General features: G+C 41.8%; 6 protein-coding genes and 2 pseudogenes across 45 annotated transcripts; 4 read left to right on the plus strand and 4 right to left on the minus strand.

Annotated features, from left to right (window-relative positions):
• Positions 1-14,977: 14,977 nt before the first annotated feature.
• On the minus strand, positions 14,978-61,460 carry Secisbp2l (SECIS binding protein 2-like). Of its 2 annotated transcripts, none has more exons than XM_087650934.1 (18): positions 61,186-61,344; positions 52,862-53,040; positions 47,737-48,061; positions 45,779-45,914; positions 43,325-43,551; positions 43,029-43,053; positions 42,581-42,696; positions 36,970-37,116; positions 35,725-35,805; positions 34,958-35,125; positions 34,687-34,828; positions 31,081-31,247; positions 30,001-30,133; positions 28,577-28,739; positions 25,549-25,769; positions 24,203-24,357; positions 22,292-22,511; positions 14,978-18,929 (listed from the first exon to the last, which is right to left on the minus strand). In XM_087650934.1, exons 1-18 carry the CDS (start codon positions 61,207-61,209, stop codon positions 18,277-18,279), a joined length of 3,282 nt encoding a protein of 1,093 aa, XP_087507060.1. In that variant the 5' UTR covers positions 61,210-61,344; the 3' UTR covers positions 14,978-18,276.
• Tmf1-ps1 (TATA element modulatory factor 1, pseudogene 1) lies at positions 49,671-51,891 on the minus strand (annotated as a pseudogene).
• A 49,664-nt stretch (positions 61,461-111,124) lies between the features above and the next one.
• Cops2 (COP9 signalosome subunit 2) lies at positions 111,125-136,066 on the minus strand. 2 transcript variants are annotated; one of them, NM_153297.2, is made up of 13 exons: positions 135,863-136,066; positions 128,515-128,628; positions 127,181-127,258; positions 123,937-124,062; positions 121,770-121,859; positions 121,582-121,659; positions 119,683-119,857; positions 119,055-119,233; positions 118,896-118,948; positions 115,709-115,806; positions 114,423-114,505; positions 113,388-113,446; positions 111,125-111,854 (listed from the first exon to the last, which is right to left on the minus strand). In NM_153297.2, exons 1-13 carry the CDS (start codon positions 135,914-135,916, stop codon positions 111,710-111,712), a joined length of 1,332 nt encoding a protein of 443 aa, NP_695209.1. In that variant the 5' UTR covers positions 135,917-136,066; the 3' UTR covers positions 111,125-111,709. The 2 variants fall into 2 exon arrangements, with proteins under 2 accessions (NP_695209.1, NP_001416684.1); NM_001429755.1 differs by having other exon boundaries at positions 121,770-121,880.
• Positions 136,067-136,103: 37 nt separating this feature from the next.
• Positions 136,104-278,269, plus strand: Galk2 (galactokinase 2). Of its 29 annotated transcripts, NR_190852.1 has the most exons (11): positions 143,305-143,421; positions 150,973-151,061; positions 167,503-167,626; positions 176,790-176,880; positions 180,644-180,790; positions 213,780-213,878; positions 215,241-215,393; positions 238,217-238,427; positions 260,775-260,976; positions 265,426-265,582; positions 267,970-268,498. NR_190852.1 is itself a non-coding variant. In XM_087650936.1 (10 exons), the coding sequence occupies exons 2-10, from the start codon at positions 150,992-150,994 to the stop codon at positions 277,944-277,946; spliced, it is 1,284 nt and encodes a 427-aa protein (XP_087507062.1). In that variant the 5' UTR covers positions 136,104-136,229; positions 150,973-150,991; the 3' UTR covers positions 277,947-278,269.
• Positions 268,396-434,801, minus strand: Fam227b (family with sequence similarity 227, member B). 3 transcript variants are annotated; one of them, XM_087650950.1, is made up of 17 exons: positions 434,725-434,801; positions 430,375-430,415; positions 428,460-428,513; positions 415,821-415,930; positions 414,158-414,225; positions 413,736-413,771; positions 413,158-413,259; positions 409,676-409,774; positions 406,511-406,612; positions 399,781-399,907; positions 390,042-390,176; positions 286,219-286,310; positions 283,084-283,241; positions 274,049-274,129; positions 273,014-273,088; positions 271,586-271,655; positions 268,396-268,684 (listed from the first exon to the last, which is right to left on the minus strand). In XM_087650950.1, the coding sequence occupies exons 4-17, from the start codon at positions 415,906-415,908 to the stop codon at positions 268,415-268,417; spliced, it is 1,503 nt and encodes a 500-aa protein (XP_087507076.1). In that variant the 5' UTR covers positions 415,909-415,930; positions 428,460-428,513; positions 430,375-430,415; positions 434,725-434,801; the 3' UTR covers positions 268,396-268,414. The 3 variants fall into 3 exon arrangements, with proteins under 3 accessions (XP_087507076.1, XP_087507075.1, NP_001013942.2); XM_087650949.1 differs by having other exon boundaries at positions 415,821-416,052; NM_001013920.2 differs by having other exon boundaries at positions 274,049-274,126; positions 283,081-283,241; positions 415,821-416,052; positions 434,725-434,786.
• Positions 316,727-368,459, plus strand: Fgf7 (fibroblast growth factor 7). 2 transcript variants are annotated; one of them, XM_087650302.1, is made up of 4 exons: positions 316,727-316,919; positions 317,505-318,060; positions 365,566-365,669; positions 366,659-368,459. In XM_087650302.1, exons 2-4 carry the CDS (start codon positions 317,775-317,777, stop codon positions 366,851-366,853), a joined length of 585 nt encoding a protein of 194 aa, XP_087506428.1. In that variant the 5' UTR covers positions 316,727-316,919; positions 317,505-317,774; the 3' UTR covers positions 366,854-368,459.
• A 129-nt stretch (positions 434,802-434,930) lies between the features above and the next one.
• Dtwd1 (DTW motif tRNA-uridine aminocarboxypropyltransferase 1) lies at positions 434,931-449,029 on the plus strand. 6 transcript variants are annotated; one of them, XM_087650952.1, is made up of 5 exons: positions 434,931-435,281; positions 437,720-438,035; positions 441,726-441,869; positions 443,220-443,478; positions 448,467-449,029. In XM_087650952.1, the coding sequence occupies exons 1-5, from the start codon at positions 435,184-435,186 to the stop codon at positions 448,712-448,714; spliced, it is 1,065 nt and encodes a 354-aa protein (XP_087507078.1). In that variant the 5' UTR covers positions 434,931-435,183; the 3' UTR covers positions 448,715-449,029.
• Positions 449,030-509,071: 60,042 nt separating this feature from the next.
• Positions 509,072-512,340, plus strand: LOC148006538 (la-related protein 1B pseudogene; annotated as a pseudogene). Its single transcript, XR_015683771.1, has one exon. The product of XR_015683771.1 is annotated as a la-related protein 1B pseudogene (transcript).
• Positions 512,341-542,751: the final 30,411 nt, after the last annotated feature.

Consider the following 542,751-nt stretch of genomic DNA (forward strand, 5'->3'; position numbering starts at 1 on the left):
GCGACGGGCGCTGGTTCTCATTGTTCCTCCAGCTTGAGGTCCGGGCATCCTCGGTGCAGCTCGGGTCCGATCCCGGCCGGCCCACCCCTACTCAGGGCGCCCTTCCCTCCCGGACCCTCCTGCAGTCTTTTTCAGGAGGAGCCTGTGCGCGGCAGAAGGCTGAGTTGAGCGGATGATACCCAGGCTGTTGAAATTTTTATGAATGAACTTTGCCGAATGAATTTCCCTCGTTGTGTAAGAGCTAATAAATCTGTGAATGGAGCCGAGAATAGCTGTAATTGACTGACCCGTTTGGGGCGGTGCGGGGAGGGGGGGGGTTCTTGGTTTTCATCCAATCAGGCTGCAGCTTCATGAGTCATGCACCGTGAATATACTAACTAGTAGCCGGGAGAAAAGAAGCCGGGCAGAGAAGAGGGGGGGTAATATCTGATGAATGGGTTAAAAGTAAAGGCAATCTTTGCTCCTGGATCGTCTGTATGCTGGGAATCAGAAGGTTAAAAATCGATTTCCTTTGTTAAGATGGGGAGGGGCGAGAAAGGAGCTGGAAATTAGATATATTGTTCCATGGACATTAGGGCATATGTTACAAAAACAACTCGTGTGCTAAACCTAGAGTCATTTTTCTTAGGAACGTTATTTTTTTTTTAATTGATTGCCTCCCCATCTTCCGTCTGGTGCAATTTCCTGAGCCCATCAAATGCCCGGGGAAGACGACGGTAAAGGCAGAACACACAGGAAGCCAGAGCCCCAGCTGGGCAGAGGAAATGCAGGTTCTTTCGGGAGCTGAGAAGAGGGAACTGCTGAGACCTCGGGTGGGGGCGGGGTGAGATCTCCGGGAGGAAGCCGCTGAGGTTGCATTTCTCTGTGAGCCTTGGCTCTAGTACCTGAGACTATTCATGATTTCCAATGCTAAGGCAGCAGCCAAGAGAATCTGGGAAGAAGGCCACCTCACCTTCTCACTGACCATGGCTGTCTTAGCTCTCGAGTGCTCAGGACTCTGAACTCTGGGGCCGTCCACACACAGGTTTGAATGAAACCAGTGCAAGTGACCAGGAGACAAAGCCGCTTCACCTCGGAGCTTCCTTTGTGCTTAGGCTTAGAATGGCTTTTCAGTATCGGCTAACTTTGTGAGCATTTGTGGCTTCCTATGCCTTCCTTTCTGACTTTCTGTTTGCACCTCAACATTTGGTAAATATGAAGGGAATTACTAACTCAGAACTCAAATGACCGGGACCTAGGGAGACAGAATTCAGGTAGGACTGAAAGAATCCACTGGGTACCTCTGGCTGCTGTCCATGCCTCTCTTTCATCTCCCCTGCCTTCTCCTCTGGGTCCCTCCCTTCCACATGCCATGCCACAGTAACATCCTACTGCCTGGAGAGCAGTCCCTTCCTGTCTGTGAATGGTAATGACCTTGTCTATGAGAAGCAGCTAAAGAATGGCGTGAGGAGGCTTATAAAATGGCTACAGTCCCTTTAAAGCCTTCTCATATGCTCCAGAGAGCACCTGCCTCCCGAAGCATACTGGACAGCCTTTTTTAAAAGGCTGCTGGAGAGATGGCTCGGCGGTTAAAAGCACTGCTCTTACAGAGGACCTGAGAGGGTTTGTGTCAGGCCGTGCACAGTACCTCTAGCCCAGAGGATCTGACATCCTCTTCTGGACTCCATGGCCATACACACACACACACACACACGCACGCACACACACACACACACATTTAAAAATGGCACACTCATATACTTTAAAAACAATAAGATGAATCTTAAAATAAACAACCAAATAAAAGGCCATTGGAACCAGGGTATCTCCACTGAAGTAGTGTTCCCAACTGATAGAGTACACGATGCCATCTTAGGCAACCAATAAGAAAAGGTACCACAAAGCAAGGGATGCCAAGGAAAGAACACAGTCTCAAGAAACTATTCCCGAAACCCATCTATGCCTGGGAAAAGCTAATGATGTCGAAGACTCTGACAAGGCCTCAGGAGGCTGTCCTACCTATAGGCCTGTGTGACCTAGAAGGCCCTCTTACCCAGCTCTGCATTGTGCTGACCAGACCAGCACAATGGAGCATTCCGAAGCTGCAGGCAGAGCTAGGTGAACCAGATAGACGGGAAAGCAAGTATGACATGCCAACCGCTTCTCAGTCCTGGGAGCCCGGAAGACATTCACCTGCACCCACTGAAAAGCTATTCATCTGTCCAGCAGCTCTAGAGAAGGCTGACTAAGCAGGTAAACAGGGGGACAAAAGGACCAATCTATTCTCCCACTAGAAACAGAAACAGATACAACACTAAATAAGGTTCACTGGAGCTAGCCCACTGGCTAGGACCTGTGTGCCCAGTACTACTAACCACTCTCTGCACCACGGCTGTCTTACTCCTGTACAGACATAAAGTGTTACGGTTGGGTCCGTTGCTATATATGGTAATGCTAAAATCTGTACCTGAAGGTCTAGGCCTGCAAGGTAATTCTCACATTTACAAGCTTTTGTTGTGCAAACCTTGTTCCTTGATTTAAAACTGTGGGTTAAATTAAATTGGCTACAACCAACTCCTGGAGGGGTTAGAGGTAGGTAGGCTTTGAGTTACCTAGTTGGGGATGCAGAAGAGAGACCAGGAGGAGAAGGAAAAGGAACAAGAGGAGAGAGGAGGACACGCCCAAAAGGTACGATGGACCATGAGTGCATGACCAGGAGAAAACAGCAAGTATCTGGGGTACACCACTGGGAAGGTAGATTAGGGGTTACCCCCAGTAACTGTCAAAGCCAAATAAAATAACCATAGTCCAAGTCTCACTCATCCGTAAACTAGCCGAGGATAAGTCTAAGTTGGTAACGGAAGCACGTTTCGCAGCATAACCCCAGCTGGTGAGCAATGATGCCACCCAACAGCTGCAGGACCCACTGCCTCCTGATGACCAGAAAACCCACATCTAGATTCTAGGCCATGGGTTCATGGCTCCCCAGTGCTGTAGCCAACAGATGGGTGGGAAGGAGAGGTGAAGATGTCTGCTTCCAGGTTCCGGCCTTGTGGAGATGCCTGAGTCTGCCATCCCAGAGCAGCCATGAAGTAACTGCTCTGCCACCTTTCCTACCTCTGCTCTGCAAAGCTGTGGGAAGTAAGGAAGTGCATGCAGCCAACCAAAGGCCTCTTAGAAGTAGAGATGATGCCAGCCTGGAGGTGATAAGAAGCTTTGAGGGCCTGACCCACATGCACTATGTGTTTGGCCCCTAAGCTGGGCTGGCTTGGTGGAACTGGCCTGCGACCCCCAGACACTCAGGAGACTGGGGTAGGAGGATAGAAGCTCAAGCACAGCCCGGACTAGAGAGAGTTCAAAGCTAATACTCAGTAACTTAAGAGAAGGAGATACAACATGATGTTTGCCTAACAGGCATGAGGCCATGGGTTCCGTCCCTACTACCATTAAGGGGGAGGCATTAGTGGGGGAGTTAGGGAGCCAGAGGGTAGGCTGCTCAGTAAGCTGTCCCATTTTCTTATCTATAAGATGGGCACCATAGGGCTGTGGGCGTAGGTACAGCAATAGTATGTGGTGGCCTTGTACTCCAGGCCAGCTTCTAAGGTGAGCGCTTCGCAAATGCACCTGGGAGCAATTCGAGAGTGCCTTGTCTAAGCCACTATATCCATGAGGGGCCGGGCTGGTGCAATGGGACAGACCTTTGACCACCACGACGTAATCCAGGAGACACAGAAACCTAACTCCATGTTCCCTAAGTGCACGCTCATTCCTCCCCTTCTCTCTTCCTTGGAGATAAAATGTAGGAACCAACCCCTGTCCTCAGAAGGAAGGACATGACTACTAGATAACCAGATGTCGTCAAGAAACTGTTCAACCCATCGATGCCACCTGAAAGAGAGTCATGCTTTGACCCTTACAGGCCACCCTCTTTGCTTTGCAGCACCCCTCCCTGACTACCTTCTGTGGGCACAGCCTGCGTAAGCAAGAAACAGCGAGGCCAGGTCGGACCTCTGTAGAATGAGCTATGGGAGAATGGGAGAAGATTCCACTTTAAGAGCTGCTGGGACGCCTGGCAGCTCTTTTTTAAAAAAGCAGAATCTAGAAAATGAATGAGGGAGACCAAACAGAGAGAGTAGAAGCAGCTAGGGGGTGCGGGCACGAGTTTCCTGAAGCCCACCATCACAGCATGTCTCACAAGCTGACCTAAAGACATGGGTAAGCAGTCCTTCAGGTGAGGGATGGGAATGCAGGGTCCCCTGGGTGTCATGGCAGGTAGGAAAATGATCCAAGAAGGGGTAAGGACGAAAACTGGGCTCAGCTTGACTTAGACTGGACCAAACTGTTAAGCGTAACCAGAAAAAAACAAAATACCCCCATCCTAAGAAAGACTCCCAGGCTGTCTTCATGCTTCTCAAGAATTCTGCTAGAAATCACATCTGGACCTAGTTCCAGGTGTTACAATGAGCACTCTTGAAGGCTACTTCTAAAAGCAAAGCCTTACATCCACATTTATGATGGCAAGGATCTTCCTTTTATAACTTGATTATACCGGTGAATAAGACTGGTTTCATTGAAGTTTGTGTCTCCCTTCTTTATACTGCGAATCAAGACATTTAAAGATGATTCACTTTTATTATCTTTTTTTGATTAAAAAATTCAAATTGCGAGTGTCTGTGTATAGAATTGTGCTCATCTGAGTGCAGGAGCCTTTGAGGCTAGAGGATGATGGGTGCCCTGGAGTTAGAGTTATAGAAGATTGCATATGTGGGGGCTGGGAGCAACACTCAGATCTTCCAGAAGAGCAGTATGGGCTCTTCTGCGGTGAACCATCGCTCCGGCCTTTATCTTTGTGTTTGTGAGTGTATGTATGTCTGTGTGAGTGAATGTCAAAAGCGTGCAAGTGCCCACAGGGTCCAGAAAAAGGCATCAGGTACAAGGAATTACACTTGTAAGCCACCCAGTGTAGATGCTGGACACTGAACCCTGGTCCTCTGGAAGACCAGCAAGTGCTCTTAACCACGGAGCCATCTCTCCAGCCTCTGAATCAAGACTTTTTTTTTGAAAAAGACATTTTAAAAGGCTAAGTGGTGAAAGGTTATGATACGGAGGTGGCCAAGAGTTGCCTGGCCAGAGGGTTTGGATTCGAAAGACTCTAGGTCAGCTGTGGCCCTTCCTGTCACGACCTAAAGGACATCACATTACACATTTCCAGATAGCGCATCCAGTGTGGTTGCCAGCAGAAGGAGGGTCTGTGGCCCAAGAGCGGCTAGAGATGCTTTTCAGAGTCGAGTTGAACCCCAGCTCAGGGAGTGCTGAGGGTGGCTAGGGACTTCCTCCTCTACATTAATCTTGTGACATCCCCCTAACTTCTCAAAATTCACAGGAGTGCGGTTCTGGGAACGAATACTAACCAAATTCCGCAGAGGTCTGGGACAGCTGCTGATGGTGATGGCTCCTCAATGACACTGGAGCCCAAAGTCACTTTGCCCCCTCCCCCGCCCTTTGCTCCACTGTGGCCGATGGGGCTCAGCGGGTATGAGCCCCCTGCTAGGTCTCGACTCCAAGAGAAAGCAGGTAAAGGAGGAGCTGGAACCTTCTGCAATGTTGCAGTCTTTATACCGTACTGAAAAAAGTTTGCAGGTTCCTTTAACTAAAACAAGCTAAACCAGGAAGCTGGGGGTAAAACAGAACTTAGGGGAAAGGTGGCTCTCTGATCCTCTTCACACCTGGTCACAAGGCAAACATCTCTTCCTGAGAATCACTTTAAAGCACTGAGAATGAGCGGCTAGCTTTAGCATGATGGGGGAAACATGGCTGTCTCTTCCTTTCTTTTTCCTCAAAGAGACACCACAGTCAGACGGGATGGGATCTGGACTGTAGAAATGCCAGACCCAGGACCACAGTAATGGGACCTGCCCAGATATAGCTCCTCTCATCATTTCCAGTCAAAGATATTCCCACGGGGACTTTGCAAAAATAACCATCAAGGCTGGTGAGGTGGAAGGTAGCATTGAAAATGTAGCTCTGTTTCATTTCGGTTCTTTTCTAATGTAATTCTGGATTTCCCACAGTGTGCGAGGCATGGTGGAGGAGAGCCAAATAACCCGTGGTTCCTCACATGTGCACACGGATGCAGAAAAAGCCAGCAGGCTTTGACACAATACACAGTCAATGGCTGTTTCTGGCCACATCTGAATTTTGAGCTAGTTGGAGGGCTAGTCCAGGCCATCCCCACTGGTGACACAGGTGGCTCAAGTGTGCCACCTTCTGTGGTGAAGGGAGTGTCAGCCAAATGTATTTGCTGTGTCCATAGCCGTTGGAAAATTCTGCTTCTTCACATACACCCAGAAAACCACCTTTGTGAGTGCATCTGCTAACACTCTGGTTAGTATCGAATCTGCCCTCTATCATCATTCCTGCCATTGCTCTGAAAATGATGTCCTCATAAAGGTCTAATTTTGTCCCAGTCACCAGCATTCCAGGGTGTGAAGCTGCAATTTCACGACCCCTTTGTCTCCACAACCAACCTGTCACAGTATGGTCGCTAAAAATCTTTCCAACGTCAATTTGTCCAAGATGGCGGTTTGAGGATACATCTAGACCTACCATGAGGATCTGCACCTCCTTTTTCCCAAAGAGATTTTTAAGTGGCTTTTCAAAACTGTTCCCCACCACAGCTGTTTTCTGAAACCTGTCATTGCTGTGACAGGCTCCACAAAGATGGTTATCAATGCCACCTCAAAGCTACCATCTTCTTTCTATCTTAAGACAGACAGACTCGGGACAGATGCAGGGCCCTCCAGTGGCTGTTCCCAGACTTTTGAATCTGAGTTTGCCTGGACATATTTGTAAACGGCTTGAAACACAATGGTGCTTTTTGCTTTTGACTTTCTTCCGTTTTCAAAGCTGGACTTCTGCTAGTTGCTCTCGCATGCCTACTCCACCGTTAGATTTTAAGAGCAGACAATTTGTTTCTTCGCTTTCTCAGGTCCACAAATAGAGATTACCTTGTCCCAGGGCAGTTCCTTCTCCGCCATTCCTAATTTAGATGACTTAATGAGGCTTGGGACAACTGAGCAAATGAATTAGATGAGATTCTAGACTTTGATTCGGCAGGATAATAAGCAGGGAGTTTTGAGGAACCTGGGATGGGGTGAATAGATGCTGCACGTAAAATATGAGATCTACAGTGGACAGAGAATGGACTAATTAATGTAGGAAAAATTGATAAATCGTGTTAGCTAAGCTCTTAAATTTGGGACAGGTTTTTTGTTTTGATTTTTAATGCCAACATGACGAATTTTTATGTTGTATCAGAAAGAAAGGAACATGTTACACCTGTTATTGAAGAAGGAGAAAAAAGGGAGAAGAAGGAGGAGGAAGAGGAGGAGGAGGAAGAGGAGGAGGAAGAGGAGGGGAGGAAAAGGAGGAAGAGGAGGGGGAAGGAGGAAGAAGAGAAGGAGGAGGAGGAAGAGGAAGAGGAGGAAGAGGAGGGGGAAGGAGGAAGAAGAAGAGAAGGAGGAGGAAGAGGAGGGGGAGGGGGAGGAAAAGAAGGAGGAGGAAGAGGAGGGGGAGGGGGAGGGAAAGGAGGAAGAGGAGGAGGAGGAAGAGGAAGAGGAGGGAGAGGAGGGAGAAGAGAAGGAGGAAGAGGAGGGGAGGAAAAGGAGGAAGAGGAGGAGGAGAAAGAGGAAGAGGAGGAAGAGGAGGGGGAAGGAGGAAGAGGAAGAGAAGGAGGAGGAAGAGGAGGGGGAGGGGGAGGGAAAGGAGGAGGAAGAAGAGGAGGATGAAGAAGAAGAGGAGGAAGAGGAGGGGGAAGGAGGAAGAGAAAGAGAAGGAGGAGGAAGAGGAGGGGGAGGGGGAGGAAAAGAAGGAGGAAGAAGAGGAGGATGAAGAAGAAGAGGAGGAAGAGGAGGGGGAAGAGAAGAAGGAGGAAGAGGAGGAGGAGGAGGGCTGGAAATTTGGTTCTCTTCTTATTCTCCAACAAATCAAATCAAGGTGAAGAGAAGAACCCCACATGGGAACTTCCCTCTACCCGCCTCTGCCTTGAGTTCTCATGGGAGCTTGAAGTCAGATTACCCCGAAGCCCAGGTGTTGGAACAGCTCACAGGCCAGACCCTGTGTTCTCCAAAGCCACCTACATCCTCAGGTCCTTCAGCATCGGAGAAGATGAGAAGATCCTGGACCAGGTCTGAAGGCACACGGCTACGATTTACGAGAACATAAATTTCAGACTATCCAGGGATCTGGGTATCAAACATGACCTGAGTTGCAGTCAACGGCCAGGACTAGTCTATGCTGTGCAGGCAGTTTACAGCATTATCTACAGAAAGCTCATGCTAGGTGGTCCTGACTGAGGTTAGACATAAAATCAGCAGTGGAGTAGCCATGGCTCATTCAGCAGAAGTCTTATGGCCTCACCCTGGCAAATATTCTAGTCAAAGGCCAATCAAATGTTTTGAGTGAAATGTTGGAAGATGTGGATGGCAATGGTAGCCACGGTCACAGCATCTGGCATAGATGTGCACATCTATAACTCCAGCTAAGTGGAGAGGCTGGAGCAGGAATATCAGGAGTTCAAGTCCTGCCTGGCCTACGGACAGAATTCAATCCAACCTTCACAACTTTGCAAGAGCCTGTTGCTAAATAAAAAATAAGAAAGGGGCTGTGTTGTAGAACTGTTTAATCCCAACCAGAGGTTTCTACCCCGCCTTTGGCCCTTTAGTTCCCGGATGAAAGACTCACACAGCCTTTGTGTTTACAATAAGCCTTAAACAGTACACGAGCTGGACCGATGCTACCCTCTATGCTGTTAGAATCTACTCTCCTATCCTATCGATAACCCTGAGTTATTACTTACGGTGTTTCATCTGGGCTGCTCTTAACTCTAGTTGACCAGCTGTCAGGGCCACGTTCTCTTGATTCCTAACCCATGGTGGCATCTTCTTCCTCCTGTCCCACATCTTCTTCTCCCTCATGGTCCCTCTCTGACCCCCAAGCCTGGGAAACCTAAACCCCACCTGTGTCTCTTCTGTTCAGCTATTGGCTGTTGGCATCTATATTGACCAGTCAGAAAAAACTTGGGCCAAGGTGAGGCGGACTCTCTGGCTCTGGGACAACCAGGTCTTAGAGGCCAGCGCTTAGCATTACAATAGACAGCAACAGACCAAACCTCAACAGGGCCAGCAAGAGGACTTAGCCAGTGAAACTACTCACTGCCCAGCATGAGGACATGGGTTCAAACTCTGGATCTCACACGGGAAAGAACAAAGAGACCCCCCTGCAAGTTTTCCTCTGACCTACACACACACACACACACACACACACACCCCAGTAAGTAAATGGGGCTGGAGCACTGGACCTGGACTCCCAGCATCACACAGTGGGCCTACATCTACAACTCCAATTCTAGGGAGTTTGGTTTGGTGTTTCACCACAAAGAAGGGCTCAGACTTTGCAGTCACAGGGTAACTTGAAGACTTTGTCTGGAATAGAGACAAATCATCCCCCAAATGTTGTCACTCTATCGCCCTGTTACCCAGTTTGGTCTTTAACTTGGCAGGCTCCCTTCACAATGGCTCTCCTGATAGACAATATGAACTTTGTGTTTCTTTAATTTCGGTTTGAAACCTACCATATGGGTAGTTTGTTGACTCTTTTAGGATTTGTGTGTATGGGTGTGGGGATTGTTGTTCTTTGAGGCAGGGGTCTTGCTGCATAGCTCCAGCTAGCTACAGGAGACAAAGCTGGTGTGTGGGCATATAGACCTGTAATCTCATCACTCAAGAGGCTGAGGCAGGAGAATTGTGAGTTCTTCCAGCTAATGCTGAGTGCTGCCAAAAGTGAGGGTTCCCTAAAGTGAGGGTTCTGGGGGAGAGAGAGTCTAAAAGGCCCCTTAGTGCTGCCTCTGGGCTAGGCCAGAGAACTCTAAGGGGAGGCGTGGACTCCACAAGGCCTTCTTTTTGTTTGCCACTCCCTCCACTCGCAGAGGCTGAAGATGAGATGGGGCTGAAGGAGCCTCAGAATAGGTGACTGGCAGGGCCTGCAGCTTGTGGAGCTAGTGCAGGGCCCAGATGAGCAGGTGTGGTGACTCTGTGTGTGTAAGCACTATAGAAGAGGCTGGCCTCCACTGACCTCTATAGAGCCACTGTTATAATCCCATGAGCCCTTTGGGCCTCTTTGACTTCCGGTTATAAGCCCCCTTCTCATTTGCAGACAAGTACCTTATCGATGGGGATGAGAACAAAACATGGACATTTAATGCATCCACATGCCAATTTAGACACAGTCCTTGACGACATTTTAGTCTCACGGAAAGCATATTTACATATTCTCCCTCATACATGACCATAGTTTTTTTTTTCTTTCCCTAATAACAACAAAAAACAATAAACCATAATAGTAATAATATCCCATGCAATTTTCTTCCCATCTATTTGGCGAAATCCCTATATCTCTTATGCACTTGCAGGTGGGTTATTTTAATGACTGTCTACCGCTATTGTGCAAATGCACCATAATCTACCATAGAGGTTCACAGGGAAGTTGGTCGTGGTATTCAAAACTCTAGTCAAGGACTCTAGATAACCCTTTATGAGTGTCTCCCTGGATTCCGTCCTTTCTGCCATGTCTGGATGTTTTTACAATAAGATTTGGATGATATCTATCTCCCTTAATATTCTCGCGTGAATCCCTGTTTCTGGGATAACTTCCTAGAAGCCAGTTGCTTGGTTGCTTGCTTAGGTGCCAGAGCCTCCTCCTGGAGCACCGCCGCGACCCCTGGGGACGGCAGCGGGAACTGCGGTTCTGGGCTGCCATTGGCCTTGGCTCGGGCAGAAGTTGGGGCTGGCAAGAGAGGAGCGGTCCTGCACTTTTGCACGGATTGAGCAGGCGGGCCAGGCGACCCGGCGCGCTGCACCGAAGCTGCAGGAGCCCGAGAAGAAAGAGCCAGTGTGCGCCGGGCAAGTCCAAAGGCTTCTCCAGGAACAGCGACAGGAGGGGAGGGGATCGGAGAGGGAGGCCACAGTCCCCCACCAGGACAAAGGGGCCTCAGTACTGGTGAGCAGGCGGCTCCCGGGGCCTGGTGGTAGCATAAAGGGAAGCTGTGTCTCCGCAGCACTCAAGATCACCTTTGTCTTCTGAGTCCAAGTCAAAGAAAGGTTACAGAAGGAGCCTGCAGGCTCTCCTCCCTCCGCAGGGGTCTGGTCCAGAGAAATAGCCAAGTTCTTTCCCAAGATGCTGGGAACTGAGATGAAAATAGAAATGTGCTTGCTTGGTTGCTGCGACAGTGGTCAGTTGTGTAGAAGGCACGTCCTTTGGCCAGGGCTCCCTATGAGGGGAAAGCCAGATCAAAGGATGGGAACCCGTGGTCCGGAAGGGGCCCAAGCGCACGAGATACACACGCAGCAGTAAGAATTCACTCTCGTTGGGAAGTGGCGGAGATCCGGAGATGGGCCCGTTTATTCCCAGCAGAACTAGCCAGCCATTCACTTGTATCTACTGTCTCTTCCTACCAAAGCGGCAACTCTCTGTTGACCTAATGGCTGCACCCCTTGGGCCAGTAGGGAGAGGCCAATGGGACAAAAGTATAGGCCACCATCCTTACATTTGGTTTTTGCTTGGTCTCCTGGAGCTGGCTAGACCTCTGTTGACACTTAAGGCCAACGAAGCACTCCTGGCTGATAGCACTAAGTCACCTGGTAGCAGAATGAGAAACTGGGATGAGCAATATGGTCGCCCCCGCCCGACACACCCACACACCTGAATGTGCGTCCATTTTCTAACGCTACAACAGGCCATCTCTCCACACTCACTAACTCATTCCCTCAACAGCCAACAATGACTGCCCGACTTGAGAACTAACCCCTGACACTATTAATGACACTCTGCTATGCTTGCAGACAGGAGCCTAGCATAGCTGTCTCCTGAGAGGATTCATCAAGCAGCAGATGGAGGCAGAGACCCACAGCCAAACATCTTGGGGAGCCTGTGGAAGAGTAGGGGAAGGACCTACAGAGTCAACCAAACAGGGACCATGAAGGCTCACAGAGAGTGGATCAGGGAGCATGCAGGAGCTGGACCTAGACCCCTACACATTTGTAGCAAACGTGCAGCTTGGTCTTCGTGTGAGAAGTAGAGCAAGGGCTGTCTCCATCTCTGTTGCCTGCCATTGGCTCCCCGTTTTCCTACCCAGACTGCCTGTTTGGGCCTCAGTGGAGAGGATGTGCCTAGTCCTGCTGGGACTAGATACCCCAGAGTGGGATAGTACCCAAGGGGTCTCCCCATTCTCTGAGGAGAAGGGGATGAAGCAATGGGGGAAGGGATTTGCAATGGTGGGACTGGGGGGGGGGTCTGTGATCGGGATGTAAAGTGAATAAAAAAATCAATGGAGAAAAATAAACAGTCCTGTTATTTGATCAAGTCCCACTGTTTAAAAATGGCAGAGCCAAGACTCCAGATGTTTCTACACCTGGACACTGGCTTCCCTGACACTGAGTAACATGGGCGATTATGGAGAGACACAGTAGGTGAGCTGCTGCCTTACAACGATAATATATAGTAGTCACTAAAGGCTGTTAAGAAATTAAATTAACAGAGGGCATCTAAATCAGTCATGGGCAGAAGATCTGATCTGAGAGGAGAGAGACAGCTTAAACCACTGAACCCACTGCTCATTTTATGGCCCTTCATGAACATAGTGCTTTACATAATGTGAAGGCTCGCACTGATGCTCTGCTGAGCAAGTCCGTTGGTAATTAGCCCTCACTCCCAGCATCCTTAGTTCAGTAATCCTACCAATGTTTCAAATGTGTCCATTATGTTACATTTGTACTGGTGATCTGGGTTCAGTGACACTTGATGATGCTGGGGTATGTAATTGTTTTGAGGTACCCGTGACCCATACCTGTCTAAGTCAGAGAGCTGCACACCAGTAAATACTGTAGGTGTTCTGGCTGCTTTCTTTCTCCATCTCCTAGGGCTTCCCTATCTCTAAGTTAGAACAATATTGAAATTAATAGTCATACTATGGTTTTCAAGTGTTGAACCAAAAGGAAAAGTACACATCTCTTACTTTCAATCAAAAGGTAAAAATGAATGGTGAAGGTTAGAGAGGGTTAGAGACTGAGACAGGCTGGACACTGGGAGAGACTTAGGGAAGTGTGCAGATAGATGTTGGCTCACTGGGACTGGGGAAAGCTGCTGCCCTTGTGACATGCAAGGGCAAGGTGAAATGGCACTTGGGGTAGAAGCTGTGTCAAACTGGATGGGTATGGCAGCCCAGGTCTGGGAAGCCAGTGTGTAGGAAGTGGAGGCAGCTTAGTGAGGTGTCTCAGAACAGAACCAGGGTGACAAGAACCAAAGCCACTTCTTTATACACAGCCAATATTAAATATTTTATTATAGTAACATAAAGCTGACTAATACATCTTCAGAAAGGCTTTAGATGCCATAGATTCCTCTGATGGATACTGGTGAAGAAAAAATTAAAAACCTTCTGGAAATGACCACTCCAGATGTCACCAGGAAGTCATGGTCTGGGGATGTGCCTCAGAGACAGAGTACTCGCCTAGTGTGTGCTGGGTTCACTTCCCAGCACCACATTTAAAAAACGTGACTCTTGGGAGAAGTGTGAGCATCAGTTCCAGCTCTCGTGGATGATGGTGAAGGGCTCCAGATTTTAACAGAGAATTAACTATGGATGTGGCAAAAATAGCAAAAGCACCAGAAAGAGAAACAGATTTTCGGTGTGATGGGGGAACCATCTCTCACATACAAGTCACACATGAGCAAAAGCAGGGGTTTCATGAGGTGGCGTCTATGCCTGGCAGGGAAGCTGTAAGCTCTGTTGTCATAGGAACAAAGTGGAATAGTCAGAATCAGCTGAAAAAGCAGCCACAGACCTGTCATGTCTTACACTCAAATGCCACTGAACCATGCTGTGGCTTGGTGCTGGGCTTGCCTAGCACTCATGAGAGTATTGGCTTAATCCCAGATGCCACAGAAGCAGCAGACACACTAGAGAAAGCTTTTGTGGAAGGAAGAGCCAAAGGATGCAGTGGCTCCACTGTCCTGTGCAAGCCACTGGGGTAGGTACAACATCAGGACCAACACTGCCATAGATGTCCCAACACCCTGGTGTGACCAGCCATCAACATCGAGGTTTCATTTTTCAGTTACAACTCACTGGAGGTATTTTTTGAATACTAAAATATTCTGAGATGACATCACATGCATTGTTCAGACACAATTCTACCACATACCCATTAAACGTACTTCCAAATGCACAGAAAAACCAAATTTGGCACATGGCGCCAGACCTGTAGTTGAATATACTTCTTTTCCTGTTTCATCAGAGAAGTACTTCATGACAGCTTCCAGCTGTCTTCAATGAACTGTGCACACCTTCTTCTGGTCAATGTGATCAAAGACTGAGTGACAAGTTTCTAGTTTCTCAGCATTTTCGTGGTAAAGTAACCAGCAGAGGAGACAGCACTCACAGCTCACTGCCCACAATGTCCTGGAAACTGTGCGCCTGGGCACTCTGTCCTAAGACACAGTAAAGCCATGGCTGGGGTCTGAATTTCAGATCTGCCACTTACTGGCTGTGGGATCTGGGATAGCTTCCTAGTTTCTCTCTCTACCACTGCATCATCTGGAAAGGACAGAAGTCCCAGACATGACAGGGCTTCTGTGAGCCCTGAGGGTCAACCATAGGGAAAGGAGGGATCTGCAGGAGCCTACAGGAGTCTACACCACAACTGTCTGCACAGAAGACATGCCATTGGCCACTCCAGGACTGCTATTAGCTCCTGTATGAGGATCTTGGCAAAGCTGGGTGAGTGCAAGGAACACAGCAGGTCAGGTGACATCAGGATGCATTTCAAAAATCACTTAATTAGCACCGATGACCCCACCAGTACTTACATAGTACAAAAAGGCTGTTAGAACCTCTGAATATGAGGTAACTTATCCTTCTCACAGAAAAACAACACAGAAACTCTTTCTTGGTATAATCCATTAATTTTGCTAGTTTTTATTAGAGCATTACAATTAAGACATTAAATTATAAATTCAGGTGGTATATTTAGAAATTAAATTACAAAACAATACAAATACTTTTAAGGTGTGTTGTGCCAACAAAGTTTAAATGCTATCATTAACCAGGGGTCAGCTTTAGATTCAACCGAATCTATGATGTGTACAAAGGTTGAAAGGAACAAGGGAGATGGAAAGATGCTTGCAAATAAAATATTCCACAAAAAATTTAAATAAAAAGATAAGCTTTCAGCGAATTAAATTAATGTTCTAATCTGTTGGCACAATGTACAGAAAATACTTACATGATAATTTCTTAAGCAAACAGCAGCTTTACAAACGGTAATACTTTATACATACATTAAAGTAACAATGTGTTACGTACGATTTAGCATTTCTGTATTAAGAGTCAAAAATGAATGCAAAGACCGCTCTTTATTTGCACATTGTAATTCCCACCCCACCCCCACTTCCCCAGGTTATTAAAAAAATCACACAAGTATGTTACTTGGATATTAATTTGTCAATATTTAAATTATTTGAATTCCTTTTGACTAATTCTTTTCCAAATACTGGAAGCATATAAAATACCGTCTCTTCAAAAATGATTCCAGTCAAAGCCTGTAAAAACTTTTCAATGTATAACACACGTTATTTTCCATGTTTAGTCAAAAGAAATTATATTACATCATTTACAAAGATTAAAACCAAAAACTTAAGCTATTATGAATATCTGTCTTTAAGGAGTAAGAGTTACAACAAACAGGCCTACCATAGAGAGGTCTAAGCAGGGGAGTGATTTATACTGTAATTCATGGACTGATAGAAACCTAACACTAATTATTGCCAGTAAAACTACATCTACACACTAAAAAAGAAATTCAGTTTCTACTTCTTGTGCCAATGAACTCTTATTCTTACCATTAGATTTATTTCTACGACTCCAATGAGAGTCATACCTACTTCCAAAAATAAAACTTTCCTATTTCTCGTACCTCCTCTAAAGCCTGGAACTCAATACACAAATACCCCCCCCCCCAATTTATCCAAAGGAAACAAATTATAGACATTACTGATGCGTATTTAAGGATACTCTCAGCGTGGTAGCACTCCCTTTGATAAATTTTGGGATGTCCTCTAGAAGTGACCAGTTCCCCATATGAAGTCTGTGGTCCCTTGGATTTGTGGCAGGAAAGCCACTGCCTGTAAGCAGGCACCCAGTGAATTTCTAAAACTATGGCAAAAATAAATTACTGGTGTTCTGAAGATTTTCTCAGCTTCTCTTTTGGTACATTCAAAAATCTAAAATGATGATTTGCACCCAGAAGAGAATAAAATACAAGAAACTTTGAAAAGCCAATAACTCAAGATCAAGAGCTATCTGAACCACTGACATCAAGCAGAAATAAGACCACGAAAAGTAGGAAGTTTGCAAGTCTGCTTTCAACACTGTCAGTCATTCAAACCTCTATCATCTCTTTAAACAAGTTAAGGCTTCCAAATATGCAGACAGTAAGAATCAGCCTGTCAATCCACTCACGTTGGCTTCATTCCTTACGTCTAACTGAACTATCAGATACTTAGTGCCTAAAGTCTATACTAGACAGCAGTCTAGACTGGACGGTGCACTACTGTCCTCTTTAGCACACTAATTAGGTTGACAGACTGACATTTTTTATAGAGCAGTGCTCCTAAACTTTCACAATTAACAAAAACTATAACATAAGCCAAGAATCTCATCTCTCTAGCATTAAATGCCAGCATTATAAAACTTGGAACGACCACAGTAGGTCCCAATCATTTCAGTAAAGACTTCCTCTAACTTTTCTCTTCTACCTCTGGGAGGCAGAGTCCTGCCCCACAGAAGCATGGGAGGAGAGCACCCCTTGCTGCTGCCTGCTCCTGGGAGCCTGTAGGCAGGACGCTCATGTGTCCATCTGTGTGCTGGGAGCTGGGGAGTGAGGGAGGAGGCGATGGAAGACAAGGAGTGGGTGAAGCAGGATTCTCCCACCTCACACACACGTGTGAGGACAACAGAACCCAGGTGGTGGCTGGACAGCAAACAAAACAGCTCACTCAGTTAAGATTCTCCCAAGCAAACACACACAAGCCTAGAGAAGGACAGAGATAAATACTTATGAATACAATTAACTTCTGCACATATCTGTATATGATAAATCATCTGGAGGATCAGCACAATTAGAATAACCTTCCCTCTTCTTCTACAGCTTCTTTCAAGCCTTCCCTGAACATGTCACAGACTGTGCAAAATTCTTTCCCTGACTTCCTGTAACTGTGGTTCTTGCTCTGAGGAAGGTGTAGAAATGTATGTTTAAAAAACAGATGAAATGATTTCCAATGTGGATGCATTTGAATATGCAAACAGATCCACACCTCAAACCAAGAGGGTCCTACAGCAAATGCTAGCATCAGAGCACAGCAGGACAGCCTTGCTTCTGGTGTCTGCAGGGAAGTGCTGCCCTGGTATAAACCTGCGCTCTGCTCGCCTGTCAGAGCTTGCCTAGCTTTACATACTATGTACAAGAGCATTCCTGAGGTAAAAGGCAAGTGTTAGACTGAACCTGGCAAGTCCCACCATGGTGACTGTTTGCTCTTCCAGACATCTACCCCTTCCCACAAACGAGAGCAGCATGGTAACACGCCAGTGCTCACCTAACTCCTGCAAGCCGCTTTAGCCCATCCCAACTTTCACGGGTTACAATGATCAGTGGACAAAATAAAATCTGCATCCATTTTTAGCGCACAGCAGCACTGTACAGCCTTGCTGCCTCAGCCCTTAGTCCTGATGCTACTTCCAGCTCTCTTCACAAGCAGCTTCCATAACCTGGACAGACAGATTACCCTGAAGGAGATGGGTATGCGAGCAAACACTGGTCCTTAGAACCCCCATCTTTAATTTGTAAAATGACCTTAAGTAGCCACTAGGTTTTTGTTTATTTGGGTTTCTTGTTTTGTTTTTGTTTTTTTGTTTTTTTTTTTTTTAGTTTTGCTTTTGTTTTTCTTTAGAATTTGGTCTTCTTTCTTTAGTCATTATTTTTCATTACAAAGTAAGTTGAAACAAGTCTGAGTTTTCTAAACAATTCTTAGAAATTGACTTGGACACTGTTAAAAGCGAAGCCAGAGATCATAACAAAATAAGAGCTATAAAAAGTCTGTTGGGAATTATAAACACAGTGAGGGACTGGACAGTGGAAGATGCGGAGATGGAGGTCAGGGACATGGCCGCAGCCAGCACTTCCTGAGTTAGGTACTTGGGGGAGGGGAACTGAAATCAGGGTGCTCTTTGCTCACGTTCCTGCTGGGCTTCGGCTGCTGGTCAGGAGTCCAGGTCTCACTGTCGACCACCGACTCCAGCCCCTCGGCCATTTCCACTGCTTCCTCTCCACTTTGCTCTGCACTGTCTTCCTCGGAGCCAGGAAGGGCTTTGCCAAGCTGCAGCGTCTCCATAGTCCTCTGGGTCTCGGAGACCCAGGACTCAATCCTACTATTGAGCTGTACTTCTTCTGACGTGGGTTCATGAATATAATCTTCCTCCTCCTCCTCCTCATCATCCTCTTCTTCAAGCATGCCAGGAACAAGAGTGCTGGTGGTGCTGGTGATGGAGGAATTCAAAAGATCCCGGCAGCTGCCATCCAAGGAGCCCGTCTCTGTGCTCTGCTGCGAGGCCCACTCCAGGTCGTCTGGCTTCAGCTCATCCTTGTCAACCGTGGGTTTCCCCTGGCTTGGCGCTGAGGTGATGCTGCCTGTGGGCGGCAGTGGCTGCTTACCCACCTGGGTGGTGTCAGGGGTGAGTTTGCTGGGCTTCTCAGCAGGGTCGTGCTTACAGGGAACCGCCTTCTCGCTTTCTGATGTTTCCAAGCCGTCTGAAGTCTCCACCATGCTTCTCCAATTAGTTTCTACAAATAGGAAGCACATCTTTTGAGTACCAGAGACACTGTTTCAGCGTCATGGAACTTATTTAAAAACACTAAATTAAGGGGCAAGGACAGAATATAGAAATTTGTTGGTTCATAAACTAAGTGAGGAAATTAAACATTTAATTGTTCTAAAATGAGTTTAAAATGTAATAAAGGAAGAATAATGTTCAAAACAATGTGTACTTGGGCTGGAGAGATGGCTCAGTGGTTAGGAGCACTGACTGCTCTTCCAGAGGTCCTGAGTTCAATTCCCAGCAACCACATGGTGGCTCACAACCGTTGTAGAGGATGTGATACCTTCTTCTGGTGTGCATGAGATAGAACACTATATATATAATGAATATTTAAAAAACAAATGTGTATTCAAATGAACAACAAAAAGATAAGATGTACCACTGGGTCAGAAAGTAGAGAAACTACTGATGCACATATGAAAGTCAATGCACTGCCTCTTGGTATTGCGTCCCTAATTCAGACAGGAAGCCAAGATGTCCAGCACAAAGAGTTCTAACGTCAAGGGTCTGGAGGAGCACATCACTTAGGCTTTGTGTCACATGTCACTCCCACACACCCAATGGTGTTTGGGAAAGTCTGATTTACACCACAGGTTATTTGGTTTACATGGTATGGGTTACATAACAAGTGTTGACGGAAACCATCTTTAAGGACTGGGACTCCAGGATGATTGTGGCTCTCCCACTGCCCTGGGTTTATTATTAAAATAAAAAGATCCAATTATCTTACAGTCATTTACATAGTATAGGAGCAATATTATTATCGTGTAGTGGGCTACATAATTCTATTTAACTTGCAGATGGTATTAGGGCACTTTAGTCGGGACACAGTTTATAGAAAGGGGAAACTAACAAGAAGCCTTTTCTTCCCTCGGCATGGGACAGGAGCTCCCATTCTCACTGCTGCCTCACGGATGTACCCTGCGCCTCTTATGCTCAGTCTCATGAGTAAAACAGTCGTTCACAGTGTCAAAGCACGAGACAGCAGTTGGTGACCCTTGTCCTATCTCTTCTATGCCTCTAGCCCATGAAACCTGTTATCATCCTATATCACGTCTAGCTCAAAAACCACAACTGCTCACTGCTGTCTTAACTAGGGCCTTATTTTTTCTGTCTTTTATGTCCTGCTGACTATTCCTAGTTTATTTTGTAAACTGGTATTAAATCTGTCTAACTGGCTATTGGTAACCTTAAGACAAGATTTAAACTCCTCTAAACCCATCATGACATGATTCTTACTTATCTGTCTTTCTGGTCCCACTGTACCCTGCCCGTGCAGTCACAGTACAGGCGAGGCCTGGCGTATGCTGCTCTGTGCAGTCTGTAGATAGACTCCTACTGTCCTGATGACCTCCCCTAGGGACTCCTTCCTCATCTTCCTAGAAGTGTCCACTGACCTGAGCCCACAGCACCTTTGCAGACGTGTTCAAAACCACTTACTCTGTTTGCTAGTCCACCCTCAGACCCTCACTCCCATCATATCTGTGTTCTTGTAGTTGCCACACAGTAAACAACATTTTTAAAACATATTAAAGGCTGGCAAAATGACTTGGCAGGTAGGCCTTTTCAACACAAGTCTGGAAACTGAGTTCAATCCTTGGAAACCATGGAGAAGTGACACCACAAGGCTGTCCTCTGACCACCACAGAACATGCTATGACACAGGTGTGCCACATCCTATCAAGAGCATGCAGATGTGACAAATACAATTTTAAAGCAAGTTATTATTACACATACTTAATTATGAAAAATAAAGCATTAAATTTCATTTATATCTCTTCCTATCAGCTTTTCTTTCTCCTAAGACAGGTTCAGCCGTTAAGTGCTTCTTAGGTAGTGTTAAAAATGAAGGCTTCCTTCCATCTTTGAAGCCTTAAATGTGGTGCTCTGAGAAGCCTCTGGGCTATTTCCCTGCTGTGTGTCCTCATAGAGAGCACGTATCACGACCACTTAGCCAAGCCTCATGGACTTTTCCTGTAGTGTGCTTTTCAAACTGGCGCTTCATCTGTTGCCGACTCAGCCTTTTGTCTTCAGCGTGAACTAGTTCTCCAGCACAAGCATGTCCACCTCTATCCAGGCAGTAACACCACACACTACAGTGTCTTAAAAGCAGACAATTCAGCTCTACCAAGAGCAACCCTAGCACTTAGTTACAGCAGAGACAAGGAGACAAGAAAGAATTTCTAACAGTTTAAATTCAGGAGGCAACAACATACCTGGTAAGTTCACAGGTAAGATTTAAATGAGGCAAAATGAAAAAGGAACCAAAATAGCAGATAAGTAATGGGAAATACTAATTCTCAACCTGACACAGGAATCCTTGGGTCGTCCATTAGGGTAACTGAAGTGGAGAGACGCAACCTAATTAGGGGTGGTACTATACCTAGGCTGGGGTACACCATGACCAGCCGCACAGTGCTCCTGCTGTCTTGCCCACCATGGCTAGACCTATTGGTTGTGTGAATACGAATGCCCCGTAGGTCACAGATGTGAATGCTTACTCACCAGGGAGTGGCACCACCTGGAAAGGATTAGGTGTGGCCTTGCTGAAGGCAGTGCCCACTGGGGGTGGGTTTTGGAGTTTTAAAAGCCCTCATCAGGCCAGCTGTCCTCTGTCTCTGTGTCTCTCTCTCTGCCTATGGATCAGGATATAGCTCTCAGCTACTGCTCCAGAACCTGCTCCCCACAATGATGGTAATAAGACTAAACCTCCAAAATGGTAAAGTCTCTTGTAAGAGTTGCCTTGGTCATGGTTTTGCTTCACAGTGAGGAACAAGTGACTAAAGCAAACATGATTACATTCAGGGGCTGAAAGGATGGTCTCGGTTCCAAATATGGCTGTTGTTGATGATGATGTTGCTCTTTTGTTCTTGAGACAGGCTCTATGTAGCCCTAGCTGTCCTGGAACTCTCTATGTAGACCAGGCTGGTGTTGGAATTCACAGAGATCCATTGGTCTCTGTCTCCAAAGTGCTGGGATCAAAGGTGTGCACTACCACTGCCAGCTGAAATAGTCTCTTTTTAATAATAATGTCTAAACTAATTTTTAAGGCAAAAGAAGTTGTGGGCTTGGTTGGTTCCTGGTGTCATTTAAACTGTGTGTGGTAGCACACAGCAGTCATCTGAGCACTTAGGGTAAAGACAGGGATATCTAAAACTCAAGGTCTTCCTTACCCAGTTCCTATCACAGTAGTCAACAGTCAGTTGAAGGCCAAACTCTCAAAGAAAAAATAAAGTATATAAAATAATCAAGTAGATTAGAAGATTATTTACAGAATGGTTTTAATCACTTGAATTATTTCATTTAAATTGGTATGAGACAACTTACCATATTCCTTTTCATTTACTTCAGAAATGGGTTCAGAAATAACACTGCAGAAAGAAATGGCGCTTGCTGCCGAGGGGTTGCGCGAGTGGCCCATGTGGTGAGGCACGGCCTTCACACTCCTCAATGCCTCCTCTGCTTGCTCCTGCTCTGTTGCGGCAACCATGTCCTTATATGCCTTCCTGGCTTCCTCCGTGAGCTCCACTAATCTATTAAACAGGCTCTAAAAAGACAGAGATTCTTCTGTGACTAGTCAATGTTTTTGAATTATTAAGCTTCTTACATTTTTAGTCCAGATATAATTTGGGCAGTACATAAACCACAGAACCTTACAAAATGTACTCAACACAAATGTGGGTCATAACTTCACAGGGTTGAGGCAACTGAGTCTAACACTACTTGTGATCTATTTGAAAGGTTCAACAATGTACTCCCCTTTAGTCTGGCACTACAGAAAGAAAAGGAACATTAACTCTTCTGCAAAATCTTGTGCATAACATAGCTTAAAAGCTGCAGAGGGTTTTGACCTTTTGTTTGTTTATTGTTTTAAAAACAGACAGATTAACATTAGCTTTTAAAGGAGACATCAAATCTGATGGTGGACAGAACAGGAATTCAAGAAGCTAACATTTGGTAAAGAACTTGAAAGACAGGCACAGAAAGGATTAGGAAGGAGAGGGCGTCCTTGACTGGGTAGCCATGTGAGACCGTAAATTACAGGAATCAAGAGAACATAAAGCCAGTCTGGGGCAGTAACACTCTGGCTTGGGCTGGGAAACGGGGGAATGAGCATGTGTGAGGAGTGGACAGCGGTATAGAAGATGGGAGTTTCCAAAGGAATTAAGTCCTCCAGCCAAATGTAGGCCATTCTCATGTTTAATAAAAATGCCAGTATTTACACAGTACTAAAGCTACATTTCAATAGCTGTATGTCATGACTTCCTCGGGCACCAAAAAGACAACCCATATGACAAAGCCTGGTGGTTCCCAGATCATCACTCAAAAGACTTTACTCCTGGTAAATGTTTTTGTTATTGGTTTCTTTCAAGACAGGGTTTCACTGTGTAGCTTGGGCTGTCCTGGAACTCACCATGTAGGCCTGGCTGGAACTCACAGAGAGAGATCTGCTGACTTCTACCTCACCTGCACTGGATTAAAAGTGTGCACTGATATGCCCAGCACTCCTGGTAAATCTTCTAATGTCTTGGTGCCACACTGCTGCTTAGAGGGTAGGGGACAGTAACAGATGCTGCTCACTGTGCTGTAACTAGTTATCAAACACACTCACGATTTGTTTGTACAGAGGAAGAGGACTGGTGAAAAGCAGCATGAACCATTAATAATACAAATTTTATTTGTAAAAAGTATTTGTGTTTTATTGTAGTGTATAACAAATCAAGCATTTAAATAAAACCAGTAAAAAGAAAGCAAATGTGTAGATTTGTGATTCTGAGATTAACATAGGTATAGATAAAACAGAAGGAAACAGAAACTAAAGAACATGAATGAGGGAAGAGGAGAAAGTATTCAAGACATAAGTCCCAGCCACTCCTTTGAGTCACTAAATCATTCCTGGCATGTGTTAACAGGAAGGAGCAAGACAGTATACTCCCTAAGTTATTCTCTCTCTCTCTCTGTGTGTGTGTGTGTGTGTGTGTTTGTGTGTGTGTGTGTGTGTGTGTGTGTGTGTGTGTGTACACAGGCAGGTGCACCATAGGTCAATGGGAGGAGCTGTTTCTCAGGGGCCAGTTAGTGTCTTTATTAGACAGGATCTCTCCCTGGTCTACAGACACCCACTTGTCTCTGCCTCCCCAGTGCTGTGAGTACAGCTGGACAGCGCCTTGCCTGGCTTAAGGTGAGTCAGGTTGTTTACTGACTGGGCCACATCCCCAGCCCTGTCTCCTAAGTTCTTACCTCAGCACCAAAATAATTGAAGATTCCTACAACACTAACAGGAACCAGCTTGTTCACGCAGCGTCCCAGAGCTTTCCTTCCAAGGGCAAACACAAAAGGAATCTCTTGCTCCCGGGCCATGGCTATGACATTGTAGAGGGCCTCATCAAGGCCACCTAAGGTAAGGACAGGCCACCAGTCAGTACCTACATGTTGGAGCTAACCTGGCTAAAAGACAAAATACTGCAAAAAAGAATATCTTACTTGATCTGTAAAACACACACACACACACACACACACACACACACACACATACACACACACACACACACACACACACACACATGTACGTCTCTCTCCACAATTAAATCCCAAATTCGGTCAAACCCAGTGCTTTAGTTTCTCTGTAGGGATTAGCATAGCAGAAATGAAGTTTCAATGTAACAAACATTTATTATGAAGAAGTTAAGGTGAAATTGTTAAAAGTAGCTAATTCTTTTTTTTTCACAGCCTCTAGAAGACAGATAACACAGTGCCTACAGGTGTTTTCTCTGTGCAAGTGCCTACCAGGCTACCTGACACCCAGATTTGTCTGCTCTACCAACAAGGTCAAACAAGGCTACACAGCATAGAATAGACTCATGTGCTAGCTTACCCAGGAGCCTCTCTCTGTGTGCTGGCTAGGTTTATGTCAACTTGACACAGCTAGAGTCATTTAGCAAGAAGGAACCTCAATGAAGAAAATGCCTCCACCACACACTGGTTTATGAGTAAGTCTATGGCATACTTTCTTAATTAGAGATTGATGTGGGAGAGCTCAGCCCATTGTGCTTGAGGACACCATTGGGCTGGTGGTCATGCAGAGCAAGGCATGGGAGCAAGCCAGTAAGCTGCACCCTCTATGGCCTCTGTAACCCTCCTGCCCCCAGCTTGCCATCTTGAGTTCCTGTCCTGACTTTCCTGGATGATGAACTGTACGATGTAAGGTGAGATGAATCCTTTCCTCCCCAAGTTGTTTTGATCACAGTATTTTATCACAGTGATAAAGACCCTAAGATACTATGTAACCGCTGGTTTCTGGAAGACAGATCTCTACCCTAAGCTGGGCTGAGGTCTTTACCTTTGTTTTAATTGTTCTTAAAGTGGGAAAAGTCATGAAAGGAAGAAGTTTTTAGAGCAGACTATAGAGAGGCAAAGTAATGCAAACCCTGACCGGTTCTAGTCTGATCGCACTTGGCGAGCCATAAGTATTTCATTTTCTCATATTCAATATGTTTCATAACTACACTGCAGATAAAGATACAGCCTCCACTGCAGCTGGTTTATGTTCCCTACATGGTATACCTTTCTGAAGCAAGCATACACACCCTTTGACTGGATCTTCTCACAGTTTGGGGAGATGATGACGCACTTGATCTTGTTCAGCTTCATGTGCTTGGTGACTTCCCGCAGCCCCATGACCAGCCGCCGTCTGGCTTTGGCTCTCACAGGGTCCTTTTGGTAGATGCGTTCCTGGAAACTGACAAGTTCTTGCAGAAGGAGGGTCACACATTCATCAATTTCTTTAGAAAGAACCTGGTTACAATATCTGTAAAAGAAGCAAAGAAGTAGGTAATTCCATCCTAATTTATTATCCTATAATTATAGGCTTACATTAGGAAAATATCTTTGAGGGTGAATACATCCAACAAGGCATCTTTATAACAAGTCACCAGTCTCTACAATTTCTAAACATGCTAATCAGAAAAACAGTCATACTGATTCTCTTTGCTTGTGAATCTCAGTGAAGTAGCTTTTAGTCCAGGACAAGCTGCCTTGGGACGTAGTACTGAACTCCTAATCATTAGTTTTAAAGATATAACTGAATGCTGGCTTGTTAAGACATTACAGTTTTATATGTCATTGTGATACATATTACTAAGGTACTTCGAACTCCTAATCATTAGTTCTAAAGATATAACTGAATGCTGGCTTGTTAAGACATTACAGTTTTATATGTCATTGTGATACATATTACTAAGGTACTTCGAACTCCTAATCATTAGTTCTAAAGATATAACTGAATGCTGGCTTGTTAAGACATTACAGTTTTATATGTCATTGTGATACATATTACTAAGGTACTTCTAGTAAGAGAGAAATGCAAGTTTTCTGAATTTCTTAGTAACAGTTCATTCTCTGACTGAGGAGAGAGGTGCCTGACCCTGCTGATGATGTAAACTAACAGAGCCACCAAGGAAATCACAAGTCCACCGGGCTCAGCACATAACTCCTGGGCTTAAACCTGCAGAACTCTAATAGACCAAAGAGATCAATGTGTACCGGTGTTTACTGCTCTACTACCCACAATAGCTAAAAATGGAGCCAGCCGAGATGGCCTCCAACATGCATGGCTAAATGAAATGGTTGAAAATGTATTAATATATACTGGAGTTTTATTCAGCTGCCAAGAAAAATAAACTAAAGACATTTGCAAGAAAACAGATCTAGTGACCATTATGTTAGGTGAAGTAACACAGACTCAGACAAATACTGCATGCTTTCTCTCATGAAGAACTTAGATTTACGTGTGTGTGTGCGTGCGTGCGTGCGTGTGCGTGCGTGCATGTGCGTGTGTGTGTACATCATAAAAGTAGAAAGGATCATCAAAGAGCAGAAGAGATCTTAGGAGAGGAAGAAGAAAATAGAAGGTAAGGAAATGTTTGTTTTTATTTTTGAAGACAGAGTCTCACTGTGGAGCCCTAACTGTCCTGACACTCAATCTGTAGACCAGGCTAGCCTCAAACTCTCAGAGCTCTGCATGCTTCTGTCTCCTGAGTGCTTGGGTCAAAGGTGTGAGATTCTGATCTCACCACACCCAGTGAGAGTAACAGAAGGAAGTGAGATGAGAGGAGGACTATTTGGGACAGGAAGTGAAGCAGCAGAAGGTGGGCAGGGGTGGGAGTGGGGGTGGGGGCAGCTGGAGAAGGGCATGAATGAGCACCAAGCAGAATCGTACATATGTATAAAATGCCATAATGAAACCCACTCCTCTATGTGCTAAATTGAAGAAAAAAATCTAGGTGGTGGACAGTATTTCTTACTGCACAGCCCACTGATACAATAAATCTGTTTTATTCTGCTGAAAAAACAAAAAGGTTAAAAATATGCCAAGAAAACTAAAATCACTTAATCCTTTGAGCCTGGATAAGTCTCAGCCATTAAAGCATTTCCATCCACAAAAATAAGTTTGGTTAAAGGCTCTGAAAATCTAGAAGATGAACTCAATAGGTAAACTGAAGACTCAAGGTAGAAGGCTTTTACACCAAACAAAGCAACTGACTGAGGCCTTCTGAAGATGTCAGCCTGAAAACAAAGGAAGTTTGCACTTAACTCCAGGGCAAGGCAGTCCTCAAGTTTACTTGTGGACCATCCATTGTCCTAACTCTTACCTCACTGCACCAGAGGCAGGCAGTCTACCTCATACAATGGAAGACATGGGCCCAAACACATGTCCAGGAAATCTCATGTTTTACGTGCAAACATTTAAGCAAGTATGACATAATTTCAGAAGATAGAAATGGGCAGATTGAGGAAAGCTTAATGTCACAAACACTCAAAATTAAAGAATCCAAACTACATTTTTCTTCTTTCCTGTCTCAAGCTGTTCGCTTCATACATATGCAATTTATTTTCACTGTGTTTCATCTGCTCCACATCTGCTGTCTGACATATAATGAGCTGCTCCTCAGGGCCTGGAGAGGTCCCTGCTGGAGCAGGACAGAGCAGTGGCGGCCGGACCACACTGGCTCTCACTCTAGAGTTCCCTCATAAGTCATTTTCAAAGTAACGTTTCTTTGTCTACACAAATATTAAAATATGTCATAGCTGCTTTGTGACTCCTTAATTATCTGATTTTAAACCAAACATACTTGCTTAAAGCGAGCACATGGGTTAACTGTGTAGCTCAGTGGTCAAAAATTTGACCAGAAGCTGGAAGCCATGAAGTCAATCTCTACCACAACAAAAATGGACAACAAACAAGAACAAAATGGCTTTATGGGATGGATCCAGGTCTAAGCTGAAGAAGTCTATTACATGTTATTAACTGATTAGTAAGCTTTAAAAAAATAGCTATATTATATGCAAAAACATAAGTATTTGGAGAGTAAAACCCATAGAACATTACATTCTATATGCACATATATATGAAATACATATATTCTTGATATACAATATACATACAATATAAAAGACTAGAGTGCTGAGAAAGAAGCACCACAAGTGAAGCAAGAGGAGGAGGTGCAGCAGAACTCCCATGATCCCTTGTTGGGTTTACTATGGTAACAACAGTATGAATTCAAAACAACCAAGATCCTTCAACTGTTCGACCTCAATATTGAGAAAAAAACTTACTCTCGAAATCTTTTGCTGTGGATTTTGGTTATCGTTGACGATGCCATTGGACTACCTATGCCAGAACTAGCAGGTGAGCCTTGCGACACAGGTGTCATACAGTATGGAGAGTTCTGACTTGCTGGAGAAAGAGAAGCATCACTGGGCATGCTCAGTCCAGTATCTGTGGAGATGCAAGGTGAAAGGGAAGAACCTGGAAACTTCAAATGCTAAGAAGCTCCAGATGTATGCACACAGTTTAGATGACAGAATTTTTCAAGCTGTCCCCTAATTCTCTGAAGTTAGTAAGTTAGGCATGTTTCCATCATAAAGTATTATTTCTTATAAACAAAATAAACTACTACTATTACACCATGCCCAAGAAAAATCTAAGCACAGCTTAGAAGTTTCCACAGAGGAGATGCGGAAGCAAAATTTTCTACAACACGTATGCCCAGGGATCTGTACCTTTCTGTATAGTATTATTACATATCTCTACTTAGCTATCTGTTTCTTAAATCTTTCTTTCTAATTCCATCTGGTATTGTCAATGACCATCTATGTCATCCATTCTCTCCTGACTCTCCCTGACCCCACCTACTTCTCTGGCCTTTCGTCTTTGCTCAGGCAGCCATACGTCTAGATACAAACTCTCAAGTCTACTGCTTCTTCCTCAGTTACAGCTTGTCAATGGGAAAATGCAGTAAGTCTATATATCCCGTCCAATAGTTAGACAGTTACACAGTCATGCTGTGTACCCACCTTATCAGCCTGGGATCATTGGTTTTCCAATCTTACTTCTATCACTTACTGAATAAACTATTAAATCAACATCAGAGGGATGAATGGATGAATGGACATACATTAATCTAAGGAGAATCATAATGAGAATAAAGGGGAACTGCAGGAAAGTATATCCTAGATAAACAATACTTGGGAATAACTCAACTTTCCTAAAGCATGGAAAGATTCCTGGTTGAGATCTGAGCAAATCAGATTTACCCTGCTACAAAACGCCGTGTGGCTACCTGTTGTACCAGACAGAACCTATCTGCTGGAATCACATGTGCTGGATATGAATAAAATCTTTGCTCTGTTTTGCAGTTCTCTATTCCTTGTGCCTTAAATATTAGTCCCACCCCCAAATAAGAAATCAATAAACGTGCTTTTAAAATAGTCCTGTGAAAAAATGAACAATATATAGTGTTCTCTATGTAAAAGATGATAAGGAAGAACTCTTATTGCATCCCAGGAGTCCCAGGCACGGGAAGATCCTAATGTCTGAGACATTCAAGTTGATGGATCTAAACCTTCGAATTGCCAGAGGCCTGCTATGGAACACTGCCCATCCTTCCAGCCACCTGCCTTCAAAAGAAACCACACAAATCAACATGCATGAAATGCAGTGTGCAACTTCTACTCAAGGCACAGCCAGGCATCCTCACCTTCCTGGGAGATAGTCTCCTGAGGTAAGTCATTGGCTAGGTCCAAATTCGTCTCCGTCAGTTCTTCGGCTCCCAAAACACTATGTTCCACCGTCAGACGTCCTTTCTTCTCCTCTCTTTCTTTCAAAATAACCTGAAAGCCATCACACCATCCTTTAATTACCAATCACTCCAAATAGGTTCAATAAACTCTTTCTGTTACACTAAAACACAGGCACAGCTGTGAGGATCTCAGTTCGCTGTGTTACCTGGCTACACAGCAGGTGACCTGTAAAAAGGTGACCTATTTTAAAAACTAAGTTGAATAGAATGCTGTACAGAGAATATAGGGAGAGTGCTAATAGTCACAATCAAACTCACGTCATCTATCTCCATCTTCAAATCAAGAGAAGCAGGATGCTGATGCAAACAAGAAAATAAGGCACGACCTTAAATCCCAGGTGACCAAGTAGGATTTCCAAATCTGGCTCATGCAGTTTGTGTGACTCACACTCTACAGTATTCAATTATTCAGACATGGATTAATTCATTCTGACCCTCTAATAATAAGCCAAAGCTGATACCATTATCAATTTATAGGCAAGGAAGATGAAGGCGAAAAGGTGGGCCTCGAGGTGCTCTCGTCCACCCTGCAGTTACTCAGGTCCAGGGCTAGCTGGCCAGGAGGCAGAGATGCATGAGGCTGTGAGAGAATAGAGTCAAGCGCAACTGAGAAAACTCTGGATAGAATTAGACTTCTACACGCAGGCCCCCATACAAGCATGCCCACACAAGCTTGCACACACAAATACACAGAAGAGAAAAAATGCAAAGGAAAGAAAGATCTGAACTTATTCCTAAGGAGGGTCTAATGCTTTGCACTATTTATTTTTGAAACATTATAGAAAACTTCACTTTGCAGGACCTTCTTACATACAAGACTGACATACAATATTGGTTTTGAATTAACCAGTCACATATAGCCATGTGTATAAATATATTATGATTTCTACTTCCTAAAACGCAACTAATTTTGCAAAGAAATAAAAAAGTAAACCTTTAATTACCCTATAAAAGAAACATCTCCAGACTCTGGGTTACCTTTTTCAGCGCTGTGGGTCGTTTCAGCTTTGCAATTTCCTTCTCTTTTCCCTTTTTTGCTTTAGAGGAAGTAATGTCCAGAGAATTAAAGGATGTCAAGCACGGCTGACTTCTGGTCAGGGTTTTTCTGTTAGAGTCTTTAGTGTGAAAAGTGCCTGTGGTGACAACTGAAAACAGACTCAAGCGTTAGAGTCACTATGGCAGTCAAATGCCCACGTGCTGACAATCTCCTCAATAAATCCTCAAAAACACAGGAATTCTCTTCCCATGCAATAGACAGAAAAGACGGCATGATGATGGCTGGCAGCACTGCTCAGACAGCTTCCTGCCGGAGCTTTCACCTCCCGAGGAGGAGGAAGGTAAGTCAATGCAGTCAGTCAACCTAGAGTTCTCCAGTCAGCTGGACACTGGGCAGCTTCTAGACAGCCTGGTCCACCTGAGTTCTCCTCACCCTCACTCAGACCTGTGCAGCCTCTGGCTCCTCTCCTCAGCCCAGTGTCAGAAGGAACTCGGACTGCCCTGCTACCCAGCACCTGCTACCTACACACCATTCAGACCTCACTCTTCAGCCCTGATCCTTTAGCGTTTCTAACCCTCCGAATCTCACCCCTCCACTCTGGCAGCTTGTTTGTCATTTCCTTGAGAAGACACTGCCCAAATTACAAAAGAAAAAAAGTCAAAAAGGAAGGGACAGACATCCTTCCTCCTGTCCAAGGCCTACTAACCACCTCAGTTCCTAATGCCACTTTAATTCCTCTGGGACTTGTTCTGTCCCTTTTCTCAAGCATTCTCTCCCCCCCACACACACACCCCTGTCTAAAAGAAAAGCTGGCTTGGGAGGCAAACCCAAAGCCTAGTCCTGTAACTGGCCTGCTTCAGCCTACAGTGCTCTTACTGCTCCCTTTTCCCAGTCAAACTTCTCAGTACCATTCTGACCCCTTTGTTTTCCAAACCACTACCATCTGGCCTTGGCCTTATCCACTCTCTTGTAAGTATACTGAAAAGACCCAACAGAACTTTGCAGTTGCCAAATACAATTTCCCAACCTTCAAAACTTCTCCCCAGGCCTCTTCTAACATCATTCATTCATATTTATTCGTCTGGCTCCTCTTCCCTTTATTACGGAAACCTGGTCACTACAAGGGCTTCTCCCTCATTCTAAATGACTTCTAACCTGAACTACACATGTATAAGCACATGACAAATGGGACCACCAGGGCCTCCGCTGCTAGCATTTCATGTCCAAGGCCACTGTCAACTCTCCTTAGGTCACTGTGGTATCCTCATAGCACTCTTCACTAGCCAGAGAGTGCAGGTACAGTATGTGTGTGGGGGTGTGCCTGCACATGTGTCCATACCCATGTGAAGCCAGATGTTGGTGCTGTGTGTCTTCCCAATCACTGTCAATCCTAGTTTTAAGACATGTTCTCTCACCAATTCAGCTGCACTAGCTGGATAATATGCTGAAGGATCTGCTGGTCTCTGTGTTTCTCACACTGGGATTACAGTGTGCACTGCCTGGCTTTTACACAGTACTAGAGATCCACACTCAGGTCCTCAAGCTCACGTGGAAATCACTTCACTGATGGAGCCATCTCTCCAACACCCTGCACTTGTCTTTGACCTATTTCTACAGTCTACTACTCCACGCTCCGTCAAGTCCTTGCAAATGTTCACTCCCATTCTTTTCTTATGTTTCCTAATACCTTCTTTCTATTCAATACTTTCAAATAAAGACTGGGAACAGAAGGGAGTCTCATTTCTATATGCCAAGAACCCAACTCATTCTTCAAGGTCCAGTCAAACACTGCCTCCCATGACTTGTGACCTTTATTTCTCTTCATCGACTGCCATAAACCACTGTCTTCTACAGGCTCACAGAACTTGATGTATGTCTTCTAAGACACCACTGTTGATCATGTATTTATGTGTGTCTATTCTCCTACAAGACAACCAATGACTGGACCAACTTGAGACCCATCTATCTAAGAGCTAAGCCCTGATGCTATTAATGACTCTGCTATGCTTGCAGACAGGAGCCTAGCATAGCTGTCTCCTGAGAGCCAGTTCATTCAGCAGTGGATAACATTTCACCCAGACGCATGGATAAACGTGCACCATGTGGATGCCTGCTGGAGGGCATCAGATGCCCTGGAACAGAAGTTGTGAATGGCTGTGAGCTGCCACTTGAGTGCTAGAAACTAAAGCCAGGTCTTCTGCAAGAGTAAGCTCTTACTTGTGGGTCAGCTCGAAGCTGAGCCAGGTATGTGTTTTCTGAGTAGGTCTGTCTTCATCTTCCCCATAATCCCAATGCTCCGACTGCACATTTTATACACTGATACTCAGATTTATTTAACATTACTTTTATTGATTCAATCACAGCTGTAAAACTGAGATGTAGTTCAGTGGCAGAAGTTTATCTCCTATTCAAACACCTCAGGTTCAAGCATTAGAAAAAGGTTGGAGATTTAGTTCAATGGTAAAGTGTTTGCCTAGCCAAGCACAAGGCCCTGGGTTTAGTTCCCAGCAACTAAAGAAAAATAAACTTTTAAAATGACAGATATCTGGGCATGGTGGCTCACCAGTAGTTTCTGCATTTGGGAAACCAAGGCAGTGGGATTACTTCAGCCTTGTCTCACAAAAGAAAGATAGCAATTAACAATAACAAAAATCCTAACCAAGTCTCAGCGGTCACAGGTAAACAACCTCCTCTTTGTAACAATACGCACTAGTTTGACCCAGTTTCTGAACACTTTGCATCTATCATCTCATCCCCGCAGCAACCATGATTATGCACTATCACTACTCCAATTTAACACAAAGAACTAAAGGACGGGAAGATAAGTATCTTCCTAAAGAAACACTTCAAAGAGCGGCTTCCAACCCCGTCAGCCTGACTGCAGCCTCAGCTCTGAGCTGCAGGACGGCTTCCATCCATCGCAGGAGCTTGCTACTGCACTCACTGTCACCTCTACCAAGTTCCTCACAGCAGGGGTTTCCACCACAGGTTTCGGCATCCTGCACAGATGTTGCCACCCATTCCTATCTTTGACCTACTCAACAGTCCTGGGCTGGGACCATCTGGGAACAGAACAGGAGACAATTCTGCTTCTCAGCATTAGTGCTTTCAAATGGTGCCCTTCCCTCCTTTGTGCTATACCTAGTCCTCTAGAAGAAAAGGTGGGGGATCGAACACTGAACCTTAAATCTGGTTAGACTGCGGGAAGTCAGATCAGTGTCTCATTCACACATATAAAGCTATCAACACTTGTCATTCTTATCCTCTGATTTTTTTACTTTAACCCTTGAAGAAGAAAAACAAACAAAATAAAACAAACAAATAAGCCTAATAAGAACGGGGCCAGGGAAAGAGGGCTCAGCAGCTAAGTGTCTGTACCACAAGTGTGACAACCTGAGTTCAGCTGACCCTCAGTACTGGTGCAGGACTGATGGAGACAGAGTCCTGGAATCTGTTTTCTGACATCGACTTGCTCGACACGACATGGCACCACAGTGTCTCTTTGGGGGTAGGGGCCACGTAAAGAGTAGGGAAAAGTGTAGCTAGACCCAGAGGCTGCAGTGAACTGCTCAGAACTAAGGCATCACCTGGATGTGCCAGCGGTCTGGTGTTGGTGATCTGACGGGCTTTCATTGCCTGCTGTTGCTTCTCCAGAGCAGCCAGCATATCCCCTAAATCCAGCTGCACTGGGGTTTTATTCTTTTTTCCAGCTGCTTTTGATAGAGCTTCCTAAGAGATGGATAAGAAAGGATTCATTTTTTGTGACTGGGAAAATCTGACGAATTGTAATTACACTGGTACTCCCATCCATCCCAACACAATCACAGACAAGCACAACTGTGCAGAAATTACTTATACCTGCAACTTTTTTTGCTCCATACTTATTTCTGAGTATTCCTGTGCTGTGGCAAGGGCTGCAGCTAAGGCCTTTTTCTTCTGACTCTTAGCTCGTTTAGGAACTGAGGTGGTAATGGGGATCGGAGTCTGAACTATATTGATGGGTGAGTTCTCAGGTAGGTCATCCAACTATGGAACAGGAGAAACACATCTGTTAGTCATTTCACAGAAGCCAACAGTGAGGAAAGACAATGCAGACTGGGGCAGACTGCAGGACGAAAGGAGACTCAAGAGGACTCGGGATCATAAAGAACAGGGTAAGCAGGAGGCCCATTTTAGAATAGGAGACAAAGGGACAAACTGAATATAACAGGCGATGCTCGTCTAGGGAAGTTTGCATACAGAATGTATGTGGTATAAGAGCATTTAAGGTTTCCTCATCTAATAAGAGAACTGCCGACGTCCCCAAAACTACTTTGTTTAGGAAAAGAAACATTAAGGCTCAAAAAGTACAAGAGTTTGCTGCCAAGATGGAAACCTGAGAGAAACAGCTCGTGCAAGTCCGTCCTCCCCAAGCACTCTGTGCGCGCGCGCGCGCACACACACACACACACACACACACACACACACACACACACACGCACACAGTGGATCTAAGCACGCAGTGAGCATACTGCCCAACACACCACGCCGCCCTACACCCTTTATACCACCCCAGACTCCTTGCCGTATAGCCCAAGTTGAAAAGGTGTTCTGTTTTTCTTATAATTTTGAAAGGGGTTACTCACTACTTTTGAAGAAAGTTTCTGTTGAATAGTCTCATCTTTAGAATTTCCGCTCTCACTTAGTTCTTGAAACCCATCTTCATCCTGAAATAGTTTCACTTTGTCAGTGAAAATGTTCAGTGCTAACCCTACAAAGGGGTGTGTGAGGGTGTGTACATGCCTTCATGTCTGTGTGGGTGTGTGGTGTGTGTGCTCATACACATGCACACATATGTGTTTGCTGGGGATCAAACCCAGGGCCTTACTTATGCAAGTAGTAAAGACAAAGACGCCCAATCCAAGACCACAGACTCTGCCCAAAGCCCCGTATCTGAGAACAGAGAGAAGACTATGCTTAAACGTCCTGAGAGCTGGGAAAGTGCTAACTTTGGAAGCATGAGGAGCTGTTCAATTCCCAGACCCTAAGTAACAGCAGCTGCGCAGGGCAGGCATGGAGATAGATCCCAGTGCTGCGAAGTGAAGACAGGCAGATCCATGAGGCTCACCAGTCAGCCTGCCTCACTTTATCACCGACCTCCAGGCTAATGAGGAACCGTTTGTCAAAAAAACCAAAGTGGATGATGTCTGAGGGGCAAGACCCGAGGTTGTCCTCTGGCTTCCACATGCAAACAAACAGAACCCACAGTAAACAAAGAAACATGGTCGAGAGTTGGCAGGCTACCAGCTCAGTTACGTCCCAGGCCCAGATCTAGGGCTCCGAGTGACTACCTACGATCTGCCGGAGCTCATGAAAGGGTTGGTCCGACAGATCCAAAGCTGCATGACCTCCATGGTACAGGGCAACAACGGGATATGTGAGGGGCGTCTGGGTGGTAATGCAGCAGAAGCCGGAGGCCTCTAACTGGAAAAATGGCTCACTGCAATGAACATGTACAAGCAAAGGAGTATAGACAAAAGGTACACTGCATGACACGGTGACACACTGTGACGCACTGTGACGCACCGTGACACACTACTGCTTCCATGACAAGACGGGACGTTTCCTATCTTATTTTATTTTGGGGGGAGGTTGCAAAGGCAGAGGATAGATATGAAGGGATGGGGAGATGAGTGGGATTAGGGGACATGATGTGAAATTCACAAAGAATCAGTAAAACGTTAAACGATGAGTCAGTGTATCATGTTACTTATAATCTAACAGGGTAACCTGTTGACACATGAAAATACAGCATTTATAACACAATCACCAAATTCATTTTTAATGAAGATTTTTTTAGAATAGTTTATAAGTAAAAATTTGAAAATTACCTCAAAATATAAAGACTCAGAATTTGGGTCACTTCTGTGAGACTGAGTAGAGTTTAAGTGCTTATTGTCTTGTCTTTTTTGCAAATTCTGTCTTCTTTCTGAGGAAGTACTGTGTCCTCGGCATCTGAATCCAACCTGAGAAAGAAACTACTATTCCCATTAACTGTCTCAAGAAATACAGCACTTTACAAAGTGAGTAACTTACCTTCAATAGTTAAAGCGTCTGATGAGACATGACACTGTATGGCTTTTCTCTGCCCAGAAGCTGAACACTTTTACCAGCTTTACTCCCAGGAGCCAAAGCCTGACATGCCTAAGGTCCTCCAGGTGGTGAACAGTCCTTCCTGCTAACGGGTTACATCCGCCACACAGCGGAGTACTCATTAGCTGGCCATGAGGTACTTGTGGCTAGTAAACTAATCACCTGAAAACATTTCTAGAGAACCAGCTGACTGGGAAGAGCCAACAGTGAAAAGATTACACAAACAAGTAGACATAGGAAGACCAAAAACTCAAGGTTATCCTTGGCCAGTCTGGGCTAAAAAGCATCCCTAGAGAAAACTCTTCAGTAAGAACTCTGCTTTCAAGGCAAAGTTGAAAGGCTGAAGAAGAAAGGTGGCAGAGTCTATATAACCCCAACACTACAGCAGAAGAGGCAGGACTGTGCAGTCGGGGCCAACCAGGGTTACAATATGAAGAATGGTGGTAATAGCTGAAGTACAAGGCAAGATCCTCAGTCAGAAATGAAACAAACGGGTTGGGTAAATTTAGCTCAGATGTAGAGCGCTTGCCTAGCAAGCGCAAGGCCCTGGGTTCGGTCCCCAGCTCCGAAAAAAAAGAAAAGAAAAAAAAAAGAAATGAAACAAACATACCCCCACTCAACATGCGCACGTGAACAAAAAAAAAAAGGGAGGGGGGAGGAGGAGGAGGGGGAAGAAGAAGGGTTAAAGAGACAGAACGTTATCTAGTCACATGAAGTCCTATTATCCTGTTACAGGAGCTGTTTGTATCTCCCCCACATCCTTGTGTTGAGATCCTAAGTCCTGGGAGACAGGCTCTGGGAAGTGATCAGGTCAGAGAGCAGAACATCATGGATGAGATTTATGAAGCTATAAAAGGATCCAAAGAACTCTCAGCTGCTCTTCTACTTAAGGGCAACATTGGAAGTAAGAACCAAGAAGCAGGCCTTCGGCAGACACTTCTTCACCAGCCAGCTGCCCTTCCTGTACCCGACCCTGGAACACTAAAGTCTTCTGCTCACAAGCACCAAGTCCATGGCACTTTCTATGGTAATCAGACTGAGACATCTTACTAATAAGCCAGCAAAATACTTCACTGTCAGAGGGTAAAGAAAAAGCATGTGTTCAAATTCTCTCTTAAGAAGAGATGTTAGCTCACACCAAACACCCCTCAGAAGGAATAAAGAGATTTAAGAAGCCCCTCTCTATTGACACCTACCTCATAATCCTAACACCAAACGATGTGAGGCAGGCATGAAGGCAAATCAAGGACATCACAAGCAGAGCCCTGCACCTGGCCCATTTTCATGCCTGCCACTGTGAACCAGTTAGTGTATATGTATTGCTGGATCAAAACTACTCAACAGTGGGGGCTGGGGATTTAGCTCAGTGGTAGAGCGCTTACCTAGGAAGCGCAAGGCCCTAGGTTCGGTCCCCAGCTCCGAAAAAAAGAACCAAAAAAAAAAAAAAAAAAAACAAAAAAAAAAAAAACTACTCAACAGTGTTTCTGTAAAAGCAAATGCAACTTGATTGTTTTATGTGGAGCTAAGAAGTATTAGGTCTGTCAGACATGGAACTCATACATGAGGCAGAAACAGACTGATCTCATGAGTTTGAGGCCAGTCTGGTCTACAGAGTGAGTTCATGCCAGTCAAGGCTACACAGAAAGACCCAATCACCAAAAAAGAGAGGGAGCGGGGAAGGGAAGAGAGAGAGAAAAGGAAAAATGCCAGTAACTTAAAACTTCCAAACTAACAGTTTCCTGAGAACCAGATTTTCCAATAGCCTCTGAGTAAACCAATAATCTCATAACTGAGTGCTTCCGTCAGTTCTTCTAAGTTTGCTGCTGAGACACAGTAGTCTTGAAATTCAAGAAGCAGCGGCAGGATCACCAAGTTCAAAGATAGCCTGGTCTACATAGGAAGTTTCAAGCTAGACACAGCTACAGGGCGGGACTCTGCTTCAAAATAAAGAAACAGGTATATGGAATAAAACAGAGGGATAAAGAGAGACAGGGGGGTGGGGGGGATGAAATCAAGATTCAATGATGGCATACTTGTAACCCCAGTTCTGGGAGGCTGAGGAAGGAGACTAAAGGTCAAGGCCTGCCTAGACAATGCACTGAGACTTGACCTCAAAATAAATCAAGGTAAAAAGAAACAGACAAGCATCAGAGTAAGCAAAGACATGCTGAGACAAGTTTATAGGAAAAGAAACACAAGTAACTCAAAAACACCAAGATGCACAACTACATCAAAACCTTTTGAAAATCTAACTATCATGTTAATCTGAATACTGTCTCCCTCAAGTGATCCTGTTTAGACCTTGATTCCTGGAAGATTTGGCACCACTAAGAGGTGTGGAACTTCCAAGAGGTGGGGCCTGGAGCTGTGGGAAGGGCTCAGGCAGTAAAGTACTTGCCTGTCTCACATGAGGACCTGGGTTTGATTATCAGAATCCACTTTTAAAGGCACCAGATGTGGTGGCACGTACTTCTAATTCCAATGCAGGAAGGCAGAGCCAGTGGGATGACTGGGGCGTGCTGGCCAGTCAGTCTGCACTGGTAAGAGCCAAGCTGAATGTGATCCGTACGTCGCTGGCTTTCCCTTCACTGTCTGTATCTTCAATGGTTAATCTGTGTGTAGCACAGGCGCACACTTGTTTGCACAGATGCATGTGCCTCTGTGTGCAGACAGAGGTCAGAGAGAGGCATGGGGTGTCCTGCTCTGTCAGGCTCAGCTTCATTCCCTGGATTTAAGGTCTCTCAGTGAACCAGGAGCTAGGATGGTGGCCAGGAAGCTGTAGCAATCCTCTTGTCTTTGCCCCCACAGTGTCAGGGTTTCTGACATACACATCCATGACTAACATTTTACATAGGTGCTGAGGACTTCCAGGTCCTCATGCTGGCACAGCAAGCATTATTACCCACTCAGCCAGCTCTCTAGTCCCATAGTCAGTGAGTAAAAGTACTCGCTGCTTTGATAATATGGACAACCATGTGCTACCATTCATCATTAAGTCTCTGATAAAAATATCTGGAAACACTGTAGTATAAAAGTAGCACAAGGACAGGTGAGAACACCTAGGGAGTGAAGGTGCTTGTTTCCTGGGAAGCCTGGCTGACCTGTGCTTGACCCCTGGGATGCACATGAGGTGGAAGGAGAGCTTCTGCAGTTACTTGCTGGACTATACACATTCACACGTACAGACACTCACACACAAAGACACACAAAAAAAGAACTGGTATAAATAAATAGAGGCCACTATTTGCTGTAGGATTCACCTCTAAAAGCCTTTAAAGTCTAGAAAACAATCAGAAATTGCAAAGGAGCAGCATTATGTTTTGACTTAAAAAGGAGTTGGTATTTGGGGGAAAAACAAATATATACTTAAGAAAAATCTTAGCACAAGGGAACATCGGTGGTAGAGGGAAGATACACTCTCAAACTCCGCCTCTAATGCTTTAGGAATGAAGGAGGAAGCACACAATAAACAGATCTGCAAGGTAGAGCAGCACATGGCAGCAGCACTTTGGAGACTAAGGCAGGAAGGTCGCAAGTTCAGAGTAACTTGGGCTGCTGAGTAAGTTCCAGACTTGCCTCAGCTCTAGGGCAAGACCCCCCTCAAAAAAAAAGAACAAGATACACTCACTTGGTTTCTTTTTTCTCACCAATTATCAGGCAGAGATAAAGGACTTAAAATGTTTTTCCCCTCCCCTCAGGGTTATTTCCTTTAATGGACACAGATACAAAATGAGCAAACAACAAAACCAGGGCCAGGACCCAGCCCAGACTCTTAGCAAGGCAGGCAGTTCCAACTCCAGCAAAGTCAGTAAACACTTCACATGTTTTGTTTAGTCTTTATCATCAAATAAAGCTAAAGCTGGATTGCCTCGTGAGCCTGAAACAAGATGGCCTGACTGCCAGAACCAGGAAGGGGCATCACTTCTCCTTCCTGGCAGCACGAGGGACTGTCTGGTTAGTGAAGGGCAGCAGCAGGCAGACAGACCCATCGCTCTGCTCTGACTTCGGGTCCATTTGTATTTGTATGACAGCTCTAATTCCTTAACTAGATATATAAGGAACCCAGGAAGTCTATTGAAAATGAAAAGGAGAAATAATGACCAATAACAACTCCCTGATTTGACAGCCAAACAACACGTGAAGACAGTCACTGTAGACAGATGCATAGCTGTGCACAGCCCACTCGGCATGACTGACCAGCACCTGCCTAGTCTGGCCACACTGTGGCACCAGGTAACCATCAATGTGACAATGGCACTAGTATACAAGAGTGTTAATAAGCCACATCAAAATATCCAAGCTGAAGAGATGGTTCAGCAGGCCTGGTGCCCAGAGACTGACCCTTATCCTACAAGCTGTCCTAATCCTACAGCCACTGCGTGGTTAGAAAGCCTAAAGACCAGACTGCAGTCCTTAAGCTCAGCCACTCATCCTTTTTTGTTTTGTTTTTGAGACAGGGTTTCTCTGTGTAGCCCTGGATGTCCTGGGCCTTGCTTTGAAAACCAGGATAGCCTTCAAGTGACTGGGATCTGCTGCTTCAGCCTCCTAAGTGCTGGAATTAAAGGCACACCTGGCTAGCTCAATAGCCATTCCTAAGAATGAGAAGAGGATCTAGGTTTTGATATGGAAGGAAAACAGGCACAAGGGCAAGGTAGATGGGGGCTTTCTTTTCCAAACTTTGTAACACACTTACTCAGACACAGAGTAGAAACATGGTACCACTTACATGCATGTTCTCACCACCTTCACTCAACACATTACCTACCAGGTCATTACTTATGCCTTACTAGCAAAGGCATTTGACAAGTTATAGCTATGGGAGCTTCCTGTGCATGTGTGTGATATGCATGCATGTGTTCATGTATGCACATGTGCACGTGTGCAAGCCTTCGTGTTCTCAGACAAAAACCTGAGGTGTCCTTCCTCAGAAAACAACCACATTTGTTTCTGTGAGGCAGGTTCTCATGGCCTGGGGCATGGCAACTCTGCACTCACACAATCACTGTGTGTGCCCTTCCTCTGCATCTCTCTCTACCCTATTCTTTTGAGACACAACCTCTCTCACTGAACCTGAAGATCACAGTTAGCTAAGGTGGCTGCCTCCCCAGCTCTGCGACTGTTGATGTACTCTTACGAGAGTACTTAAGTAGGTGCTGGGGATTCAAACTCAGATCCTCAAGCTTACCACAGCACACAGGAGTTCACATTTCGATAACTTTTGCATCTTTAAAACTTAAGGATACTGTGATTCCTAATTGCTATACTCTGATTCCTGAATGCTACACCATTATTATAAATTTAATTTATCCATCTCACACCTAATCAAATTTCCAAAATCATTCAAAGTACCTGTGAATTATTTCTTTGTTCAGTTTGCCTTCCACCTCTAGAAAATGCCTGGTTTTTTTCCATCCAAGGTCTTTTCTGAGTTGCCTGGCAAGTTACTTTGGGCCAGTTTACACCACCTGTATCAAATATGTAAAGATATTAAAGATAAGATTTGTTGATAAAGAAGGCCAAAATCTAAACAGTGAGTCACTACAGACACGGAATTTTTCTGTAAGTTTAAAACCGCATGTGCACTCTTAGTGACACAAATGCCATCCTGCATAACAGTCTACACCACATTTTCTCAACATGTTCAGGACACTACATATACTTCTCAATTAACTCGAAGCACTGGAGACTTCCAGGCTTTGTTCTAACACTGGTTAGCTCCACACTTAAAGGAAAACTTGAATGGACAAAGAATAAAGTACACACGAAAAGAAAAAGAAACACTGCAGAAAATAATTACCTGTGCAGCCCGAGGACTCCGAATGCTAAAAAACACAAAACAGAGAGGACGATTACTTCCTAATTCAGAGGCAATATGCCACACCTTGCAAATGTTTCATAATTTAACCTAGTGTTAAGTATATTGTTACTGAGAATGAGTGATTTCTATTTTCAAGAAAAGTAAAGTACTATGGTTACTAAGAATTGCTCAAAAGAAAAAGAAAAAGAAAAAAGAGTGCTTCAGCTTCAACAAAGTACTAAGAGCAGGAATAAAAACTGCAAACAAACACAAAATAGAAACAGAGCATTACGCACACTTATGGTCCCAGAGGCAGGGTCACGCAGAGTCCCTGGTGCAGGCTGGTTGTTGTGCTTGGGGCTGCAGTAACCGCTGTCGCTGTCAATGTCAGCTTCACTGGCCCCCTGCTCACTGGAGGACTCTGCAGCAGGGTGGGACGCTCTTCTCCTCCTGCCTTTGCCTTTCCAGAGCATTGTGGCTGTGCTCTCCGAGAGAGACTTATTAGCAATGTCTGATGGGAAATCTACAGGGCAAGGCAAGGCAAGTGGACAATTATGATGACCAAGTTTATACATTCTTGTTAAATTATTAATTAAAATGGCAGTTTGTAAATGGAAAAATGTGACTCTGAAAAAATCATTTAAAATGCTCCTAACAACTTGTAGCACAGTGTCATTATAAAAATAAAATACTTGTATCATAATTCTAAACATGACCAGCCCTTTAAGAGAGGACACAGCTAACCTTGTGAGGCCACCACACGTGCCTCAGCAGTCTACCACTTACCCCTCACCACTACCCTGCGTTTAGTTTTCACTCACTTTCCCTTATGGATTTTCCATTGATTTTCGTAATTCTAAAACAGAAAGCATGCACTTTTATAGCTTTATATTGTATTACCAAAATATCAGCTGCATCTTCTTATCCCAGCTCCCTCCACATTAGTTTTAACCTTCAGCTGTATAGAGCTAATAACTGATGCCACTGTAATACAGACTGCATTTACATGGGTAAACTAATGCATTTAAACTTTCTATCACTCACGGTATGCTTCGGTTGCTTTGCTATTAAAAACAAATAGCTGGGCATGGTGGCATATAACTTTAATCCCAGTATTCAGGAGGAAAAGGCAGGAGGATCTCTATGAGTTCAAGGCCAGCCTAGTCTACAGAGCTGAGTACAGGTCAGTTAGAGCTACCCTGAGTTCCTATCTCAAAGCAAACAACCAACCCACTGTTGATTGGAGGGAACGAGGGGCACGATAATCAAAATGTGTGCATGAAACTGTCAAAGAAGGGATTCAATGAAAGGTGACTGGCTTTAGTAAAAATCTGATGACCAGTTAGTTGGGCAGGAAATGGAAGGCAGAACACAAAGGAACTCTGGGAAGAAAGAAGTACTTTTGCCAGGATTCACGAGAGGAGATGGACGTGACTATGGGTCTAGAAGGTAAAGCTAACCGTGTGGCAGATGGGGCTAGGTGGTCAGGTTAATTTAGATGAGAGTCTACCCAGCTAAGGCCTAAGCTCTGAAATAGTAAAAGGTCTCTGTATGGTTGTTTAGGGCACTAGCTGGTTAAGACCTTCTGCCATATTAATTTCCAGCATTAACTAATATATACAGAATATTAATCATCATTTTACACTTGTATCCTAAAACTGCCTTTGTAGACCAGGCTAGGCTCAACCTCAAGATCCACATGCCTCTGTCTCCCTAATGCTGGGATTAAAAACATGTGTTTCCCTCTCCCTTCCCCTCTCAAAAAACCCAAAGCCAGGCATGATGGCCCTTGCCTTTAACAGCAGCTCTTGGAGGCAGAGGCAGGCAGATCTCTGCGTTCAAGGCTAGCCTGGTCTACAGTGATTCCCATGACAACCAGGACTACACAGAAAAATCACGTCTCAACAAACAAAAAAAGCATGTACCCAGCTCAGACAGTACTGTTAAGAACCTTGCCAGGGTTTACAAAGGGATGCAGAAATGGATCACTATGAAGAAGGACAGCTCTGGAACACATGACTTTCCCCATAACTACTGCAGGCATTGCAGCCCATTAAGCACATTGCTTTTAGGCCCTACACAGCAAGATGGCGTTTAACTAATTCCAAGATACTCTTTCTGCTCATATATAAGGTAATATGACTAAATATCCAACAGAAAGGACTGCATAATGAAGAGCAAAAACTACTTCATTCATGTCAATCTACACCAGTTTAGGGAATCCTCTTATATGTGATGGTATTTTTAAGAGTTTTTGTGGACATATATCACTTATATGAAATGAGTTTCATTATGTTTACAGTTTGTTTTTTTTTACTTTATTTTGAATGGGGGAGGGTAGAGTACAGATGGTCACAAGACCAGAGGTGTCAGACTCCATGGAGTTGTAGTTACAGGCCACTGTGAGGCACATGACACGGCTGTTGAGAGCCAATCACCTGACCCCTGGAAGAACAGTAAGAGTTTTAAGCACTGAGCCGTCTCTACAGTCCTTACAATATTCTTTTGAGACGGGGTTTCAGAATGTAGCTGAGAGGGCCTTGAGCTCAGAAGGCAGAGACAGAATCCGAAACACAAGCTAGCTAGACACACTAGCCAAGGCATCGAAGGAGGTCCAGGCTCAGTGAGAGCCCCTGCCTCAATATGAAGGAAGGAAAGCAACAGAGGACATTCGGTATCAATGTTGACTACACACACCTACCCACACATGTGAGAGCGACAAGTAAATAGCAGACAGAGCACTGCCTTACCAGTTTGCTGTGAGGCATCAACCAGAAGCACAATCTTTGATCGGCTATCAGGACCTGCTGCACTTGTTTCTTTCTGAGTAGCCACGTTCTTCACCTGTGGTCTTTTGTTTTTTATATGTTGTTGTAAAAGCTGTGGCTGAGTTAAGTTTAAAAGACGAAGGAAAAAAAAGAAGCAGCAGTCAGTGAATGAGGGAATGTACTAAACATAAACTACACAGTCATTACAGAAAGACCTAAATGTTTCCCACAAAACATTATCCACTAAGGAGCATCAGAGGCTAAACAATGCACCATAAGCACACTCAACACATTTTTAGATAAGCACGAACACGCCAATTAGTTTGGGACTCTGACTCTGCCTTGTGAGCTCAAGGCCAGCTCGGCTACATACTGAGACCCTGTTTCAAAAGAATATTGTAAGGACTGCTTGAAACTGCTTTCTGCTCTTGCAGAAGACAGGTGATTGGCTCCCAGCAACTATCCCGAGTGCCTCACTAAATTAACCTGACTTGGTTTTAGTTTTTACCTGCATTTTTATTTTTTAAATCAATTATTAACAATTAATGAGGGTTTTTTGTTTGTTTGTTTATTTTGGGTTTTTTTGGGGGGGTTTTTTTTCTTTTCTTTTTTTTTTTTCGGAGCTGGGGACCAAACCCAGGGCCTTGTGCTTGCTAGGCAAGCGCTCTACCACTGAGCTAAATCCCCAACCCCAATTAACGAGGTTTTAATAGTGTCATATGAAGGGTTATATATGTTTTATTTTAAAAGGTAATAAAAGTATGAAAAGTTACCCTGTGACTAAATTCATAACAAAGATGAGCAAAATATCTCTGCCTTGGAGTCCTGACAGGAAACACTACAGAGCTCATTTCTTTCCTCATATTTTTAACCAGGAGTAACTGTTGCTCAACAGCGATTTACACACCAGACTCTGACTGAACTCAGGTCTCTGCACTGGAACTCTGAGGAGCCATTCTGAGCCATCCCACTCTTCCAACGCCTGGAAATATACACCACTCTCCTGCTTTTCAACCTGTCCCTTTCATGCTTGGTGGTCCAAAAAGTTCCCTTGACCCACAATGTTTCCATGAACCAAGGCAAAATACTTTCAAGATAATCTCTGCTGCTTGTTTTTCATTTTTAAAAATTATGCTAAAAAGCAGCAAAAACTTTTTACTGAGGAAACTAACTAATGGAGTCTGGAAAGAGCAACAGCTCTGGTATTGACAGAAATGTATTCTTGTGAGCAGTGTTGATTACTAACGGGCTTTCCTTAAGCTTTGACATTAAGCCCTTTACGGAATTAACAGAAAAAGAAGCACTGCATTGCATCTTTAATGTGTGTGTGTGTATATGTGTGTGTGTGCAGATAGATAGATAGATAGATAGATAGATAGATAGATAGATAGATAGATTGATTGACATCAAAATCTAATCCTGGCCTTGAATGGAAGTGGCTTCATCCCTTACTTGTTTTTTACTCTCCTAAACAACAAAGTGCTACTCCCACTAATAACTCAAAATATAGACGCTGTGGTCAAAGGACTCTGAGAATCCACTAACATTTTTTTCATTCTTCTGCTGATTTCAGAAGACTGAGAGAGCTTGAGGTACAGTAAGATTCAACCATGTGATCCACTGAATGTTGGCATTGTCACTATGCAATTTTAGCACTAAATTGAGATAATTTAGAAATAATTGTGAATTATGTTTATGTAAAACTCTCTGAATGATCATGAAGATGACTTGAAATTAAATTATCAATCAAGGAGGGCAATAAATGTCACAAGAAAAATTATTTTTTAAAATAATATGCCTATTACACTTTCTATTAGTGATGAATACTTCATAGCAAATTAAGCATTAAAGGCCAATGGTACAAGTAGTAAATTACCTATACTAGTATTAACAACAGAAATATTACATTTAAAAACTATACACAGAGTGTGGCCACTCACTTTTGGCACAACTGGCCCTCTATTACCATTCCTGCTCCGATGACTGGACAACGGGAAAGGCTGCCCCAGCTGATTTGGACGCTCGGTGCATTCTGTGGTTATGGCATTGACAGTGTTTGCAGCCTGGAAGGTGCTGGAGTAAGGTGTAGGGAAAGGATGATAGAAGCCCATAACTTGGGCACAGGGTGCTGGCATCAGCTGGTAATAGGTGTACTCTGTGGAAACAGGTGGCTGAGCAGATAGAATGGGGTAGGCCAGGTAGGGTCCAGTAGGGCTTGGGCTGGGCTGCTGCCATCGTATATCATTATTATATAAAGGAAATTGTCTGCAAAACCAAACAAGAGAGAAAACAATCTATTGACATCCAAGAGTGATGTTAAAGCAGAACAAACAATAAGACATACAGAGCAGTGCCCTCCCAATACTTGTAGGGGGAGAGGACAACTGACACCATCAGGTTTCTTTGCTTTTGGGAGATAACCTGTACTTGTAATAACCAAAAGCATGGCAGCATAAGGGAATCCAGCCTCAGAGCTTGCCACACTCCACATCCATTAACTGTTTCCCAACCTCCCCTCAAGATCTGTTTGACTAAAAGTGAAACACTTAGCTTGGGTCCACATGACAGCAGCTCACAGTCCATGCACCATGCTCTAACAGCTGACCCTTACATAGAGGCCCCCGATACCTGCTCTTTCCCTAGTCATTTAGCCAATTCAGGTCTTGCCCTGGCTTCTCTCCTTGGCAGCCTAAGACCCATGCCAAGGAAGTCAGGAGACTTCGCTGACACTTTATCCTGCATTCAGTTCCTACCCAGCAGTGGCGATGCTGTCCTGGACGACAGTTGCTGTGGAAAAGTGAGGGGTCATTTTCCTCACTTTTGCCATGACAAAGCAAAATGAAAGGAAAAGCTTACTACCAAAATCCTAACAATTCTTAGATACTCAGAAGGATGGCTTGCTCATGAATTCCAAGCAACTACCGCACAGTAAGACAAGAAAACACATTAAATTTCTCAAACTGAGCATGGCTATTTTGCTACAGAGAAAACTAGTATTATTAAGTTTAGCTTATAAACTTAATTCTCTACATTATTTGATAATGCAATGTTTAAAACAAACAAAACCAAACAGAATCTCACAAAGCAAAGGCACCTTGAGTTCACGATCCTCCTGCCTCTACCTCTCCAGTGCTGACAACACATTCGAAGATTCTTTTTTTTTTTTGTTAATGATTTTATTATGTTACATTCATTTAACAGTGTAGTAAAATATTTCAAAGTTATCCGCTACTGATGCTATCTATCAAAATTTATTATAAGCAACATTTCCTACTACCCAATTAAGCCTAATCAATGTTTATAGCTTTCTTTGGATAAGTAACAAAATGCATTCACATTTGTTCATACTTCATTGTGGAAGATACATGGAATAAATTTTCAAAACAGAGATATTTTTTAAGTTTAAATTACTCTTTAAATTTTAGACATGTCAGTGTGACTTCTGCTTTTAAAGGAAAACAGTTTATAATTTAGTAGTCATAGGCTTAATAACCTTTTTACTCAAATGTTTAAAACATTTTTAAGAAATATGTTGAAGATTTCAATGTGAAAGATTTCAAAATTTCCATGTTAACATTACTCTGTAAATCTCTCAATATGTACAAACACATACAAATTAGATACAATACAATTAATTATGTATCCACAATAATACGAAACACCAATCTCCTTTCCTAGCTGTACTGATAAGTGGATAAAGTAATAAATCTCTGTGCTGTTCAAGGCACCAAAAAGAAAAAAAAAGCTTTAAAAAATAAAATTTTAAAGAACAATTTCAAAAATAAAATTCAAATATTACATAAAATAATTTAACTGCAAATATCACTATGTACTATAAAAGAATTTTTAAAAAGTTTTTTTTACAATCTACAGCAAATCCAAGTTTCTAATTCTGTAGAAGAATTTATTGTACGTCTGCATTTATATATAAGTGTTTACATTAGTTTGATGGAACACAAACTTCACAAGTTAGCTGAGTCTTTGTCTTAGAAGTTCATCTATTTGAGTTTTATACATATTTTTTACATCAAGATCCAGGCGAAGTTCCTCTGCTTCTTCTGCTTTTTCTCCATACATCTGCAGAATAGTGTTGTATCTTTGATCCAAATCTCGCAGCTGAACTCGAAGCTTGGGTATCTCTTTCACTTTCTCCTCAAGTTCATCATTCTGATTTGTCAATTTAACTAGCTCTTCAGACATTATGGATCGAGTTTTTTCTAGGTTACTAATTTCTAGCTGTAAATGACTAATTTCTCCTTCCCTCAGCTTTAGCTGAGACTGAAGATTTTCGATAATGCTTGATCCGGCTCCCATCCTTACAGCTTCATAAAGATTGCTTCCACTGGCTGACGTAGACACTGGCCCAAATGAATGGTCGTGAGACTCATCCTGAGATAGGAAGGATGTCTGCAGCCCTGCCATATCTACTCCACTTAGAGAACTGGATCGTGACATGGTGGGAGTACTAGAAACGGAAAACGGCTTGTGGTCCTTTTCTTTTAGTGTTTCTTGAGTGAAAATGGTTTTCTTCCTTTCTTGTTCAACTTTCATTCTTTCCATTTCTAACTGACTGCTCAAAAGTGTCTTTTCTTTCCTTGCCTCTTCAAGTGTTCTTACATATTCATCTTTTAGATTTTCTAATTCAACCTGGTACCGGCTATTTTCATCCTCTAGTTTTCTTAATTTATTTTTCTCTGACTCTAGCTGGGCCTGCAGTCTACTGTTTTCCTGTCGTAGTAATGCATTCTGCGACTCCACTGAAGACATCTGGATTTTGTTGGCTAGGAGTTCTTCCATAGCTGCACGTTCTCTTTCAACTGCTGCAGCCAACAAGGTCTGTGATTCACCGAGCCGATCAGAAAGATTCTTCTCTAGCATCTCCCATGACGATGTCTGGGATCCTAGAGTTGCTTGTAAATTTTCTATCTGTCGAAGCAAAGGTCTTGTTGTTGATGAAACACTTTGACTCAGCTCCTGGTTTCGATTCTCTGCTTCTTGGAGTCTCTGCTGAAGTTCACTGATCTCATGGCGTAAGTAATCCTCTTTCCTGGCAGCTGCTTGCTCTGCCCGTTGCAGCGCTAGCCTAAGGTCCCCCACCTGAAGTGCTAAAGTCTCTTGCTGCTGACGGGCTTCTTCCTGGGCCTTCTCCAGTGCCCCAGAAAGTTCTTCTTTACTTTCATCTCACGCCTCAGAGCAGCCTGTACCTCAGTGTCCTTAGCAGCATTGGCTTTGTGAAGATCAGTAAGTTCTCTGTAGGCACTGTCTAGGGCAGCCTGAGGACTTCGGCTCTTTTCTTCAAGTTCATTCATGTCTACCTGAAGTCGGCCAAGATCTTTTTCCTGGCGTTCTACTACAGAATTTAGTTTTTTAATGTTTTCTCTATGTTGTTTTTCAACCTCTTCTTTGCCATCAAGGACCTGTCTTAAATGCTGTAGCTCCTCTTCCAGCTCCTTAGCTTTTTTCTTCAGCTTTGCAATAACACTTTCATTGTCTTTATCCTTAGCTCTTAATTTCTTAATCATGTTGGAATTATGCAGCTGCTGCTTCGAAAGTTTTTCTCCTTCTTCCATTAAGCCTTGAATCTGTTCATCCTTTTCCTTCAGAAGGTCTGCAGTCTGACTACTATTTAATCTAGAGGCAAGTTCTTCCTTCATGGTTTTCATTTCCTTCTTCGCAGTGTCTCTCTCTTTTCAGGCGAGTTGAGCTTTCCTTTCTGCTTCTGCGATCCTCTGGGTAAACTCATCTTTCAGGGAAGAAATGCTACTACTTTCTTCTTTTACTCTGAACATTTCATCCTTCAGGTTATCATAAGCTAGAAGTGCCTTTTCCTTACTAAGTGACAATAATTGAGTCTCCCTCTTTTCTAGCTTCTCATTCAGAAATTCAACTGTCTGGCTCACCGTACGGGATGGCCTCGGCCCAGGCGCTCGGCTCTTCCTCCTGGATGTCCAGGACCCTGTCGATGGACTTCTGGGCCTGGGACAGGGCCTGCTTGGCGAAGCTGGACAACTGCGAGGCATTGAACCAGCTCATGGCCCCTCCTCAGCGCCGGGTCCGGCCGGCACCGGCGGCCTCAGCGGTGGCCCCGGCCCACCACCTCCCGCGGCCGCACAGCTGAGCCGGGCTCCGCCGCGCATGCGCCACATTCGAAGATTCTTAATGAGGTCCAAGCCCAGCTGAGGAATCTGTATTTGCTACTGCTTGTACCTTGACAAGTCTGCTGTAAGAAACTCAGAAGATTCCCTGGGGCATTTCTACTGCACAAGGTACATCACACACCTAGAATTATGAGTGAGCTACAATGGGCTGTGGACACGTAGAAGTGCACCGCAGACAGTGTGCAGAGCCACTAAGGCCATAGAGCCTCCCCCACTTATCCCACAGCGCTGAGAAATACCATTTCCTGCTTGTGGCATAACTTGAAAGAGGCTGAAAGTGCGTCTCTATGTCAATACAGTGAACCGCAGCAGTGGGTTTTCATCAGTCTGCAGGAGTCAGCAAGCTGATCACAGCTCCCACAAGCCCTACCCTCAGTGCTACCAGGCTCGTGCTATCGGAGCTGCAGGAAGTTTGCTAGATTACAGAAGCCACCAGATGAGCACTCAGCAACCATAGCACCTCAACGCCTGTCCCTCGTGTTTCCTTCTTGTGCCAGACCTTGTCCTGGCCATTATGAGAGTAAGCACCTAACCTCAAAGAAAGGTTTCTTGTATTACACATATCCCCTGGGTTACTATACTGCAATTTATTTCAATGACATGTTCGGAAAAATGCACTTCCTCTTAGAAAGAACAAGAAAATAATATATTTGGACAGCTTTCAAATTTCTGCATATTCAAATTACTTCCTCTTAAAAAAAATACAAATAAATGATTAAAGTTTGAAAGTTATGGGGGTTGGGGATTTAGCTCAGTGGTAGAGCACTTGCCTAGGAAGCGCAAGGCCCTGGGTTCGATCCCCAGCTCCAAAAAAAAAGAACAAAAAAAAAAAAAAAGAAAGTTATGAAAAAGACTAATGTACTTTGCCAAGTTCTATCTCCCCATCAATAAAGAATAACAAAATTACCTATTGGACTGGTTTTCCTGAACAAATGGGTAACAAGTAATCAGATAACTGGGGATTGGAGTTGGTTCGACCCCAGAAACACTTCCATTGTCAGTTGGGAGAGCCATGGGGAGCACAAACGCATCCAGATTCTTCTTCTGGGGAATAAAGGGCTCTACTTCAGCAGAAAGCTTCACATTCTTCAAAGAGAAAAACAGAAATCATGGGTTACAAAGGAACAACCAATACAAACTTGTCACTTATAAAGAGTCTCTACAAACAATATCCACAGAACATGAGGAGTGACAAAGTCAATGTAAAGTAAGTAAGACCTATCCCAAGTCACAGAGCTTCAGTAAAACCAGTTCTTATGCAATAGAGCTATTTAATAGAGTAGACGGAAGTCAAGCCTCAGGCCTAAAAATAAAGGCATAATAAGAAATCTAGCTCGGTGGACAAAGCTGTATTTCTTGTTAATTCTGAAAGGGAGAAAAGTCATTCAGCTCAAGTTTTGAGGAATAATTTCATTTCTTTGAATAGTTGAAAAAGTAGTCCATTGCAGGAAATTAAGTTTTGTATCATTAAATTAAAATGAAGGGCAGATTCATGAAGATGAATCTAAAACATAAAGGAAAAAAATTATGTTTCACAGTTAAACTTGGAGGGAAAATGGTGAGGGTAACCTTGCCTGGTGGGTTACAGCACTGCCTCCTAAGGACTTCCCCATCAGTTCCTTGGCTCCCGGGCATCTTTCCTCTATACAGCTCCAGACAGTTAAAAGCCACAGAAAACTCTTACTCAGGGACAATACATACACGGAAAAGTATTAAGAAAATGAGCTCTCTAACAATTTGGACAGGAACACACTTTTAGGAAAAGGGAAATAGCAGCTAAGTAGAGTTTGGGGGTCCCTGCAAAGTTCTGTAGTTTAATTAGGGAGGTTTACGCCATTGAACTTGTTATCAAGTTGTATGTTGATTTCAGTAATTTTCTGCAAGTTATATTTAACAAATTTAAGTTTTTGAAGTGTAAAAATATCTATAGGGTGTGGAGAGGGTAGCTCATTAGCCCTTACAAGGCTGAATCAGGAAGTCTGCCATGAGCCTGAGACCAGCCTGGCTATTAGTGAATTCAAGTCAGATCTGGATAGGTCAAGACTGTCTCTCGAGAAGGAGCTTGGGGGAGACTGGAGGTCTAATTCAGTTGGTAGAGTACTGTCTAGTGTGCGTGCATAAAGCCCTGGTCAGCTCCTAGCACCACATGAATCCGGCATAGTGGTACGTGTTTGGAATCCCAGCACTTGAGTGGTAGAAAATCAGGAGGTGCTCAAGTTCAAAACTCATCTGTCCTCTAGTACACAGAATTAAAGGCCAACCTGGGTTAGAGACCTTGCCTCAAGAGCAAAAATAAAATTTAAAAATAAATCTGCAGTATATTCTTTAAAAACAGAATGTTAACTATGTAAATTTATAATCTAAAAAATACCACTTTCTTTTAATAAAACAAAGTTGGTAAAATTTGGTCAATATTTCAGCCAATCAAAACAATTACCTTAAAAAACAATAGTCCTAACCAGGACATTTTTCTACTAAATTCATTAGGATGACATTTAATAAACGCTCTCACAAAAACACGGGTTTGTCTCATAAAAGTAATTAACAAATGCATGAAAACTTAAATATAAGGATTTCCTCTGAAAAGATGAATGGTCCACACAGTCCGGGATTCATATGAGAAATGCTTGTCAAAGTGGGGGAGACAGAGCTGCCGTCCACCCTGCAGTGTGCCGTCGTCATTCACACCACTAACAAACAAGGGAGCAGACACCTGTGAGCTATGTTCACTGTGTGATCCATGGTGTCCTCAAGTACAACTCACGAAAAACACTTCGGAGTGCCAGGGAGATGGCAGGTCTCACTCGGCCACCCAAAACTAAAACACAGCATCCCAATAAAGGGATTTCCTACTTGGGAAAAAGCTGACTTCCAAAAACAATGCAGATGATGAGAACCTCTTTATACAGTTTATACAGGTGCGGGGGGTTCTATTTTAATTACACTAAAATGTAATTTTTAAGGATTTCTTTTAAAAAATCAGAGTCCTGAACATAGAAGAACTCTAAAGAGTTGTAAGAATCTAGATTAATACTTATTAGTATTTTATAAAGCAAAGAATATGAATACATCAAATGTCTATAGTGAAAAAAGGAGTCAGAATAACTAACTATAAACAGTTTTAAAATATCACTTTTCTTGACTTCTTTCCTGTGCCCACCCACCTCTCTTACCCCCCCCCCAAAAACGACAAAGTCATCAAAAGCAAACAACCTAATCAATTACTTTGGTAACAAATTCAAATTCTTGCTCATAGTAAAAGTTGCAACAAGCTTCTTCATACGGCTTCTCTTGTACTTTATATAAACATGTGACAGCTCCAAGTGACTTGCTCAGAATGTATGGCTACGTAAGCCATTGTGTGCGCACAGGCACAGATACACAGGCACACTGCACACAGGTGCACACACGCACAGGCACACACATGAATGCATTTTTGAAGACCAATGCTCCTGTACTGATTTCTACTCTAAGTGCAATTCCAGATCCCAGAGTTCAACAATAAAATTTGCAAATATTGAAATGATCCTTTGTTTTTAGCAAAGAAAAAGAGGAGAAGCCACCACAGTCAACAGCTGCATAAGCAGAAGACATCATCAGAAAGAACAGACTGACAAGCTTTCTCCCACAGTTCCACCTTTACATGGTTTCCAAAGTTGTTCTCTGTGACTTTGAGGCCTTCGATTATCTACCACACATCTAACAGCCTACAAAGCAATGCTGAGGGCAAACTAATCCTTTAAAGTCCAAATGTCAAAATGTAAAATTTGGCAACTTTTAATATTAGTACAGAAAGCAAAGAAAAATGTCTGAAAATACTGAAAAGTTAGACTACTACTACTTTATAATAGTATTCCTCAGTTTGAATTTCCATGTTTTAGTTACTAGTTTTTATTGCCATTTTTTTAAGTGTCTCATTATTCCCAGGCTAGCCTTGAACTCATGATACCCTGTCTCACTCTCTCATAGGTGTGCACCAGCATGTATAGCTCATGGTCTACATATTTATATATACACGTTTAAAGGTTTCTTTCATCTTTTACGTGTGTGTATGTGTGTATGACTGTCTGTGATTGTGTGCACGGAAGGGAAGTGAGTGGGCATATGCAGCTAGAGGGTAGAGTGCTGTAGAACCAGAGTCACAGGTAACTGTGTGCCACCCTATGTGGGTACTGGGAAGTAAACTTGGGTCCATTGGTGAGTCCTATGCTCTCTTAACCACTGAGCCATCTGAGAATTACACTTTAAAGAAGTAAACTGTTACCTTACTGTTAAGCAAATGTAAATATAGGCTAGAGAGAGGTCAGCAGTTAAGAGCATTGACTGCTCTTCCAGAGGGCCCAGGTTCTATTCCCAGCACCCACTTGGCAGCTCACAACTGTCTGTAACTCCAGTTTAGAGGATCTGTTGCCCTCTTCTGATTCCCACAGACACCAGCCACACACCTGTGCACAAACATGCCACCAAACACTCATAGACACAAAGTAAACGAATAAAAAATATAAAGTAAGTGGAACTCCAATGACAGTATAATCATTTTTATATTTACTGTCTGCTTCAAAAACCCCACTCAGAGGAAAGCAGTAGCTTTCACAAGTTATTTCAGAACTTCCTAAACTAATGAAAAATATGAATAATTCTGTGAAAATATTCATGCATTTCACTTACTAATGTCAATAATAAAATGCAGTTTATGTATAACCTAGAAAACCAAAGATGTTATTCGAACATAAAAGTATAAAATGCCTCCGTAAGAGAGTCCATTTCCCATACCCTGGGATCACAGAGAGCCTCAATGACAGTCACCCTGGCTCATGCTCAGAAAGGCACTGTACCAAGGTGAGCACAGGCCCAGAGAGCAGTCAAAAGCACAGTGCAGCAGAGAACCCACACTGCTTCCTCAGAGAAGCCTCTAGGAGAATGCAAATAATCTTCCAGATTAGGCGACAGAAAAGTGACACCCACCTAAAGTCAGAACTAAAGTAGAACATGATGAGACACTCTCCCACAGTGAAACTCAAGAGTATGTCCCACACACCCACAGGAGGAGACCATGAGACCTCCACATCCTATGTTAAGGTGAAAATGCATCAAACTCTAAGATGCTTTCTGCACCCAGTGGTACAGATAAAATAAGGGCCTCCTGGGGGATGAAGGAAGCGTGAGATCCACACCTGCTCTCGAGGCTTCGAGACCAGTGAGGAAATCGTCAGGGGAGGTAGAGTGACCATTCACCTCCCACTCACACGCTTCCCACAGGACTATTAGAGCCTGTTAAGACTTGATGGTGTTTTAGAAAATAAAGCCACCCCTTCACATGTATAACTTTCATAGTATTTAATTTGTTAATCCTGCTTTTACACTTATTTTCTTGCTTGCTTTATATGAAGTTTCTCCCCTGACCTCTTGCCTTGATGGACAATTTTATTTTCCTCTTAAACTATGTAACACAGAGAGTGTTTATGATCACACGTCTGTGTTAGAACACAACTTCAGTCATATTCCGTGGTTTACAGTAACACAGCGTGCTCATGACTACATCTGTGTCAGAGAATGTCAGTCATACTCTATGGTTTACATATGATACATAGTTATACTTTTCGAATAACCTACCATTCTATTTTTTGTCTTTGACCTTTGATATTTAGTTAATATTTTTCTAATATCATTGTTTTTTATTTTGTTTTATAAAGGTTTAAAAATATCTTCTCTAAATGAATGCACTCTGATTCAGAGTATTATTTTAAAAATATAGTACGTTTGGTAACTTCCCATAAAAATGTCAATAGTGACCGGATAATAAACGTTTTATAGTAATACAATGCAGTTGTCTAATTGTGCAAGACAGGTACTGGACCTTCACTACAGTCTTAATGGTCCACAGATGCTCAGATCTTGGAGTGAGTGTGAACTACACAGGCCATGCACGCCCTTCACTGTTCTGTTTACCTAACTCTCCACTAATTACAACAGCTAACAAATTCAAGAGCTATGTAAGTATCTCTTATACTGTGTGTTGTTTGGGGCACAACAAAGACATAAGCCGGGCTGGAGAGATGGCTCAGCGGTTAAGAGCACCCGATTACTCTTCCAGAGGTCCTGAGTTCAATTCCCAGCAACCACATGGTGGCTTACAACCATCTGTAAAGAGATCCGATGCCCTCTTCTGGTGTATCTGAAGGCAGCTACAGTGTACTTATATATAATAAATAAATAAATCTTTAAAAAAAAAAAAAACAAAAAAAAACAAAGACATAAGCCTGCACATGTTTAGTACAGACTCAACTTTTTCCCTCAATGTATTTGTGATCCAGCTGGTTGTTTCAGGGATGTGGGACCTACTGACTATGCCTTTACTTTGGAGTGCTGCTACAGAGTTCAAACCATTTCCTATTTTTATCATGTTATTTCATGTCCATGCATGTATGTGATACGTATATGGACTGTTCTTTTTCCATGGGTTCCGGGTCAGACTTGATAGCAAGAACTTTTACCAAACGAACCACTTCACCAGCCCAATCTTATATTCTTATTTGTGACAAAACTACACAAAGCCCCAGGCATTCACTGCATTTGTTTTTCTAGGAATGAAAAAGAATAATCAGTGATTCTGTAGGTCCTTCTAGAAGTCTGACCTGAATGTACTAAAGTTAAGGTGACTTTAGAGTTCTGAGACAATATACAACAGCCTGTGAACCTCAGTGTCCTGTCACTTCTACGCTCATTATTTATTTAAAAACTCCAAAACACGCCTGGTTTCCTAAACAGAGACACGGAATCAATGTAAACAAATGAATCCATAATTCATACTTCCCACCCCTTTACATAAGCTCTATTATCATCATCATTATTACTGAGAAAAAGGAGGTCCTGGAGAAGGCTTCATCAGTAAAGCACCTGTTGTGTGAAAATGAAGACTGGATTGAATTCAGCTCCCTAGCACCCAGGCAAAAAGCTAGTTCACAGGTAGGAGCCTGTAACCCCAGCTCTGTGAGGCACAGAGAGGAAGATCCCTGAGATTTGCTAGTCACCCAGTCTAGCGGCGTCAGTGAGTCCCAGGTTCAGTGAGACAAAAAAAGTAAGGCAAAGAGAAGCGGAGGATGATATCCGCCCAACCTTGACCTCTGACCTCTATATTCACATTATGCACATTTACCTCCCACTCGTAACACACACACACACACACACACACACACACACACAAATATCATACCAAATAATGTCTTTACAACAGCTAACTCTGACAGTTAAAAGTTGTTTTGACTTAATAGTCTTGGTAAAAGAGAATACTGGAAAGGCTTCCAGTTGGAAGATGACTCTGGTCATTACTAGAATTAGGATTATTCATCTAGCACTCTATCACCAATGAATTGCTCCTTATGGACATATATTAGGCTTATCTTCTTATAAAAAGAGCTTATGTAAGCAGTGGGTTACAAAGCCTATGGCTCGGATGCTGTCAGACACAAATGCTTGGATTTAAGTCACTCCTGTGCAGTCCACCAAGGATTTATTACTTAGGTTAACTTGGGATGCAACAAGTCTGAGTGGAGTACAATTATCACAAACTAACTTATGCAAACTGCTAGCCTGACAACAGTTAATGCTGTAGGCATTTCCAGAAATTCTGAATATAAGCCAACAACAGCTTAAAAGGAAAAACCAAAACACTTGCCATGGGGGATGGGAACTTGGCACATATCACCAACACTTCTTGAAGGCCTTTACCTAACTAAGGCTGTCTTGTACTTCCCCCACTGCAGGCCAAGCTGAGACAAGAGGTACCGAAGGTTAAAAACAAAAACAAAAAACAAACAAACAAAAGCCTTCAACATAAAATACTTTCGCATGGCTTTTTTTTCTAGCTCTTAGAGTTCCAAGGGTTTAAGTACATGGTGGAGTTTGTGGGATGACAGGGGAGGATGCTATCTAAATAGTCTGCTACACTTGCTCTTAGGATAATCACACGCGAAGAGCTATGCTAGATGCTACCATCTAACTAGGTAATTACATTTCCTCTGAGATGAAAGGAGCCATATATAGTGTACATATAATACATATGCATTAGTGCTTCCTGAGTGCCCACGAAGGACAAAAGTGTCCCACCCTTTCATTAGGGACACACGTGCAAGGAAATTTCCTTCTTCCTTTGTCAGGGCTTGAACTCTCGGATCCTTTTTTCAAAATTACTCTCAAAAACAATGTTTTAATTAAATTTACTACAACCCATAACATAATACTCTGGGCCACAGTCAAGTGTGTATTTACCCAGTGGTCCCACATCAATTTTCTCTTGGTCGTTTGTGCTCTTCAATAAAAACAAACTTCTCACAAAGCTTGCTTTCCTTTTTTTTTTTTAAAGTCTGTGTGGAAAGGCCCTGTGGAAAGTGCTGAGGTAGGGAAGATCCTCCATAAGAGATCTAGGATAAAATAGACAGTATGACAAGAATCAACAACGTAAATGACTAAGGGTTCAAAATTAGAAAGCTGTGTTTTGGCTTGAAAAGTCTGCAATTCAAAATCAAAACCGTCGATAACTAGAAATAAACAATTAAGAAACTTGGGAGATGGGGCTGGGGATTTAGCTCAGTGGTAGAGCGCTTACCTAGGAAGCGCAAGGCCCTGGGTTCGGTCCCCAGCTCCGAAAAAAAGAAACAAAAAAAAAAAAAAAGAAACTTGGGAGATGGCATCTCCTTTACTCCAGTTAATTAACTATTTGCAAAACTAACAGGCAAGTCATCAGTGTTCTCTGTTTTCAACTATGTGACTAACTGACCAAGGCCCTGGAATAGGGAAACTGACAGCGAACAAAAATCACAATCAAATTAAGTCATTTCCAGGGAAGCTGTAAAATACTGGGGGGAGGAGGAAGCATGACACTATTCTTTTAAGTTGTTTTTCACCCTGCCATTAGCCATTCCTCCCAACACTTCCAGCAAGAATTTGATGCAATCAAAACACTAAACAGACCACTAATGGAACTACTGTGCGAATACGAATATGAGCTCAACTCTTGTTCCATTTTAAAAGGAATTATTAGCAAAGTAACTAGATAGGAAAACAGGGGGAAGCCACGGTACTCTCTTCATAAAAGGAATTCACTTCAGACTGCTGTAAGGGCAACGCTTTTCGCCGCTGAGCTCAGACGGCCCCGGTCCACCACCCCCGGCCTTTCAGCCCAGGCGGCCTGCCGGCCCCGGAGGCCCGAGAGCAGCCCGGGCGCTCGCGTACCTGCTCGGCCGGCGCTCGGTCCATGGCGCCGGCGGCGGGCGCCGGCTCTAGTCGGTGTGCGCAGAGCCGTGGGCCGCTTTCTCCATGGCCCCCCGCTCGGTCCCGCCGGGCTCCGTCCGCTTCACACCGCCGGCTAGACGCCGACTCGGCTACGCCACTGGCTGGGGAGGCGGCTCTAGCTCAAGGCGGTGGAGGCGGCGGCGGCCGCCCCGGGGAGGGATCATCTGGGACGGAAGCCGAGCGGGGCCAAAAGGGCGGAGGCGCAGTAGGAAATGGAGACGTTCAGGGGCGGGGATGGCCAAGGATCGACCGGAGCGGGGATGGCCGGGGGTGGCTGGCGGACAGCCAAGGCCAAGGGTACTGCCTGGTTAGGTGCCTCGAGCCACACTCCTCCCAAGACCCCTCCCAGGAGGGTTGGACTCCCTCGAACGTGAGACGCCTATGTTCACGTTGCCCGCACCTCAGAGACTTTTCAGGAGCCAAAACCTACTAGGGATATTGTAAGAGCTTGTGGCTAGCTGCTCACTAGTCCTGTGATCCTGTCCGGACTCTAAAAATAAAAACAACGAACAAGCTTGCCTTCAGAAAAGTGCACAAATAAATTGCACACACAGAAAATCCATGAGAAAGAAGCCCTGTTAAAAAGCTCCACAAATAATGATTAATTAATGTTATTGTCCAGGTTCCAGACTCATATCTAGCCTCAATTCCAGGTTGATTTTGTCCATTTGGAACCCTATTTGTACCCAGAATCTGTATAACTACCCAAAAAACGATTATCTTCTCCTCTGCTTTCCCCTTATGGTTAAGAGTTGCTCCTTTAAATCTTCAGACCATCAGCTCCTTAAAGCCTAGAGTCAGCCTTGAAACTAGACCCCTACTAGAAGATTCCCTCTGGGGAGTTAGCCAGTCTCCAACACACACAAGCTTTTCACAAGAGTTCTGGCTTGATAACGTCAGTCAGTTGAATTATACATACTTCAGTGAAGAAAGAAAGAGTTGACTGCTGTTTGGGTCACTGGTCAGGGGATCTATGTCTGGAAAAGGGAAAGAGACATCTAAGAAATTCGCTTTGTCATCATGCTTCAGGAGATGTTAGCGAAGCCTTCTTGGTTAGTCCAGGTGTGCAAGGAGTGGGTGGTCTGTGAAGGTCCTGACTATGCTGGGTGGAAGCTGTATTCTGCCAGCTTCAAAGAATGTATTATGTCGACAGAACATAGGAAGGCTGGTCTGCAAACAACGTGATAGAAAGACATTTATGCTTGTGCATGGAGAGTTTCGTGTATCTGGTTTTGCTCTACTATATGCACACTTTTATTTCAATTGCCCATGCATTTGTGTTGAAAATGTGCAAGATGTGTAACGTTAAATTCTTCAGAGTCTATTACACACCTTTGCTCAGGATTCAATGACTGCAGAAGGAATTTAAGGTTGTTCCACAAAACGAGGCTATTTATACAGGGTGGTTACATAAGCTGGCAGATGGTCATCCTCCTTTCTGACAGAAAGATGAAAGGAACGTGTCCCTTCTGGTGGTCTTTAGCTGCAAGACACCCGACCTGAGTGAAAAGTCATAAATGGAGTACGGTATTTGAGGTTTTTCCTGTAAGAGAAAATTTAAATACAGAATCCCTAAATATTCCCTATTGTTTGATTTTTTGTGACTGAGCTTGTTCTAGCTGAGACTATTCTAGGTCCAATATTTAGGTAAAGTATAAGAATTATAGAAACAAGAAGTATCACAGTGCCATATTAACTTAATGTAATCCTTAAAAGGGTGCCTTTGGCTATTAGAAGAAAATAATAAATCTATGGCTAAAATAAAGAAATTCGAAGAACTGTTTTACATGTGGTACAAATGACATGCTTATTTCACTTAGTAACAAATGTTAATATATTCAAAGTGCCAAGTACACGGCTAATCACTGGAAGTTCAGCAGTTAATGACACATGGTAAGGGCAAAGACCGCATCTGTCCCCTGGGCAAAACACACACAGCAAGTAACTCCAAAGGAGATGCATCGTAGGTTCAGTAGGAACGGGGATTGAAACCAGAGAAGGCAGATCTGAAAGAACAAATTCTAAACAGATCAAGCAAACACTGTAATAGACGAGGTCCCTGCCCCAGCTGCTTGGCAGGAAGAACGCAAGAGCTGCCTGGGTTAGAAGTAAAGGCTGACCTGAAACTTACCTTCTAGCTCAAAATCAAGAATAAACAGGGGACAGGTTGCTAGAAATATAGTTCAGCAGTGGACTGCACACCTGGCATGCATGAGGATCTAGGTTCAACCCTTAGCAGGGCGCCAAAACATCATACACACTACACACAAACACACAGAGAAACAGAGTCACACATACACACACACACACACACACACACACACACACACACACGCTCTCTGAGGAATTTGGAGGTACAGGATAAAAAAAAAAAAAACAGTGAAAGAAATTGACTTCCTAGAGATAGTCCACGTAACAGAAGGAAAGATGCAGTATGGCCTAGAGTCATATTTAAGTTTGGTCTTCAGTGCCGAAGGGATATGGTTCAATGGCTTTTGTTTTCCCCTTGAAATAAGATGCGAGGTGACCTGCTGAGGATGAAGGTGAGAGAGTGGATGGAAGGCAGAGTGATGGTGATCCTGTACTCTTTAAAACTAAGAAAACAGACCAGGCAGTGGTGACACATGCCTTTAATTCTAGCACTAGGGAGGCAGGGGCAGGCCTAGGCAGATCTCTGAGTTCAAGGCCAACCTGGCCTACAGAGAGAGAGTCCCAGGATAGTTAGAGCTACAAAGAGAAACCTTGTCTCTAAAAAACTGTTTTTGGGGTTGGGGATTTAGCTCAGTGGTAGAGCACTTGCCTAGCAAGCGCAAGGCCCTGGGTTTGGTCCCCAGCTCCGGAAAAAAAAAAAACTTATAAAAAACTGCTTTTTTATACCCACAAAGCTTCTCCTGGGAACTTGGATGTCTCAGTAAAGTTTCTGTATTTTCTCAGACTCTGGGAGATGCGTCAAAGTCCCCAAGTGTTTCCCTCACAGCTCCTCTCCCGTGGCTTGAGGTTAGGAGAAACATCTCTTCTGTCCTGGGGTGAAGGTAAAAGCTAGCTAAGTAACAGATCTCTCCAAAGCAGTACCTACAAGAGCTGTCATGTCCACCACACCTCCACCACTGTCACCATGGCCTACAGCGAGTGGTGGGATAACGGAGTCACAGCTCCAGGGATGTCTGAGCTGCGCTTACATGCAGACAAGAACTTGCGTTAAAGTAGAAACCCCCGGAACCCAAGGCGTTGTCTGCCAAGGACTGTTCTTCCATATAAAAGTAGATGGTGGGGCTGGGGATTTAGCTCAGTGGTAGAGCGCTTACCTAGGAAGCGCAAGGCCCTGGGTTCGGTCCCCAGCTCCAAAAAAAAAAAAAAAAAAAAAAAAAAAAGTAGATGGTGACTTAGTTAACTAACTCTGCACACAGTTAATGAGGGAGGCAATGGACCAGGTATGAGAATGCCAGAGTGAATGAAATACTGTTGTTGCTGCTCTGGCGCAATTTACCAGCTCATCTGGAAGACAAACAATGAGCATGTCTTTAAAGAGTTACACTGATGAAGAGGATTCTGTGAAGGAAATAAAGCCTTATTTATGGCAACTGCAGCTGGAGAGGGAGATGGAACCTTCTAGATCGGTTGACCTCTGTGGAGATGAAATCTGACCTGACACAAAAAAGAGAGGAAGATGAGGGAACCAAAAAGAAGAAAAATGCTGGAGGAATTCTGAAAGGAAGCAGACGCAAAGAATGAAGGAGGAGAAGGGAGGAATGTTGAAGGGACCAGAGGCCAGACCGAGCCAGATCCATGTGGTCTATGGGAAAGTATCTGACCTTAAAGTCAAAGGTCATTTGGAGTTGGAACAAAGTTCAGTGGCCAGAGAGCTTGCCTAGCAGGCACAAAGCTCTGGGTTCCATCTCTAATGTTCGTGAGCAAGCACGAACACACACACACACACACACACACACACACACACACACACACACACACAACACATGTGGAGGATTTTGAAAAGGTTTGCTAAACTTACATTTGCCATAAAGTCGAAGAGCTAAATGTCAGAACACTTCGGTCCTAAAATCAAATCTAATGTTTGTTCCAGAGCTCGCTTACATCCCACCACAGTTTCCTTGTTAAACTATTTAAGTCTCATGAGATGGCTCAGAAGCTCAAAGTATTCCCCACACTCCAGCCCCACAACCCACAGTAGGAGACCTAACTCTGGAAGTGGTTCACACACTCGTAAGCACAGTAATGACGAATTAGAAGAGTAAAAAGCTCTGTGAACTGAACCAAGGCCCTGGGCATGTGGGTCAAGCACACTGGCACCGATCTACACTCCCAGTCTTAAGGAGGCCTTTTTACAACTAGGAGACAACCTTTGGGGCAAACGATCTGGCAATCAGACAGAATAAGCTGTAACATCTCAAATCGGGCCTGACCCAACCCTCCTCTCCCCTCCCCCCTCCTTTGGCTCAGCATGCTGGCCTCCAGTCTGGTTCCCAGACATTCCGGGCACACGGGCACACTCGACTTCTTAGTCTCTGCTCCGGCCTTGCTGCTGCTTTTGCCTGGAGCACTCTTGCTGCACTTACTGCACAGCCTCTGCTTGAGGCTCCTGCGGAAAGAGGACTTTTGAAAGAGGCTCTCTCACTGATGGTCTTTAATCCAGGCCAGTAATCCCAGCTACTTGGGCAACAGAAACAAACAAACAAAACAAACAAAAAAAAAAACGATTGCTGGGTGTTTGGGTTCTGTCCACTGTTGGGGATTTCCTGTGTTTAAGTCACCACCAAGCACACAGTAGGTCTTCAGCATATACTCACGGTGTCTATTGTAAATAGAAGCTCTGGGCATGGGTCTTAGTCAGTTTAAAAACCTCGGTGGTGGCCTTCGTTAAACACTTATTCTTCTTCACTTTATACTCTGCTTCCTACTGAGCTGGCCCCTCCCAGACTGAAAATTATCCCATCCACTTCCTGGATGCAGCCTCAGATTTCCCCCAGCTTGTGCCAACTCTGCAAGAGTCTGCTTTAAAATTCCCCTCGCTTGTGCCACTTCCTGCCTCAAATTGTTCGTGTACTGTGTACAATTATCTACGCGGTGTTTTTTTTCCCTGTGGGTGTACACTCCTTGATAACAGTGTTAGGTAATAATGTTTGTTGAAGGAATGCATGAGCTTGCATTGATAGCTGACTCAGAGTCAACCCGAAGTAAAGAAGTCGTAGGTTTTCATGGACTCTCTTAAATCCTTTGAGCTGTAAGTTGCATGTGAATAAAAGAAAAGCAGAAGATAATAAAAACCCCCAAATGATTTGTGGATGGTGAGGTCAACTTCACACAAAGACCAACCAGCCACAACAATATCCAAACTGTGTAACATAAGTACAATATGAAAGCAGTACGTATAGCAATCTGAAAGGGAAATCATTGGCCACGTAAGTGGACTCTAGGATCAGATTTTTTAAAAATTAGTCATAGCTTTCATTTTATGGCAGTGAGTACTTCGGGTCAGGCTGACTAAAAGCAGGAAGCAGCTTCCAAGATGTATGATGGATGGTATGAATAAGAATGTTTCCCACCGGCTCCTGTGTTTGAACCCCCAGTTGGAGGAACTGTTTGGATGCTACTGCTGAGATGAAACGACATGACCGAAAGCAAGTTGAGGAGGAAAGGAGCAAGTTGGCTTATGATTTCAGTCATTAAAGGAAGCCAGGATAGGAACTCACATGGGGTAAGAAGCTGCAGGCAGGAGCGGATGCAAAGGCCCCGGAGAGGTGCTGCTTACTGACTTGCTCCCCCTGGCTTTCTCAGCCTGCTTCCTTATTGAACCAGGACCACCAGGCCCTGAGATGGCACCAACCACTGTAGGCTGAGCCCGCCCCCCATCAATTGCTAATTAAGAAAATGCCCTACAGGCTTGCCTACTTACAGCCCAATCTTCTGAAAGCAATTTCTCAATTAAGGTTTCCTCCTCAGATGACGAGAGCTTATGTCAAGCTGACATAAAAGTAGCCAGCTCGGAAGACTTAGGGGTGTGGCCTTGTTTGAGGAGGTGTGTCAGTGGGGGGTTGGGCTTCGATGCTTCAAAAGACAATTCTAGCTCTCTCCCTCTCTGTCCCTTCCCTCCCTCTGCCTTGTGGTTGAATCTCGAGATGTGAGCCCTCAACCACTGTTCCGGCACTAGGCCTGCCTGCTGCCCTGTTCTCTACCATGACCATGACTCCAACCCTCTGAAACCATGTTCCCCAAATTTAAATGCTTTCTTTGATAGGTTGTCTTGGACCTCGTGTCTTGCTTCAGATTATTTTCAAGAACTGTTGCAAGACTCAGTGCTTCTTCAGAAGACATCCCTGTGACAGTGAGGACAGCCAATCTCTGATGGTTTCTCTTCCTTTGGAAGTGCTTTGTGACCTGACTGGGAAAATCTCTCTCGACTCAGTGATACTTTACCTTTATAAATGAGTAAGTGACCTAGAATTTTCGAGTCAGTGACTCATGACAGCAGCTCCTCAGACCTATATTCTTTCTGGAACGTCTTTTCTAAACCAGCAGGAACGTGAACTCTATGCTGGTCCATTTTTGAGCGCTCCCTCTGGTCAGCTTTGGTATCTCATTAGGTTTCCCTGAAGGTGTCACTGAACAAGCGGGGACCACCAGACACAGAGGAAACATAAGAAATGTCAGTCACTTAAATAGCCAAAAGTGCTGGAGATAACACTCCTAGGAAAAAAAGTTCTTGCTCCAAATGACAGAATTCGGGGTTTCCTTTTCTTCAGTTTCAAGTGTTTTTGCTTAAATTGGCCAGAGCAATAAAAACAGAATAAAAAGAAAAATACTAATCTTATCTTGTCTTTCTAACACATAGAGGAATTTTTATAGTTTCTGTTTTTCTGAATACATAGACAGCAGCGTGACCAGTTTTAACCAATTAATTTGCAGGCACTTAGACCTGCCACATAATACTACTGTCTGGAAATAGAGTAGAAAGAAACCATTACTCTTGGTGCTAGAATTGATGGAATATCTGGGCACTCGGGAAGAGCCTGGGTCAGACTGAGGAATCCCAACTCATGACTGATTCCAAAGCCTTGCACTTAGCTCCTCGGGTCCAGCATCCCAGCACTGACCCCAAACAGAACAGGGTTTCCGTCTAACTCAAGAGCAGGTGGAGTCTTCATGGGAACAGTTGCGTCTAGCCCCTCCCCCTCGTTTGCCAAACTCCTGAAGTCCTGCCATACTATCTGGATCTGGGAGTACGAAGTATCATCACAGAAAAATGGGGATCACACAGAAGTCCAAAACTGTTTTGGAAACACACAGATCACGTCAGAACTCTCCACTGTGGCTTCATCCAAGACCCCTCTGCAACAGAAGTCAACAAGAAACGCCAGCTACTTCTGAACCCTCAGGTTCTTTCTCCTGGTCCTCCCACCATCAGCAGGCAGACGCTTAGGGAAGACTTCTCCTATGGCAATCCTCACTTGTTGTTTCTGGCTGCCCTTCTTGGTTCACGTTCACTGGTGACAGAGGAGTTGTTCATTTATCCACATTAACTGGTGACACAGGAGTTGCTCATTTATCCAGCTGTCCCACGGTTCTCCAGCTTTGTAGATGGGCCAAGCTCTAGCACATCATACATCATGGGCTCTGAACTGGTCAAGATTTCTAGAGAAGCGATAGGAGCTGCAGTCCCCGGTGGTCAACAATAATCACACCTTACCAGTATTGTTCAGGGCTGAGGCCTTTGTAGAAAGTGGCTCATTTAGCCTTTACAACACATCCTGGGGTGGGAACCAAGGACTAGTTTTCTCTGCTTGCTTATTTGTGTTTGTTTTTCCCTCAGAAGGAGGCAGCTGTGTATCTTAGTTGGCTTGCACAAACTCCTTGAGTAGTTGATAGACTGAACTGGAAAACACACCAAAGAGTTTATATACTAATAAAGAGACCTCTCATTCCTAAAGGTGAGATTACCACGGCTGGCATGTGTTTCCCTCAGACTCAGGAAATGGACAAGCCTCCCAAATGGCATGTCTCTCACTTCCTCTACTTGGAACTGTGTAACTCACACCCAACACTCACCGTCTGAGGCAAGCTATTTGCTTCCCCGTGCTAGAACTGCCCTGGGAAGAAAAATAACATCAAATCAATGTCATGTCCAAACTTAGACAAAAAGAGGAAACAAGGCTCCAGGGGAAAGGTCATTCTAGAGCTCATCAAGCCCCTCTGTGGCATGAGGAAATGGTTTTGGATGGCCTGTTCACTGGAGACAGAGAGGAACGAACACGGCAGTGCCAGCTAAGCTGCTTGAGAGGTGAAAAACCAGAGATCTGGGCATGAGATTATCTGTGTCCTGGTTGGACAAGGTAGACTCAGCCATGTAGTCCTGAGAACTCAGGAGGCTAAGGCAAGAGGATCACAGTGAGTACAGCCTCAAGCTACTCTATCAAGACAAAAAAAAAAAAAAAGAAAAAGAAAAAGAAAAGACTATGTGGTCCCCTTTGTGGACAATAACTCAGGAACTGTGTCTGTTCGAAATGATGGGGGAAGGAGAGGCAGGAGGAGGAAAGAAAAAGGTAAGGGGTGGACAGAAAGGAAAACAAACGAAAAGGAGAAATGAGTGTCCAGTGAAACAAGAAAAAAAAAAAAAGAATAGGCAAAAAAAAAAAGAAAAGGAAAAGGAAAAGAGAAGAGAGGAGAGGAGAGGAGAGGAGAGGAGAGGAGAAGAGAAGAGAAGAGAAGAGAAGAGAAGAGAAGAGAAGAGAAGAGAAGAGAAGAGAAGAGAAGAGAAGAGAAAGGCTGTAGGCACCCTGGGCTGGGTGTGAGGCTGTTGTAGCTGTAGCAGTATGCTTGTTCCTGGCCTGCAGCACCCAGGGCACCTGAGCCATCAACTGGAGTGAAGTGGGTGGGGGAAGGGCTTCCTGGCAGAACCTCCCATGCACACAGGACTTCTGTGGATTCAGTATCCTGGTCTCTCTGTCTGTCCCTCTGTTTCTCTCTCTCTCTCTCTCTCTCTCTCTCTCTCTCTCTCTCTCTCTCTCTCTCTCTCTCATCCTCTTCCATTCAGCCACTCTTCAAACCATGGCACCTTTACTCTCTCCTACTCAATTCTCCCACTCATAGGAGGCAGCCTGGCCCTACAGCCTGAGTGTTTGCTTTACTTTGTGCTAGGAATGAGACAAAATGGCCACAGCGTGCTCACTGAGGTCAGAGCTTAGAGGCCGAAACCTGATGGTATTGCAGTAAGCACTCCTATGGTGCAACTGCCCCAAGCCCTCGTCCCTTTCCCCAAGACCCTGTGGCAACCTTCCACTTGTAAGAGGAAAGGTGCAGGGATGGAACAGAACGGGATGGGATCCAGGCTACCACTCTTTCCTCTTAGGTCCAAATCGGTTGTTTGTTTTAACTTTTGTGTTCCTGGCACAGTATGTTGGTGTGATTTGTGGGGATTTGGTTTCAGAAATAGGAAAGCCGGGAGTGGGGATATATCCAAAGGGGAAGTCCAGATGAGAAAGATACAGTGCGGTCCACAGTGTGACTTCTGGATGAGGAAAGGCCACTCCGAGAGAGCATGTTGTTGAAATGCTGTTGGACGGGCGCCCAGAGCTCATGCGGTCAGGTCACACCACCTGACACGAGATGATGTAGATGACTCACAGCTCACCGGGATCCAAACGTTGCATCACACTCAGGAGCTGAAGGTGTGTCTTAGGATAGTTAAGAGATTAACATAAGTAGGCGAACTCGGGAATGCCGCGGCACAGAAGGACATTTCCACAACCAAGAAGCCCAGTCTCCTTAACATAGTATCTACGTGGCTGACGTTGCTAAAAACATCTTCTCATAAAGCCTTCTGGGAAGGAGGTATAGGGTCTAGATACAGAGTGACTGTCCCAGCTAACTGCAGAAGGTGCCAGCAGATTTTCAAAGTAATTTCTATAATACTAGGCACGTGTGGTTTACTTTGCTTGGCTCTGGCCTCTCCAACTGGGGTCTCATCTGCTTGGCCCCCTTACCACAAGTTTGTTGCTCACCACCTGGACCTCCCGTCTTCACCCTCATTCACGTAACAAACACACAAGTATTTTTTTCCTTTTTTGCAACTTGAAGCACATAGAGAGTTTGGTGATTTTTATCAAAGTGTTCTTATACCTGTTGTACACTACCACGAACTGTATCTGCCGGCCATTGACAACAGGCTTAGGTTTAGAATGAACAAGATTGGAGACTTGAGTCCTGCCACACCCTGACCTGCTCCGATGGGGAAACTTGGCCCTGTGTAAAATGGAAATAATAACTAACTGTTCTGGCTTCTCTGGGTAACTGTGAGAACTGGGCGAGTCAATTCCCTCAGAGAGGTGAGGGGGAAATACGTGAAGCAGAGCGAGCCCCAGGCAGAAGGGAGCAGTGGTGATGGCCAACAGCATCATTTGTTGGTAAAGAGGGTGGAATGACAGACTTGATACAGGTAGAACACATGAACTAAGACCCTTGAAGACTCTACCATTCATCAAACTCACTTCGGTGTAGATCTCCATGGAGTCCAAGGGTGCCGGCGGCTTTTCTAAGGTGATGCTTGGTTGATGTAAAATAAAGTGACTTTAGGACATTCACAGTGTCACCCAACAATTGCCTCTTCGTACTTCTAGAATGTTCTTCCTTCATCCAAAGCAAAGCCATGCACTCAGCTTTGCTCTCTGCCCCTGCCCCACCATAGCCCCTGGGACCCCCTTGGCTGCTTCTCCCTGGGGATATTTCATGCAGGTGGGATCGAGTGATACCTGACCTTTTAAGCTCTGTTTTCTCTCATGCAGAGCCATCTGTTATTGAAGGCGACATGACAGTGTCCCCCCCCCCCAAAGAGCCCCATGCCATTATCCCCACATTTCTGTCAGCCTTGGAATTTTCCAGTGCTTGCTGGGCGGACTTGGTCTCCGAGATGTCACATTCTGCACTATGTTAATGGTTTGCTTAGGTCATCAGAGGGTGAATTTTTGGGAAAACTGAAGGAAGTCCTAACATCTCAACGGCATCAGAGGCCTAAGACACAGGCTCTGGCTCAGCAACCTTGCGGTTGAGCTCCATCATTTCTCAGAGAGAGAGACTCTGACATCCAGTACTGAGTGCTTTCTTTGGCTAATAAAACACACACAAGCTTTGACACATTTATTTTTAGTAATTCTTCTTATGAAGATATATAATATTCTACTACCCAATGAGAGACGCAGACCTCACTTCAAGGTAAAGAGACAAATGGTCAGATATTAAAGCAACAAGGAACGTGCCGGGCTGTAATGACGGCGGCAGCACATGCCTCTAATCCCAGCACTTGGGAGGTAGAGGCACGAGGATCTCTCTGAGTTCAAGGCCAGCCTAGTCTACAGAGTCCTCTGAAGCACACTTGAGTCTACCCTATCCCTTGGCAAACTGAGGAGGGGACAACTGAAATTCATTTTCCACAAATGGTGAAGAGCCTCACAAGGCTATGTCTTTCAGACAGTTGAACATTTGTTATCTTAGCCAAGTTTTTATCATAAAAACAAGATCACTGAGGCCAGTACTGAGACTGAGGGCTTCTTCGTACACCAGGTGTTTTGTTTTGCCACTGATTGCCACTTGGCACCAAGGTCCAGATTATACCTAGGGATAACTCTTCCCCTCTCTCTCTTCCTTCCTCCCTTGTTCCCTCCTTTCTCCCACTAAAATTTCTTTTTAATTTATTTTATTATTGTGTGTGTGAGAGTGTGTGTGTGTGTGTGTGTGTGTGTGTGTGTGTGTGTGTGTTCCACATATATGGTACCCATTAAGGCCATTGGACCCCTTAGAACTAGTGTCACAGACAGTTGGGAGATCCCATGTAGGTATCAGGAATCAAATCCGCTGAAAGAGCAGCCAGTGATCTTAACCATTGGGCCACCCCTCCAGTCACCCTCTTTCTCTTTAAGACAAAATCTCGGGTTGGGGATTTAGCTCAGTGGTAGAGCGCTTGCCTAGGAAGCGCAAGGCCCTGGGTTCGGTCCCCAGCTCCGGGCAAAAAAAAAAAAGACAAAATCTCCTCACTGACTGGGCAGTCCTGAATGACAATTTGTATATACACCAGATTGGTCTCAAGCTTGTGGTAGTTCTCCTGCCTTTGCCCCTTTGACTCCCGAATACTGGGGTTTCATATACCACCATACCCAGGCTAGAATAACATTTTCTTTTTTTTCCTCTTTTTTTTCCTATCTATCTGTCTGTCTATCTATCTATCTATCTATCTATCTATCTATCTATCTAACATCTCATTGGTTTCTGGTGATCTGAATTCTAGTCTTCATGCTTTTGTGACAAGCACTTTATCCACTGAGCCATCTCTCCAGCCCTCCACCTTATTAATTTTTTTATTACTTGTATACTTTTATTTTTTATTTTATGTGTGTGGATATTTTGCTTGAATGCATGTGTGTGTGTGTACCATGCATGTATCTGGTGCCCTCAGAGGCAAAAAAAAGCAGGTGCTGGATTCCTGGAACCAGAGCTTCAGAAAGCTGTGAACAATTATGTGGGAGCTAGAGCTCTTAACTGCTAAGCCGTCTTTCTAGTGCCACTGGATAATGATTCTTATCATGGGGAACCATACATTTGTTAACCAGAATATCCTTGCTGGTAGCGTTTTCCACTTGCTTCCCTTGACCAAGTGTTAGCAATTTAAACTTATCAGAGTGGGTACAGTGGCAGAGGCCTGTAGTCTCATCATTTGGAAAGCAGAGACAGGAGGATCAAGAGTTCAAGGCTAGCTTGAGCTACATAGAATACCAGCAATTAAAACTGGGGAAACACCCTCACCACAGGTGCTTAGGGAATCCTATTCTTACTGTAAGTGCATCCTATTAACTCCTTTCTGTCTCCGCCTCTGCCCCAGTCAGTACTCTGCCTCCAATACCTGCAACTCACAAGTGTGGTGACCAGTTAGAACTAGTCCTGGCTGAGGATTCCCTGACAACTAATGGTGGCACCAAGTTCTCCAGCATATGAGGCCATCATCCATCCTCACAGTCATATGAAAACAAGGCTGTGAGGCCTCTCTTTAACCCTCCCTCCTCAGGGATGCTTAGCTGGGGGCTGTCCTTTACCTTGGTCACTCGTGATCCTGGCATTGGCTCCTGCCTAATTGTTCATCCCACTTGCCCTGAGTCTCACTTTCCACAGTTTCTTTACTCTGCCACATCACCTCAGATAGACACACACAAAGCAATAATCAACTTTTTGGACACAGCAGCAAGGATTCTGTTGTGACACAGTAAAGCAAATAGCACAAATCAGTTTGTTCCAAAGTTCCCTTGACCATGTTTCTTCTCTCATTTTGGCTCCAGCCTCTTCTTTCTCTTCCCTATCTTCCTCAGAAAGCAAACCTTCTCCCTTTTTGTTACTAGGCAGAGCCTCCAAAACAGTGTACGTTTGCTTCAGACGCACCTCACATTGCAGAGACATTAAAACTGGCTTTTGCAGGCTAGAGGAGGCACGCGACTCCATAACAAACTTCTTGCTTATCATGTGCCTATTCCTGGGTCCTAAAAAAAAAGCCAACCGACTGCCAACAAACAACTAACCAACCGACCAATCAACCAGAAAAAAATACATGTTAAAAGGATCAAATGACCAAGCAGCCAGAGTTCAACCCCCCATCCAGTAGCATTAGCATCACCTGGAACTCAGTGGCCGTGGATCCCAGATCTCACCACAGACTTCTTGTTTATGAAGCCATGTGGTAATCACTCTAGATGTTTAGTGTATAATTAGTGGGTGAATAGGTCAGTGGAGTGCCTCTGAGGCTACAGCTGTGTCTGGATTTGTCACAGGCCAGGTTCCAGAATTCAGGCTTTTGACCACACCTCCTCCCCTGGCTGTGGCTGTGGCTGTGGCCCTACTCTATTCCCAAGGCTCATCTCTTTGGAGGATGCTTGGGCAGCACTTTGTGGGCCTTTCAGCATAAACCTTTGCTTGATCCTTTTTTTTCTAGAAGATTCTCACTGGTTAGACAGTGTTGACTGAGCTGAGCACTGGAAGACATCTGTGCCGCTCTCCAGGTCCTCTCCCCTCTCTCTGTCCTGGCTCCCCCGTTGTTGCCCTTCCCCCCATTCTGTTTGCATCTTACATGCACTTCCCCCCTTGCAGTCACCTTCTTAGTGTTTTGCCCGTGTGACTGTACACGCATAAAAGGTGGAAGGTAAGATCTACGTGTATCAAGTAGAGGCAGTGCTGGCTTTGCTGAGCCTGCGGCACCCTGTTATTTAACATAATATCTTTTCCATCTGTTCTCTTGAAAATTTCATTTTTCTTTACAAATGAATAAAATTCCATTGTGCATATGTTATCTACCTTTTGATTGAATCTAGGTTGCCTTCAGTTCCGAGCTATTGTGAATCCAGCAGCAATAAACATGGATGTTGAGTATTTCTATGGTAGGCTATAGAGTCCTTTGGATACAGGGTGTGATGGCTGGGTATTATGGTCCTTCTATTTCTCTTAGTTACTGTTCCATTGCTGTGAAGAGACACCATGACCCTTATAAAACAAAGCATTTAGTTGGGGGATTGTTTACAGTTTTGGAGAGGTAGTCCATGGTCCTCACGGCAGGAAGCAGACAGGTGTAAGGCTGGAGCAGTAGCTGAGAGCTTTGCATCCTGATCCACAGGCAACAGGGAGAGAGAGATCGAGACTGGGCCCAGTATGGCCTTTTGAAACTTCAAAACCTACACCAGTGACACTTCCTCTGACAAGATCATGTCTCTTAACTCTTCCCAAACAGTTCCACTGAGACCAAGCATTCAAACATATGCGCTCTTGAGAGCCATTCTCATTCTAACCGTCACAGTATTTTTAGGTGTTTGAGAGATCCGCACATTGGTTTCTGTATCGGCAGAAGCAATTTAACACACTAACAGCCTATAAAGTCCTTTCCCCCACATTCTTGCTAGCATTTACTGTGGTTTACATATTGTTTCTTGAAAATAGTCATTCTGAATACTGTGAGATGGAATCTGTGAAGGGTGTTGAACATGTGTTATCCGTTTCTGCTTCTTTTTCTGAGAAATGTTTGTCCTGCTTATTGGCCTGCTCATTGACTATGTGTAAAACAAAGTAGGCTCTGCTTTGACTTCACGTAGATGGGTGCTGTAGCCATTAAGAGCTGACCGTGACTGCTGTTAGACATAGACACCCGGAAGTCAGTGTTAGCATACTGAACATGTATACATGTAAAGACCAGAATAAGAAAGGAAGAAAAAAGAAAGGAAGGAAGGAAAGAAGGAAGGAAGAAAAAAAGAAAGGAGAAAAGAAAGAAAGGAAGAAGAAAAATGCAGAGTGGTGGTGGCACACACCTTTAATCCCAGCACTTGGAAGGCAGAGGCCAGTGCATTTCAGAGTTCGAAGCCAGCCTGTCTACTGAGTGAGTTCCAGGTCAGCCAGGGCTGCACAGAAAAACCCTGTCTCCAAAATCCAAACCAAATCAACAAACCGACAACCACAGACCAGAATAATTCTATACTTCCCCCCTTTAAAGAATCTTCCTCAGGTCAGCGTAAGTTCTCCTCCCAGTGAGCATTCACTGTCTCACCTGCCCCTGACTAACTCGTGGGCAAGTGTGTCCAGGAGCTACAGTGGTGGGTAGCAGCAAAGAGGCATGCTGGACCCAGTCCTTCTGTCTCAAACCACTTAGTGTCCTACAACATCTTTCTGCTCTCCAGGATCTTCATCCTCCACTTCTGTGGGACTTCTCTCCATGTTCCAACACCACCAGTTCTCTCCTACACTAAGCCAAAAGCTACCTGAAGCTTACTCTCCTCTGTAGAATAGCCGAACTCACACCAAACGCTACCCGTTTTTCTTGCTACTTTTGTTTCTCCCTTGGTCTTCCCAGTTTGGCTTCTGTCCTCACCATTCAGTCACCAACCAAAGAAAGAACAGCAGCAGCAGCAGCAGCAGCAGCAGCAGCAGCAGCAGCAGCAGCAGCAGCAACAACAACAACAACAACAACAACAAGAACTGGCACTATCCTCAGAGAGACTCTGTGCTGGCTAGTCTTCTGTCAGCTTGACACACAAACTTGAGTTGTCTGAAAGGAGGGAGCCATAACTGAGAAAATGACTCTATAAAATCTGGCTGCAAGGCATTTTCTTAATTAGTTATTCATGAGGGAGGGCCCAGGGCATTACGGGTAGTTCAATTCCTGAGCTGGTGATACAAGGCTCTATAAGAAAGCAGGCTGATCAAACCATGAGCAGTAACCCAGTCAGCAGCACCCTTCCATGGCCTCTACATCAGCTCCTGCCTCCAGGATCTTTTCCCGTTTGAGTTCCTATCCTGACTTTCTTTGGTGATGAACAGCAATATGGAAGCGTAAGCCAAATAAACCTGTTCCTCCCCAACTTGCACCTTTTGGTCATGGTGTTTCATTGCACCAAGAGAAACCCTAACTAAGACAAACTCTTATATCCAAATAGCATTGACATCTGTATTTGGGGCTTCTGGCACTGTCCTTAGCTCAGTATATCTCAAACACAACTTGAGATCTTCCTCCAAATCTGTGGTGCTCCGTTCCCATGAATCACCGACTGCCTGTATAAGATTTGCCTGGGCCATAGCTTTATTTTGGTATTGTCTTTTACTTTTTTGTCTGCTTGGCTATGTTTGTTTTTGAGGTAGGGTTCCATGGGGACCAGGCTCAACTCAGTTTGTAACTGAGGATGTCCTTGAACTTTTGTCCCTCTTGCTTCCACCCCCTGAGTGCTGGGAGACCGCCACCAGGCCCCTACTTATTTAGGTATAATTAACAAACCCCAATTAATTGACCATATTTATCACTCTGCTTTTCTTCTTATGTAGATTGGTTAATTCTCAGTTGTAGAATTATTTGTAATTTAATTGGACATAATAACTGCATATTAACGAGATGTACTGCAACAGTTCAGTTCATGTGTACAACATGTATCATTTCTTTATGTCAAGAAACTTCAACACACCCCACCCCATGTAATAAATTGTTGTGAACTACAGACACTCTAGCTTATTTGTCCTATTTAGTATACTTTGGTATTCATGATAAAGGGGCAAAAGGCTCATGAGCATATTGATAAATGTATTTTATTTACACAGCATATATTTCTTAGATGACCCCAACTCATCATAGCCTCAAATAACCACCATTGGTTTTGGTTTGGTTTGGTTTTTCCAGACAGGGTTTCTCTGTAGCCCTGGCTGTCCTGGAACTCACTCTGTAGATCAAGCTAGGCTCAAACTCAGAGATCCACCTGCCTCTGTCTCCTGAGTGCACCGACTAAAGACTAGCACCGCCACTGCCCGGCTCCCGCCACTGCCGGGCTCCCGCCATTCTTCTTATAAAAGAGAACGTGTGATACATGTCCATTGCGCCTGGCTTATTCTACTTGAACTATGTCCTCCGTTTTTGTTGAGTGTAGACACGGGTTTTATTCTTTGTATGGCTGAATAATGATCCACTGTATAAATACACCACATTTCCTTCCCCCATTTAGTCATGGCTGGGTGCCTCAGTCGGGTCCACACTTTGGCTTCTGTGAATAGTGTTCAGTGAATGTGGGAGTACAGGTTTGTTTTTTCCCCAGCTTTTAGAACTTCGCACAAACTGAACCATACGGTACACGCTCGTTTGTAGGTCTGGCTGCTTCCATATACTCGTTGATGTGTATACTATGATTTCATCTTTTCACCACAGAACAGCATCATGTTGAATGGCCTCAAGGTAATTTGCTTCTTCACTCGCCTTTGTTAGGTCATTCAGAGCTATCATGGTAGGATTACCCTTTCATATAAGCCTTCGTATGGACGGCTGCTTTTGTTCCTTAGTTAAAATATTGTTTTTGATAGAAAAATGTCTAAGTACTTTGGTTGGTATGTTTGTATGTGTTCATTCAGAAAGAAACTTCTAGACTCGCCTCTTGGTTTTCTGTAGAAATTTCAGTTGGTGGCTGTTCCCACAGACCTGGGATTGTCTACCCCCTCTTCCTTATTCCCATTTTTGCTGCTCAGTTGGAACGGAGACATTACTTTTCCAATACCCTTTGCATCTGGGGCTAGTACATGTGACTCCAACTGGCTTGAGGCACTTGGAAAGAATTCATTTGGGAATGAGAAGTTAACGTGGGGATTATTAACATGGGGATTCTGAAGATGTAAAAAAAAAAAAGAGATTCGTTCGTTTCCCCTGATGATGCCTCTTTCTGTTGATGATGGCCAGGAATGCTAGGAGTATCCCTACCTTCATCCTGTCTGTTCCTTCTACACTACAGTAGGGGTATCAGCACACTAAAGTTCCCAACTGTTCTTTGCCCAGAATATCGAGAGCCTGTCACGTCCTCTTTCCTGAAGCCCATGGATGGCTGGGTGCAGGGGAAGAGGCTGTGAGGCTTGCGTTCCCACATTTGGGGCAATGCAGTGGCAGAGCCAGGCTGTGAACACTTGGAGGGCTTTTCTTTAGTCTTACCTAGAGAAGGCTAAAGGCAGAAAGGTAGATCTTCTGTGACACTAGAGAGTGCTGCAGACATTTTGAGAGCAGGAGCCAGCAAAGCAGAGTGCTGAAAATGTAGGGGGCAGGGTTCTAAGGGATCCCTCTGTACTAGCCGTTCAGTTTGCCTGTGGACATGAACAATACAAGCCACTATCAAGATACTGAACACACCCTACACAGTGAACCGGTTCCTCACTCGTTTGCCTCCCATGCGTTAGGTTCGTGGCTGTGAAGAAACCATTCTTGTCCTTGTAGGAGCAGCCATTAAAACAGGTACTATATAATTGTAGAAATAAGTACTATCATAAAATGGGTTACTGGACCCCAAAAAGACCCTTAAGACACTCGAAAGATCAAAGAGAACAGTGTGCTCCAGAATCCTGAGGCAGAGTGAGTGCAGGCTGGCCAGCTTGTTGCAGGGCAAGGAGCTGAGATAAGCCTGGGGTGGTAAGCTGAGGGCAGATTGCACAGGACTGGAAGCCAAGGTCAGAGCTGGAGGCTGTATCCTAACAGTGGGAGCCACTGAAGGCTTTAAGTAGGACATATTTGAATTAGGAAAAAAAAAAACAAAAAAACCTCTCTCTGGTTGCTCTGTGAGGGAATGGATCTGAAGGGTAGATCTGAAGGGACTGTCTGAAACTGCCTTGAAGGCAGAGGAAAGCAGTGAAATAGGTCAGGCAAAGTGAACGGCGAACGTGTAGCACTTAGCTACTTCGACAACCTCGGGCCCTGTAGCCAGGAGGTGAAGAAAGAGGGGACTCGGGACAGAGTGGGAGCAGACAACCAAGACAGATTAGTGTTACGTAACGCCTCTTCAGTCATACACTTTTCACAAAGACGAGACGATAGCTGTTAGCCAAACAACCCCAATAGTAAACACTCAGGCGCACTCGGCGCCGTGAGGCAACCGTTATCTGCTCTTTCTGAGGACGATTTCATGTCTTTTTATTTTTTTCTTTCGGCTGCTCCACTGTTTCATAATAAACTGCCCTAGAATATAGTGCTTAAAACAATGAGAGCACTCGTCCTGCTCCAGAAGCTGCTGCTTAATCGGGACCGGGAGCAGCAAGGACTATGTCGATGTTCTGTCTGGTGTCAGCTACGGCAGGTCTGAGCGCTCCGGCACAGCCGTCAGCGGCGCCCGCTCTTCTGTCATGATACCACGCATATTCCATCGCAGTTTATTCGCTCAGTGCCTAGCTCTCGGCTGAGTTTGTCATTGCGTCAGCACTACTTAGAACAACAATCTACACAGTAGGTTCTCCATAAATGTTCACGGAATAATGAACAGAGACATGGATTTGGAGGAATGAGTCCATGGTAGTCTTTAATCCCAGCACTGGGAGACAGAGGCAGGAGGATTGCTGGGGTTATAAATTCAAATTGAGCTTGGAGGTTCCTACATAGGGCGCTCCAGGATAGCCAGGGCTATATAACAAGATCCTACAAAATGAAACAAACAGAAATGAATTCTGATCCTCACAAGTAGAATATTTTCTTCCATCAAACAATAAAGTCCTTCTGTTTCAATACTCTTAATGACTGGAATTTTTGTGATTTTACAAGGTTATTATTTTATTAGGAACTTTTTGGATCTTTAGTACAAATCTCTGCGTGCATGTATCTATCTGTGTGTGTGGTGTATATGTGAGAGAGACAAAGAGAGAGATAGAGAGAGACAGAGAGACAGAGACAGTGAGACAGAGACAGAGAGAGACAGAGAGACAGAGACAGAGAGAGAAAGAGACTTTTGCTCAGTTTTCCTACTCAGGACTCAGAGAACTACACAGAATGAGTCTAAGCTAATATCCATAGAAGTGCTCCCCCATGATAATTATCATAACACATTAAATCTTGAGGTAAACACTCAGTTCCTATTATTGTCACATGTGATGGAGTTTCCATGGTTACTGGATTCTGGGTGCATTCTTAGACTGCTATTGTGGTTCACAGAGGTTCAGAACAAAATAGTGGGTGGGAAAATATCAGTGATGAGCCTGTAGACAAAGGAATGACATGGTCTCCGAATGGTTCTGAGGCCAGCCTTAACAGGTATGCCTGACATGGAGTACAAGGTGCTGGAGTGTGAGGCTACCCCCTACCACAGATCCCCTCATTTACGTAAGCCTGTCTTCATAAAAAGAGGCGGAGAATGGGAAAGCAAACTGAGTCACTGGCTAAATAAAAACAGAAGGAAAACAGGGAAAGTGAAGAAGAAAGACAGTTAAAACCCTCTGGGCCAGGCATACAGGCACATACCTTTACTCCCAACACTTGGATGCAGAGGTAGGCAGATCTCTGTGAGTTCAAGGCTAGCCTGATCCCACAGGAGGAGGTTCTAGGAGAGCCAGGATTGCAGAGAGAGAGACGCTGTCTCAAAAACAAACAAACAAACAAACAAACAACAATAAAACAAAGCCCAGTTGCCCTTTCTATTTTAAAATAGCATTTCTGTACATGTAATTTCCTGATTAGCTTCAGGACACTGTTAGTCTACTGGCCAATGTGCAAGGCCTGAACTCAGTCGCATACCCATTAAATGCCCATCAAGCTAAGAGGTAATTCCTGAGCACACAGCCTTGCTCTAAGGCCAGGCAAGGGAGAGGCACCACTCATGTTCAGAGTCAGAGGTGTTTGTCAAACTGAGTTTTGGCAGAATCTCACGCGTATGTTTCAGCCCACTTGGTCTCTACTCTAGTCCATGAGGGCTGGGAAAACAAAAGAGCCGCCTTTGTCAAAAGATGCCATCGAAGGCTGGAGGGAGGGTTCCTCAGGTAAGGACACGGCCCAGAAAGCCCGATGACCCAAGTGCAGTCTGTGGGTACAATCCCAGAACCCATGGAGGAAGGAGAGAAGCAGCTCCCAGAATGCAATGTGTGCACACGCACAATTAACAGCTTGGTAAGACTTAGTATAGTTTGTATACGTGTGCTTTGCTTGGGTGTAGTGTGTGTACCCTGTGCATGTTTGATCCCTGTGGACGTCATAGGGGGAACAGATTCCCTGGAACTGGAGTCACATGTAATTTTGGGCTAACATGTAGGTGCTGGGAATTCAATTCTGCTCCCCTTCAGGAGCAACACGTGCTCTTAACCACTCAGCCATTTCTTTAGCCCTATACTGATGTTCTGTCTTTGAGACAGAATCTCACTGTGTGGACTTGGCTGGCCTTAGCTCACAGCCGCTGTGGTTGTCTATACGAGGTCAAACCAGTTACCATTCCAGCATGGAGTAGACAGGGGTTCATTCTCCTCCACTCACTAAGGGAGGAATTCCTGACAGTTGGTGTCTTCTGAAGAAGGGAGGGAGGGAGGGAGGGAGGGCTTGGTTTCTTTCTCTTTTATTTAATATTGGAATACTATTTATTTGTGTGTATAAGGGGGAATGTGCATAAAAGTGAGGGTGCCCACAGAGACCAAAGGAGCAAGTCAGGTCATCTGAACCTAGAGTTACAGGGCATTGGGTGTTAGGGATTGAACCAGGGTCTTCCGAAAGAGCAGCCAATGTTTTTGACCGCTGAGCTATTTCTCCAGCCCCTGAAGGTTCGTTTTACTTAAGGGTATGGCCCCTGGTAGGTTCCAGTGGATGGCCCCTACCACACCCATGACTATATGGGCAAAAATTGGAATCTCTGGGCTTTTTGTAAAGAAGACAGGAAGCTGAGAGGGAGTGAATCTGGGAAGAGTTAGGGGGAGGAGTAGGGATGAACATAATCAAGACATCATATATACGTACACATATATATGTGAATATATAATGCATATACATAATTCTCAAAAAGGTAATAAAAATACTACATTTAAAAAGCAGAGGGACTGATGAGATGGTTCAGTGGTCAGTGCACTGACCGCTCCTCTCTAGGATTGATCCCCAGAGCCCACATGTTGGCCCCCAACTGGCTATAACTCTAGTTCCAGAGGATCTGATGCTCTCTGTGGCCTCTGTGGCACGAGGCAGGTGTGTGCTGCACAGACCTACAGGCAGGCCAAACACCCATACATGCCTGAAGAGGGCATCAGATCTCCCTAGAGATGGTTGTGAGCCACCATGTGGTTGTTGGGATTTGAACTCAGGACCTCTGGAAGAGCAGTCGGTGCTCTTAACCCCTGAGCCATCTCACTATCCCCCATTATTACTTTTTAAATATTACATTTCCTGTCTTTCCTACTGATTTTTAAATATAATTTCCATTTATTATTATATATTAACATTTAATTTTTAATGTAATTTCCAGTGAAGTTTTAGTTAAATAACAAACGAAAATTTAGTTGTAGTGAGTAGAGTTTTCATTTAGAAAAGCGTTTTAAGAATACTTACTGGGGGTTGGGGATTTAGCTCAGTGGTACAGCGCTTGCCTAGGAAGCGCAAGGCCCTGGGTTCGGTCCCCAGCTCCGGAAAAAAAAAAGAAAAAAAAAAGAAAAAAAAAAAGAAAAAAAAAAGAAAAAAAAAAAAAAGAAAAAAGAAAAAAAAAAAAAAAAAAAAAAAAAAAAAGAATACTTACTGAAGCCGGGCCTTTAATCCCAGCACTTGGGAGGCAGAGGTGGGTGGATTTCTGAGTTTGAGGCCAGCCTGGTCTACAGAGTTAGTTTCAGGATAGCCAGGGATGCACAGAGAAACCCTGTCTGGCAGGGATGGGGTGTGGGGTGGGGTGGAGTTGGGCGAGGAGGGGAAAATAAAAAAAGAGAAGAAAGAAATGTCTGAAAAATGCTTGAGAAAGTAGTGCTTAGCAGGAACCGGAGCCACAGGCAGTTGTGAGCTGCCCCTGGCAGAGGATGGGTCTAGAGCTCTGCCCTCTGCAAGAGCAAGCAGCACTTAGTCACTGAGAGGCTGAGCTCCCCTCCGCTCGGTGGGAATGTTTGTGAGGAAGCCTCAGCAGGTGCAGCAGTTAACACCACTACACATACAACAAATTTACTTCAACAAAATGAGCTTGTGTCAGCGCCTCTTCAAACAGAAGCCTCTCTCTCTCTCCACTATTTGCAGAGTGAAAGCAAGCTTGGTGAGCAGCCGATTCTGTTAATCAGGTAGGGTCAGCGGGAAGCAATCCGCAACTGGAAGAAAACATCACCCACAGATTCCCCGTAAGTTACATGAATTCACTTGTGTTCGTGTTTGGATTTGCAGTACTGAGGACTGAACTCACTCATACTGAGTGCTGTGCCAGCACTCAATACCCTTTAGAACCACCAGTTTGCTGTTATTGTTGTTGCTTTGTTTGTCTTTTGTTTTTTGAGATAGGGTCTCTTGTAACCCAAACCTACCTCAAACTTGCAAAGGAGTTTGAAGTTAGCTTTGAACTCCATATCTTCCCACTGAATGCTGGAATTATGGGTGCGTGCCACCACACACTCAGCTAGAGTCATTGCAGTAAAAAGAAAGATTGTTGTGCTGAGCAGGGCTTTCTCGGTCACTTTTCAGAAGTAACCAAGGCAGACAGGTTCTTCCCTTCACACGAAGCTCAAGCCAGAGGCAGTGGTCCACATTTGTAATCCCAACACTCAGAAGGTTGAGGCAGGAGAATGATGGTCCAGGCCAGGCCAGCCAGGGCTACAGTGTGAAGTGGGGAAGGGAGGGTGGAGATTGGAAGAAAGAAAAAGAGAAAGTGATGAAACTTTACCAGTGCTGTAGGCTTTTAATTAAGATCGGGATCAACACTACACAGAAACACACAAACTGCTCGGCGGCGTTCCCTGCCACTGGGTGTCTCCTTAGATATTAATCTAAAATGGCGGGACACCCTCCTTAGATATTAATCTAAAACGGTGGGACACCCTCCTTAGATATTAATCTAAAACGGTGGGACACTTTGCAAAGCTTTATTTAGCTCACCTTCAGCTTGGATTTCATCTTTGCTTTATTTATATTTTGAAAAGTGTTTGGGAGAGGAATTTGTAAGCATATATTATGCCCCACAGCCTGGATTAAAGCAGAGACTAAGAAGTGACCTCTTGCCTTAAGATGCTTAGATTTGCTGGTGTCATTTCTAAAGGAAGTCCACACTTAGAACTATTTTGGAGAAACTGACCCCCCCCTTTTTTTAGCCTTACCACCCTGAGACCCTCCTAACCCCCTAACTCCTAACCCAGATTGTTTTTCAAAGGAGAGAACAAATGAAATCGTCCCAAGGAGGTGGCTCTTGCCACAGAACTGTGGAAAATCAAAGCGGAGACAGAGTGGCAGCTCAAAGGCTAATTTCACTGACAATTGGACTATTGTTCACAGAGAGAATGGGTTGAGTCAAACTAACAAAGCCAACAAAATGCTGTCATATTTTTTTTAAATCAAATGTAAATGCAAGGTGTGTGGATGAAAGACCCTCGAGAGAGAAGTGACCCACGAGACTGTAAAGGAGACTGTAAAGCATGATTTTCCTAAGAGGGTACCAACCTATCAGGAGACAGCAGCCATTCCTCCAGCACTTTCTTAAGGTGTTTACTTTACCTTTAGTGGAGTTTGCAACAGATGCCTAGTTGAGATATACAGAGAAGATTGTGTGAAACAGAAAAAAAAATTGCACAACGTCAATTTGCACAAGTGATAAACATTCTCAGGTTGTTGTTAGTTTTGTTTTTTTTTTGATGTTTTGTTTTGTTTTTTGTTTGGTTTTGATTTTTTTAGACAAGGTCTCACATTGAGCCCTGGCTGTCCTGGAACTGTAGACCAGGCTGGCCTCAAATTCCCAGAGGTCCTGATGCCTCAACTTCTGTCTCCAGAGTGCTGGGATTAAAGCTATGCACCATCACATCCAGCCTGATAGAATGTTTAATTCCAGGCAGGGAGTCAGAGAAAAATCTTAAGTAGTTGAAATCATTCTTCGTTAGCAAACAATAACGCAGAACGCAGAGCTACGCTTCCTGGAGAAGGACCCCTAGCAGAACACTGAGCTATGCTTCCTGGAGACCCCTAGTTAAAAAGGGAGAGCAGCATTCAAGCTGGTTTACTCGACTTCCAGACAGATGGCAGCTACTCAAAGGGGCCTGAAGACTTAATGTCGAAAACAAGAGTTGCCAAACACAGTTCGTCAAACAGAACTTTACAAGGCCTTGGCATTCAAAGTAGCATACCAGGTGGTCAGGTAGGAGGAGGGAGACTGAGATGAGCTTTCAGTTTTTGTTCTCCACTGAACCATCACCTTGCCTAATTTGATATGGTTTATCAAGAAGGCATGAAGCCAGGGGGTGGTGGTGAATGTCTTTAATCCAGCACTCAGGAGGCAGAGGCAGGCAGATCTCAGATGAGTCAGGAAATCAGGTGAGTTTGAGGCCAGCCTGGTCTACAGAGAGTTCCAGGACAGCCAGGGATGTGCAAAGAAACCCTATTTCAAACGAAACAAAACAAAAATTACAAACAACAATAATAAAAGAAGGCATGAGAAGTGTGTCTTTCTGTACATAGAGAGATATTTTATAAACTGTGGGTGGTGGCACATACCTATCACTCCAGCACTTGAGGGGCAGAAACAGGGAGATTCCTAGTGTAAGGCCAGACTGTGCTACATAGTGAGAAGTATATGATATACATTGAAGCTATACTGTAAAGGAAAACACAAGCATAGTGTTGTAAGAATGGTCGGCATCTCTACAGGAGGGAGATTTGTTTTAGGGTCTTTAGGAATCCTATCCTGTTGTGCTTCAAGGTTAGGAAGGTCTCAAAGACAAGTGAGCAGATCAATACTGTCTACCCAGGGCTTCTCTGTTCTAGTCACCATTGAATAAAGAATTAAGAGAGGAGACAAAGGGAGGGATCGGAGGGAGTTTATTACAGGGCACGAGTGTGCACAAGGGGTTTCTTAAGAGACTGCATCTGGGTTTGAATAACTCATCTCATGGGAAAATTTACTAGAGCAGAAGGTAACTTATGAGCTAAGGTGGAAAATTCCAGGATTGGGTCAGGGTACTGAGATAGATAGGGTTTGCTGCCCTTTTCTGTCCTCACACAGAATTTTCCAGTTGTGATATGACATCAGATGCATGGCAGGAGCATGGCAGGAGCAGATGACTCCACGAGGCCAATGTTGTGGAAGTGACACTATCCTGAAGCAAAGGAGAGTTCATCATCGTCTCCTTGGCCATGTAGGTTTTGTTCAGTCTCAGTCGTACAAAGCTCTAGGATGGCCTTAGTCTCAGTGGCTGTGCACTTCGCCTCTGTTTACCCCAATGTTAATCTATCTATCTTAACTGATAATTAGAAACAAATTACTGAGCGACCACAAGGTAGTTTCTTTTGCATACTGCACATCCTTGGTTGGGACCAGCCTTTCCTTCCTCTCTCACTGCCCACCCTCAGACAGAGACCTCTTCTTCCCATTTTTCATACTGAGCTCTCCTCACCAAGGCAGGACTTGTCAGCATCCACCAAACAAAACAGTATTCTAAAATCTCTACAGAGTCTCTCTGCACATGAGACGGAAGCTGCTTCCCTCTGTGTTTTATCTTATTCTAGTGTCTTTAATGTCCGTTTAGTCTGTAGTTCTTGGTGTAAAACTTGTACCAATTTGGCAAGAATAATAGTTTCCATTCAATAAAAGCAATGTATTCTCTTAAATGTATATGACTATATCCTCTGTGTGTGTGATGCATGCCTGTGTACCTATTTGTGTGTTTGTATGTGTATGCATATGTGTATGTAAAAGCCAGAGATCAAAGTCCTGTGTTTTCTCAGCCACTCTTTATTTTAGTTTTTGAGATAGGGTCCCGTGATGAACTCAGAGCTTATGATCTATTAGACTGCTTGGCCAATGAGCTCCAAGGGTCTACCTTTCTAACTTGCACTGCCACATGCAAGTTACCAGTGAATGCCAAGCTTTTCTTCTTTTTTTCTTTTAATTTTATTTTTCTTGGGTAGTTTATGTATTTACATTTCAAATGTTATCTCCCTTGCCCCCTCTCCCATACCTCCCTCCTCCTGCTTCTATGAGGATGCTCCCACTCCCACCCACCCACTCCCACCTCAACATCCTACCATTACCCTACATTGGGGAATCGAGCCTTCACAGGACCAAGGGCTTCCCTTCCTATTGATGCCAGATAAAGCCATCCTCTGCTACATATGTGGCTGGAGTCATGGGTTCCTCCATGTATACTCATTGGTTGGTGGTTTAGTACCTGGGAGCTCTGGGTGGGTGGGTGGAGGTCTGGTTGGTCGGTATTGTTGTTCTTCTTATGGGGTTGAAAAACCCCTTCAGCTCCTTCAGTCTTTTCTCTAACTCCTCCATTGGGCTCTCCTTGTTCAGTCTAATGGTTAGCTGCAACCATCCTCATCTGTATCAGTAGGGCTCTGGCAGAGCCTCTCAGGGATCACCCATATCTGGCTCCTGTCAGCAAGCACTTTTTGAGGGCCAAGCTTTTTATGTTGTACTAATAATCCAAACCTGGGTGTTCATTCTTGTGCATCAAGTATTCTTCCAACTGAGCCATCGCCCCAGCTCCAATTATGACATATTTATATTTACAAGTAAACTTAAATGAATGTGAGTTCGTGGGTCTAATATTGTCTTTGACTTCTATTTTATTTAACCAGCTTGTCTTGGTTTTGGTTGTTTTCTGAGACAAGTTCTTACTATACAGCCAAGATTGGCCTGAAGGGGGCTGAGAAGTCCAGACTATCCTTGAATTCCCGATCTTCCTACCTTGGGTCTGGGATTGCAGACATGTTCAATGGAACCTGGTTCCGATTATCTTTTTGGTTATGGGGGTGAGGGATGGGGAGCGCAGGAAAACTGTTGCAAGGAGATAACTGATGGACAACATTAAAAATGTCAGCAGCCAGCGAGCAGCAGTCAGTGTAGCTTTAAAATAAATGCTTCTCTACAAGAACCCTTCCTTGGGATAAGAGTCAGCAGTCACAACTGTTTTTCTACCCAGGATGATATGAGAGGCTGATTTAAAACTGTTTATCGAGCTGAAGAGATTAGCAGTTAAAAGTACTTGTTGTTCTTGTAGAGGTGGGGTTCCCAGCACTCACTTGGCGACTTAGCAACCTTCTGATGCCCTCGAACTCCAAGGATGTCAGGCATGCACATGACACATACGTGTATGCAGGCAACATACTCATACACATAAAATAAAATAAGTCTATATGTGTGTGTGTGTGTGTGTGTGTGTGTGTGTGTGTGTGTGTGTGTGTGTGTGTTGATTTACAACTCTTCAGAGAATTTTGGTCAGCTTAACAAAATATATGGAATACCCATGGCAGAGACACAGTGTAAGTGTGTGGAAATCCTGCGTACTTGGTAGAGGTTGGCCACAGGCAGGTTTGTCGGTAATAAGATACAGAGGATTAGTGAGAGAAACTGAGGAAGCTGCCCCCTGCTGAAGACACAGGTGGCTCAGTGGGTGGACCAGTGACCCCAGGCCTGGCTTTCCAGCTCTCCAAACATGGCTGGAGCAACACCGAGTGGAATGTTCTCAAAGCGAGCTCCCACACACCAGCCGTTGGAAGTCTGAGAGCAGCAGATTTTCTGGTGAAGCATCTGGATTAAATTGTTTGACAAAGGTCTGCCAGATGGGCATCTGAATAAGATCACTGACTGAATATAGTCTCAAATTTAAGCCAGTTTTCTTTTGAGGAGAGTTTCTGGCAGCCATTCGCAGGCAAGGGCCCTCCTCTCGCCACACAACACAATTAGCTTGCGTGTTATTGAAGACAGGGGAATCTACTGTCTTCGGTGGTGGGGTCCTCTGCTGAAGGAACAAACCCCCAGCCCCCATTGCTTCAGGGCAGATACAGGAAGGCGTGTGTGGCTCTTGGGTCGGTCAGTGCTAAACCTGCATTCAGCGTGGAGATTGCAGGCCTGGGAGCAGAGAAGCCAAGCTGGGCGGAACGCTACAATCGCAAGCATTGTGCTAGGCTCAGTGCTCTGTGTGACTGCTTGTGGTGCTTGGCATAGCAGATTTTGTGGGGGTGCTATGAAAAAGCTTTTTATCCTCAAAATAATTAAATGAAAAGGAGGATGTTCTGGAGCGTGGCCTAACTCCGGGGAATTTGTCTGCTCTGGAGAAAAGTGGGACACTGAATAGGATCTGATTTGTGGAACGCTGAAGATTTTCTCGAATTCCACTTTAAGAAATTTTCAAGTTCATCCCTCTACAATTGTAAACGACTTTCCGTAGGACAGACAAATTACTTCAGACTCTGCATTTCATGGGTGATGCATGGGGACAAGCACGCCTTGAGGCAGTGGGGCAAACCGCTGAAGGCTGAGCAGAACCCGACAGGTAGTTAAAAAAGAAAAACAGAGGGGAAAGTGACTATCAGAGGCTTCGTTTGTCTGTTTTGAATATGCAAATATACGCTGATGACAATCTTCCAGAACCCTTGTTATTTCACTTATTTTCTGTTTCCTTAAGCATACACGAGTCCTCGTATGGATATATGTTTTAATGAGCTTGCATCACTTTCACATCTTTGTGGGTGAAACAGAAACATTATTTTTAAGCTGTTCCAAAAAGGCAGATTTTCCCCAGTGGTAAAAATATTGTTGCTGCCTCTAAAGTATCTGGCGCCATGTGACAGTTTGAGTTGACTGGTGTCCTTAGAAGGGCCAAACCTCACCGAGCCTTGCTGTAATTCAAATGGATGGTTTTGTAGCTCTGTAGACATTTCAGCCAATAGCCCGCACACAAGCTTAAATTAAAAAAAAGAAAAAAACCCCAAAGAGCCAACGTTGAGTTTGGTCTCCAGCACTACACATTTTCAAATATCAACAAAATATTTAAAAAAATTAAAATGACCATAAATATTTTGCCGACGTTGGTTAACATGTCTTTTTGTCATATTAACTATATGCTTATTTTAATTTGTTACACCTCTATAAGTTCACACTACATCACAGTAAACATTGTGCCACAGTTGGGAGCAGACCTTCTCTAAAAAGCTTAAGTGGCAGGAGCCATGGTGGGTGATTGGGGAGATTTTAATGACTAGCTACTCTCCTCAAACCACAGAGATTATACAACCACTGCTCCTGTCCTCTCCAAGGGGAACTCTGGCTTTGCAGGACGGTGCAGGCCTCTGCTCTTACCAGCAGTTGAAAAGTATTTCAGGAGAGCCATCGCTTCCTGCTACTGGTCTCCTAGTTTCAAAGTCCGGAACATCAAACGGCAGTTTCTCTTTGCATGTGGCTTAAATATTTGCAAAAATAGCTGTTTCCTTCACCGTGTTCTCTCTTGTCTGAGGTAAAATTCAAGGATTGAAAGTTTCTGTTTTGGATCACCACTACATTTCACTTTTTTGTCAATTATTATGATCAATTATTATCAATTTTATTATAGTACCCCAAGATTCATTCTCAGGCCCAGCATGTTAGATTCCTCTCTAAGTTGCTTTCTTGCTTTTGAAATGTACTGGGAAGGCATTTAACATTAGGAAAAGAGAAGTTGTGTTTATTTTCTAGTTTATGAGAGTAAAATGGTTGATCCCAAGCAGCTGTGTCAATCCTGGGCATATACCAGAGGACTCCACGTCCGGCCGCAAAGGATGCCACGTGTTTTTGCTGAATGCTTGCCTATTTATATAGTTAGAATATGGAACCGGCTTCAAGGCAGGCCGAGGTGTCCATGAACAGATGACTGGGTTATAAAAATGTGGTGCATATAAACAGTTGGGTTCTTACAGCTGCCAAGAAAAATGCATTCATGACATTTGCAGGAAAATGGATGCAAATGGAAAATATAATATTGAGTTGAAGCAACCCGGGCCCAGAAAGACAAATACCTCATCTTTTCTCTCACATGTGGATCTTGGCTCCAAACATTTAGATTTAACCCGTAGAGTTGAACCAGTTAGTGTTTAACCAGTAGAGGCCAGGACACTAGAGGTGGGCCAGTAGAGCAGAGAGGAGGGAGGAATTCCGGTTGCAGAGAGGTTTAAGCGGGGTTGGAGATCCGGGATGGGAGGGAGAAGAAGGAAGGGTTAAGGATAAAGCCAAGGACACATGCACAAGCCATATGGAAATCTGCTTTGTAAACTGCATGATGCTCACAATGATAAATAAATAATGCAATACACAGAAAGAGTGAGTGGAGGTTCTCCAAGCAGATGGATATTGTTGCTACCAGGCACTGTAATTATTAAGTGCAAATGCCAATGTCAGGAGTGGACCACCTCCCCAGCAGGCCTCCCAAATCACCCAGTTCATTGCCATTGTTCTTCACCAAGCACCAGAGCTGAAACAGAAGATCCTGTTGCCTAAGACACCACAGACTTTGGTTGGAAGGCATCTAGAGCTGGAACTGAGCTAGGAGCCTCTGCCCTCTGGCTAGCTAACCCAGTGCCAGAAGGTGATATGCAAACGTCTTGGGGAGAAAAGCCACCGATGGTTTTACCCAGGCGGGAACCCTGAGGGCTACAGGACCAACCTACAAGGCAGGTCATGCCCACTGGTGCAATGGGAACGTGAATGCTATGGAGGTAACTCACAGCTTTCTGTGAGGATCACACCACAGGAGCGAAGTCATGCCTGCTACTGCAACTTTGGTCAAAAGCCATGGCTGGGTATAGCATAGGCTCTAGAGCGGAACCTTGCACTGCCATTGAACTAAATCAACATGGTACCAAGCTACCTTCTAAATGTGTATGCTTATATCTGTAGCTGACTTCTGCTTTCCGCCTTGGTCAGAGAAGCTTCTCTTTGCAGTAGATGACAGTTAATGCCGAAAGTCATGGCTGCTCAAAGTATTTAAAACAAGTAACCATTGTGGGTTCTACCTTAAATGGGCCATCTATACCACTTGTTCCAGGGCTCAGGGAATATTGCACGAGGAGGAGGCAGGAAGAATGTAAGGGTCAGAGGTTGGAGAAGAGTGCTGTGAGATGCTGACATGTGCTTCCACAGCAGCTTTGGCTGCCTGAACAAGATGGGGCTTGCCAACATTGCATCACAGCTGAGGAAGGGACTTACGAAGCCCACCCCCTTCCTCAGTAACTACTGATAACCGATGGTGGCTGGAGGGCAGAGTCATTTTCTTCAGTAGTGTAGCTACTGGGATGTTGTCCAAGCTCCCATCCATGTGCATGTAAATAACCATAATTAAGCTCACTGATGACCTACCTGAGTTCCGTCACCACAGTACACATGGAGCTGTTTTGGTAATAAAAAAAATAGGTGTGACCGGTTCCTGCGTGTCACGGCTCCATGCTGGGCCTCTGGTGCTCTCAGACCCAGGCGGTCGCTCCCTGGTGTTAGTTCTGGCACTGTAGGGCCATATAGAAGTAACCTTAATTTATCTCAGTGACAGCTGAGTTCAGTGTGACACCTAGCTATCTTCTAGCCCCAAAGGTCTCTCTGCCCCCATTGCTGGTCACCCTGGCCATCCCTGGCCAGCCAGGAACTCTCTGGTTCCAGTCACCCGGTAAAATCAAGACTCAACAAACTGTAACCCAACAATCAGGCTTAAAAATTCTCAATCCACAATACATCCACAGAATAAATTCACTGCCAATTAATAAAGAAAGCATCCACCCACCTAGACAAGATAAAAATTGACCTAGACCTCCTGGATCGGAATCATCTTCCTCCACTGTCTCCATCTTGAATCCTCTCCTTCCTAGACTTTTCCCCACCTACCCTTCCTTCTCATCCAATGATAGGCTGGACCTGCCTTGCTGCTTAATGACATCATCCTACATGGAGCAATGAGAGAACTGACTTCCATAACTGTCCTCAGACGTCCACATGTATGCCGTGGTAGGCAGGCACGTGCACACGTGCTCAAACACCCATACCCACACTATAACAACAGTATCTTTAAAAAAAGAAGGAAAAGGAAATAGTGGATCAAAATTGTTTGTAAGAAACTGGATAATATGAACCTCAGCAGATGTACCACAGTGAAAACTGTATCAGGAGTAACCAGGTTGAGCTCATGCATTGCGAGTGACTCCTGGTGACTTTATAAACATTAGGTTGGTTAGAAGAATTCAAGCTAACCGCTCCCAAGTGATATACCACAGTATTGGAAGTAGGCTATCTTTTGACTTTCAAATAAAGCCTGTGCCTGTGTTAAGACTGTGCAGGATGCACTTTTCCAAACCATAATAGCATTTTTTGCAGAAAGAGTCCAGCCCAGTGGTCCTCAGCCCTCCTAATACTGCGACCCTTTAATACAGTTCCTCATGTTGTGGTGACCCCAACCATAAAGTTATTTTGTTGCTACTTTGTAAGTATAACTTTGCTAGTTATGTAAATATCTGGCATGCAGGATATCTGATATGTGACCCCCCCCCCCCCCAGCAAAGGGGTCGTGGCCCACAGGTTAAGAATCACTGGTCTAGATGCCGAATTGTCCTTTCTATTAAAAAAAAAAAAGACAAAAAACAAACAAACAAACAAAACCCTTTCTTTCTCTTTTCTTTTGTTGTTGTTTGTTTTTTTATGAGAGAGTTTTCCACCTTCTAATCCAGGCTGATCTGGAACTTAAAGCAATCCTCCCACCTCAGATTCCCAAGTACTGAGATTCTAGGCAAGAACTATGTCTGGCAAGCAGATGTTTTCCCCCCGGAAGGTGTCATGAGTAAAGCAGAGGACAGGGCACTTTTGGTCCTGTCGGGAGGCAGGTTTGTGTTTATGTTAGAAAAGCTTTTCATGAGGCAGACAGCGGGGATGCAGTGACAATAAATCACCCCTACTCTTGGCTTTGGTTTTCTACTTGCAAAACAATAGCTATAGAATGGCTGAAATCTTTCTCTTGGACTACCTGCTCATCTTAAGCAGATCTGAACCCACCTGCCAGGCCAGAGTAGAAAAAAATCAGTGTCTCCTGCCAAACCATCCTCTTGGGTGGGGATTAAACCTCAGAGCACTGGAGCACAGGTGACATTGACGATGTTAAGCTTCTTACAGCGTCTAGAGCAGTGGTTGGTTCTCAACCTTCCTAATGCTGTGACCCTTTAATAATACAGTTTCTCATGTTGTGGTGACCCCAAGCCATAAAATGATTTTTGTTGCTACTTAATAACTGTAATTTTGCTGCTGTCGTGAATTGAAATGCAAATACCCGTGTTTTCCAGTGGTGTTAGTCGACCCCTGTGAAAGGGTCATTTGATCCTCAGAGAGGCAGCACTGCTGGTCTAGATAAAGACTGTTTTTTTAAACTAGTACAATTCTGTGATAACCTCCCTAAAATGAGAGAGATTTGGAGCTGGCGTTTAATATCCTCACAAAGAAAGTATTTTGGAATTGAAAAGTCTAAGAAAAGAAATACAGGAGTATCCTCCACAGTTAGAGCTGTCAAACAGACTTTTGGGCATACTATTGAAAATAAAGAAGCAAATACTCGGGACAAGAGCACAAAGGCAACTTTGTTTTTTTTCCCTGTCCAACCCCTTCCTTTCTCCTTGTCTTCTCTCCTCTCTAGCCTTCACAGAACTCTGACTTTCATAATTTCACACACTCCATTTGTCACTAACTAACTAACTAACTAACTAACTAACTAACTAACTAACTAACTAAATCTGTTCAAGGCTCTCAGAACATGATCTCAACACAGAACTGAGTGCACACCCTGGCTGGAATCCTTCACCATCAAAAACTGCAGAGTGGTGCCTGCTGCCTGTCAACAACAGCAAACAAACAAACAAACCGTGAGGTAGAGGCTCCAGCTGCCAGGGATTGTCTTCCCTACCTTTGATGTACTGTCTTCTAACACCTTCTCTGTGAGGAGGTTTCACCTGAGGTTTACGGAGTGCAGTATATAAAGGGTCTCAGCCGATTCCCTGGCCTCAGTCACCACAGTTTTCTTGATCATCGTTGCTGTAAGCTGAGCCTCCCAGGATGCTTTGTGTACTGAATGTGGAGATGGAATGGACCTAGGAACCGGTCCTGCTGTGGCACAGAGGAGGGTGGAGCAGAGATTTTATACATAGGGGCACTTTTCTTTCTCTTTCTTTAAATGTGTGTATTTACTTACTTGGTTTTTGTTGTTTTGTTTTTGAGACAGGCTCTCTCTACATAGTCCTGGCAGTTCTGGAACTCATTATGTAGACCAGGCTGGTCTTGACCTCTGGGAGATCCACTGCCTCTGACCCCTGAGTGCTGGAATTAAAGGCTCGCGCCTCCATACCTGGCCCACTCACGTGGGTTTTTGAGACTGAATTTTCTTCATACAGCCTAGGCTGGTGGTGCTGAATTCACTCTGAAACCCAAACTGGCCTTGAATTCCTGACCCTCCTGCCTCCGTCTCTGCCACAACCAACACTTTCTTTAAATTTCATTCAGCTTTAATGAGATTTAACTAATATATCTCAGTTCGCCCTTATAAAGTACATAATTTTATGATAGTTAGAGAACTCGCTGAATTCTCTCGCCATCGCCACATCCAGTTTTATGACATTCACAATCAGTTTCTCTGATCACTTAAAACCAGCTTCTGCCTCGTGGTTTTCTCAAATTTTACCTTTGACGTGGTCATGTGTGTGTGTGTGTGTGTGTGTGTGTGTGTAGACCAGAAGACAACCTTGTGTGTCTGTCCTCAGCAGCTCACCACCCACCATGTGTCAGGCAGAGTCCCTTGCTACATACTCCAGGCTAGGGGGCTGGCAAGCTTCTGGGGAGGGGGGTGACTCCTGTCTCTACCGCTCATCTCTGCAGAGGAGTTTTGGGCTTACAGATCTATGTGCTAAGCAGTTTTATGTGGGTCCTGGAATTCAAACTTAGCTCGATCCTCACACTTGTACAGCAAGGGCTTTGACCTACTAAGAAGTCATCCCTCACACACACACTTACTAATTTTTATGGTTATATATTTTAAATGCCGTCACTCTCATCTAGACTAGTGGGCCATCAACACCGTATAGTTCTTGTTCTTCTGTCTCTGGTGCACAGGAGGGCTAACAGGCCCCAGGCCCCACATTGGGAAAGTCAATGGCAATAGTTCTCACCCCAAGGCCAGGTTCACTCTAGGTCCTTTGTTGCCACTGTGTTTGGGTCCGCCTCGGTTCTGTCAGCAGTCCAGAGAGCTGATGATATCTCTCTGCTTTGGGCTTCCAGACATCACATCCACCTCCAGAAGTGGATATGGAATGGAGTGGGGGGGTCTGCTTGAGAGCCTTGGTACCCTTTTCTTTTCTCGGATTTGCTTTTGACCCAATGCTGCACTCATGGTGATCTGCCCTTGGACTGTGCTGGACCCTTTCCCTAGGGAAAGCAGGCCTGGCCAAGTTACCATCTCTGTTGTCATCCAGGGGCTCTGTTTTGAAATCCTGAGTGATTCTCTGTGCAGGACTCACTGCCCCGACTAGAGATAAAGAAGCCTGTGTTTAAAAGGTCAAGTTTCTAAATTCAAGAATTGTAAAGCAATACTAACTGGAGAGAAACTAAATTTAAAGGTAAGCCCTAGTTGGCTGAGCGTGGTGGTGCAGGCCTTTGATCCCGGCACTCAGGAGGTGGAACAGGCAGATCTCTGAGTCGGGGGCCAGCATGATGCACACAGTGTGCTCTAGGCCAGCCAGGGCTACATAGAGAGAGCCTCTCTGGAAAACAACCACAAAAAGCCCTAGCAACTATTTTATACAAAGATATTCAGCATAAGTCATTTATAAAATCATAACATTCATTCAGAGTATACAGTTGGACCCAGCATAGCCAGATTCTGGGATGAAATATTATTTAGCCATTCATATGTAGTTCAACGATTATCATTTGGTCAGAAAATGGAGGCATCAAATTGCACATCAAGACTGATCCCGACTGTACAAAACAGGTGTTAAAAAAAAGACCAGAAGTAAGGTGACTGTTGGTCTCAGTAGGTACCAATTTCTTCTCTGTGCTCTCCCGCACTTTAAAAAGTGAGCCCAGGGGTTGGGGATTTAGCTCAGTGGTAGAGCGCTTGCCTAGGAAGCGCAAGGCCCTGGGTTCGGTCCCCAGCTCCGAAAAAAAAAAAAAAAAGTGAGCCCTTGAACCAGGTAGGGGAGTGCTTGCCCACGATCCCAGCATTTGAGGGACTGAGGCAGGAGGATGGCAAGTTTGAGGCCAGACTGTACTCAATGGTGAGTTTATGTATTATAAAATTCACTCCTCATATATGTGCATTTCAATGAGCTTCATGACCTTGCCAAGTATTCCAGACATTATTAGATGTCGGTTTTCTTTCTTTCTTCTTTTTTTAACCCAACAAAATTCCTCACCTTTTCTGACTGCTGAGTTGGTGCCCACCTCCAGGATGCAGAACACTAACTCATGTCCCCCATGACAAGTGAACCTCTTCTGGACATTTTGTGTAGCCGTGCAGCAGCACGAGGCTATTTTGTTCAGTCGCTTTCGATTAAGGTAACTTGAAAAAGACTTATCCGCGTGACTGCTGTGGGTGTATTGCTTTCCTGTTGAGTTTTCTATCTCTCAAAGGAACCACATTTCCACTCTTCCGTTGTCCTGGATGGGCACTGAGAGGGTGGAGCCATCTTGCCTAGTGTTGCGATGAACAGCGCATGCCAGTCTTCACCCTGAGCTACAGCTCATTTCTCTTGGGATGAAGCATTGTAGAATCTCGTGTTCAGCTGTTAGAGAAGTGGCTGTACCGTCTTCCAGCCACTTCTATGCTTTTATGAACAGCTTCCTGCTAGTTTGCAGTCTACCTTTCAGGCAGGTCTAGTAGTACACACCCATAGTCACCTCTACTCGAATGAAAATGAAATACATTAATAATAAATATGTTTTAACGTATGAATACCTTGTAGAATATTTAAATCATGTTAATTAATGTGTGTATCTCTTCTTTGTAGTCAGAATACTTAAAATCGATTTTCTTGGTAATTTTGAAGAAAATGGAAGTCTTTCTCAATTGAGGTCACATGACATCAAGTAGCCACTTTGGAGTATATGATTCAGTTCAATTTCAGAATTATACAGCATTGTTGTCAACCACATCCTCTGGCAGACCTTCCCAACCACCCTCTTTCCCTAACTTTTTTTTTTTTTTTTGGTTCTTTTTTTCGGAGCTGGGGACCGAACCCAGGGCCTTGCGCTTCCTAGGTAAGCGCTCTACCACTGAGCTAAATCCCCAGCCCCTTCCCTAACTTTTGGGGACCACTCATGTATTTTCTGTCTCTACACACTTGCTTACTTTACAACAGAATCATACAGCACGAGGCCTTGTGTGTCTTAACTTCTTTGGAATTCACTTGTACTATAACATATATCACTTTAAAAAAAAAAACAAAAAACTTCAGCTAGCTGTGATGGTTCACACGTATAAATCCCTCTTAGGAGACAGAGGCAGGAGCATTATGAGTTCAAGACCAGTTGGGCTAAACGATAGGGTCCTCTGTTACAGAGCTTTGAGTTAACCAGAAATGTGTCATGCTCCTCAATGTAATCACAATTTGCTGGCAGTCCTTATCTCTTAGCAATGGCCTCATCAGTTCTTTGCCTGACTCTGTCCTGTCTCCATTAACAGAGCTCCCACGTTTCCCAAATGGAAACTTATTGAGACTCTCTTTCAGGCTTTTCTTAGTTGTAGGAATTCCTGTCACCAAGAGCTTCAGCACTGAGGAAAGATGTGTACCTCTTGCCTGGTAACCTGGCCCTTTTGGAGAGGTTCCATAGTTATCCGGTTGAAAGACACTGGTTCCTTACAGATAGGATCTAATCATCAAACATCTAATGAAGTTGACTACCTGCCCAGAACCCTGGGAGGAGTACTTCACAGATAATAGAACTCTTGTGTTGTCTTTGCCCTCATGAAAATGATCACTTGGCTAGGAGGAGAAAATCAAACATGTATTAAGCAGAACAGCAGAGGTCTTGGCAGACGATGGTTTGGGATGATGAAGACAGAGGCCTTGGGACCTGTTTGCTTTTATTGAGCACTTACTGTGGTAAGAGGCATTGTTCTAAGTCACTCGAGATATGGAAATGAAGAAGACAGACGAACCCTCTACAGAGAGCTTATACCCCAGAATGACAAGGCTTGAACGTGGCGGCAGAAGAAAATTAAAGAAAGAGAGAGATAAGCAGTGTAGATGTGTGCAAATCACAGAACCATGGCTGCCAATTGTGTCTCTTAAAAGGTGACCTGGATACAGTCCAGGTCCACAGTAAAAATTGCGTTTGTGGCCCAAGCATGAGTCTTCCAAATGGATAGGGCACCTTCATCCTGGCTTCAGAACGAGGCCATTTGGCTAATGCGGGTGCCCCACTTTCCCCTTTGATGAGCAGTGATAGCCGACTCTTCTGGAAGGCTGGTCTGACCTGCATGGCCATAGCATTTTCTAGAAGGCAGATGAGGTGGAAAAGGCAAGACGCTATCTAAGCGAATGCAGAAGATATGCTGATTAGGGTGTCCCAACAGAATGAAGCCATTAGGTGGGAAGAGAAGGGACAAGGTCCACCAGAGACAGCACAGAGCTTAGCAGCCTTTGGGATTACAGTGGCCTAGATTGAAAGTGCAGCTTGTTCTCTTAGGGGACGTAGCTTAAGGTGTGGGGATGTTTGTGCCTCCTTTTCATTACCTGAGAGGAAACAGAAAAGAGCAGTGTTTGCCTCAGTGGTGACTGTGGACTAAATGAGAATAAATGCAACATATTCTTAGGCGATTGCATACAGTGGCTGTGTGTCCACAGGCAATTGCACACAGTAGGCATGAAAACATTAGACTGTTAGAGGTAATTTCTGGACCACAAAGCAGTAAAAGTAACAAGCATAGATTCTGCCATGCAGCCCTTTCTCTGAAAATCTAGCTAGTTTAGAGATCTTAAAAATAGTGGGAGTATCTTGCTTAAGACATGACTTTCCTCACAATCTAGTTCTTTGTGAGCCCAGCTGTGGAATGCAGAAGTAGATGGAAACCCCACTCTGAGTTTGCTGACCACCAGATGCATGGTGACATTTCCCCAAGACATTTGCTGGATTTTTTCCCAAAGAATGAGCCATTATTGTGAGATATTGTTTATTGTAAACTGCTTCTGCTCCTGCCACACATACTGAAACAAAGGTCACTTTCAAGAGGCTTTTTTGTTGCAGCAGGGACAGAGCACTCGGGTGCTGAGATGTCTCGCTGCACCTCAGCTTGGAGTCCTGTTTGTATCAGCTTAAAACATACACATGTGTCACAAAGCAGACCGCAGAACATTTACTCAGATGCTAGATATGGGACAATTATGTGCCTTATGTGCATAGGTTGTCTGTTGACAAGAACTTTGAACAACTAAGATTTTTGCTATATATCCCAAGGAACCTCCAAGTTCAATGTTTAAATAATTATCATGTTATTTGCAGAATAATTTTCTGGCCCTAATGCATCCAGAAAAAAATTTTTTTATACCCAAACTGGATTTGGTGGCATGTTTCTATTACTCCAGTATTTAGGACCCAGAGGCAGGGGATTGTGAATTAGGGGCCAGCCTGGGCTATTGATGAATGACTGAACATTCTAGGAGTAATAATTTAGGGAGGAGACTTCAAGACTCGTGTGACAAAGCAATGTGCACATATAAGAGTACAATGCTGTGTCAGCTCTCCTTGCTAAGAGAAAGAGTTCCCATTAGAATTACCTGCCCAGGCCAAGGAGATGGCTCTGCAAGGAAAGGTGCTGGTTGTACAAGACTGATCACCTGAATTTGATTCCTGGATCCCACAGGAAAAGCTGGATGCTGCTTTTGGCTTCCTGGGTGCTCTGTTGCAACGTTCCTCGGTTGTCACAAATCTGGGCCATCTGTTATCTCTATTAGTTTATCATTGTTATCTCCATTATTTTGCTCAATTTCACCCCCAATGACATCAAAGTCATGTACTTAAGATGCATCACCAAAATAACCAGTGACTAGAAATTCAGTCTGAGGATTATAGAGAACTGGTCATTCAGAAAAAAAACAGGCCCAGACTGAGGTGGTCTCCTCTGCCTCTACCCTGATCATGGAAGCCATTGAAGAGTCATGGAAGCAAAAAGAACCAGGAAAACATTAAACTTTTGATAAGATTGCTAACACCATTCTGCAAGTGTGGCAACTGACTTTACTCAGAGAACTTTCTAGAACTACCAAGGAGATACTGGGTATTACATAGTCTGAGGGCTGCAATGTGGAAGGCTGTCACCCTTACGACATCATAGATACATCAGCAGTGATCTAGTAGAACACCCAGCATACAAAGAACAAAGGAAAATATAGCAATAAAAGATCATCTGACAAATTAATTAACTTAAAAAAAGGCTGGATGCAGTGGGTGTCAGGAATCTGTAATCCCAGCACCTTGATGGCAGAATGGAGGCAGAGAGGAGGATCCAGGAGTTCAAGGGTCAGCTAGCTGGCCTGGAGTACTTGAGTAGAATTTTCCAGGAGGCTGTTGGGGGTGGGGTGGGGTGGGATGGTGTGTTGCTAGGCTCCACCTTTTGCCCTTTTGCTCCAGGGCATCTCTGCACCCTCTCTAGCCTGTTCTAATTCCCACACAATAAACAGACACAGAGGACTGGTATTTTTATTAACAAGTTGTGAGCCCTGAACTGATTTTGCCCTGGCTCACTGAAGGAAGACCTCTGCAGTGAAAATTTACAACACTCAAGAAATGAGTTTAGGGGGTTGGAGAGATGGCTCAGTGGTTAAGAGCACTGACTGCTCTTCCAGAGGTCCTGAGTTCAAATCCCAGCAACCACATGGTGGCTCACAACCATCTGTAATGAGATTTGATGCCCTCTTCTGATGTGTCTGAAGACAGTGACGGTGTACTTATATATAATAAATAAATAAATCTTAAAAAAAACAAAACAAACAAACAAAAAGAAATGAGTTTAGGAAGACACTAGGAGGAAACTGAAAAGCATTGATAGGATTAATATTGTGAAAATGGCCTTCCTACCAAAATCGATTTACAGCTGCAATGCAGTCCCCATCCACGCTGCAGCACTGTTCGTGACTATGCAAGGCAGGGCCTCCAGAGGCACATTGTTCCTTCAAGATATGCTTTGCTTTTAGGTTAAATTATGGCTGGGCAGTGGTGGCCTACCCGGTGGAAGAGGCAACCAGGGTTACACAGAGTCAGTCTCTCTCTCTCTCTCTCTCTGTCTCTCCATATATACAGATATATTGATAGATAGATAGATAGATAGATAGATAGATAGATAGATAGATAGATAGATAGATAGATAGATCTCAAACTGGGCACGTGCTGGAATGTCCCCGCCCTGAAGTACCTCCCCATATCCCCATGTGAATATGTATGAGTCTCTGATAGCCTCCTAGTCCTCTCCTTGTTTGGGGAAGAGCATGCTTTCATCTCCTGCTTCAGGAGAGCAATCCTCCTCCATTCTTTCTTGACTCAGCTGCATTTATTTGTATTCAACAGGAAGTGAGACCATTGTGTTCATTCCAACACCATTTGTCAAAGAAATAGGGGGAAAAAAAGCTTAAGATTTATAAGATTCCAGACAGTTAAAGCGATCCTGTATAAAAAGAACAATCCCAGGGAAAACCAGGAACGGCTTAACATCTAAATGAAAGTTTTCATTTAATGTTGGGTGTGAATGATAATGCTTCAGGGAACCTTTGCAAGTTGAAGAGGAGTTAATGTCTAGAATATAAAAGGACTTCCTTCAAATCAGGAAAGAAGAAACCAGGATTGGGACGAACACTGCGTGCACCTGTGAGTGAGGAATGCCCCAGCCTAAGTGCCTTCCCATAAGCACACATGTAGGCAGCTCCTCACCTTCCTTGGTTGGGGAGAGCATTGCTTTGCAACTAGCATGCGAGTAGGCACGTAATGATAGAAAAGCAGTAATCTCTGGACAATTGATATTGCTCCATTGTCAATTTGAGTTTATTAAAAATAACCTTGAGGGGCTGGGGATTTAGCTCAGTGGTAGAGCGCTTGCCTAGCAAGCGCAAGGCCCTGGGTTTGGTCCCCAGCTCCAAAAAAAAGAAAAGAAAAAAAAAAAAACAACCTTGAATGTTATGGTGTTTACATTTGAACTGCAGGATTCATGATTTGGTCATAATAACCTATGTATGTATGTATGCATGTGTATGTACACACATAACTATATCTATCTATCTATCTATCTATCTATATCTATCTATCTATCTATCTATCTATCTATCTATCTATCTATCTATCTACCTATCTATATGTCTATCTTCCATCTCTTGTGCTAGTGGGGCAATTAGCACTCACTATAAACGCTATTATTTTGCTTGTTTTTAGAGGTGGTCTCTCTCACTAGCCCAAGGCGATCTTGAACTTGCTGTATCATAGACTGGCCTGAATGACCCTCGTGCCTCAGCTTCATGAATGTTGTTTGTAGTCACAAGTAACCATGCCTGATGTAAACTGGTATTCATGAAAGTCACATACTTATATGATAATGAGAGTAAAAGCAAAAGCAAACCACTGGCTTGGAAATATTTTATTGATGCTGAAGCTGGTGCACACTCATAATCCCAGCACTCTGGAGGCCGAGACAGGAGTTTTACAAGTTTGAGGCTTCATAAAGAGAGCTTGTTTTAAAGCAAAGTTTCTAAGAGGTATTGAGCAGAGGCTGTCATTTATCTGAATAACACTGGCCTGTTGTTAACAGTACCCACACCCTTAAAACCCCATTAAGGTTGATTTTGAATGCTCTTAATTATACATACACTACAGCCAAAATGGGCTTTTCTCTCTCAATTTTTAATGGGGAACTATGGATAGTCTACTACTAGTGAGAAACCTGATATCCTGCTTCTAATAACCCAGGATGTCAATTCAGTATATCTTGCTGACCCCATCTCAATTCTATGCAATTCAAACTTTAGCTTCTGCAATGTGTCTCTTGTCTAATGGAGCTGTTGGTCTTTATGTCTTGCTCCACGTATATTTCCCATAGCGACTAGAATGCTTTTAAGTTTCTAAATGCTTCCTATTACATTTGGGGAAAAGCCCTGAAAACATAACTTCACTAAGTGACTAAACACATAATTTGGCCTGTTCCGCTCACCTTAGATGCATTAACCTTCTGCCTGAGCCAATATCACCAATACCTGCATAGCCAGTCTCTTCTTGGTCACATGTGAAATTAACTTTCACTTGTTTGGTAATTCCTTTACCTGGAATTAGCGAATTAGCCTTTCTCCATAGAACTGTGCTCTCTGGGCAAAAGGATAATTTGTTCCATTGGCATTCTTCAGCCGTAGGGCAGTCCCTGGCACGCGGTAGCACTCAGCGAGTGCCTGTAAGAACAATGTGGGGCGGAGAGAAAGCATGTTCCCTTCTCCATTGCAGAACACCAGGCTTCCTTTTGTAACTTTGGGGATGAAGGCTTTGTAGTGAGAAAGGGAATGGCAACACCTTGAGGGTCAGCCCTCCGGTAGCTAACAAAGCAGAGGAGCCGGTCTGCACCTGCCCACAAAATAATTCTCTTCAGAACCTCAGTTGCAACCCAACTCTCCAAACAGAAAAAAAAAATATCAACTTCCATTTATTATTCTAAAAAGTAAAGAGTTGGAAGCCCCACACTATTATACAACAAAAACAGCTGAAAACAAACAAAACCCCCAAACACAGGTGCACTTATTACATAGCCTTAGGGTTTCTTCTGCTGTGATATACACCATGACTCAAAGCGATTTCAGGTGCAAAGGGTTTATGTTAGACTTCCTGCTAACAGTTTAATGCAGAGGGTAGTCAGGATAGGAACTCAAACCAGCCAGGAACCTGGAGGCAGGAGCTGATGTCGAGGCCATGGGAAGGTGCTTACTGGTTTGTTCCTCATGGTTTACTGAGCCTGCTTTTAAATAGCACCCAGGACCACCGAGCTTGGGATGGCACTGCCAATCAAGACAATATTCCTCAAGACAATATTGCCTACAAGCCAGACTTATGGAGGCATTTTCTCAACTGAGAGTCCCTCTGAGCAAATGAGTCTAGTTAGTGTGAAGTTGACAAGGGTAGGCAGCACACACATAGTACACACTCTTGCTAGACTGACGGACCACCGCCTATCACAGTCTGAACAGAACTCGGTAACCTGCAGGTTCCACATCTTGGTAGACTTACAAAGTGATGCGGACTTTGATATTCACTATGGAACTTTGATCACATAACTATTAGTCTAAAACTTCCGACTTTCAGAAGCTGACTACATTACTATTGTACTTTTGACATTTAGAGCTGTATGTAAAGTTACACCCAAGGAGTTACTTTGGGAATCTAACAAATCCCTAAGTGGTTTCTTGCTATCACAGCTCCTACGATGACCAATTCAGGCAGCCACACCAGGGCGTGGGAGAATATACTGCTCTCCCACCACTTTCCTTGTACTGACTCTCTGCATGAGGATCCTTAGCAGCACATGGAAGGAGTAGGTCCTAAGAGAGTTAGAACACAAGCACAGCCAGGATGGATTATCTGACAAGCTTCCATGGAGGTCAACATGTCCAATAATGCATCAGAGCTGGAAGCAATCCGTAAAATAATAAGAAACATTTCATCTTCAAACCAAAGGACTAAACCTCTGAGCCCTATTATTTTGAAAAACATTCTCAAAACCTCTCATATAGCTTCTGACTAAAAGCACAACAGAGATTGTGGGAAGTGGATTATATCATTTTATGGCCAATAAAGTATGTATGTTTCCAGATGAGTTTAAAACCTTGGGCACCTAAGTCTGCCACACACCTTGAGTGTCTTGCACACAGGCTGACTCTCAGGTGCTGGCTTGTGGATCTTCTAATTCCATCCTCTGTTGGGTTCCCAGTCACCCACTTCCTCCCACCTAGTGAGATCTGACACCACAAACTGCAAGACAAGAAAGTCAGCTGCTTTTCCATCCATCCGTTGCTCTGAAGAGGTTCGAGAAATAAACATGCTAGCATTTTTGATGTTTCCCTGAGTTGACTGAAATGAATAGCTCTGAAAAAAATCTAAGTCTTATGTTCAAGCCAGGCAGGGTTACAAGGCCAAACCAAACCTCACCTCTAAGCTGGGCATGGTAGTTCTCCAGGCTAGACCTGTCCTCATTTCTTGTCTTGTACGGTTTAGGGTTTCCTCACCGCACCCACCTGTGCTGGTCTGAGCGGGAGGAAATGTTTATGAGCAGGCACATGAGTGTTCTCAGGTCAGCATCACCATGCAGTCTAGGGCGCATGTCCCTTAGTGACCTGCATTGGCAACTGGCTGGAAGACTGGCTGTTTTGGAATTGTGGAGAAGGTACTTCAATTTTTTAATGTCATTTGAATATATGTTGTATATTAAGCCCTACAGGTTAAAGCTGGACTAATTTATCTATTGTTGCTACATATTTCTCAAAAAGTTAAAATATGACTTGCTTCCAAGTCTTAAAATCTGTTTTTTGGTAATGCCTTAGAAGAAATTAACATGGTTTTCTATAAATTGCTTTACAAATGTTGTCTGAAATTATAGAATAACTGAAAATCTTGAAGATAGTTGACAACTCTGGGCTCTCTGTAACAGGCAAGGAACTGTGTGTGTGTGTGTGTGCAGACTTGTGGACATATGAATTACTTCCAAGGCCACATTTTGTTTGGCATTCACTGCTTAACCCCCGGGTTACTGGGGTGTGTGACCGAGGCCACTACAATAACTGCTGCTGCCACAGGAAGGGGCTTTCTGGTTCTTTCATGAAGACTTTCCATTCAGTGGTCTAGACGATCCCCTTGATTCTAAAACAAAGGCATCTGGGAACCAATTCTTAAAGTCTGTTTTACTGGATATTCTCCTTAGCATTTAGACTTTGTAGATTTGCTTTACTTTTATCTATTGGTTTGAGGTATCTCCTTTGTAGCCCAGCGTGGCCTTCAGTGCCTGGTACCTTAAGGCTGAGGCCTGACACCTGACAGTTAATGTTTTATTTTTCATTCTGTATCTCTGCTCAAACGGTGTTTCTTTCTTTCAAAACACAGTGGTGCTGCAGGCTTTAATCCCAGCACTGCAGGAGAGCGGAGGAGGAGGAGTTTCAGGCCAGCTTGAGATCTTAGTTGGGGGAGGGGAGGGAAGGACGAGAGCGTTAAGACATTTTACAGCCCAAAATCCCATGGAAAGAACAAAAGTCAAACTCTGCTTGTTTTACAGTCAGCTCTCATTTAAAGATGTACAGGTTTAATTTTAAAAAAGAAAAAAAAATTTAAATGTTTTATCTATTTCATGTGCGTACACTGTCTCTCTCTTCACACACACCCCAGAAGAGGGCATCTGATCCCATTACAGATGGTTGTGAGCCACCATGTGGTTGATGGGAATTGAACTCAGGACCTCTGGAAGAACAGTCAGTGGTTTTAAACTGCCGAGGTATCTCTTCAGTCCCCAAAAGAATTATTTTTTAAAAAAGCTTTAGTTCCTTCTATGTATCAGAAGCATCTACTAAGCAGTGTCCACATACCGTGTACTTGCCAGTGTTTATTGATTAAATGAGAAAATTCCTACCACTTTGGCCCTTTAAATACTAAGAACAGGTGTTTACCCAGGGACTAACACATCCTAGATAAGGTAACCGACAGCATACGATACCACTGCAGCCCATGAAAGGGGCTTCACATCAACCACCCCATCGCGAGATCAGGCTCTTAGCTCCACCAGAAGGGTCTCAAGTGTGCTTAGAACAGTATGCCCTTATCATGAAGACGTTATGTTAGATTAAGATGTGAGAAAAAAATAAACAATCTTAAATGCTAATTTAAGAGCAAGACAAAAACCAGAAATGAGCTCTTGCATACTTGATAGTGCAGCCACCTCAACTGCTGCAGATAGCTCAGGGTAGACACCAGATCGCCATGGATACCCGAGACTGTGCAGATACCTTAATGTAGATACCTCAGACTGGTGTAGAGTAGTTCGACCACGTTTAGGAATGAAACAGAAATGAGATCAACGCAACTGAGATTTCAACTCTGAAATCTTCTCTGTGGAAATGTCCTTATGAAGAAAAGCAAACCTTGACTTGAGTTAGACTGTTAGCCATAATGTAAGACTAAACAGGAAGTAGGGCCTGCCACACAGTTTTATTACACAGTTGGCCTAGCTTCCCACACGGAAGCACGCACACAGCCTTCTACAAGCTTAACACGGTGCTGTGAGAAGCAAACACAGCACAGAGCCAGCCTCGGGAGCTGGACAGGACACACTGCTGTGAGACCCTCTGATTCTGATTGTCACATGCACACACCTGATACAGGCACAGAAACTTGTCATTTTTATTTGGGTAACAAAGGGTCTCCAAATTGTATTGGAAAAATAAATCCTAATTAATATCACTCCTGTAAAAAACGTGAACACACTTTTCACAAATGATTTATGTAGAAGAAAATACACATACTTTCATAATATCTTAAACGTTTTATTCCCTACCATTGACATTTCGTCTTTCGTCTTCTTTCAGTTTTCTACAGTTTCCAACGTATATCTGTATTTAATACTGCTTTATTCTGCTAGACATTAACTGACTGCTTTCCTAAATCTAAGGATTATATAGTTTTAGTATAAATATATATCACATATTTTCGTAAAATTTTGACAAAACCAAATAAGCATGCCTTGTTTTAAGTCCATGCTCTTTCTACTGTTTATAAAATCTGATTTAATGATCAAAATTCTTGGTTGCCACTCTTCAGTCACACAGTCCTCCTTCTGCACTGCCACTCAACTCTTTACATAATAATGAGCAACAGAAAACCAAGGACATTATGGTAATCTTAGTTCTTTCTTTTGACACTATACGATGTGAACTTAAAAAAACCAAATACATCCAAAACTCAATACATTCAAATGAGCTGAGTTCTGCCACTATCAAAGGCCATAGAGTTCATTCTTAACTATGCTGCCACTGCACAAAATACTTGAAAATTATTCTGGGATTGTTTTCAAAGCCAGATACATACTTTCTACATTATCTAAATTTAGCTTTTTTTTTTCCCCTGGGGCCAAATTAGGGCAAAGACGGACAAGTCTGTTAATACTCTTTTCAAACAAGGTATAAACATAAAGTTAGTAGCACGTCACCTAAATTAACTTTGACTGTAATTCTCAAAGAGCAAACCCAAGAGGCTTTGGGCAATGGTTCGTTGCTGGCGTTAGAAAATAACCTTTCAGCATGGTCACTATGCAGGTAACATTCACTTCGCTGTCTATGTTCTGGCATATTTGTTTAAAGTGACATTCTGAGAGTTAATACATACTCTTTTAAAAAGAAAATTATCATTCTTTTTTTAAAAAAAGAATCGTAATCCTTTAAACTATCACTGTCAAAACAAGTGCTATGTAAGGGCTCTGCCTGAAAGTAGTCCTTACTTTATCAATAAACAGTAGTTTTAAAAACCTGAAAGCAAAGAACTAGCTTTTCTTATTTGCTCTCAGGCTTTTAAATCTTAACTGAAGACAAAATAACCTGAAAATTGTAAGATACTAAAAACAAAAGATTAACCCCGAATGTAATAAAAACACATCAAGAACCAAGCTACAATTTCTGAGCTGCACTGTTTATTTTGCTGCTTGAGCCCTAGGTGACAGTGTACCACAGAGGGCACGGGTCATCTAACCTTCACTAGCTGCAAGTACAGAAGTAGACGGACACAGTTTTGGAGAATTGACATTTTGCAAAATGCAGCAAACATTTTCATTTATACATGAGAAAAGGAAGTGTTCAAAAGGGTATGAATTTCAAGTTATTGCAGGTTATTTGTGAGAGAATTTCTGCAGGTACAACATGTTTAAATTTAACCAACAGTAGCGTGTCAGTGTATTTAAAATCATGACAAAAATCTCTCTGGTCATGTTGCCCATGACAAATTACTATGGTGTTGTATGTTTAGGGCAAGGTGTCAACACAGCATAAATCCCATGGTGTTTTGGTTTTCTTCTGGAGATTAAAGCTGTTTTTCTTGGGATAAATGCAGCAGCAATACACAAACCAGTTGATCAAAAAAGCCCTTCTGCCATAACTCCAGTCACTTTCAGGATACACCAACCCACAGGAGTTCTGCCTTTCCAGTCCGCAAGGATTGCATCTCTGCACTGTTGCCATAAGCACGTCTGCAAAGCTTGCTCTCCGTTAAGCCAGTTTACTGACCACAGCCTGGTTCAGAGAGTTTAGTTGGTTGGTCCATTTATCTAGTGCAGTATATCGGGCACCGCCCCTCTTCTGATGATCCAGTTCAAGGAGCTGGTTGACTTGATCAATTCGGCCATGAATAGTGCTGGAACCAAATAAGAAAGCAATGTCTCCAGTAATCTCTGCTAAGCACATTCACAGAACAGACCCCACCCCCACCCCCACCCCCACCAAACACCAACATAAAACCCAAACCCAAACCCGCCCTGCCTACTGGTACCAAGTGACTTTAGTGTCAGCTGGAACATTTATTACTCTATTTTTAAGGCACCAGATCTCAGCTCAGATGCCATTTTCCACCAGACACCTATGTCATGAAAGTTAATGCTACCTGCCATGCTTTCAAAGCAAACTTCGATTAATAACATCAAGACTGCCTTGTGACAGATGGCTTTCACCTTATAGGCTGGACATGCAGGTACTTATCTTTAATCCTAGCACTTAAGAGACAGAGGTGAACAGCCTGGTCTCCACAGTAACCCCAGTCTAGTCAGAGACCATATCTGAGAGCGAGAGCGAGAGCGAGAGCGAGAGCAAGAGACAGTGAGCAAGTGAGAGCGAGCCAGTCAGTCAAACCAGAAGATTATCACTGTGTATGTACAAACAGAGTACAACTCTTGGGAGCTCGCTCTCTTTTCAGGTTGTCAGGCTTACGCAGAGTGCTTTAACTTGCTAAGTATGTCACAGGCCCAACAAGTTCTTAGTGGTAAGTCATACAAAGAATGAGAAACCTGTCTGAAAACTGACTTAGAACCTCTCCAGAGATCATGTGTTCAGTGTGTTCACTCATTACAAAAGGATCACTGTTATGTCTTCTATTAGAAAAATCATAGCCAGGCTGGAGAGAGAGCAGCAGTTCAGACCACTGACTGTTCTCCCAGAGGTCCTGCGTTCAAATCCCAGTAACCATGTGGTGGCTCACAACCATCTGTAATGAGATCTGCTGCCCTCTTCTGGTGTGTCTGAAGACAGGGACAGTGTACCTAACTATAATGAATCAATCTTTAATGAAGAGAAAAAGAAAAACCCTAGCCACAAGTGGTGCTTATGGTAAATCACAACTGAGTTGCTATGCCCTCCTTGCCATCACTGTCTGACATGATTACTGTGGTGTCTGAAAGAGTGCTCTCCACAGGCTCAGACACTGAATCCTTAGTCCCCAGTTGGAGGAACTGTTTGAGAAGGATTAGGAAGTATGTCACAGAGGTGGGCTTTAGGTTTCAAAAGACTAGAACCATTCCCAATGTCTCTTCCTACGCCTACTCGCCAATCAAGATGTGAGCTGTCAGCTACGTCTTTTCTCCACCATCATGGACTCTCTACTCTCTGAAACCGTAGTCTAATTAAATGCTTTGTTGTCTAAGTCGCCTTAGTCTTGGCAATTTATCACACCAATAGGGAATTGCCAAGGGAATTGGAAAGAGGGGCCAGTGTACAGGAGCCTTATTGCTCTCCCAGAGGACCTGCGTTTAGTACCAGTATGATGATTAGTGGCTCTGACCCACAGGTAACCCCAGCTCTAGGGCCTCTGACCCCTTCTTCCAGTCTCCACAGGAATCTGCACTTATATTCACACACAAGACATACTGTAAATTTAAAAAAGCTGCGAAGTACTTACTTATCCAGTATGCACTGCACCAGCAAGCTTTCCACATCAGCTACGTCTATGTTTAGCTCCTACGACAAAGTATTTCGTTATATAATTCTACTAATTAACATTTTAAAATAATTCATGATTTTATGCCACCGAATGGAAACATATACTAGTTATACTGCACTAGATAATTTTTTTCCTTTTATTATAATGGCAATTTAACCCAGGGCCCCATACACTTGGCAAGTGCCCTCTTACTGAGCTACAACCCCATCTGGGAAGAGAATTTTCTTCTGATGATCCTGGGCACTGAACCTAGGATCCTGTGCATATACTCTATCACTGATATATACTATATCCCAACACTCTTCTCATGTTTAAGATAGGTTTCAATAAGTTGGTCAGGTTGGCTTAAATTTACTCTGTAGCCAAGATGGGCCTTGAGATTCCAATCATCCCACCTTAGCCTCCTGAACAGCTGAGATTAAACCTATGTGGCCAGGCTTGGCTTAAGATTTTAAACATATTACCACACGAAAATATCTTGTAGGCAAGTACTCCATACCAAATGGTGCCTTCAGCTCTCTTCTAACCCTGGGTATAACTCCTACTTTATTTGTTCGGAACTGGACTTTTATTAATGCTTCACTGTCTTCTGTCTAAGAAAAAGGAATCTTAGAAACAGAGTGACTTGTAATTTCTCTCTCATACGTTAAAGCTCTTTTCTGTTAAAGCAATCTATATTAAATAACAATGAAAATTTCTTATTAAATTTAAAGCCTTGGCTAGGCACAGTGACTCAACCTGTAACTTTGCCCTTGGGAGACAGAGGGGGAAGAAAATCAGTAGTTCAGGATCATCCTCAGTCACACAGTTACATGAGTACACACGTATGTGTACTCACACACACTCTATAACTATATCAAGTTAACCTGGGCTACTCGAAACCTATGTCTCAAAAATCCACTGTGAAGTGCAAAAGTTATATTCTATTTAAAATAAAGATCGCTACACTGCAATTGTAGGCGCTTAATCATAGACACTAAAATCCACAAATACCTTAGAAATAAAAGGAATATGTATTCTTGTGTAAGGCTTAATTAACTTTATGAGGACTTGTGTTCTGATGTTTCGTAAAAGCTCTGAAAGACAAAAAGAAAAAAAAAACATTGTAACTGTGAAGGTCTTTATGAATCATGTAAGCACAAGCCATGTAATTAACGCTACGATTTACCTTTGAACCATTTTGCTTTGTAAAGACACGGGTGCTTAGATTTTTAAAAATCTGGGTGTGACAAGGCTGCAGGTTCTCCTTCCCTGATTATGTTGCAAATCTCCTAAGACACTTTTCTGTCTCCCTGGCAGTCCCCTGTGCATCACTTCCTAACCTTGGACACATCTGAGACGTTCTCATTCACAGCAGCGGAGTTACCTTCCTAGGCCCCACAGCACTCCATTGCACACTTTCATTAACTCTCGTGTCATCTTTCCTATGTGCAGCCCCAGTGGTCCTGGGCCTCTGCCTAGGTTCCTAACCCTTATGCCTGGCCCATATACAATTCCTCACACCCAACTGTCCTTAAAAAAAAAAAAAGACTGGACTAGGGTTCACGGATAACGCTTTTATATTTTTCTGCTTTTACAAAGTATAGTACCCTTTCAGGCCCATAAAAAATATTAAAAAAAAACAAAAAACAAAAAAAACCCTATTGAATGAAATAAAAAGAAGCAAATAGGGAACAAGAGAGCATTACTTCTGACATATTCTTCTAATTTTTCTGCTGCATTTAACATTTAAATATTTAGTGGATTGCTCCCAATAGTCATTTAAGTGCCCTCAATAATTCCCCCACCCTTCTTCCCCTCTAAACCAAAGTTTTTCTGTGTAGCCCCGACTATTCTGGAACTCCTGCGTCTGTCTCCTGAGTGCTGGGATTAAAGGCATGAACCACCACTGACCAGCTCTCAATAGTTCTTAATAGATGGAACACTGGAGCTATCAGAGCAATTCAGCAGAACTTAGGCCTTACTTACTCCGAGAGAACTTCCCAATGTTTTCTTACATTTTGGGGGAAATTATCATCTATGGGAGCTTTCTGACGAACCTTAACAGTCAGGTTTGAATCTAAGCATCAACAACCAAATAACGGCAATATTTACACTAAAAGGCAAAGGAAAGCAAATGCCATGTACAGACCTCATGTTAAGAGGCTTCCTATTCCATGGTAGCACTCAGAACTCTCTCTGTCCTCTGCTATGCCAATGCATTCCACTCCTCCCCATTCCGAGCATGTACTTAACACATCAGAAAAGGAACAGCGGACCTCAGTCAGCCAGCAGCATACCTTCAATGTGTTCTCTTATGAAAGGATCATCCATGATGTTGCTGTGATTTGTTTTCAGAATCTTTTCAAACTCGGTGATGTCATTGTTCTGATAGGCACTAACATGGGAAAAAAAGATCAACGTTGTCCCATGTGAAGTAATATATCAGACATAATCCAGAGTCTGCTTCTCAATCTTTTATATGCAACAACCACAACTCTATTATTGCTTCTATTAAGGAAGTCAAAATTAAGTAAGCATACACAACACACACATAACCTTCCCCCAAAATTCATTTCTAGCACCAAATAAATAACCCCCAAAACTACTGCTTTTTTGTTTTCTAAAGGAAACAGTAAATGGATCTTTCTGTTTGGGCGAGGGGAAGTTATACAAATATATTAGTAATTTAACAACCTAAAATCTTAGTCTTGTTCAAAGTTGACAGTAAAAATGTTTATTATATCAGTTGATGTTTTCAAATGAAATTGTGCGTTTCTGATTGCTAATTGCTCTTAAAGAAAGAAACCAGGTTTCATGCACATTATGCAACAAAAGAGCTTGGTCTTAGCTTTTAAATAAGAAAGCACATCCTTTTTGAAGAACCAGAAAATACGGCTTCCTAATTTTTATCTTCTAGAAAGCTACCAGCAACTGCAAAAAGTTTTCAAAAGGATTGATTCTCAAATCTAAATCCCATCAACCTATATAGCAGAAACACGAGTGACAGAAATGCCAAGTGGTCACATACAGAGGACACAGTGATGGAACCCATGTTGCAGAAGGCCAAAGGCTGATCATGTCTATAATTCTCCTTAGGGATCTGGCACCTACTTTGGGAACAACTATGGGAGGGACTGCTGAAGGTGCTGAGAAGGAAGAAGCGAAGCTTCTGGATATGGCACCACTGTGTGCTTTATATGTAAGGCATGTATATCATCCACCACTCTGCCCGCCCTCTGCTCTGTGTGCTTTATATGTAAGGCATATATATCATCAACTGCCCTGCACGCCCTCTGCTCTGTGTGCTTTATATGTAAGGCATATATATCATCAACTGCCCTGCACGCCCTCTGCTCTGTGTGCTTTATATGTAAGGCATATATATCATCAACCGCCCTGCACGCCCTCTGCTCTGTGTGCTTTATATGTAAGGCATATATATCATCAACCGCCCTGCACGCCCTCTGCTCTGTGTGCTTTATATGTAAGGCATATATATCATCAACCGCCCTGCACGCCCTCTGCTCTGTGTGCTTTATATGTAAGGCATATATATCATCAACCGCCCTGCACGCCCTCTGCTCTGTGTGCTTTATATGTAAGGCATATATATCATCAACCGCCCTGCACGCCCTCTGCTCTGTGTGCTTTATATGTAAGGCATATATATCATCACCGCCCTGCACGCCCTCTGCTCTGTGTGCTTTATATGTAAGGCATATATATCATCAACTGCCCTGCACGCCCTCTGCTCTGTGTGCTTTATATGTAAGGCATATATATCATCAACTGCCCTGCACGCCCTCTGCTCTGTGTGCTTTATATGTAAGGCATATATATCATCAACCGCTCTGCACGCCCTCTGCTCTGTGTGCTTTATATGTAAGGCATATACACCATCAACTGCTCTGCACGCCCTCTGCTCTGTGTGCTTTATATGTAAGGCATATATATCATCAACCGCTCTGCACGCCCTTGCTCTGCTTCCACCTGTTAGGTGGCAATGTAACTTCATGTTAGGGGCAGGTGATTCAAGTGCTTCAACAGCAAATATGTTCCTCTAGTCTGCTGGCAACTGACTAGGAAGATGAAATTAGGAAATATTACTTTCTTACCTACCCCAATACACTGTAATGCACAACAGGAGGCTATCTTCAAGTAGTGAAAACATTGCATGCATATTTTATCTTACACTTGCATACACCTATATTTTAACTATAAGAAAATTTTCCATTAAGTAGACTTTATTTTTATTCCTTGCTTGGTAAAATGTGTATCATTATAATAAGATTTTGAGTTCCACTATAAATGCTTTACCTGGGTAACAAGATGTAGTAAATATAGAATAATTATTACCTTATAAAGGTGTGATAAAGCAGTTCTTTAATGTGTTTTATCATACTTAACAATTTATATAGCATTAACTTCTAATCAAAATTTTCATCATTTCCTTAAATTGCTGTTTAGCAAACCAATGCTATAAATAAAATATTTTAAATGTTAATTTATAGTCAAATCAACTCAAGATAATATAACAAATGTAGACAAATTAAACCTCTTGAAAAAAGACTGGAGAAATGCCATTTTACAATTAAAATCAACCCGATTCAACAAACAGTAAAACAATTTAAGATAGCAATGGGAGAATACTGATTAATGTAGCAGTGCAAATTATTTGTAACAAAACTCCCATAGACTTGATTTTTTTATTTAGGGCTAAAATTGAGGTTTCGTTTTCTTTTTTGAGGCCAGGTCTCACTATGTAGCCTCAGCTGGTCTCCAACTCACCGTGCAGACCGGACTAGCCTTGAACTCAGAGACCCTCCACTCCTGCCTCCTGAGTACCGGGATTAAAGGTGTGCAGCACGAGGCCTCGCCCTATGGCTTTTGTTTTAAAGTCATTTTTTATCTTGTCATTGAGAAAGTATGCTTTTTATGCCTCTCATTACTGAAAACTCTTGATTTATCTTGGGCCAATTCATAATTTTAGACTTGAAGTAGGCAGAGGTATTAATATTGTGAATCAAAGTTCTGAGACAAAGACAGCTAAAACTGATATATATGTCACACATAGACACACATTAATAAAACAAATAAAAGATGAGTAAATAAAAAAATAAATAATAAAGAAAACCAAAAACCTTATGGTAAAGGCTTGAAAGAGACCAAGGCAGTAGAATTACAAGTTCAAGGCCAACCTCGGCAAGTGATTCACTCTCCTACACTGGAAAGAAGGAAAACAAAACAAACAAACAAAAAACCAGCATAAAATAAAACAACAGAGCAGATGAGATTTTACACAGAGCCTGTGACTCACAGAAACAGCATAATGGCTTCAAAGGACTAAACGAACATGAACTTCTGTGCCTCAGACGAACACACACAACAACAGATGCTGACTGTCAACTAGTCTCTGATGCTGTCTGTCCCTCCCCTCTGTGAGCTGCTTTAAAAGGGGCTGCTTTAGGGGAACATAAATCTTACCTTACTAAATTTGTCATTGCTAGAATTTCTGGATCATTTTTATACGGCTTGGCCTAACAAAAAAACAAAAGGAACACAAATTACACGTGCATACTAAAAGAGTACCTCTTTTCCAGAAAGGCAATCGGATACTAAGAGGAGTGAGGAAATTAGACAGACCTCTTGCGAGTCAAATGGATTTATTCCTGATTTCATTAGCATATTTGCTAAGACCAAATATTTTAAACAAGTGGTTCGTCTTGGGCTTCCTGATTCATCATAATTCTTGAAAGCTTCAAAAAAATCAGTGTGTGCCTTTTCAAATTCACCTTCTCTCAAGTGCATCTTACCACCACATTCTGTAATAACAACACAGAAGATTAATTTATGAAGACCAAATAGAGCCTACTGCACTGGATTTAACTGTATGTCCGGCATGGCCCCAAGGTGTGACTATATCTTCCACATGGCAACTCCAGGGTCTCCTAGGGTCTGTATCCTCATCCTATAGGGCAAGCTCACTGGATACCAGCTGTCACTGCAATTTTTTTGCAGCTTCTACTGAGTAAGAAGTAATCCTTTATGTAATTACAACTCAGGAGAGATACACTGACAATATGACTTTAGATAACAGTATATTTATTATTGCGACCTTCTTAATACAAAAACACACGCTAATTTCTAATAGTCCCCTTATGACTGTCACACTTTACCATTTACTGTCAGTAAAACAGGAACAACTTTAGAGCCAGTCTCATATAATGAATGACTCCTGTTTTCCCTTCCTACTCGTTCCATCCAAACTTGCCTCTGATGACACCCATGATCAGTGGGTGAGGGATGGCAGACTTGATATGAAGTGATTGCTCATAGAGCGCTTTAAGCTTTTTGTTGTTCTTCTGTGCCGTGTACATTTGAATTTCCAAAGCATAGATTTCTAATAACTGGGTACCTTTTTTCAGGTCATCTTCTCCATCATCAGTCTAGGGAGAGAAATATTTTAGTCAAGACAAAATGCAGGAACCACAGAGGGATTTTTTTTTATTAGCGTTACCTTGGGAACCTTGTATCTCTGTGGAAACATACTAGATTTTACTGCATCCTGACTAATTCTAGAGTGACCAAAGGAACCGGGATAGTGAAAAGGAGGCCAGAAGGTTTTGTGTGTATAAAATATTCTTTTAAAGAAAATGACATTCATTAAGAAAGCTTTGGTGTGTGTTGCATATGTGTGTGCTTGCACACTCATGTGTGTGGGTCAGGGAACACTGGGTGCCTTATCTCTTACAGCAGGGTCTCTCAGGGAACCTGAAGCTCACCGAGTAGTCAGTTAGGCTGCTGGCTACCAAGCATCCTTTGTGGCAATGCTGACAGTTATCAGTGGGTGATATTCCCACTTAACAGAAGTGTTCTTATCCACCGAACCATTTCCCCAGACCCATGAATTAAAAATTTGATGTTGGAAGACCTTTGCTGTCAAGCCATTCATCTTCCACTTGTTAAGGAGAGAAGCTATTCCCACAAGTTGTCCTCTGATCTCAACATGCATGTACATGCGTGTATACTGATCTCACTTAAATGTAACTTAAAAATCAATGCAGTTTTATATTTTCAGCTAGGAAGTACACTAATGGTCTTCCTTTGCAACTGCTTTAGATCCATCTATTCAATGGAAACCCACTTCCTGAACGCACATAGGGAGATAAAATATGCTATGCTTTCTCGGCTCAGCCTTCCTTATTTATGCATGTCAGGAAAATTAAATGGCAACCCACAAGATGCTTTCCAAATGTAGTGTACGGCCTATAGCCACATAGCTATAGATACTGTTAAACAAAATACACACACACACACACTAAATCAAATTCATTGTTCATAAAGTCTTTGACCTTAAAGTGTAGTTTAGTTATTCACTAATAAATCATAACCAGCTTACCATGCATCTGTCTACATGTCTTTCATATTAGAATATGTAACACCTAACATAGCTATACTGGATTGCGGACAAACACACTACTCCAAATTTTATCTGAGAATAATGCTTCAAACAATATACAAAAAAAGTCATATATTAGAATACAAAATATCTTTGTTATTTATATTTATAAAACTATTCCCCATATTCTCAAAGCAAATAAGTAGATTCCAAGGCTTACTCTACATTGCATATTACTAGATAGTACAAATTTACTACATATTATAAGGGGCTTATCTGCTCACTGACAAACTATACCTCATCCCATAAAGAGTAAAAACTGAAATCAGCATTTAGACCAGTAATTCTCAATGTGTAGGTTACAAACCCCTAAGGAGGTCACACAACCTTTTCACAGGGGTTGCTATCAGATATTCTGCACATCAGATAATTACATTATGATGCATAACAGTAGCAAAACTACAGTTATGAAGTAGCAATAAAAATAATTATATGGTTGGGTCACCACAACATGAGGAACTGTATTAAAGAGTCATAGCATGAGGAAGGTTGAGAGCCATTGATCTAAGAAATGACTCAGAGAGTCAACCTCATTTCTAAGCAAAGCCTCATTATACAGAAAAGGTGGGATTTGAACTCATGATCAGGATCCTTTAAAAACTTTTTTCTTCAAATTTTATTTTTGGGATAGATGCTTCCACACAAACACTCCTAAATAAGCTGATACTATTATTTAATGCTTCTATTAAGGAAAAGGTAAGGGAATGTTACCTGACAAGACTGATGTAACTGGCGTAAAATTTTTTGAAGCTTTCCATATTCTTCTCGTTCTAAATATAATTTTCCAAGCTGTATAAAAATTAAGATGACAAGCCTTTAGGAGGAAGTACATATACTTGGGACACATCACTCTAGGCACCCACCCACTCTTCAAAAGGAGGAGCAAATGCAATTGTTACCTTTGTGTTTGTCTTAAACCACAGTCTATCATTCTTAGCATCTTTCAAAGCTTCCAGTGTTGTTTCATAAAATTCCTGCAGTAAATCCATCTGACATAAAAAATCAGAATTCTATAATTGTAAACAGCAAATTTGTACCTGTTAATAAAGTTAATTTGAACAAACTAAAAGTGCATCTTTGAACTTTAATACATGTAAGATACACTATTTGTTTCTTACCAAATGTCTTCTATAATCCAAAACATTAAGAGATCACATTTATTTTTTTATTTTTATTTTTTTTTCGGAGCTGGGGACCGAACCCAGGGCCTTGCGCTTCCTAGGTAAGCGCTCTACCACTGAGCTAAATCCCCAGCCCCAAGAGATCACATTTATAAGTGCTAAGATGTTTTTGCCAGTTTTGTAAAACCAAAACATTATCTTCCCATGTAAACTACATGGTCATAAATTCTAATGCCATAACAGTGAGCTCTGTCGTTCCCAAACTAACCTCACTTTATACCAACAGAATGATATGCTGGGCCTTTAATAAATATATCCATATATTTTATTTCCTTAGCCCTTACAATGTTCTAGAGTGGAAACACTAGGGGGGGAGGGCGAGGAAGGATGCACAACAGCGCCCCTGCCAGCAAAATGGTTGTCTTTTGTTTTGAGACAAGGTCTTACTCTGTAGACCAGGCTGGCCTGGAACTCTTTGTGGTAGTCTGTCTTATCCTCTCAGTGCTGGGAATACCACCACATCTATTTTCTCTAGTGTAATTTTAGCTGTTGCTTTAATCACTAATTAGTGACATTTTCCCCATATAACCTCTGTTTTACACCATCTTAAGTTTCCCTGTTCATTCTCCTCTGTTTGTAGCTTTTTTTCTGGTACCTGGATCCCGAAATCTCTATATACTGGAAGGGAAAGAGGACCAGGAGTGTCTGACACTCTAGGGGAAGGCTGCCTATTTACTCAGGGTTCTGATGGTACAGAGATAGAGCGCTACCCACACAAAGAGGTTTTTAAGATACTTGTTTGCAAGCAACAAAAAATATTTTCCCACTTAATTTAGTGTCATTTAATTAGATAAAGTGCCTCATGTATTCCAGACTAGCCTCAAAAATCACCTTGTTCCCAAGGATGGCATATGCCACCAGCCAGGCTGGTTTCAAATTCATTACACAGCAGGAGAATTGCTCTGGAACTATTGCCATTAAGTGACAAGGCTTCTTTTCCCTTATTCACAGAATAGATGAGCATATGTGCGTGCATGCCTGAGTATGTTGGGGGAGGGGAGTGTGAGGCTGATTCTGAGACCGCTGGTCAGGAATGCAAAAACAGATACTAAGTGATCCTATGTTCAAATACCAGAGAGAAACAAAGCTTAAAAAGAAAATAAAAAAATTAAATAAAAATAATCTCATTAAAAAAAATTAAGGATGAATGACATACATAAAATCACCACCATCATCTTAGTTAGCCACCACATTGTAGAAGAACCCATCTATCTCCCTTACCTCTTTCCCTTCATCAGCTATTACCATGCATCCTTGGTCGAAGCATTTATAGAGCACCCACTGAGACTGGCACAGGACAAGTTCTTCTCAAGGACTTTAATCAAATAGCACAACTTGTGACTCATGTCCACATTTAACACTCCCAATGGCTGAAATGAAGGCCTGTGTGTGCTTGTGTGTGTGTGTGCACGCGCGCGCGAGTGCACCTGTTATTTCAACATTCAATGGGAATGCTTGTTTAGCATGCTCAGTGCCTTAAGTTCAGATGCAGACACAATTTCATAAAAACAGAGCTATAACAACAGGCACATGAAATCTAAATTAAATTACCTTTAAATATTAATTAGTACCAGAATCAATAAAATAGAACAAATTACTTTTGAAGCACACTAGTAATTAGTAAATCAGCCTTTCTCTAACATAAAATGAAGACTTAACAGGCATGAAGGCACTTGTCTATCAGCATTTGGGAGACAAAAAGGGGAGGTCCAGGAGTCCAGTGGTACCCTTAATCTCACAGTTAGTTAAGAGGCCAGCTTGGGCTACAGGCGACCATCTCAAAAAGAAAACAACCATCACATCAACAACACCCCAAACCCACAGAACCATCACTGTTGTATAAAGTAACACATTGACAGCATCGAGATAAAACCTCAAGCCTAACCTGTTTAGAAGTGGAGATATAGTCAAGGATAGAGTTAATAGACTTTTCAGAGTAGTTCCTGGTGACTGCACTCCGAATATAGGTCAATAGTTGCTTATATCTGTTCATCATTTCTGGAAAGTTTGTCTGTGAGGGGAGAAAAATGCATGATGGGTCACGTGAGTGCATACAGCAGTACAACCCAGCACAGTTCTGCTCACTGAACTAGACTGCCACAATTCATGACACACTCTTGGAAAGGAGGAAGAACACCACAGACGTGTTACCTTACATACAAGATGACGTATGTCAGAACTGAGCCTAATAAACTGGTGAAACCTGTATGTGTTCCAAGTTTCAAATATTACAGTTTATGTGACTGGAGACTACCAAGATACCTACCAAAGAAGCAGACTTGAATTTTTAAATGATACCCACTATTTCCCCATGAAATAAAGATTCATCCTAACTTCCTAACAAGAGTCACATGCTCCATTTCTCCCTTGAACTGGCTGGCTTTCCATGAGGTCAAGCAAACCTCTTCAAGTCCCAGAACTCATCTCATGGACCAAAATCATCCCAGGGTCTGGGGAGAATCTAGGAGTAGAAACTGCACAAAACCCCAAACAAAATAAAGCTTATTTTCAATTAAAATAAATACAGAAAATCATCCCATACAGGGCCCTATTCCATAGTAGACAGTTACTGTTGCCACCGCAACACCTAGTTGTATGACTGTTTATACAATGTCTTATGGTTTCCAGGAAACAGGTCTGGAGAAACAAAGGGACAGTATAAAATGTCCAGCACTCAGGTATTTGGGGAGTGTGTCAAGTAAGTCAGTTTTGGAGTGTAACTCCACAATCTGGTCTACTCCCTACAATCTCTTTTTTTTTTTGGTTCTTTTTTTCGGAGCTGGGGACTGAACCCAGGGCCTTGCGCTTCCTAGGTAAGCGCTCTACCACTGAGCTAAATCCCCAGCCCCAAACAATCTCTTATTATTTCAAGGAAAACGGTACACTGGCAGGAAGAAATACCTTCCTCTGGTTATTAGGGTAATGAATAAAGGAATGATAGCCAGCTATGGGTATCTGTTTTGTTTTTATAGAAGTTTCATGAGGACATAACAAGGAACTTCCATCCTCTAGCAACCTATAAACCTGCACTTAGAAATGGTGAAATAAGAGAGTCTCAACTTTGATTTTGTGTTTTGGTACTAAAGCAGGATTTTAGAAAAAGAACTTCTGAATTATATCTTACCCTACATAACTTTAAGCTCACTGTTGCAGTCTGAAATGTCCCCCAGAGACTTGTATTTGCATACCTGGCTAGAGAACTGTTCGAGGTTGTGGGAGCGTCAGGAGGAAGAGGCTTGCTGGAGGAAGTGAATCCTTGGGTGACAGGCTTAAGGTTATAGCCCAGCCCCACTTCCTGTTCACACTCTACTTTCCAAGTACACACAGACATGACCAGCCTCCTAATTCTGCTCCCGTACCCATACCTTCCTCACCATGCTGGACTGTATCCATCTGGACTGTAAGCCAAAATAAGCCCTTTCTACCTTAAGATGCCTTTGTCAGGGTAATTTATCACAGAAATGAGAAAACCTTCCCACCCCCCATTGTTTGTGAGGGCACACAAATACATGAAAGAGGAAAATGAGAAACCTTCCCACCCCCCATTGTTTGTGAGGGCACACAAATACATGAAAGAGGAAGTCAGAGGACAGTTAGTAGAGCTGATTCTCTCCTTCCACCACATGGGCTCCAGGGATTGAACTCGGGTTGTCAGACTTGGTGGCAAGTATCTTTCTTTACTTGCTTATCTTAATGGCTTAAGACACTCTTTTAAAAGATTATTGTTAGTTGGACATGGTGGTGCATGCTTTTGATCATAGCACTAGGGAGGCAGAGGCAGGTAGATCTCTGTCAGTTTGAGGCCAGCATAGAAAGTTCCAGGACTGCATAGTGGGACCCTGTCTCACTCCCATGTCCCCAATAAATTTATTATGTGAATAAATTCAGACAGGGACCTTTAAAAATTATGTTAATCCTAATTAAGATTGAGGGAAGATTAAGTAAATCTGTTCTCACACAGAGCAAGTGAAACAGATCTTCTAACTACTGCAAAACACTGCAAAGCTACACAGGTTCTACTGTAGCTTCACGTAGAAATGAGAAAGGCAGACACAGCCGAGACCACTCTTGTGGTCTCCTATTTATAGATGCCAAGGCAAAAGCAAATGGCAGACCAGGAAGACTGTACTGTAGGATACAGATAACCCTTTCTTATCCTTCCCAGCTCTGTTTGAGGTAAAATTAAGGGCAGCCCATTATTTAAATGGACTAAAACTCAAACAACTGTTATTATGTGAAGTTGTTTTAAAGGAGTCATCTTTTCTTACAAATAACAGCATCTTAAGAGTTCTCATTTAGCACTTAAAGCTACTATTTTAATAATTCAAATCTCTGTCCCTTAGTCACCTGCTGCTTCATCTATATCTCTCAAGTTTTTAATTTAAATATAGCAAACATTGGTGTAATATCACCATAAAAATGCACAGAAAGCAAGGGTTTTTGTGCAACAAAAATAGGCTCTGAGAAGTAGAACTAGAAAGGATGAATGCATCAGAGACATTGCCAACAAGGACAGATGCAAGACCGGCTAACAAGCACCCCAACAATGTAGGTGGAGACGGTGGTAGCCAGGAACAGAGCAGCAGAGGGAGCAACTTTACACAAGGCATCTTCTGATGGTACTCAGGCCTTTTTGATTTGTTGATTGATTATTGGTGGGAAGAGAAACAACACAGGTTTCGGGTACAATGTTGAAGTACTTGCCCCCAGACTCAGTGATGAATAGAATTTGTAAACTCCAAAATAAACTTCCAAAGTAAGTTTTTTAAAACAGTCACTCTACAAATAATGCACCCGGACTATATGCAGTAACACACAGAAAACATACCTAAGGAATAAGTTCTTCCTACAGAAATTACTATTTTTTTTTTTTTTAGATCCTGTGTCAAATTAAAAGGCTAGCATTGGAGAGAGAGGGCACCGGAGTTGGAGGGAGGAAAGTGAAGATATGATATTTTAATAAGAATTTTAAAAATTAAAAAAAAAATAACACCTCAGTATTGCTGTAGTCATGATTTTGAGTGCACGGAGGTCAGTCTGCTGACTTTATAGGGAAGATGTGCGGGGCTCTGCAGCAGGAGGCATGCATGCAGTTCATTACCCATGGTGAGCCTCAGAGGAAACCTTACCAGCTTGAAGTTAATCTTGATCATCTGTTTTAGCGCTTTGAATCCCCATTCTCCCTTCTCACCTTCGAGTTCCAAAACCTAAAATGGAAAGAGATTTTTAGTCTTGGTATCAATTTTTCACTATTTTTCAATGATAACCAATGTCTAAGACTTGAATTAAATTTAAAAGCTATTCATGAAAAATATTTTCTCCCAAATTTCACTAGTTGTCAGTGTAATTTTAAAAAGGATTTAAAAGAGACTTCTTGGGACCCTTGGGTAAGTAAGCTGACTCTTAAGCCGTCCCATAAGAGGACTTACTTGATAATGTACTCTCTACCTGAATCATCTTTAGTAAGAACCATCAACTGCTCAAGACTCAAGAAATCAATTAATCTGTTCGCAGTAGCAGCAGGACTACAGTAACAGTGCTGAGCAGGGGGACACTCTCCAGTGTGGGCTTAGGACAAGGGCCCTACTTCACGAACAACTCCATTAGAAAAGACAGTAGAAAACATTCTGAAATATATGCTTATTATTACCCATAATGCCATCCTTTGGACAGAACTATCATAAACATCGCACACATTTTTGAAAAGAATCACTTTGCATTTATTGTATCTGTTTTAGTTTGGATATCAAATATCTGCCTCATGTGTTTGATACTTGGTCCCCAACTGATGGTGTTTTCTTGGGAGGTTAAGGAACCCTGAGAGTAGAGCCTAGCCACAGGGAATAAATCACTAAAATATAAGTCTGGGGAGCTATTACCTAGTTCTACTTCAGGGCCCAGTTTTTCTCCCTGCTTCTTGGTTAACTTTTTCTATTGCTGTGGTAAGACGCCGTGGTTAAAGTGACTTATAAAAGAAACCATTTAATTCAGGTGTACAGTTTCAGAAGGTTAAAGTCCATGATAGTCAAGGCATGGGACCAGGGACGGTTGAAAATTCATTTGAGCCTGTAGGAAGAGACAGGGGGAGTGGGAGTGGGGTGAGGGGACCAACCAACTGTGAATGACATGGGGTTTTGAAACCTCAAAAGTCCACCCTAGGGAAACATCTCTTCCACCAAGGCCAAACCACTCAATCTTCCCTAAGAGTTCCACCAACTGGGGACCAAGCATCCAAACATGAGTCCCATGCAACCACTACAGAATCCTAGTAACATGCTCTGGTCAATATGGCTTCCCTGCTATGAAGGACTATGGCATCCTAAATGGTGAACTGAAAAATACTTACGCTCTTGGTTTTGGTCAGATTATTTGGTGGTAGCAATGAGAAAAGTAACAGATACAGTATTATTTTAAAAAATAAACTTCTAGACATAAAATCTAGAAATAAGATTTTTGGAAGCACCTTTTGGAAGCTGCTTAGTGCTGCTTTCGGGTCATCTTCTTTCAGTGCTTTGGAATTATAGTACTGATTTTCCAAATCCACGTTGGGCTCAGAGTTACTGTCTTCAGAGTATTCCTGTGTATGAGGACAGAGATGGTAAATGAGGAAAAGAAATTCACACACAGCACTGTAAAAAGTGAATGCTGTCAGGATAAAATTCTATTTTTGTATAAAATAAAACAAGCCATCAACATTGATCTTATTTTAAAATTGGAGAAGGAAGCCTGGCAGTAGTGGGGTATGCCTTTAACTCCAGCACTCGGGAGGCAGAGGCAGGCGGGCGGATTGCTAACTTTGAGGCCTATTCTGGTCTACAGAGTTAGGTTTCAGGACAGCCAGGGCAACACAGAGAAACCATATCTTGGGGGAAAACAGAATAAACAAACTAAGACAGAGAAGGAATAAAGTATACAGTAAGATGAAAATTATTTTTCTCTCTCAAACCTAGGGCTTCCAGGGGCTGGGCAGTGGAGATGGAGTAAGACTGCTGTCCAAGCAGAAGAACTAAGTTCAAGCTGCCAGCATGAACACAAAGGACCAGGCATAGGTGTTCAAGTCCTGTGACCCTGTTGTCACGTGGGGGAATGAAGTGGGCAGACAGGACTGTTAGGTTGGTGACCACCAGCTCAGGCCCAGGTTCAGTGAGGGGAGGAATGCCATCCTCTCACTTCCACACATGCATTTATAACACAAAGAAACACTAAGCAAGTAAATGAAAAAAAAAAAAAAATCTAACTACTTTCACTCTGTGGAATCAATGTGTGTGATAATCCTCATTAATAGACTGAAATCTTAGAAAATATTTAATCTTTGTTTATATTGCTTATTTTTTAAAAAGATTTATTTATTTATGTTTATATTTTTTATGAGTCCACTACAGCTGTCTTCAGACACACCAGAAGAGGGCATCAGACTCCATTACAGATGGTTGTGAGCCACCATGTGGTTGCTGGGAATTGAACTCAGGACCTCTGGAAGAGTTAGTGCTCTTAACCACTGAGCCATCTCTCCAGCCCACTTATATTGCTTTTTATAGCGTTTGTAAGAACTGAATTTACACGGTGGGAAACCCCTCAAACTTCTACAGTGCCATCCTAGCTTACTATTTGGATGTTACAAAGTTATCTGGCCAGGTGAGGTGGCCTGGCAGGTGTGTGTGCGGGTCAGAGCACAGCTTGCCAGTCTTCCCTTCCTTCCATATAAGAGTCCAGGCCTCACACAGGTTGTCAGGCTCCGTGACAAGTGCCCCAAACCACTGAGCCATCTCGCTGACCTAAAAAGTAGTATTTTAGATTCATAAAATAAAGATTATTTTTTCCTCACCTACAAGTCATTACAAATGGATACGTTTCTATCAAAAGAAAGGTACTGGGGGAATGGGAATAAACACAAAGTCACGAATATTTTAGTTGTTTTAAGTTCAGATACAGCTTATTTCTTCAAAAAATACAGGGAATACTGTAAAGACAGAGGAGTGAAGGGAGTTTCACTGAGTACAGCAGTTAGGAAGCTCAGACATATGTCAAGATGGCTTCCTCAGTGCAATGTGCCTTCCGTAGAGTGGTAACACAAACGGGACTTGCTCTCGCATACTAACAACCTATGGAATTCAACTAGGCTGAACACTTGAAACTCTACTGGAACACTTTCCTTTAGGGATAAGATCAGACTAGGTAAAAAACATATTTCATAATGATTTATTTTCTTAACTCTTGTTACTGATAACAGATACTAAAGGTAAAGGAAAATCCTACTGGAGAATAAACCAACCAACTGCTATCAGTGACTGAGCTGGGCTAACAGTGACAGCCAAAGCTGGGTTTGAAAGATAAATGGGCCCATTTTCTAGAAGAACTGATGAGGTAAAGAGGGTGGTGCAGTCAAGAACAGCACATGACACAAGACAACACAAGCAGCACTTGCAGGGACACTCTTGGGTCACCTAATTCTTCTTCAGGAACATACTTCTCTAAAAAGTTAAAAAAGTTTACCTTCCCATAAGCTTCCTGGTCTGTTTTTAAGCCTCAAGTTCTGACCTCATGTTAAACAGTCAGAATAATTTGCACAAAACATCTATTGTGCAGTATATTTAATAAAAAATGACCTCCCATTGCTTACTAAGTAAGTTGAAAGTAGTACAAATCTGACTCCTGCCCACACGCAGCATGCCCTATGAAACTGTTCCCTCATTCACAAGGCTTGCAGCCTTTATTCAACTGCTCAACACTACTCCTCACCTTCCACTTTACTCCTCTCTTTGCATTTCTCATCTGGTCACCTAAGCTATAGCTTCTTAAAGTGTGGGTTATGATCCAATGCAGCCAGGGAGGCCGGGGTGGGGCGGCGGGCGCATGTGTGCACACAATATGGGGATGAATGGATGTACCTGGATGTGAAGGGGGATTCCACAAAAAAACAAAAAACAAAAAACCTGACAATAGTAAAAGAAAAAAAAATCTAAATACACAATGATCAAAATTAGTAAGAAACTAAACATATTTCTGGCAGCACGAGGCAGATTACACTGTGGAACATCACTATAAACCTGGGTTGTGAATACAGAAATAGCCACTTTGCACTGCATGTCAATGAACAATGAATGCCTCAAACACCTTGCACAGACTTGACTGTCACTAATTATAGCATATGTTTCATATGTGGAGTCTTCTATCCTTATAGATTTAATTACGTAGAAGAGAGGCTTTAGAATTACTCTATAGTGTAGGCATCAAATTATTGTACCTTTGGATTATATTGCTAGAACTTCTGATTTTAAAAACTGCTGTTTGAGTCATTAACTTGTAGTAAAAAATTCACCAAATGGGTTTTGGCTTGGAATTAGGACAGAATTCCCAATATTTTTCAAAAGAGACCTTAATATACAATGTCATTTTGTGTGTATTCATAAGAAGCAGTGATCTCAGCATTGATAGTCATAGATCAAACTATCAATCAATTGTGAAAACACTGAAGATGCTGTAATCTACATCCAACCCTCACAACTCACCCTCCAGACCAGAAAATTGCTGTTTGGCTACCCAAGCCTTCCAACGGCAGCCCTCACTCTGGAACGAATGAAAAACTAGGCCAGGATTCGGGAAGGTAAAGGCTGAGGCACAGTCCATGGCAGAATTAAATCATGGACTTTCAAGCAGTGAGGAAATGGAAAATGTGTTACAGGCTGAAGAGATTAGCTTCAGTTAAGACAATTATGGCACTACTGAAAACAAGTTCCTTATGCTTTCTTTTACACTGCAAATGAGCTTTCTTAATCATAAAATTACCCACTTGCTATTCCTGAGAGCAGATCAAAAAGACAATGCACCCTTGAGCTCAAGTAGAATGGGAAAAAAAAAAAAAAGAACAAAAAGAAGACCAGTCATGAGTACCAGGGTTAACTGCAACAATTACTAATGACTTAGTAACACAAGGTAACAATCAGGATAGTGAACTGATGCATTAAGTAACTTAACGATAAACTGAATTTGTTTCTGTCAACTGAGCAATAATTTGTAGAAGTTTCAAAATTTCAATCAATATGTGAATATCCTAAATAAAAGTTTAAAAACATGTAAAATAAAAATCACTTGAATATTAGAAAAGGGCTTTACAAATCTTAAGGTTCAGTGACAGCTCCAACTTCCTGATGAAATAACTCAAGTGTCTCCAAAGCAGTCTGTCTGGATCTCTTCTCTTTCCCCCAAAATATGCCATATAATTTTGAATTGCTGCTTGAATACAAATCGTATTTTCATCTTGGTCATACTGGAGGAAGACTGAACTCAGGCCTGTTTTTGACTGTGGCTTTAATAGGAGATATCCAACAATACTGACATGGATTATCACAACAGTTCTGAAGAAAACCACCTCTATCAGTTAGGTGTTTTGGGGTTTTACTGAATTGTTTTTAACTTAAAACAACATTACCTGGCTAATAGTTTACCTTAATTATCAACACAATTTTTGGTTAAAGTTTTAAAAAGACTTATTTGCATGGATGTATGTATACCATATGTATGCCAGGTGCTACCAAGGCCAGAAGATGTTAGACCCCCTAGAACACCGAGTTACAGGCCACTGTAACTCACCACCACATGGTTGTCGGGAACTGTATTGGAGTCCTATATGAGAGTAGCCAGTGCTCTTAACCTCTGAGCCACTTTTTTTTTTTTAAAGTCATACATTGTTCTTAATATTGCAGACTGAAAACAGGTCAAATTGTTATCAACATGAAACCAGTCAAACGAAATACAGTACCTATGTATCACCTTTGGAGATGTAAAAAGGGCAGTGAATTGGCAAGAGGGCTTAAGTGGGTAAGGTGCTTACTGACAAGTCCAACAACTGAGATTTTATCTATAAAATCTATAGGTTAGGAGAGAACAGGCACCCACAAACTGTCTAGTGACCTACACATGCATGGCATGTATGTACAAACACATATACACGACAAGTAAACATTGTAAGATATTCTAGGTAAATTAACAATAACACATAAACTATATCCTGACTAAATAAATAAAGGGGGAGGCAGAGACTTTTAACTTCGTTGCTTCTGAGACTGTAGTAAGAACTGGGCAGAGGACTGACAGTGCAAACTGTTTTGTCTGTACAGGCAAGTGTTTATGGGTTAGTGTGCCAGTGTGGCAATATTCTGTTGGACATTCTGAAGTCCTCATACCCCCACCCAAAAAGACACACACAAAAAAAGCAAAAATTGGAGGCATTAAAATATACTCAAGACAGAATTTTAATTTTCAGGGCATATCCCTGCCACCTATTTCCACTAGACTGGGCAAATACAAAAGGTAGCTTAGGGCATTAAAATATCAGTGGGCCACAGATAAAGATATGCTGAGTGTCACTGTGGCCAGAAATACCCACAGTGCTATTAACATTTTAATTAATCAATTAACTGAAAAATATTCTTGAAGTCCAGCCTAGCCTCCAACTCAGCAGGTAGCTAAGAATGGTCTGAGCTTCTGATCCTTCTGACTCTCTCTACCACCCAAGTGATACAAAACAGGATGCTACCACATCTAGTACACCTGGTGCTAAAAACCAAACCCAGGGCTTTTGAAATGGTCAGTACTCTACCAAGTAAATGACTCCCAGCCCTCACATAACATTTTAAATGAAGTGGTAACTAAATGTCTAACAACCGCATTAAAAAAAAAAAAAATCTAGCTTGGCCTGGTATTCTAGGCCTGTTATTCTCACTACTCTAGGGAAGTTCAGGGCCAGCCTGAGCAAAAAGTAACACGTTTCAAAAAGTAAAGAGGGAGAGAGAAACCTCCTTAAGACAGGATGTCAACCCTGTTGACTTTCTATAGAAAGAAACAGATAAAGATCTAGGCAAATTACTCAAAAGAAAAGCATCTCTAGCAGCTATAAAATGACAGCCACTCTTGTAATGATAAACATATAATAATTAAAGGATATGGACTAGCAAATGAAAATAAATTAGCTGAAAGACATCATGCTACCAAAAAATTTTAACTGTTAGTAAAAGACACTTTCCACTATTTGACATATAACTGGAAATCTGTATCATATATCTATATCTATATGAGAAATGAATGAGAAGAGCTATTTAATTTAAAATAATGCTTGAAAATAAAAACTTCATTAGTTCTGCAACAGTAAAATCTTAACTCTATATAAAATTTCTTTTTAAAAATTGAAACCGCATATTCAACTTTATTATACAATATATGTAGTATAGATGTCAAAAATGCTAGTGAAACAGTCTCGTTCAAGGCTAATTAAAAGGTTTGTGTATGTCTAATTAAAAGGCTTCCAAAGAAGGGTGTGGTGATGCATGCCTTTATTTCCAACACCTGGGAAACAAAGTGAGCTCCAGGCCAGCCATGACTGCACAGCCAGACCCTGCCTCAAAACAAAGCAATAAACTTCCACAAACTAGTAAAGTCTAATAGGGTATTTTATAAGACTCTCATTTTCATTCCTACATTGCACTTTTACGTTAATCCTAGTGCTAATATTCATTCATCTAAAAATTCATGTATTTAATAGACTATTAGGAAAGGAAGTAAGTAAAGATTTTAAAAACTACTTGTAATGGAAACAAAAGCAAAATAAGAGAGAAAAGTTTAGTATCTGCTTACAACTACCTTGGGTTTGAACAAATATAACAAAATTCTCTATTTAAATTACCAAGCATCTACTATGACTCCCCAGTCATAGCACTTCCTTCTTCCTTTTGCAAAACATGCCTTTCTGTAAAATGAAAACCTTTAAAAAAAATTGGAAACGATTTACAGATTCACCTATATGAAGAAGTTACACAGTAACTCAAAATCAAAATACTAATTCTTTGAGAATATGACACCTAAAAGATGAACCAGAGCTCTCAAAGCATGTACTCCACAACTTCACCAAAATGCAGTATCACTGAAATTTCCTAAGGACCGAACAGATGCTTCCCAATTAGGAAACAAAACTGACACTAATTTGGGGAATCAAGATCATCTATTCTTAGTTCTTACACAGGTGTGCGTTTTTTGACTATCAACATAAAACATGAGGTCCAGTTTAAGACCTGTAAATCCATTCACAAATTAAACCTTAAATTAAAAAGGAATCACCAAACTAGGCAAGTTTACTTTTATGCCATTGACAATTCAAACAACGATGCTGGGAAATTTCTTAAATCAAGGAAAAAGATCATTGGTTCTAATTCCCTTAACTCTTACCTCTCCCCGGCCCAACCAAACAAAAAGCAAATCCTTTTTCCCAGCTTGACATTTTTTTTAGAGAACAGGACGAGCAGTTTTAACTACTTTACCCCACTCCCCACCCCCCATTCTTGCTCTGAGCCTTAACCTGGGACCCAAACTGACCCTGGGCGAGATTCTTAAGCTGTTTTGGGGGAGACTCCCGAGTTTTGCAGTAGGATCTGGGAGCAGGACGGACCCTCCGCCTCCCGCACCCCTCAGTTTTCACTCTCCAAGCATCTGGCACCGGCTGAGGTCAGAGTGAAGAAGATATGGGCCCGGTAGGGCCCAGACTTAAGCGCCGGGCAGTGGCGGCTCGGCGGCGGGCAGAGAGAAGATGAGAACCGGCCGCGGCCGGCCTCCTGCGCTATCCCAGGGCCCAGCGGCCTGGGCTGACCCGCCGCCTCTCTCCCTCTCTTCCCAGGCCCCGCAGGCCCGCGACGCCGGGCGAGGAGGGAACCCTGCAGCGTGGAACCGGGCCAACGCGCCCCCGGGGGAGAAGCTGCAGCCTCTCGGCCTCGGCACCACCGCCACATCCTACTTCCAGCCCCGGCCCGCTCCCTGCGTCTCACCAGGTCGTAGTCCTCCTCATCATCGCACATGAAATCATCCTCCATGTCAGACATCTTGGCCGGAGGGGGGAGGGGGAGAGGAGAAATTAGAGACAGCCTCCTCCCACAGTGCTCCGCGGCCCAGAAGCGTCACTCCCGATTCTCCTAGTCTTCCGGTCTCTCCTGGAGAAGAGAGAGCTCATTCCGGAACCAATGCGCTCGACCCTGAGACGATTTACTACGGCGCCCAAAGGGAGCGCACAGTCGGCTCTTCCTGCGCGACAGTTGGTGTCTTAGCAACTAAGCGTAGCAACTGGGAAATCGGGCGCTGCGGGTCCTTCCTATCTGAGGGGCTTCGGAAACCTTCTAGCAGTATCCAGCGTCCTAGGTGAGGGAACTGCCTCCTTCCTTGCCTGGGACTCTGGAACCGTCTCTTTCTAATGAAACATGCCCGACCTATATGACAGGTAGCGTGCCTCTGCCATTGTTATCTATATGTTTTTATTCTACACCTTGCGGTGGGTATATTTACAGCAACACAATTGTCACGTAAAGTTATGTTTGTAGTTAGCAAAAACAGTTCTGTGGATATCCCAGTTTAGGTATGCACTAACCAATTGTTCAATTATTTAAGGAATCACAAACGTGCATTAACTGCTTTTAGGATGAAATGGAATTAACAGTTGCTGATAGTTTTTTTTTTTTTAAAGCATTGTTGCAGAAAACCAGTAGAGTTCAAAGTGAAGAAAAATGTGGAAATAAGGCAACCCCCAACCCCTTTTGGAGAAAGCCTCCAAATTCTGTACACAAATACTGTAAAGTTATAAAGTAGATATATCTTAGAATTTTGGCCTCGATTGTTACCTATACAGATGAGTTAAACATGCCCAAATCACCAAAGGTTCAAACAAACAAACAACTCCAAACAAACAAAACAAAACTACCCAACTTTTTCTTCATCTCATACAGTTGATGTCAAGCACAATTCAGCATTAACATTCACACCTTCGTGTTGAATCCTTACAGACCCAGCTTGGCTGTGCTCCATTGACTTCTGGAGTTGTGCCTGATGTCATTACCACCATTTTTTTCCTCTGAGTCATTTGGGAACGGGATAATCTTGCTTTTGTTTTTAAGTCAGGAATTGCTTGGTTCTGAAAATCTTGTCAGAAGACATATTAAGCCCAATGATTGTATTATTTTTATATTGAACACACCGTGAACACAATTTATAGCTATACATTCAGAATGTTAGATAAGTCTTCAGATAATTTTGAGGTGAATATCATTAGCATTGCTTTGTTGTTGTTTGTTTGTTTGTTTGTTTGTTGAGCTGGGGAAAGAACTTGGCCTTGTGTGTGTTAGGTAAATGCTCTATTGCTGGGCTTTCTTCTAGTCTAATTGTTTCTTAGGAAAATAATGCAAAAAGGAATTCCTCATAGCTTAAAGAAGTAATCATTCAAAGAAACATCTTTTTGGTCACAGGTTTTCTAACAATAATATCACCTTACTTATAATCACACAGTTTTACTATTAGCCTTTTCTACCAACACTTTATCGTGAGAAATTTTGAATTTAAATACATATTGAAAGGATAGTACCATCTTGGACACAAGTATACCAACTAACAGTTTTAATGTTGTGTATTTCCTGGGTCAACTGAAAGATGCATACAAAACATATGTGCAGCAATGTGTATTTCCTAAAATTGAAGACGTTTACTTATGCAAGCATAGCATAATCATTACATATGAGACAGACGATCCCCTGAAATCATTTAATTTCTAATCCATGTTCAAAATTCCTCTACTGGATACAAAAGTTTAGTTTTGGAATGGTTTTTAATGACATCATCTTAGAACTCAAAACTCCAAAAATACTGCACAAATCTGTACATGTGATTTTAAAACAAAGCAAAGCCCATAAGCGTGAAGACTGTTGCCATGACAGTTTATTGGGACAGATCAGACTTAGGTACTGGTGACAGTACCTAATAGTATTCACCCTTCTCAGACCTTAAGGTAATGTATCATAGCTACCCTATCCATGTTTATAATTTTTCCAAAGGACATAGAGAAGCATAAGGGGGTTGAGTTTTATTCATGCATAATTTCTTAAATACAAAATTATCAGGCTGTGATTATTTTCCATGCCAGTTGTTACATATATAAAATGGCATGCTGATTTACAGTGTATTTATTTTCATGATTTGCCTTACTCAGACAATGGGGAAAGATATGAATAATCTGGTACCTCAAAACATAAAGAAAATGGCAACTGAAATTTGAGCCTTTTATTTCTTTGGTGACAGTCAAATTTATTAAGCTTGTCTGACAATTTGATAAGCAATTATTAGAGTGTTTTTATGAGGTCAATTTTATTCAATAGTAAATAACAAAAATTTTCAACAGGTTGCTCTGGTTTAAAGTACATCTTATATTTAAAAATATTTTTATTAAAGATTTAAAATTTCGTTATTATTTTAAATTATGTGCATGTATCTGCATGTGAGTGTGCATGTGAGCTCAGATGCCTGCAGATGTTAGAGGTGTTGGGTCTCCTGGAAGTTGGAAGTTATAGGCAGGCAGTCTCTTGCCATGGGCACTGGGACCCAAACTCAGGTCCTCTTTAAGAGAAGCTTGTGCTCTTAAACACTGAACCATGTCTGTAGCCCCTTAAAATTTTTAAAAATTCTGTGTATGTTTAGCATGTGTATGGATGTGCTTGATATTTTTGTGGGGGGCATTTGTCTGGTGTTAGGGGGTAACTGTCAGTCTGTCTCCTTCCATCTTTACACGGTTTGCAGAAAACGAACTCTGGTGGTCAATCTTTTGAGGCAAGAGCCTTTACCTATTGATCATTGTAAAAGTATTTTTTAATTCACCTAATATAATTGTCATCTTTGAGGGACTCAGTCTGCTAACTTAGGCCTAGGCAGAAGCCTCTAGCTTCTGTGTAATCTTACCTAGGCCTAGAACTTCCTCCTCCGAGACTCGCTGCTGAATCAGCTCACCCCTCCTTTTCTTCCTGAGCTCTCGTTGGCTGGGTTAACTGAGTTGTTCTGGCTCAAACTCCTCTTCAAACTGATTCAACCTGAATTCTCTCGGACTGAGTTGCTCTGCTTGGCCTCAGTCTAACTCTAACAAATCTGTCCTGATCTCCTGGTTCCTTCTCTACACAGAGAAACTTCTCTCGTAACGAACTATAGAAATGATCCCTGAGGGCTGGAGAGACGGCTCAGCGGTTAGGAGCACCGACTGCTCTTCCAGAGGTCCTGAGTTCAACTCCCAGCACCCACATGGTGGCTCACAATCATCTGTAATGGGATCTGATGCCCTCTTCTGGTGTGTCTGAAGACAGCTACAGTGTACTTGTATATAATAAATGAATAAATAAATCTTAAAAAAAAATGATCCCTGAAAGTATAGTCTTTCCTTCTCATTCTCATTCTCTAGATTGTTCTGTCTTCACCTGTTGTATTCACCTTGGTTTCTCTCAACTTGTCTCTGTAAAACTCTCTGGTAAAACTTTTTCTTCTCTATCTCTTCCCTGCTCTCCTAAGTCATCTCTCCTTGTTGTCTCTTCTGTGAGTTGAGCATATCCTATCCCTCTCAATTAGAAGTCACTTCCAAACATGGCTGCTTCTTTCTACCAACTAACTTTACCTTCATTGTTTGGGATTAAAGGTGTGTACTAAAGTCTGTATTGCAGCCCGAGCAGTCATGTTGCTGAATGAAAATTCCTCACTGGCCCCAAATAGTTTAAAACAGCATTTACTGAAGTATAATTTAGTTGTGTTATTATAAGTTAGGCTGCACAAACTTATCAACTTGATAAATTTTGCCACATATTTATACCTGTGAAGTGATTTTCCTAAGAACTCAATGAGCTTATTATATTAAAGATGTTTCTTTATAGAATTTTTCTGAAATTCCTCCTCTTATGTTTTTTCAGGATACTACTATGATTTAAGCATCTTTATATGTAAATCGAAATAAACACAATGCATTCTCACTTATCTGACCTTTATCCATGTTCTCCCCTTGTGTCAGTTGGTTGTTTGAATTCCTTGCTTCGTGTTCTGTTTTTGGATATCCCATAATTATCTTTCTTTTAATGGGTATATATGAGGGGTTTCAACTCATGTTTAATATAAATAAAACGACTATGAACATTTATGTACAAGTTGTTGCATAAACATGTTTCATTTTTGAGTAATCATTTTGAGACTGGTTGCAAGATGGCCTGTCATCCATTCAATTTGATAACTGTATCCTTTAAGTGTGGGTAGGCTATGACTTGCTCCTAAGCAAAATGATGGGGAGAAGTTGATATACATAATTGCATATACATTATTAAACAGGGTCAAGTCTGTCTTAGTCTTAGACATTGTGTCCTTTGCTGTTCTCAAGAAGTAAAAGTGCTGATGTTTGTGTGGATGGTTATGCCTCATTGGCTGCTTCTTGTGTTTGTTTTCAAGATAGGGCTTCTCTGTGTAGCTCTAGCTGTCCTGGAATTTGCTCTGGAGATCAGGCTGCCTCTGCCTCCTGAGTCCTGGGGTTAAAAACATGCTCCACCACTGCCCAGCTTGTTAAGCTTCGTCATCAATTGGACAGAATCTGGAGTCCTAGAAGGCAAGCATCTGGGTATGCCTGTGAGTGGTTATTTACATTAGCTACCGTGTGCTCTGCAGTGTGTCCTTCCCCAGACGAGCCTCTTTAAAATAGAAAACCCACCTAAGGCACACTGCCTTTCAAGTAACATTAATTGTGAGATAATGAGTGTGTATTGTTACACACCACTACATTTATGATAATGATGTTATGAAGCAGTGAATACAAACATCTACGAGAGACAGTTGGATCACACTGGAGGTATATATATTCAACTTTGTAAGAAACTCTCAACTGGTTTTCCAGGTAGCTGCTTAGCCTGTCTATCTGCAGTGTGCAAGAGTCCTAGTTACCTCTTTATCTTGCTGCTGTTTAGTACGAGATGCCCTATTTCGGTTTAGCGACTCTGTCAAGAGCCCTGAGCATTCCAGTGGCTTTGCTTTGTACTTTCTTAAGGCAGCTGCTGTGCTTCTCTCTGTGTTGTATTTGACATTTAGCAGTCAGTTCTCCAGTGCATGGACTGACTATAGGTTTTTGAATATGATAGCAGGGACATAAGTTACCAAAATGTGGAGCTTGTTTTGTGAATCGTCCTCATTATGCTTTCTGGACAAATGCATGTGGATATGATATGGAACAGTTCCTCTGGCCAGGTGGCTTGATTGAGACTGGTATCAATGTGCTTGTTGGGGGCACCCATCTCCTTCATGGCAAATTCCCGGTTCTTTGAGTGCCCGAGGGGCATGCTTCTGGAAGCCCACTCTATGGATGCATTTGTTGATGTATTCTCAGGTCACTACCTTGTTGATGGCATGTCTCCTCTTGTCCCCATTCTTCTATGTTGGAGCCATTCTTCGGGGCCTAAGTTGGAAGGGTTTCATGTGTTTCTTTGGTGAAAAAAATCTAAAGGTTGTTTATCTTACTACACTTGCATAGTAAAGAATTCGTGTGTGTGTGTGTGTGTGTGTGTGTGTGTGTGTGCAAGTGTGTTGTATCTAAAAAAGGTTTGCCACACTTTAGGACACTGATTATTAATTTGTTTTAAAGGAGGGTATGGAGCCAGCTGGTAAGATATCTTATCAGACAGATGCTGCTGCCAAGCTTGATGACCTGGGTTTAATTCCTGGGACTCACATGGTGGAAGGAAAGAACTGACTCCCACAGGTTGTTCTATGACCTCTGTGCCCATGGCACAGCACACTAAATTAACAAGGTATTAATTTCCCTTGTGAAGGTAGCATAAATATCTCCTTTCTCCCATTCCAGATAAGAGGACTCTACAGAAGTACACTGTTCTAAACCTTATGTCCTTCCATCAGAAAGAGTTGAGAGACTTTTTTGTGCATGAATTTTATACAGAGAAAAGCTAGCTGAGAGCAGCAGTCAAAGAAGGACTTGTGAATTTATTCTCTCTGCACATGACTTCAGACATGATATGCTTTCTAGTCCGGCCCTGACTTTCCTGTGGAATTGTAAGCCAAATGAACTTCCTTCCCAGTGGGCAGGGCATTTGTCAGGGCATTTTGTCACAGCAAAGGAAAAGCAATGCATAAGCAGTATGAACTTCCCCTCAGTCATTCACTCAGCTGTGCCTGTTTAGTGAAAACTAGTGTGGCAGGCACGTGTCAGGTGCTGAGGACGGTGCTCCCGCCCTCACACTCTCGGGGGCACCAATTGGATGACAGTAAATACCCAAGAAAACAGATATGCAGGGCAACGTTTCTCAGTCCAGCACAGTAGCAGGGAGATGTGCTGGAGATGGAATGCTTTAATAGGCCTCTGGGGGTTTGCTTAGGCAACAGAAAAATGAGGGGCGAACTGGACACCGAATGGAAAATGAGAGCATGACTGTTCCTAGGTACTGTTGAGAGGGTTCATTATAGTTTCAATGGGAAAACAGCCAGAGACATCTAGAAGGGGAAGGGTTCAGACTAAACATGGCTCTCTCTCTCGCTCTCTCTTTCTCTTCCCCTCTCTCTCCCCCTCCCTCCCTCCCTCCCTTCCTCTTCCTCCTCCTCTTCCCTCTTCCTCCTCCTCCTCCACCTTCTTCTTCTTCTTCTTCTTCTTCTTCTTCTTCTTCTTCTTCTTCTTCTTCTTCTTCTCTCTCTCTCTCTCTCTCTCTCTCTCTCTCTCTCTTTGTGTGTGAGTGTGTGTGTGTGTGTGTGGGGTGGGTGTGGAGAGGAGAGAGGGAGCAAAGCAAAGAGAGTACCTGGGAGCCAAGAGACCAAGAGGGCACATAGCCAAATGTTAGGTTTTATAGAGATCGGAGGCTGGGGGAAATGGAAGCCTAGCCCCTCGCTGGAGGGTTTAGGGTAAGGAGAGGGGTGAGAAGTGCTGGGGAGAACCACAGATGCAGGGTGGGTCTTGTTACAGGTTTCTTTGAGACCTAACAGATGCTAAAGGTTTCTTCTCACCGTTAGTGGTGTTATCTGAAGGCCTACCTATGCTTGCGTTATGGAAGAAAGAGCAAAGATATTTACATCTATTTTATGTTTCTTGCTTTGGAAATAAATTTGAATAAGAAGCAACAGGTGAACAGTTCATGCTCTTTGGGACATATCTGCTGCACATTAAGGAAAAAAGTGTCAAAAAAAAAAAGCCCGAGAGGGATCGGAGAAATATATGAATGGGTCTTTAACTGGGGCTGTACTCAGCCACTTCAGGGCACAGAAAAACCTGGTCAATCAGTCTTGCTACGCCCGCTTGAACCGAGCAAGAGGTGGTGACTGCCGTAGACAGCTGTGCCTGGAGCCGGGGAGGAGGAGCAGGGGGCGGGACAGCCTAGAAGGGGGCCTCTTCTGCGGACCTGCAGGATTTCCGCTGAGATCCCGGAAGAAAGCTATTCCTGCCACTTTAATCTCGTGATCCTTAGCTGTGCTGCACTTCTGGAAACCGCATAGGGATCTAGCAAAATATGGCTGCGGAGGACCCCGCCACGCGACGAGTCCAAGTGGCAGAACACCCCAGGTGGGGAGAGGCGTGGCTTGGGATCCGGGAGCTGGAGAGCTAGAGAGGTGCTCAAGGAGCTCATTGCTTTGGGCAGCTTCTTTTGAGTCACTGTGTAGTCACTGTGTGTGTGTGTGTGTGTGTGTGTGTGTGTGTGTGTGTGTCTGTCTGTCTGTCTGTCTGTCTGTCTGTCTGTCTGTCTGTGTCTGTGTGTCCCTGGAGGCAGAAAGAACCCTTGGGATTTTAGACACCTATGTCTCAGACACCGCCCCAGGGGTTGTGTGTGTTTCACACGGAGGCCTTTGCCCTTTCTTGCCGAAGAATTCAGTAAAGATGCATAGCTCTACCTGGAACTGCTCGTTATCTTGCCTGTCAAGTGATAGTGCTTTTCCAAGTTTCGTCCTACCCAGTTATTTTTGAGTCTCTTTATCCGTAACAAATTCGAGCACCTCTCAACTAATTTATTGCCAGTTTCTAGTTACAGAGCTACCAATTCTTTTTTGATGTCTAGTGGAGGGTCTTTTTAAACTACAGATACTTTGTAGAAATACTTTGTTTTGGTTTCTGGAGCTGAAATCTCACCGAAGCGGTTCACTTGCTTTTCTGTTAGCTTCTGTTAGTTTCTGTGGCTTCTCTGAGGTTGATTGCTTTTGAGTGTAACTCTTTCTTGCTCCCTCTTCTGTTTCCGTTGATGAGACTGTACTTTCCTATGGCTTGATAACACTCCTTCCTGGGCAAGTCAGCAAACGATATGTCTTCAGTTGCCAGGGAAAACATACCTTACTCTAGAGACAGTGTGGATTATTTCCGACTGTCATGGAATGTGTTAAGATTCTCTGAGGTCGGTCGGCCATTGCACAGTGTGGGTTTTTTTTTTTTTTTTTACATATTCAGTGAATGAGAGACCACATACTTCACATGACTCCTGAGGAATCCGTTTCATGAAAAGAAACCCACCCCTTGGCAGTGTAGTCTTGTACAAAACACATCTATGAATAAACTTCAAATATGAATTTTTTTTTTGAGCCAGGGTCTTACTATGTAGTTCTGGCTGGCTTGAACTAGCCTGACTTCTTTTTTTTTTTTTTTAAAGATTTGTTCATTTATTATATATAACTACACTGTAGCTGTCTTCAGATACACCAGAAGAGGGCATTAGATCTCTTTACAGATGGTTGTGAGCCACCATGTGGTTGCTGGGAATTGAACTCAGGACCTCTGGAAGAGTAGTCGGGTGCTCTTAACCGTTGAGCCATCTCTCCAGCCCCTAGCCTGACTTCTTACTTGGAGAGATTTGCCTGCCTCTGCCTAGGGCTAAGATGTGTGCCACCACACCAGCTGATTTTGCATGATTTTTTTCCGTAAAAATCACTTCCCATAGTTATGCAGAAGGGAGGATGTAGCTAGTAAATATAGCTCAGTTTCTAAAAGAGGAGTTCAAGGCCAAATTCCTATAGTGCCCTTTCACGCCTTTCTTGGTCCTTAGAGTACTTACTCACACAGCAGCTCTTGAATGCTACTTCATCCACTTTAGCTCCAGGAAAGGCCATAGAGGTCATGTAAGCTGCTCTGCTGCTGCTTGCTTCCTGACTCACTGTCAGGAATTTGTTTTGAGACAGTGTCTCTACGGTCCAAGGATGACACCGAACTCTTGATCTTCCTGCCTACACCTCGGTCATACAATTCTGCTCATCTATTGTTTTGTAGCTGTTGTGCAGTTATTAGTGTCATGCAATGTTTTGCAGGAATATTTTAGAGAATCCTATTTTAGAAAAGGCTAGATTTCCTAAATCTAGATGGTATGCTCTACAAATCTATCAGGTGGTCACATGGTACAATTCCTTGCTACCCTGAGGGGAAACTGGATTCTTGTGGAACTCCTGATCTTTGTTCACGATACCACTTCAGTTTCACAGGAGACCAGGCAACCACATTTCCCTTCTACCTTTCTTTGCAGTGATGTGTCTTCTCCTTAGGATTAAGTTTTAAATTGTTAGGCTGGCAAGGCATGATGGTGTATGCCTGTAATTCCAGCAACTGGAGGGACAAGTAGCATAGACTGAAAGCCAGCTGGGCTCTTAGTTACTTTTCTTTTGCTGTGAAGAGAGACCATGGCCCAGACAACTTATTCAAGAAAGTTTATTTTGGAACTTCCAGTTTCAGAGGCTGGGTCCATGGTCATCGTGTGGGGAGCATGGCCCTGGAGCAGTGGCTGAGAGCTACTCTTATACATACCTGCTCTTCATCCATAAGCTCGGAGAGAGGGAGCTAACTGAAAATGGCTTAGGCTTTTCAAACCTCAGAGCCTGTTCCCAGGGTCCACACCTCCAATGAGGCCACACCTCCTGAACAGTTCCACCCACTCAGGATCAAGTATTCAAGCAGGAGCCTATGAGGACCATTCTCATTCAGACTACCACATTCCTCAAAACAAGGTAATGTCTGATGAGGTAGCTCCACTGTGGAGTGCTGGCCTCAGGCATGAAGCCCTGTGTTTGATTCCCAGAACTGTGCGAACCCCTCATAGTGTAATATTCTTATAACCCCAGCATTTGGGAGATAGAGACAGGAGAATCAGAAATTCAGGGGCATTCTTGGCTAGTCTGTGGAAGAATAGCCTGTGCTACATGAAATTATTCCTAAAGTAATCCAAAAAATGTGATAAAAGCTACTAGATCTCCCCCCCCCCCCATGCCCTTTTTACAGAGTTTCTCTGTGAGGCCTTGGCTCTCCTGGAACTTATTTTGTAGACCATGCTGGCATTTAACTCAGAGGTCAACCTGCCTCTGCCTCCTGGGATTAAAGATGTGTGCCACCACTCTTGACAGATTATTAGTTCTTGTAATAACTTTTTGATTTCACATGTCATACAATCCATCCATTTTTAACGGATGAACTGACTTCATGAGTGCTTCCATGCAAAGCCTGACCGTCTGAGACTAATACCAAGAACCCACTCAATGTAGAAGAAGAGAATTGACCCCTGAAAGTTTTCTGACCCTTCACAAATGTGCCATGGTATTTGTGTGCCCTTGCACATACATATCTCTCTGTCTCTGTCTCTGTCTGTCTCTCTCACACACACAATTTAAAAAGTCTGCGACAAAGTAGTTTTTAGTAATTTCAGAGTTGTGAAACCATCACCATAATTAAATTTAGATTTTCTTTACCCAAAAATACATATCACCCTTACATTTTTATTGTTCTCTAGCAACTACTAATCTTTTGTTCTATTGTTTCTTCTTCCTTCCTTCCTCCTTCCCTCCCTCCCTCCCTCCCTGCCTGCCTGCTTTCTTTCTTGCTTGCTTTCTTTCTTTCCTTCCTTCCTTCCTTTCTTCTTTCTTTCTTTCTTTTTTTCTTTCAGATTTGTTCATTTTGGACATTTCAAATAAATGCTATAGTTTTTTGTTTGTTTGTTTTTTGAGACAGCATCTTTCTATGTAGTCCTGGCTGTCCAGGAATTTGCTATATAGACCAGGCTGGCTGAACTTAATTTTTTTCTCTCTCTGTTCAATCAAACTTTGGAGTAGGTGAGACAATTACTCTAACACCAGTGCACAGCCCTAGACCCCTTCACAGAAAGTTATGAATTACTTCAAATCCTTATGGTATCAATGTACCCTGTATGATTGTTATCTACCACCTTTTTTCTTACAAAATGGTACATTTATATAAGGAAAAGAATGACAGAATAGCAAATATAATTCTTCTTTTACTACAACAAACAAATAGTTCTTTATTTGTATGGATATTTAAGAATATTTTTATTCCCTGAGAAGTTCACACATACATACAATACATTTTGACGATTTTCACCTACTCTTTCCTTTCAACTCCCCCCACATCCCTCCTTAACGCCCCCTCAGCTTTATTCTTCCTTTTCTTTGTTATAGACTACTGGTTTGTTGTGTTTACATAAGCTTGGGTATGCATGGTTTCCTGGACTGTGACTGACCTAGCAGGGGCCACACCCTCAAAACCAACTGACTCTCCCTCCCAGCAGCCATCAACTGTCTAGGTTCCTCAGGTAGGGATGAAAGACCATGATCCCTCCCCTCCTTGGTGGAATATATATTTTTTTAAAAGATTTATTTATAATATATCAGTACAGTGTATCTGAAGACAGCTACACCAGAAGAGGGCATCAGAACCCATTACAGATGGTTGTGAGCCACCATGTGGCTGCTGGGAATTGAACTCAGGACCTCTGGAAGAGCAGTCAGTGCTCTTAACCACTGAGCCATCTCTCCAGCCCCCAGAAACTCCTTGGTGGAATCTTGATTTCACATAGACAGCTGCAGCTGCTGTGAGTTCATGAATGTATCGGTCTGTTTTTCTTAATTTTCTTCTTCTTCTTTTTAAGAGCTCATCATATCTTGATATATTTTTGTTGATCTGCATTTTTGGATGGAAGCCATGAGTTTGACATAGATACAGCTCCTGCTTGAACTTTATTGTATCTTTTGCTGTGCAGATGTTACTTATGTAGTACAGGGCACTGTGGACAGTGATGAAGATTGCGGCTTTGTCTGGTGTTAATGGAAAAGCTTTTTAAACGCATTTCTTTGATGTTATCAGTGTTTGGCCTGCAGGTATATGTATGCTTGTAGAAGTCAGAAGAGGGCTTTGGATTCTCTGAACTGGAGTTACGGATGGTTGTGAGCTGCTATGTCGGTGCTGGCAGTTGAACCTGGTAGAACTTTAACTGCTGAGGCCTGGCTCAGCAGGACTTTAATAAGAATACTTCTGATAGTTTACCATCAAATGTGGTGTTTAATGTTTCTGATAAATACTTTTTATTAAATTTTATTAAATTAGCGTCTTGCACGGCACCCACGGGTGCTGGCACTATGAGGCCTAAGCATCGAGGAGAGAGCTTTCAGGCAGGCTCCATCTTAGGTCTTCTATGTCCTTACCAGGGCATGTGATATCTTCATAGGGCCTTACCCTGTGGCTATGGGGGGGGGGGGGATGAACAGCAGTTTCAGGAACCTGTGTTTAGAATTCTCAGGGCCTTCCTTGAGCACCAACTCCTATGGAGAGAGTCTCCCCTGGCTATGGAATTTTCACTGAATAAACCTGTGATTTCTGGGGCTAGTTTTACCACTCACACAGGGTAGTTTAAAAAGTAGATTTTTGTTATTATTACTAATGATGTAATCACATAATAGTGGGTTTCATTAGAATTCATTAGAGGCAGTGATAACAGTGCCTCTATTTAGTGTTTTATTGGATGAGTTTAATGATACACTTTGGTGTGGGTGCCAGCTCTGCTCTTCTTTAGAGAGAAAGTTGCCCTGACAGCACGTGCATCTGCATGATGATTCCATAAAGGGTTTTACTTGCTTCTGATCATGTTCATCCCCCACTACCCTATTTCCTCTCCTGTCCGCTCTTTATCACTGATCCCTTCCTCTTCTTCCTCCTCCTCTTCCTCCTCTTTGTCTTCTTTTTTTCTTCTTCCCCCTCTTCATCTTCTTCATCCCCCTCCTCTTCCTCTTTTCTTCCTCTTCCTTTTCTTTTCCCTCCTTCCTCTTCTTCATCCCCCTCCTCTTCCTCTTCCTCTTCTTCATCCCCCTCCTTTTCTTCCTCCCCTTCCTCTTCTTCCTCCTCTTTATCCTCTTCTTCATCATTTTCTTTTTCTTCCTTTTCCTCATCCTCCCTCTTTTTCTCTTCTTCCTCTTTTTCCCCTTCCTCTTCCTCTTTTTCTTTCTTCTTTCTTCTTCTCACTTCTACTCACCTGTTAATTTTTGTGTTGTTGCCTACTCTCACTAGAGTTGCTTCTTGGAACATGGGAGTCAGGTTGTTCACAGAAGCATGGGCATCTTACCATTGAAGAAAGTAACAATCATTAATCACTTCAGGTAAGGGTGGAGCCCCTACTTCCTCTAGGGCAGGGTATAGGACAGGCACAATCTTGGCAGATCTTAGGCAAGCAAGTATCCTTCTCTGTGAGGTGGGGCAGAGCAGGCACTTGGTACTGAGGTTTAAATCACCCAGTGAAGCACTTAAGTGACCACTGTCTCTATCACCTCTAATGAGTTCTCATTTACATTCTGCAGAATAGGAGTGATACTGAGCCCAAGAACTAGTTGACAATAATGTAACCATTATTAAACACAAGCTCCATGGTAATGCTGAGCTAGACACTAGGCATGCATTATCTCCTCTGATCCTCTCAGCAACTCTATGGGGCCCACAGTTGTTCCCTATTTAGAGATGAGATGAGGGAAGTTAATGAAATTCACAATATGGAGACAACATATTTAGTTCATTTCTGCCCTAATGTACCAGCCGCAGTTTTCTTCTTTGTGTGATTTATACGCATCTGAACTACACTTAAAAGCATCACTGTTTTGTCAGTTTTAATTTATATCATTTATTAATTTATCATTCCTTCTAAATAGGCATATTTAGCAGCCAGTATGCTCATTCTATCCTTGTTTTTTTTTTTTTTTTTTTTTTTTTTTGGTTCTTTTTTTTTTCGGAGCTGGGGACCGAACCCAGGGCCTTGCGCTTCCTAGGCAAGCGCTCTACCACTGAGCTAAATCCCCAACCCTCTATCCTTGTTTTTCATCCTCACATTTCATAGGTTTTTTTTTTTTAATATTTGGTGTGTGTGTGTGTGTGTGTGTGTGTGTGTGTGTGTGTGTGTTGGTGGAGGAGGCTTTATTTGGCTTATAGGTAAGAACCCATCATTGAGAGAAGCCAAGGCAGGAACTGAGACAGAATCACAGAGGAGTGCTGTTACTTTCTCCCCGCTCCCTCCCTTCTCCTCCCTCCTTCCTTTCCTGCTCCCCTGCTTTCTACTTAAATTATAGGTAAAATTTGATAGTCTGTGTCCTCCAGTTACAGTGAAGATCTACTTCTTGTGAAGTTTTATATGTTCTGCAAGATGTCTACAAAGAATCAGAGTTAGGTAGCCATCTTGTCTACATATAACTTCTGGTCCAGTAAATGTTTAGTTTTTTTTTTCTTTTAATTTTTGTTTTGTCCATGCTGGAGACCAAACCCAAGCCCTTTCACATATTGATTAGAGAACCTTCAAACACAGTACCTGCTTCTTGAGTAGATGTTAGGGGAGTCAGAGATCATTTCCTGCCAAGGTCTCTGTTGTAACCAGAGCTGCTGCTGAATTAGTGGGTCTGAGTGATCACATCCATAACAAAATAAGTGACCTTATTTGAACCAAACAATTGGCACAGGATGGATATAGGATTTAAACTTCCAAACATAGACTTTGAGAATTGGGACTGGAAGATATGAATGTATGAGAGAGATAGTAGAGGGCACTGGAGTTTCCAAGTCTTGTAGAGTTATATGTGGAGAAGTAAGGTATGGAGGCACAGAGGCAAAAGCCGGTGTAGAGCAGAGTGGGAACCCATGATGGTGTCTTTGGACGCACAAGAGAATGGGTCAGGAGACATCAAACACCAAAGACATCAGTGTAAACTGATTTTCTGCTTACTTCAGATTCCTAGGAGCATGCACGCACACTGTCTGATGCACTCCTACTCCTGCATGGATTTCCTGATATATGCTATTTTGAGATAGTCCACTCTTGTTTTTCAGATTGCTGAAGCTAAAAGAGATGTTCAACTCTAAGTTTGGGTCCACACCCAAGTTTTATGTTCGAGCCCCAGGAAGAGTGAACATAATAGGTATTCTGAATTTCCTCTTTGAATTTCCCCCACTCCCCTGGTGGTGTGGATTTTCCAGGCTTTCTAGATGTATTCGTATTTGCTTTTGTTTCTTGTCATTTTCTATGTTTTAGTGTTAAGTAGCAGATTTTAGCAATTTTGTGTACAATCTGTCTTCATAAATGTATAATGCTAGATACAGTTTTATATTGTATACCAACTTATTCTTTTGTGGTTAAAATATCATAAATATTTTCTTATGTTTTTAAAGAGGTTATAATTATTGTTTTAATAGCCTATTAAGATGGTATTTTGTAATTTACTTAACCATTTTCTCCTTTTTTTCATTTGTTTTATTAGATATTTTTTATTTACATTTCAAATGTTATTCCCTTTCCCGGTTTCCCATCCATAAACTCCCTATCCAACTCCCTTCTTCTATGAGGGTGTTTTCCCTCCCCAACTAACCCCACTTCCTGCCTTGACATTCCCTTACACTGGGGAGTCCAGCCTTGTCAGGGCCAAGAGCTTCTCCTTCCATTGGTTCCCAACAAGGCCATCCTCTGCTACATAAGCAGCTGGAGCCATGGGTCTGTCCATGTGTACTCTTTGGGTAGTGGTTTAGTCTCTGGGAGTTCTGGTTGGTTGGTATTGTTCCTTTAATCCTTTCTCTAACTCCTCCTATGGGGACCCCATTCTCAATTCAATGGTTTACTGCTAGCATTTGCCTCTGTATTTGTCATGTTCTGGCTGAGCCTCTCAGGAAACAGCTATATCAGGCTCCTGTCAGCATGCACTTCTTGGCTTCACCAATATTGTCTGGGTTTGGTGGCTGCATATATATGGGCTGGATCCCCAGGTGGGGCAGGCTCTGAATGGCCATTCCTTCAGTCTCTGCTCGAAACTTTGTCTCCATATCTCCTCCTATGAATATTTTTATTCCCCTTTTTAAAAAGGACTGAAGCATCTGCACTTCGGTCATATTTATTCTTGAGCTTCATGTAATCTGTGGATCGTATCTTGGGTAATTCGAGCTTTTGGGCTAATATCTACTTATCAGTGAGTGCATACCATGTGTTTTTGTTTGTTTGTTTGATTTTTTGTTTTTTTGTGATTGGGTTACCTCACTCAGGATGACATTTCCTAGTTCCATCCATTTGCCTATGAATTTCACGAAGTCTTTGATAGCTGAATAGTACTCCATTGTGTAGATGTACCACATTTTCAGTATCCAGTTCTCTGTTGAAGGGCATCTGGGTTCTTTCCAGGTTCTGGCTATTAGAAAAAAGACTGCTATGAACATAGTGGAGCATGTGTCCTTGTTATATGTTGGAGCATCATTTGGATATATGTTCAGGAATGGTATAGCCGGGTCCTCAAGTATTACTATATCCAATTTTCTGAGAAATCTCCAGACTGATTTGCAGAGTGGTTGTACCAGTCTGCAATCCCACCAACAATAGAGGAGTGTTCCTCTTTCTCCACATCCTCATCAGCATCTGTTGTCACCTGAGTTTTTGATCTTAGCCATTCTGATTGGCATGAGGTGGAATCTCAGGGTTGTTTTGATTTGCAGTGCCCTGATGACTAAGGATGTTGACCATTTCTTTAGTTACTTCTCAGACATTCAATATTCTTCAGCTGTGAATTCTTCATTTATCTCTGTGCCCCATTTCTAATAGGGTTATTTGGCTCTCTGTAGTCTAACTTCTTGAGTTCTTTGTATATTTTGGATATTAGCCCTCTATCAGATGTAGGATTGGTAAAGATTTTTCCCCAATCTGTTGATTGCCATTTTGTCCTAAAGACAGTGTCCTTTGCCTTACAGAAGCTTTGCAATTTTATGAGGTCCCATTTGTGGATTCTTAATCTTAGAGCATAAGGGAAAATTTCCCCAGTGCCCATGTGTTCCAGGCTCTTCCCCACTTTTTCTTCTATTAGTTTGAGTGTATCTGGTTTGATGTGGAGGTCCTTGATCCACTTGGACTTAAGCTTTGTACAGAGCAACAAGAATGGATCGATTTGCATTTTTCTACATGCTGATCTCCAATTGAACCAGCACCATTTGTTGAAAATACTGTCTTTTTTCCATTGGGTGGTTTTGGCTCCTTTGTCAAAGATCAAGTGACCATAGGTGTGGGGGTTCATTTCTGTGTCTTCAGTTCTATTCCATTGATCTACCTGCCTGTCTCTGTACCAATGCCATACAGTTTTTATCACTATTGCTCTGTAATACTGCTTGAGGTCAGGGATGGTGATTCCCCCAAAAGTTCTTTTATTGTTGAGTATAGTTTTCATTATCTTGGGTTCTTTGTTATCCCAAATGAATTTGCAAATTGCTCTTTCTAATCCTATGAAGAATTGAGTTGGAATTTCAATGGGGATTGCATTGAATTTGTAGATTGCTTTTGGTAAAATGGCCATCTTTACTATATTAATCCTGCCAATCCATGAACATGGGAGATATTTCCATCTTCTGAGATCTTCTTCAATTTCTTTCTTCAGAGACTTGAAGTTCTTGTCATACAGATCTTTCACTTGCTTGGTTAGAGTCACACCAAGGTATTTTTAATGTTATTTGTGACTATTGTGAAGGGTGTCATTTCCCTTCTTTCTTTCTCAGCCTGTTTATCCTTTGAGTAGAGGAAGGCTACTGATTTGTTTGAGTTAATTTTATATCTAGCCACTTTGCTGAAGTTGTTTATCAGGCTTGGTAGTTTTCTGGTGGGACTTTTGGGGTCACTTAAGCATACTATCATATCTGCAAATAGTAATATTTTGACTTCTTTCTTTTCAATTTGTATGCCTTTGACCTTTTGTTGTTTGATTGTTCTGGCTAGGACTTCAAGTACTATATTGAATAAGTAGGGAGAGAGTGGGCAACCTTGTCTAGTTGCTGATTTTAGTAGAATTGCTTCACTTTTTCTCTCCATTTAGTTTGATGTTGGCTATTTGTTTGCTGTATATTGCTTTTACTATGTTTAGGTATGGGCCTTGAATTCCTGTTCTTTCCAGGACTTTTATCCTGAAGGGGTGTTGAATTTTGTCAAATGCTTTCTCAACATCTAATGAAATGATCATGTGGTTTTTTCTTTGAGTTTGTTTACATAGTGAATTATATTTCCATATATTGATCCATCCCTACATTCCTGGGATGAAGCCTACTTGATCATGATGGATGATCGTTTTGATGTGTTCTTGGATTTGGTTTGCGAGAATTTTATTATTTTTCCATCAATATTCATAAAGGAAATTGGTTTGAAGTTCCCTTTCTTTGTAGGGTTTTTGTGTGGTTTAAGTATAAGCATAATTGTGGCTTCATAGAAGAAATTGGGTAGTGCTCCTTTTGTTTCTATATTGTGGAATAGTTTGGACAGCATTGGTATTAGGTCCTCTATGAAGGTCTGATAGAATTCTGCAGTAAACCCATCTAGTCATGGGCTTTTTTTTGGTTAGGAGACCTAATAACTGCTTCTATTTCTTTAGGAGTTATGGAGTTGTTTATATGGTTTATCTGATCCTAATTTAACTTTGTTACCTGGTATCTGTCTAGAAAATTGTCCATTTCATACATAATTTCCAGTTTCGTTGAATATAGGCTTTTGTAGTAGAATCTGATGATTGTTTTTTTTAATTTCCTCAGATTCTGTTGTTATATCTCCTATTTCACTTCTGATTTTGTTAATTTGGATACTCTCTCTGCCCTCTAGCTAGTCTGGCTAAGGGTTTATCTATCTTGTTGATTTTCTCAAAGAACCAGCTCCTGATTTTGTTGATTCTTTGTATAGTTCTCTTTGTTTCTACTTGGTTGATTTCAGTCCTAAGTTTGATTATTTCCTGCCTTCTATTCCTCTTGGGTGTGTTTGCTTATTTTTGTTCTAGAGCTTTCAGGTGTGCTCTCAAGCTGCTGACATATGCGCTCTCCTGTTTCTTTCTGCAGGCACTCAGAGCTATGAGTTTTCCCTTTAGCACAGCTTTCATTGTGTCCCATAAGTTTGGGTATGTTGTATCTTCATTGTCATTAAATCCTCAAAAGTCTTTAATTTTTTTCTTTATTTCTTCCTTGACTAAGTTGTCATTGAGTAGAGCGTTGTTCAACTTCCACGTATATGTGGGCTTTCTGTCATTATTGTTGTTATTGAAGACCAACCTTAGTCTGATCTTAGGTGATCTGATAGGATGCATGGGATTATTTCAGTCTTCTTGTATCTGTTGAGGCCTGTTTTGTGACCAATTATATGGTCAATTTTGGAGAAAGTACCATGAGGTGCTGAGAACAAGGTATATTCTTTTGTTTTAGGATGAGATGTTCTATAAATATCTGTTAAATCCATTTGGTTCATAACTTCTGTTAGTTTCTCTACATCTTTGTTTACTTTCTGTTTCCATGATCTGTCCATTGATGAGAGTGGGGTGTTGAAATCTTCCACTATTATTGTGTGAGGTGCAATGTGTTCTTTGAACTTTAGTAAGGTTTCTTTTATGAATGTAGGTGCCCTTGCATTTGGAGCATAGCTATTCAGGATTTGAGAGTTCATTTCAGTGTATTTTTCCTTTGATGAATATGAAGTGTCCTTCCCTATTGTTTTTGATAGCTTTTGGTTGAAAGTTAATTTCATTTGATGTTTGAATGGCTACTCCAACTTGTTTCTTGGGATCATTTGCTTGGAAAATTGTTTTCCAGTATTTTACTCTGTGGTAGTGTCTGTCTTTGTCTCTGAGGTGTGTTTCCTGTATGTAGCAAAATGCTGGGTTCTCTTTATGTATCCAGTCTGTTAGTCTATGTCTTTCTATTAGGGAATTGAGTCCATTGATGTTGAGAGATAGTAAAGATTAGTGATTGTTGTTTCTTGTTATTTTTGTTGTTAGAGGTGAAATTATGTTTCTGTGTTTCTCTTCTTTTGGGTTTGTTGCAAGAAGATTACTTTCTTGGTTTTTCTAGGGTGTAGTTTCCCTCCTGTGTTGGAGTTTTCCATCCATTATCCTTTGTAGGGCTGGATTTGTGGAAACATATTCTGTAAACTTGGTTTTGTCATGAATATCTTGGTTTCTACATTTATGTTAATTGAGAGTTTTGCTGAATATAGTAGCCTGGGCTGGGTTCTCTTAGGATCTGTAGGACATCTGTCCAGGATCTTCTGGCTTTCATAGTCTCTGGTGAGAAGTCTGATGTAATTCTGATAGGTCTGCCTTTATATGTTACTTGACCTTTTTCCCTACTTGCTTTTAATATTCTTTTTTTGTTTTGTGTATTTGGTGTTTTGACTATAATGTATGGGAGGACTTTCTTTTCTGGCCCAATCTATTTGGAGTTCTGTAGGCTTCTTGTATGATTATGGTAATCTCTTTCTTTAGGTCAGTACGTTTTCTTCTATAATTTTGTTGAAGATATTTACTGGCCCTTTAAGTTGGGAGTCTTCACTCTCTTCTTTTTTTTTTTTTTTTGGTTCTTTTTTTCGGAGCTGGGGACCGAACCCAGGGCCTTGCGCTCTTCACTCACTTCTATACCTATTATCCTTAGGTTTGCTCTTCTCATTGTGTCCTGGATTTTCGGATATTTTGGGTTAGGAGCTTTTTGCGTTTTATATTTTCTTTGATGCTTGTGTCAATGTTTTCTATGATATCTTTCTGCCCCTGAGATTCTCTCTTCTATTTCTTGTATTCTGTTGGTGATGCATGGGTCTATGACTCCTGATCTCTTTCCTAGGTTTTCTATCTCCAGGGTTGTCTCCCTTTGTGATTTCTTTTTTTTTTTTCTTTTTTTTTTTTATTAACTTGAGTATTTCTTTTTTTTTTTTTTTTTTTTGCTGTTCAAGAACAGTTTTTAATATTAATGGTAACAACTCTCAAATTAAAAGATGCAGACTACTGACATACTGAGTTGCAACATGGAATACACCTTTCTGTTGCTCTCAACTTGAGTATTTCTTATATACATTTCAAGTGTTATTCCCTTTCCCGGTTTCCGGGCAAACATCCCCCTCCCCCCTCCCCTTCCTTATGGGTGTTCCCCTCCCAACCCTCCCCCCATTGCCGCCCTCCCCCCCATAGTCTAGTTCACTGGGGGTTCAGTCTTAGCAGGACCCAGGGCTTCCCCTTCCACTGGTGCTCTTACTAGGATATTCATTGCTACCTATGGGGTCAGAGTCCAGGGTCAGTCCATGTATAGTCTTTAGGTAGTGGCTTAGTCCCTGGAAGCTCTGGTTGCTTGGCATTATTGTACATATGGGGTCTCGAGCCCCTTCAAGCTCTTCCAGTTCTTTCTCTGATTCCTTCAACGGGGGACCTATTCTCAGTTCAGTGGTTTGCTGCTGGCATTCGCCTCTGTATTTGCTGTATTCTGGCTGTGTCTCTCAGGAGCAATCTACATCCGGCTCCTGTCGGTCTGCACTTCTTTGCTTCATCCATCTTGTCTAATTGGGTGGCTCTATATGTATGGGCCACATGTGGGGCAGGCTCTGAATGGGTGTTCCTTCAGTCTCTGTTTTAATCTTTGCCTCTCCCTTCCCTGCCAAGGGTATTCTTTTTCCTCATTTAAAGAAGGAGTGAAGCATTCACATTTTGATCATCTGTCTTGAGTTTCGTTTGTTCTAGGGATCTAGGGTAATTCAAGCATTTGGGCTAATAGCCACTTATCAATGAGTGCATACCATGTATGTCTTTCTGTGGTTAGCTCACTCAGGATGATATTTTCCAGTTCCAACCATTTGCCTACGAATTTCATAAACTCGTTGTTTTTTTTTTTCCTAGTTTTCTTTTTTCTTTTTTTCTTTTTTCTTTTTTTTTTTATTAACTTGAGTATTTCTTATATACATTTCAAGTGTTATTCCCTTTCCCGGTTTCCGGGCAAACATGCCCCTCCCCCCTCCCCTTCCTTATGGGTGTCCCCCTTCCAACCCTCCCCCCATTGCCGCCCTCCCCCCATAGTCTAGTTCACTGGGGGTTCAGTCTTAGCAGGACCCAGGGCTTCCCCTTCCACTGGTGCTCTTACTAGGATATTCATTGCTACCTATGGGGTCAGAGTCCAGGGTCAGTCCATGTATAGTATTTAGGTAATGGCTTAGTCCCTGGAAGCTCTGGTTGCTTGACATCGTTGTACTTTTGGGGTCTCGAGCCCCTTCAAGCTCTTCCAGTTGTTTCTCTGATTCCTTCAACGGGGGACCTATTCTCAGTTCAGTGGTTTGCTGCTGGCATTCGCCTCTGTATTTGCTGTATTCTGGCTGTGTCTCTCAGGAGCGATCTACATCCGGCTCCTGTCAGTCTGCACTTCTTTGCTTCATCCATCTTGTCCAATTGGGTGGCTGTATATGTATGGGCCACCTGTGGGGCAGGCTCTGAATGGGTGTTCCTTCAGTCTCTGTTTTAATCTTTGCCTCTCCCTTCCCAGCCAAGGGTATTCTTTTTCCTCATTTAAAGAAGGAGTGAAGAATTCACATTTTGATCATCCGTCTTGAGTTTTGTTTGTTCTAGGGATCTAGGGTAATTCAAGCATTTGGGCTAATAGCCACTTATCAATGAGTGCATACCATGTATGTCTTTCTGTGATTGGGTTAGCTCACTCAGGATGATATTTTCCAGTTCCAGCCATTTGCCTACGAATTTCATAAAGTCGTTGTTTTTGATAGCTGAGTAATATTCCATTGTGTAGATGTACCACATTTTCTGTATCCATTCCTCTGTTGAAGGGCATCTGGGTTCTTTCCAGCTTCTGGCTATTATAAATAAGGCTGCGATGAACATAGTGGAGCACGTGTCTCTTTTATATGTTGAGGCATCTTTTGGGTATATGCCCAAGAGAGGTATAGCTGGATCCTCAGGCAGTTCAATGTCCAATTTTCTGAGGAACCTCCAGACTGATTTCCAGAATGGTTTTACCAGTCTGCAATCCCACCAACAATGGAGGAGTGTTCCTCTTTCTCCACATCCTCGCCAGCATCTGCTGTCACCTGAGTTTTTTTTTTTTTCATCTTTATTAACTTGAGTATTTCTTACTTACATTTCCATTGTTTTTTTTTTTTTTTCTCATTCAATAATGTATTTGGCATGAATGTGGAAAGACTCAACTTCTATCTCCAGAAGTCGTCAAAATTTTTTTGTTTCATGTTGCTTCATTTGGGCATTTTTTTTAATTTTATTTAATTTTATTTTTTTTTATTATTAACTTGAGTATTTCTTATATACATTTCGAGTGTTATTCCCTTTCCCAGTTTCCGGGCAAACATCCCCCTCCCCCCTCCCCTTTCTTATCTGTGTTCCCCTCCCCACCCTCCCCCCATTGTCCCCCTCCCCCCAACAGTCTAGTTCACTGGGGGTTCAGTCTTAGCAGGACCCAGGGCTTCCCCTTCCACTGGTGTTCTTACTAGGATATTAATTGCTACCTATGAGGTCAGAGTCCAGGGTCAGTCCATGTATAGTCTTTAGGTAGTGGCTTAGTCCCTGGAAGCTCTGGTTGCTTGGCATTGTTGTACATATGGGGTCTCGAGCCCCTTCAAGCTCTTCCAGTTCTTTCTCTGATTCCTTCAACGGGGGTCCTATTCTCAGTTCAGTGGTTTGCTGCTGGTATTCGCCTCTGTATTTGCTGTATTCTGGCTGTGTCTCTCAGGAGCGATCTACATCCGGCTCCTGTCGGTCTGCACTTCTTTGCTTCATCCATCTTGTCTAATTGGATGGCTGTATATGCATGGGCCACATGTGGGGCAGGCTCTGAATGGGTGTTCCTTCAGTCTCTGTTTTAATCTTTGCCTCTCTCTTCCCTGCCAAGGGTATTCTTGTTCCCCTTTTAAAGAAGGAGTGAACCATTCACATTTTGATCATCTGTCTTGAGTTTCATTTGTTCTAGGCATTTAGGGTAATTCAAGCATTTGGGCTAATAGCCACTTATCAGTGAGTGCATACCATGTATGTCTTTCTGTGTTTGGGTTAGCTCACTCAGGATGATATTTTCCAGTTCCAGCCATTTGCCTACGAATTTCATAAAGTCGTTGTTTTTGATAGCTGAGTAATATTCCATTGTGTAGATATACCACATTTTCTGTATCCATTCCTCTGTTGAAGGGCATCTGGGTTCTTTCCAGCGTCTGGCTATTATAAATAAGGCTGCAATGAACATAGTGGAGCACGTGTCTTTTTTATATGTTGGGGCATCTTTTGGGTATATGCCCAAGAGAGGTATAGCTGGATCCTCAGGCAGTTCAATGTCCAATTTTCTGAGGATCCTCCAGACTGATTTCCAGAATGGTTGTACCAGTTTGCAATCCCACCAACAATGGAGGAGTGTTCCTCTTTCTCCGCATCCTCGCCAGCATCTGTTTTTGATCTTAGCCATTCTCACTGGTGTGAGGTGAAATCTCAGGGTTGTTTTGATTTGCATTTCCCTTATGACTAAAGATGTTGAACATTTCTTTAGGTGTTTCTCCGCCATTCGGCATTCCTCAGCTGTGACTTCTTTGTTTAGCTCTGAGCCCCATTTTTTAATAGGGTTATTTGTTTCCCTGTGGTCTAACTTCTTGAGTTCTTTGTATATTTTGGATATAAGGCCTCTATCTGTTGTAGGATTGGTAAAGATCTTTTCCCAATCTGTTGGTTGCCGTTTTGTCCTAACCACAGTGTCCTTTGCCTTACAGAAGCTTTGCAGTTTTATGAGATCCCATTTGTCAATTCTTGATCTTAGAGCGTAAGCCATTGGTGTTTTGTTCAGGAAATTTTTTCCAGTGCCCATGTGTTCCAGATGCTTCCCTAGTTTTTCTTCTATTAGTTTGAGTGTGTCTGGTTTGATGTGGAGGTCCTTGATCCACTTGGACTTAAGCTTTGTACAGGGTGATAAGCATGGATTGATCTGCATTCTTCTACATGTTGCCCTCCAGTTGAACCAGCACCATTTGCTGAAAATGCTATCTTTTTTCCATTGGATGGTTTTGGCTCCTTTGTCAAAAATCAAGTGACCATATGTGTTGTCACCTGAGTTTTTGATCTTAGCCATTCTCACTGGTGTGAGGTGAAATCTCAGGGTTGTTTTGATTTGCATTTCCCTTATGACTAAAGATGTTGAACATTTCTTTAGGTGTTTCTCAGCCATTCGGCATTCCTCAGCTGTGAATTCTTTGTTTAGCTCTGAACCCCATTTTTTAATAGGGTTATTTGTCTCCCTGCGGTCTAACTTCTTGAGTTCTTTGTATATTTTGGATATAAGGCCTCTATCTGTTGTAGGATTGGTAAAGATCTTTTCCCAATCTGTTGGTTGCCGTTTTGTCCTAACCACAGTGTCCTTTGCCTTACAGAAGCTTTGCAGTTTTATGAGATCCCATTTGTCGATTCTTGATCTTAGAGCATAAGCCATTGGTGTTTTGTTCAGGAAATTTTTTCCAGTGCCCATGTGTTCCAGATGCTTTCCTAGTTTTTCTTCTATTAGTTTGAGTGTGTCTGGTTTGATGTGGAGGTCCTTGATCCACTTGGAATTAAGCTTTGTACAGGGTGATAAGCATGGATCGATCTGCATTCTTCTACATGTTGCCCTCCAGTTGAACCAGCACCATTTGCTGAAAATGCTATCTTTTTTCCATTGGATGGTTTTGGCTCCTTTGTCAAAAATCAAGTGACCATAGGTGTGTGGGTTCATTTCTGGGTCTTCAATTCTATTCCATTGGTCTATCTGTCTGACTCTGTACCAATACCATGCAGTTTTTATCACTATTGCTCTGTAATACTGCTTGAGTTCAGGGATAGTGATTCCCCCTGAAGTCCTTTTATTGTTGAGGATAGCTTTAGCTATCCTGGGTTTTTTGTTATTCCAGATGAATTTGCAAATTGTTCTGTCTAACTCTTTGAAGAATTGGTTTGGTATTTTGATGGGGATTGCATTGAATCTGTAGATTGCTTTTGGTAAAATGGCCATTTTTACTATATTAATCCTGCCAATCCATGAGCATGGGAGATCTTTCCATCTTCTGAGGACTTCTTCAATTTCTTTCCTCAGTGTCTTGAAGTTCTTACTGTACAGATCTTTTACTTGCTTGGTTAAAGTCACACCGAGGTACTTTATATTATTTGGGTCTATTATGAAGGGTGTCGTTTCCCTAATTTCTTTCTCGGCTTGTTTCTCTTTTGTATAGAGGAAGGCAACTGATTTATTTGAGTTAATTTTATACCCAGCCACTTTGCTGAAGTTGTTTATCAGCTTTAGTAGTTCTCTGGTGGAACTTTCGGGATCACTTAAATATACTATCATATCATCTACAAAGTGTGATATTTTGACCTCTTCTTTTCCGATCTGTATCCCCTTGATCTCCTTTTATTGTCTGATTGCTCTGGCTAGAACTTCAAGAACTATATTGAATAAGTAGGGAGAGAGTGGGCAGCCTTGTCTAGTCCCTGATTTTAGTGGGATTGCTTCAAGTTTCTCTCCATTTAGTTTAATGTTAGCAACTGGTTTGCTGTATATGGCTTTTACTATGTTTAGGTATGGGCCTTGAATTCCTATTCTTTCCAGGACTTTTATCATGAAGGGGTGTTGAATTTTGTCAAATGCTTTCTCAGCATCTAATGAAATGATCATGTGGTTTTGTTCTTTCAGTTTGTTTATGTAATGGATCACGTTGATGGTTTTCCGTATATTAAACCATCCCTGCATGCTTGGGATGAAGCCTACTTGATCATGGTGGATGATTGTTTTGATGTGCTCTTGAATTCGGTTTGCCAGAATTTTATTGAGTATTTTTGCGTCGATATTCATAAGGGAAATTGTTCTGAAGTTCTCTTTCTTTGTTGGGTCTTTGTGTGGTTTAGGTATAAGAGTAATTGTGGCTTTGTAGAAGGAATTCGGTAGTGCTCCATCTGTTTCAATTTTGTGGAATAGTTTGGATAATATTGGTATGAGGTCTTCTATGAAGGTCTGATAGAATTCTGCACTAAACCCGTCTGGACCTGGGCTCTTTTTGGTTGGGAGACCGATAATGACTGTTAAACAACCTTTATGTGGTTGTTTAACTGGTTTATCTGTTCCTGATTTAACTTCAGTACCTGGTATCTGTCTAGGAAATTGTCCATTTCCTGAAGATTTTCAAGTTTTGTTGAATATAGGTTTTTATAGTAATTTTTTGAATTTTTTGAATTTCCTCTGAATCTGTAGTTATGTCTCCCTTTTCATTTCTGATTTTGTTAATTTGGACGCACTCTCTGTGTCCTCTTGTTAGTCTGGCTAAGGGTTTATCTATCTTGTTGATTTTCTCAAAGAACCAACTTTTGGTTCTGTTGATTCTTTCTATGGTCCTTTTAGTTTCTACTTGGTTGATTTCAGCTCTGAGTTTGATTATTTCCTGCCTTCTACTCCTCCTGGGTGTATTTGCTTCTTTTTGTTCTAGAGCTTTTAGGTGTGCTGTCAAGCTGCTGACATATGCTCTTTCCTGTTTCTTTCTGCAGGCACTCAGCGCTATGAGTTTTCCTCTTAGCACAGCTTTCATTGTGTCCCATAAGTTTGGGTATGTTGTACCTTCATTTTCATTAAATTCTAAAAAGTTTTTAATTTCTCTCTTTATTTCTTCCTTGACCAGGTTATCATTGAGTAGAACATTGTTCAATTTCCACGTATATGTGGGCATTCTTCCCTTATTGTTATTGAAGACCAGTTTTAGGCCGTGGTGGTCCGATAGCACGCATGGGATTATTTCTATCTTTCTGTACCTGTTGAGGCCCGTTTTTTGACCAATTATATGGTCAATTTTGGAGAAAGTACCATGAGGAGCTGAGAAGAAGGTATATCCTTTTGCTTTAGGATAGAATGTTCTATAAATATCCGTTAAGTCCATTTGGCTCATGACTTCTCTTAGTCTGTCGACATCACTGTTTAATTTCTGTTTCCATGATCTGTCCATTGATGAGAGTGGGGTGTTGAAATCTCCCACTATTATTGTGTGAGGTGCAATGTGTGTTTTGAGCTTTAGTAAGGTTTCGTTTACGTATGTAGGCGCCCTTGCATTTGGGGCATAGATATTTAGGATTGAGAGTTCATCTTGGTGGATTTTTCCTTTGATGAATATGAAGTGTCCTTCCTTATCTTTTTTGATGACTTTTAGTTGGAAATTGATTTTATTTGATATTAGAATGGCTACTCCAGCTTGCTTCTTCTGACCATTTGCTTGGAAAGTTGTTTTCCAGCCTTTCACTCTGAGGTAGTGTCTGTCTTTGTCTCTGAGGTGTGTTTCCTGTAGGCAGCAGAATGCAGGGTCCTCGTTGCGTATCCAGTTTGTTAATCTATGTCTTTTTATTGGGGGGTTGAGGCCATTGATATTGAGAGATATTAAGGAATAGTGATTATTGCTTCCCGTTATATTCATATTTGGATGTGAGGTTATGTTTGTGTGCTTTCATTCTCTTTGTTTTGTTGCCAAGACGATTAGTTTCTTGCTTCTTCTAGGGTATAGCTTGCCTCCTTATGTTGGGCTTTACCATTTATTATCCTTTGTAGTGCTGGATTTGTAGAAAGATATTGTGTAAATTTGGTTTTGTCATGGAATATCTTGGTTTCTCCATCAATGTTAATTGAGAGTTTTGCTGGATACAGTAACCTGGGCTGGCATTTGTGTTCTCTTAGGGTCTGTATGACATCTGTCCAGGATCTTCTGGCCTTCATAGTTTCTGGCGAAAAGTCTGGTGTGATTCTGATAGGTCTGCCTTTATATGTTACTTGACCTTTTTCCCTTACTGCTTTTAATATTCTTTCTTTATTTTGTGCGTTTGGTGTTTTGACAATTATGTGACGGGAGGTGTTTCTTTTCTGGTCCAATCTATTTGGAGTTCTGTAGGCTTCTTGTATGCCTATGGGTATCTCTTTTTTTAGGTTAGGGAAGTTTTCTTCTATGATTTTGTTGAAGATATTTACTGGTCCTTTGAGCTGGGAGTCTTCACTCTCTTCTATACCTATTATCCTTAGGTTTGATCTTCTCATTGAGTCCTGGATTTCCTGTATGTTTTGGACCAGTAGCTTTTTCCGCTTTACATTATCTTTGACAGTTGAGTCAATGATTTCTATGGAATCTTCTGCTCCTGAGATTCTCTCTTCCATCTCTTGTATTCTGTTGGTGAAGCTTGTGTCTACAGCTCCTTGTCTCTTCTTTTGGTTTTCTATATCCAGGGTTGTTTCCATGTGTTCTTTCTTGATTGCTTCTATTTCCATTTTTAATTCCTTCAACTGTTTCATTTTGTTTTCCTGGAATTCTTTCAGGGATTTTTGTGTCTCCTCTCTATGGGCTTCTACTTGTTTATTTATGTTTTCCTGGAATTCTTTCAGGGATTTTTGTGTCTCCTCTCTATGGGCTTCTACTTGTTTATTTATGTTTTCCTGGAATTCTTTCAAGGATTTTTGTGTCTCCTCTCTATGGGCTTCTACTTGTTTATTTATGTTTTCCTGGAATTCTTTCAGGCATTTTTGCGATTCCTCTCTGTAGGCTTCTACTTGTTCTCTAAGGGAGTTCTTCACGTCTTTCTTGAAGTCCTCCAGCATCATGATCAAAAATGATTTTGAAACTAGATCTTGCTTTTCTGGTGTGTTTGGATATTCCATGTTTGTTTTGATGGGAGAATTGGGCTCCGATGGTGCCATGTAGTCTTGGTTTCTGTTGCTTGGGTTCCTGCGCTTGCCTCTTGCCATCAGATTATCTCTAGTGTTACTTTGTTCTGCTATTTCTGACAGTGGCTAGACTGTCTTATAAGCCTGTGTGTCAGGAGTGCTGTAGACCTGTTTTCCTCTCTTTCAGTCAGTTATGGGGACAGAGTGTTCTGCTTTCAGGCGTGTAGTTTTTCCTCTCTACAGGTCTTCAGCTGTTCCTGTGGGCCTGTGTCTTGAGTTCACCAGGCAGCTTTCTTGCAGCAGAAAATTTGGTCTTACCTGTGGTCCCGAGGCTCAAGTTCGCTCGTGGGGTGCTGCCCACGGGCTCTCTGCAGCGGCAGCAACCAGGAAGACCTGTGCCGCCGTTTCCGGGAGCTTCAGTGCACCAGGGTTCCAGATGGTCTTTGGCTTTTCCCTCTGGTGTCCGAGATGTGTGTGCAGAGAGCAGTCTCTTCTGGTTTCCCAGGCTTGTCTGCCTCTCTGAAGGTTTAGCTCTCCCTCCCTCCTTTGTGATTTCTTTATTGTTTTTATTTCCATTTTTAATCCTGGATGGTTTTGTCCAATTCCTTCACCAGTTTGGTTGTGCTTCTTGTAATTCTTTTAGAGATTTTTGTTTTTCCTCTTTAAGGACTTCTACTTGTTTACCTTTTTCCTTTATTTCTTTAAGGGAGCTATTTATGTTCTTTTTAAAGTCTTCTATCATCATCATGAGATGTGACTTTAAATCCAAATCTTGCTTTTCCGGTGTGTTGGGATATCCAGTATTTGCTTTGGTGGGAGAACTAGGCTCTGATGATGCCAAGTAGTCTTGGTTTCTGTTGCTTAGGTTCCTGTACTTGCCTCTCACCATTAGGTTGTCTCTGATGTTAGCTTGTCTTGCTGTCTCTAACAGTGACTTGAACCTCCTGTAATCCTGTGTGTCAGCACTCCTGTAGACCTGTCTTCTTACAGCTGGATCTGGGTGCAGAGAGTTATGGGACCAGTTCAGCTCCGGGCACAGGCAGAAACTGGAAGGCTCCTTTCCCAGACTGCTCCTGGGCTTGTGTGTCCCGAGGCCTGCAGGCAGGTCACTTAGAGCAGAGGCGTGTCAGCCACTCCTGATAACTGACTTTCAGCTCTGGGCACAGACAGAAATGCAAACCATTTTCTTTTATTGTATATTAAGTTGTTTCCAGTTTTTCACTGTCGTATCCAGGAGCTTAAATGTCTCCTAGTGGACAGAAGAAAACTTTACAACAGATTAATTCTCATTTTTTTCTTTAAAAAAAAAAGTATGTTGTGTATGGTTGTATATGGTTACACAGCAGACTTCATAGAAACTTTTATTACTAGTAAAATTTCCACCAAGATAAGTCTTATACCGTTATTTAGTATATACTTCCCAAGGAAGAAAACAGAGGAAGCGTATTATTATTATTCCTTTTTTTTTTTTTTTTTGGTTCTTTTCATGCTCAGCTGTGTTCTCGAAGACTTCTCAGACTGAATTTTAGTCTAAGGTTTGTTCAGTTTTAGTTACCTTATCTGTATGAGGAGGTGACTTTTCTAAGAATATTTGGATGTGTACCTTTGATGTTCATTGAGAGAAGCCTGGAGCTGAAGATCCAGATTTAGGTTGTGACAAATAGCTGATAATTGAAGCCCTTGGAATAGACTCGTGGCTTAGGGAAAGTGAATGGAGGATGTTTAACATATTAAGAAGACAATCGATTTGTTATCCTTCATCCCCAGATGAAGTTAGTTAGCCCTGAAGCCCCCTGGAAGCCTTGCTTCTCTCCAGCAACTGTTGTTCACAAAACTTTGTTGGGTTTCTTATCTTTCTTTCCTATGCTAAGATGGGTAAACGCTGCTTTCTCTCTTCTCTAGGTGAGCACATAGATTACTGTGGGTACTCTGTTCTCCCCATGGCTGTGGAGCAGGACATGCTAATAGCTGTGGGACCTGTGAAAACCCAGACTCTCCAACTGGCCAATACAGACCCCTTGTATCCGTGAGTATTTAGGACTGCTGGTGGGTGGCAATATGTGTGTGCACACATGTGTGTATGCATAAGCATGCAGTAGTGTGTTTTGAATGCAGATAAACTCTAGAAAAATACTGCATTCCAGCTAAATCATCTACTTGATTGCTATTTCCTGCCTGATGTTTACCCGTGTCCTGGTCACTGTTTACTGTGTATCGTGTGTTCATCTGAACACGCACTGAAGCAGCGCTTACCAACCAGCAAGATTGCTCAGGGCTGTTAGTGCCTTTTCCTGAGTTTGATCTTCAGAAACCCACATGACAGAAGAGAGCCCAGTCCTGCACGTTGTTCTGTGATCTCTATACTGTGGCATGTGTGCATACATGATATATACATGCCTACATTGTTTCCTACACATAAGCACAGTAAATAAATAACTAAATAAGTGTAAAAAAGGAAGCATCAACTAGAGAGTTACAATATACTAGACACTGTTTCAAGTATTAAATTATACAAACATGAAAATAATTTTGCTCTTGCCCAGACATTACTGATTATCTGTGAGATAACTGTCTCAGTTTAGTCAGCTGTATGCTATCTGTCCATCAACAGTATGGCACTGCCTGACTCTCTTGTTAGAGAGTCTTACCATGGTGCACAATCATGGCTTATGCGCCTGTATCCCTTGGTAGATTTAAGCTCTATGATTTTATGTTGTGTTGTCTGCTTTCTCCAAAGCTTTAGTCTCAGTATAGCACAGTAGGATGTAAAATGGATGTTTCTAGTACATACTCTCTGTCCAGTTTAAGTGTTTAATTTCTATAATGTTAAGAAGTCACTTGTGCATTGGGTGTTCGCGATCATCTTTAAACGTATGGTGGATTACTTTTGTGGATTTTCCAGTGCTGAGCCAACTTTGCTTTTCTGTGGAAGCTTCCTTTGTACAGTCTGCTTCCACATAACAGTTTCAGTAGGTGATGGCTCACATGTAGGGTGATGGCCACACGGGAAGATATGGGGCTGAAAAACTGCTGCTGCTGCTGCTGCTGGTATTTGCATTTGGAGCCAAGAATTACTTACTACAAAAGAGCTAAATGTTTTAACAATTAAACATGTTTATAAAATCTAGAGTCATGTGCAGTCATATCCTTGGCCTCCACATTCATTCACTTGCCTACAACTTTCTGTCTTGCATATCCCCTTTATATTAAGTGTCCTATGTCAGTGTGCTGGTTTCAACTGTGGACACTTTTTGTTTGGATATGTTCAGATACACAAACAATATCATTTTGTTATAGTCAGCTACTGTGTTCAGTATGAAGAGACACCATGAACAAGGCATATTAAAGAAAGTATTCAATTGAGCGCTTGCTTACAGTTTTGCAGGGAGTGTGGGGCCATGAAAACAGGCATGGTCCTGGGGAAGTGGCTGAGAACTTTATATCCTAATCTAAAGGCAGCAGATTGGGAGCCTGGGGTGGAGAGACACTGGACCTGGCATGGGCTTTTGAAACCTCAAAGCCACCCTTAGTGATATACCTTCTCCAAAGCCATATGTACTCCAGCACCTCTTAATCCTTCCAACAGTTCACCAACTGGAGTTGAAATTGGGGGATGGTGGTATTTACATTCAAACCACCACAAGTAGAATAGCATGCTGTGTATGTTTGCAATGGTGAATATTCCAAATATATATGTGTATAGTACGCTATACCACATATGTCTGTATAAGTATGTTATAACTCTATATTATTTATACAATGACAATATTAGCTAATTATAAGTTTCATACACTATATCCTGTTATTAAATTACATGATTCTATTATGTACTTGATTTGCAAATTACAGAAGAAGATATAGTTGTCACATTTTATATAGGTATTCTGTTTCTCTATCTTGGTCAGTCTGAGTAAGCTGACAGCAAACATGGGGATGGCAGATGTCTCTCTGAGATACTGACTTCATTTCCCTTGGGTGTATACACCAAGCAGAAGGATTCCCGGATGATACGCTAGTTCTGTTTTTAATTCTTTGAAGAAACCACACACTGTTTTCCATAATGGTTGTGCCTACTCACATTTCAACCAACAGCTCAGAAGTGTTCACTTTTCTCAAAACTCCACCAACACTTATCGTCTTACACCAGAGGCCATTATTGTAAGATTAATACTTTTCCGAGACATTACCTTTTGTGTGTGTGTGTGTGTGTGTGTGTGTGTGTGTGTGTGTGTGTGTGTTTCTTATGTTACTGCATTGGAATATATGCATTTGGTATTATTTGCAGAGTTTTTGTTTTATTTTACAGCAATAGTCTATTAGTTGAAGTATTTGCAATATTCAAGTGGGACTTGGATGTGGTAGAGATGAGTGCATGGTTTAGAAATAATTCCTTAGCCCAGAAACTTTCTATATTTTTCTGAGTGGGATATTAATGGGAGAGCAACCAGAGGTGTTTGATGTCACTACTATACACAGCCAAGTATGCTTGGACTTTTTTTTTTTTTAATTAACTTGAGTATTTCTTATATACATTTCGAGTGTTATTCCCTTTCCCGGTTTCCGGGCAAACATCCCCCTCCCCCCTCCCCTTTCTTATCTGTGTTCCCCTCCCCATCCTCCCCCCCTTGCCGCCCTCCCCCCAACAATCTAGTTCACTGGGGGTTCAGTCTTAGCAGGACCCAGGGCTTCCCCTTCCACTGGCGCTCTTACTAGGATATTCATTGCTACCTATGAGGTCAGAGTCCAGGGTCAGTCCATGTATAGTCTTTAGGTAGTGGCTTAGTCCCTGGAAACTCTGGTTGCTTGGCATTGTTGTACATATGGGGTCTCGAGCCCCTTCAAGCTCTTCCAGTCCTTTCTCTGATTCCTTCAACGGGGGTCCTATTCTCAGTTCAGTGGTTTGCTGCTGGCATACGCCTCTGTATTTGCTGTATTCTGGCTGTGTCTCTCGGGAGAGATCTACATCCGGCTCCTGTCGGCCTGCACTTCTTTGCTTCATCCATCTTGTTTAATTGGATGACTGTATATGCATGGGCCACATGTGGGGCAGGCTCTGAATGGGTGTTCCTTCTGTGTCTGTTTTAATCTTTGCCTCTCTATTCCCTGCCAAGGGTATTCTTGTTCCCCTTTTAAAGAAGAAGTGAAGCATTCACATTTTGATCATCCGTCTTGAGTTTCATTTGTTCTAGGGATCTAGGGTAATTCAAGCATTTGGGCTAATAGCCACTTATCAATGAGTGCATACCATGTGTGTTTTTCTGTGATTGGGTTACCTCACTCAAGATGATATTTTCCAGTTCCGACCATTTGGCTACGAATTTCATAAAGTCATTGTTTTTGATAGCTGAGTAATATTCCATTGTGTAGATGTACCACATTTTCTGTATCCATTCCTCTGTTGAAGGGCATCTGGGTTCTTTCCAGCTTCTGGCTATTATAAATAAGGCTGCGATGCACATAGTGGAGCACGTGTCTTTTTTATATGTTGGGGCATCTTTTGGGTCTATGCCCAAGAGAGGTATAGCTGGATCCTCAGGCAGTTCAATGTCCAATTTTCTGAGGATCCTCCAGACTGATTTCCAGAATGGTTTTACCAGTGTGCAATCCCACTAACAATGGAGGAGTGTTCCTTTTTCTCCGCATCCTCGCCAGCATCTGCTGTCACCTGAGTTTTGGATCTTAGCCATTCTCACTGGTGTGAGGTGAAATCTCAGGGTTGTTTTGATTTGCATTTCCCTTATGACTAAAGATGTTGAACATTTCTTTAGGGGTTTCTCAGCCATTCGGCATTCCTCAGCTGTGAATTCTTTGTTTAGCTCTGAACCCCATTTTTTAATAGGGTTATTTGTCTCCTTGCGGTCTAACTTCTTGAGTTCTTTGTATATTTTGGATATAAGGCCTCTATCTGTTGTAGGATTGGTAAAGATCTTTTCCCAATCCGTTGGTTGCTGTTTTCTCCTAACCACAGTGTCCTTTGCCTTACAGAAGCTTTGCAGTTTTATGAGATCTCATTTGTTGATTCTTGATCTTAGAGCATAAGCCATTGGTGTTTTGTTCAGGAAATTTTTTCCAGTGCCCATGTGTTCCAGATGCTTCCCTAGTTTTTCTTCTATTAGTTTGAGTGTATGTGGTTTGATGTGGAGGTCCTTGATCCACTTGGACTTAAGCTTTGTACAGGGTGATAAGCATGGATCGATCTGCATTCTTCTACATGTTGCCCTCCAGTTGAACCAGCACCATTTGCTGAAAATGCTATCTTTTTTCCATTGGATGGTTTTGGCTCCTTGTCAAAGATCAAGTGCCCATAGGTGTGTGGGTTCATTTCTGGGTCTTCAATTCTTTTCCATTGGTCTATCTGTCTGACTCTGTACCAATACCATGCAGTTTTTTATCACTATTGCTCTGTAATACTGCTTGAGTTCAGGGATAGTGATTCCCCCTGAAGTCCTTTTATTGTTGAGGATAGTTTTAGCTATCCTGGGTTTTTTGTTATTCCAGATGATTTGCAAATTGTTCTGTCTAACTCTTTGAAGAATTGGATTGGTATTTTGATGGGGATTGCATTGAATCTGTAGATCGCTTTTGGTAAAATGGCCATTTTTACTATATTAATCCTGCCAATCCATGAGCATGGGAGATCTTTCCATCTTCTGAGGACTTCTTCAATTTCTTTCTTCAGAGTCTTGAAGTTCTTATTGTACAGATCTTTTACTTGCTTGGTTAAAGTCACACCGAGGTACTTTATATTATTTGGGTCTATTATGAAGGGTGTCGTTTCCCTAATTTCTTTCTCGGCTTGCTTCTCTTTTGTGTAGAGGAAGGCTACTGATTTATTTGAGTTAATTTTATACCCAGCCACTTTGCTGAAGTTGTTTATCAGCTTTAGTAGTTCTCTGGTGGAATTTTTGGGATCACTTAAATATACTATCATATCATCTGCAAATAGTGATATTTTGACTTCTTCTTTTCCGATCTATCCCCTTGACCTCCTTTTGTTGTCTGATTGCTCTGGCTAGAATTTCAAGAACTATATTGAATAAGTAGGGAGAGAGTGGGCAGCCTTGTCTAGTCCCTGATTTTAGTGGGATTGCTTCAAGTTTCTCTCCATTTAGTTTAATGTTAGCAACTGGTTTGCTGTATATGGCTTTTACTATGTTTAGGTATGGGCCTTGAATTCCTATTCTTTCCAGGACTTTTATCATGAAGGGGTGTTGAATTTTGTCAAATGCTTTCTCAGCATCTAATGAAATGATCATGTGGTTTTGTTCTTTCAGTTTGTTTATGTAATGGATCACGTTGATGGTTTTCCGTATATTAAACCATCCCTGCATGCCTGGGATGAAGCCTACTTGATCATGGTGGATGATTGTTTTGATGTGCTCTTGAATTCGGTTTGCCAGAATTTTATTGAGTATTTTTGCGTCGATATTCATAAGGGAAATTGTTCTGAAGTTCTCTTTCTTTGTTGGGTCTTTGTGTGGTTTAGGTATAAGAGTAATTGTGGCTTCATAGAAGGAATTAGGTATTGCTCCATCTGTTTCAATTTTGTGGAATAGTTTGGACAGTATTGGTATGAGGTCTTCTATGAAGGTCTGATAGAATTCTGCACTAAACCCGTCTGGAGCTGGGCTCTTTTTGGTTGGGAGACCTTTAATGACTGCTTCTATTTCCTTAGGAGTTATGGGGTTGTTTAACTGGTTTATCTGTTCCTGATTTAACTTCGGTACCTGGTATCTGTCTAGGAAATTGTCCATTTCCTGAAGATTTTCAAGTTTTGTTGAATATAGGGTTTTATAGTAAGATCTGATGATTTTTTGAATTTCCTCTGAATCTGTAGTTATGTCTCCCTTTTCATTTCTGATTTTGTTAATTTGGACACACTCTCTGTGTCCTCTCGTTAGTCTGGCTAAGGGTTTATCTATCTTGTTGATTTTCTCAAAGAACCAACTTTTGGTTCTGTTGATTCTTTCTATGGTCCTTTTTGTTTCTACTTGGTTGATTTCAGCTCTGAGTTTGATTATTTCCTGCCTTCTACTCCTGGGTGTATTTGCTTCTTTTTGTTCTAGAGCTTTTAGGTGTGCTGTCAAGCTGCTGACACATGCTCTTTCCTGTTTCTTTCTGCAGGCATTCAGCGCTATGAGTTTTCCTCTTAGCACAGCTTTCATTGTGTCCCATAAGTTTGGGTATGTTGTACCTTCATTTTTATTAAATTCTAAGAAGTCTTCAATTTCTTTCTTTATTTCTTCCTTGACCAGGTTATCATTGAGTAGAGCATTGTTCAATTTCTACGTATATGTGGGTATTCTTCCCTTATTGTTATTGAAGACCAGTTTTAGGCCGTGGTGGTCTGATTGTGCTTGGACTTTAACTGGTGCAGTTAGGAGATAGATGAACGCAGTCCTAGGAGGAAAGAGTAAAGCTATAAGTACATATTAAAATCAGAGAAGGGCCAGGGAAATGGCTTAGTGAAGAAAAGGATGTGCTAACAAATTTGACAATCTGAGGTCAGTTTCTGGGACCAACATAATAGATGATGAGAATGGACTCCCACCAGCTTTTGACTTCACACATGCTATGATATGTGGACACTCACATGCATAGACAGACACATACATACACACAGAAAGAGAGAGAGAGAGAGAGAGAGAGAGAGAGAGAGAGAGAGGAAAATAAATAAAGTTAAAAGGTTAGTTCTCAAATTATTAAGTAAATAATTCACCTTAGGGCCTTGGAAGAACAAGAACAAAAATCAAAAATCAGTAGATTGAAAGAAATAATTATAATCAAGGAAGAAATTAATGAAATGGAAATTTTTAAATGAATTAATGAAACAGAGTCAATTCTGTGAAACGATGAACAAGATCAATACACTCTTAGCAAAACTAGCAGGAAGAAAGTGAACCAAGGCCCAGATTAGTGCATGAGAGATGGGAGAGACAAGGTAGTAGATACCTGTGAAAGTCAGGGAATCGTTGTGACGTATTTTAGACCTCTTTTATTTTATGATGTGAGAAAAATTTGAAAGAAATGAATGAATTTCTAGATGCATATAATCTACCCAAATCTGGATGAGATCAACAGCTTACAGAGATTAATAAACAGTGAGATTCAAGCAACAGCTAAAAGCAAAACAACAGAAAAGCATCAACTGAACAAAACCATTTTCAATGAAAACGCCCAGGTTTTAATAAGGCCTGTTGCTGAAGATACTACATACTCTGTGACAAGACAAGAAACAGCACTGGTTCTGACCTGAAAACTTCCTCCCTGCTGGCTAACTTTCTCAGTAGTAGAAGATGCTGTATAGGATGCGAGGGGAAAACAATCTCAGAGTCTCCCCCGGCTGTGAGCCCTGCGAACTACTGGTGTGGGAAGATAAGCCTGTGGTGGAGTGTTGGCAAACATGGTGTAGGGTAGCTGCAGTGGTTCCCTCAGATTATCTGTGGTCAACACAGAAACTTACAGCTGACTGAAGTGCAGAGAATAGTGCCAGAGGACAGTTACAAATGGGACATTTACATCCCACTTCCCTACCCAAGGAGGATGGCAGAAGAGAGGGCAGGGAGATCTGAAGAGCCAGATGCTGGGAGGACTGGAATGAAATGGTGTCTTCCAGATGTGACAGGACAGTAGCTGTGCTTGCCTGCAAAAGGTAAAGCTAGTCAACATTCTAGTCAACATTCTAGCCCCTCCCCTAACTGATGGTTTCTGGGAGAAGGAGAGTCAATTTTCTTTAAGGATGTGGCCTCTGGTAGGCTGACTGTGCTCCGTGAATGGCCCCTATACCAATGAATATATGGGAAACAGAAACTGGACTTGGTGGGTTATTAAAAAAAGGAAACAAAATTAGGTGGGACTGGGGAGATGAGGGTAGATCCAGGAGACATTATGGAGATGAATATGATCCAAATACAATATATGAAATTCTCGAGCAATTAGAAATATTACAAACAGTTTAGGCCTACAAGTTTTCACCACCCAACTCTACCAAACCTTTAAAGAAGATCCAACATGGATGCATTCTATTCCAGAAAGTAGAAATTGAAGGAGGAGGGAGTGTTAGGGAAGGCATGTGTAGTACAGAGATAGGAGGAGAGATAGGAATTCCTCAGAGAGGCAGACCAACCTGCTGAACTGATAACTTTCTAACATAAAGTTCCTATTTTCTTCTAACAATTAATTGACTGCTGGTGATACTGAGGTAATGCTTAGACACTATGTAAATATCTTGTCTTCCTCAAGTTCTTGCTTTAGATGTTTGCTGATGAAACCATTAGCATGGAATTCGCATGCAGTATTTTAAAATTTTCATTATTTCTTTGATATTGGTTAATTGGCATACTTTTAAATAATTTCTTCCCCCACTGTGTACATGTGTATATGTGTGTATGTGTGTGTGTATGTGTACATGTGCATACATGTGCATGCATATGTGTGTGTGTGTGTGTGTGTGTGTATGATGTGCATGCATGGCATGCATTCTATAGCACATTTATGGAAGTCATAGGACAGCTTTGTGGAGCCAATTCTGTCTTTCTTCATGTGGGTTCTAGGGATCAGGTTGTTAGAATTACATGGCACAGAGCTTACCCACTGAATCATCCCACTGAGCTTGGCATCTTATTATGAAAAATAATTTCCCCTTTTCTTCATTTAGCTGCTTATTCACTTGTAACTTTATATCAGTGTAAACTTACAATGAGTCATGATTTTTTAAAATACATTTTGTTTATTATTTATTTTTCTTAAATCATACAGATGGCCTAATTGGATGGAGATCAGAGACTGTGGAGAGAAGAGAACTTTGAGTACTTCCCTTTCAACCTTGGATCTGCAGTCAGAGGATGAAAGCATCCCTCTGGTTTATACTAGCTAATAAGCACTAAGGAGAGAGAGAAATGAATGTAGATTATGCTCACCTATGCTGTTTCCTACCTGTTTCTGGAAATAAGAAAGGGCAGCTAGAGGTAGATTAGCTATTAAGGCCACTACAACTTCCTCTCAGTTTTTAGCTCTGGAGGTGTTCATTGTTGGAGACTCTGAGATGCACACATTTAAGTAAATAGAAAAGGAGACTTGGTATCATTGTCCTGTCACAAGAGGGCAGCAGTCAGCCACTGATTGGTTTTTCCCTCTCAAGGCATAGAGACTTAAATTAATGTCTGGTTTGTTTTTTTTTTTTTTTCCAGAGACTTCAGTACTACAGCTAATAACATCTGTATCGACAAGACCCAACCTCTATGGCACAACTACTTCCTATGTGGATTTAAGGGAATTCAGGTAAGTCAATGTGGCTGCCATTGAGATTATAGTCATGTTATTCCAGATGAGCTCTACCATGCTTTTGGTCTCCTTTTCGTACTGATGCTCTTCTTGTATTTTGCTGACTTCTGTTTCAGAGGGTGGGGGAGATGTGACTGTCTCTGTTTACAGGTTGTGTTTACAGGGGCCGTCATGGTCCTTCATTTGACTGGCTGTGCCTCATTAAATACACCTTGAAGAGCGCTTGTCCTAGTGTTTCCATTCTGTTTTTGGGATATACATGAGTGTCCTGGAATGGGACTTCATGTTGAGCAGCCATGGGTTTGAATATGGGATGATCCAGCTTTGTTAATTTGAGTTAAAGCTTGGCTTTATCTATAAAGCGATGTCACTGCTATTCAATGAAGACTGTTTGCAGGACGTCACTTTGCTGGAATCCTTGGGCATTTAGGAATGGCAACCAGCACTGCTACTGCTTGTCCAACTGAGAGTGAAAGGATTGTAGTGAAAGGTATTACTGCGAGTAGTTTCCCTGAAACATTGACTTAGTCTTAATGTCTAGACTTCAGTGTTGTGTGTAAGAATAGGACAGGGAACTCTTTCCACTTTCACAATTAAGAAAGTAGGAAGCACAGACAGAAAGCCAATACATGCTGTTTTCAGAACCACTCTTGTGTTCCTTTTCCTGTTCTTTTTCTGTTAATTAAAAAACCAACCTACTTATTTTTATTTTATGCCTATGGGTGCTTTGCCTGCATGTATGTCTGTGCATCACATGCATGCCTGGTGCCATCAGAGGCTGAAAAGGGGCATCAGGTGCCCTGGGACTGGAGTTACAGACCGCTGTTAGTCACCACGTGTTGCTGGGAATTGAACCCAGGTCATCCTCTGTAAGAGCAACAGATGCTCTTAACCCCTGAGCCATCTTTCCAGTTCCTTAACATTTATTTTTAAATTAACACTCATTCAATAATTATTTTAATTGTATTGAGTCTTATAACACATCATAGATTAAGGATATTAAGAAATAAATTTTCTTTGTCTTCATGATTCAAAATGAAACTAGTAAACATATTTTTCTGTTTTGTTTTTTGTTTTTTGTTTTTTTGGATGCTTTACTCCTTTCTTTCTTTCTTTCTTTCTTTCTTTCTTTCTTTCTTTCTTTCTTTATTTTCATCTTTATTAACTTGAGTATTTCTTATTTACATTTTGATTGTTATTCCCTTTCCTGGTTTCCGGGCCAACATCCCCTAACCCCTCCTCCTCCCTTTCTCTATGGGTGTTCCCCTCCCCATCCTCCCCCCATTACCGCCCTCCCCCCAACAATCACGTTCACTGGGGGTTCAGTCTTGGCAAGACCAAGGGCTTCCCCTTCCACTGGTGCTCTTACTAGGCTGTTCATTGCTACCTATGCGGTTGGAGCCCAGGGTCAGTCTATGTATAGTCTTTGGGTAGTGGCTTAGTCCTGGAAGCTCTGGTTAGTTGCCACTGTTGTTCATATGGGGTCTCGAGCCCCTTTAAGCTCTTTCAGTCCTTTCTCTAATTCCTTCAATGGGGGTCCCGTTCTCAGTTCAGTGGTTTAATGATGGCATTCACCTATGTATTTGCTGTTTTGTTTTTTTGAGAGCTTATGATCCAAGTGGCCTGAAGGTCCTATCTGAAATTGTCACGAGCAGCTTAGGACTCAGTGACATGGTCTTATAGAAGCCTGTCAGGGTAACTTGGGATGTGTAGTCCTGGGCTGCTGTCATGGAGGTCTGGCCTAGGAGTATAGTATTCATTTCTCAAGAATGTGGGTTTTTTTTCCAGACACATGGTAATAACTTCTGGGAAAAAGTTATTGGCCTGTTTTAAATCTTCAAATCATTGGGATTGTCATTCACATTAGTGAGAATTAGAGTATTTGGAAGCATTGGTCAGGCAAATGCAATTTGACCTTCCTTGCAACAACATGCCTTTTTGTACCATTTGGTAAAGTGACATATCTCTCTCTGCCTCTCTCTCTCTCTCTCTCTCTCTCTCTCTCTCTCTCTCTCTCTCTCTCTCTCTCTCTCTCATATTGTTTTGGATCCTTTTAGGGGCTTAAAGCCTTCCTCGTTCATTTGATAACTAGTGTACAAAATCACAGGTTTGTACAATGACCTTTTGGCAGAAAAATAATCTCAGTGCTAGCCAGTCCAGAAACCTTCAAATTCAAATACTAGAAAGTTCCAAGGGAGAGTCTGTTTATGTGAGACTGAACATGTAATCCTTTTGGGATAAAGCTACTGCAGTGTTTGGCACAGCACATTTGTGTTTGCAGTCTGCTGTTACTGTTGAACTTAAACATCGCGTGCTAGGTTTGTAAGTATGATTCATGTCCAAGACAGTCTGTGGATCAGTTTATGGTTAAATATATAGCATTCCTCAGGGACTGCTGCTTCTGAGTGGGCTGCCCGATGTTCTGTACAGAGGGGTGTTGGCAACAGCACGTCTCCCGTGTACAATTTGTTTGCATTTCTGGAGGAGGATTCTCAGACGACTTGGACTCAGGCGATACATCCAACGGGACCTTTTCTTTTGTGGAACTTGACTTTTGCCAAGGAAGAAAAAGGACAAAAAATTAAGGACAAAAGCAGTTTTTATTTGCAGTGTTTTGTTGTTCCTTTGGCTAGTCTAACTTGCTTATTGAAATTTCTCCCTAGAAGAATATGTATGATGAAATGTGTAATTAGGTAATATAATAGTTTCTCAAACTTTGGTCTTGAATTATTTGAGAAATTTCTAAAGAAGATGATTCTTTTCCTTCAGGAGGAGAGAGGGCTGGGTTTATTTTTAATCCTAAATAATGAAGATTATAATATGATATCACCTCCCAAACCAGGTCTTACATGTCAGTCCAAGTACATTAGAGATTTCTACCTTTACCCCAGAGTCTAATTTGATTGGTCTTTCCTGTTTATAGAAAAATTCCCCTGCCTTCTTTGGGGACTTCAATATCATTTATACCTAAATTCTAATTTGTCTGTCTTTAAAGCTACTAGATGGTTTAATTACATTAATAACTCCAGTAAAAACTCTGAATTTCCTTATATACCCAGCAGGCATTTAAACATGGCAACATTGCTGGCCCCAGTTTTCACAGCAGTGGAGAAGTCAACTGAGACTCAAGAGTCTTGGGTCTCACTCCCAGCAGCCTTTGCATGGGGACAATCTCAGAGTCTTGGGGTCTTCAAGCATTCTTTGTGTAATCTTGGGAAACTTTCTTAACCTCTTAGTGCTTAGGTTTTTTTCTTGATAAAAAATGGAGTTGGTAGCGTTGGAGCTCCTTTTCTTCAGAGGACCTCCTGAGGCAAGACACCCGGAAACAGCTGCTACCACCTTAGACTTTATATGAGATGCTGGAGGGCTAAAGCTCAGCCTGCTCCCCCATCACTAGGGATTTCCTGCTTCTCTGGGCAACTTGAATTGTAATTGCTTTATGGTTTTCCTATACTTGTTCAAATCGGTTGATATTCAAAGAAAAATCATTTGAGGCAATTTAGTAAGTGAATCAGTAGCTTTTTGTTGAACAAAATAAAATGTCCTCTCCAGTGGATTCATCCCCAGATGAGAGGGCAGGAGCCATTAAATCAGATGGCAGGTGTAGCTTCCACTGTACTGATTTACCCCATTTGCTACAAAAGCTTTGTGTCTGTCCTCTGTGGACAGATAGAAGTTTCTAGTGCTTCTTGAGTCCAATATTGAAATGACTGTTGGCATGTGTTTCTTTTGTTTTGTTTTGTTTTTTTTACATTCTCAGGAACACTTTGGTCTTACTCAGCTGCCTGGAATGAATTGCCTGGTGGATGGAAATATACCCCCGAGTTCAGGCCTCTCCAGCTCCAGTGCTCTGGTTTGCTGCGCTGGGTTAGTGACTCTCACAGTGCTGGGAATGAGACTATCCAAGGTAAGTACCATGATGTTAACCTCCTAATACCTCCATGACAGCATCTGCATTGCAAAGTAAGACCACCTTCCTCAACACCAAAAAACTGTCTTAACTGGAAAGGAGAAGCCAACGTCTGTGGGCAAGTGCCGTAATCTATGTTCTGCCAGTGGTCGCTCACTACAGTGTTGCTGATAGTCTTTGGCCAGCCAGTCAACAGGGCTGTATGACTGTAGTGAGGTACTCTTGGATTATATATGAAGCTTGAATAGAGGGCATTATTTAAAAGAGGTGTCCTTATTGACAAGGTACATTCAGAGCAAGACATTTTAGGTTTCATTTAGCAAGACATTTTTGTTTTGTTTTGTTTTTGTGGTTTTTTTTTCCACATAAAACCTTAAGTATTGACAGGCAATGGGCAGAAAGTATAGAGAAACCAAAGTATAGAGAAAGGAACCAAATACGTATCTGTTAATACCCAGTATCAGTAGATTAGTCGCTGAAATATTCCATCTAAGGAAGAAGTGCTTACCTTAAGGAAACAGAAATCCTAAAAGGTCAGAAAACCTTTACAAGTTTGCATAAATGTCTGGTTTTGCAGCTCGGAGCAGGCGAGGTTAGGTTTAATTAGTACTTGAGCATTCTGCTTCAAGGGAGATGTTTTTGCAGGTTCTTTTAAACCAGTGCTTCTCAACCTCCTAATGCTGCGGCCCTCTAATACACTTTCATGTTGTGGTGATCCCCATCCATAAAATTACGTTCATTGCTACTTCATAACTGCAATTCTGCTATATTATGAATCATAATGCAAGTATCTGATAGGCAGGACATCTGATATGTGACCGCAAAGGGATCTGGACCCACAGACTGAGAACCACTCTTTTAAACCCATCCATGTAAACTGGTGTTCACAGGTGGCTTGGGAATAGACAGAGCAGGAGGCAGACAGAAAGGTAGAAAGCTAGTCATGTTCTCAGTTCGTAAAAAGTATGCTTGCATTTTCATAAGTGAGATTTTACACACGGGAAAGGGAGGCATAAAAGAGAAAACTGTCCTTGCTTTAAACAGGCTTTTCCATGAGAAATTTAGCTTGCTCACTGCAATAGAACTTGTTTTTTTGTTTTGTTTTGTTTTTGAGAAGAGAAAGAAAAGATTCATATGTGAACTATGCCTTCTCTGGCACAACCTTTAATCTTTAATAGTTACTTTAATAAGCATTTACTAAAATACCCAAAGTAAACAGTTTGAGGGAGAAAAGATTCATTCTACCTCAGTTTCAGTGGTTTCAGTTCAGGGTTGGCTGGCTACATTGTTGTAGATCTCTGTGTGGCAGAATGTGGGACACAAGGCTTATGCAGGATGAAGCAAAGACAAGGGAAGGGATAAGAATGCAAGGAGTTAGATATTGATCTTAAAGGTCCATCCGGGACAGAATTAGTAGGATGTGGCCATTGATTGGGTGTGAGGCTAGAGGCCAACAAAGAATCAAGAATTCTTTTCAAGTTTCTGACTGTCTGTGATGCCTTGGAGTAGGCATCTAAATGGCTCTGCGGCCTGAGGTGAGGCCAAGTGCCAAGTGTTGAGTGTGAGGAACCTAGGCATACAGAGCCTAGGAGTACAGAACCTAGGGGTACAGAACCTAGGAGTACAGAACCTAGGGGTACACAGCCTAGGGGTACAGAACCTAGGGGTACAGAACCTAGGGGTACAGAACCTAGGGGTACACAGCCTAGGGGTACAGAACCTAGGGGTACAGAGCCTAGGGGTACAGAGCCTAGGAGTACACAGCCTAGGAGTACAGAACCTAGGGGTACAGAACCTAGCGGTATAGAACCTAGGGGTACAGAACCTAGCCATATAGAACCAGGCAAACAGAACTACTCAGTCTTTACTTGTGTGACAATTCTTCTAACTGCCAGGTTCCTTTGATGATCATCAATAATATAATTAACTCTAGTTTTTAGATAGCGTCTCTTTATCTGTCCCAAACTAACCCCAAACTCACAATCCTCCTGCTGCTGTATAGGCCAAAACCACAGTGTTCATCTTTTATTGACTTTTGAAGTTTCTGGAGTGGGAAAGACAGGCACAGTAGTTAAAGCAGAGGTAGAGATAACCAGGAGACAGCACCTCGGAGCAAGAGTGAGGGAGGCATGTGCACTATTGCTGTCTACTGACAAGAAAGGAGATAGTCCGTGAGGTAGGGAAACCAGAAAGGAGGAATGGCAAAGACCAGGAAGACAGTTTGTCATGATGCCAGTGGCAGGGTCAGCTGCTGCCAGGAGGTAAGGCCTTTGTAGTTTCCATGCCGTGGACCAGGGACAGGCTGCAAGTTCTATGGGTGGTAGGAACGTTCATTGCTATAAAAGTCTGTCAGTGCACACAGAAAAGGGTGGACTGAAGTCAAAGATTTCACTTTTATTTAGTTAAATTAATTAATTAATATTTTGAAAGACTAGTCAAGTGCAGTGGAGAGAATGGGAGAAAGTGTTTCATTTTTATTTTTATTTTTTATTTTTTATTTTTTTTTGTTCTTTTTTTTTTTTTCAGAGCTGGGGACTGAACCCAGGGCCTTGCGCTTGCTAGGCAAGCGCTCTACTACTGAGCTAAATCCCCAACCCCTTTATTTTTATTTTTTAAGGGGAGGATTGGTGAAGCTTATTTTTCTTTTTCTGACCCTTGATATAACTGTCTAAGGGAAAAGCCAAAAAAGATAAAAAGAAACACTTGAGCTTTTAGAATTAAATCTGGCTGTCTCGATTGCCCCATTTGAGAAGTAGTAGGTGTCTATGTTTATTTCTACCAGCTGAGTCCAGTGTTTTTATCCTGGAGGGAAGGGCCTGTGCCCGCTTTCTGACCCTCTAAGTGGTCCTGACCACACTTGCACTCATATTTTCTAGAGGAGCATATTGTAAAGAGAGCTTTGGTGGCTGTTGTTTCGTTATCTCACTGAAATGAGACAGGATCTTGACTGAAAGGAAATGGTATAATTTTCTCAGAGTCTTTAAGTGCCAGCTGTATATGTGCCTCTTAACAACAGCAGAGCACAAGAATTCAGTGGATTTTAGAGATGAAATAGTTCAAAATCTTCTGTTGTATTTTCGTTAGTGCCCCAGTGAGAAATACACAGTACACAGAATAGGACTGAGCTCAATAAAGGGAGAACTTATAGAGTTACTGGGGACGGTTTAAGAAGGGCTTCTTGGTGAAGCTAGAGGCCACATGGTTCTAGGATGTGGAAATAATTCATCAGTAAGCTAAAGCTTTCTGGAGGGAAGCTAGTGCAACACAATGCTCACTGAAGCTAGACTCCAGAGAGTGGATGTTATGAATGGCAGTGGTAGGTGCTAACAAAGCCGGGCGCAGCAAACTACTCAGGGGAAGGGAAGCGTTGGTTTTTCGGATTTCCAGTCTTTCGCCATCCTGCAGTCAATCTTCTCTGAAGCAGGGAAATTAAGAAGCATAAACACATATCTTTGATAAACCCGAAACCACAAAACACAAAGATGGAAAGTGGACAGAGAGCGGCTCATGACTTAGCAGAAGGAAGAAAGGTCAAAGCTAAGTGCCAGGAGAGCAGACATAGACAGAAGCAAGCTGACTCATCCTAGTCTCAAGGATAGAAAGAAAGCAGGGTGGAATGACAGGGTGGTGCAGTGCGCTGCAGTACGGTGTGGTGTGTGGTGTGTGGTGTGTGGTGTGTGGTGTGTGGTGTGTGGTGTGTGGTGTGTGGTGTGTGGTGTGTGGTGTGTGGTGTGTGGTGTGTGGTGTGTGGTGTGGTGTGCGGTTCCTATTTGAAACTAGTTAGAAACTCAAAGCTCTGTTTTACCTGGGGCCATCCCAGCCTATGTGCACCGACCAGTCCCTGGAAAGACACTGGGTACTTTCTGAATTGAACCCCCAAGATAGGCAAGGCTGAAAATGGATTTGGTAACTGGGAAATAACATGCTATTTTGCTTCTGAACAGTGAAGTTTCTAGTTCCTGATGCTCAGGTTGGCTCCGGCACACTGGCAGCCTTGTCATCTCATGCCTTACCAGGAGTACCAGAATGTCCTCGGAGGGAACGTGGTGGGCCCATGATGTGCAGTGTGACCCTGTCACGGTGATTTCCAAAGCTTTGTGTTTTATTGACTCACTCTGAACTATGGTAAGGCATCTGAGGACAATCAGATTTTGGAAGAAAACATCTCAAAGCAGACAGAACAAAAAAGAGAATACAGGGACTAATTGGGCCGACAGTGCTGATAAGAAGGGAGACATTGTGTCCTCAGGCTGATGAGACTACGCTAAACTAAGTGCCTGGTTAAAGACCAGACACCAAGAGCTTTCATATATGGGAAATATAATCGCTAACATAGAAAATTCAATAAGATGATTGGAAAATTATCTGGTAGCATAGGAAAAAAAACCCAGCTAATTAATGAGTGAAAAAAAAGGGAAGTGTGTGAATTGGTTCCAGAAAATTCCATCTATTTAGAAGTAGCAGTGAAAGCAGCCACGAGAAGGAATGCTGTTCCCCGGCCCCTGTGGTCTGGTTGCCCCCAGGGATGAGAGAATCTTCACAGCACACAAAGTAGTGCTATGTGACCTTTCTCCTTAATTTAAAACGATTGCCTGAATAAAGATGCCAACAGCCTATAGCTGGGCAGAGAGAGATAGGCTCCTAAATGTATAAAATGTAGTGTTTAAAAAGGGCTCCTGGTATTTGCATAATAAACAAGGAAGGCCAGGCCAAAGCTGCTACTGGGAAGTTTAAACTCGGGAACTAAGAGTGAAGGCTGAGGAGCTGGGGGTTAGAAAGCCAAGACATTATAGGCAAAGAGTGAGGAAGGGAAATGATCCTCAAAATGGGCATCAGACACAGCAGTGCTTTTAAAATGTCAGTGAATTTTAAACTGCCTGTTTAAATGAAATAATCAGTTGTGAGGATAGAATAGCACACTTTAAACCTGTGCACCTGACAGCTGGAGGGATATAACCTCCCCAAACTTGGGAGCAAACCAAGAAAAGACAACATGGGAACTAGGAAATGAAAACCCAGGAAGGAGTGAAGAGAACTGCAGAGAACTCACATCATCCAGTAGGTCAGACATTGTCCAGCAGGTCAGAAACATCACAGAGCAAACTAAAAGTGGGATGGGGAGAAATAGGACTTGCACGTCTTAGCCATTAAAATAAGAAACCTAACTTAGGCACAAGCAAAAATGGATTGTGAGATTTTTCTAGAGCCTTAGTAGGGCTCTAGAAAAGCCCTTCCAAGATGCTTCCATGAATAATGAAGATATTAGGCAGTTATTAAATACAAGAAAAACAAAAAGACTAGACATGCAAAAGTTTTTTGAAGTATTTGATCTATACATAAGCAGTAATCTTGATAATTGATATAAGGAATAAAGTTTTTGATCAAAATTTTCGGCATAGCTTCATTGAGAAAGGTGGGAAGGATAAGAGAAAAGGTAGCTTAAAGAGAGGCCAAGTCCTTATTCTCAGCACTAGGAAAACAACAGAGTTATAGATGAAGTGGCTGGGCATGGTGATGTACATCTTTAATCCCAGAGCTAGGGAGGCAGAGAAAGGCAGATTTCTGTGTTTGAGGTTAGCCTAACGTTCGTAGTTCCAGGCCAGCCAGGAACTCTACATAGTGCTACATAGTGAGACCCTATTAAAAAAATAAGTTTAGGTCGAAAGGATCCAATCTTTGAAGCATGAGTGGAGTAGAAAGTGCTTACCCCTAGGAACCCTGCTGAGGAGAAGGGTGAAACTTGGAGGCTAAGTTTTTTGTTCTAAGCCTCTGTGCTCCCTTTGTTCCTTTAGATTATGTATGTATCACCCTTGGTGAAAGTAAAGACTGGGAAGGAGAAATGAGGAGCAGAAGAGGAAGAGAGGTGATGGAGGGCCTGAACAATCAGGACCAGAGAGCCTGGGAGAAGAGGCACAATGGCACCTAACTGAAAACCTTCCTTTGAAGGTTGTAGTCCACTGACACGGGTGTTGAAACTTGCACTTGGCATCAAGAATCCTGACTGTGAGTGGAAACACACACTGTTTTTGTAGGAACAACAGTGGGTTTATGAGGTTGTGAGTGGTGAAACACACACTGTTTTTGTAGGAACAACAGTGGGTTTATGAGGTTGTGAGTGGTGAAACACACACTGTTTTTGTAGGAACAACGGTGGGTTTATGAGGTTGTGAGTGGAAATACACACTGTTTTTGTAGGAACAACGGTGGGTTTATGAGGTTGTGAGTGGAAACACACACTGTTTTTGTAGGAACAACAGTGGGTTTATGAGGTTGTGAGTGGAAACACACACTGTTTTTGTAGGAACAACAGTGGGTTTATGAGGTTGTGAGTGGTGAAACACACACTGTTTTTGTAGGAACAACGGTGGGTTTATGAGGTTGTGAGTGGAACACACACTGTTTTTGTAGGAACAACGGTGGGTTTATGAGGTTGTGAGTGGAAACACACACTGTTTTTGTAGGAACAACAGTGGGTTTATGAGGTTGTGAGTGGAACACACACTGTTTCTGTAGGAACAACAGTGGGTTTATGAGGTTGTGAGTGGAGAAACACACACTGTTTCTGTAGGAACAACAGTGGGTTTATGAGGTTGTGAGTGGAACACACACTGTTTTTGTAGGAACAACAGTGGGTTTATGAGGTTGTGAGTGGAACACACACTGTTTCTGTAGGAACAACGGTGGGTTTATGAGGTTGTGAGTGGAAACACACACTGTTTCTGTAGGAACAACGGTGGGTTTATGAGGTTGTGAGTGGAAACACACACTGTTTTTGTAGGAACAACAGTGGGTTTATGAGGTTGTGAGTGGAACACACACTGTTTTTGTAGGAACAACGGTGGGTTTATGAGGTTGTGAGTGGAAACACACACTGTTTTTGTAGGAACAACAGTGGGTTTATGAGGTTGTGAGTGGAACACACACTGTTTCTGTAGGAACAACGGTGGGTTTATGAGGTTGTGAGTGGAAACACACACTGTTTCTGTAGGAACAACAGTGGGTTTATGAGGTTGTGAGTGGAAACACACACTGTTTTTGTAGGAACAACAGTGGGTTTATGAGGTTGTGAGTGGAACACACACTGTTTTTGTAGGAACAACGGTGGGTTTATGAGGTTGTGAGTGGAAACACACACTGTTTTTGTAGGAACAACAGTGGGTTTATGAGGTTGTGAGTGGAAACACACACTGTTTTTGTAGGAACAACAGTGGGTTTATGAGGTTGTGAGTGGAACACACACTGTTTCTGTAGGAACAACGGTGGGTTTATGAGGTTGTGAGTGGAAACACACACTGTTTCTGTAGGAACAACGGTGGGTTTATGAGGTTGTGAGTGGAAACACACACTGTTTTTGTAGGAACAACAGTGGGTTTATGAGGTTGTGAGTGGAACACACACTGTTTTTGTAGGAACAACGGTGGGTTTATGAGGTTGTGAGTGGAAACACACACTGTTTTTGTAGGAACAACAGTGGGTTTATGAGGTTGTGAGTGGAACACACACTGTTTCTGTAGGAACAACGGTGGGTTTATGAGGTTGTGAGTGGAAACACACACTGTTTCTGTAGGAACAACAGTGGGTTTATGAGGTTGTGAGTGGAAACACACACTGTTTTTGTAGGAACAACAGTGGGTTTATGAGGTTGTGAGTGGAACACACACTGTTTTTGTAGGAACAACGGTGGGTTTATGAGGTTGTGAGTGGAAACACACACTGTTTTTGTAGGAACAACAGTGGGTTTATGAGGTTGTGAGTGGAAACACACACTGTTTTTGTAGGAACAACAGTGGGTTTATGAGGTTGTGAGTGGAACACACACTGTTTCTGTAGGAACAACGGTGGGTTTATGAGGTTGTGAGTGGAAACACACACTGTTTCTGTAGGAACAACGGTGGGTTTATGAGGTTGTGAGTGGAAACACACACTGTTTTTGTAGGAACAACAGTGGGTTTATGAGGTTGTGAGTGGAACACACACTGTTTTTGTAGGAACAACGGTGGGTTTATGAGGTTGTGAGTGGAAACACACACTGTTTTTGTAGGAACAACAGTGGGTTTATGAGGTTGTGAGTGGAAACACACACTGTTTTTGTAGGAACAACGGTGGGTTTATGAGGTTGTGAGTGGAAACACACACTGTTTTTGTAGGAACAACAGTGGGTTTATGAGGTTGTGAGTGGAAACACACACTGTTTTTGTAGGAACAACGGTGGGTTTATGAGGTTGTGAGTGGAACACACACTGTTTCTGTAGGAACAACGGTGGGTTTATGAGGTTGTGAGTGGAAACACACACTGTTTCTGTAGGAACAACAGTGGGTTTATGAGGTTGTGAGTGGAAACACACACTGTTTTTGTAGGAACAACAGTGGGTTTATGAGGTTGTGAGTGGAAACACACACTGTTTTTGTAGGAACAACGGTGGGTTTATGAGGGGTGCTTCCGGGGAAGATAGACTTTTCAGGCACTGCATAAATTTAATATCATAAGTCCTGGAGATGGTGACTCCAGAGGCATTTATCCAACACCTAATCCATGCCAGGCTTTGCTGTAGACATCAGAGATAAAATTAACAAATCAGGAAAGCCGTTCTGGTGAAATTTTAATGTTAGTGATCAGCCTTGGATAATAAGTGTAAGGTGAACCCATTGGGTATAGATACCCATATACCCAATAAGTGTATAGGTGAACACCGAGGGTACCCAAATAATTAGAGGAAACAAAAGTTCCATCAGCAGGGGAAGCTGCTCTTGTTAGGGAGGGTTTGAAGGGAGACACAAGGGGGTGTCTGAGAATGGGGAAGGTGGAAGAGGTGTAAAGAAGTTTGTCCTCACCCAGGAGGAGCAAGGCCCTTGTGGGTGGGGGTGGGGTGGGGGCATGAATGAGGGACAGAGTGGCCGGAGATAAGTTGAGAGGTGTCTAGGAGCTAAGCGGTGCAGAACTGTCTTCTGGCTGAAAGCCTGCAGTGGGGCTCTGAGCTATGGATAGCAAGATACCCTACATTGGCTATTTCTTTCAAGAGTGCCCTATATCCATTGGGATGAAATGCTACTCAAGAAGGGAAATGGCAAAAGCTCTTCTGGCACTCAGTGCTTCTTGTAGAGTGTGACCACCTTGAAATTCCACCTTACACCCATCAGGATGGCTGAGATCAAAGCACAAGTGACAGCTCATGCTGGTGAGGATGTGTAGAAGAAAACACACCTCTAAGACTGAACATTCATTATACAAGATGTAAAGTATTTTACTTGCAAATAGGGTTGAAACTTGTTCCTGGGTAAAGTTAAACAAAGAATTTTATGCAAAAGCCAGTTCTGCTTTCTAGTATCTGAAACAGCCCAAGGCACACACATCTTAAAAGAGCCCTCTGGCCCAGACTTACACACACTGGTCAGCTGAAGCCTATGATCATACACAGCTCATGAAATTCCCATGAATTTCCCTTAACAGGGATGCTTTCTAGTTCCTTAAATCTGAGAAGATGGAGTTGTTTGTTTCAGGGATAAATGTCACATAGGCACATAGTGTATGAAATGTTTTTTTTATTTATTATTTATTATATATGAGTACACTGTAGCTGTCTTCAGATACACCAGAAGAGGGCATTGGATCTCTTTACAGATGGTTGTGAGCCACCATGTGGTTGCTGGGAATTGAACTCATGACCTCTGGAAGAGCAGTCGGGTGCTCTTAACCGCTGAGCCATCTCTCCAGCCCCACATAGGCACATAGTGATGGTCTTAGCTGAGCTGTGTTTTTGAGGGTTGAAATCCTGTATGGGACCCACTGAAGTTCCCAGGAAGTAAAATGTTTGAGGTTCTATAGCACATGCTTTCAAGCCTCCATCTTGCCATCTTCTAGGGGGCACACACACACATACACACACACACTCTGATGTTTTGATACATAGGTATAGCTACATTTAAGGCAAATATTTCTTGGTCTTTGAGATGAGACCTTAAGCTTAAGTGCCTATATTATAAAATAAAAATAATCTGACATACAAAAGTTTCAAGTAAAATTTGGATGTTTTAATAACGGTTTGCTATATAATATCTGAAAAACCAGCAGCCAGTGTGCAATGTCACTAACTATTATGCTTCCAAGTCCATAGAAGGACAGTGCTACAGTTTGTTTAGAACAACAGGAACCTCATTCACATAATTGTTAAGGAAGATAAAAGTGGAAACATTCCAACCAGATGTTGACTGCTAATGTGGCAGCAGCTGGCCTCTAAGAGGATGGTAATTCCAGAACAATCTTGGAAAAAAAAATCCCTTAATTAAGTGTTGAACATGGACTAAAGCCATGTGCTCACTGTATAAAACCCAGGAAGCTTCAATGTCAGCCATGGGTGGCCTAAGTTTAAATAGGTTTGACATTTTAAGTTAATAATGTAAATACAAACCATCCACATAATTTTATCAATAAAATGAGCCCTTTCTTTTCGTTTTTAAGGCATGGTGTTTGAGTCTTTGGTTTTGGTCTTTGCTGAGAGGAAGACTGGGGCCTGAATCATTTATTTACTAATTTGGATTCCTTTGGGTGATATGACTAAGCTGTGCATCACAGAGGTGGTTTAGGTCACCCTCATCTCCCTATTTCCCTCCTCAGACTAAGCCTCATGTTTACCTTTAACATAAACGAAAGCAAACTAGAACAATGGGAAGGACGGACTGGAGGAGCGTGGGTCACTGTTGCTGAGGAGTTTGAGCTAATGACCACTGAAAAGTTGTTTGTATGAGTGACCACATTCTAAGCATTGATCGTGACATGTGGATCCTTGCCATTAATAGACTACTATGTTTTAAGGCCTCCATGCTTTGATTTGCACGCAACAATCTGTTAATATTATCCAGTATTTAAAGGATTAATTGGAATTATGCAGGCCATAGGTATTAAATATTCACATGTGCATAGCCCCCATTTACTACTTTTATTCTATGTACTGGAAATATCCGAATGATGAAAAATTAGTATAGATACCCTGAGGTGGAAACTTCTAGTTTCCTTGGAAAGTTAGTTATGTCAAATGATGGTTTGCTGGGGGCACACGGGGGAAAAGCAGACATATGAAAGACTGTTTTTCTAAAGCAGACACAGGTCACAGGATATTTTCATATAGCAAACACATTAACGGTTGCTTGATGGGGTATACATGTGACCCCACAGACAGTGGGGGATGAGCACTGAGCATTGATTTGGTTTGCTCCCCTCGCTATTCTTCGCTAAGGACACACATCTATTGGTTTGCCTTTTATAGCGTTGTTGAGCTCAACATTGAAAGAAACTTAACAAAGAACTGCTCATGAGGGTCCTGCAGCAGCTCACTGCCTCCCAGGCCTCACCGCAGGCTGGTTGGTGAGTGTTGTGGTATTCTTAGCTGGTGTCTCTGCTGGAAGGACTGGACTGGTTCTTATGTGGTGTCTGCCTGCCTAGAGGACTGGACTGGTTCTTATGTGGTGTCTGCCTGCCTAGAGGACTGGTCTGCAGCTGCTGAGTCATATTTGGGGTCAGGACTGACATACTGGGAAAGAGGATCAAGCTCGGCCCCAAAGAACTATTGCTGAACAGGTCCACTTTCCCCACATCCTAATAACTTTTCTCTTCCACTACCTTTGCTGGGTGGTGGGCTAGAGGAGGACTTGGACCTTTATTAAAAGTAGGTTGTGTCATGTTATAAATGTGGAAATCAATGCTTATAATTAAATATCTTTTAAAAGTCATAAACCTAGTAAAGTTGAAAAAATTAAACTTTACTTTTAAATACAAAATAAAATGCTCATAATGATTATTAAAAAAAAGTAGGTTGCAAAACATTTATGCTTACCATATCCCCTGCCAAATTCAGAAATGTTGTCATCTCTTACCGTGTGTTTGAGAGCATACAAAATGCTTTGTAGACTTATGCTATTTTGTGGCCAAGCTTATCTCCACCTTGTAAGGATGACCTGTGCCTCAGTTCTGCTTTTGTAATAAGAATGACATTAGTTCCTTCACTCCCCTGAGGTAGGACAGTTGGGCTGGGTGTCTTGTAGCTCACTGACCTCTCTCAGAGACTTTAGAAACATTTAGGAAAGAGTTGTTTTAGCAAGGAAGCAGGTAAGACTGGAAAGAAAGGGATTGGCTGGGGGGGTGGTGGTTCTGCAGCTGTGGGTCTGTGAGCGGTGGGTGGTGGGAAGACTGAAGAGGCAGACTGTGCTATGTGGAACAGACAGGGAAGGGTAACATCTAGGGGCTGTTTGAAAGGCTTGAGAGTGGATTTGGAGACAAGGTTCTGGGAGTTACTATTGAAAAATATGACCTTAAAAGCCAGTCCATGTTAGAATTTACGTCAAAACTAAGCAAAGCACCGTTTTCTGTCTGTCATCGTTAAGCGTCTGTGTGCACTGAACGCACTCTCTCTTACCAGTGGCAGCTTTTAAAGCAGGTTCCATTATTCACATTTTCAGGGGAAATATTGAAACTAGATAATTTATTTAATGTGACCAAAGGCAAGTAACTTGGAGTTGTTGAGATTCTAGTGCAGATGTGTTTGATCCCAAACCATATGTTTTTGTATTCAGCCGGGCACTTAGGGTATAATGTAACAAGTATCTTGGACCAGGCAACTCGCTGAAGGGGAGATGCACGCCTCGTCCTCACAGTCTGTGGCCCTGCTGGCATTCCACATACATGGAAAATGAGTTATAAATGTTCACATTGATGCTTAATAGTGTGAACTGAATTTGTTTTAGATGATAGTTTGTGTGATGGTCAAAGGGACATGATTTCCTGAAATCTTGCTGACCAGAGTGAACGATGGGGCACTCATTGCAGAACCTCTTATTAGGGAGTTAGGTCATGCTTGGCCTTAAGGAGCCTAGGATGCTGGTGGGGATGCAGAGAACACAAAAGAAAAGTGGTGAAGGGCATTGGGCATCACAGTTTTCCAAAGGCTACAGTGGAGGGTAGCACCCCATTTTTTAATGAAGTCACTGTAACCACCTGTAACTTCTTGATTGTAGCCTTGACAAGGACATTGCAAGAAAATGATAGGTTAGTGTCTCTTATGACCTTATATATAAAAATTGAAACAATGTATTCACAAGTTATATCAACCCAATTATGTATTACTGCTTTATTAGTTGAGACAGGGTCTTGTGGGACTAATTCTGTATTCAGGCTGCCTCAAGCTCCAAATCTCCCACTTCTTCCTTTTAAGTGTTGGGATTACAGATGTTGTGGTGGTTTGAATACGATTGGCCCAGGGAGTGGTACTATTAGGAGGTGTGGCTTTGTTGCAGGAAATGTGTCATTGTGGGGGTGGGCTCCTAGACCTCCTTCTAGCTGCCTGAAAGCTGGTCTTCTCTTGTTTGCATTTGGAACAAGATATAGAACGTTCAGTCTCTCCACCATGCCATGCCTGCCGAGATGCTGCCATGCTCTCACCTTGATGATAATGGACTGAACCTCTGAAACTGTAAGCCAGCCAGAATTGTGTTGTCCTTATAAGAGTTACCTTGGTCATGGTGTCTATTCACAGCAATAAAACCCTAACTAAGACAGATATGTTCGTTCCCTCAGTACTGGGCTGCTAAGTGTTGGTATTATAGGTATATTCTATTCCATTCCCTCATATCTTATTTGCAGTAAAGAACTTGATCATAGAAAAACATGATAGACTCAAGGATTATAGTTAGAATTTCATTCTACCTTTCCTCTAAGTGGGCCCAGGGCTGTCTGGTCTGTCTCCCCCTTTAGCCTAGTATCTTCTAGAGTTTACTCAGAGACCCCCCCCCCCCCAACTTGAGTCTGATTTATGCTATAAATGGGGAATTTTTCTAATCAGTTTTGTGGGGTGAGATACATAGTCTTGAGTCATGAACAATGTAGCTTAGTATCTGTTCATCACCATGATCTGTTGGCTTAGGTCCTTGGTTCTAAACAGTGAGGTAGGCCTGTTCCCTTGGGAGACTGAAGTCCTGTCATTCATAGATGTTCTGAAGCCAGCTGTAATACTGTAACTCTGGCTGTGCTGTTTAAAAAGAGATGTATATATTTCTTTTGTTCCTCCAACTTTACCTAAGAAAATGCCAAACATGGCCAACTGAGGGGCACAGAACTAATCAGAGACATGGTCACCCAGCGACAGGTTCAGGATCACCCCAGCCTTCTATAGCTTGGTTGAGACACTAATAATTGACAAGAGGGATTACTTTTCTGTACTGAAGGATATTTATTTCTATTAAGAATAATAGAAGTATGTAATTAGTCTGGTGGACAGCCTTCCTGAAGAAGTAGGTGGCTGTGTCACTTTCTTAGGGTGCTTTCCACCCCTGAGGAGGCAATTCAACTGGATTAAATGAGTAAATTATCATTCTTACCAGCATTTGTGAAACGGTCATTTTGCTGCTATTACTACTATATTCATATTAATTAAAGAAAATCATAAAATGAGTACTTAACCCTCAGACAGCAGCTGCTGCTTGCTAAGGCCTGTAGGACTGAGGCACAGAGCCCGCCTGGCTTTGGGCTCTGTTGCTCTGTGTTATGATTAAGGAAATGTCTTTCACCATCTATGGCTCTCAGTTTTCCTCACTAGACAGTAAGTGCAGTTGGATTATTGGTAAGCCTTGCGGTCACTCTAGTGCTAATATTCTGGGATGTAAGAGGTGACTGCAACCTTTTTTTTTCTTTTCAAACAGTTGGCATCATTATAATCATCATAAAAAATGTAGGCTATACCTAACTATTAGGATTGTCAGGATTTTAGATTTTATTAGAAACAAAGCAAAAATACTAGAACACTATATGCAAATTTTAACAAAATATGCTGAGACTTTGTATGTGGATTCTGGTTGTGTTATCCCAGCACAGAAGTCTCTCTGGCTGCTTATTAAGAGTCCCTCCCCAGGAAGGTCCCTGTTGTTTCTTTTGCCCCCACTGACCCCTTACGTTGACAAACTTGTCAATGGAAAGTGTACTGGCTAAAATCAGGCTCGTTATTTCGGTGCCCCTAGATGGAGACTGGTAGCAGCCAAGTGCTGGGACTGACCACACATGCTTTACTTTGGGGCAGTGTGCTTTTAGTTTTAATTAAAGGAAATGAATAAGTGAAAAAGAAAAGAATGACAAAAAAAAGTGAGGTCACAAGGCTTGGAGTGAGACCCTCTCCCAGGACGCCGGACAGATCCTGAGCGTTCACGCCATAAATCACTCTCAGGCATTGCAAAGCCTGGTGCAAAGAGTTCCTGCCATGAAATGGAGCATGGCTAGGAGTGCAGTGTGGGAGGATAATTAGATGGAGCTGTTAGCGTGTGCACCACCTCAATGGGAATATTCACATGGTGAAAATTGTTTCCAGACTTACAGTCCTCAAGCTAATAAGATGGAATTAATACATATATTTATTTCCACACAAATGCAATGCTAAGACTTTGTCTCACATTTGGACACACTGCTACTATCAGGTCTAATAGTATTTGCGACAAACATGCATTAATTAAAATGTTTTGCAACAGTAATTAAAAAAAACTAAGCACATTGGCTTAATTTGCAAATACCACATCCCTTGAAAATGGTTGTGTTTAATTTATTATGTTTGAAATCTAAGAAAGTTTCACTTATCAAGTTTTACCATCCTCAAATTTGATTTTTTTGGGGGTTAGTCTTTGTAGACATAAGTTTTGTTCTCTCTTCTGAGCATTTTTCTATTAAATTTTTAGTAACTCACTATCTCAAAGGCTCATTGAACTACTTATTGACACTTTCAGAGTTGGGAAGGGTTTTAGCTGTATATTGTGATTTTTTTTCTGACTTAATTATTCTAAAGGTCTTGTGAAAGTTGGATAGGTGATAAAGCTAAGGAGCAAGACCATATACATACATACATACATACACACACACACACACACACACATACACGTACATACAAACACACAGACATTCATGCATACACACAGAAGTAATGTGGGCATATACAAATAGTTGAGGGCCAAGGCGATAGCTCAGGGTAAAGTGCTCACTGTGTAGCATGAGGGCACCCATCTCATCCCCAGCCCCAGGGAGAAAGCTGGCCATGCTGGCAGCTGGGTGTGGAGCTCAGTTGGTAGAATGCTTGCCTAGTATACATAGAGCAGATCCAGCACTCTATAAAACTGGATAGGGTGTCACATACCTACCTGTCCCAGAACTTGGGAGGTTAAGGCAGGATGGTAAGAAGTTCAAGGTCATCCTTGATTGTGTGAATTTGAAGCCATGGTGGACTAGGTAAGACTCTGTTTCAATAAAAACCTCTGAGAACGCAGAACAACAAACCCGAACCTCAAGGTGGCTGGCTCCTGAAGACCCACTCTCAACACGTACCTCTGGCTTCCATACAGATGTGTCACGTGTTCAAGAGAACAGAAACATTCTCCCTGTCACATCCCTCCTTTGCATGCTGGTATACAAGCACATGCACACACATAAACACAAGTAATTTGATGGTATTTTACGTAGATATCCCCAAGTAGACTGACCAAAGAGAAAAAAGTATTCAACACGTGACGTTTTCCTTTGGTATTGTGTATGCAAGACACTTTAAACTGCTGTTGGAAGGTATTCAGAGTTTGGCTGTGTAGCTATTAATTCTCAACGACAGTTAAGGGAGAGAGACAGGGCTGCAGCTCAGTCTGCTAATGAGAATGGAAAAGAAAGGATTCAGAAGACTGAATCAGCTCTGGGATGCTGTGTGCAGAGAACAGTGCCTACAGCATCAACAGACCTGGGTTTCCCAGCTCACGGCTCTAGGGCCGTTATCCTGGCTGTCTTATCACGTGAGAGACTGGGATGCTGTTACTTAGTCACCTTGCTGAGGTGATGAGGCGTATAAAGTGCAGGGTCTTACAGTGTGCTGTGATGGTCATTTCTAATATCACTGTGACAGCAACAAGCTCCATCCTTATCCCAGTTGTTGAATGATAGATTCCTGGCAGCCAAGGCATTCTGGGCTCCTAGAAAATGAGCAGAGATTTTTCCATGGTAGCTTCAAAACTTCCTGTCTAACCCTGGGAACCCAGAGTTCAGATAGTAGGAATGACTTTATTTACCCTCTGTGATTCAGCACTATTTGCTGTCACAGACAGCATTCTAGGACAGAGGCCAGAGCCACAGTGATGATAGGAAGCTTGTGTTCTAGGTGAGTGTGGCAGAGACAACAACTTATGAAGAGAGAAGTTATTTCAGATGCATAATCAGCACAGACAGTAATAGTAGTTGGGAAAGGAAAATATTACAAAATACAACAGCCACCAATTATCAGTAAAGCTGACAATTGTGACTAGCTATTAACACAGAAATCAGTGTTAGCATCTGACTATTAGCTATCTTAAGCCATCCTCACTGGTATCATCTCTCCTGCTGGTTGACACATTTCTTCTTGAGGGATTGCAACACCCTCTGATAGAGTGCTTTCGTCTCCTCTCCTCTATCCTTTGGTAGGGGGTAGTGTGGTGCAGGACAGTGTCCAGGGCAGCCTTCTGTGCTCCCAGACCACAGTCCCCTTGAGGCTTCCAGATTTTGTGCTTCTCTCCTGGTTTATCCTGGAAATTGTACATGAATCTGAACACCTGGCCAGAGGTCCCCTTCCCTCACACAGCCAAGGGACTCGATGTTAGTTAACATTACTTTCTGGGAGAAGAAAACTGAGCCAGTTAGGATTTCTGATGAAGACTGCTTCCTAAGCCCCCAAGTGTGAAGGTCTCTTCTGCACTGGCCCTAGAAAGTCCTCCCTTTGTCACCAGTTAGCCGGGCCCATAAATACTGCTCATGTTCTTTTTTTGTGGTTCAGTTTTATTCCTTCCTTCAGTGTGATATTGCTTCTAATTCTTACCTTATGACTTCATCAGGCCCCTTTGGCCATCACTTTGTTATGGGGACCGAAATGATTACAAGTTTTTTTTTTTTTTTTTTTTTTTTTTTTGAGAAAACTAGCGTTTTTCTAGGAAGCTAGAGTTTGGTGTTTTTTGTTTTTTGTTTTTTTGTTACTTTCTGCAAAGATAAATCTATCAAAGAATAAACCCTTAAGGGCAGGAAGACTTATTTTACGGGTGTGTGAGTAGCAAAGTTAACATTTCATTTCTGGTTTCATTTGACATGCCTTCTCTCTCAAGTTCCTAACAGACATGTTCAAGTAATTTACCCATGAACATCTCTATCTGCAATTAAATTCTTTTTCCACGAAACATCATAGCTTCTTGGAACAGTAGTGGAAGCATCAATAAAGCTCAGATTTCATTTCTTTTAATGAGTACTTTGTAAAACTCATCTTGAAAAAGCCAGGCTATGCTGTGGACAGCCACAGGTCCTGCCTTTTATCAGAAGCAGTCCAGGCTACAGGCTGGCTTCTTTTGATATCACGTTCAAATGATAGATTTTAATGAGTACCACCCAAGTTCCTCTTTGACTAATATGTTGATTTAATTATTTTAAGCATGTGAGCAGATATAATTATTTCAAAGTTCTTGGGTAATATCCCACATAAGAAGACGTTTTGGGCTATTAACAGTTGTTAGTTTTGACTGTGCTTACTTAAAATCAAGTGGAAGCAGGGTTTATAGAACTTTATGTGTGGTCATGGTCAGCAAAGCCTGGAATCACCCATAAGGAAGGAAGGAAGGAAGGAAGGAAGGAAGGAAGGAAGGAAGGAGGAAGGAAGGAAGGAAGGTAAAATCCTGTGACCATGGGGCATGCAGGAAGTGTCTCATCTGATGAATTGTTACTGCTTTGTAAAACATGCAAAAACTCAAGCAGTTGGGAGTTCGTCACTATGGACTCTCCATTGTAAAAAGATAAAAATGCCCATTTTAGTATTTATATCAGAAGTTATGTGATTGTTTACCTATTTATGGTTTAATAATTTTATAGTTAATATTATTATCAGGTTCTACAAGAATTTTATTTGCTATTTTAAATAATATGTTTGTAATGCTTAAATTCTATGCCAAAGCAAAAAAAAATTTGGAGAAAGGAATTTGGTGATAAAGTAAAAAAGTTTATCAGAAAACCTTAGAAGGAATCAGAGAAAGGACTGAAAGAGCTTGAAGGGGCTTGAGACCCCATATGAACAACAATGCCAACCAACTAGAGCTTCCAGGGACTAAGTCACTACCCAAAGACTATACATGGACTGACCCTGGACTCTAACCTCATAGGTAGCAATGAATAGCCTAGTAAGAGCCCTGGGTCCTGCCAAGACTGAACCCCCAGTGAACGTGATTGTTGGGGGGAGGGCAGTAATGGGGTGAGGATGGGGAGGGGAACACCCATATAGAAGGGAAGGAGGAGGGTTTGGGGGATGTTTGCCTGGAAACTGGGAAAGCTAATAACAATTGAAATGTAAATAAGAAATACCCAATTTAATAAAGATGGAGAAAAAAAACTTAAGACTTCATTTCCTTCAGGAATAATTCAGAGGAACTCATGTGTTGATATACAATGTCCCTACAGTTGCATATTTAGCATATGCAAGTCTTCATTAATTTGTTTTAATTTTCAGAATTGATTATTAGTGGTAGATTTCTTGTGAACATCTACACATATCACATGTAGATGAGCATAATTAAAGGAATTGCTGATATAGCATTTATTTTTTTCCCTTATTATCTATCATGAAAACTGTCAATAAGATGTGGGAGAGTAGTAGATCACAGGCATCTGGACCCTTAAATTTGGAGCCATGCAGACCCTATGTTGCATTTGCTTTATCTTAACCCCACTCCTGAAACCCTTGGAGAGTAAATGTCAGACGTCACCCTCAATATCTCAGAACACATCTCAGAGGAAGTCTTCAACATAACTACAATATAATTGTCATGCTTGGAAAATTTAATAATACTGTAATACTATTCTCTAACATGCAGTTCATATCTACATTTCTCAGTCGGCTCCATAAAATATCCCTCTTTCTCTCTGCCCAAGCCTTCTCTTAGCTTCAAACTCTTCCTGACCCAGCATTTATTCAGAGGTCAGTTTTTGCATTTAATTTTCATGCTTCTTTAGTTTTTTTTATTCTAGAATAATCTTTTCCACTTGAGTCTGTTGTGATGTTGGCATTTTAGAGTATAGCCCAACTTTTTTGGTCAAATTTCCTTGGTTTGAATTTGATAGAAGGTTAATTTATTATTGGATTGATACTACTCCCCAAACCCCTGTTCTCATTGAATCCCAATATGTGATTTCTGTTTCTTCAGTTGTACTTAAAATTTAAAAAGTACAAGCCAGGCCTCAGTGGCACAGGCCATCAATCCCAGCTAGCTGTGGGGCTGAGTCAGGAGGTCTAGTGAGAAGCTGCCACAAACAAGCAAGTAGATATCAGCAGCGATCCCCACCAGGTAGAAGCACGCTGTTGCCGCCGACAAGCCCCCCCCCCCCCCCCCCCCGCTGCCAGAGTGCATTAGTGTAGGCTCCTTTCATAAAGGTGGGCTTTCTTTTCATCATGATTATAGCGGAAGTTAACAGTGACAATGCATACCACCACTTAATAATTCTCTTTGTGGCTTAATAAATGGAATGCTTAATGCATGTTTGTTGAATTCCTAAAATACATAACAATGTAAAAATGGCGAAATTTTGGCTTTTAAGGAATTAAAACTCTTGACTGTTATGTTGATATTTAAGCATCCTCAAATTTTCCTTTATCTCATTGCCTAGGAAATAAAATGTACTAAGCTTCGAATAAACTGAGATGTCTAAGATAAAAATACCCCAAGCCAATGTAATTCTAAACTGCCACTGTGTGTATAGGGTCACGTTATCTCACTTGCAGTCACTCAGAGTTTGTATATATCACATTTCAGTATAACGATGTGGGCAGACTCCAAAGAAAATACCAGGCAACTGGAATTTGGTTTGACTGACAAATATTTACATGTATCCGTATCTCTAAGTATTGTGATCTTTAAGGGGTTTATACTGCACAGGCTCAACCCCTAAAGCTTTATATTACATTGTAAGAAGTTGCTCAGTAGTACACCTAACTTCAAACGATCCCGCAGCCGCTGTGGGTGCGTACAACGGTCAGCCAGAGCGTCTGCAGAACAGGTGACTTAGCGTGCTCTGCTGGCCTCAAGGCTGCCCGGGACTCGCACGCTTTCTCATGTGTATTAACGTTGTTCCTTTCTTTCGTGGGTGGTGTTGACAGTACTGTCTTTCTGTCTTTTTGGGTTTCTCTAGTCATGTATTTAGTGCATTATAGGAAAGAAAGGATAAACAATGCCAGACATGGTTTATGAAGTTGAAGCCTCCACATTAGGAAGCAGCTGGATAGTGTACTGTTGGCTACAGAAGGGTTTAATTCACATGTGTTTTCTCAATCATTACCCTCCCTGCCTCTGTCCTGATTTTGTGAGGTGAGTGACTGAGAAGTGGGTTTAATAGAATTTACCTTCCTTGGTTCCTTTAGTGTAGCACTTCCCTGTGCACTGCACAAGGTTTGTGAACGTAGGTTCTACCTCATTAGACCTCTATCCCCGGAGACCCCAGAGACCCCAGAGAATGAGCGTTTCTTGGTAATAGCTTGTTATTATTCTGGCTTTTATTCAAAAGTTTATCATTTTACACTTAGACTCAATGGGGAGGATAAATTACACTAACCACATTAACGAAGGAATTCTGTTCCAGGTGGGGCTGGTCCTTCAGGCTCCTTCTCTGTGACAGATCTCTTCACTAGATGCTAAGCATCTCTCCAGTGTCAGGTATTTATGCCAGGATAGCTACTCTCAGCTGTATCCATGCATCAAAGTGTGTGCCTTAATCCAAACACATGAATTAGAGAGCTAGTGTAACACACCAGTGATAAAGATGGTCCGTCTCGGATCACACTCTGGAACTTTCTGAATCTCCCTCTGCCTTTTACATCTTCAGGGGAAGGAGTCATCTATAGAGGGAAAAACAAAACAAGAGATGTGCAGGCATAGAGTGTGCCACAGTGACACAGAGTGGTGGGCTGAGATGGAGAAATTTCTAAAACTGTAAGCCACTTTTTAAAGAAATGCATTTTCCACCATCTAATAATTTTCTTTTGGAGAGAGGGGACAGACATTTTATAGCTGTTATTAAAATGGTAAAAGTCATGTTTTGTTTTTGTTTTTGTTTTTGTTTTTACTTGTTGACCAGAAATCGAAAGTCTGTGAAATATTTTCAAGTCAGGCGTTTTAGCTCCAAGTCATAAATATTTACAGAAAATAATAAGAATAAGCCTCCAGGTACAAACCTCAGCTTTGAGGAGTTTCGGAGTAATGAGTTAAGTGGCAATGTATTGTTTTAGTGGATAAAATAGATTTAGCTTCCTAATCTCACCAGGAATACTAGTAAAGCCCTTAAAAGTATTTTTTTTAATTATAAAAGTGATGTATTCTTGTCTTAGAGTATTAAGGAATAAAAATATGACCGGTATTAAGTAAAGATTGCTAAGATTAGCACAGGGGACTCTGTCATTGAAGATTATGGTAAAAATAAACCTTTGTGCTTTAGCTGCTGCCATTCAGGGAAGCCACATTTGCCACACATGTGATACAGTTGTGTTTTTATAGAGCACCTGCTTCGTGCCAGGGAGTATTTGAGGCACAGGGTAGGGCAGGGTTTAAAATTCGTTATCATAGAACTTTGTGAGGGAGGGAGGGAGAGAGACAGAAAATAAATGAAAAGATTATGTAAGGTGGAGCTCTTGAGTGAAAACCAGATTATGAGGTGGAAAGCAGAGGTGAGAAAGATAATGCGGCATTTGAGTAAGTATTTGGGCCATGAACATTTCAGTGGTATAGAACATTGGATGGGTTATAGTTGACCAGCAATTATAGTGATGGTCATTGTGCTCTAATTATATACTAGGCTTTTACAGTCTTTACAGTGACGAAATAAAGTGGGTAATTGTTCTAACTCCAGCTTCGCAGCTGAGGAAGCTCACTTGCTCTAACTACCAGGTTACACTGGTAAGGGCTCTGGCAGAGAGGAAGTTTGGAGTTCAGAGGCCAGAAATCCAGGAAAAGTTCCCTGAAACAAGCTGTTTAATTCAGTCCTACTGACAAAGAAGTTCAAGGTGAGGGGAGTTCACAGTGCCCGACTGTTTTCTCTCTTTGCTGTCTCTTCAGAAACTAGTATGTAATAATAATGCTTTTCAACAGTTGCCACTTTATAAACATTTGTTAAATAAGTACAGGTGGAAGAGTATTTGCAAAGACTAGGGCAGGGGGAACATGGTGGACTGAGAAAAATCAACTCACTCTGACAAGTGTAGACAATGGAACAAAAGTTGAGTAGGGATGTATGACAGAAGCAAGAGGCAGGCTCATCATGAATCTCTCCTTATGAAGTGACATGCAATAGTTAATTTGGCAGCACACACAATCTAAAAGTTGATACACTATGGAAGAGAAGGGTCATGGAGGCTGGGAAAGTGTGTGTGTGTGTGTGTGTGTGTGTGTGTGTGTGTGTGTGTGTGTGTGAGCGTGCGTGTGTGCATGGGAGTGTCTTGGTTCATTTTTTATTGCTATAACAAAATACTGGGCTCACTAAAAAGAGGCTTGCTTAGCTGACAGTTCTGTAGCTCAGCTCTGGCCACAGCCATTTAGGGCACATCACAGCATGACAGATGGGTTCTTAGTAGGACAGCATGTGATCACATGGCATGATGGAACACCAGCAAGATGTAGGGTCGGATTTCCTTCATATCTGATTTCACTTTTACAGTGCTGCATAGGAGTTAACTAGGTCGCAAGAGAACTTTATCTGTTCTCTTAAGGGTGAGCACCGCTGACCTAACTACTTCCCAGTAAGCCCCACTAGTTATAGGCCCCACATCTTCCTGCGTTAGATACCACATTGAGTACACAGACCTCTGGAGAGTGAACCATAGCAATAGCTATCTTGTGGACAGTTGCATTTAAAAAACTCAATAGAGCAACATGTTTAAAGTTGTTTGGATATTTGAATATTCTGTGGGCTTCTGTGAAGATAAAATATCTTGAAAGGTATATGTGAGTTAAGATTTTTGCTAGTAAGGAAAAATAAGTAATTTAAACCAGCTTAATTCAGAAAGAAATACTCACTTTAAGTAGGTGTATTGAAGTGCAAAGGCAGGTATTATTATCAGGTAGCCTTTGCTGTCCACAGCTTAGGGCTTAAACTAACCATTTAAACAGGTTTTGGCTCAACACTGACTTTGTTTATCTTGGCTAAGCTCATCTGCTCTCAAGGTTAGTTACAGGGTACTGGTTCAGGCTTAGTTCCCAGTGGGATGATGGAGTGACTGGATCGCGTGGCCGCTTGTTTTATTGAGGATACCGTGAGTGTCCATGCACACAGCAGGGCAGGACAGTGCTGTCTTCCTTGATTGCTGAGGTGGCTTCTCACTGAACATGAAGCTTGCGGTCTTCACTAGGCTGAGGCGGCTTCTCACTGAACATGAAGCTTGCGGTCTTCACTAGGCTGAGGCGGCTTCTCACTGAACATGAAGCTTGCGGTCTTCACTAGGCTGGTAGTGGACATTCAAGATCTGTTTGTCTGTGCTCCCAGTGCTGGAGTTAAGTACAGCCATGACTAACATTTTACATGGGTGCTGGCTATTTGGTTTCAGGTCTTTTTTGCTTTAACAAGCATTCTTATGCACACAGCTATCTTCCTAGCCCCCCTGGCTTGCTTACATGGAAGTCTCTGGATGCCAAGTACTGTCAGAGGGAAAAGTCTAAGTCCAGTTTCTTTTCTTTCTTTCCCCTTCCCTCCCCCCTTCCCTCTCATCTTTCCTTTGCACTCTCCTGTCTTTCTCTTTTCCTCCTTTCATCCCTTTCTCTCTTTTATTTTAAAATTGGGATTCAGTGCAGGGGCAGGTGCCTCCCTGAACGACACCGTTAGCTCTTACAAGCATTTTTCAAGTCTGTGTCCTTCATGCCACTGTCTTGATTGCCAAAGCCACTTTTATCCATGATTCAAGAGGTGGAGAAATTCATCAATCGAGGTAAACTCTTGGTTGTGAGTTTCTGTCAAAAAAGAAAGGGACCTACTTCTAAGACACGCTGAGCCAACATTCCCATTTTAAAGGGGGCAGCGGGAGAGCAGCCAGGTGGACCAAAGCAAGAGCACCGTGCCACCAAGCCAACCTCAAGCCCGCAGCCCTCCTGCTGCTCACTGCTTCCACCCTGCCTCGGAATGTGCCCCTGCTTGTCCCTGGCTCTGCATGGCTATCCAATCTGATGTCTGCGAGGGTTCAGTGTTCTCTTATATTTATACTGACAATCTTTTTCCCCCTTAATGTGAAAGTCTATGAATTATATAACCAAGAACATACATTCAATAAAGTCATGAACCAAAAGTTGAAAAACAGGACAAAGGAAAGAAAAATTGAAAGCACATTATGGATTTTTAAATTGTGTTTTATGTATCTGAGTGTCTGCCTGTATGTGTATAAGGGCACCATATATGTGTGTGGTGACCTTATGGATCAGAAGAGGGCATCAGATCCTCTGCAACTGAGCTGTGGATGGTTGTAACTGTCATACGGGGGCTGGGAACCAAACGTGGGTCCCCTTAAGAGCGCTGAATGTTCTTAACTGCTGAGCCGTCTCTCCAGCTTCAACTGTTCTTCTTAATGTAACATTTCTTTAAGCCAACTTACTGAAATCCTTAGAAGTCAAGCAAAGAAAGTTATATTGGTTTCATGGTCAAAATAGCAGAATCATTCTCATTTTCAGAAGAGGTACTGTCATCCCTAAATGTAAACTATATTTATCATGCAGAGCTTTTGGAGCATACAAAGTACAATTGTCTTAGGATATTTTCTGTTGCTATAGTGGAATATTTGAGACTGAGTAATTTAAAAAGAAAAGAGGTTTATTCAGCTTGTGGTCCTGGACACAGGGAAGTTCTACACTGGGCAGCTGTGTCTGGTGTGAACTCATGCTGTACCATAACTTGGTGGGTGGCATATGTGGTGCTACTGTGCAAAGGGGGACAGATGCCTGCGGTAGCTAACCCATTCCACAAGAAAAGCATCCTCCACTCATGGAGATGTAGCCTCCATGACTTGTAGCGTCTCCTAAAGGCTTTGCCACTGCTAAGTTGTTGACCAGCACTCAGTGTGTATTTTCTTGTGACAAACCACAGTCAAACCTCAACAGCCATGAAGGAGACCTGTGCAGCCTTCTGAAACAAGTGCAGGCATGGCTCTCTTCTGGCTCTCTCTCGTAATGGCCTGCAGCACTTGCTTTCCATATTACACCTGAGCATAGCTTAGTCAAGTCAGTTCCCTTCCTGTAATGCGTCCTTGGTTCTCCGCACTTCATGCCATTGTGCTGACACAGAGTCCTCTCTCCAGGGTGAAAGTGTCTAGAGGTGGCTCTGCATTTGGGGGCTTCAGATTGTGGTCTATGGAGCGGTATTTTCTGGCTGGCTTGTGTTTGCATCTGTAGCATTAGCTCACATCAGGAAAACTACTAGGTGTGAACTGCAGCCCTTACTGTGCTGGACGGTCCCAACTTTACACTCAGTGATCCTTCCTTTTGGTTCATAAGAGTGGTATAAGACTGTGTTGCTGAAAACTTAGTCTGAAGAGCCCTCCCCACACAGTGGGAAGGTCTCCAGGGAAGGGACATGCAGTTCTAAGACATGCTTGCCAAACCACAGAGATCGCAGGCCTGCCACCAATCCCGTATTATCATCATTACTGAGCGTTTTTTGGGAAGGTCAGAGCCAAAATAAGCAATCTGCCAGCCAAGGAAGCACGACCAGCCCTTACCACAGGCTCTCGGGGCCCCACTGGTATTTAGTAGCAGTGACTTGGGTCATATTTTTGTCTAATTCCATCAGTCTGGCAAGGCTCCTGCTCCTATGGTCTTCCCACAATTTCTTTTTTTTTTTTTTTCAATTATCTTTCCCGTCTTTCCAATAATAGTTACCTTGTGTGTGGGTACTGCCTCCTCCCAGAAACCCGATCCCCCACCCCCTTTAACATTTTAAACAACAAAAGGGATTCAATTAATTGTCCTTGTGACAAATTGCAAGGAGAGAAGCCTTTTGACTCTCTTGAATTTTGGGTTCTTGAGTCATCCCCCTTATCCTTCTCTTACAGATAAAGAAGAGGATTTTGTTTGTAAGTCCAAGCCAGGCTCACAGTTCAAGTACTGGCTCTGACATTTACTAGTGGGTGACCTTGGCAGTTTACCTGACCTCTCCATGATTCATTTTCTTCATTAGAGAGTCTGCTTAGCAATAAAACCCTTTCTCATGGACTTGCTATTAGTGCCTGGAAAGTGTTTAAACTTGCAAGGGTTGTCTGTCCTATGTGCTGTATGTAGGTGGGAGAAGTCATGGCAGCCTATAAGCCTCACTCAGAGGTCATCCTGCTATGTAAGAGGGATGTATGTCTTTGTGACGATTTCTAGAGTTGGATGATAGGAAGGAAGGCCTGCAAGCTCCCAACTGTTCAGTCCATTAAGAAGGGATTTTTAATGAATTAATTACTCCATTTTTGGTAGAGTTTTTGTCTTATTCTGTCTTGTTTTTCTCTCGTTTTGATTTGCATTTGTTTTGTTAGCTTTGTTTGAGAGACCATGAGCATGTGAAGTTCAGTGTGGAGCAAAGTGGCTCTAGGAGGAGACGGGGGAGGGGAAGGCAATCAAAATATAGGACGTTTTTTTTTTTTTTAAACAAAAAAGGTATCAGATTCACAGCAAAATATTTCAAGCATGTTAAGTAAAACAATGACCAGCTCCTCTCCTCCTTTCCTCCCCGAGGCTCCTCCCATATCCACTCCCTCAAACCTCTCTTTTTATTTGATTGTACACATACATGATGGAACTGGAACCATTAAGTGAGCTGGCATTGTGTTGTGTGCTCACTGGTCCAGCCTCCGTGTCCTGCATCAGACTGGGTTATTCTACTGACTTGCTTGAGCCTCAGTTTCCTTCTCTCTGATCTAGTGATTATAGTACTGACATTTGGAAATTAAGCAAGATAGCATGCACAGTGTCTGTCCTTAGAACACATTTGACACTTGTTAACTTCCTTCCCTTTCTGTATGTGATTTTTTTCCTGTCTACCCCATTATTAAGAATGTCTCTCGGTCCCCAGCTCCGAAAAAAAGAACAAAAAAAAAAAAAAAAAAAAAAGAATGTCTCATAGAGCAAGACATCATTTGGAGAAGGCTTGTCCTTCCCTCCTTCCTTTCCCCCTCCCTGCATTCCTTTCTGTATTGAGGGTTGAGCCTGGCTCTACCACAGTATTAGAGCCTCTGCATTCTTTCCAATTTTTACTTAATTTTTTTTTATGTTGTGATGAGTTTTCACTCACTCTGTAGTGCAGACAAACCTTGAACTTTCAGTATTTTTGGCTCAGCCTCCAGTGTCACTGGGATTACAAACCTTTGCCACCGGGCGGGGCTATTCAAAACAATGTACCTCAGTTCAGCAGGTCTGGGTTTTGGAGTTCCCAGGTGCCACAGGCTGCACCTGCAGAGCTCAGTAAGTGACAGAGTGGGCTGGGCTCCTTCTCCTTTTGCATCTCATGATCGATTAAGCCATGGTAATGGAATGTCTTTGACACATGAACTTGCATTTCCAGGGACATCATCTGGGGAAATATCTGAGATTGGGCATATACTGACAAGATTTTCTCCATCCAGTATGGACAGGAATAGTTGAGATCTGGATGAAGTCTATGGGTAGACATTTTCTCAGAATCTCCATGGCCTGGAAACTCAAACTCCCCTACATAGAGGTCTTCATCTTGACCTACTGCCAATGTCCTCATCTCCAAACTGGCTCACTCCACAAAGCATTCATTCTGCAGCCCAGCAGATCAAGGGAGTAAGGGTCTCTGTCTTCCTCTCATTAGTGCTGGGGAGCCAGCTTAAGATTTCCTCTGCCCTCAAAAAACACCCTCTGATGTTCTTAGAGTGACACACTCTTAACTAGAACCTTCTCTGAGTTCATTAGCTCATGTTTTCCCTACTGGATACCAGGTGCAGTGTGCTTATCTTTTCTGTGATGAATCAGGTTTTTAGATTTACATTTGAGAAACATGCTTTGTGTTTGCTTCAAGATTCTAATTGTTTTAGTGGTTGATCTCCTTGTTCCCTTTCCTTTATTACTTCCTAGAAATGTTCAGTCTTGACTATCAAGATCAGTACTTACCTGTCACACTGTCTCTGAGAATTAGCTGCCATTATCCTCAGACAAATTTTTATGTAGTTAAAAAAACAACCCACAAAAGCTAAGTTTCCTCTTTGTGCATTAGTGATCCAGCAGTCACTCACAGCTGCGAGCCATGCTGCAAAACAAAGCAGTTCACATCACTTCTTTCAGACACACCTTGGGGTCATGCCATGGCAGGGAACTTCCAGGGGTTTGCCATTGTGGGGGAAGAGCTGGGTAGTGGTTCTCCCAGTAATAACCAGTGTTCTGAAGGTCAGGGAAAGCCTACAGGAAGTGAGCATTGAGGACTTATTGAAGGTGAGGAAGAGGCAGGGGAGCCATTAGGATTTCCACCTTATCCAACCGTGTCCGGGTTAGCTTAGAAAGCATGAATAAAGGACAATTTATTTCACCAGAACTAGTTGAGCTGTGACTGCCCTGGGGCCTGAAAGTGACTTTGTTAGAGATGGGCATGACCTTCCTTCCTGTCCCGCCAAATGTCCCCTAATCTTAGAGGAAGCAGGGTACATGCTGGTGCTTCACTCCTGGGCAGCCTCCTCCGGGAAGCCTTCTCAGTAGACTACAGGCTGAAGATAGGCGCAGAGCTGGTTTGGAGGGTAACTAGAAGCTGTCTAGTACAATAGAGTTCTGTGTTCTTTTGAAGACCTACAGATAAGATCAGTGGTTTGGCTCCTTGAGGGAAAACACTTGCTTTGTCCTTTACCCACAGGTTAGCAAAGCTTCCATAGTTCAGTTGTCTTCTGGAAGGATGAGTGCAACAATCAAATGCCATAAGAGACTAGCTGGGGAGGAGTCAGTTCTTGGAGTGCACAGGTCTAAGAGCAGAGGAAAATGTGGGAAGAGGGAGAGGAAGTCCTATTAGGCTCAAGCTTTGCTGGCTTTGCCTGAGAACTCTCAGGCTCTATGTTTGTGTTCATGGGTATAGGGAAATTGGGGAAGTTCAGATGCCCAAGTGTGGTGGAAAATGTGAACTTGCTCTTTACTGGGCAACTGAGTTCCTGAGTTCACTCGGACTTTCCTGTGAGTTTCCTCCAGGATGCTCATGTCTCCATAGCATCTGTTAGCATGCCTTATGACAGCTTCTTAGTTTTGTGGACTCTATGGAAATCATACACAATTTAAGAAATTAGAAACATCAATTCAGTGCCTTTCTGAGCTGCTCTGGTTGATTAAATTCTTGAAAGATGTGCAATGATTCCATTTCCAGCATCTTAAAGGATGGAAAGTACCTTGGCAGAGCCCACATGACCCTGAGTGTGCAGGGTGACTCCTTGAGATCAGGTTATAGTTTCTGGCTTGGGCTATGGGCTAAACTAATTTTGTTCACTGTCTGACGTATGCAGATGTTTTCCTTCTGTCAGATTTGGCTTTCTTTTAGCCTTTGTTTCCAGTTTCTTTATATCTCTTACTCATTTTGCTCCCCCTTTCCCCACCACTTAGTACTGGGGTCTCAGAAGTAGTGGGGCCACCAAGGAAGCCTGCACCGAGGAAGTGGGTGGGCCTGCTGTTGAATTTTCCAGGTAAGCATGTTTTTTTTTGACCTTTTGGTCACTAATTTATTTTTGATGTGTCTATTATGGACAGACCATTGGCTGTGTGTACCATCGGTCATGTGCAATGCCTTTGATGCCAAAATTCCAGGTTTACCTCATGTCACCAGGCAAAGTTAATGTTAGTGAAGCCACATGACCAACAAGAGCATGACACTTGCTGAAATCGTCAGATGGCATTTGGACAGCTCTTCTCAGGGAGGGAAGCAGCAACAGTTTATTGAGTTTTTAGGACATACCTGGCAGCATGTAAGGTAGTAACACTGAGGAATACCACAGCTTATCTCTCATAGACTCACAGTATTTTGAGATAAAGAGACACAGTGGAAACATGTTGCAGTTAAAGGCCAGTAATAAGCACCCTGATCTAGAAAAGATTACTTAAGTGGACTGTAGTATAGGTGCTTATATTAGGACTCTCTAGAGTAATAGCTTATAGAATGAATCTCTCTCTTCTCTATCTATATATTTATGTATGTCTCTATGTATCTATATTTATGTATGTATGTCTATCTATCATCTATCTGTCTGTATATCTGTCTGATTTATTGGAATGACTTATGGCTGTGGTCCAGCTAATCTAATAATGACTGCTGTGAAAGGAGAGTCCAAGAATCCAGTAACTGCTTAGTCCACAAGGCAAGATGTCTCAGCTGGTTCTCAGTATGTGCTGGAATCCCAAAGAAGTAAGGCTTTAATGCCAGCGAAGGAATGGACTTGCTGACAGGACAAAGGGCAAACAGGCAAAGAGTAAAAGCTTCCTTCTTCCATGTCCTTATATAGGCTTCCAGCAGAAGGTGTGGCTCAGATTAAAGGTCTGTCTTCCCACCTCGAAAGTCTAGACTAGCAGATTTACGCACTTCAAGCCAAGCAAAAGCAAACTCTCACAAGTGTGCCTCCATTTCTACATTGTCGTTCATTCCAGGGCTGCTCAAGGTGAGAACCAAGAGTAGCGATTACAGTGCTTCATGGACTCCCATAGTCTGCTTGAGAGGCACAAGTAAGTCCACTTAAAGCATGACTCACAATGACCATAATGTTATATGTAGGGAGAGCTTAGAGGAATTCTGGGCGTGTGTGCAGTTGGGAGTGTTGAGGTGTTGAAGGGGGATAGAAGAGTCCTGAGTACAGGTGCGTTCTAGGCAGTGTTTGCTCCACGTTTCTGAGTTGAAGGAGTTTTTGGAATAGTGCTGGGAGAACAGACTGGAGAGGTGAGCAGAGAGCTAAGCCTAGAAGAACGTGTGTACCACATTGAGATGATGTGGGTAAGCAAGAGGGCAAGACATGAGCATAGTACACCAGTGCTTCAGCACCGTCACTCTGAACATCTAATGGGACAGGTGAGCAATAAACCCTGACTTAAGCCCCGGAAGAATGAACGTGTAACCGAAGAGCAATGTGGGAACTAGGGTGCCACTGTCAGAGCTGCAGAGGCTGAGAGGAGTAGGACACCAGAGTGGGCACTGGAATTCAGGAAGCCTCTGTGATGGCAGAAGATCTGAGTGGTCAGCCTGCTCATCTATGTGGCCAATGACCTGGATATTGGTGGTATTAGGATTTGTATAGGAAGCATGAAATAGCACCAGGTTGTATAATTATGTGTGAGTTGGTCAGGAATGCACCCCTACTTAGAAAAGAATGGTAAATAACACAATTTCATGTTCAGTTTGGTTGCAAGCTTAGAAGGCTTTGGATACAAGGTGAAGATTTTGAACTTATCATTAATCAGTCAGTAGGAAGCAACTAACAGTCCCTTAACATTTTCAGTATGGACCAGGACCACACCTTTTCATCCAGGTTCTTCATCATGGTTCTACCTAGATTGAGAAGCTCTATCCTCACACTTATGTGACATATAAAAGAGCAGCATTATTTTGGCTTGGAAGCTCTGACCTGCCTTGGCTTTGGAGGCACTGGAATCGTCATTGTCACTGTCTGGAAACAAGTGCAAATGAATTAGTACCAGAAGAGGAGAGACAATGTCCTCAGAAAGATGAGGGATGCTGTAGCATGACAGAGCCTTTTAGGGATAGAAAAACACCATACATGCCCTACTCTCATTCTAGACCCACCATGGAGTTGTCACTTGATCTTGGTAAGTTTCCCTGCTGGGTTCAATGGTAGTCTAGAACTGTTGTGAAGAGCACATTCTTCTGTTCAGTTGCTATGTAATTGACCAGAGTTGGTACTGGAATTCAAACCTAATTGACATATCTGGCATGAAAAATAGGTTGCAACTGTATCCCAGTACAAACGAATGTCTGCTTTCCCAGGTGGAACTTGCAGAAATCTGTGCCAAGAGTGAGCGTTACATAGGCACCGAAGGCGGAGGCATGGACCAGTCCATATCATTTCTTGCAGAAGAAGGAACTGTAAGTAGCACCGAGTCATTTGGAAATTTCGCCTTCGGAAAATGTCAATGGAGGGGAAGGCTTGCAGCCCCAGCATGTGTGGTTATGGGAAGTCTTTTCCTTCAGACTCTAGCCCATTGCCCAACTATCTCGTAACTCAGGTCCAGTAGTGAGTGAATGTTCTATTTCATATTGATTTCCTTGACCTTAAGCATCCAGAAGCACATTTCAGACTTATTTTTCTCATGTGTCTAGGCTTTTCCCCATATCTCATTGTTGAGATGAGATTTCTCAATTCCCTCCCGGGGACCTCCTTTCCTGACCTTGCATGAAATCACTTCATCTTGTGGTGTTTCATAATCTTACGTTGGCTTCAAACCCAAATGTTAGTTCTCTTACCACATATATGCACAGCCCACTTTTTGTAAATTACTCTTTGGTGTCATTTTTCTCTGTCAACATTTTTGGGGCTTTGGTGGTGGGAGGAAGAATGCTGATGGCAGGCCAGGAATAAATTCTCCGGTCCAGTACCACTTCCTTTTGGCTATCAGCTCCTTCAGGCAAGACAGAGGTTTGAGTTTTTGCCTGTGAACTGCCCATTTCCAAAATAGATTCTTTAAGATCTTAGTTGTGCGTCAGACCTCCAGGTACACCTGGGTTCTTCTGATTAAGAAAGAATATATTTTCATTGATTCTTCTAGGCCAAAGACATGAGGTTTGAGGAAATTTATTTAACACTACAATTGTACTTTAGGTGTTTTAGTGTGAACTGGCAAGCACACGCAGTGATGGAGTTCTGACGTTAGTGTAAGGCTCACGGCCTGGAGAGAGTCCTTGTTCGCTGGCCTTGCAAAGTGCATCACCAACCAACTCCCCCCATTCTGCCCCATCCTAACCTCTCACTCTATAAGCTCTGAGCTTAGCCAGGTCAGTATATGAACTCCACCCACACCTGTATCATTTGTTGTCTCTCCACACATACAGAAGCTCTTCTTTCTTTCTGACACCTTCACATATCTTTTAGGACTCAGTGTCCTTCCTTTTGTGAAGGCTACTAAGTTGTCTGATTATGTCCTTCTATTAAGTATCTGAATAAGACCCTGAACTTTGCAGTGCTACCACTGTGACACTTAACAATGTGGAGACATAATTTTCTGTCTTCTTTCAGCAACTGTGGGCTCCAGGGGGGCAGAGGCAGCACCTGTCTTGTTCATGATGTGTCTCCTGTGCCTAGTGCAATGCCTGGCTATCAGTAAACAATGTTTGAATGAATGCAGTGTTTTCAGAGAAGACTTTCTTAAGATAAAATAAGTGCATAAAAGCTTGAATGTTTTTCTGAATCCTAATAAATTATTCTTTCCTCTGCCGCTTTTCTTCCAATAGGCCAAGTTAATAGAATTTAGTCCTCTGAGAGCGACTGATGTGAAGCTCCCCAGTGGAGCAGTCTTCGTGATTGCCAACAGCTGTGTGGAAATGAACAAGGCAGCCACTTCACATTTCAACGTCAGGGTGATGGAGTGTCGGCTGGCGGCAAAGGTACGGATGTGGCAAACCAGCGGAACTTGCAGTGTGCCGGTTGGACCCTGCTTGTCCTCCATGGTCTGTAGTTCTCCCTGTACTTCAGAGCAGTACCCTGACTGCAGCCACTGCATTCTACTGCAAGTTTGCATTCAAAGCAGACTGATTCCAAGCAGATAAACCATCAGATGGATCTTCTGTTCTCTTCTTGTTCTTTAGAAACTGGATGAAGTTCACAACTGAGTCCTCTTGGGCGGGGGGGGGGGGGCATCCTGGGGAAGACAGGACAGTGGCTATTTGTGATGGGTAGGCTATAATAGAAGCAGACATTTCCTTAAGATCAACTCCATAGGTAAAGATAGATGTTTAAGGAAATGACAACAGCTGATCTTATTTTTCCCAACAGGGATCTTGGTACCCCATGGAACAGTTCATTTGTGATTAGGACATTACCAGCAACTCAAAATATAGATGTGATGGCAGCCCTGTGAGCTCAGAAGGGCAAGTTTCTTTATAGGTCTGCTAGTGAATTACCTACCAGGAAGAAGGCAAGGCAGCTCTCTGTTCTACAGTGTAGAGCCTTTGGCAGTTAAGCCTTTAATCTATTAAGGAATCTTTACTGAGTCACCATTGGACAGTCATAGTAAGGGGTTCAGGACATAGGACTAGAGAGAGTGGTATTACAATTCAGAGGCAAATAGGAAACAGGTAGCATGTAATCACTACTGATCAATGTGATACACTAAAGGACAAAGACATGACCCATTACACAGTGCCCAGAATGGTACATGGCATGACCAGGAACATGCAGAAGGCAGGCTGGACCCAGGATTTGGATTCTGGGTCAGGAGCTCCTTGGCTCTACAAGTCTATTGAGCTTGTCCCCGCCTACACTAGAAGCTCCCCCTCTGTGCTGAGGAATTCCTGGGAGAGTCTTCTGTGTAGGCCATCTTGGCTGAGTTCCCAAGGTGTAGATTCATTGTCAGAGATCTCTATTTGAAAAAAAAAAAAAAACTATAGACCTCTCATGTCAGCATGTCCACACTGAGCTCAGGCCCCTACCACCCTAAAAGCCTAGGTACTGAGTAGTGGGTCATGCTTTGTCCTTTAGCGTATCACACTATTCTTCCATCGGTCAATGGTGTGTGGCAGCCCCAGTGCTCTTCTGTACCGCTCCTTAAATCTGCTTCCCACTCATTCTGCAAATGATAGCTAGCATGACAGCTTACACGTTTTACCTGATGAAGTATCCCCTGCCCCCTGCCTTGTTTACCACTTCCCTAAGTTCTCCATTGCTTTGGAATAAAGTAAAAGAAGCCTTGTTTACTGAACTGAGTTGAGCTGCTAGGAGTTGGGAAGGAACTGTCAGGCAGTGGAGGAATTTACTCTTTCAACCATCACAGGAAAAGTAGCTTGTGGAATACAGTACAGGAAGGAAGTGGTCCAGGCAGGGACTACAGCACTACTGACAGCATGGCGGACTGTTGGCTGGGGTGATGGAAGGCTGGGCTTCCTCCATTTAGGAGACTAGTTCAGTTCAGGTGAATTTCTTTGTGTGCCCTTTCCTGGCCTGTATTCTCTGCCATGAGAAGGGCAGTCCAGGCTGGCTGGGTACCTCACCTGCTACCCATGTAAACTTTTAGTTGTGCAATCTCTGCCATGCAAGTAGGGGAAGTGCTGGCTGCATAGTCCAGCCCTGGTCCAAGGCTCAGGCCACAGGCCTCCAGGCTGAAGTTCTATGGTATTAGATTACAGCATTCCACACTGGCAGTTTGGGATTCCTGGACCCTGGCAGTTAGTGAAAGTTCTCTAATGGGAACCAGCTCTATTTCTTGATCTCTTATTAAGTGTCCTCCCTCCATAGTTGACTATCTTTGTTAGGCCTAAGGCTGGTATAGTTTACCTCAGCATCTCCTAGCATCCCCTGCAGTCATGAGGGTATGGCATCACTCTTCCCACATGTTAAAGACAGTCTTGTTTTGTTTTTTCTTAGCCCTTTTTGTAATATTTCTAGATCACCCTCAAAGAAGCCTTACCTGACTTGTTAATCTCTAAGCTAAGCAGTGATCCCTCTACAATTTGTAGCACTTATACTTCTTAGGTATGTAGAGGGATCCCCACACTTGTAAAATATTGTTAGGTGGACAGAAATAATTGGGACAGAGTAGTCATTCCTTCAATAGATGCTCATTCTAGGCTCATGTCAGCCAGTTAGGGACACAAAAGTTAACAAGATGGATGCAGTTCATGTCTCAGATGAAAGAGAATTTGAAAGTGGAGATAGATGTTAAACAAATGTCATCATCCTCTGCCTCTCGCTATGCTGTCTCTTCTGCAGCAATTCCCCAACCGTGGGAGGAGGGTGGGATACAGCTGTACTGTCTAGGGGAGGGTGGGGTACAGCTGTACTGTCTAGGGGAGGGTGGGATACAGCTGTACTGTCTAGGGGAGGGTGGGATACAGCTGTACTGTCTAGGGGAGGGTGGGATACAGCTGTACTGTCTAGGGGAGGGTGGGATACAGCTGTACTGTCTAGGGGAGGGTGGGATACAGCTGTACTGTCTAGGGGAGGGTGGGATACAGCTGTACTGTCTAGGGGAGGGTGGGATACAGCTGTACTGTCTAGGGGAGGGTGGGATACAGCTGTACTGTCTAGGGGAGGGTGGGATACAGCTGTACTGTCTAGGGGAGGGTGGGATACAGCTGTACTGTCTAGGGGAGGGTGGGATACAGCTGTACTGTCTAGGGGAGGGTGGGATACAGCTGTACTGTTTAGGGCTGAGTGTTCCAAAGTCTGCTATTCTCTGCATCCCTATTTGGTTGTGGGTCTTTGTATTGATCATTGTCTACTTCTGTAATTCTGCTAACTGGGTGGGGTATTAACTGACTCTTATGGACTGAGTAATGTAGATTAATGCATCCGTAGCTCTTATCAGAGTCTTCTGTTTGACTCCTGCTTTATAAGGCTGTGAAGTTGGAAGAGTACAGCTACAGTGATTTAGGAAAAGAAAGTTGGGTTTTTTTTTGTTTTGTTTTGTTTTTTGTTTTTTTCTTCCTGTAGAATTTGGAGGTTGAACTTTTTTTTAAATAAAGATTTAGATTTTTAAATATTAATCTACTCATTGAGATAATTACTAAAATTATGAAGGGAGATGTTCTAATATTAAACTTCATAGCATCTGGTCAGTATGCACATGTGGCAAAAGCAGTGCCTGTTCAATGACCATTTCCTGCTGGGACACACTTCCTTTTTGGAAGGTGGGCAACTCGTGTTCTCCCTGAGGGCTTACTCATTTGTGTTTTTATCTTGAGGTTAATGAGTAAGTGCTGGTGTCCTGAGGAGACTCCAGACATATACAATGTTATTTTCTGGGTCTTAGCATGGAATTGGAGCCTCTCTGCCAGAGCCACACTGACCTTGAACAAGTGTGATGCATGTGAAGGTTCCTGCTGTGACTGTTCTCTTCCAAAGACCCGGAAGAGTCCGGGAGCTAGCCTGTCTCTCAGAAGCGGTAGGGAAACTGGCAGGCCCTTTGGGGAGATCTCCAGAGAGCTAACTAGAAGAGGGGGCATGTCTTTTGTAGCTGAAGTTTTTAATCAAATTCAGAACCTCTTATATTTGAGGATGTCTTCTGAAGACCTTGTTTGTACCCTAGGCTGGCCTGGAACTGGTCTAGAATGGCCTTGAAATTTGCCACCCTCCAGCCTGTGCTGGGATAATGAGCCTGTGCCATCAAACCCAGTTAAAATACAACTGGAATTTAATTGTGTAACTCCATATGTGTTTAAAGGTTCTTTGTCATTGAAGGTGGCAACTGAATTTGGCTATTTGGTACACGTTGCTCTCCAAGATGATATAGCTAAATCACATTTTAAAAACCAAATTTTCTCATAAATAAGACTTAATTTGGTTAAAAGCAGGCACAGTTCCTTTTTCTCAGTTAATTCTTGGAGAATTTAATGGTATGTCTTTTGATAGTAGTCACACTCTGCCCCTTAACCAGCCAAATTTGTCTTTTTTTTTAAATTTTTAAAATAAATACTGAAGTTCATGTTGGGTGGTAATATATGCCTTTAATCCCAGTATTGGGGAAGCAGAGCTCAGGTTTTCTACCTAGTGAGTTTCAAGCTAGCTGTTGTGACACTGTAAGATTCTGCCTCAGAAAACAAACCAAACCAAACCAAATGTAACAACAGTTACACTAATACTCCAAACTACAAACCCCAACTAAGTCACCAAGTTCTACTATTCTTGGAGGGTTTGGCCATACACTGGAGCGTGGCTGAACAGCTAGGGGCCATACTCTTAAATTTGACTTCAAGAAAATTGACTTTACGCTTCCCAGCAGTTATCAATTGCGAATCACTTCTTACGTAAAGCCATCGAGTCCACCTCCTACTCCATGCTGAGATTTTATCTGACTTGAGTTTGCACAGCTGTTGTGCGACTTGCTGTCACAACTGCTGTGAGTTGATGTCACAGCTTCCCTGTTGTGTTTGGAACCCACTGTTTCATTTTAGTCCTGTACTGCCTCTGCCTCTTTGACTCTCTTTACCTCTTCTTTCTCAATGAACATTGGGAAGAAGGACTATCATAAGATGTCCCATTTATGCTGAGGATTCTGTGGTCTTTTACTCTCTTCAACCTGACGACTTGTGGGTCTCTATTAATGGCCTCTATTGAAGAAGGAAGTGTTTCTGGTATGAGTTAAGAGATGCAGAAAACTATGGATATAATAATACTAAATAATTAGGAATTGGCTCAATAATATGTCTATTCAGCAGAATAATAGAGTAGGTTCTCCCCCAGGGCCTATGGCCTGTCTAGCATTAGGTTCTTGGACCCAGTAATTACTTCAAGTACTGGTTCATCTTGTGGAGCAAGCCTTAAGTTCAATCAGAAGTGATTGGCTACCCCGTGACATTGGTGCCACTTTTGCACAAGTGCATATGTCAAAGCAAGCCAGTTGTAGGTCTGTATGCAGGAGAAAAGTCATCTTCAGTCTTACCCAGCTATGAAACCTAAAAGCCACATTTATTGTTAAAGAGACTATAAGAAGGCAATATACTGTTTATTTAAAGTGCAAATTGGTTTCTTTCCAAAAATGGAGGTCAGTTGTCATTCGCCCTCATTCAAGCATCTCAATTTCTGAGAAATAGCACATTCAATCTCTAATCCTAAATCCCTGCTACAGAGAATCTAAATGCCCCTCCATAGAAAAATGAGCATCCTGGTTCTTCCCTTGTACAAACACATGCCATTTGGCAAACAGAGTTGGTAACATCCAGGTCCATGGCTGCTGTGCAAGGCACCTTCCTTGTCTCTCACATCTCTGGTCGTCCATGTTCTCATATATATTTGTCCTTTAAGAAGATGGTTGGTTCTTCTTCCCCTTCTTCAGCTTCATTCAAAAGAGGATGATGACTGTGGCTTATCCATGACATGCCTTTCAGATGGACTGGTAGAATTTCTGAGTTGCACTTAGGTTTAGTTTTAAGTAGATGGACTTCTTGGAGAACACGCAACATTCATTGTTGACTGTGGAAGAGCAGGTCTTCAGATGATTCTTCAGAACCAGCGCACTTTTCTCCCTCCCTTCAGGGTCAGTAAGCATGGTAGCTTTACACATTTAAACATTGGTAGGTGCAGCTCCAGGGGATCCAGTGCCACCAGCCTCCTCAGCCCCCTGCCCTCATGTGTGCTTAACCTTCCCACATAATTAAAAAAGAAACCTCTAGGAAGATACATGTGTGCCTGTGTGTGAGCTCTGAGGATGAGAGGGCAGACGTGTAGAGAGGCAGAGGATGGCACTGGATGGATTCCCTGGAGCTGGAGGTACAGGCAGCTGTGAGTTGCTTGATGTGGATGGGAACCTTGCTTGGGTCCTCTGCAAGAAAACAATGTGTTTTTACCTCTGAGTCATCGCTTTAGCCCCAACGCACTTAATTTTTGACCAAGGTATAAGAAACATGAACTGGAAAAAAGACATCAATTCAATAGTACTGGCAAAACTGGACATCCATTTGTAGAAGAGTTAAGTTAGATATGTAACTCTCTCACCTTGCACAAAAATCAGTTCAAACTGGGTTAAAAGTACCACTTTAAAAACCAGAAATGCTGAAACTGATAAGGGAAAATGCTTCTAGGTATAGCAAGACATTTCTAGCTTTATTTCTAGTTCTAATAGAACCTCAAATAACACAAGAATTAGTCTCCTGGGTTGGGGATTTAGCTCAGTGGCAGAGCGCTTGCCTAGCAAACACAAGGTCCTGGGTTCGGTCCCCAGCTCCGAAAAAAAGAAAAGAAAGAAAACGAAACAAAAAACCAAACCAAAACAAAAAAGAATTAGTTTCCCTAAATTGACAAATGGGATTTTTGAAATTAAAATGCTTTCCCACAGCAAAAAGTAACAGCAGAATGACCAGAAAACCTCCAGGATGGGAGAGAACTTCTGCTAGCCAGATTCCAGAAAGTGGAGAGACATCTAATCTAAAATAAAGAACTGAAAAACATTAAAACCCTTGCCAATAAGTAAATGGGCCAGTGAACTGAACAGACAGTTCTCAAATAAGTACAAATGGCCAATAAATGTCTTTCTAAATGTCCAACATCCTTAGCCATCAGAAAAATTCAAATAAAAATACTTTGCAATTTAACCCCACCCTAGGCACAATAGCTATCGTCAAGAAATGAGTGACAGGTGCTTGCAAGGCTGTGTGGAAGAGAGAGCCTTAGTCGCTCACTGCTGTGGGGTTGAGGAGTGAGTTGGTGCAGCCGCTGTGGAACACCTGCACATCTGTCTTACTGCTGCTCTACTCACAATAACAAGAGTTGGCCTAGGTGTCCTTCAGCAGATGGATGGATGATGAAAATGTGTGGTACACATGCACAATGAATTTTGTTCAGCTTTAAAGAGAACTGAAGCCATGGAATTTGCAAGGAAATATATGGAACCCAGGCTCACAGAGACAAGTACTACATGTTCACTGTCTTGTGCAAATAACAGCTTCTAAATGTTAAGTATGTGTATTTAGGTTGGAGTAAGTGTAGGGACTACATTTACACTACTCACTTATATACTTATATAGACTCACTACTATACTTACATAGCACATAAACTAGATGTTGTAAACTAAAACAAAACAAAACAAAACAAAAATACTATAAGAATCTTCTCTCTTTTACATAATGGAAAAAAAAGCTGAAAGACTTCATCACAGTGGGGAATATATTCTAGATCTAATTTCTGTGAATATTTGCATCTAAGTCTAAACTTGTAGAAAAGTGGGGATGAAGATAAGCCAGGCATAGAGGCTGCACACAGGGATGTGACTGCATGGCTGTCTGTGCTTAGGAACATAAGTTGGGTCTGTTAATCATATCGGCCCTACAGTGTAGATCCATTCTGCCATTGTTGGCAACACAGGAATGGATTTCATTTTTATGTGGAAATGCTTTCATTAATAGACTCTCTGGTAAAAATGGCCAGTGCATGTGTTTAACCTGGACAGACTTGCTTTGAGCAACAGTGGGAACTGGTTAACCAGGAGAGTTTTGAAAATGAAGCATTAGAAAGGAATCCACAGAGCAGGGTTGTGAGGGCTAGCACACACTTTCTGAAGTACTCGTGTGAGTCTGCGTCCTTCAACCTAGTTATCGCAGGGAAGTACAGCGAATCCAGGAGGTGATTTTTATTCATTTTGCTTTAATAGTGACAGTGCCTTCTACTCTGAATGTTTCTCCTTCTGACTCTTTCTCGCCATCAGTTTTCAAAAACTAATTGATTTAGATTCATTAAAAGTTGGAGTCTTGTAGAGCATTTGAACTAAAATGAAAAACATTCGAAGCAAACTCAATAGAGATTTATAACCATTGCTTGCGTAAATGATACTTTTAAGCGAAGCACATTTTTATATTCTTAAATTAACAAAGTGACCAGGAATCTTTAGTGGGCACAAAATTTTTCATATTTTACACATATTTTATGGCTTAAAACTTTCCAGAAATATTGTATGTCTGTTATGTTGAGGGATAAAATACGTGACGCCAATACTCAATGCTATGGGCAGTCACATGGGGTGTCGCAGTAGGGGTATAGCACTGCTTAGCTTTGCTTTGCTACATAGCCTCAGCCCTTTGTGGCAATATGAAAAGCAGTAAGGTAGAGCTTTCATGACACTTCAAGAAAAGTATACAGTGATTCTTTGGAAGGCCTGTCTGGCTGGGAGCCATCACTCAGCCACGTTCTTTAGCTCCTGTCAGTTTGAGGTCAGTATGGAACTGGTTCTTTGACTGGTGGTAGAATGTGCTGAGAAGTTGGCACAGTATTCTCGAGGCTTTGACAATTTCCTTGAATCTGAGCAGAAAACCCAGATACTCAAGACTGCGGTCAATTTCTCTCATTCTGTGTATTCAGTAGAGCACGCTCTGCCAGGACTCCAGTGAGTGTTGTTGGTAGAACACGGGGAGTTCAAGCTACAATGAAGAGGCAGAGGGACGGGTGGGGTGGCCTGGGCAGTAGACCTGGAAAGGAGCAGGGCCTGCAGTGCTGCGCTGGCCTTGCAGGCAGTAGGGAGCACTTTGAAGAAGCATTTCACTGGTAGAGCATCAGAGAGGTGGGATACAAAGGAAGAGACACAGTCAGGTGTAAACTGTGACCCCAGTTCTGGGGTGATGAGTCAGGACAGGCAAAGCTAAAGAATGATAGCCTGTCTCAGAACAAAAGCAAAGAAGGAACCCTACACCAAACAAAGGAAATACTGCTTTCTTTGACTGACTTTTTGATTTTCTTTTTGGCAGGCTTGCTGCTTCCTTCCTTCTTCTCTCCCTCCCTCCCTCCCTCCCTCCCTCCCTCCCTCCCTCCCTCCCTCCCTCCTTCTGACTCCTCATTCTTCCTACCCCATGTTACTGGTTCATTTCCTTCCCCTCAGATAACTCTCCCTTCTGCTTTCATGCACACATGATTCATTACCTACTTAAGACATTTCTTCCTCCCCTCCCATGATCCCCTTTCTAGTTTTCAACAGGCATGTATGCATTTAAGTCAATATTTTACATACAAGAGGGAACATGCATTTGTTTTCCTGTGTCTGACTTTTTTGTTTAATGTAATGTTCTGTAGCTCCACCCTTTCCCCTATAAATGCTTTTGACTTCATTTTTTCTTTATGTTTGAAGAAAAGTCCATTACATATTTGTACTAAATTTCTTATCTATTCATCTACTTATGGACATCTTGGCCTGGCCCATTTCTTTGTCATGTGACTAATATGGCAATAAACATGGCTGTTTAGGTATCTCTGTAGTACATCGAATTAGAGTCCTTTGGGTATATGATCAAAAGTGGATTGTGGGAGTACATGACAGCTATATTATTTATTTATTTGTTTGCTTGTTTCTTTCTTTAGTTAGTTAGTTTTTTAAATTAAAATTTGTATTTTGTGTGCATGGATTTACTGCCTGCATGTATATCTGTGTGCCACATGCATGCCTGGTGCCACAGAAGCAAGAAGAGGCAAGAAGAGACGGCTACATGCTTTCCCCACTGATTGGCCAGTACTACTAAATCTAATAAGGAAGCCAGGGAAGTGAATTCTGACAGCTGTGCCTCTGAAGTGGGGTTCATATCCTTATAGTGCCATGCCATCTATTTGATTCCTGGCTATTGTCATCAACAGTGTTTTCTTGGGCTGGAGAGATGGCTCAGTGGTTAAGAGCACTGACTGCTCTTCCAGAGGTCCTGAGTTCAATTCCCAGCAACCACATGGTGGCTCACAACCCTCTGTAATGGGATCTGATGCCCTCTTCTGAAGGCAGCTACAGCGTGTGTGTGTGTGTGTGTGTGTGTGTGTGTGTGTGTGTGTGTGTGTGTGTGTAGAATAAATCTTAAGGAAAAAAGATTTTTAAAAAAGAGTGTTTTCTTGATGTAGGAGTGCTTAGTATTTTAGTTTGCAGCTAGGACACACTGTAAGTACTAGGAAGTTCATACTTTGAGAGCACTTCTGTTGACCCTTAGCCTCATTTGTTTCATGAATTCTGTCTCTGTTGTCTTGCCTCAAAGTCTGCTAAGAGGGAAACCTCACCAATGTGGGGCTCTAGCCTGCTTATTCCTCCCTTTTCCTTCATTGTGGACAAAGCACTGTTGCCTGCTCAGGGCCCTCCTGAAGCAGTATCTGAGGTCAGCCCTTCAGTTTGCTGTAGTGAAAGAAGTGGTGAATCTTGAAGAACTGTTATCTCCAAGCTTCTTGGTGGGAACTGTGAGGAAATGACCTGCAGCCTCCCAGATGCAAAGCATGCTGGCCACAAAGGCAGCAGTGACACACTCCCTCGTCAGGCTCTCTTTCTGAGCAGGTGACCTCACCTACCCTCACCTCATCTGCAAGTCATCTTTCTGATTCCTGAGCCAAATTTCTAAGGGCTTAAGTGGCTTTCCCATTTTGCTCCCTCACAGCAAGACAGCAGCTCATTGGTCATGTAGCTGTGGTTGTGAGACTCCATTTTTAATTGCAATGCACACCGACTTGCAGGCCCATTAGCGGAAAGTGAAATGGACGTTGGCCTAACAGCTAACTGTGATATCTCTGGAGTGAATCTCGATCTCACATGAGTACCTCTGCCTACAGGGAAAAGTAATGCAGAGGCTCCCTGTGGAAGCAGTCTGCAGGCTGCAGGCTTGCCTTGCAGAGGGGCCACACAAGTCACTGGGCAGGATGTTTTGTCCCAAGTGTCTAGGACAACAGGACTGGTTCAAGTAAAGGTGGAGATGAGAACTATCATAGGGAAGTACCTTCCCTTCCTCTTCATTCTTTCTTTTTATCTTTTACTTTTTAAAAGTAATTTTTAAAAATTTAGTATTCTAAAATCTGATACATTTATATAATGTATTTTGATCATATCTATCCATTACTACCAATGAGTGCGCCCCACCCAGTCTCCCTGTCTCTCTTCCAACTTTGTGTCCTCCTTTTTTTTTTAATTTAATAATCATAGTCATCTAACTGAGACTGAGGCTTCCACCCTGCCTGTTAGCTTTCATAGTCCTGGAGGTTACTCTACAGACTACTGTGCAGGGGGTCAGGGGACGGGTGGATAAGCATCAAGTCTTACTCAGCTGTGAACTCTTTGAACATGTCAGGCAAGATGTGCCCACTGGTGTAACAGTGGCCCAGCAGTTACAGGAGTAATCCATCACTCTCTGATTGGATTTGAGGCCTGCTCCACAAGAGGGAATTTATGCCTAGTACTGTAAATCTGGCCTTCACTCTATGGCTGAGGAAGTCAGGCTCTAGGAGTGAACTTATTGCTGCTATTGTTTGACTAAATTGTTATAGTACCAAGCTGCCTTCTAAAAATTCATTTAAGAGGAATTATAGATAAATGTTATTTCCAGCCATAAGCAGAGACGCTTCTTTGCAGAGACTCATGATTTTCAAGGTATTAAGAATATGCAACAGTTGAGTACTCAGCCCTAAATTGGACATTTATACCAGTACTTCTAAGGCATAGAGATTTTTTGCCGAAGAGGAGGTAGAAAGAACATGGAAATTGAAAGATGAGGAGAAGGGTTAAGAAATTTGGCACAGTCAAAGAAGTCAACCTCACAGCAATGTTGGCTGCCTGCAGTGGTCTTGTACAAGACTGGGCCTAGCATCAGTTAATAGTGGATTAGGAGGGACTCACGGTCCCTATCCTCAGGCTGAACTATTGCTACTGGTGGTTTCTGGTAAAGAGGTGGTCATTGTTTTCAGGTGTGTACCTAGTGTGGCTCCCACCAGGATCCAGTGATTCGTTCCCCACCCATGGTCACACAGATGATCCTAGTTAAACTCTGAGTCTCAGAGACAAAAACAAAATAAGAAAAAACAAAGCCATGATTATGGAAGAAGGACTTGTGGGGAGAAGGGAGGTTTAATAGGATTGGGAAGGAGATTAGAGAGGCGGGGGCTACACTGGTCAGAAGGGACTTTATCCGTGTGTGGAATTGTTAAAGAACAAACTCAATAAAAGTAATAGAAAAGAGGAACAAAAAATGAAAAGAAAGAAAAAGATACCCTGTTCTGTGAAATAATTGGACAGCAAAACAATTGTATTGTCTCTGTTCCCAGTTCTCCTTTAAAATCATCCCTTCAAGTATATGAGCTAGGGTTTAAAAAAATATGATTAACACATTTGAAGACTTTAGCTTGTAACATTTCAGAAGTGAGCAATTAAAACCAAACTTAAAACCATCTTTTGGTAAGTCTGGCATCCTTTATAAAAGGAAGAAAAAAAGAACTTAAAAAAAAAATAAAAAAGCAAATAACCCAATTAAAAATAGGGTACAGAACTAAGCAGAGAGTTCTCAAAAGATGAGAGATAAATGGCTGAGACACACTTAAAGAAATGTTCAGCATCCTTAGCCATTAGAGAAGTGCAAATTAAAACTACTTTGAGATATTATCTTACTCCAGTTAGAATGGCCAAGGTCAATAAAACAAATGACATCACATGCTGACAAGGTTGTGGGGCAAGAGGAACAATTATTGATTGTTGGTGGGATTGTAAACTTACACATCAGTGTAGGAATCAGTGTGGCAATTCCTCAGCCAAAAATATATCTACTTCAAGAATGAGCCATACCCCAATGGACTCTATATCCTACTACAGAGACAGTCATCTGTATTCATTGCTCTGTAATCATAAGTTGGAAAGAGCCTGTCTACCAACTGATGGATGGATAATGAGAATGTGACACATTCACACAAGTATTCAGCTGTTAAGAAAAATGCAATGTTCTGGTAAATGGATTGAACTAGGAAAAAATAGCAAATACTGTATATGTTCTCTCATATGTGGGCATGAGCTTTTAAGCTTTCAAAATGTGTGCTACATAACCATAGAAGTCAGGTACTTAGTAAGGGACTGTGAAGAACAAGAGGTTCTTCCAAGGAATACACTGTTATGGAGAGATAAAGGAAAAACAAGACTAGGAGGATTAAATAGGGAGGGGGATGGGAGAGGAGGGAAGAGGGGGAGATGGTAAAGGAGGGAATCTGGGGAGGGACAACTAACACTAAAGGACATTTGAACAACCATATGGAAACCTAGTACCATAGAAGTTCCTAACATATAAACATATATAAAAGAAATCCAAATGGGCCACAAAATAATAATGGTGACTGTGTCTTAAATAGACATTGTATGCCACCAAATAAATCCCCCAGTGCCAGGAATGTGTTGCATCACGTTGAGTCACTGATTAAAGGGGTACCATGGACCCTCCCCAAACATCATGGGCTACTGTCTACACTATTGCTTATTCTCTACAACCTGATTGTAAGGCCACATTTCTGAAGACACGTATTTATGCCATAGAACACTTGATGAAGTAGTATTCTGGTGCCCAGCTAGACGATCCACCTCTACTAAGTAGTATTTATGGTACTAGAAGGTGCCCTAAACACTTCCAGAGGAGAAAGGTAGTCATCAATATGACCCATCCTCCAACCTTGCAATCTACAGCAGTGCCCTGCCTGTAGGTATATGCTGAAGCAACAGCTGCATACATGTTACAGGAGTAACCCACCACCTTCACACATTTGGATTTAAGGCCTCCTCCACTGAGATAGAGCCCATCCCTGCTACTGCGAATAGTGCCGAGAACCTGACACTAGATAGGTCACGGGCCTAGGGGAAAACCTACCATTCCTCTGCTAAAGGAACCAATTAATAAAATGACTCCTAATTACACACTGCTGTATCCATAGGTCAGTGCTTCACTCAGCCACATCAGAGAATTGTCCTCTTGTAGTAAATGCGAATTAACAGAGACACCTATAACTGGACAGTATCCAGAGTGACAGACTCAGTCCTAAATGTGATGTCTTCATCAAGCCCTCCTTTAAGGCTCAGGGGTCTGTGTGGAAGAGGAGGCAGAAAGGTTGTAAGGGCCAGAGGTGCTGGGGGAATCAAAGAAAAGAGCATCTTCCAGATCGATGCACAGACGACCTCACAGAGACCGACAGCACACGGCCTGCACTGATCCTAGTGCACAGGGCCCAGCGTTGAAAAGGCAGTGGACATGGACTCCCTGCTAACCAGGAGCCTATCTGTGAGGGGCAGTGGACATGGACTCCCTGCTAACCAGGAGCCTATCTATGAGGGGCAGTGGACATGGACTCCCTGCTAACCAGGAGCCTATCTGTGAGGGGCAGTGGACATGGGCTCCCTGCTAACCAGGAGCCTATCTGTGAGGGGCAGTGGACATGGGCTCCCTGCTAACCAGGAGCCTATCTATGAGGGGCAGTGGACATGGACTCCCTGCTAACCAGGAGCCTATCTGTGAGGGGCAGTGGACATGGGCTCCCTGCTAACCAGGAGCCTATCTATGAGGGGCAGTGGACATGGACTCCCTGCTAACCAGGAGCCTATCTGTGAGGGGCAGTGGACATGGACTCCCTGCTAACCAGGAGCCTATCTGTGAGGGGCAGTGCACATGGACTCCCTGCTAACCAGGAGCCTATCTGTGAGGGGCAGTGGACATGGACTCCCTGCTAACCAGGAGCCTATCTGTGAGGGGCAGTGCACATGGACTCCCTGCTAACCAGGAGCCTATCTGTGAGGGGCAGTGCACATGGACTCCCTGCTAACCAGGAGCCTATCTATGAGGGGCAGTGGACATGGGCTCCCTGCTAACCAGGAGCCTATCCTTGGGACACCCACTGGCTTATGAACCACATTCAAGAGCAGGCCCCACAACCACGAATAGGTGGCCATGCTTTCTGGGTAAGCTTCTTGTTTCATTTGCTTTGTTTTGCTTTGGCAGTTTTTGCCTTACTGATATTGCTGATCTTCATTTTTGTGGGATTTTTTGAAGTTGGATGCATAGGGAGGTGAGAAGAATCTGGGAAGAGTTTGGGAAGGGGAAAACATCAAAATATATTGTACAAATGAAGTTTTTTAAATGAAGAGAAAAAAGTAAATGAGTACAAAAAAAAAGAGCAAATCAGACTCACATTTTATTGACGACTAATGTTCTACTCTCTCTGGATTTTTCTTTTCTTTTCTTTTTTTATTAGATATATGTCTTTACTTACATTTCAAATGTTATTCCCTTTCCCGGTTTCCTGTCCAAAAGCTCCTATCCCCTCCCCCTCCCCCATATGGGTATTCTCCCCACCCACCCCCCTTACTGCCCCCCAATTCCCCTACAGGGGGTCCAACCTTGGCAGGACCAAGGGCTTCCCCTTCCACTGGTGCTCCAACAAGGCTATTCTCTGCTACATATGCAGTTGGAGCCCTGGGTCAGTCCATGTACAGTCTTTCTGTGGTGGTTTAGTCCTTGAAAGCTCTGGTTGATTGGCATTGTTGTTCTTATGGCGTTGCAAGCTCCTTCAACTCTTTCAATCCTTCCTCTAATTCCCCGCAAGGGGGTCCTGTTCTCAGTTCGGTGGTTTGCTGCTAGCATTGATCTCTGTATTGGACATGATCTGGATGTGTCTCTCAGGAGAGATCTATTTCCACTCCCTTTCAGCATGCATTTTTTAGCTTCATCAATCTTATCTAGTTTTGGTGGCTGTATATATATATATGGGCCACATGTGGGGCAGGCTCTGAATGGCTGTTCCTTCAGTCGATGCTCTAAACTTTGCTTCCATAGCCCCTCCTATGGATTTTTTTTCCCCTTTTAAGAAGGAGTGGTAGCATCTGCATTTTGGTCATCCTTCTTCTTGAACTTCATGTGACCTATAGATTGCATCTTGGGTAATTTGAGCTTTTGGGCTAATATCCACTTATCAATGAGTGCATACCAAGTGTGTTTTTCTGTGATTGAGTAACCTCACTCAGGAAGATATTTTCTAGTTCATTCCATTTGTCTATGAATTTCATGAAGTCAATGTTTTTAATAGCTGAATAGTACTCCATTGTGTAGATGTACCACATTTTTTGAATCCATTCCTCTGTTGAAGGGCATCTGGGTTCTTTCCAGCTTCTGGCTAATATAAATAAGGCTGCTATGAACATAGTGGAGCATGTGTCTTTGTTGTATGTTGGAGCATCTTTTGGGTATATGCCCAAGAGAGGTATAGCTGGGTCCTCAGGTAGTTCAATGTCCAATTTTCTGAGGAACCTCCAGACTGATTTCCATAATGGTTGCACCAGTCTGCAATCCCAACAACAATGGAGGAGTGTTCTTTTTTCGCATCCTCGTCAGCATCTGCTGTCCCCTGAGTTTTTGATCTTAGCCATTCTGACTGGTGTGAGGTGGAATTTCAGGGTGGTTTTGATTTGCATTTCCCTGATGACTAAGGATGTTGAACATTTCCTTAGGTGCTTTTTGGCCATTCGATAATCCTCAGCTGAGAATGTTTTGTTTAGGTCTGTACCTCATATTTTAATAGGGTTATTTGGCTCTCTGGAGTCTAGCTTCTTGAGTTCTTTGTATATTTTGGATATTAGCCCTCTATCAGATGTAGGATTGGTAAAGGTCTTTTCCCAATCTGTTGGTTGTCATTTTGTCCTAATGACAGTGTCTTTTGCTTTACAGAAGCTTTGCAGTTTTATGAGGTCCCATTTGTCGATTCTTGATCTTAGAGCATAAGCCATTGGTGTTTTGTTCAGGAAAATTTCCCCCGTGCCCATGTGTTTGAGACTCTTCCCCACTTTTTCTTCTATTAGTTTGAGTATATCTGGTTTGATGTGGAGGCCCTTGATCCACTTGGACTTAGGCTTTGTACCAGGTGATAAAAATTGACCGATTTGCATTCTTCTACATGCTGACCTCCAGTTGAACCAGCACCATTTGTTGAAAATGCTATCTTTCTTCCATTGGATGGTTTTAGCTCCTTTGTCAAAGATCAAGTGGCCATAGGTGTGTGGGTTCATTTCTGGGTCTTCAGTTCTGTTCCACTGATCTACCTGCCTGTCTCTGTACCAATACCAAACAGTTTTTATGATTATTGCTCTGTAATACTGCTTGAAGTCAGGGATGGTGATTTCCCCAGAAGTTCTTTTATTGTTGAGTATAGTTCTCACTATCCTGGGTTTTTTGTTATTGCAAATCAATTTGCAAATTGTTCTGTCTAACTCTATGAAGAATTGAGTTGGAATTTTGATGGGGATTGCATTGAATCTGTAGATTGCTTTTGGCAAAATTGCCATGTTTACTATATTAATCCTGCCAATCCATAAACATGGGAGATCTTTCCATCTTCTGAGATCTTCCTCAATTTCTTTCTTCAGAGACTTGAAGTTCTTGTCATACAGATCTTTCATTTGCTTGGTTAAAGTTACATCAAGACATTTTATATTATTTGGGACTATAGTGAAGGGTGTCATTTCCCTTCTTTCTTTCTCAGCCTGTTTATCCTTTAAGTAGAGGAGGGCTACTGATTTTTTTGAGTTAATTTTATACCCTGACACTTTGCTGAAGTTGTTTATCAGGTTAAGTAGTTCTCTGGTGGAACTTTTGGGGTCACTTAATACACTACCATATCATCTGCAAATAGTGATATTTTGATTTCTTCCCTTCCGATTTGTATCCCTTTGACTTCCTTTTGTTTGTGAATGTTGTATCTTCATTTTCATTAAATTCTAGGAAGTCTTTAATTTGTTTCTTTATTTCTTCCTTGACCAAGTTGTCATTGAGTAGAGCATTGTTCAACTTCCATGTATATGTGGGCTTTCTGTCATTATTGTTGTTATTGAAGACCAGTCTTAGTGCATGATGATCTGATAGGATGCATGGGATTATTTCTTTTTTTTTATATTTTATTTTATTTTATTTTTTAACTTGAATATTTCTTATTTACATTTCGAGTGTTATTCCCTTTCCTGGTTTACGGGCCAACATCCCCCTAATCCCTCCCCTTCCCCTTCTTTATGGGTGTTCCCCTCCCCATCCTCCCCCCATTGCCTCCCTCCCCCCAACAATCACGTTCAGTCTTAGCAGGACCTAGGGCTTCCCCTTACACTGATGATCTTACTAGGATATTCAATGCTACCTATGAGGTCAGAGTCCAGGGTCAGTCCATGTATAGTCTTTAGGTAGTGGCTTAGTCCCTGGAAGCTCTGGTTGCTTGGCATTGTTGTACATATGGGGTCTCGAGCCCCTTCAAGCTCTTCCAGTTCTTTCTCTGATTCCTTCAACGGGGTCCTGTTGTCAGTTCAGTGGTTTGCTGCTGGCATTCGCCTCTGTATTTGTTGTATTCTGGCTGTGTCTCTCAGGAGAGAACTACATGCGGTTCCTGTCTGTCTGCACTTCTTTGCTTCATCCATCTTGTCTAATTGGGTGGCTGTATATGTATGGGTCACATGTGGAGCAGGCTCTGAATGGGTGTTCCTTCTGTCTCTGTTTTAATCTTTGCCTCTCTATTCCCTGCCAAGGGTATTATTTATTCTTGTTCCCCTTTTAAAGAAGGAGTGAAGCATTCACATTTTGATCATCTGTCTTGAGTTTCATGTGTTCTAGGCATCTAGGGTAATTCAAGCATTGGGGCTAATAGCCACTTATCAGTGAGTGCATACCATGTGTGTTTCTCTGTGATTGGGTTATCTCACTCAGGATGATATTTTCCAGTTCCAACCATTTGCCTATGAATTTCATAAAGTCATTGTTTTTGATAGCTGAGTAATATTCCATTGTGTAGATGTACCACATTTTCTGTATCCATTCCTCTGTTGAAGGGCATCTGGGTTCTTTCCAGCTTCTGGCTATTATAAATAAGGCTGCTATGAACATAGTAGAGCACATGTCTTTTTTATATGTTGGGGCATCTTGTGGGTATATGCCCAAGAGAGGTATAGTTGGATCCTCAGGCAGTTCAATGTTCAATTATCTGAGGAACCTCCAGACTGATTTCCAGAATGGTTGTACCAGTCTGCAATCCCACCAACAATGGAGGAGTGTTCCTCTTTCTCCACATCCTCGCCAGAATTTGGTGTCACCTGAGTTTTTGATCTTAGCCATTCTCACTGGTGTGAGGTGAAATCTCAGGGTTGTTTTGATTTGCATTTCCCTTATGACTAAAGAAGTTGAACATTTCTTTAGGTGTTTCTCGACCATTCGGCATTCCTCAGCTGTGAATTCTTTGTTTAGCTCTGAACCCCATTTTTTAATAGGGTTATTTGTCTCCCTGCGGTCTAACTTCTTGAGTTCTTTGTATATTTTGGATATAAGGCCTCTATCTGTTGTAGGATTGGTAAAGATCTTTTCCCAATCTGTTGGTTGCCGTTTTGTCCTAACCACAGTGTCCTTTGCCTGACAGATGCTTTGCAGTTTTATGAGATCTCATTTGTTGATTCTTGATCTTAGAGCATAAGCCATTGGTGTTTTGTTCAGGAAATTTTTTCCAGTGCCCATGTGTTCCAGATGCTTCCCTAGTTTTTCTTCTATTAGTTTGAGTGTATCTGGTTTGATGTGGAGGTCCTTGATGCATGGGATTATTTCTATCTTTGTGTATCTGTTGAGACCTGTTTTGTGACCGATTATATGATCAATTTGGGAGAAGGTTCCATGAGGTGCTGAGAAGAAGGTGTATTCTTTTGATTTAGGATAGGATGTTCTATAAATATCTGTTTAATTCATTTGGTTCATAACTTCTGTTAGTTTCGCTACATCTCTGTTTAATTTCTGTTTCCATGATCTGTTCATTGATGAGAGTGGGGTGTTGAAATCTCCTACTATTATCCCGTGAGGTGCAATGTGTGCTTTGAGCTTTAGTAAGGTTTCTTTTATGAATGTAGGTGCCCTTGCATTTGGAGCATAGATATTTAGGATTGAGAGTTCATCTTGGTGGATTTTTCCTTTGATGAATATGAAGTGTCCTTCCTTATCTTTTTTTAATGACTTTTGGTTGAAAGCCAATTTTATTAGATATTAGAATGGCTACTCCAGCTTGCTTCTTCAGGCCATTTGCTTGGAAAGTTGTTTTCCAGCCATTTTCTCTGAGGTAGTATCTTTCTTTGTCTCTGAGGTGTGTTTCATGCATGTAGCAAAATGCTGGGTCCTCTTTACATATCCATTGTGTTAGTCTATGTCTTTTTATTGGGGAATTGAGTCCGTTGATGTTAAGAGATATTAAGGAATAGTGATTCTTGCTTCCTGTTATTTTCATTGTTAGAGGTGGAATTATGTTTTTGTGGCTCTCTTTTGGTTTCATTGCCAGGAAATTATATTCTTGCTTTCTATATAGTGTAGGGTCTCTCCTTGTGTTGGAGTTTTCCATCTATTATCCTTTGCAGGGCTGGATTAGTAGAAAGATATTGTGTAAATTTGGTTTTGTCATGGAATATCTTGGTTTCTGCATCTATGTTAATTGAGAGTTTTGCTGGATACAGTAACTTGGGCTGGCATTTGTGTTCTCTTAGGGTATGTATGGTATCCGTTCAGAATCTTCTGGCTTTCATAGTCTCTGGTGAGAAGTCTTGTGTAATTCTTATAAGTCTGCCTTTACATGTGGCTTGTCCTTTTTCCCTTACTGCTTTTAATATTCTTTCTTTGTTTTGTGCATTTGGTGTTTTAACTATTTTGTAACTGGAGGAATTTCCCTTCTGGTTTAATCTATTTGGAGTTCTGTAGGCTTCTTTTATGTTTATGGGCATCTCTTTCTTTAGGTTAGGGAAGTTTTCTTCTATAATTTTGTTGAATATAGTTACCGGCCCTTTAAGTTGGGAGTCTTCACTTTCTTTTATACCTATTATCCTTAGGTTTGATCTTCTCATTTTGTCCTGGATTTCCTGTACATTTTGGGCTAGGAGCTTTTTGCATTTTACATTATCTTTGTTGTGTTGATGTTTTCTATCTCTGTCCCTGAGATTCTCTCTTCTATCTCTTGTATTCTGTTGGTGATGCTCGAATCCGTGACTCCTAATCTCTTCCCTAGGTTTTCTATCTCCAGGGTTGTCTCCCTTTATGCTTTCTTTATTGTTTCTATTTCCATTTTCAATTCCTTCACCTGTTTGGTTGTGTTTTTCTGTAATTCTTTCAGGGATTTTTGTGTTTCCTCTCTAAGGGCTTCTACTTGTTTACTTGTGTTTTCCTGCATTTCTTTAAGGGAGTTCTTTATGTCTTTCTTAGATGTCTCCATCATTAGCAAAAAGTGTGAGTTTAAATCTAAATCTTGCTTTTCTAGTGTGTTTGGATATCCATTATTTTCTTTGGTGGGAGAACTGAGCTCTGATGATGACAAGTCGTCCTGGTTTCTGTAGCTCAGGTTCCTGCACTTGCCTCTAGCCATTGGGTTGTCTCTGGTGTTTGCTTGTCTTGCTGTTACTGAGAGTGACTTGACCCTGCTGTAGGCCTCTGTGTCAGCACTTCTGTAGAACTGCTTTCCTGTTTTCTTTCAGCCTGTTATGGGAACAGGTGCTGATCTCAGGTGTGTTGGCACTCCTGGAGACTTCTTCCAGCTCTAGGTGTGGGCAGGAGTCAAAGGGTCCTGCCCCTGATTGCTCCTAGGTTGCAGCCAGGGGGCACAGTTGGCACTATACAATTCCCTCTTGGGTCTGGACTCTGGGCAGAGGGTATTCTCCTCTGACTTCTCAGGAGTGTCCACACTTCTGAGGGTCCAGCTCTCTCCCCCACGGGATTTGGGTGCAGGGAGCTGTTTGGCCGGTTCAGTTTGGTCCTGGGCACAGACCAGAACTGCAGGTACCAGCGGCTGCCTGTTCCTATATCCCTGTGTCCAGAGGCACTGTGCAGTTTCCCCTTGGACCAGGGATGTGGCCAGAGGTGTGCAGAGGTGGCAGTTTGTCCTGCGTTCTCAGGATGTCTGCACTCCTGGGTGTTCAGCTCTCTTCCCCATGAGGATTTGGGTGCAGGGTATATTTTTCTTTTCGTACCTGCTGTCTTCACATCCAGACAATGAATTCTTCAGGCCTCAGAGAGGGAGAGAGGAACTTTCATTATTTCTGTTTCAGTGGCTTAGGGATAATGAAAGAAATGTATTCTGGGTTAGGACTCCCATGATTGGACCTGATTAGGAAGATTTTGTTTACTTCATGTCTTCTATCATATTGTGGGGCTACCTCAGGATATAACTGGAAGCCAAACTTTTTCTGGAGGGTAAAGGAACATGGGGATGTACTACTACCAGGACCTAATGAAGGGACTTTTCATAGATTCACCAATGAGGTTTTTATTTTAAAAGTGACATTTGACTCTAAATACTCAGATACTTAAAAACATTAGCCATTTTCAAAACACCCATAATAAATTAGGAGTATTTTAATAGAATTATTGCTGCAGAATACATTTTTCAGGACTCAGGTCAAATGAAGTTTGAATAGTTTTTTCCAGACTTTACACAGAAGGATGAAGTATAGATGGTCTGAATAGAGATAAAAGAGTAAAAGTATTCAAGAATAGTTTTTGAGCAGTGGTTCTAATCCTCCCACATGCTCTGACCTTTTAATACAGTTCCTTATGTAGTGGTGACCTCCCAGGCAGACAATTATTTTTGTTGCTATTCTATAACTTTAAGTTTTAAACTGTTATAAATAGTAATTTGTGTGTTTTTCGATGGTCTTAAACAGCCACTGTGAAAGATTTGGTTAACCCCCAAAGGGGTTGCGACTCACAGGTTGGGGACCTTTGCCCATGGGATAGAGGTGACAGACAGAAATAAGAGTGAGGAATTCTGTACTCACCCACATGCTCCAGCATGTATTTGCAATGCATGTGTTTTAAGTGACTGACATTTAGGCATATATAATTCCAAACATCTGAGGTCACAATGCATTTCTGAGCAGTAGTGGGAAGCTTGTATAGTTTGATGGAAAAAAAATTCAAGTTGAATGTAACTAATTAAAACAGAACATTGAAATCTGAAGTAAAACTTAACCTCTACCTTGGTTTGAACTTGCAGGTCCTTGCTAAACACAAAGGCTTGCAATGGGATAAAGTCCTGAGGCTAGAGGAAGTACAAAGCGAACTAGGAATTAGTCTGGAAGAGATGCTATTGGTCACAGAGGATGCCCTTCATGCAGAACCCTACTCAAGGGAGGAGATCTGTAAGTGCCTGGGAATTAGCCTGGAGGAACTCCGCACCCAAATCCTGAGTCCAAATACTCAAGGCGGTGAGTCTGCTGGACAAAGAATGGCGTGGCCCGTTTGCCACACACAGATGGTAGTTTCCAGTCGTCCCCGAGGACACTACTGATTTCAAATCATGCTTTCAGGAGTTTGGAGAATGTGTGTGCACTTTGGCTATCTAGATTATCTAGGTTCCCCCTATTCATTTATCAACAAACATTTCTTGTGTATAGCAGGCATTCTCTGTCCACACAGGTAAACAATTCCTGCCCTCAGGAGCTCTCAGCTCTATAATTCACTCTCTTTTTGTGTTTATTTTTTTCTATTTGCTTTTCAGTCATATCATTAATATAAAATGATGTAGGTTAGAGCATTGCTCATAACTGCTCTAATATTACTTTGGAACACCAGAAGGTCTTTACTGCCTCTGTTGCAGTTCGTAGCCTGCATAATGCATACACACACACACACACACACACACACACACACACACACACACACACACACATTTGCTGGTTGCCTTTGAACAGTGCTGTTTTTATCTGATGCTATCAGAACAGAGAGGGATGGGTTATATTTTGGAGAGTCTGTCATGAAGTCTTGCAATAGCTGTTCCTATTAGAAGGAAAGGTTTTCTTTGTGGGAAGCTGGGGAACTGGACATCTGAGATTCAATTTTCTATGAGAAGAAACTAGGGAGGAAGAGCTTGGTGCAGAGTTTAACCTCAGAGCCCTGTTCCACTGTGTCATTTAGTTTAGCTATACAACTGCTTCCTGATCACCTGCTATGGAATTCTGGTTTTATATATTGTCTGTCTGTGTCTATCATCTCTCTCTCTCTCTCTCTCTCTCTCTCTCTCTCTCTCTCTCTCTCTCTCTTCTCTCTGTCTCTCTCTGTCTCTCTCTCTTCTCTCTGTCTCTCTCTCATCTCTCTCTCATCTCTCTCTCATATCTATCTATCTATCTATCTATCTATCTATCTATCTATCTATCTATTTTTGTGGTACTAGGGTTTGAACCCAGGCCTTCATGCATGCTAAGCAAATGCTGTATCACTGACCAACAACTTCAGAACTTGGTGCTGGAGAGATGATTGTGGCCATGGAGGTCCACTTGGGAGAATAGAAGAGAAGTCTTGCTGGCTTTACTAAGGATGCAGCAGCTACCAAGAGTTAAAGAGCAAATAAATTTGATTTTTTTGAGGCAGGATATCCCAGAGTTGCCCAGAGAGGCCTGAACTCACCAGTATAGTACAAGTTAGCCTATATAGTATTGGGTTTCTCTAGCCCCAGTTTCCAGATCTCAGACTCTAGGTCTGAAGTAACATCTTACAGCTGTGACTTATGACAAGGGAATGCTTTGAGAGCAAGGGCTGAGTTTTGGTTTCTAGCGTTCTTTTGTCTATTTTAGTCCAAGCTCAGAGTGAGTCTCTAGAAGTGGGTGAGCACACTTGACTGCTGGCCAAAGCAAGTTACCACCTGTTTTTGTAAGAAGTTTTTGCTGGAGCACAGTGATGTATTTGCTATGGTTTTTTGGTTCTCCATGAGCTGAGTGTGACAGAGACTGAGTAACCACAAAACCCGAGATATTTCCTATTTGGCCCTTTGCAGGAAAAGCTTGCTGAGTCTTACTCCAGAAAGGCAGTTGACTCAAGTTTTCTCCATTTTACCATAAAAAGAGGCACAATGGAGTTTTCCCTTGGGAGCAACTACATGAGCGGGGCTTACTGCTGGAGAGATGAGTGTGGCCATGGAGACAGATAAGTCTCAGGCAGAGGCATGAAGAGGGCTCCATGCCAGAGACCCACAGGTAGCAGACTAGACAGACCCGCCTCACCGAAGCCTTGATAGTCACGCAGTGCGCATGTGTGCTTCCTACGTGCATTTTCTCTTATATGTGAGATCTAGGTTTACAAGCGTGTGTGACACTAAAACCCAACTGAGGCTATTCAAGGGGAGGAGAGGGACCAGCAGGATGATAGGAGAGAATAGTGAGGGGCTGGTATGAACAAAGCACAGTGACAAACATTTAGGAAAATGTCATAAAGAAGCTCATTATTGTACACACTAATTAACATTTTAAAGTTTATTAAATGAAGTTGAGTAGAGCATTGGAAGGGAGGGTATCCAGCAACTCTGACTTTCTCTTTTGACCCAAAGCATTGTCTAATTTAACGTGGCAGATAGGCTGTGGCAAGTAGGACACAGTCTCTACCTTCTAGTAACCCAGTATCTCACAGGGTAACTGCCACACAAGTCTGCCAAGGACTTGCTAGAGTCAGGATATTTATCAAGAGCTCTGGGATCCTTTAGTTCATAAGGAGACTTGAGTGTGAGCTGTAGAGAAGCTGTGGACTCCCCAGCCTGGGGGTGCTAGGCAACAGTAGACAGGGTAGTGGGTGAACAAAGACAAGGAGGCTCCAGAAGGATGTCATATGAGAAGTAATTAGGGGAGAAAAGGTGGCAAATTCATTTCTTTCCAACATCTTTTTCCACTAGTGCCTGACTAAAGATGCAGAACGTTGCATGTCTAAATGAGATGGTGTGGCTTGGGAGTCATTGGTGAAAAGGTGAGGGCATCACAGGTACCATGATGCTCTTGTCTTGGTCTCTCCATGGTGAGCTTCTCTGACGTTGTGGGGGCTCCCCACACCCCAGCTGCCCCAGCATGCTTCATCTCATGGCAACCTTGTCTCTCTGTCCCATCCACCTCTTGAGCTGAGCAGAGCATGAGGACAGTGTGGCCTGGGCTAGCTCACGTCCTTACTGTCCAAAAGTCTGGCCTCGGGCTGGTGGTCATAACTGACACTGTTTTTCATGGGTGTTACCCTTTTCAACCTTTATGGAAAGCTCAAAAAAAATCCAGGCTCCCCCCTGAATTCTCTGTCACCCCAACTGTTTTTTTGTTTGTTTTTTCTTTCTGTATTTCCCTGTTGTTTCTCCTCCCCTCCTTCTACCATTGTTTGAAATAAATGAATTTCTCAAACTCCTTGGAGAATACAGAGGAAAAATTGATGATTAATATTATTTAAATATTTAAAGTATTCCCCTAAAAGAAAAATATTTTATAAAAAATGATGACTTCATTTTACCTCTATCCAAACTAAGTGTTTCACTTCCTCTATGTATCCCTTCCTATAATTTTGTACTAATGATTTACTAACACTTGTTTACACCCAATAAGTCTCCATTGGATGAATTCATTTATTTTGTACTTACACTATCCTCAAGAGATTCCCCCTTTATTGACTGAATTATGCTTTAAAAACTAGGAACACAACTTAGCACATTGATTCTGGATTCATTTAGATTACTCTTACTTGATTAAATTTCTAAACTTAGTCACGTGGCCCCAGCTAGTTTTCCAGGTGTGCTGAGGACCTGGATCTTTCGTGTCGATTGGCGTATCCTTCTGAGCTGCTGCTTTGTTTGTTTTGAATGTAAGCAAGCCTTTTTCTCAACCATTGGGAAGATGGGACTCTTGTAGAGGCCTCTGTATTCAGATTTTATTATTGGAGGCAAGCGTGACAGCTGCTTCTAGCAGAGGGCTCGTGGGGATGCCACTGCCCTTCTCAGAGGTGCCTACATTTTGACATGCTTAGTTTTGACTTGAATTAATTTTCCCAGCAAACTGGAGCTTCTGCTAACCCAGCCAGACCCCCAAAGGCACATGCACAAAATTTCATTTTCCAGATTCCTAGTAATTAGATTTAGAAATGTACAGAGGCCATTAAAATTAAACACACACTCTGAAGAAAATCCTAAATCCTTTAGATGTTTGAAATGGCTGCAGACTAACACTAACCACTTAGGAGTAGTTAAGTGCTTGCTAGGCATTGAATATACTAGTGATTATCTGGGTGTGTGTGTGCTTTCATAGTCAGGGTCCCGGAAGCTCAGAGTTAGTTTGGGGGTGCTGTTTGGCAAGGCATGATGAAAAGAGAAGGAGATGTGAGAAGCAATGTGTACAGCACTAGGCTCAGGACAGTGGCAATAACACAGCTCAGGAGACAGAAATCCATGGAAAAGGTGGGCCCTGAGGTAAGAATGGGCTGGCTAACTTGGGGGTCCGTTTACAAAAGGGAGAATTAACTGGGAACATTTGTTTTGGGAGTGTCCAAGGGCTCTGGGTTGGGATGTACTGGCTGAGTGGCTGCACTGTGGTGAACTGGACACCTGTTTCATTGCCTGTATGACCAGCTTTGCCTGTGATCAAACACTTGCAAAGTACTGATCCGTTGCTGTTTTGTTTGGATTTTGGTTCAAGGCAGTAATAATGACTTTTCATCATGTATATGGCCCTGGCATGGGCTCTTTAGGAGGAGAGTTAGAGCTGGTGAGCAGCAACAGCCACTCAACACCCAGCTACAAGACAGCTGGGCACTTCCTTCACAGTTCATACTCTGCACACACACCGTCTTCTGTGATGCTCACCGTGAGGCAAGTGGTAATCCTCATGTTGCAGATGGGGGAACTGAGTGGACAGAAGAGGCTAAGTGAGCCCAGCCCTAGTCTCTGCCTTCATCCCATACCCCTACAGTATGGGATTTAGTGTTTGGAAGTGGCCCTGGGACATAATGATTGCTTTGTATCAAACATGGTTCTCTGCACTTGGCTTCATGAAAGGCGTTTTAGTCCCGGCAGTCTGGCACTCCTGGGCGTCTTTTCAGCATCTGTCGTTCTCTCGGTCTGGGCATGGTCCAGGGAAACATCTTTGAGCCTAGGTGTTCTCTTCCTGTGACTTTATCTATTGTTCAAAGTGCTTCGCTTCAGCATACCAACATTTACCTCTTAACTAGCCACTGGGTACACTTTCCCAGCCATTAGCGTCCATCTGAGTACTGTGAATGGAGCTGGCGACATTCAGTGGGTTCCTCCTGGATGTCAAGAATAAAACAACCCTCGCTGTGTCTGTATGGACACTCGTGGTTCTAACCACATTTAGGTTTCGGTCATTGCTCTACGGTCAGAGCAGAAGTTTTAATATTTTTTAAAGAAATGCCTTAAGGACAGTTGTTGTCATCTTCAGGGTAGATTAAAGCAGGAGACAGCAAAAGTGTTCATCTTTATTCTGTCAATCACCAGTCTTGGCACAAACAAAAAAGATCAGAGACTATTTGCATAAGAAATCATATGGCATGGAAATTGTACATCAAGAAGGAGTACAAAATTATATTTATACAGGGCTTTTCTTTTTTTTTTCTTTTGGTTCTTTTTTTCGGAGCTGGGGACCGAACCCAGGGCCTTGCGCTTCCTAGGCAAGCGCTCTACCACTGAGCTAAATCCCCAACCCACAAAATTATATTTAAATAACAAGAAATAGCAAGCTATGTGTTTTATGAGGGAACAAGAGAGCGAGGAGGGAGATGAAGTGGGACACAGGAATTCAGAGTCTGGTAAAGGAAGGGCCATGTCCACAGGGTCCACAGAATATTCTTGTGGAAAGCACATAGACAAAGCAGCCATCCCTGGGCACGCTTACTGTCCTCCTTAGCTCTGGTGTCCCCAGAGCACTGTACCTGCCTACCCTTTCAGGATTACAGTTAATTTACATTGTAAATACCTAGACGATAGGGCATCTCATCATTGGTTCTGAAAGGGACCATCCCTACCTTCCTAGTGCCTCCCTGTAGTTTGGAAGGTTCAGCTAGAGCATAGGCTGTTGTGTCTTTGAGCTTTACCCTCCCTAGTCTATCGACTTTCAGATTTGTCACCAGGAAGTTTAGTCACTGGCAAGAGCACTAGGTGCCCAGTGCACAGCGCTAGCATTTCCTTTGTTTCAGCTGTCATTGAACCTGTCCCTCAAGTACCTTTTAACAAGTATACTGGGGATAAATGACTAGAGTCTTAGAAGTTGATTCCTCCATTTAACAAGTAACTGAGGGACTGTTTGCTAAGTACTGTGCACCTGTAATCAGTCCTGCTAGCATGGTCCTCATTTTGCTTAGGAATTTTGGGGGGGGGGTGGGGGAGAATAATAACAACAACGATGACAATGATGACGATGATACCTGAAGGTAATATGCTATTTTATTCTCAGATAGGCACTGATTTTTCCTTTGTGCCTCTCATTTGTATTCTCTTAAGTTTCCCCTCCCAGAATTTCCTTCTATTAATTAGCAGAACAAAGCTAATGCGGTAATCTGCTCCCCACCCCACCCCCATTTTGACAAAGCAGAAGGACAGGCTGGCTGTTGGCACATGTGACATTGCTTCTTAGCCCCTCTTTTACAGCTGTACTGCTCACACACCTCCTGAATGCCCTCTGCTCCTTTTGAAATGGTGTCTCTCACTTTTCCAAGGACCAAGGTGTAAGGAAATTCTGGGAAATTAGTGGGGAGATACTTTTTTTCCCCCAAGAAAAAGACAAAAAACATTACTGTGGCCCATCCAAGGGGCTTTAGATGAGCAGGAACAAGATGGTGTTTGTTGAGACTTGCAGGGTTTGAGAAATCCTATTAGGGTCTGAGAGCAAAGGAGCCTCGGTTCCTTCCCCCCAACCAGCATGGTGACTACAGATAGGAAAGGATGCAGGATCCTAAGGAGCTGTGAAGAGTGGAGGAGCCGCCTCTGACCCTTACTGCCTTGGAGAATGCCGTGGAAGCTGGTGTCTGGGCCGATCCTGAAAGAAGTGCGAAGGCTCTTTCAAGAGTGAGTGTGTCGTGTATGGATACTGGGCGTCCTCTCTGGGACTCTGTGGACAGTGGAATGAACACTTCAAGTAGGCCGAAGAAAGTGTCACATCCTCTTGTCAGAAGTAACAAAGGACTGAAGGCACAGAGAGCCTTCATTTGTTGGATAGTGGGAAGTATGCTAGAACTTCATGGAATGAACTATTCCGTAAGGTGAGTCTAGGCTGATTAGCGATGAGAAGGAACTCGGGGGGTGGAAGGCAATGCAGCCATCTAGACAGGGAGGGTGAGAATCCAAGGGCCGTCAGGTGGAAAGGCAGGAGAGGGGCTCTGTCGTGTTATAGGGATGTGTATTGGTAGTGTCACATGCAAGTTGAAGGTGACCGTAGCAAAAGCTTGCTGCCAGAGGAGGAAGCCTCATTATGAAGCTGACAGCGCTGGCTCCTACAGAGCTTACATAAGTGGGTGCCATTACTCTCCCTGGGCAAAGTGGCAGTATGCTATGCGTTTTAAACTATTCACAAATGCCCCTTGGAACGCAGTTTTCCACAGATTAATGTGGCTTTTTTTTTTTTTTTGAAGTGCGTGTATACTTTTCTTCATTGGTGGTTTTGCTTTGTAAAAGCAGGTAGTTAAATATTTAAATATAAAATGCTAATTTAATTTTAGTCTTTGCAGCATGGGAATGGGGTACTAATGTGACTGAAAACAGCAGTCTATTTTGTGTGGCTTTGACCATTTCATAAATTTCATATTTATGAAAAGTATTATTACTAGGAAAATAAATTTAAAACCACAGTCCTACTTCAATAGGGATTATATAGTGTTTTTTCCATTATATGCTTCAATGGTCCAAAGAATCAATGCCTCCGAGTAGGGGATCACAACTTTGCTGCATGAGAGGCACAGGGCATGGAGGGACTCTGAAGCAGTTTGCAGCATCTGCCTCTGAACTTCCAATGTGTGCTGCAGAGCACTGAGCCAATGGCATGCTGCCTCACGGCCTCCCACCCAAACGCTGGGAGGTATTTGGGGGTGTGAGAGTCTCAGAAAGATTTCTACTTCTTTCAGACCACATATTAATTTATTCTGTTTTAATTATCCTGGTATTAAGTCTTCATCTAGGCTATAGATGACATCACCTTTTAGCTTACCCACTGGGAAACAAGAGCCTGTATTCTCCTCTGCTCCTCATGCTTCAGACTGTTGGTCAGTAGAGACAACAGAGAGTGGCTCCACACCGAGGAGAGCCAGCTTCCCCTGGCATGGCAACAGACCCTTGCCCAAGTCTGCAGTCAATCCTGGAAAAGCCATTCAGGAGCTGAGGACTAGATTTCAGTTGTAACTCAGTTGTAGAACACTTGTCTAATGTGTGTGAGGCCCTGGCTCAACCCTAACCCTGGGAGATAGTGAAAGGAAAGATACACACAGGTCAGAGCAGTGGGAGCACACAAGGGAGGTCCGAGGTTGAGTCGTGTGAGTGAGGCTGCCATGGTGTTTGCTGGTGTCAGAGGCAGATGGTGAGGGCTTCTTAGCATCCAAGACCGTCCCCACCTCGCTGGGGACTCTGTGGTCAGTGTGGATGAGCTGGAGGTCTTGCCTGCCTTATGGAAATCTGCGTGGTGGAGTTCATTCTCTAGGGTCGGAGGTAGGCAAAGGCTAGACCCCTCTGCCTTGCTGAGCTCTAGCCATGTCCGGGCGTTTGAGTGACTAGCACAGGCCAGCTGACAAGTGTCTGCAGAGCAGTGTTGTGTCAGACGGCTTCCTGTGGAATGACATGGGCAGTGCTTCTTACCGTCTGTCCTGCCTCTTGACCACTGTGCTTTTCTCACGTTTAGGGTGAAGATAACCCTAAAGACTTTAAAGATTTTGTGAGCTCACCAATACCTTCACACCTCCCAGGCACTTTGTGGTCATGTTAGCCCCACTGGAGGCAGTTCTCAGAAGATGGGAGGAAAAGGGTGTGAGGCCCTTCTCCCCTCTTCTTGAGATACTTCTAAGGCGATCTGTACAGTTGTGTAACCTGCCGGGGACTGCGCTCCAGCTGCCTCAGGGATGGAGTGCTACTCACATCTCCGTTTCATGTGATGTCATTTCCCTGACTCACAGAGAGCTGTGTCCCTGACCCTACTCGGTCCTATGCTGTCTCAGGTTCACCTAGACCTAGGCTCGCTTGACGTTGTACCTTCCCTCAGCTGTGAACAGTGCCTTTGCTACTGGTGCCTTTATTGTTCGTCTTTTGTGATTTTTTTTCTCCAGTAGACACAGCTCTTGAGAGTGAAGAGCCCCCTGCTTCATTTGTTATTGGTGGGTTTAGGTTTAGAGCTGACCCAGTGGATCTTTAACAGCGCCTGGACATAAGACATGAGCGCTGTCCTCACACATTGTGTTTGTGTGTCTGGGAAATACAAACCCACCAAAGTTGCAGGATGACATAACATAATTCAGTACAGAGCTAACCATGTGCCGAAAGGGTGGTGACATTTATTTTTTTTTATTTTTATTTTTTTTATTAACTTGAGTATTTCTTATATACATTTCGAGTGTTATTCCCTTTCCCGGTTTCCGGGCAAACATCCTCCTCCCCCCTCCCCTTCCTTATGGGTGTTCCCCTCCCAACCCTCCCCCCATTGCCGCCCTCCCCCCATAGACTAGTTCACTGGGGGTTCAGTCTTAGCAGGACCCAGGGCTTCCCCTTCCACTGGTGCTCTTACTAGGATATTCATTGCTACCTATGGGGTCAGAGTCCAGGGTCAGTCCATGTATAGTCTTTAGGTAGTGGCTTAGTCCCTGGAAGCTCTGGTTGCTTGGCATTGTTGTACTTTTGGGGTCTCGAGCCCCTTCAAGCTCTTCCAGTTCTTTCTCTGATTCCTTCAATAGGGGACCTATTCTCAGTTCAGTGGTTTGCTGCTGGCATTCGCCTCTATATTTGCTGTATTCTGGCTGTGTCTCTCAGGAGCGATCTACATCCGGCTCCTGTCGGTCTGCACTTCTTTGCTTCATCCATCTTGTCTAATTGGGTGGCTGTATATGTATGGGCCACATGTGGGGCAGGCTCTGAATGGGTGTTCCTTCAGTCTCTGTTTTAATCTTTGCCTCTCCCTTCCCTGCCAAGGGTATTCTTTTTCCTCATTTAAAGAAGGAGTGAAGCATTCACATTTTGATCATCCGTCTTGAGTTTCGTTTGTTCTAGGGATCTAGGGTAATTCAAGCATTTGGGCTAATAGCCACTTATCAATGAGTGCATACCATGTATGTCTTTCTGTGATTGGGTTAGCTCACTCAGGATGATATTTTCCAGTTCCAACCATTTGCCTACGAATTTCATAAACTCGTTGTTTTTGATAGCTGAGTAATATTCCATTGTGTAGATGTACCACATTTTCTGTATCCATTCCTCTGTTGAAGGGCATCTGGGTTCTTTCCATTTTCTGGCTATTATAAATAAGGCTGCGATGAACATAGTGGAGCACGTGTCTCTTTTATATGTTGAGGCATCTTTTGGGTATATGCCCAAGAGAGGTATAGCTGGATCCTCAGGCAGTTCAATGTCCAATTTTCTGAGGAACCTCCAGACTGATTTCCAGAATGGTTTTACCAGTCTGCAATCCCACCAACAATGGAGGAGTGTTCCTCTTTCTCCACATCCTCGCCAGCATCTGCTGTCACCTGAGTTTTTGATCTTAGCCAATCGCACTGGTGTGAGGTGAAATCTCAGGGTTGTTTTGATTTGCATTTCCCTTATGACTAAAGATGTTGAACATTTCTTTAGGTGTTTCTCAGCCATTCGGCATTCCTCAGCTGTGAATTCTTTGTTTAGCTCTGAACCCCATTTTTTAATAGGGTTATTTGTTTCCCTGCGGTCTAACTTCTTGAGTTCTTTGTATATTTTGGAAATAAGGCCTCTATCTGTTGTAGGATTGGTAAAGATCTTTTCCCAATCTGTTGGTTGCCGTTTTGTCCTAACCACAGTGTCCTTTGCCTTACAGAAGCTTTGCAGTTTTATGAGATCCCATTTGTCGATTCTTGATCTTAGAGCATAAGCCATTGGTGTTTTGTTCAGGAAATTTTTTCCAGTGCCCATGTGTTCCAGATGCTTCCCTAGTTTTTCTTCTATTAGTTTGAGTGTGTCTGGTTTGATGTGGAGGTCCTTGATCCACTTGGACTTAAGCTTTGTACAGGGTGATAAGCATGGATCGATCTGCATTCTTCTACATGTTGCCCTCCAGTTGAACCAGCACCATTTGCTGAAAATGCTATCTTTTTTCCATTGGATGGTTTTGGCTCCTTTGTCAAAAATCAAGTGACCATAGGTGTGTGGGTTCATTTCTGGGTCTTCAATTCTATTCCATTGGTCTATCTGTCTGTCTCTGTACCAATACCATGCAGTTTTTATCACTATTGCTCTGTAATACTGCTTGAGTTCAGGGATAGTGATTCCCCCTGAAGTCCTCTTATTGTTGAGGATAGCTTTAGCTATCCTGGGTTTTTTGTTATTCCAGATGAATTTGCAAATTGTTCTGTCTAACTCTTTGAAGAATTGGATTGGTATTTTGATGGGGATTGCATTGAATCTGTAGATTGCTTTTGGTAAAATGGCCATTTTTACCATATTAATCCTGCCAATCCATGAGCATGGGAGATCTTTCCATCTTCTGAGGTCTTCTTCAATTTCTTTCCTCAGTGTCTTGAAGTTCTTATTGTACAGATCTTTTACTTGCTTGGTTAAAGTCACACCGAGGTACTTTATATTATTTGGGTCTATTATGAAGGGTGTCGTTTCCCTAATTTCTTTCTCGGCTTGTTTCTCTTTTGTATAGAGGAAGGCAACTGATTTATTTGAGTTAATTTTATACCCAGCCACTTTGCTGAAGTTGTTTATCAGCTTTAGTAGTTCTCTGGTGGAACTTTTGGGATCACTTAAATATACTATCATGTCATCTGCAAATAGTGATATTTTGACCTCTTCTTTTCCGATCTGTATCCCTTTGATCTCCTTTTGTTGTCTGATTGCTCTGGCTAGAACTTCAAGAACTATATTGAATAAGTAGGGAGAGAGTGGGCAGCCTTGTCTAGTCCCTGATTTTAGTGGGATTGCTTCAAGTTTCTCTCCATTTAGTTTAATGTTAGCAACTGGTTTGCTGTATATGGCTTTTACTATGTTTAGGTATGGGCCTTGAATTCCTATTCTTTCCAGGACTTTTATCATGAAGGGGTGTTGAATTTTGTCAAATGCTTTCTCAGCATCTAATGAAATGATCATGTGGTTCTGTTCTTTCAGTTTGTTTATATAATGGATCACGTTGATGGTTTTCCGTATATTAAACCATCCCTGCATGCCTGGGATGAAGCCTACTTGATCATGGTGGATGATTGTTTTGATGTGCTCTTGAATTCGGTTTGCCAGAATTTTATTGAGTATTTTTGCGTCGATATTCATAAGGGAAATTGGTCTGAAGTTCTCTTTCTTTGTTGTGTCTTTGTGTGGTTTAGGTATAAGAGTAATTGTGGCTTCGTAGAAGGAATTCGGTAGGGCTCCATCTGTTTCAATTTTGTGGAATAGTTTGGATAATATTGGTATGAGGTCTTCTATGAAGGTTTGATAGAATTCTGCACTAAACCCGTCTGGACCTGGGCTCTTTTTGGTTGGGAGACCTTTAATGACTGCTTCTATTTCCTTAGGAGTTATGGGGTTGTTTAACTGGTTTATCTGTTCCTGATTTAACTTCGATACCTGGTATCTGTCTAGGAAATTGTCCATTTCCTGAAGATTTTCAAATTTTGTTGAATATAGGTTTTTATAGTAAGATCTGATGATTTTTTGAATTTCCTCCGAATCTGTAGTTATGTCTCCCTTTTCATTTCTGATTTTGTTAATTTGGACACACTCTCTGTGTCCTCTCGTTAGTCTGGCTAAGGGTTTATCTATCTTGTTGATTTTCTCAAAGAACCAACTTTTGGTTCTGTTGATTCTTTCTATGGTCCTTTTTGTTTCTACTTGGTTGATTTCAGCTCTGAGTTTGATTATTTCCTGCCTTCTACTCCTCCTGGGTGTATTTGCTTCTTTTTGTTCTAGAGCTTTTAGGTGTGCTGTCAAGCTGCTGACATATGCTCTTTCCTGTTTCTTTCTGCAGGCACTCAGCGCTATGAGTTTTCCTCTTAGCACAGCTTTCATTGTGTCCCATAAGTTTGAGTATGTTGTATCTTCATTTTCATTAAATTCTAAAAAGTTTTTAATTTCTTTCTTTATTTCTTCCTTGACCAGGTTATCATTGAGTAGAGCATTGTTCAATTTCCAAGTATATGTGGGCATTCTTCCTTGATTGTTATTGAAGACCAGTTTTAGGCCGTGGTGGTCCGATAGCACGCATGGGATTATTTCTATCTTTCTGTACCTGTTGAGGCCCGTTTTTTGACCAATTATATGGTCAATTTTGGAGAAAGTACCATGAGGAGCTGAGAAGAAGGTATATCCTTTTGCTTTAGGATAGAATGTTCTATAAATATCCATTAAGTCCATTTGGCTCATGACTTCTCTTAGTCTGTCGACATCACTGTTTAATTTCTGTTTCCATGATCTGTCCATTGATGAGAGTGGGGTGTTGAAATCTCCCACTATTATTGTGTGAGGTGCAATGTGTGTTTTGAGCTTTAGTAAGGTTTCTTTTACGTATGTAGGCGCCCTTGCATTTGGGGCATAGATATTTAGGATTGAGAGTTCATCTTGGTGGATTTTTCCTTTGATGAATATGAAGTGTCCTTCCTTATCTTTTTTGATGACTTTTAGTTGGAAATTGATTTTATTTGATATTAGAATGGCTACTCCAGCTTGCTTCTTCTGACCATTTGCTTGGAAAGTTGTTTTCCAGCCTTTCACTCTGAGGTAGTGTCTGTCTTTGTCTCTGAGGTGTGTTTCCTGTAGGCAGCAGAATGCAGGGTCCTCGTTGCGTATCCAGTTTGTTAATCTATGTCTTTTTATTGGGGAGTTGAGGCCATTGATATTGAGAGATATTAAGGAATAGTGATTATTGCTTCCCGTTATATTCATATTTGATGTGAGGTTATGTTTGTGTGCTTTCATTCTCTTTGTTTTGTTGCCAAGACGATTAGTTTCTTGCTTCTTCTAGGGTATAGCTTGCCTCCTTATGTTGGGCTTTACCATTTATTATCCTTTGTAGTGCTGGATTTGTAGAAAGATATTGTGTAAATTTGGTTTTGTCATGGAATATCTTGGTTTCTCCATCAATGTTAATTGAGAGTTTTGCTGGATACAGTAATCTGGGCTGGCATTTGTGTTCTCTTAGGGTCTGTATAACATCAGTCCAGGATCTTCTGGCCTTCATAGTTTCTGGCGAGAAGTCTGGTGTGATTCTGATAGGTCTCCCTTTATATGTTACTTGACCTTTTTCCCTTACTGCTTTTAATATTCTTTCTTTATTTTGTGCGTTTGGTGTTTTGACAATTATGTGACGGGAGGTGTTTCTTTTCTGGTCCAATCTATTTGGAGTTCTGTAGGCTTCCTGTATGTCTGTGGGTATCTCTTTTTTTAGGTTAGGGAAGTTTTCTTCTATGATTTTGTTGAAGATATTTACTGGTCCTTTGAGCTGGGAGTCTTCACTCTCTTCTATACCTATTATCCTTAGGTTTGATCTTCTCATTGAGTCCTGGATTTCCTGTATGTTTTGGACCAGTAGCTTTTTCCGCTTTACATTATCTTTGACAGTTGAGTCAATGATTTCTATGGAATCTTCTGCTCCTGAGATTCTCTCTTCCATCTCTTGTATTCTGTTGGTGAAGCTTGTATCTACAGCTCCTTGTCTCTTCTTTTGGTTTTCTATATCCAGGGTTGTTTCCATGTGTTCTTTCTTGATTGCTTCTATTTCCATTTTTAATTCCTTCAACTGTTTGATTGTGTTTTCCTGGAATTCTTTCAGGGATTTTTGCGATTCCTCTATGTAGGCTTTTACTTGTTTATTAATGTTTTCCTGTGCTTCCCTAAGTGTGTTCAGGTCTTTCCTGAAGTCCTCCAGCATCATGATCAAATATGATTTTGAAACTAGATCTTGCTTTTCTGGTGTGTTTGGATATTCCATGTTTGTTTTGGTGGGAGAATTGGGCTCCGATGATGGCATGTAGTCTTGGTTTCTGTTGCTTGGGTTCCTGCGCTTGCCTCTCGCCATCAGATTATCTCTAGTGTTACTTTGTTCTGCTATTTCTGACAGTGGCTAGACTGTCCTATAAGCCTGTGTGTCAGGAGTGCTGTAGACCTGTTTTCCTCTCTTTCAGTCAGTTATGGGGACAGAGTGTTCTGCTTTCGGGCGTGTAGTTTTTCCTCTCTACAGGTCTTCAGCTGTTCCTGTGGGCCTGTGTCTTGAGTTCACCAGGCAGCTTTCTTGCAGCAGAAAATTTGGTCTTACCTGTGGTCCCGAGGCTCAAGTTCGCTCGTGGGGTGCTGCCCAGGGGCTCTCTGCAGCGGCAGCAACCAGGAAGACCTGTGCCGCCGTTTCCGGGAGCTTCAGTGCACCAGGGTTCCAGATGGTCTTTGGCTTTTTCCTCTGGTGTCCGAGATGTGTGTGCAGGGAGCAGTCTCTTCTGGTTTCCCAGGCTTGTCTGCCTCTCTGAAGGTTTAGCTCTCCCTCCCACGGGATTTGGGTGCAGAGAACTGTTTATCCGGTCTGTTTCCTTCAGGGTCCGGCGGTGTCTCTGGCAGGGGTCCTGCCGCTCCTGGGCCCTCCCCCACGGGAGGCCAGAGGCCTTATACAGTTTCCTCTTGGGCCAGGGATGTGGGCAGGGGTGAGCAGTGTTGGTGGTCTCTTCCGCTCTGCAGCCTCAGGAGTGCCCACCTGACCAGGCGGTTGGGTCTCTCTCTCACCGGGTCTGGGAGCAGAGAGCTGCTGCGGGCCGGGATCCGCGGGTGGGTGGTGACATTTAATTGTAACAGTTAGCCTGCTCTGTCATGAGAACCCAAGGAGGAGGCTTGCTTATTCTTCCCTCTGACCTGAATCACAGATGCAGAGGGTCACACACAAGCCCGTGTAAAGGGTGGGGAGACGGGTACCACGTTTCTGATACTTCCTTTCTTGTAGAGAGAGGGCATGCACACTTCATTCCACACGCCCAGCCACTGGATATGCGTCAGACTGCCGCCTTGAGGTTGCCTTCTGAGCTCCAGACAGTGGTTACTATGTAGGCAGCAGGTCCAGGGCAGACAAACACCTAATTTTTCCAAAGTAAAGCAGAAATATTGATTTTTGTGTAAATTTCTCAGTTTAAATTATATTGTGAGGGCCAAGAAAACCATGGCAGCTGAGGCCCAAGGGTTAATCTTCAAGTCTGTGTATGAGGTTCTGCAGAGGATGTTAATATCAAAAAATGTGAGTGACCTCCTGGAGTGGAGTCCTAGTCCTGTGTTAGTATTGCTGTCAGGGTGGCCTGAGTTGTTGTGTCCTCAAAATAGGGAAACTCTATGGGTGAGGTGCCTCCTTATAGTGCCTGGCAGTGCTGGCCTCCTTTCCCAGGCTACACACTCAGCCATTTAAAGACTTCGTATTTAGTTTTTAAAGAGAGAGGGACAGAGACACAGAGACACAGAAAGAGAGGGGTGGGGGAAGGAGGGAGAGAAGGAGAGGAGGAGGAAGAGGAGGAAGAAGAGGAGGAAGCAGCAGCAGAAGAAGAAGTAGAAGTAGAAGAAGAAGAGAGATATTGTATCTGTGTGTGTGTGTGTGTGTGTGTGTGTGTGTGTGTGTGTGTGTGTGTTTGTCTCTCTGTGTGTACAGTTCCTGTGAAGGCCAGAAAATGGCATCAGATCCTCTGGAACTGGAGTTGCAACACTTCCGAGCTGCCCAGCATGAGTGCTGCGATGCAACCAGCTCTGGAAGAGCAGCAAGTGCTCTAACCACTGGGCAAACCCTCCTCCCCACAACCGTACGCCTTTTAAAGGCAGAAAGTAGGCGACATGCCTTTACTACGAAGATTACTTTAAAAAGACAAAGTTTAGTTACATTATTTACTTTCTGTTTCCTTTTTAAAAAACACAATTTGCTTTATAAACTGCACATTTATGACCCCAAGTATGACATAAGCCACCATGGTCATCTGTCATGATAGGGCTCAGCGTTGGAGATCAAGTTGACTGGCTGCCTCTACACAGTATGGCCACAAATTCCCCCAACTCACTGGAGAGGTGAGTGGTGGATCCTCAATGTGCTCCCTGTGGTAACCGTTCTGTAAGTGTTTATTCAGTCTGTTTTCAATGGCAGTTCTGTGAAAAGGATGAGCAGCAAACAGATTTAGTCAACACTTCTGAAGCTCCAACCATGCACTAAATCCTCCACTACCTGGCCAACAAGTGGGGATATGGAAAGGGAGAGCTGTGCTGAGGGAAGTCGTATGGATCAGTGATCACACGGGCCAGCGGGGCAGCCCAGAGGGGGACGGACGGGCGGGCCTGAGAATACAGCGGAGTGAAGAGCACAGTGCTTGTCGGGAGGAACTGCTCCATCCTGGAGCTGAGGGAAGTTGTCCTTGAAGCTGTGATGGTCCCTGAGGTGAGTGACAAAAAGGGACCAGACTGTGAAGATCACAAAGGAGGCCTCATCTCGACAAGGAAAGAGATGAGGCCCGTGCTCTATGGAAATGGAGGACAGAGAGAAAGTTGGACGGTGCATTCAAAGCTAGCGATTTATCATGCGTATGAAAGCTCATCAGTCACTAGATGAGATACTTGTCTGCAGTTCTGAGATGTCAGAGTGGGTGCTGGGGACTTCAGAGCTCGCTCTCATAACTGTCTGAGGTAAACTGTTCTAAGACCAAGGTGGTTACCATGCTCAGAAACCTGGTTTTCTTCTGGGAGTAAAGGTGTTGAATGGTGCAGGAGCCGTACCGACTGTCAGAGCTTGAAGGCATGAACACAGTAAGAGGTGGCTCTCTTTCTCCTGTAAGGGTTATGAGAGCCATGGACAGATGGCTAACTGACAGCACGGCAGATGCTCGCCCATGTTTTGGTATCTGCACACAAGAGCTCAATGAACATATACCAGAGGGCAGCTGTGACACCCAGCCAACAAAGAACTGCTTCCCTCCTGTAGGGTGGTCTGTGAATCTGCTGGAGCCTTAGGCTTGATCATAATGCTGTGAGTGAAAACAGATGCCCTCTGCCCCTCTCCCTTGCTGTCTGAGTTACTGCTGTTGAGGGACAGGAGCTATGGCAGGTCACACACGTGTGCACACACACACACACACACACACACTCACACACTCACACACACACACACACACACACTCCTTCAGAGGCCCAGCAGAAGGCCTGTTAGACACTCCCACTGAGAGGGCTTGCTGCTGACAATTGCCCAGGAGACACAGTAGCGGCCAGGGCTTCGGGGTGTAGTAGTGTGTGGCACTTGCTCTCTTGACTGTTTCTTATCACAGTGAAAGCATCTGAGTGTTTAATAAAGAAAACCTCTCTGGATGCTTTTACGTCAAGAACATTCACTCAAGGAAAATGTCTAATGCTAATGGAGTGTGTTGTTAGACAGGAAAGTAGAAAATGGAGTCTTCCTAGTGGAGTACACTGAGTTTTCTTAAGGATGCGCCCCTGAGATATGCACAGCTATCACACTCTAGGAAGAATGACTGAATTGTGAGTGAGGTTTTAAAACTATGCATTTATTCTTGGAGAATTTCTTGCAAGGATTTTAAACTTATCTGCCTCTCTCTTCTCTTTCCCTCTCCAACTCCTCCCACTGTACCCAATCACATTCTTCTTCCAACTTTGTAGCCCCTCCCCTTAGTATAACTCACTGAGACCAATTAGCGCTGTCTATTTGCATATGGCGGATGAGTAACCTACCAGAGGCCATACCACGGCTTAGGGAGGGAGAGTCAGATCTCTTCTGGAATGGTGACTTTTGTTTGAAAACCAACTGGAATTTAAATGGGGACACCTGGAAAAACTGAACCAAGGACTGGCTACCCAAGACCTTAGGGAAGCCAGGGTAATTGTGTTAGGTTGATAAGGCAGTAGATCCTTATTTTACGAAGGGTTATAGTTAAATAGGTAAGGAGAAAAATTTAGGTCATGTATAATCTATCTGTAATACTTCATCAGGATAGCAGTTGACAAGGATAAGGAAGGTGGTAACTTGCGCTGGTGTGTTGTCCACTGTGCTATCTGCATGGGCCTATCCTACTGACATTTAATGTTTTCACACTGCAGCAGGATGCAGGGACCTGTCACCCAGTCAGCATGCTCTGCATTCACAGAGGTGTGGTTTCATGGTCTCCCTTGATACAGCTGTAGAGTGCAATGGGCCTGGAAACTCGGGGTTCTTTAGCTATGGGATAAGGGGGTGATTCTACGACTGTGGGAGGTGACGTCATTCAAAAGTAAAACTGAAACATATGGAACCTTAAAGTTAGTATTCTAAAGTTTTTGTTTCGACCCCAATTTTTGTTTTATTTTTATTTGTATTTTTTCCTATTTTTATTTTAAAAAACTTTGGAATTATAATATAGTTGCATAATTTCCCCTTCTATTTCCTACCCTCAAACTGTCCTATATACCCAACCTTGTTCTTTTTCGAATTCATGGCCTCCTTTTCTATTAATCATTGTTACATACATAACATATATACATACATACATACATACATACATACATACATACATGTGTGTGTACTCATAAGTACACATGTACACTGCCTTCTAACTTCATGCTTTATGAAGTATAATAATATTGAAGTACAGTTGCCAACGCCATTTTCTTTCCTTTCATGATATACACTCTACAACTCGTGTTGTATTAAACATGTCTGAAGAAAGCAATTGGCACTGTCTTGGGACCACCTGCATCAGCTCCTTTTTTGTGGCTGTGTTAAAACACCATGGCCAAAGACAGCTTAGAGAAGAGTTCATTTTGGCTTATGGGTTAGAGTGTCCATGACAGTTGCTCAGCTTTTCTCTGCACAGGAAGCAGAGAAGTAGCTGAAGTGGACAAGGCTGTGAGTTCCCAAAGCCTGCCCCAGGGATGGAGTTCCCTTCCTCAGGATTTCATAAGAATCAATCCTCCAGGTAGCACCACCACCTGGACACTGAGTCCCATCGCATGAGCCAATGGGAAACCTTTCTCTTTCAGACCATGACGTGTCTGTTTGCTTTACCTTTTCCTTTCTGATTTGGAGATGTGGCTGCCAACATTCCCCTTGCTATTTCTCCAAATGATGTGTTTCTGCAGAGGCTATCTGCCAGGGTTTTGTTGGTAAAGATTCCCCTGACTCCTTGGGATGTTTTGACACTGTCCTAGAATAAACCATTTCCTATTTCTGTGGTGCTGACTGTAGAGTCGGCAAATTGATAGCATAGTGTGGGCGACTCATATGACCTGACTACCAACGGAACAAAACATGTTTTGTGTCTCCCCACTTATATTTAACCAGTGGCTTCTCTCTCTCCCTCTCTCTCTTTTATTTTCAACCACACTAGGTGTCAGCAGTTACAGATTCTGTAATAAAGGGAACCCCACTGCTTGCCCCTTTCCTCTGTCTCAATACAGTTAAACGGTCAACAGCAGCTCCTTCGCTTCCTTCTCTTACACAAAGCACACGAAAGCAGTTTGATTTCGAAAAGTCCCAATTTCCTTTAATTAACCCTAACCCACCGGACTCTGCCCTGAAAGGCACAGTTGAGGTGATATGGAGTGAGCATTGCTTTGTGGGTGCATGGAGCTAAGAAATTCAAGGTCTGACTTCGAGACTCTGCGAAACCTTTGCAGAGAGCTCTGAGAATTAACCACGATGAGCACATGGCCTGTGAGCATGGTACAAATTCTTTCCAGCCAAGCCCCCTGGCCCCAAGGATGATGTAAAACGTAATCCGAGCCTTCAGAATGAGGTAACGCTTTGACATAGAGAGAGAGGGCAAAAAGCGGTTCTGTCTGTGATGAATGAGTATATCCAGAAGCAAAGACTGTTAGAGCAACTACAGATGGGGCAGTTTGGCTGAAGGAAGGGGTCCCACTGGGATTGAGCATGGACTTGGTAAACAGTGAGAAAATGGCTGTGGACTGAGCAGTAACTGACAGGAGCACACTGTCAGTGTTGACTCAAATGCAGGTTAAAGGAAGGTGTGACCAAGGCAAAGATATTATGTAACAGCCAAGGGATAAATCTTTGTGCTTCCTCTCTTCCCTCTCATTTCTTGCTGATTTTCTCCCATCCCTCAGCTTTTAGACAGCAAGGAACCCTCTCTTGTGATCCCTACTGGTCCACCTGTGGGACTGGGAACTCAGGGTACAGACAGAAGCAGCGGTCACAGAAGTCCTCCCCACACTGGGGCAGCTTTCAGGGACATGGAAAGGTCATGCAGAGAGGAAGTTTCTCTCCCAGTTATCAAAGGACAGAGCCAGAAACTCCTGAGAAGTAAATCTCATTTCCGAGACCAGGAAATAGAGCCCACAGAGGTAGGAAATTGAGGCACAGATGGTTGTCACAGCTGGTGGCCTCCCACTCACGTCCCTGGCTCTTTCCTAGCAGTTCACCTGAGACTCACGAACCGCACCAACCTCCCACATGAGTCCGAGTGTTTCACAGCCTCAGGAAGGCCCCAGGAATGAGCCAAACAGGATGCAGCCGGTGCGCGCGGATAGGTTTGGGTTGCTGCAGCTGACAGGCGTTGAGGATGCTGCAGATCAGAGCCGTCCCCAGAGGGTAATACGTTTGTCTGTGATAGGTCTCAGAGATGAGCACTGTTGACATATAGTCAGCATGTTTCCGTAGGCAGCATGCACATACATGTGCATGTGTGTTAGTGCCAGTTATACACAGGCTATTGTGTTGTCATTTCCCTCTGTGTAGCAAATTGTCCAAGTATTTGAGTTTTAATAGCCACAGTGGTTTTTTTAAATGAATGTAGCATTTATGTTTTTTCAGAAGGTTTTCCCTTATTAGCTATTTAGAGTGTTTATATTTTGGCTATGATAAATAATACTGTAACATATAGCTGTATATTAAATATAAATAAAATTACATATGCATAGAAAAAGTTGTGCTTATCTGTTTCTCTACAACTATTTGACAGTTCCATACATGTATATAATGAATTTTCATATCTTCACATTAAGTTCTGTCTCCCATCTCCTCCCCAACAAGTCTGCTCGTGTACTGGGATACCTTTCTATAAACATTATTACTGAACTGCATCTCCAGGAGGCTTTTCTGGTGAGGCACACTGGAGAGAACAGGGCATTAGGTGGGACAGCCGTGGCCTGTTCTTCCACCCATGGGCAGGGTTCTCTGCCATCTGTTAATAGTTCTTCTCATCTCTCCAAGCTGCTGTAAGTGATATGAGGTTGTGCCTTTAAAGCAGCTGACATCTTCATACTGCCGCCTATCCTGAGCCTTGGAAAGGTTTGGTGTACGAGTGTGTGCGTGTGTGTGCGTGTGTGTGTGTGTGTGTGTGTGTGTGTGTGTGTGTGTGTGTGTGAGACTGGGTGTGTTGAGTGAAAGAGGAAGATCTTAGATCAATATTCAGAAAAAAGTGAAATTGATTTACCAGTAGATGGTTTTTATCAGTAACAAACTCAGTGAAATAGAGACCTACTGAAAACCCTAGGTACTGACAGTGAAGACAGAAATGGAAGGCATTAAAATTATATGTTTTAGACACACACACACACACACACACACACACACACACACGGTCTTTCTTGGTACTGTGTAGTCCTGTAACCCTTTCTTATCTCTTTCCCCATGTTTCTCCTTCTTCAGAACTCACCTTCAAGCTCTACCAGCGGGCCAAGCATGTGTACAGTGAGGCTGCACGTGTGCTGCAGTTCAAGCAGGTGTGCGAAGCAGCACCAGACAACGCCGTCCAGCTGCTGGGCGAGCTGATGAACCAGAGCCACAGAAGCTGCCGGGACATGTATGAGTGCAGCTGCCCGGAATTGGATCAGCTAGTGGACATCTGCCGGTGAGCTGAGAGGGCCATGTGGGAGCCAAGACATGCCACCAGGGAATGCTCTTTCAATTACAAAAAGGCCGTAGTCTCATACCTTACACGGGTCCTTCCTATATGAGGACCCCAGTGCTCATGATACAGAGCCCCCATGTTCTTCCTGCAGGCCTGCGGGTGCTGTGAGACCTGGCCTTCTGGGGCTCAGAATTCCATCTGGAGCCAGTGTCAGTGTTAGCTGGTTAGAACCCTCAGGCAGCTTTTCTCTGACATTGGCATTTTATGTGTTTCAGAAACCCTTAGGAACCTAATGGAGTTCTGTTCTGGAGAGAGCCAAAAGAGGGTCTTGACCTTGAGAGTTCTGCTGGGGGAGGTGGGCTGGGAGAATCACCTGGAAAGCTCCTCTTGAGCTGCCATATTTATTTTGGGCAATTAGGGGAAATAAAGACCAAAGAAAGGCCAGTTTATAAACTTGGCTAAGACAGAAGTGTAGAGAGAGCCTCTCTCAAAATCTCCAGACCTCCCTGTAATTGTGCAACAATGGGGATGCTAGAGTCCTTCCCAGGGAGGTCCCACACTGACCTTGGAGAATTGAAAGGGAAATTGGAGGGGAATCAAATGACCCACGTTAGCTCACTCTGACGATGACACAGCCCTGCACGCAGCTAGCCAGGGAAATGTAATTAGGCACTTGGCGCCTGTGGCTTACCAGGCTCATGCCACACCCAGTCAGAAAGTTTAAACCCAGCAGCTAGAGTGGATCACAGATGGCAGTGGAACCTGCCTGGCCTGGCCAGGAGCTTGCACAGAGCATGGCTGAGGCACTTCCTGTCGACGACGACGTCAGCATTTACTCACTAATTGCCAAAACCCCTTCCAGAGCCCGTTTTATTTTAAATAAAAAAAGCATCAAGGGCCCAATAAATGGAAGAGACAAATACTGTTCAGTCTTGGACATAAGAGGAAGTGGGATGATTTATATAGAAATGAGGAATAAGTTGTCTTGGCTTGGAAGGGGGAGGGGACTTTGAATCCTCCCAGAAACAATATGGCTGGGATCTGCCAGCCTCCTGGAATTTTCCAGTGCACTTTCTTCTCCTTGAATGGCCACCAGCATTTCTGTGGGCAAAGAGATTAGTGATGATTAAAAAATAATTTGATTGCTTGTGATAAGTGTTGCAGACAGAGGCTGGAAGGGACAGTGACTGCTGGGGTTGAAGGCAGAGCCTTTATGTGGAGTGGTTGGAGAAGGCTTCTCTAAGGAAGCAACAGGCACAGAAGACCTGAGGGAACAAGCAGACAGGCTGTTATGTTTGAGGTGCCGCGGGGAAGGAGGGAGAGAGAACAGGTGAAGTCTGAAAGCTACATTGGCCTCATCAGCTGTGTGACGGAGTCACACTACATGACCCTGTCAACTGGAGGAAGGAGTCTGGCTTCCAGAAGAGAAAAGGGCAATGGATGTGATAGTTGAGTCTGTCCTAGATATGGTTGAAGGAAGGGTTCTAGATCATTGCCACCATTGCTCTGTGGGAGGAGAGGAAGGAACCAAGAGGACTGCTGGTGTTTTTTTCATTGAGAAATGTGTGGGAATAGAGCTTGAGTGGCTAGGATATCACCACAGAATCCCCACACTGGAGGTTTGTGTGACCTGAGCTAGACCACATTTCCAAAGTGGTCCTCAATAGTCAATAAGACAGCATAGAGGACATTTTTTTCTGCTCATCAAGAGAAAAATCAGTTTAAAACACAAAAGAAGGCCCAAGGGCTGAATGTGTGTGCTCCTGAGGCTTAGCATGAAAACTACTGGGAGTTGGAGGCCAACTGTAGCTACATAAGAGCCCCTCCTGTCCAGCCAGGAGCCGCAGGATGAGACCCTGTCAAGAAAGAAAAGAAAACCAGAAGGAAATTGCACTGATGTAGTTAGGTTGATTTTTTAAATTAAGTTAATGTTAGAATTTTTATTAGATGAGATGAAATAATGAAGAAGGAACTCTTTGCCCAATTATAAAATGTCTATTTTAAATGAACAAACTGTAAATTTAAATTTTAATGTAGAATTTCCTGAGGAACACAGAATAGTTTTAAAGCCAAGTCATGTGGGTCAGCTCATTTGTTATTGGTTCCTTGAGGGGAAAAAAGTTCCTGTTGGCCACTTGTTGAAATTAGAAAGGATTCCTCCCTGTATTATTGCTGTTACTGCCCGCTATTAAGGAAGACAAATGTCTCAGGATGAGAGTGGGTGCAGACATTCCTTTGCTCCGCTCTCTTTAGAAGTCTTCCCGCAGCCCTCATCCCATAGCTGGGCTGATCAGCCTCCTCCCCAAGTCAAAGTCATAGATGTGTGGTCTTTCTCTGGGTCACACGCTGACCTCCATGCCCTGCCATGGAGCAGGAAGAGTGCCACTGTACCTGTTCTGGGGACTCATAGCTCTTTAGGCAAATGACTTCACTCTAGAGTGTTGTGAGTGACTGACCGTTGTCTACAGCCATCTTGGGGCATTCGCCTATGACAGCATGCAAGGTTATTTTAGTTGGGCTGGTTGGCTGTAGCCCCCAGTGGAGGGCATGGCAGGGTCACAAACCCTCAGTGAGTATCCAGCCACATCCCACTCTGCCCTAATTGTACTTGGTCTCTGGGAGGGCTAGCTTATAAAGGTATGGGAAGACTAGAGGGCTGACTTCCCATAGGCAAAGGGGAAGCTCTCACCAACGGAGGAAAGGCTTTTGGGGGAACACTTGAGCACACACACCTCTGTAAGGAATTCCTTACCTGCTATATTAAGAAGCCAAATAAACTCATTGACTGTTCCTACCGAGTGAACATTGGAGAAACCAAACCTCTGATTGTTGTTGGGACCTTTGGAGGGGTACCTGTGCTGCATAGTCTCTTCCTGGGAAGGAATTTTAGGGACACTGATACACTATACACTCAATTTGCTCCACAAAAGGACTGCTTCTCAGTGGCCTTTGATGTTCTAAAACAAATCTGCTGACATGTTTTCTCATTCTTTCTTACATCAGCAGCTTTGGAAGACTGCAGTTTCTTGACTCCAAAGCCATCTGAAAAAAGTCTGTAGTCTAACTATAAACCTTGTAGAAATTATGCTGGAGGGTTTGTTTCCTGAGTGATCACCTGTTTCCAATGAGAAGAAACTGGGACTCTTTGCAGTGAAGTAGACACTGAACATTGTGCATATTTATCCAACATAATATCTGCACTTTAATATCCAGCTGCATCTGTTACAGCCTACCAGAACACCAGAGCTACGTTCATCCCAGGGATAGATATGAGAGCTCTGTTTGAATAAAACATACTTTTATAAGCCAGCCCTCCCAGAGACCAATACTTAATTTGAAATGCAAGGCATAATTTGCTGTTTTTCTCCCTTTCAACTTTGTAGCAGTTGGGTCTTTCTATCCTCACCTACCTATTCCTACCCCTCCACCCCTGATGCCTTATACCTGTTCAGAGCTTTATGATCAGCCCCCTTAGCTGAAAGCAGGACATTTGAGTAGAATGTAACGGGCCAGCATTCAGGTCTGGTTTCCTCCCAGCCCTTTGCTGTGTGAAGTCGTTGCATTGACAATCCTTTTTTATACCATTCTCCTCCTTTGCACAGTGGCCTGTGGGAGATTTCACATGCTATAGGGTTGTTTCTTGCAATTTTCCTGTTTCTACTCTGATCTGTTGTAGTGAAGGAGATATGTTTTTAAATTTTACTATTTTCTTGGAACTTCAAATATAAAAAAGTTTATTAAACAGCCTTGGCTCATCTATATTTTCTTCTTGATTTAACGCCTTTGTTGGGCTCCCAACTTAGACCTTTCTTGTAGTTTCAGAGACATGCAAAGGGCACTTTAAGAGCCAATGAGAAACAGTGCTGTCAGACTTCTCTGCCTCTCACTTTCTCTCTGTTGTTTTCTGTGTGTGAGTGCGTGCATGCATTCATGCGTGTGTGTGTGTGTGTGCTCATGTATGTGTGTGTGCAGCTGAACAAGGCAGTCTGCTGGCTCCTGATAAAATTACTTTGGTTTGTGAACAGCCATGTTGTTGACGTTTTTCTTTTTAAATTTCATATACAGTATATTTTGATCATATTATTTTCTGTCTCTCAGCTCTTCCCAGATTCTCCTTACACCCCTACCCACTTAACTCCATGGATCTTCACTCTGTTTAAAACAGCAGCAACAACAAAGATTTAAAAAAAAGAGAAAAGATGAAAATCTTGAGTTCTGATGAATTTGGACTTGGGGTGATAGAATTGAGCCCGTTCTCTTCCGCATCAGGCAGAGTGGCCACAGTGCAGACGGAGGATGCAGAGCTCAGTGTGAACTGACAGAAAGTTTGGGAAAGTGGATCTCTTGCAGCTAGACCAGAAATGACTTTCTTTTGAAATAATTTTTTTTTCTTTTTGTAAATGTTTTGAGACAGGCTCTCACTATGTATTTCTGTCTGTCCTGGAACAGGTTGACCTCAAACTTACTGGAACCATCCATCCTATGCCTTCCACCTGTTCCCCACCACTCTGTTCAAACTATTCAGGAAAGAAGTGTATGAAAATATCCCTAAATGGCCCGTGGAAGGCAGTTAAAGATCTGGTGACTTTTGCTAACAGAGCATCAGGTGGGCACACCGTCATCTAGAGCAGGCTGCAGTTGGCTTTAAGGATTCTATATACTTCAAGGAGCCTCCAATTTCTCCTGCCTTCTTCAGCTATGGTAGTGTTCGATGGGGCCTCCTATGGCAAAGTTTCTCCTTTAATTCAACAAACTACAAACAGGCCCTTTTCTATCTTAGGAGTAAAGACCATTCTAGAATCTCATAATTAAAGCAGCTTTTCAGCCTGGATGATGGGAGTTTGGGCCAAATTCAGCTAGAAAGCTATATAAGCTGCTATTTGAGGTCATCAGAAGTTTGGTAACCTTTTATGATTGTAAGCACGTTTTTCACACTTAAGAAAAATGCATTTGAAGAAAACAAATGGTTCAGTCACTGGAGAACATTGCCAGGGGAAAAGTGAGTAGCTAATGTGTAGAAATCCTGACTTCCTGGAGGAGGGGTAATGATCTATCTATTCATTGTAGTGATGTTTTCCAGGAAGTGGAAGGGAAAGGGGGACAGAATTGGGCTAAATTAATTATGAAGTTTTAAATTTATTACTAATTTGGAGTAAATTTCATTAGGAAAAATAATTGGAAGTGGTTTTTTTTGTTTTTTTGTTTTGTTTTTTTTTTAGCATAAATTACATATTTGAAAGGGAACTGATCCTTTGGTTCTGTTTAAGGCTTTTGCACTAGGTCAGTTCTAAGGTCTGAGACTATGGCAGACTAATGGCGAGACGTTTCTGGCTACATAGTAGTTTATATAGTTGCCTCCCTCTCAGTGAACATTTCATTTACTGGCAAAGGTGGGTCTGCTTGTTGGCTTAGTCCCAGAAAGTTCAGGGAAGATGGTATACACAGTTAGGATCACCACCCATTTTTGGGAAGGTTTGCATAATTTTCCATTAATCATTATGCAAGCCAACCAACCAACCTAGAGTTTACTAATAGGTTCTGTGCTAATAAATTTATGCAGAATAAACCTAGACTGTCAGTTCTAAGGGACTGGTTTTTTCTCTCACTGTGGTGTTAGGTATTGGATCCAGACCTCATACATGCTAGCATGCTTTTGACTGCTGAGCTGCATGCCCAGCCCTTAGCCCTAGTGTAATGTCAGTGTGTAAATGGGTAAGCTTTATGAACACAGCGGAGAGCAGGTTGGAGGTGGCTCATCAGTAAAGTGCCTGCTGTGCAATCACGGGACCTGGCTTGGTAGTCTCAGCACCCACATGAACATCCACGAGTAATAAGCAGCCAACACTGCAGTCTTAGCGAGCATTGTTGAGTGAAGGCAGAAGGCTCTCTGGGGCATGTTGGGCAGCTGGCCTTGAAGAATCAGTGAGCTTCATGTTTAGTGAGAGTCCCTGCTTCAAAAATGAAGTGGTGAACAGTGGAGGGAGGAACCAGATGTTGACCGCTGTGGTACATACCTGTAATGTGTACATACAGAAACATGTACACATGCATAACTCTCCTCTCTCAACAATAAACAGAATGCAGCTGAAACAGCTCTAGGGATTTCCAATGTCCAATGCTGTAACAGTGATTTTGATTTACCCTCTTTTGAGGTGACCCTCTGATTCCCTGTGTCATTTATATCCACTGTCCATCTTCTTACTTCCTTTCCTAACTGACTAGAGCCTTGCTACACAAGTTTCACGTGGTTGGTGTGTGGCTGTACGGGATCCAGCCTTCGGCGGTGACTCTGGTCTGTAGGGCAGGCACTGGTGACAGTTATTATTTGCCTTCAGTAGCACTGAGTAGCTCCAGATGTCACCAAAAAAAGTTCTCCGTCCTGAGTGCTAGGAAAAAAACTTGTAAATTATATTAATTTATATTTCTTGTGTCTGTGGCATCTACACGTGTGAGAGTGTACATGTGTGTAGAGATCAAAGGCAATCTTTATCCATAGCTCTCTATCTTTTTTTTTTTTTCTTTTCTTTTTTTTCGGAGCTGGGGACCGAACCCAGGGCCTTGCGCTTGCTAGGCAAGCGCTCTACCACTGAGCTAAATCCCCAACCCCCATAGCTATCTTATATGTTTTTAAAATTCTATTTCCCCACCTTACTTTTTGAGATAGTCTCTGCAGAACAGAGAGCCCCTAATTCTGTTAGACTGGCTGACTCCTGAGCTTCAGGGACATGCCTGTCTCTATTTCTTCTTACCAACGCTGCGCTTACAGATCTGGGCTGCAGGGCCCAACCTTTATGTGTCTGCTTGAGTGGAAGATGCTCCTTTCTGAGCTATCTCTTGAGACACCAATATATATTTCTTAAAGCTTGGAATTCATGACTACCCCCACCCCAACATTCTTTTCACAGAATCCGGGAAGAGGATGTGTTCTGTATCAAGTAAATTGCTATTATTTTTGCTTATTGGTGATAATGCTTTGTTTTCTCGTTGTTTTAGGAAGTTTGGGGCCAAAGGCTCACGACTTACTGGAGCCGGATGGGGAGGCTGCACTGTGTCCCTCGTGCCTGCTGACACGCTGTCCAGCTTCCTCGCAAGCGTGCATGAGGCTTACTACCAGGGGAACATGTCCCGCCTGGCTCGGGAGAAGCATAGCTTGTTTGCTACCAAGCCTGGAGGTGGGGCCTTGGTTTTCCTTGAGGCCTAAACAATGTCAAACATCTCAGAGAAACTATTTCAGGCATTCTGGAGCTGGCAGGACTTCCTGTGCCACAGTAAATCAGCCCCCTTTCTATTTTGTGTTGTGAAGTATGATTGCTATTATCAAGGTGCATTTCCAAAGAAATGGAAAACGAGGCTTCGTGATGACTTCTTTTCCTTCTTCCATGTATTTTTATGAATCAGAGCCAAGGATATGCTTACATCTTTGAAGTATGATTAAGATTTATTGATGTGAAGATTTTAAAGATGAACAGCAAAATGTACTTTTAGTTGTACACTCTCCTCCAATTAAATTGATAGAGCTGAATGAACTGTGTGTTGTTCTTAAATAGTGGTCGCTCCTGGCTTCCTTTAGCCCTCCTTCTTCCACAGAGTTGAAGTCTTCTGACATGGCAGGGGATGACAACGATGAATTTGGTGACTGCAGTGACTGTAGCGACTCCGATGGTGATGCTGATCCTCTGTATTCCTCTTTGAGTTTAGCCTCAACACGCTAGGAACAAAGTGCATAGCTAAGGGTTTGCAGACTAGACACACCGAGTACACTTGAATGTCAGATTTCTACATCTCTGAAGATGGTGAGGGTCACTTTGGGAGGAGGGGCCAAAAGATAGATCTCAGAGGGTTTCTTCCCACTAGCACTACCACTTGTCTGATGCCTTTCCATCCTGGCAGTCCCACCCACCCCTCACATCCCTCTTGTGCTGCCTGGCAAGGCCTGTTTGTGTTTACCTGTCCTCTAGATGTGCAGGATACAGGTTGGGTGAATAGTCTAAAGTGTGAACTGACATTGACAGTGGTGCAGTTAGGGCAGAAGTGTCTGGCTGGTCACATGGTGACAGACCAATGACAGACTTCCAGAAGCCTTTTCTAAGTTACTTTGGTAGGATAGGGAAATGAAAGAAGGTTTTGCTAAAAGACTAAGGTGACAGAGGTAGCTTGTATTGTGGCTGGAATCACTATGGTTTTTGTTTCTTATGATTATGTTGGCCCATTAAGAGGCATTCGGAGACTGAGTGTTTTCACCTGCCTGTTTCCAAAAGACATAGGCACACCATAGTATTTCTTAAAGGACAAGTCACTGGGAAACCAAGATCCACCCTAAACCAACTCCTGACACATTTCCTTCTAAATACCTGAGCAACCTTGTATAAAATTTGTTGAGTTTTCTTAAGCACAATAATCTAAGATCTGAATTTATTTAAGGTTATGATCCTGTATATTTTTAATGACCTGTATTCCCCACAACTAATTTGTGGTTGGTTTAGAATTCTATAAAAAAAAAAAAACAAACTTGAATCATGTGTCACTGCTCTGTTAGTCCATTTAATGATTTTCACCATTCAATTCCTTCACAGGAATATGATAGAAATGTTAAGCAATTCTACATGTTCAGTGTGTATATCTTCATGTGGACTCAGTCTTTCTACATGTTCAGTGTGCATATCTTCATGTGGACTCAGTCTTTCTACATGTTCAGTGTGCATATCTTCATGTGGACTCAGTCTTTCAACATGTTCAGTGTGCATATCTTCATGTGGACTCAGTCTTTCAACATGTTCAGTGTGCATATCTTCATGTGGACTCAGTCTTTCTACATGTTCAGTGTGCATATCTTCATGTGGACTCAGTCTTTCTACATGTTCAGTGTGCATATCTTCATGTGGACTCAGTCTTTCTACATGTTCAGTGTGCATATCTTCATGTGGACTCAGTCTTTCTCAGTCTTTCTACATGTTCAGTGTGCATATCTTCATGTGGACTCAGTCTTTCTACATGTTCAGTGTGCATATCTTCATGTGGACTCAGTCTTTCTCAGTCTTTCTACATGTTCAGTGTGCATATCTTCATGTGGACTCAGTCTTTCTCAGTCTTTCTACATATTCAGTGTGCATATCTTCATGTGGACTCAGTCTTTCTCAGTCTTTCTACATGTTCAGTGTGCACCCCTCCACAGGGACGCAGTCATTCGAAGTGTTCAGTGTGTACACCTCTATAGAGAGCCCAGTCTTTCTAGGAGTTTTGCCTTTGGTGAGGTACAGAGTCTACTGAAACTATTCTACTCTAGTTTAGCTTCCTGATTGTTAAGATTGTTTCAAACCTGCCTTCAGTACCTGATGTTCTAGAAGTTGTGGGACATACCCATCTCTTCTGTGAAGAGTAGGGATGGGACCAAGGGCATCGCTTCATAAATAAATGGACTTTGAGCAAGTCTCTAAAGGACGGCTAGACTTTGGAAGCTAGTGAATAGGCAGTGCAAGCCAGCAAAGCTGGGTATAGCCTGTGGAAGGCTCTGGGAGTGCAGGCTTTGCTTTAAAATGCATTTAGGAATCTTGTCAGCTGCACTGGCAGCGTTCAGACTGGAAAACAGGCCACATCTGGTCCACAAATGTATTGTTTGGCTCATTAGCACTTGAAAATGTGGGCTCTAAGTCTGGATTATTGTTGGAAGCTTGAGAGAAGACTGATTTCCTGCAGGTAAGGATGAGAAAGGGTGAGGGACAGTTGTGTGTCCCATGAAGAAGCATGTCCTCTGCAAAGTGCACTGCTGCGGCTCTCACATGTGATAAGAGCTCATGGCACTGTTCAGTAGTAGGGAATACAACAGAAAATGGGAATAAGGAATAATGCTTAAAAAAGGACAGTGATCCTAAGTGTCTAAGAGAAACACAAGAGTGTTTCGTGCCTTCGAGGACCTTTCTGTACAAGAATCGTACTTGCCCCATTTTTGCTATTAGACTGGTTGCCAGTGGGATTGCTCTGGAGTCTGGACTGCAGAGGGGAAACCATTCACACTGGATCTCTCTATCTCTGGTCTCAGGTAGTGTAGCCTGCTAGTTTCCTGCATGCTGGTGTCTTTCCCCTCCCCCTTTGGACAGCATGATCCTTCAAATTTAACAGGACTGCTCAGAAGGCTTGGAAAAGCAGAAAAGGGGCAAGAGCTCTCTCACCCCTCTTTCCTCCTCACATCTGAGTTCTGCTAGGAGTCTTGTCACAGTCTTTATTGTGTTTGGGTGAGTTGAGGGTGAGAGACATTCTTTTCATATAGCCGATGCTATCATGTAGCTTTCTTGAATTATTAATAAACAATAAAATACAACTTCAAGCACCAATAATTTCCTCTAGCTTCTAATCCAATTTCATTTGATGGGGTCTTAGCTGCAGAAATGGTCTCAGGGATTTATATTAGAAGCAAGAAATGAGGACAGTGGGCATGAGCTTATGATGACTCGAGATGGATGATCTCCCCTGCAGTGGACAGTTGATAAGAACGTGTTGTTTCTGCCACTGCAGCTTGGGTGTGACCATGCATTGCTAGTGAAACATTGTGAGGTTTGGATGTGAGAGGCAGGGGAGAGAACTCTCAATTATTTCCAGGAAAGAGGAAACTTACCAGCTTATGTAGAAAATTTTCAAAATCATTTTTGACTTCTTGGAGATTTTTGGAAGCCTTTGCTTGGAGCCTAATGGAATAAAGAAAAACATTTAGGCAAACAGACTGTTCATAGGTATCTCCTCACCAGGATTTGCAAAGACTGAATGCGGTGTGCTCTTGTGAGCACATTAACATGTTAATCACCTACCTCATTACAACTGTAGTCAGCAGGGGTAATTTTTATTCTTTTTACCAATGAGGAAACAGGTTCAGATAGGCAAAGTTCCTGCCACTACCTCATATAGAAGGCTAGAAAGCAGACGCCTTTAATCCAAGCATTTCTTTGAAGCCTTTTTTCCTACCTCCTTTTGACTCTCATCCTAGGAGAAGACTGTCCCCTTCAGTTAGACATGTCATGTAGCATCACCCTACCTGCCAGATCTTATGAGGACTTTACACAATGGCATAGGGCAAGAAGAGAAGGAGATGGCTAAGGCTCATTTGTGCCAGGGTGGGAACTAGGCCAAGGTCCTTGAGGATGGATCCCAAGGATCTTCAAAGTTTTGGTTTGCAACTACTCAATAGAGAAACACCTTTCTTTTCCTTCCTTCCTTCCTTCCTTCCTTCCTTTCTTTCTTTCTTTCTTTCTTTCTTTCTTTCTTTCTTTCTTTCTTTCTTTCTTTCTTTCTTTCTTTTGTGGTGGTTGGACTTTCTTTGGTTACTGGGAATCTAGACCATTTACAGGAGAGGCTGGCCAAGTTTCAGTCTCTCGAAGAGGCTTAAAGGGCTGCAGCATCTGTTTGGAGGGCCCTCAGCCCACCTCAGCACTCTGTACTCTCTCATCCTATACCACAATTTATAAAATAAAATTAAAACAGATAAATTATCCCTGCTCCACTGGGGCAACATGTTTTCATGTAGAGAAGCAGCGGAGACAGAGGTGACACAAGGCTGCAGTCCCACAGAAGCCAGTAGATTTCTACGTCTTTCCCAGAAAGGACATAGTCATAGGTTAAGTCCTATAGTTGAAGTAAAAATAGATATTCACAACTAATTAGGACTTAAGTTGGCAGGAGGGTGATTTTTTTCTTTTTTAAAATAAAAGGAGTTGGTGTGTTGCTTTAGATCAACCCGTGGGTAGCAACCCCTTTCCACAGGAGCAGTTAAGACATTGGAAAACACATATTTATAGCATTCATAACAGTAGAAAAATTACAGTATGAGGTAGCATGAAAATAATTTTATGGTTGGGGTCACCAACCTGAACTGTATTAAAGGGCAGCAGCATTAGGAAAGGTGACAATCGCTACTGATGAACTGCTAAGTAGGATCTAATGCTTTGTAGATACCAAATACAAAACAAACCCACTGTGGGGTTCTCTGAATTCATTTGTCAATTAAAATGATTTAATGATTTAAGCGCTACAAGGCAAGTGAGAGACACACCGGTCAAGCTCCTTGTCGATTTGTTCCTGTTGCTCTTTCAGGAACTTGATGTCGTCTTTGATTCTTTGCTTTACTCTGTAAAATATAAATAAACTCTATAAACATTTGGAGTTAATATTTAAAAATTAAGCAGTGGGTCCTGTGTGGGGAAGAATACATCAATGGGCCCTCTGTTCCCCTTAGCACATCAACTGGTGTGCTAAGTCCTCCCCACGGTCCCTTTTGGAAGCATGGGCCTGTGGTGCTGCCAGGCCCCTGGTGTGACCTGAGACCTCCCTCACTGCTTCTCTCAGGGATGCTTTGCACTGGAAGTGGGTGTGTGGGAGTGGGTTGTTGAGGCCCCACAGGGAGAGGAGTCCAGACTGTGTCTTGCATTCTGGGTAGGACCTCTCTGGCTGCTCCTTCATTCCCGGCCCCTGAGTAGCATTACACACCCAGAGCTGGCTCTGGTCCTTCCTTCCCCCAAGGCAACAGTCTTTAGACAGTTACCTTGACACAATGAGGTGAATCATGCCAGATTTTTCTTGTAAAAATTCATGGGCATTCTTGCATAGCCTGTTCCTAACTCCAGCACATAAAAGTGTCATGACCGCCTAGGAGCAAGCACTTAGCTCAAACACAAGCAGAAAATGTTCTCCGAGAAAACACTTTCCAGGAGTCTACCCTGTCTCGGTCTCTTGAATACCACCCCAGCTGCCACCCCAGTTCTAAACACTATGTCCACAGAGCACGACCTTCCTGCTTTTCAAGGTTTATCTTTGCAAGTGGTGATACTGTAGTGTATTGTTGATATAGGACATCTAGTCTCCTTACATTGGGGTGAACCCCACAGCAAGGCTTCCTACCCTCTCTAGTCCCTGATACTGGTCAGGTCCACTCTTAACTACATGGACACTTGACATAGGAGAAGAACCTGGGAATGTATAAGATGTTAAACAACAAATGCTCCTCATCAGTAGAGATCAAGTTCAGGCAATTTATGCTCTTTCTTCTGGTTATCAAACATACCAAAGCCACAATGTTGCTCAAACTTACCTCTTAAAATCCTTTTTGTTATCTGCAAATTTTCTTTTGGCATCCTTGATGATTTCACAGTATGTTGGAGCAGGCGGTGTGCTGGACTTACAGTTAAGGACTGGTTTCTAGTTAGGGATGTTTGGGAAAGGTAAATGGGACCCTTCTCGGGGAAATCACAGGGACAATCTGGCCTGGTTTCCTTTTTTGAGGCCTCAAGTGTAAATGTGCATGCTATGTCTGCTGTAGAGAAAGCCTAAAGCAAACACCATTTTTCAGATTGCTTTAAGCTTGTTTCCTTAGGCACTATAATTTAATAGTTTCATAAGCCCTGTGTGTGGGGTGTGTGTGTGTGTGTGTGTGTGTGTGTGTGTGTGTGTGTGTGTGTGTTTTCAAACCAGAGTTTGTGAAAGTTTTAGTAAGGTTTTGTCCCCTTGCTTGGGTATTCACTGAGGACTTCAGTCTCCTCTGGGAGACGCAGAGGGTAACTGCTCAGTTAACCTGGCTTCTTTCAATGCACAGCAGAAAGACAGGAGGCAGAGGAAACATGCCAGAGGTTTCTGAAGAAATTTAAAAAACAAAACTGCTATGGGTGGATTTGGAAACTATGACATAATGAGAGCATCTGTGCTCTCCTGTCTGCTGTGGGACTGTTCACACTGACACAGAAATAACCCGAGGCTCTGACAATAGGGACAGAAACTGCAGTGTAGATACATACAATGAGATACCTGCTGCCCCCAAGACTCTCGCCATTGTCACGAGATGGATAAGCCTAAAGGATATCATGCTAAGAGAAGTCCCTGTGTGTGGTGTGAGAAAGCTTGGTAATGGGTGATGGATTGAGGCCAAGAGTGCCAGCCTGTGCCAGGCTTTAAACTTTCCCCTATTCAGTCAGTGCCGAACTAGAAGGTTGGCAGTACCCATAAGCATGTTATATCAGTTTATCAAGCTAGCTGGCTTATGAATTACACGCCAGACATGGTAGCAAGCTAGAGTAAGTGAAGGAACTTTCAAGATACCATGTGTAAAGTAGAGGGAGGTTGAGGTCACCAGAGGCTGGCCTTGGAGTGGGGAATGAAGGCAAGGAACATTTGCTGGCTTTTCCAGAGTGAACATGGAGGGTGTGAGAGAGCGCTCCTGCTTGGTGGGTTCTAGCAGGCCTACTCCAGTGACATCCTGTGCTCTTAGGTCCTTGTAGGTCCAGCCCCTACCCTGCTCCATAGGTAGAGGAAGGACCTGCAGCCTCTGGCCTTGAAGACTTGGGCTTTAATCTGCTCTAGGCCCAGCCGTGGGCCTTAGACCAGCATGGCTTGGGCTTTAACTTACTCTAGGCCCAGAAGTGGGCCTTAGACCAGCATGGCTAAGCTTACACACAGGCCTGACACAGGCCAGACAGCGTTTTGTCTTAGGCAAGTCTCACTTAATAGAAATAACTTACTGGATAGAGGAGTTGAGGGCTGGGAGACCACCTGTGCTTTGCAGAGGCCATCCTAATAGCCTTTTTGCTGGCAAGCATTCAATTGGAGACTGGATCCTCAGTTCCAGTGTGCTGCCAAGGGCAATCCATTTCTCCAGGAGAGAGTCATTGTATGTGTGTGTTCCGATGAGAACCACTTCTGAGGGCCAGGCTCATCTGCTTGGGTTTCCTGTTCTCCGTTGATTACTCTACTAATAATGTGTGGTCAGAAGCGTACCTGTCTTCAGGATAATGATGTCTGGAGATCTGATAACCTGTACAAGCCACTTTCTCTTCTGGCTTAAGTGAAGTTGCCAAATGTGTCTACCAGCAATAGCTGATTCATGATATAAGTCAAATCTGGAAGGTAACATTTCAAAAGAAAACAACCCCAGGCTGTGTCTAGGTCACTTCCTGTCAAATTCTGGATTTGACATGTGATCCTTCAGTTATATTTTCTATTCTTTCATGAATAGTCAACATTAAAAGTACAGCAGTTTTCAAATCTTAAAATGAAGCGATGCACATCTCACCTTACTTCAGAGGAAGCTAAGTCTTATAAAACCTATTCATTTGGATAAATAATTCATTCAGCAAACTTAAAAAGTATATTTAATTAACTTTGCTAGTATACACCTGTCATCCAGCACGTGGGAGGCTGAGATCACAAATTCCAGGCTAGCCTGGGTTATATAGCAAGACTTTGCCTCAAAACCACAAAATATTAATGTACAGATACAATAGAAAAAAACAACATAATCAAAAGATAAAACTGCCCCATGTTCCTGCATTCCCCCAAACTGAACTGGTTTCCCCTTTCTTGTGTCTGAATTCATGTGCAGTGCTGTCTCGGATTATTTTAACACAACAGTTGGTGTCTTACAACCACGGTATCACAATTCTTCGTGCACATAGCTCAGTGTTAACTGCTGTAGACAGCCAAGATTTGTTGCTTCTTCTTCTTCTTCTTCTTTTTTTTTTAAAGATTTATTTATTTATTTTATGTATACAAGTACACTTCAGACACACCAGAAGAGGGCATCGGATCCCATTACAGATGGTCGTGAGGCACCATGTGGTTGCTGGGATTTGAACTCAGGACCTCTGGAAGAGCAGTCAGTGCTCTTAACCACTGACCCATCTCTCCGGCCCTGATTTGTTGCTTCTTGTTGAGATGTTGCCAGGCTGGTCTTGAACTTGTGGACTCAGTTGATCCTTCCACCCCACTCCCTAGGAAGTTGGCACTACAGGCAAACACCACAGTGCTCTGCTGAAGGGACTGTTCAAATGTTTGCAAAACTGCGCCCGTGCCCGGGGTGCTTTCAGGGCTGCGTGTTGTATCTTGGTGTTTGTATAGGAGCTCATACATTGTCCTTCTCAAGGGCCTAGCGGTAGAGGCCTGCATCTACCCTTTCAGGTTAGTTGGCAGCAGGAGGCAGACACATGAGAGGGAAAAGGTAGTCTCACTTCCTACCAAGCAAGAGTCTTGCAATTCAATCTCTACCAAACCTTCCCTCAATCATGAAGTAATCTGCCAGCCCAGAGCAGAGGATCTGAGGTCAGCAAGTTGCCTCCACTGCCAGGAGCACTCTCTGTGCAGTAATGCACAGAAGGCCTTGGCTTCTCTGGGGAAGGCTGAAGAAAGTCCTGTCATTGTGGTGGTGGCGGTGGGGGTTGAATAATTAGTTAGGCTTTGCTTTTCCAGGTAGAGATGGATCTTGCTAAAGTGCTCAATCTGGAATGCAGCCACTTCCTGCTGTTATTTAATCGATCCCCTAGAGTACTTGTTAGAAGTTCAAAGACTTTGTTCCCTTGTAAAGTTCTTCTGTGTCCTGAGTATGGCTTCCATGGGTAAGCTTTTGTGACATGATTTATTTGGCATGTTGTGGGACTGGGTTTTCCAAGAAAATACTATTGGTACTAAAATAGAGTTATGCTTCAGTTCCTAAAAATGTTCAGGTTTTAACATGTGGCTTTATTGAAATGAGTTGGGTATAAGTTCTTCATAAGGACATTCTGAGTCTTTACACAGCTTGATCCTTGTTGCCCATTTGAACATACAGTGAGGTTCTGGCCTGTATTATGCTGGTGCTGCTGACGACCTCAGCGTTCTCTTGTATTTTCAGTAGACTTTTGTTAATGTGTGTTAATGAATGTCCTAATTTTTATTCTCTTCACACACTTAAAGCCACAATTATATCCCAGCTGAAGAAACACGGAGTACTTAAAAGTTGTAAATTATGAGTAATGGCTGTTTTCTGCCCCCCCCCCAGGAAGGCAGTGGCGACAGCGCTTCTCAGTTCTTTGGTCTGGATTGGTCGAGCACTTCATTCCTCGTGCATGGCTCCAAGGACGCGTGGCAAGCCACTCCATGGGGAAGGAGCCATTTGGGGACAAATCAAATTGTTCTCTTCTGGATGTCACAACTGCTGTGGTTGGGCTGTACCAAACCAAGACTGAGAGAGATATCCTATAGACCTCAAATCAGGGGCCTGGAGTCCTTGTAGCAGGATAGAGTCAGTCACAGAAGTGGTGGGGCCCAATTATAGATGAAGAAATTGAAAAATTGAAGAAGTCTTCTAATTGAATCATTGCCAGACATGGCAGCCAGCCACAGACAACATGGACGGGAAGGCAGAGACTGTCACAGTAAACACTCCACCTGATATATAGGTTTTCTTTTCTTTCATCAAGTCTTAGAGTAGAATGCCAATGCACAAACCAAGGGCTTCAGTATCAATAGCAGCTTCACTATGTAACGCAAATAAATAAGAGTAATGTCCTGAGCGTCTCAAGTTTTCTCTGATCCCGAGTGGTCGCCTCTCCCTTTGTTCTGATCAGTGTCCTTTGCAGACACAGATCTTTTCTACTACAGTGTCCTTCTATGTAATTCATGGACTTTAGGGAGAATCTCAGAATGACAAATGTTCTCTCTCTCAAAAAAAAGTAGCATATGGGATGTGAGCTTGCATGTGTATGTATGTATGTATGTGCACGTGATACATGTCTAATGTTGTGCATATGTGACACGTATGATATGTGTGATGTGTATGTGTGCTATTCCTAACAAATACAGCAAGGGTCAAGGCTGTCAGAAGTATTGGGTGCCACTTTATCAAACTGAACACACCCAACATGATCCCAGGTTTCCTGTCCATGTGTCTGTGTGTCTGTCCTTTCATCATTCCCTCAAAGTCCATCATGAGGGTCCAGGGCCTAAGCAATAGGGAGACACACTGTGGTTGTCCTTGCTTCTCTGTCAGCTACTGCTGCTTCACAACTGTGAGAGCCATGGCCGCTGTGCGGGGGGCTCACATCAGCGTCTGTTCTCTCGAGAGTGGGTGCTGGTTAGGTCAGCTGACCTTCCAAGAGCAGAGAGGCGATGGATGCCTCAGTTCAGGCTCAGGAGAGGGTCAAGGCAGCACTGGGTGCTCAGTGGGAAAGGAGAGCTCGGCTTTTGGGGGCAAAATTGGGAAGCCTTATGCCAGGTAGGAAGAAAACATGACCAGACAGGAAGGAAAACCACCAATGTGTGTCGGTGTGACAAAGAGACGGAGAAAGAGACAATATATAACTGGAAACTGACATGAATTCAACGAAATCCATCCATTTCTGAATATGCTAGAGCCTCCTCCTCTCTCTGGGTTCTGGAAACCTTGTGTTTAAGACCCCAGAGAAGAAACACTCAGACTGTACTTAAAGTCTACAGACTTCAGCAATGTGAGTTTCCGGCTAGCCTGGGCTACAGGAGAGACCCCGCCTCAGACCAAAAAGAGAAAAGGAAAAGAGAAGACAGAAGAGGGGAAGTTAGCTGAGAACGAGATTATTACTGGGCCGGCTTCGCACTGGGGGTTCATTACAGTCCTATCTCTAAGGACTAAACTTTTTACTTTTCCACTTAAAAGTTTTTTGTTTCTTTGTGTTTGAATAGTCGGATGCTAAAGGTGCTGGACCACTGGGCCCAGGCCCTTCTCAGCTGATGAGACTGAGCAGGGGCACTTGATATAAACTGGGATTCTTATGCTTCTCCCTCCTTTCCTCTTATATCCTTCCTTCTTTCTTCCCTTCCTTTGTTCATTCGTTCCTTCCTCTTCCTTCCCTCTCCATGTAGCACTAGTTGACCTGGAACATGGATTCCTCCTTCCTCTCCTTCCCCAGGACTAAGATCACAGGCACATACCACCATGTCCAGTCATTTTACTTTGTTTCTTGAATTAAAAACACATGCCCAAACTGTTCCTAAGTTTCTAGGATGAACATGTTTCCTGTTCACTCTTATTTCCTCCATTGAGACACTGAGAGCTGTAACTGTTAGGTCTCAGACCCTTCAGATGTCTAGAAATGAGCTCGAGCTGTACTATAGGACCCTGGTGGTTAGATGGAAGCCAGCACTCCTCAGGAAGTGTGTATGGTTTCCATCCCACAGCGGGAGTCCCTCCCCTTTGCTGCTCCTCATCCTTTTTTTTAAATTTTTTATTATATATTTCTTTACTTACATTTCAAAGCTTATACCCCTTCCTGGTTTTCTGTCCATAAGCCCCCATTCTCTCCCCTCCCCCTCCCCCATACGGGTATTCCCCCTATAGATCCCCCTTATTGCCCTTTCCCATATACCCCTGCACTGGGGGGTTCAACCTTGGCAACACCAATGGCTTTCCCTTCCACTGGTGCCCCAACAAGGCTATTCTCTGCTACATATGCAGTTGGAGCCCTGGGTCAGTCCATATATAATATTTCGGTAGTTGTTTAGTCCCTGGAAGCTCTGGTTGGTTGGCATTGTTGTTCTTATGGGGTTGCAAGCTCCTTCACCTCTTTCAATACTTCCTCTAATTCCTCCCAAGGGGGTCCTGTTCTCAGTTCAGTGGTTTGCTGCTAGCATTGACCTCTGTGTTGGACATGCTCTGGATGTGTCTCTCAGGAGAGATCTATATCCGGTCTCTTTTCACATGCATTTTTTAGCTTCATCAATCTTATCTAGTTTTGGTGGCTGTATATATATATATATGGGCCACATGTGTGTCAGGCTCTGAATGGCCATTCCTTGAGTCACTGCTCTAAACTTTGCTTCCATATCCCCTTCTATGAATATTTTCCCCCTTTTAAGGAGTGGGGACATCTGCATTTTGGTCATCCTTCTTCTTGAGCTTCCTGTGGTCTGTGGATTGCATCTTGGGTAATTTGAGCTTTTGGGCTAATATCCACTTAGCCCAAGTGTGTTTTTCTGTGATTGGGTAACCTCACTCAGGATAATATTTTCTAGTTCATTCCTTATGGCCGGGGTTTGTTAGTCCATGTTCTCCAGTCCTTTCGAATCCCTGCTGTCTTGCACTTTCCCATCTCTCTCACCCCGTGCGTGCACTATCTCTTGCTAATCCCACCACTCTCTTCTCTCCCTCCCATGTCCTGGCCATGTTTAGTCTGTTTTCGTCTTTCTCTGCTCTGGACTCCTCCAAATGTCTCTGGACATTCTCTCTTACCTACAATAAAAATCTTGACCCTATGGGGTGGTCATGTTGGCAATTTCCTTTTTGTGAATGCACCTCCTTGCATGTGAATAGTAACATGTTTATTAATGTAGAATCCAAACATGGCTAAGAAGTCAGAAATGGCCCAGTCTAACCACCAGTGCCACTGAACTCTTCTGTTTACTGCTAACATAACAGCAGTTGGTGAGTTGTTGTGTTTTGCATTTTTTTAAAAGGAAAAAAAAAACCCAGAACCTAAACTGAGCTGGTAACAAGAAAGGACCTCATATTACAGACACTTTTCCTGGCTGCTGGTGGCTGCAAAATGCCTGCAGTAAACCTGCCCATACTCCACATCACCAAACAAAACTCTTTTGTTCTTTAAGTCTTAAAAACAATTTTCACTTCAAAAGTCCTCATCCCCCACCTTTAGCTGGCAATTTTCTATAAAAAATTTGGCCAACCCCCTCAGGAAGTGAAGAATAGCTTCAAGTAAAAGTCATTTTAAAAATAGAGTGGGGCACATCCTTACTGAGAGCAAGACTTAAAGAGGCCACCTGTCCTTTACATGCTGATGGTTTCGTGGTCCTTCTGCTGCTATAGACTCAAGGCAAAGCTATGTCTAGTTCACCACTGCGGCCCTGGGACGTCACCAGAGTAACACAAACAGGCTTTTTCCTCAGAATCAGTGCTTCTTACTGTCTCTGTTTCACTCTCTCTCCTTCTGATTTCACCTTTCTGGGAACATTTGCTCAGGTCATCTTGAGACTGGATCATGTAGTCAAATAGTCTTGCACAAGATGATGAAGGAGCCGACTGTCAGAATTGCTGGTTCCATGAGAACCACCACCTGGAACCTTCTTCTCTTCTCTCAGATTAAGATCAATGCCACCAGTTCAACACTGTGCTCTTCACCCATGTGTTAAGTGTGGTCCTGATGCTTCAGGACGTGGGAAAACACACACTTCAGTGTACATTGTGTTATTCTGTGCATAGGAAGCCTGCTCCGTGCTATCCAAGCATGCCTCCATCCTTAAAGTCCAGTGAGTGGCAGCTTCCAGACATTGAGGACATGGTGAGAACAGTAAGCACTTTAGGAACCATGTGAGGACAGTTACAGAAAGGCTGCCTCGTTAGTAGACCTGGTAAAATAGAGAATGGGTTCTCTGAGGGTGGTGGGCTTGTGGTCATATTTCTAGCGCATAACATATTGCCCAGAATGTAACAGGTTTTCGGCCAATGTTTGTTAAATCATCTGCAAGAAACGGTTTGGATCTTGGGCAATGAAGGTACACCCAGGTAAGGAGGCAGACTCAGACACTTAGTGAGCAAGAGTTGAAATTGTGTGTGTGTGTGTGTGTGTGTGTGTGTGTGTGTGTATGTGTGTAATATATTTATATTGCTTCTAAATACTATCAAAAAGCTATTGCTCCATTAATTAATATTAATGTTATTCAAATAGCTGATAGAGTTTATAAACTTCCTTATTACTTGAAAAAAAAACAAAACAGAAAACAAACCAACAATGGTAATGTGTTACACTACTGAGCCAACGACGGGAGCACAAGGATCTACCCTGCTCCTCCACAGGAGCATGCAGAGGAGACCAGAGCTTCGTCGGAGTGTTTGTACTGCTGTCTTACATCTGGAAGGTGTAATCCTTTATCTTTAAAGAGAAGTAGATATTGTAAGGAATCTGTGCTCCTCCTGGGTGCCAGACTAGACCCAGTCATAGCTCCTCCTCACCTACAGTGAGTCCTGAGCTATGGCGGGGATTTTTCAAGTGCATGAGACTCTCATTGTGGAATCAGAAACCAATGGCCAACAATAATGTCAACAATGATGACAAATGCTTGAACTAGCACAGAATAACAAAGTGGCAAGACAGGTTTTCAGGAGGGGATGCAGCATAACCATGTTGGAGGGCCTGGGCTTCCCTCATATGGGAGATCACAGCCGTGAGGCTAAAAGAGAGAACAGCTCAGCTAATTGCGCCGCAGAGGTAAACAGGGCACAAGGGAACACTGCACGAACTGTCAGTCAAAACACATTTAGAAATTATGGCAGAAAGGAAGCCATTTTCAGTGTCTTCAAATTGACCGCCTGGAAGTAAAGCATAAGAAGGATATGGCTCTCGGAGTATCTTGGTGAACTTGCTTCCCTTCGGATTATAAGTGACGGAAATACCACCTAACTCGTGCATCTTAAGATAGTACAGAATCAGTGGACTCTGACCCCCAAAGTCAAAGAGAACTTTGTAAAACTCTGGACCCAAGCTCCTATAGTGGGACTGTTGGAGGAAGGAAAGAGCACAAGTCATTGACCACTTCTCTGTTCTTAATGAACTGTAGATAACTTACATGGTATCTATGAAGAAAATTCCCAAGGGATGTATCAACATACACAAAAGAAAATTCTATAAAGCATTCTTTAAATATCTTACTATTTTCATGTTTGTGTTTTGTCTGTACTATGTATGCCCCCTATATGCGTGCAGTGCCAGCAGAGGCCAGAAGGCAGCGCTGGAACACCCAATGGCTGTGACATCATGTGGGTCCTGAAAGCAGAACCCAGGCCGTCTGCAAGAGCAGCCAGTGCACTTAATCTCTTCATCCTTCTTAACACAAAGCATTTTCCAGAATCTCAGGCTATGAGTGCTTACAATGAGTGTTCTTTCAGAATACTATTTTCTAATTTTGTCTATCCATCATCCATCTGTCTGTCCATTCTCCCATCTATCACCCATAACCTATTATTAATGTATCAGCTATCGATAGATAATCAGTCTCACGACAAATAGATCATTGTATCTTGCTTATATTCATTCATAGCTATCACAATATTCTGACCCCCTCAACTTGTAACTCAATATTCCCTCCCTCTTCTATTGTCCCCCTCACCACACAACTAGATCCCAATTGAATGTAGGATTTTTCTTTCCTCCTTCCTATTTGCCTTCCTTGTTCTCCCCATCTCCTCCTTTTACAACTCTTCCTTAGCCCCATTCACTTTCATGCCTATATAGGCATAGACACTCATTTCTGTTTAAATCCAGATTCTACATGGGAGAGAAAATGGGCAATGTTTGTCTTTCCAAGCCTCACATATTCTTGCCTAGCACAGTGCTTTCCTTTTTAGGCTTTTGTTAAACATCAAAGCTGAGTATCAGTCAATTGATTTTATTCAGTCTGAAAAACAGAAAGGAGAGGGGTGAGACAGAGGGAGACAGGGAGATAGACAGAGAGACAGAGACAGACAGATAGGTAAACATCCTTCCAAGTTATGTCTCCAGTGACATACTTCCTCTAGCTGGATCCCATCATCTTCCATCACCCACTGTTTTCCTCCAACAGCACCCCAGCTAGGGACAAGCCTTCAGCACTTGGGGACATCTCAGATCCAGGCACAAGCCGAGATGGGAGCCCTCCTCCCCAGTAGGAAGCACAATGGCAGGCTTGAGGTCTTGGGGTCTTGGGCTTTCCAAACTGTGCTAAACTCCTGCTATTTAAACCATAAACTTAGGGCTCGACCTTTTCAGTGGCAGTGAGAGATAAGACCCAGGGCCGAGCGGTGGCGCAGACACTGCTTTGCTTCTAACGTGGCTCTGGGAATGGCTGCTCAGCCTCTTACAGTCCCTCTGCCCCCAGAGGAGGACGTGCAGGCGAGAACAGTGTAGTTCTATTACATTCTTCAGGTTTTCAGTCTGGCCGTAAAGGAAAGAGGTATGACATACCATCTGTCCAGATAAACTCCCACCAATTTCAATTTGGGACTCAAAAATTTGCTAAATATTTAAGGTAGGAAGAGATTTCACTATTGTTAAAAACCAGAAAATATGTGAATACATAAATGAAGAAAATTGATTTGATATGGACATAATTTCCATTCCTAAATAATCGTCAGACCCATTAAGGTAAATTAAAATTTTGTCAAGAAAGAGTGTAAAAATTTAAAATCTGACTAGTTATAAATGAAGAGATCGACTTCAGAGTTTTAAGCCAGTGAAGGAATCTAATCTTGACTAAAGTAACACAGTGCTGACTGTGGCATTGCTCCCTGAGAGGCTCCTCCCAGGGACTTGGGCTACAAACCAGAGTGTCTTTCTTGATGGCCTCTGACAGCTAGTCCTCTCTGCTGAAGATGCCATCCTGAGTACTCAAGTACTCAGCCGCATCTGAAGGATGATGAGCCTTCTGGTCTCCGAGGGACTTTATAATATTTAATAAATAATACGGGGCCCCTGCATGCACAGACTGTGATGCTTGTCCAACAGGGGGAGCTGTGAATAAAACTGCAAAGACACTGTCTGCAGAGACTGAGCCTGCCTGATTATAACCTGAGTACCGGGGAGACTGCAATGCTGCAGGGAGGGAGCATGTGGGGGTGGAGGGACAGTGTGGGGAGTGGGTGTGGGGTTAATTGTCCCAGGCTAGCTTTAGCCCTCAGAACAGTCACACATGCCTATCTCCATGTCAGAACTAACATGTAGCTAATAGATAAAATCCCTTTGGAATCTATTAACTTAGCAGACACTAGCATCCATCAACCCCAAAGCTAAGAGTGTCAACAGACAGCATTTTGGAGCCTCTGGAAAATCTTCTCCATTTAGCCGTACGCACTCTCTGATGTGCCTACCTGTGAATTTTAAAATTACCTTGGTTCAAGACTTTCTCTGTTTTATAAAAGTATGAAACTTCATGAAACTACTTCCACAATGGAACATGGGATCTGGGGAAACCTAAATCTGTGTTCTCAGGCCACAGTCACTCAAAATGACTCCACAATAAACTACCTCTTATTCCCTTAAAACAAAACAAGCAAGCAAGCAAGCAAACCGCAGAGGAGTTAAACCGTGGTACTCAGGAAAGCAGCGTCTCCAGTGTCATCTTCTCCAGGGCCACGCCTAAGACCTGAAGACAGAGCAACAGGGGCCAACATCCCTTTGGTTGCCTTGGGAACCATAACAGCCCCATGGGAGCACTAGAGGGTGTCTTCATATGGCAACCCAACGAGGAGCCACAGCAGAGGACTGTCATGGAGAAAAGAGAAGGGCTGTGGCTTGTGTGATTTTTAAAATTTCACTAGCGATGGCAGTATTGTCAGAAGAGACATTTAGATTTATGATTAATATCTCCAAATACGTCTCTGATCATCAAATTATTTCTAAGATGCATGCTGGGAATGTGCTGACCGGGATTACTGTGTGAAGCCCGTCAATTTTAATGACACTGAACCAGGGAAGGTCATACGATGCCGCCTGGGCCCACCTTGGTTGTCACTTTTGATGCTGCAGACTCTTCCTTGAGTACAGGCAGTGCTCTTGGGTTCTTCAAAATATCCTCGATTTTGAGACCTACAGCTAAAATGAAATAATAGGACACTCTGAGTAATTGTTCCTTCCTTCTCGAAAGGCCGCATGCTCTGCACGTTCATCCGCGCAGTGCGTACCCCACATCTGACCAGAGAGAGAGCACGAGCAAGGGGCAGGGAGAGCTGCTAGAGCTGCTGGCGCAGAAGAGACAAACCTTCTACTCACGACTTCACTGGGCTGCTGTTTAGAACTTGTCAAACTCGTTCATTTATATATGAATGCCGTTCTCGTGAAATCGTTCCGTAAGCATGTAGCAAGGGTTGAAAAACGTTTTTTAATTGATTTGTGATGTGTTACAACAGGGAATACTAGATATTGGCCTGAAATTCTGGAGGCGGGCATGCATTTAATACCATCAGAGGTTAAAGCATCTGGTAGCCAAGAACTGACATTTGACATTTGGAACAGATCCAAAGTAGCTTGGAGTTAGAATGAGTGATTGAGGAAAGAAATCATACAATGTTTTAAAGCTTTTTTTTCTTTTTCTTTTTCTTTTTTTGGTTTGTTTAAATACAACTTATGTAGCCCAGGCTGGGCTTCTCTGGTTCTCAGCCTCAGGCATGCTGAGGTCACATTTTGAGTGTTTCTTTAACACGGATCTGTGTGATGGCGGTTTCTGGTCATCTCTGAAGGAGTGAGCATTGAGAAGAGAGAGAGCTTGGCTTCATGCCTACGGCCCTCCATTGGAAGATTGCTATGCAGAGCACCTGACCGTGGTTTCATAACTGCTGTTAGTAGAGGGTAAGCTATGAGCCCTCACAAAGAACCCAAACTGGGGCTATCTGGCACTCAGTTGCAAAAGTCAGTAGTAAATGAAAAACCAAGTAAAGAAACAGAAGAATAAAAATAATCAAGGAAAAGTTACAAAAAGCCTACAATATTTAAAAACTCTAGACATTGACAATCTACAGTATTGTTAATAGATGTCTGGACCCGCGGATCCCGGCCCGCAGCAGAACTCTGCTCCCAGACCCCGTGGGAAAGAGACCTCACCGCCTGGTCAGGTGGGCACTCCTGAGGCTGCAGAGCAGAAAAGACCACCAACACTGCCCACCCCTGCCCACATCCCTGGCCCAAGAGGAAACTGTATAAGGCCTCTGGGCTCCTGTGGGGGAGGGCCCAGGAGCGGCAGGACCCTTGCCTGAGACACCGCCGGAACCTGAAGGAAACAGACCGGATAAACAGTTCTCTGCACCCAAATCCCGTGGGAGGGAGAGCTAAACCTTCAGAGAGGCAGACAAGCCTGGGAAACCAGAAGAGACTGCTCTCTGCACACACATCTTGGACACCAGAGGAAAACACCAAAGGCCATTTGGAACCCTGGTGCACTGAAGCTCCCGGAAGGGGCGGCGCATATCTTCCTGGTTGCTGCCGCTGCAGAGAGCCCGTGGGCAGCACCCCACGAGCGAACTTGAGCCTCGGGACCACAGGTAAGACCAAATTTTCTGCTGCAAGAAAGCTGCCTGGTGAACTCAAGACACAGGCCCACAGGAACAGCTGAAGACCTGTAGAGAGGAAAAACTACACGCCCGAAAGCAGAACACTCTGTCCCCATAACTGACTGAAAGAGAGGAAAACAGGTCTACAGCACTCCTGACACACAGGCTTATAGGACAGTCTAGCCACTGTCAGAAATAGCAGAACAAAGTAACACTAGAGATAAGCTGATGGCGAGAGGCAAGCGCAGGAACCCAAGCAACAGAAACCAAGACTACATGGCATCATCGGAGCCCAATTCTCCCACCAAAACAAACATGGAATATCCAAACACACCAGAAAAGCAAGATCTAGTTTCAAAATCATATTTGATCATGATGCTGGAGGACTTCAAGAAAGACGTGAAGAACTCCCTTAGGGAAACACAGGAAAACATTAATAAACAAGTAGAAGCCTACAGAGAGGAATCGCAAAAATCCCTGAAAGAATCGCAAAAATCCCTGAAAGAATTCCAGGAAAACACAATCAAACAGTTGAAGGAATTAAAAATGGAAATAGAAGCAATCAAGAAAGAACACATGGAAACAACCCTGGATATAGAAAACCAAAAGAAGAGACAAGGAGCTGTAGATACAAGCTTCACCAACAGAATACAAGAGATGGAAGAGAGAATCTCAGGAGCAGAAGATTCCATAGAAATCATTGACTCAACTGTCAAAGATAATGTAAAGCTGAAAAAGCTTCTGGTCCAAAACATACAGGAAATCCAGGACTCAATGAGAAGATCAAACCTAAGGATAATTGGTATAGAAGAGAGTGAAGACTCCCAGCTCAAAGGACCAGTAAATATCTTCAACAAAATCATAGAAGAAAACTTCTTTAACCTAAAAAAAGAGATACCCACAGACATACAAGAAGCCTACAGAACTCCAAATAGATTGGACCAGAAAAGAAACACCTCCCGTCATATAATAGTCAAAACACCAAACGCACAAAATAAAGAAAGAATATTAAAAGCAGTAAGGGAAAAAGGTCAAGTAACATATAAAGGCAGACCTGTCAGAATCACACCAGACTTCTCGCCAGAAACTATGAAGGCCAGAAGATCCTGGACTGATGTCATACAGACCCTAAGAGAACACAAATGCCAGCCCAGGTTACTGTATCCTGCAAAACTCTCAATTAACATAGATGGAGAAACCAAGATATTCCATGACAAAACCAAATTTACACAATATCTTTCTACAAATCCAGCACTACAAAGGATAATAAATGGTAAAGCCCAACATAAAGAGGCAAGCTATACCCTAGAAGAAGCAAGAAACTAATCGTCTTGGCAACAAAACAAAGAGAAGAAAAGCACACAAACATAACCTCACATCCAAATATGAATATAACGGGAAGCAATAATCACTATTCCTTAATATCTCTCAACATCAATGGCCTCAACTCCCCAATAAAAAGACATAGATTAACAAACTGGATACGCAACGAGGACCCTGCATTCTGCTGCCTACAGGAAACACACCTCAGAGACAAAGACAGACATTATCTCAGAGTGAAAGGCTGGAAAACAATTTTCCAAGCAAATGGTCAGAAGAAGCAAGCTGGAGTAGCCATTCTAATATCAAATCAAATCAATTTTCAACTAAAAGTCATCAAAAAAGATAAGGAAGGACACTTCATATTCATCAAAGGAAAAATCCACCAAGATGAAGTCTCAATCCTAAATATCTATGCCCCAAATACAAGGGCACCTACATATGTAAAAGAAACCTTACTAAAGCTCAAAACACACATTGCACCTCACACAATAATAGTGGGAGATTTCAACACCCCACTCTCATCAATGGACAGATCATGGAAACAGAAATTAAACAGAGATGTAGACAGACTAAGAGAAGACATGAGCCAAATGGACTTAACGGATATTTATAGAACATTCTATCCTAAAGCAAAAGGATATACCTTCTTCTCAGCTCCTCATGGTACTTTCTCCAAAATTGACCATATAATTGGTCAAAAAACGGGCCTCAACAGGTACAGAAAGATAGAAATAATCCCATGCGTGCTATCGGACCACCACGGCCTAAAACTGGTCTTCAATAACAATCAAGGAAGAATGCCCACATATACTTGGAAATTGAACAATGCTCTACTCAATGATAACCTGGTCAAGGAAGAAATAAAGAAAGAAATTAAAAACTTTTTAGAATTTAATGAAAATGAAGGTACAACATACCCAAACTTATGGGACACAATGAAAGCTGTGCTAAGAGGAAAACTCATAGCGCTGAGTGCCTGCAGAAAGAAACAGGAAAGAGCATATGTCAGCAGCTTGACAGCACACCTAAAAGCTCTAGAACAAAAAGAAGCAAATACACCCAGGAGGAGTAGAAGGCAGGAAATAATCAAACTCAGAGCTGAAATCAACCAAGTAGAAACAAAAAGGACCATAGAAAGAATCAACAGAACCAAAAGTTGGTTCTTTGAGAAAATCAACAAGATAGATAAACCCTTAGCCAGACTAACGAGAGGACTCAGAGAGTGCATCCAAATTAACAAAATCAGAAATGAAAAGGGAGACATAACAACAGATTCAGAGGAAATTCAAAAAATCATCAGATCTTACTATAAAAACCTATATTCAACAAAACTTGAAAATCTTCAGGAAATGGACAATTTCCTAGACAGATACCAGGTACCGAAGTTAAATCAGGAACAGATAAACCAGTTAAACAACCCCATAACTCCTAAGGAAATAGAAGCAGTCATTAAAGGTCTCCCAACCAAAAAGAGCCCAGGTCCAGACGGGTTTAGTGCAGAATTCTATCAGACCTTCATAGAAGACCTCATACCAATATTATCCAAACTATTCCACAAAATTGAAACAGATGGATCACTACCGAATACCTTCTACGAAGCCACAATTACTCTTATACCTAAACCACACAAAGACCCAACAAAGAAAGAGAACTTCAGACCAATTTCCCTTATGAATATCGACGCAAAAATACTCAACAAAATTCTGGCAAACCGAATCCAAGAGCACATCAAAACAATCATCCACCATGACCAAGTAGGCTTCATCCCAGGCATGCAGGGATGGTTTAATATACGGAAAACCATCAACGTGATCCATTATATAAACAAACTGAAAGAACAAAACCACATGATCATTTCATTAGACGCTGAGAAAGCATTTGACAAAATTCAACACCCCTTCATGATAAAAGTCCTGGAAAGAATAGGAATTCAAGGCCCATACCTGAACATAGTAAAAGCCATATACAGCAAACCAGTTGCTAACATTAAACTAAATGGAGAGAAACTTGAAGCAATCCCACTAAAATCAGGGACTAGACAAGGCTGCCCACTCTCTCCCTACTTATTCAATATAGTTCTTGAAGTTCTAGCCAGAGCAATCAGACAACAAAAGGAGGTCAAGGGGATACAGATCGGAAAAGAAGAGGTCAAAATATCACTATTTGCAGATGATATGATAGTATATTTAAGTGATCCCAAAAGTTCCACCAGAGAACTACTAAAGCTGATAAACAACTTCAGCAAAGTGGCCGGGTATAAAATTAACTCAAATAAATCAGTTGCCTTCCTCTATACAAAAGAGAAACAAGCCGAGAAAGAAATTAGGGAAACGACACCCTTCATAATAGACCCAAATAATATAAAGTACCTCGGTGTGACTTTAACAAAGCAAGTAAAAGATCTGTACAATAAGAACTTCAAGACACTGAAGAAGGAAACTGAAGAAGACCTCAGAAGATGGAAAGATCTCCCATGCTCATGGATTGGCAGGATTAATATAGTAAAAATGGCCATTTTACCAAAAGCAATCTACAGATTCAATGCAATCCCCATCAAAATACCAATCCAATTCTTCAAAGAGTTAGACAGAACAATTTGCAAATTCATCTGGAATAACAAAAAACCCAGGATAGCTAAAGCTATGCTCAACAATAAAGGGACTTCAGGGGGAATCACTATCCCTGAACTCAAGCAGTATTACAGTGCAATAGTGATAAAAACTGCATGGTATTGGTACAGAGACAGACAGATAGTCCAATGGAATAGAATTGAAGACCCAGAAATGAACCCACACACCTATGGTCACTTGATTTTTGACAAAGGAGCCAAAACCATCCAATGGAAAAAAGATAGCATTTTCAGCAAATGGTGCTGGTTCAACTGGAGGGCAACATGTAGAAGAATGCAGATCGATCCATGCTTATCACCCTGTACAAAGCTTAAGTCCAAGTGGATCAAGGACCTCCACATCAAACCAGACACACTCAAACTAATAGAAGAAAAACTAGGGAAGCATCTGGAACACATGGGCACTGGAAAAAATTTCCTGAACAAAACACCAATGGCTTATGCTCTAAGATCAAGAGTCGACAAATGGGATCTCATAAAACTGCAAAGCTTCTGTAAGGCAAAGGACACTGTGGTTAGGACAAAACGGCAACCAACAGATTGGGAAAAGATCTTTACCAATCCTGCAACTGATAGAGGCCTTATATCCAAAATATACAAAGAACTCAAGAAGTTAGACCGCAGGGAAACAAATAACCCTATTAAAAATGGGGTTCAGAGCTAAACAAAGAATTCACAGCTGAGGAATGCCAAATGGCTGAGAAACACCTAAAGAAATGTTCAACATCTTTAGTCATAAGGGAAATGCAAATCAAAACAACCCTGAGATTTCACCTCACACCAGTGAGAATGGCTAAGATCAAAAACTCAGGGGACAACAGATGCTGGCAAGGATGTGGAGAAAGAGGAACACTCCTCCATTGTGGGTGGGATTGCAAACTGGTACAACCATTCTGGAAATCAGTCTGGAGGTTCCTCAGAAAATTGGACATTGAACTGCCTGAGGATCCAGCTATACCTCTCTTGGGCATAGACCCAAAAGATGCCCCAACATATAAAAAAGACAAGTGCTCCACTATGTTCATTGCAGCCTTATTTATAATAGCCAGAAGCTGGAAAGAACCCAGATGCCCTTCAACAGAGGAATGGATACAGAAAATGTGGTACATCTACACAATGGAATATTACTCAGCTATCAAAAACAACAACTTTATGAAATTCGTAGGCAAATGTTTGGAACTGGAAAACATCATCCTGAGTGAGCTAACCCAATCACAGAAAGACATACATGGTATGCACTCATTGATAAGTGGCTATTAGCCCAAATGCTTGAATTACCCTATATGCCTAGAACAAATGAAACTCAAGACGGATGATCAAAATGTGAATGCTTCACTCCTTCTTTAAAAGGGGAACAAGAATACCCTTGGCAGGGAATAGGGAGGCAAAGATTAAAACAGAGACTGAAGGAACACCCATTCAGAGCCTGCCCCACATGTGGCCCATACATATACAGCCACAATTAGACAAGATGGATGAAGCAAAGAAGTGCAGACCGACAGGAGCCGGATGTAGATCGCTCCTGAGACACACAGCCAGAATACAGCAAATACAGAGGCGAATGCCAGCAGCAAACCACTGAACTGAGAATAGAACCCCCGTTGAAGGAATCAGAGAAAGAACTGGAAGAGCTTGAAGGGGCTCGAGACTCCATATGTACAACAATGCCAAGCAACCAGAGCTTCCAGGGACTAAGCCACTACCTAAAGACTATACATGGACTGACCCTGGACTCTGACCTCATAGGTAGCAATGAATAGCCTAGTAAGAGCACCAGTGGAAGGGGAAGCCCTGGGTCCTGCTAAGAGTGAACCCCCAGTGAACTAGACCGGTGGGGGGAGGGCGGCAATGGGGGGAGGGTTGGGAGGGGAACACCCATAAGGAAGGGGAGGGGGAGGGGGATGTTTGCCCGGATACTGGGAAAGGGAATAACACTCGAAATGTATATAAGAAATACTCAAGTTAATAAAAAAAAAAATAGATGTCTGGCTGGCTACTCCCCTCCCCCACTGTTCTCTGACTCACTGATTTTAGGGGAAAAAATTTTTTTTCCTTTTTTTTCGGAGCTGGGGACCGAACCCAGGGCCTTGGGCTTCCGAGGCAAGCGCTGTACCACTGAGCTAAATCCCCAACCCGGGAAAAAAGTTTTAATTATGGTTTTCATGTATTTGCTGTTAGCAGAATCTTTGAAAACTTGTGGAGATGAATCGAGAAGTCACAAAGACTGCATTTGACACAGTCTTCAATGTTTTCTTTTAGTTTATTTTTTTAATTTGACCAGTGAAAAAACATGCCAGTCTTACTATGTGTGTATAGAGAAAACTTTCTTGTATGTGATTATTCTCTACTTACTTTTGGCACATTATTGCCCTTAAGAGGGACACTTGCACAGCAAGTACGGCTATTTCCTGACACTTCTGCAGTTTTTCCTTTAGGACTTTTCTGGAATGAAATGTCTGTCTCGCTGACTCTAAGCAGGGTCAGGCACAGCATTTGTATTAACATAGCGAATGAATGAACTACTGAAGCAGAAAAGACACTGGCCATCCCTGACAAGTCTCTTTACAGTAGATGTACTTTGAAGGAGAGCTCTTGGAAAGAGACGTGTCCAGTACTAAACTGCTAGCACAATAAAGGAAAGAAGACTCGGGTGGCCATTAAGCAAAATGTGTGTGCAGTGCAGAATAAAGAGTAAACACGTGTGCAATTTCATTCCAGCAAAACAGGACATGTCGAGCACTCTGAAGAAGTGAGCATATTCTTATTGTCTAATTAACAATGATTCTGCTTCACCCTAGATCCCAATATATATTTCCTTTTCACTCTGGGTCTCTCTAGCTACAGGCCCAGGCACTGCCTTATGTGTGAATTAGAATTCAAGAGTTATATTTGTCTTCCTAACTATATCTTTGTAGGAAAAGCTTCTTGTGTATGAAATTTATGGTTGAATTGGCAACTGAAGCACCAAGGACTTTACAATGCTGGAAAGTAAAACCAAACTCCTCCCTGTAAAGCTAAGCTCTCAGTGCATTTACTTGTAACTTTACAGACAGACCGCAGGCTTCAAGTGCTTATAGCACACTTTGTTAACTCTGAAGTGCTGTGTTTATGGAGGGTATCATTAGCATCCCCGAGTTTTGCCAATTCAACTAAATTTAGTAATCCAAGGACATGAAGCTATTTGGTCATAATTTAAGAGTTACTTGTGCCACATTGGCTCCCAAAGGAAGTGCCGTTTTATCTTATGCTGGAATCTCAGAAGCTGCCTCTCTTTACCTCTTATTTGGAACCACATCTGTATCTCATTATTATCTTCATTATGGCTTAGATACGTTTTAGATGCCAAAATCAAGTAATTATCTTTCTAAGTCTCTCTCTCTCTCTCTCTCTCTCTCTCTCTCTCTCTCTCTCTCTGTGTGTGTGTGTGTGTGTGTGTGTGTGTGTGTGTGTGTGTGTTTATAAGAATAAAGCAGCAAGTGTCTGAGAGAGAAAAGAAAGTCTTCATGGAGCCAACCATTTGAACTGCATCATAAAATATAATAACTTCTTTTTTTCCACTTATTTTATTTTGAGAATTTCATATATGAGAGCTGTTTTTGCATAATTTCTACCTTTACCCATCCCACCCTTTACACATATAACCCCTCTATGTTCTCTCTCAGAGTTGTGACCTCTTCTTTAACTATCAGGGTGTGTGTGTGTGTGTGTGTGTGTGTGTGTGTACATTTAAGTACAACCTACTGAGTTCATTTAGAAGTGCTTAGCATTAGAGAGACCAGAAACTTCTGAGACTTGGCTACCTCGGACAAGAAAGAGGCCTAGAAAGAGGAACAGGTTGCTCTATAAACTGCCACTCTGTCTTCTCATGCAGGACTAAGGACTTTCCACACTATAGGGAGGAAATAAAGCCAAAGAGAATCCTGGGAAACTCCCATCACCACACGCAGCCTCAATCGAGCTACTAGAAAGCTTTCTGCTTCTTATAGGCTTGCAGCCCAAGTAGGGGAGCCATCTAGAAGCTGCATAGTAGTTTTTTTGTAGAGAAAGCATTCACATGAACTCTGGTTAAAGCCATGCTGCTATGACTGAGCACCCTGAAGGAGGACCTGCTGACTGAACTCATACTATTCGAGAGGATCAAACCTCAGCAAGGAAATGAAGCGCATCCGCAGGGAAATCTTTGAGCTACTCTAGAAGGACACTGAAGAAGAACCCGGAAGACAGAACGGCCTCTGGTGCTCAGGTGTTGGGAGAATCGTATGCTATGAAAATTGGTTCTTACTGAAAACAGTCTACAGACTCAATGCAATCCTCATCAAAAGTCGAATGCCATTCTTCACAGAAATCATTTGGAAGCACAAAACACTATGGATAACCAAAGCAATCCTGAGCCAGAAGCTACTCCTGGGGGTGTCTCTATTGCTGACTTAAAGTCGTCATCACAGAGCCATGTTGACAAAGCTGGCATGGTACTGGCCTCAAATGGAGTAGAAGCCAAGTCTGTTCATCTACAGTCATTTGACTATAAATGGCACCATAAAAATAGATAAAAGGAGGACATAACTGCTCCTAGATACAGTGGAGGAGGAGAATTATCGTAGATACGAGGGAGAACATAGGCAGAGGCATTTGGAAGGGTCTAGAGTAGACATGCCTGAGCCAGGCCATGTGAGGAGAGAGCCAAGAGTCAAGAGGCCAGAAGAAAGTCAGGAGACAAAGGGTAAAAGGGCCGGTATAGCCAAAATGGCTGGGAGAGCCCAGGTCAGCCCATGGGCTTGAAAAATTTAGGGTATGGTGTAGGGTATGTCAGTCAGGAGGACCCTGAAACAGGTAGGGACTGAGAGATGCTGGAATAACTTATGTGTTTAAAAGAACCTCGATTCCCAGGTTTGAGACCTGACATAAACCACATACAAATATACTTATTCAATAAATTCTGATATTTCAAAAAAGCATAAACATGTTCATTTCTTTCTGGAGCAGTGCACTCAGGGAAAAAAAGGATATATATTTTAGTGGTCAGCTATTGTTGACACCCATACAGGTCATCCTTGTGGGAAATTCAGCCTTTGTTACAACATTAACAAGACATAAAAGAATAGATTGGTTGTATCAGAAATGAAACTTTTAAGATGAGAAAGGGGTGGATATTTGTGGATGAGGTAATTAGAGAAATTTCACTTAACAATTTGGTTAAACTTTCGAAGGTCCAGACATGGAAACAATTAAGCCAGTGGAGTTTATATAGGAGCGAGGCAGTGTGATCAGGAATTTGACCAGGACTGGAAGACCACCCTGGATGTAACGAAGGGTTCCTTTGGTAATGTCTTTAAGGATGTGAAGAAAAAGAAGAGCATTAATGCGAGTGGTTGCACTAGTGTCAGAAGACTTTTAAAATGTGTCAGGAAATAATACATTGAATTCAAATCCTCCAGGGTGACTGAGAAAAATTGGTGGGTAATTAAGAGTTTATTTAAATACTATAGTTGCTGAACGAATAATCTGAGTGATGTGGTTGTATCATGAGGCAATAGAGTTGTTAATGAGTGTAATGATCTCGGAGTGTCCTGAGCTTCATCCCCCAGAGACTGTCTGCAAGGAGAAAGATGGCATGGTGGCTTATGGGATGCCAAAAGCAATGCCTCTTACTCACTGTCATCTAAGAATTCAGAATATTTGGCGGCTGAGAGTAGTCCTTTGTGAAAGCAACAGGAATGGACCAGCCACCACTTCAAAAGTGAGGGAGAACAGAAGCCACAGGGCCTCCCTGCCACATCTACTGTAGAGGAAGCAAACTGAGTTTATTCAAAATCTTGAAATTGTGAAATCAAAGTGATTAAAGGGTTCTCACTTTGGCGAGCTTAGTGCTACGTATACTTAATATGTATAAATTCTTTTCTTCCTCTAAAGTGTATGTGGAAGGGTCAGACTCGGGGAGAACCCTGAGTTTTTTGTGCGTCCCCTCCTTGTGAATGTTAAATGGAGGGTGCTGTGGTTCACCCCTATCATTTTCTCTTTGTCTGGAGCCATTGTGTTCTAATGGGAACAATGCTAGCAGAAGTCTCAGTGACGCAGTGTGGGTCCCCCACCCTTTCCACATCATCTTCCCATCCGAATGTTTACTGTAAGTCAGACCTCTGCACTGAACAAAGAGGGGCATTTGATTCCATTATTTTAGAAAATAAATTATAGGCTCTCAAACTCTTTTCCACGGGTGGATTCTCGATATTCACCACTAACAATATGCCTTAAAATAAGCCCATATTCCAAGATCAAATTTGCAAAATTTGTTTCTGCTTTTAATTAAACCAAGCTCTTTCTCAGTGAATGAGAAATTAACAGTTAAAATGAATGATTAGAATAAGAATGGGCTCTTGTAAGGCTGGGAATCCTAAATCCTTTTGATCTGGCTACCACTAAGCTGCTACCCTGAGTGCAGAGACTCACAGAATCCAGACTTAATGAAATCAATCACACCAGGGAAGGGGCACCACCAGAAGCTTCATTTCTTCAAGACACAGAGAGAATTTATGGAGGGTTCGAATTAGTTGGTGTTTCCTCATGATACTTCCTCAGGGACAAAGGCTGAGCCCCGGCTACATGATCTAAACAACAACTTTACTTAAAACTAATTGGTACCACTGTTTACAGTGGGAAAGTGCATGGGAAAGAACATAACAGCACACAGGACTGCTCTTTAAACATCAAACGGCAAACCAGGGAAGCTTACATTCCAAGATTCCCCACACACTAAAAAAAAAAAAAGGGTCTGGGGCCTTATGAATACTCAGGTGTTGGCAATGCTGTAGTGTGTATGCAGAGCCACTGTGTGGGCAGGGAGAGCAGGATCATTGTTTCCAACAAGGTGACTTTAAATTAAAACATCGGCACTGATCTCCTAAGATCCCCAGGAAGAATAAATAAAATTACATCTGTTCTGTGCTGGACAACATCGACCTTTCTTTTGAACACAGAAGAGAAAGCGGAGGGTATGGTGGTCAGTGGGGAATGGGCACATATCACAGAGGTTTGTTTCACCTTCCTTATCAAAGGGAAAGCAAAGTTATCTTCAAAGCAGGGGACGGAGATTTAATGGAGAGAATGGAAATAGTTCCCTCTCGTCTGTGGCAGGTACTTTAAGGAACGAGGAGTTCTTTTTGTTTCAAGTTTAAGGAACAGTTCATTATGGCAGGGCAGCCATCACAGCAAAAGTGGCTGGACCTGTGGTCCTGGAGCAAGCAAGACAACTCTGGTCACACTCAGGAAGCAGAGAGAGACAAGGCCTATATTTATCTCCCTTTCTCCTTTGTCTTCAGTCTGTGGTCTTCAGTGTGTGGACTAGTGTTTCCTTCCTTCAGGCCAGATGACAGTCAGTGGTAGACGACCTCTCCTATGGAGAGCTCGACAGACAACAGGCTCAAGCCTGGACTGCTGACGGTGGCCCCAGCTACCACCTCACTGCTTTAGCTGAACCTCTCCACAGATGCCTGCTCCATTGGGCCCAGAGGTGTGTCTCCCATGGGATTCCCAATCCCATCCAGTTGACAGTGAGGATTAACCATCAACAGAGTGAAAAGAATGGGGACTAGTAGTCTATGATAATCTGGCACTATTTGATTTATGTTAACTATCAATTCAAACAAACTTTGATATGATGATAATTTCTCTTTATATTGAAGGAGGGAGAGAATTTTCCTTAGGTTTGTAACTTTTTCAAGCAACTGATTAAGTGGAAAAGGGGAAAGAAAAATACTAGAAATAATTGTATTTATTCAGTATATGGAACAATTTTGTGGATGTTCCTAGTACCTGCCCTTGAATTTGTGAATGTGTCCACACACGTGTGTACACACACACACACACACACACACACACACACACACACACACACACACCTACAAACACGCAAAGGTTTCCAACTATATATTCCTTTCTAGTACTTTGCCGTATTTCACTACTTTTCCTAAGACGGAAAAGCCCACCCCCATTGTGTCACAGTCAGGAGGCAGAGAGATAAGGGCGCTTGCACATTCCTTGGTTGCTTCTAGAGTTAAGCTCACACTGCTTTCTCCACCACTTTACCACCACCTTCTTCTCTTCACTCTTGCTCTTTCAGCAGTTACATGACTATATTTCCCCCATTGCTTTATTTTTAACTTTCCCAGTCACTGCCTTAGATTTGTTTTTGTAAACATAATAAAACCAGTCTTCAGTGGATCTACTTAAGGTTTTTCATAGGCAGCGTCCCAACACCAGCATCTCTAACAACAAACTGAATCTGTTACAACACTATTTTTAAATACATTCAGAGCCATAAGGACAGAAGTTAGCATTCCAGGAGCGAGTTCTTTAAATGAGCTGTTTCATCTCTGGAAATGGCCTGCTGACTCTGAACACGGCCAAGGATCAGGTTTGTGAATGCAGTGCTGGGGCACAAAAGGGATGAACCACGAGGGCCTGATACTCAGTCCTCTACAGAGATGTTCTCAGCCTTCCTAATGCTGGGTCCCTTTAATAAAGTTCATCTGTGGTGACCCCCCCAACCGTAAAATTATTTTCTTCCCAGTTCATAACTATAATTTTGCTACTAAGCAGTGTCTCCGTTCCCAGGACCATTGGAATATGTGTTTTCAATGATAGCCATCCACAGATTGAGAAACACTGCTCTAGAGTGATGGCATACAGCTAAGTTTTACCATGTTGTATTTTACCAATGTCTGGTGGTATGGAAGCCTGCAACAGGCCTAGCTAGAAATGAAGGCTATGTGAGGTCTCTTATGCAAACCAAAGCAAAGTCCCTCAAATACCCAAATATTTCCCTCAAGACATAAACAGAACTTTGAAGATGTGTGGTACAGCCGGTTAAAAAGTTAGGATCAAGGAAATGGACAATTTCCTAGACAGATACCAGGTACCGAAGTTAAATCAGAACAGATAAACCAGTTAAACAACCCCATAACTCCTAAGGAAATAGAAGCAGTCATTAAAGGTCTCCCACCCAAAAAGAGCCCAGGTCCAGACGGGTTTAGTGCAGAATTCTATCAAACCTTCATAGAAGACCTCATACCAATATTATCCAAACTATTCCACAAAATTGAAACAGATGGAGCCCTACCGAATTCCTTCTACGAAGCCACAATTACTCTTATACCTAAACCACACAAAGACACAACAAAGAAAGAGAACTTCAGACCAATTTCCCTTATGAATATCGACGCAAAAATACTCAATAAAATTCTGGCAAACCGAATTCAAGAGCACATCAAAACAATCATCCACCATGATCAAGTAGGCTTCATCCCAGGCATGCAGGGATGGTTTAATATACGGAAAACCATCAACGTGATCCATTATATAAACAAACTGAAAGAACAGAACCACATGATCATTTCATTAGATGCTGAGAAAGCATTTGACAAAATTCAACACCCCTTCATGATAAAAGTCCTGGAAAGAATAGGAATTCAAGGCCCATACCTAAACATAGTAAAAGCCATATACAGCAAACCAGTTGCTAACATTAAACTAAATGGAGAGAAACTTGAAGCAATCCCACTAAAATCAGGGACTAGACAAGGCTGCCCACTCTCTCCCTACTTATTCAATATAGTTCTTGAAGTTCTAGCCAGAGCAATCAGACAACAAAAGGAGATCAAAGGGATACAGATCGGAAAAGAAGAGGTCAAAATATCACTATTTGCAGATGACATGATAGTATATTTAAGTGATCCCAAAAGTTCCACCAGAGAACTACTAAAGCTGATAAACAACTTCAGCAAAGTGGCTGGGTATAAAATTAACTCAAATAAATCAGTTGCCTTCCTCTATACAAAAGAGAAACAAGCCGAGAAAGAAATTAGGGAAACGACACCCTTCATAATAGACCCAAATAATATAAAGTACCTCGGTGTGACTTTAACCAAGCAAGTAAAAGATCTGTACAATAAGAACTTCAAGACACTGAGGAAAGAAATTGAAGAAGACCTCAGAAGATGGAAAGATCTCCCATGCTCATGGATTGGCAGGATTAATATGGTAAAAATGGCCATTTTACCAAAAGCAATCTACAGATTCAATGCAATCCCCATCAAAATACCAATCCAATTCTTCAAAGAGTTAGACAGAACAATTTGCAAATTCATCTGGAATAACAAAAAACCCAGGATAGCTAAAGCTATCCTCAACAATAAGAGGACTTCAGGGGGAATCACTATCCCTGAACTCAAGCAGTATTACAGAGCAATAGTGATAAAAACTGCATGGTATTGGTACAGAGACAGACAGATAGACCAATGGAATAGAATTGAAGACCCAGAAATGAACCCACACACCTATGGTCACTTGATTTTTGACAAAGGAGCCAAAACCATCCAATGGAAAAAAGATAGCATTTTCAGCAAATGGTGCTGGTTCAACTGGAGGGCAACATGTAGAAGAATGCAGATCGATCCATTGTTATCACCCTGTACAAAGCTTAAGTCCAAGTGGATCAAGGACCTCCACATCAAACCAGATACACTCAAACTAATAGGAGAAAAAGTGGGGAAGCATCTTGAACACATGGGCACTGGGGAAATTTTCCTGAACAAAACACCAATGGCTTACGCTCTAAGATCAAGAATCGACAAATGGGATCTCATAAAACTGCAAAGCTTCTGTAAGGCAAAGGACACTGTTGTTAGGACAAAATGGCAACCAACAGGTTAGGAAAAGATCTTTACCAATCCTGCAACTGATAGAGGCCTTATATCCAAAATATACAAAGAACTCAAGAAGTTAGACTGCAAGGAGACAAATAACCCTATTAAAAATGGGGTTCAGAGCTAAACAAAGAATTCACAGCTGAGGAATGCCAAATGGCTGAGAAACACCTAAAGAAATGTTCAACATCTTTAGTCATAAGGGAAATGCAAATCAAAACAACCCTGAGATTTCACCTCACACCAGTGAGAACGGCTAAGATCAAAAACTCAGGTGACAGCAGATGCTGGCGAGGATGTGGAGAAAAAGGAACACTCCTCCATTATTGGTGGGATTGCAGACTGGTACAACCATTCTGGAAATCAGTCTGGAGGTTCCTCAGAAAATTGGACATTGAACTGCCTGAGGATCCAGCTATACCTCTCTTGGGCATAGACCCAAAAGATGCCCCAACATATAAAAAGGACACGTGCTCCACTATGTGCATCGCAGCCTTATTTATAATAGCCAGAAGCTGGAAAGAACCCAGATGCCCTTCAACAGAGGAATGGATACAGAAAATGTGGTACATCTACACAATGGAATATTACTCAGCTATCAAAAACAATGACTATGAAATTCATAGGCAAATGGAGGGAACTGGAAAATATCATCCTGAGTGAGGTAACCCAATCACAGAAAAACACACATGGTATGTACTCATTGATAAGTGGCTATTAGCCCAAATGCTTGAATTGCCCTAGATGCACAGAATACATGAAACTCAAGATGGATGATCAAAATGCAAATGCTTCACTCCTTTAAAAGGGGAACAAGAATACCCTTGGCAGGGAATAGGGAGGCAAAGATTAAAACAGACACAGAAGGAACACCCATTCAGAGCCTGCCCCACATGTGACCCATGCATATACAGTCATCCAATTAGACAAGATGGATGAAGCAAAGAAGTGCAGGCAGACAGGAGCCGGATGTAGATCTCTCCTGAGAGACACACCCAGAATACAGCAAATACAGAGGCGAATGCCAGCAGCAAACCACTGAACTGAGAACAGGACCCCCGTTGAAGGAATCAGAGAAAGAACTGGAAAGCTTGAAGGGGCTCGAGACCCCTTATGAACAACAATGCCAAGCAACCAGAGCTTCCAGGGACTAAGCCACTACCTAAAGACTATACATGGACTGACCCTGGACTCTGACGTCATAGGTAGCAATGAATAGCCTAGTAAGAGCACCAGTGGAAGGGGAAGCCCTTGGTCCTGCTAAGACTGAACCCCCAGTGAACGTGATTGTTGGGGGGAGGGCGGTAATGGGGGGAGGATGGGGAGGGGAACACCCATACAGAAGGGGAGGGGGAGGGGTTAGGGGGATGTTGGCCCAGAAACTGGGAAAGGGAATAACAATTGAAATGTGAATAAGAAATACCCAATTTAATAAATATGGAGAAAAAAAAAAGATAGAATCATTCTACAACTAGAACTGACTGTACCTGCTCCTTTAAGGTTGGGACCCACAGGGTTTTTATTAAACCCCAGGAACCCCATGGACCCAAAGAGGGAAAAGCTTGCAGTGGGATGAACTTCCTAACACTGCGAACATATCTGACTCAGATTACTGATGACCTAGGGTGTTTTAATCCATCATCCTTAATGGGAAGAGGTAAGGGGAGGTTCTGATGTTAAAGTTCTGTTCCCTAATTCGTTCCTGATTTGTCAAGAAGGAAGACCTAGGAGCCAATTGTTGGGCAGAAGGTACAGGTCAGACTTCTGGGTCCCAGGAAAAAAGGAGACGCAGGGAAGGAGAGAGAGGCTTTTCTTGCCATCCTTGGAGGAAGAAGAGTGCTGCAATCATGTATGACGTCAGGGAAGCGGGAGCTAAGGCCTTTGCCCTCCACTACAGGCAGGTGGCCAAGGATGCTTGGCAGGGGCAAAGTGGGACTAGCCACTAAGTTTAGAGCAGGCAAAGAGATGGAGATAACAAATTGGTAAGGGCACGATTTTCCAGGCGGGAGACATCTGTGCCCAGCAACTGTGCCATGGAAGGCGAGTTGTAAATGACAAGCTCTGTGTGTGGGTGTCTTTTATCCAGGAATTCATGGGTCTCAGGAATGGGCTGGAGGAGCAGAAACCTCCCAGAGCTAAAGGCAGGTAGAAAGGGAATCCGGGTGTGACTGGTAGCAGGACCCTTCTTGGGCAAAGACTGTAGTGATGTTAACACTACCCAGGACAGAAAAAGGCTAACATTCTTTTGGAAATTTCATTGTCAGTCAATGTGAAGAGACACCATGATCAAGGAAATTCTTTAAAAGCATTTAACTGGGGCTTGCTTACAGTGTCAGAGAACTTCTGTGATCATCATAGCGGGAAGCACATAGGCACAGCCAGCGCTGAGAGCAGTGGCTGAGAGCCTGACATCCTGATTCACAGGCAGCAGGCAGAGGAAGAGGGAGGGAGAGGAGAGGGGGAGGGGGAGGAAGGGGGAGGCGAAGAGAAGGAGGAGAGGGAGAGGGAGGAGAGGGAGAAGGAAGAGAGGGAGAGGGGGAGGGAGAGGGAGAGGACGGGGCTTTGCCATCCCTAGGGACACACCTATGCTAACAAGTTCATACCCCCTAATTCCTCCAAACAGTTCCACTAACTGGGGGTCAAACATCTAAACACGTGGGCCTGTGGGGTCAGACTCATCTACATCCTCTACAGATTTTTATATAATGCTTAGTGTACAATGAGATTGCACGCAAAAGCCACAAGAGTGGTTTTGAAGACCACAGGCTTTACCATACTATAAATTTGCTCACTTCGGTAGAATAAATAAATGAGCAAATTGAAGAAAAATTATTAATATAATTCATAAAGGAACAAAGCATACTTTTAACAATTGATAAACATAATATCTGAAATTAAAAATTCTTCCAGTGTGTTTGATAGAAGAAGGTAGGATCAGCCAATTCAAGGACGTACATGGAAAACACACATGGAGAACTGAAACACTTAGTACAGAGAGATTGTAGTAGGACCGAAATCCTGAAGGGAATGAGGGATGGTTAGGCCACAATAGGATTCCAACACAGTTCCCAGGACCAGTGGAAGATGGCCACTCTCAGATATAAGAAGTGTGACAAATTCCAAGAAGGATAAATATCACGACAACCAACCATACTTGCCTCAAACTCAAATAGCTAGACTTTGTAGAGATGTTGGAGAAAACCCCCAGAGGAAGAAAGACACAGCAGTAACTTTCAGAGTGGAGTAAGAGTCTTCAGCAAAGGTCACGAATTCACCTGTAAGCATCAACACAAAAGCAACTACAAGGTTCACTGTAACTCTAGAAACGTGTTAACAAAAATATCATTTTAATGTGAAAATCAAATACAAAGAAGCCCAAATTCAAAGCAAAGTAGGGAATACTTTTACTTCACAGCAAAATATGGAATCAGTCCCTAGAAAGCTTCAGAGTATCAATGAAACTTTATCACACTGTCTCCACAGACAAAGGTGTTCAGTATACGAATGCCACCAGCGTTCAGTTGCAGCTCTCGGTGCTGCAGGGACCCCTCCCCTGCTGCAGCCCTGGTAATCACTTTCTGTACCCGGAGGCTTTGCCTCCCTCAGTGTGAACAGATAAACAGAGTTCCATGCTGTCTGTAGTCTTCTGTGATTCATTTAATTTAGTTAAGTTTGCTATTGTGAATTATTGACACAAGTTTCTTTTGAGGTGGGAGTCTTTCTTCTGAGTGGGCTTCTCCCCACAGCAAGAGGGTTTCTTCACTGCGTTCTCTGCTTGTGGCCCAGGCAGGGTTTGAGGTTACTGCATACTAACATGCTCCCCTCTTGAGGGGGTGTGTCCACTACAGTCACCCCTCACCTCCTTTATCAAAACGTTCTGTATTGAAGACAACTGGGGCTTGGAGCTCAGACTCCAGACTGGTTTCCCTGTGCAAATGTTAACTTACTGCAAATTTTACTACCTGAATTCTTTTCTGCTTTGATTCCTAATATAGAAAATGAAGACAAATGGGTAGCTATACTGTTTTTTCTTTCTATCAATCTATCAATCTATCTATCTATCTATCTATCTATCTATCTATCTATCTATCTATCTATCTATCTATCTATCTATCTATCTATCTGTCATCTATATTTCTTTCTCATTTCCTGAATAAAGACTTTAAAACAGTAGCAACTTAGGAAGAGTACATTGTGCTTAGAAACCTGTCCAGCATGCATTAACTGTTCTATAAATACCATGCAGAAACAAGGCGTGTTACATTCATTTCCTGTTTCTTACTACATTCACTTTGGCTTTCTCTCTTTACTAGGTTCACTGAGACTCCATCTCATCTTGTTGAATCTCCTCCCAAGCTCCCGGCCCTGGGGCCGTTCTTCAGCTGCACCCAGACTGCTGCCTTAGCATGAGACCTACCCTGTGTCACTCTTGCACTTTACTTGGGCTTTTGTTTTCGTACCTAGTCCTGCACTTCTTAGATTTCTTCAACGGTAAATTAGTAATTTACTATTCTTTTTATCTATGACAGATACAAAGAAGCTAAGTAATTTGCTTGTGTCCCATAATTATGAACAATTATTCAAACTTGGAAATGTCTGGCTATGTTTATCTGGCTATGAAGGTTTTTCATAGCTAACCCATTCCTTTGGAGAGGACTATGCCTGTATCTGTGAACTACTGTGCCAGTAGTTCTTGACGACTTTTCACTTTTTTTTTTATTTCTTTTTTCAGTACATGAACTTTGCTATCTCCTCATTCTCACAGTGCTTTGCATGTGTTATCCAGTTTAGGCCTCTCAGAAATGGATTGTTGCTTAGAGTGACTCATTTTCCATGTTTAGTTTCCAAGCTCTCTCATTGTGAGAAACAGGTTTTGCATTGAAACCAACCTTCCTTCCGTAAACTTTCCTCTTACCATGGAATAAACAAACAAACAAACAATTTTCCAAGTTAGACTACACAAACAACTCTAAAATTTTGGATAAAGGACTAAATTACCAGAAGTTGCATAATTATGGATTATTATTTGAGAATTATTTGCCTTCTATAATATGTAGTTGTTCTCAGAGGAATATTGGTTATAATAGAAAGCAGATTTTTTTTCAAAAAGGCTAAAAAAAGACAAATTATAAAACTAAGAATATAAAAATAGAAGATTATTTTAAGAATATAAGAATAACCTAAGGAGCTCCCCAAAACCCTAAAAAGTATGGATATGATAGAAAACACACACTCACACACACACACACACAGTGTGTGTGTGTGTGAGTGTGTGAGTGTGTGTGTGCGTGCGTGCGTGTGTGTGTGTGTGTGTGTGCGTGTGTGTGTGTGTGTGCAGAAGGGAGAGGGAGAGAGCGAGTGAGAGGGAGGGAGAGGGAGAGATCAGAATTTTAAAATGCAGAAGGAAGGAGGCAGTGAACTTGCTGAGCAGTAACAATGAAAACTACTAGCCTTTGAAAAAATATATGGGGGTTGGGGATTTAGCTCAGTGGTTGAGCGCTTGCCTAGGAAGCGCAAGGCCCTGGGTTCGGTCCCCAGCTCCAGGGGGGGGGGGGTGGGGAAGAAAAAATATAAGGTATCACAAATACGTGCTAGAACTTAAATTATATCTAGGAAATCAAGGGAGTAGAAAACAGGGAAAAGAGGTAATCTCTCAGTTTAGAAGACACAAGCTAAATGTAAGGGCATGAGAACTCAATAAAACTTTACTATGTCCAAATAGGAAATGTTGTAGATAGTGGTAAAGTAGCTCAGAGATTTTACATATTATATTTCTGAATAATTACTTTTTTGAAGAAAAATAACAACAGTAATATTTTGATATTTTTGAGTCTGTTACTTGTTTTTCCTATTTGTTATTTGCTTTAGAAATAAACTATATCAATATACCATGATATATCAGCTTGCTGAGTGGGATAAAATGGGATGTAAGGAATGGGAAAAGCAAGGAAAATAAGGGAAGAACACAGCATAAATAATTATCATTTTAATTAGTGTGTAACTGAACTCTTTAGTTATACTAAAAACTAGAATTATTGACTTGAATTTTACTGATCCAAGGCATAAATAACATGATGGATAGTACCCCAAATGTTTCCCTTTAAGGCATTTAAAATACACTAAAGTTTCATGTACTAGGGTCTCTTGGTTTCGGTCTGTTTCAGCCTCTTCTTCTGACTTATCTCCATTCCTTGGTGACTCCTACGGAACTACTCTTTACCAGGGACCTCCATTGTCCAAACCCAACTGCAATAGGCTCCGAGAAAAGCAATTCAGCTGGAGCACCAGCCAACGACTTCAAAGTAGCCCCTGTGTCTTAATGAGCATCCGAATAAATGCCTTAATAAAGACCATGAAAACACAAACAGTTGAATGGAATAATGAAAATAATTCACAAAAATAGAATTTAACAAAGAAATAGAATCACTAAAGAAAACCCAAGCTGAAATAAAACTGTAAGTAAAAAGGTCAACAAAATCCTTAGAGGTAAGCCTCATGAATAGACCAGAAGATGCAGAAGAGAGAATTTCAAGTCTTGAAGATAAGGTAGAAGTAATGGACAGCTCAGTCAAAGAAAATGTTAAATCTAAAAGTATCCAGACACAAAACATCCAGGAAATACAGGAAACTATGAAAAGACCAACTCTACAAAAATATATAGAGGAAGACAACAAAATATTTAAAACAAAATTATAGAAGAAAATTACCCCAATCTAAAAAAAGGAGATACCTATAAAGGTACAGGAAGCATGCGGAGCACCAGACAGGACCAGAAAAGATACTCCCCATGGTGCACCACAATCAAGAGGCTAAATAATCAGGACAAAGCAAGGATACGAACAGCTGCCAGTGAAAAAAGAGCAAGTCATCTTTAAATGCAGGCCTGCTATAAAAACATGCTGTTTGCAGTGGTGATTCTGAAGGCCAGGAGGGGCTGGTTAGATGCTCTATAAGTTCTAAGGGACCATGGATGCCAGCTCAGACTCCCACACCCGGCAAAACTATTAACCACAACTGGCAGAGAAAGAAAGACACTCGATGAAAACAAATTAATGTCCCCAATACAGCTCTGCAGAAGGCATCAGAAGGAAAACTTCTGTCTGAAGAGGTTTACACCCAATAGGACACAAGAAATAAACAATCCCAGAGCAGTTCAAGAGGGAGAGGGACACAGACAACAAAATAATAGAAGTCAACAAATATTGCTTATTTTTAACTCTCAGTATGAATGGTCTCAATCCCACAGTAGAAAGACATAGAGTAACAGATTGGATTAGAAAACAGGATCCGTCTTTCTCTTGTATACAAGAAGCACACCTCACCATCAAAAACAGACATCAACTTAGGTTAAAAGGATAGAAATATATTATAATTAAATGGACCCAAGAAGTAAGTAGGTTTATAGCTATTTTAATATTTGAGAAAATAGGCTTCAGGCAAAAATTAACCACAATATATAAGAATAATATATAATTCTAAATAATAATTAAAGAAAAACTTACCAAGAGGATGTTACTATTAGAAACATTTATACACCAAACGCAAAGGCACACAAGTCCATAAAAGAAATGCTACTACAGCTAAAATCACAAACTGACTCTGCCACAGTGATAGGGGGTGAATTCAGTACCATACTTTAGCCAACAGACAGACCATCCTGAGGAAGTCCTGGAGTTACATAACATCCTAAACCAAATGGACGTGACAGACATCTACAGAATATTTCACCCAAACATTAAGGAATACACTTTCTCCTCAGTAGCTTATGGCATATTCTCCAAAATTGGCCACATAGGAGGACACAAGGCTAATCTCAACAGATTCAAGAAAACCGAAATAACTCCTGCAGCCTACATGACCACCACAGAATGCTGAATACCACCGTAGGGACAGCAGAAAGTATACAAGCCCACGAAAGCTGGAGAACTCATTGCTGAATGAAAACTGGGTCAGGACAGAAACCAAGAAGTAAATTAGAAACTTTTAAGAATTGAATGAATAAAAGCACAAATGAAAACATTATTTTTTAAATAATAAGAAAAAAGAGTTTCTCAGTTGGCATTTGTTACCATTCAAATTGAGTTTGGGTTGAAATTTGTCTTTTGCTTTGTTGAAGTTTCCAAGGTTATGCAAAGTAATATAATGTACCCTTTGCCATAGGAAATTTAAAACTAAGAGAGAAATCAATTTTCAAACATCTTTTAGTAGTTTTGCATTTATATTATATATTGAATGTGTTTTCTGCATTCTTTCACAGATTTGGTTAAGTGTGATCTACTATAATTTACTATATGCATAATGTATGCTTGGCACTCGTGAACAGCCGTCCTGAAGAAAAAAGAATTACTTTACCTCAGGTAAGAGCACTCTCTGTTCTTCCAGAGGACCTGGATTAGATTTTCAGAACCCACACAGCTGCTCACAAACATCTGCAACTCCAGTTCTAGAAGGTTCAGCACCCCTGGACTCCACAGGCACTGGGCAAATAAGTGGTGCAGACATACATACAGGCAAAACAGCAATACATGCATAATAATCGCAAGTTAAAAAATTTTACTTTTAGGTATGTACATGCATGTATGTCTGTATGCTCTAATTACGTGTGTGTGTGTGTGTGTGTGTGTGTGTGTGTGTGTGTGTGTGTAGTGGATGAAATGTGTGTATGGATGTGTATGTGTCCACCAAGGTCAGAAGAAGGTGTTGGATCCCCTGAGGCTGGACTTATAGTTGATTGTGAGCTTCTTGATGTGGGTACTGAGAATTGAGCTCCAGCCCTTTGCATGAATAATATGTACTCTTAACCACTGAGCCATCTCTCCAGCCCTATTTCTTTTAAAATAGTCTATACCTTTGTACGCCAACAAACTCATTCAGGCCATGTGCAGCCCCCACTTTCTCCTGCCTGGCTCAGGCTGGCCTTGTTCTGGTTCACATAAAATGAGTTTTTTTTTCCAAGTGAGCCATGTTTTGGCATTAGATGGAGAAGATTCTTTAGTTTTTTAAAATCATGTTCTTTTCATTGTGTGACCTATTTTCGTTTTGCATGCTTATATGTATTATTTTACTATTGTGTTTCTTGATGAATATATTTTCTTATTTGGAAGGAACTGTAAAAATAAAAACACATTTATTTTAGGAAAAGTGACCAGAGGATATTAGGCATTTCTTAAAAATTCCAACATTTTTAAAGGGAATTTGACTTTCAGTATCACAGGATTGAGCTGAGCACTAGCTCAACATCTGACGACAGCTCCAAGACTCAGTTATGGCTTCAAATCAAAGGGTTATACAAGTTTAGTCTCTTATATTAAAGCCATATAACATCATCTTGACTGTTCATATATTGCCTTTGCTTTAATAGCCACACTTATCATACCCTTGTCATCAGAGACATTCTTAATTATCAAAATAAGGGAAGACCGGTTTTAATGTAGTGTGTGTATCTCTCTGTGTGTGTTTATGTGTGTACATGCCTCTTGTTCATGTGTGTACATGTGTATGAGTGGTGTGCATGCCTGTTATCCTGTGTGTGGAGACGGAGGTTGATGTGAAGTATTGTCCTCTATCACTGTCTACCTTATCTTTGAGACAGCATCTTCTTTTCTTGAACCTGAGGTTGAAGAAGCCATTTTTGCTAGACTAGCAGGCAGCAAGCTCCAGGGATCCTCCTGTCTCCACACCAGCATGTGGTTACTCTCTCTTTCTGCCTTATTTGGCTTTTACATGTGTGTTGGGGATCTGAGACATGTCTTCACACCTGTGGGGCAGCCCTTTACCCACAGAGCCATCATCCAGGCCCTACTCTTAACATTTTAAACAAAATGCATAACAGAACACAGGAACAGCCTTCCTTTTGTACTAAGTTCGGCCAAGTATTGTTAAATGTATTTCTGCTTTCACTTCCCACACTCTTATGTAACCAGTTCATTTTAAAGAAGTCAAAGGTTCACAGACAGTGTATAGAGGGGCATCTACACTGCCTTGCATTTGGGCTATGGTCTTTCTCACACCATCCTCCTTAGGTCAACACACACAGCCCTGTGCATGCACTTCCACACGTGAAGCCTCTGGCTCGGCTCTCACTCCTGCATTACCCACCCCGCTCTGTTTCCTTCCGGCTGCTACCATCCTAGATCCATGACTTGGGCTTCAACCATAGTCACCGCCGTGGCTGACTTACATTTTAGTCATTTTCCAGATGGCCAAAACACATGTCCCATGAGGGTTTCAGAACGGCGTCTCACACTCATACACGAGTAGAAGCTATGACAGGTAGGGACAAATCTCAAAGCCATGTTGGTTTCACCATGGAACTTCCTTCTCACTCACTGTGATCCATCATTTCTATTTCCAGGACACGATAAGCTCACTCTCACCTCAGAACTTTGGTTTTCTGTGCATCCTTCATTTAGAATGCTCTGCCTTCTGATTTCTTCTTACTGCTCAGCTTCTGGCTTACATGGTATCTCTTTCCAAAGACTTTCTGTGACCCCATTCCAATCACTTTTCTCCTTTCCGTCATTTGCTGTAATCATCAGACTACAGTCCAGTAATTTCGTAATATAGTTTGAAGAATTTTAGATTTAGATTAGTATTCAGAGAGTTTTTTTAAATACAAGATTAAATGAAGCCATCTTGTTACAGACTCAGGGATAGGAAGACGCGTTTGTATACTGAGCTATTTACGAGTTGACTCACAGGCACACGGCAGTGCTGAGTCTATGACTCACACTTTCGCATCTTATGTACAGTTAGTGCTTAGATGTTAAGGCATCGTGCCAAAGATCAACGAGCTGTTTATAGGATCAAGGACCTCAGGGATTGCTCCATCGTGGCTTTCCTCCTAAGTTTGTTACTATCTTTGACCAGGTCCACCATGTTTGGAAAGACAGATCTGTCTTCCTGTGTCCTAGTCTTTTTTTTTTTTTTCAATTTTTTTTTTTATTTACTTGAGTATTTCTTATATACATTTCGGGTGTTATTCCCTTTCCCGGTTTCCGGGCAAACATCCCCCTCCCCCCTCCCCTTCCTTATGGGTGTTCCCCTCCCAACCCTCCCCCCCCTAGTCTTTTTTAAATGAGTCCAAGTTTCTTCTGTAGTGCACACAGTTCACAATGTCGAGTCCCTGTCTGCCAGCTTCACGCCTCTCTCTGCTCGGCCTCCTCCTTGCGATCATTATTAGCACGGGACTTCTTTCAGTTCTTGGAATTTAAGATCTTGGCTTCCCTGCCCCGTACCATCCCCAGATCCCTGTTTATGCTGTGCTCTCACTGGAATGCACGCTTTGCAAATGCAGGGACCACTTCCAAAATACTCACCATTGTGTCTTCAGAGGGCTAACCCAGCATCTGGCAGCTCAGTTATGGGATAAATATTTGTTCAATGGATGAATCAAGATGATAAGTATGACTGGCTGCACAGTATGATCCAGAGTTGACGCTGAATTTATACATTGAAACCACACAGGAAATGATGAAGACAAATCTAGTGTGGGGTTAGTCGTAGTAATGTGGACTGGATAGTTTAGAACAGTGTCATATGTACAGCACAGCACACACAGTCATTTTTATAAATAGAAATCAACTTTGTCCCAATATCAAGAGTCTCTATCCTACCTGGAACCAGAAGGCAGATATCTAGACAGCTTTTGGAAAATAGCCCTATAGCTATATTTGTATACCATAAAATAACAGTCATTGTAATATTTCCACAGTAAAATATATGGGTCAAAATGAAATGTTCACAGAGGTTGGCTAGGTACATTCTCTCTCTCTCTCTCTCTCTCTCTCTCTCTCTCTCTCTCTCTGTCTCTCTCTCTCACACACACACATACACACCACACACACTCAATGGAATAGCATGTAGTGTAGAGAATGAGTGAGGTTTCTAAATGCTGACATGAGAAAATTCATATTTTTACTAAGTGAAAATAAGAGCAAAACGTACAACCATTTCTGTGTGTACAACCATGTCTGTGTGTACAACCATGTTTGTGTGTACAACCATGTTTGTGTGTACAACCATGTCTGTGTGTGTCATAATACTTCTTTGTATGTAAAAGAGCAGGGTACAAAGATCTGTACATATGTGCATAGCTTTTGTGTTTAAGCATGGTGAAAATGGAGACAGAAATGTAAAATTCCCTAAGTCGGAGCTTCTGTCATTTGTCTCCCCACAGAATGAAGACTGTACTGCAGATCGCTTAGGAAGTTCCTATGGCAACTGACTGCATGAAAGGAATCCTGTGAATTTTCAATGCATTTTAAATGCAAATGTATTAAAATGTATTTTAAGTACCTTTATGTTTTGTATTTTAAATACAAATAATATATTTTAAATACAAACCCCAAAGCACATGGAGCAAGTATGAGATATCACTTCTTTCTTTGAGATACCACTTCTATATGACGTTTTTCAGGTTATAACATTAAAGTCAATATTTGATGAATAGATGCAGACCTGTTTTCTTATGGATTATGCATAAGCTGGATATTTTCAACTAAGGATGAAGCTACCTTTCTCTAGAAAGAGTGAAGAACAGAGAACTCGTCTTCTCTGCTCTGTATACACTACAGTAAGGGCAGAAGATGTCTGCCACCGTGTAACTCAAAAAGACAGAGAGAGCATCTGTCCTAGAGATAACTGGACTGTTAGCTCAATGAGAACATTTCTAACAAGCTAGGGTCTCAAGACACAGGAATCAAATTCCCCACCACCTTGGGCCCACCATTGGAAAATAATCAATAACTTCTAAAGGAATTTAAACTACTGAATCAATTTCCTGTATGACTGTAACCTATGCAGTGACATTACTCAGATAGTCATTTTATATCCTGTTTTCAACATTGCGGGCACTCCCTCCCTGTAGTATGCTGTAAAGAAAGACTGAGCACTAGGGAGTGTGCACTGAGATCTGACTGCATAACCTCCGTTTCTCTAGATGGAATGTCAACTCGTAAGAACTCACAATCTGCTCATAACTGATACACCATAGACTGTGGGGTATCACCGAGAACATCATTATACCTTCTGTCCTTTCCTCTTCCTCCTTGGGAGAAAAATGACGGCATGTTCTGAGCTCTCTAGCTTTAAATAGATGCAGTTATAGATCAGCACACCTTCCTCTGCTTTGAAAACCCAGTGTTTCAATATTTCATGAATCGAAGATAATTGTGTATGTTTCAAAGTTGGTGTACTGACTCTGTCCCCTGGAAGGTCACATCCAATTGATTCAATTTAGTTCTCTGTCTCTATTTGGTCTACCTGCACCACCTGGTGGTAGTGTATGTTAAGTGCGACGTGTGTGTGTGTGTGTGTGTGTGTGTGTGTGTGTGTGTGTGTGTGTACTTGTGTGCATGTGTGTGTGTGTTGCAGGTACATGGAAAAGAGAATTTTAACATATGTTTTCTTAAATACTCATTTAGATTGGTGATACAATGGCTCCATTCTAAATATAAAATACAATTACAATCTTGCTCAGTACAGGATAGGCACAGACTCATTTTGGAAAGCAAAAGGGCTCTCCTATGTCCATTAGCTATTGGCCTTACAATTACTGGATTTATCAGTTATTTTTTTTTATGCTATTGCTCTCAGGGAGGCACAAGTCAAACACCAAGGCACAAACCATTTTTCTAAAAGAATGATAGTTTTGCAAAACATGTGTCCTTTGTTTCTGTGAGTCGTCTGTTGGAATAAATCACAAGATGGGATGCTAAAATGACAGCACAGCACTGGTCTGATTAGGCATGGCCATTGATTTGATACCTGAAGCAGCAGCTGGGCCACAGGGAAGTAAGTGACTGATCCAAGGCCACATTGTTTGTTAGAATCCCAGTCTAATAAGAAACTAAGACTCACACACAATGGTGCACTATCTGAGAAAAGGTATGTTCTTGCCTAGGAATACCTACTCTCAGCCCTGAGCCTGCTGCTCTAGTACTCTGAGTATGAAGGAATATGAACTTACCTCCCCAGTGTATTGTAAAGACCATCTAACTATTGAAAGCCCTTCTATATGTTCTAGGAAATGTTTTTCACAGACTGTACAGCTTCTGTGCTTAAAAGGGCTAACACTTCCCTTTCTCTATGTAAGTGCTTGAGAATCAGAGGTCTGTTTCCACAGAGCGGATGCCCACTTGTGGATTTAAACCAAAGCCGTGTCCATAGCTCCCCCTTATGACCACTCAACGGTACACAAGCCTTCATCTATTCCTGCTGTTTCAGACAACGAACAGCTCACTGGTTAAGCTTTAATTGCTTCCAATGAGGTCAGCAAAGGTATTTATTGAAAATCTCTGAATAAAAGGGTCCACGCACTCACACAAGCGCACGCGCTCACACACGGAGAAAATCCTTTTGCCTGTTGATTTATGGAAACAATTATGATTCTGCTGGAGGACTTCTCAGCTGAGAAATAGTTTGTAGCTACAGTAGAGGCTCAAGTTGCACCAGGCAGACAGCAGACACGGAACTCTTGTGTACCCAGCTGTTCCAAACAGAACAAGTAAGTTACTGTTATTTGTCTTTTAAACAATGCTGAATCTTTTCTGAAAGATTTTCTCTCTCTATGGTTAGAGTACTGAGGGAGGGGTGGCTTTTTAGCTGTGTAAATATCTACAGAAATTGTGCTGTAGTACGTATGGAAAGAGACGCTTGAAGTTCTCCAGGGCAATCCTGACACTTAACTTGAAAAATCTGGGCAGTTTCAGAGAAAATAATTATTAAGCACAAATGTAAAAGCGTATACTCATGGATCCCAAGGAGAGTGTTTCAACTTTGTCGATAGTGGCTGTAAAACTCGATTTAACCCAATAGCTGTAAGTACACGGTGTTTCCTAACAAGATAGCAACTGGAATGAATGGTGCCGTTTTCTTGTGATGTCTCTCCACTAATGCATAGCTCTTCTGACTCTACGTGCAAAGTGGCAAAGATGTTGACATCTTCTGTGGAAGCTGTTTTAAATGAGCTTTCGACATTTGGTCACACTGAGATGTTAGACTATTTACCTACTGAAATTTATACATACATTTCTTTTTTTATCTCCCTTTCTCCTCCCCCTCCCCATTCCTAATCTTTCATTTCGAACAGAAGTCAAGCAGCAAATGCACGGCAGCAACTGGCCTTGTTCCGACCGGTTTCTACAAGGATATACCCATCAACTGTGCTCCTGAAGAAGGAATCCTCTTATTGGCATCAGAAGCTAAAAGATAAGGTTAACAGTTTGGAAAGAGCGAGGACCTTTTCTCAAATCAATCTCCAGTTCACAGACAGGAGGAGGCCCATGACCTAGGAGTAGCGATCAACTCAAGGTCCAGTTCTCATTATGTTATTCATGGACACCCGGGGCACTGCTCTATAATGCGCAAATGGATACTGACACGGATCCTGCCGACTCCGCTCTACAGATCGTGCTTCCACCTCGTCTGTCTTGTGGGCACCATATCTTTAGCTTGCAATGACATGAGTCCAGAGCAGACGGCCACGAGCGTGAACTGTTCTAGCCCCGAGCGACACACGAGAAGTTATGACTACATGGAAGGAGGGGATATAAGGGTGAGGAGACTGTTCTGTCGCACCCAGTGGTACCTGAGGATTGACAAACGAGGCAAAGTGAAAGGGACCCAGGAGATGAGGAACAGCTACAGTAAGTGATGCTTTTACCACAACCCTGCTTAGCTCTTTATGGTTTGTTTAAGGTTCACTCTCTGGTGCCATGTTCTCCTTTCCGATGGGGGCAAAAACCAGTGTAAAATATCAAGTCCTAATTTTTCTACCTCGGGATTTCTGCACTAAATCCCTAAAATTTCTCTGGTAATAGGGCAAGTGTACTCACCTTATGGTTGGAACTGATAGCACGAGCCAGTTAGAAAATATACTATGGTTTAAAACCAAAATACTCTTTAGTAAGAAAACATTTCAGTGAGTAAGTACTCAAGAGGACGTGTGATTGTTTTCTTAGCAAAGCTCAGTGGCAGTTTGCATAGAGTTCTCAGAAGGTTCAGGAAACTACCAGCCATTAGTTGAGGAGCAGAGGATGTATCTGTCTTTATCAGTTGAGTTGCCTTTGAAAGGGCTCTTCCATGGTACTAACCGGTTAAGAATCTGCGTTCTGAGCATCGACAATTGTGTGCTTCTAAAACAGAAGGGAGTCGGTAATGCCTCAACCATCTTTGGTCTAGTGATTTGTACTCCTTAACTCCCCACCCAGGAGGGACCGGATCTTCCTAACGGTTTCTTTATCAAGGGTCTCTGTCGTGCAGGTCTCTGTTGCTAATTTAAGAGGGACATAACTCTGAGGACTGTGAGCTGAATTGGAAGACAGGTTGTGTCTGAGATTTTCACCTGGAGCACTCCCCTTTCCCCTCAAAATCCACTTGCTCTTTTACCTTAAAACATCAGGGCTTGGATTTTCATTTAGGTTACATTTAGTTACCAATCTTAGTAGTATTAAATTAAATGACATAGAGCACACACTCAACATTTACCTTAGGTATTTAAAACCCACACATGGAAATGGGTTTGCTGGCATTAATATCGTGTGGGTGGCGTTGACACTGTTTGCTGTATTGATAGCATATGTGCCAGTATAGGTGGAGAAGGATGCATGGAGACAATAGTGTAGCTGGGTGTCTGTGTCAGGGACACCCCAAGTTGTCCTTATCTGTTCCTGAAGTACCTTTTTGTCTCTAAACTCATTGACCAGTAAATAAGAGTTTGATGACTCTGTTTCCAAAATGACAATGAGGGACCTTCGTTTCAGCCATAGCTCATACCAACTGAGTAAAGAAACATGCTTGCTCTGGAGGACTGATTCCAGGGGGTTCAGCTCAACAAATGGCCACTGGAGGAGGATTTGCTGATAGCCACGTCTATGTGGCCTTTTCATTTGATTTGAAAATCAGGGAGCCTTATCATGGGTAATAGAATCTGGCAGAAGGTCAGAGTTCAAGAGGGCGGTTCCAGCATGCATCCTATTCCTGTCAATGACTTTGGGGGCACTTCCTTAGTGTTCCCAATCTTCAACTTGCAAACATGGATGGATTTTTCAAAAATACTTTCTCCTTCTCACAGTCTATTCTGTTATAAATCAGGGAATTACCTCATAATGTAAAGCCTCAATACTTATTACCTACTTGTCACCCAAAAAGTGAAGTAAAAGTGCAGTCAGGGCTAATTTCAAATTTTGTAATGAGGTTATTATCATAGCTTACCAGTAAACTTTTTTAAACTTAATGACATCCATTTGAATGGTTTTTACAAATTCATAAAAAAGGTAAAAAAATAATTGGTGGGAACATCCAGTGAAAATGACTTATGATTATTTGAGATTAAAGTAGTTAAGTTGGAACATATACATGTATGTGAATTTTATTTTGTTTGTGTTAAATTCCTGGAGCTCGTGAATTTCAAGTATTTGTACACATTTATAAACTGGTAAAATCACTTTATAATTTGAAACCTGCTAAACCCGAGAAGCCCTAAAGCCTGCTTGGCAAACCCCCTTTTCTCTGAAGCAAACTCTACAGTAATAAGAAAGACACAAGTCTCACCCTACATCACGGTGTTGGAATATCAGAGTGCCTTGAACTAAGAAAGACTTGACATCATTTATGCAAATAAGTTTCTTACAAGCCTTTTAATAGTCTAGATTTATACACTTTCTTGATATAGTACAGTCTCCAGGACAGAGAAAACCTCCTGAGAATCTCTCAGGTAAACTATAAAATGGTTACCTTTGTCCTGCCATCTTACTGAAAAGACAAGATAAGGTTTCTCCCAAGTTCTTTTGTGTGTAGGAAATCCAAGGGTCAGAAGAATAAAGGAAAATGATTTATTAGGAGAAAATTCTGGTCAGCATTGCCTGTTAGTTGAGACAGACTTGCTCATTTTAAGAATGAACATAAGCAGAGAGACGTATGTGAGGCGGGAGCTACTGAGTCGGGGAATCCAGGTCTGAACAGTGTGCCCAGAAGAAGTTGTTCACAGTAACCAAACAGCATGAGAAATGCAATCACAAAAGTTCAGGGCGGCTTCAGAGTCTTCAAAGTTAGCTCAATGATCTTACAGGGGAGGTCCCCCTCCAGCTGTCTTTAGAATGACAGTTAATAGTGACTGGATTCAAATGAGTGGGGTTCTGAAAGAAATAAAGCTCAACATCGAACTCCAGACTTCCTTCTCGTGGTTCTGATGCCTTCCACTTTTAAGCAGGTCTTGAACTTTTTTGGAGGTCCTTTACAATGGCATTAGTTTTCATTTCTTCTTGTTAGCCACTCTCATGGCTTTTGTTTGAATGAAAGGAAACTTGACCTCAGGATATGGATGAGACTTGGCAGGCTGCTTACTTCCCCAGGGAAGCATGGAACCCTGGGGTCCTACACATGCTAGGCACACCTGCTACCCACTGAACCACATACTAACCTCCTGGGAATATGCTTTATAAAACACTGGTAGATATGGGTAGGCATTGCAGAAACAGGTGAAAGATCTGGGAGTATAATGTGCTTCCAAGGTGTTAGACTTGGGATAGGTGGACCTAGAGCAGAGAGGAAGAGAAGGGAGTGGTGGACTGGTGTTAGCACTCATGCCTCAAATCTTCAGGGGAATTGAAACTTCACTTCAGGTATCGTGGTGTTTGGAGCCCTTGCTTTAGTCTCCTCCATGCTAATATTATCTTGCAGAAAGCATCTAGATCAGAATAAGTAAATTGTTTAGCAAAAAGAAAGCAAACAAATCAAGCCCTCCAAACAGTTCACCAAGGATTTGGGAATTCAGGAAAAGCCAAGAGAAGTAGACCACAGTTTCAACTCTTTAGGACAGCCAGAAGGGAACTGCTCCCCTCTGTCTTCTTCCCTGGTGGCCTCCCACTTTCACTCAGCTCTACTGATGAAACTGGAGTATAACAAGAAGAGATGAAGGAGAAGTTCATATACAAGGAGAGCATTGGTAGGCAGCATCATGGGGGACAGGGAATGAATGGTCAGTGCTTCAAGTGCTTCTGTTGTAAGGACTGTCCCCTTGGAGACAAGGCCAGAGCTGGATTTAGATAATTATTGGATCGGCCAGCTCATCAGCAGACAGAGGCAATCACTCCACACCTGACAAGAATAACGCTGCTGTTTAGCTGGGAGCTGAGGTGCTGAGTGAGAGATGGCAGCAGTGAGAGACAGATGTGGGATGGAGGGCCCGGCCCCTTAGGATCATTTTCCTGCTTTGTTTGTATTCAGTAACTGAAATATTGTGTTCCCAACAATAGTTAACACCATCCATTCTTCTGGAGAACTCCTTGATGGCCAGAGCCTCTGATTCTGGAGGAAGTTCATCTGCCCTTTTGAGCATTGTTAGTTACATAGCAAGAAAGGGTTATTTGTTCTGAGGGTTGGCCAATGGCTTGGCAACATCCTCTTTTGGATTGGTAGGCTGTGATGGGATGTGGCCTCCCAGTTGGCAGAACACAAATAAACACAGCATTGTTGGATTTGACTTTGGCCACAGAATCTCCAGCAACTCAATCGTCAACAATTCTTTGGATGGGTTCCTGTCTGCACTAGTCTCTGTAGTACCCCCCAAGTATACACAAGATCTTAGAATGCCGGGAGTGTAAATGTGCTTGTGTCCCAAAGAGTCCCAGCTAGTAATTTTTGTGCAAGAACAACACATACCATCAAAATAAACAAATTTATAAATGTAAGACCTTTTTTAAAAAAGATAAGGACCTATACAAAACAAAATCCTAGACATGATTGACAAGCTGGAATCTTCTAGAGCTGGTGACTGGAATTCTTTATTAAAGGAATTTCAAGTCTTTAAAATATGAAGGATGAATAAATTGCTGGGGGGCAGATTTAGAAATGTTGGCTACTCTATGAAAACTCTGATCTTAATTTTTCCATATTATAATCCTTACTAAGTTATGGCAAGTATTTGAAACTTACTAAATGCTATTTACTTCAAGGGCTCAAGCATGGTCTCTTAACATCTCCTCACTTAAAATAACCAGTTGTTCGTGTTTACTTTTCTTAGTTTTAATTATACGTGTGTCTGTGCAGATGTCTCTTTGAGGCCGCAGGTGTTTAGAACCCATCAAGGCAGAGTTACAGGAAGGTTGTGAATTGCCCGATATGGGTTTTAAAAATTGAAGTCAGATCCTCTGCAAGAGCAGTCCATGCTCTTAACCAGAGCCATCTCTCCAGTTCCAAACTGGCCATCTCTGCATTGGTCCAGATCAAATGGTCTTTTTCCTACAGCTAAGCCATGTAAGATCTCTGCAGCCTGTGGGTAAGGAGAACCAAAGGCCAGAGTGACCTGAGGGAGTGAGGGGGGGAGGATTTTAGACATGTGGAAGGAGCTGCTTTCTCTAGATTTTTTTTTTCTTCTTCTATTTCTCAATCTTGGCTGAATATTGTATTCAGCTGGGACCTGTAAAAATTACTATGCCAGATCCCATCCACAAAGACTCTCATTAAGTTGATCTAGGGTGCAGTCTGGGCATCAGGAATTTTAAAAGCTCTCTAGATGATTCTGAGATTCTTCCAAGGCTGAGAACTACTACACTGTGGGAATCATGTTAGAGTACTGGATGAATTGTAGTTTAATTGAATCAGAATCTCACTAGGAGGGAGGAAACAGGAAATCAGTATTCCTTACAGTTTTCCAGCTAGAGATGAATGCATAGCTAGGGTTGCAAACTGTTGCTTAGGGACAGGGTAGGGGTGGTAGGTGGGGAGTGGGGTGCAGACTGAGCCATCTCAGGGGTGCTCGTAAACGTTCTGGAACTCTTGCATTTTAGAGGACTCCAAAGTTAAACCACCCCCACCTATAGACTGGAGGAATCCATCTCTGAATTATGAATCAAGGACTTCTTCTAGGCCACTTGGACTAATCCCAATGGCATCAATATGTGCGGAACGGGCCTAGACATGCATGTAAGGACAGCCCAGTGGCATGATAGAAGAAGGCTGCTTAATTGGATGACACAGCTGCATTGTGACAGGTGCTGGAGCAGGGGGCCAAGGGAGGTACAGACATCAGTGTCTGCTTCTGACTGGGAACGCAGACACTTCTAAATTAGGCTTTCGTTTCTCATAGCCATGCTACTAAATTCAAAGGCAAGAGACTGTAAAAGACAGTGGCTAACCTAGAAAACCCAGTGGGGACAGAACCACAGGTCCCCAAAGAATGTCCCCAGTCTAGGGGAAAGGACTGGAGGCCAGGTCCTTGTCCTCTGCCCAAGGCTGGGATTATACACAACATGAAGGCTGCACTTGTGTTACATTTTGTCTTTGTTTTGGAGTAAATAGCCCTGGTGGCATGGTAACATCTGTAGCATTACTGTGGAACAACACAGTATCTCTACATTTAAATTTCACAGACGCCATATAACATATTGGGGAAAAGTCAGGGCAATAGTTAATCTTCCCGCACCCCAAGCAGCTTGAAAATAAAAACCCTCCTTTGTGCAATGCTCTGAAGAGCTGTGTTAAAGGTCACCGAACAGCGATGGAAGACGGCTCAGTAGTTCTGGGCAGGCACTGCCTTCTGCAGAGGACCTGAACTCAGTGCTCAGCACCCATGTCGGGTACCTCCAGCCCCAGGACTCCCACCAGCCTCTTCTGGGTTGTGCAGGTACCTGTTCTCACATGTGCACTTACCTCCTTCACCACACACACGTAATTAAAAATAAAAAGTCACTGAGCATTTAAGTAATTCTTGACCAAAGTTCATCTCTGCATTTGAACTTATCTGTAGACCTACCCTAAGTAGAGAAATAATTCAGTATTTTTAAATACCATGCTTCACGTTTCTTAAGAGGCATAGTTTTCATTTCCCATCATATTTCTCATTTTATGTTTGTTTTTGAGTTTTGGATGCAATTATGGATATGTTGACAGAAATATTTGAGACGAGACTCAGAATCAACTCAGTTTGCATAGTTGCCTTAAGGCAGTGTTTCCAAATTGTATTTCTTAGAACACTGGTGTCCCTTGAGATATTAATGGTGTTTCCTCAAGCTGTTTCTCTGGCTTGCTGACTGGGAACTACTCGGTTAATAACGCTCCATTAGTTCCTTACAGCAGAATTCTCTGAGCCTATGTTACACTATGGTCAGCCTCAACTTCAAGGAGATATTCTACGGGGGTTTCCACACTGACTTGACGAGAGGCTACTCCTTTGCCCCCTGCTCTTATTCTTGGTAGAACACTTAAACTTCATTAATTTGCAACCTGAGAGCAAACTGGGATCCATCTTTAGAGTAGTCAAGAACTAAGTCAACCCATTACTCAGCTATTTGTCTGAAATAAAAAAGCCACACAACTGCCCAGAACTGCCCCATTATTTCAGAACCACTTGAGCCTGGCAGTTTTGTGGACAATGAAGCTTGCATGTTAGTCTGCATTAAGACAGTGTTTTGCATGACGATGGAGGTCTAAATCCAGAGATTCCCAGTGGCACTAAAGCCTGACTGGATGTTATGTCTGCACTCTAGGCAGCATTATGGGACTGTTTCCTGAAGGAAATGAGGCCTGTAGCTATGCCTGGGCAACCAACAAACTACAGAACCATTTCTCATACAGTCACCTAAAATGCTTCATGATGTCAAGGTGACTGAAAATCCTCATCCCATGTACTCATGTACAAACAACAGACTCTCATCCCATGTACTCATGTACAAACAGCAGACTCTCATCCCATGTACTCATGTACAAACAACAGACTCTCATCCCATGTACTCATATACAAACAGCAGACTCTCATCCCATGTACTCATGTACAAACAGCAGACTCTCATCCCATGTACTCATGTACAAACAGCAGACTCTCATCCCATGTACTCATGTACAAACAGCAGACTCTCATCCCATGTACTCATGTACAAACAGCAGACTCTCATCCCATGTACTCATGTACAAACAGCAGACTCTCATCCCATGTACTCATGTACAAACAGCAGACTCTCATCCCATGTACTCATGTACAAACAGCAGACTCTCATCCCATGTACTCATGTACAAACAGCAGACTTTTATTTCACTTAGCACAAAGGTAGTGCAAGTAAAGCGCTGTAATTCCAATCTCATCAATGACAAGCTTCACTAACTGACCAAAAGGCATTTAGAAATCTGAATTATAGGATCTTATAGGAAACCTGCTGGAGGCCCGCTCAACTGAGGTTTTAAAGGGTGAAGGGCAAACACGCCTCAGGTGTTCACCAGCTTCGATCACAGTGTACAGCTGTGCACTGGGGCACCCGCTCAGCGCTAGCTCCCTCTGTGTGTAGCTGGCATTCACACTGGACTGCTCTCCTTTTATCTCCTTCTGCTCCAGGGTGCTGCACTTAGCCAGAGGAAGAAGGCAGAAAGGTTTACAGTCCATAAATATATTTTTCATTTAATTGATTACATATTTAAAATCAGGTGTAAGTAAAAATATGTTGTTAAATTATCAAGAAAATTGATGTGAACAGGAACTAAAAGCTTTGCTAAAAGAAAAGAAAAACACACCTCACTTTTTTCTTATTTTTTATCCTTCAGAAATAAAACTATTTATTCTCCACAAGCAATTTGGCTAAGTTTTTTCTATGTAATTCGAAGGGGCCAGTGGAAGTTTGTTATTAAGGCTGACTGCATAAGAAGGCACAGATAGTATTGGGGACATTGGGGATTAGGTATCAGGGTGACATGAAGACCAAGCTTGAAGAGCAGTGGTCCATCGCAACATTCATTCTTATTTTTATCAAGAAGTATACCCAGAAGAAATAATTCATAGCTGATATTGACTTAAGGAACATCTATATTGAAAGAAGACAGAGAGAAAACCAAGAAAACCTTTAAGAATTAAAATAAACTGTGCTAGCAGAAAAATAACTCAGAGTAGTTATTTAGCTTGGGAATCTGTCTATTAGTGAGAATGGTCCTTGTGCTGATTGGTTTTGTGTTAATTTGACACACACTAGAGTCATCAGGGAAGAGGAAATACCAACTGAGGAACTGCCTCCAGCTGCTTGCCTGTGGGCACATCTGTGGGTCATTTCTTTGATTAATGATTGATGTAGGAGGGCCCAGTGCATTGTGGGTGGTGTCCCCATGGCAGGTGGTCCTGGGCTATATAGGAAAACAAAAACTGAGAAAGCCGAATTCCTGATTGATCTTCCCTTCAGGTCTTGCCTCCAACTTCCTTCCCCGACTTCCCACCATGACCCGAGAGTTTCTCAAGTTGCTTCTGGTCTAAGTGATTGATTTTGAACACAGTGAACAGTGATTGGAGGAAGGAAATATGCACTGGGAGAGAGGACTGGGGACAGGGAGGAAGTCCGGATCTGTTCTCACTGTTTTGTTTTGTTTTTTTTTATCAGGAAGTGGCGTGATAACAACGAGTCTCTGTGCCTTATAGAGGAGATTCTGGATGTGTTTCTGATCACATCCCTGCTTGGTCAGGTTCTTGGCAGGGAGGCAGAGTTATGGGAGGTCTGTGGAGTGTGCACCCTTTACTCCTCACTTTCACTAATAAGAAAGGTATTTGAAAGATTGAGGCTTTTCTGTTTTCATTCTTTTGTTAAATTCAATAGTCTCGATGCCTTCCTTTGAGAGACTAAAGACTAGTAAACAATTCCACGGCTTGGATATTTAGAGAATTAACAGTTTAGTAGGGGATGAGTTGGGCCAGAGGAGGCGAGTTTAGAGAACACAGGGGGTTTCCGAGCCTGACAAGAGAGAAGCTCAGGAGCACTATCCTTGGAGCAAATGCTTTAAGACACACGTTTGTCATCACAGTGTAAGTTTGACAGCAAAGGAGAGCAGGCCAGCATCTCAAGGTGTCAGTGTGAGCTCATCATAGGCAATCCTGATGTTTCTTTATTTCAAAAAATGAACACACACACACACACACACACACACACACACACACACACACACACACACACCATAAGAAAATAATAAATCTTTGGGATTGAGAGATGGTTCAGCAGTTAAGAGTACACACTGCTCTTGCATAGAACCAGAGTTTAGTTCCCAGAACCCATATTAGGCAGTTCACAACCACACACACTAGCTCCAGGGGGAATCCAGCACCTTCTTTTAGCCTCTGTGGGCACTGTATTCCTACCCATGCACAGAATTAAAAATAAGAACCTTAAAAAAAGTCTCCATGAGAACATTTGCTTGTAACAGATCATCAGATTTTATCTGATTGAAGAATTTACTAAAAATATGACTACTCCAACTAAAACGTTCTTCTTAGAAACGCATTTCGGGAGGGTCTTCACTACTGTACTCTCAGCAGCCCACAGGGGCTATCACAGACTGCTCTTTGAATTAATAAATGAACTGAATAGGGAGGCCACTCCATTTCATATGATGACTTTCTATGAAGGGGAACATTTTTGGAAGTCATAATTCAAGCTATGCTAGCTTAAAAACATATTTTCACACATATAGTAGCATTTATTTCCCTTTTGGTTTTGCGATCTTCGATTGTAACTTGAGTCAGGCGTCTGAATGATGGCTGTAAAGGCTACACTGTTGTTATGAAGAAATTCTTTTTCCCACAGTACTTCCTGAGAAGCAGAGATGTGACGGTTTTTAGACACATGGGTAACATTTTAGGGTAGAATTGTAGAGACAAACTGCTGTCTTTAGGTAAGACCACTGAGCTGTCTGTGTGTGAGAAGTGAGGCTTAAGTCTCTTCTATGAATGGTAACCAGATCATAATGTGGCTACTTCATGGCCTCATGGATGGACTCTGGACCTGGAAAAACCCCAGCCAACTCTCCTCTTCATGTCTCCCTTGCTTCAGTTTGGTCAGACATTGAACCACGGTTGATCCCAGAGAAGACTGGCATGAATCTGCATCTTGGCTTTTAAGATTTACTTTAAACTTTATGATCTTTTAAAGTATTTTAATAGTTTATTAGACATTCACATTCAAATCATTACATTGCATAGAAATAAATTTGTTTGCTGTTCTTGTAACTCTTTGAATTTAGTCTCTGAGAAAAACTGTGTAGTAAACATATAACAGGAAACATCTGTTTGAGTGACTAAAGAATTCAATTCTTTTAAAATATAAATGCCAGTACTGGAAGTGCTGAAATATTTCCTCGGCTGTAAGGATTCCATGCGCTCTCTCCTCCTCTGACATGAGCTACCATCTTCTATACCTCACGGAATAGAAAAAGTTCCGTGGGAACTGGCCAGGCCATCTAGCTCATTGCTACACCAATATTAATTTTAAAATTATATACGATCCTGTTTGTATCATATTCGGTGTCATTCACTTTAATTATGACATTTTGGTGTGTTCGAAACTAGTGGATGACTCAACTGATCATGAAAGATGTATCCTCTCCGTGCACTGGTGGATGGATTCCTGGATACCCGGTGTTAGCACAGTTACAGTGGGCAGAACTGAGAAGTAGGTCTGCCAGCTTTCCGTGTGGCATTTAGTGACACTGCATGGGAGAGTGTAGGGAATTCCCGTACATGAGCATTATGATAGCATGCAGTGTGGCCTGCTGCACACTTTCCTGTCACACGTGTTCTACTGCCAGCCCCCTTCATTTATAATAACTAAGCTTTTGACTACAGCAAGTCTATGTGCCTGTGTGTGTATAATTTTAGATGGAGTTACCTTATAACAAAGAGACAATGCTTCTCCCAAACAGCATACGTGTGCGATCCTTTGCTCACGTGACCTGACTCATTTCACAAAGTGTGGATGGGCTGGCAGATGGGCATGCTTTGTATGTAGGGATTGGCTCTGAGCTCCTAAGGGAAGCAATGTGTAGAGTGTAGATGTGAACTCAAATAGGCTGAACTCAGAAACAGACTTCAAGTTCCCACTACTGTATTACTAAACGCTGACTGGTAGCATTAAAACCAACATATTAATTTGTTCCATGCTGTGGGATAATTTGTATCTCAAATACATACACATACAATCTTTCTTGTCATATGGTCTAATGACTACTTAGCATTTTCTTCTATCTCGTTAATGCTTTATTCCAACTTCCCCCATTAAGACATCTCCATCTGTCATTGCTCTATCCCTTGACTTCATACTGTAATTTCAGTTTCTTTTGCTTAAAGATTGCTAAAGATGCAGAAAAAAAACAGCTTTGAGTATGTTTCCAAAATTTATAGATATGTTTGTACTTTGCTCATTAGTGTCTGCATAATTTATATACTAGATGCACAAATAGACCTTAATTTCCGAAATTAAACCAGTCAATTTTAGGGTAGATCTAGACCTGGGACATCTAGTCACATCAGGACTAAGCTCATCCTCCCTTGGGGTCCTACTGTTATGAGTGTTAATGCAGTTCTGCTACATTACATAGATACTGTGATATGATTGACATTAAGTTATTCTAGTGTCTATAAAAAGTTTAGAAGTTCTGTGTTCTCAAAGCTACAATTGTTCTTTTTAGTAATAAAGAGTAGTATTTGTTGAAATTGATTTAGAGTATATGTTGTACAGTATACTGTGGCTGCATTGATACATAAACAATTTACTATGGGGAAAATTTCACCATCTTTGGGAATATCAACTCCACAAAGACTATTGAGTACTGTATGAAGGAGTGCTTAGGCACTTATGACCTACCTGGCCACAGGCTCTTGGCCCTTTTAATAGTAACAGACATGAATCCATATTGTGAAGTGGGTCTTCAACACAGAGAATGCTACCACTCTAACAGTCATGCTGGATTGCAGCAGGAGACCTGTTTTGTCAGGCCGGTTGTTACTGTGGCTCCGTCACAGTGGGGTAGCATTGCTCATTATCTTTCTCCTCAACTACTGTGCCTTCCGTCCGGATAAGAGCTAGCCAAGGGGACGGATGACTCTTCATGCTCTATGACTCCATGTGGATCTCCAGAACTAGAGTATTTTTGAGTTCTGAAGGGTAATCAATGGCTATGGCAATAGCTTCTGAAGTCTGGTAGTCCACCCTACTGACCAACACCTTGAAAAGAGGTAGCTTGCACCTGGCTTTTTGTTAGATAACTTATGCTGTTTGAGAGAGGTATTGTCTCTTTGTTATAAGGTAAATCCTTTAACCACCCCCCCCTCTCTCTCTCTCTCTCTCTCTCTCTCACACACACACACACACACACACACACACACACACACACAGAGTTTAGGAAGCTCCTGCATCAGAAGGTTTCCATTTGGCGTAGTCAGCCATAACTAACTTAGTTATCCCTCCATGCTGCATTCTTTACCTTGCCCTCCCATCTCCCACCCCACTTAGTTCTTCCTATCCCATATCCCCATCCACACTACCCACGTTCTGTCTTCTGACATTCCTTCCCCCAGACCCTCTTTCTGGCTTTTTGACTTTTAAGGATTCTCCCACTTAGCACACATATGTAAAGATTCAAAGCTAGTATCCATATATGAGGGAGACCATGTGGCATTTGTCTTTCTGAGTCTAGGTTACCTCATTCAGAATGTTTATCCATTTACCTACCAATTTCATTTTTCCTTATAGCTGAATAAAATTCTATTGTGCATAGGTGCATAGGTGCATAGGTGCATAGCTCGTGGCTACTACAGACAGAGCAGTGATGAGCAGTGGCTGAGCAGTAACTGTGGATGAGCAGGCAGCTTTGCGTTAGAATGCAGACTTCTTTGTGACTATGTCCAGGAGTGGAATGGCTGGGCCTCATGGCAGATCTATTTCTAGGTTTTTGAGGAACTTCTAGAATGGCTCCCCAAATATCTGTGCCAGTAATCACTCCAGTAATCTGTAAGTGTTCCCCTTTCTTCATAGCCACACCAGTAGTTGCTGTAATCTGGTTTTTGGATTTTAGCCATTCTGACTAGGGTAAGATAAAATTTCAAAGTTGTTCTAATCTTTATTTACCTTATGGATAAACCAGGAAAGCTGGATATACACATGCCAAAGAACAAAACTAGAGTTATTTCTCTCACCCTGCACAAAACTGAACTCTAAAGGATCAAGAACTCAACACAAAGCCCTCATGTACCACTTGGATTCAGTTAGAGCAGAAATGGACTATGTGTCAACTCAGAGGCACTGCAAGGACTTCCTAAACAGGATGTGGATAGCATGGGCAATCAGACCAACAATAAGTGGAACCTAAAAACTCTATAAAGTTTCTGTACAGCAAAGGACATCATTAAGCCAATGAAGAGGCAGCTTACAGGATGGAAGAAATCTTTATCAACTATACATCTGACAGAAGAGTATTGTCTAGAATACACAAACATAAGAAACTAAAAACCAATTTAATTAAAAAGCAGGGCATGGAGTGATTTATAATTTCGATTCTTAATAAGCTGGATGGTCATGGATCTAGGTGAAGCTTTGAAAGAAATGTGTCTCACTGAAACCCCTATCAGCTAATTCCTGTCTAATTACATACGGGGATTCTCTGCAAGTGTAGGAGAAGCTGTTAATGCTTTCATTGGACCTACATACTCTTATTTTTATTTTACGTGGTTTTTAGGCATAAGTAACATGATGTGTTTGAATTGCTGGGCAGTTCTCCTTGATGCTTGGGAAGTTTTCTCATTCGTCTTTTTTATCTTTAAAACTAGTGCAGTGTCAAGATAGTAGGGTATTTAAATTAAGCGAGAACGATTCAAACACAAATGATTCAGTCAAAGGACTGACAGCTTCCTTCAACTCAGCACTCAAGAAACTTTTACTTGTCTGCATTTTTATTCCAACTTAGTTTCTACTTGGCTATGTAAAACTGCTATGGTGTTCCACTAATTTATTCTGTCTCTTCCTTAAGGCTTTGGAAATTCACTTTGCACTATTTGCATGGTCGTGTTAACTATATGCTTTCCACTTTAGTGCAAATTGTGTTGGTTCTCAGACTGTCAACTTCTCTAAGGAGTCTCCCGGCCCTTCCGTTCTACCCTTCAGCACTGCTTTGTGGGGAAACTTTGTGATGGGTAGAATGTGCAAATTATAAATTACCATGCAGATAGGAGGCATTACTGTGGTTTGTCCTTTAAAAAGAAATGTATTTCTCTTGGATTTAGGTCAGAGTTCTAAGAGCTATGTGTGTTGCAAGTCTTCTGCTCCTGTCTCACCTTTCTCTCCCTACTCTCAGCTCCTACCTCAGCTAAGGCCAGTGCTGTGCATGTAGTGATAGCAGTTACTAATTACTTTATTCAGCATTCTCTATACTTACTACCTTTATTCAGAACAGTGGGAGAGGATGTGCCTAATCCTGCAGTGACTTGATTGTGTGTGTGTGTGTGTGTGTGTGTGTGTGTGTGTGTGTGTGTGTGTGATACCCAGGGGCCATTTCCCTTCTCAGAGGAGAAGGGGAGTGGGAAGTGGGAAGAGGATCTGTGTGACGGGAGACTGACATTGAGATGTAAAGTGAATAAATAAATTAAAAGAAAATCAATTGCACAGATATTTAGCCATTCTAGAGTTTTAACTTGTTGCTATTTAGGTCAGATACTTAACATGTTCAACCACTTTCCTTTCTATGTCTTAGCATGACGTCTGGACTTCTACATAACACATGTTATCCTTACTCATCTCTTGACATTGATTAGGTATGTGCTGCTCATTCCACTCAACAGGCAGGTTTGGAAGAAAGGTCAGAAATGGCAGAGACAAACTGGGGGACAAGAACTTTAAGATCATCAAAGGTTATTCTTGTGGGGTCTGTGTCCCTCTGATTGTTTAGAGAGCTTATGGTTAGGCTAAGCTCCAGTGCAGCCCACCCATGCAGGTCTGCGCAGGACTGGGAGCCCTGCAGTATTAACAAAACACCAAGGACATCTTGTGCTTATCTGCTCTCAAGGACTAGGAAAATTGTCAAATATTCCCAGCTCTTTTTTACACTCGTCACATTCAAGAATCAATTAAATGTGATCATAGTGGCTCATGTTCGTAATTCCAGCAGTTTAAAGGCTTGGCTGAGGCAGGGAGATTGCCACGAGTTTAAAGTCAACGTGGGCTATAGAATGAGACTGCTTTAAAATTAAGGGAAAAAATGAAAAGAAAAATAATAAAATCCTAGGCCCCCTTTAATTAAAGAAGGGAATAGTTGACAGCTTAATTCAGAAAGCTGACCTGTGTCTCTCGCTGTTAGTTGTTCTAAAGTATTTTGATTTAGATGTATAGAAAACTCTCCCAGCTTCCATCATTCTAACCAACAGTCTCATGCTCCCCTGGTTAAATCCTTGCAGGTCAGGATTGGTTCAGTCACATTTTCTGCAATCCCTTTTCTTTTCAGATTAAATATAATTCGAAAACCTAAGTAGTATTATTCCAAATTTAGAAAGTTTTCCCACTTGAAATTAGTTTTTTTTCCTTCGTGGTATTTTAATCTAAAACAAATGGAGTTTTACTTCAGCTCTGTTTATGGTTTGTTAACTTTTCTAATATTTAGTTTATATGAAATGTCTAAGATCTATTAAGTTCAGATGATAATAGCTGTCTAGTTTTTAAAAATTATATATATATCTATAGCTATCTTCATATCTTCATCTCTTCAGAGAAAATAAAATAATGTAAAATGTATTTGAAACTTTTTATCATGAAATAAGTTCTAATTGCTTTTATAGCCAAATTAAATTATATCATTTGAAGTCTGACAAAGCGTCAGTAGGCAACTGTACCAGACTTCCTCAAGCATCTTAAAACTTTATATGATTTACACAGCTTTCCTAATAAGGACATTAGCTTTTCTTTTAAATATTTTTTCATAAACTATGGTAGATTTCTAAGTACCAATGCCTTATGGAATTCTCTTATTTAGTATTTGTGGAGGTGACATTGGTTAATAAAGTGTACAGAGATAACAGTGTGACGGTTGGATGGGCTTCTACAGCAAGTAATTTGTGACCATTATCCACTAGTTTCCTAGGAAAAACGGAGCTCAGAGGGTTAATGAATGTCTGCAAGTGAACCCAAAGGGGTGAAAGAGGACAGATGGAAAGAGTTAGGAGTTCTGGGAAAGTAGGGTCACTGTAAAAAGGTGGGGGTGGGGTAGAGGTGGGGGTTGTTAGACCTTGATATTACACTTCTTTCTGAGGGCAGAAAAGTGGGAAAAGATGTGGATGCTGTTGTGGAAGGCTCAAGTGGAGGCTAGGTGTGCTGTGTCTCTCTGCAGAACGAGTATGGCACAGGGAAAGTAACACAGAGGTAGGACACAGACAAAGTACTTCAGTGTTTTTGTCTTTAACTTCCTATTATGAAGAGGAGGAGAACAGAGTAAGGTGGTAACCAGTTGAGGGAATGGTGTCAGGAAGGAACTAGAAAGAAATATAGGTAGTGAGCAGTGACGGGTGATCTCAAGAGAGAAAGAAAGGGAATCAGATACATCGAGTGAGCAGGAGAGGTCCAGGACAAGGGAGCGGGGCACAGGCTCTCCGAGCTCCACCCACAGGCAGCTGTGCTCTGGTGGATGCCTCACTAAGCACTGGAGAAAGTGCCTCAAAGTCAGACGTGCTTGACATTCTTACACTGGTACAAAACTCACAGAAAGTACGGTTTGTGGCCGAAGTGCCAACAAAGATTCCAAAAGCCTGTGGTGGTTCTTATGCATTTTGTTCCCTAATTTAAAATCATACACAATAATTGTATATTTAGAGTAATCATAGTTTTATCCAAGCACATAGGAAACTGATAGGAAAAAATATGAGTTTGTAATTTTGACATGTTTTGGTTTTTCTCTTCACTTTTTAAAGTGATTTCCACACAGTGGCTGATATACATGTGTGAAACTTTTGATGGACATGCACATATACCTATCTGTATTTATATATTCATATGAACTCTTTCTGTCTGACACATGCAGCTGTCATTTCCTATTTTAGGCACACTGTCACAGGACCAGGAAGGCCCCACCCGAATGCTCGTGTCTAAGCATTCCAAGACATAACCGATGAAATGTCCCTCGAGACTTTCCAAGAATGGAACCTTTAGAGCCTGCTACTACTCAGCTTAAAGTCTTCCTTGTGGTCTTCAGACGCTCAGGAGACCCAACCTATGCCCTCACTCAGTATGGATACCTCCTTTGCGCACACTGCTTCCTCCCATTCTTCATGGTTCCTAGAGCATGGTGTTTGCATTGTGGCCTTTCCGCAGCGCTCTCTCTCTCTCTCTCTCTCTCTCTCTCTCTCTCTCTCTGAAATATTTCTTCTGTTAGATATACAGGTAGCTCCCTCTCCCCTTTTTCCTAGTCTTTACAGGATTGCTACATCCCCCCTCCACACTGAGAACATCTATATCTTCTCTACCCAATCCATATTCTTTCCAACACTCACTATATCTTTATCTTGAATATAAACTCTTTCCCCAGCTAGGAGGAGAAAGCAGGAGACTCTTGTCTGTTTTATTCACTGCCACATACACACGACTGAGTTTGGAAAATGGAATTATTAGCTAAGGTGATGCATTCCGTAAACAGTCACCGACTTGCATTCGGCACTGACCAGGAATGGAGGTTAGGAAAGGGCAGAGACCAAGGCTCTTCAGTTCCTCAGTGTAAGAGCCAGGCCTGACAGCATCCTTAGCGCTGGCATCTTACTATGACCATGTGAGACGGCTCAAACCAACCCCAGTAAGTGCTTTTCTCCCCTTCTATTAATTAGACCTTTGACTGTGGCGTACCAGGATGAGTAACACTGTACCTGGAAGGTACTTATACTCTGGATTATGGGAGCAAGGACCACTCTTCACTGTCCATGGTGAAAAAAGAGTGATATCTGTCCATGAACTGGTTTGGGATTTTACTTTGTCCCTGTGCCACTGAAGAAAAGGAGTTACAAGCAGTGATGTTGTGTTTTCCAAAATATAACAAATACATGGCCGTGCTGGCTGACAATTGTGGAGCTTTTCTCCACAAAAAACGAGGCACAAACACTAACAACTCATATGCAACATCTAGTTACAATCTTGAAAGAATCCAATGGTGTCCACATTGCTATTTTTGATTTGCAAATGAGATAAAAGTCTCAGACAGAACGAGTGACTTTGAATAAACACAATGTCAGGAAAAATGACTTGCGTGGACTATCAGGGTGACAGATTTATTGTATAAGTGGTGAGGACTTGTGTTTTCTGGTGAGAGTCCATGAGCTGAGATGATGAGGGATTCACACAATCAATGTTTCCTATACTGAAGAGAAAACTGTGGTCTCGTACCACAAGACGATGACTTACCCAGCACTGCTGAACACTGGCCAGCACCCTGCCCTTCACCATAATCATTCCCACAATGAAGTTTACAAAGGTTAGTCCATTTCCTCAGATGCTCCTTTGGTGAGAAGTTTAAACCGACTGACCACTAGGATCATTTCTCTTAGTGTCCATAATGATTTTCAGCTACTTAAAATGCTTGGCTGGCTTATAGAGACCTGAAGACCTGAGGTCTGGATTGACATCCCCATTCCATATGTATGTATATTCTCAAAGTCTTAGGCTGTGAGGACGCCGGGTTTTCCTGCTGCTTACTTTCAATTTACATAGTATCATATAGGCCCCTACTTGTTCTGGTTGCTTATTTCTGCATGGAAAAAACTATATTGAGATAAACATCTATTTAATTTAAATGTGATTAAATTAATAAACTCTTTACCTTATAGAATAATCCTTATATGACAGCGGTAGTATTAATCAAGGCAGCTACATTTTGATGTAAGATAATCCATTCTAAACTAAACAAAGTATACTCCTTACTCATAGGTCTCTCAATTGTTCATTGCTCACCAGTTTTCTATGACTACCATCAACAAGAGGGTACCCAGAACATGCTCCAAACTCAAAAGGGTGGGGCTGGAAGCAACAAGATTATTGCTTCCTTGGTAACACTGTAGCTGTGCTAGGACATCCAACTTCCACAAAAATAGTTTGGAGCAGACGATGACCCATCTTAAGCTTATCTATTGAAGTTCTAATCTTTTTCAAATGAATTGATGCCAGGTCTGGTCTCTCCTGCTTATAGACACACATCACCGAAACCCTAAACCTGAATCCTGACACTTTGCCTTTCTTATAGCTTGAATTTTACTTTGTTGACACCTGTTCAATATTTCAATCTATTCTATAAAACTGTAATGTATGATAGGGCAGCTATTCAAAGAGCTTACTTTACAGTAAAGATATTATAATCCTGTGACTCTCTGTGTCAGGAAAGTGGCTTCTGGAAATGCAGAATGGGCACAAGGCATCATACCATAAAGTTTCTTAATACATAACCAGCCACACCCTTCTGAGTTTGGAGCATGTTCTGGGTACCCTCTTGTTGATGGTAGTCATAGGACAGTCATGACTGTCCTCGACTCCCATGACCTCTCCTACTGAGTGGATCTTACATCCCAGCAGACAGCTGTTGTCTACTGCCAAGATCTAAGAGCCACTACTGAACTGCGGGGGGTGTTGTGGCAGGATGGCCATTGTTGTGGCCCGTGGGCTCTACAGCTGGTATGCCTATTGATTGCTTTGCTTCCTCGGCATCTTGGATAACGCTTTTGGATACTGTAAGACTTAGTCCTCAAGAGCAGGATTCCAGGTCAGTCCCATCTATTCCTCCAAGTCCTGGGCTTGGAGTGTGTGATGTCTTTAGCAATACACTTTTAACTCTCAACTTTGAGGAAGAATCTAAATACAATGGCAATAGCCTCTGTTGTTCTTGGGGGTCACTTAGACCACTGTAATCAACAATTGGAAATGAGGCTTCCTATGGCTGGCACTCGGGGTTTGGTTCATCAATAGCTCTTGAAGGGAACATTATGATCATAGTGGTATACTTGAATTTAAATCATATATAGTATATCATACATGTATAATATATTCACACATGTGTGTATCATCAAATATGTTATATATGTATTTTTAAGAAAGTGTATGAAATAATGTTTGGTTATGGCCTTTCAAACATCCTTAGTATTATTTCTCCCCTTTCCTCCTCTATCTCTGCATTACTCTCCTCCCTCCCTTTCTAGTTAACCTCCCCCACTCACTTTGTCCATTGCCCCCTTGCTTTTGTTGTGTGTCTGGATTGCCTCATTCAGTATAATGTTTTCTTGTTTCATTCATTTACCTACAAATTCCATGATTTCATTTTTCTTTAAGGATGAATAGCATTCCATTATGAAGATGTATCATATTTTTATTATTCACTCACAGTTGAACAACACTTAGGTTGTTTCCTTCCTAGTTATTGTAAGCAGGGTGGCAATGAGCACGGCTGAGCAAACTTCTATGGAGTAGGGTGCCAAGTCCTTGGGATTATGGTAGAGCGGGGTTAGATAGTAGATCTACTTTTATTTATTTATCTTTTGATAATTTTTCACACTGGTTTCTGTGTGTTGAATTAAATCTGGAATAAGAAATGGTTGTTTACTGTCACTACTCTCTTTCAATAAAATGCTTGAAACACCAGCAAGAGCAACAAGACAAGAGATGAAAATTAAAAGGATTTAATAGGAAAAGAAGTCAAATTATCACTATGTGCAGATGGTATTATGCACAAGAGATCTCAAAATTCCAGCAGCAAACTCCTAAAAATGATCAACATTTTCAGAAATGTGGCAGGATACAAAGTCAATTTAGAAAAAGCTGTAGCCTTACTCTATCAATTGTAAGCATGCTGAGAAAGAGATCATGGCAATGTCCCCACTCACAACAGTCCCAGAGAGTATCTTGGAATATCATAACCAAGGAAGTAAAAGACCTATAAAACTAAAACTTTAATACACTAAAGGAAGAGAATGTGAGACATTAGAAGATGAAAAACCCCCACATCCATGGATTGGAAGAATTAACACTGAGGAAACAATCATCCTACCCAAGGCAGTTTACAGATTCAATGCAATCTCAGTCAAAATCCCCACATAACATTTTACAGAAACAGAAGAGACCATCCTAGAACCCATGTGGAAATACAAAAGGCCCCGGAGAGGCAGAACAATCCTAGGGAAAAGGAAGAATGCTAGAGAAATCACCATGCCAGATTTCAAGCAATATCACAGAGTTACAGCAATAGAAGAACGATAGTAAATGTTAAACATCCTTAGCAATCAAGGAAACGCAAGGAAATGAAAGTACCAACTTTCAGGGCTTTCTTGAAGATTGGCACTATTAATTTTTTATTTAAAATGATTTTTAACCAAGCTTTTACTTTCACAGCCACATGGCAGTTAGCAGAGGTTAGGAAAGTCCCTTGCCTAGGGGAACAAGCTAAAATACATTTTGCATTAAGGTAGTAACATGTGGGTTTTCCAGTTGCAGTTCATGAGCTGGACATCTAGTGGATAAGACTCACCCAGAAAATAGGAGCTTGGCTTTAATAAGTAGAGAAGAAATAGAAATTTGGAAAAATTTTCTTAATGTAATAGCAAACTTTATTACTTGACAAATTGATTTTTTTGGGTAGAATTTAAAATGCTAATTTATATTTGTGAAAACTGAAATAAACACTGGCAATCATTTATCTCTAAACTTTGTGTGAAACATTATGATGATGAGATAAATCATGTATATAGCTGCTGCAGAAGGGGAACACTGCTTAGGACTGTGTGCTATGCGAAAATGGCTGTAGAGTTATTTTTATTATTTCTCCATGTAAGCCACAACCTTAAAGAGACATTTCCTGGATATGACCTTTTAGGAAGGGTGACAAGGATACCTTAGTTTATGTTCAAATCTAAGATTTGATGTAAATATTGTTAAGATCAAGAAAAATACTCCTTTTATTCTTAGTTTCTTCATTATAATGACAAAGATAATATCTAATTTGTATAGTTAGGAAAGCTTATTGAACTAATGAGCCTGTGGCTGGAGAGGCTGTTCGGGTTGTAAAGGACTTTAAACCTGCAGTGTAGCCCAGGCTGGCCCTGGACTTACTGTGCTCTGGTTTCAGCCTCAGTAGCATTGAGATTCCAGGCCTGCGTCTTCACCGCCAGCTGCTATCTAGGAAGTTGTTATGGCTGAGGACCATGTGGGGTCATGGAAAAGATGCTGCAATGAGTCAGAGTTTGCAACTGCTCTGTCCCAAGTCATTGTACACGTTAGAGCAAGAAGTTTAATACTCAGGGGCCTTCATTCCTTCACATCTGAAAAGACTGTAAAATGTTTAGGTTGAAAAAGAACTGTTCAAATAAGGGCTCCAAGACAGGGATTTTAGAGGACTACTGTGCTCTGAGGTATCCTGCTCAGGCCTTCAGTCTTATCAGACCAAGTGTCTTCCCTATTCCATGTCTGCCCCTGCACTGGATGCCAAGACACAGGCAGCAGAGGGATGGTGTGTTTGCAGTGTGTTTGCTAGAGACTCAGCTTGTGTGTAAAGCAAGGTCAGCCTGCGCTTGCACACTGATTGTGTATTATTCTACAGTGTACAGTGTGTGGGGAAAAGGTATCTACAGCAAAGCTTTTGCAGGTACTCCAGATCAGAGATAGCTTACTGAACACACACGAGACCCTCGATTTAACCCCAAGTACCACAAAAGCATGTCTTTCAAAGTAACTAATACCTGCATGCTTAAAGGATAGGCACTCCAGGAGCGCTCCAAAACCAGAGGGGATATTTCAAAGGATCTGTGGCTGGGTTTATTATCCTTGATAAAATAACTTAGGAAAATGTTTTCAGCATTTTAATAATTTAGTATCACATCCCTTTCACTTCTAAACAGTTATTTAAAAATGGCAACCTGTAAATAAGTGCTGTTGGTGTTTTAAAAACCTTTGCCTATGATTTTTCTTGTTCAAAGTAGAAGAAAATAAAGTACCCTCTACTTTCTGTATAATGAATTAACAGGAGAAAATTTCCATTCTGATTCATGGATGCTGCTTTACAGTTGGGCGTCGTTGAACTGCAGCTTGGTCACCCCCACCCCACTGCAGTACTCAGAAATATACTCCTCTGAACTTCTCCTCTAGAGAGTTCAGAATGGGTTGGACATTGCCCCAGAATGATACTTGTGTTGCTTAAGAGGGTGTCAAGAATACTCTGGAGGAAATTTCCGTGAACATAAATAACTGAGCTCAATGAGTGGCCACGTGGCTTGACATGATCACGTGGTCGCCACTCCTGCCTTTTAGAGCCATCCCTGCAAAGCATGCTGAAACATCCAAGCAAGTCTAGACTCCATATTAAAGATTCTATTTTTGTTGAACATATTTCATCGATTTTTTTCAAAAGAGGTTCTTACTCCAAATATGACATGCTTCAGAGTTAGTGCTTCCGAATTTCATGTTCCCCAATTTCCCTCTGAGCCTGAGAGTGTAACACCAATCCCTTTACTGTACTTGATGAATACAATCAATGCTTTTGTGGGAGAAGCAGAAAGCAGAGAGTTTTATTTGGAAGCTGAAGGAAATAACGGGAAGGAGAGCAGCTGGAGAATGTTTTACATGACAGGCCCTCTCTGCCAATTAGAGTTGCTTGGCGGGGTTAGAGAGGCTAATGTAAAACGCACTGCCGCATGAGTAACATGCTGGAAGTCCAGTTCCTCAAATCCTGTACTCCAGTGCATTAAACAAATACACCATTTATATCATAGGCAAGCACTCAACTAGACATACATACAAACAAATACACCATTTATATCATAGGCAAGCACTCAACTAGACATACATACAAAAACATTTTAAAATACTCAAGAGTTAAGTCTGTTGGTCTCTCCCTCCTCAAGAAGGAAAGCTAGAGAGGGGGACAGCATAATCACGTAAGAACTATAGCCACGCAAAGTGGGAGACCAGTTCTTGCTGAAAAGAATGGGAGATACATTTGCAGATTTCCTCAGAGGGCAAGACGGGATGTGGAGCGCGAGCCTGGTTAGAAAGGTGAACTGTATGCGAACAGTGAGCTTAGGTAGGAGGGGCCTGTGCTGGGCGAACAGCAGTTGGGCAATGCAGTTGATGAGCAGTGTGGACCGTGTGTGGCTTCCCAGTCTGATTTCATCTTTGAAAGGACACATTTGCTCCTACATCATGTAAGTGGAAACGTGGACTTGAAAAGCCAGTTTCATCCCATCATGATGTGAGATGTGAGGGAGTGGGCAAATCTAGTCTATTAAGCCACACCTAGAAGTCAATAATAAGTTTTACTAATACACTATGGTGCCCAAATAGGGGAGCTCCAAAAATTAAGACCCGCCTTGGGATCCGGAGAAAGCAGAAACATTTTGTTGGATGGATTGGAGTCGGAGAGAGAGAGAGAGAGAGAGAGAGAGAGAGAGAGAGAGAGAGAGAGAGAGAGAGAGAGAGAGAGGCTAAAAAAGACTGAGCTCAGCACGGCAAGAATGGTGTTGATTACAGAGACGGAATGAGAGGGCCTCATGTGCCACCCAGGAGATGGAATCTGTGCTAAGTGGGAATTCCATGTGGGAGAGGAGAAAGGAGGGTATTTTTTTTTTAAATTTCAGTTTCAAAGCTTAATGGTTTGGAAAATAATGATTCCATTAAACAAACCAGGAAAATCAACAGAACAAAACTCTGGCAGATATAGCCACTTGAGGAATTTTTTTCTTAAAAATACACACACAAATAATTTTTATGAGTACACATATTATTAAATTTCTCAAGCAACTGAATTTTGTTTTTACACATCCATGTTTTAAGAAGAGAGAAATGATATAATGCAGATTTGGAAAAGGAGTCTGTTAAAATGATGACGGGTTTCCCGGAGACTCACTGAAGTGAGCCCATTATGCCAACAGCAGTAGCTATCCAGTGTCTGTTAATCTGGTATTTAGAGACAAGCTGACAAATCGGTGTTGTATTTATTATGTTATTTTAAAATTAGCAGAGCTATGATGAATTGCGCTAAGGAAACACGGGAGTTTTTGTAGCTGTCCACTAAACGATGTGTTTTTGGAAAGGTTCATAAGAGGTTTATAGTAAAATGTGACAAAATATTGTGACTTTTGTACTAATGCTGAAATGCAGTGTTTTATGCCCTACTGATACCATGTATCTTGGGCAGAGAAGTACTTTCTTAATCGATACCCCTTTCTCTTAACTTACTTAAGCCAGAGTGTTGCTGGCTAGTCAAGTCAGATAAAATACATAAAGATTCCGAGAGCTGGGCTCCAAGTAAGTCAAGATACGTACACCAACATGATAAACTCTGCGGGGGAAAGGACCAAGAAAAAATAGAACATTTAAATGGTCATAATCCACAAGTAAGCTATTACTTGGCCCTGAGTCATCTTTAAAGGTCACTGAAACTCACAAACATTCACTTCTAGCACAGTAAACTTGTGTTTCTAATTAATTATCATTTAAAGGCTTCAGTTGTATTTGGATTATTTTCATCCAAGATTTTCCTGTTCCTTCTTTCCCAATTTAAGACTCAACACACTTCATGCATTTTAAGATAGTGCTCACGAGAAGAGGCTCTTTAAAAGCAGGATGACTAGATCTTGCTTTTGACCACTGCCAAGCTCTTGTCTTTATAGAAATCACAGTGAACTTTATGTTCTCATATTTTCTGACTTTCATACAAATAAAAATGTAATACATGAGAAAATAAAACATAAAACCCACTTTCTGATAATGCTTCATAAAAGCAACGGGATTAGTTACAGCTGTGGACAGTTTCCATGTTCCTAAAATCTCCGGTTTCTGAAATTAGCCTTTAAGTTTAACCTATTGAAAACTTATGAAGCGCAGATAACATCAGAGTACTTTCCCCTTGCACCAGCATTTTGTCTTTAATTTCTACTTAATGACTTTACCTTAATGTGTGTATGTGCATGCAATGTATATGTGTATGAGAGTGTGTATGAGTGTAAGTGTATATATGAATATAAATGTTATTTGTGAATGTGTGTGTGTGCGCGCGCGTGCATTGCATGGGTGTGAAAATCAGAGGACAACTTGTAGGAGACCGCTCCCCCCTCCCACCATGTCTGGCCAGCACATGTAACTCAGGCTGTTAACCTTGGCAACCACCTTTACCTCCTTCAGTATTTCACTGTCCCTATTTCTAGTTTTAAAAAATCTACTGCCATATAGTTAATATTCAATCTTATCTTTCTTTTTATCCTCCTCCTCCCTCTTCTTCCTCCCCTACTTCTTCTTGGTGATGTGAATACAGAAATTGTAGAATATCTTTCCTGGAAAATCTCAAAATGTGTAAGTGGCTGAGACAGACATTTGAACATGTTTGAGCACTTCTAAGCATGGATTCTCCCCACTAGGGACCCTTAGGTGGACAGCAAAACCACTGTTTGCCTCCAGCAAACTTGGAGGCTGTCTTGGCAACTCTGTTTGTAATTATGAGGCTGGCAGGGGTTTCCTGAAGGCCTCCTCCTCCTGCAGCACACTCTGAAGGTGTTGGACGCTGTCACCACGTTCAGGTAAGAGGGAAAGTGAAAAACGAACTCCCCTGGGTGTGGAGTTGAGTGTGCTTCCTCTGCTGTCCGGAAGGAAATATCTTCAATAAATCCCAGGGCCTCCTCTATTTCTTTGTGAAATTTGTTCTTATGTAAATGCATGGTCTGGGTGATAATTATAATTATTTTGGTATGGTACCATATGTTGCTATTACTTTTAAGAGAATGATCTCATGGAGTTTCAGGGGCTATGGCCAGGCTTGAACTGTGTGGGGAAGACACGGTAATGTGATGCCGGGGCTTTCCTGGCTCCTGGGAGCTAACAGTGTGCATCCTTTCAAACTTCTTATTCATGTCTTCCTAATGCCATGCTGGTAGTTTAATATGGACGTAAAACTGGCTACGGCAGGACTGTGTAAACTTTGGAAACTGATGAAATAGGGAAAGAGCTACAAATCACAGCCTCCTCTTTCCTCCTGGAGAATCCATTGTTAAAGTCTTACTAGCTTTTCCACTGCAGTGTTATTTTTGGAGAGTGAACGTCAGGACTAGGGAATGCTAAGCAAACATCCTACCCCTAGGCCACATCTTACCCTCAACACAATCTCCACAGCTGTCGCTCTCCTCCCCGACACTGTACTTCAGGACTCACATCTGTCTTTACCAAGAACAGCTTTGTGTTTGCTGAGGCCTCTAGTGCAAAGAAAATACAGCCAGAGCATCACATGAGGCTGGCCCTGGACTCTCTCAAGGCAAAGAAAAGTGGTATCTTTTTCCTGATCCTTGTTAGAGCCTTATAACACCCAAACTCAATGCCTCTAGAGAGCAATGAATTGTACACCTAATGCACACCCAGGTACAGATATGTCAAGACACAGGCTAATGCTATGGAGGGTTAAAGCTTGACTTAGTGGAATGTAATATAACTGACTTCAGTCTTCGTTGTGTATATCTAGTGTCTAAATATGACCCCTGACCATGCAAATTCTGGAATGCATGTATTGAAATCAACTCCTATTCCAAATCTGCAGTGCCATGACTCTATTGTTTTTCCTACTTATATTCTGACATTTCCTCACAGTCTAAGCGATCATTACTAAACGTCTGAGGTGGGAGTACTAGCAAATTCCAGAAATGTTCTAGCGACAGCCAAGTCATAAAACAAATATTTTAACCCACACATTGTATTCATTAAAGTCTAAAAAAATAGGACTCTTGACAGCAGTCATGTATATAATGATTCAACAACCTGAACCCCCTCACTCCCTGGCACTTCTAAAACTTGTGCTGTTTCTCTGCCTTGGCAGTATGCTGCTTCAGCCTGAGTGGAGCTATATTAGAAGCCAGAGTTGTGTGGTCTTTGTGTGGGATTCAAATATCTAGGGTGAGGCTCTGTGTTTGTTATATGATGTTTTGATTTCAGTTTTTTATTTTCCAAATATTGCCCACCCCAAATAGTGCTAAGTCAAGCCCCAGCATAGACAGCTGGCATGCATGTGGGCCACAGACACTCCCCAGGCTCTTCGTCTACTTCTTTCTTTTACCTTGGTCACCTTTCCTTTAGTCTACTTTTCCTGATTCAAATGTTCATCTTGATGGATTTCTTCAAGGCTTTCTTATCCTTAGAGGTTCTCATTGCCAGTTCTAGAATCAAAGACCTGTTTCCTTGATGCTTTGTTAATTAGGAACTCCTTTGCTACTTGAGGTAAGTGTAGGTCTTCTATTCCAAAGACAGCTTATCTCAGTGGAGCTTGAAACTTACTTTGTGTCTACATATATTACAGAATAGACTCGTGGCTAATGCTAGACATTGGTAAACAGTGTCGGCAACCTGTTACTACGCAATTGGTATCAAAGCTATAAAGATTGCGACTTACACTCTATGGCTTTCAAAGGAGGAGAGGTAGGAGGTAGTGAGACAATGGCTTAAAGGGAACTGAGGAAACAGGATGGATGACAGGACAGGAGAAAGACGTGTGATGGTTTGAGTGAGGATGGCCCCACAGGCTCATAAGTTTGAATACTTGGTCTCTAGTTGGTGGAATTGTTTAGAAGGATTAAGGAAGTGTGACCTTGTTGGGGGAGGTTTGTCACTTGGAGCAAGCTTTGAAAATTTAAAAAGCTTCCATCCCTAGTTAACTTTCTCTGACTCACTATTGTGTCTCAAAATTTAAGCTTTTAACTACTGCTCTAGTGCCATGTCTGCCTGCCTGGACGTGGTGGTTATGCATTCAACCTTCTGAAGCTGCAAACTCCAGTAAACATTTTCTTCTCTAAGTTGTCCTGACTGTGGTGTTTTACCACAGCAATAAGAATGTAACTAAGACAGTAAGGAATACAGAGTGACAAATAATAGTAAAGACCGTTCAGAGAACTTATATGGAAACCAAGCTACTATTTTGCTTCCAGGTGTGTGTGTGTGTGTGTGTGTGTGTGTGTGTGTGTGTGTGTGTGTGTACTATATGTATATATTATGCTCACATATAGTAAGAATAAAATGGAATTCTTCTATCACAGGACAACAATACCTGTATTAGATGCCACAAGCTAAGAAATCAAAATCCCACTGCTAGACTCCCAAACATTCAGAGTATTGCCAGTGCTATCGGCTCTCCTTCAGAACCCAATGGAAAGATCCTACTGATGTGGAAACCATGTACTTGAGTAACAGAAAATGATACTGACCTGGAGGTCTCATCTCTACTGGCTACCTTTCTGTGCTTAAATATGCTAGGAATACCCCTAGCGGTGAAAAGAAGTCATCAGTTTGTCTAGTTGAAACTCCTGCCACCTGTGTGACCTCTGGTACAAAGGTGATATGAACATCAATGGAGTGATCAAACACTTTCTGATTGGGTTTAAGAGCTGCTCCACAAGAGAAACCCATGCCTGGCATCTTGTCAGACCAAAAACCTGTGGCTAGACAGGTCTTAGACCCAAGGGGACAACCTATACCATTGTATCTGCTAAATGGACATAGTATTAAACTGACCCAATGATTTCTAGTGATACTCATAGAATACTACATCTCTCAGGCCTCATCATAGATGCTCCTATTTGCAGTAAATAGTGATTAACATAGATTCACATCTGGCCAAGGCACAGAGAATAAAAGACCAATCATTCCATAAATGTGGAATGACCAACCATAAATGGGGCCTCTTCCCAAGGCCCTGAAAGTATTGAGGAAGAGGGGGTGGGAAGAATGTAAGTGGTAGATGACTACAAGTAACCTGTTCTAGACGCAACAGGTAGCTGCACATTTGAACTTGCAGCAGTTGTTACACATGTACAAGACTGGTATAAATTCAGGCCATCCTAACACAGCACGAAGAAGGGAGCTGGGCATAATCTCTGACCCTTGGCCAAGGGCCATTCATTGATGAATGGATTCTCAGAGGGGGAGAGTCAGTTTCTAAGAGTGTGGCTTCTGGTAAATTGACCACACTCCAGTGGTTGCCCACACATCCAAGAATACATTGACAGCACAAATTAAACTTAGTGGGTGTGAGAACAAAGAGAGGATACAAAGTCGGGTGGGTAGAGAAAGAGGGAGGCAGATCTGGGAGAATGTGGGTGAGGGGGAATATGATCAAAACATGTTCTATGGAAAACTAACAGCTTTTGTAAAAGAAGTAAGGGCAGCTTTGAGTTTTCAGGGAACAATTTTGATATCTTGTAAAAATAATATTTAAAATTCACATTGAATTTTATTTTAATTATTGTGTATGTAGTTTGGGAAGAGACAGTTAAATGGCCTGTCTTTGTGTGTCATCCCTGGCTTACCTCTTTCTTTGTGTGTAGTTGCTGACTTGGCTTTTCTTTGTATCTTATTCACATACAAAAATGGAGGCTCCTTATAGAGCTTCACTAAACTTAGACCTCATCAGGTGCCATCACTGAGAACAACGTTGCTTCGTAATCCTTTCTTTTTGCACGCTGCCCAGATCCAGGCCCTGCCCAGAAACATTTTTTCTTTAGACTCACAATCCTCTCTCTTTCACTGTGGGCACATAGTTACACGTTTTTCTTGGTTCGTTTTAGCTTCGTGTCATGGTGCATTGTTACGTTCTGTTCTCTGCTACACAGGGCTGGAGAGGGTGAGGAGACAAGTGAGGGCTGGCTGGCGAGAAGAATGGACGCAGCTTCTGTTGCTCAGTGAACCCAGCACTGCTCTCCCTGGCCTCTCTCTCCATCAGTTTTGCTTTATATTTACCTGAAACACAATTTGGAAAGACCTGAATAACCAAACTGTGAAAGCAATGTAGACTAGCAGAGTCCTCGGCAGGTGCAAAGGAGATAACTGTTCTCGAAGGCTCCCGATAAATGATAAATGATGAAATTAATTTCATAACCAGAGTAAATCAGAACGTTTTCTTCTCTGGGTCCCAGTTTAGGTCTATAATACATGCACACACACATATATTCAGTTTCAGTGTGCTAAAATCTTCTCTGTAAATATCAGCATCACTTTAGACTGTCTCCAAACATTGTCTCCAAATGATCAATATTGCTCGAAAGATTCTCTAAGCATCAACATTACCTTGAGATATTCAGGGTATGTGCTAACTTACTCAGGTATCCTGACTCAGGGTATCTCAACTCCTACTCAGGGATGAAGGTTTTCCACTTCCATTTCCTATTCTCAGGAAACCTGTCCTCACATCAAGTCCTGATCATCCTCCTTGGAGCAGGTGCACTTTTGCCTAGCAGTTCTATCCTGTCCTCACAGGCCCTGCCTTCTGCCCGCTCTCCTGCCACAGTGCTGCTAGAGGTCGCTTTTAAAAGTGTCTCACCTCCTACCTTCTCAGAATGAAAATCCAAACCCAATTAGCCAAATACGTTTCTTCACAAGCTAGCCTCGCATACAGTTCTCGGTTCCTGCCCTGGAACCTTGTGTGCTCGAAGCACAGAAGACTGACCCTAATGTTGCTGGGTCTGACATGTCATTGGCTCTGCAGTTTCTACTCTCTGACTTTCTAGGTGCTACCACTACGTTGCTTGAAGTTTGTGAGCTAGTTATCAAGAAAGGTCAAGGTTGTTTCTACAAGCTAAATATTCTACCTAGTTACTCAATTGTTTTAAGAGGCTTAAGATGTAAACAATACTTTAAACCTCTGGGATGGTGTGATGTGTTTAAAACATAAGGTTATGGGGTTGGGGATTTAGCTCAGCGGTAGAGCGCTTGCCTAGCAAGTGCAAGGCCCTGGGTTCGGTCCCCAGCTCCGAAAAAAAAAAGAAAGAAAGAAAAAATAAGGTTATACTTTTAATTACTTTTAATGGGTTTCTATGATCCTAAAGTTGAATTAAGTTTTTCCACTGGAAATGAGAGAGATATTTTGCAAATCAGGTTTTCACCCCCTAAACACTATCTCTAGAGGATAAGTTAGTATTGTCACCATTGGCTAAATCTTGCAGTAAGTCTTGAGAATGATGGGCTGGGCGGGGAGAGGATGGCTTTACAGAGAGAGGCAGCACTAGAGAGATCATTGGAGTAACCCGAGTGTGTATGTGTGAGGAGCCCCTGTGTTTCTGGTACTGTCTTACAGAAGGCTGCTCTTTGCCCAACCTGTGCCATCTCTACTCTCAGTCAATCATACCAAGAATCACTGATTTCTTTAAAAGGAGAAAGCATTTGAATGAAATATTATAAATATGATGTTTAATGGCTAGATTCTTCAGGTAACACAATAGACCAGACATAGTTGACATTTTTAGAAATATTTTTAAAGTAATGATGTATAGTGAAATTCAAAGTTTATAGATCATGTCACTGTATTTAAACCAATGGACTAAGCTAATGACAATACATTTTGGAACGTGGAACCTTTGTAAACAGGCAGACAAAACCCTAACAGGTACATTTTTAACATTTTAATTATACTTATTGGTAATGAGTGATATGTGTTTGTGCATGTGCACAGCCTGCATGTGGAGGTCAGAGGTGCTTTCAATGGTCGGATCTCTCTTTTCAAGGATTAAACTCAAGTCACCAGAATTGGCCCAGAATACCTGCTGAGTTATCTTGCCAGGCCTCACGTAATAAACTTTGTAATAAAATTTAAATTACTTATGAGATACTGAATAAGGATCTCATCTTTAAAAGGCACCAAAAAATCACGTTGAATGTTTCCCTAAAAATACTATCTTAACACAAATTAACAGCAAAATGACAAACAAATTAATGTAGACAGGGAAGAGAGATGTTAGGGCACAAAAATATAATAGCCTGAGTAAATAATATAGTATATCTACATCTGGACTGCAGCTGCCATTCTCTTTGCTTGGCAGTGATGAAGACTCTAAGGTTCCAGGACGGTCTTCTGGAATTAGAATGAATGAATTATGTTCCACATATACTATATACACAGGCTTGAAACAATTTGGGTTTCATCTAGGATAGAAAGTATTTATTAACGTAAATATTAAGATAAATTACATGCAATAGTTATTTTTAATAATAATGATATATGTAAGACAAAGGCATGTTCGCTAACTCATGAAATACGAGAGCTTGTGTATGCCCTGCAACGCACTAGAAGGAACACAGGTGAATATGTGCTTTGCCTTGTTACCATAGAAACATATGGAAGTTATTACCTGTACCAGAGCTGTACACTAAAAATGCAAGTAGGTTTAACCAAAACCAAAAAGGAGGATTTTATAGTTGAAAGAAAAACTGGGGATGTTTGGATTATCTCACAACTTAATTGATCATCAAAGTGATCTGAGATGAAACATTATTTGAATTAACAGTGGGATTTTGTACTTATCTAATTCTCCCAGACTGTCAGGAAATCTAAAGGAAACTTATTATTTCTACTTATCTTTTAACTTCAGTCCTCACACTTTATACAGACCCTTAAGGGAGTCATCAATTCTTTACTCCTGGAATAACTAACAACTAATAACTAATAATTATGCTAATGCATAATTTGATACACTGGTTGGTAGGGGTTCCTATATCTTTCTCTGTCTTCCAGCATTTGCTGGGTGCCTACCGGGTAGAGATACACGTAGCCCTGTGGACTTGATTTGCACAAGCACAAGGTAGTCCAGTCACACAGCAATGTTGGGAACACTGCAATAGAGAGCTCTGTGCCACTAAGGGAGCAGAGGGGAGCTGAGAAAGTACTGGGAACCCCATGGAGCCTAAGAAACCCAGCAGACTCATTTGTTGAAACCAAAGAGTAATTTGTAAAGGAACAATGGGAGAAAGTGATAGGAGAGACTGGCCAGATTTCGTAAGACTTTGAATTCCAAGAACAAAAGGTTTTGTTTTACTCCACTTTTTACAGAGTACATACCCAAAGCATTTGGAGCACTAGACTATTATGCATTGAGGGCAAATACCAAGTCAGAAAGGCTGGAGACAGGATGTAAGGGTCCCTTGGATAATGGAGATGGCAATGGGTAGGGCAGAGAAACGTGTGCGGAGCTGTGAGACAGACACAGAGCAGAGAGCACAGAAGTCCTGCACAGAAGCTCACTGTGCCATCCACCCTTTAAAAAAATTGTCTTCTTGTGTGAATAGACATTTTCATTTTTTTCCTCTTTCCTTGAATTTTTCATTTCTGTAAAAGCATGTTTACTACTCCAAATACAATTTATCATTTAGAGTGACATTGTTAGGCAAGGACTTCCACCTGAACCTTCCTAAGAGCCAAGGGGCAGGGGATGGCTCTACGTCCTCTTTCCCGTCTGATGACAGAATGGTCCCATACTTTCTCATCAGTTCCACTCCTGCTGACCGTGTGCTCAACCCCTTTACATCCAATCAGGCTTCTTTCGGAAATTAGGTGTTCACTGATACCACAGTATTTACCCTGGCTCCATCCCTGTGTCATGAAAACCCGGCATCCCACAGAGATGTTAGACCTCAGGAAAAGACAAAAGCAAAAGCAAAGCAAAGCAAAGCAAAGCAAAACAAACTCCAGTAACTCAGAGAAGCTTTCTAGGTGGTGGGAAGCTATCGCTTCAGTTGTTTCTAATTCTCATGAAACATGGTTATGAGATTGTGTGTCCACACCTCCCGTTTGTTTGGAATGATTTACAGCACAGACTTGTATTTAGCAGATGTGGGCATCTACATGGGCAGATAAACCATTCTTTCTGAAGTGGGAGAACTTCTTGTGATTTCATAGTAAACAAGGGTACCCTACCTTCCTTGCTTCAAGGATGCAAGGACTAGGAATTTGATGTGAAATGCCAGTCTGTAAACACAGCTCAACCTTCAGAATATACTGCTGGACAAGTATCTCCTATGTACTGTAGAGTCAAACAATCTGCCTCTATCTCAGTCATAGCCTCAAGTCTGCTGGAAACTCGCTCAAGTTGTTTTAAACGGACGCAGTACCAACAGCACCACCCAGATGTGCTTCTAAAGATCTATAGGCAGTTTACTTGTTTTCTTAATAAATCTCCCAATGGATGAAGGAATCATCATTTTAAGCCAACCTGACAAGTTATTTGAATGTTTTTGACTGTCACTAAAAATAGATTCAGGGTTGAATATTTGTTCCCAGTGGAGTGATGATGTGAAGTTGCAGAATGGTTGCTGTGTTCCAAGGTTCTGTGTCTTAGTCCATCACGGACATCAATGGTGTACCCTGAAATAGTGAGCTCTATCTGCACCAGAGGAGAGACTCAGAAGGTCTCCTCTCCAGTCTGACGAAGGACTTTGTGACACCTCCTCCAAGCCAAGATCAATAAGGAGACGAGGAAGGTGGGCCGGTGTCTTTCCCAGTGTGGACGCTGGCGTGCTTTTCCCAGGCAGCAAAGCCAGTGTAGCACATATCTCCTGATAGGCAGACCCCGACACAAACCCCACAGAGAGCTTGTTCTGTGTTATATAGTCCCTGTTTAGTTGGAGATCCTGTTATTTTAATCCAATTACTTGTAATCTCCAGTCTGTTCTATTCACTGTATCTTTTGAGGAAATCCATGTAAATAATATTCACCCTACAAGATACTGAAAACTGCCTGTTCATATAATTTGATGATGAGAAAAAAAAACCCTCAGTTTGTGAAATTTCCTAATATAAGTTGTTCCTAAGAAAAGAAATGACCCAAGCCATCCTAAAAACAAATGTAAAAGTGAAACAGATTTAAAAGGACACTCAACTCACTCACTTCCTTATAAGTAACTTCTCTTCAGTGGAAACTATGAGCGTGACTCTGCTTTCAAATGTGTTTGCTTTGAAGAAGTCTTTTTGGCTAGAGATAAATATTCACTGAATACTGTCAATATAAAAATATTATTTCTTCTAGGAATGCTCAAAACTAAAGTTAATCCCATTTATCTGAGAATCGTGGGGGGAATTATGTTAGTTCAGTCATTGAAATTGTATATTTGAGTCTAATAAATTATATAGGTACACCATCATCATCACTGTTAAATTCTAATGCCTTTAAAGCAAGAAAAATGAGCTTTTCATGATGAAATTATTTTATTCCCTTTAGAGTACAGAGTAGTTTTCTTCCATAGTCAAAGTAACAGCAACAGCTTTATTCGGCACCATAAATAATTCATAAATTACCTAAGTGCCATGATTTTTAATTTTTTTATCCAAAAACAATGTAGATAAGACCTCATCTGTAACAACAACTGGCATCCCAGAGAGAATCACCTTCACTACCAAAGCACTCACCACCGCTAAGCTGTCCCTTTAAAGTGGGTGAGGGAGTGATGCTGCTGTCTTATTGGTATCAGGAGCTTTAGGAGCAGATTCAACATGGAAACTGATGGTAGGGAGGAATAGAGAGGGCAGGCTCTGCACCGAACCATGGAACTCTCACCTCCACAGTTCGCCAGTTAGAGCCCATGGTAGCTACAGTTGAAGACATCAAAGAAAAATAGGAAGCAAGACAACAGGGAAATTTTAATTTTCGTCTCTTTTAAAGGCCATAGCATTATGGTGCAAGCATGAAAAATGATTCTATGTTAGAGAGGGATGTGGAGTTAAAGATTACATATAAGGATTTTCTAAGTACATCAACATATAATTCTCTTACATTGGGAAGCATGAATAAACACAAAATCCTTTAAAATTAGATATGCCAACATAATCATAGTTTAAAAATTGAGATAATCCTCGGAAAGTTTTTTGTGTCCTGCATATTTTGTTATTACTAAAAGCAATCGTTAGCCCCATGTTATATTTGGAATGTGATTAGACTTACATCACAAAGCCAAATTCGGAACAGGATTCGTAAAGTCTCTATCACAGCACACTCATTACCCTCATTAAACACTCCAACACAGTCACACAAACAATTCACAAATCTGAGGCTGTGTTTCACATGAGAACGCACAGAGGAGGGGACACAACAAGTGTAGGGGCTGGACAACAAGAGGAGAACCGGAAGTAGACTTGTGATCGGGTCCAGGACTCAGAAATGTGCAGCAGCTGCAGCTACTCCATTGGATGTGCACAGGACCACACCCCCAACATCCAGTTGCTAATTGGGGTGATGGTCATGGACGCAACCCCACCCCGGGGAACTAATGACAGATGAGGGCTATTGGAAGGCAGTCATTGTCTTCAGGGGTGGAACCAACTAATGAGTTTTCAGTGATCCTGTGGATAGCTCTGTGCCCATGCCCACATGGAAAGCCCTCAAATAGGTTAAGCCTAGTGAGTCAGGAACGAGAAAAATGCATGAGCTTGAGATGGGGCCTGAGTGAAAGGAGGACGTCTGGTGACTGTGGGAGGAGATGACAGTGACAGCACATGACCAAAACATGTGATACTTCTCTAACTCAATGTCACACATTCTCCAGTGAAGATACCACCCCCTTGCCTTCTCTATATATCAATTCAAATGACTGGAATTTAATGATTCTTGACTTCGATGTCTTATGTTTTGTATCCTTGGATAACCAGTGGGCATGGAAGTTGAGGGAATGGGCACAGTGAGAGGAATGAATAGATGTAACAGATGTAAGTGGTCCCCGCTGTCAGGTATCAGTAGAATATTTGCATTCTCTCCTAGCTGCAGAAAGCAGCTAGATGAGGCGCAGGAGGGGCAATGCCCCTGTGCTATGTACAGCAGTCTAGTGGACGAGTGACGCGTGAGGGCCTGAGTGCCAGCCAGCAACAGTGAGGAGAGGTGCTTCCAGGAAGCCAACGACCCCCAGGACAGACGTGTGTGGGCATTACCCACATGTGTATGCTTGTGTGCCGGATGTGTGTATGATGCCTTCAGAGGCCAGGGAAGGGTGCTGGAACTCATGCACATGGAGCTATAGCCAGTTGTGAGCTGCTGTGTGGGTGCAGGGAATTGAACCTAGGTCCTCTGGAAAAACAGCCAGCGCTCTTAACCCCTGAGTCAACTGTCCAGCCCTTTTGTAATATTCTTTATGAATGAAGACCTAGACATTTTGCAGCCTCAAAATAAGTTAATGAGTTTTCAATTTTAAAACATTCCTTAATTTTGTATTTTTCAAGTTTAGAAAGCAATGGTTCGAGCGTCTGCATAAACATCCAGCATGGCTGTGTGGCAATCAGACAGAGGAGATGATCTTGCTTCAGACTTACTTGTTATTTCATCACTTAGTCCAGGCAGGATGACTTTCACTATTTTATAAATAGGTACTCTCTCTGTCATGTGCAGTTAAGTTTATAACCTTGACATGACTGTTGGCCAACAGTATTCCCAGTTAACTATGAACTGGTCAAGTGTAAAACAACTCCGTAACCCACTTTGAAACTTCGTCTCGTGATAAATTTGACAATGTGCAGTTCACTTGTAGATAATCTTCATGTCAGCAAAGTCTCTGCCTAGAATGAGGGCTGGCGACGACTGTGCCATAATTATTTCTTAAACAACTCTGTGAGGCAGCTGTACAGTAGCCAGCATTATTTTGTGGGAAGTAAAACAGCTCTCTACACCGGCAATATTTTACTTGTGGAGTGCTGCTCGCATGTAGCATGGTGAAATCACATTGTCATCTTATCATTGAAAAACTACATTACAAGAGCAATTGAGCTAGCTTTTAAGAAGCATTATCACCATGCTAATTAGATCAGAGGCATGTTTTGTTATCTTTGGTACAATGATATTCATATTTTAATTTGCACCCATTTAATAAACTTTTAATTGTGTAAAACTCACAGAAAGTATTTTGGGATTTATTTGTTCACAAGTCATGAGTTTTAGTGTTAAAGAAAATTAAATTTCATAATTAGTTAGAGAGGGGCAATTAATATTTTTTCTTTATCCAAAACTCCAAAGTAATGAAGCCATGAGACTAACCATAAGAAAGGCTGTGAAGGCGCATTAGGATGAGATAAGCTAACGGTCTATGTATGACTGGGAGAACCATGACCAACAGGCTCTCGGTCTCAATCTAAGTCATGTTAAAAATGCTTGTCTGAAGTAAATAATGTAGTGGGTGAACAGTCTGAGTGTCATTCTGGATGAGAAGGGGCAAAAGAAAGGCTGCGAGGTGGTGCCGGTGGACAGAGCTTTCACTTCTGGGAAGGGCTGTGTGCAAAGGCTGACTCATTAGCTCTACACCAGAACCTGAGCTGGTTAATTGGAACAAGCTACATAAAGCACAACTTCCAAGCAGCACACAGTGACACAGAGCTGCATGGTGAGTAAATCAATGAGACACAACAGGCCCTAACAGCTGAGAGCCGTCAGACCTGTAAAGGAGGAACTGAAAATAGTCAACAAATAATGCTGGTGAATGAGATGGCTGTTTCCAAGAATCTATTATCAACTTAGAATCAACCGCACCTTAGAAATTCAAGGCATTTCCAGCTGAAGTTAAGGAAATTTGAATTCCTGTTTGAAACTCAAATATAAAAAAACAAAAAACTAGAATAGAATATACTTCCAGCAGTAGGATGAAAATGACTCTCAAACACAAAAACAATGAAATAATTGTAAAAAAGCACTAGTTACATGTTACTATAAAATGCTAATCTTTAAAAACAACCAAAAAATAAAAAACAAAACAAAAAACCCAGCCAGGAACAGTGAGGAGAGGTGCTTCCAGGAAGCCAACAGCCCCCCTAGGACAGACGAGTTCTCTCCTTGTTACCTAGGTGAGCCTCATGCTTGTGGCTCTCCTGTCTCAGTGTCCCGAGCATTTGGGATCACAGTCATGTGCCATTCCTACTACGTAAGAGAGTAACAATGGTGGAGTGAATCCATTCAAGGAAGGGCTCAGTCAGAGGAAGGAGCATCAGTCAGACTAGGAAAATGGACGAAGTGCCAAGGTTTGCACCAGAATTAGACTGTCACAGTAGGCTTGGACCTGACATAACTTGCTTATCAGTGGCCTTGACGAGAGAGGACCAGTGATTGGTGAAAAGAAACCACATGCTTTTTCATGAAGGACCTTCGGGAAGGGTGGGGCACTCTATCCATTGGGAAGGCTAGAGAAACTGTATCCTTTGACTCTGAGACACAGAGCCTATAGTCTATGAAAATAATAAGTCCTTAAAAATGTATTTAAAAGCTTTAAAATTAAGATATTGGCATTAAAGTTTAAAACTAGTGATTAGCAAATATTTAGCACACAAAATGTTATGCTTGTTTTATTATTTGTTAAATAATAAATTTTAGTATTATTTGAAAACAATTCAGCATTTTTCACTTTGTAAGAATTCTCAAAAATACATAGTATCTGTAATATGTATATCAAAGGGTAAGCTCAGTGATTTATTATAAAATGACTGATCTTTCAGAAGAAAGATTGCACAAAGCCTCAAAATAATTCTATTGGGTAATGTTCACATATTTAACGTGACCCACTGAGTAGGCCAGTCTGGGGATAGTGCCATGAAAACCTTAAAGTAGCTCTGGCTAAGGGAATGCATCTAAAGGAGGATTTTTGTAACCAAAACTCAAAGAGATGAGGGCCCGCGGATGAGCAGAAAAGGGAGGAGATGACTAAGTGAGCCAACTGCTTCTTAAAGGCACAGCAGCAAATAAACACACACAGAAGTTGATAACAGTAACTGGGGAAGGTGCATGCAAGATGCGTGAGGTGCAAGATTTTCATGTCAAAAGGGACACTTGTTCTATTATCCTAATAATTGTGTCTGTGCTCAAGAAAAAGCAGAATAAAACTACAAGCTATTAATAGCTGTATTCTTTAATTAAAGCTGCCAGCCTAATGAAACAAAGACGGTTTCACAGTTTATTACCTGTGTATGTAATTTACCATTTGAAACCCAAAAGTTTGAAATGCATTAGCAAAATCTCAGGGCATTTAGAAGCACATTGACTATTTCTGTATGCATGTGCATGAAGTTTCTATTTATAAACCACGTTTACAGAGGCCCATAAACTGGCCAGAGATATTCATAGCACGAATACTTGACTTACAACACACAGCAAGCAAAACACTCTAGGAGAGATAAAAATGGATCCAGGAAGAATGGCTTCAGATAGGACTCTAGCCCTGATACCACTTTACACTAGAATATTATTGCGAAGAACAAAGAACTGTTGTGTAAGTGTAATTACATAAATTAGAAACTTAGGCTAAGGCATCTGAGGGAAAAAAGAACAATTTGAAGAATAATCACAATAACCCTAGGGTGAGAATGACACCAACTGGCACTGGAGTACAGGCACCTTTCAGCTTCGCACCTGCAATCCATAGCCCATCCGACTCCCTCCAGATCTCTAGCCTGACATTGTTCTTTTTAAAAATATTTTACTATATTTATCTATTTATCTGTGCATAGGGGGTGGGACAAAGTTTGCATACATAGTATATGTAGAGTGGTCAGAGGCATGCTGGGTTGGTTCTCGCCCTCCACCTTGGGAGGGATGTCATCTTCTTGCTAAGACATCTCATCCACTCTCACACTGACACTTTTAAATGTACAAACCAGAGGGGACTTTCCATTGTTTTCTCTTTTTTCATAGTTATTTTAAAAATGTATTAATCATTTTATTTGTTTACAATTCAAATGTTATCCCCCTTCCCAGTCTGTCCTGCATGAACCCCTCCTCCCCTCCCTGTCCCCTTTGCCTCTAAGAGGGTGCTCCCCCACCCACTCCTGCCTCGCCCCTCTAGCATCCCCCTTCTCTGGGGCATCAAGTCTCCACAGGACCAAGCACCTCCCTTCCAACTGATGCCAGATGAGGCCATCCTTTGCTACATATGCAGCTGGAGCCATGGACCAGCCCATGTATATTCTTTGGTTGGTGGTCTAGTCCCTGGGAGCTCTGAGGGTCCCTGTTGTTTACAAACACAAGTTCAAATCCTCAAGTTAGTATTTAGCTCTATTGTTTATACTTCCTAGTGTAGATAGTTCTAATTGTAATTCTATGGATGGCGTTTGAATTTTAGCTTTATGATCTTGAATACGCTGGTTTTCTTCAACTTGTACTACGTTCTCATCTTGTCCACATATTTTTATTCATCACTCGAGGCTTAAACTCTGTCATTACTCAGATTCCTTTATCCTTTTTTACCACAGAAAACATTTCTTGGTTTTGAATTCCTGTGAAATTGATTTTCCATTCCATGAATTTAAGCAGTTGGCATATGCTGCTCGGTCTCAGTCATTATCTTTGCAGAAAGAGAAAATCTGAAAATAAATTTTGATAGTAACTCTACTCATATCAAAGTATTTCAATGACTGCAAAACGAATGTCATCAGCTCATTTCTAAAATGTCACTGAACCTCATGTTCCACTCCACACTTGAGACAAGCACGTGTAGGTACAACTATAAAAGTGTCTTACAGACATAGGAAAGAAAATGTGTGTTTTCTATGCTTGCCAATGTGCATTTACGTTATAACCCTACTGTTTATGTAGTATAAAGAGAAATAATTCATTTGACAGGCAGATCTTAATCTCTCACCAAAGACAATATTCATAACAAACTCCACATGCTCTGTGTATTTGGGACAAGAATAAATAATTAAGATGTTTGTATAAGTAGTCTCCTTATGGTCAGTCATTGTATACAATTAATGAAAGCCTAGAGTAGGACTTTAAAGATTTATATTGCAATTTAAATACATTATTTTCCAGTCATAACAGCTATATATTTGCAGACAACGTGAGCAGAGAGCAGAGTTACTAGGGTTCTACTATGATTCTGTCTTGGAATGAGGATACTTCCTACCACTGATGAAACAATATTTGAATACATATTAGTTTGCTGTCCTGTGCAGTTGCATGACTTTGACAAATGCATAATAAAATGTATCTGCTGTTACAGCTCCATACAATAGTCCACTGATTAAAATTCCCTGCATTCCCATCAATGATCATGTAAGGGTTTTGTTTTTGTTGTTTTGTTTTTTGTTGGTGGCCTGATGTTTGAGTTCTAAAACCACTAAATAACATCCCAATGTATGTACATAGCATAGTTGGACTTCCCATCCCCTCTTGAACACGTTGATTGTTTCTCATTTCCAGCTCCTATAAGTAAAGCTGCTTTAACATCCACGTTCACATTTCTGTGTGAACATGTCTTCCACTCAGTAGAGTAAGTGCCTTGGCATACAGCATCTGTGTGTTCAGTTTCTAGGAAACCACCCAAGTGTCTTCCAAGTTGGCTGCACTTTGCGTTCCCACTACCCAGGAGGAGTCTGGGCTGGGCCGCATCTTTGCCAGGGGTGTGCATGAGCTGTCGGGTTTTGTCATGTTAAGGCTGTAGGGGGCCCTCAAGACTGTTCATTCTCCAGTGACAGAACATGGCACCTTTCCTCTCTTCTGCTCTTTGGCTATCATTTCTTCAGATAGCTTATCTATTTTTAATGATTATCATATTTTTGTTTAAACTTCTTTGCTATTTTTTTTAATCATTTTATAGGTATGCATTTAAATAATAAAATTTATTGTTAAATCAAATCTATACCCTTAAATGTAATGTAAATATTCAGTTGTTAAGATTTCTTACTCAAGACAATCTTGAAGGAATATCCTAAAAGTTCATTATTTAACATTAGAATTGGGTTTTTCTTGTTGATTTGAGTTCTTAGTTTTAATGTGTACAAAAATGTATGTTCTAATTAGCCTAACCATCAAACCACTTTTTCATCTCTGAAATGTGTATTAGCCTCTCTGTATTAATATGTGCTCCCCTCAAAACCTTTTGGCATAATGCTTTAAAAAGCCTTAGGAAATAAATATTAAAACACTGGACTAGGACAGGTTTCCACGTAGTTACTGGGAATAATTTTGAAAAGGGAAGCTAAGGTACATCATGAAGCTACTGCTGCTGACAGGGAGCTGGCATCAGTGTGGAGAATGCGGGGTTAAGGGAGCTCTTGCAACCCTGCAAGTAGATGGTGGGAGAACTTTGTTTAAGTATAGGGACTGATCCCCAGGCTCTCCATCTCTGATTTCAAATGTGAAACAAGATCAATCAGGCAGAAAGGTGGAATGGTGGCATTTTGGAAATAGGAAAGCCTTAGCGTCCCCTGGTGTGTAAGATAGACACCCTAAATTATGAACTCATGCTGTTGATGAAGGTGTTGTTGGCTAATTTTACCTCCCCTGCCCCTCTCCATCTCTGTCCCTGTCTCCCTCTCTCATTATAAAGGTTTGGTGCATCTGTGTAATGAAATGTGCTTCATATCATTGGGGAAGAATGAGTTAACTTGTAAACAGAAATACAGGTCCACAGAAAGATACCATCTTATATTTGCCTTATATAAGACAGCATATATACTTTTTATTTATTGTACATTAAAATGCTAAGAACAATTAAGTTAGTCTGGTAGATAAAATATTACCTGTAAGTTATGTGTTTTTCTATTTCCTGAGAACCTCTCAAACTCTTGTTTTAGTGTAGAGGCAAAATTCCTTAAGTTTGGACAGTTAAGGATTCCACAGGTTTTTGTAACTATTCAAAAGCACAGCATTCCCACTCAGCCTGTGCACAAACAAGTGACAGTGTTAATACTTTCATTCCCAGGTTTCTTGATTTCAAAGGGCCCAGCAGACATGCTGAAACAGACCAAACAATCAGGGTTGGTTTCCCATCGTGCTTCTTAATGCTATACCACCAAATGACTTTTGGGTCTGTTCATTTTCTGGTATGAAAAATTCCCTTTTTTAATTGTCAGGCAATCAAAAATACAGATACTTAGTTTCATCCCATTAGAAGCAAAAAACCTTACAAATCTTTTTATTTGTTTTGTAACTTTTGCCCTGATAAGATTAACAATGCTGATTGGTGTCAAAGAACAACAACAAAAAGCTGGACAAGGGATAGTGGGGGTTGGGGGGTAGAGGAGCTTCTGGGGACAAGGTGATATGACTGATCCTAAAAGGCAGGGTCCACATATCATGGGACCAGTAACTGTCATTCGACAGTTAGGTTTTGCAGACAACCGTTCCATGAAGGGACACACTGCAAATATTACAGGTTCACCCTCTAATTCCAGCTGATCATGGACACCACCCGCAGGCTTTGGACCAGACTCTCCTCTCTCAGAAACAGTACTGGATTGATGGATCTTGTGTCTTTAGAACCCATGCTCCATCCATTCTTGAACAGATTTATGCTGTTTCTTAGGCACTGCAAGCGCGGTACAGTGATTACTTTCTTCAGTGTTCTCCATGGCAGGAGTCCCCGTTCACCCCTCAGAACTCCGTGGATCACACTGCGTCTCTTGGCACCCTCTTTAGAGAAAACGAAGTTGTTATGTAAGAGCCTGAGATGGGTGCTTGTCCCTGAATTGAGCCTGACATGGCAGTGGCTCTACGGGAAGATCTGCTGACTGTTGTGTGACTTGTGTCAGCGTCAACATCATACCCTGTCATGAGCTTGTCAATGATGTGTAAAGTTTCCACAGGCCAGTGTTCTCCAGAAAGCTTTCTTCTCCTTCAAGTAAGGTGTTTCTAGAGGAGTTGCTTGCTATTTCAGCTCTTAATTTGTTTCCCAAACGTACGGGATTTTATGCATTTAACTACACTTCACAAATACTTCTAATACATAGTCCTTTCCTTTGCTTCATAGGCACCAGTGTTTCAGCTGTGCAGCTGCACTAGGTACCTCTGACTACTGCTAACTGAAGAAAGCCCACTTCTGTTCACACACAAGACAAATCCAGCCTAGGCTATTCTCATGATCATGCTTTCCCTTTCCCTAACTCCTCCCAGATCCTGCCCACCTGTCCACCCACCCAACTCCAAGTCCTTTTTCTCTTTTAAAAATAGACAAAAACAAACAAAACAAAACCAAGAAACACACACACACACACACACACACACACACACACACACACACACACCCTCCATAAAACCACAAAAAAACAAAATGTACCAGCAAAAGACCAATAGGACAAAACAAACAAACAAACAAAAACCAGAGCAAAATAAGACAAAATGTCTACAAAAATACCACTGAGTTCATTTTGTGTTGACCAACTACCCCAGAGCTTGGGGCCTATCCAAGTGTGGTTTGTATACCTAGCAGCGGGGCTCCATTGGCAATGGGTATCAATTACAGACAGCTTGTTGGTTAGCACAGGAAGCCCACGTTTATTTCCTGCCTCCCAGTTGCTGAGAATCCATCTGGTTTACCTGTGCAGGCCCTGTGCAGTCTCTGTGAGTTCATGTGTACACTAGTCCAGGGTCTTTGGAGTCATTCATCCCTCTGGCTCTTACAATCTTTCTATCTACATCTTCATCTTAGAACCCTGAACCTGAAGGGAGGGGTTTGATGAAGTGCTCCAAAGTCTCTCACTTTCTGCTCACTGCCCTTTAGTGACCTCTGTTAATTTCTATCTACTGTGAGAAGTTGCTCTGATGATGGCTAAACAAGATTCTGATCCTCTATGTCATATATAATAAAAGGAAATACTTGCCTAACATTTTAAAGTACCTATTTTGTAAAGTAAGTTCCACAAAGATTAAAAATTAATTACAAAGTATACAATTTTATATTAATATGATTTTTATAATTAAATTTGGAATCATCTCTGTGCATTAAAACATTTAGTTTAAGGCCATCATTTAAAAAGACAGTTGGTTCTACTTTATAATTGCTTAAGTTGTAATTTTAAAGGTATTCATTTTCAGTGAAGACAAGAACTATTCTATCAGTAATAATTTTTAAGATAAATATAGTCAAACTGAAGAGCGCCATTGTTAGGTGTAAACTTCTTTTCTTTGTACTTGGCCACTTAGCTACTGTCAGGCTTTGCTAGATCACTTACTTCTCTGTGTATCAGTGAAGTGGCCGTAGCAAGGATGTCTGCTCTACAATGTGTGGGATGACTGGATGAGTTCATACACAGCAGGGATTCTTTTAGGAATTTAGCAAATACTAGCTACATTGTCATTATGATTTGATGTGTCATTCTAGAGGATAAGTCTAAATAAGTGTCGTTCTAGAGGATAAGTCTAAATAAGTGTCGTTCTAGAGGATAAGTCTAAATAAGTGTCGTTCTAGAGGATAAGTCTAAATAAGTGTTGTTCTAGAGGATAAGTCTAAATAAGTGTCGTTCTAGAGGATAAGTCTAAATAAGCACCATTCTAGAGGAAACATCTAAATATGTAACTACTGCTCTGTAAGCAGATGTTCTTCTCCATGCAACAAAAAGTCATCACTTTGCATTTCTTTTTTTTTTTAAAACATTTATTTATTATGTATAAACCATACAGCTTTCTGCTTACATGTATGCAACTACAGGCCAGAAGAGGGCACCAGACCTGATTATAGGTGGTTGTGAGCCACCATGTGGTTGCTGGGAATTGAACTCAGGACCTCTGGAAGAGCAGACAGTGCTCTTAACCACTGAGCCATCTCTCCAGCCCCCATCACTTTGCATTTCTATGTTTAATGATTGCTCTGATGTTTGTGGCTGTGTGTTAGGGAAATATGCCTCCATATTAGTGAATAATTGGTATATGTTTATGTGATTCCTTGCAGACATCATGGAAATCAGGACTGTGGCAGTTGGAATTGTGGCAATCAAAGGGGTGGAAAGTGAATACTATCTTGCCATGAACAAAGAAGGGAAACTCTATGCAAAGGTATTAATAATTGATAAGTTATTATTTAAACCTACTCTATCAAAATTATCTGCCTTTCTGAAAACTGGAATTAATTTTATTCCACGGGTGCGAGTTGAACATTCCATTAACACAGCACCAAGGCAAAATATTTTCTGTATGACCTGACATTTCTTAAGTTATCTGGATGTTAGAGTCGTCATCTGTAAGATGACTTAGAATCTTCTCTAGGGATCTCTAGGGATCCTTCCCATTCTAAATCCCTTGTGCACTCCTGATCCTTGGAACCTAAAATTTCCAACTCTGAGTATTAAAGCTCTTCTTGTTAGAAATCACCTGATTTTCACATTGCTGACATGAAAATTCTTGGGAAAATTTTTTGAAGCATTCAGTTCATTTATCAAAATCAGTCTCCCAGTTATGGGCTTTGAACCATAAGCATTCACATTATTTCTACTTTAGTATGACGGGAAATCTGTGATAGTTCATCCTACTGTAGTAGAGCAAAGGACATTTTCCTTTGTATTCTTGTGGCTCTGCCTACACAGGCAAACTACAGAGTAGAGGGTTAATCAAATGAGCACAGGTCCCTGCATGGACCAACAAACTAACTCCTTACTCTGTTACAATTGAGGGCAACGTAGTAGAAAGTGAAGTAAAGTTTATTAAATAGTCCCTCACCTACAGGAGGTCGAATCTACCCCCTCTCTACAGTAAACATCTGGTGGATAGAGAATGAAGACATTTGGGGACCCCAACATTAAAGAGTAGAGATTTACTGCCCAAAGGAACATAACTAAATGTGTTTTGTATTATTATTTTTTGTTAAATTTAAGAGGCTTTTGGCCTGTGATGATACATGCCATAAGTAAAACCACTAAACCCTATCAGGTCTGCTCAGGCTTAAGGTACATCACCTCTACAGACCATCATCTGCTTGCTGTTAGTTTGAACCCCCTCCAGAGTTCGTTTTAATAATTGTGCTTGTTTTCTGGCTTGTTTTTTATCAGAAAGAATGCAATGAGGATTGCAACTTCAAAGAACTGATTCTGGAAAACCATTACAACACCTATGCATCAGCTAAATGGACACACAGCGGAGGGGAAATGTTCGTGGCCTTAAATCAAAAGGGGCTTCCTGTCAAAGGGAAGAAAACGAAGAAAGAACAAAAAACGGCCCATTTTCTTCCCATGGCAATAACCTAAGCATACAGGGTGTTTGAGAAACCAGTTTCACTCAGCAGGGAGATTTATTTCCAGTGGACTTCTCTCTCTCTCTCTCTCTCTCTCTCTCTCTCTCTCTCTCTTTCTCTCTCTCTCTCTCTCTCTAAGTAACCAAGAAAGGCTGGAAAACTACTGAAAAACCGATCAAGCTGGACTTGCGCATTTTTGTTTATTTTAAAAGACTGCATTAAAGAAAGATTTGAAGAATATACACAAAATTCAGATTTAGTAAAAGTTGTAAAAAGTTGTAAAAGTGGTTGTACAATCATGATGTTAGTGACGTGATATTTTTCTTAAGTTAATTTACCCTTAAGAGTATGTTAGATTTGACTATCTGATAATGAATATTTAATATCACTATCTGCTTATAAAATGGCTGCTATAATAATATTAATAATGCAGATGATGTTATATAAGGTATGTCAGACCTAAAGGCTGCTGGGACGCTTTGTCAGATGATCAAGCCCCATACAAACTGTAGACGATGAGCAGTGTTTGAAAGCTTTCCAGAAAGAACTAAACTCCACTTCAACTCTATTCAGAAAAGTGAATGTTCTCAACATTTTATTATAGAATACAATCTACAGGTGGTTTTACAAAATCATGCCTGTCCTGATTAACGTGAAAAAAAATCCACTCAAATTGGAAAGGTATTGCTAACAGGATGCTTTAAAAGTCTGTGTATGAAATAGCAATGATGATGATAATACTGCATTTCATCTTGCCACAAAGGAACATTTTATAATCCCTGAAAGTAAACTTCAGAAATCTTTACATTTTTTCAAGTAACATCTATCTTTTGTATAATTCACATTTGGGAACACGACTTTCAGTAATGTTCTTCCCACAAATAATCATGCTTATTTCCCTCTGTGATTACAGCATTAAACTCTACTTTAAGTTGTATTTGAATTTTATTGTTTTGTTATTTAAGTTTTTGTTATTTATAAAGAAAAAAACTTAAGAAGCTGTATCTGTTTCATATGCTTTTAATTTCAAGGGGACAACAAACCCGTCTGGCTGCACTGCAGATGTCTCCTCCCCTGGTGGCTGACACCAAGTCTAGCACACAACACTTGGCTAGCAAGTGCTGGATGGCAGACAAAAACGACAGGCTGCAGCCATGCCTCCAATAGATGTCTCATAGTGAACGATACGAATATGTGGGAAAGATTTCACACAACGCTCATGCCAATGAATTTGGATCATATAAGTAAAAGAAATCAAAGTATTTAGTGAGGACATATTTTTGAAAGTAGGCATATTTAAAGTTAGCAATTTGATCATCTTTAGAAGTTTCTGCCATACAAAATATGCCAACTTTGAAATGTCAAGAGTAAAACCCCAAATAGAGGTTGTAGTCAGGGTACAGGGCCCTAAACACCTTGAGGCTTCAGGTCAGGCCACAGATAACAGGCTTAAAAAACACATGAACTTACTCCATAGTTCTGCCACCAGTGGATGCTGACAGAAATGTATATATACTTATGAAGGGAAGTGCAACATTTATTTAAATTGTTGGTATATTAATTAATGTGATATCAACTTCATAGTGGTTGTCATTAAAGTTTCTTTATATTACATACAACACTATCTGGTGATATGTTCATATGTGAAGGATGTACAAAAAGAATCAATTGACTTTCTTGCATTTGTCCCGGCATCCAGGCACTGGAAGGTCAGAAATATTGCCCTTGGCCACATACACCGAAGGACACACCACAATGGAATACTCTGTTTTAGCATCCAATTCAAGAATATTTGTAATCTAGCTTTCAAGTCTAGGGTCCTGTAACTGGAGTCTTGTAAACATATCAAGGGTAAACGAAGTGTTTCATAGGTTCCTAGCTGAGGATCATCCATCACTCACACACACACACACACACACACACACACACACACACACACACACACACACACGAATCCATTCAATATTTTCCAAGGAAAAGGTGAAATGCAATTATTCCTACTTAAAGTTTAAAAACTCAGAGCAAATCAAAGTCACACAGGACTTTAAACAGCAGTGGTAGCCATACACAGAAGGTGGCTACAGTTACCGTCAAATTAGTTACTAAGAAAAAGCATTAGAATATTGGACTTGAATTAGAACCAATACTGAGTAGTAAAACCATTCTTAGTGATATAAGTCATGTACAAAACCCTTCCACAAACTAACTCTTTTTTAAAAAGTATTATTGTTATTTTTTTTTATTTTATTTTATTTTTTTTTATTAACTTGAGTATTTCTTATATACATTTCGAGTGTTATTCCCTTTCCCGGTATCCGGGCAAACATCCCCCTCCCCCCTCCCCTTCCTTATGGGTGTTCCCCTCCCAACCCTCCCCCCATTGCCGCCCTCCCCCCACCAGTCTAGTTCACTGGGGGTTCAGTCTTAGCAGGACCCAGAGCTTCCCCTTCCACTGGTGCTCTCACTAGGATATTCATTGCTACCTATGGGGTCAGAGTCCAGGGTCAGTCCATGTATAGTCTTTAGGTAGTGGCTTAGTCCCTGGAAGCTCTGGTTGCTTGGCATTGTTGTACTTTTAGGGTCTCGAGTCCCTTCAAGCTCTTCCAGTTCTTTCTCTGATTCCTTCAATAGGGGACCTATTCTCAGTTCAGTGGTTTGCTGCTGGCATTCGCCTCTATATTTGCTGTATTCTGGCTGTGTCTCTCAGGAGCGATCTACATCCGGCTCCTGTCGGTCTGCACTTCTTTGCTTCATCCATCTTGTCTAATTGGGTGGCTGTATATGTATGGGCCACATGTGGGGCAGGCTCTGAATGGGTGTTCGTTCAGTCTCTGTTTTAATCTTTGCCTCTCCCTTCCCTGCCAAGGGTATTCTTTTTCCTCATTTAAAGAAGGAGTGAAGCATTCACATTTTGATCATCCGTCTTGAGTTTCGTTTGTTCTAGGGATCTAGGGTAATTCAAGCATTTGGGCTAATAGCCACTTATCAATGAGTGCATACCATGTATGTCTTTCTGTGATTGGGTTAGCTCACTCAGGATGACATTTTCCAGTTCCAACCATTTGCCTACGAATTTCATAAACTCGTTGTTTTTGATAGCTGAGTAATATTCCATTGTGTAGATGTACCACATTTTCTGTATCCATTCCTCTGTTGAAGGGCATCTGGGTTCTTTCCATTTTCTGGCTATTATAAATAAGGCTGCGATGAACATAGTGGAGCACGTGTCTCTTTTATATGTTGAGGCATCTTTTGGGTATATGCCCAAGAGAGGTATAGCTGGATCCTCAGGCAGTTCAATGTCCAATTTTCTGAGGAACCTCCAGACTGATTTCCAGAATGGTTTTACCAGTCTGCAATCCCACCAAAAATGGAGGAGTGTTCCTCTTTCTCCACATCCTCGCCAGCATCTGCTGTCACCTGAGTTTTTGATCTTAGCCAATCGCACTGGTGTGAGGTGAAATCTCAGGGTTGTTTTGATTTGCATTTCCCTTATGACTAAAGATGTTGAACATTTCTTTAGGTGTTTCTCAGCCATTCGGCATTCCTCAGCTGTGAATTCTTTGTTTAGCTCTGAACCCCATTTTTTAATAGGGTTATTTGTTTCCCTGCGGTCTAACTTCTTGAGTTCTTTGTATATTTTGGATATAAGGCCTCTATCTGTTGTAGGATTGGTAAAGATCTTTTCCCAATCTGTTGGTTGCCGTTTTGTCCTAACCACAGTGTCCTTTGCCTTACAGAAGCTTTGCAGTTTTATGAGATCCCATTTGTCGATTCTTGATCTTAGAGCATAAGCCATTGGTGTTTTGTTCAGGAAATTTTTTCCAGTGCCCATGTGTTCCAGATGCTTCCCTAGTTTTTCTTCTATTAGTTTGAGTGTGTCTGGTTTGATGTGGAGGTCCTTGATCCACTTGGACTTAAGCTTTGTACAGGGTGATAAGCATGGATCGATCTGCATTCTTCTACATGTTGCCCTCCAGTTGAACCAGCACCATTTGCTGAAAATGCTATCTTTTTTCCATTTGATGGTTTTGGCTCCTTTGTCAAAAATCAAGTGACCATAGGTGTGTGGGTTCATTTCTGGGTCTTCAATTCTATTCCATTGGTCTATCTGTCTGTCTCTGTACCAATACCATGCAGTTTTTATCACTATTGCTCTGTAATACTGCTTGAGTTCAGGGATAGTGATTCCCCCTGAAGTCCTTTTATTGTTGAGGATAGCTTTAGCTATCCTGGGTTTTTTGTTATTCCAGATGAATTTGCAAATTGTTCTGTCTAACTCTTTGAAGAATTGGATTGGTATTTTGATGGGGATTGCATTGAATCTGTAGATTGCTTTTGGTAAAATGGCCATTTTTACTATATTAATCCTGCCAATCCATGAGCATGGGAGATCTTTCCATCTTCTGAGGTCTTCTTCAATTTCTTTCCTCAGTGTCTTAAAGTTCTTATTGTACAGATCTTTTACTTGCTTGGTTAAAGTCACACCGAGGTACTTTATATTATTTGGGTCTATTATGAAGGGTGTCGTTTCCCTAATTTCTTTCTCGGCTTGTTTCTCTTTTGTATAGAGGAAGGCAACTGATTTATTTGAGTTAATTTTATACCCAGCCACTTTGCTGAAGTTGTTTATCAGCTTTAGTAGTTCTCTGGTGGAACTTTTGGGATCACTTAAATATACTATCATGTCATCTGCAAATAGTGATATTTTGACCTCTTCTTTTCCGATCTGTATCCCTTTGATCTCCTTTTGTTGTCTGATTGCTCTGGCTAGAACTTCAAGAACTATATTGAATAAGTAGGGAGAGAGTGGGCAGCCTTGTCTAGTCCCTGATTTTAGTGGGATTGCTTCAAGTTTCTCTCCATTTAGTTTAATGTTAGCAACTGGTTTGCTGTATATGGCTTTTACTATGTTTAGGTATGGGCCTTGAATTCCTATTCTTTCTAGGACTTTTATCATGAAGGGGTGTTGAATTTTGTCAAATGCTTTCTCAGCATCTAATGAAATGATCATGTGGTTCTGTTCTTTCAGTTTGTTTATATAATGGATCACGTTGATGGTTTTCCGTATATTAAACCATCCCTGCATGCCTGGGATGAAGCCTACTTGATCATGATGGATGATTGTTTTGATGTGCTCTTGAATTCGGTTTGCCAGAATTTTATTGAGTATTTTTGCGTCGATATTCATAAGGGAAATTGGTCTGAAGTTCTCTTTCTTTGTTGTGTCTTTGTGTGGTTTAGGTATAAGAGTAATTGTGGCTTCGTAGAAGGAATTCGGTAGGGCTCCATCTGTTTCAATTTTGTGGAATAGTTTGGATAATATTGGTATGAGGTCTTCTATGAAGGTTTGATAGAATTCTGCACTAAACCCGTCTGGACCTGGGCTCTTTTTGGTTGGGAGACCTTTAATGACTGCTTCTATTTCCTTAGGAGTTATGGGGTTGTTTAACTGGTTTATCTGTTCCTGATTTAACTTCGATACCTGGTATCTGTCTAGGAAATTGTCCATTTCCTGAAGATTTTCAAATTTTGTTGAATATAGGTTTTTATAGTAAGATCTGATGATTTTTTGAATTTCCTCCGAATCTGTAGTTATGTCTCCCTTTTCATTTCTGATTTTGTTAATTTGGACACACTCTCTGTGTCCTCTCGTTAGTCTGGATAAGGGTTTATCTATCTTGTTGATTTTCTCAAAGAACCAACTTTTGGTTCTGTTGATTCTTTCTATGGTCCTTTTTGTTTCTACTTGGTTGATTTCAGCTCTGAGTTTGATTATTTCCTGCCTTCTACTCCTCCTGGGTGTATTTGCTTCTTTTTGTTCTAGAGCTTTTAGGTGTGCTGTCCAGCTGCTGACATATGCTCTTTCCTGTTTCTTTCTGCAGGCACTCAGCGCTATGAGTTTTCCTCTTAGCACAGCTTTCATTGTGTCCCATAAGTTTGAGTATGTTGTATCTTCATTTTCATTAAATTCTAAAAAGTTTTTAATTTCTTTCTTTATTTCTTCCTTGACCAGGTTATCATTGAGTAGAGCATTGTTCAATTTCCACGTATATGTGGGCATTCTTCCCTTATTATTATTGAAGACCAGTTTTAGGCCGTGGTGGTCCGATAGCACGCATGGGATTATTTCTATCTTTCTGTACCTGTTGAGGCCCGTTTTTTGACCAATTATATGGTCAATTTTGGAGAAAGTACCATGAGGAGCTGAGAAGAAGGTATATCCTTTTGCTTTAGGATAGAATGTTCTATAAATATCCGTTAAGTCCATTTGGCTCATGACTTCTCTTAGTCTGTCTACATCACTGTTTAATTTCTGTTTCCATGATCTGTCCATTGATGAGAGTGGGGTGTTGAAATCTCCCACTATTATTGTGTGAGGTGCAATGTGTGTTTTGAGCTTTAGTAAGGTTTCTTTTACGTATGTAGGTGCCCTTGTATTTGGGGCATAGATATTTAGGATTGAGAGTTCATCTTGGTTGATTTTTCCTTTGATGAATATGAAGTGTCCTTCCTTATCTTTTTTGATGACTTTTAGTTGGAAATTGATTTTATTTGATATTAGAATGGCTACTCCAGCTTGCTTCTTCTGACCATTTGCTTGGAAAGTTGTTTTCCAGCCTTTCACTCTGAGGTAGTGTCTGTCTTTGTCTCTGAGGTGTGTTTCCTGTAGGCAGCAGAATGCAGGGTCCTCGTTGCGTATCCAGTTTGTTAATCTATGTCTTTTTATTGGGGAGTTGAGGCCATTGATATTGAGAGATATTAAGGAATAGTGATTATTGCTTCCCGTTATATTCATATTTGGATGTGAGGTTATGTTTGTGTGCTTTCATTCTCTTTGTTTTGTTGCCAAGACGATTAGTTTCTTGCTTCTTCTAGGGTATAGCTTGCCTCCTTATGTTGGGCTTTACCATTTATTATCCTTTGTAGTGCTGGATTTGTAGAAAGATATTGTGTAAATTTGGTTTTGTCATGGAATATCTTGGTTTCTCCATCAATGTTAATTGAGAGTTTTGCTGGATACAGTAACCTGGGCTGGCATTTGTGTTCTCTTAGTGTCTGTATGACATCAGTCCAGGATCTTCTGGCCTTCATAGTTTCTGGCGAGAAGTCTGGTGTGATTCTGATAGGTCTCCCTTTATATGTTACTTGACCTTTTTCCCTTACTGCTTTTAATATTCTTTCTTTATTTTGTGCGTTTGGTGTTTTGACAATTATGTGACGGGAGGTGTTTCTTTTCTGGTCCAATCTATTTGGAGTTCTGTAGGCTTCTTGTATGTCTATGGGTATCTCTTTTTTTAGGTTAGGGAAGTTTTCTTCTATGATTTTGTTGAAGATATTTACTGGTCCTTTGAGCTGGGAGTCTTCACTCTCTTCTATACCTATTATCCTTAGGTTTGATCTTCTCATTGAGTCCTGGATTTCCTGTATGTTTTGGACCAGTAGCTTTTTCCGCTTTACATTATCTTTGACAGTTGAGTCAATGATTTCTATGGAATCTTCTGCTCCTGAGATTCTCTCTTCCATCTCTTGTATTCTGTTGGTGAAGCTTGTATCTACAGCTCCTTGTCTCTTCTTTTGGTTTTCTATATCCAGGGTTGTTTCCATGTGTTCTTTCTTGATTGCTTCTATTTCCATTTTTAATTCCTTCAACTGTTTGATTGTGTTTTCCTGGAATTCTTTCAGGGATTTTTGCGATTCCTCTCTGTAGGCTTTTACTTGTTTATTAATGTTTTCCTGTGCTTCCCTAAGTGTGTTCATGTCTTTCTTGAAGTCCTCCAGCATCATGATCAAATATGATTTTGAAACTAGATCTTGCTTTTCTGGTGTGTTTGGATATTCCATGTTTGTTTTGGTGGGAGAATTGGGCTCCGATGATGGCATGTAGTCTTGGTTTCTGTTGCTTGGGTTCCTGCGCTTGCCTCTCGCCATCAGATTATCTCTAGTGTTACTTTGTTCTGCTGTTTCTGACAGTGGCTAGACTGTCCTATAAGCCTGTGTGTCAGGAGTGCTGTAGACCTGTTTTCCTTTCTTTCAGTCAGTTATGGGGACAGAGTGTTCTGCTTTCGGGCGTGTAGTTTTTCCTCTCTACAGGTCTTCAGCTGTTCCTGTGGGCCTGTGTCTTGAGGTCACCAGGCAGCTTTCTTGCAGCAGAAAATTTGGTCTTACCTGTGGTCCCGAGGCTCAGGTTTGCTCGTGGGGTGCTGCCCAGGGGCTCTCTGCAGCGGCAGCAACCAGGAAGACCTGTGCCGCCCCTTCCGGGAGCTTCAGTGCACCAGGGTTCCAGATGGTCTTTGGCTTTTTCCTCTGGCGTCCGAGATGTGTGTGCAGGGAGCAGTCTCTTCTGGTTTCCCAGGCTTGTCCGCCTCTCTGAAGGTTTAGCTCTCCCTCCCACGGGATTTGGGTGCAGAGAACTGTTTATCCGGTCTGTTTCCTTCAGGGTCCGGCGGGGTCCTGCCGCTCCTGGGCCCTCCCCCACGGGAGCCCAGAGGCCTTATACAGTTTCCTCTTGGGCCAGGGATGTGGGCAGTGGTGAGCAGTGTTGGTGGTCTCTTCCGCTCTGCAGCCTCAGGAGTGCCCACCTGACCAGGCGGTTGGGTTTCTCTCTCACTGGGTCTGGGAGCAGAGAGCTGCTGCGTGCCGGGATCCGAGGGTGGGGGACTTCCGGTAAACACAGAACGTGCTGGGTCCTAGAGAAATTCTGCTTCCATGTATCCCAAGCTCACCAGGCAGCTTTCTTGCAGCAGAAAAATTTGGTCTTACCTGTAGTCCCGAGGCTCAGGTTTGCTCGTGGGGTGCTGCCCAGGGACTCTCTGCAGCGGCAGCAACCAGGAAGACCTGTGCCGCCCCTTCCGGGAGCTTCAGTGCACCAGGGTTCCAGATGGTCTTTGGCTTTTTCCTCTGGCGTCCGAGATGTGTGTGCAGGGAGCAGTCTCTTCTGGTTTCCCAGGCTTGTCCGCCTCTCTGAAGGTTTAGCTCTCCCTCCCACGGGATTTGGGTGCAGAGAACTGTTTATCCGGTCTGTTTCCTTCAGGGTCCGGCGGGGTCCTGCCGCTCCTGGGCCCTCCCCCACGGGAGCCCAGAGGCCTTATACAGTTTCCTCTTGGGCCAGGGATGTGGGCAGGGGTGAGCAGTGTTGGTGGTCTCTTCCGCTCTGCAGCCTCAGGAGTGCCCACCTGACCAGGCGGTTGGCTATTGTTATTTTTAAGTTACGTACCTATGTGTGTCTTTACGGGTATATAATGAGTGTGGATAGCCATGGTGCAGAGGGTACAGAAACGGAACTTGGGTCCTTTCCAAGAGTGCATGTGCTCTTAGCTGATGACCCATCTCGCCTGGCCCAGCACTTTTTTTTTAACAGATTTCAAAAAATTTGCTTTAGTCAAATACATTTAGAATTCTAGAGTCTTGGAAGTTTATGAGGCCTGCATCTTTTTCCTCTTTCACATCAGTAAACAACGATTTTTAACACATGCTAGGCACTGGATGAATGCAGCTTGCCTTGGGGTCTCAGTCACTTAGCTGGTGTCTTACTCTCAGATTGTCAGTGATGTCCTTGTTTTGCTTGATTTTGATTTCTATCAAGATGTCATCTTTTTATGTGAGAATACTTGTGGTTTACTTGTCAACTCACTTGGTACATAATGATACCATTATGATTTGACTCTAAAGGAGAAAGGAATGTGATTTCCAATTCGAGTCCTAAGCAATGTTTATGTGAGCTTCTTTATTATAAATGAAAAGTATCACAGAAGACATTTTCATAATCAGAATATTCCTGTCTAAAGCTTTCTTCGACCTTTAAGTTGTTATAAATTCAACTCAGTTATGAAAGAGAAGGCAAGTTAGTGGTTCTATCACTCAGAGGGGTTCTTTCTAGTTTCTAGGACATCAAAAACATGAAGAGTGATTGTGGAGATACTCTGATCCACGATCCCCAGTTACAGGGTACAATGACATCCTAAGAAATCGAGTAAAGACAGCTTTCCAAGCTAGCCCTGCTGACCCTGGGGATGAGTGCACAGGTGAGCCCCGTAGGGTGTGATCATGGGAGAGATGGCCCCACCTCTCACTAGCTGCAGCATTCGGGAGAGCTGGCCCTGTACTTGACTGGGCAGTGCAGTAGAACTGTCTTTGGTGGTGTGGATGTAGGTGAGCTGGCCCTGAAGGCATGAAGACAGAAGAGCCATCCATGCTCCTTGTCAGCTGCAGCACTGGGTGAGCGGTGGGGCAGTACTGGGGAGCTCGCCCTGGTGGTGTGATGGTGGCTTCAGGAGAGCTGCCAGGCTCACCAACTCAGCTACCATCCAGGCCCAGACTCAGGGGTTTGAGTTGGCCTAGCCTAGTATCTACCTCATGTATGAACTCCTGGAGCATGTGAAGGGGCCAGTCCTGCAGAAGCTCCATGACACAGGACAACAGGACATCTGAGAGGAGTCCTGGTGAGGATCCAGTATTGATGGTGGAGCAGAGGCCAGAGGCCTCAAACCAGACCAATGACTCACTACAGGGAACATTTGCAAGTAAAGATGTGTGGACAAAAGGGTGCACCATGGGACACACTGACACACTGTACCTTCCATGATAGTATTTTGGTTTTGTTTTTTTATTATTTCTTTTTATTTTCTTTTGGAGGGGAGGTTGCAAGGGCAGAAGGGATAGAAAGATGAGTGGGACTGGAACAGATGATGTGAAATTCACAAAGAATCATTCAAAAGTAAAAGAAAAAAAAGATATCTCTCTAAAGATAGAAAGTGTCACATTTCAATTTAAAATCTGTTTTCTTGCAATTCATGTGAGTTTTGCCTTTTGCTCTGGTAACACTTGTATTCACTTTAACGTGACAATATCTCCAGTTAACATTAGTGAACGAAACTGAAGTTTTCAGTGGCTATCTGAGACTTACTGCAAGGCTTCGCTTTCTCCCTCACCCCATGTCACAACGATGAGACAAATGTGTCCAACCTCACATACAAATAATACAGGGAGAGACAAACACATTAAGCTAAGATCGTTTCTGTAAAAATGTGATCTTAATATTTAAACCTAATGTGAATGGTCATTAGTCAGTGAAAATACTTCATTGATTCTTAATGCTGGGGAGAGACAGAGAGAGGCAGATTCCTGGTGCCTTCCTGCCAGGCAGGCTGGCCAAGAGGTGAGCTACAGTCCCAGAGGGAGACCTGCTCAAAAACCAAGGTGGAGAGTGCTAGCAGAAGACACTCAACCTTAGGCTTTTCCATGTGCGCCTGTGTGTGTGTGTGTGTGTGTGTATGTTTGTGTGTGTGTGTGTGTGTGTGTGTGTGTGTGCACGCGTGTTTGTGTGTGTGTGCCCCTGACATGGGCCTATGTGAGTAGCAGATTATCACCATGTGGCCATTTCTAAGATGACCTTAAAGCAGAGGGTTAGAGTTCTTCGAATGTTCTTACTGTGGATCAGCTTGTTAAAGCCTCACGAGCAGCTCCCTCAGTGGTACTGTCAGGTAACTCTTTGCTTACTCTACCACAGTCAGCAAAGCTTCAGTATTCAATGACAGTGACTTATTCCATCACACTCCCATTTGCTCTCCAATTTTGAACATTTTATCGATTTCTTTTGAATTGAGACTTGACAGGAAGCAAGAAATAATAAAATCCTACTATCTTACCAAACTCCGACTTCTTTATAAAGCAACACCTCCCAGGTATCCAGGCACTTACTCTCCTGAGAAGTTTCCCACTTGCTTCCAGACGGTGACCATCCTATGTCCCAAATCACCATCCTGCGTTTTCTGAAGGCCATGCCATGATATGAACAGCAGTCATTCCTTCTTCTCTCTGGGTGTGCTTTGTGTTAGTTATTGTGGTGTACACCATGAAAATTTAATAACCTAGCACAACAGTTCTTTTGTCTTATAATTATCTGGGTGCCCTGTCTACAAGCCCTCATAAAGTGGTAATCAAGGTATTAACCAGGGAAGCCACTAATCTCAACTCTCAGTCCTGAGGGAAATCCAGACTACCCTGCACTGGCTGTAGCTACAAACATCAGCTCCTCATTATGGCCTCTTCAGAGCATCATTTCTCAAAAGAAGTTTATTTCCTACAAAACAGTGAATCGGAGAATAAAAGTTCTTGAATGGAAGCCATAGTTTTAATAAAGTCTCCAGTGGATCTGTTCCTCTAACTGGGCTGCCTTGTCTGGTCTCAGCCAGAGAGGATATGCTAGTCCTGCATTGACTTGAGGTGCTGGGGCAGTGTGGTGGTGGTGGGTGATACCTAGAGGGGGCTTCCCTTTTCAAAGAAGAAGGGGAGTGAGGAATGGGGAGAGGGTCTGTATGAGGGAGGAGATGGGGGCTGATATTGAGATGTACAGTGAATAATTAAATAAATTTAATAAACATTATGAAAAGAAACAATCTTCAGCATGATGTTACTTCTGTACATAGAGAAGGGGAGGTATTCCCCTGCAGTGCACACTAGAAAGGGAGGCCATTGTAAAGTGTTTATTGCAAGTCATTCATTAGATGACCATTTAAGGCTTTGCCATAGACCCACATGCTTTACAGCCTAATTCAAGCATTCGTAGAGAAACAGATGAAGCAGGCATATTTTCTGTGGAAAACTGGTCCTTTCTTTCACAGGGGAATGAGAGAAGGCTTGGGTCATATCTGTTTTTGTTAGCTTGCATTGTGCCTTCTTAGGTCTGACATGGAGAGAACTGACAATGTCACCTGACCTCCACATAAGAATATCATCATGTCTTGAGACTCAACCTGAAAATAATTCTCTTAACTTCACTACTTTAAGAGAATAAGATCATAGATGTCATTTGAATTTCCTTTAAAATATTAAGAGTTTTTTCACAGAGTACAGAGGAATGCTTAAACACTCATAGTTGTCCATGACCATCTAAGTCAGTGGTACTTTGCTCCTTTGGGGTCGAATGACCCTTTCACAGGGGTCACCTATGGCCATCAAAAATACAGATACTTAAATTATGATTCATAACAATAGCAAGATTACAGTTATGAAGTAGCAATGACATAATTTTATGGTTGGGGGTCACCACAACATGAGGAACTGTATTAAGGGCTCACAGCATTAGGAAGGGTGAGAATCACTGTCCTAAACAAAACAAAATCTGAAAAGAATCAAAAGCTATTGGCTTTCACACAGGATGTACATTGGAGTCACCTCCAGGAGTTACGTTTCCTCTTGAAACACTGAGGCCCAGGCTTGTTCCCAGGTCAGCTCTATCAGTGAATAGAGAATGGGGGATGTAGACTTTTCTACTCCCTCATAATCTCTAATGCTCTCACTGCAATGAGAAGTCACAAGACAAGTGAAAAAAACAAAGCAAACTCCTTTGTAACCTAGTTCTGGCCCACTATCTCCTCTTTAGCACAGTGACAAGCCTTACTCCTTGCCGATCCAGGTTTCTATCATGTCTCTATTTATAGTTAGCACTAGAAGGAACACAAACGCAAGAAAGAGCTGTCACCATTCTGCCAATGAAGCCACTATGGAATATAAGGTACATAAAAGTCCATTCTTAGAAACAGCATGCATTAGATATGATAAAATCCCTCTGCAGGTTTGTGATTGCTATCCCCATCTCAGAGCACAGTCTGAAGTCACTTGGAGGACAGCAGGGTGGCAGTGGAACAAAACTGGTAAAAACTTGGCTGTTGGTTAGGCAGGACAAGACGACAGGCAAACCACCATAAGTCCACAAGCTCATGTTCAGATTGTTGAGCAGAAACTGTCAAGTCCATTACAAATACCAAAAATTGGTTAGGGCTTTTGGGACTCCTGAACCCAAATGTCTGTATCTTTTCCAAGATTAGGGCTGTCTAGGATTATTGTTTTACAGATATTTTATACTTTCCCTCTTTTAAGACCCCCAAGAGTCAGATTCAGATATTGTTTGTGTAATGGTGCCTACATGCCTCTGGTTTGGTTTTGCTTTTGATTTTTGTGTTCTTCTTTGTCTTTCCTCTTTTCTTTTTCTATTTTCTCTTTTTCTTTCATCTGATTGGAATATTCAAAGAAGTTGTCTTTAAGTTCACTGACTTCACTATTACTTTGTCCAGTGTTTGTGAGGTTTCCCAATGGTGAGAAGAGGAAAGTGTTGGCTTCGTGATAAGAAAACTCCAATCAGCTATATTCATTAACTCAAAAAATGATAGTAAAAAGAGTATATTAAGGCTGGAGAGATGCTCAGTGGTTAACATAATTGCTGCTCTTGCAGAGGACCTGGGCTTGGTTACAAGCACCCACATTGGACACTTCACAACTTTATGACACTAGTTCCAGGGGACTTGGTGTCATCTTCAAGGCCTCAGTAGGCATGGTGGCTCATGATTTTAACTCCAGTACCCAGCAAAGGCAAAAGCAGGCAGACCTCTGAGTTGAAGGACAGCCTGCTCTAGGGAGCTAGTTCCAGGATGCAGGGCTCCATGGTAAGGTCCTGTCACAGAAGTACTTTTACAATTTTAGGGGACTGGAGAGATGGATTGGTTGTTCAGAGCACTGGCTGCTCTTCTGGAGGGTCTAGGTTTATTTGTAGTACCTAAACTGGGGCTCACAACTTTCTGTAACTCCAGTTCTAGGGGTCTCTGAGGGCATCAGGTATACATGCGGTGCTTAGACATACATGCAGAAAAAACACTAATACACATAAAATAAAAATAAACTATAAAAATGTTAAAATTTTCTTTTACAGAGATGTATTTATCATAATCTAATATTATTGTGAATTATCTTCTGCATGCTTATGTATAGTCAACATTGATATAGATTGTCTTTATAATCTGAGAGTAACTGTAGACATGATTTTAAATATTTTTGTTTACATTATTTAAAAATCTTGAACCACATTTTAAAATACGTTATATATAATACGTTTTGATAAAATCCATAATTCTATTCTCTCCCTTCACCCTACTCACCAAAATGTTCCCATTCCAAAATTACATGCTTTCTATCCCCTCTTTAAATAACCACTGAGTGCATCTAGTGCTGCTAGTAAGTGCAAGGATGCATGGGTCTGGGATCATCTGCTGAGCTTGGTCAGTCTCTGCTGGGGCACACTCCTGAAGAAACCTGACACCGCCTTCCCCAGGAGCCCTCAGCTGCCAATATCCTCTCCTTTTTTTTTTTTTTTGTTTGACTAATACTTATCTTCAGTTTTCCCAAGGATTTACAAAATTACTACTATTTGAAGTACGTATGAAAGAAGATAATTATCACATATGATTGCATATTACACATGATAGATATAAATTGTGACCTAATTTTCTATTTTTTAAATTATATATATATATATATTTAAATTTTTATTAGATAGATTTCTTTACTTGCATTCAAATGTTATTTCCCTTCCCGGTTTCCTGACTATAAGCCCCCATTCCCTCCCCTCCCTCTCCCCCATACGGGTATTTCCCCTATACATCCCCCTTACTGCCTCCCACCCCATATTCCCCTGCACTGGGGGTCCAACCTTGGCAGGACCAAGGGTTTCCCTTTCCCCTGGTGCTCCGACAAGGCTATTCTCTGCTACATATGCAGTTGGAGCCCTGGGTCAGTCTTTCAGTAGTGGTTTAGTCCCTGGAAGCTCTGGTTGGTTGGCATTGTTGTTTATGTGGGGTTGCAAGCTCCTTCAGCTCTTTCAATACTTCCTCCAATTCCCACAAAGGGGGCCACATTCTCAGTTCAGTGGTTTGCTGCTAGCATTGACCTCTGTATTGGACATGCTCTGGATGTGTCTCTCAGGAGAGATCTATATCCGGTCCCTTTCAGCATGCATTTTTTAGCTTCATCAATCTTATCTAGTTTTGGTGGCTGTATATATATGGGCCACATGTGGGGCAGGCTCCGAATGGCCATTCCTTGAGTCGCTGCTCTAAACTTTGCTTCCATATCCCCTCGTATGGATATTTTCCCCCTTTTAAGAAGGAGTGGGAGCATCTGCATTTTGGTTATCCTTCTTCTTGAGCTCTCTGTGGTCTGTGGATTGCCTCTTGGATAATTCGAGCTTTTGGGCTAATATCCACTTATCAATGAGTGCATACCAAGTGTGCTTTTCTGTGATTGAGTCACCTCACTCAGGATCATATTGTCTAATTCATTCCATTTGCCTATGAATTTCATGAAGTCATTGTTTTTGATAGCTGAGTAGTACACCATTGTGTATATGTATCACATTTTTTGGAATCCATTCCTCTGTTGAAGGCCATCTGGGTTCTTTCCAGCTTCTGGCTATTATAAATAAGGCTGCTATGAACATAGTGGAGCATGTGTCTTTGTTGTATGTTGGAGCATCTTTTGGGTATATGCCCAAGAGAGGTATAGCTGGGTCCTCAGGTAGTGCAATGTCCAATTTTCTGGGGAACCTCCAGACAGATTTCCAGAATGGTTGTACCAGTCTGCAATCCCACCAACAATGGAGGAGTGTTCCTCTTTCTCCACATCCTCGCCAGCATCTGCTGTCACCTGAGTTTTTTTTAATCTTAGTCATTCTGACTGGTGTGAGGTGGAATCTCAGGGTTGTTTTGATTTGCATTTCCCTGATGACTAAGGATGTTGAACATTTCTTTAGGTGCTTTTTTGGCCATTCAATATTCCTCATCTGAGAAAGTTTTGTTTAGCTCTGTGCCCCATTTTTTAATAGGGTTATTTGTCTCTCTGGAGTCTAGCTTCTTGAGTTCTTTGTATATTTTGGATATTAGCCCTCTATCAGATGTAGGATTGGTAAAGATATTTTTCCAATCTGTTGGTTGCCGTTTTGTCCTAATGACAGTGTCTTTTGCCTTACAGAAGCTTTGCAGTTTTATGAGGTCCCACTTGTCAATTCTTGATCTTAGAGTATGAGCGATTGGTGTTTCATTCAGGAAATTTTCCCCAATGCTCATGTGTTTGAGACTCTTGCCCACTTTTTCTTCTATTACTTTAAGTGTATCTGGTTTGATGTGGAGTTCCTTGATCCACTTGGACTTTGTACATGGTGATGAGAATGGATAAATTTGCATTCTTTTACATGCTGACCTCCAGCTGAACCAGCACCATTTGTTGAAAATGCTATCCTTCTTCCATTGGGTGATTTTAGCTCCTTTGTCAAAGATCAAGGGACTATAGGTATGTGGGTTCATTTCTGAGTCTTCAAATCTGTTCCACTGATCTATCTGCCTGTCTCTGTACCAATACCATACAGTTTTTATGACTATTGCCTGAAGTCAGGGATGGTGATTCCCCCAGAAGTTCTTTTATTGTTGAGTTTTTCGCTATCCTAGGTTTTTTGTTATTCCAAATGAATTTGCAAATTGCTCTTTCTATCTCTATAAAGAATTGAGTAGGAATTTTGAAGGGAATTGCATTGAATCTATAGATTGCTTTTGGCAAAATGGTCATCTTTATATATTAATCCTGCCAAGCCATGAACATCTTTCCATCTTCTGAGATCTTCCCCAATTTCTTTCTTCAGAGACTTGAAGTTCTTGTCATACAGATCTTTCACTTGCTTGGTTAATGTCATACCAAGATATTTTATATTACTTGGGACTACTGTGAAGGGTGTCATCTCCTTAATTTCTTTTTCAGCCTGTTTATCCTTAGAGTAGAGGAAGGCTACTGATTTCCTTGAGTTAATTTTATACCCCGACACTTTGCTGAAGTTGTTTATCAGGTTAAGTAGTTCTCTGGTGGAACTTTTGGGGTCACTTAAGTACACTATTGTATCATCTGCAAATCGTGATATTTTGATTTCTTCCCTTCCAATTTGTATGCCTTTGACCTCCTCTCACTGTCTGATTGCTCTGACTAGGACTTCGAGTACTATATTGAATAAATAGGGAGAGAGTGGGCAGCCTTCTCTAGTCCCTGATTTTAGTGGGATTGTTTCTCTCCATTTTGTTTGATATTGCTGTATATTGCTTTTAGTATGTTTAGATATGGGCCTTGAATTTCTGATCTTTCCAGGACTTTTATCACGAAGAAGTGTTGAATTTTGTGAAATTCATTCTCAGCATCTAATGAAATGATCATGTGGTTCTTATCTTTGAGTTTGTTTATATAGTGGATTACATTGATGGATTTTCATATATTAAACCATCCCTGCATCCCTGGGATGAAGCCTACTTAATCGTGATGGATGATTATTTTGATGTGTTCTTGGATTTGGTTTGCAAAAATTTTATTGAGTATTTTTGTGTCAATATTCAAAAGGGAAATTGGTCTGAAGTTCTCTTTCTTTGTTGGGTCTTTGTGTGGTTTAGGTATAAGAGTAATTGTGGCTTCATAGAAGGAATTCGGTAGGCTCCATCTGTTTCTATTTTGTGGGATAGTTTGGACAGTATTGGTATGAGGTCTTCTATGGAGTTCTCATAGAATTCTATACTGAACCCATCTGGACCTGGGTTCTTTTTGGTTAGGAGACTTTTAATAACTGCTTGTATTTCTTTAGGAGTTATGGGGTTGTTTAGATGGTTTATTTGTTCCTGATTTAACTTTGGAACCTGGTATCTGTGTAGAAAATTTCTTGCAGATTTTTCAGTTTTGTTGAATATAGGCTTTTGTAGAGGAATCTGATGATTTTTTAAAATTTCTTCAGATTCTGTTGTTATGTCTCCTTTTTCATTTCTGATTTTGTTAATTTGGATACACTTTCTGTGACCTCTGGTTAGTCTGGCTAAGGGTTTATCTATCTTGTTGATTTTCTCAAAGAACCAGCTCCTGGTTTTGTTGATTCTTTGTACAGTCCTTTTCGCTTCTACTTGCTTGATTTCAGCTCTGAGTTTGATTATTTCCTGTCTTCTACTCCTCTTGGGTTTATTTATTTCTTTTTGTTCTAGAGCTTTTAGGTGTGCTGTCAAGCTGCTCACATATGCTCTCTCCTGTTTCTTTTTGCAGGCACTCAGAGCTATGAGTTTTCCTCTTCGTACTGCTTTCATTGTGTCCCAAAAGTTTGGGAATGTTGTATCTTCATTTTCATTAAATTCTAAGAAGTCTTTAATTTGTTTCTTTATTTCTTCCTTGACCAAGTTGTCATTGAGTAGAGCATTGTTCAACTTCCATATATATGTGGGCTTTCTGTCATTATTGTTGTTATTGAAGACCAGTCTTAGTCCGTGGTGATCTGATAGGTGCATGGGATTATTTTTATCTTCATGTATCTGTTGAGGCCTGTTTTATGACCTAGTATATGGTCAATTTTGGAGAAGGTTCCATGAGGTACTGAAAAGAAGGTATATCCTTTTTATTTAGGATGGAATGTTCTATAAATATCTGTTAAATCCATTTGGTTCATAACTTCTGTTAGTTTCTCTATGTCTCTGTTTAATTTCTGTTTCCATGATCTGTCCATTGATGAGAGTGGGGTGTTGAAATCTCCTACTATTACTGTGTGAGGTGCAATGTGTGCTTTGAGCTTTAGTAAGGTTTCTTTTATGAATATAGGTGTCCTTACATTTGGAACATAGATATTTAGGAGTGAGAGCTCATCTTGGTGGATTTTTCCTTTGATGAATATGAAGTGTCCTTCCTTATCTTTTTTAATGACTTTTGGTTGAAATTCAATTTTATTTGATATTAGAATGGCAACTCCAGCTTGTTTCTTTGGGCCATTTGCTTGGGAAGTTGTTTTCCAGCCATTTACTCTGAAGTAGTGTCTGTCTTTGTCTCTGAGTTGTATTTCTTGCATGCAGCAAAATGTTGGGTCCTCTTTACATATCCAGTCTGTTAGTCTATGTCTTTTAATTGGGGATTTGAGTCCGTTGATTTGAGAGAAATAAAGATATAATGATTGTTGCTTTCTGTTATTCTTATTGTTAGAGGTGGAATTATGTTTGTTTGTTTCTCTTTTGGTTTCATTGCCAGGAAATTATATTCTTGCTTTCTCTATGGTGTAGTTTCTCTCCTTGTGTTGGAGTTTTCCATCTATTATCCTTTGTAGGGCTGGATTAGTAGAAAGATATTGTGTAAATTTGGTTTTGTCATGGAATATCTTGGTTTCTCCATCTATGTTAATTGAGAGTTTTGCTGGATTCGGTAACTTGGGCTGGCATTTGTGTTCTCTTAGGGTCTGTATGACATCTGTCCAGGATCTTCTGGCTTTCATAGTCTCTGGTGAGAAGTCTGGTGTAATTCTTAAAGGTCTGCCTTTATATGTCACTTGACATTTTCCCCTTACTGCTTTTAATATTCTTTCTTTGTTTTGTGCATTTGGTGTTTTAACTATTATGTGATGGGAGGAATTTCTCTTCTGGTCCAATCTATTTGGAGTTCTGTAGGCTTCTTTTATGTTTATGGGTTTCTCTTTCTTTAGGTTAGGGAAGTTTTCTTCTATAATTTTGTTGAAGATATTTACTGGCCCTTTAATTTGGCAGTCTTCACTCTCTTCTATACCTTTTATCCTTAGGTTTGATCTTCTCATTGTGTCCTGGATTTCCTGTATGTTTTAGGCTAGGAGCTTTTTGCATATCACATTATCTTTGACAGTTGTATCGACATTTTCTGTGCTATCTTCTGCCCCTGAGATTCTCTCTTTTATCTCTTGTATTCTGTTGGTGATGCTTGTATCTATGGCTCCTTGTCTCTTCCTTAGGTTTTCTATATCCAAGGTTGTCCCCTTTGTGCTTTCTTTATTGTTTCTATTTCCATTTTCAATTCGTTCACCTGTTTGGTTGTGTTTTCCTGTAATTCTTTCAGGGATTTTTGTGTTTCCTCTCTAAGGGCTTCTACTTGTTTACTTGTGCTTTCCTGCATTTCTTTAAGGGAGTTCTTTATGTCTTTCTTAAACTCCTCCATCATTATCAAAAAATGTGATTTTTAAATCTAAATCTTGCTTTTCTGGTGTGTTTGGATATCCAGCATTTTCTTTGGTGGGAGAACTAGGCTTTGATGATGACAAGTAGTCTTTGTTTCTGTTGCTTAGGTTCCTGCACTTGCCTCTAGTCATTGGGCTGTCTCTGGTGTTTGCTTGTCTTGCTGTTACTGAGAATGACTTGACCCTGCTGTAGGCCTCTGTGTCAGCACTCCTGTAGAACTGCTTTCCTGTTTTCTTTCAGCCTTTCCTGAGAACAGGTGTTCTGATTTCAGGTGTAGTGGTGCTTCTGGAGACTGTTCCAGCTCTAGGCATGGGCAGGAATCAAAGGGTCCTTCCTGTCACTGATTGCTCGTGGGTCCTTGCACCCAGCAGGCACAGTTGGCACTATGTGAATCTCTCTTGGGTCTGGACTCTGGGCAGAGGGTATTCTCCTCTGACTTCTCAGGAGTGTCCACACTTCTGAGGGTCCAGCTCTCTCCCCCACGGGATTTGGGTGCAGGGAGCTGTTTGGCCGGTTCAGTTCGGTCCTCAGCGTAGACCAGAACCGCGGGTACCGGCAGTGGCTGCCTGTTCCTATATCCCTGTGTCCAGAGGCACTGTGCAGTTTCCCCTTGGACCCAGGACGTGGGCAGAGGTGTGCAGAGATAGCAGTCTGTTCTGTGGTTCAGGATGTCTGCACTCCTCGGTGGTCAGCTCTCTTTCCCACAGGATTTGGGTGCAGGGAACTCCAATATCCTCCTATAGCTCCTCACTATCCCTGCTGGAATTTTGGCTAGCTTGATCTTGTGCAAATCTTGGGCACATAGTCCCAGTCACCATGAGTTCGTGAATGCAATACCATTCATGCCAGACCGCCCACCCCACCCCCGGTTCTTGGGATCTTTCTTCCCTGTCTTCTATGATGATGCTGAGCTTTTAGGGGAGAAATACTGATGTCTCATTTAGAGCTGAGATTGCTCGTGCTCTCAGCATCTGACTGGTTATATCACTGTATTAATCAGTATCTATTACAAAAAGAGTATGCCAGTGGAAAAGCACTACCTTCTTCCAGCTAGATATTTGTTAAGCATCAAAAATGAATGCTATAAAAATTCATATTATACCCGAAATCTGTGAAATGGAAGAAACATCAAAAATTTTGATAGACAAATAAATACACAACAGGAATACACACAGAGAGTCTTGATGGACTCCTTTAACTATCCAGTGGCAAAACTTACCTGGAAACTAAAAGCTGTGTAGAAGTGTGAGGTCACGACAGCCTCCTGAGGTGAAGGGGCTCTGCTTTCACTGCACTTACCTGCTAGAGTGACAGACTCTTGCCAGCGCTAAAGCATGATATTAAAAAAAGTATCTTTTGTGCCTTCACTTCTAGCATGTAGGATCCTTTCTTGGTTATATATGGCTTAGAAAGCTTATTAAGGATATCAGTAGCAAACAAGCAATTCCCTGTAATTACTAACAGATAGGAATCATGTGTCATGGTATTTATACATCTGAGAACAGAAAACTATGTCTCCTTTTGTCATCAGTCACTTCCAAGTGGACCAATCCGCAAAGCTGTAATGAGCTAGTTAAATAATTGTAGCATCATCCATTAGCCAAGGAGTAGACTGAAAGGTCAGTCCTTCTTGTCTGGCATATCTGAAGGAAAACACTGGAAGGTAGCACTGTCCACACCATGCTCAATTGAAAAGCCTTCGCTCTGATCCAGCTGGTCAGAAATGAAACCTGTATATCAAGTTTGTGTTTGGTACTGAAGTCAAAGTCTAAATAGGAGAGAAACTAATTTGTCTTTAACTGTTCCTTAATTGAGAGTAGTTAAGAAGCTTTGATTTTTGTGGAGCAGTTTTAGGCATAGAATTCAAGGAACAGGAGAACATAAAAAGATAAAGTAAATTGGCATTTCAATTTTCTTTTAAGTGGACTATTTAATAAATTAGTCATTTTGAAAAGGAAAAGTGGGGAAATAATCATACTCCTTATCAAAAATAACTTCCAAATGGATTCAGGAAGTCAGTCAAATATAGAAGCAAGAAAGCACTGGGAAAAATCACAGGCAAGCAATTCGATAACCTTATTAAGTCTTGACAAAATGCAAGAAGACTTAAGCTCTAAAGGAAATATGATTCAAATGTACTGAATAAAAAGGTTAAACTTTCCTGCTGCAAGACACATCGCCATCTAGCTAGCCACACAGCCTATGTGAGGACATCCATAGTCCTAACAATTGATATAGACATGTTGCAGCAGGTGGACGGGGAGAAGCAGCAATTTACAGATCAAATGACATTCTAGGACCACCCCTAAACTGAATTGTTAGAAAAACAGACAAATGACTGGTCTAGCATATGTGACAGTGACTACTTGCTCACATCTAAGTTGCCCCATTCCTTACTGGCTGATGTGTGCTCCTGGCTGGACATGATCCCCCTTCTCAACTTCACAGGTACACGCCTGCAGCCATGAATGGTGGTTGTGCAGAGGTCTTGCAGTTTCCAGTGGGTCCAAAAGCCAGGCGCAGGTTTTAGACCTGTTGATGTAATGTGCATATTTAGCCAATCAGATTTTTACTAACAAAGTAGCATTTCCTGTGTCTCTGTAGATACAGCTACCAGGTATGTTTTTAATTATTAGTTTCCATTGCACAAAATATAATGCTTTGTACTACATTGGCTGAGTGTTCTTGACAGATTTCCTGTGTTTTAAAATATTAGGTATGAATGTTGTATAGTAGCTGGTTAAGGCAAGGTTGTTTATTTTTCTGCGCTCTCAGGAGAAGGATGCCATACTGCAGAGGGCCACATCAGGAAGAGTCACATTGGCCAGGAGAAACCAACACCAAGGTTGCAGCAACTGCTTTGTTAATTTTTTTTGATGGAATTATTCAATCATCCCATCAAGTTCCAGGACTCAAGGCTCACCCCACCTCAGTTGCTTGTCTCCTAGGATGTCAATCATTTGGGGTAAGAACTCAGTAAAGGAGAGGGTGATTATGGCCAGGGCTCTAGGTTGGTGGGTTTATTTTTAATAATTATCCCTGTAATTATTTGCTGTATCTAGAAACAGTCTGACCCCAAGAAGGGTACGTCCTCAGGTGTTAAAATATAAAATGTAAAAGATACAATTAATAATTAATGCACTCTAGTGGTAAACTACCCTTCTGTTTCTGGGGTGAACTCTACCGTGCATGCGGTTGACTCTGTGTGTGTGTGTGTGTGTGTGTGTGTGTGTGTGTGTGTGTGTGTGTGTGTTTGTGCATGCATGTGTGTGTAAAATGTAGAGAAGAATCATGTGTTAATTCTTTCCCAAAGCTATGGAGGTGCTCTAATCTGAACATTTTCTCATGAGATAATGTGCAGCCCTGTCCTGGAAGCTCCCTTCTGTGGTATTGAGAACCGCCACGGTGTCGTGCTTGAGCCTTCACTTCTTGAATTTCATGTCCTCTTCCTCAGTTTATCCTATATTTTGTGGGCATCTGTACAATAGCGTCATAAGAAAAAGGTGAATTCAAAGTAACTTTCTTAAAAGGATTTGCAATCTGAAAAGTGCCTGCACTTCATCCTCAGTCTTACTTGATAGTTAGTTTATGTTATGAGTAATTTCCCCTCCAAGTTGCTAAGCTGTTTTTCTATCCCAGCATCCAGAGCGCTCACTAGTGGCTTGGTGACACTCTGTTTGTGATCTCTCTGTTCTCTGGAAGTTTTGAGCATTTTCTCTGTTTTCAAGGTTCTGAGAGCTCACAGTAAAATTTGCAACACTCTGGGGTTTTTATTCCTTGTCCTAATATCTTCCAAAGTAGAAAGTCAAGTCTTTTCAAATAGGAGAATTTTCAAATGTATCTATTCCTTCTCTGGAGTTTTTGTTATTCTCTTTATAATATAGAGAACTGAATCTAAAAATAGAAAAGGTGAAGGATCAGTTTTTCCACATGAAGATAAATGTTAGATCATGTTTTTTTTTCAGCCTTCTTCCTCCTCTTCTTCCTCCTCTTCTTCCTCCTCCTCTTCTTCCTTCTCTTCTTCCTCCTCCTCTTCCTCCTTCTCTTCTTCCTCTTCCTCCTCCTCTTCCTCCTCCTCTTCCTCCTCTTCTCATCTTCTTCTTCTTCCTCTTCTACTTTCTCCTCCTTCTCCTTTTCTTCTTTAGAATATTACATCAAAGGCCAGAAATTACCCCCAGAGGAATCTGCTCTACTATATTTTTTGATATTTAGTTTTGTTTTAAACTCTGGTCAGTTATTTTCTAATTTCCTTTATAATTTTTTCTTGAAGAATGGATCATTTAAGAATGTATTTCTTTTGTTTTTGAATTTGGAAGTATTTATGGAATACATCATAATTAAATACATGTATACAATATATAATAAATCATGATTAAAACATTCCTATCTTTTCAACTGTTAATTATTTATATGTTAAGAATTTCTTAATTTTCTAGTAATTTTTAAATAGATCCCAAGTTGTTTTAACCAGTAGTTTCTCTACTGAGTCTAGGAGGAATTAGATATGACTTCTCCATTCTGGTTTTGATGTTCCTGACTCACCAGACTTTTGTGATCATCATTCTATTGTGTTGCTCCAAAGAAATTGTAAATGGATGAGAACATATAGCATTTGTTGTTCTGTGTCTGGCTTGCTCAATAACCTATTGACTTCAAGTCTCCTCCATGCTGCCACAAATGGCAACATTTCATCTTTAAAAGAATGGCTGTGTAATAGATTCTTTATATAAATACATGACATTTTCCTTATCCACTCATCCAACGGGGTTCATCATGATTGATGTGCTACTTCAGCTATTGTGAAGTTGGGCATATATTTCTTATTTTCTATATGCATAAAGGCACTTTAGTTTGGTCATATGTTTAATTTATTGCCTTCTATCCAAAGACTCAACATGCTCTGCTTAATTTATAGCCCTTGTGAATAGGAACATTTGATTTTTTTGGCTTACTATATGGAGAAATTTTATAAATGCTTTCTGTATTTGAAAGTAATTGGTATCTTTCACTTTCAATGTTCTGTATAGCCATTACTCCACACTGTTCATCATGGCGTTACACCTTTCTTCAGTTTGGATTTTTGCTTGTTTCTTCTCACTTAATCACTAGGAGAGCTGTCTAATTTTCCCGAGACCCTGGGATGTTAGCAATGCTGAAATGTTAGATGTTTGCTAGGAAAGCTTCAGGGAGCCAACTCAAGAGAGGGTCCCTGTGCACCACAGATACAATAGAAGAGTGGGGCTACCCAAGGCCAACAGAGGACAGATGGGGCCAAATAGAGAGGTGTAGCATTTTCCCTGAGTAGCTTTGATACTGCTTTTGCCTGATCATTCTCACTATGCCATCATTCTTCCCCTGAGGAATGGGACATTTGTGTCATTATATGTTAGATGCATGTAACTATTGTATTTTATGAGGGCTCAAACTCTTTTTTTTTTTAAGCTAAGACAGTAGTTTCTTTTTTTTATTTATTTTTTTTTTATTATCTTGAGTATTTCTTATATACATTTCAAGTGTTATTCCCTTTCCCGGTTTCCGGACAGACATCACCCTCCCCCCTCCCCTTCCTTGTGGGTGTTCCCCTCCCAAACCTCCCCCCATTGCCACCCTCCCCGCATAGTCTAGTTCACTGGGGGTTCAGTCTTAGCAGGACCCAGGGCTTCCCCTTCCACTGGTGCTCTTACTAGGATATTCATTGCTACCTATGGGGACAGAGTCCAGGGTCAGTCCATGTATAGTCTTTAGGTAGTGGCTTAGTCCCTGGAAGCTCTGGTTGCTTGACATTGTTGTACTTTTGGGGTCTCGAGCACCTTCAAGCTCTTCCAGTTCTTTCTCTGATTCCTTCAACGGGGGACCTATTCTCAGTTCAGTGGTTTGCTGCTGGCATTCGCCTCTGTATTTGCTGTATTCTGGCTGTGTCTCTCAGGAGCGATCTACATCCGGCTCCTGTCGGTCTGCACTTCTTTGCTTCATCCATCTTGTCTAATTGGGTGGCTGTATATGTATGGGCCACCTGTGGGGCAGGCTCTGAATGGGTGTTCCTTCAGTCTCTGTTTTAATCTTTGCCTCTCCCTTCCCTGCCAAGGGTATTCTTTTTCCTCATTTAAAGAAGGAGTGAAGCATTCACATTTTGATCATCCGTCTTGAGTTTCCTTTGTTCTAGGGATCTAGGGTAATTCAAGCATTTGGGCTAATAGCCACTTATCAATGAGTGCATACCATGTATGTCTTTCTGTGAGTGGGTTAGCTCACTCAGGATGATGTTTTCCAGTTCCAACCATTTGCCTACGAATTTCATAAACTCGTTGTTTTTGATAGCTGAGTAATATTCCATTGTGTAGATGTACCACATTTTCTGTATCCATTCCTCTGTTGAAGGGCATCTGGGTTCTTTCCAGTTTCTGGCTATTATAAATAAGGCTGCGATGAACATAGTGGAGCACGTGTCTCTTTTATATGTTGAGGCATCTTTTGGGTATATGCCCAAGAGAGGTATGGCTGGATCCTCAGGCAGTTCAATGTCCAATTTTCTGAGGAACCTCCAGACTGATTTCCAGAATGGTTTTACCAGTCTGCAATCCCACCAACAATGGAGGAGTGTTCCTCTTTCTCCACATCCTCGCCAGCATCTGCTGTCACCTGGAGGGCTCAAACTCTTAAGAGATTTTTGAACTGTGGACTTTGGAGAATTCTGGAAGTATATGACTAGTGCAACCTTTGTGGTTGAATGGAATGGATTATTGCATAAGGAAATAGCCATGACTCTATGGGAGCTAGGGGCAGAATTTTATGGCATGAATATACAATATTCTTTCAGGATGATGTCTTTAAATACTTGGTCCCTAGCTGGTGGTGCTATCTTAGGAGGCTGTAGACCCTGTAAGAAATGAGGACTGACTGGTGTAAGTAAGTGACTGGGGATGAACTTACGAGTCACAGACTTTGCTTGGCTCTGGTCTGTGACTTTCCCTGCTTCTGTCTTCTCATTGGGATGACTAGCCACAAACTTCTTCACCAAACTCTTGCTTGACCTATTTTTTCATCAATTGAAATATGTCACCCCTTTCTTAGCATACAAGACTTCTTTTGAGAAGTCCCGGAGTCCAGTGAGAATTTCCCTGTATTTGATACATTGTTTCACTCTTGATCTTCGTTAGCTTGGATCAGTGGTTTGCGGACCTTTGAGATCCATGCATATACAAGTGTAAGAAGACTTCGCACATTTTCCATAACCATTTCATTGAATATTTCCTTTTCCTGTATTTGTATTCTCAAGCTAGAACGGTGGTCATGTAAAAATTTGTTCATTAAATGTATCATATAAATCCCACAGGCTTTAATTTCATTGGTTTTTCTTTTTGTCTGTGTAATTTAAAAGGACTTGTCTTCAAGAACACAGTTCCTTTTCTGCTTTATATAATCTGCCAGCTCTCTAATTTTAATTTTTTGATGCTAAGGTTTCTTTGGTTCTTTTAAAAATCATGTCTGTCTTTGTCGACTTTGTGGAGATTTGAAGTCATCCCTCTGCTCTCTCGAAGTCTTCTCCTTGTACTCCCTTGAATCTCACTGGATTTCTGTAAGATGATCATTTGTACTTCCTTCTCTGGCAAGATGAAACCAGTCTTTCAGGACCTGGTTACTAGAGAATCACTATTTCTTCCATGGAGTCGTCTTTCCTTCCCTCCTTACACATCGCTCACCCTTCACTGATGTCTCCTCTGGCAGAGCAGTAATGCCACTACTTACTGGGATGTGGAGTGCCTTAAAACTTCAGACTCTGAGGGCACCACTGCTCTAGCTCTGATGGGGTGGGGGAACTGTAACTGTTTTGCTTGGAGAGTGGGTGGCATAGTTTATAGGCAAGGCATTGATTCTTGGGTACCAGCTGACCTTGGACTCAGAACTTGTGACTTTTCTGCTTAGCTAACATTCCTGAGAGGTGGTTAATGTGTGCATGGACACCAGGAAGGAAGCAGTATTGCATTAGTAACCAATTCTCTCCATCACTAGGAAACTGATTATGAGGTCTGCTCATATTCTCAAAGGCTGTGTGCGCCACTGACTGGGAGGATGGTTTGGAGTGGTTCTGCGGCGGTTGGTCCCAGGGTTAGGTAATAACAGGACTTATTGCTCAGGTCTAGCACGTCACAGTGATAGAAAAGCCTGGGATTGTAGAAGCACAGTGGTTACATATACTCCTAGAGAACTGTGTACTACCGCATTGGCTCTAGGTCAAGATGTCATACATAGGATAAGGTGTGTGGGAGCAATAGACCTGATACAGATTTAGTAATCGTGTGTGATTCAGGGTTACTTGTGGAGTACACAGAGATGAGGTCTGAAGTGTGACACTGCCTCTGGAATGTGGGCTCTCAGTATGACACTGACTGTGGAATTTGCCTTAAGATTTAGATTTCAGAGTACATAGCTATACAGATTTATTGCTTCTCCGAAGTCTGAATTGCAGATGCATTTGCTATTTATTATTAGCAGTGGCTCTGGTGCCCAAAGCATCAGCTAACTCAGGCATGTATAGAGTAACAGTGGCTCTAAGGTCCAGTGTGGCTAGTTGTGTCTGTCATATTTGAAGTATGTGGAAGCACACTGCTGACATAGCTGGAGTCTGGTGTAATGGTGTCATGGTTTGAATATGCTTGGCCCAGGGATTGGCACTATGTGGAGGTGTGGCCTTGTTGGAGTAGGTGTGTCACTGTGGGTGTGGGCTTTAAGACCCTCACCCTAGCTGCCTAGAAGTCGGTCTTCCACTAACAGCCTTCAGATGAAGATGTAGAACTCTCAGCTTCTCCTGCACCACACTTGCCTGGACACTGCCATGCTCCTGCCTGGATGATAATGGACTGAACCTCTGAACCTATGAGCCCCAATTAAATGTTGTCCTTATAAGAATTGCCTTGGTCATGCTATTCACAGCAGCAAACCCTAACTAAGACAAAAATTGGTATCAGGGATTGGGGCATTGCTGTGATAGGCCTGACCATGCTTTCATCTGGAAGAATGTGGATTTTGGGACTTTGGATTTGGAAAGCCATGGAATGCTTTAAATGGGGCTTAATGGGCCATCCTAATGGGAAGATGGAAGACTGTTGCTGGGAGTGACTTGAATTGTGCAAACCTGGCCCAAGAAGTTTCAGTGGAGAATTTCAATATGTGGCCTGGAGACTGTTTTTGTGGTATTTTGGCGAAGAATGTGGCTACTTTTTGCCCTTGTCTGAAGAGTTTGCATGAGGCTAAGGTGAAGAGACTCAGATTAATTGTACTGACAAAGTCAGTCTTAGAAATGCTTTGATTAAGTCTCATGAAGAGCATTTTAAATAAGCATAGCAAGCTGAGAAAGGAAAAATACAAAATATATGGTCTGAGTATTAAAGGGGCACCAGGAAGTAAACTGGAGCTAAATCTTGTGTTCTAATTAGATAGCAGAGGAGTGGTGACTTTGAGGCAAGATCCCACCCAGCTAAGTTTTGATCCAGGTAAACACTTTTAATCCCAGGAGACAGGCATGCAGATCTTCAGTTCATTAACATCAAGGCAGGAACACGGCAGCATCCAGGCAGGCATGGTGCAGGAGGAGCTGAGAGTTCTACATCTTCATCTGAACGTTGCTAGTGGAAGACTGACTTTTAGGCAGCTAGGGTGAGGGTCTTAAAGCCCACACCCTCAGTGACACACCTACTCCAACAAGGCCACACCTCCACATAGTGCCAATCCCTGGGCCAAGCATATTCAAACCATGACAGGCAGCGAAGGGGTTGGAAAACAGAAAGCTAGCAACCAAGTAAGTAATAAAACAAGGGGCCCAAGTTCCAGCTTCTGCAAGCAGCAGAACTCAGCAGTTTCAGCCATATGGCTCTGGCTTTAGAGTGAAAAATAGAAGGGACTAGAGGGATAATTGATGCTGGGTAACTGGAACTAAGAAATTAGTGGTGATTAAGACCAGCATCACTGAAGTGAAATCATCTAGGAAGTGTTTTCTGAGAGCACAAAGAAGCTGTGTTCCACAAGGTTGTACCTTGTGTTGCAGCTGGACTTGGTAATGTATAAGAGTCACCCAGGTAGTACTGGTTTTGAAGGCATAAAGGGGTCATGAAGAGCAGCTGAGGCTTGGCACTGTGAGAGGGAGGCCATGGAAGGACATTGGTGAAGGTGCAGGCTCAGTGGCAGTTGATGGCTTAGGACGTAGGGGGTAATACAAAGGAGTTGAGGCTTGGCACCATAAAGAGAGCCTAAAAGAGGCTATTGGTGAAGCTTAGTTACAGCAGAAGACACAAAGTATTGGAGATGCCAGTGCCATGGGATGCCCACCAAGAACAACAGTAGCTTTGGAGTAGATTAATCTGAGCTACAGAGGGCAGAGCTGGAGAAGTGATGCCAGCCCTTTGGAGAAGCCCAGAAGCTCATGTGTGGATCCCAGACATTGAAACAAGAAGCTATAACATTGAAGTTGACTTGGAGACCTCAAGATATTAAAGATGCCAGAGCCATGGGATACGTGCTGAGGAAAGTGGCTAACAAGGAGTGGAACCAACCCGGGAAAAAGCAGTTTGCTGCAGTCAACACAGATGAAAAAGGAGTTGGAGATCTTCAGACTACAGCCATGGAGATGCAGAGTATAGAGTTTGGCCAGCTGGTTTCCTGTCTTGCTTTGGGAATTAGAGTAAAGAGATTGCATGAATCTTAGAAAAGACTGAAATTTGGGCTTTTAACACTGTTAAGACTGCTATAGATTATGGGGACTTTTGAAGTTGGACTAAATGTATTTTGCATTATGCTATATTGAGATATGGCCCCCATAGACTCATGTTTGAACAAGTCTATGGGGGCCATGGAGTGGAATGTCATGGTTTGAATATGCTTGGCCCAGGGATTGGCACTATGTGGAGGTGTGGCCTTGTTGAAGTAGGTGTGTCACTGAGGGTGTGGGCTTTGAGACCCTCACTCTAGCTGCCTAAAAGTCAGTCTTCCACTAGCAACCTTCAGATGAAGATGTAGAACTCTCAGCTCCTCCTGCACCATGCCTGCCTGGATGCTACCATGTTCCTGCCTTGATGATAATGGACTGAACCTCTGAACCTGTAAGTCAGCCCTAATTAAATGTTGTTTTTATGAGAGTTGCCTTGGTCATGGTAGTTGTTCACAGCAGTAAAACCCTAATGAAGACAAATGGTGAGCACATGGAGGCATCACGCCAATTTCTAGAGTATGTATGGGTTTGGGGAGGTGGTGTCCAGGGGCAGCACAATAGTGTCTCTTTAGAAATGGCAGCTTAACACAGTCTCAATGGAAAGTCCTTAACAGCCACATGTACATAATGGCAAAAGTCACTAATGTGTCTGTGCAAGAGGCTACTGAGGTCTGCATTGGTGAGTACTAAGGAAGCCCCAGAGAGCTGCTGAGAATATATGGCTGCTACTGAGGTGCTTGGCGGCAGAAGCTGCTCTAGTCCATTGCAAATTAGGTTCCTGGGGACCACAATACTGCCTGCCACATAATGGTTCTGAAGGCTTCCTCCCTTCCCATTGGTTCTTAGTACTCTAATATTTTACATATGCTGACTTCTCAGGCTGCTGCTTCCTCTTCTTTCTCTGCTGTTTTCCTGCAGGTTCTAATGACTCTTACACCTCCCTCAGGTTACTTCTGTTTATGACTGCATAACTGAGCTACTTTGCATTGTTAGATAGCAGCCCCATTTCCTTCCCTACAATCTTGCTACATCATTTCTTCCCTGCCTTCTCATACACATAAATGAGGAAATTCTGTTTTCTATAGTAATTCCACCACTTGAAAATGATTTGGCTTGCCAGGTATGCTGGTGTACACCTTTGATCCCACAGGCAGATCTCTGTGAGCTCTAGGCCAGCTTGGTTTACATAGTAGCTCCAGGACTGTCAGAGCTATGTAGAGAGACCCCATCTCAAACAAACAAAACAAAAAATGGTTTGGCTTATAATGTTAGCAATTTTGATAATGGAAATTTAAAATTAAAGTAATGATTATTTAAAAACAGACATTGGTTTGGCACGTTTTATATGTCATGAATGTTTTGGTTGGAGCAAAATACTGCAATCTAAAAAAAATTTACAATCAAATAATCCATACTTAAATGACATGTGCATACCTGACAACCAAAGAAAAATAGTATTTCCTAGGTCTTCTTTGAAGTTATCATTGAAGAGGCTGCAGGATTCTGGAAATGATTCCTGGAAGGTTGTGTAGACAGCTTGAGCCAACCAGTCGGGATACATCTGCCCAACGGAGCTATGTTAGTGGACTATATCTATATCTATAATATATCTATATATATGTATTTATAATATATATTCATATATAAATATAAAACAAATGTATGTATAACACATGTAATAGGATCAAAGAATGATTAATTTGTGACATATATTTATTTCCTATTTTTGTTACAGCTTTCCTTTAGCCATTTTATTTTTTTATGCTTTTTTTGTGACTCTAATTGAGGAATATGAGCAAAAATCAGTTATAAACTGAGTCTATGTGGTAGCACTTTGCAGACAATCCTGACTAAAGGGTGGGGTTGGCTGGGCAGAGTTTGACTAGCTACTTCTTTTTTTTAGATGTAAATTTTAACATTTTTTTCTAGAATATCACCAGAATAATATATTTGCATAATCTCCATTCCTGTTTCTTCTCCTCCAACTCCTCCTGTCCCCTCCCATTCCCTTTCAAATATACATATTACCTATTGAGTGTGTTTAGTGCTGCTCATATAGTCTTGTGTTGAAGACTAACCACTTGGATGACCTATCAAGGGACTCATCCTTAAGACAACTAGTTCTCCCAACTCAGCAGTCATTGATTATTTGCTGCTAGGGGTAAAGCCTTGTAAGAATGTCCCTGTCCGCACTGGTATGTCTACTTGTATTCTTAATATACAGGCCATGTTTAGGAAACACTATAATTTCCCCTTCTCTGTCATGTATAGAGGATACTGTCTCATAGCAGGTATCCTGGTCTTCTGGCTTTTACAGCCTTCCCTTGTGCCTTAGGTGCAGGGCTGCATTGCAGATGTATCAATTAGGAGTAGATACCATATGATCACTTATTGTCTGTTTTTGATCAATTATCTCTGTAATCATCTCTGTTTACTGCAAAAGCAAACTAATTTGATGAGCAGTGAAATCTACATTTACCTGTGGATATAAGGTATATTTAGGATACAGCTAGAAATTGTTTGGATTTGGGAACATTTAGTAGCTTTGGGGGTCTCTGAGCACTCCAGATATAAGTAACTGTCTTCACTAGCTATTGATTTCATTTAATTTTATGAACATAATGAAGAGCATATTTTAAAATATTTGTTACTCTGATCATTTCATTAGATGCTGAGAAAGCATTTGACAAAATTCAACACCCCTTCATGATAAAAGTCCTGGAAAGAATAGGAATTCAAGGTCCATACCTAAACATAGTAAAAGCAAATATACAGCAAACCAGTAGCAAACATTAAACTAAATGGAGAGAAACTTGAAGCAATCCCACTAAAATCAGGGACTAGACAAGGCTGCCCACTCTCTCCCTACTTATTCAATATAATACTCAAAGTCCTAGCCAGAGCAGTCAGACAACAAAAGGAGGTCAAAGGGATACAAATTGGCAAGGAAGAGGTCAAAATATCACTATTTGCAGATGATATGATAGTATATTTAAGTGACCCCAAAAGTTCCACCAGAGAACAACTAAGCCTGACAAACACCTTCAGTGAAGTGGCTGGGTATAAAACTAACACAAAGAAATCAGTAGCCCTCCTCTCCCCAAAGGACAAACAGGCCGAGAAAGACATTAGGGAAACGACACCCTTCATAATAGTCCCAAGTAATATAAAATACCTCAGTGTGACTTTAACCAAGCAAGAGAAAGATCTGTATGACAAGGACTTCAAGTCTCTGAAGAAAGAAACTGAAGAATCTCAGAAGATGGAAAGACCTCCCATGCTAATGGATTGGCAGGATTAATATAGTAAAGATGGCCATTTTTCCAAAAGCAATCTACAGATTTAATGTAATCCCCTTCAAAATTCCTACTCAATTCCTTATAGAGATAGAAAGAGCAATTTGCAAATTCATTTGGATTAACAAAAAACCCAGGATAGCAAAACTATACTCAACAATAAAAGGACTTCAGGGGGAATCACTATCCCTGAACTCAAGCAGTATTACAGAGCAATAGTGATAAAAACTGCATGGTATTGGTACAGAGACAGACAGGTAGATCAATGGAATAGAATTGAAGACCCAGAAATGAACCCACACACCTATGGTCACTTGATCTTTGACAAAGGAGCTAAAAACCACCCAATGGAAGAAAGATAGCAATTTCAACAAATGGTGCTGGTTCAACTGGAGATCAGCATGTAGAAGAACGTAAATCGATCCATTCTTATCGCTCTGTGCTTAACTATAAGTGGATCAAGGACCTCCACATCAAACCAGATACACTCAAAGTAATAGAAGAAAAAGTGGCAAAGAGTCTCGAACACATGGGCACTGGGGAAAATTTCCTGAACAAAACACCAATGTCTTATGCTTTAAGATCAAGAATCGACAAATGGGACCTCATAAAACTGCAAAGCTTCTGTAAGGCAAAGGACACTGTCATTAGGACAAAACGGCAACCAACAGATTGGGAAAAGATCTTTACCAATCCTACAACAGATAGAGGCCTAATATCCAAAATATACAAAGAACTCAAGAAGCTAGACCCCAGAGAGCCAAATAACCCTATTTAAAAATGGGGTACAGAGATAAACAAAGAATTCTCAGCTGAGGAATATTGAATGGCTGAGAAGTACCTAAAGAAATGCTCAACATCCTTAGTCATCAGGGAAATGCAAATCAAAACAACCCTAAGATTCCACCTCACACAAGTCAAAATGGCCGAGATCAAAAACTCAGGTGACAAAAGATGCTGATGAGGATGTGGAGAAAGAGGAACACTCCTCCATTGTTGGTGGGATTGCAGACTGGTACAACCATTCTGGAAATCAGTCTAGAGGTTCCCCAGAAAATTGGACATTGCACTACCTGAGGACCCAGCTATACTTCTCTTGGGCATATACCCAAATGATGCTCCAGCATATAACAAAGACACATGCTCCACTATGTTCATAACAGCCTTATTTATAATAGCCAGAAGCTAGAAAGAATCCAGATGCCCTTCAACAGAGGAATGGATTAAAAAAACTGTGGTACATCTACACAATGGAATATTACTCAGCTATCAAAAACAATGACTTCATGAAATTCATGGATGAAACTAGAAAATATCATCCTGAGTGGGGTAACCCAATCACAGAAAAACACACATTGTATGCACTCAATAATAAGTGGATATTAGCCCAAAAGCTCTAATTACCCAAGATACAATCTACAGACTACATGAAGCTCAAGAAGAAGGATGACTAAAGTATGGATTCTTCACTTCTTCTTAAAAGGGGGAACAAAAATATTCATAGGAGGGGATATGGAGGCAAAGTTTGGAGCACAAAATGAAGGAATGGCCATTCAGAGCCTGCACCACATGTGGCATACACACACACACACACACACACACACACACACACACACACACACACACCAGCAGCAGCAGCAGCAAACCATTGAACTGAGAATGGGTCCCTCATTGGAGGAGTTAGAGAAAGGATTAAAGGAGCTGAAGGGGCTTGCAACCCCATAAGAATAACAATACCAACCAACCAGAGCTCCCAGGGACTAAACCACCATCCAAAGAGTACACATGGACAGACACATGGTTCCAACTGCATATGTAGCAAAGGATGGCCTTGCTGGGCACCAATGGGAGGAGAAGCCCTTGGTCCTGCCAAGGCTGAACCCCAAGTGTAGGGGAATGTTGGGGGTGGGCAAGAAGGGGGGGTGGAGAGGGGAACACCTTTAAATAAGAAGGGGAGGGGGAGGGAATAGTGGGCTTATGTCCAGGAAACCAGGTAAGGGAATAACATTGGAAATGTAAATAAAATCATATTCAATTAAAAAATCTGTTACTCATTCTTGTAAGATTGTATGTTATAATCAATAATATTTAATATTAAATATTAAAAGTATAATCTGATATCAATAAATCACAGCATTATCAAATTTCCATGGTTATAGGGAGGCCTCCATTTTCCTCTAGTCTCAACCCCAGCTCACTCTTATTTCTTGTGCTCTGGAAGACATCAGAAAGGACATGGTAGTCAACCAGTCAAGGTTTAATTGGAGCAAACCAGAAACCAGAGTACACTCTTCAGAGGATCAGGCTAAGCCGAGTCCAGCAGTTCCACCTGATTCTAGCAAGCATAGAATATGTGGGTTTCTTCCCCATATTATTCCTTCCCTAGTGCCCCCTCTAGGGTAGGCACTTCTAACGAAGGGCTATGTTTTGCTTGGAAGCCTATTTTACCCACAGTTAAGTCTGCTGTAAGTGTAAGTACAGTATGCAAAAATAATTGATTAGTGAAATAGGTGAGTGGGTAAAATCCTGAAAGCCTGTATTTGACCCTTGGAAGCAATGATGGGAGAGATAGCTGATTTCTGAAAGATAGCCTCTCACTTCTTCATGAGCCATGTGCACCCACACTCTTACATGTACATGTAGAATCAAGGTGGTAATGATATATGTTTTTAAAACTGCGAGAATATTATAAAGGCTTAGGCACCCCTCAAGATGAAAAGTTCCTTAGGAAGAAGGATAGCACCAATCCACACTTGCTTCTCCGGAATGGAAGTCTATGGTTGATTTGGTCTGACCTACCTAGCATGGAGTACTATTAGCTATTGTGTCCTTTTCCTGTAGCTGGGGCACCACCAAGCTGGCCTATCCAAAGAGACTAGTACTGTTCTTGTATCTTGTTAATCAGCACTGTTCCCTCTACCTCCTATTTCAGATGGTCGATTGGCCAGCCCCTCTCAAACTATGCTCTTATTTGGCAGTCTAGCTTTCTGATACTTCAGACACTTGCATTATTTCCTTTAGGGGTAAACATCAGGAGAGACCAACTTTTATATTAAAGACACATGATATTGTTATTATGGTACACTGAATTCAAGTAGCTATTGATAATCATAAAGTAAAATTCCATTTGATTATAAAGTTTTAGAAGTCTAGAAGTCCTTAGTGATCACTGCTGTGCACCAACTAATGAACCAAAAGATGCACATGTTCTATTCCTTTGACTTGAAAATGTCAGTTAGTACAAAGCTGAAGATGTGGGGCAGATTAGAGCTTTCTAGATTATCTTGAAGATTCTAACTGTAATTACTAGTATCATTTTGAGGGAGGCTGAGCAGACTGACTCCGAGGGGAAGGCAGTGTGACAGTAGAAGTAAATGTGCAGTGATGGATCTGTAGATCAGAGGGTGTGGTAATGTTCTAACACCAGGAACAAAAAGAAATCAAGATCAATTCCCTGGGGTTTCTAAAGAAAGCAGCATTGCCGACACCTTCATTTTACACTCATATTCTATTCATCTTGAATTGCTGGCCTCTGTAACTAAGAAAATGAATTTCTATTGCTTTCAATAACTAAGTTTATTATAATATATAGTACTTCATAGGAAACTAATATGCTTATTTTAATCAAATAATGCTCAAGTTTGCTGGTACACATTCCTTTTAGGGCATTCTTGACTTGGGTAGTGGTGGCAGGAAGGTGGATGTGTGAGGGGAAGAATTCTGTAACATTGGTGTATCTAATCTTATACAGTGAGCCATGAATATCATTACCCAAATGGTCACATATTATCAGTTTTATTAATAGTTAAAATTAAAATGTTAAACAGATAGAAAAAAAAAGACTTATCCAGTCCCCCCCACTCTGTGTGTGTGTGTGTGTGTGTGTGTGTGTGTGTGTGTGTGTGTGTATAAAATTATGCCACCTCCTAGTGCTTACAAGATTACTTCAGTTTCTTTTCCTGTTGCTATGATAAAATACTCTGACAAAACAACTCAAAGGAAACTAATGGCATCAGAAGTTGAGGGAACTGGTCACATGGCACCTACAATCAGGAAGCAGGAGATGAATGTTGGTCCTTTCTCCATTTTATGGATTCTAGGATAGCAGCCAATGGAATGGTGCTGCCAGTAATGGTCAAGTCTTTCAAACTCAGTTCCCAGTCCACTATAGTTTTCTCCTATCACACTTTATGGACATGTAAGATAAATCAAGATTGAATGTAAATATTTGAAAAATTCTTAAATTTAGAGTTATTTGTATTTTCATTAATGATATTTTGTGTTCTGTCCCACAATGTGAAAACATTTATAAATTCAAAAATGCTTATATACTTCTGATTTACAGACTGCTAAAGCAATAAGATACTTGAACATTACTTACATTTTGAAATACTAGGTATTAATATTTAAAATATCTAAAAAACATCTTTACATTTTGTCCGTTTACCAAAACAGCATTATTTTGATGAACTTTGCTTTTTAATTAATATAATATAAAATTAACGTTTAGCTCATTATGTATGATATAACCTAGTTGGTTTCTCTTAAATGGACTAAAAGATTTATTATAAAGTAAAAGAAAAATGATATCTTATAGGTAAGTAGATCAAAACCAAGACTATTCGAAGAAGTCACTAGTTTCCTAATAAAGTAACTGTAGAACTACTGTGGTTCTAAGAATATGAGTCAAGAGTACACAGTGTTTGGGGTAATGGTCATGGTGGTAAAACTTAGAAATATTTCCGGTATTTACATCAGACAAAGTTTTGTTCAAAGGTAATCAAAATATGCTCATATAAATTTAAATAAAATATATTTTGCATACACTATGAAAATAATTATTGTATCTGTTAAGTTTTTACATTTACCTGAAAGAATATATCCTTTCTCCTTAGAGGTATTCTCATGAAAAGAGTGACATAACTTTCTGCGATTCTGTCAAATAACCAATCTTGATCTCTTTTGTCAGGCTTAAAGAAGACACATGTATAGAATTAGAGCCAATTACAATTTATATTAGGAAGTTATGTATATAATATTATTACATGTAGTATAGTCTGTATATAACATACAAGAATTTAGTATATTCTCAAAGGGTAGTTCAAGTAGTTTAATGTGAGGGCCATTTGTGTCGGCATCACAGAGTGGAGTTTTAATGGCAGCTCTGTCCTTTATTAGTTGTGCTACATTGGACAGGATTATAGCCTAATTTCCTAGATGACAGCCATATATATCTGTCATATCTAAAAGAGAATGGTAAAGTTATACTGGGGCCAAGACCACATTTTTACATCATTCTGTATTTCAAACCCTAGCACGGTGTCTAGGACACAGAGAGCACAGAGACATTTGTAGAAAGAGTGAGGACAGTAGCTACCATGCTGAGAACAATTAACGACTCAGTCACTGTCCCTAGAAATGTAAACGCGGCCCATCAGTAGCAAGAGCATAATTACAGTGACTTAATATCAGCAATACAATAAAATTTTAATGTAGCAGCCTAGCTTCTTACTCTATGAAGTAATGACAATAAGAAGTATCTAAATTCATTGTACAGGAAGATGAATTAGAGAGTTCAAACTCACAAGCTGTGAAAACAACAATATAAAGTAAAGAATGCAAAATTGCTAATTTTCGTGGTAATAGAAAACAAAATAGATTTATAGATACATAGGATCTCAAACCTAAAATGAATTTCTAGATCATCTGTCTTAAAGCTCTCTAGTTCAGTGAACCATTAGTGCCTAGTTTGATTTTGTACAGGCAATCACACTTCCCTGAGTTCATATGTGCAGTGGATGTTGTGTCTAGAAAACACTGTTTCATGGCATCCATTGACTGCCTTTGACTCAAGCAATTTTTTCACAAGCTCTTGTGTGGTATCATTGAGCCTTGAGGGGAGGTGTAACTCGGATGCCCTATTAGGACTGAGCATTCCAAAGTCTTAGTCTCTGTACACAACCAATTGTCGGTCTCTGCATTTGTCATTACTTTTCTATTGCTGTGATAAGACTCCCTGACCTAGGTGACTTATAAAAGAAACTGCTTAATTTGGGGTTCACAGCTTGTGAGGGTTAGAGTTCATGATCATAATGGTAGGGAGCATGGCAGCAGGTAGTAGCTGAGAGCTCACATACTGAAACTCACCCATAAGGAGGAGATAACACTGGGAATGGCACCAGTCTTTTGAAATCCCAAAACACAACCCCAGTAACACACCTCCTCTAACAAGGCCACATCTAATCCTTTCCAAACAGTTCCAGCAACTGGCAACCAAGTATTCAACCATATGAGCCTCTGGGGCTATTCCATTCAAAGTACCAGTCACCTACTGTAAAAAGAAGCTTCTCTGATGATGCTTGAAGGCGTCACTAATCTATGGGCATAAACATATGCATTGTCGGGCAGTTTAATAACGTGTCCATTTAGCAAAGTAATGAAATACCCTAGTTCTCTTCTAGGGTCTATGACACACACAGGCACAGGTACGTGGCCTAGTTAATGGTACTAGGCATGATTTCCAGCTTGTGGAATGGATTAATTTTCTTCTGGGATTTTGTTGGAAATACTTGCTGTGTCTTTGACCTGGATTTCTTTTCCTTCTTCTCTATTTGCACACAATCTTGGTCCTTTTATGTTTCAGAGTATCTGAGTGCCCCTTTCACAGGGCCTTTGATTTTTCATTTTCTTTTGATTGATTGATTTAATTCTTCTATCTTGTTTTCAAGTCCTGATATCGTCTCTTCCACTTAGTTTATACCTTTGATGAGGTGTTCCTCTGAGCTTATTGGACTTAATGAATTGTTCATTTCAAATTTCATTTCAGTTTTCTTCAGGATCTTTTTATTGTGTTCTATTTTCATATCTTGTTTTGTCTTAATTATTTCACTCAACCATTTGTGTTTTCTAGGTCATCATTTTGGCACTTACTCATATCCCTCCTTGAGTTCCTTGAATATATCTAAGATTGCTACTTTCAGTTCCTGATCTTGTGTGTCATCTAAATTGTTTCCTTGGGGAACATTACTATGAGTTATTTTTTGAAGCAATAAATCGTTTTGGTTTTTCATATTTTGTGTATTGGCATTGCATATGTGGAGCAGTGTTATGGCTGTATGGTTTGGATATCTGACCCACCTTTGTTGAGTAGGCAGTAGAATTTTTATTTATTTTCAGCTAAACATCTGTGGACTCACTAGGTGGTTCCTGAGGTTCAGTGTTGAGGACACAAGGGGATGTGTAATTTGGTATCAGACGTGGTTCAGGCTTAGTTAGGGAAAGTTTTTGTAACACATGCTGTGCATACAGTACTTAGATAGCTGTGATTTGGGTTCCCAGGGTGCGGTTAGATGGGGAAGAAGGTGCAACATGTGGTGGGTGACGAACAGGATACCATGCACAGTCCTCTTACGTGAACTTTGGTCCTGGAAGTGGGATGATATTACCAGTGAAGGGCTTATACTGTCATGTACACTGTTCTCAGAAGACGGTGGCTTGTGTGTCACAGTGTGGGCCACATTCTAGCTTTTTGCATCATTTTTTGGGACAAAGCTTTAAGACAACTTTAGGGTATCTATTCTTACTGAAATTATGCTAGTCAAACAGTACTTCCTGTGCTACCACAAGAATTTTACTCTGTCCCCCTAGATTCAGACCCTCATCTTTTTAATCAGATAAAGGCTCTCTGTCTCTCTGACCACCAGGTTCTCTTCTAATTCCTCAATGTTTCTGATTTGTAGTAGGTGTTATGTCCAGGTAACCAACATATAATACACGTAAAGCTACGACTTCATTATTCACTATGCTATTGGATCTCCCTTATCTTTTCTGATTAACAAAGAACCAAATCCTTTGAAATCTTTATTGAAATCTTTATTACTGTGAAAGAAGAAAGTTTAAATAGGATTCAAAAGTTTGTGAGGAATGAAAGCTTAAAATTTCCTCAGTGTAAAAAATTGTATTAACATTACCTGTACTGAAAAAATAGTTGTGCTGCAAATCAATGTTTTACATAGTTTTAAAATGCCATTTACCTTGAATTTATGCAGAAACCACCACCAAAAGCAGTCATGCAAAAGAGCAATGGAGCAGTCTGAGAGAATGTGGGTTTTCCAGACTTTAAATACCTTTTCCTATGGATAATGAATTAAAATACATTATTAAATATATTGACATAAATGTATATACTCAATGGCAACAGACTTGCCTGACAGATATTTATCAATACACATGGAGAATATTAGCTGTTCTAGCAGTTACACAACCAGGAGTGAAGCTAGGCTTGATGACAGACTTTATTTAACCAAGGGTACTTAGACTATTGTCTTATCGACACATAAAGACTATCTACTTTTAATAAAGAAAAACTATTAATAAACTATTGATAAAGCATTAATGAAGTATTTTACATCTTTAGTGCTAAAATTTGAAAACAATGGAAGGTATTTTGTACTGAATCATTTCTAAATTTTCATCAGAAATACTATAATAGTATTTCTAGATTCATAAATATATGTTTACATAAAATAGAATAATATATTGTAATTTTATTCCAAATATAACTATTTTAGTGATTAAATATTAGTTTTATATTTGTATATAAGTCTATTAAAATAAATTGACTAAAAATTTTAAGTTATCAGTCATCCCAGTTACATTTTATTTGCTCACAAACTACACATGGCTAGTACCTTATGCAAGGATAATATAGACAAAACCAAGCATACCAAAAATATAGGAGACATACTATATTTCTCACTTTTTAAAAAATTAAGATAAATATCCACTTAATCGTGGAATTTTAACTTAATAAATCTTCTCATGAAGGAAAATCTAAACACTTTCCTTAAGCAATTCACCAAAGCTGGTACCTAAAGTTAAGCAAATTTACCATAAATACTAGAAACTATAAATTTTTACTTAGTTAAGTAGATTCAATAGACCATTGTATGCTCTTATCCACAAAGCTTTTAAAATTAATTTCTTAGATGATGTACAAAATGCCAGCTTTCATCAATGTTTCCTTATAGCTGTGTCTTGGACATACTCACACATATATAGTATCCCCTCTATCCATTCTCTCCTATCCCATTGTTCCCTTTTCTTTTTCCAAATATATCTATATTCTGCATATGAGAGAAAACAATATTTTATCTGCATCTCTCAGTACCCTCCCTTGTTGCCCTCTTCTCTTACATTTAGAACACTTCTCAACTCATCCATCCTCTCTCTCTCTCTCTCTCTCTCTCTCTCTCTCTCTCTCTCTCCACACACACACACACACACACACACACACACACACACACACACACACACACCGCATATGAGAAACAAATATGGATGAAACGTGACTTGACTTTTTCCCCGATTTTGGTTTTATTTGCTTAGCTTAACATGATGACTTCCAATTCAATCCATTTTCATGCAAATAACTTAAAATCAGTTTTTTACTATTGAATAAAATCCTATAATGTGTGTTATATGTGCACATATAACATTTCATTTATTAATTCATCTGGTGATAGGCACCTAGGCTGGTTATATCTTGGACATTTTGGATAGTACAGTAATAAACATGCGTGGCAAATATCTGTGTGGTAATATAATTGCATCCTTTTGGGATATACCCAGTAGTGGCATAACTAGATTATATGGAAATTTTATTTTATATTTTTGAAGAACACCCATACTGATTTTAGTAGAGTCTACTCTAGCCTAAATTCTCACCAAGAGATGTAAGAGTTCTTTCTTCCCTCATCTATGACTGAACATGCTGCTGTCATTTGCTTTATTTGACAACCATTCTGACTGAAAGGCAATGGAATGTCAAAGTAATTTTAATTTATATTTCCCTCATGACTAAGGATACTGTACATTTTCTCAAATATGTATTGACCACGTATATTTCTTCTTTTGAGACATATTTAATTCATTTGTTTCTTTATTGATTGGATGAATTGAAGACTTTATGTTTAATTTTTGGAGCTAATTATAAATTCTAGATATCACTTTGTTTCAGATGTTGAACTGGCGAAGGTTTTTTGCTATCCTTGAACACTATCTCTTGATTCTAGTATCTGGGTCTTTTGCATGCAGAAGCTTTTCAATGTCATCAAAACCTATGTACCAATTCTCACAAGAATCTTTAAATACTAGACTCAATACAATTCAACATTTCCTTTGGTGAAATCCATAAATACTTGGGGGGGATTTTTCCTCAAATGCAAATCAACAACAAGGAAATCTTGCAAACTTTTAACAAGAAAATCATCATTTCTATGGGAGTGCTTCTTTTCCACAGTCATAACAGCTTCAATGTATACTTTGCACTGTTTAATCACAAAGAACACATATAGTATATATAAACACAAAAAATGGAAATTTAGAAAAAGGGGGAAAATGATCAGCTTTACCAGTAGCTACCCTCAAAGTTTATTCGATCCTTGATGATCACTGGCTGCTTAACTAGTCATACTTTCTGTTTTATATCCAGTTATACATAGGACATAACAAAAGCATGCCAGGACATCTTCAGGCTTTAGAAGAACACACAAGTCACATGTGTTAGAGCTCTCAAAAGTAATTTCAGAGTGAAAACAGCATGCTAAGGTGCCTGAGTAAATGAGAGTGGAGACAGGATAAAAACCTCTGTCATAGTCACACTCCCAGCCAATAGACACTAGCATCAAGACCCTAGAGATGCCAGCACACCAATATACCCTCAGGTCAAGACCCTAGAGATGCCAGCACACCAATATACCCTCAGGTCAAGACCCTAGAGATGCCAGCACACCAATATACCCTCAGGTCAAGACCCTAGAGATGCCAGCACACCAATATACCCTCAGGTCAAGACCCTAGAGATGCCAGCACACCAATATACCCTCAGGTCAAGACCCTAGAGATGCCAGCACACCAATATACCCTCAGGTCAAGACCCTAGAGATGCCAGCACACCAATATACCCTCAGGTCAAGACCCTAGAGATGCCAGCACACCAATATACCCTCAGGTCAAGACCCTAGAGATGCCAGCACACCAATATACCCTCAGGTCCCCAGCTGGTGGAACTGTTTGTGAAGGTTTAAGAGGTTTGGCCTTATTGGAGAAGTGTGTTGCTGGGAGTGGGTTTTGGGTTCAAAAGTTTGGTACCATTGCCAGTAAGTTCTTTCTGCTTCTACTTGGAAATTAAGTTGTGAGCTCTCAGCTTTTCCTGCTGCCAGGCCTTTGCTCTGTCATCATGAAACCTAATCCTCTGAAACCTAAGCCCAATTAAACACTTGAATAATTTGGATTGGTTTTAGTGTTTTGTTACAGAAATAAAAAATTAACTAAGAAACCAACCAATTTTCTTCTGGTAAACAGAGTTAGACATCACTAATGTTTCCTTCCAAATTTAATGTTCAAAAAATCAAGTTTTGTTTAACATCTAACTTATAGTTTTAAATAAAGGCCTGATTCATTAAAATCACATTCTAGTTTTACTATAGGACCAAAATAAATAATGATTACATACCTCAAGGTTATGGGTTCTTAAAACATAAAGATAAATCTGTTTAGCATCCAAATGTCTGGGTAATTGTGTCAGCTCATTTTGTTTGAGTAAAAAGGTGCAACCCTAGGGAAAAAATGAAAATGTTGTTTAACAAAAATTAATTCTCTTCTTAGTATAGTGGTTTCATATGACTTTAAAAGGCAGATGAATATTTAACTATTACTTAACCAACATAACTATGCTATTTTATGTTATTACATTAAAATCATTTATTTCTCTGAGGAAAAATATTTCAACATATTTTGTTTTTGAGAAATTAGATGTCTTTGCCTATTCATGAGCCACTTTTTTAAACAAAACAGAATCAGAACTTATTTTGGCATATAATCAAAAGATCAACTATTTTAGATTGTCCTTGCATAAAGAAACAAAAACAGGGCAGCATAGAAAGGTTTCTAAGCCTGTTCCGAACTCTCTTTCTTAAAGAGAGTTATATCTACATCTTATAGTTATATCTACATCTGTAGCATTATAATCATTCTCTTGGCCCTATGTAGTATACCTGATATATAATCCAGCAATATAGAAAATTGAAATACCTCTATATTCTTCTCTGTCTCCATTTGATCTGAAAGCTGGAAAAATTCAAAACAAATTATTTAAAATTATAAATTTAAGGATTTTTACATCAAAATCCTGATAAATAAACCCAATAAAATATTTATATTTCAAAATCATTAATAAAGCATTGGTTCACATAATTCATTCATTAAATAACCAAAGGAAGGGATATATATATATATACACTAAAATCAATCTCAAATGATTTATGATGATATGACAGTATCAAGTTTCCAATATTGAGTGTCAAAAATACATTTCTAGATTTTCAAGACAGAAATGTTATTCACTGAAGATTAAAAGGACATTTATAAAAATATCAGTTCTTATCTGTAAACTACAGCATTTACATTTTTATGAAAATACATTTTGAGGGATGATAGAAACACAAAACTCATACCACTATCTTCTTTCGCCTATAGTGTTCTTTTAGAAATGCCTTGTAGCGGTCCAGGTTTGTATATGTCCCTTTAAGAGAAAGGAATTGATGACAATGAAAAAGAAACAAAAACCAAGGATATTCTAGATAATTCAAATAAATTATATACAAAACTATTCCGTGAAAATGAACTAGCAATCTTGACAAGCCACACTCCCTTAATAAGTAATGAAACTATTATCATGTTTCCTTTTGTTTTTCCAAAATATCAAGCCCTACCTTACATGTCTGTGATACTTCTGTTACTAATGTTTTACCTCAACCAATATCTAATAAACAAGTCACACTTTCCAATAGTTCAGCTAATTAGATTTATTACTTAAAACAAAACAAAGAGACCTATGAAATGCAGAAATCATTCCAAGACAAGAATAAAGAATTTAATAAAGAGGACAATGCTAATGAAAGCTCAAATTGAAATGGCACTGCAAGTGAAAAACTCCATAGGCCACATACAAACCTACGTGGAAAACTCCACAGGAAAACCAGACAGAGACACCGGGATTAACTGACCTGGGGAATAAAGTGGACCACGGACATCTACAGACCAATTCAGCCAAACACTAGGGAGTACCTCTCCTCAGCAGCCCACACGCTCTCTCTAAGACTGATCAGAAGATAGCACATAAAGCAAGTCAAAACAAAGAGAGGAGTGTTGAAAACCACTTTGCACTTATCTGCCTGTACTGGAGTAAAGCCAGATTTCAACAGCAATACAAACTAGGAAAGTGCACAGACTCAAGAAAACTTTAAAATATACTGCTGAGTGGTAATTAGAAAGAAAGGCATCACAAAGGAAAAAAAAATCCTAGGTATGAATGAATTGAAAATAAAACCTGCCAAAATCTATGGGACACAATGAAGGCAGTCCTAAGAGGAAAGTTAATGCTAAGTGGAGAAAATTTCCTTCAGGAACAGCCTCTACTAGTTTTCTCAGTATTTTCCCATATATCAGCATCTCTAAAACGAACATCCCTGGGCCAATAATCCTGAGACAAAGGTTTCCACTCTACTCAATACAGTGTTTGAAGTGCAATGCAGACAGAGACAAAAATAAAAGTAATAGAAATAGAAAAAAGAGAAATAAAAATCCTTACTTTCAATTAGATAGGGAAATATTATACAAATGCTAAGGATGAGAAAATTACCATTGCTTGATGGTGTGCATCTAACAGTTCGTTTCTTCCACACTGAGTACTCACTGAACACTAAATACACCCATGGGTTAAACTCAACCATGTGGTTCGGCCCTGGACTACTCTGGTTTCTATCTTTGCTACTGACTGAGGCTTGCTCTTATAGGCTGCTTCTCGGAATCTCCATGTTCTGCTACCTCTTTTTCAGTTTAACAAGTTTTAAACTGTCTTAGGCTTGCTCTAATAATGCTTTTGTTCAAACCTCATACTCATGTCTATCTAAAAATATTTACTAGGTCCTGTTGGATGATGGGAGTTTCAAACATTTAGTTTTAAAATATTTAAACTTTGGAATTTATTCTTTATGAGAGCACACATAGAGAAAGCATACATAGACAGACAGGCAGACACACACACACACACACACACACACACACACACACACATCACTGTCCATTTACCTTATTCACATAAAAAATAAATCTTACTTTTCTTGGAGATCAGTCTGTCACTTTCAAATAATCTGGAGGCATGCTGTTGCAAAAGATGTGAACATTCCTTTAACTTTGACTCCATGCTGTCGACGATTTCATATAGTCTAGGAACGTTGGTCCACAGATAAGAATAAACTGAATTATATGAAACAGCCTCTTCTAGTTTTCTCAGAGTGTTTTCCCATATATCACCATCTCTAATGTGAACATCCCTGGGCCAATAATCCTGAAGAAATACACATTTTACATCATCTTGAGTAAATTCAAATTACAGAGTTTAATGATCTAAAATTGAATTTTACTCCACAGTGTGATTTTTATTAAGTGTTTCAAACATAAACTTCAAAATAACCAAAAGCCTCACAAAATTTTATTTGCAAGAGATTTCTAAAAACACATTCGGTGAATCATTTGCATGTAAGTTACAGCTTCGATCGCCCATTATCTTTCAATACTTGAGTATCTGCAAAAAAGACCTGAAAATATTGTCCCATATAATAGCTTTGCAATAATTAGAAAACTAGCTCGCTGATCCCCACCCGCAGCCCACTGCTCCCAAACCCCGTGGGAGAGAGAGCTCACCGCCCAGACAGGTGGGCACTCCTGAGGCTGCAGAGCAGAAGAGACCACCAATACTGCCCACCCCTGCCCACATCCCTGGCCCAAGAGGAAACTGTATACGGCCTCTGGGAACCGGATGATAAGGGCACTGGAGCTGCAGGTCCCCTGCGCCCCAGACACCGCCAAAACCTGAAGGGACCAGTTCAACACTTCTCTGCAACCAAATCCCGTGGGAGGGAGAGCTAAACCTTCAGAGAGGCAGACACGCCTGGGAAGCCAGAAGAGACTACACTCTGCACACATTTCTGACTCCAGAGGAAAACACCAAATGCCATCTGGGACCCTGGTGCATGGGGGCTCCCGGAAAAGGCAGCGCAGGTCCTCCTGGTTGCTGCCCTCGCAGAGAGCTCAAAAGCAACACCCATGAGCAAACTTGAGCCGCGGGACCACAGGTAAGACCAACTTTTCTGCTCCAAGTGACCTGCCTGGTGAACTCAGGACACAGGCCCACAGGAACAGCTGAAGACCAGTAGACAAGAAAAACTACGCCCAAAAGCAGAACACTCTGTTCCCATAACTGGCTGAAAGAAAACAGGAAAACAGGTCTATAGCACTCCTGATACACAGGCCTATAGGACAATCTAGTCACTGTCAGAAATAGCAGAACAAAGAAACACCAGAGATAATCTGCTGGCGAGAGGCAAGCGCCTGAACCCAAGCAACAGAAGCCAAGACTACATGGCATCATCAGAGCCCAATTCTCCCACCAAAGCAAACACTGAATATCCAAACACACCAGAAAAGCAAGATCTAGATTTAAAATCAAATTTAATCATGATGCTGGAGGACTTCAAGAAAGACTTGAAGAACTCCCTTACAGAAATGCAGGAAAACATAAATAAACAAGTAGAAGCCTATAGAAAGGATTCACAAAAATTCCTGAAAGAATTCCAGGAAAACACAATCAAACAGTTGAAGGAATTAAAAATGGAAATAGAAGCAATGAAGAAAGAACACAGGGAAACAGCCCTGGATATAGAAAACCAAAGGAAGAGACAAGGAGCCGTAGATAGAAGAATCACCAACAGAATACAAGAGATAGAAGAATCTCAGGAGCAGAAGATTCCATAGAAATCATCGACACAACTGTCAAAAAAAATGTAAACAGAAAAAGCTACTGGTTGAAAACATACAGGAAATCTAGGACTCAATGAGAAGATCAAACGTAAGGATAATAGGTATAGAAGAGAGTGAAGACTCCCAGCTCAAAGGACCAGTAAATATCTTCAACAAAATCATAGAAGAAAACTTCCCTAACCTAAAGAAAGAGATGCCCATAAGCATACAAGAAGCCTACAGAACTCCAAATAGATTGGACCAGAAAAGAAACTCCTCCCGTCACATAATAGTCAAAACACCAAATGAACAAAACAAAGAAAGAATATTAAAAGCAGTAAGGGAAAAAGGTCAAGGGACATATAAAGGCAGACCTATCAGAATCACACCAGACTTTTCGCCAGAGACTATGAAAGGCAGAAGATCCCGGACAGATGTCATACAGACCCTAAGAGAACACAAATGCCAGCCCAGGTTACTGTATCCTGCAAAACTCTCAATTAACATAGATGGAGAAACCAAGATATTCCATGACAAAACCAAATTTACACAATATTTTTCTACAAATCCAGAGCTACAAAGGATAAAAAATGGTCAAGCCCAACATAAGGAGGCAAGCTACACCCTAGAAAAAAAGCAAGAAACTAATCGATTGTCTTGGCAACAAAACTAAGAGAAGAAAAGCACACAAACATAACCTCACATCCAAATATGAATATAAGAGGAAACAATAATCACTATTCCTTAATATCTCTCAACATCAATGGTCTCAACTCCTCAATAAAAAGACATGGATTAACAAACTGGATACGCAATGAGGACCCTGCAGTTTGCTGCCTAAAGGAAACACACCTCAGAGACAAAGACAGACACTGTCTCAGAGTGAAAGGCTGGAAAACAACTTTCCAAGCAAATGGTCAGAAGAAGCAAGCTGGAGTAGCCATTCTAATATCGAACAAAATCGATTTTCAACTAAAAGTCATCAAAAAAGATAAGGAAGAACACTTCATATTCATCAAAGGAAAAATCCACCAAGATGAACTCTCAATCCGAAATATCTATGCCCCAAATACAAGGGCACCTACATAAGTAAAAGAAACCTTACTAAAGCTCAAAACACACATTGCACCTCACACAATAATAGTAGGCGATTTCAACACCCCACTCTCATCAATGGACAGGTCATGGAAACAGATTTTAACAGAGACGTAGACAGACTAAGAGAAGTCATGAACCAAATAAAGTTAACAGATATTTATAGAACATTCTATCCTAAAGCAAAAAGATATACATTCTTCTCAGCACCTCATGGTACTTTCTCCAAAATTGACCATATAGTTGGTCAAAAAATGGCCTCAACAGATATAGAGAGATAGAAATAATCCCATGCATCCTGTCAGACCACCACGGGCTAAAGCTGGTCTTCAATAACAATAAGGGAAGAACGCCCACATATACATGGAAGTTGAACAATGCTCTGCTCAATGATAACCTGGTCAAGGAAGAAATGAAGAAAGAAATTAAAGACTTCTTAGAATTTAATGAAAATGAAGGTACAATATACCCAAACATATGGGACACAATGAAAGCTGTGCTAAGAGGAAAACTCATAGCTCTGAGTGCCTGCAGAAAGAAACAGGAGAGAGCATATGTCAGCAGCTTGACAGCACACCTAAAAGCTCTAGAACAAAAAGAAGCAAATACACCCAGGAGGAGTAGAAGGCAGGAAATAATCAAACTCAGAGCTGAAATTAGCCAAGTAGAAACAAAAAGGACCATAGAAAGAATCAACAGAACCAAAAGTTGGTTCTTTCAGAAAATCAACAAGATAGATAAACCCTTAGCCAGACTAACGAGAGGACACAGAGAGTGTATCCAAATTAACAAAATCAGAAATGAAAAGGGAGACATAACTACAGAATCAGAGGAAATTAAAAAAATCATCAGATCCTACTACAAAAGTCTATATTCAACAAAACTGGAAAATCTGCAGGAAATGGACAATTTCCTAGACAGATACCAGGTACCGAAGTTAAATCAGGAACAGATAAACCAGTTAAATAACCCCATAACTCCTAAGGAAATAGAAGCAGTCATTAAAGGTCTCCCAACCAAAAAGAGCCCAGGTCCAGACGGGTTTAGTGCAGAATTCTATCAGACCTTCATAGAAGACCTCATACCAATATTATCCAAACTATTCCACAAAATTGAATCAGATGGAGCACTACTGAATTCCTTCTATGAAGCCACAATTACTCTTACACCTAAACCACACAAAGACCCAACGAAGAAAGAGAACTTCAGACCAATTTCCCTTATGAATACGGATGCAAAGATACTCAATAAAATTCTGGCAAACCGAATCCAAGAGCACATCAAAACAATCATCCACCAAGATCAAGTAGGCTTCATCCTAGGCATGCAGGGATGGTTTCATATACGGAAAACCATCAACGTGGTCCATTATATAAACAAACTGAAAGAACAAAACCACATGATCATTTCATTAGATCCTGAGAAAGCATTTGACAAAATTCAATACCTTTTCATGATAAAAGTCCTGGAAAGAATAGGAATTCAAGGCCCATACCTAAACATAGTAAAAGCCATACAGCAAACCAGTCGCTAACATTAAAATAAATGGAGAGAAACTTGAAGCAATCCCACTAAAATCAGGGACTAGACAAGGCTGCCCACTCTCTCCCTACTTATTCAATATAGTTCTTGAAGTTCTAGCCAGAGCAATCAGACAACAAAAGGAGATCCAGGGGATACAGATTGAAAAAGAAGAAGTCAAAATATCACTATTTGCAGATGATATGATAGTATATTTAAGTGATCCCAAAAGTTCCACCAGAGAACTACTAAAGCTGATAAACAACTTCAGCAAAGTGGCTGGGTATAAAATTAACTCATATAAATCAGTAGTCTTCCTCTACACAAAAAAGAAACAAGCCGAGAAAGAAATTAGGGAAATGACACCCTTCATAATAGACCCAAATAATATAAAGTACCTCGGTGTGACTTTAACCAAGCAAGTAAAACATCTGTACAATAAGAACGTCAAGCCTCTGAAGAAAGAAATTGAAGACCTCAGAAGATGGAAAGATCTCCCATGCTCATGGATTGGCAGGATTAATATAGTAAAAATGGCCATTTTACCAAAAGCGATCTACAGATTCAATGCAATCCCCATCAAAACACCAATCCAATTCTTCAAAGAGTTAGACAGAACAACTTGCAAATTCATCTGGAATAACAAAAAACCCAGGAGAACTAAAACTATCCTCAACAATAAAAGGACTTCAGGGGGAATCACTATCCCTGAACTCAAGCAGTATTACAGAGCAATAGTGATAAAAACTGCATGGTATTGGTACAGAGACAGACAGATAGACCAATGGAATAGAATTGAAGACCCAGAAATGAACCCACACACCTATGGTCACTTGATTTTTGACAAAGGAGCCAAAATCACCCAATGGAAAAAAAGATAGCATTTTCAGCAAAAGGTGCTGGTTCAACTGGAGGTCAACATGTAGAAGAATGCAGATCGATCCATGCTTATCACCCTGTACAAAGCTTATGTCCAGTGGATCAAGGACCTCCACATCAAACCAGATACACGTAAACTAATAGAAGAAAAAGTGGGGAAGCATCTCGAACACATGGGCACTGGAGAAAATTTCCTGAACAAAACACCAATGGCTTATGCTCTAAGATCAAGAATCGACAAATGGGATCTCACAAAACTGCAAACCTTCTGTAAGGCAAAGGACACTGTCATTAGGACAAAACGGCAACCAACAGATTGGGAAAAGATCTTTACCAATCCTACAACAGATAGAGGCCTCATATCCAAAATATACAAAGAACTCAAGAAGTTAGACCGCAGGGAGTCAAATAACCCTATTAAAAATGGGGTTCAGAGCTAAACAAAGAATTCACAGCTGAGGAATGCCGAATGGCTGAGAAACACCTAAAGAAATGCTCAACATCTTTAGTCATAAGGGAAATGCAAATCAAAACAACCCTGAGATTTCACCTCACACCAGTGAGAATGGCTAAGATCAAAAACTCAGGTGACAGCAAATGCTGGAGAGGATGTGGAGAAAGAGGAACACTCCTCCATTGTTGGTGGGATTGCAGACTGGTACAACCATTCTAGAAATCAGTCTGGAGGTTCCTCAGAAAATTGGAAATTGAACTACCTGAGGACCCAGCTATACCTCTCTTGGGCATATACCCAAAAGATGCCTCAACATATAACAAAGACACGTGCTCCACTATGTTCATAGCAGCCTTATTTATAATAGCCAGAAGCTGGAAAGAACCCAGATGCCCCTCAAAAGAGGAATGGATACAGAAAATGTGGTACATCTACACAATGGAATATTACTCAGCTATCAAAAACAATGACTTTATGAAATTCGTAGGCAAATGGAGGGAACTGGAAAATATCATCCTGAGTGAGCTAACCCAATCACAGAAAAACACACATGGTATGCACTCATTGATAAGTGGCTATTAGCCCAAATGCTCGAATTACCCAAGATGCACAGAACACATGAAACTCAAGACGGATGATCAAAATGCGAATGCTTCACTCCTCCTTTAAAGGGGGAACAAGAATATCCTTGGGAATAGGGAGGCAAAGATTAAAACAGAGGCAAAAGGAACACCCATTCAGAGCCTGCCCCACATGTGGCCCATACATATACAGCCACCCATTAGACAAGATGGATGAAGCAAAGAAGTGCAGGCTGACAGGAAACAGATGTAGATCTCTCCTGAGAGACACAGCCAGAATACAGCAAATACATAAGCAAATGCCAGCAGCAAACCACTGAACTGAGAACAGGACCCTCGTTGAAGGAATCAGAGAAAGGACTAGAAGAACTTGAAGGGGTTCGAGACCCCATATGAACAACAATGCCAACCAACCAGAGCTTCCAGGGACTAAGCCACTACCCAAAGACTATACATGGACTGACCCTGGACTCTGACCTCATAGGTAGCAACGAATAGCCTAGTAAGATCACCAGTGGGAAGGGGAAGCCCTTGGCCCTGCTAAGACTGAACCCCCAGTGAACGTGATTGTTGGGGGGAGGGCGGTAATGGGGGGAGGATGGGGAGGGGAACACCCATATAGAAGGGTAGGTGGAGGGGTTAGGGGGATGTTGGCCCGGAAACCGGGAAAGGGAACAACATTCAAAATGTAAATAAGAAATACTCAAGTTAATAAAGAAAAAAAGGAAAAAAATAATTAGAAAACTAGTCTTGATGCCATTTCCCTATTTAAATTAAATCCTATTGAAATTTCATCAATTGATCTAGTAATACCTTTTATAGAAAAAAATAACAAAATTTAGAATTATAAATATTCACAATTCATTTCTTTTAGTATGAGTCCACAGTTTAAGACAGTTCCTCAGTGTTTGGCTTGGAAGAAAGAAAAATAGAAGGCACAATAGTTATTTTTACTTCTATTTTTCCAGCTTTTCTGATATGTAATAAGCAAAATTATACATATATATGATAAATAAACATGCTGTTTTAACATCTGTATATGCTATGAAATTTCCAGCCAAGTATAAAGTCAAGAACACATTACATCACATAGGTTTTTGCATGTTTTTTTTTTATGGTGAGAAATCTAATAGTATTGCTTGGCAATTCTAAAATATATATTAACTAGTGTTACCATACATATAGTGTATATTCATATCATATAATAGAAACTTTGTATTTTTCAATGCATTTATGCTCTTCTTACAAGCCTCTGGAAACCATTAGGTTACTGTCTACTACTGAGTCTGACTGCTTTAGATTCCGTGTGTGAATTGAAAATGTAGTAGTGTGGTCTTTCTGGGTCTGGTTTATTTCATTTAGCATTTTTCTAGGTTTATAAACCTAACTGCATATGTTTTACAGGATTTAGGGATGTCTAAAAAATGCCACAAGGAATTATACCATTAGTTATCTACCTAAAAACCCTATAGTACATATACATCTGTGTATAAACATCCATGTATAGTTTAAATGAAAATGCTCCCTCCAAGAACCAAAGACCGTCTACTGAACTCCAACATCAGGCATGAGGTGCCCTCTTTTGAGTTGTTGGCCAGGACTGTCCAAGATTCTTCTAAAACACATAGCCTGATGCCACTGCTCTCAATTCTCCTCCAGAAGAGGAAGATAAGGCCCTATTGCTGAAGACAGTATAGACATCAGAGGCATGACCCAGAGGCCCCAGTGCTACAACTGATCTGAAAGCCTTCTTTCTGAGTAGTCGTTTTCACGGTTCCAGAAAGCACCACACAAGCTTCCACAAAAGAGAAGTAACCACGAGACTTACTCAGCTGTGATACCTATGAACCACAACAACCAGCATGGCAAACTAGCCCTAAGGGTTCAGTAGTGGCACACACACTTTGGTGGTATCTAACAGCTCACTAACCTCACTTAAGATCTGCTTAACAAGAGGAGACTCATGCTTGGTACTGGAAACCTAGCCATCTACCCGGGCTAGTAGTCATGGATCTTGGAGCAGAATCTACACCTTCCACTTTATTAAACCAGCGTAATCCCTAACTACATTCTAAATGTTATTTCTTATACCCACAAGTAAGTGTAGTCCTTACTCTTCATCAAGGAAGCTTCTCTTTGCAACAAGATAGAGATCATTACAGAAAACTACAGCCAGTCAAAGCACATAGTTGTGGAGACCATTTCAAATGGATAGGTCTCCAAAGCAGCTCCCTTACCTAAGGCTTAGGGAAAAATGAAGAAGAGAGGATGGAAAAATTTTAAGACCAAAGTTAATGATGTTTGCAGTGAGATTGTGTCCTGAGACTGTCAGAAGCTACATGCATAGTCACACTAAACCTGAGCTGAACAAGGACAATAGACATGCTAAAGTGGACAGGGCACAAGCTCTTGACTCCTCCAACCTACACAAAGAACTATAAAGAACGCTTAGAGTGGAAAAAAGTCTTTCCCAGGGAAGAGCACAGCAATTGATTATCCAACACCAAATGATCATCCCTAAAGACATACATACAAGTAACATTATATAGACTTGAGTGAGTTATATTTAGGAACAAATACATGGACATATATGTAACAACAATTAATAAAACAAGAGACCATGAGTTTAAACAAGAACAAGGAGAGATATGTGGGACACTTTAGAAGAAGAAAAGAGAAGGGGCACATGATATAATATACTATAATCTAAAAAAATAAAAGAAGTAATAACATAATTGTTCTTTACTTTAGAGTAAAAGAAATAAATGAAATAAAAAGGAAACACACAAAGTGGAAGAGAATCTTTTCCAATCATAAATTTGATATCCAGAATATACAAAGAACTCAAAACAATAGAATCAAGAAAAACAAATGACAGAATTAAAAATAGACTGAGCATCTAAACTGAGTTCTCAAGAGGGGGTGGGAGGAACTAAGGAATAACTTTAAATGTGTTCAATACCCTTAGCAATTAGACAAACACAGCACAAACCCCAGTCAGAATTGCTAGGATAAAGAAAACAACTGATTGAAAACTGGGGCAGTCACTTTGGAAATCAGTATAGAGAGTTCTCTAAAAAGCTATAAGCAGATCTAACCTGGTCTAGCTATACCACTCCTTGGCATATGTCAGAAGGGCATTACCTTATACATTATACTCCATAAATAGTTGCTTAATCATGATCACTGCCACTCTATTAACAATAGCTAGGGCATAGAAACAACTTCAATGTCCTGCACAGATGGGTGATGCAAATGTGGTACATCTACACAATGCAGTACTATTTAGCTATTACACAAAAAATTATGAAATTTGTAGGTAAATGGATGGAGCTAGAAAACTCATCCTGAGTGAGGCAATCCAGACCCCCCCCCAAAAAAAAACAAAAACCAAAAAAACAAATATACGGTATATTTTCTCTTCTATATAGATATTATCATTTAAGTCTTTCATAGGCATGCTACAATCTATATAGTCTCAGAGGTTTCAAATAAGGGACCACCAGGGAGAGGAGTATGCTCCAGGAAAGGGGAAATAGAATATATATTTATGGAAGAGACCTGAGGAAAACTGAAGTGGGAGAATTAATAGGGCAGTGAGATGGGTGAGACGGGTAAGAGAGAATATGGGAGGAACAACTAACACTAAAGGCCATTTTGAGGGGTGATGTCATATGAAACCTACTATTACAGAAGCTTCTCAAAATATATACTTATATGAAAGAAATATAAATGGAGTCACCAAATAATGAGGGAGACAATAACCTAACTGGACATTATTTGATACCATGTGAAACCTCCAGTGCCAGGAATGGGTTTTATCTTGTTAAATGTTTGGCCAAGGAGGCCTCAAACATCTCAGCTTAGTCCCATGGCTACTGGTTGCTCTTTATAAACAAATAGTAAGGCCCAATTGCAGAAGACAACACATATATCTCATCAAATAGGGAAAAGTCAAGAGCTTAACTAGAGCTTTACCACTGCTGACTAGTGTTCGCATTACTAGAAGATATTCTGCACTCTACCAGAGGAGAAAGGTAACCATCAATGCAGCTATAAACCCTGCAATCTACATCAGTGACCTGCCTACAAGATATGCTGGTACAATAGAGGCACAAGTGTTGTGGGAGTATCCTGTAGGCTTTAATTTTTCTCAACCCTACTTTTAGTGATGGTTCTTAAATGTGTTAACCTCCTTTCTAGTCCATCACCCACCAGAGGTAGTGGAAAAGAAAGGTTATTGGGGTGTGCTGAAAGTGGACCTGTTTAGAAATACTTGAGTTTCACTTGGAAGCAGGAATGGAATGGCTATGGAAGGCAGATGGAGGGAGGGAACTGGATGGAGATGGGATTGGGAGGGTTCAGGAACAGGTGTGGGAAGGGCAGAGGAGATGTCCAGATTACCATGAGAACGAATGGAAATCTAAAACCAATGGGGGGGGGTTATCTCCTGAAAGAGATGGAGACCTGGGATAGGGGAGGCACCCAAGAATCCACGAGAATGTCCCTAGCTGTGTCTCTCAGCATTGGGGATATGAAGACTGGGGAGGCTGCCTCCTGTGGCCAGACAGGAACTCTAGTGAATTGATAGGGACACCAACCTACCTACAACTTGACCCAAAATATCCTCTCTACAAGAAATGCATGGATTGGGGATGGAGTAGAGAATGAGGGAATGGCCAACCAATAACTGGTCCAACTTGAGACCTATCCCATGGGTAAGCACCAATCCCTGACTCTATTAATGATACTCTGTTATGCTTGCAGACAGGAGTCTAGTGTGGCTGTCCTTTGAGAGGCCCCACCCACCAACCAACTCAGAAGTAGACACCCTCAGTCAAACAACGAGTGGAGCTTGAGGACTGTTATGGAAGAAGAGGAGGAAGGACTGCAGCCTCCAAGGGGATAGAAACGCCACAAGAAGACCAACAGAGTCAACTATCTTGGACCCCTGGGGCTCTCGGAGACTAAACCACCAACCGAAGAGCCTACATGGGCTGGACTTAGGCCTCCTTGAACATATGTAGCTTGGTCTTCATGTGGGTCTGAACAACTGAACATGGACTGTCCCAGAAGCTGCTGCCTATACCTAGGAGATGTTCTACCTGCTGGGCTGCTGTGTCTGGGCTCAGTGGGAGAGGAAGCCCCTAGCCTCAGAGAGACCTGAAGTGCCAGGGTAGGGGGATACCAGGAGTTGGGGTAGGGGTGGGGGTGGGGTGGGGTCAGGGGTGGTGGTGGCTGTGAGATGGGAGGGCACCCACTCAGAAGGAAAGGGGAGGGGAGATTCAGGAAGGATTGTGGGGGCAGGTGACCAGGAGGGGGGCAGTGAACAGGATGTAAAGTGAATAAGCAAAAAAATAAATAAATGAAATTAACCCTCCCCCCAACTCCTGCCCTAGAACATTGTTTCTATTAAGTGAGTTAATTTAGATCTACAACCAGACACTGGTTTGTTTTTGGATAGCAAACATTTAATAAAGGCTAAAAAAATGCTTTTTTAAAAAAGTCACCTTTCCTGTCTTTTGAACTGTCATCTTTATTCCAACCTTTATCAGACATAGCTTAAAGTACAACGACAAATCTTAGCTTCACATCTGCAAATTAACAAACTTACCCAATTCTCAGGGGACTCTTTAGTGATCCCAGTAACTCCAGAAAGACTCATTATGCATAACAATGAAAACTGGAGTTTTCAATATGAAAACATACCTTGAATATTTGTTTGATTCAATAATGGAGGAATACCAATGTACACTCTCTGTAAACTCTCTGTGAGTATTGTAGTAATGACGAGTGGCTAGCTAAGAGTAATTGTCAGATTTTGAGGTATAAATAAGACAGAAATCTTAGGGAAGTTCACAGAACTGTATGCACAGAGCTAATAGGATTAAATGTCAAACACCACTGTTGCTGAGGTGAACTAAACATGACATTGAGTCCACTGAAAGGAAATAAACATGAGCAAACATTCCCCAGATTGACACACTGTCTCAGATCCCATTCTTCTTTCTATAGCTGATAGTTTTTTTTTCATTTTTAATATTTTAAAAATTTATTCCTCTCTCATACAATACATACCCCTGCAGTTCCCCATTTCTTCCACACTTCCAGTCTCACTATTCCTCACATCTATTCTCCCTCAGAACACTCTTCTGCATTTCCCTTCAGAAAACTTTAGGCTGCCCAGGGATGTCAACTGAACAGGACATAACAAGTTACAAAACTCCAAGCACAAACTCTGATATCAAGGGTGGATAAGGCAACCCAGTAGGAGGAAAAGGTTTCTTAAAACACTCAAAAGAGTCAGAGACACCTCCACTCCCACTGTCAGAAGTCCATAGTGTAGTGGTTATCACGTTCGCCTCACATATCTGATGTTTTAAAGGGTGTGTCAGCAGAGAAACAAGGACACAAAGTCCTACTCACCCAGTTCTGAGACTTTAAGAATTCTTCAAAGCTCTTTGGGGGCTCTTGGACTTTCTGATGAAGCAAAATCAGTCAATTGCATTAATTCTGATTGTACTTAATATACATAGTCCATTAAAGCAAAATATGGTATTTAAGTTAGAACTTTCAGAATTTGTAAGATATTCTAAAACATTCATTTGTGTACTTTGTAAAGTCCATACACTTTGAAAAGGGATAGAGGTAAGAGTTTAGATGCTACTTCTACAAGAAACCCCAACATGAATATTGCTGAATGCTCTCATATCAAATTCTAATAAGAATTCCAAGATATTTTTGAGTTGTTGTGGAATGTATCTATAATAAACCCAGAACCAGAAATTTAATAAATATTCCTCTTGGTGACAGGAAAGCCACAGTAGTGAAATTGTGACTATACTCTAGATGCTCCAGGCTAACAACTCATGATCCCATTTATATTATGCAGGACTTGCTCTGAGCATTGAAAATGTGTACAACCATGGACAAATTGTATCAAGATAAACTTGAGTCCATCTCGTGGAGACTTTGCACACATTCCTCCTTCAGCTTAGATATTTCCCTGTCTAAAACTCTCTCTTTCCAAGCCCTTATTGGCCTATTTAGCACTTAAAAGTATCAAATTAAAAGTTACTTCTAATTGGAAGATTGAAAATTCAAGACTAAACTAGTTACCCAGAAAGACCTGTTTTAAAACAAAGCATACACAAAAACAAAAACTGGCACTGTTTTTCTAAAAGGGCTTCAACCTCCAAGCTTACAAAGTTTTTTCCCTGGTACTAGTGAGCAGATTCATGTCTCCAGGGAGATAGACTATGAACATCAGAGCTGAAGACCGTAAATGATATACAGCATCTGTCCAAGTTCATAAGTACTTGTATTCTTCACTTGATGAACAGATGAGAAGATAAGTAGGAAAGTATCTAGCTATTTGAAGAACATGTCCAGATGATGAAATTTAGTGAGGAGGAACCAAAGAGAGGGAAAGAGAGAAAAAATTGGAAGTCCTTAATATACCTTAATAACCAATTAATATACCTTAATAATGACTGAAAAGAATAAAACCATATTTTAGTTTACTAAAAAACTTATTGTATATTTACCTATTAAATGGTCCAGTCTATAAAATCACAGGGCTATACTCTATAAAACTAATTACACATTTGGAGTTAAATTGAATGTGTCATTCTCTTACTATTATTTAGAATATATTAATATCATTATGTAAAATATCAAGAGCAGATGAACTCAAGTATTAAGGAAACATGGAACTCTGGGGCTAAGCAGACAGAAAAGGACATGAGGAGTAGTGTATACAAAAGGCTTAGAAATAAATGAAATAAATTTCATTATTTTATTATTTTTAATGGCTATCAAACTATTTCAATTAAATTTTTGGTTGTAAACCTAGCCTTTAACATCTTGCCAGCCCACTATTTCAATTATAACATGAAAATAATATCACATTTTCCTGGAAGAAAGAGAAAATAAATCGAAGTCATGAAACATGCATAGAGAACTTTTAGCCAACTTCAAAATAAAATTCACAGTCTGGAATAATATGAAAAGGACTTAAGAAATGAGAGGCAAGCACACATCTCTCCTCATAGAAGGAGAGAGCTGCTCTGTGGAAATATTAAGGAAAAGCCAGGTCATATAGCAAGCATTCTTTTCTAGGTATTAATGAAAGTCAGCAGATACTGCTAACAGTGATGGTCAAGGTTGTAACGCTTCCTTCATTCCAAACTTATCAAAGCTCTAAACTCCATGCCGGGCTTCTCAGCACCAGGCTCAGATCAACAGTGGGCAAGTCATGAAGACAGCCCAGATGATGATCTGAAATTTAGAAAGAAAACATATTTTATAAATAAGTACAAATCCCCAATAGCTTTCTTACCTGAGGGGTAGGCAACTCCATCCACTGAACCTTCCTGTGGCCTGTCATGATGAAATAAATTCAGAGATGAAGAGAGATTCTCTGGGTCTTAGATATAAGTATGGTTTTAGGGAACAAACTGGAAAGATACCCAAATTCAAAGGCAGATGACTTTAAACAACCCTTCTGTGTCACCTTCAAGCCTCATCTAGGAATTTTGCCAACAAAGTCAAAATGGAGGAAGAATGTACACAGAGGAAAACTGGACAGGTTGACTGACTCTTATATGTTTGAATTCCAGAACCTGAACAGAATTTTAAAAAGAACAAACTTCACTTCAAACTTCCCATAGCTCAAATGTCAAGAAAATATTAGAAGTAATTAGAAGAGGTTGGAGATTGAGTAAATCACGAATAAACTCAATCCAATTAAAGTTACAGCTAACTCTAAAACTCAACTCAACTCAAAGATTCTAGAGCAGCCTTTCATTCTAAGAAAGTTACAGATCAGCCCTTTACTCTAAAAAGCCAAAGAAAGAAAAAGGCTGATGCTTGCCAAAACTCAGAACTCTTAAATCTCAGTGTTCTACGTGATTGTTACATAATGTTCAATGGTACAATTACAGAATAACCCCAGAAAGAATTGGAGCCATAATCCAGGGGAAATGTTGTCAATACACATCAGACACCTACAAAAACAGACCAGGGTATACAAGCTTAAATGTATTAAAGATGGTACAGCGTAGGCTGAATAACAGTGTGTGAAGAAATGGCATGTTTAGATGGATCTGGCAGTAAAGAACAAGAATCCCAGCTACTCAGCATGAAGATTCCAAGTTCCAGGTCTTCCTAGGAAATTTAGCAAGACACTGTCTCAAGACAGAGTGGACAGCTTTTGCTCAGGGCTACCACAATATTCCTTAGATAAGGCGTTGCTGAATTAGAACAAGAGCTTAAAGCTCTTCTGAGTAATTCAGGCCCTACTCTTAGGCAAAAGCCTCACAATTAGCCTTTCTTCTTTCATGCAGCATGGCCACACTAATTCCTACCATCCTGAGTAAGCTTCTCCTTAAAGACTTATGGAACTGGAGGAAACAAAATAAACAGTCCTGGGCTTCTGAACTTGACATTATAACCGTAAGAACCATCTATGCTGTCTCATGTAATGAAAGAACATGACTCTTGTTTAACACTGTAGTGTATAATACTTTCAAAGTTTATTTGTCTGTCCTACTTTTGGGGAACTCAAGTCAATTCCCACTCATGTTACTCCTCACATCAACGTGAACGTTCTTGTTATGTCTTCTGGCATACAATCTCTAATTCATCAGGGGATGGCTGGGTCAGCTGTAGTTAAGCAATGCCAAAAAGATTTCCAAATGCTTGTATACTGATTTTCATTTTTGACCGAAGTGTAGAAAGCTTTACAAACCACATTCTTGCTAAGGATCTAACATTTAAAAATATCTCTGTAAATTCAGTAATACCTTTTGCCTTTCTGACTTTTGTTTGGTTTTGGCTTTTGGTTTGTTTGGTTCGTTGGCTTTTTTGTTTTTTTGTTTTGTATTGTTTGAGACAAGGACTTACTATGTCGCCCAAATTGGTCTTCAACTCATGATCCTCCTGTCCCAGCCTCCTGAGTAGCTGAGATTACAGGTATGCATCACCACATGAAAGAACCAGGCATCAATTATTAGTCACTTAATTATGGGGCTCCATTGAGTGAAATGTACCAGAATGTAATTTGTCATGCCAATGGCAACATGTACTCACACAAAGCTAGATAGGATAGCACTTAGCACACATTGTTGCTACACACTTAGCACACATGACTGACTGGAGAAGCGGCACATGTGCATGGCTAATCCATCATCACCACAAATGTGAATAATGCTTGCACTGTGATATAACACAGAATCACAAGTATATAGCCTCTTCACATTGGCTTCCTTCAGCTGATAATGTGCATTAGAGTCTTTTCAAGCCTTGATAGCTCATTTCTAAGTAGAACACTTGAATTACTTTGAGAATCTCATTTTGATCGTATTCACCTCCTTACCCAACTCCTTCCAGACACACCCTCTCCATCCTCAACTTCCTACAAACACAACTTTGAGTTGGCACCATCTTAAAAACAAACAGCAACAAAAACCTCATCCAGCCCAATTTGTGCTGCACAACTACTCTTGGGAGGAAGGCCTATCCTGGAGTATGGTTTTGTGAGTTACTATATTTCTATATTGTCAGATATGCTATGACCCCAATTCCTAGGAAGTGTTCAAAAGACTGAAAAATAAGAAGCCTGTGACCCAGAGCCTACTTTTTCTTTTAACTAGGGACAGTTATAGCAATCTTTTATCAGAAAAGTTTGTCATATTAAGCCACTGATATTTTGTGGTGTCCTGGGATAAGCTGAAAGTTCACTATGATAGTTTATCTTTCAGGCTGCATGCTCTTTGATAAACCTTTTGGAAGTGCGAACTACGTTCCTTTTCCTAATATCTGAATGGGCCTAAAATCTTATTTGCAAGCAAAAGAATAGGAGAGAGGTAACACTGTTATTTTTGATGGGTTAAAAAGGGCATGCAATTTCAGCCTTCTTTGCCACATTCCGTTTGAAGTCTGTCCTGGTTGGGCTTGTTTTCTTTTCTTTGTTTGGGTTTTTTTGTTGTTGCTTTTTGTTTTGGTTTTGGTTGGTTTGGTTTTGTCAGCTTGACACAATCAGAGTTATCTGGGAGAAGGAACATTAACTGAGAAAATGCCTCTATCGGATTGTCTGAAGGCACTTTATTGACTGCTGATTAATGTGGGTGGGCACAGGTGGCACTGCCACCCCTAGATAGGTGGTTCTTGGCTGTATAAGAAAGCAGGTTGAGTAAGCAATGGGGAGCAAGGTAGGAAGCAGTGCCCCTCCATGGCTTCTGTCTTAGTTCCTGCTTTGAGTTCCTGCTTTTGTTTCCATCCATGGACTATGACCTGGAATGTAAGCCAAATAAATTGTTTTCCTCCCTAAGTTGCTTTTAGTCAGGGTATTATCGCAGCAACAGAAACTCTAAGACAGACTCCCAGCCTAAGCTATTAAGTCTGCTACCCCACTGCCTCACTGTAAGTTGAGGCCGCATAGTGAATTTATCAATAGGCATCCTGACAGTATGCTCAGTCTTTCCAACTGAGTTACAAGAGAAAAAGCCATGCGCTAGACCATATGGTTGTGTCAAACTACTGTACTTTGGGGTAATTACACAGACATAGGGATGCTTGCCATATACATATATATCTGCACATAAGTATATCTGTATGCACATGCAACTGAAAGTTCTATTATGTAGTACTTTACTAAGAATATACTAAGTATAATGGCTTTCTGCCCTGTATAATTTCATTATTTAAAAAGTATGGGGTTTTGTCTCATATAGTGTCTTCCCCAGCCCAGACTGGCCTTAAACTTATTATGAATACTAGAGTGGCCTCAATCTCTTGATTCTCCTGGTTCCCCATTACAGATGTGAGGTATCACTGTAGCTCTGCAGTATAGTTGACTTAAGTTTTTATTGCTGTTTATAAATAGGTTAAGATGTAAAACAACATATCCTATGCAATACCCTTTCCAGTTGAAAAGACTTCCCTATACTCTAACTACTCTTCAAGATGTGGCTTCATGAACTCCCTCCCTCTCTCCCTGGGAGGTTGGGGGGCGTTGCATGTGCGTGTCCTCTTTCTGCTGATGCTAATAGCCTCTGATATTTCATCCCCAAAGAGTAGTCTAAAGGAGGGGAAGGGCTGTTATAAGGCTCCCTCCAGTCCCGTTTAAGCTCTATTCATGTATGGCTGCCACTCATGGCCAGGCAACTCCTTTTAACAGCTGGAAATGAGCCCTACTCCCACTTAAGGGTGTGATCCTGAGAATTCATGGTGACTGTTGTCTATTGTTCTAGTAAAACTTTTACATAAATTCTGGCGTGGTAAACATCAGTGTCCTGGCTTGTCATTTGTGATTCCACACAAGGCTGTTCTTTTTCTCCCATTGGCTAATTTCATAATTCTCCGCTCATTAAATAAATTGCTTGATATATGACAGTTTTGTTTCTAATTTAACAACTATTATTTAGGTTTCTTTGAGGTGGGGCATAGAAAAATAATTTAATCATTTATCCACATACATTAGCCTTCAAAGCAGAAAAATACAGTAGGTGCCAACTCTGCGAGTTTTACGCAAAGCAAATAATGAGTAAACGGTTTTCCTAAGAAAACTACCAACCACCTAAAGCTACAAGTCCGAGCTCTCTTAAATATTTGGTGAGGTAAAGCGGAGTTACTAGCTCCTCATTAACTCAAGGAAACTACTTTTGAAAATGCTGTTCCGAATTCGTACCCAGTCCCGGGGGGAGCGGAAAACGGGCATCACAGCAGAGAGCCGACGGTTCCTTTGGGACAGTTCACAGAGGAAAGGAAGGCGGGACTTCCGAACGTGTTCCTCCGGCTCGCCCAGGGGATTCACCCTCTGAGCATGCGCCGCGGTCAGCTTCGCCTTGGCCCTGGCAACCGCCAGGCCCCGCCCTCTGGTGTCCTGCGGAAAGCACTCCGGGCGGGGCGCGTGGAGCGGAGGCCGTACGGACCGAGAGTTCGTCGTGGTGCAGGTTGGCCTTCCCTCAGGTCCGGTAGCTGGGGCCAGACACCGGACAGGCCCAGCGAAGGTCTTACTGCGGGCGAACGCTGCGTGTGGCGTTCCTGTGGGGAAAGACTCGAAAGGTCTGGGGCCTAAATAAGCCTTATTAGGCTCCCCAAGTCGGCGTTGCTCACTCCAGGCACAGCCAACTCCCTGTGAGCGCGGATGTGTAATTCAGGCACTGGAGTGGTTTCAGGGTGGTTGCAGAAGAAGGAAGACAGATGTGTGCTGTTAACATCAGCTGATAAGCAGAAGCTTTTCTTGTGTGTCTATTTCTTGGGCATGTGAGACAAGTATAGTAACACTTTGCGTTGCTAGGTTGGGTAAGGATGGGGATGCCTAAGAAATATTGCAGCATTTCAGGGCTGTTTATGATTGAACTCCAAATGCAAAATTTTACAAGACACTCTGCCTGTCATATAACGTTTCTGTGGGAAGGGATTCTAGTTTTGTGTTAAAAAACGGTATCTTGAATGTTTTTTAAAAATGGGATATTATACCTCATCAAATTATATGGCCAATTCTTAGTACTTCACAAACAACTATTGAAAAGAGTCTTATCTGGTCCTGAATTAGTCCACAATTCAAGATAGGCGAGATTTAAGGAATGTTCCCTTGGAAAGCAAATCGGCTTAGTGTGGTGGAAAAGTTAGCCTTGTGCCGGGCTGTGTAGAGCCCCAAAGAAGAGTAGACAGAGAAATCCTGGATGCCTTTTACAGAACGGTTTTAATTTAGTTGGCAAGTATTTGAATCCATCTAAAAGTATAAAAAAAAATATCAGGAATAGGTAAATCGGAAATAATTGCACTTTTGCCAGAGGAAAACCTCATTGAAAAGTCCCTCTCTGCACGTTTGTTCATATCAAATAGGTGGACCAGAGATAAGTAGTCAGATGTGTAAAAGATTGTCTTTGTCTGTGTGACTTAATAAGGAACCGAGTTAGAATTGGACTTCAAGCCTAAAAATAGATGTTATGTGCAAAGGAGACAGGATGAAACCACATGAATATCATTTTTTTTTGAGAAATTGAGTGGAAGGAGATGTTATAAATTACTCTTTTAGTCTAACTTGCTGAGTAGACTGCCAAGACACTAGTTATTTGTTAGTTCCCTAGGAATTGTCTTTGTTTTCTAATTCTTTCCAACAACCCCCCCCCCAACTCCAGCTGCATCTGCTGGCATGTATTTGATGTTGAGTATAGGTGTACTCACATGCTCCCGTGGCCCCTTTTCTCATTGCTTGTTGTCATACACACATGCACATATATAACCTATACAGAAAGTACTAAGTGGGAAAGTTCTTACACTATTTTATCTTTGTGAACGAATCTGAAGGGTATATACTTTTGAAACATTTAGAAGTCTAAGAGCAAATATTTCACTCCGTGGGATATTTTACAGATGTAATTGTTATTAGCTGTTTCAGCGTTAGCATAGGTATTAGAATCACATATAATCACATATAATCCATAATCACAAAGAATACATGTGACATTTTACCCCTAGCAGGAAGTGAGCGAGTAATTGTATAGTGGACACCAGCTGATGTCCTCTAATAAAATTCAGTGCTGGCACTACTGGAGACAGTGTCAGAATCCGTAGGCTCACAATTCAGTCACCAAGATTGTCCCAGCTTATTCCAAGTCAAACTGAGCCTTCGGAATCCCTTTCCAGCTAGCTACAAGCTGGGATTCCTTCATCCCCTCTGCAGATGCACTTGATTTGCTTGTGTGGCTCACAGATCTCAGGGAACACTATGCTCGCATTTGAAGGTTATCATAAAGGACATTTTAAAAGATGTAAATATACAGGCAGGTAGAAGTAGCGAAGAGACCCAAGCACAGGGGCTTCCTCCCAGTGCAGCCCAGGTGTGCTTTCTTACAGTGTGTGCATGAGTTCCTCTTTGTGTGAGCCGCCGCATAGTCAACTGTCCAGAAGCTCCTGGAAGCCCTGATTCGGGTGTTTATTAGAGTGTTTTATAGGCTTAATTGCTAACAGAATGAAAAGGAATCGTCAGGGCCTGTCAGGTCCTTTGGCTTCCCCCCTTCCAAGGTATAAGGCAAAATCCATTTTGAAATGGGTATTTGTTCATCTTCTATGATATTGGAACAATTTAAAGTTGAACTTTCTATTATCTCTCCTGAAAAAGGAGTTTTAAGTCAGAAATCAGGGGGAAAAGAAAAAAGGTGTGTGTGTGTGTGTGTGTGTGTGTGTGTGTGTGTGTGTGTGTGCGCGCGCGCGCATTCATAATACCCAATGATTTTCCTCATACCACTGCAGCCTTTTATTTATTTAGATTCCCCATGAGAGTTGGTGTCATAGGATGTCAATCAATTTACATAGTTGAATGTATTTCTGTATAATAATAACAGCAAGTCTTATATTCTTAATATTTTTAAATCAAAATTGCTATGTTTGGGACAAAGTGGGTACTGTCAGTGTCTACATTTTATATTTGAAATCATCTTTAATATAGACTTTCCATTTTTTTATGAAAGAATAGTTTGCAAGAGTAACTGAAATTGCTCTTTTGAGTTGGTTTTTAATTTTGTATTTTCAAGCTTATCAACTTAGTGGGTTTTGAACTTAGTAATATCTATTGAAAAATACTAAGCCCAACAGTGTAACTTATATTGGGCAATTTTATTTGTAATAACAGTACAATGTTGATATTTCATTCCTTCTCACTTTAATTTTTACAGTGTACCTATGATACACGCTTTAGAAACAGAATACTTTGGTTCAAAGAAAAAAATGGCTCTCAGTCCATCTGTAGTTCCTCAAGAAAGTGAAGAAAACAATGCAAACTGTGTAGAAACGAAACAGTCACAAACTGCTTCCACTGCATCAGAGGACCCCCTTCAACACTTATGCTTAGCGTCTCAGGAGGTGCTTCATAAGGCTCAGCAAAGTGGGAGGTCACGGTGTCTTCAATGTGGTGGCTCAAGGATGTTCTACTGCTACACATGCTATGTCCCGGTGGAAAATGTGCCCACTGAGCAGATCCCGTTTGTGCAGGTAAGAGGCTCATTTGAAAGTAGAAAAATGCATTTCAAAAAGAGACCATATGTGTATGTTGTGTGTACATACGTGTATGTGTGTGTATATGTATATGTGTATATGTATATGTTTGTGTATATGTGTGTATTTGTATATCTGTGTGTATATGTGTGTATGTATATGTGTGTATATGTGTGTACATGTATATGTGTGTGTGTGTGTGTGTGTATACATAGATACACTGCTCCAGCACCATGCCTGCCTGCCTGCTGTCATGCTCCCTGCTATGATGGTCATGTCCTCTAATGCTCTGAACAAAGGAATGTAGATTGGAAAGAAAAAAGTTATACTTATAGAGCTATTATTTTGATAGAAATTTAACAACAGGATTATTTTACAAATCAGTGTCAATGCCTACTATTTAGTAGAAGTACTTAAGAAAGGATTCCAGCAACTGTATAGTTTTCTAAAGTGCATTTTAGTGCCTACATATAAAATTTGATATGTTAATATGTGTTAAGAGAAACAGAAAATCTAGACAATGTTGTTTCTAGATTTTACTTTGGTTTTAAATAAACTTTCAGTGTTTGCTTTCAGACAGCCTGCTTTTAAATAAACTTTCAGTGTTTGCTCTCAGACAGCCTGCTTGGGAGTAAGGAGTAAGTCCCTCTTAATCCTAAAATTGTCTAGAGTGTTGTGATTTGAATGAAAATGACCCTGTCAACTCATGTATTTGGCTACTTGGTCCCCAGCTGGTGGAACTTTTTGGGAAGGATTAGGAGATGTGGTCTTATCAGAGGAAATGTGTCACTGAGGAGATGGTCTCTGGGGTTTCAAAAGAACAAATACCAGTGCTCCCTTTTGAATCATGGCTATGTCTCAGGATGTAAATGCATAACTACTGCTCCAGCATCATGCCTGCCTGCCTGCTGTCATGCTCCTTGCTATGATAGTCATGGAGTCTAATGCTCTGAAACCGTTATCCCCAGTAAACTTTCTCTCTCCCTTCCTTCCCTTCCTTCTTTCCTGCCTTCCTTCCTTCCTTCCCTCCATCCTTTAAAGATTTATTTCATGTATGAGTACACTGTAGCTGTTTTCAGACACACCAGAAGAGGGCATTGGATTCCATTACAGATGTTGTGAGCCACTATGTGGTTGCTGGGAATTGAACTTAGGACCTATGGAAGAGTAGTCAGTGCTCTTAAAACCACTGAGCCATTTCTCCAACTTTTTCTATAAGTTGCCTAAATCATGGTGTTTTGCTACAGCAATAAAAAGTAACTAAGACAAGAATAAATCAGACATACCTTTATTTGATGCAGAAATTGAAAACTCTAAGACTTGAATAAAGATAAAAAAGAAAACCTCAGAAGGGAAAAGAAACTCTCAGTCTTAGCAGCCCTGTTTGAAAGACTTTGCTTTGGGGCAAGCACTTGTACCTTCCTGCTGGTGGTGCTTTAATATAGCTGAGTCTCTTGTCAGAAACATGGCCATTGGAGGACAAATGGTTATCTGGTGTATATTTCAAAGTAGAATATCTCTTCCAAACTCCCCTCTGGTCTGGTCAGTACTGTAGTGTTTACTCTCCCCTGTCAGTATCTAATGTGGTTTTCCTGTCAGATGTTTATGAACCAGTGCACAAATGTAAATTCCCATTGTTTGGTGTGCCCTGGTATCACACTGCCAGAAGCCTCAGACTTACTCATTGAAAACTGTGATGTTCTGGGCCCTGAGGTCATGGACTTTGTGTAATTGCCTTATAATTAGAGATTTTAGTCCATAAAACTTCCTTTTGATTACACTTTAAATTAGTCTACATGATTTGAAAAATTCATTAATAACATTTGGTTCTGTGTCCTTTGGTCTTGTTTTTTATTCTTTTTTTAAAATCAATTCTGTGTTCTTGATGTAAAGTTGATGAGAAGTTGATGATAGCCTTTACTCTAACTCTACTCATCAACTTGTTAGATAGTTACTTTAGGAGTAGACATCTGTCCTGATCTTTGTCATTCCCCCTTCCTGCTTCCTGGGAACTAAGATAAAGCTGACTGGTATTCAGAGGCCCTGGGGAAGGGGAAGAGAATGATCGCTGAGGCAGTGCTCATTCAGGAGCAGACCTGTGTAAAATAATCCCCGAACTGCCTACTTAAATGGTGACTCTCCTACAACTAGACATTGTCATGTTGGTTTCATGTGATTGGCCCTGTAACCTAAATGATGACTGGGAAAGTGGAAATGAAAAGGGAAAGTAGTGCTTGAAGTCCTAATCGGGGGCTGTTGGAGGTGCCTTTGTGCCTGCATTCCTCTGAGGTATATGCTTTATTACATCTTGTCCTCACCTCACTGTCCAGAAAGAAAAAGGAAGGAAATTTGGTTTACTTTGTGTGCGCAGCAAGTGTTCCTTTAGAAAATAGCCCTGGGGCACCTGAAGGGTCAGTCTCTCCTCTCAGACCCTCAGTCATTCTCCACAGGGCAAACTCTCTCCTCTCAAGACCCCACCCACCATGCTGCCTTGTGTGGTGCTCTATCTCTGCTAATGCTGCCCCACTTCAGAAGCCCAGTCATGGCCTCTGTACCTTGAGGCTGCCTGTCCAAGTACTCTCACCGTAGCAGGAACGTGGTGAACTGCAGAACAAATGACAAGCATTATCTTTAGGCATTTCAAAGTCACCAGGTGGAAAGATATTTTATTTCTCCATTTATAAAAGGCTCCAGAGCAAGTAACTTGAAGGGACAGCTGGCCCGTGGGAAGGAAGTGGATGAGATACTGTAGACCTTTGGACAGTGCTGAACGTTATCTTGATTGGGGCAGTCAGTTCACACATATACTATATACTAGACCCTAGTTCACACGTAACTATATAGTAACTCTCGTTCACACGTATACTATATACTAAACCCCATTAGAATGCAGACTAAGCACATGTGTGGGTCAAAACAACAAAAACAGTTCTACATTCCAGAGTAAAATGGCTGCCCTCTAGGATCTGGTCATAGAGATCTTATTTTCCTTGTATGAAGTGGGGGTCTTGGAGATGGTTGATATACTTACCAAATGAAGAAACTTAAATAGTAAAAAACATTTTAGCCCAAGAAATCCAAGGTAACTTAACTTTGAACAGAAGTAAGACATAATATGTAAGGAAATACTTGGGCAAGTATTTTTGAGATAAAACTTGTATCAAATATAACTTGAGTGGTGCTATTTGTGATAAAGCCCTTTAAGGCTTATTCTGTTGCTGGTTTTTCTATTGGCAGCCTAATTTGTGCTGTGAAAATGTATTGCCAAGGATCACAAAATTTCAGGTAACTTTGACTTGAAAAAATGTTTGGGGAACAGGATTTAAATTTGAATTTTAAGTCTGAAGTATCATTTAAGCTTTCATTTCTTCTGAAAACAGCATAAAGTAAGCTTGATTTGATAGGAATTATTTTTTTAAAATGTCCTTGGCATGGATGCTGAGATGTGAGGAACTGAATACATGTAGGTATTAGGTAAAGGAAGCCTGGATCATTGCTGTGAGAGTGGTTACACGTGTGGGTGAAGCCATTGCTCAGGTACATGGTCCACATTGATGAGCGACTGATGTTTAGCTGTGGGTGTGTTCATAGGAACTCAGTGTGAGCTTGGAATATTTGCCTCAGAGGGCATACTGACAAAATATCACAATTTCATACTCTGTTCATTTGCCTTTTTGTTTTTTTTAGCTTCCACTGAAGATTGATATCATTAAGCATCCGAATGAAACAGACGGCAAAAGCACGGCTGTGCACGCAAAGCTCTTGGCGCCGGACTCTGTGAACATTTACACATATCCCTGCATTCCGGAGTATGAAGGGCAGGACCACGAGGTGGGTGCCTTGGCACTTACACCCTCATGGGAACTCTTAACTCCAACATGATTTAGTGTCCTCTTAGCAATATAGTGTGTGTGTGTTTAGAGGAATTTACCTTTAAATAGGTCTTTACTCTCTGCCAGTATCCTGCGACTCCTTTTCCCCCTCAGAATTCTCCTGTTGGTATTGCTTGTGCATGCTCTAATGTGATACAGACTGGGAAACTGAATTAACTGTCATTGGAACAAGAAAAAGACTGCCTCAGAGTAGTTTTTAGGAATTCTCACCAAATTAAGAGTTTTAGTATATAAATATTGAGATATTTCTTATAGCTGCTTATCTGTCTTCCTTGGGCATACCTAGATACCTAATTCATATTCTAGTTAAAATAGTCATTTTGGTGGGATGTTAGTAGCCTTCCTATCAAAAAAAGTAACTTTGTAATAGATTTTAAAAAAAATAGTCTTTAGGTGCTTCCAAAACAAGCATGTAAACCCTTTTTACTTTTTTTGAGATATATATTTTTTCTTATTTAATATTTCAAAATAAATATATACTTACATGTATACGTTGAGATGTATAACTTTATATCTCTATATAATTTAAATTTATTTAGAAAGTTATATTTACAAGTAATATCTGAGTTTGCTCTAGTTATACGTTTGTGTATCCTTCTCTGGCCAGTTCAATACCATTTATTTAATTAAGTAGAACACACTGTTGCATTCTAGTTTTAGACAGTTTCCCCGTGTGGTCTGCACTGGTCTCAGCTCTATAGATGTGAGGCCATCAAGCATGTCTCACAGCCCTCCCCGCCCCCACAGTGGACTACTTTATCCTACTGTCATCATTTTATTTTCCTTTATACAAGTGGAAATGGTTTTTATTCACTGAACAGTTTTCAGTGGCTGTTTTAAAAAAGTATCGTGTATTTTGTCTTTTGTCTATTTGGATGGCCTGTAACTCTTAGGAAGCCCAGGCTGGCCCCGATCTCATGTCCCTACATCTCTAGTGCTAGAATTAATTACAGGAGTACAGCACCACTTCACAGAAATGAGTCTTTTGTTGTTGTTGTTGTTGTTGTTGTTGTTGTTGTTGTTAGTTTGTTTTTAAATTTGGGATACTGTTAACTTGGCTTTGTCAATTAGTGAGAAACTTGTTTTGAAGCAACTTCTCCAGGTAGTATAATATGATTATATGCTATTAGGAATGAGCTAAAAGCTTTATATATATGGTAAAGCAAATACTAGAGTCAACCTAATGCTTATTTCTTTTCACACTCAGCATCTCTCTTCTTTAGGGTTTAAGGCAGAGTTTGCTGAAGATCACAGTAACATGTAGCTAACCTGAGTTCCTTTGTTTTAGGTTGTACTTGTTTTTCCTGGGCCTCAGTCTATCTCAATAAAAGATGTCTCTTTCCATCTACAAAAACGGATCGAAAGTAAAAGTGGAGACAAAGCTGACGACCTGGATATGCCACCTCGTAAGCTCGTGAGGACTGAGGCACAGGAAGGCTGGCATTTGAATGAGAGCATGGGCAAAGGCCCAGAGCTGAAAAGAGTTGTCTTTATTGACAGCACCTGGAGCCAGACAAACCAGATCACCTCTGATGAGCGGCTTCGGGGTAAGGATTGTGTTCGGGCTTCCTCCCCTGCCAGCTCTTACTTAGAACAACTTTACATCTATGGCTCCCTCAAAAGAAAAGCTCTGTTCGTGCTTGCATGTGCTCCATTTCTCTTCTCCCTTTCTGTATTTGTGTGTGTGTGTGTGTGTGTGTGTGTTTGTATGCGTGTGTGCTTGTGTGTGTGTGTGTGTGTGTGCATGCTCATGTGTGTGTGTCTGTCTGTCTCTGTATGCGTGTGTGTGTGTCTGTCTGTGTTTGTACGCGTGTGTGCTTGTGTGTGTGTGTGTGTGTGTGTGTTTATGCATCTGTGGACATTGCTGGAGAAATCCTTTTAAAGTAAGCAGTAGGCTTTGCAAAACAGCTATCTAAATACTATAGATCTGTTGAAAATAAGAACACTCCTACGTAATAAATAAAATGCCATTGGTTCTCCTATGAGAATTAGCAGAACTTGTATAATATCTAACTTACAGCCTGCTTTCACATCTCTTCAATAAATACAGTAATGGCTTGTGTAGCACATTTCCCTCTGACACAGCATTTAAACTCAGAGTTTTTGATGCTTGTATAAGCTTAGTGTCTTAATCTAGAGCAGTTTCCTTTTTAAAAAATTTAGATTTTGGTAAAGCGGCCAGATTGGTTGACTGAATGTCTTGTCATGATAAACTCAGTCTAGATACTTTGTTTCATATACTTTTTACATTATTTAAAATGTATAAGTATGTATGTGTGTTTGTGTGCACATGTGCATGTAGGAGCACATGGAGGCCAGAAGAGGGCATTGGATCCCTTGGAGTTACAGTTACAGGCAGATAAGAGCTTTCTAACGTGGGTGCTGGAAACCAAATTTGGGTTCTGCACATGAGCAGGAAGTGCTGTTAACTACTGTGCCATTTCCCCAGCCTCATAGTTAGGATACTTTAAGAGGAAATTCAGGTTTGTCTGTAGCTGATCCAGTTTGATCTGTTGTTTGTTGTCATTAATGATAGTTGGGGCTTTCCCTGTCAGTTCATGAATTGTTTGGTTGAGCATGTCATGCATGTTGAATTCAAGTTTTATACTTACTGCTGCGTTCAGGCAGGAGCCATATAAAACAAGCTGTCTCCTTATATAACTACTTAATTTAACAAGAACTGCTCAGTTGGTGGGATTGCCCAATTGCCGGATCTTTGCACCGTGAAAGTCTATATTCCTTTAGTGTACAGGCATAAAGCTTCCAGGCTATAGGCGTTCTCAGCAGAGCTTAGTATTTACGGATCATTGCCTCAGTCAATCGTTAAATTGAGAAGCCAAATAAGGTGACAGTTTAGTCATGTTACTGCTGCATGTGTGAGCTGACCCTTGACACCAGCCTAGGGAGTTACTGCCTCGGTAGATGCAGCAGCATGTCTCAAACCCACTTAACTCCCTTCCTGCCGTAAGCTGGTTCACCATGTTCTTAAAACCTGCGGTTCATTTCACTAGGGTCGGATATTAGAAGCTGAGTCACGTCAGGTGACTACTACATGCCGTGTCTTCATGGACAGAGCCAAGGAAACAAACAGGAGTGCGTACCGGGAGTTCACAGTGGTAGTCTCAACTCGCTTCAGTATTACAGGAGTTTCATTTGTTTTACCTCCATTTCTATGTCTTTTATAAGAAAAACTTCCACATGCCTATGTGTTTATATGTGTATATGATGCCTGTGCATATGTGTATGTACATGTGTTTATGTGTATGTGATACCAGTGCATATGTGTATATACATGTGTTTATGTGTATGTGGTGCGTGTGCATATGTGTATATACATATGTTTATGTGTATGTAGTGCCTATGCATAAGTGTATGTACATGTGTTTGTGTACATGTGTTTATGTGTATGGGATGCCTGTGCATATGTGTATGTACATGTGTTTATGTGTATGTAGGCACATGCCTGGCACTGACTGTATGTAGTGCTCAGAGAATAATGTTGAATGTCATTCCTTGCCTCCCACCATGCGTCAGACAGAGCCTCTTGCTCACCGCACCAGACTGGCCGACTCACAGCTCCCGAGTGTCCTCCAGCCACTACCTCCATCTCATCACAGGCGTAGGGATGTAGCTGTGCCTCTGCCTCTGCCTGGACTGCGCATCTACTCAGGTTCTCAGGCTGTTGTGCAGCAAGTGGGCTGCTGTTCACTGGGCCATCTCCTAGCCCTCGATGCCCTTTCCGCTGGAATGACATGCGGAGCTCCCAGTAACGGTTTCAGTTACTTTACCTGCCCCCCAGTTAACACAGTAGTAGTCTGTAGTCCAGGGGCTCATACTGTTTCTCCTGTTTCTTTGTACCTTCCTCCATACTTCAAGTGCTTTTTTTCTAAAAGCTTTAAGATTTTTCCACGTATTGAATAGCTTTGTGACCAGAAGGCAAGAGAACTACTCAGTTGGTACTGCATGGTTGCCAAAGGCCCCTCAAATAAAGACGCACTACAATCTGTCACCATTTCCAAGCTAAAGGAACCTCCCAGTACCTTTCCCTGACTTAGCTCATTAGCTAATTAGTTAGTCTGCACCTGTGGGCTCTAACACTTTGGAGAGTTCAGTGCTGCAGTTTACTGGATGATCCGTCTTGGCCTCTGCTTTGGATGACTGAGAAGTCACAATCCGCCACAGCCCCTCTGTCCCCTTACTGCAGCAAGTCACTCCTCAGTTTGAAGATTGTCTGGGCTTTTTCTTATTACTTACTACCTTATATGGTAATTACGAGGTTCAAATGAAAGAACACAAGTAAAGGTCCTTGAAAAACCTATAAATAGAATTATTCTGCTACTATCCAAAGTCAGTTTGTTTGGGTTGGCCTAAAATGAGATTTGTATGCATGGTTTGTTACTCCTTCCCAATTCCCATAGAAAACATGCAGTTCACTTCTGTGCTAGTTCATAACCATGGAAAGCATGTCCCTGCAGATCCTAATTCAGTCCCTGCCTCCTCTGCCTCCTCAGGAGTAACTGAGGAACTCTTTCTGAGTCAGCTGACCTCACTTCACATAGTGTTTACCAATTTCATATATTTTTCTGCAGTTTTCAAAATTTTATTATTTCCTTACAGCCAAATAGAAATTCCATGTATTTTCAGTATCCACTGATCTGTTGATAATCGTATAGGCTGACTACATTTCCTCGCTATTGTATAAACAGCAGTGATGAATGTAGAAGATGCCTGCTGGGTTTATTTCCGGGGTGCCATAGTGAGGCTGTGTGTTAGCTCTATTATTAGTATTCTGAGAAACCTCCACAGTGATTTCCACAGTAGCTACACAGTTTACCTTCCCACCAGCAATGAATAAAAGGGTTTCCCCCAACTCCTCACCTTGTAGAGATCTCTTACATCATTGATTAATTTGTTTCTAGTTATCTGGGTTACTTTGGTTTGGTTTGGTTTGGTTTTTGAGACAATTATAGTGGAATATTTTTCCCTGTTTTCCTTCTCTGCAAGTCCATCATTGGTGTACATTAAAGCTACTGGATTTTGTATCCTTTGCTGAGTGTGTTTATCAGACCTAAAAGTTTTCTAGTGAAGTCCATGTGGCGTTTTAAGGTAGAATCACATTGTCTGTAAAAAGCAATAGGTTAATTTCTTCTTTCCAATTTTCATCCTCCCTGCCTTTCTCCAATCTTACTAGCTAAAACTTCCAGAATCATATGGAATAGGAATCAGGAGAATGGGTACCCTTGTCTAAGATTTTAGAGAAAATAGTCTGTTTTCCTTTGTTTAGAACATTGGTTATAGTTTGTCATATGTAGCTTTTATCATAGTGTGGTATATTCTGTCTGTTCTTACTTTCTTATGGAATTTATTTTGGGGGCATGTTGAAAATAGTTAAGGAATATGCTGGGTTAGTAAATAGATTCTCCTCCAAGATCCATGACTTCACCAGCCCTGGAAAGATGGCTATGTTTCAAGTATGAGGCATGATTTCCCACTGTAGTGGGCTTAGTTAAGTCTGGTTAGATAGCTGTTAGTTATCCCCAGGATGGCTGCCACTACCGTTCCCTTGGGATTATTGTGCCATGCTGGTGGTTGCTGTAGTTTCTAGCATCGCAGTTGGGTAGGACTGTTGGTTGCTTCCCTCTTTTGGAAGCTCGCATGGCGTCTTCTAGTCTTCATGAAAGCTAGTCTTCAGGGAAGAAGCTTTTAGGCCTGCTCAGGGCCCTATGTCTGCAGGTGCATGGTGTCTTCAGCAGTAGGGTCTAACCTTCCACCTCTGGGGAGCAACCAAGGATACTAACAACATCTATATTTTTGAGTCTCTTAGACAACATTTACCAACAACAACTCAAAAAGGGGCTTCTCGTGCCTGGTGTTGGGGGTTCTGTTAGATCTTTGGTTCTCAGAGGGAACATTATCAACTCAGACAAGAAACTTTGATATCAAGTATGTATGTATATTTATATACCTACTTATATGTATTATAGTGTGATTCTTTATGTCTTGTTCAGACATCCTCACAGTCATTTCACCTTCCTCCCTCTGCACTTGTCTCCCTCCTCCTCTCTGGTGAGAGCCTGTAACAAAATCTAAAGAAAAAAAAAGAGTGAATCAAAATGGCAACTAGTTGAGGAATAAAATCATTTTATCTAATAAATTAAATCCTTTTTGCAAGTCGATAATCAAGTTCTGTCCACAAATCAAAACATGAAAAGAAGCTGCCAGAAAATAGCAGGCGAGAACAATGAGGTAAAAGGCTCCCCAACACTGTTAGGTTTAAATATGTCATATAAGGTATGAGACTCGGGGAGGTTAGGTATACACAGGCTCCCATTCTGTGCCATGCATGTGTCCTTTCTATATGTATGTGCATTAAAATGATGCCCTTGTTAGAGTTGAATAGAAGGAACTTATGGCACTTAAAAAATTCTTGAAGCAATTAGATCATCGTTTTCAACACATATCATTGTAACAGTTATGGTTCTCAATAATAATGTGATTAAGAAGTATTTATATTTTCCCTTTGTTTGTTTGGCAGAGTTATTACAAGTTGAACTGAAAACAAGAAAAACTTGCTTTTGGCGCCATCAAAAAGGGAAGCCAGATACTTTCCTTTCCACAATTGAAGCCATTTATTACTTCCTGGTGGACTACCATAGAGCCGTGCAGAAGGAGGAGTACAGAGGACAATATGACAACCTTTTGTTCTTCTACTCCTTTATGTACCGCTTGATAAAGGAGGCCAGACGCTCTGGAGAGAAGGCCAAACAGAAGCCCATCCATTAGTTCTGCAAGCCCTCTTGACCTGTGCTCTGCAGTGCTCGCTAGCGTGCAGCCAAGCCTTGTTTCCCCTGGGGTAATAACCATGCGTGATGCCCATGAGAGGACCCCGGGGAGAGTCCAGCCTTGTTCATTTTATTGTATTTTTTTAATGGGAAATTTGAATTTTGGCATTTTTAAGAGATGATCCTGATAGAGAGACAGATCAGAAGCTATTTGCTCATTTTGGGCATATCTCATTATATGAGGCATTTAATATGCTGTGCTACATTTATGTGATGTAATTATATGTGATTAAAGAGTGTCATATCTTTTCACTTATACTTGCCCTTACCTTTGGATTTAAAGGAGGTTAGAATTTGTTGGAGAAAAAAAGAAAAAAGGGGAAAAAAAGAAATGTAGTTTGCTTCAGGTTGGTGACAGAAGGCAGAGGTGAGTGTGCTGTGCTGTCTCTGGAGTCCACACTCCCTCCTGCTGCCCAGCCTCTACTCCAGCAGAGAACTGAAGCACCATGTGGTCCTGCCAGAGGGATGGGCACATGACCCATTTTGGCAAGTCACATGGCCCAACAGGACCAGGTGTGTTTTGATGTATGAGGGATTCTGTAGAAGATGGAATTTATTTTTCAAGCATGATACAGGGTTAAAATAAATCTTTCATTTTTAAAACGTGCCTAGAAGTAAAGGTAGGCTCAGATTAATTTATGTAGAGCAAAGTCTGGGTTGGGGCAGGGTCAGGACTATGCTAAAGTCAGACCGCCCTGAGCTGAATCTGTTGTCATTTACCCAGCTCTTCAAACCATCAAAACGGTTACAAGGTTGAGGGAAAAGGGAGGGAACAGTTTGATCACTCATTTGCCCCTCTCATGGCAGCCTTAAGAAAGAAGGCCCACACACTTCAGATGAAGTGCCCAGCCTGGCAGCCAGAGTGTCTCTAGTCCTCCCTGAATGCGTAGCATGCCTGTAAGAATAATAAGAAATTGGCTGTACTTGTCTTCTTTCTCTTCAGGGTGGTAGACTCCCTGTGTCACGGCCCGGGAGCCCTTCTGTTACTTTGACTCTGCATCATCAGCATTCCCATTCAGACTCTGCTTGCTGTTGACATATGAACATGCGTGGCTATGCTTGCCCGCTGCTGCAGACAAGATGGCTTTACCCATCTGCCCCAGGACTTCTGTGTAGGTCAGCTGACAAGACAGCCACCTCCCTGACTCCTAACATGCAAGCAAGGAGTGCACTATGACACTGGCATTTAACTATTTAACAGCATTACTGTGCCAGTGCACAGCCCCTCTGTGGGCACTGCATCAGATGCAGCTCAAGCATCCAGGAAGGGTTCTAGGCCCATTATTTCTTAGGCTCTGGCCTAGCTCCCTTCTGTACTTGAGGGATTCCGCACAGCAGACTTGCAAGATTCCCTGCAGCTGCTTAAAGGGCTTTGGGAAGTAATCTACAGTGTTAGTGAAACTAACTAGAATGATGGCCTAGAACTGTTCGCAGGCACTAAGCCTGCTCATCCTGACATGACCACTTGGTTAGGCAAGCGTGCTTGCCAAGAGACTGACACTGTCTCTTCATGGCCTCCATTGCCACACCAGCAGATGTTCTCCAGTAATTTGTCAGTTTGCATTTTTTCCCATCCTTGCTAGTTTCTCTTCCTTCCTCCAGCTTTACCACCCAGGAGTATTCTAATAAAGTTGCAAATTTAATCTATCCTCAGACTCTTCCAGGGAAGCCAACTACTTTAGGTGGGATTTCGTCAGAAAAGCAGACATCATTTAAAGTGTTAGCATAATCTTTAAACAAGAGGCGGAGTTACTGGGGGAGTAAGTCCGGTTGGCTGCAGCAAGGAACCCATGACTGACTGTAGACCTGTGAATCTTCAGTTCTGTAAGCCTCTTAATCACTCTTCCCACATATCTTGGCTTAGTGACAGGTCCTTCTCGACCCATTTGGAAGCCTTAACGAAGAATTAAAGTGACTTAGCTTGGCTGTTTCTTTGATGCCATGTTGGTCTTTGTCCCAGGTCTATCTTTAATAATTACATTTTATTTAGTGAAGAATTTTTTTCCGATCCCAAATCCTTCCTGTCCTTCCACTGAGTTCCATCTGTATGCCAACCCATCTCTGTGAACCTCTGTCCTTACAGTGCCTTATCTGATGGAGTGACTAGCAACTGGCTTCCTCTGGATCGCCCCAAATGTCACAAGTACAGTAGATACATTAGGGAAACTAATGTCTTCCACATTATGGAGGGATAATGTATGAGTGTTTGGTTTCCAGATGCTAATTGTTAATTGGTTCCAATGAAAAGTATTGCTAATTATTTGATGAACTTTAATTGAAGACCACAGCTAAAAACAATCACTGCCCACCTATAAGAATCATTTATCCTGCTGGGGATTTAGCTCAGTGGTAGAGCGCTTACCTAGGAAGCGCAAGGCTCTGGGTTCGGTCCCCAGCTCCGAAAAAAAAAAAGAACCAAAAAAAAAAAAAAAAAAAAAAAAAGAATCATTTATCCTCAGACAGTGGATGCAGTCCTCCACATGAAAATGGGAGGAAAAGCATGGATATAGAGGAAAAGGCAAGTATCAAACAAAGGAAAAATGCAGTTGACTATCTTCAGAAAGAATGTATTTGTTCAAAAATACAGTTTGATAGTATGTAATTTCAAAAAAGATCCTAGAAATTAAGGAACTGCTGAAGTAATTCAATAGAGTTGGAAGGTAAAATATCAGAGTAGAAAATTCCCATTTCTAAATATTTAATGTTAGCTTCTTTTGAAGTTGTAATTGAGACCATGGAGTACCTATAGGCTACTGAATGAAGTAGACAAGGAAAAGGAAAAGGAAAGATGTCAGAGCGTTGACATGATTAGCTAGACACTTTGTTGGAAAGGTTTGGGACTACCTACACAGCAGTATAAATTCACAAAAAAATTAAGCAACATCCGGTGGTAGGAAAATCAAATTACTCTGTGAATCAGTTTCTACATCCAGGTTATTTGAGTTTCCTGAGATTGTTGAGAGAACCCAAAGCCCTCAAATTATTTTTAATTAAAAATTGTATGATTATTGTGTGTATGTGTATGATTTGTAGGGGGAGGGCATGTGCCTCAGCATGAGTACTTGGAGGTCAGAGGACACACTTTGGAGTCTGTTCTACTTTTATGTGGATTCTGGGGATCATTGGTTTGAGCTCCAAGCATCTTTACCTGTTGAGGTGTCTCACCAGTCCTCCAAATTGTTTTTAACCATAACATTTTCATATCCTTTGAGACTCTAGAAAACAATTTCATTTTACATGTCAGTTACGGTAAGTACTAGTTGCTACATATTTATGGTGGAATATTGTGTCATGGAGAAATTGACTCGGACGCTATGTTTATACCCTCAGTTGACTAATTAATGTCAATCAGTAGGTATCTTCATTCAGTAATTCTGTCACGAGTTAATTCACTAACTAGCTAGTTAACAAGACGGTTTTGGCTTTCTTTGCTGTAACTGGCTTGTTTGTTTGTTTGTTTGTTTGTTTGTTTGTCTGTTTGTGAGACAGATCTCACTCTAGCCCAAGGTATCCTGGAAATCACTACTCACTATTTAGTCTTGAACTGTCAGCAGTCTCTCTGCATCAGCCTCATGAGTGCTGAGGTTATACGTGTGAGACAGCACACTCAATTCGAAAGGTCATTTCTAAATCCTGCGTAAGGTTGGCTGGTTGGCTATTGTTGTTGTTTTCCTACTTAAGAGATCTCTCAAAAGGACAAAAAGATGGGGGATTAATCTATGAGCTTCATTAGAATAATGGTGTTATAGAGAATGGCATTGTAAGGGACAATTTTTAAATTCCTAAAACACTACACAAATCCTTAAAAGGAAGAAAGGAAAGGGGGAGGAAGAGGAAGAGGAAGAGGAGAAACACAGCAGTAGCAGTTAAGGCAAAGAATTTTAGTCAAGGATTGAGAACATAGTTAATTTACCCAAAAACAAGCAGCAGGCCACAGGTGACGCAAAGTCAACAGCACCGAGGTCCTCAGCACAATCCAAAACACTACAGTGATGTCTTCAGAATGAAAGTGTACAGTGTTTTACCTGGACTTCCTGTTTAGTCATGTGCCTGATTGGGTTGGACATACACGGTCTCAAAGTTTTACTTTTACATATCCTTGAGATGAAGATGCTTAGGAAAATTTGGAGGACATTTTAGAAAGATGAAAGATAAGTCCAGAAAGGAGGAAGAGAATCGGGGCAGTGGAAGGAGGTTTTGAGATTTATTCATGCCACAAAAACTATGCGGTGCCTGCTATGTGCTAAGTTTTGTGTAGGTGATCAGTAGGGGATACCAAATTCTAAGTACTAAAACAAACCGAAGAGGACACGCTGGCTAGTAAGGTGGTACACGAGAGATAGTAATTAAATAGCAATGCCTGTGTGAGAGGTAACATTGACCAGAGACCTGAGTGAAAGGTAGGTGAACCATGCTGCTGCTGAGTAGCCACAGAAAGGGAAACACACACGGTGTCTGGGAGGTATCTGCCAATGTAGCGAATTAAGGAATAGACTTGGAACTACATGTGCCATGGAAAAGTAACAAGACCACAGAAGTCATGGTAGATCAAAGTGGTCTTGGTGGGCAAGTGACTTTCATTGGGGTTATAACAGGAATATGGATGAGGGGTTACCTACAGGATCAGGGATGATTCAAAAGCAGCTGCATCACCAGAAAGCTCATCCTAACACAGGTGACAACTGAAGGAAGCTGCAGCCTGGAGAGTTCTGCAGCTTGCCCATGGCTGGACAGGCGCACATAATATGTTTTCATCATATGTTCCCCTCCTCCTAAAAGCCAACAACAGTAAACAACATGGAACCAGGTTTGTGTTTGCCAATTACTACTGTGCACGAGGCCTGCTCTGTCCTAAAGGCAGAAGTTAGGCCACTTGTGCTGATAATGTTCTCCACCAAGTATGGAAACCTTTCAAATAGTCAAGGTAGTATAAGTGGATCCCCAAACTATAGATCATAGATGTAAGCCTGGATGCCTCCCAGCAGTTAAGGGTGGGCCCCTATTGCTGCTGCTGACATGTCAGAGAGGCCTGAGATGATTAGAGCTGGATCTGACCTGACAGCCTCTTTCCTGCAGTCTAGCTTCCATGGTTCCAGCATCCAACCAACAGAGGAAAGCAATTAAGCAGTCCTGCATGAACCGTGGCCATTACCAGCATGGAGAGCTATGCATAAAGATGCAATAAATAGCGTTTATGCTTACATGGATGTAAGGCATCACTCAACAGGAAGGAGGTTAAACCTGGTCTGGAAACCTAGCCAGCTTCTTGGGCTAGTGGGATCATGGACTTACTAAAGACTATTATCTCTACCTTGCTAGTCAAGCAGAATTCCTGATTACATTTTAAGTCTTATCCTTATACCTACAATTAAGTGTAGCTCTCACGCCCTCATCAAAGAAGCCTCTCTTTATAGCAGGTAGGGCCCATCATCTAAAAACGCAGCTGAGGTCGATGCAGAGATAACAGGTCGTGGGAAGCCCGGTCCAGCAGATATATTTATAACATAGCTCCTGCATCTGTAGTCAGGGAACACAGCAGAAGAGGCAGTAGCCTTGATGGAGGAAGTAAGTCACCACGGAGACGGGCTTCGAGGTATTATATGTTCAAGCTATGTCCAGTGAAGCTCAAGTCCAACTCCGGCTGTTTGTGGATCAAGATGTAGAACTTTCAGCTCCTTCTCTAGCTCCATGTCTGACTGCGTGCTGCCACAATTCTCACCATGACTAAACCCCTGAAACTACGCCAGCCCCAAATAAATGTCCTTTTTAAGAGTTGCTGTGGTCATGGTGTCTCTTCACAGTGATAGAAACCCTAACTAAGACAGAAGTTGGTACCAGGGACTGGTGTATTGCTGTGATAGGCCTGCCTATGCTTTTTTATTTGTTGGAATGTAGATTTGGGACTTTGGGATAGGAAAGTAATGGAATGCTTTCAGTACAGCTTAATGGGTCATACTCGTGAGAACATGGAAGACAGTGCGATGCTAAGGGTGAGTCAAACTATGGGGGCCTGGCTCAAGATGTTTTAGAGGAGAAGAGTTTTAGTATGTGGCCTAGAGACTGTTCTTGTGATATTTTAGCAAAGAATGTGACTGCTTTTTTACCCTTATTCCAAATAATAAATAAATAAATAAATAAATAAATAAATAAATAAATAAATAAAATAAAATCTATCTGCCTGAGGCCAAATAGAAGATTTTTTAAAAAAATAATTTCATTGGCAGAGGAAATTTCAAAACAGCCTGATCTCGTGGTCATTTGTGTTTACTCCTATGAAGATCTATAATGAAAAAAAAAAGCAAGCTGGGGGCAAGTAAACTTACAAAATGTACAGATTGGAGAGAAAAGGGGCACCAGGAAGTGGGATGGAGCCAATCCCTGTGTCCAAGGAGAGAAACAGGTTAAACAGAGGCCGGATGTTAAAGGGAATAAAGGGAGTGGTGATCTCAGGGCAAGACCCCATCTTTGAACTGTGCACAGTGCAAGGGCTTGATCTCAAAGGAAACTCACTTTTGCTAGACAGCAGGCAAAACTCTGAAAAACAAAAGCTGCAAGCTGCATCAGATGCCTGGATACTTGTTGTTCTGTGTGTCCAGAGAGCAGCAGACAAGAAAAGAAGACATACCACCACCACCACCACCACCACCACCACCACCACCACCACCACCACCACCACCACCACCACGTGATGATTTCTTGCTTGTCTACTTGACTGCATCTGAAACTAACTCAAACCCAGAAAACGGGGTCCACACCTCTGAGGGACTTTTGCTTAATTTGAAGTAGAAACATCTACTAATCTGGATCTTTGAGATAGGAAGTCTGTAATCCATATGTTTTGAGCTGGGAACAGACACATCTTTAGTCTGAATCTTGAAGCAGGAAGAAACGCCTTTAATCCAGATTATTTGAGCTGGTAAAACCCACCTCTAACGTGGACCACACCTTCTGCTGGAAAGCCTATATAACGACATGGAAAAAAAGAAGCTTTTGCTCTTTGCCTGTTTGCTCTAACCTCAGTAGCAAGTTCAACCCTTCACTGGCATTAGAGAGCACTTCCTCAGGATTCCAGCATACAGTGAAGACCAGCTGAGACATCCAACCTCATAGACTGAGAAACTTATTGGACTTCCATTTAGAGCCAGCCATTATTGGACCACAACCTACAAGTCATTCTAATAAATTCCCTTTCTATATATACACAGAGAGATTCACTCTATAAATTCTGTTACTTTAGAGAGCCCTGACTAATACAACAGGGATGGTTGAACCTCAACACAAGGAAGGTAGAGTCTTGTTCATAATGGGGACAGTAAGAAATGAAGGTTGCCCTTAAGCAGGGATTATAATACGTTGGCATGACAGCCCCATCCTGAGAAGGATGAGAGAGTCTGACACTCAGGCCTTTGCGGGAGGGTGGGTGTGATTTACATGGTGACCACTGAAGAAGCTAACAACTGATGGTGGAGTGAGGGACCGCCTGCCTCGCTGCGCCTGACTGCAGCAGTAACACTGGAGTCGCCCTCTACATCCTCTACTGTGTTTCTAATCCTGACTGTGGCATCCAGCATGGAAACTGGTCCCTGGAACCCCCTTTTAGGTCCCTCTCGAGAAAAAAAAAGCCTTTTAAATTCTTTAGAAACTGCTTTCCAAACATAAGGAGAAACAAATCTACATTTATGAGGCGTGGATTGTGGTAAGCAAAACTGTACTTCGTTTTCAAGAAAGGGCTCACTGCCCAGGAATAATACCAACAGCTTCCAGCCACTGGCTCCTAGAGCCCCACATATAGTTTTAAGGTTCTGAGGGGGGAGGTACCCTGCGTAGGTGGCTTCTCTCAGAATGCTCCTCCCCCAAACGAAGCATTATTAAATGAAAATCCCAGTGCCAGGGGTTTAACTCATTGGTCAGGGAGAACCAAGAGGCCCCAAAACATGATAAACAATTGTCAGTGCTCCTGGTTGCCCACCAGAATGGGGTCATAAGAACCTTATGGCTGAAGACACTACACACTTGAGCTTCAAAACATTGAGAAATAAAACCGGATCTGAACTCTGCTCACTGCTCCCCAGTTTGCCTGGTGCCAGGAGGTGCCAGGTGAGCTGCTGGGGGTGAGGAATCTTCCACCCAGCTGTGCACCGCCTGAGCTGCAGGACAACGGTGGTGTGAATTATGAGGATAACCAAGCACCTTCTGACGGACTTGGGGATCTGTTCCAGAAAAGCAATCTCATGCCTGGCCTGTGACTGGAAAGGTCAAAGGCCCTGGGGGAGATGCTACTGGCTTTAACATTTTTTGTAATGGATATGACGTAGAACTGTCTGAATATTTACATCTACACCCAGTACTGACATTAACCGTCATCAAAGAAATTTCTTTTTGCAACAGATGGAGGTTAACCCCGAGACTCACAGCTAAGGGGTGAAAACTGGTGAATGAGTAAATGGCTGGGGATTTCTTGGCCTTACGTGGGAAATATATTGAGAGTCCATTTCTCATGTCCCATTTTTATCTCCACCCAGTCACCGGGCCATGGACCATTTGCTGTCTATCCTGGGTGAGAGGTACTCTGCTTCTGCAGTTCTGTGCTGATGTGCCTGACTGAGTGGTTTAAGGCTGGCTTCTGCAGCCTCCAGTTAGCATCTCAAAGTGACACGGTGGGAGGCTAGTAACCCCCTGCTCGAATTGTGCTTCTCTGAGTTGAAAAGGGGAGGTGAACTTATCTCCGCCCTTTGTTGTCAGAGCGCGTGTTCACAGGTAAAAAACTCACTGCTTGTCTGCACATAAATTTAGTCATAAACTGAATAAGAGGTTATAACCGAGAATGCCTACATGCATATACACTAGGAGCAATTATCTGGCTTAGCTTTCACCATTTGTTACTAGCTTGCAGGGTCACGGAAAGTTTAAGACTGTAACTAAGCTGACCTTGAAGTTCTGACAAACTCGGTCAATATCTTTATCTCCTGCGTTTGCACCTGGGGTCCTGTGGTATCTATCTTCTGTGTGACCTCTGGTTCATGGTTTCTGTAACCCCCTGGAATGTGCCCTAAGTTCTAGAAGTCTGCGGTTATCTCAGAAGCAATTAAGCAGTCTTGTTTAAAAGGAACCCTCTGTGGGTGTTGCCATTTGGAAACAATGCTAACCCTTGCATTCTAGATCCTTCTGCAGCAGCATAAACAAATGTCCTTTGTCTTTACGTACTGAGTCTGGGGTCTTCCTTCAGCAGACCCTTACAATCCCCACTCAGGGGACACCAGGAGAGGGATGGGTACAAACAATGTAAGATCCAGAGTTCGATCTGGAAGAAATGCTGCAAAACTAATCTTTTTATTTGATTTATTTTCAGGGGTTTCCCACCCAGTGGTGTGCACATTTATTGTGCCATTAAACATTTGCCGTTGTAATATTTTTCTTCCTTAGTTTCTATTTATCGTGGTTTATTTATTTATATCATATGTACCTACGAGTGTAGGGATTATGCATTTGCTATGTGGAGGTCAGCGGGCAACTTTCGGGAATGAGTTCTCTTCTTCCACCATGGAGGCCTGAGGATATGATCCAGGTTTCGTAAGCCCGTATTGGCAACTTTACACTCTGAACCATTTCTCAGGTCCGTCCCGCAGTTTCTAAAGCAAATATTTCACAAACATTTTACGATAGTTTAACTCTAGAGAATTGTTTAGTTTTCAATTCATTAAATTCATTCAATTCATTAGACTGCTTTGTCTACAGAAAGGGAAGGAGGGAGAGAGGGAGGGAAGAAGGAAGGGAAGGGTGAAGGATGAAGGAAGGAAGATAGAAGAGAGAGTGAAGAAAATATGGAAGACGGGAGGAAAAAAGAAGGAGAGACAGGCAGGAAATCAACTTACAGAACCAAGTGGCCTGCTATTTCATATTCTTAGATGGAGCAGGGTTTTTTTTTTTTTTATTTGTTTTTTGTTTTTGTTTTTATGGGTTTTCAAAACACATTTCCCTGAAAACATGTTGTTTGGATTTAAAAAACAGAAGTCTTTGTTACTTTTGTTAAATTATTTTATAAAGTTAAAAAAAATGTTTTCCAGATTTAAGCCCAGGCACCTTCATTTATTTTAACAATAGCAGCTAAGAAGCTATTGCAAAAGTAAATTCATTTCCAGTTCTAGGATAAAAATCAACATACAGAGGTATGTAAGTTGGGGCATAGGGTCTTCAGAACTCCCCAAGGTTGCTCTAAGGGAAGAATGTCTGTACTGGATTAGCATGAGTACCCTGGCCTTAGTTCTAGAGCCCAGGCAAGCAGATTCCTTCCTTGAATTTACAGTTTAGCATCTGTATGAGGCAAATGCAACCCCAAGAGTTACCCTACCTAATATCATCTCAAGTAATTCTTGAAATAGTTGAGCCTTTTATCACTTAAACCTCATCAAGCATCCAGATAGGTGACAGAGTTTTTTCTTTATTTAGTAGATAATTGTGTCTTACATGAAAGCAGCCAGACGTAATATCTTTTACTATGTTCAAGAACACTGAATACTTTCCAGTTACGATTTTCCTCCTTAAAGTAGTTGATGTTAGATTCAAATGTGACATAGATATACCAACCAAAGAATAGCATAGCTCATTAAAGTAGGTTGAAAAGTTGCTTCAAGCCATCATGTATCAACAGTAATAGGGGACACCCTAAAAACCATAGCACGGTACGTATTCTCTGCTGAAGGCTTCGATTATAAGCTATTAAGCAACCGACTAGTTCAGTGAATGCTAATCACAACCTGTTATAGGCAAGTGAGTGGATAAAAAGTTACTTCTTCATCTTCATTTGAAACATTTTCAAATCTCAATCCTTGTGCTTATTAGTCTCTGAGTTTTAATTTCTACTATGTTCTTGGTACAAATAACAATTCCTGTGTTTATCCAGATTTTCTATTCCTCCATCTCCACCTCTAAGTGGCTGTATGTACTAATTGTCTGCTGGACTCCTTTCCAGTGACTGCCCACCGTAGAGGCAGCTACTATTCATTGTTAATCTTGTTTGTATTTTAAACTGTGTGTGCATGTATCTATGTATGTATCTATGTGTATGTATATATATATGTGTATATGTATATGAATATATGTGTTAATGAAGGATAAAAAGCCAAAATCCTCTTTGGATTGATGGTCTTTGGTCACCTGTCTTTTTAAACTTTTGTGTTTTTAAGTTGATGCATAAGTTCATATATGCTTAACAGTTGTTTTGAATTGCATATGCACAGTAAAATGGGTGAATCAAACTATTGGCAAGAATCATTTTATATACTTACCTTTTGTCATGAGAACTGTTTAAAACTAATCAAGAGTGTGATATATTTTCACCAGATCATACAATAAATGTAATCTGTCTCCTGTCTAACTGAAACTTTGTAAGCTCTAGTCAATGTCTCCCTGGACCAATGTCATCAGCTATGGATCAACTGTTCAGAGATTAACCCTATAGGGGACATTTATGCCCAAACCATACCATCTAGTACATTGCATTTTCAAGTGCATGCCATTCAGACTATTTTAAAAGATAAAGGCTTTGAAGTCAAAAAGTTCATTTTCCTTAACTGTAGGAAGAAAGTTTGGGGCATAAGGAAAGAAAGAAAATTAAATAAAAATTTAAAACAAAAATTTGTTTGGCACAGGGTCTCAATACATAGCCTAGGCTCACACAGAGCTTGCTATTCTCCCCTTCAGCCTCCCCAGTGCTGGATTCCAGGCACCTTCCACCAAAGCTGGTGCTGCCACAGCTGGTGAGAAGACGTCTGTGCAGTGACTGGCCAAGCAATGGTTTGAGCTGTGTCCTCTTGCTGCCCACCTCTTCTTGCTTCCTTCTACTCACAGAAAATAAGCAGGCTAGGGATTAGGACAGTGTTTCTTAGTCTTAAGAAAACATACTAAAGCCCACCCCCCCCCCTCTCTCTCTCTCTCTCTCACACACACACACACACACACACACACACCTGCTTCTCTCCTTCTGTATGTATCTGGGATTTAAAATAATTTTAGATTTTTTCCAAATATTTTATGTCTTCTCTTTTGAAATTTCCCCAAATTCCCTCAGATGGATACTAAATGTTGGAGGAGCAAGTCCTTTCTCCCCACAAGAGTCACCTGCCTGTTGGTGATCCACTGGTAATCCAGCCTTCTCATGGTTTCTTCTTTTCTAACTGGTCAGACTGTAGCTTATCTCTGTTCAGAGATGGAAAAGTTTTACCACCATAGATGATCTTTCTTTCTCCCTCTAAGTCCATACCAGAACAAACAAACAAACAAAAAACAAAAGCAGCTAACCTGGATTGAAACGTCCAGAGGCATTACCTGTGCACAGCCCACAAGTTTTGGGTCATTTTGTCACCTGTATCCAACACTGTGCTGGATACAGTGTAGGGTCTTAAGAAATGTTGGTTGATATACATCAAACAGCTCAAATAAGAAATCACCCCACAGTCTTCGTTGTGTGGACTCATATTGACAATACTGCTGTGTGGTGGCTACTATGACATATAGTTTATCAACCCCAAGGGGGAAAATGAGGCAGATAGACGAGTCACATAGTCACAGTCTTTTTCCATGGGAATAGGAAAATGTAATGAATGGAAGACTTTTAATCCGTCTTTTGTATTTGGAGAAAAGGCTTTGCAACTTTTTCACAAGGTAGTTAGCAAAATTAAGGCTCCCAAGCAATGTGATATGTTGGGAAACAATGCCAGAGGAAGAGTGGTTTGAGAGAGTCTGATCCAAGCAACTTCCTGTTGGAGCAACCGCAGTTGTGGCAGCCCATCAGACAATGGAACGCAGTTGAGGGTTTGACATGAGGGAAAGGAAAGGAAACTAGATTTCCCGCCCTGAGGTGGTCGCTGCACAGTCCCTCCCCTCACCACACTTCCTTTCTTTAACACTCTTCATTACCATCAGGAAGTACATAGGGGACAAGGACAAGACCTGCCATTTGGTTTTTGTTTATACACTTGGCAACATCTTGGTAAAGGGTCTTTAAAAATCAAAGATGACAAAACCATTTTGCATCTCCCCAATTCTCTTCAAGTTTGGGCAAGTACTAAGCTAAGCCACAAAGAAACACTTTCCTTTAAAAAAAAAACTTTTTTTGTAAGTGGTATTTTGCAATAGAGCAGAGACAAAGGAAACACAATAGTTCTAACTTTGTTAGGCTCTCCTTTCACAAAGATATTATAAAAATCCCATGTCCACTGGAAATGACACGCTAGGCTCCACTAACAAATGTTCTGCGGAGGATTTCCAGGCCTGTGTTCTGTGGCTGTCCTGGCTCCCCCACCACTTCTGCAGCCTTTATTAAATCATCAACCCACATTTTTAGTGAAAGCAAATATTTGATCTGTAACAATTTAAGAGCTATTAGCTACTGGTTAGATGTGGTAGACCCTGCTAAAGTCAAGTCAGGAAAACAAATGATCTATAACTGGGGAAGCCTGAATAGAGGTCACCTTTGGGAGAGAGGATGGGCGGAAATTAGAAATGTGACCTTCCGGCATGCTGCTCATTTTGTCCCTTGATCTGCACTTGGTATCTTATAGATAATTATCAAGCCCTCATGATTAATGTGTCTTTATGTATGTTTTAATTAACGCCTTAATCACAGTGACTATGAAAATCAAGGTATGGATATAAACTAGTTCAAAACACCAGTTAAATACTCAGTGAGCACAAAGGACATTATACAGACCAATAACAACTCTTGGCCCATGCTATCAACTCAGAGTCTGCTCGGAAGAATTGTGTGACATAGACTTTTAGTAAGTGGTCACATGTTTGCTTTGGGGATAGGAGGTCCAGAAGCCAGCTGAACGAAGCCTGCTGCCAGAGAGTACAGGCAGGGGGTTGGTCCAGCATTGTTGTCACACTCATTGTCCTTCTTTAATCATAAGCACATTGTTGCAGAACAATTCTTTGCGATGAAAGTGACACGTGATCGACCCAGCTATTAAAAAGAAGAGAGTGGGGCACATATAAATTAAACAATCTGTTCAAGACAAGGGAGGGCCAGTGGTGGTGCGATGGTGTAAACCCAGATCTCTGGCTCCCAGTTTACAGTATCTCTATTGTTTGAGGCAGCAAAGGCAGCAAACGCTGTCTAGTTCCCATTTGGGGGCCATTAAAAAAAGGACACGACGGCTATTGAGACAGCCTCGTTTAAACTCTGCTGGCCTTGATAAAAGTGTTCTTGGGTTATTTGTTTGTTTGTTTGTTTGATTGATTGATTGATTGATTGATTTAGACTTATCCTGCATAAAATAAAACCCATCTCTTTCATGTAGGACTCTTTCTGGTAAAGAATTCATGGCATTTCTCAGCCTTTCCCAAACAGCACAGAAAACTGACAGGTATGTGAGAGGGATGTTTTACGAAAGCAAATGGCAATTTCTGGTGATGCTGCCACTGTAGGGTTTGACATTTACATGAGATCCCAGCAGTGGTTTCCCAAAGTGGGCTGGAGGCAGTAGAGGCTGTGGGGAATGGGCTGTCCATGTTCAGACAGAAGAGGATAGATACAACGACTGTAAAGAACGGCTGGAAACATGGTAAAGCCAGCTAAGAGTTGTGGGTCGGCTTTGTAAATGTCGTTACCATGCACCTGAAGGTCCCCAGGAGTCCCTGCAGATGGCGCCAGGTCAGACTAGGAGCGCAGCTGCCCTGTCCCCGCCACTGCTTCAGTAGCATGTTTTGATACCAGTAAAACGTGTCACAGTGGATAGTGCCATTGGGGTCATGGGCTGTTCCGCTCTAGGCCTGAAGGGTTAAGGCGAGTCTCTGTGAAGACTGCTTTAAGGGCCTGCTCTGTGCCTGCATTTGCACCTGAAGGGAATGTTTCCTTATTTCCTCACAAGTCAGCACCCACAGTCCCTCAGTCTGAAGCTGATAACCTACAGCTGGAGCTAGGTTCCAGGACCTATGCCTAGTGAGCCTCTCAAGTTCAGCCTTTCCAGGGTGCTGCAACCTCCTTCACTGTCAGGTAGCTTCACCTCCCCACCTCTATTCCTACCCAACCACCATAGGCGTCCTCCTCCCCACCTTATTCCTACCCCACCACCATAGGCTTTTTCTCTTTCTTTGTTTGCATACCCAGGAGAAGTATACCATTTTTTTTCCTTCCAGCGTCCATCACTTCACTGAAAAAGAGTTAAAAGCTCCAAAACAGAGGAATAAAAACTGTAGCTGTCACGCCATGGTTACTCGGCCATGGAGGGAAGGGAGAGAGGCAAGAAGGGTTGGCAAATGTGTTTCCTTCCAGCTGAGCTCCAGTGTCTGTATGGGGGAGTGTGTGTTTGTAAAACCTGTCTGAGTAACGGACTCTAATTCTACTCCTCAAACTGGAAAAATAAAAGACAGACCGAGTTCAACATAGCAAGGAGATCACTCAAAGAAAGCAAAAGTAATCTTAAATAGAATTTTAAAACGTTTTTCTTATATATTAATTACTCAGGACATGTTATTTATGAGATGTTCATACACGTGCATAAAGTATTTAAGTCATATTCACCGCCTTGGCACCCTCACTGGTCCCCGTCCCCCTCCCGTGCCTTTCCACACTACCTCACTTCTACTTTCCTATCTTTTGGATGAGCCAATGAGTTTCATTAGGGTTATCTGTAGGAACATGGGTGGGAGGTTGTTTACAGGAGCTTGGGTGCCTTATTAGTCGCTACACCACTACAGAAAATGTCTCTCCACGTTGCAATCAGCTATTAAATATAGATCGTCAAGGAGGGCTGGCTCATTGTGAGCCTTGCCCACATGACAAGAGGATGATGGCCCAATCTTGTACAGATCTTGTGCAGGTAACCACAGCTCCCCCAGGATGAATAGTTTAACAGCCATACCATGTCTGGAAGTCAACATGCAGCCACCACCAAGTCTTCAGCCTCTTGTGTTCTTCCACTCTGCTCTTTCTTCCACAGTATTTCTTGAGCTTGGGAAGAGGTGATTTAGATGTCCTGTACATAGCCAAGTATCCGACAGTCATTTACTCTCAGCAGCCTGAGTAGTTATGAGTCTCCTCGAATTACTGCTGACTGCTGCAAAATAGAAGCTGACCACAGCCAACAGGAACCTTGCACTTTGGGCTTGTAAATAACATGTAAACATGGTTATTTAGAGGATAGTTTGATAGTCATGCATGTACATTTAGTAAATTACAGCAGAAGTTAAAATAGAATTTTTAGTTAAAATAGCAAAGCTATAATGAGCGTAAGTTGTCAATGGGCCAGACACCAACCACACAATTTGTACGGCAAATGTGTGTATGGCATGGGACATTTACCAAAGATCAAACTTCAGGTTCCTCACGTTGGCCTTTACACATTCTTTTCAGAAACTGATAAATCAAGCAGACAAAATAATTACCGAACATATGAAAAAAATAAGCAATGACAGATACAGCTGCATAATGGAAAGATGAAAGAAGCATTCTTCAAATACTTTAAATATCTCACTAGTTAGGCCAAAAGAGAAATCATAATAAATTCACCAAAGAAATGATGATGTTGGTGGTGGTGGCCCACCACCTCCTCTGACACACCCTCCTGTCCCTCCCTCTCACAACCTCCCTCCCCGTTATCCCCCCTTTCCCTTTCATATCGCTGTGCTCTTCCTCCCTGCAGATTCTCTCCTCTTTCCCTACCAATGGTCCCTTTCTAGTTTCTTGAATTCTACAGGCACTCTAAATTAAACAGACAAACCTAAAATTGTGATGCTGTGATCTTCACGTGTGTGAAAATGTGACATTTTTCTTTCTGGGTCTGGGCACCTCAATATAATGTTTTCCCTACCCACCCATTTACCCACCAATTTATCCATTGTTGTGTATGTAAGTTGTTTCCATACCTCAGCTATGTGACGTACAGCAACAATGGACTTTGACGGTCATGTGTCTCTGAGGTAGGTAATAGAGTCCTTTGAGTATATGGACAGGAAAGGTATGGTTGGGTGACAACGGTAGATTTATTTAGAGTTTTCTGAGGAACCATCACACTGGGACTTTCGCTCCATGTTTTTCAGCTCTTATGGAAATAGAATGGGTGAGTTATGAAAAATAAAAAGCTTAATATTTTCTTATGATCCTTTCTCTCTTTTTTTTTTCTTTTTTTTTTTTCGGAGCTGGGGACCGAACCCAGGGCCTTGTGCTTGCTAGGCAAGTGCTCTACCGCTGAGCTAAATCCCCAACCCCATGATCCTTTCTCAATATCCAAGTACTATGTATATTTACGTATTGTTTAAAAACACCAGTGTTATGTAGATTATATCCATATAGAAGGATTATAAATCCCTTTGTGATTATCAGTACAGGCTTGACTGGTACTCCTATTTAATACATCAACCTACCTGGTACAAAATTCTCCAGGTGAAAGGGGCCGTGCATAGGAAAACCTACGCAGCTCCGATTAGCCCATTACTGCTTAACTCCACCTCCCACAAACACTTAGGGAAGGGAGGAATGTGCACAAGTCCTGTAGAGTAACACAGCAGCCTGTAATTAACTGCTGTCTGCATTTCCACCGGAAAGCAGATGAACAGCATTGGCCTTCTGCATAACAGGGGCCCCGACTCTCTGCAACAGATTTTAATATCAGAGGTAGGTAGAGACTGTCTAGCAGAGTTACAGGCTGCTTGATCTCCCTTTCCCATGTCTACTCCAAACCTCTCCTTTTATTCTTCCCTTTTTCTCATCCACAAAGGGTTCCAAGAAAGAATTGATAGAAAAGGTAAATATTAAAGGCATTTCTATTGGATTTTAATGTATGAAAACTTAGACTTAATTGATTTTAGACTGATCTGGAGTACAATTCTCTGATCTTTTCATGTGACAATCTCTCAAATGTTATTCACCCTATGTCTCAAATGATTACTAATAAAGCCATGGTGTGTACTAGGATGAAAACTACGATTTCCAGCTATTTAGTCACAAGTACTTATTAAACAAGGACCCTTTCGCTAAGTCAGATTCAATTACAAGTGAAAAGTCAGGAGTGCAATTCGAGAATGAGTTACTCAAAGGAAAGAATGAATACTGGGTAGAAAACACGTGAACACGGAGAACACACCTGCCTCCTTATGAACATTTGACTGAATACACTTCTCAGAAATGACCCAGTGAAATAGCTGTTAGCAAGAAATCCGGATAAAATTAACACGGCATTAGCTTTTCAAAGGTCAGAGGGCAGGGCAGGAGCACGGGCAGGGGCAGGAGCAGGGGTAGGGGTAGGGACAGGAGCAGGGGAGGGGAAGGGGTAGGGAGGGGCAGGGGAGGAGCAGGGACAGGGGAGGGGTAGGGGCAGGGCAGGAGCAGGGGCAAGGGTAGGGGTACAGCAGGAGCAGGGGAGGAGCAGGGACAGGGTAGGGATGGGGTAGGGGAGGGGCAGGGAAGGGGGAGGGGAGGGGCAGGGAAACCTGCCTTTTTTCTCTCTTGACTACTTCTGAGAGCCCTTCCTTTCCAGAAGTCCCTGGTAAGGAAGCCAACAGAGGGAGTTCTTTGTTTTTTAGGCTTAAGGAAAGAAAGGTCACAAATATCTTTCAACAGATTAAAAAAGTTCTGACCCATGATTTCTGAAGCTGGGAAAATGCCATGGCTGTAAGAAGAAAAAGTAGAACAGATTTTCTGATTGTGTTCCAAAATTAACATTGCCAAAGCGGGTTCTGTTTCAATTAGGTAGGTGAAAACCACAGCACAACCGGCTAGAATGGTTGCTGCTGTGGTGGGTAACAGAATTCTGATTTAAGTGTGATGTTACTGCTTAGTGAGACCCCCCTCCCTTTACCTTAACTTAACCCCCACTTTCACACTCAGGTATCATCTGAAGACTTGAAAAACTCTGTCCTTCCAACATTGTTTTCATCGGACTCAAATGAAGCAGTCTTCTAGTCTAGGCTCTCTCCATGTACTTGAGACAATTCTCATTGCTGTAGATGAAAGGCCTTTCTTCCCTAAAGACAGAGGGAGCCTCAGAGGTGATCACTCCCCAGTGCACTAAAATGCAGCTTGGTGCAGTGAGGAATCTCAGGTTGCTAGCCACACTGGCGGGAGAAGGTTATGTGTGCAAAGTATATGCAGGTGAGGGCCTCCATTGTCCAGTGCATTGTAAGAAGAGGGCTGTGTGCATAGCCTACCCAAGAGGAGGTCGCTAAGCTATCTGCTATGCTTGGCTGGTCTCAGGACCAGGGTTGTTTTTGTCTCTGGTTGTTTTCTGTTGCTTAAAGGAGAACAAGCAGTAAGACCTCTTTGAGATATGAATCCTCGAAAATATTTTTTTATTATTTTTTAATCTTTTCAAAGACTCATGAACCCACTATAATTTTTAAGCTCTAATGTTCCTTAGAGGTGAATTCTGATAATAAATAATTATCAGGATTGTTATTAATAAGACAGAGTTCCCCATAGCATCAGAGTTAGGAGGTTAGAACAGATACAGTTATGGTTGGATTCTTTCTCATCTCCACATGTCTAGGATGCAAAGGACATAGTTCCCACTACAACTCCCTGTAACTGTCCAGGTCTTATACTTTTGGTAAGATACAAAGGACACAGAAATGGTCCTTGCTAATGATGTGGACAAATCTAGTGGAGGAGAAATTACAGATGGCAAGAATGCAAAGAAACAGTGACACACTGTTAACGATTCCTATTGCACACATAAATGCAATTATTTTAGGAATATCACAGTTCTAGAATAAAATGTAAATGAATTTGTATGTAATTTTAGGATTTAATATGTGTGTGTGTCTTTTTGAAGTTTGTGATACAATGTCAATTAAAAAATTTTACCAGGGGTTGGGGATTTAGCTCAGTGGTAGAGCGCTTGCCTAGGGAGCACAAGGCCCTGGGTTCGGTCCCCAGCTCCGAAAAAAAAAAAAAAAAGAACCAAAAAAAAAAAAAAGTCTACCACATAACCCCCCTGTCCATGCCAAGTGGTATAATTTTAAAAAGAGTTTTATTTTTGTTATTTTAAATTATGTGAGGGGGGTTGGCAGTATATGCACGTGCACATGAATGTCTTCGGAGAACAGAGACTCAGTCCTCCCTCCCCAACTCCTGGAACTAAAGTCACAGGCAGTGTGAGTATCCAACACGATGCTGAGAGCTGAACTCAGGTCCTTTCCAGAAAGGACCATTTATTTTTATTTTTATTTGTGGATATGCTTATGTGTCTCTGGAGTATGTATACATGAGTATAGGTGCCCATAGAAGCCAGAAGAGGGCAGCAGATCCCCTGAAGCTGAAGTTGTGGGCAGTTCTGAGCCTCCCAGATATGGGTGCTGGAAACTGAACTCAGGTCCTCTGGAAGAGGAGCAGTCCCTCTTAACTGTTGAGCTCCTTTATCAAATATTTAAAATGATATTGTTCTTGATTATTCCCTCCATACAAACACGTTCATTTCTAAATCGTGTCAAACAAGGGATTCTAACAAATTGTCTAAACAAAAAAAGACTATTGGGTTTTTGTTTTTAAAAATTAATTTCATTTATTTTTATTATTATTAAAATATAACTACATAATTACCTTCATTCTCTTTCCTCCCTCCATCTCCTCCCATGCCCCCATCCCTCTCAAATCCCAAGTCTCCTTTCTTATGGTTGTTGCTATACACGTGTATAATGACCACGTGCCCAGTCTGTGTAGTGTTGCTTGTATGTATATGATTTCAGACCTGACCACTTGATACCAGATAACCTATTCTCCACATCTCTCAATTGCCTATAGCTCTTCATCTCGGAGCGGGGCACCTTGAGATTCTTCCTTTCACGTTAGCATCCTTCCTGGTTATCTTGTACAGACCTTCCTTGGCAGCCATATTGCAGTTCTTCATGGGCATAGCTTCTCCCACATTTCTAGGAGACACAATCTCACAACGAACTTCCTGGTCCTCATACTCTTAACTCCCACCTCTTTTTAAGCAATGTTCCCTGAACTTTAGGCACAGGAGCTGTGTTATAGAAGTAGACATCCTTAACGTGCTTACCATGCAGAAGGCAGACAGACCTTGGAGAATGACAGTTGATTCTTGTAAGCTCCATCAAGTAGTGACTCAGGTTGCAGCTATTGGACCACATACACCTCCCATACTTGTGTAGATTAACATGTCCCCTGATACCTGGCATGCTGCTATTGATCTTACAAAAGGTTTTTCCATTCATAAAGACCATCAGAACAATGTGCTTTCAGTTGATAAGAACAACAGTTCATATTCAGGAGTCTACAGTTTTAACACACACATACAAAAAAAAAAAAGCTTTAGATGAACAGTCTTAACCAATGATAGTTCAGTTGATTGTTGTCTCAACTTTGATTTTACAAGTAATCTAAGTCTCTATTGCTTAAAGCAAGCACGCAAGCAAAGTGGCTTTCGGGACATGATGGCTCCTTCTCCAGGATATCCCCATATACAATTACCCAAAATATGCTCCTTGTCATAGATTCTACGTCACCACAGCCCAGAAACAATGCAACCAAATGACCATGGACCGAACCCTCTAATATGCTGTGCAAAACCTTCCTCCTTGTTTGGTTTTCTCAGTGTTTTGTCACTACCATGGGAATCTACCATAATAGTCCCACCAACTGTCCCCAAATCTGACTTTTTCAACTTTTGAGTGAGATCATTATCTCCCAATTTTTCTTGCCAGCCTCACTGAAGACGCTATTTATAAGGAACACATCTAAAAGCAAGATGGTAACAGTGGGCTGTGCAATAAAGTTAGAGCCTACACAAAGTAAGCAGCAGGCTGGATTTTAAACCCTGTGACCTTGGAAGCTTCCATCCACACTTACACTCTGTGCACTGATGGTGCAAAGCATCTTACTCTGGAGCAAGTGGATATGACAGAGACTAACATGGGTTAGAGAGCTTTGCTGAGGTGTCTCATTTCTCTCTCAGCATATTGACTGAAGAGATACGTGAAATGGTTAACAAATCTTGGTTGGCTATGGATATGATTTGCTGAAAATTGACTTCTATGTAATTGGGAAAAGCACATTTCCACACATTGCTCTTTTCAGACTTTTTTTTTAATATATCAGAAAACCCAAACCAACTAAGAACTAATGAATTTCAAATGCTTGAGTGGAATAATCTATGAGATGATCAAAATGAGAGACGAGTCAAGGTCTTAAAAACAAATAACCCAGTGACTCAGAGTCTTTGTAACTAAACACGAATCTAGACAGGTAGCAAAGGAAGGAAGGGTTTGTCATGCAATGCTTTCTGTGGGAGCGCATGATACCTCTTGATTTTATTTGATAAGAAGCGGAGGTTTAATGATGCAGAGAGTGCCTAGCATAAGTTATACTGATCCTTAAAGTGGGCATTGATTTATTTTACTTGGAAGTAGAGTGTCAGCATGTTGTCCAGGCTGGCCTCATGCACACTTCTATCTGTGTTAGCCTGTAAGCACATAGAGTGTGCCTGTGAGCCACCATGCTCAGCTCCAAGCACTTCTGAAGCATTTGCTTCAGGTGGTCCACATCAACATTTCTTTGGGAAAAAAATAGCTATAGGTGTCATTTAGCTGAAGTAAAACAAAAAAATCCCCAATCTTGAATACTCTCCTATACTAAAAATAAAGTTTTGAATCATAATTGCAGGAGCAAGTAAGCAAACAGACCCAAACTCCACTGGAGGCAGGCTGGGAAACCACAATGTAAATGATTTTTTTTCTTACAATAACCAGATATTTTTGGTTGAGCACATTGCTTGGCCAAAGCTTTATGGAAATTTACACAGGAAAATCACAGTTCTCTGAACTGTAAAATATTTGTTTTATGAAAAATCCAAAGAACCCTGAGACAAAATAAAAGAGGTTGGTAACAAAGAAACATTGGACCCTTAGATTGATTCCCAGGGGCTTTTGTTTTTACATGTTTTACTGCTATATTTTTAAAATCTAAAGGAAACATCGGTTACACAGCTGAATGTTATTGAAGCAGAAAGACCACACAGACATCTAAACGAGCCCTATGTGGGATCGTCTCCGTCAGCTTATCACTCTGAGGTTTTGACCCATTTGTTTTTATTCTTACAAGAAAATTATAAGACCAAACATTTTCCAAGGAAAGAAAATATATATTATTTTTTCTGTATCAATCTTACAAGCACTCCTGCAGCTACCCTGGCATTTTGCTAGGCAATGTGCAATAGTAATACAGGCTTTCTCACGGAATTAAAGACAGAAGTTGCAGTGGTTTGAGGGAGAAGGGCCCCTGTAGGCTCATGTGTTTGACTAATTGGTCTCAAGTTGGTGCCACTATTTGGGAGGGATTAGGAGGTGTGGTCTTATTAGCCGAGATATGTCACTTGGGACAGGCTTTGAAGTTTTAGAAGACTCACAGCATTTCCTCCCTCCCTCTCTCTTTCTACCTCTCTCCCTTTCTTTCTCTCTCCTCTGTCTCACACACTGGTACATCGACGTGTAAACTCTTTTCATTTTCCTGCTTCTACCCCTTTCTTCTGCCATCATGGATGCTCTAACACCCTAAAACCATAAGCACAAATCTAAATTCTCTCACTTATAAGTTGTCTTGTCATGGTGTCTAATCACAGCAATAGAAAATAACTAAGGCCGAAGTTCTGGGGGATCTGAAAATCACTGGCTTTCTTTCTCTGTGCTCTATAAGCTGCTATCTTTTATCATTCAAAAATGTAGTTTGATGGCTTTTGTGTGTTGAGTCCAAGAACACTTTGCAGCTGAGTAAACAAAATTTAATCTCTCATGGATAGGCTTAACCAATAAGATCAAAATATTTAGCCAGTGTTAAATTTATCTCCACATACTATTTTCTTGTCCCAAAGGATCAGTGGAAGATGTGAATATCCGGCTTCATCCGGAGATAGAAATCAATGCTCTCTCCTTACAGTAGTTCTGTGTGGTAGTGTTAGGGAACATGGAGAAAGTGGTGTTGTTTTAACAAGTACAGATCAAAGGGAAGTTGTCATCTAAAGTTTCTATAAAATGTACTTCTCAAGACCCCTGAGTTATAAAATTTTGAATATTAATTTTAATTTGTTAAAAATCTTGGAGTTAGAAGAGAAAAGGTAGGGTTATTTTCTTAAAATTATTGTTGATAGTTTCTTACTAGGTTGACTATTCTTTTGACCCAGTTGGTGATAGAAAAAAAATGTAAAGTGAAGTAAAGTTATATAAAAATGTAGTTTATCTCTGTCTGAGTTACCATTAACTAGAGAGAAGTTATCATTAAGATATTTCCTTCATGTTGGGGAGAGGGCAGTAATGGGGGGAGGATGGGGAGAGGAACACCCATAGAGTAGGGGGAGAGGGGTTAGGGGGATGTTGGCCCGGAAACTGGGAAAGGGAATAACAATCGAAATGTAAATAAGAAATATCCAAGTTAATAAAGATGAAAAAAAACACAAAAAAGATAAAGTCTATTGAAGTGTTCATATAAAAAAAAGATGTTTCCTTCATGTATGTTCAGTAATCAAACATCTGTATGAACTGAAATATGGAGCAAATGGGACAGAAGCCAGTTTTAGAAGAATATAATTATTGACTTCGGTTATAGCTAAATTTGATTTATATATCTTTGTGGAAATATCCAGCAGAGAGAAGGAAATTTCAAACTGGGTTTTGGGATGCTTGGTGGACTAGAAACACTATCGGCTCATCCAAGAGAAGTGAAGAGAGCATGTGTCTGCCATAGATGTGTCTATGCAGTTGTAACTATTGAGGGAACCTACCTACCACAATGATGTTTTAGATGCTTTCAAATAGTAGCCATTGAATGAACTCAACTGGAGGCCTCATCCCTAAAATATAAAGTAAGGCAGGAACATAGTTTGGTAAAGAAACATAGATTCAGAACTGTCTAAGCGACTCCCCAAATGATAGAGACTATCATTGCCTTTGGTTACCTCTCAAAGTTGAAAGTAAGCCCCAGTGCACCATGGGAGTCTTGGATCCACAGATGCATCTACACCACAGCTCTGCACCTATAGCTCAGACAAAATGGTGGAAGGGGTGGATGCAGAAGGACTGTAAGAGCCAGACTATCAGGAAGCCATCTGCGAAACCGTTTTCTCTTAAAATGGCTGAAAACCAAGATCTGAACAATAGCACTAGAAATACTAACTGCGGGGAGAAATCTCACAGCATCTCACCCGTACCCAAAGAACTACAGGCAACTAAGGTCTGACTAGAAAGGGAGAATTATTAGCCTGTCCCAAGAATGAGCCCCCTAATTGGCTACCCAATACAAAGTGTTTGGCCATGAGATTATACACACATAAACAACAAAAACAGACTGAACAGGTTGCGTGCGCGCGTGCGTGTGTGTGTGTGTGTATCATAAATTCCGTTATGATCACATCATAGTAAAAGAAAAAGAAGCTATCAATTTGAAGGGAATGTCTATCAAAAAGGTTAGAAAGAAAGGACTTGAGATGGGTCAGAGGGAAGAAAGGGAAGGGGGAAATAATATGATTGCATTTTAATTAAAATGTAGTTTTTTGGTTTTTGTTTTTTTTTTTCCGGAGCTGGGGACCGAACTCAGGGCCTTGCGCTTGCTAGGAAAGTGCTCTACCACTGAGCTAAATCCCCAACCCCTAAAATGTAGTTTTTAAAAGAAGAATTCAGCACACTTTATGGAAAAAAAATCACAGAAACAGAAAACTGTTATGTTTCCTTCTCAGAGAGCTGGGGGTCATATGATAAATTCAGAGACATTTCCTAAGACCGCGCCTCTAACGGAGCAACACCACTCACATACGGAACATCTTGTTATTTCCTGCGAAGTCCCCAGTTACATGACAGTGTACAATGGCAAGACTTACCTACTTGTGGAAAACTGGAATTGAGAAGAATTTCTCTCCTATTCTAGGCCAAGAATATTAAGGAATGGAATTCAATCACCAGCAAAGATTTGAAAACTGTTCCAAAAATTTGTTTTATCTTGTAGTCAGTTTTAAACCTTGGCCAGTGGAGTAAAAACCAACAAGGAGCAGCACACAGACCGCGCTGGCACGGTGGTGCATCGCAGACCTGATTCCCTCTTCAAAATATTCTTGGTAATTCCAAGTGACAGCAATGAAAGCTGAACGTGAGGATTTGGGCAGAATGTTGGCTGAGTTTAATTCTCATAAACAGATACTATTTTCATTGCCTTGTCTTAACTGAGTTAATGTCTTCTAGAGTTCAATCATTTGATGGTCTTGTCACAGTAACTCTAAATCATGACCTCTGGGTTATAGCTATTGTTTAGAGCATGCTCAATCAAATGCAATAATCGTGTGTGTGTGTGTGTGTGTGTGTGTGTGTGTGTGTGTGTGTGTGTGTGTGCGCGCGCGCGCGCGTACCTTCCACCGAACCTCAAAACTTTAATGCCAACCCCCCAAAACAGTAAAGATATTACATTTAAATCTTAGAGTTCCTATGTTATCCTAGTAGATCACAAAATATCATTTATATTTTAGTATTAGTAAAAATTTTTATGAAAGTCAAATTTCACCTAATCAAAACTTTCCCACTTCCTATTGCTATCACACCACACCACACACACACACACACACACACACACACACACACACACACACACACTTTTATGTAGCCCAGACTTTCCACAAACTCCTTGTGAAACCAAGGCCAATCTTGAACTCCCAATCTTCTTTCTTCCACCTAAGAAGGTCTTACATTTCTACATTAAGATCTGAAGAGGAGAGACGTGGATTCTTAGACGTCCCACTGAATATACTGTTTAATTCCAGTGATTTTTCTCATGTCAGGGTCTGACTTGGGGGAGTTGAGTAGCAGGAAACAAGGCAATAGACGAATGCATCCCACTAGCTTCCTCAGGGCAACACTGCTTTAACCTTGCAGACACCCAGTTCCCAGGGAGCTTTAGACCATCACTGGCATCGACATAGCCCTGCCTTTCATAGCTACTTTATAAAATGTGCGAAGTGTGGCTTGCTAAGACTTACTCCTACAACGAAACTGGCACTTGTTGAGTAGTTTACATAATTCTACATGCAGACTTGGGTAGATCTTCCTGTAAAGTGTAGAAATCAGAACAGTTAGTTATAAAGAATGAATTTGAGACTAACGTTACTTTTATAAAGAAGCTTCACTAGGGATAGAACAATGGGAATATAAACAAAAAAACCTGAGGAGTATTTTTTGAATTTTTTATTTTCTGAAATTAAAATTTAAATATATCATTTCCCCTCTTCTCTTTTCTCTCTCCAGCCCCTCCAATGTACTCCCTTGTGCGCGCTCTCTCTCTCTCTCTCTCTCTCTCTCTCTCTCTCTCTCTCTCTCCCTCATTTTATGGCCTTTTTATCTTTCTTGTATTAATAAATAATATAAATATAAATAAATATCAATATAAAATACTGTTTGGCCCATATAATGTTACTTGTAAGCATTTGATTCTGTGCTAAGTATTCTTTAAACTAAGTAGTATCCCCCTGCTGAAAGCAATCTTTCCGGGGACTCAGCAAAGTTTGGCCTCTTCCCCCAGGGGAGAGAGTTTGTATTTGCACAGGTTGCTCTTAGCCTTGGTCAGAGAAGCTTCTTTGTGCTGTGGACAGCAGTCAGTGGAAAGACTCATAATTGGTCAAAGGTGCAGACAAGAGACTAAATGCTCATCCCTAAATGGGACATCTGTACTAAGCCTGCCGTCATCACAACTCTTCGTGTGTCAGAAGACTCAGAAAGAACCCACGAGCTGAAGGAGGTGGAGGTGCCGTGAAATGCTGTGCTTTCGATACAACATGACTATCACACTCGTGAACTCTCAGCAGCTGTGGTTCCCGCCACAAGGTTTCCCATGCTCCAGTAGAAGGTCAAACACCCATGCGCAGATGGCTGCTACTGACTGGACTTCATGGGTTATCACACAAAAAAGCCATAAAGTTGGAAGGAGTGTGATGGGGAAACATGGGGGAATAGGAGGGAGGACATGGGGTTAGATATGATTGTAGTTCATTGTATACATTAATGAGATTCTCAAAACATAAACACAAATTTTAAAATGAATTCATCAATAGCCCATTAGACCTGACTTTTCAGGACATCACTAAGAGAAATGTTACACTAGGACACAAGTATTGATTGTTGATGAATCTCTAAAAGCACAAAATTGAGTGCTATAAGATAAATGCTAAATGTTGCATTCAAATGCCCTTCTCTCACTACTGAGGCAACAGTCTGTGTATGTTCAGTCATCAGCTGTGGCCAAACCAGTTTCCTGACTCCTTTGGAACATTCTCCTGGCCGTTCTTTAAAAGACCCTCAACTAGGCTTTACAAAAAAGAGTGCTCTGTATGAAAGATGCTCCAAAGGGGTTAGAGACCCTGGCTTTCTTTCTCAGGAGGAAAAAATGAGTTTCTACTTTGGTTTCTAATGAGGCTTTTCAGTCCCTCACTGACTCCAAATTTTCAGATTTCCTGTTGTCCTCAGTAGTTACAAAACTCTTCAACCCAAGTATTCTTTTTCTGAATATTAGTACTTAGCATGGTGTATTTATTAGCGTAGTCATCCGGTCCAGCTGGTGTATTTTCCTTTCTTCAGAACCTTTTCTAACTCACTACTTGTCTATTCTCTGCGGTGAATAAACTGTTTTTAATCAGGTAGCCCTCCACCCCTCCATCAGCAACATCTATGTCTGTACTTCTTTCTATATCTGCTAATAGTTTCATTTAGTATTTCAAAGTTTAAGTATCTATTCCCAAATGGAACATTTCTTGCTTTTGTGCCTATCACATGTTGACAATCAGATATAGACTCTCCCATCTTGAAAAGAAACTTTTTAGGGCTGTCGAGACAGCTCCATGGTAAAGGTGCTTGCCGCCAAGCCTAACAACCTGAGTTTAACCCTCAGGAGCCACACAGCAGAAGGAGAGAACCAACTAAGTACATAAGGGGTCCTCTGACCTCCACATATGTACCGAAGCACACATATATGTTAGTGGGTACACACACACACACACACACACACACACACACACACACACACACATGTTCACAGAGTCCTCCTCCCTTCTCTTCCAGATCTACTCCCTTTCTGTCTCTCATTAGAAAGTTGAGTTTTGTTGTTATCTCTTTGAAATATTTCAATTTTCAACATTGATTTACTTATTCAGTAACCATCTTTTTGGTCTCTCAGAATCATTGCCCATTTCTTTGGGAACTGACAAACATGACTGTTACTTTGTTTCCACTTTCCGCACCATTATTTCTGTGGTGATTTGATCACATCCCTTAAACTCATCCTCTGACTCAGGGCGGAGGAAAAACTGTTGCAAAGAGAAATAGCTTTTAATCAATTCAAGAGGCATCTAGAATGAATCCTACTGGCTTGAGCAGTCATTGTTCTTGGCAGAGCCCTCTAAGCAATGAACAAGGAACCCCACCCTCCTGAGAAGGGGGAAAGGTATAAGGATGGTCATTGTTTTCACATCACATTACTAAATGCCATTCTGGTCTATTTGCATGCCATGGGAACTGAGATGTAATGTACTAGGCGAACACAGTTCGGGAGTGAGACGTTGCTGGAGGTAAATACTACAGATGCTTGCTTTAATAAGCTCTGTATAGTGCATGAAACCAAAGCTCACTGTGGAATGTACTGAAAGGCAAACCGCATTATCAGTCCACCAGTAACAACCGATTGGAAGCGAGTCAACAACCGAGCTTTAGATCCATATGGCATTTATTTGGAGAGAAAGCAGTAAATTCTTTGTAAGCGTGAAAACATTCGTGCCTTTTCCAGTTCCCCTCACTCACAGCTCCAAGCGCCCCCTGGTTGTGTTTTCATTCTGTCACTGAATGGCTCCAGAAAGCAACGCCTTTTATAATGAAACATCACATTCCTGGAAATGTTAAAAATTAGTATTTGTGGTTCAGTGAGGTGTGAGATCCATTTCCCCAAGTACTGCATGGTGTTATTAGTCAAGGTAGAGAACCTTGACTAATAGAACTGAACTGACTAAAAGAACCTTGACTAAAAGATCAGAACTGATAGGAAGAATATATAAGAATATAATATGTTAAACTGCCATGCAGGTGTTGTGTGTGTGTGTGTGGTATGATACAGGTAGACCAAAAATGGCTATCTTACAACAGAAGGGTAGAGGATCCAATTCTGTACAAGAGGCTGGATGTCTCTGCTGTTTGGTGCTGAAGTCTGGGAGGATTTCTGGAGCGACGATGCTTTTCAGTCTATCTTGGAATCTTGAAGAAGTCAGACTTAGTACCAGCTGCTGCCACAGTACAAGCATATATGTCAGTCAGAGGGCCAGCAGGCAAAAAAGCAGTTTCCTTCTTCCGTGTTTTCTCATCTGGGCTACCATGAGAAGGTGCAGGTTGAGGAGGGGTCGTCCAGCTTCAAATAATCTGAGGAAGAAAATCCCTTACGAGTGTCCATATTTATTCCAAGTCAAGTTGATAGTCTAGATCAGCCATCATCTAGGCTGAACTTTGGAGCCTGTATGTTTAATTCAGAATTTAGTATATTTGTAATTTCAAAATCCATACCTGGGCCCTTTCATAGTCATATGCAAACATGAATGGAACAGTGGAAAATGTGTTTCCCCAACACATATACTCTTAGTGAGTAAAAAATAAACATTGGAGCTTCACTCAGTTCTTAGACCATAAAGAAGGGTCCCCCGTATTGAGTGCCACATTTCACTCTTTTGAGCTTACGTGTTGACAGCGTGCTCATTACATAATGGTCTCCACTCTCAGGACTGAGTGCCTAGCTAGTGATCACAAAGCAGAAGATAGTACCTTCTGGCTTATGGAGAAAATCCATGTGGAAGATATGTTTAATTCAAGCTGACATATAGTGCTGCTGGCCTTGAGTTTGATAATCATAAATCAATAATATCTTTTGAATAAGGAGCCTTAAATAAAGCATCTGGAAGACAGAGTTTTATATATATATATATATATATATATATATATATATATATGCTGGTTGACAAAAATGTTTTGATGACAGGACTTGACCCCACATTCACAGAAGCCATGGGCCATCTTTCACTATTTCAATGTTTCCACTGACTTAGTGGGTTTATTAGTAATTATCATAAGTCATGAGATGAAGGTTTCATATATTTGTACATGTACAGAAATAAAACTCATGTTTTTTTTTTATTCCTACCTGATTAGTATTGGCGTTTTGCTTGCATGCCTGTTTGTGAAGGTGCCAGATTTGGAATTGGAATTGGAGACACAGATAGTTGTGAGCTGCCATGTGGGTGCTGGCATCCTCTGTAAGAGCAGCCAGTGCTCTTAACCTCTGAGCCATCTCTTCAGTCCCTAACTCTGATTATTTTAATATATTATTGCATGGTATATCTCACTATTCTTATATATAATGTTCTTTGTACTATACGCACTGTGTTCCAGGAAAGGACACATATTACTAAGGACATTTAAAAAATATAAAACAAGTATAGACTGGGTTTTAAGGTATTCTGGTGCATGCGTCTTGGGAGAGGCTGAAAAATAGGGGTTTTGTAAACCTCTCCTGGAAGTGTCTGATGAAGAGCTTTGAGAACCATGAAAGCATCTCATCTTAGTTCTAAACTTTAAGACCATCCATGAAAGTCAAGAGTGCAGGTCCCCTCCAATTCATCACGTAGGGGATGTGTTTGTGGAAAGGAGGTCATGGCACTTCCCCTTTGTAACCTTGAAATTGTCATTCAAACTAGGGCCTCTAGGAACCACACATAAGCCAGAACAGCTAACAGATTGATTTTTCTTTTTTTTCTTTTTTTCGGAGCTGGGGACTGAACCCAGGGCCTTGTGCTTGCTAGGCAAGCGCTCTACCGCTGAGCTAAATCCCCAACCCAACAGATTGATTTTTATGTCTCTCTATGCCACTGGATGATTTCATTCTTCTCAACTGATACTATATCAAATATTAATTAAAACTGATGCTATCTTCCTATAAGATGAAAATGCATACAATCCAAAATCTTCCAATTTATGCTGCACACAGGAGGCCATGCAGCTTAGAGCCTGCATGATTTCATAGTCTTTTTCTCTATTTCAGATGCTCTTTACTGAAGACAGTCACTTTTCTTTAGGACTCAATTTAGCTGTCACCACCTAAGAGAAAACGCCCCTCACCATCTAATCCAAAGCAGTAATCCTTGTTGCAGTAATCTTGATCTTACCACAAGCTGACTTTCCTCTTCAGACTTTTAGAAACCTGATTCATTGTTGTAGACGCTTCTACTTCAGCATCAAGGTTCCATCAGGGCAAAGACTCACAATTCTTTGCTTACTAGTTTTTGTTTAATTCATTTTAGCTTCGTGCATTGCAGTATCAGGCCCAGCTCCATTCCTCCACCCTTGGCACCTCTGTACCTGACTGTCTCGGCCCATCATTGATACCTAGCATCTACTCACATAACCATTCGACTGTCCTGATATTGTCCTTCCCCAACTTACAGCAGACTCTGTAGAGTGGGGTCGAGCCTGTTCAAGCACTGTGTGTCCCAGTGCCCCAATCCAGATCAGACTTTACACTTACTTGGTGTCCAGACATTTGTGCTTGAGTGACCACAGCTGCTTGTTGCTGCCCAAAGGCAGAGCCAGCTCCACTCTCCTCACTTGTCACAGTTTTTGCCTCCTGGAGTTCCATAAGTAGGCAGAACTGTGAGACAAGAAAAGTGCCCTTTCCTTAGCCCTATCTATCTATCTATCTATCTATCTATCTATCTATCTATCTATCTATCTATGTATCTATCTATCTAAGGTTGTAGTTTTATTTACTCTTTGAGAACTTTACACTTGTAAAGAGGTCTTCTGACCATATCCACCCCTCTTCCCTTCACAACTCCTCCCAGATCACCCCAACCATGTTCCCCTTCCTAACTTCAGATCCTCCTCTTCTTTCTTTCTATAATTCACTAAATCCAATTAATGCTTGCTATATGCACATGGGTATAGAGCCATCTTTTGGTGCATGAGGAACCAACCAGAGGCTACTCTTTGAAGAAGTCTGACTCTCCCTCTCTTGTAAGTGCCGGAATGCTAATGTAGATGAACTTGTGCAGACAACTGAAGCTGGGGTTGGGATCATGAGTACAAATACTCTGTCATTCCTCAAAGACACTGCTCCATGGCAACCCTCTCTAACCTCTGGTTCTTAAAATCCTCCCACCTGTTCTGCAATTATGCTCCATGAGCCTTGGAAAGGGACATGCTCTTAGGAAGCAACACCCCCCAGGATATATGGTCTGGTTTGTCAAAGCAGTACTGCTGAAAGCTAGTCTACTTTCCAGTGTTGGAGTGAAAAGATGTGATTGTTCCTTAACCAGCTCCACCCAGTCTGCTCTCTGGCTTTTGGTGATCATCCTTAAACTTCAACTCGACCCCCTTTTTCTGAAGGAGGGGTTGACGACAGTGATGCAACAGAAGATGAGCATCCATTAGCATTGCTGTATCAAAGCACTTGCAGCTTAAAACAATACAGATTTATTATGGTAGTTTCTAAAACTCATGTGTCTGGACAAAGGTTAGGTAGATCATCCAACATAGAAGGCCTCTGGTCAGAAGTCTGAGGTGTCAGAAGGGCTGTAGGCTTACAGTTTTCCAAACCTACTTTAATAAGTGTACTTAAATGCTTCAGCCTTCATTCTCACCTACCACCCACCAGAGGCAGTGGAAAGGGAAGGTTAATAGGGCAAGGGGGACGTGAACCTATTCAGAAATACTTCTTTGGGGAGACTCCCATCTGCTGTGTCCTGATACCAGCAGCTCTGTTCCTAGGACTCAGCAGCAGGAGCTCCATTCACTTGCAAACACCATTCACAAATCAGCAGAGAGACTGCCAAACGGCTGAGTCTTGGAAGCAGCAAGAAGCCACCAGAGCACCACCAGAAGTTCTTCACTAGGAATCCATGAATTCTTGACAAACAATGGTCAGCATAGAAGGCAAGGCAAACCAATACCACACAGCATCATCCACTGTCTGTTGGGCTATACTTATAATCTTTCCAAACATCATGGGTTCTCTCAACTGTCCACTCTATGAAAACATCACATGCCCCCTTTCCAGGCAACTTCCAGAAAAACACCATGTGTCTGTTCTCAGCAAAACATCCTCCCATGAGTCTGCTTCAACAAAAACATCCTCTCATAAGATAGTTTCCATAAAAACATCACATGACACAACTGAGTCTCCAAAGAAATCAGAAATTTCTACTTCAAAGAGTATACGCCCTCTTTGAAGGGACGGCCTGAACAGCCCTTCCAGGATTCTCTTTTCTTAACTGGGAATCAAACTGATCAGAAATTTTGACTTTGTGTTATTCTGGTTTTTTATCATTATAATGAAATGCCTGAGGCAGGCATTACCAAAGAGAAAAACTCGATTTACTTTACAGTTTAGGAGGTTGAAAGAATAACTAGCAGGAGAATAAAGCATGCACCACTGGGAAAACATCATTGTAGCCATAGCAAATGTTATCTACAAAGGAGGGATATGATGTCATTCTTGCCATGTTCTATTGTTTAGACAAGTCATTGATCTGCCTATAATTAGGGGAAGGTGATTTCATAAAGGCATATACACCAGGAAGCAGGGACCCCTCAGGTCATTTTTCAGTGATGCTCTCATAAAAGATTACTACAAAATGAACAAGTTAATTCAGGGTGATGCAACTGATACTCAGAGAATACTTTACTCAGAGCTACTGCATCATTTCTAATCAGGAAAGTCTTATCTTGGGCCTTACCCCTTAATCTCAACTGTCTAACTATCTATTTGAACATCAAGTGACTTAAAGTCAAGGAAGTTATATAGGCAACCGGGAAGCTACTTCAGTTTTTTAAAAATACATTTAAAAATTTTAATTATGTTTACTTGTATGTTAGCACAGGTGTGCATATAAGACGGCACACATGTGTAGATCAGAAGAGAGCTTGTAAAAGTCTTTTCTCTCCTTCACCACGTAGGCCTTAGGGATCGAAGATCAAGCGCAAGTCATCAGGTTTGGCAGTAAGTACCTTTACCTACTAAGCCATCTCACTGGCCACAGACTTTCCCCCAGTGTTTATCCTGGTGGCTGGGGATAACTTTAGATAGTGCCTTATTTCTCCCAACCCAGTAATTCCACCTGAGTTTTTATGAAGATCCGTTTTTAGAAAACCACAACACCTTCTATGCAATAGCTGAATACTCATACCACTGAAGTGGTAGCTAGAAGCAGTGGGCCCATTCAATCTGATCTTCCTTCTGCCGAATTTGTCCTAGAGTGCTAGAGGCATTGGTGAGATTGAAGGAAGGCAGGAAATGGCTGGAAGGGTAAATGAGGTCCTTGGAGACACTGCCATCTTTTTGTCCTATCTGCTGAAGACCTAGGAACACAGTATTAGGTTAAGGTTTCTGATTCAGAAAATTGGATCGTCTAATGAATTGAAACTGCCTGGAAAATGGTTATAAACTCTAAGTGGAAACTACTACAGATGCTGGAGGAAAGACAGTGGTCCCTCAAGTTGAGTGAGAACAGGAACTGTGTGGTCATTGTAGGAGGCTAAAATTAATGAGCCTCAAGAAAAGTCTGAGATCGCCACCAACGTGATAAGAATAAAAGCAAAGCGCCCAGGTAGAAGATGACAACACCCGTCATTTTCATCTCCACTTGCCTCCTACTGGGTCAGGGTAGCAGAAGGCTTGGCAAGTGAAGAGGTAGCAGGGAGACTGAGGCTGGGTCCTAGGCAGCCGCTGTTCTCAGCACCCTGGAACGCAACAGGAGCATCACTTGAAACTCCTGAGAACATGTGTCCTTCCAGGTGTACGGAATTAGAAGTGGGGTGCAGCCCAGTGGTCTGTATTTTAATATGCTTTCCTGGTGTTTCCATTCGCAATAACATTTGAAAATTTCTCTGGACAAAACACTGTGGTTCCAAAAAAAAAAAAAAAGAGATTCATTCATAAAATGCATTCCAAAAACTGGGCAGTGAGACGATGGGGCGTCTAAAAGGCCAGTACTAAAGTTGACGTGTAATTGGCAGGACATATGAGAATTCAACAAGGAAATGGCCCACTTTTCACCACCCAAAAACGTCAAGCAAAACCTTCCAAGTGCTTAAAGAAAGAACTCTCTGATGCACGCTCTGATGGCCTTTGCGTCTCACCCAAAAATATTGTCTAAAGAAAAAATAATAGAAGAAAATTGGGGAAGGTAAGGCCATCCCATTCGCATCTCTCCTCTGAACCCTGCCCCTGATGCCTAACCCTGCTTTCCAGTTACTACTCCAGAGCTTCCTCAAAGATCTTATATCCAGAAGTCCTCTGGTATTTCAGTCTACAGAGCAAGACTGTAAGTAGAGCTATGTATGAGAACCCCAGACGTTGCCTCTCATATTTTATAAGCCGAGTAATTATACCAGAAAGACAAATGAAGACAGTCATGGCTTCCTCATGGCTGTAGCAAGGAAAGAGACTACACCCAGGAAAGGTCTGGTGTACTGTCTGTAGAGGAGGCTCCAGGGTAAGTTCTAACGTTCAGTCCCGTCTCCAAGATCCACCCCTTGATCTTCAAGATGAACTCATCTAAATGGCCTACCCAGCAGTTCAATTTTACTTACTCCTTCATGCAGGAACTCCTGGCTCTACATGTGTTGTCAATGGAGTTTTCCAGGTGACAGTAAGTGCCAGTCACTTGAGTTACTGTTCTAGAAAAACCTTTGGCATTTTCAGAACTGTTTTGATTTTCCTGAGGCACAACCAAGCCAAACCCACATTCTCTTACAGGATTCCGTGCTGTTGTTGTTTATCTAGAAGTGCTATTTTTGATGCTATTAAATGTCCATTGGCAGAAAGATTTGAAATAAGCCCATGAAGGTGGTTTCTCCAGTCTTAGAATCGGTGGATGAGGGAGCGCCCTCTCAGAAGCAAAGGGGAGGGGGAAGGGATGAAGAACTTGTGGGAGGGGACCGGGAAGGGGGGCAACATAAATAAATAATTAACAAGAAAAAGAGAATTATTTCTGAAGGAAAGTTATAAAACCTCTCAAATGCTGTTGGGGAACAGAAAAGGGTACATTTTTTAAAGCCTTAAAACCTTCCACCTCAAAGAGTAGCACTAAATAGAGTGATGATTTGAATGTGAATTCCCTGCATAGGTTCACATATTTGAATGCTTGTCAGAAGGGACCTCGTAGGAGGAAGTATGGCCTGGGAGTGAACTTTCAGGTTTCAAAAGCTCAGTGTCTCTCTTTTTCCACCTGCTGCCTGAGGAACAGGACTTAAAGCTCTCAGCTACTGCTCCAACACCATGCCTGTCTTCTTCCCACTACGGTGGTCATGGACTAATCCCCTAAAATTGTAAGCAAGCCCCTAATTAACTGTTTTCTATTATAAGTTGCCTTGGTCATGGTGCCTCTTTGTAATAACAGAATACAAACTAAGACAAATATATTTGATATTTTAAAGAATAGTTTCTTTATGATGCGGGATTAGCCCAGAGCATCTTCTTTATGATGCGGGGTTAGCCCAGAGCATCCACAGTTTCATTTTTGCTTCTGTATAAAACTCATTCCTTGACTTCTAGTGTTTTTCCTACATTCTTCCCCTTTTTTCCTACATTCTTCCCCTTTTTTCCATTTGAGCAAAAAAAAATTGAACCAAACTCAAAGGCAAACCAAGATGTGAGTCAGAGGCAGTTTGTTTCTCTAAAATATCTAGATGGCTCCCCTTAGCAGCTTCAGGTGAAGTGGGAAGGTTAGGCTTTCCTCACTGCGCATGATCATGGCTCACCACGAAGCTGTTAGCTTGAGTTATGGCTCATTTTAGAAGGTTGAACATCCTCTTTGTCCTGCTTCCAGAAAAGTATGTGAGTGGATGCATTTTCAGAACCAAACATAACAAAAAAGTTTGCACAAAACGTCCTGGAAGAAAAATAATCTGTTGATTTCAAGTAACCATGGAAATATCTTATCTCACCTCGACCCAAAGTACTGGCTGGCTCCTGAATCAAAATGGACTTCCTGGTTGCCTCTCACACACAGACCCTTGCATAGTTTTGCTTCACACATAGTTCTTCCCTGTAACTTTGTAGTATCATAAACAAATTTCCAGATTTACTTTGAAAGTCAAATGATTCCTCATAACAGTTCTAAAAACATAATAGGACAGAGGTTGGTGTTCAGGTCCAGGTAAAATGTTAAGGCCTGGGTAACTGTTATTTGCCTAGCCTGCCATTTTGTGCTGTTACTAAAGAACTTTCTCATATGCTGTTACTAGGATGTTCTGTGCTTTGGTGTTCTTGGAAACCAATCACAATAGAGGTCAATTAGAATTGCTTGGTATCGTTAGCCACAATAAGCTTGGACCAGAGTCAACCACCAGGAGGCAATTCCTGCACCTGTAGATAAACAATTATGTTTTTTGCTACTATAAACTCTCCCTAGGATGGACTCCAACATAACAGACATCTGAGACTTCCATTTTGAGTAGTGTCTTAGTTAGGGTTTTACTGCTGTGAACAGACACCGTGACCAAAGCAACTCTTAGAAAAACAACATTTAACTGGAGCCGGTTTACAGGTCAGAGGTTCAGTCCATTATCATACAGGCAGGAACATGGCAGTGTCCAGGCAGATGTGAGGCTGGAGGAGTTGAGAGTTCCACCTCTTGTTCCAAAGTCAGCTTGCAGAAGACTGAATTCCAGGCAACTAGGATGAAGATTTCAAAATCCACGCCCACAGTGACACACCTTCTCCAACAAGGGCTCGTAATAGTGCCACCCCCTGGGTCAAGCATATACAAACTATCAAAAAAATTTATATTTCCAAGACCTTCTTGGAAATTGAAATCCTACTTGGCAGAAAAAGACATATACACGGGTAACTGACATCCTGGTTGGCAAGTTAGGTAAGGTAAGTCCCCTACCACAGTTGAATACACCAACCAGTGGGAGCAGGATACGTGTACAACAAAGACATGTTCCTAAGGAAATCCCCTGTCCCTGAATCCTGATTGGTGGAATAACTTGGCACAGATATTTGTGGATTTTAGGCTTAAAAGCCCTATAGGATCCTAACTCAGTGTCCTAGGCAGCTCTCCAGTTTGTTCTGTGGCTCTGATTGATCAGTTTTGAGGTGTGGCATTCAATGAACCATCTCTATTTGACTGAGGTTAGTGTCTGAGTGGTTTGTGTGGCAATTCCCAGGCCCCAACATTTGGAATAACCAGTTTTTAACAAAAAGAAACAAATGTTTGTGTGAAGAACTGAGACAACACAGAAATAAACATTTAGTAACACTCTCATATTAATCTAAAATTTCAAATATTAAAGTAAATTTATCATGTTTGGCCTTATCCCCCATGTGGCTTTTATTTGTTTCTTAATTGGTTATTTCATTTATTTACATTTCAAATGTCCCCTTTCCCAGTTTCCCCTCCATAAATCCCCTATTCCATCCCCTTCCCCCTACCTCTATGAGGGTGTTCCCCCACCCACCCACCTACCCACTCCTGCCTCATCACTCTATCATCCTCCTACACTGAGACATCGAGCCTCTACAGGACCAAGGACCTCCCCTCCCATCGATGCCAGATAAGGCAACCCTCTGCTACATAGGCAGCTAGAACCATGGGTCCTTACATGGGTGATTTGATACCTGGAGCTCTGGGGGGTCTGGTTAGTTAGTATTATTGTTCTTCCTGTGGGGTTGCAAACCCTTTCCTTCAGTCCTTTCCCTAACTCCTCCATTGGGGTCCCCATGCTCAGTCCAATGATTGACTGCAAGCATCCATATCTGTATTGGTCAGGCTCTGGCAGAGCCTCTCAGGAGACAGCTATAACAGGTTCCTGTCAGCAAGTATTTCTTGGCATCAGTAATAGTAGTTAGGTTTGGTGTCTGCAGATAGGATGGGTGGGGTGGTCTCTGTATGGTTTTTCCTTCAGTCTCTGCTCCACCCTTTGTTCCTACATTTTCTTTTGACAGGAGGAATTCTGGATTAATATTTTTGGGGTGAGTTGGCAGCCCCATCCCTCAATAGGGGCCCATACCTATCTACTGGATATGGTCTCTATAGGTTCTATCTCCCCTTCGTTGGTTATTTCCACTAATGTCCTTCCTGTTGGGTTCTAGGAACCTCTTGCTTCCCTGGAATCTGGAACTTTCTAGTGGCTACCCCCAGTTTTCCATCCCCCACTGCTCTAACCTCCTTGTACAGAGCTCAAGTCCAAATAGAAAAAAGACCTCCACATAAAGCCAGATACATTCAAACTAATAGAAGAGAAAATGGGGAAGAGCTTTGAACACATCGGCACAGGGGAAAATTTCCTGAACAGAACACAATGGCTCTAAGATCAACTTGTGTAGGAACAAGCATGTAAAGCAGGTAGGCAGGTTTAAGGTCTAGGGTACGGAGTCCAGTTGTTTGGTACCTAGCCCTCTGGTGTTTATTGAGATCTTTGGTTAAGGAGTTGGTTGGGTCATGACCCTGGTTTGTGTCTTATTCATTAACCCTGTTGCCAGTGTGTCTCAGGCAAAATGTTTGCTATCTCTAGGAACTGACTGGTTCTAGACTAATCAGAGCCTATAGGGTCAGAGAGATTGGGGTTTCTGGATTTTCCAGATTAGGTTAAGTATCATAATAGTTCTAAGAAAAGGCTTCCTTTGGTTTTCTGGAAACCATGTTCTCCTAAAGCTCAATGTTTCTCCTTCTTGAATTCTTAAACAAAATTGGGAGTTCAAAGGAAATTTCCAACCTATTGATAACTCTCAAAGTAATGAACAATTTAGACACTTTAAGTCCTTCCACAGAACCATGGATGGATGCCAAATGACCAGAAGCAAAGGCAAACCTCTGACAGAACTTTCCTTTAATGTGCTTACAGTTTCATTCCCTTGTAGAGACTTTCCCACCACACTCACCACCTTCTGGAGCCTCACTGCCTGCATTCTCCAAGCAAGATGCCATGGCTTCCACACTTAGGACCTTCAACATCACGTGTCATCCTCAAACCTACTCAAACTATTAGCTAATAGATTATGGCATGTTACTGTGGTCTATGAGCATTATACTGTCTGAAGAGAACACAGCTTTCTCACAGCAATCCAGTAAGCTCCATACATCTGTAATTATAGACATTAACAGCACAATAGATCAAAAGGGACAAGACCATAATGAAAATAGAAGAGCAGGGAACTTGGTATGAGTGTCCACTGCCACTCTCTGGGGTAGGTTAGCAGAATTAGAGTGTAGACTTCCTTAAGAAAAGAATATCTTGGGACTGGAGAGATGACTCTGTGGTTAACAACACTGGCTACTCTTCTATAGGATCCAGGTTCTCTTCCCTGCACCCACATGATAGCTCACAACTATCTCTAGGTCCAGTTGCAGAGGATCTGACACCTTCTTCTGGACTCCTCAGGCTCTGACGTGTACATCATGCATAAACGTAGTTAGGCACACACATAGACACTTAAAAATGAAATGTTTTAAGTAAAATGTTTAAGAAAATAATTTTTCAAGAGAAACATGGGTTGCTGTACTTTGGGACATCTTTCTTTCTGGAAAGAAATATATGCAAAGCCACTGGGCAGGGTTGTACACACCAAGAGCAGTGAACAGTAGAGATGCTTTACACAATGGAAGATGCCACCCAAAGACCACTCTTACAGAGCAACATTAAACATCAATAGAAGAATGTTCTGGCAAGTTATTTGTCTGACTGAAGCAACAGAATCCTGGTACATATTCACATGAGGGTGAAAATGATGGCTTTTGCCATTTTGCCTGATTTTTATAAGTCATTTTATTCTGTGAGAATAGTTTCTGAATTTGGACTTGTTCTGGCTTATGACTGACCTTTGGCTGAATCTCTAGTTGTTCCTGTAATTTATACCCTAGGGATTCCCTTTCTGTCCTTACATAATCACTCACCATATCACTCACAAATGCAAGGGCAAGCTAGACAAACTTATAAATTAGTTTCAGAAGGACACATATGCTGGAAAATATTTTAGCTGTATTCATCTTGCATTTTTTAATCTAACTTAAGCATTCTTTCATAATTTCACCATCTTGATAAGTTATTGCTTAAAATCCTGGGGTTTATTGTGCTCTCTCGACAGTGCTGGTGGCTGTGTAACAAGCATTCTCTTGACTGCAGTCTTTCACTCCAAGGCTCAGGACACACGTCATGTGGAAACTCACTGCTGAGATCTGAGTGCCTGAGACAGCGAAATTCCACACCAATGAAATATTGATTTCTGAGATCAGCCAGGATGATTGGAAATGTTTTAAGAGATACTAAGTTAAAAGAAGTTATTTCCAGAATTATGCATGTTTATCTCTCTAGTTACCTGAATAACAGTTGTGGACAGGATTGTAATTGGAAAGCAGTGCCTCAGGATTATCTGAAGCTATCCCTCCTGTGGGCACCAGTTACACTGCACCTAAAACCCGTGGAAGGGAATATATTAACATGTGCCCAGGATCCATGAGTACGTTACCTCACTGTCTAAAATTAGCATTACTATTGCTGTGATGAAACACCATGACCAAAGCAACTTGGGGAGGAAAGGGTTTATTTGACTTACACTTCCACATCACTGTTCGTTATCAAAGGAAGTCAAGCAAGGACTTGAACAGGGCAGGAACCTGGAGACAGAAGCTAATGCAGAAGCCATGGCAGAGTACTGCTTGCTGGGTTGCTCCTTGTGGCTTGCTCAGCCTGCTCTCTTATAGAACCCAGGACTACATGCCCAGGGATGGCCCCACCCACACTGGGCTGGGCCCTCCCACATCATTCACTAACTAAGAAAATGCCTTACAAGCTTGCCTATATACAGTCCCATCTTACAGAGGCATTTTCTCAACCGACGTTCCCTCCTCTCAGATGACTCTAGGCTGTGTCAACATGACATAAAATTAGCCAGCACATTTTTCATAGCAAATGGCTCTTTTTATAGTGTGATTAAAGCACAAGACTGTGAGATAGGAAGATTATTTTCGACTACCAAGGTGGAACTAATGGAATTACATGAATTGTTAAAAACAGAGGAACTTTTCTCAGGAAAGGTTGCACTGGAAAGAGATGGGGGAGGGGAGAGTGAGAACGTGATTGGCAACAGAATCAGGTCAAGTAGGATGCTAAGATCAAAGGAGTGATTTATAGCTTAACCCATTGCTACTGTCTTGTGGTCCTCCAAATCCACCCTTCCTAGCACCATGCCTTTCTCCCAGTGTATTCTTCTTCCTCCTGAAGTGAAGTAATCTGTGGCCATAACCCAACAAGGCCAACTTCACCCTCAATGTCTTTTACCCTTCAACTCCCCTGTAATCTACTGCTTTATTAAATTGTTTATCCAACACAAAAATCTTCAAAGTTATTGTCCCAAGAATTTCTCTATACTCTTGAAAATTATCAAAGTACTCAAGGTATATTTTCCATATGATTTATACCTATGATTACTGACTTTGAAATTAAAACAAATAAATATTAAATGAGTATTTATTTTTAAACAATAATATTGAAAATTAACAATTTCTAGGAAACCAGGTTTAGTCTCTATAAAATAATGCACAAGTAAAAATTCCATTCAAAGTACAGGGCATACAGTAGATTTTTAGTGGAAACACCATCAGTTCGACCTCATTTAATTAAAAAATAAGTAATATATTTTAAGAAAAACAAGCCGGATTTTCTAGAACAACAAAGTTTAGTGAGAAGTCTGGCTTTGTTTTAAATTTGTAAATCCCTTTGTCTTCATGAAAGTTAACTGTGTTCTCAATCTGTGTTCTAGCTATTATCTTGTATTATTTGGGCTGAAGTATTTGGAAAATAAATCGGTCCTCAAATTGGTTGCAATCGTAGGAGGCAAATTATGTTCAAGCTTTTCAGATAATCTTAGTTTTCTTTGGCATCCCTATGAAGACTAAACAAATGCTAGTTTCTTAATTGTTACCTAAAAAGTGAAATCTAGAACTACAGTGAAAAATCAATTAGTACTCCATTGATCAGATATGCTGCATTTTGATTGAGTGTATTGATGCATTATTTCATAATATTGACACAGTTTACTTATTATTTTATGAATATTTATATAAAATATATACATATTTACTAGTTCCATATGTTTTTTTCATTCTTATTGTTAGTTGCTCCCACCCAATCCTCTGCCTTAACCTCTGTGCCCTCCCTACTTAAAGTTCTATCCTGGTTATTTCTAGTTCTCCTTGAATATCCTTGAATACTGTTCTCACTACAGAAGATTATAGTCAAATTCATTCCATGTTGTAGAATGATAAGAATGAAGAGCACGTCATTGTCATCACTGTGGGCAAGACTGAATCCTATTTAGTTCTTTGAGCTTGCTTTTACTATAGAAGCATATTTGGGCTTCACCCCAGAAGGTCATTGGTCAAATTCAAGATATATAGAGATTTAATATTCTCTTAATCCAGAAAAGGATAGGTGCAAATGAAGAAATGATTTTCTTTGTGATTGCAGTATTACTCAAGAGCTGTAAGCAGAATAATTGAAGATTTTTTTTCTTGGTTTTGTTTATGTTTTTACCAGTGGTTGTCATTCTTTCCTACTGAGCTGTGTTCTAATTGGACACATGAGGGTGATTCATAGGAACATTCTTATAACAACCAAAGCAGAACACAGCATATGAGCGCATGTGGTATAATTTGGCTAGAGAAACATATAAATATAAGTATAAAATTACAATAAAAGATATAATTTCCAATCTGCAAGCAATTCCAAATAATATACACAAGGCCATTGTCATATCATGCCGTAGACACAGCTCAGGGGAAGCACAGATGGATGGGCTTGGTCATCTGTCTAGATCTCACTTCAGAAATGCAACAGAGCTGAAAGAGCGTGGTGCTGGCATCAAATAAACTTGTTTTGAAAACTTGGCACTGCCTTTTATTTTCTTCCTCTTTTAATAAATTGGACACTTCAAATTTACCAAGATGGGAGTTTAGAAGACATTTCAGTTGGGAAAGCATCTGCTATAAAAGCACCAGGACCTGAGTTCAGATCCCAAGCGCCCACATAATAGCTAGATATTGTGGTGTGCATCTGTGAGCACAGCAGGGCAGGAGGGGAGGAGCAGAGACCCCTGGATCTTACTTCTCACTCACTCTGACTGAAACAATGAGCTCCAAGTCCAGTGAGAAACTCTGTCAAAAAAAAAAAAAAACAGTAGAAGGGGCTCTGTGTACACAAATCATAAGGGGGAGAGAGCCGGACTCTCAGAAGTATAGACAATACTGAGAGCTCAGGGTAGACTGCTAATTCTGCCCACATTTCTGTCCCAAGAGGAACCTGCCTACAGGAAGGTTTCTGGATACAGGAATCTAGGAACAATCAGGGGTAGGACCCTTGCAGCTTCTGCTTGCGCCCACAGCTCACAGCCAGTCACCAAGAGTGCTTACACATCTGAGAGCAGATGTAAGGACAACTCTTCTTCTCCAAGCAACCTGCCTGGAGGCTTCAGGACACACAAATCCAGGAGCAGCTCTCTGTTCCCAGATCTAGCTGAAAGAAAACAGGTATAAAAAAGTGCTGACACACAGGCTTACAGGAGGGTCAAGCCACTGTCAGAAACAGTAAGACAAGCTAACACCAGAGACAACCTGATGGCAAGAGGCAAGCAGAGGACCTAAACAACAGAAGCCAAAACTACTTGGCATCATCAGAGCTCAGTTCTCCCACCAAAACAAATACTGGATATCCAAACACACCGGAAAAGCAAGATTTGAATTTAAAATCGCATCTCATGATTATGATAGAGGACTTTACAAAGGACATAAATAACTCCCTTAAAGAAATAAAGGACAGCACAGGCAAACAAGTAGAAGTCCTTAAAAAGGAAACATAAAAATCCCTTAAAGAATTACAGGAAAACACAACCAAACAGGTGAAGGAATTGAACAAAACTATCCAGGATTTAAAATTGGAAATAGAAACAGTGAAGAAATCACAAAGAGAAACAACCCTGGAGATAGAAAACCCAGGAAAGAGATCAGGAGTCATAAACGCAATAAAATACAAGAGATAAAGGGGACAATCTCAGGGGCAGAAGATACCATAAAAAACATTGACACAATCACCAAAGAAAATATAAAATGCAAAAAAATCTCCTAACTCTAAACATCTGGAAATTCTGGACACAATGAGAAGGTCAAACCTAAGGATAAGAGGTATGGAAGAGAAGGAAGACACCCAACTTAAAGGGCCAGTAAATATCTTCAACAAAATTATAGGAGACTTCCCTACACTAAAGAAAGAGATGTCCCTAATCATACAAGAAGCCTACAGAACTCCAAATAGATTGGACCAGAAAAGAAATTCCTCCCATTACCTAATAGTCAAAACACGAAATGCATAAAACAAAGAAAGAATTTAAAAATCAGTAAGGGAAAAAGGTCAAGTAACATATAAAGGCAGACCTATCAGAATTACACTAGACTTATCACCAGAGACTATGAAAGCTAGAGGATCCTGGGTAGATGTCATACAGACCCTACAAGAACAAAAATGCCAGTCCAGGCTACTATATCCAGCAAAACTCTCAATTAACATAGATGGAGAAACCAAGATATTCCATAACAAAACCAAATTTATACAATATCTTTCCACATATCCAGTCCTAGAAAGGATAATAGATGGAAAACTCCAACACAAGGAGGGGAACTACACTGTAGAAAAAGCAAGAAATGTAATCTCCTTGCAACAAAACCAAAAGAAGAGAGCCACACACATAATTCCACCTCTAACAACAAAAATAACAAGAAACAACAATCATTATTTCTTAATATTTCTTGACATCAATGGACTCAATTGCCCAATAAAAAGACATAGATTAACAGACTGGATACATAAAGAGGACCCAGCATTTTGCTGCATACAGGAAACACACCTAAGTGAAAAAGACAGACACTACCTCAGAGTAAAAGTCTGGAAAACAATTTTCCAAGTAAATGGTCCCAAGAAACAAGCTGGAGTAGCCATTCTAATATCAAATACAATCGACTTTCAACCAAAACTTATCAGAAAAGATAAGGAAGGACACTTCATATTCATTAAAGAAAAAATACACGAAGATGAACTCTCACCCATGAATATGTATGCTTCAAATGCAAGAGCACCTATATTAATAAAAGAAACCTTAATAAAGCCCAAAGCACACATTGCTCCTCACAGAATAATAGTGGAAGATTTCAACACCCCACTCTCATCAATGGACAGATCATGGAAGCAAACTAAACAGAGACATAGAGAAACTAATAGAAGTTATGAACCAAATGTATTTAATGGATATTTATAGAACATATCATCCTAAAACAAAAGAATATACCTTCTTCCCAGCACTTCCTGGTACCTTCTCCAAAATTGACCATATAATCAGTCACAAAACAAGCCTAACAGATACAAGAAGATTGAAATAATCCCATGCACCCTATCAGATCACCACGGACTAAGGCTGGTCCTCAAAAACAACAGAAACAACAGAAAGCCATATATACATGAAAGTTGAACAACGCTCAACTCAATGATGAAAATAAAGGCACAACATTCTGAATCTTATGAGACACAACTGGCGAGAACATGCATTAGCAGCGTGATAGCACACCTAAAAGCTCTAGAACAAAAAGAAGCAAATACACCCAACAGGAGTAGATAACAGGAAATAATCAAACTCAGGGCTGAAATCAGCAAAGTAAAAACAAAAAGAACTATACAAAGAATCAACAAAAGTAGGAGCTGGTTCTTTAAGAAAATCAACAAGATAGATAAACCCTTAGCCAGAATAACCAGAGGGCACAGACAGTGTATCCAAATTAACAAAATCAGAAATGAAAAGGGAGACATAACAATGAATCTGAGGAAATTCAAAAAAATCATCAGATCCTACTGCAAAAGCCCATATTCAATAAAACTGGAAAATCTGGATGAAATTGACAATTTTCTTGACAGATACCAGGTACAAAAGTTAAATCAGGATCCGATAAACCATTTAAACAGTGCCATAACTCCTAAAGAAATAGAAGCAGTTATTAAAAGTCTCCCAACCAGAAAGAGCTCAGGACGAAATGGGTTCAGTGCAGAATTCTATCAGACCTTCATAGAAGACCTAATACCAATACTGTCCAAAATATTCCTCAAAATAGAAACAGAAGGAACACTACCCAATTTCCTCTATGAAGCCACAATTACACTTAAACCAAACAAAGACCCAACAAAGAAGGAGAACTTCAGACCAATTTCTCTTATGAATATGGACAGAAAAATACTCAATAAAATTCTTGCAAACCGAATCCAAGAGCACATCAAAACAATCATCCATCATGATCAAGTAGGCTTCATCCCAGGGATGCAGGAATGGTTCAATATACAGAAATCAAACAACATAATCCACTATGTAAAATATCTCAAAGTAAAAATCCACATGATCATCTCATTAGATGCTGAGAAAGTATTTGACAAAATTCAACACCCCTTTCATGTTAAAAGTCTTGGAAAGACCAGGAATTCAAGGCCCATACCTAAAAATATAAAAAGCAGTATACTGCAAACCAGTAGTCAACATCAAACTAAATGGAGAGAAATTTGAAGCAATCCCACTAAAATCATGGACTACACAAGGCTGCCCACTCTCTTCCTATTTATTCAATATAATACATGAAGTCCTAACCAGAGCAGACAACAAAAGGAAGTCAAAGGGATACAAATTGGAAGGGAAGAAATCAAAATATTACTATTTGCAGATGATTGATAGTGTACTTAAGTGACCCCAAAAGTTCCACCAGAGAACTATTTAACCTGATAAACAACTTCAGCAAAGTGTCAGGGTATAAAATTAACTCAAACAAATCAGTATCCTTCCTCTACTGAAAGGATAAAGAGGCTGAGAAAGAAATTAGAGAAATGACCCCCTTCATAATGGTCACAAATAACATAAAATATCTCGGTGTGACTTTAACCAAGCAAGTGAAAGATCTGTATGACACGAACTTCAAGTTTCTGAAGAAAGAAATTGAAGAAGATCTCAGAAGATGGAAAGACCTACCATGCTCATGGATTGGCAGGATTAATATAGTAAAAATGGCCATTTTGCCAAAGCAATCTACAGATTCAATGCAATCCCCATCAAAATTCCAACTCAATTCTTCATAGAGCTAGAAGTCGCAATTCTCAAATTCATTTGGAATAACAAAAAACCCCAAGATAGTGAAAACTATCCTCAACAATAAAAGAACTTCTGGGGGAATCACCATCCCTGACTTCAAGCTGTAATACAGAGCAATAGTGATTAACAACAACAACAACAACAACAACAACAACAACTGTATGGTATTGATACAGAGGCAGGCAGATAGATCAGTGGAATAGAATCGAAGAACCAAAAATGAACCCACACACCTATGGTCACTTGATTTTTGACAAAGGAGCTAAAACCATCCATTGGAAAAAAGCATTTTTCAACAAATGGTGCTGGTTCAACTGGAGGTCAACATGTAGAAGAATGCAGATCGATCGATGCTTATCACCCTGTACAAAGCTTAAGTCCAAGTGGATCAAGGACTTCCACATCAAACCAGATACACTCAAACTAATAGGAGAAAAACTGGGGAAGCATCTTGAACACATGGGCACTGGAGAAAATTTCCTGAACAAAACACCAATGGCTTATGCTCTAAGATCAAGAATTGACAAATGGGATCTCATAAAACTGCAAAGCTTCTGTAAGGCAAAGGACACTGTCATTAGGACAAAAAGGCAACCAACAGATTGGGAAAAGATCTTTACCAATCCTACATCTGATAGAGGGCTAATATCCAAAATATACAAAGAACTCAAGAAGCTAGACTACAGAGAGCCAAATAACCCTATTAAAAATGGGGTTCAGAGCTAAACAAAAAATTCCCCGCTGAGGAATATCGAATGGCTGAGAAGTACCTAAAGAAATGTTCAACATCCTTAGTCATCAGGGAAATGCAAATCAAAACAATCCTGAGATTCTACCTCACACCAGTCACAACGGCTAAGATCAGAAACTCAGGTGACAACAGATTCTGTTGAGGATGTGGAGAAAGAAGAACACTCCTCCATTGTTGGTGGGATTGTACACTCATACAACTACTATGGAAATCAGTCTAAATGTTCCTCAGAAAATTTGTCATTGCACTACCTGAGGACTCAGCTATACTACTCCTGGGCATATACCGAAATGATGCTCCAAAATACAATAAAGACATATTCTCCACTATGTTCATAACAGCCTTATTTATAATAGTCAGAAGCTGGAAAGAACCCAGATGTCCTTCAACAGAGGAAATGGTTACAGAAAACGTGGTACATCTATACAATGGAGTACTACTCAGCTATCAAAAACAATGACTTTATGAAATTCATAGGCAAATCGAATGAACTAGAAAATATCATCCTGAGTGAATTAACCCAATCACACACACACACACACACACACACACACACACACACACACACACACACACGGTATGCATTCACTGATAAGTGGATATTAGCCCAAAACCTCAAATTACCCAAGGTACAATCCACAGACCACATGAAGCTCAAGAAGAAGGACAACCAAACTGCAGATGCTTCAGTCCTTCCTAAAAAGGAGAACAAAAATATTCATAGGACGGATATGGTGACAAAGTTTGGAGCAGAGACTGAAGGAATGGATGGCCACTCAGAGCCTGCATACAACCTGAGAATTCCACCTGGGAATCCAGCCGATATATATGTATACCAAAACTAGACAATATTGATGAAGCCAAGAAGTGCATGCTCACAGGAGCCTGATATACACATTTCCTGAGGGTGTGACAAATACAGAGGTGAATGCTAGCAGCAAACCATTGAACTGAGAATGGGGTCCCCATTGGAGGAATTAGAGAAAGGATGAAAGGAGCTGAAGGGAATTGCAACCCCATAAGAACAACAATATCAACCTATTAGAACTCCCAGGGACTAAACCACTACCCAAAGTCTACACATGGACAGACCCATGGCCCCAGCTGCATATGTAGCAGAGGATGGCCTTGCTGGGCACCAATGAAAGGAGAAGCCCTTGGTCCTGCCAAGGCTGGACTCCCCAGTGTAGGGGAATTTTATTGCGGGGAGATGGGAAGGAAGGATAGTTGGGGAGGGTAACACCCTTATAGAAGAAGTGAGAGGGGGATGGGATAGGGGGCTTATGGATGGGAAACTGGAAAGGGAATAGCATTTGAAATGTAAATAATAAATATCCAATAAAAAATAGAAGGGTAAAAAATAGAGCTCAGAGTGCTAGCTCAGCATATATTATGGCTCTATATTTAAATCCCAGCACTCTGAAGCAGTAATCAAGTAATTAATCTGCAATCTATAAGCAATCTGCAATTGATTTTCTAATTTATTAAATAAAATAGCCAGAGAAGACATTTTACATTGAGTTTGACCTCTGCATGCACCCTTATGTACATATGTTCAAACACACATGAACACATCCACCCAAACACTGCACACTCACATCACACATACACACTCTACTAAAATGGTAGCTCTCTCATTTGTAATAGCATTAGTAACAACATGTCCTAAGCAGTTACTATGGTAACTGGTAAGATAACAGGTAATAAATCTCTTATAGTGCATAGGAGGACAAATTCTCAACAAAAGACAGTGAGATACATAAATGTTGATTTTATTTCCTCAGATGAAGTGATGAGAATCATATCCAGGCTGTGTAAGTACACAGCTTAGGCTGAGCCCAGAGTGTTTTCTTCTCTGTTCCCCCTCTATGCCTAGGCCTGGAAGCATCTAGCTTCCTTACAATCTAATCTTCCAAGATGATTGATTGAATCCAGTTCTCTCCTCTTCTGACTGGATCGCTTTACCTGGCCTCTGACTGGATCGCTTTACCTGGCCTCTGACTGGATCGCTTTACCTGGCCTCTAACTTTGGTTCCTTCTTACTCTCTGGCTCCTTCTGATTTCACCTGTGCCTAGCTTGTTCTCTCTGCAGCCTGACTCTGTAAAACTGTCCTAGTAAAACTACAATACCTCCTCCACCCCACCCCTCCCTTTCCCAAGTCACCGTCCCTTCTTGTTCTGTTCTAGTTTGAGTTAAGTGTATCTGATCTCTGACTCATTCTGTCAAATCTTTCTCTGATTCATCACTTTGTCTGCTCCTCAATCAGATGTCGCTTTCAAACATGGCTGCTTCCTTCTACAAACTGAATTTATCTTCATTGTTAGAAATTAAAGATTTGCACTAAGAGTATGTCTGCATTCCCGCTGGATCATATAGACCTAGAAGGTCTTAGGATGTGATGATCCCTTGCCAGAGCAGCCATGATGTTGGATTAAAATTCTTCTATAGAGATACAGCCAACTAGATTTAGAGGGCAGTTCTGGGATGTTTCTGACGGGCTACCAAGGGCTACAGGTCCCTTTCCATTTCATGTTACAGAAGTTTTAACCCAATGGGAGTCTTGACACTCACTGTAGATCAGCATGCTTCATGGCCCTAGACAAACAATTTAACTGCTTTGCAATTTATTTTCCTCAGCCATCTGACCCTCTGTCATTAGGATCAAGAGAATGTCTGTACTTTTTTTCTTCTTTCATTCTGTTACTTTTAAAAGAACTTTTGTTTTTAAAGATTTTATTTTTATTGTTTTAAAAATTATGAGTATATGTGTGTCTGTCTGTAGGTATAGGCATGTAAGTGCAGGTGCCTTAAACAGAGGTATCCAGTCCTCTGGAGCTGGACTTATAGGCAGCTGTACACTACCTGGGATCCGAATTTAAATCCTCAGGAGGAACTTACCCACTTTTAACCACTGAGCCATATCTCCAATACTCTGTTATTTCCCTTAAATTTAGGAGCGAAGAAGCTTGGTTTTACCTGTTGATGCTATGTCTGTCCTCTTCTTTATTTCACAAAAGGTCCTGTGTATCTGCTAAAACTCAGGGTAAATGTCAGTGCTATGTAACCTCTACCCTGTCTATTCATCTGTGTTTTCACAGTTCGGTGTCTCTTGTGACTTTGCAAAATAGAACCTACGGTTGAGTGGCAAGGCGGATGGAGAGGACCATCTACTCCTTTATTATTGTTACTATGGAGAAGAAAGATGGCAGCTGGAGACGGTGGGATCAGGATAGTAGTGGATGCTAATGTGGACATAGCTGCTGAAGAGGCAGTAAATCTGCTGCTGTACTAGAACTGAGACATGAACTGGGATTTAGGGTGATTTGGGGATGATGGCTTAAGCAAATATGGAGAAGCTATTCATGAAGTGGGAAAGGTTTAGGGAAAAAAAGAATACATCTCCAAAGGAGAAGAAGGGCTTGGTTTGGATATATTAAGTTGGAGATGAATTTGTTGACTAAGCAGTGTGTGTGGTGTGTGTGTGTGTGTGTGTGTGTGTGTGTGTGTGTGTGTGTGTGCGTGCAAATGCCAGATATCCTCACTTTTGCAATATACTGAACAGTCCAGCATCCCAGTACCTGAGATCTTCCCACCTCAGAGTACTCACGACAAAGCCACTTTGGATCTGCGAGGGGAGGAGCAACAGAGCTGTAGGATGGCTTTCTCATTTGATTCTGGTAACTCCCACTCCTTTCCAGCTCAGTAGAGTCTGGGTCTTAATTAAGTGACCACACTCTGGTGTTCAGTAAAGAAAATTTCTTTTCTTTGGGACCTCTTCTTTTTCCTCCCAAGACCCCAGCTTCATAGATTTTTTTTAACTTGGTAACTTATCCAATCTTAATTAACTCCTCCTATCTGTTTGAGCCGGCACGGTCTTGGATACTATGAGAAAAAGGGAAACAGATCATAATGTCTGAATTACCTCTGGAAGAATGGTCTCAGTATATTGTCATGCTAAAAGTGTATCTGTCTCCTTCCCTCTGTTCTAGCCTCAAAATGTGCCAAACCACAGAAAGGCATGGGATTCTGGAATCTGCAGAACAAAACAGGGAAATGAAACCTGGCAAGCCATACCCAAACTGCACCAAAGTTCCCAAAGTGAGTCTATTCGGCAGTTAGTTACACACTCCCCAACACTATCTCCATCCGTATTCTCTTCCCATCCAGTTACAGGTAAGGACCCTGGAGTCCATGTGAATTAAGTGACTTAGACCAAGGGCATACAACATGTTTTGTGATCAGACACCGAGTGACTGGCTTCTCAGCCTGGAACCAGAGACTTAAATTGTGTAATGACCAAATAAGAAGATCTTGTGATAGTCACCAGGACACCAAACCCAGGTCTGTATCCTGAATCCATCATAGAGCCTTGGACATTGTATGTAGCCTTGGACCACAAAGCATTCTGATGTCTAGATAGGTTTAGAGGGCTTCAGCATAAAGCAAAAAGCTGAATTCAATTATTGGAGCCTTAAGAGCCCCAGTTGGCTTTCCTATGAGAAGCTATATGCTAAAATAAAATTAATACAAGCAGAGATGAAGAAATACATAGGGTATTTGCAGTGTCTTCGCCTGGTGAGAGGATACCATACTGAACTCACCTGTCTCCAACTGTCTCATCTTAAAGCCCAGCTGAGGACTTTAGGTTCCACAGACTACCTAGAAACATCAAATAAAAGCACAAGGCAGAAAGAGTGGCTCCGGAGAACAGTAGAAGGACATGGAGCCTCTGTAGAGGCTTTTGGCTTCTCCAGTGTCTGGCCTGTATCTAGCTCATGCTGGGAGGCACTGTCAGTCATGAGCATGGCTTGGATTTCCTGTGGTAATGGTGAACTCAGGCCTGGATTTGCTCCAGTTCCTAGGAAACCAGTCTCAGCTGGCCCTGGAGATCCTGGAAGACTGAAATAAAGAGAAAGTAGGAGGGGACGTACGGGACTTCCCGGCTCCTGATTTGGAAAAGAAGCACCTGCGATTGAAAAGCCTTCAGAACAGTCTCTCAGCATTCTGCAGCTGCAGGATTAACTTCCAAAGCACAGGAAAAGATTTCTAACATAGCCAGTAAGGTAAGTCAATACCCTGTTAGAATTAGGAATATATAATTCCCCTTTCATTTGAATAATTTATTGGGCCATGTCCCCTACTGCTGCCCCTACCCCTGCCTGACACCATCTCATCCCTTCCTAGCTCCATATATAGTGGCTCCAAAGGTTTTTTGCATGTCGTTTCTGTGTTAGACTGAGGCTTGCACAAATCAATGGAATACTGAGTTACAACTTTGGAGTGCAGGCAGAGCCAGCCAGCAAGCAGGTAAGGAACCTAAGCCTATCTCTAAGGAAACCATATCACTAACCTTCCCAGCTGGATGTGCCACAGCTTCTGGACAAATCACCACTAGGCAGGATTAGCAGTCGGATTTCTACCCTAATGGAGCACATTGAGAACAGCAGCACAGCTGTCTTTGTAATGGTCCATGTTGCTATAGTGAACCTACTCCGTCTTTTCTGGGCGTGAAGGATTGAGGCCGTCTTTTCTGTCTGGGAAGTTTGTTGTTACTTGACCCAGCATCTCACACTGTAGCCCAGAGTGACCTCAGACCTCACTGTGGAGTCAGGTTGTAGTTGAACTTGGGGTCCTTTTTCTCAGTCTCTTCACTGCACAGATTATGCACCTGGGTGACCGTATCTGCCTCTTCTCTGAATATTGTGTCCTCTTGCCCTGTACACCCATGCTTGGAAGACGTAGTTTCTTGGTCTTACTGAGCATTCAGTTGTAGTGTAGTTTAACATACTTGTTTATGTTCAACTGATAAGACAAAGTCAGAGGAGAGGAGGACGGGAGGTACTGAGAAAGGCTGTGTAAGCCTTTCTTGCTCATAGTCTTCGGAGCATGAGTGACCACAGACAGCACTAGGGATATGGAGTGAGAATATTGGTTTCTTTAAAAAAAAATACAGAAATTGAAACATGCTTCCATTTTAATCCCAGGTGTGGGACATGAGGCTGCTTCAGATTGCCCAGAGCAGCTGATTGTGATTTGCCTCGTGCTTGAGCAGAGGAGTGATTTTTGCCAGCTGCAGATAGTTTCTGTGAGTGTGTGACATTTGGAATTCTGGGGACTCCTCAGAGGGTGTATAAATGCTAGGGACCCGAGTGGCGGAGGGTGGGGATGAGGTGTTGTTCTTGGCTGTTGTTGGTCACTGTTTAGTTAAGTAGTCCTGTGCAAAGAATCAACAAGAAGTTAGATATCCTGGCAGTGAAGATCAGACTTGCCCCATGGAACTCCATGCCCCTAATCCATAGGAAGTAGTCTAACGATATTGGTACCTCTCTTCCCCTCTATCTTTTTTTTCTCTCTCATATCTGGTGTTAGGGAGTTGAAAGGGTAGAAAATGGGCAGAGAATGATGGAAGAAAAGAGAACCCACAAAGTAGCCAAAATTGGATATGGTAGTAAAAGGTACTGGGGAGAAAGTTAAGGAGATGGAAAGGATGTGCCTTGCATAAACATTTCCTTATGCTCCCACAGACAGCTTAGAATCACATGAGGGGCACTTTAAAGACCCAAATGTTAGGACTCTCCCCAAGGTATCAGGTGCCAGCAAGGTCTGAGGGACACCACCCTCAGGTACTTGTGATGCACGTCATGATTTTACTTGACTTCAGCGTCAGAAAGTCTTCTCCTTACAAAACTTTTCACTCGCAGGTAAACATGGTCTGCCTTATCTTAGCCAACAACAGTATTTAGCAGGAAAAGTGGATTAAAGAGGAAAGGTCTCCTAGGTGTGAGGCCAACAAGGTAAGCCCCTCTCCCACGTCTGTACTTCACTAGGGAGCCTTGCTTCTTGAAGTGGCTTCAGGTTCTAGTGGCTGAGACCCAGACTCTTCTTGACCCTTGTCATATTTTAAGCTTTGGGATCCTCATATCCCCTGAAAATACACATACACAAAAATAAGCAAAGAAAGCCAACTTTCAATCTGGTGCCTTCCAGTAAGAAAAGCTTGTGAGAGCCAGCAGAGGATACAGGCTTCTTGTGCCTCGTTAGTGGCAGGGCGTGGCTGATATTCTGGGGTGTGGCCAGATCAGCCAAAAGTCCCAGTGTCCAAAGTGTCCCAGAGATGATACAAACATGCTGATCTCCAGGAGAGATGGGATGGTAGGGGCAGCAGGAAGAGACGCCTCTTTATAGCTCTTCCAATATTTAGTTGGTTTTTTTTTTTTCTGAATTGCATCTGCTCAGTGGCTAAAGGGATTCAAATCTGAAACCATTTAGACATGTAGCTTGTATCAGCCTATAATTGGTTTAATATTTGAGCCAGTTTGGGTTTATTTTAATGATTTCCTTTTCCATAATCCAAAGACTCTGGACTCATCCCCAAACTTGAACTGAATCAGTGTGGCTGTGTCTGAGTGATGATGGGTTGGGCAGATGTTTTCATGGAAGCCTGGCTCAAGGACAGTGGTCGGACCCTTACAATCCAGTGCTCAGCAGCTGCAAGATCCTGAGGCTGGACAAGGCAGTGCCCCCAGGAGAGCACACAGAGCTAGCCCTGATTCTTTCTGAGGCTGGCTTAATGCCTGTGGCTTAAAATAAATCACACGAACGTCTCCAAGAGAAGCTGGCCTGTCTCTCTCCCCTCCTTACACTTTTTATATGTAAGGAGGAAAGCAAGTCCAGGTTCCCCCTTTCTACACACACACACACACACACACACACACACACACACACCCATACATACTCATACACACACACAGACCCTCACACACACATTCACACAACATACACTCACACACACACACTCACAGATACACAGACACACACTGAGTTCTGAATATTTGCAAGTGATCAGAAAAAGTTTGGTATCCCAGTGCTGCTCCATGCTTTAACCAACTCTAATCCTATATAAAACAGATAGTTTCCTACAGTTATGATAAATTCTGAACAATAGAAACTTCCTTAACAGAGGAACATAGGACTAATTAGAATTCGAAGACCACAATCAATTTGGACAGGCACCAGGTAATTAGATATAACTTGATCCGAGGAATTGTTTTTTAATCAGAAAATGAGGCTCACATTTCACAAACAAGGTAAACCACTTAATGTCTCAATAAGTCATTAAAAGTGTAGGAGGAATTCCCCTATTTTGTTTTTATTGACAGTGTCAAAGTGAGTTATATGTGTTGCCAAGGCCAAGACAACCAACGTTAGGTATCTGAATGGTCTTAAGTCTATAGCAGGTTTAATTCTCTGCACAGGAAGTGGCTCTCCCCAGAACCTGCATCTAGGAGGAAGCTTTTGGGATGACAGTCCTCAAATAAGGTGGGTTTTATTGATGCCTTAAACGTATTGTAAATATCTTCACAAAAATTAAAGGCCTATTTTTACTACCTTTTTCTCATTCCTCTGAAACATAGTAAACCAAATCTCAGGTAAAAGGAATGTCCTACCCAGGAGCTAGGTCTGTGGATATTTGCTTGTTTTTGTTTGTTTAGTGTTTGATCTTCTATTCTTTTTAATAATTTATTTTGGGAGGCTGAGGAGACCCAGAAAGACATGTATGGTATGCACTCACTTATAAGTGGACATTAGCCATAAAATGCAGGATAGCCTTATTACAATCCACAGACCCAAAGCAACTGAGTAATAAAGACATCCCAAGGGAGGACACACACATCTCACTCAGATGGGGAAACTAAATAGCCACTGGAGGTGGATAGCAGAGGGAACTTGGTGGGAGAGAGGGTGAGGAGGGGAATGGGGATGTTGATCAGGAGTGGGGAGGGGAATGGGGATGTCGATCAGGCATGGGGAAGGGATGTTGGGAGAATGCTGGGAGTGAGAATAGAAATCAGTGTAAGGGTCCTCCCTGGTGACTCGCTGGAGTCCTGGGGTGGGGGAGGATACAGTGAGTCTATGGTGTGACCCTAGCTGAGATTCCTACCAGCAGGGGATATAGAGACTGAAGGAGTGGCTACCTCATGTAGCCAGGCAAGACTTCCAGTGGAGCTTCTATTCCCCCCATTAATTTATTTATTCACTTTACATTGATGCTCCCCTCTTCCCATCCCCCCACAGTCCTCTCCCTGCCCCCTCCCCCTTTTCTTCCCTTGCATATCCCCCTACCCTGGCACATCGAGTCTCTGCAGGGGTAGGTGCAACCTGTCCCACTGAGGCCAGACAAGACATCCCAGTTAGGAGAATGGGATCCACATACAGACAACAGCTTTAGGGACAGCCTCTACTCCAGCTGTCTGGACCCACATGAAGACCGAGCTGCACAGCATACGTACAGGGAGCCTAGGTCTAGTCTGTGAATGATCTTTGGTTGGTGGTTCAGTTTCTGAGACACCTTCTCCCCTACCACTCCCACTGCCCACGGCCAGGTTAGTTGACTCTGCTGGTCTTCCTGTGGCACTCCTATCCCCTCCAGGGCCCTTGGTCTTTCCCCCAACTCTTCTATAAGATTCCCTGAACTCTGTCCATTGTTTGACTGTGGGCTTCTGTATCTGTTTCAGTCAGCTGCTGGGTAGAGCCTCTCAGAGGACAGTTATGGTAGGCAAGCATAACAGAGTATCATTAATAGTGTCAGGGATGGTGCTTGCTCATGGCTTAGGTCTTAAATTGGGCTGCTTATTGATTGTCCATTCCCTAAGTATCTGTTCCTTCTTTGTCTCTGCATTTCTTGTAGACAGGACAAATTACCAGGGCTGCCTGTCCCCTTGGAGGCCTGATATGACCCAAGACAACCAGAGGCTAGTGGCTGTACTAGGGACAATCATCTCTACCTGCAGTCCCAAAGGCCTGCTACCACCAGGGACTAGCAGGCCAGCCAACTCCAACAGAGACAATCAGATGGACAAAGACCAGCACAAGAGCATTTTCAGCAAAAGCCAGGGCAAAACGGCGCCACGAGAACCCAGCTCTCCTACTACAGCAGCCTCTGGACATCCTAACACACCTGGAGAGTAAGACAGTGACCTACAATCAGATCTATGAAGATGATAGAGGCCTTTAAAGAGGAATTAAGTAAATCCTTTAAAGAAATACAGGAAAATATCATCAAACATGTGAAGGAGAATTCTATTCTTAAAGTCAGGGTCTCACTATGTAGCCCTGGCTGGCCTGGAATTCACTGTATAAATCAGGCTAATCTTGAATTCAGAGAACCACCTGCTTCTGCCTTCTGAGTCCTGAAATTAAAGAAGTATGTCAGCATGTACAACTGCAATTTCACTTTTTAATTATTACACAAATAGCATTTTGCAGTTAATATTAAAAAATGCCTAACCTCCCGTGGACCAAGAAGCTGCCTCAGCACCTGTCCCCGGTGGGCACCGGCGTGCCGCCGCCCGCTCAGGACTCCCCGGAGGCCGAGCTCAGTTCCCCCAAAATTATAAAAGCGGGAAAACTCAAGACAAAGAAATCCAACAAGGCTAGTGACTTCAGTGATATGGCAAACTGGCCAACACCAGGTGAATTGGTTAACACGGGGTCTCAGAGTGTTATCAGCCAAGGAAATAAAAAGCCACAAATTAGAAAAGAAAAAGAAGAGAAGATTGAAAAAAGAAGCAACAGTGAGAGCAAAGAGAACCGGGAAGCAAAACTAGATGGTCCTATTGAAAACGTCAGCGAGGATGAAGCTCAGTCAAGCAGCCAGCGGAAGAGAGCTAATAAGCACAAATGGGTACCACTCCACTTAGATGATGTGAGACCAGACAGCCAGGAAAGACCTGGGTCCCGGAACAGCTCTAGAGTCAACCTGAAGCAAATAAACCAGCGCACAACAATAGAAAAAGTGATACACGAAGTTGGAGACGGGATAGAGAAAAGAGAGATGATCAAGATGAAGTATCCAGTGTGAGAAGTGAGGGTGGTACCATCCGAGGTTCCACTAGAGGCCGGGGAAGAGGCCGGGGCCGAGGAAGAGGCCGAGGTCGAGGAAACCCTAGATTGAACTTTGATTATTCATATGGTTATCGAGAGCCAGGGGAAAGGACTGAGCAGCCATTTCCTACAGAGCTTAACACCAGCATGATGTATTACTATGATGATGGCACAGGTGTGCAGGTGTATCCTGTGGAAGAAACACTGCTTAAAGAGTACATTAAGCGCCAAATTGAGTATTACTTCAGCATAGAGAACTTGGAACGGGACTTCTTTCTTCGAAGAAAGATGGATGAGCAGGGATTTCTGCCCATTTCCCTGATTGCTGGTTTTCACCGTGTGCAGGCTCTCACCACAAACCTTAATCTCATCTTGGAGGCACTTAAGGATAGCACAGAAGTAGAAATTGTGGATGAGAAAATGAGGAAAAAGATAGAACCAGAAAAATGGCCAATTCCAGGCCCTCCTCCACGAAATGTGCCACAGACAGACTTCTCTCAGTTGATTGATTGTCCGGAGTTCATACCTGGCCAGGCCTTTGGCTCCCATACAGTCAGGGTGATGATCTACTGATGCTCTTGGATGTCATGTGATCGGAATATACAGTGGAGTAGGTGACTCCCTGAAATACCATGTAAATATGAGAGCAAATCGTGCTGCAGAAGTGAGAGTGACCATACTGTCTTCTGTGCAAGAATGTCTACGCCCACCCCCTTGTGGAGAAGGTTGGGCCAGCCTGCAGTGGAGAAAACCACCTTTACGATAATGATGTGAGACAGACCAGAGGACTGCTGTTACTGTAGGAGCTTCTCCTTTCTATGTCATTAGCTTAGGCTGCACGGGCTACTTCATGGTGGGAAAGTTAATTGTTATCATTGGGGAAATACTGCAAATTCTATCTTTTGTTTCCAGGCATTTATACTTTGCCCAGATCAATAAAGCAGAAAAAGAGAGGATTGAGTAGCATTTCCAAAATTGTTAGGTCCTTTGCTATTTGACTTGCTCTTTAATATAGTATACTTTGCATAACTCACATGTTGTCATATTTCACATGTACTATAAGATGTATTAATGTGAATACTTAAGGGGTAAGAAATTTAAGTTAAATAAATAAGGGCATTTTTCCTTTATGCTTCAAAATTGTTTTAAAGGGCTTTTCTTTTTATTATTTTATTTATTATTGTGCACATATGTGTGTTTTTTGCGTGTGGGCATATGTGTGCCATGGTATGTATGTGTGGAGGTAAGAGGACAACTTTACAGAGTTGGTTCTTTATTTCCACTGTGGGACTCAGGTATTAAACTCAGGTGGTTAGATTTGCCCAGTAAGTGCCCTTACCTTCTGAGCCATGTCTCTGGCTTCAAAATTGTATCTCATACATTGGCATAAAAAAACTGCCTGCCTATCTATGTTCCTCAAACTGTAAACTGGAATAAATCCTTCTTGTCAAGAATTTGGGCACAGCAATGAAAAAAATAACTAATAAAGTTAGTACCAAGAAGTCGAAGTGTTGCTGTAGTAACCTATGTGGTATGTAGGCTGTTGGACCTGGTCCTCAGAAGGAATGTGAAAGAAGGATGCAGAGCTCAGTAGTCATTCTGAGTGGCTTATAGGAGACCAGCACACCAATGAGAACCTAGCAAGTGACCATTGTGCTCAGGAGAGGGGCAGGTAACACTGGAGAGTTGAGCTAAAGGCTATTTGTGTTTCCTACTGATGGAGAATATGGATGTATTCTGCCCATTCCTGAGAATGTAAGTCATAGAGCGATTTGCAGTTTGTTTGGCAGTGGCAGTTTCAAAACAGAATTATGTTTAGGCAAAGGCATGTTTACTACTCACTGTGCTTATTCAGATCTATAGCAAGAGAAAGCAGAGAGTGAAAAATGTTCAGTGTGGGGAAGAAAGGAGTGCACCCAGCAGAGTGCACAGAGAGCTTTTTATACTTAAGGAAATTAGTGCCAAAGTGAGAAATTAAACATTACTACTAAGGCAGGGCAAGTGCCCGTAGTCTCAAATTGATTTGAAAGAAGAGAAACTAAACTGAGACTGGCTAATTTCTGCTATGTAAACAGACTTCTATGAGAAATGTTTAACAGGTTTGGAAGCCCAAGTATGTTGAAAGGCTAGTTATAGCTCTCTTAAGCTACTTACAGGTAATAGGGGCCAGACAGCATCTCAGGCTGGCAGTAGAACTTGAATGCTTCATCAGCATGTAAAATGCAAGTTACAGGGTCATGGAAGCTTGCATCAGAAGCCACTGAAAAACTGTGTGGCAAAGGAGATTCTGAAACACCATTGTTTAAAGCTCTGTAAGGTCAAGTTGTAAACTAGACATCCAGGCTATTTATTGGAAGTTCCAGAATTGTGGAACACCTGCCAATGGAAACTGTAGTAGAATCATCCCATGAGAGAAGCTATATATATAGTACAGGTGACAACATTGGAGGGGTGTTGCTGTCCATGGTTTTTGGATCCCAGATGATAGTACCACAAGCCCCAGATGCTGATCATGGTATAGTGTTTCCCTGCTAGGTTTAGGTGTTACTTTGATCCAATCTTCCCTTGCTATACCCCATTCCTCTCTGTTGGAATGGAAATGTTTACACTATGCCTTTGTACATTGGAAGTATGTATCTTGTTTTCTGAAATTATAGAAACTCACGTTAAGACCTTGCCTTGCATCTCAGAGCCTTTGGGCTTTTGAACAATGTTGGGACAATTAAAGACTATGGTGACTTTTGAAAAAAAAAATGCCTAACCTTTTATCCTGTGCTAGGGCTGGCACCCATGGAGCCGCATGGTACTGTAGGGTACTTTTATGTCAGCGGCTCCACGCTGCCCCAAGTACTCTCAGACCCAGGCGGTCTACAAGCTGTTCATGGCAAGGTGCCACGATGGTCCCTAGAGTTAGTTCTGGCACCCGTGGGGCCATGTGGAACTCACCATAATTTATCTCTGGTTACTATCTCTCCCAGCAGCTCTCTACTAGCCGCGAACTCTCAGGTTCTAACTACCCAGGTAAAATCAGGGCTTTAGAAGTCCAGCATGGGCCGGCCTATCACGGCTCCTTGCCACGGACTCTGTTCACATTCCTAACTACCCAGTGAAATCAGTACTTGATAAACTGTAATTTATCAATCAGATTTATATGCTAAATTCTCAGTCCAGTACATTCACACGATAAGCTCACAACCAATTGATAAAGATATAAACCACCCGCCTAGATAAGATAAATTGAACTACAGAAATCCATCCCTTCATAAATATTCATATCAACCTGTATCTATGTAGAGATGCACGGCAAGGATTGTTTACATCTGCCCCCATGTTGCTTCTCCCCCCATTCAGCCTCTCCCTTTCCTTCTAAAACCTCTGTTCCCACCTTCCTCCCCTCTCGTCCAATGACAGGCCTTGTTTTATCTTGCGTCTGCCTTCACCTGCATAATGACATCAACCTACACTAACATCACCTTGCTGGCATCTTCTTATGAAGATTCTTATGATGCTTAGCTTTAATAGACCCCCTTGTTCTTCTCCCTTTCTTCTTATAGCCCCCGAACCTCTTTCACTTTCATATCACATGTGTTCTAATATTCTCCTTAGCACCCACTCTTAAAGCCTCTTTCCCCCTCTTCATGGATATGGGCTCCTTCATGGTTTCCACAGAGAAAAAAAATGTGGGTCTAGGTCTGTCTTTTAAAAGCACACAGATACTAACTGTGATGTCTCTACAGCATGTTCTGATTCATTCTGAGGACTTCGGAGAAACACTACCCTCAGAGGGATTGTAGGTTTGGGTAGCATCCCAACCAAACAAAGCCTAGCACTTGCGACAGTACCTGAGGCCTAGAGATCCCTTTTTATCACTCAAGTCAGAAAGAGACTTGCCATTCACTTAATCTGGCTGATAATGCTCAACACTTAAGAACCAGGGTGGATAATACACTTTCATTTTTAAAGTCACTTTCCCCCCACAATCAACAGCAACAAGTTTTGCTGCCAGTAATATGAATCACAGAGTCTGGAGTTATATAAGCACCCCAGAGGAAGCACAGACAGAAATGTACCAGCTCTTCCTGGAGTCTACTGAACTTATCTTGTAAAGAATGATACTAGTCCCAATTGCCCTATGCCCAGTGTCAACACCTGGAAAATGGAGGTTATCTACCCACCAAGGACCCTGGCCCAATTATATATATATTAAACATACATATGTACGTACATACGTACATACATACATATATACACATGCATACATACATACGTACACACATATAATACAGCATTTTTAAGTGCAGGTTGCTCACATGTAACCTGCATGAAGAATGCCCTCAGGCCAGTCCCGACATATATGTCACTTAGTACTGCTTGGAAAACACACAAATTTAAGATATGAAGGCAACATTTAATAGGTAATAGATTTGTATCCAGGTCTTCTAGTCTTACCTGTGACTAGAACCAAATAAAGTCTTAGAGAAACAGAAACAGATGTTGCAGTATCTCCTTCTAAAATGCTTTTGCAATAAATATTTTCTGGCACATTCTAAACAATAAAGATTAGACTGAATTAACTGAAATGAGTCCAGGTACTTGCTTAAAAGTCCGACTTTTAAGCAAGAGCAAGAGTATTATCTGCAGCAAAGAGAAAGCAGGGTTTGAGAATACTAGATACCCATAATGAATATTGAGATAAATCTACTAGTAGCTTCTTCATGTATGTATACACTGTTTCTTTTAAGATTTGTGGTAAAGGTCAAAAGTTAAAATAACTTTGCCTGTCTGCATATTTGGTATTAATTCAGAAGTGTCTAGAGGCTGGAAGAAGAGGGGATGTGGGAGAGACGTGCTTTATACAGTCATTATGAGAGCAGTATATCCAGTGAGTGACAGTGACAGCTAGCCAGAAGTCTTCCAACTACCCGAGGGAATGCAATGCACTGTGTTTTGTGCTTCAATAGAGACCAAAAAAGCAAAGTCCTTATTCAGTTAAGACAGAAGAATCTGGCAAAAGAGAAGTCTGTAGCAAGATGGTGATTAGAAGCCCAAATCTGTGAGATCAGACAGAGAAAACCATAAATCACAATGAAAAGCCACCAAAGCAGAAAAGGGGGGAGAGGGAGAGGAAACAAGCTGCTTCTGCAGAGCTGCATCTCACCAATGGAGAAACCCTCAAGGTCTGTGATCACCACTGACCAGGAAAGCTAAAGGAAACCAAAGTACCCACCTACCAAAGAGAGGAAAATAGAGCAAGCTATGGATACAGCAATAGAAAGACGGTATGTGAGTGCAGAGCTAAGAGTTCTACAATGTCCTGAGCTTCTCCATTGCCCTGAGAATGAAGATAGAGAACTCATCAGGATTTGGAAACCTGCAACATCCTGACGGGAGCAATAGACTCCAAGGCAGCACTGATGATGGACACAGCAGCAAAGGTGCAGCAAGGGAGTCCAGCAAAGAGTCTCAGTACCTACACCATCCCACCCACCACTTCCAGGACCCACTATACAGGATGAGATTGTAGGAAACTGATGGCAAAAAAATTGCTGCCACATCCACAGGGAATTTTTTAAAAAAGGGTTAAATAGCATGGACTGATTCTTCACACTCCCTCAGAACCTTAGGCACAAAAGCCCTGCACAAACTTACTGACCCACAAAACATCAGAAAAGGGTTGTGCTTTGCAATTTGAGAGAAAGCAATTTGGGACCAGAGAGAAATCCTTCTCTCTGGAAAGGCATACTGACCTAACTTTACTTGAATTAAAGATATTAGATAATCTCACCACATACAGGGTGTGAATTTCTTCTTCAAAACAATAAAATGGGTAAGAGAAACTGTCCTCTATTCGGTAGAAAAATAGACTTAAGGCAAAAATACCTTCTATTTCATTTAATGTTCATTTTATCTTAATCATTTTAATGCTTAAGTTTAATTATGATTTCAAATTTTTTATTTTTGTTTATACTTGAGTATTTTAATTGCTCACCTGTTCTATAACTTACATTTCAATTATGTCTGTCATGTCTCTAAAATTAATGTACAGTATTATCTCTTGGGCCTGGAGAGATGGCTCAGTGATTAAGAGTTCATATTGATCTGAAGAGGACCCAAGTTTGGTTCCTAGGAACCTTGTTAGGCTTACAACCTTCTGTAATCCTAACTCTAAGGCACTAAGCACCCTCTCCTGCCCTCCACAGGCACCCACAGTCATGTGTATATATCCATACACAAGTACATATAATTAAACCTTTTTAAATGAAAATTGTACAGTAGATATTTTCTCAGGGTTAGAGCAATAGCTCAGAGATTGAGAGTGCTTATTGCTCTTGCAGAGGACTGGGGTTCCCAGCACCTGGTGGTTCACACTGTAACTCCAAGGGATCTGATACCTTTTCTGACTGCCGCAAGCTCTTGTGTACATGTGGTAGAGACATATTCCTGCAAACAAATGAATAAATATTTTTAAAAATAATCTGTTTGCTCTACCTCTTTCTTACTTATAATCAATATACTTTTCTTTTCCTTTTTGCTTTATCTCCCCTACCCCTTTCCCATTCCCTCCTTGAGAAGCCTACTTTATAAAGAGCCATTTTTTATATAGAGAACTTAGATAATGAAAAGTAGAAAAAGCTTCAACTGGAAAGTTAGGTGAAGTTAAATTATTATAAGGTCCTCCCAGTGTTTGGAAAGTCAGAAAATAATTTAAATAAAACTCTAAGGTCAAATATTCCTGTTGTAATTCTTGGGATATATATAAAAACTGAAATAATAATGCCAAAAAAATACAAGGAAAATACCATAGTTTTAAAACTCTTCAATAGCCGGTATAACTAATAAACAGTGTAACTTTGTCTGTATGTAACTTTAGAGTTGAATATAAAAAATATTCTAACTAAATAAATAGGATTAAAACATGTAAGTACTATATCATTTTAGTATTCTCATAGGTAACGGATGACTATTATTTTGTGTTAGTGAATAAGAAGCATTTCAAAGAGACAATAGGATCAATTTAAAGGCCAATGAAGATCTAATAAATTTGTATGTACCAATAAAATAGCTTTAACAATTCCAAAGTGTAAACTATCCGAAATAAACGGGAGGGGGTCCTCAAAATACATTGTATACTTGTATAAATTTTTCAAATAATAAATAATTAACAATTCAATATTAATGATCACAAATCCACACACATATATAGTAATGAAGTAATCAGACCAAACTAATAAGGACTTATGAGATCTAATAACTCAACAAACTGAACTTAAAGGACTTGTGTACAATATTTCCTCCAACTATAGTAAGACACAACATTATCAAATGTCCATGCAGGATTAACAAAGTAGATCGATCATATTCTGGCAATAAATGCAAGTTCCTATAAGAAGTAAATAGCTGAAATCATTGCAAATCAAATTCAAAAGCACATCAAAAGTATCATTTGCTTCTGTAAATAAATGCATCTGGGTGATCACAAAATCAGATCCAAGACCAATTGTTGACACAGGTTGTTAAGTCCTGCTTATTTAGTGCTGACGGATGCTGAAAAGTATCATATCTCCATAATAAATTCCCATACCATATGTCATTGTTTAGCATTCAAACTGGAAAACAATTCTTTCTTATTTTCTGATTCTTTCCTTAAATTTTATATTGTGTTTATATGTCTTTTGTAATTAAAATTTATTTTAAAATTTGTAAAAAAAAAAAAAAGTATCATTTGCCATGATCAACTTGGCTTTATGCCAGAGGTGAAGGGATAGTGCAGTGTACGTAAATCGTTAAGTGTTGTACATTATACGAGTGGACATACAGACAGAAAACTTACCATCATCTCAATAGACTCTGAAGGGCTTTTAACAAGATCCAAAATTCCTTCATAATGAAAGTCATGAAGGACCAGCATGACACGATGACCCCAAGAGGCAGAAGTGGCACACACACCTTAGCAATAACCAACACTTCTGCAGTTGAACTTAGGGCCACTCAATAAGAGGGGAATCATGCCTGGCACTAGAACCTAGCCAACTACCATAGGCTAGTAAAGTCATATATCCAGGAGAGGAATTTACAGCCATCCCTTTACTAAACCATCATAATCTCTAATTACACTCTAAATATTTATCGTATACCCACAGATAAGTGTCATTCTCTCCCTTTACAGCAATCTGAGACCATTGTAAAACAAACAAATGTACTGGTCAAAATGCAGAGTTGCAGAACCCACTCCCAACTGATATATCTACAATACCCAAGGCTCAAGGATCACTGTGGAAGAGAGGGCTGGAAAGACTGTGAGAGCCAAAGGAAAAGGAAGTTTAGTATGAGAGTATATCACCTAGAAATGTCAGAGGAGCCACCTAAGTAAAGTCTCACCAACAGGGCTGCCTAAACGTCATCTGAACAAGGATGACACTAATAGTCATGCTACTGTGGAAGGAGTAAATCTCAAGAGGCCTCAGCCCTGGAAAAGAACTACAGGCAACTAAGGAATGTTGAGGGCAGGAGAAAGTCTTTCATGAGGAATAACACATCAGTTGGTTACCCAATACCAATCAGTTCTGAAAACATAGACATACAAGTAACATTGTGCAGAATGAGAATGAACAGGTTGCATATAAATGTGTACACACACACACACACACACACACACACACACACACACACTCACACAGAAAGGAAAACATACCATCAATTTGAATGAGAGCAGGGGTTAGATACATGGCAGAGTCTATAGAGAGGAAAATAAACAAAGGGAAATGGTATAATTATAATCTCAAAAACAAGTTAAAAATCCTGAAGAAACTCAGAATAGAAAGAACATATCTTAAAACACACACACACACACACACACACACACACACAGACAGAGAGAGAGAACATATCTCAACATAACAAAGACTATACAACAAGCCTATAGTATGTTAAATAGGAAAAACAAAAAGTATTTATAATCCATAAGGCCTGTGTCCACTGTCTCCACTCTTATTATTCAAGACAGTGCTGAGAGTCTTCACTAGAGCGATAAGACAAGAGAAGTAAATCAAGGGGATGCAAATAGGAAAGGAAGAAGACACAGTTTCTCTATTTGCAGATGACATGATTCCAGGCCCCACCCCTTGCTAAGGAGACATTGGCAATTGATAGTTGCCAAGGGAGGAAGAATCATTCTCTTTGGATGACGTGGTCACTGGTAGAATTCCCAGTGAATAGCCCCACCCATGCACAGATGGCCAGCACTAACTGGACTTAGTGGATTACATTTTATCAAGTCATGAATCTGGGAGTGGGGAAGCTGGAAAGGTGCTATATTCTAGGTGGGACATACTACTATTGTTTTGTTAAGTGGAACACATTGGCCAAAATATCTAATGTTTATGATTATGCTGCTATATCAATGCTGCTGTCATCCTTGGTCAGAGAACAGCCTTTTAGGTAGGCAGTGGTTAGCACAAAAACACACAACTATAAATATATCTATATATCAACATTGATACAGAGATAGATAGATCGATCAATCATTAGACAGACAGACAGACAGACAGGCAGATAGATAGATAGATAAATAGATAGATAGATAGATAGATAGATAGATAGATAGATAGATAGATAGATAGATAGATTTTTTTAAAAGGAGTTCTTGTGAACTCTTTGTCCAGTAATTATATACATCTGTTTCTTTGGGGTTGGCTTCTGGGGATTTAATATGTTTCTCTCTTAGGCCAAGTTACCATATCTGTTTCTCTTTCTAAAAACTCTCGTTTCTTAGAGTTTGTACTTCTGATAAAATAGTTACTGATAAAATGGCTTCCTGCAGGAGATGACTCTCATCCTTGAGACTAGCTAAGAGATTATCATCCTGAAGCTGGTAGTTAAGAGCTGCAAAGTCTTGGTTGTCATGCTGATTTTTCAAGTTGGTCTGTTTCTTTTTCATGGATTCTCAATCTCTTGCTCCCCCTTGTGTCTCTTGAGGTTCTGCAGGGGTTTTCATTATGGAATAGCAAACTTTCTTGCTCTCCCTTGTTCTCAGTGATAATCATGCTTCTAATTTAAGTCAGTTTACTATCACTGGCTAATGTCAAGCTAGAGAAATAAAAGCCCTTTGTGTGGGCCTCCAAAGAGTCAGAATGACAGGCCTACACTCTGATCCCTTCCCTCCCTCCTGATGGAGAAGCAACATGCTGAACCATGTATTACCCTACTATTTTTTATCTTATGTACCCCCTTATATCTGTATGCCTCTTCTTCAGCACTCCAATGATGCACAATTAAATTAGTTCCACAGAAATCCTCCAAAAGTCAAAATCCTGACCCGATGCTGCCAAGACATTGCCGTTCCAGTGCTGATCTCTGCTGGTTTGGGGGATGGAACACCGTTTAAGCCATTTCAGTGTAGCTGTTCTCGTACCCATGCTTTCTCTGGGTACTACAAATCTTCAGATTCTAGAATTCCCATAAAAGTACCTTCACCCATGTATCACAAAGTCAGTATTCCAGGGAGACCATGAACTGGCCATTACGAGCCTGTCATTTTTACTGACATTTGTGTGTGTGTGTGTGTGTGTGTGTGTGTGTGTGTGTGTGTGTGTGTGTATTAAAGACTCCAAACTGCAAGTATGTATCCTACTAATGACGATGAAAGCAAAGGATTATTGGAACCCATTAAGTTCTTGCTTCTAGGAATGTTCAGGAAGAGGGGTAAAAGCAGAATTGGCCACCAAACTTCAGCATTGAACAACAGACTATGAATGGGAAGTCTATGTGACGTAGTAATACAGCTTACCAAAACCAAACCAAACCAAAATAAGACAACAACAACAACAACAACAACAACAACAACAACAACAACACACCCCCAGGAAGGACCCACCCTTGGACTGCTGCAGAAAGTCAGTGTCCTTGTCCGTCCTGATGGCACGTCCTGACAACTAAAATGACATTGTGGATTACAGCCCAGAAACATTTGATCTCTCTTGGTGCATTCAAAGACTAATTGCTGGACGTAGGTGTGGCCATGAAGAAGAATTGCCGGTACTTTCACAGTCAATTCAGGATTCTTCCAATAATCCTATTTCATAAGCTTTCGTACCTCTTCCAGTAATGAATTGTCTTGTTTTCCAGTCATCGGCACTTGAACAATTGTCCTAGCTAGCTTTCAACTTGACACAGCCTAGAATCATCTGAGAGGAAAGCCTCAACTAAGATCAAATTTAGACTTGTGAGGAATTGTTTTGGGTGGTTGTTGATGTATCCAGGCCCATCCCTCTTCAGGCAGCAGTATCCCTTGGTAGGTAGTCCTGGGCTGTGTAAGAGAATGAACCAATCATCAGTATTCTTCCATGGTTTCTGTTTCCAGCTTCCGGCCTTGACTTCTTTCAACCAGGGACTGTGACCCGGAAGTTTAAGCCAGATCAACCCTTTCCTCCCCATGTTCCCTTTGGTCAGAATGTTTCATCTCAGCAACAGAGTGAAGCTAGAACAGTCAGGGTAATATTTGAGCCATGACGTAGGTGGAACACCATGTCAAGAAAGAGGCCAGCATCACAGCAGTAGGGCTATCCTCGAGTGACTGCTGGCCTCCTCTCCTAAAGACTCTTTTGTGGAGCAGAAATGATGAGATCATCCTTTTGTATTTGAAAGACTGCAAGGACTCATGTTAAGCCTATGTACAGGATGCCAAGGTGGGTCTGTCTTCCCTACATAAAAGTCTCTCTCAGAGCACTAGAAGAACAAATGCAGAGGAATTCCCAGATGATATTGTGCAATTTTTTTTTTTGCTTTGCTGATTTTCCCCCATCTCAGCTTAGTCAAAAATTTAGAGCATTGATTTCATTTCCCAGAAAATGCATGCTTCTTTCCCCAAACACTCGTCCCTTGGCAGGAGAGAGACTTGACGCAGACACAAAACCTGAAGCAAACTTTGTGTTCTGTTTTGCTTTTCCCTTTATCCACACTCGACACCCATTCCTTCATTTAAGTTAAGGAATTTAGGGAGAGGGAACTTACTCTCCTTTCTGAGTACAGTTTACCTCTGCATCCTCAGTGTCAGGAACATGACCAAGGAGCAAATTTTCTTTACCAGTTCACCAGCTCCCTTAACTTGGAGTGTTCACTGTGGACAGCACTATTCTAGTGATTCACATTCATGGTGCATAATTATGCAGACTCAGGCTTTTAGTGCTGTCTGGGACAGAAGTGAAATCCAAAGGCATTGTTAAGACCCCTTGCCCACAATGTAAGAAGGAGTCCAAGTCCCAGAAATATGTACAATAGTACTCAGACCTCTTGGATTCGTCCTAATTAGCATTTCATCTTAACAGCAAGGCCCCTAATGGTGACTGCTCGTCAGCCAACAAGGAACAGAAATGGAAGAAAACTTAGTTCAAAAGTAATTTTACTCTTAATTAAAAAAAATTCATGTAGTTACAAGAGTAGTGGTTCTCAACCTTCCTAATGCTATGACCCTTTAATACAGTTCTTCACATTGTAATGACCCCCTCAACCATGGAATTATTTCCATTGCTACTTCATAACTACAATTATTCTACTGTTATGAATCCTGATGTAAATATCTGTGTTTTCCAATGGTCTCAGGCAAGTCCTGTGAAAGAGCGGGTTGTCTTCCCAAAGGGTTGTGCACACAGGTTGAGACCCACTGTACTAGTTTTTCAAGTGCCTGGAGCCTGGTTCGAGGTCAGTCCCCTCGAGTTAAGTTCCCTTTCCACTGGTTCATTTTTCTCCAAACCCATTCCAACACCATCCTCCATCTCCCTTCATATTTCAAAAGGCTAACTCCTGGCTACAGTCACCAGCAGTTTCTTTTCTATTAAACATGGTTCTCATTTCCTTATTTTTATAAACTGGTAACCATCCAAGTTTCCTCTAGGGTCACATTGGGCAATGCAAAAACAAGCCATTTAGAGCACTGCTTTTGGGGTTGTGGACCATTCTTGAACACCAAATGGGTGGAGTCAGGAATTGGCAATAAACTTTCAAGCCATACTTGGCGAGCTGAGTGAAAGGATGTCCTTATAGAAGGTAAGGTTGTCTGATTGGCTACATTTGTGTCTAGAAGATTGCCTGTGATCTACAATCCTAGCTGCTCTCAATGTTGTCACATTCCTCAAAGTGACAATAAGAAATAAGAATGTCTCTCTGTGTTGGGAAATGACAAGTGAGAATGAAACGGGGTCTGGGGTCTAGAGTCCTCAGAGCAACAGACTGTGTGCCATTTCTGTCTCTGTGACCTGGAAGAGTCCCTTGGCTTCATTAAGCCCACTCTGAGTGTGGGCAGTGCAATCCCCCATCTGGTGCCCTGGAATAAAGAAGAACAGATCTGAGCTCCAGCACTGTCTGTCTGCTTCACTGAGCCCCAGCACTGTCTGTCTATCTGCCTTACTGAAGCTTCCAGCACTGTCTGTCTGCCTCACTGGATACCAGTGAGTGAGATCAGATGCTTCACAATCTGACTGACACCCTCCCTTTAGTGAACTAAAAGATACCATTCCTTTCTTGTGTTTTGGTGGTTGGTTGGTTTGTAGGTTTTTTTGTCTGACAAATGAGAAAAGTGACTAACATATCACAAACATGGAAATCTTTTTTTTTTTTTTTTTTTTTTGAGCTGGAGACCGAACCCAGGGCCTTGCGCTTGCTAGGCAAGCACTCTACCGCTGAGCTAAATCCCCAACCCACAAACATGGAAATCTTAATTCAACCTTCCTCATAGGATACATTGTCACAGATGTAAGGCACTTAGTCTAGGCAATGTATTTATACAATGGTCACTTGAGTACTACATGTGCAATGAAATTATTTTTACATCAACCATTGGGGACACTCTCATCTGACCTTTGAAATACAGGTCAGTTTACCTAATATTCTGAGGTCAGAGAAATGGAGGTTTATGGGTGTCTGCTGAGTTGCTTGGGAACTGTAATGGCAACAGACAATGGGATGCTTTCTGTCCTGTCTCCACCAACACCCTCACCACATGCCCCCGACACATGTAAACTCAACGGAAACCCAAGGACAGTCTTAGATCCTCCAAGGAGATTTGGTTGTTACTAACTCTGTACCTAAACTTTCTGAATGTGGGTCTGAATTTTGACTACTTCTACTAGCTCCATTTTAAGCAACTTATTAAAATTTTCTCTGTTTCTTTTCTTTCTTCTTCTTTTTTTGTCTTTGTTAAGTGGGAATATACTGGTCTCTGTATAAAAATTGCTTTGAATTGTACAGTGCTTGCAACATATCTAGCATGCAGTGGGCAGCATTCATGAATATCAGCAACCAGCCTCACTTTTGTTTTCCTTTTAGAACAGAAAAACTTATCACACATCTAATCTGGAACCCCAAGGCAAAGCTCCTTTTGTTCAAAGACAAAGATAATCATATTTCGTTCAGAGACCTGCTTCAAAGTATCTGTGAGATATTAGCAAAAGTCAAAATATACTCAAGTGACCGAAAAAAAACAAGTTCAAATGTCTTTCTCCAATAGCAGGCTCATGAAAAGTTATTTTTTTCTTTCTCAAAACTATACAGTTTCTGTAATTGTACATGATATAGTCAAGAAACATGATTATTTTTACAAATGGTCGCGCATCTAAACTCATCAGTTGAAAAGCATGTATCACAGTCTTTCTCCTTCAATCCCTTATTCTTACCAAGTTAGCTCCAGTGTGGTGCTGGAGTCTCTGTTTAAAGACTGTGTCTAATGATTGGAAGATCAGTAAAAGCTTGTGTGTGTGTGTGTGTGTGTGTGTGTGTGTGTGTGTGTGTGTGTATGTGTGTGCCTGTATGTGCATGTGTATACATGTGTGTTACTTTAATTTTAATGTATTGCTCTTTCAAATTTTTGAAATATTTAAGCGAAATAACAAAGTGTACAACTATCCACTCTTGAGAATAAACTAATAAAAATCACTTTTATTCTATATATCTATATATATCTATATATATCTATATATATATCTATATATATATAATGTTTACTTGTCTTTGGGATTCCTCTCCAGCTTCAATCTCATATCTCTTTCCAGGAAATTATTATTATGACTTTGGAGGGTAGCATTTTGTTCTGCTTTTATGAGTGGTACCTGAGATTGAACCCAGAGTCTCAAACATGCAAGGCAAGCATTCTACTACAGAGCTATATTTCCAGTTCTTTGTCAAAATGTTCATATTTTATTTTGTAATTGTTTTGATTGGCTGTTCAGAGTGGTGTTTGTGGTGGTTTCAATGAGAATGGCCTCCATTGGCTCATATGCTTGAATGCTTAGTCCCCAGTTTGTGAACTGGGAAGGATTAGGAGATGTGGCCTTGGTGGAGGAGGTGTGTCATTGGGGACAGGCTCACCACCCTTCCCTTCTTCCTTCAACTTGTAGATCAAGATATAATGTCTCCGTTGTTCTTGCTTTTCTATCACAGACTCTAACCCTGTCTTAGTTATGGTTTTATTGCTGTGAAGACATGCTATAACCATGGCAAATCTTAGGAAGGAAAGCTTTTAATTAAGGGTTGCTACAGTTCAAAGATGTAATCTATTATCATCCTGGCAGGAAGCATGGTGGCACACAGGCAGACATAGTGCTGGAAACGCAGCTGATAGTTCTATAACAGGAACAGCAAACAGGGCTACTGGACCTGACTTAAGTTGCAGTACATTTTTTTTAAATAGGTAACCTTTATCCTGCCCTAGTGCCGGCACCCACAGAACTACTTGGCACTGTGGGGTACTTTTCGCAGAGACTCCACGCTGCCCCTAAATACTCTCAGATCCAGGCAACCGGCGAGCTGTTCCAGCGTGGCACCTTGCCACACTGATCCCTAGAGTCAGTTCTGGCACCGGAGGGCCATATGGAAATAACCATAATTTATCTCTGGTGAGTTTCTCTCCTGGCGGCTCTCTACTGGCCGCGAACTCTCTGGTTCCAGCTACCCAGTAAAATTAGGGCTCTAAAAGTCCAGCATGTGATTGGCCTATTGTGGCTCCCTGACACTGATTCTGTCCACACTCCTAACAAATGTCCCATGGTAGTTAAAGTATAAACTCCCAACTACCTGGCGAAATCATGACTCAATAAGCTGTAATTTATCAATCAGACTTATATGTTAAATCATCAATCCACACTACACCTACAAAATAAACTCACCACCAAATAATAAAGACATAAACTGCCCACCTAAATAAGATAAATCAACCTATAGAAATCCATCCCTTAAGAAATATTCATAACTACCTAGGGTCATTCAAGACCACCCAGATCTGGGTCATCCTTCTCTGTCTCCATCTTGATTCTTCTCTTCCTTCCCCTTCTCTCTTGCTTTAAAAAAGCTTTGTCCCTGCCTTATTTTTTTTACTGTCCAATCATGCCCTTGACCTAACTTGTGCCAGCCCTCACCTCATATAGACATCAACCTACAGGCGTAGGCTTCTGAAACCCCAAAGCTCACCCCAGCAACACACTTTCTCCAGTGAGGCCACACCTTCCAATAGTGCCACTCCCTGTGAGCCTATGGGTGTCATTCTCATCCAAACCACAATAAACCCTCTAAAACCAGAACAGCCAAATTAAATGTTTCCTTTTATAAGTGGCCTTACTCACGGTGTCTTATCTCAACAATAAAAAAGGACTTAAGACAGAGGTGACGCAAGTGATGAATTCATAGTCTTGGCTGCTGAATAGCAAAGTTCCTAGCCCTAACCATCTGGTCATTCATGATTTTTCTGTACTTACAATCAAACTCTGAGCCTCATTCATCCAATATTTGATTTCCTATGTATTAGTGTTGTGCCTGCATTATGTATGCATGCTGTGTGCTTGCCTGGCACCTTTGGAAGTCAGAAGAGAGTGTCTGGTTTCCTGAAGCTGGTTATAGATGGTTGTGAGCCACTGTAGGTTCTGGGAACTGAACCTGGATCCTCTCTGAAAGACCAACAAATGCTCTTTACAACTGAGCCAAGTCTACAGCCATGAACTGCAGATGGTTCTGCTTTGAAAGCTTGGTAGTGTTTATAGATTCTTCTGAAGTGTATCATTTTAAAGCTTGATAATTTTAACTGAAACTATACTTTCTGGATGAGTGTGGCTCGATAAGAGTACAAAGTAAGTAATATAACAAAAATTTTAGCAGCCAACATTTTTAAATATAAAATTAAATTTAATGTATACTCTATTTAGCTAAATGTATCCCCTAACCAAGATGTTCTTTAGTTCATTTTGTATTAGCCATGTACTGCCAAGCATGGGGGTCATCTAATTTCAAAATATAACTTAAAAACCGAAGAGTTTTAACATGAGTTAGCTGCCTGGGTGGACAATGTCACTACTAAAGACCACAAGGAAAAAGCACAGGCTCTCTTCCTATGGATTATTGATTAGGGAGACCCCTGATGGCTCCAAAATAACACAAGCTACTATTATTGCCCTTGGTTACTGAACCTGGCCACATAGTAGAGCCCTATTGGTGAAGACTTTGCACGCTTTGGCTGCATGGCATAGAGAAAACAATCTGAAACCGACCAGGAAGTGTCATCCCTACTCATCAGCTTCCTCAGTAAAAGAGGGGCATGCAGGCTGCATGTGCTCAATGCTCATGGTATCTAACTCTTTTTATGTGCTTTTGGTTATATCCCTGGACCCAGGATACGCTTAACATTGGACAGTAGTAGATTGACTAAGTGATGGGTTAATACATTAAAGCTTGTATTTGCAATAGACAGAAGTCAGTGAAGCGATGCATAGTGGTCAGACAGCTGGGAATATGACACTGGGTACTGAGTCATAAGTGGGACATGTACATTTAGATTTCCATCAACAAGATGCTGTAATTTCACACATTTCAGTTAACTTGTACGGAATTCTCAACAATATCCCCATAAGGTTTTAGCAATATTTCAAGCATTAAATAACTTCATGGGCCCAGAGATTCTCATAAAGGGTGGTATAATGCTGTCTAGTCAACACGCAATCATCTATACATTGTAAATTACTAAACTCCGCCCCTTACACACTTACCAACTGATTTGCCAGTTCTGTTATTGATAGAGCTTTCACTTAATGATGTCACTGGGACTTTTCTCCTCACCACCAATAATCATTTTATGGACATTTGAGTCATCTTGTTGCCTGTTATACATATTCAAGAGTTTCTCTCCATGAATCTGAGAGGACAGAATTCCTACTGCACAGCAGGTATAAGAGTCTAATTATGAGACTGTCATACATTGTGTTCCACCCTCCTTGTACCCGTTATCATTCTTTACAACAAGGAGTAGGGAGCACGATTCTACACATCTTTATTCCGGGCTGAAAAGAAGACTCATTTCAACAAGGCAAATTAACTCATTTCTTTTCTTTTTTTTTTAAACATGAAGTTGGTATTATAAAAATAGTGCCTGACAAACACCAAACGCCATCTGAAACCCTGGTGCACGGAGGCTCCTGGAAAGAGCGGCGCAGATCTTCCCGGTTGCTGCCACAGCGGAGAGGACTTAGGCAGTACCCCACGAGCAAACTTGAGCCTTGGAACTGCAGGTAGGACCAACTTTTCCCCTGCAAGAAACCTGCCTGGTGAACTCAGGACACACAGAGGCAAAATTCCTCTAAGGCCGGGCACTTCCTGTGTTTACCGGAAGTCCCACATCGGCGGATCCCGGACCGCAGCAGCTCTCTGCTCCCAAACCCCGTGGGAGAGAGACCTCACCGCCTGATCAGGTGGGCACTCCTGAGGCTGCAGAGCGGAGGAGACCACCAACACTGCCCACCCCTGCCCACATCCCTGGCCCAAGAGGCAACTGTATAAGGCCTCTGGGTTCCCATAGGGGAGGGCCCGGGAGCGGCAGGACCCCTGCGTCTGAGACACTGCCGGAACCTGAAGGAAACAGACCGGATAAACAGTTCTCTGCAACCAAATCCCGTGGGAGGGAGAGCTGAACCTTCAGACAGGCGGACACGCCTGGGAAACCAGAAGAGACTGCACTCTGTGCACATCCAGGCGCCAGAGGAAAACACCAAACATCATCTGAAACCCTGGTGCACGGAGGCTCCCGGAAGGAGCGGCACAGATTTTCCCGGTTGCTGCCACAGCGGAGAGGACTTAGGCAGTACCCCACGAGCAAACTTGAGCCTTGGAACCACAGGTAGGACCAACTTTTCCCCTGCAAGAAACCTGCCTGGTGAACTCAAGACACAGGCCCACAGGAACAGCTGAAGACCTGTAGAGAGGAAAAACTACACGCCCGAAAGCAGAACACTCTGTCCCCATAACTGGCTGAAAGAAAACAGGAAAACAGGTCTACAGCACTCCTGACACACAGGTTATAGGACAGTCTAGCCACTGTCAGAAATAGCAGAACAAAGTAACACTAGAGATAATCTGATGGCGAGAGGCAAGCGCAGGAACCCAAGCAACAGAAACCAAGACTACATGGCATCATCAGAGCCCAATTCTCCCACCAAAGCAAACACACCAGAAAAGCAAGACCTAGTTTCAAAATCATATTTGATCATGATGCTGGAGGACTTCAAGAAAGACATAAAGAACTCCCTTAGAGAACAAGTAGAAGCCTACAGAGAGGAATCGCAAAAATCCCTGAAAGAATTCCAGGAAAACACAATCAAACAGTTGAAGGAATTAAAAATGGAAATAGAAGCAATCAAGAAAGAACACATGGAAACAACCCTGGATATAGAAAACCAAAAGAAGAGACAAGGAGCTGTAGATACAAGCTTCACCAACAGAATACAAGAGATGGAAGAGAGAATCTCAGGAGCAGAAGATTCCATAGAAATCATCGACTCAACTGTCAAAGATAATGTAAAGCGGAAAAAGCTACTGGTCCAAAACATACAGGAAATCCAGGACTCAATGAGAAGATCAAACCTAAGGATAATAGGTATAGAAGAGAGTGAAGACTCCCAGCTCAAAGGACCAGTAAATATCTTCAACAAAATCATAGAAGAAAACTTCCCTAACCTAAAAAAAGAGATACCCATAGGCATACAAGAAGCCTACAGAACTCCAAATAGATTGGACCAGAAAAGAAACACCTCCCGTCACATAATTGTCAAAACACCAAACGCACAAAATAAAGAAAGAATATTAAAAGCAGTAAGGGAAAAGGTCAAGTAACATATAAAGGCAGACCTATCAGAATCACACCAGACTTTTCGCCAGAAACTATGAAGGCCAGAAGATCCTGGACAGATGTCATACAGACCCTAAGAGAACACAAATGCCAGCCCAGGTTACTGTATCCTGCAAAACTCTCAATTAACATAGATGGAGAAACCAAGATATTCCATGACAAAACCAAATTTACACAATATCTTTCTACAAGTCCAGCACTACAAAAGATAATAAAGGGTAAAGCCCAACATAAGGAGGCAAGCTATACCCTAGAAGCAAGAAACTAATCATCTTGGCAACAAAACAAAGAGAATGAAAGCACACAAACATAACCTCACTTCCAAATATGAATATAACGGGAAGCAATAATCACTATTCCTTAATATCTCTCAATATCAATGGCCTCAACTCCCCAATAAAAAGACATAGATTAACAAACTGGATACGCAACGAGGACCCTGCATTCTGCTGCCTACAGGAAACACACCTCAGAGACAAAGACAGACATTACCTCAGAGTAAAAGGCTGGAAAACAATTTTCCAAGCAAATGGTCAGAAGAAGCAAGCTGGAGTAGCCATTCTAATATCAAATAAAATCAATTTTCAACTAAAAGTCATCAAAAAAGATAAGGAAGGACACTTCATATTCATCAAAGGAAAAATCCACCAAGATGAACTCTCAATCCTAAATATCTATGCCCCAAATACAAGGGCACCTACATATGTAAAAGAAACCTTACTAAAGCTCAAAACACACATTGCACCTCACACAATAATAGTGGGAGATTTCAACACCCCACTCTCATCAATGGACAGATCATGGAAACAGAAATTAAACAGAGATGTAGACAGACTAAGAGAAGTCATGAGCCAAATGGACTTAACGGATATTTATAGAACATTCTATCCTAAAGCAAAAGGATATACCTTCTTCTCAGCTCCTCATGGTACTTTCTCCAAAATTGACCATATAATTGGTCAAAAAACGGGCCTCAACAGGTACAGAAAGATAGAAATAATCCCATGCGTGCTATCGGACCACCACGGCCTAAAACTGGTCTTCAATAACAATAAGGGAAGAATGCCCACATACACGTGGAAATTGAACAATGCTCTACTCAATGATAACCTGGTCAAGGAAGAAATAAAGAAAGAAATTAAAAACTTTTTAGAATTTAATGAAAATGAAGGTACAACATACCCAAACTTATGGGACACAATGAAAGCTGTGCTAAGAGGAAAACTCATAGCGCTGAGTGCCTGCAGAAAGAAACAGGAAAGAGCATATGTCAGCAGCTTGACAGCACACCTAAAAGCTCTAGAACAAAAAGAAGCAAATACACCCAGGAGGAGTAGAAGGCAGGAAATAATCAAACTCAGAGCTGAAATCAACCAAGTAGAAACAAAAAGGACCATAGAAAGAATCAACAGAACCAAAAGTTGGTTCTTTGAGAAAATCAACAAGATAGATAAACCCTTAGCCAGACTAACGAGAGGACACAGAGAGTGCGTCCAAATTAACAAAATCAGAAATGAAAAGGGAGACATAACTACAGATTCAGAGGAAATTCAAAAAATCATCAGATCTTACTATAAAAACCTATATTCAACAAAACTTGAAAATCTGCAGGAAATGGACAAGCTCCTAGACAGATACCAGGTATCGAAGTTAAATCAGGAACAGATAAACCAGTTAAACAACCCCATAACTCCTAAGGAAATAGAAGCAGTCATTAAAGGTCTCCCAACCAAAAAGAGCCCAGGTCCAGACGGGTTTAGTGCAGAATTCTATCAAACCTTCATAGAAGACCTTATACCAATATTATCCAAACTATTCCACAAAATTGAAACAGATGGAGCCCTACCGAATTCCTTCTACGAAGCCACAATTACTCTTATACCTAAACCACACAAAGACCCAACAAAGAAAGAGAACTTCAGACCAATTTCCCTTATGAATATCGACGCAAAAATACTCAATAAAATTCTGGCAAACCGAATTCAAGAGCACATCAAAACAATCATCCACCATGATCAAGTAGGCTTCATCCCAGGCATGCAGGGATGGTTTAATATAAGGAAAACCATCAACGTGATCCATCATATAAACAAACTGAAAGAACAGAACCACATGATCATTTCATTAGATGCTGAGAAAGCATTTGACAAAATTCAACACCCCTTCATGATAAAAGTCCTGGAAAGAATAGGTATTCAAGGCCCATACCTGAACATAGTAAAAGCCATATACAGCAAACCAGTTGCTAACATTAAACTAAATGGAGAGAAACTTGAAGCAATCCCACTAAAATCAGGGACTAGACAAGGCTGCCCACTCTCTCCCTACTTATTCAATATAGTTCTTGAAGTTCTAGCCAGAGCAATCAGACAACAAAAGGAGATCAAGGGGATACAGATCGGAAAAGAAGAGGTCAAAATATCACTATTTGCAGACGACATGATAGTATATTTAAGTGATCCCAAAAGTTCCACCAGAGAACTACTAAAGCTGATAAACAACTTCAGCAAAGTGGCTGGGTATAAAATTAACTCAAATAAATCAGTTGCCTTCCTCTATACAAAAGAGAAACAAGCCGAGAAAGAAATTAGGGAAACGACACCCTTCATAATAGACCCAAATAATATAAAGTACCTCGGTGTGACTTTAACCAAGCAAGTAAAAGATCTGTACAATAAGAACTTCAAGACACTGAGGAAAGAAATTGAAGAAGACCTCAGAAGATGGAAAGATCTCCCATGCTCATGGATTGGCAGGATTAATATAGTAAAAATGGCCATTTTACCAAAAGCAATCTACAGATTCAATGCAATCCCCATCAAAATACCAATCCAATTCTTCAAAGAGTTAGACAGAACAATTTGCAAATTCATCTGGAATAACAAAAAACCCAGTATAGCTAAAGCTATCCTCAACAATAAGAGGACTTCAGGGGGAATCACTATCCCTGAACTCAAGCAGTATTACAGAGCAATAGTGATAAAAACTGCATGGTATTGGTACAGAGACAGACAGATAGACCAATGGAATAGAATTGAAGACCCAGAAATGAACCCACACACCTATGGTCACTTGATTTTTGACAAAGGAGCCAAAACCATCCAATGGAAAAAAGATAGCATTTTCAGCAAATGGTGCTGGTTCAACTGGAGGGCAACATGTAGAAGAATGCAGATCGATCCATGCTTATCACCCTGTACAAAGCTTAAGTCCAAGTGGATCAAGGACCTCCACATCAAACCAGACACACTCAAACTAATAGAAGAAAAACTAGGGAAGCATCTGGAACACATGGGCACTGGAAAAAATTTCCTGAACAAAACACCAATGGCTTATGCTCTAAGATCAAGAATCGACAAATGGGATCTCATAAAACTGCAAAGCTTCTGTAAGGCAAAGGACACTGTGGTTAGGACAAAACGACAACCAACAGATTGGGAAAAGATCTTTACCAATCCTACAACAGATAGAGGCCTCATATCCAAAATATACAAAGAACTCAAGAAGTTAGACCGCAGGGAAACAAATAACCCTATTAAAAAATGGGGTTCAGAGCTGAACAAAGAATTCACAGCTGAGGAATGCCGAATGGCTGAGAAACACCTAAAGAAATGTTCAACATCTTTAGTCATAAGGGAAATGCAAATCAAAACAACCCTGAGATTTCACCTCACACCAGTGAGAATGGCTAAGATCAAAAACTCAGGTGACAGCAGATGCTGGCGAGGATGTGGAGAAAGAGGAACACTCCTCCATTGTTGGTGGGATTGCAGACTGGTAAAACCATTCTGGAAATCAGTCTGGAGGTTCCTCAGAAAATTGGACATTGAACTGCCTGAGGATCCAGCCATACCTCTCTTGGGCATATACCCAAAAGATGCCTCAACATATAAAAGAGACACGTGCTCCACTATGTTCATCGCAGCCTTATTTATAATAGCCAGAAACTGGAAAGAACCCAGATGCCCTTCAACAGAGGAATGGATTCAGAAAATGTGGTACATCTACACAATGGAATATTACTCAGCTATCAAAAACAACGAGTTTATGAAATTCGTAGGCAAATGGTTGGAACTGGAAAATATCATCCTGAGTGAGCTAACCCATTCACAGAAAGACATACATGGTATGCACTCATTGATAAGTGGCTATTAGCCCAAATGCTTGAATTACCCTAGATCCCTAGAACAAACGAAACTCAAGACGGATGATCAAAATGTGAATGCTTCACTCCTTCTTTAAATGAGGAAAAAGAATACCCTAGGCAGGGAAGGGAGAGGCAAAGATTAAAACAGAGACTGAAGGAACACCCATTCAGAGCCTGCCCCACATATGACCCATACATATACAGCCACCCAATTAGAGAAGATGGACGAAGCAAATAAGTGCAGGCCTACAGGAACCAGATGTAGATCGCTCCTGAGAGACACAGCCAGAATACAGCAAATACAGAGGCGAATGCCAGCAGCAAACCACTGAACTGAGAATAGGCCCCCGTTGAAGGAATCAGAGAAAGAACTGGAAGAGCTTGAAGGGGCTCGAGACCCCAAAAGTACAGCAATGTCAAGCAACCAGAGCTTCCAGGGACTAAGCCACTACCTAAAGACTATACATGGACTGACCCTGGACTCTGTCCCTATAGGTAGCAATGAATATCCTAGTAAGAGCACCAGTGGAAGGGGAAGCCCTGGGTCCTGCTAAGACTGAACCCCCAGTGAACTAGACTATGCGGGGAGGGTGGCAATGGGGGGAGGTTTGGGAGGGGAACACCCACAAGGAAGGGGAGGGGGGAGGGTGATGTCTGTCCGGAAACCGGGAAAGGGAATAACACTTGAAATGTATATAAGAAATACTCAAGATAATAAAAAATAAAATAAAATAAAAAAAAATAGTGCCTGACTTGTTGTTGGTGCTAGATGATGTGTGGAAAGCACTTAGACCTCTGAAGCAGGATCTCCTCAGATGTGAGCTGTTGTGTCATTATTCTACTTGTTCTTCATAATGTCTCTGTGGAGCACACAGTGTAGATATTATTACTAGGAAAAAATATTACTAAATAAGGCCTAAAACAGGCTTAGCATCAATCAAACGCAAATCATAACTATAAGAGATTATTTTCGGGGTTGGGGATTTAGCTCAGCGGTAGAGCACTTGCCTAGCAAGCTCAAGGCCCTGGGTTCGGTCCCCAGCTCCGAAAAAAAGAAAAAAAAAGAAAAAAGAAAAAAAGAGATTATTTTCCCATCTACTTCTTATTTTAGAAGTTAAAACATTTCCTAGGGTATTAATTTAATCCCAAATTTCTTAGAATGTCGAAGTCTGAGACCAAGTTTTCTTATTTGTAGCCATTACTAGTTGTGAGTATCCAAGTATTTCTCAACAAATCTGGAAGGAAACATGTAATTAAGGCCATGATCAAATTCCATCATTCGGGGGGGGGGGGCGGTGATAACCTGGATATGGGAGAAGCTCAACCGGATAGAGCAGAGACAGAAGACTTCCTCCTATAACCATACAGTGCTGTCTGGGTCATTATCACCTAGACACCAATACACCATATAACATTCCAAGATCATGTCACATCCATTTCAACTAGAGCATGGGATTAATTATGGGATAATAATAATTATTAATACCAGTATTAATTATGTCTCTACAGTGCCTAGAAGATCTTTAGTAAATTAGGTACTAGTTCCTTAGAGGCAATTCTCAAGCTCGGTCACAAGGAAAAGAAACTGGGACTAGGTAGGACCTTGATTTTGGCTAAAATACTCCTTAATATTCTTTCACTGTGTGTATATTTTCTTTTAACTTTTTAGATAAACTTATGATGGCCATTTAAAATACTTGTCTATAATTCCCAATCCCTGGCTCCTTTCCAGGGTTGGTTAATGTTGGATGCTTTACTAAACTTTTTATAAGTTTCGTTGTCTTAAAGTTGTAGACTTTGCATAACCAGAAATCTTTGATTGGCAACTGGACATTATTAATCACAAACTGTAATGCGTGAGGATCCTGCTTTGTTCTTCTGAGACGTAATTTTCCTTTTAGCAGGTATTACAGGTAGTTCTATTAAAAGCCTCAACTCTATCTTTGCTGGGTAGCAGATAAACTCTCCATGCAGGTCATTTCTCGGCCAGATTTTGTTCTTTGCCAAGATAATCCAGTATTTATCTTCTCTATACATGGATAATATATCTAAGGCGTTTAAGTAAAATTTACATGTAGCTCCTCATTGCGTCTGCCTCCCGCAGCATCACCCCTTTAACTTCCAGTTCTACCTTTGCTAAACCATGTCTGAAGCCTCAAACCAATGCGACTGTGGTTCCCTGCTAATCCCTCTGTGCACAGAAGAGCCTGGGAGCATTCAAGTGTCATTCAAGACAATTCCCCATTTAAGGAGAGTTTCCCTAGTTTTACTTGACCACTCTCTGGTTCTTTAATAGGATGAAATATTAGGCTTTTTATCACTGCTGTCCAAGGGAAACATAACTATGTAAAAATACCAACCATTATTAAATGCTTTTTGCTCTAAGGAGTTTTAGCATTCCCTTAAGGAATGAGCTCATTGAAGAAAATGCTAATTAGAAGGCAAGTAAAGCCTCACACACACCCCTTTTATTTTGAATGTATTTTCAATGCTTTTTAAATAAAAACTTAAAAGTAGAAAGATTGATTCATGGGTCATGTTACATCCCATCATTTAACAAGAGGAGGAGTATAGTTAAATCTAAAATAAAACCCTTCCACCTCACACCTCATGTCGTCTGTGAAGAAACTTGAGTCTTCACAGAAGTATCACTTCCTCAGAGAAGTCACATCTGACATTCAAGCTAAAGAATGCGCCTCACCAGCAAACCTGCCAATCACTCCAATATACCACTTTGTGACCATTGAACAATTATCAGTTTCTGAAAATACCTTATTGTTTACATATTTCTTTCTTCTTCCCTCTACTAAGGATATATATTTTACAAGCAAGCTCTATTCTACAAGAATGAACAACAAGCTGAAATTAGATCTGCTGGAATTTTTTTTAAGGGTCTATGCCTGAGGGAGAAAGCCAGGAAGGAGGAGAAGTTTGAAAGAGACATCAGAATGTAAACAAAGTGGGCCCTAAGTGAGAAGGAAGAAGAGTTATGGGAAGTCAACTAGGTCCAGCCTCAGGGATGTTCGAGAAGACCACCATGGTCTTAAGGCCACGCCTCACAAGACTTTCCCTACCTTCATCAGTGTCTTATAAAGAAGAAATAGCTTTGGCAAACTTTCAGTGGATTTCAGAGCACAGAATCTGAGACCCAATCACATTGGCCACAACAGTTCAAGATAAATAGGTCACAGCTCATGCAATTCACACTTTATTAAAACGGAGTTCTGCTCTCAACAAGTTCTACAAGAAGATCCTCAAGACTTACTTGCGGGATGTGAGGATGAACAAACATGGGCAGGAAGAACATTGCCCAAGGTCACATTGTTATACTAGCAGGATATGGGAAGTGGGCCCATCACCCAGGGCAGTTGATGATTCTACTGCTTCCTGACAACACCCACTCTTTTGAACTCTGACTTTGATTATAAACCAAGAAATTTTAAATAAATTATGAATCACTAATTAGACTTTGGAGCTGTATTTGAGTACCTTCCACAAGAGACTATCCATTGACACGCTCTCTCTTAGACCTAACATAAAGGTCAGGAAAGTTGGGACTAGAAAGATGACATAGTAGTTAAGAATGCTTAATGCTCTTTGAGAGAACTCAGGTTCAATTCCCCAAACCCACATAACTGCCTAAAGCTGCCTGCAACTCCAGTTCCATGTGATCAGGTGCCCTATTCTGACCTCTTGGGGGATCAGGCACAAGCATGGTATGCACACATACATGCAGGCAAAACTCATACATCCCTACCTCTACCTCTATTTCTATATTTAATCTATATCTATATAGCCCATATATATATATATATACACACACACACACACACACACACACACACACACACACACATATATATATATATATATATATATATATATATATATATATAACTAGAAATGTTTTAAAAGAATGTAGACAGTGGAAGGATGGGGACATCAACCCACGTACAAAACTTTCTACCCACAATTGCTCCTATCTAAAAGAAATGCAGGGACAAAAATGGAACAGAGACTGAAGGAATGTCCAAATCAGTGACTAGCCGAACTTGAGGTCTGTCCCATGGTGTGCACCAAATCCTAACACTATTACTGATACTATTTTGTGCCTGTAGATGGAGACTAGCATGGCGATTCTCTGAAAGGCTCTATCCAGCAGCTGATTGAGACAGATCCAGATGCTCACAGCCAAGCCTTGGATGGAGGTCAGGGACTGGTATAGAAGAGTTAGGGAAAGGAATGAAGGAACTGAAGGGGATGGCGACCCCATAGGAAGACTAAGAGTGTCAACTAATCTGAACCCTGTGAGCTCCCAGAGACTGAGCCACCAACCCAAGAACATACACAGCATACATTGATTAGTCTGAGACCCCTGGCACATATGTAGCAGAGGGCTGCTTTGTCTGCCTCAGTGTGAGCAGATGTGCCCAATCCTGTAGAGACTTAAGGCCCTAGGATGGGGGTTTACTCGGAGGGGTCCTCTGGCAGAGGGGAGGGGATGTGGGGGGAAGAATTCTGTGAGCAGCAACTGGGAGGGGAGCAACATTTGGGATGTAAGCAGTAAATAAATAAAATAATTAATTAATAAAAGTAATAAAGAAAAGCATTTTTAAATTAAGGAAAAGTTTACCCATCATCACAAAAAATTGTTAAACATTTCAAGTCCAGTCAAACACACACACACACACACACACACACACACACACATACACACACACACACACACACTCACACTCACACACTCACTTCAAGAGTGCTCATAATGAAGAGAGAAAATTCTATGCCCATTGAGGAACACTATATGCACTTCCTCCAGTTCTCTGTAGTAAATCTTATGGAGAAAGGACAGTGCTGTGATCAATAAAATCATACACACACACACACACACACACACACACACACACGAATGCTATCACAAAGGACAAACATAGACATTGACCATCTTATAAAAATGCTCAAAACCAAAGACACATCCCCAAATAAGCCTCCTTGCAAGCAAAACAGTCAGAATAGCAGGCACCACAGAGAATTGTTTTTGAGTTTTATTCTTTGAAATTGATGGCTAAGATCAAAGACAGCAGTGAACCGCTTATCTAAAACATCTTTTCAGAAATTTGGATGATGAAAACAACTCTGTCCTACGTCGAGATCATTTTTCTGAAACCAAAACAAGGTGGTACTAGTTGTCCATAGATGGAGTCAAATTCAGTGAGAAAGTAGGGGGACAGGGTTAGTGAGTCCACCAGAGCCTTACAGATAGACCAGCCGTCTTTCCACAAATAAGTCTTCACTGTGAAACCCTGGGACCCTCCTGCCATGCAGTTAACGTCTTCTCTTCTGTGTCCTTGACCTGGTTCCAAGACTAGGAGGAAGATCTCTTTGTCTGGGATCTCCACATTGTTTTGATATCAGAGACCAAATGCACTACGGAGGTTTAGGACATGTAAGGAAAAAGGGGGGAGAGATGTTTAATAATAAAAAAGATGGAAATTAGGGTCCATGGGTCATGGAATACTAGCCTGCTTGGCAGAGGCGAAAATTAGGAGAGAGTGAGGTTGTCAGGAATGATTGGAAGTGGTTGAGTGTTCCTACAGACAAGGGAGGAAGCGTGGTTTTGCCTAATACTGGTTCATGATAAATCTCCCAACATCCGCCTCCGATATTCTACGTCAGTGTTCTCTAGGAATAGGGGCTGTCTTTCGGCTCATCTACATCGGGCTGTTGGCTCAATCTCAACCCTAGGCCATCAATCACTAATAAATTAATGTGAGTTTCTGCATTGACTTTAAAAGTATTTTTAAGACTTATTTTATATGTATAAGGGTTTTGCTTACTTGTGTGTATGCATACGATATGTGTGTTTGTTGTCCAGAGAAGTCAAAGACATGTTTAAATCATCTCAAACTGGAGTCACAGACGATTGTAAACCACCCTGCAGCGTTGGAATTGAACCCAAGGCCTCTGCCAGAGCAGCAAATTCACTGAGCCCACCCCCTCCTGTAGTTACTTAACAAGGTTTTCTCTTTATTACTGGTTTTTAATAATGTTTTTATTTATTCTTTGAGAATGTCACACCACTTATTTTGATCATATTCTTTTTCCTCCCCAACTCTTACCAGCCCCCCTACCCATCCAACTTCATATTATTTTTCTCTTTCAAAAACAACAAACAAATGAACAAACAAGCAAAAAGTTGGAGTCCAGGTTGTGCAGCCACTCCTGAGTGTGGGGCCTGTCCTGAAGTGTGGTTGATATACTCAATGTTACTTCATTGAAGAGAACTGCTTTTCCCTCCAGTAGCTGTCAGTCACGAGAGGCTTCTTGGCTAAAGGTAGGACTCAGGGCTGTTTCTGGTTTTGAGTTGTTTGGTTCTGATGTCTCTCGGTATTATGTTCATCCTGTTGATGTGCTTGGGGAAAACTGGGCTTCTTGGGTCTGTAGATGACAGACTTTAGCAAATCTGGGCAGTTTTGAGTCATAATTGACACCAAGATGTCCCTGTGTCCTCCTTCCTCTCCTTGGGCAATCTACTCTCAAATATTGGATCATTTAAAATGTCCCACAGAACATGTGAACTCCATTCACTTCACCATGTTCTTTTCCTTCTGCTTGGTTTTTAATAGTTTGTATTAAATTGCATTAAACTGGGATGCCTGTGAGTCCACGTGTCTGCCCTTTGATTTCTGATTTGTAGTTAATCCTTGTCCGTGTGTTTTTAATCTCAGAGGCTGCAGTTTTCCTTTCTAAGCCTTTATATTTCTTACTTGTCTAACTTTGGGAACATAGGAAACACATCACAAAACCTGCTTTCATGCGCTCACTGTTTTTATTCTAATGCCAATGTAACTTCTTGATTTGCTTGGGTTTTGTTTTCTTGTCTTTGTTTCCCTGATTATCCTGATGCCTGGTAAGTATAATTATATTAATGTCTCTGGAAGTTTCTTTTCTTAGATTCTGGATATTTCTGTAACTCTGTAAATATTATTGAACTTCATGGAACATTTAGATTACATGGAAATTAATCTTTGGGGTGTGTTTCTCATTTTTATAACGAACCAGTTAGAACCAGAGCAATGCTGATCACATGGTTAAGTATTCTTCACTACGGAGGCAAGTCTCTTCTTAGCTCATTCTCTATGAATTATTCAATATTCTCAATGTGTCTATATTTGTGTGAGCACTGGGCATTCTTTCTGCTGGTACATTTGGTGGACATTTCCCTAACACTGAGCATTTTCCTAAAGTAGATATGGTGATGAGTTCATCTGAAGATAGCCAGGGTTGGGCTACAACCACATGCTGAATCCATTCCAAACGTCTCTAATTCCACATCAACTTTAAATATGGATTAATAGTAGGTACCCATTCGTAAGTGTGACAATTCTAACAGAAATAACTGGGGCTGAGGGAGAATATATTTTGGCTTATGATTTCAAAAGACTCCATCCACTATTGCTTGACCCATGAACTTGCATAGAGCATCAGGATGGACAATCACGTGGCAAATAATCTTTGTTGTCTAATGTGGTCAGAAAGCAAAGGAAGTCAGGTAGGAGTCAGCATAAGGTAACCATGGACTCTCCATCAGTGACTTACTTCCTTGAGAGCTTGTTGGGGGTCTTAGCAAGAGAGCAAAGTCATTAGTGTACTCTTGACAGAACAACAGTTTTCCACTTAGGAAGGGCATCATCATCCCTGAGCATCCAAGTTTGGAAGGAATGTACAAGGAGTGGTGAGGGGGGAAGGGCACCTGCCTGTCCGTCAAAGTCAGCCAAATCAGTGACCAGAGTGACCAGAGTGTCAGAGGTGATAGCCAAATTAACCTCACACACCCCAGTAATCTACTACCTCCAGCTAGATCCTGGAACCCCAAAACATCACCACCACTACCACCCGAAGCCCCAGTACACAAGTGTTTTAGGAGGTACACTTCATATTCAAACCACAAGACTCTTCACTGATGCAATGGTTTATGACTATATTATTGACTACAGATTCTCAATTTACTGATGTATTTCTTGGTATAACTTGAAATACCAGAGAAATTCTTTGTTTTCAGGTGAAAGATTGTCCTATTAGGCCTCTTCTGCCTGGATTTCAAGAACAATTTTGTGCTGCTAGTTTGTGAGGTCTTTCAAGCTGTAGTTAAGGTTTGGAACTGAAGATCTTGGTGACATTGAAGGATTTGGTAAGATCTGAATTGCAAAAAAGAATGGCCAGAGATAAGGAAGCTATCAGAAGGGGACGTTCTAGACGTATAATGGCAATTGTCATGGATGTCTGAATTATCTCACTCGCCAAACCTTAGGGTCTTCAGTTTAAGCTTTGCTACCAATCCTATTTCCATTTCAGAAATTCACTTTTGTTTTCAGTATATGAATGTGAACAGTCAATGGCGCGTGTTGAAAATAAAGGCTTTCCAAGGAGGATCAATTACATTCTGATTTAATATTTCTGGAGAATGTAAAAAACAGAAGTACTTTTTTTGTAAAAATTGAATATCGAATATGAGGGGACCTAGACACTAAAAGAACAAGAGAGGCTCAGGAGTTTAAAACAGGAAACATCTGGTTACTCAATAGACTGTGCTTCACTTCTAAAATATTCTAGATCATTGTACTCATGTGTTTCTGAAGGATTCAAAGATTGTCTCTCTCTGAAAACAAATGGAGGTCCCAGAGGAATCCTCTACAGACATCTATGTGGTTCCTGAGGTAGTTTTTACCTCCCTACTACAAGGATCATGGTTTGACATACCTCCATGAGCACAAAGAAGACTCATCTAGCTTCATAGATCTTCTGAAGTATGAGGGACAGTCAAATAATTTCAGCATAAAATATAAATAAAAATTAAAGCAAAAAC

The sequence above is a fragment of the Rattus norvegicus genome, chromosome 3, assembly GCF_021556685.1.
Source record: "Rattus norvegicus strain SHRSP/BbbUtx chromosome 3, alternate assembly SHRSP_T2T, whole genome shotgun sequence".
Lineage (NCBI taxonomy): Eukaryota > Metazoa > Chordata > Mammalia > Rodentia > Muridae > Rattus > Rattus norvegicus.

Excerpts from the sequence above, each read along its gene's own strand:
- Fgf7 (XM_087650302.1), top strand. The coding sequence starts at position 317,775 with ATGCGCAAATGGATACTGACACGGATCCTGCCGACTCCGCTCTACAGA. Across the intron at positions 318,061-365,565 it reads GGAGATGAGGAACAGCTACA|ACATCATGGAAATCAGGACT; the intron begins GTAAGTGATGCT and ends GATTCCTTGCAG. Across the intron at positions 365,670-366,658 it reads AAGGGAAACTCTATGCAAAG|AAAGAATGCAATGAGGATTG; the intron begins GTATTAATAATT and ends GTTTTTTATCAG.
- Secisbp2l (XM_087650934.1), bottom strand. The coding sequence starts at position 61,209 with ATGGACCGAGCGCCGGCCGAGCAG. Across the intron at positions 35,806-36,969 it reads CTGAGTCTTTATATTTTGAG|GATGAAGATGGGTTTCAAGA; the intron begins GTAATTTTCAAA and ends AAACTATTTCAG. Across the intron at positions 34,829-34,957 it reads TGGAGCAAAAAAAGTTGCAG|GAAGCTCTATCAAAAGCAGC; the intron begins GTATAAGTAATT and ends TCCATCTCTTAG.
- Fam227b (XM_087650949.1), bottom strand. The coding sequence starts at position 430,395 with ATGGAGTTGCCTACCCCTCAG. Across the intron at positions 414,226-415,820 it reads CAGACTGATCTCCAAGAAAA|GGACATATACAAACCTGGAC; the intron begins GTAAGATTTATT and ends TTTCTCTTAAAG. Across the intron at positions 406,613-409,675 it reads GGTTTCTGCATAAATTCAAG|CCTGACAAAAGAGATCAAGA; the intron begins GTAAATGGCATT and ends GTCTTCTTTAAG.
- Cops2 (NM_001429755.1), bottom strand. The coding sequence starts at position 135,916 with ATGTCTGACATGGAGGATGATTTCATGTGCGATGATGAGGAGGACTAC. Across the intron at positions 128,629-135,862 it reads ATGAGGAGGACTACGACCTG|GAATACTCTGAAGACAGTAA; the intron begins GTGAGACGCAGG and ends CCTCATACACAG. Across the intron at positions 115,807-118,895 it reads GCAATGACAAATTTAGTAAG|TGCCTATCAGAACAATGACA; the intron begins GTAAGATTTATG and ends TTCCCATGTTAG.
- Galk2 (NM_001013919.2), top strand. The coding sequence starts at position 143,369 with ATGGCTGCGGAGGACCCCGCCACGCGACGAGTCCAAGTGGCAGAACAC. Across the intron at positions 151,062-167,502 it reads AGGAAGAGTGAACATAATAG|GTGAGCACATAGATTACTGT; the intron begins GTATTCTGAATT and ends TCTCTTCTCTAG. Across the intron at positions 167,627-176,789 it reads AATACAGACCCCTTGTATCC|AGACTTCAGTACTACAGCTA; the intron begins GTGAGTATTTAG and ends TTTTTTTTCCAG.
- Dtwd1 (XM_087650952.1), top strand. The coding sequence starts at position 435,184 with ATGTGTAATTCAGGCACTGGAGTGGTTTCAGGGTGGTTGCAGAAGAAG. Across the intron at positions 435,282-437,719 it reads GATAAGCAGAAGCTTTTCTT|TGTACCTATGATACACGCTT; the intron begins GTGTGTCTATTT and ends TAATTTTTACAG. Across the intron at positions 441,870-443,219 it reads ATGAAGGGCAGGACCACGAG|GTTGTACTTGTTTTTCCTGG; the intron begins GTGGGTGCCTTG and ends CCTTTGTTTTAG.